This window comes from Festucalex cinctus, chromosome 9 (assembly GCF_051991245.1).
Source record: "Festucalex cinctus isolate MCC-2025b chromosome 9, RoL_Fcin_1.0, whole genome shotgun sequence".
Taxonomy (NCBI): Eukaryota; Metazoa; Chordata; class Actinopteri; order Syngnathiformes; family Syngnathidae; genus Festucalex; species Festucalex cinctus.
This window is the reverse complement of record NC_135419.1, coordinates 27,557,673-28,100,510: the sequence shown is the minus strand read 5'-3', so window position 1 is coordinate 28,100,510 and position 542,838 is coordinate 27,557,673. Positions and strand designations below refer to the sequence as shown.

General features: G+C 40.4%; 2 protein-coding genes and 6 long non-coding RNA genes across 8 annotated transcripts; 1 reads left to right on the top strand and 7 right to left on the bottom strand.

Moving 5' to 3' along the window:
• Window positions 1-33,791: 33,791 nt before the first annotated feature.
• LOC144026019 (uncharacterized) lies at window positions 33,792-35,559 on the bottom strand. The gene is made up of 3 exons (XR_013285023.1): window positions 35,262-35,559; window positions 34,588-34,818; window positions 33,792-34,327 (listed from the first exon to the last, which is right to left on the bottom strand). It is a non-coding gene; the product is annotated as an uncharacterized LOC144026019 (long non-coding RNA).
• Window positions 35,560-126,718: 91,159 nt separating this feature from the next.
• On the bottom strand, window positions 126,719-127,943 carry LOC144026175 (uncharacterized). Its single transcript, XR_013285062.1, has 5 exons — window positions 127,548-127,943; window positions 127,367-127,415; window positions 127,215-127,265; window positions 127,104-127,139; window positions 126,719-127,028 (listed from the first exon to the last, which is right to left on the bottom strand). It is a non-coding gene; the product is annotated as an uncharacterized LOC144026175 (long non-coding RNA).
• Window positions 127,944-202,849: 74,906 nt separating this feature from the next.
• On the bottom strand, window positions 202,850-207,188 carry LOC144026367 (uncharacterized). The gene is made up of 6 exons (XM_077533012.1): window positions 207,174-207,188; window positions 204,990-205,059; window positions 204,040-204,166; window positions 203,726-203,843; window positions 203,300-203,376; window positions 202,850-203,038 (listed from the first exon to the last, which is right to left on the bottom strand). Exons 3-6 carry the CDS (start codon window positions 204,151-204,153, stop codon window positions 202,925-202,927), a joined length of 423 nt encoding a protein of 140 aa, XP_077389138.1. The 5' UTR covers window positions 204,154-204,166; window positions 204,990-205,059; window positions 207,174-207,188; the 3' UTR covers window positions 202,850-202,924.
• A 5,725-nt stretch (window positions 207,189-212,913) lies between these two features.
• Window positions 212,914-215,937, bottom strand: LOC144026199 (uncharacterized). The gene is made up of 4 exons (XR_013285076.1): window positions 215,809-215,937; window positions 215,351-215,458; window positions 214,357-214,515; window positions 212,914-213,047 (listed from the first exon to the last, which is right to left on the bottom strand). It is a non-coding gene; the product is annotated as an uncharacterized LOC144026199 (long non-coding RNA).
• A 5,564-nt stretch (window positions 215,938-221,501) lies between these two features.
• Window positions 221,502-222,719, bottom strand: LOC144026037 (uncharacterized). The gene is made up of 4 exons (XR_013285028.1): window positions 222,347-222,719; window positions 222,041-222,082; window positions 221,927-221,960; window positions 221,502-221,835 (listed from the first exon to the last, which is right to left on the bottom strand). It is a non-coding gene; the product is annotated as an uncharacterized LOC144026037 (long non-coding RNA).
• A 7,760-nt stretch (window positions 222,720-230,479) lies between these two features.
• LOC144025446 (uncharacterized) lies at window positions 230,480-537,232 on the bottom strand. The gene is made up of 5 exons (XM_077531467.1): window positions 536,659-537,232; window positions 536,211-536,548; window positions 415,029-415,197; window positions 412,177-412,296; window positions 230,480-230,820 (listed from the first exon to the last, which is right to left on the bottom strand). The coding sequence occupies exons 1-5, from the start codon at window positions 537,230-537,232 to the stop codon at window positions 230,810-230,812; spliced, it is 1,212 nt and encodes a 403-aa protein (XP_077387593.1). The 3' UTR covers window positions 230,480-230,809.
• LOC144025741 (uncharacterized) lies at window positions 421,385-422,377 on the top strand. Its single transcript, XR_013284945.1, has 2 exons — window positions 421,385-421,617; window positions 422,094-422,377. It is a non-coding gene; the product is annotated as an uncharacterized LOC144025741 (long non-coding RNA).
• On the bottom strand, window positions 423,145-424,316 carry LOC144025742 (uncharacterized). The gene is made up of 2 exons (XR_013284946.1): window positions 424,057-424,316; window positions 423,145-423,322 (listed from the first exon to the last, which is right to left on the bottom strand). It is a non-coding gene; the product is annotated as an uncharacterized LOC144025742 (long non-coding RNA).
• Window positions 537,233-542,838: the final 5,606 nt, after the last annotated feature.

Sequence of the window (542,838 nt, the reverse complement as noted above, 5' to 3'; positions counted from 1 at the left end):
GTGCCAAAATGAATTTTAACCCTCATTTAGTGGGTTGGCGGGTGTTAATTTAGAGCCTTGGTTGTATTTGTAGTCTATTGAGGATAACTCATGCTACCAATATAGCATAGCTAACGTCATCTTGTTTATGCTGGACATTAGGTACAGTACACATAAGTGAGAGGAGAAACTTTGGTCAGAAATGTACAAACTCCCCCTTTAAAGTGCGACAATGGTGGCTCAGCGTACTAAAGTCACCAGTGTACAGTATCTCTGCTGTCTTGTCTGTTCATTTGATAATTCAACCTTCTTTCACAGAGGCACACAGTCAAAAATCTATATTGATTCATGACCTCAATTTCTCTTCTGTAAAAAAAAAAAAAAAAAAAAAGAGAGAAAAAAAAAGAGAAAAAAAAACACTTCAGTCAGCAGAGAATAATTCAAAAGTCTCTGTTATTACAAGGCCTGCTGTTCTTTAAATCCCAAAATGAAATCCATTTTTTGGTCTGATGATTCCTCTAAGCAATGTTGGACATTGTCATAGAGAAAGAGAAAATAGCCATCTGTTTTCTGGCACACGCACATGCGCACGCGCACCCCCACGCGCGCACACACACCCGCACATACAGCTACACAAACATGCACACGCACACATTCTTGTACATACTACATTGTGGGGACCGAGTGAAAATGCCTAAAGCCTGATTTATGCTACTGTGTTCGCTCTTGTGTTAAGAACCAGCGTAGATCACATGATCTACATGAGCCATGAATTTTAAGTGCCACGTAGCTAGTGGCCGGGTGCAGACGGGCCCCCACGTCGACAATTCTTGAACGCCGTAGAGGGCCGGACTTCGCTCGCTCTTGATTGGTCCGTATTATTTTTCTCTCTCCCCGTCCCCTGCCCAGATAGTTTCCGTGAAGGCAACTGTTTGGCAGCACAAATTCACTTCCTGCCCGGAGACAACGGCTGTACAAGTACATGTGGATATGTGCGTGGGACGAGAGAGAGAGAGAGAGAGAGAGAGAGAGAGAGAGAGAGAGAGAGAGAGAGAGAGAGAGAGAGAGAGAGAGAGAGAGAGAGAGAGAGAGAGAGAGAGAGAGAGAGAGAAAACTGTTCCCTAAGCACGTGGCTGTTGTATTTTGGCGAATTTACGGCCGACACCGGTCTAAATTGTCATTAAATAATTGCCGCGGTAATGAGACTACTCTCCCCCCGGCTTTGTTTCGTGTTCCTGATTTGAATTGAACTTCCTGAATTTGTCATATAATGCAGAAGAATCTCTACTCTGTGGCGTCCCAGCCGTAGCGACAGCCCGACTTGGAGTGAAACTACAGCAGACACCGATGTGAATTGTGATGTGTATTGCGCACAAGTTGGAAGGCAAACGCACGAGCGGAGCTCCGCCATAACGTCTCCGCGTGAGCCTGACGCAGAAGTGCACTGAGGCTTTAACAATGCAGGGACCACCATTTCTACATCACATAGGAACTAAAAAATACCATTACTGGACTCAGGGTGGCACCCTTATCCAAAACACTGCCTTAGATTAATTAAAACATTATTATTTAAGAAAATGTTTTTAACCAGATAAGTGAGGTACTGGTTTTGGGTTTTTAATGACTACTTAAAGCCCCAGTGTGTAGCTCGATGTCGCCATCTATCAGTCAAACTAAAGAATGCATTGATTTTAAGCACACGAACTACGGTGCCTCAGAGAGACCATACTTCTCCAGCCTACCACCAATTTAACCAGCACAGGAGCACAAACGACCTCTGGTATTCCCTCAAGTGACGAAGTAAGTTTAATGCATTTGTTAGACATACTCAACTCAACCTTATTTATAGGCATTGCTGTATACAAAGTGCTGTACATGAAACAGAAATCGGTTGTGCGGTAAAGAATAAGGTAACAAAAAAAGAACAAAGCAAACATTTTGAAGTGTGAATACACATTTTTTTTATACAAGTAAATACATTTTACATCAGTAAAATTAATAAGAAGTAGGCGAGTGAATAAAAAGAAATAAATGCATGAATAAGTAGACTAAACATCAAACTCATACACCACAAAACACCAATAACAAGTCTCATGGTGCGCCAAAAGCCAAAGAATACAGTTGTGTTTTAAGATGTTTTACGATGATAAAGAGGGGGATAATATTATTGGCTTAATATTTATTGGAAGGTCGTTCCAAAGGGAGCAACAGCAAAGGCTCGATCCCCTCTAAGCCTCCGCTTAGCCCTCGGTACCTCCAATTGAGTCTTGTCTGCTGACCTGAGGCACCGGTCAGGTGTGTAGGGGTGCAAGAGCTCAGCGAGATAAGGTGGGGCAAGACCATTGAGAGATTTGAAAACAAAAAGAAGAATCTTAAAGTGGATTCTAAATTTCACGGGCAGCCAGTGAAGAGAGGCCAAGATAGGGGTTATGTGTTCCCTCTTACGGGCAACCAATAAGGAGACGAGCGGCATCATTGGACAAGCTGGAGACGCTGGATGGAGGACTGGCTGATTCCAAAATAAAGTGCATTACAGTAATCCAGCCGAGATTTAAAAAAGGCATGGATTACCATTTCTAAGTGCTGTTGAGATTGGAGATTTTTTACCTTAGCCAGCTGCCTAAAATGGAAAAAAGCTGGATTTGACAACAGTGGCAATTTGCCGGTCCAGTTTAAAGTCACTGTCCATCTTGACACCCAGGTTTGAGACTGTTGGCTTTAGATAGTGTGCCAGAGGACCCAAGTCAGCAGAATGAGAAGGACCACTTGGATCAAAGACCATAGCTTCTGTTTTCTTCTCATTGAAGTTCAAGAAATTTAAAGCCATAGAGGCTTTGATTTCCTCCAGACATGACAAAAGGGTCTTTAATGAGAAAGCGTCCTTTTTACTAAGCGGGACATCGATCTGACTGTCATCCGCATAGCAGTGAAAAGAGATCCCATGTTCTCTTCGGATGGAGCCCAAGGGCAGTAAATATAACGAGAACAGTAGGTGCCCCAATACAGAACCTTGTGGAACACCATATGACAGTTAAATTGTTTGGGGTCTATGCCAGAAGACAGGCTACTGTTGATAATATCCAGAACTGATTTACTGATACTCGGGAGAACCTATTTAAAGAAATGGGAAACAGAATCATATGGCGAGCCAGATGGCTTAATCTGGTGGACGACATCTTCTAAAGAGCTCAGGGAAATGGCTTCAAATGAATTCAGCACCACCGAGCCATGGACCTGAATGAAAGGGTGATGGTGAGAGCTCTAGCTTTGTCAATCTTATCAATAAAGAACTGAAGGAAGCTAATGCACACTTCAGGGGAAGGATTTGTGCAGGTAGTCTAAGGAGGTTTAAGTACTAATTCAATTGTTTTAAATAGTACATGTAGATTATGACGGTTTGCCTGAATGAGATTTGAGCTGTTCTTTTTTTTGCCTCTTTCACAGTATTCTGGTAACAGCGCCAACTGTCTTTCAAGATTTGATAGGAGACCGGCAACCTGTCCTTTTCCCACCTTCGTTCAGCTTTGTGGCACTCCGGTTTGGCTGCATGCGTTTTTTCATTGAACCAGGGCTCACGTCTGACTTTGGTCCACACAGTTTTGAATGAAGCCACTGAATCAAGTATACTGAGGCAGCGTGAATGGAACCATGAGCTGAGTTCCTCTGTGGATACAAAGCTCATCAAAGGCATCAGAGAACTGATCAGCAGTGAGGGGGTTAAAAACTGGTTGTGTGTTCCTATTTACTTGAATGAGAGCTCCAGCAGCAGACCTCCATTCACAAATAGCGTCGTGAACCGGTCGTAAAAAATACATTATATACAATATATATAATAATGGTTACAACAACGCTGAACTAGATTTACAATTTAAAAGATACTTGTGGATGGATTTGTAATATTTGTGGTTTAAAAAAAAAACATCGCGAGGCTGGTCGTGTGTTTCTAAATAGCTGTCTTCGCGAGCCGGTCGTGAATCGCAATATTTCATCCATGGTGGTGTATATTAAATCGTAAATATGCTTCAACGTTGGCGCAACTTGCCACTCGGGAAATGTTATCTCAGATCCGCACGCAATGCGGGAGTTCAAGCTTGGGGTGGACGGTTCAAATGTTGACGCCCCCTTCTTGCCGTGCGCCAGTTGTAATGGAAAAACGGCGGTTGCGGTCTGGTGTGGTTGCGTGAGGTGTGGTATCCGGCCGTGCGGGCACGATAGAAAAGCAGCATTAGTTTCAATGGAAACATAATCATCATCATTATCACTGTCATCCTCATGAGGCCATGTGATTTTCTGTAGAAGTACCAGCAATAAAAAAAAACTAAAAAATAACACAAGAAAGACTATAACTTTTTATTCTTACTTTGCATTCTTTCTTCAAACAACTATTTGTTGATACCACACTGAAAAAGGAACAGTAACAGATGATGACCGGTATGAACCATAATATTTGCCACAAAGTTAACATTGAAAGAGCAGAATAATTTAAATTAACCTCAGCATTGAGATCCCGTGCCACATCTTTAGGAAAAGCAATGTCACACTTCCCTTCCACAAATATGGCACTTTACTGTACTTTAATTTATTTAAGTCAATCTCCGGTGTAATAACCTTATTTATTGATTGATTGAAATTTTATCTTTTATTATTATTATTATTATTATTATTATTATTATTATTATTATTATTATTATTATTATTAATAATAATAATAATAATAATTCAATCTCTGGTGTAATAACCTTATTTATTGATTGATTGAATTATTATTATTATTATTATTATTATTATTAATTCAATCTCTGGTGTAATAACCTTATTTATTGATTGATTGAATTATTTTTTATTTTATTATCTGTTCTCATTGCTGCTGAAAATGTAAATTTCCCAAAGGGAGCCATCCCAAAGGGATCAATAAAGTCAAGTCTAAGTCATCAGTGTCCACATTACGGTTTCTTTAGGACCTCATCTGAGCTGCTTAATTTGCCGTGTGATACGTCCTATTACCTGTTAATAGAAATAAGTGAAAATAGAAATAAACATGATCTCGGTAAGGCAAGGTAGGTCCCACACAAAAGCCAAGTCCTGAACACTTTGTTTATCCTTTTCGGACGGACAGTGTGGATCCCCCTTCAAGCTTCAAAACACTATGCTATCTAACATCACTCATTGTGGACAATGGACAAAGAAACAAATATTAAACATACAAGCCTGATTGTTTATCTGACCTCTCTGACCTCTGCCACTCTTACCTCCAGTGTAAGAGTGTCAGTTTCAGGATTCCCACCAAGCAGAACATGTACAACAGCAGGACTGAGTCCCTGCAGACATGGTCCTCCATGAAGAAAGGAGTGGCCCATCATTTTCCCCGCCACCATGAACATGTCACTTTCCACAAGAAAGTGAGAGGCTGAGGGGACTAAATGGCCAGGCTTATGGAGTCACAGGAGTGCCAAAATTAACAGGCAATACAAACACAATCCATAAAAGAGAACACCAATCAATAAAAGAGAACATTTACAAAGCAGTTATATATAGACATTCAATACAAGAGAATATTTACTAATGCAGACATACAACGACATTCAATAAAAGAACATTTACAAATACAGACATACAACGGCATTCAATTAAAGAACATTTACAAAGACAGACATATAAAGGCATTCAATAAAAAAGAGCATTTATTCCTATTAATTTTGGAACTCCTGTGACTATAGAGTCATAGGAGTGCCAAAATTAATAGGAAATACAAAGACAATCAATAAAAGAGAACATTTACAAAAGCAGTTATATAAAGACATTCAATAAAAGAGAATATTTACTAATGCAGACATACAACGGCATTCAATAAAAGAACATTTACAAAGACAGACATACAAAGTCATTCAATAAAAAATAACATTTATTCCTATTAGTTTTGGCACTCTTGTGACTATAGAGTCATAGGAGTGCCAAAATTAATAGGAAATACAAAGACAATCAATAAAAGAGAACATTTACAAAAGCAGTCATATAAAGACAAATCATAAAAGAGAACATTAACAAATGCTTTCCCCATTTGGCTTTTGCTTATTCCGTTTTGTTTTTGCATGGACTTGAATGCTTCACGTCTCGGAAAAACAAATGCCCCGCCCATAGCAATGATCTTGTGCGGACCATTTGTTTTTACGAATGTGTGCTTGTCAAGACTGTCTGAAGTGTTTTTTTTGGGGAAAAAAAAAAGCTCCACCCTAATCTGTCCAGCCTGACGAGTTGATACCCGACCACACGATTCTCTACGGTTGCTCAGTGCGTGACCGGAAGTAGTGTGGCGAGTGTGGTTTAGTAGGGTCCGCTTAACGTCCACATACAGCTGTCTCTTTCATTCTGGAATAACAATAATTGCTATGTTATCTCATTTGACCTACAGTACAGGCCTTTTCATTCAATACATTTGTTTTGCTTTATTTTCATGACTATGTACGTTGTAGATTCCCACTGAAGACATCAAAACTATGACAACTAAACACATTTGGAATTATGTACTTAAGAAAAAACTTAAAATAAAAAAATAAATAAATACATAATAGCCACCCTTTTCTCTGATGACTTTTTTTGCACATTCTTGGCATTCTGTCGATGAGCTTCAAAAGTTAGTCACCCGAAAGGGTTTTCCAAACATCTTTGGGCATTCTTACATCTTACATAGAGTATGCAACAACGTAACCAGAGCAAACGACGCCTGTTTTGAAGAATCTATCGTATAAAACATGCTTTCAGTTATTTCACCTTTTTTTTTTTTTTAAGTATATAACTCGACATCAGTTCATACATAGTTTTGATGCCTTCAGTGAAAATCTAAAAAGTAACCAGTCATGAGAATAAAACAAATGCGTTGAATAAGAAAGTTTGTCCAAACTTTTGCCTATTCTGTATGTTGATGACATATCAATATTACAAGATTGTAGGATGATTATAACTGTCCATATGAAGAAAGTATCAAAACTTATCGAAGGTACCTCGTACATACCAAAATGTATGTTAAACCCAGATCTCCGCTTGTCCATGCATGTTGAGAGAGAGAAAAAAAGAGCAACTGTAGGCAATATCTCCTTTGATACAATGTAACGTTGGCTAGAAAAATGAGTAAACACTGTTAATTTTGTACAATTGGAGCTAAAGTTTGCAATTCAGGGGTCGTCCCCATTCCATATTAGGTCGCTTGTAGAAGGAGATTAGTGCCATGTCTTGCTCAGCAGGGCTTTTTCGGATGTCCATTTCTGAGAAGTAATGCCGATGTCAGACTACACGAAAACAGCCAGATTTCAGCCCGACCGACGTGTCGCAGACAAACGGGGCATGTCGTAAACGATTTTGGGTTGTCTTGATGTAGTGTCGCCCGTGTAATGTGACATGTTCAACGACTGGTCACCTGTTGTCCGGGACGCTTCACGACCATCACGACGAAAGTCTAGCATGTTAGAATTTTTGCTCGTCTTGACGCATAATTTGACATACCTACGTCGTTGTCCGTTTCGTTCCACAGCATTGACCAATAGCGAGAGGGAGCGAAACGTCAATCAGACACTGAACAGCACTTTATACCTCTTTTTATTTATTTATTTATTTATTTATCTATCTATCCCCTGGGTATTTCATGGGATGGGGCCAGACAGGTGCATCTTGAGGGGGAAAAAAAAAACAAAAAAAAAAAAAAGCGCCCCGCTGCAGCGCTGCGGCTGCATGGAGTACGCACGCATCCGTGCAACCCGTCAGGCAACGGCGACGTGAATAGAGGACCAAAATATATTGTGACTGTTGTTCTAATAATTTCAGAGATTTGGGCATATGAGTGGGGATGGGCACATATTTAGTGAGGATCGATCACATTTTCATATTCGCGGGCCAGGCCTGGCGGCTTTTTCACCCGCTCTCACTTGAAAGTTTGTTTCTTTTTTCCCCCTCGGAGTGAGTGGCGTACTATTCAATGCACCGTACTAAAACAAGTCAAATATGAATAAATGAAGCAGTAAAAAATCCTCAAACAATATAATATTTTAGTGTTTGATAAAATAATAAAACAAGATGTCATCCCGCAAATTAATGAACAAAATCGGCTATATTACCCCGTCGCATGTAGGCCTGAATAAATTAAAATACAGTGTTGGCTACTAAATCATATTTTAAACACTATTGCGGAGCAGGGAGCGCAAGCAATGCGCTCACATCACAATTGTGCCATGCGTGCTCCATTCACGCAAACACTCCCTGTCCTTGCCTCTTTTTTTTTTTTTTTGTCCCACCTCCCCGACAAACAGTGACCGACGCGTCTCTCTTGGCAAGACAACACACGGTGATCGGCTGGTGTCTTGTCGCCTTCAGACGTGTAGTGTGACTACACGCCCCGTCCACGACACAGAGCGAATTTGTCGGGTAATGTGACAGCGCAACTGTCGTGTAAGACAAAAAAATCGCGTAGTCTGACATTGGCATAAGGGACTCTTTCATTTCATGAATGAATGCGTATGTAACAGAGGTGTGTTTAGCATTCAATAAAGATGCTGCATCGACTGTTTTCCAGAATTTATTTGCTGTGGAAGACAAAACGAAACACTGTTTGTCTTCTTCCTTATCTGCTTCCCCATTCAAGTAATAGTGCCGCAATGTCAATATGTCTTTCCCAAAATGAACAACACATATTCTTATAAAAAGGAAAAGTTATAGTAAACACAATTATACAAAGATAATCAAGAAAACTGCATTTTTATTTGTTGTTTCAATCTCACAAAGGAAAAGGACCCATGAATAATGCCACCCACTGGCTGAAGTGAGACAGTGCACTTTGTGTGGAACACAACAAACAACGGCAAACATACTAATGACAATCAAATAAAAAACCTTACCTGTGGAAGACAAAACAAAACACTGTTTGTCTTCTTCCTCATCTGCACATCTGCTTCCTAAACAAAAATTATCCATATTTACGGTGCAAAATAACCACTTTCTCAGCGCCAGTCATACAACAAAAAATCTGATTTATACATGAGGAAGCATGTACATTAACGAATACAGTAGGAAACATATTTGTGCAGACAGGACATTCCTGCATACCTGCTTTTAAGAAGTTCCAGATCAGTGTTATTGTGTGAAGGCTGGAGGCACCATGGAGAGACACCATTTCTGTTATTCTTATTATTCCATTTTATTCCTCGGCGCGCTACTACTTCCATATTTTTCATCCGTTTCACTCCGTTCCAATTTCAAACTATTCCAAGTATTCGTGCCAAGGGCGCTTCCATTTTTCTTATTCCTACGATTCACGCCTTACCCACAATTCCCAATTTCGTACCCAATTATTTCCCCCATTATTCTTAATGTGAGATTCAAAATTTCACATTTAATTCAACATTTTTCATCCGATTCACTTCATTCCAGCTTCAATATATTCCAGCAATTCATCCGATGAGTTCTTCCAGCTTTTCAGTTCCAAAATTCACACCCTGCACAATTCCGGATTTCCTCGCCGATTATTCCCACATTCTACATTTTCCATTTACTTCCACATTATTCATCCGATTGACTTCATTCCAACTTCAATATATTCCAGTAATTCACGCCATGAGCTATTCCAGCTTTTCAGTTCCAAAATTCACACCTTACCCACAATTCCCGATTTCGTAGCCGATTATTCCCACGTTCTACATTTTCCATTTACTTCTACATTATTCGTCAAATTAGCTTCATTCAAACTTCAATATATTCCAGTAATTCACGCCATGAGCTATTCCAGCTTTTCAGTTCCAAAACTCACAGCTTACCCACAATTCACGATTTCATCGCCGATTATTCCCACATTCTACATTTTCCATTTACTTCCACATTATTCATCCAATTAACTTCATTCCAACTTCAATATATTTCAGTATCATTCAACATCATTCAATATTATTCCTAATCATTCCAGGGGGTTTTATTTAGCCTTCCAGCCTTCACACGCCATCCATCCATCCATCCATCTTCTTCCGCTTATCCGGGGTTGGGTCGCGGGGGCAGCAGCTTCAGAAGGGAAACCCAGACTTCCCTCTCCCCAGCCACTTCAACCAGCTCCTCCGGTGGGATCCCAAGGCGTTCCCAGGCCAGCCGAGAGACATAGTCTCTCCAGCGTGTCCTGGGTCGTCCCCGGGGCCTCCCGCCAGTGGGACATGCCCGGAACACCTCCCCAGGGAGGCGTCCCGGAGGCATCCGAACCGGATGCCCGAGCCACCTCAGCTGGCTCCTCTCAACGCGGAGGAGCAGCGGCTCGACTGAGTCCCTCCCGGATGACCGAGCTTCTCACCCTATCTCTAAGGGAGAGCCCGGACACCCTGCGGAGGAAACTCATTTTGGCCGCTTGTATCCGGGATCTCGTTCTTTCGGTCACAACCCACAGCTCTTGACCATAGGTGAGGGTCGTAACGTAGATCGACCGGTAAATCGAGAGCTTTGCCTTTTGGCTCAGTTCTTTCTTTACCACGACAGACCGATACAGAGTCCGCATCACTGCAGATGCTGCTCCGATCCGCCTGTCGATCTCCCGCTCCATCCTACCCTCACTCGTGAACAAGACCCCAAGATACTTGAACTCCTCCACTTGGGGAAGGATCTCATCCCCGACCTGAAGACGACACTCCACCCTTTTCCGACTGAGGACCATGGTCTCGGATTTGGAGGTGCTGATCCTCATCCCAACCGCTTCACACTCGGCTGCGAACCGCTCCAGTGAGAGTTGGAGGCCCCGGCTTGATGAAGCCAACAGCACCACATCATCTGCAAAGAGCAGAGATGCAATGCTGAGGCCACCAAACCGGAACCCCTCAACGCCTCGGCTGCGCCTACAAATTCTGCCCATAAAAGTTATGAACAGAATCTGTGACAAAGGGCAACCTTGGCGGAGTCCAACCCTCACCGGGAACGAATCAGACTTACTGCCGGCAATGCGGACCAAACTCTGGCAACGGTCGTACAGGGACCGAACAGCCCGTATCAAGGGGCCCCCGTACTCCCCAAGCACCCCCCACAGAACTCCCCGAGGGACACGGTCGAACGCCTTCTCCAAATCCACAAAACACGTGGTCTGGTTGAGCGTACTCCCACGCACCCTCGAGGATCCTGCTGAGGGTGTAGAGCTGGTCCGCTGTTCCACGGCCAGGACGAAAACCACACTGCTCCTCCTGAATCCGAGATTCGACCTCCCGGCGGACCCTCCTCTCCAGCACCCCTGAATAGACCTTACCAGGGAGGCTGAGGAGTGTGATCCCTCTGTAGTTGGAGCACACCCTCTGGTCCCCCTTCTTAAAAAGGGGGACCACCACCCCGGTCTGCCAATCCAGAGGCACTGTCCCCGATGTCCACGTGATGTTGTAGAGGCGTGTCAACCACGACAGCCCCACAACATCCAGAGTCTTTAGGAACTCCGGGTGGATCTCATGCACCCCCGGGGCCCTGCCACCGAGGAGCTTTCCAACCACCTCAGTGACTTCGACCCCAGAGATAGGAGAGCCCACCTCAGAGTCCCCAGACTCTGCTTCCTCAAAGGAAGACGTGTCGGTGGAATTGAGGAGGTCTTCGAAGTATTCCCATGGCATGATAAACCTTTACACGTGGATTTTTTTTTTGCCAGGTGTGATGTGTGTGTCAAGCTCAATGGGTTTTGGTCAATGTTAAGATCTGCAAAAATCATCGTCCTTTTTTATTTTTAGGGAATGAGTTGACCTGATTGGTATTTTTGTTTTTAAGTATATATACCCATCATCGCTCATACTCATTGCACGATGTTGCTTTTATTGTCCATGGAGGCTATCAAAAATAAATTAAACAAAATAAAAAAGTATATATGTTTGGATTGGTCTGATATCAGTGAACATCTTGAGTAGTAGAAAGTAAAAGAATATTCATAAATGACTTAGTTATCGCACTTAGAATGAGTTTGCAATTTTTGTAAAAATACCGTTAAGTGGGGTATTTTTTTTTTTTTATGCCTCAAGGGCTAGGTGGCGCTGCATATATAACTGAATGTTGTCATAGAGATACCTTCAGGCCTCGACTATAAACATACATGTCAAGTTTGGGATTTTTTGAAGCATGTACCGGGGAGTTATTAAACATATCCTTTTTCATTGTGAACCGTATTTGCAATTTTTATAAAAATACCCTAAGTGTTTTTTTGTTTGTTTTTTATGCCTCAAGGGCTAGGTGGCGCTGCATATATAACTGAATGTTGTCATAAAGATACCTTCAGGCCTTGACTATAAACATACATGTCAAGTTTGGGATTTGTTGGAGGATGTACCGGGAAGTTATTCAGCATATTATGGAAGTAAATCTGTGCCATCAGACTTCGACATTGAATTTATAACACTGAATTTTTACCGCCTTGAATTTGTAACAGTGAATTTTTTCAGCCTTGTATTTGTAACATTGAATTTTTTTTCACCATCAAAATTCAACATGGGGAAAAAAAATCAACATGTCAAAAATTCAAGTGGAAAAAATAATTGTATGTGAAAAAAATTCATTGAGAAAAAATTGTATGTGAAAAAAATTCATTGTGAAAAAAATTAAACGTGAAAAAAATTCGGAGTAAAAATTCAAGGTGACAAAAATTCGGCGTAAAAAAGCTATGCGTTAAAAAGTCACTACAACATCCGGGCATTCAAGGCTGAAGCAAACGATCCCCGTTTCAACTCATCCAACGTCCAACCAATCACATTTTGCGCTACTAGTTGAAGAAGAAGAGGATTATTTTGAAGAAGAAGAAAAGAAGAAGAAGAAGAAGAAGGCTGCGTAGGTTGGACAACGTCATGGCGAGTAACACAGACAGTGCTTCGGTGAGTACTACAACTGGCAATACATTTAACCGTGACATTTTTTGAAAGCATATAATAGCTGCTTGCTAAAATTAATCATCCAGGGTTTACATTTCGGCCACCCCCGTCTGTACGTGGGGTGGGGAGGACGCGCTCGTTCTTTTCCGTCCGGTGCAGATATCCTGGAACTTGCCTGCTTCGCCCGGGGCGTTTTGCGTCAGGTGAAGTTCTGAGTTCGCGTCACATAACGATACAATTTTATAAAAATAATGGGGTATATGCCACGGAAGAGGTAGGACATGATTTTTCACATCAGTTTGGTTCTGGTCCGGGGTGCTGACTTTGCAACCCAGGGGCACAAAGTCAGAAGCAAAGTATTTTGACGCAGCCCACACGTCGTAAACCAAACCGGAACCAAACCGATGTGCAAAAAACAGTCCCGCCTCTTCCGTGGCATATACCCCATTATTTTTATAAAATTCACACAAGGCCAGAGATTTTGTTTTGTATGTTTTTTTTTTCTGACTTTTTAAATTTGTCTTATATAATACATATAGTCTGTAGTTTTCCATAAATATAGACCTGTGTGTTTGATGGTTTCTGAAGCCTACAAATTATTTACTGAAAGTATGACACCTTTTTAATTTTCAAGCTATTCCTTGTACTACTTCTTAAACCGCTGTTGTAGACCACTGTGGCCAGCTGTGGTAACTGGAATTATTATTTTCAGTGCAGAATAGTTGTCTCCCAACCCTGGCGGTCACCATGTCGAAGTGTCCTCGAGCAAGACACTGAACCCTAATTTTTGCCCAGTGGGACCCTGCATGGCTACAGCTGACCAATAACGTATAAATGAGTGCATGGCATGATTGGGTGATTGGAACACAGTGTAAAATGCTTTGAGCACCATATGGTGTATAAGTTCGTCCATTTACCAACATTACCCTTTCTGACCTTTCGAGTGACAGTGTTTTCTCAGTAGTAGTTTTTCAACAGCCTAATATTCATTTTCATCTCCACATCAGGGTGGTCGCGCAAAGGAAAATAACACAAATTTCACACAGCTACCAACAAGTTTACACTCTTGTAGATTAACATTACTACTACTACTACTGCTACTATTATTACTACTACTACTACCAACAATAATAATAATAATAATAATAATAATAATAATAATAATAATAATAGTAATAATAATAGGGTGGTGGTCGAGTGATAATAATAATAATAATAATAATAAAAATAATAATAATAGGGCGGTGGTCGAGTGGTTAGCACGTCCGCCTCCCAGTTCTGAGGACTCCGGTTCGAGTCCAGGCTCTGGCCTTCCTGGGTGGAGTTTGCATGTTCTCCCCGTGCCCACGTGGGTCTTCTCCGGGTACTCCAGTCTCCTCCCACATTCCAAAGACATGCATGGCAGGTTAATTGGGCGCTCTGAATTGTCCCTAGGTGTGCTTGTGTGCGTGGATGGTTGTTCGTCTCTGTGTGCCCTGCGATTGGCTGGCAACCAGTCCAGGGTGTCCCCCGCCTACTGCCCAGAGCCAGCTGAGATAGGCGCCAGCACCCCCCGCGACCCTTGTGAGGACTAAGCGGTCAAGAAAATGGATGGATGAATGGATAATAATAATAATAATATACTGCGTCCAGTAGACTTAATCATGTCCTCAGGATGGGAGCAAAGATGGATCAAATGGTAGCAGCAGGCTCAGTCTTCGTCATATTATGGAATTATTTCTGTAGCATTTTGTAATCGCCATCCCAATCTAAACTTTTCAAATATCTGATGCAATTATTATTACAAAATGCACTTTCCAAACACCAGATCTTGTCATGGATTGATTTTTTAAATGTTGTTTTTGTCTCCTAGGAACAACTGCTTAATCATCTTCTAGACAGACTCCACTCCCGATTGGAGCATATTCTGGGACGCATGCCTCTGGACCTGGATTTCTTAAGAGTTCACTTGCACACAAGAACTTGTGTTTTTAAATGCAGTGTCCAATCAAGTAACTGTTTGTGCAGCTATTTTAGACACACTGACACAGCTACACAGTCTTGTCAATTCTAAAAAAGTGAAACGGGAGGAACACATTGCCTTTGTTCAGTTTGAACAAAGCCGCGGCCAGAAGAAGTGATGAGGATTCTGATTTAAATCCTGACAATGAATCAGTGGAGCAACAGGTGATAACCAAACTTCGGGAATTTGAAATAATGGTGGAAGCGCAGCATATCCAAGAGTGTTACACACTTCCATCTGGAGGGAGAAAACCACCAATGGTCTTCATGAAACTTACTGACAGAAAAAGCAAGATCGCACTCCTCAAGCAAGGCCCAAAACTGAAAGGCAAGAATGTCTTTCTAAATGAAAACCTGACCAAAAAGAATGCTGAAATTGCAAAAAAAGGCACGTCAACTGAAGAAAGACGGGAAAATTATGGCAACTTGGACCGCCAACTGCAAAGTCCTTATCAAGACACAAGGGAGCTCACCAGAGGAGATTAAAACTAGGGTTATCAAGAGATTGCAGGAGTTGGAAGTCTATGACAATTAATCATGTCTCAAAAAGTTGACCCCATATTACCAAACTACACAGACTTAGATGATCAACTTGTGGAATATGCCTTGAACGATTCAAATGGAATATTTGATCCTGCCAAAAACTTCTATAACAACAAAGCGGACAAGTGCCATTATTATACTGATGAACAATTCAACAAATCAATTAATCTCATTGGTAAGCTCTCAATAATTCATTTTAACAGCAGGAGCCTATATACTAACTTTGGACACATTAAAGAATACCTGCAGAAGTTTAACAATAAAATAAATATTATTGCAATCTCAGAAACATGGATGAAAGAAAACAAGGACTTGGATTTTGATTTACCTGGATACAATATGGTATGTACAAATCGAATTGGTAAAGGAGGTGGAGGGGTGGCCTTGTTTGTGGATTGTAACATCAAGTTTGATATTTTGCATAATATGTTGATACAGGTTGACAATCTTATGGAATGTATTACGATTGAAATTAATGTGATAAAAGGTAAAAATATAATTGTAAGCTGTATCTATCGCACACCGGACTCTAAGGTGGAAATGTTTACCGAGTGTATACAAAAACTTTTGTCAACAATCCACAACAAACAAATATTCTTTTGTGGTGACATGAATATTGATCTGTTAAACCCCAACAAAAACATACATATTGAAGACTTCACTGATACAATGTATTCACTAGGTCTGCATCCATTAATTACATGTCCTACAATAATTACGACTCATAGTGCTACTCTAATAGATAATATCTATACAAATATTTTGTTAAATGAAATTAATAGTGGTATACTGATCAACGATATAACTGATCATCTTCCAATATTTGCTAATTATTCATGGTATCAAAATGGTATTAGACAAGTACGAGCTATGTATAAAAGATTTAGGACAGAAGAGAATATTATTGCATTAAGAAATGAATTGTTGACCCAAAACTGGAGTTGTGTTTATGATGCAATAAATGTGAATATGGCTTATGGCTACTTTATAAACAAACTTCAACAATTGTATGATAAACACTGTCCAGTAAAAAAGGTTTATTTGAAACAACATTCACAATCTAAACCATGGATGAGTAAGTCTTTAATAAATGCTTGCAGAAAAAAGAATAATTTATACAAGATATTTATCAACCAAAGAACTAAACAGGCAGAGGACAGATATAAAAGATATAGAAATAAGTTAAATTCTATTTTAAGGGTCTGTAAAAAAACAGTATTATACTAAATTATTAGACGAAAACAAAAACTTTACTTGTAAATTATGGGACATTATGAATGAAGTTATAAGAAAGAATAAAAAGGATAAACTATCTTATCCTGAATATTTTAATGTCAATAATAAAAAAGTAGTGAATACAGAAATTATTGCAAATAATTTTAATGAGTTCTTTGTAACTGTAGGAGCTGATCTCGCCAAGAAAATTCCAGAATCCTCCTCTCACAATGAGAACAGTTATACAGGAAACCTACACTCAATGTTTTTTGAGCCAGTCATGGACACCGAGATAAGACACTTGGTTGCCAAATGCACAGCAAAAAACTCCTGTGACTCAAACGGTTTTGATATGAAGTTAATTAAGAGGATAATAAATGAAATTCTATGTCCACTATATGTAATTTTTCATTTCAGACTGGGATATTCCCAGATGAAATGAAAATAGCAAAAATTATTCCTATATACAAAACTGGTGATGTTCATGATTATGGTAACTATAGACTGTAACAACTATGGCCTCTGGCCCAATCCACCCTCTAATTTTTTTTAAAGTTTGCTTCTTCTAAAGCAAATTCTCTGCAGTCGCATAAATATTCCACTACCCAGACAGGATCTAAGCTTGGGTAGCTCTGCAGGTGGTCACCCAACAACCAACAAAGCTCTTTTGAAGCCGCTGACCAGGTGACAAAGGAATTTATGCGTCTGCCAAAGGAGTGTATTCAAGCCCGTCTTCTCGGAGCCCGAACAAATGGCTCCAATGATTTGGAATACACAAATGACTGATCAAAGGAATGTTCATGACTTCTTATCAATCACAAAGGATATTCTGGCGCCACCTTTCCAAACGGGCACTCCTGGAACGCCTAGACGGAGCAACAGCACCGTCAAGTGGTGAAACTTGGAACTATCCTTAGTATTTTACACATTTATACCATGATAATTCTCGACAGATAACTGAACTACGAATGATTCATGTTACGTCTTTGTGTGTATGAACATCCTATTTCATTTGTACTCCATAAAGAATGAAAGATAATCAATATCTTTCAGTTCAGTCAGATTAGACAAGTAGAAGTTACCTCACAAGTTAGTTTATGATGCATTAATTACGATGTGTGTTAAACGGGTTGTGTGGGAAAACTGATTTGCCAGACTGACCAAATTTAATGCCAAATTATTAATCCCTTTAATAATTTTTTTCTAAAGTCTGCGTGAGCGAACAGAAGGGTGTGCCACCACCTACTGAAGCCCCGCCCATAGACTTTAAAAGGACGAGAAGACCCCTTGCTCCCTCTCTTGCTTCCAAGCCTCTTCCAAAACTCTCTTGCACGACCTGCGAGTGTCCCAGCCTGCTCGAACTCTTTGTTCCAAGAAACTTGCCAACCACGTGGCCTTTTCTTTTCTGGCAACAACCGTTGCCGAGAGCAGACACTCGCTCCATGCCACGCCAAAGCAGGTGCAAACTGCAATGCTGACCCCAAAGACTCTTTACTCCTTTTTTTTTTTTTCTCTCTTCACCATCGGTGATTGCCCGCCAGCGGCGGACTCCGCTGCCCCGGCGTACACTTGCAACGTATCGCCGGACTCAAGGTTGTGCACCTAAGCCGCGCACCTCACCTGCTATTCGGTGGCGCCCCGCCGCAGTGCCAGCTCACCTCCAACGGCTGGCCTTCCCCGTACGCAGGCGCGTAGCGAACCGAGCTTCAACACCTGAAGTCGGATAGCTGTCCGGCAGAACCAACCTTGCCGGAGAATCAACCTCGCAGAGTCGCCGACCAATCAAGGGACTGAGCGGCTTCCCTTGATCACCTGTGGAATACCCCCTTTTGATTTTCTTGCCTTTTTCAACGAACATTGACTATTTTTACCCCTTTCAAAAGACCGCCCGTTTCTGTTCGCTTCGACGCAACACCGATTCTCGTAAGTCCATGTTCCCCAAATTGGTACCACTGCGTGCAACTTACGTTTGAAACATATCACAGATCTGGCAGGTCAAATTTCTCTTTTCCCTGTTTCCTTATCCATTCGCATTCCTTCCTTATTTTCATTAGATTTTTTTTTTTCTTTTCTTCTGACGGTAGACTAGATAGATAGGCAGTGTTTTGATTCTATAGTGTAGCAATCGTGAATAAATGTATGTTTTATTAACTCTATTCCGCCTAAGTCATCTGTGTTTCTGAGTGGATTATTATTCTTTTGTTAGTACAACGAACCACTGAATATCGAGTGTGGCGACTTTAGATTATAAATGACTGATGCAAGAAGGATTTTGGTCGTTGTTTGCTCCTGTTAACCCAAAGCAAAACCAACGTGGTGCCCCTAGAGGTTATCGAGGTAAATATAATTTACCTCTGTAACGTCCAGATTATTAATTCGTCCAAAAGACGACCCAATTATCGCTACATAATGGTGCCCCGTGTGAGGCCATATAAAATAAGAAGATCCACTCGAAAATACAAGACTTTGGACGTGAAAAGTAAAACACATTTCATGTAGTGTACCTAATCATTTGGCTCTGTGTAAAAAGGAAAACATTTCTGCTTACATAGAACTGCACTGACTTTAACCTTCAGCGTTGAATCGAGCGTCTGTTAGCCGCCATCTTGCGTGTGTTACCACCGGAGTGGCTTTCTATAAGTAAACGAGAATAACGGGATTGATTGATGGAAGAAAAGAAAGAGCCGGTCACCGTTTGAGAAAATAGTGGCTTGTATTTGAAAACGTACGTGATAGAACTCGAGTTGTGCAACTTTTAAATTTCAGCTGGCTGAATTTGAAGTTGTTTGTCTTTGTGTTGTTGTGTTTCCGGAAATTGTGGGAAGTCAGGTGACAGCCGATGTGCATCGCTTTGACCAGACTCGAGTTACGTGCTTCGGAGTAGCTAACCGCGAGCAACGTAAACGACGTCCGAGTCACTTTCCCCGTGTCCTCCTACACCTAGCTTGTGGGAGAAGTTTGAGTCGTGACTGAGCTTTCTGTAGCCGCCGACTCAAAGTTTCAGCTTGTGGCGAGCGGATGAACAGAGCGCTAAGACGTTAGCTGCTTACCTGTACCGTGTACGCATTTCCACAAGGTGGCGCCATAGTCCTTGTGAAGAGCTGTGTGGCTCGTGGAGGCGTGGTTGAGTACCTCCCCCTCCCTTCTCGTTGGCGAGAGCCACGCCTGCAGACGCCCCGAAAGGGAGTGAGTCCTGCAGGCTGTCAGCTGTCAGTCAGTGTTTGGAGTGACACAGATCACTCGAGCTTGCTCCACTGTCAATAGACAACTGACACCCCCACTGCTGCTTTAACGCCGGTGGTCCTTGCTCCGCGATAATTCTGATTCAATGTTACTACACATTGCTTTTTGAATTGTTTTCCGTGTCGAGCGTTGTACTAAGTGATTTTAGTCACCGTTAGTACGCAAGGATAATAAAAAAATTATCCACGTCCGATTAAACGTATTTGTAGGCTCAATTGACTGCTTGCGTTTAATGATTATAGTAATAGCCTACCGCATTCTAGCCTTTTACGCTGCCTAGCGTGAGAGCAATTACGGTTGCATCAACAAAACGTACTGCTGGGTCAAATTAATACAAAGGAACTATTTACACTGTTGTGTTTTTCTCCCCCCCCCACCCTATCTCCTTTTATCCAGTTTCATACTAGGCTAACTAACTGTATTCTTGACTTAACATTCCACTTAATTTCTGGTGTTGTGTTTGTTTAGTTGGTTTGGTAAACCTAGTATTATTGTTTTTTCTTCTCTTTTATTTTTTCTTTCATTTTTATCCACATTTTTAATTTTGTTGTTTTTGTTTGTTCTTTTGTTTTTGTTTTTCGGTTGTGTCTAGTTAATAAGAAGGTGTGAGTTCGAACTAACTATTATTAGAGAGGCAGCTCTAATATCTCTGTATAGTTTTGCAGTTTTGTGTCCCAAACCCCGTCCACAAGACATTTGCATAAAACTGTACTGACACTGTAATCAGTCATTTGACTAAGACTATTAACCCCTTTTAAGTTTATTTTCCCCTTTTTTGCTTTGTTGTTTATTTAATTTAGTTTTAATTTCAACCTTTAACTCGACTTCCAAAAAAAAAAAAAAAAAATTTTAGAATTTTGGGATTGACCGCTGTAACATTTCAGAGTTACTCTGTCCCTCATTTAAGCTATTCTTTGCTGAGTGAATCAAGTTGAAGTTAGTATTATTATTTTTAAATTTTTTTTATTTTTCTTTATTTATTATTTTATTTTTGTTGCTGTGTGTTTTTGTTTGTTTTGATAACTGGAATTGATTTTTCACAACTATAGTGTAAGCTGTGGGTTGCATAGCCCACTACAAATCTTTTGCTTTTGTGGCAATTTCCCTTTTGATAATTTGAATCCAGTGTGTATTGTTGACGATAATACTTGATAGCGGTAGTTAGCTAACTGCGTACGCTAATTAACTAACTATTAAACGCTAGTATAAGTTTGATCGTCTAAAAGCTATTGACAATATGGCAGCACCCCGAGAGACTCCCAGCCCCTGTGAGAGCTTAGAGACCTTAGCTCAACTGGTGCAGAAGCTGACCAAGGACTTCTTACCTGGATACGCTGAGTCTATTTGGGATGCGGATGTCAATACGCTAAATGATAACCTCGCGCAACTCATGAGCGACGCTGAGACAAAAGCCCCAAAAGACAAATCACTCATTCGAATGCTCGGATGTCTGACTTTGAACCTTGCCGCGCAGTTGAAGCTTAGCGATGCCGAGGACTGTCAAGTGAAAGACCAACTTGACATGGCACGACAGCAGAGCCGTGACGCCATGGCACAGCTTGAAGCCGCCCACGACCGAGTGAAGGTCATGGAGACCTAGCTGGATGACGTTAAAGCGCAGCTGGATGAGGCTGAAGCCCGCGCAGATGCGGCGCTAGCCGAAAATCTGGGCAGTGATGCAGATGAGTCTGCTTTCACTCCCGACTCCCATCAAAAGATTGGTGAGTTAACCCAAGCTCTCGCGTCCGCCGAAGAGACAAATCGAGAGCAAGAAAAACTGCTGAGATCCGCGGCAAATGAAATTCACAAACTAAAAGCAGAGGTGACTGACTTGACTGAACGACCGTCAAAAGACCAACTTCGGCTAGCAGAAGCTAATTACTTTCGGGTGAGTTCGTCGCTAGCTCAGTCAACCGATGAAATGAAGCGCCTCCAAGTTCAGGTACAGACCTTTAGGGAGGAACGTAATGACGAAGTGGACCGCTCATATGACCTGCGAACCAAATTAGCATTGACTGAAGCCGAGGTTACCCGCCTCCGACAGTGCCAGCAGGAATATGAGACAGAGTTAGCTCATATTAAACATGAGTTGCAACGCGCGCAGCAGTTAAATGAGGTCTCCCGAGGAGCCTCCCGGCCGGGAGCTCCACCCCCACACAGACCTCCTGATCCCAGAGCCACAGCACCACAGCTCAAACTGCCACCTGAGTCCGGAACCGCCTGGAGGACGCCGCCAGTGACCACCGCCGTTTTAGGCCTGGCACCGCCAATGGCCGCCTCCCCACACGCTTTCGGGCCATCAGGTGATGACAGTTTCCAACGTGGACCCATGTCGACTCCCCCGTTGGAGAGACAAATGGGCGTGGCCTGGAAAGATTTGGACAAACTGGCTCGAAACATAGCCAAATTCGAACCGAAACCCGGGGGGTCCCACAACACAACAGAGTACTTGAAAGACATCAACTATCATCTCCAGAGGTTCCCAATGGCAACCGTGGAAGATAAGTTGTACTTGATCAAAATGACGTCCAGCCGAGCAGTCAATAGACAGCTGGAACGGCAGCCCGCTGATGTGTTGTCTGACCCCTTGGCACTGCACCAAGCCATCTCACGCGAGTTTGACGGTTCCCCTGGGTTGTCGGGCATGGAAGTCGCCATGTTCGTCAAACAGGGGAAGCAGGAGTCGCCTCAGGCTTTCTATAGTCGTCTTCGCGATGCCTATTTTGGGACTCGTAACGAGCCCAACATGGAGGAAGATCCTGGTTTTAAAACGTTGTTTGTCCGAAACCTCCAACAAAACCTTAACCACTACTTGGGACTGGCTTTGTGTCCTGAGACACTAAATAGCTCGCAGCTACGTGACTTAGCAGCTAGGGGCTATGCAAAGCTAAAATTATCCGCCCCCAAGGTAGGCGACGCAGGAATTTATAAAGTGGACGTGGGTCCTCCTTCAGAGCTGGAGGGAGCTTGCTCCTATGCTCCGAGGGAAGACCAGACTAAATCAAAAAAGTTAAAACAGTCCCGCGCCCCGCGAAACCGGAAACCGCGCTCCAAAACCGACTACTCGCGTGACGAGAGATCGGACGCAGAAAAGCAAGCTGACGACCGCCGGCGCTCCAAATTTGCTAAAGGTAAGCCCGATTCGCGCTATCATCCAAAGCGTGATAAAGTCGAACGCGCGCCAGCAACCGATTCCTGCCGCGAGTCCCGGAACCGCCAAGTCGACTCCGAGACCGACCACAATGCAGTTGCCGACGGCATATTGAAGGCACTCCTGAAATTGTCAAAAGACTCGTCAAAAGACCCGTCTTTATGACTAACCGAAGGCCGGATGCCCACTGAAGTGACCCACCAGCAGAGGTCACCAGCGGAGCCTCCAGTAGCCGACACTCAGACACCTCCTAAACCGCCTTCTGACTCAACGATATTGGTACTGCAGGTTGATCCAAATACAGCAGACCCGCATGTATCGCGATCAACCGATGACGTGAGACCATTCCAACAGAGCATCTGAGCGTCACCCTGGAGCGAGCTCTAACCTACGAAGCCCTTGTAGATCCCGCCGCAGACATCACGGTGATGTCCAACACGGTGTTTGAACAACTCCGCGCCACGTCACAAGCTAACAGTCGACCCCTCCGCCTACGGCGGTGCCCACTTACCGTTAGCGCCTTCTCACCTACTAACACAAAGCTGGAGTCTGTCGCGATGGTACACTGGTCCATTGGCCCCATGGAATTTATTCATCCAGTCTATGTGGCACCCATTGAGTCCGTCCCCCTTCTTATTGGCCAAGACCTGTTGTTCCGCTTCCAACCCATCATAGACTACCAGAGACTCCAGATTTGGGCCCAGGTGCGACAGGCCCTGCCGACATTTCCTTCGGGCCCTGACCAGGCTCAGCTCTGCACTGTGACTCGGGCGCAGCCACCCCACGGGGAAGCAGACGCCCCCACAGGGAGCTGGGACACCACTCAGTCCAAGGCAGGACCCCTCGCGTCCCCGACAAAGGACCGGCTGAGAAGCCATGACACCTTCCTTTGTGACCTTGACCCACCACCGCCTGATGCAGGGTACGCCCCGCGCATCATCGGAGGTGTCCACGTGCAAGGTGCACCTGTTCTTGACGCTGTCCTCGCCTTGTGGGCTGACAAATCAGCCATTTCTGCAGCACTCGACCCGAACATTCTTTTCGTCTCAAAGTCTTGCCGGTTTCCGTTGAACACGGAACCCCCTCTCACAATAACTGCAGTGGGCGTGTGCGCCTTAAACCTTCAGTGGAAGCAGCGCTCACTGACCCACTACTTCTTGGTTGTCCCGGACGCGCCTCACACCCTTTTTGTGGGTGCAGATTTGCTTGTTCGTCTTGCCGTCCATGTGGACACCATCAACAACGTGCTTTGGTCCCTCACCAACTCGGAACCTCTAGCTTGTGTTCCCAGTCTTCCAAACATGAAGTCCGGGCAGACCATCCCAGATGCTTGCGAAGTCTTAAACGAGGATGAAATGATCGCTCCGGCGACGACGATCAACATTCCGATTCGCTTGGTGGCGCGAGCTAACCAGGTCTTGAATGCTCGCTCCGCTTTCTTTCAACCTTCATCGGAATTCATGAACCTGTCGTTACTCTTGGAGGCCACGGCCATCGTTGACGCCTCCCTCACCACTCTGATCTTGGTTCACAACCCCCTTTCGTACAACGTTCGCATACCAAAAGCGACCCGTCTGGGCCTGCTCATCCGTTCCGACTTCCACGACTTCACTCTAACGGTGCCTGTGGTTGGACACATCCCATCTGACTTGTTCTTGACTGAAGACACCGGTGGCCGAAGACTCACCAGGCCATCTCAGCTTGTTACGGTCAACCCTGCCGGTCCCACCAACGATGAAGACATCGTCCGGGTGGACCTGGGGACAGACCAACAACTGGTGATTTATGCCTTGAGCGCGTTGCCTCCAACGCCCTCTAGCATTCCCTCTGGAAACCCAGAGACACCTCAACCAACCACGACTCCAAATGGGGACCTTCAACCGTACCCAGAGTTCGAGGCGCACCTCCAAGAAGTGGTAACACTTTATAATAACTATCCGTTATAAGTAGTTCATAGATCATTAGTTGATTGTTAATTAATGAGTTGTTAATGACTTATTAAATGTTTGTTAACTGTTTGTTAAGGATTTATACTTATGACTATAAACAGTTAATATGTCATTATTAAACTGTTAGTTATTGAGTTATAAATGACTTGTTAACTGTATATTAATCATTTGTAACTATATATTATAAATTAGTAAGACTAAGTTAACAAACTATTAGTAAATTACTTAATAATGACTTGTTAAGCATCAGTTAATAGTTCTGTATATATATAATAATCTGTTATTAGGACGTTATTCTAAAGTGGTAGCTATTCCTCATTTATTAACTGTTATTAAATGAGGAACAGTTGCAACTTTACAATAATATCCCAATAGTATAAATTAGCTACTTACTAATATTTAACTTATATATTAGCTAATTCTTTACATAGTAGATGTTAACCATCTACTAATAACTATGAAACTTTGTCAAACAACAAACAGGTGGAACAAGTTGAAAGTACAGAATTTGAAGGTGAAATTTAAAATATAAAATTACTATGCCTTACCATGCCTAAATATCAATTTTCCGTACCATTGAACTTTTTCCACTCATGTGCTCCTCTACAAAGTTTCACTGGTATAGTATTAGTAGATGGTTAACAAACTATTAACAACTGCTGTAAAGAAGTGAGTTAATCTACTACTTAAATATTAGTTATTACTCTATTTATGTTATTGGGACGTTATTCTAAAGTTGCAACTACTCCACATTTACTAACACGTAATAAATGAGGAATAGTGGCAACTTTATAATAACGTCCCAATAACCTATACAAACTATGAAGTAATACTTATAAAGTCATTAGTAAGTAATTTTCTAATAGCTTGTTAACGATGTATTACTAATTTATAAAATATAGTTATGAATAATTACTATACAGTTAACAAGTCATTTAGAGCTCAATAACTAACAGTTTAAAAATAATTTTTTTTACTATTTATAGACATCATTTTAAAACCTTAACAAACAGTTAACAAACATTTAATAAGTCATTAATAACTCATTAATTAACAGTTTACTAATGGTCTATTAACTAGTTATAACGGGTAGTTATTATAAAGTGTTACCCAAGAAGTTCTGCACCGCGCCGACGCGCTCCGGTCCGAACAGGACCACGAACGTTTGCGCACCGTGTTAATGAAATACACACCCTCTTTTGCCAAGGACTCCTTGGATTGCGGGTTGACGGCACTACATGTGGTCCGCATCCCGACTCAGCCCGGCGCACCTCCAACTTTCGTGCGCCAGTACAAGATTCCGATAGCTTCTTACGAACCAGTACAGAAGACTATCGACGCCATGCTGGAAAAGGGCATCATTCGCCCCTGTAACAGCACCTATTCGGCTCCATTGTGGCCAGTCTTGAAGCCAAACGGCACATGGAGACCAACCATTGACTATCGCAAACTGAACCAACAGGTTCCTCTTTCGCGTTGGCCCATGACACAACTTGAACAGGAACTTCCCAAGGTTCGAGATGCCAAATTCTTCACCACCATTGATGTGGCTTCGGGGTTCTGGACGATCCCAGTAGACCCCAGGGATCAATACAAGTTGGCATTCACCTTTGGCAACAAACAGTACACTTTCAACCGGTGTCCATTCGGCTACGCCAACTCGCCAGCCGAATTTAACATCTTCCTCAACAAGGCGTGCCCTGACGCCGCCGCCAGGGGCAACCTCATTTATGTCGATGACATTATGATGAGGAGCTCCTCTTTGGATGACCACTTGATGGAAATCGACCACGTTCTTGGACAGCTGTCTTCTGCAGGGGCCAAACTGTCCCTCCTGAAAGGTCAGTGGTGTCGCACGAAGGTCAACTACGTGGGGATCTTGGTTGGGCCGAACGGGATTGAACCACAATCCAGCCATATTCAAGGCCTTCTTGACATCAAAACCCCCACCGATGTGTCAAAATTGCGCAGCTTCCTTGGCGTGTGCAACTATTCGCGCCAGTTCATTGAACACTTTGCTGACATAGCACGCCCTCTTACTAACCTGCTGAAGAAAGACACGCCCTTCGATTGACGAACAAAACAATGCGATGAATATGCTAAAACAAAAGCTGGGCTCCGCCCCCTGTCTCGCGTACCCCGATAGCAACAAGGAATTTTTCTTGGAAGCAGGATTCTCCGACCATTGTTTGAGTGCGGGTCTATACCAAATGTACGACCAGGATAAACGCGTCGTGGCATACGCCAGTAAAACGTTGAACGGCCCCGAGTTGAAATACTCCAACTGCGAAAAAGCCCTGCTTTCCACAGTATGGGCAATCAAACATTTCTCAAACTACATTGGATGCCAAAAAGTAACGATTGATACTAACCATCATCCGGTTACTTTTCTTAACAACCAACGTATTCGAGACGGCGTCGTAACGAACGCGCGCATTGCCGGCTGGCTTATGGCGTTACAAAGTTACGATGTTCGAGTCCGGTACACGAAAAACGCAAAGTTACCGCTGGGTACCGATCTAGCGATTTGCCAGAACTGTGTGTCAACTTCCCCGACCCCGCCGACAGACGCCGCCGTGGCACCGATGCCGGAATTCACGCGTCACCGCTATTTTGAGGAACATGTCTGCAAAGACATGCCTACAGCTTACGTGGATGGCTGCTCTTACCACCACCAAACCCAGCTGCAGGCTGGGGTGGGCATCGCTTGGGTCGACGACACACCGTGCAAACCACTGCAATTCCAATTGGGCCCCCACTCTTCTCAATATGCGGAAATCGCTGGCATCCTGATTACACTCAAATCGGCAGCTGAACACGGTGTCACGGTGCTGGTTATCTGCACTGACTCAAACTATGCCCGCCTCGCCTTCACCTGTCATCTACCGGTGTGGCGTCGAAATGGTCTCCTTACGTCAGCGAAGAAACCCATTAAACACCGCGACCTCATTTTGACATGCGACCATTTGGTTGCCTCCAGTGATATGCATGTCTATTGGAAAAAGGTCCGGGGACACTCAAAAGTCCCAGGACCTGTCAAACATTTTAACGACCTAACGGACACGTTAGCCAAACAAGTGGCCCTCAACGGGACTCCTTGGACATTTGATACAGCTTGGCTGCCCACCGAGCCCACCCTGGAGGTCCACGTTCTCACGCGCCGCCGCGCTGTGGCTGCCGCTGAGTCTCGCGACACCCCCACACGAACCCCTACGGGGCCCGTGGCGTGCGTACCGCCCGTCCGAACCTCCGACTTGGTCGCCCAACAGGCCGGCGACCCCGCGGTTTTCAAAATAATTCAGCACCTTTCTGATCCTGTCGCCAACCCCGTGTCGCCTGACGCGTTGAGTGACGACAGCGACTTCAGAGACTTGCTCTCCGTGCTGCAAAGGCTGCGTCTCGTTAAGGGCCTTCTGGTTTATGACTCCGCGTCTCCGCCTGCCCTGCGGTTGGTGGTTCCACGGAGCCAAAGGGGGGTCTTGCTAACATACGCCCACGACGCGCCTTATGCAGGTCACCGCGGATTCAAGGCCACTGTCACCGCACTACAACAGGTGGCATACTGGCCGCGCATGCATAATGACGTAGCAACCTACATCAAAGGATTCCTGGTTTGCTGCCAGTTTCAGCCAACAAACCCGAGTCACCGAGCACCACTCCAACAGAAAGGAGTCACCTTCCCATGGTCTGATCTCCAAATTGATTGGGTGGGACCACTGGTCAGATCTCTGAGAGGGAAAAAATACTTTCTTACAGTAGTTTGCGCGTTCACCAAGTGGGTAGAATGCCTGCCTGCTCCAAACGACACCACACACACCACTGCATGCCTGCTGATGAACCACGTGTTCTCCCGTTTTGGGTTGCCCTCACGGGTTAACTCAGACAGGGGAACCCACTTCACAGCCGAGGTAATGCAACAACTTTGGCAAATGCTCGGAATCAAGGCCCAGTTGCATATTAGCCATCACCCGCAGTCATCAGGACAGGTGGAGCGGACTAACCGCACCGTGGTAAATTTGCTGAAAAAGTTTGTTGTTTCCAACCATCGGGACTGGGACACCCGACTCCCACTGATCCTCATGGCGATTCGAGCCACCCCTCACGAATCCACAGGGGTGGTCCCCTTTGAAATGATGACCAGACAGCGAATGACGCTCCCCCTGCACCTGATGTACCAGCCAGGAGAAACAAACCTAGCCACGGCATACACGGCCTCCCAGTACGTGGAGGACTTGCAAGCCCACCTCCGGGCCACGTTTGCATTTGCTCAACAACGGCTTAAGCAAAGTGCAGAAGGTCAGAAAACCTACTACGATAGGAAAGCCTCACGAACCGAGTTCGAAATAGGTGATCGAGTATGGTACTACTTGTTCGCGCAACCAAATGCTACTACTCCGCGTGCCCAGAGGGGCATCGCCCGAAAATTTCTTCCCCGGTGGGCAGGACCATATGAAATCGTCGACAAACTGTCACCCGTCGCCTATCAAAATTAGGATGAATAAAGGACGTCAGGGGGACCAACTGAGGTGGGTCCACCGAAACCAGATTAAGAGTCACTGCGGTTTTGAACGTCTGGGAACGCGATCGAGCGAATCTCAGACCCAGCATGCGCGCGAAACTGACAAAGGGGGGGTCACCAGCTGACTCCGAGTCAGCGGCCCAACCGACACCCTCGACAGACGTGCCAAACTCCGTCGACTGACCTAGCTGACTACGATGTTTAAAAGTATTAGACGTGCAAAAGGGGGGTCAACACCCCGCTACACCTACCGAACCCCTAAGTGACACCACACCGAGCGACGCTAATTCGCTTGTCTTTGTTGGTTGCTAGAGGATTGTATGATATGATGACGACCCTGATATTGTGCATGACCGCCGTGGTGAGTTGGCCAGAAACGATTGAACCCGGACTTGCAGCGGAAATTGCCTTGATTGAATAATCAGGATTGCTTACGAATGATTGCGAGAAGTTAGCATACTGTGTTTTGCTACTTACTTACAGACGCTTGATGCAACACTTAAGGATACGGTCCTAGCTGTAACACCGATAGCATTATGCAGAACTAGACTAGACAACTACAAAACGATTTGCAACTCGAATTCAAAAGATTATGTACACTCAAGGTGTTATAATACTTATGAATGGTATGCTGCGTGAAATCAGTTTTTGCTAGCTATAAAAAGCTCCCCCGTACTTAAGGCCTTCAAAAGCAGGTCAGAGTACTCTTTTTAAAGCGTTAGTGAGTCTAGCTAATCTAACTAAGCCCCTTTGCCTTCCTTCCCTTAGTCTAGCGTGACTGCCGAGGATACTCAGATTTTTTTTTCTTCCCTTTCGTATCTTTTCCTCCCCTCCTCCCTTTTTTTTTTCTTTTCCTTCAGTTATTCTTGGATAGCGCACGACTTTTTGGGTGTTTAATTACGCTATAGGAAGATGCGATAGCTAAGTACCTAGCAACGATAGTGTTGCGCTAACCGACCTAAGACTTTTTTTTTTTGTGACGAACACCCCCAGGGGTGGAGATTTGCACCGACACGCAGGTGCCTGAAACAGCATCCCCCCCTTCAAAAGAGAGTTAGGGCCCGTAATATGGCCCCGGGTTTTTTGAGTTTTAGAAGGCGAAAGCCTCTTTTTCGTTCTCTCTCTTTTACTTTAATTTGCTGTTCGTTTTCCCCTAGTTACTCATAATATGATACTAGCCTTATAGCCTTAGGAAAAGTTTTCTTCCTTTTCTTTTGTTTGGAATTTCGCGTCTTGCGTCTTTCCCAGGCCCGCGCCTGTTTTGGGACCCGAGTCCCTCAGTCCCCCCCGGTGGGGCGCTGTGGGGGCCCGCCGGGCCTCGTTCTGCGGCCTTGGGCTCGGGGGTGTGGGCCGGGGCTGGGGCGGGGGTGTTCCGGGCGTCTGGGTCGGCTCGCCGACCAGTGTCCGCTCGGGTGGCTTGGGGGCGGCCTTGGTGCTGCCGCGGCCTGGGGATTCCGGGGGGGGGGTGGGGGGGGCGGGGGGCGGTGCTCGCTTTGCTGGACCGCGGTTGACGGCTTCTTTCTTTGGTAGTGGTCCTTATGCATGCCAGATCCATCGCGCCAGCATCTACTGAAACTCAACCAGAAGTTCCCTCTCCCTCCCACAGCCCCTTGAATCAGTGGGTGCTGGTGTCTGTGGATCTCACTTTGCTTTATCTATCCTTCCCTCCTTCCTCTCTTTAGTTTTTCCTCTGGTCACTTGAGATCTCAATTTATTGGAAGTTTGAGGTTTCTGGGGTTGGCATAAGACTCGGGTTTTGTAACCACGCAGGAGGGGTTTGGTTGGTGCTGGATTTCACTTTGATGGATTGGATGTACTGGCTTCTATGGATCTCACTCTACCTCATCGATCCTTCCCTCCTTCCTCTCTTTAGTTTTTCCTCTGGTCTCTTGAGATCTCGCTAATTTGCTGGAATTTAGAGGCTTCCGGGGTTGGCGTAAGACTTTGATTTTGTAACCATGGGGAAGGCAGGAAGTGTTTGGTCGGTGCTGGATTTCACTTTGATTTATCTTTCTTTTCTCTTTATTTTTTCTGACCTTTTCTCTGGTCTCCTGACCATTTGAACCTCACGACTCTGGCAAGATTCTGAAGTACCTGGTTAAGGCGAAGGGTAATGGGATATTTATAAGGTTTTAGGTGAATTAATGAGTATAAATTTATACGTATTTGCACGCACACGCACGCGCACGCACGCACGCACACATACACACAAAAAAAAAAAAAAAAAAAAAAAGAGCAATGATGATAAGACGTTGAATCGGTAAGACTACCGAATGAACAATTCTGAGCTCTTAAGAAAAAAATAAAAATAAAAAAATAAAGCTGCTGGACTGTGATAATCCACATGGTACTAATCAACAAGTGATCAACAATCTATTTGAACGAATCTTCTGTCATGAACTACATGCGATCAAATCACTGGTGAAGATGAACTGATTGAACTTTCTGTAATCCATTTGCCTGAATCAAAAGTCTCCGAATGTAATCAACTGGATAATCAACTTCATGGACTTGAACTGTGTGAAATTTTATCATCTCTGCTGATCCTTAACTATTACTCTTGATTTTATGCGTCCTAGTTTAGTATGGGGGCGGGAATTTATAAGCTTTATGCTTCTTCCTGCCAGCCCTTTTTCTTTTCGGTTATCATATGTTAAAATTGTATGTTGAAATGTTTGTTTGTCACAATGCTGTCCGAAAGGAAAAATGAACAAATAAATCAAATCAAATCAAATCAAAAACAAGGATCAGCTGGGCGACAAAGGATGACTATATCCCCAGACTACCTGAGCAAACTTCTGGAACTTAATCTGCCTGTTACATGCATAGCTAAAGTCTTGGGCATGTCCAGACGAACAGTGTACAGACGTATGGCAGAGTTTGATTTCTCTGTAAAGGCACTCTACAGCACTATGACAGATGAAGAGTTAGATCAGTGTGTGAGAGAGATTCAGTCAAGGCACCCGAACTCTGGGTATCGAATGATGTCCCACCTGCAAGCCAGAGGACTGAGGGTTCAGTATAACCGTGTCAGAGCTTCCATGCATCGCGTTGACACCACCGGTGTCATTAACCGAATGGTCCATGTAGGATGTATAGGTCGCTTGCACATCGTAATGCATCATGGGAGTTTTTCCTTCGGGCGCCATATTGGGTGTCCGCCGGTTCACAAGGTACACTCGCGAGTTACACGGTAGAGCTTATCAACCTGATGTAATTTTCGCAGTATTTTCACAATTTACCGGAAGATCAAAAACAACGATACAGGCAGAAGGTGTCTCTGTGTGGTGGGATTTATCCTAATTACGTCCTGACCAAGGGTGATTTTTTTTTTGACGGAGAAAGCTTGCTGGCCAAATGTGACATCTCTGGACATTTTTCACTACCTCGTGTTGACAACATGCTCCATAACACGCCAACAAATCCCTGGAGGCTTACAATTATTTTGTAAGCGGGTGGATACAGAGTGTAAACTTTAACATCGCATCAGAAGAAACGGTTGCTGTTGCACGTAAGTAAACCACATGGTGTTGGTAATTCTGCACACAAAAATGTTGATTTGTTCTCAGGCTTCCTGTTATCATTGTGTTTACATGCACAGCTAGGTTTACCTGATGTGGTTTTTCTAACAATTTTATAACAGGCAAATATGGCAGAGCGTATAAGAATAAAAAGTAACTATGCACAGCCTCCCCGTGGCTTAATTAAATTTAATGCTACCCTTTCACTAGTTACATGTTACTTAATCAACTTATTCTAAATGGTTAAGGTTAACCACTCTCAGAGGACGTATTTTTAGTTTCAGTTTCCAGTACAATAAAACGTGTTCATGGTAACTACTGAGCATACTGGCAGCTTTTCTTATGATCTCACGGTTAAGGAGGCTGTCACAACACCCAATTTCTGTCTGGTGCCAGATGGCAACAATTCCCATCACTTGTCACGACAACACCAATATTATTACCAGGTATGTATGGCTTTACTTTTTGTAGTTTCTTATTTAATTCTATGTTTCATATTTTCATTACAATGTTTGTAATATTTTCAGATTCAGGCACAGATGAGTTTAACTGGACGGACTTCTGCGACTTTGTGGTGTGGACAAAGTGTGATTGAGCGAGTCCACCCAGATCGCTTGTTTTGGCCAGTTGGAAAAGCCAGAGTTTTTTTTCCCAAAATCCCCTCCTTACCTGAACTGCTCGGGAGAGCATTTACTAGATCAGCAGTGGACTTCCAGTGTTCCTGCTCAGCCGCTGTCACCTACCACTTGCTCATGTACTTCAAAGATGCGGAATAAAGTAGTTTTTTGTGCTGCAGCAGATTGTAAAATCAAATGATATCACTTGAAGTGTGCCAATCTAGACTGCCAAAAGGACAGTGGTTTTGTGACAAGTGTGAAACAAGGATTATTGGGAAAACTGTAACACAGTACTGGTACTTGTCTTACATTAAACAAATTTAAAAGAGAGCAACTTTTTCCTCTGTACATAGCATAATGAAAGTCATTGCGTACCCTATCAACATTACATCATACCGTCATCTCAGGATGGTAGGCACCTGTGCTAAAATAAACTACATTAATTAACAGTTCAATTTTTAACCCTGAAATTACTACATCTAATCATTATTCACTTCATTTTTTGTGCTTTTAGAAATAATAGAGATTTATGCCATTACTTTAAGAGGGACCATATTGCACATTGAGTCAAATCCTGTCATTTGTATTATGTATAGCTTTGTAAACAAACCCAACAACAGAATTTGTATAAACTCTGCCTTTATTAGCGCCAAACAAACAGTCGCATGTTGTCCTCCTCCAATGCTTTGATGCTCGCCTTCGTTTCCATCATGTCATTGGCAATCAAGTCGGTGTGGCATGAGATCCCTAAAGAAAAAAATCACAAAAAAATACGGTACCAGTAATAGGTTTAATATAGTAAAGTAGTATAGTTTTTTTATCAGTGTAAAAGAAATGTACACATTTTGTTGCATTTTTTAATGTATGAACATTGCTACAGGCAAATACTTATTTCTATAAACACTTCCAAATGTCTCTAAAATATAAGGTGCATGTACACACACAAACAAACACATACATTCACTCATGCATACAATATATCATGTAATGAATTCTGAGTGGCATACCAGAGTCAATGATGTCAGCAGTACTTGAGGGTACAGGTTACTGGAGCCATCTGGCTGCATAACTGCAACAATCTCTGCCACTTCGAGTCGTCTTTTCTTTGCTTGTCTCTCCTGTGCACGTTCATATCTTGGCACCGACTGGGCTGAGACATAGATGTTGTAACTTGGGACCCAACTTTAATGTTGGAGCCCAGTCGGGATGATTGGACAGAAAAACGGGCGCAGGGCGACCTGTTAAAATAAACAAATATATAAACAAATAAAAGATGGAAAGACTGGTTATTTTGCCGCAGTAGGGTGGCCGTGAATAAGTTCTTTAGCATGATGTGTAGGCTACCGGGGGTCTGTTTACTTGCATCACCCCCGGGGGTCTGTCTTCTTGCATCAGCCCCTTCTGTCTCTTTTTTTTTTTCCAAGTTTACATTTTGCCACCAAAAAACATGTTATCGGCATTAAAAGCCCAAGACTAATCAATCCAATTTCAGCAGTAAACACTTTGCACTGGCACTACTTGGGTGAAAATGTTCGATGTTAGCTTTCGGCTAACGTCCGCTAGCCAGCTTGTACTACCGAACTTGCTTGCTCATGAATCCAAAACATAAGCAACTTGCCCATATATGGGCGGTCGAAACGTTATTAATCCTCATGCATTAAATGAAGGTAAACAAGCTTACCGCTCACAAAGTGATCGCTGCACACACGAGCCCAAAGTAACGACTTCCCTCCGGAGTCCGCACTCCTCTGTCTCCAGGCCCTGGTTCCTAATTATTTTCGGAATTCGGAAAAAAGACCGACCATTTTCCCCCTTGGCTTTGTTCGAACAGCCAACGATGCAGCAACAATGTACCATTTTAAACGCAGAAAACAAACGTGATAGATACGTGTTAGACCGAATCGCTACGTAAATGGAGGCCACCCAGCATGGCGACTACGAGAAATCCGAGGCGGAAGTGACGACATGTGCAAGCGACCTATTGCTCGACGGACCTACTCGGTTCCAGGACCCCGGGCTTTGATGCACATAGATACCAACCATAAATTGATTCGGTAAATTTATATTTGGCAATCTTTATGATTAAGTGAAATGAAATAATGAAATAAGTTTTTGTTTTTTAAGTATGGTTATCAGTATATTTTTCTATACTGCTTCCTTTAGTTCACTGTCTATTCACCATAACAGTTGTCCACCTAAAATGTCACTCGTCTTGACTATTATGTGCAACAGTGTGTTGTACAGGCCCCCCCCCCCTTACCTCTACAGCATGTCAAACTTTTTTTCCCCTCTCTCTTTCAGTTATAACTTTGTCATCTTTGGAGGCATTGATGGCTTTTCCCGTAAGGTTGACACAATTTTTTGGATAAAGTGCATACTACATTTGTATACTTGTGTCTCATAGAGGTTTATTTGAATTTGTACTGCAGATAATGTATCTTGGTGCAGCCTCCAACAACCTCGCATCAACCGCTCTGGCATTCTTCCAAGAATCAGTTGAGAAGTTTGGTTTTCCCCTCAGGTATATGAATATAGGCTGAAGGTTAAGGTTATACTCTATAGTTCTACTACAGTGGTGGAAAGTAATATTTACGCAATTACAGTGCTTAAAGATCCCACTTAAAGACATTTTACAATGTACGTTAAAAACCTTACCAATTAAAAATTAACATCTCAAAACGAATTACATGTTCTCTTGTATGATATATAAGGGCTACTTTAATCCTGTTTCTTTCTTGTCCTTGAGTAAGACAAATTATGAATGCAGAACTAGCGTGTTTAACAAATTTATAAAAAATAAAAATTAAAAATTGTATTGCCAGATTCTCTAACCACTCTCATTGCACTGTTGTATATATTAAACATCCATCCATCCATCCATTTTCTTGACCGCTTATTCCTCACAAGGGTCGCGGGGGCTGCTGGCGCCTATCTCAGCTGGCTCTGGGCAGTAGGCGGGGGACACCCTGGACTGGTTGCCAACCAATCGCAGGGCACACAGAGACGAACAACCATCCACACTCACACGCACACCTAGGGACAATTCGGAGCACCCAATTAACCTGCCATGCATGTCTTTGGAATGTGGGAGGAGACCGGAGTACCCGGAGAAGACCCACGCGGGCACGGGGAGAACATGCAAACTCCACCCAGGAAGGTCTGAGCCTGGACTCGAACCGGAGACCTCAGAACTGGGAAGCGGACGTGCTAACCACTCGACTACCATGCCGCCATATATTAAACAATTATTTGTAACTAATTTCCAATACATAGTATATGATATTTCAGTGTTTTGATTTATGTTCCATGTACAGCACTTTGAATACAGCCAATGCAAGTTTTAAAATGCTCTATAAGTAAAGTTCAATTGAATTTTGTCTTCCCTTTAGGGTACGTGCAGATAAAGGAGTGGAAAACGTGGATGTTGCATGTGTTATGTTCACAGTCAGGAACTGGAAGGAGCAGCTTTATTTCAGGGAAGAGTGTTCACAACCAAAGGTTTGTTCAGTAGAATTATGCTGCTAACAGAAAATTGCCATCTCACTGATAACCTGTAGTTGTAGTACAGGTGCCAGGCAGAAAATTAGAATTGCGAGTAAAAGTCCATTTATTTGAATAATTTGAGTGAAACTTTTGTTATTTTGTTTCACCACATACAAAGTGACTACATCAAGCCTTTATCTGTTTCAGTTTTGATGGTTCTGGCAGAAAGACACAAAAATATCATGCAAATGTAACATTTTCCAACAAATTATGTCACTACATTGACGATTACTCGTTATTCAAATTTTCTGACCAGCACCTGTATGTAAGGAATTTACAATTGCTAGCTGGAGTACCATCAAATATCATTTGTCACACTTGCATATGGTGTAATAACATGCAGTATGTGTGAAACATGGTCCAATTTCAAAAGTACTGGGTTATGTCAATCTGCCCCAGGGCAGTTGTGGCTACTTAACAGTAACAGTTTACTACCACCAGAGTGTGAATGTGTAATGTCATGAATAATGTATCCTTTGTAAAGCATCTTTGATTGTCCAGGAAAACACTATATATAAATCAGATGCATTATTATTATGTAAAATAAAGTCATGGTTTTAAATAGGTTTGATATTTTAAATCTTAAATTTTGTCCACTCGAGGATACGAAATATTTAAAATCATTTCACTATTTATGTATTTATTTATTTATGTTAAGGATTGAGCGGCTATGGAGAGACCTGTGGGCATCTGTGTCGTGTGTCTATTATGAACTTCTTCATTACCTTGAAGAAGAGGGCTTCCTGAGCATCACTGATCCAACTCACCTTTTCTGCTGCCACTACGTGTTCCTCCCTCGCCTGCAAGATGACCTAGATAGTTTCCGTAGTGGTTGGGACAACCATCCTTTGAGGACAGAAAGCCAAATGACACCGAACCAGCTCTGGGAGCTCGGCAACACATACTATCCAGCTCCAGGATGTGAAAACACAGAGGTACATGCAAATACTGTACGTGATTTGAATGAATTATGTAGTTCATGATTAGCTATTAATTTAGAAGCTACAGGTACTTCAAATTGTGCCTGTTGTGAACTTCATACAATCTAAAATGATCTGTACTGAATTTCTTTGTAGGGCATTGATATTCCGGACATTGACTGGGAAAGTAGTGGACTTCATTATGATGACCACGTGAGCATTGTTGTCCCACACACAGCATGCCCGCTCACCGATGAACAGCTCACACTTTTCAGAGATGCTGTCAACCCAAGAGCTGATTCTCAATCATTTGGCAGTTACATTTACATTGCTGCTGTTCAGTTTTGTGAGCAATTTCAGTAACTGATTAAACTGATCAGAAAGACTTGTGACTTTGCAGACTTTCATCCCTTTCAGTTATCCATGAAAAGTACAGTCAAATCCACTCAAAACTTTTGTCAACACATTAATGGTGAGTGCAGAAATTTTCAAGAAATTTTGTCACACAAAAACATCATATAAATGACCAAATGTTTGTGTGAAAGCTTCACAGATTTTTTTTAATAATACAAAGAGCTTTAAATCTGTAACAATATGAAAATGTCAGTGCAAGTTCAACTTTTATGTTCAACGTTTTAAGTAATCTAAAGCCAGCAAAAATGGGTTCCTATAAAATGCAATTAGACAATGGGTAATTGAAGTGGGCTTCATAATGTCAGAATATGAACAAGCTTAAAGGGGCTGTCTGCCGGATTCACTCAGGAAAATGCACTTTTTAAATACAGGATGTACACACTTAACTTTCTCTCAGTCTACACATCTGTGTTTTTGTTAATCTTTTGTGGTGAGTTCGTCCTAAACCCCCACCTCCCCAGCCTGTATTTTGCATTTTGTGTTTGTTTTGTAAACATCGGCACTTTTCTGGGGAAAGACAGTGTTTACAACCCTCCAGCCAATCGCAGAGCGGGGGGTGGCGTGTCGCAAACGGGGTCGGGCGAACGTGTCAGCTGCGTGACTCACTCCCGCGGCAATTTGAAAGCACGCACGGATTTTTTATTTTTATTTTTCACTCACTCATTGACTCACAGACGTTTACGTGTGTGAATGAATGAGTGAGTGAAGAAAAAAAAAATCTGTGCGTGTTTTCAAATTGCCGCGGGAGTGACGTCACGCAGCTGACATGTTCGCCCGTTTGCGACACGCCAACCCCCCGCTCTGCGATTGGCTGGAGGGTTGTAAACACTGTCTTTCCACTGAAACGTCGTGCTGTTTACAAAACAAACACAAAATGGCAAAATACAGGCTGGGGAGGTGGGGGTTTAGGACGAAATTACCACAAAAGGTTAACAAAAACAGATGTGTAGACTGAGAGAAAGTTAAAGTGTGTACATCCTGTATTTAAAAAGTGCATTTTCCTGAGTGAATCCGGCAGACAGCCCCTTTAACAAACACATTTCAACTAAAACTATCTGACAATAGTAGCTCACAACAAACCAAATCCTGTATGGCAAGTGTCAATACAGGCGAGGATGTCTTGTTTAAAAGAAGGGTAGTCTTTATAGTGCCCTGGTATGCGCAAAGTCTCAAAGCAGGTGGAAGCTGTGGGGTATCTGCCACCGATAACTTCAATTGAGAGAGACTGTGGTAGGACCTCCCATCCGGTCCAGAATTTCACTAGCTTTTCCAATTCTTCTGGTGTTGCTATAGAGTGGATTTAAATTATTGATTAGTCATCATGACACAGACAGCTTACACAAAATATATTAGCCAATCCCTTAAGAAAAGTAAGTAAACTTGCCATTAGCAATGAACTGCCGCAGATAGCCTGATATGCGGCACTTAGTTTCAACAAAAACATCGTCATCATCATTATCACTGTCATCCTCATGAGGCCATGTGATTTTCTGAAGAAGTACCTGCATTAAAAAAAATAACATGAGAAGATGATAACTTTTTATTCTTTGCATTCTTTCGTCAAACATAACTATTTGTCACTACCACACTGAAAAAGAAACAGTAACAGATGATGACAGGTATGAACCATAATATTTACCACAAAATTAACATTGAAAGAGCAGAATAATTGAAATTAAAATTAACCTCAGCATTGAGACCCCCTGCCACATCTTTAGGGAAAAGCAATGTCACAGTGTCAGGTCTTTGGGTCATCAGTGTCCACATTGTGGTTTCCTCGTCTGAGCTGCTTAATTTGCCATACGATACGTCCTATTACCTGTTAATAGCAATAAGACTGCATCATTTTAATTGTCATATTTTTTTAAAGAAACTTAGCTATGTACTTTTACAACCAAAACATATAACTTGTGTTTGAACAGACATTTATCAAACTTTCAAAACGTTAACTCACAGCATGAATCACCAACTTTTCAAAAAGCCACCTCCTGTTGTTCTCGGTAAGGCAAGGTAGGTCCCACGCAAAAGCCAAGTCCTGAACACTTTGTTTATCCTTATCGGAAAGTGTAGATCCCCCTTCAAGCTTCAAAACAGTATATAACATCACTCATCGTGGACAATGGATACACAATTAAATGGTACCCCATTGTAAAATGTATAAACAAAGAAAAAATAAATAAACATACGAGCCTGATTGTTTCTCTGATGTCCAGGTCTGGACAGTCCTCCAGTGTAAGAGTGGCAGTTTCAGGATTCCCACCAAGCAGAACATAAACAACAGCAGGACTGAGTCCCTGCAGACATGGTCCTCCATGAAGAAAGGAGTGGCCCATCATTCTCCCCGCCACCATGAACATGTCACTTTCCACAAGAAAGTGAGAGGCTGAGGGGACTAAATGGCCAGGCTCACCTTCAAAAAGCCGTGTAATATTTGAATTTGTTGGTAGGACACAAAAACATGAATTAAGAAATGTAATATACGTTCTATTTGATGATTTTACATTGATTTCAAGATTTACAAGTTGTGTAGAAAATTGTAGACGCAGAAGTAGAAAAATTAGATTAATTGTGGAAAATTGTGCGATTAATTAGTTAACAAATTTGAATCGATTGACAGCACTTGAACATGAACGTGTTCACATCACACTCACCACAGCCTCTTACATGTCCTCAATGGTCTCAAAACGACTGTCTCTGAGGTTTTCTTTGAGCTTGGGGAACAAGCAAAAGTCACAGGGAGCAAGGTTTGGACTGTCGGGAGGGTGAGGAACTGTCTTGATGACCATTCAAAAAGTTGGAAACACGGATGGAGTTGAGGACAGATGCATTGTCCTGGTGGAAATGCCACCGACGCCTCCCTCATCTCAGTGTTTCTCAGACTCTCTGTCACCTTTTAAACCTTTTGTGTCAACGAAACACTGATGCTCTGCCCATGCAAGTTACGGTAATCTATAAGTAGTCTGAAGCAGTTCAAGTCTGCATAGTGTTCTTTCTGAGCTTAACACAAAATTTGATTGAATATCGCGCTTCTAAAGTGTCCTCCCGTCCCAACTGCATTCTGCAAAAACTCAGCTGTGACAAGTGTGGTTTAGTAAGGTTCGTTTAATCTCCACGTGCAGTTGTCTCTTTCATTCTGGAATAACAATTGCTATGTTATCTCATTTGACCTACAGTGCAAGCCAAAAGTTTAGACACACCTTCTTATTCAATACATTTGCTTTATTTTCATGACTATGTACGTTGTTGATTCTCACTGAAAGCATCAAATCTATGACAACTAACAAACACATTTGGAATTCTGTACTTAACAAAAAAGGTGGGGAAAAAAATACACAAGTAAATAGCCACCCTCTCTGATGACTTTTTTTTTGCAAATTTTTGGGTTCTCGATGAGCTTCAAAAGTTAGTCACCTGAAAGTGTTTTCCACCCATCTTGAAGGAGTTCACAGATGTAAGAATGCCCAGAGTATGCAAAAGAGTAACCAGAGCAAAGGAAGGCTGTTTTTAAGAATCTATCGTATAAAACATGTTTTCAGTTATTTCAGTTATTTTTTTTTGTTAAGTATATGACTCCACATCAGTTCATACATAGTTTTGATGCCTTAAGTGAAAATCTATGTAACAACTATTGCCTATGGCCCAGTCTACTCTCTAATTTTTTTTTTTTAAGTTTGCTTCTTCTAAAGCAAATTCTCTGCAGTTGCATAAATATTCCACTGCCCAGACAGGATCTAAGCTTGGTTAGCTCTGCAGGTGGTCACCCAACCGCCAACAAAGCTCTTTTGAAGCCGCTGACCAGGTGACAAAGGAATTTATGCGTCTGCCGAAGGAGTGTATTCAAGCCCGTCTTCTCGGAGCCCGAACAAATGGCTCCAATGATTGGAATATACAAACGACTGATCAAAGGAATGTTTATGAAGTTTCTTATCAATCACAAAGGATATTCTGGCGTCTCGCCCTTCCAAGGGGGGCCCTAGATGGAGCAACACCACCGTCAAGTGATGAAACTTGGAACTATCCTTAGTGATAATTCACATAAGTAACCGCATTTTACACATTTATACCATGATAATTCTTGACAGATAACTGAACTACGAATGATTCATGTTATGTCTTTGTGTGTATGAACATCCTATTTCATTTGTACTCCATAAAGAATGAAAGATAATCAATATCTTTCAGTTCAGTCAGATTAGACAAGTCGAGGTTACCTCACAAGTTAGTTTATGATGCATTAATTACGATGTGTGTTAAACGGGTTGTGTGGGAAAACTGATTTGCCAGACTGACCAAATTTAATGCCAAATTATTAATCCCTTTAATAATTTTTTTTTAAAGTCTGCGCGAGCGAACAGAAGGGTGTGCCACCACCTACTGAAGCCCCGCCCATAGACTTTAAAAAGACGAGGGGACCCCTCGCTCGGTCTCTTGCTCTCTTCCAAAAACTCTCTTCCAACATCATCATCCTCAGGCTAACGACCTGCAAGTGTCCCAGCCTGCTCGAACTCTTTGTTCCAAGAAACTTGCCAACCACGTGGCCTTTTTTTTTTCTGGCAGCAACCGTTGCCGAGAGCAGACACTCGCTCCACGCCACGCCAAAGCAGGTGCAAACTGCAACGCTGACCCCAAAGACTCTTTTACTACCTTTTTTTTCTTTTCTTTTTTCTTCACCATCGGTGATTGCCCGCCAGCGGCGAGCTCAGCGGCCCCGGGGTACACTTGCTACGTACCGCCAGACTCAAGGTTGTGCACCTAAGCCGCTCCGCACCACCTGCTATTCGGTGGCGCCCCGCCGCGGTGCTAGCTCACCTCCAAGGGCTGGCCTTCCCCGTACGCAGGCGCGTAGCGGACCGAGCTCCAACACCTGGAGTCGGACAGCTGTCCGGCAGAACCAACCTTGCCGGAGAATCAACCTCGCCGAGTCGCCGACCAATCAAGGGACGAGCCGCGCAACTACGTCAGCCCCCGAGCGGCTTCCCTTGCTCACCTGTGGAATAAACCCTTTTTTGATTTTCTTGCTTTTTTTCAACGAACATTGACTATTTTTCCCCCTTTTTCACAAGACCCTTTTGCTCGTTCGACGCAAACGATTCTCGTAAGTGTGCGTTTGATTTCTACCTCGGCGTATCCACTGTGTGCCACTTACGTTTGAAACATATCACAAATCTGGCAGGTCAAATTTATCTTTTCCCTGTTTCCTTATTCATTCGCATTCCTTCCTTATTTTCATTCGCTTTATTTTATTTCTTTTCTTCTGACGGTAGAATAGTTAGATAGGCAGTGTTTTGATTGTGTAGTGTAGCAATCGTGAATAAATGTATGTTTTATTAACTCTATTCCGCCTGTCATCTGTGTTTCCGAGTGGATTATTATTCTTTTGTTAGTACAACGAACCACTGAATATCGAGTGTGGCGACTTTAGACTATAAATGACTGATGAAGGAAGGATTTTGGTCGTTGTTTGCTCCTGTTAACCCAAAGCAAAACCAACGTGGTGCCCCAAGAGGTTATCGAGGTAAATATAATTTACCTCTGTAACGTCCAGATTATTAATTCGTCCCAAAGACGACCCAATTATCGCTACATCTACAAAGTAACCAGTCATGAGAATTAGGCCGTCAGGTCACACACGTTTTCGTTCAGTTTCGCTCCACTACCAGGGGCACTAAATAATCTTTACTTCATAAAATAGATTTATCAGTAGTAAGTAAGAATCCGTGGAGTTCACCCTGTGAAAACCCGCCAATTTTGTGTTTTCGGTGGTGAAACCCCGGCACTATTTTGCGATGAGGCGCAGTGATCTCTGGTGTGGGCGTAGTGCCATTAGGTCGGTAGCGGTGTGATTTAGGTCACATGAGCCAATCAGGTAGCTGCTGCTTTCTCCTCACCATAGCAACCGCATATCAAAAATGGCGACCACAACGTCGGAGAGCGAAGAAGAGCGAAAGGAGAATAAAGTTAAAAAGAAAGTGGGGAAAAAACTTCGTTCCCGTTCAGGTTTGCCCATCGCTTCAGCTGGCCCCGTCCTTCCAGCCATCTGCATCATTTGTAAAAATAAATCTCAAAGTATACTCGCCTGGGACGGAAGGAACACGGAAGAGGGATCATCTCGCCAAAGCAGAAACATTGTCGGCAGGTATGTGCTACACACACGCGTGCCCATTTCTGTTATTAATGTGACCGATATTTAGTATAGGGTTGAAAATAATTTGTTGCTAGGTTAAGTTTTAAGGCTATAGTTTAGTAAAAACGCGAGCTGCTGAATGATTTATCGAGTGAATCCAACAGTGGTTACCAAACTCGGGTTACCTGTGCCCATCAGTCATAATAGAGAGTCACAGCTACACCCTCCCTTTCCCCCAAACTCTCTCTCACCAACCTCAACAAACACTTTACTTAAATCTGTGATATGCATATACTGTAAAGAGGTGATGTGACAATAACACTTATAATGTAATTCTTTTTTGTGTAAAGGCGGGTTGCTGCAGGCAGATGAGATGATGAAAAAAATAAATAAATAAAATTGATTCTCTAAAAATGAAAAACAGTTGGTTGTTAATTATTACATGCAAATGTGTTTTTTTTTTCTTCTGTATTTATAATTGTTCTTTGACCAAGTAAGTATATAGGTGCATTTTTATTTCTATCCAAATATACGATTATTCACTAGAATTTTCAGTAGGATATCCGAATACCAAAATATTCGATAGCTGCAGCACTAATAATACTAATTTTGAGTTGTGGCACGCCCACACGAGTTATTTTACCACACACCCGTGTCAAAACTAGCTTACTGCACACACTGCACCCCAACTTCTAATTTTTGCTAACATAATAATAATAATAATAATAATAATAATAATAATAATAATAATAATAATAATATATTATGAATTTTGTTGGATCCAAAAGCAACTTACATAATTATATATTCTATGATTGTAATTGTCTTGTTTTCAAATGTTTAAATATTTTCTTGATTTGAACAAAATATAATTGTTTTGAATAATCTTGATTTCATTTATTACCAAAATAATTGTGATGATAATTTTTTTCCATAATAGAGCAGCCCTAGTGTGATGTGAATATGTGTATCTTGTGCTCATCTTTCCCTTTAATTTTCTATTTCAGGCAGGATATACTGAAACGAAGATTCAGGCGTGATTTCCCCCAGCTGGTTTTTCACACCCCTTTCGAGCAACACCTCTGAAATGGTTTTTGTAGAGACATTATCAACAACTGACAAACCTTTACACAGGGTACCTCACTCATCAGATACATCAACTACTGAGTCTACTGACGTAAGCCAAGAAAGTGACACTAACACTTAGCTGGTACAACATCAGGTTGGAAAATCACAGGGCATACGAGGACACTTTACAGTGCAGGGCTGTAAAATCTATGTAAAATCTGCCATTTTGTTTGTTTGTTTGATGTTAACTCTCCATTTTAACACTTTTCAAGCAAAAATAAAAATGTCTGTATTCCATTTTCCACACAAAAAATGCCCAAAACAAAGCTGTTCCATTGAAGTTTCATGGTTTTATTGTGAATGCACATTTGATTTTTATTTGATTATTATTATTTTTTTATTAATATATTTTGTGTGTCGGGCATGGGTGGGGGGTGGGGGGGGGGGGGTATAAATGACATGCTGTGATGACATAATCTGATACTTTAATAAATATTCTATATGTTATAATAATCTGGGCTCTGAATGCATCTATTTCCATCTAGTCCATTTTGCCTTGTTCCAGGTTTGTGGTGCATGGTAGTATTTTTGGCCGATGTATGCTGCTTCTTGTGTACCTTTCATTACGTAATAGGTTGTGAATTGTTTTCATATATGAAACATAAACATAGCTAAATGTAACATCCGTGTGCTGGTTTCACTTCTAGTTGAAGCGTTTTTTTGGCACAAATTTAATATATTTAATTATCTAAATTCACATGATTGCATGTATTTATAACATCTGGGAATGATTTTCTGTTGCCAAATTTAATGTAAGACGTTTTACAACCAAAAACTGCAGCACAAGATTTTCGTTTTTTGTTATTTACCTATATATGCATTTCTGGCTTGTGACAAAATTGGGGCAGGAAAACATTGGGTGAACTTTTAACCCAAAGTTCAGAAGGGTATTATCTATCAAAAAATGCATTGAACAAGTAGTGCCCAGACAGTGGAGCGAAACTCATTTTCGAGGCACTTTTTGGGGGTTCACCCCACGGCCTAAATAAAGCAAATGCATTGAATAAGAAAGTGTGTCCAAACTTTTGTCCTATTCTGTATGTTGATGACATATCAATATTACAAGATTGTAGAATGATTATAACTGTCCATATGAAAAAGAAGTCTCAAAACTTATTGAAAGCACCCCGTACATACCAAAATGTATGTTAAATCCAGATCTCAGCTTTTCCATGCATGTTGAGAAAAAAAAACGAGTTACGCCTGTCACGCCGCCACCGGCGTGGCGGTTAATGCTTTTATTTTTGTAGTCATGTTTCCTGTTTTGTTTTGAAATACTAATTCCCCTCTCACCTCAGGTCTCTTGCCCTTCCTGCTGCCCGCTAATTACCGGTCCCCGCCCATGATTATTGCCACCTGCCACCAATCAACCCCCGCAATAAAAGCCATCAGCCGTCTCCCCTCCGTTGCTGAAGTGTCACGTTTGTGCATGGAAGCGTTCCACAGTCCTCGAGTCCTTGATCCTGTTATCTTGCCTTTTTGCCTTGTTTTTGTGCCTTTTCCTCCCCAGCGGAGCGTCCTTAGTTTTCCCCTGTGCCTTTGAGCCTGTTATCCTCCCCAGCGGAGCGCCTTTAGTTGTCCCCTGTTCCTTGTGCCTGTTTTTCCTCCCCAGTGGAGCGTTTTTTGTTCTCCACTTTTTGATTCCCCTTTTCTCCTATCTGGTTGAGAGGAGACGGCTGCTGTCGTCAAATAAATCTGTTGCCTTGGTGGCCTACCTTCATCCTGCGTCTGAGTCCTACCTTTCCACGTTGTGTCAGTACACTTCGGCCAGCATGGACCCAGCAGAGAAGGTCGATGCTACACTTCAGAGCCAGGAGGTCCGACTTGAGAACCATGAAAGGGTTCAGCAAGCCATGGTGTCGCAGCTGGGGGAGCTGTCGAGCCAGGTCCATGAGCTGGTGAGCTACATGCGGCGCCGGGCTCCATCCACCACAGGACAGCAACCTCAGCCCGAACTCTCCGTCCCGACCACGTCATTCACCGGGGTAGGCTTGAGACTGGCCTCCCCAGAACGATACTCCGGTGAACCTGGACGATGTCAGACTTTCCTCACGGAATGTGACATTCATTTCGAACATTCACTACAGGCATTTTCCACAGCCCGGTCCCGGGTGGCCTTCATGGTGTCACATCTGACTGGGCGGGCCAAAACCTGGGCAACTGTGGAATGGGCCAGGGGCTCCTCGGTCTGCCAGAGTGTCCAGGAGTTCCAAGTGTTCGATCCTGACGGCAACGACCGAGAAAAGGCACGAGCTTTGAGCCGGCTCCAACAAAGCAAGGGGTCCTTCAGTGACTATGCTATCCACTTTCGCACCTTGGCAGCCAACTGTGGTTGGAACGCCACAGCGCTGCAGGATCATTTTTTGAAAGGACTCACACCCGCCATACAGGAACTCCTGATTCCCGTGGAACTGCCAGCTGACTTGGATTCTCTGATCTCCCTCGCGATCCGCACGGATTATCGACACAGAGAGTTGACCAAGATCAGCGGACTCCATAGAAGGGTGGAACCCACCTCCTATCCACAGCCACTGGGAACTGGAATGCCACGCACATCTTGCCACCCCGACCAGCGCCAAGGGAGGTGTGTAACGCCGGGGAGGAACCCATGCAGCTAGGACGGGCTCAGCTAACTCCCGAGGAGTGACAGCGTCACCGCCGAGAGGGCCGCTGCTACTACTGTGGTGAACTTGGTCATCTGGTGGGAACCTGCACCGCAAAGAGAGGCACACCGGTGAGTTCCCCGTCACCCCGACCCGCCAAGGCCCAAAGACTCACGCAAATCCAGATAATCCACCACGCTATCACCACTGATCTGCCAGCCCTCATCGACTCTGGCTCAGACGAAAGCCTCATGGACTGGGGGCTCGTAAGACAGTTAAGAGCCACCACCGAACCCCTTCCCCTGACCATCCAGGCCAGAGCACTTAATGGCAAGGAACTGTTCAGTATCCCCCACATCACCGAACCTCTGGAGGTACGAATCAGAACCACCTCGAGACTCTCCGTTTCCATGTCTTCCAAGCTTCATCACCCACTTTGGTTCTGGGACACCCTTGGCTGCGTCTACACAACCCCAGAATCGACTGGAACTCCGGGCACGTACTGGAATGGGGAAAAAACTGTATGGATCACGTTTTGGGACAACCAACACCCAGAGCTCCCACAGCCAAAGTTAATCAGGTGACCCTCGCCTCGTCCGCCCAAGAGGAGTATCCTAACCTGCACACAGTTCCATCCTGCTACCACCACCTGCGGGAAGTATTCAGCAAAACCAAGGCCATGACTCTTCCTCCGCATCGACCATATGACTGCCCTATCGACCTGATCCCAAGATCGACCATTCCCAAGGGGAGATTGTATTCGGTCTCAGGACCCGAACGCCAGGCCATGAATAACTACATCGACGACTCCTTGAAAGCTGGACTCATCCGGCCGTCTTCTTCGCCAGCAGGGGCAGGATTCTTCTTCGTGAGCAAGAAGGATGGATCTCTACGCCCATGCATAGACTACAGTCCCCTGAATGACATCACAGTTAAAAATCGATACCCACTGCCATTGATGTCCTCGGTGTTCGACCAGTTGCAACAAGCCAAGATCTTCACGAAACTCGATCTCCGAAACGCCTATCACCTCATCCGAATCCGCGATGGGGATGAATGGAAGACTGGTTTCAACACCCCTCCTGGGACATTATGAGTACCTCGTCATGCCTTTCGGACTCACCAACGCACCAGCAGTATTCCAGGCCATGATCAACGAGGTACTAAAGGACTTTATTGACCACTTTTTCTACGTTTACTTGGACGACATCCTGATATACTCTCCTGACATAATGAGCCACCGAGATCACGTAAACCGCAACGCCTACTTGACCATCAACTGTACGTGAAGGCTGAGAAGAGCCTCTTCCACGTGGACATCATTTCCTTTCTGGGATTTGTCGTTTCACCCGGGAGGGTGGAGATGGACTCCGACAAGGTCTGCGCCGTACGAGATTGGCCCACGCCAGACTCTCGGAAAAAGGTTCAATAGTTCCTCGGATTCGCCAACCTCTACCGTCGCTTCATTCGGAACTTCAGCACCATTGCCGCTCCACTACACACCTTGAACTCCCCACAAGTACGCTTCATCTGGACCCCGGAAGCCGAAAAAGCATTCAAGGACTTGAAACATCGATTTACCAACGCCCCAATCCTCAAAGTTCCTGACCACACACGCCAGTTCGTGGTCAAGGTGGACGCCTCGAGCATTGGGATTGGGGCAGTATTGTCCCAGCGCTGCCAGGAGGACGGCAAAACGCATCCCTGCGCCTTCCTCTCACGGGAACTATCTAAGGCAGAACGCAATTATTCTGTTGGAGATCGAGAGCTGCTAGCAGTTAAGGTGGCTCTCGAAGAATGGAGGCATTGGCTGGAAGGAGCCAAACACCCCTTTGTAATTTGGATTGATCATCGCAACCTGTAATACCTACGCCATGCCAAAAGACTCAACCCTCGACAGGCCAGATGGTCTTTGTTTTTTAATCGATTTTCGTTTTCTCTGACCTACAGGCCAGGCAGCCGAAACGTCAAGGCTGTTGCCCTATCCAGGATCCACGAAACCGAGCCGTCTGGGACCGAGCCCGAGACAATTTTGCCCCGAGACTGCGTAATAGGAGCCATGAGATGGCAAATCGAGGATGATGTCAAAGAAGCTCTTCGGAACATCACTCCTCCCACGACATGCCCTCCACGTCGGCTCTTCGTGCCTGAGGATCTGCGACCCCAGGTAATACACTGGGCTCACACGTCACGAATGTCATGCCATCCCGGAGTCCGCAGGACCATGTTTGCCGTTGCCCGGAGATTCTGGTGGCCGGCGAAGGAAAACACCATAAAAGAATATGTCGCTGCCTGCCCTGTTTGTACGCGAAACAAGACCTCGAATCAGTCCCGGATGGGCCTTCTTCAACCGCTACCGATGCCATCCAGACCATGGGCAGAAATCTCACTGGACTTTGTAACCGGACTACCACCATCCCATGGTAAAACCACAATCCTCACCGTTGTTGACCGTTTCTCCAAGATGGTTCGTTTCATTCCACTGTCCAAGCTTCCTTCCGCCAAGACTACCGCAGACATCATGATCAACCACATATTCAGGTTTTATGGATTCCCTCTACACATCATCTCCGACCGTGGACCACAGTTCGTCTCCCGATTCTGGACACAATTCTGAAAAGCCCTGGGGGCCAAGGCCAACTTGACTTCGGGTTACCATCCTGAAGCCAATGGACAGGCCGAACGGCTCAATCAACGCTCGAAACCGGACTCTGGTGCCTCGTCTCCCAAAATCCGACGTTTTGGAGCACCTACCTGGTATGGGTCGAGCTCGCTCACAATTCTTTGCCCACCTCTGCCACAGGTCTCACCCCATTCAAGTGTGTCCATGGCTATGACCCCCCCTTTCTTCGCCGATCTGGAAGAGGAGGCGACGGTACCCTCGGTCCAGGCCATGGTCCGTCGGTGCCACAAGATCTGGTCGGCGGCCCGGACGGCGCTTCAACGCCAGGGAGACCGTGTAAAGAGGGCCGCTGACCGGAGAAGGAGACCGCGCCCGAATACCGCCCAGGCCAACGTGTGTGGCTTTCTGCTAAACACCTACGACTCAAGGTACCATGCCCGAAGCTGGCCCCGCGATTTGTGGGGCCTTTTCCTGTCGCCAAAACCATAGGTCCAGCTGCTGTACGACTCCGCCAGCCAAGATCTCTCAGAGTACACCCTACCTTCCACGTCAGTCAAGTCAAACCGGTCCACGAAAGCCCACTGATACCCTCCGAACCTGATCCGCCTCCCCCCGAGATGATTGATGGCGGCCCCGTCTACAAGGTCAGAAAGCTATTGGACATTCAAAATCGGGGCCGGGGGAGACAGTACTTGGTTGACTGGGAGGGATACGGCCCGGAAAAAAGCCAATGGGTTCCCTCCCGGTTCATCGTTGATCCGTCATTGATTGAAGACTTTTACAATGAACATCCCGACCTGCCTGGGCCGTCAAGAGCCGGCCGTTGAGGTGGGGGTACTGTCACGCCGCCACCGGCGTGGCTGGTCATGCTTTTATTTTTGTAGTCATGTTTCCTGTTTTGTTTTGAAATACTAATTCCCCTCTCACCTCAGGTCACTTGCCCTTCCTGCTGCCCGCTAATTACCGGTCCCCGCCCATGATTATCGCCACCTGCCACCAATCAACCCCCGCAATAAAAGCCATCAGCCTTCTCCCCGAAGTGTCACGTTTGTGCATGGAAGCGTTCCACAGTCCTCGAGTCATTGATCCTGTTACCTTGCCTTTTTGCCTTGTTTTTGTGCCTTTTCCTCTCCAGCGGAGCGTCCTTAGTTTTCCCCTGTGCCTTGAGCCTGTTATCCTCCCCAGCGGAGCGCCTTTAGTTGTCCCCTGTTCCTTGTGCCTGTTTTTCCTCCCCAGTGGAGCGTTTTTTGTTCTCCACTTTTTGATTCCCCTTTTCTCCTCTCTGGTTGAGAGGAGACGGCTGCTGTCGTCAAATAAATCTGTTGCCTTGGTGGCCTACCTTCATCCTGCGTCTGAGTCCTACCTTTCCACGTTGTGTCAACGCCCTCTCCAATGGCAGTATCTCCTGTAATACATAGAAAACCGAGCAAACACTGTTAATTTTGGATAACTGGAACTTGTAATTGGAGCTACCTTCAAGTTTGCAATTCAGGGGTCGTCCCCATTCCACATTAGGTCACTTGTAGAAGGAGATTAGTGCCATGTCTTGCTCAGCAGGGCTTTTCCGGATGTCCATGCTGAGAAGAAAGGGACTCTTCATTTCATGAATGCGTAGACAACTGCCAGCATACTGCGATATTGCCTTTTCGGGATCACTGACGGTTAACCAGCATAATATGAAAAAAATATGGGAAATCTTGGTTTCATTAATAATGCTTGTTGCTATAACATTTTATCCTCCTTAACATCTGCTGCTGTTGAATCCTGAATAGCACATACCATCTGTAACAGATGCAGAAATTCTGGATGGTCCAGGCATTGCTGCTTGCTCTTCATCAATTGAAATGCTTTCGTGCATCACCTCTTCTCCTGTCGTACTTGATAAAATCATTTGAATTACAATTGCAAAGTATGTAAAACCAAGACAGAAAAGACATGTTGGACAAAAAGTAAACATACCTTTCTAATTCCATACATGAGGAAGCGTGTACCTCAATGAAGTCGGTCGGAAAAATATTTGTGCAAAAAGGACATTCCTGCATACCTGCTTTTAACAAGTTCCACATCAGTGTTACTTTCAAAAGCTGTTTGTTATTTACTACTATGTTTAATACTATGTAAAACAATTGCTCAATAAGAATTCTTACATTTTCTTTCATCAAGCTCACTGGTTTCCTCATCATCATTGCCAACATCCACAACATCACAAGACTTGATATGCTCTGTCAAGAGTGGAAGAGGGACTGCAACACCACACTTCTGACATGTGGCTTTTGGCATGTTGCTGAATGCTTCATCAGTTAGTGGTAGGGGATTTGTACCGAGTGCGTCTTGAATTGGAGCTATGTAAAGATTTGTAACACCCCCGCGAGATACAGATTTCAGCTTCATGCCTGTATAGCCAGTATCATCAGGAGCCACAAGACAAAGTGGTCGGCTACCCCATCCACCTGTAGAAACATGGGAACAGAAAATTGTATTGCAAAACTTAAATTGTTTATCACATATAGATAAAATCTATAAGTGACTACTTGTCTAACAATAGATCAGGCTGAAGAGGTCACCTAAAACAAACCTGTTTTTTGTTATCTTCATTTAACTGTAACAAATACAATTATAGTTTACAGTGGCTGTGATGCAGCATGATCTAATAGAATAAAACAAATAGACATTTGAGGAATTCTTTTAATGTTTTTTGTTTGTTTAATGACAAAGAACACTAACACACAAATGTGTGTTGACTCACCTGTTGGTTTGTATAGCAGCCACCCACCAGTAATTGTCCCCAATTGTGGGAATAAAACTTTGAGGGTTTCACATAACTGTAAGGAAAATAAAAAGTAACCATTTGTCAATGAAATTAGAAATAGCATCAAGGACACTGAATGGCGTCACGGCTTACAGTACAACAGGCCTGAATAGTTGCAGTTATCACCTCTTCATGTGTTGTGCTTTCATCTAGATGAGCCGTCCTACGGCCCAGTCCTGCATGTATATGGGCTATTTGCTCCTCCTCTTTTGGTGTCTTTTCATAACGCTTTGGCAACAAATAGAAAGCTACATCAAATGGTTTGGACCTCTTGGCAGGAACAGGACTCGCTGCAGGAAAGCGTCTCTTCCCTCTGCCCCTGGTGAAAATACCTGGAAAAGACCTATAATTTTTTTTAAAGATAAATAAAACATTAACTACAACCCCATCTATTTACATTATATAATTGATTATTATAAAATCCTACTATGATTATTTTTTTTCATTTCACAACTAATTTAACATTAGCCTTAAGTTAAAAGCTCATGCTAAACATGTCAAATTTGTCTTCACCTGGTCATCTCCATTTGGACTGCCTGTGGTGACCGACTCTGTTTTCTGCGAGATTGTATACAAGCATATTTATTAATCATCAATACATCTACAACATATATCGTCACCCTCTTAATAAATAAATACTTGCCCAAGTCATTTTTTCCAAGAATATTTTTTTCCTAAATAATCTCCTCATGATGCAAATGATTCAATTTGTGTCTTTCCGGATAAATATGAAAACGATATGTAAATTAAGCTATATGTACATTACATGAAGTTTAATACTAAACCTTATATGTGGATTTGTGACCCCACCACTGGACTGTTGGCGTGACGACCTAATTAAATCGAATAAACGGCAGGCAGACTGCAAAATATCATCTTGATTGTCCTGCGATCACACAAACATAGAAAAAGTAAGAAAGGTATTACAAACAAGAAGTGCAAAGATAATGTTTTCAATATATAGATGTGACTGGATTTAATGATGGTGACCACATCTAAATGTTACTGGATTTAATGATGGTGACCATATTGCAGGGCTCCAGACTGCCCCTAAATGGGGGCATTTTTCCCCCATAATTTGAGATAGTGCAACTAAAATGGGTCTACTCACACCAACGCAACCAGTACATTTTAAGATTTTTTTTTTATTTACTTATCTTGAATATTTTTTGTTCCTGTCATACTTCTGGCTCCACACTTCAGACCATCAGTAATATTGTGAAAATAAGCGGGATTAATACACTAATAATTAATTAATAACTTTACCAGTTAATTTATAGTGTGCATAGTGGTGCAACTTGCGCCACTAAAATTTCAGGTTAATGTCACGGTGCTCCTAGTAATAAAAAGTTAGTCTGGAGCACTGCCATGCTGTGATTTCTGAAATAATGACACTTTAAGTATTCCCTCCTTTGTGTAGATTATACACTTGTCCTGACCTATTTTATACAAGTCATACAACTAAATATCTCTTTATAGGAAAAGACACAAGTTCAAACTTGTTAAACATGCTTGAATACAACGAGATAATAATACAATCTCTCGAACTCTCATCCCTAAAAACGTAAGATAAAATGCTCTCGAATTGAAAAATAATTGAGTGTAAACACTGGCGTTTTAATATGACGTATTTGTCCCGTTTATTGAGAACAAATTTCAATTGGGCCGCTGCATAGCGGCAGCACGTCATAGCATAGTGCCGAGCTTGTAACACCCACTATTTGCTAACGCAGCCACAGCTAGTATTTGCTAATGCAGTTTTCACGAACGGCACTTCAATAAAAGTTAAGTAAAAGTTGAACAAATCGATTTAATGTGCAACGTGTTAATTCAAAATTATTTGTCAAGTTTACACCACAAACGGCAAATAAATTGAACAAACTCACCGCCGTAGCTCCATCATGTGAATTGGTCGACATTGTTCTGGTTCACCTGTCCATTTGTGTCGGAGACTGGAGTGAGTCACATGACGAGTGGAGCAAAATGTGATTGGTTAGACGTTGGATGAGTTGAAACGGGGATCGTTTGCTTCGGCATTGAATGCCCGGATGTTGTAGTGACTTTTTAACGTGTAGCTTTTTTACGTCGAATTTTTGTCACCTTGAATTTTTACTCCGAATTTTTTTCACGTTTAAATTTTTTCACAATGAATTTTTTTCACGTACAATTTTTTCTCAATGAATTTTTTTCACATACAATTATTTTTTCCACTTGAATTTTGGACATGTTGATTTTTTTCCCTATGTTGAATTTCGATGGTGAAAAAAAATTCAATGTTACAAATACAAGGCTGAAAAAATTCAGTGTTACAAATTCAAGGCGGTAAAAATTCAGTGTTATAAATTCAATGTCGAAGTCTGATGGCACAGATTTACTTCCATAGCATATCCTTTTTCATCTGAAAACACAAAATTTGATGCCCCGCCCTCATCATATAGTATTCCGAAAAGTCGAGATTTTTTCCCCTGTTATTGGCACAGGTCTTGACATGGTCCAGGTCAAATTTGAAGCAAATTAGAGGAAACATGTAGGAGAAGTGGGCAAAAGTATGCCCCCTGTAAATGTGCAAAAATCGTCAAAAATGGGACCTTCAAAAATTCGTAGCTCACTTCCTGTTCATTTTAGCATATGAGTCCAAGAGTCTTTTTTTGTAGGTCTTGGGCTCCCTCATACACCTAAAAGTCTCCATAGATCTTGCTTAAAGTACAACCGGGGCTGCTTCATTAAAAATTTCTAGGGGCGCTATTGAGTCATTTTTGTAAAAATAGCACAATCCACAATAAAATATTGCTAATTTTGCCAGGCCAGATGTGTGTGCCAAGTTTCATGTGTTTCTGTGCCAGTTTAGGCCCTCAAAATTGGCGTTGTTTTCTTGGCGAACAGCGCTTAGCCACGCCAACAGCGATTCGCAAAAACTCACAAACTTTGTGTTGTGACATCATGAAGGCAGAAACCCTCATCTGAGCAAATATGAGGTAGATCCAGTTAACGTGGTTGCAGAAAAACATTGAAGAAAAATCGTAAGAAAAAAAAATTGTCACTAGCTCTCGCTCAAACGGGCCGGGATTGTTTTTTATTTTTCTACGCTAGGTGGCGCTATAGAGTTGCGTTGTTATGACAACTTCATAATATCAAATTTTTCGCCAGGCCCGAAGGGACTGCAAAGTTTGGTGAGTTTTCGTAAATGTTTAGGCCCTTAAAATTGCGATCGTTTACGAAGAAGAAGAAGAAGAAGTAGAAGAAGAAGAAGAAGAAGAAGAAGAATTCTTACAAAAACAAGAGGGACCTCGCAGCGGTCGCTGCTCGGGCCCTAACTAGAGTTGCGAGCAGCTATAAAGGGCCCTCGCAGCCTTGGGGTACTTGCACGTTGGGGTACTGGCATATGAGAAGCAGAATTTCTTTGAAAATGGCATGATAAACCATTACATGTGGAATATTTTTTTGCCAGGTGTGATGAGTGTGTGAATCTCAACGGGTTTTGGTGATTGTTAAAACCTGCAAAAATCAGCGTCCTTTTTCGTTGTACTCATTGCACAATGTTGCTTTTATTGTCCAAAGGGGCAATCAAAAATGAATAAAACTGAAATGAAAAAGTACATATGTTTGGATCGGTCTGATAATGTAGCCGCGAGGGGGCACAAGCCAGTGTCTTCTTGTGCCGGTCCCAAGCCCGGATAAATACAGAGGGTTGTGTCAGGAAGGGCATCCGACGTAAAACTTTGGCCAAAACAAACATGCGAATCAAATATATGACTTCGATACCGGATCGGTCGGGGCCCGGGTTAACAACGACCGCCATCGGTGCTGTTGACCTACAGGGTGCCGGTGGAAATTGGACGACTGTTGGTCGAAGAAGGAGAGGAGGAAGGTGTGTTCGTAGGAAGAAAGAGAAGAGGAACACCACTAGTCTAGGACTTAGAGTAGGGACTTTGAATGTTGGGAGTATGACAGGAAAAGGTAGAGAGCTGGTTGACATGATGCAGAGGAGGAAGGTGGACATACTGTGTGTTCAGGAGACCAGGTGGAAAGGGAGCAAAGCTAGAAGTTTAGGAGCTGGTTTCAAATTGTTTTATCATGGGTTAAATAGGAAGAGAAATGGAGTAGGAATTATCGTGAAGGAGGAGTTTGTTAAGAACGTCCTGGAGGTCAAAAGAGTGTCAGATAGGGTCATGAGCCTGAAGTTAAGAATCGAAGGTGTGATGATCAACGTTGTTAGTGGGTATGCACCACAGGTAGGATGTGAGCTGGAGGAGAAGGAGAACTTTTGGTTGGAACTTGATGAAATGATGCAGAGCATCCCTAGAAGTGAGAGAGTTGTCATTGGTGCAGACTTCAATGGACATGTTGGTGCAGGAAACAGAGGAGATGAGGAGGTGATGGGCAGGTTTGGTATCCAGGAGAGGAACGCAGAAGGACAGCTGGTGGTTGATTTTGCAAAAAGGATGGAAATGGCTGTTGTGAATACTTTCTTCCAGAAGAGGCAGGAACATAGGGTGACCTACAAGAGTGGAGGTAGAACTACACAGGTAGACTACATCTTGTGTAGACGGTGTAATTTGAAGGAGATCAGCGGCTGCAAAGTAGTGGTAGGTGAGAGTGTAGCCAGACAGCATAGGATGGTTGTGTGTAGGATGACTCTGGTGTTGAGGAAGACAAAGAGACCAAGGGCAGAGCCAAGGACGAAATGGTGGAAGCTGAAAAAGGAAGAGTGTTGTATGGCTTTCAGAAAGGAGTTGAGAAAGGCTCTGGGTGGTGAGGATGTGCTCCCAGATGACTGGACAACTACAGCAAATTTGATCAGGCAGACAGGTAGGACAGTCCTTGGTGTATCATCTGGAAGGAAAGGAGATAAGGAGACTTGGTGGTGGAATGAGGAGGTGCAGAAGTGGATACAGAGAAAGAGGTTAGCTAAGAAGAAGTGGGACACTGAGAAGACTGAAGAAAGTAGAAAGGAGTACAGGGAAATACAGCGTAAGGTGAAAGTAGAAGTGGCAAAGGCCAAACAAGAGGCTTACGATGACTTGTATACTAGGTTGGACAGGAAGGAGGGAGAGACTGATGTATACAGGTTGGCAAGGCAAAGAGATAGAGATGGGAAGGATGTGCAGCAGGTTAGGGTAATAAAGGATAGGGATGGAAGAGTGTTGACAGATGCCAGCGGTGTGATGGGAAGATGGAAAGAGTACTTTGAAGAGTTGATGAATGAGGAAAATGAGAGAGAACGAAGAGTAGAAGGGGCGACTGTTGTGGACCAGGAAGTAGCAAAGATTAGTAAGGATGAAGTGAGAAGGGCATTGAAGAGGATGAAGAGTGGAAAGGCACTCGGTCCTGATGATAAACCTGTGGAGGTATGGAAGTGTCTAGGAGAGGTAGCAGTAGAATTTCTGACTGGGTTGTTCAACAGGATCTTAGATAGTGAGAAAATGCCTGAGGAATGGAGGAGAAGTGTGCTGGTGCCCATTTTTAAGAACAAGGGAGACGTGCAGAATTGTGGCAACTACAGAGGAATAAAGCTGATGAGCCACATAATGAAACTATGGGAAAGAGTGGTGGAAGCTAGACTGAGGGCAGATGTGAACATTTGTGAGCAGCAGTATGGTTTCATGCCAAAAAAAAAGAGTACGACAGATGCAGTATTTGCTTTGAGGATGTTGATTGAAAAGTATAGAGAAGGTCAGAAGGAGCTGCATTGTGTCTTTGTTGACCTGGAGAAAGCTTATGACAGGGTGCCCAGAGAGGAACTGTGGTTTTGTATGAGGAAGTCTGGAGTGGCGGAGAAGTATGTTCAAGTGGTGCAGGACATGTATGAGGACTGTAAGACAGTGGTGAGGTGTGCTGTAGGTGTGACGGAGGAGTTCAAGGTGGAGGTGGGACTACATCAGGGATCAGCTCTGAGCCCCTTCTTGTTCGCAATGGTTATGGACAGGATGACAGATGAGGTTAGACAGGAATCCCCATGGACTATGATGTTTGCAGATGACATAGTGATCTGTAGTGAGATCAGGGAGCAGGTGGAGGAGAAGCTAGAAGAGTGGAGGTTTGCCCTGGAAAGGAGGGGAATGAAGGTTAGCCGTAGCAAGACGGAGTATCTGTGCGTGAATGAGAGGGACCCAAGTGGAAGAGTGAGGTTACAGGGAGAAGAAACCAAGAAGGTGGAGGAGTTTAAGTATTTAGGGTCAACAGTCCAGAGCAATGGAGAGTGTGGAATAGAAGTGAAGAAGCGTGTGCAGGCAGGCTGGAACGGGTGGAGAAAAGTGTCAGGTGTGATGTGTGATACAAGAGTTTCAGCTAAAATTAAAGGAAAGGTTTATAAAACTGTGGTGAGACCAGCAATGTTGTTTGGTCTGGAGACAGTGCCACTGAGAAAAAGACAGGAGGCAGAGCTGGAGGTGGCAGAGATGAAGATGCTGAGATTCTCTTTGGGAGTGACCAGGTTGGATAGGATCAGGAATGAGTACATCAGACGGACAGTACATGTTAGAAACTTTGGAGATAAAGTCAGAGAGGCTAGACTTAGATGGTTTGGACATGTCCAGAGGAGAGATAGTGACTATATTGGAAGAAGGATGCTGAGTTTTCAAATGCCAGGCAGAAGATCGAGAGGAAGACCAAAGAGGAGGTTTATGGATGTAGTTAAAGAGGACATGAAGGTAGTTGGTGTGAGAGCAGAGGATGCAGAGGACAGAGTTAGATGGAGGCAACTGATTCGCTGTGGCGACCCCTGAAGGGAAAAGCCGAAAGAAGAAGAAGAAGTTTGGATCGGTCTGATGCCAGTGAACATTTTGAGTGGTGGAAAGAATAAGAATATTCATAAATGACTTAGTTATCACACTTAGAATGTGTTTAAAATTTTTGTAAAAATACCGTAAGTGGGGTATTTTTTTTTTTTATGCCTCAAAGTCTAGGTGGTGCTGCATATATAACTGAATGTTGTCATATAGATACCTTCAGGCCTGGACTATAAACATACATGTCAAGTTTGGGATTTTTTGGAGCATGTACCAGAGAGTTAATCAGCATATCGTTTTTCATTGCGAAACGTGTTTACAATTTTTGTACAAATACCGTAAGTGGGGTATTTTTTTGTTATGCCTTAAGGACTAAGTGACACTGCATAAAATTTGATGCCCCGCCCTCATCCTATAGTATTTGGAAAAGTCAAGATTTGTCCACCTGTCGTTGGCTCAGGTCTTGACATGGCCCAGGTCAAGTCTGAAGTCAGTTGGATGAAACGTGTAAGAGAAGTGGGCAAAAGTATGCCCCCTGTAAATGTGCAAAAAAGATTTATTTTTTATTTACTTATCTTGAATATTTTTTGTTCCTGTCATACTTCTGGCTCCACACTTCAGACCATCAGTAATATTGTGAAAATAAGCGGGATTAATACACTAATAATTAATTAATAACTTTACCAGTTAATTTATAGTGTGCATAGTAGTGCAACTTGCGCCACTAAAATTTCAGGTTAGGGTCACGGTGCTCCTAGTAATAAAAAGTTAGTCTGGAGCACTGCCATGCTGTGATTTCTGAAATAATGACACTTTAAGTATTCCCTCCTTTGTGTAGATTATACACCTGTCCTGACCTATTTTATACAAGTCATACAACTAAATATCTCTTTATAGGAAAAGACACAAGTTCAAACTTGTTAAACATGCTTGAATACAACGAGATAATAATACAATCTCTCGAACTCTCATCCCTAAAAACGTAAGATAAAATGCTCTCGAATTGAAAAATAATTGAGTGTAAACACTGGCGTTTTAATATGACGTATTTGTCCCGTTTATTGAGAACAAATTTCAATTGGGCCGCTGCATAGCGGCAGCACGTCATAGCATAGTGCCGAGCTTGTAACACCCACTATTTGCTAACGCAGCCACAGCTAGTATTTTCTAATGCAGTTTTCACGAACGGCACTTCAATAAAAGTTAAGTAAAAGTTGAACAAATCGATTTAATGTGCAACGTGTTAATTCAAAATTATTTGTCAAGTTTACACCACAAACGGCAAATAAATTGAACAAACTCACCGCCGTAGCTCCATCATGTGAATTGGTCGACATTGTTCTGGTTCACCTGTCCATTTGTGTTGGAGACTGGAGTGAGTCACATGACGAGTGGAGCAAAATGTGATTGGTTAGACGTTGGATGAGTTGAAACGGGGATCGTTTGCTTCGGCCTTGAATGCCCGGATGTTGTAGTGACTTTTTAATTCGTAGCTTTTTTACGTCGAATTTTTGTCACCTTGAATTTTTACTCCGAATTTTTTTCACGTTTAAATTTTTTCACAATGAATTTTTTTCACGTACAATTTTTTCTCAATGAATTTTTTTCACATACAATTATTTTTTCCACTTGAATTTTGGACATGTTGATTTTTTTCCCTATGTTGAATTTCGATGGTGAAAAAAAATTCAATGTTACAAATACAAGGCTGAAAAAATTCAGTGTTACAAATTCAAGGCGGTAAAAATTCAGTGTTATAAATTCAATGTCGAAGTCTGATGGCACAGATTTACTTCCATAGCATATCCTTTTTCATCTGAAAACACAAAATTTGATGCCCCGCCCTCATCATATAGTATTCCGAAAAGTCGAGATTTTGTCCCCTGTTATTGGCACAGGTCTTGACATGGTCCAGGTCAAATTTGAAGCAAATCAGATGAAACATGTAGGAGAAGTGGGCAAAAGTATGCCCCCTGTAAATGTGCAAAAATCGTCAAAAATGGGACCTTCAAAAATTCGTAGCTCACTTCCTGTTCATTTTAGCATATGAGTCCAAGAGTCTTTTTTTGTAGGTCTTGGGCTCCCTCATACACCTAAAAGTCTCCATAGATCTTGCTTAAAGTACAACCGGGGCTGCTTCATTAAAAATTTCTAGGGGCGCTATTGAGTCATTTTTGTAAAAATAGCACAATCCACAATAAAATATTGCTCATTTTGCCAGGCCAGATGTGTGTGCCAAGTTTCATGTGTTTCTGTGCCACTTTAGGCCCTCAAAATTGGCGTTGTTTTCTTGGCGAACAGCGCTTAGCCATGCCAACAGCGATTCGCAAAAACTCACAAACTTTGTGTTGTGACATCATGAAGGCGGAAACCCTCATCTGAGCAAATATGAGGTAGATCCAGTTAACGTGGTTGCAGAAAAACATTGAAGAAAAATCGTAAGAAAAAAAAATTGTCACTAGCTCTCGCTCAAACGGGCCGGGATTGTTTTTTATTTTTCTACGCTAGGTGGCGCTATAGAGTTGCGTTGTTATGACAACTTCATAATATAAAATTTTTCGCCAGGCCCGAAGGGATTGCAAAGTTTGGTGAGTTTTCGTAAATGTTTAGGCCCTTAAAATTGCGATCGTTTACGAAGAAGAAGAAGAAGAAGAAGAAGAAGAAGAAGAAGAAGAAGAAGAAGAAGCATTCTTACAAAAACAAGAGGGACCTCGCAGCGGTCGCTGCTCGGGCCCTAACTAGAGTTGCGAGCAGCTATAAAGGGCCCTCGCAGCCTTGGGGTACTTGCATGTTGGGGTACTGGCATATGAGAAGCAGAATTTCTTTGAAAATGGCATGATAAACCATTACATGTGGAATATTTTTTTGCCAGGTGTGATGAGTGTGTGAAGCTCAACGGGTTTTGGTGATTGTTAAAACCTGCAAAAATCAGCGTCCTTTTTCGTTGTACTCATTGCACAATGTTGCTTTTATTGTCCAAAGGGGCAATCAAAAATGAATAAAACTGAAATGAAAAAGTACATATGTTTGGATCGGTCTGATAATGTAGCCGCGAGGGGGCACAAGCCAGTGTCTTCTTGTGCCGGTCCCAAGCCCGGATAAATACAGAGGGTTGTGTCAGGAAGGGCATCCGACGTAAAACTTTGGCCAAAATAAACATGCGAATCAAATATATGACTTCGATACCGGATCGGTCGGGGCCCGGGTTAACAACGACCGCCATCGGTGCTGTTGACCTACAGGGTGCCGGTGGAAATTGGACTACTGTTGGTCGAAGAAGGAGAGGAGGAAGGTGTGTTCGTAGGAAGAAAGAGAAGAGGAACACCACTAGTCTAGGACTTAGAGTAGGGACTTTGAATGTTGGGAGTATGACAGGAAAAGGTAAAGAGAGCTGGTTGACATGATGCAGAGGAGGAAGGTGGACATACTGTGTGTTCAGGAGACCAGGTGGAAAGGGAGCAAAGCTAGAAGTTTAGCAGCTGGTTTCAAATTGTTTTATCATGGGTTAAATAGGAAGAGAAATGGAGTAGGAATTATCGTGAAGGAGGAGTTTGTTAAGAACGTCCTGGAGGTCAAAAGAGTGTCAGATAGGGTCATGAGCCTGAAGTTAAGAATCGAAGGTGTGATGATCAACGTTGTTAGTGGGTATGCACCACAGGTAGAATGTGAGCTGGAGGAGAAGGAGAACTTTTGGTTGGAACTTGATGAAATGATGCAGAGCATCCCTAGAAGTGAGAGAGTTGTCATTGGTGCAGACTTCAATGGACATGTTGGTGCAGGAAACAGAGGAGATGAGGAGGTGATGGGCAGGTTTGGTATCCAGGAGAGGAACGCAGAAGGACAGCTGGTGGTTGATTTTGCAAAAAGGATGGAAATGGCTGTTGTGAATACTTTCTTCCAGAAGAGGCAGGAACATAGGGTGACCTACAAGAGTGGAGGTAGAACTACACAGGTAGACTACATCTTGTGTAGACGGTGTAATTTGAAGGAGATCAGCGGCTGCAAAGTAGTGGTAGGTGAGAGTGTAGCCAGACAGCATAGGATGGTTGTGTGTAGGATGACTCTGGTGTTGAGGAAGACAAAGAGACCAAGGGCAGAGCCAAGGACGAAATGGTGGAAGCTGAAAAAGGAAGAGTGTTGTATGGCTTTCAGAAAGGAGTTGAGAAAGGCTCTGGGTGGTGAGGATGTGCTCCCAGATGACTGGACAACTACAGCAAATTTGATCAGGCAGACAGGTAGGACAGTCCTTGGTGTATCATCTGGAAGGAAAGGAGATAAGGAGACTTGGTGGTGGAATGAGGAGGTGCAGAAGTGGATACAGAGAAAGAGGTTAGCTAAGAAGAAGTGGGACACTGAGAAGACTGAAGAAAGTAGAAAGGAGTACAGGGAAATACAGCGTAAGGTGAAAGTAGAAGTGGCAAAGGCCAAACAAGAGGCTTACGATGACTTGTATACTAGGTTGGACAGGAAGGAGGGAGAGACTGATCTATACAGGTTGGCAAGGCAAAGAGATAGAGATGGGAAGGATGTGCAGCAGGTTAGGGTAATAAAGGATAGGGATGGAAGAGTGTTGACAGATGCCAGCGGTGTGATTGGAAGATGGAAAGAGTACTTTGAAGAGTTGATGAATGAGGAAAATGAGAGAGAACGAAGAGTAGAAGGGGCGACTGTTGTGGACCAGGAAGTAGCAAAGATTAGTAAGGATGAAGTGAGAAGGGCATTGAAGAGGATGAAGAGTGGAAAGGCACTCGGTCCTGATGATAAACCTGTGGAGGTATGGAAGTGTCTAGGAGAGGTAGCAGTAGAATTTCTGACTGGGTTGTTCAACAGGATCTTAGATAGTGAGAAAATGCCTGAGGAATGGAGGAGAAGTGTGCTGGTGCCCATTTTTAAGAACAAGGGAGACGTGCAGAATTGTGGCAACTACAGAGGAATAAAGCTGATGAGCCACACAATGAAACTATGGGAAAGAGTAGTGGAAGCTAGACTGAGGGCAGATGTGAACATTTGTGAGCAGCAGTATGGTTTCATGCCAAAAAAAGAGTACGACAGATGCAGTATTTGCTTTGAGGATGTTGATTGAAAAGTATAGAGAAGGTCAGAAGGAGCTGCATTGTGTCTTTGATGACCTGAAGAAAGCTTATGACAGGGTGCCCAGAGAGGAACTGTGGTTTTGTATGAGGAAGTCTGGAGTGGCGGAGAAGTATGTTCAAGTGGTGCAGGACATGTATGAGGACTGTAAGACAGTGGTGAGGTGTGCTGTAGGTGTGACGGAGGAGTTCAAGGTGGAGGTGGGACTACATCAGGGATCAGCTCTGAGCCCCTTCTTGTTCGCAATGGTTATGGACAGGATGACAGATGAGGATAGACAGGAATCCCCATGGACTATGATGTTTGCAGATGACATAGTGATCTGTAGTGAGAGCAGGGAGCAGGTGGAGGAGAAGCTAGAAGAGTGGAGATTTGCCCTGGAAAGGAGGGGAATGAAGGTTAGCCGTAGCAAGACGGAGTATCTGTGCGTGAATGAGAGGGACCCAAGTGGAAGAGTGAGGTTACAGGGAGAAGAAACCAAGAAGGTGGAGGAGTTTAAGTATTTAGGGTCAACAGTCCAGAGCAATGGAGAGTGTGGAATAGAAGTGAAGAAGCGCGTGCAGGCAGGCTGGAACGGGTGGAGAAAAGTGTCAGGTGTGATGTGTGATAGAAGAGTTTCAGCTAAAATGAAAGGAAAGGTTTATAAAACTGTGGTGAGACCAGCAATGTTGTTTGGTCTGGAGACAGTGCCACTGAGAAAAAGACAGGAGGCAGAGCTGGAGGTGGCAGAGATGAAGATGCTGAGATTCTCTTTGGGAGTGACCAGGTTGGATAGGATCAGGAATGAGTACATCAGAGGGACAGTACATGTTGGAAACTTTGGAGATAAAGTCAGAGAGGCTAGACTTAGATGGTTTGGACATGTCCAGAGGAGAGATAGTGACTATATTGGAAGAAGGATGCTGAGTTTTCAAATGCCAGGCAGAAGATCGAGAGGAAGACCAAAGAGGAGGTTTATGGATGTAGTTAAAGAGGACATGAAGGTAGTTGGTGTGAGAGCAGAGGATGCAGAGGACAGAGTTAGATGGAGGCAACTGATTCGCTGTGGCGACCCCTGAAGGGAAAAGCCGAAAGAAGAAGAAGAAGTTTGGATCGGTCTGATGCCAGTGAACATTTTGAGTGGTGGAAAGAATAAGAATATTCATAAATGACTTAGTTATCACACTTAGAATGTGTTTAAAATTTTTGTAAAAATACCGTAAGTGGGGTATTTTTTTTTTATGCCTCAAAGTCTAGGTGGTGCTGCATATATAACTGAATGTTGTCATATAGATACCTTCAGGCCTGGACTATAAACATACATGTCAAGTTTGGGATTTTTTGGAGCATGTACCAAAGAGTTAATCAGCATATCGTTTTTCATTGCGAAACGTGTTTACAATTTTTGTACAAATACCGTAAGTGGGGTATTTTTTTGTTATGCCTCAAGGACTAAGTGACACTGCATAAAATTTGATGCCCCGCCCTCATCCTATAGTATTTGGAAAAGTCAAGATTTGTCCACCTGTCGTTGGCTCAGGTCTTGACATGGCCCAGGTCAAGTCTGAAGTCAGTTGGATGAAACGTGTAAGAGAAGTGGGCAAAAGTATGCCCCCTGTAAATGTGCAAAAAATCGTCAAAAATGGGACATTCAAAAATTCGTAGTTCACTTCCTGTTTATTTTAGCATATGAGTGCAAGAGACTTTTTTGTCGGTCTGGGGCTCCCTCATACACCTAAAATTTTTCGAAGATGTTGCTTAAACATACAAGCGGGGCTGCTTTGTTAAAAATTTCTAGGGGGGCGCTATTGAGTCATTTTTATAAAAATAGCACAATACACGATAAAATATTGCTAATTTTACCAGGCCAGAATTTTGTGCCAAGTTTCATTCGTTTCTATACATGTTTAGACGCTCGAAATTGGCGTTGTTTTCTTGGCGAAGAGTGCTTAGCCACACCCACAGCGATTCACGAAAACTCACAAACTTCATGTTGTGACATCATGAAGGGGGAAACCCTCATCTGAGCCTATATGAGGTAGGTCCAGTTAACGTGGTTAGAAATAAACGTTGAAGAAAAATCGTAAGAAAAAATATCGCCAGTAGGTGGCAGTATCAGTAAGATGAAAATATAAGTTCGTAGATGACTTAAGGGCTGGACTCTCATCAATTGTGTGAAATTTTGAGAAGATAGGATCATCTGGGTCAAGTTAAAGCAGCTTTTATTGTCACGAAAAATCTTCAGACTTTGCAGCACCGTAACGGCCACGCCCTTTGGCGAAAAGTTACAATATTCAGTGTGGGCCATGAGCAACATGTTAAGGTGTTTCTGACCAATTTTCAACTGGATCCCTTCAACGAGCTCTGCACAGTAGCGAAAAACGTAAATTATGACATTTATTGTCACCACCAGGTGGCGCCATTTGTATAACTGAATTTTATGAAATAGATGTTTTCAGGCTGTGACTATTAAGTTGCATGAGAAGTTTGAGATTTTTTGGAGCTTTTACATGGGAGTTATTAAGCATTTGCTCTTTCTGGACAAATAAAATTTGAAAGGCAATATTTGATGGCCCGCCCCCGTCATATAGTATTTCGAAAAGTCAAGAGTTTTTGCCCAGTTGTTATCTCAGGTCTTGAGATGATACATGCCAACTTTGAAGTCAATCAGATGAAAACTGTTTGCAAAGGAGGGAAAAGCATGACCACAGTGAATGGTCCAAAATAGGCCAAAATTGGACATTAAAAAATTCATAGCTGACTTCCTGTACATTTTAGCTACATGGTCCCAATAGACTTTTTTTCTGCATCTCGGAGTGCTACACGTGCCTGCCAATTTTCGTTGCTCTAGCTCAAACGTGCCAGGCTCGGTTTTTATTTTTCTACACTAGGGGGGGCTATAGAGTAACGTTGTTATGAGAACATCAGAATATCAAATTTTTCGCCGGGCCTGAAGAGTGTGCAAAGTTTGATGAGTTTTCGTAAATATTTAGGTCCTCAAAAATGCGATTGTTTGCGGAGAAGAATAAAGAATAATAATAACTAGAGCTGCGAGCAGCTATAAAGGGCCCTCGCAGCCCGGGCCACGTTGGGGTACTTGCACGTTTGGGTACTTGCACGTTGGGGTACTCGCACATTGGGGTACTGGCACATTAGTAGCAAAATTTCTTTAAACATGGCATGATAAACCTTTAAATGTGGATTTTTATTTTTTTTTTGCCAGGTGTGATTTGTGTGTCAAGCTCAATGGGTTTTGGTGATTGTTAAGATCTGCAAAAATCAGCGTCCCTTTTTATTTTTAGGGAATGAGTTGACCTGATTGGTATTTTTTGCAAAAGTATATATACCCATCGTCGCTCGTACTCATTGCACGATGTTGCTTTTATTGTCCATAGAGGCTATAAAAAAAAAATAAAAAAAAATAAAAAAGTACATATGTTTGGATCGGTCTGATACCAGTGAACATCTTGAGTAGTGGAAAGTAAAAGAATATTCATAAATGACTGAGTTATAACACTTATGAGTTCACAAATTTTGTACAAAATCCTGTGGGTTTTTTTTTATGCCTCAAGGACAAGGTGGCGCTGTATTCATAACTGAATTTTGTCATAGAGATACCTTCACGCCTTGACTATAAATATACATGTCAAGTTTGGGATTTTTTTAAGCATGTACCGCGGAGTTATTAAGCATATGCTTCATTCACGATACTGCTTTTAACATCCATAGAGGCTATCAAAAATTAATAAAACTAAATAACAAAAATATGTATGTTTGGGTAAGTCTGATGCCAGTGAACTTTTTGAGTGGTGGAAAGTAAAAGAATATTCATAAATGACTTAGTTATCACACTGAGAATGAGTTTACAATTTTTGTAAAAATACCGTAAGTGGGGTAGTTTTTTTTTCTGCCTCAAGAGCTAGGTGGCGCTGCATATTGTTGAATTGAGTGGGATCGTGTGGGTCGGATGGAGCGCCATATCATGTACTTTTAGATGACGAATTATGGACTGAACTCAATTCTAAAATTAGAGATCAATTGGTGTCCATAAGATCAGGGAATTGGTGTCTATAGGGCAGATATGATCATGTTTTGGCCTTTGGGTGTAGTACCTCAAGGTAACCACCAGATGCCGCCAAACCTAAGCAACCGGAGCCGCCTGCTTAGCAAGGATAGGTCATCCCTTAGCAAGGCCCATATTAACCTTAAGTAAGCTCCACGTTTTGAACCTTATCAAGCACACCACGAGAACACCAGTCTTGTTTTGCCCCAGGTAGTGGACTGGTTTTGCCCCACGTTGTGATTTTGTTTTGCCCCACGGTTTGAACCTTATCAAGCCACAAGTTAAAGAGAGTAGGTGGCCCCACGTTGTAGTGATAGAGCCCCACGGTTAAATAAATAAACAAAGGTATCCTGAATTGAGTGATAGCACACACAAAATACAATTTTTACTCGACAATTGTTAACCTGAAATATGGATCAATGCTTACAGCACATTGAAGCCACTGTGAAACCTTGCTGTCTTTTCTTTTCTTTTAATTACACGCGATACTGTTTATTATCGCTGATGAGATTGCTGTAACTGCATTGAGTGTCATGATTGCCTGTATGAAAAGATGTTTTCTCTCAGCATTGTCATACAAGATGTGTAACAAATGAAAAAGAATCAACCTGTTGAGATTCCCTGAGAGGTTTGGGATTTAACATGTCATGTATATACATGTTATTCATGCTTGCATAGTTATGTTTAGAACATTATCATATATTGTTATTGATTTGATGTTTGTAAATATCAAATAAGAGCCAGGACCGTTAGAATTGTAATAGGGACTTTTTGGCTCCATATTGAATTGCAGCCGAGACTTTGGCAGCGTAAGATGGCGCAGTGCCCCACGTAGGATGAGCATATTGCCCCACGTAAGATGGATATATTGCCCCACGTGCATATGGGTGCATATAGCCCCACGTAGGCTGAAATGTGTTTATGTTTAAACAGGAACTGATTAAGCTTTGTGGTGTGCGTAGCTTAGTAACCAGTTTCCTGTGTGCGCTTGTGTAAAGAATGAGCTCCAATGTTATGTGCTTGTCACTCACTCAACTGTATGTGACTGTGGACATGCCCTAACACGTCCCAACATGCCCTAACTTGTCTCAGCGCATCGATATGCAAAGGGACTACAAGTGACTGAAAAGACTTGCGGAAGGACACCTTCACCAAGAGGAAGCTGTGACACGCAACCAAGGTTATAAAAGTTCGTTCCTTGTGAGGATCGAGGCTCTTTTCCGTCGACGATATCCATCGACTTGTTCCTGCGATAGACCTGTAAGGAGTGTGTTGTTAGAGAACTGTTCAGCAGAGTGATAGGGCTTAGGTTTTTCTCGGAGGACCTTTGGCTGTTAGCTGCGAGCGGGGACCTTTCTCACCAAATTGGGTAATGTACAACGCTTTATTAAATAAGATGTTTAAAAGGAAGTTATGAACGGTAAATCGCGTGTAGGGACGGAGCCATTTAATACACTCCCATATCTTCAAATTTATTTTTAGCCAAAAACGTCTTATTTTAAATTTAGGTCTTGAGCTCTTTAGAGAAGTGATCAATCTTAGAAGGCTCTATTCAAAGGTTTATATGATTATGTTTGATTTCCCTTTTCCTATTTTATTTTATATTTTATTAATTTTAATTTTGATTGTATTTGTGATTTTTGAAATTTATAATTGCGCCTTGTGTTTGGCGAATGCGCATTAAAGAATTTAAAAATTGTTTTTATATTCCTGTTATTATCGAAATAAAAAATTGAAAGACAATTTTTGATTTAATTATTTTATTTGTTTCTTTCGGTTTTGTTTTGTTCATTTTGACATTTTATGAGTCATTGGTCATTTTATAAGACCGTTGATCTTGAACTTAAGTTTCTTTATTTGATTTGATTTTTGTTTTATTATTCTTGGGACGTTTTGATAAGTCCAGGTCATTTGATAAGACCTCATTATTTTCCTTCGAGTCGGACAGCAGCAACGGACGTTTGGAAAAGAGGTAAGTGCATTTTAATAATAATTGATGAATGTTTCCATTTATATTAATGATGTCAAATACTCCTGCTTTATGTGAAACAAGTCCGTATGATCCTAACAAGGATTATTAAAAGACTAGGTCAATAACAAATGCAAACAACTAAGAGAAGTGGAGCTGCCAAGTAAGTGAGGTGTTCAGTTTGTTATTCCTGGGTTCTGTGTGGTTGCTCATTCAGGAGTAATAGGTGGATGAAAACGGATTGGCCTCATGATAAGAAGACAGTGAACCAAACCTAGGTGAGTCCACCTCGATATATCGGCTTAACTAATTCTCGTCCTCTCACTTTGACGCCTTAGAGCCGGTGAGGGAAAAGGGGAATTACTGACCCATTGATTGGAGAGTCGATCAGGACATATTTCCCGATTTAAGTCCTGCGGGTAAGCGGAAGTTGACATGTGGCGCCCAACGTGGGGCTCGATTGACTCATTTTTGTCAAAATCGGGGTCGATCGAAGCCCGAACAGGAACCCGAGTGAGCGCGACTTTGAGCTGGGGGCACCGTGCTTGGAGTTGACGGCGAACTCGCTGATAAATTGTCATGTCAGACGACCCTGAGCTAACACAAAATTAGTCTCTTTGATGAAAATGTTTCATGGAAAAGAACTGCTTTAATTGTGAAAAACTAGTGTGATTTTTGAATTGAAGTTGATTGTACTATTTTGTGTTAAAGGAACGGTGACTGGCCCCCCCAGGAGACTTACACTCAAACAGAGGCTGAGTGTGAGAGAGCCATTAAAAGTGAATGGGCTTTTACAGCGACCTGCTGCTTTGGTCGGCTGTGAAGGTACTGATAGTGTACCTGGTAGAGCGCGCTGCACCGCGCATTCCTGAGGGAGGGGCTGAGTCAAGGGGTGGTTCAAGCCCGCCCACAAAGAGGAGGAGGGCTTGAACAGTTAGAGTTGATGGTGGAGAGCTGCTCGGAGAGAAGCAGTCTCCTTTAGTAGTGTGATGATAAACTATGGTCTACGGTATTTAGGCCTTCCATATTGGGTGCGGTTGCCCATTTTAGTGGCTTGTCATTATAGATACCCATTTATAGCAAATCTACCATATTTTTTGCTTGGTTATTGCGGGGTGCCCGAAAATATTTATGGTCCCTTTTCTTTAATAGCGGACCCATTGACCGAGGCTGCCGCCGCTACAGGCATAACCCTGATCCCCCATCCCCTGCCTTTCCTCCTTGTATTTTTGCGGAAATTTTAAGTTTTCGCTTCCCGACAGGAGTGTCCATTGGCACAAGAAGAAAGTCGTCGAGAACTAAGGAGAAAAGGTAGGTGTTTCCACTAGACTAATGTTCTAGTGGAGGCAGCCTTTTTCGGTTCCCGACAGGAGTGTCCATTGGCACAAGAAGAAAGTCGTCGAGAACTAAGGAGAAAAGGTAGGTGTTTCCACTAGACTAATGTTCTAGTGGAGGCAGCCTTTTTCGGTTCCCGACAGGAGTGTCCATTGGCACAAGAAGAAAGTCGTCGAGAACTAAGGAGAAAAGGTAGGTGTTTCCACTAGACTAATGTTCTAGTGGAGGCAGCCTTTTTCGGTTCCCGACAGGAGTGTCCATTGGCACAAGAAGAAAGTCGTCGAGAACCAAGGAAAAAGGTAGGAGTTTCCACTGGACTAATGTTCTAGTGGAAGCAGCCTTTTTCGGTTCTGACAGGAGTGTCCATTGGCACAAGAAGATAGCCAGATCCCGGAAAAGGGAAGCGGAGAGGATTACAACCGATTTGGAAGGACAATACACCCCACCGTTTAAGAGAGGACATCCGCCTACGAGTTAAGGTAGGAAACCCGAACGCGGTAGTCCCGATAGAGGTAGAGGCAACGTGCACGGGTACGGAGCTGAGTAACCAGGAGCTATAGTACGTCCCTAAAACCCAAAGCGCACGGGTAGGCTTCGGAAATAGATAGCTCCACTCCTACAATAAGGAAGCAAAGCGGGCTATAAAACACGCTAGTGAAGTAATGGAAAAATTGATAGGGAAAAATGGGAGGGAAAAGTCCCCCAGCCCTACAGAGAGGGGAGCAGGATTAAAGCCTGACTTCCGTCCTCTAGAACAAGTAGATATACCAGTAGTAGTTATGCTGCTGGGTGAAGGTGTAGATCGATGGCCACCAGGAGCCAGAAGGCACCTGGAGATAAACAACCCTTCGATCCGTCCGACAGACCTCGCAGTCGAGGTGGAAAGGGCGGTGAAGGAAACAGGAATGTTCGTGAGTGAATTTCCCGAAATAATGGGCATAGCAACAGTAGTGGTGAACCACCCCCAGGAGGGATGCACCTCTGGGACGGTGGGCCTTTGGGTCCACTGGTGGTCTATGTTGTTGGATGTGTATAATGTAATGGAAGTGGTTAGTACCGGAGTCCAGTGGGACCCGACGATAAAATCCCTTGCCGGGAAAATGCACTTAAGGGTGGAATTGGCAAATCCCAAGGGGACTGAAGCTTTAAGCCTCAACCTTTGGGAACAACCGGAGTTGAGAGAGCTCCAGATGGCGAGGAAGCGGTTTGCTGAAGCCGCTAGTGAAGAGGGCTTTTATGATACGGGCTCAGGTGTCCCAGTAATGGAGGACGCAGGAGCATCGGGGAATGAAAGCTCAGGGATAACTGTGAGAATGACTCCCCTGATAAGAACGGCGGCCCTGGGCGGGCTGCCGGAGGAAACTAAAAAGGTTTCAATCGGGAATGGAGTGATATTGTGTCACTATGTGGGGAGCCCCTGGCAAATACAAGGGGATGCTATAGTGATAATTACAGATAGATCACTAAAACCACATAGTAAAGCGCTTAGGAACATTTTAAGGCAGGAAGCAGGACAAGAATATGAATCAGAAGTTAAACAGGAATTACAGAGAAATTATCAGCGGCCAATAATAGCGGCAAAAACTAGTGGCGGGAACACTCCCTATGGCATGATAATTCACGTGCCAGGGACAGAGTGGAACCCTAAAAGCGAGCAGTCACAATATGCGGACGAAATGGCAAAAGCATTGGAGAGAGGGGTCGACAAAGCGCTAGGTGAAGGAGCGGAGAGAGTAGTGATAGATGTAAACTGGATAAAAACTGGAAAAATGCAGTGGCAACAGGCTGAGTCCATAGCTGTGGCGGCCTTCACCTTAAGAGCTAAGACTCCCGTGACAACACCATCGGGAGTAGGATTTGTGGTAGCAATATCAAAAAAGCAGAGAGAGGAGCGAGTTAAATCAGTGACAGATGAGATTTTAACCCGTACTAGGCAGATGGATCGTGAACGACGCCAGCTCCAGCAATCGATAACTGGAGAACTCAGGGACTCGCCCCAGTCACCATCCCCAGTTAAAACAACTCCCGTGCCTTCCCCGGTAAGTGGAGGGATGTCAGGAGCTGCCCGGGTGGTAGAGGATGAAGAGCGAGCGGGACCGAGCAGACAAACCCCGAAGGGGAAAAACAAAGCCCCAAGGGGAACGGTGACCTTTAGCCCCGTCACGTCTACCCCTGGAACAGCGCGGGACCCCTTTCCGGGACGACCCCCCATGATGCCGGTGCCCCTGCCAGAAGATGGGAGCGAGGAGGAAGACGGTGGAGAGCAAGCTCCTGTTCCGACCGCGATTGGCGCTAATCCCGCTGATGAAGACCGAGACTCAACCTCGTCAGAAGATGACCCGGCCAACCCCGGCCAGAACCCAAAAATAGTTACAAGACCAGTGAATAGAAGAAAGAAAAATCCTCAACCTACGTTTGATGTGTACCGGTCCTCAGAAAGGATAGCTAGGGATGTTAGCCTGGGATGGATCGAGACAAAGGATGGGCGAAAAGCATACATACCCGAGGCAGGGCAAGTAAATCGCCCTTATCCACCGGCCTGGCTTAGTAAGCTAGATAGTAAAATGCCTCTAACTATGCGAATAACTTATCGCGAGGCTGTTAACATTTTACAGGCTCCGCCATATACCACATTACTTGCTCATCAAGACCTGACTAAGAATTTCAGGGATGGTTACGTGGCGGTGGCACATGATTTTATGTTAAGAAGGCTCAAGAAAGCAATAAATGATAAAGCAAAATGTGAGCTGAGAGCCGACGATGATTTAAATTCAGATTCGGATAATGATGGAGCAGCGGTTACTTTAACAATACCAGCTGCCCCGAGAACCCCCTTGAACCAACAGACCCAATATATGACACAGTTGGGATCAACTACAATAGTACCAAACCCAATAAATCAGCCACACGACATAGAGGGTGATGTGCAGCAGTTTAAGACCTTAAAAGAGTTGGTTCGCCAAAAAGGTAGGCTAGAATCAGCTAAAGAGTATTTAGTTGAGACATGGCCCATGATTAGGGACGCGCCAGGAGGAGATGGCGCGAAGAAGCTATGGCTTCAATACATCATCGCTAGCCCCGTCGGACCAAACGAAACACCACAACAGGTCTATGAAAGATGGGTGGATGGCGAAGATGAAGATGAAGATGCCCATATTAACAGAGCTAGGGAGCAACTCAAAAGGGACGTTTCACTGCTAAACGTGTGGCACAAAATTAAAGAAGTTATATCGCCAAATAGGTATATCAAAGTGCTGCGGATGATTGTTAAGGACAAAGGGAACGAAGCTGTCTTTGTGAAAATGGCTCCAAATAGCACGACGCTGAAAATTGAAGCCTCCGTTAAGAAGTGGGATCGCCTGAATAAGCATAACGCTGAGAAGAGGAGAACCGGACCAATCGCTAGTCGCACCCGAGGGAACGAACAGCAAGTCCAGCAGGGAACTCAGCGACCAGTTCAGACTGTCCCCTATGTGAGACCTCAGCAACAGAGAATGAGTGGAAATCAGAGACCGGCCACTCAGCCAGGACAGCAGACGAGGCCCCAACCAAGACAACAGCCAGCGGTGCGAAGACCAGGTCCAGCATATATGCCCAAAGAAGAATTTGACAAACTAAACCCAGAAGAAAGGAAGGCCTTCCTCGAGGCGCGCAAGGCTGCAGCCTCCGGGGGGCCTGGAAAGTAATGGAGACAGAGGCACGGGTCACCCTAGAAGGAGTTTACAGAATAGGGGATAACCTATATGCTAAGGTGGAGGGAGTGCCCTATTTAGTAGACACAGGGGCCGAGGTGTCCATGACCCGTAGAGCCTTAAAACAAATCGGACACCTACAAGTAATGGTAGCTGATGGCTCGATTGCCAAAATGCCGGTAGGAATTTGGAAGGGAATTGTGTGGGTAGTAGGACCTCACAATTTGTTGACGTTAAAAGATGCAGAAGAAATGAAAAAGTCTAAAAATAAAAGGCAGGTTGCGAAAAAGAGATGGGAAAAACTAAAACCGAAATTAGTGAGAGTAGGCCCTACAAAAATAATACTTGATCAAGAATGGTATAAGTCAGTAGATGTACCAGCCGTAAAAGCCCAACAAATCCAAGACAGTGTGTTAACACTGGAAGGGAAAAAGAAATTAGGTGAAATTTTAGACAAGGCCGCTATCGCACATTTTAAAAATGATTGCGGTGATTTAGGAGCAAAATACATGCATACTATAAGTGGGGGAGTACATCCGCCAGTAAGGCAATATCCCCTCAACCCCGGAGCAGTTGCCGAAATGGAGGTAATTGTAAAAGAATTATTAGCACTTGGTATTATTCGTGAAGAGCTAAACCCGATTACCAATAGCCCAATTCAAGCTGTTAAAAAACCTGAAGCGGTTGGAGGGGGTTGGAGGCCAGTCATTAACTTCAAAGCTTTGAACCGCCGTACGGTGGCTAACCGAGCGAGCCTCATAAACCCCCAGGCGTCTTTAAAAACATTAAGAGTAAAAAAGTATAAATCATGTATTGACCTTGCAAATGGATTCTTTTCCCTGAGAATTGCCAAAGCATCACAAGGGAAAACAGCGTTTACGCATAAAGGAAAAGCATACGTTTGGCAGCGCTTGCCGCAGGGATATAAAAATTCCCCGAACGTATTTCAATCAGCTGTCTTGCATGTTTTGGAAGGTCTCCCAGTCACAGTATACATCGATGATGTGTTCATTGCTAGTGACACGGAGGAGGAACATTTGGAAACTTTGCAGGCCGTAATCGAGCGAGTGACGGCGGCAGGATTGAAGCTAAATCTTAAAAAATGTCAGCTTGCCAGATTTCAGGTAGATTACTTGGGATTCCAAGTGTTTGAAGACTTGGGGCTGTCGCAAGCGTATCGAGAAAAAATAGAACAAATTTTGCCGCCAACGTCCGAGAACGAACTACAGAAAATATTAGGATTGTGTAATTATGTTCGAGATCATGTTCCGTTTTATCAGAAATTTGCGAGACCCCTTTATGCCCGATTGCGTAAAAATCCTAATGAAAAGAAAACAAAAGATTGGCCGTGGTCGGCTAAAGACCAAGAAAATTTAGAAGGGCTCAAAAATGCAGTAAAAAATGCTATACGCCTCGAACCGAGAAGCTTGGAAGTTAGGCTAGTTGCTGAGATTCAATGTGATGAAGATAATGCAATGGTAAGTGTTAGCAATGAAGGTGCCGGCTTGGTGACATTGTGGACTTATACTATAAATAATGTTGAGAAGAAGTTTCCCCAGGAGGAGAGAGAATTAGCGGTTCTTGCTAAATATTGGGGAACATTAAAAGACTTAGCCCAGGGACAAGGCATAAAGGTTGTTACGCAGAGTCAAGTACATCGCTACCTGCGTAAAGACACATTAGAAAGTACTAAAGCGACTAATGTGAGATGGGGAAGGTGGGAAGATATCCTGCTAGACCCCGATTTAGAGATAGGACCAGCAAAATCCATATCTAAAAAACAGGCGAAAACTGTAAATGGTGAGGAGAAGCCATATGAATGGGTTTTATACACAGATGGTTCTAAAAAGGGTGAAGACCAGAATGCCCACTGGGGCTTCATCCTGAAACACAATGGTAAAGAGGTATGCCGCCGAAAGGGTCAGACTCCTGGTAGTGCCCAAGCAGGAGAGGCTACAGCGGTGTTAGAAGGATTGTTAGAGGCCATAAGATTACACGTGAGTCGAGTAAGACTTATAACCGATAGTCACTATTGTGCTCAGGCGCTCAAAGAGGACTTATCCATTTGGGAGGAAAATGGGTTTGAAGGAGCGAGGAGTAGAGAAATTGCTCATGCTGAGTTGTGGAAGAAAATAGCCGAGTTAAGGTTGAATATGACTATCGATGTTGTTCACCAGAAAGCCCACGTCAAGGAGGGGGCTCACTGGAGAGGAAATGATGAAATAGATAAATACGTCCAAGAGAGAAGAGTGGTAATTGTAGGAGCAGAAAAATGGGACAATACTCCCAAAGGAGGAAAATTGGTCCCGAATGAGTTTGTGTGTGAGGTGACTAAGGCCGTACATGAAGCGCTAGGCCACGGAGGTGCCTTGCCCACAAAAAGAGAGCTGGAGAAACTGGAACTTTGGATCCCAGAAAAGAAAATTCGTTCAGTTATACGAAATTGCGAGTTGTGTAATAAGTATAATGCAGGACGCCGAGGACAGCGAGTGGACGGATTGACGATTAAAAGCACTGTTCCATGGGCATCAGTTTGCATGGACGTAGCAGGCCCCATGGGAGTAAGCGGCACTAAAGGTGAGAAATATCTTATTGTGCTTGTTGATTCGATGTCAGGACATTTCGGTTTAAAAGCTGTACGTAATGCGAATGCTAATAGCGTGCTGAAAACACTAGAAGAGGGTTGTATGTGGTTAGGCATACCGAGAGAATTAAGAACTGACAATGGAACTCATTTCAAAAACGCTACAATAGACAGGTGGTGTCAAAAGTGGGGAATAATAAGGACTTATTCGCCGCCTTACACCCCTCAAGCTAACGGCGTGGCTGAAAGGACCATTGGTCTAGTTAAAAGTTGGCTTGGGAAAAATGCTAATGGAAAAGAATGGAGTGAGAAATTGGTGGAGTTGGTCAAGGATCTGAATGGGAGGAGCAGAGCAGATAGATCTTCCCCTTCAGAGGAATTGAACCAGCGCCCCTTTGTCGCTCCTGAGGTAGGACGGATGCAAAGCACACAACACCCTCAAAAGGGAAAGTGTCCATTTCAGGTAGGACAGAGAGTGTGGATAAAATCTCATGGTCCTTTTGATAGTCAGGCAGTGAAAGCGAAATATGACCAATTTGACATCGTTGAAGAAATTTTAGACAGAAATACAGTGCGATTGAAAAAGAAGGGACTCCAAGGGGTAGAGCAGCTAAAACCGATACCAGTTAATTCAGCCTGAAGTTAAGGAGTAAGACAAATAATTAAAAATGGAACCAGTCCCTCCGGACTTTGTCAGGCTCGTTATGATGAAGGGAGCTGTCATAGTGCGGAGGACGGAGAAGGTGATAATGGTCGGTAAGGCATTTAATCTTTGGATGAATGCAGTGAGAGGATATATTAGTAATAGAGTGGAAGATTTTAGTTGGCAACCGGCTGACTCGACCTGTGTAATTTGCAGTGGAAACGAGGAGTCGAGGGAACAGTGGAATATAGCCAATAAGTATTGGGTAGATGGCTTTAAGCCAGACCTGAGTAAAATAGGCCCGGCTAAGGTGCTTGAAATACAGGTGTGTGGATACTGTAGAATAAAAAGCCTACCTAGGATAAAAGCGTATGCTCAGTGGGACCTAGCCCCGCAAGAGAATACAGAGGCACAGCATTGTGAATGTTTGTGGGACGGGGAGAGCATACTGTATTGCCTACATTGTAGGATGAGAATGGGAAAAGGTTCACTAGTGAGAGCAGGAGAGGCCGAGGGATGGCAGTTAACTAGAGCAGAAACCCCGATAAAGTCGCTAAGTTCCGAGTTGCTGACCTATTGGCCGATGGAAGTAAACGAGAGGACTCGCGACCCGAGGTTCCAGGCACTGCTTTACAATAACTGGCCACCGCATGGAGGTAAGTATGGCTTGGCTCCATTAATTGTTGGCTCGGAAGCGATGCCAACTTTAGTTCACGTTGAACCTGTGTTTAGTGGGGGGGAACCAAGAACCCCCTGGCCCACGCTAATCAATGTTGCTTTGGCTCGAGGGGACATTTCAATGGAAACATTGCCGGATGTCCCGCAAGAGAAAGCAGTGAATATTAGCGCTATGGAAGGTAGTCATATAGTAAAGGGGACTACATTGGATAGAATGGAATATAAAGCTAAAACAGTAGTAGTAAAAATGAGTCCAGCGATGCCGCGACGATGGGTTTTGGGGGACCCGATATATTGGTTGAAAGTAAAAGTAATGATGGCTATGAAACCCTACGAGGGAATATACTCGTTAGGGATGGCAGTGTCGATGAGTACAGAGGAGGAAGCCAAACGGTTACACCCCAACTGTACTTTTTATGGAGAATACGTTGGTACTAGGCCGACAAGAAGGCATAGTAGTGAGAGTGGAGATGAAGAAGTAAAGCCTAAGGGTAATGAGAAGTTGTTGGCATTGGCTCAGGTGGCCACAAGAGAGCTGGAAAAATGTAATGTGAGTTCATTAGAAGAGGATGAACACAAGGCACCCAGGTCGAAGGGAGACTTTGACCTCAGGGGTCGCCCGAAGAAGTATAAGGGGAAAGGATGTCCCTATCCGGGTTGTACCGGAGAAGGAAACTTGTTAGGCTACCACAAAAAGCATTGGTCTTTGCGTGGATGCCCTAAATTTTATGAGAAAAATCCATGGCGGTATAATAATTCACCTAAATGGAAAAAATTGGCAGAAATGTGTAGAAAAGCCCCCCATTCCGTTCTTCCTCAACAGGAGCAACCGGAAAAGGGAGTTGTACCGGAAACTCCAGCCGCAGGGTCGGAAGCGGAGTGGAGGGAAAAGCCAGAGATAAGTGAGAGCCCCTCCTCTAATGAGGGGGAGCCGGAAGGAAAAGGGTACGAAGGCGAGGCGAGCGAAGATAGCGAGGCTGATGAGGTGAAGGAGCACAAGGTCCTTAAGGTAGTCCTGTCACGCTTTTGGAACAGGCACCAGGACCCACAGCCCTCCACATTCGCTGATAAGTAGCAACGAAAGGAGATGGAAGACAGGATTGCTGAGCTGGGGATGCGAATAGATAGGTTGGAGGCTACTAGGGCAGTGGTAGAGAATATTTTTAGAGCATTAGTACCGTCTTTGTACCTTCTCTTCCAGGATCTAGGTCGGTTTAGACCATATTGGGTGTCTTTAGTTCAACAATCTCAGGAGGAGGCCTCCGGGCAAAAGGAATTAAGGGAAATAATTAGGGATTTAGATAAAAGAATCGAGGAAATTGAAGGCATATTACAGAAGTCCGACCAGACCCCCGTGATTCTCGAACAACAGGAGTCACCAGGACCCTCAACGGCTTTGTTGTTTGATTATCGAGAATTTCAACGGAATCAAATGCAAGAAAGTTTGGCTAAATTGAGGGCCAAAGACGATGGAAATAAGTAAGTAGAAAGTTTAAGAGGTGCGGGGGAAATTGGGCATAATATAGTGGATTTGGAAACCCCTTTTAATTAAAATTAGAAGGTATTTGGCTCAGTGGTCAATAGAGGCAATTTAAATAAGAATAAGATAACTGTATAACGAAGGCCAACCCCCAAAGTAGAGGGGGAGGAGCCAATGTGGTTTTAGAGCTTAGTAGTCCACAAAAGATAGAACCGTCAGTAGAGAGTATGAAACGTAGCTACGAGGAAGCGATGGAGGAAGATCAAAGTTTTGGCGACAGCGGGGGTAAATTAGTGATACCTGGAAAACTTGGTCCAGCCAAGAACAGGGTAAGATTTGAGAACCAAGGATGGAGTCCTCCAGGTTATGATACCCCGTTGTATGAAATACCTAGACCTGCGACTTTAAACTTGCCTCACCCTTTGACTTTAGGGGTAGGAGGAGAGCCGCATGCTTACGCCAATATAGGAACAATTACACGCCAACCAGAGTGTGGTGGCAGCGGTGGGAACAGGGTTGAGAACCCCTATGAGATTCCTACAGATGAAGACCCATTGGACACCGTTCATGAACAACCTGAAGCTGACAGAGTTTACATGAACGTTCCTGTCATCCGTCGAAGACGACGCTGGGTGTATGGAAGGGTTTGGCTGGCCACCATACTTTGCTTGATAGTAATAACATTGATTTATTGTTTGTTGGGGCTGCGAGCGCAGAGAAGGCGAAGGTTCAGCTTCGACAGCATGGCTCCAATTAATCCCATCGACTTGGTCGACATACGGTATGGCAACACTAAAATAGCCAACCAAACGTGCTGGAAAGTAGAGGTGATGCATGTTAGTGAGGAATGGAAGAGGACGGAAGGACCGAAGAGGGAAGCCTGCGGTGCCGGAACTGACAGTCCCTGTGAGGAAGGTTGGAGGAGAGAGAGAACTGCCCTCGTGAATTCCTACCTCCGCGTCACCTTCAACAAAACATATTATTATAATGAATCCATGAAGATTTTAAGAAGGAGCACGACGTACCCTGTAAAATCAAAGAGTAAGTGTAAAGTTCGAGTAGTTTACCGGATTGATAGCACAGCGAACGACTTTACGGTCAATATTACCTTGTTATGCTTGGAAAAGCTAGAGCAAAGAAACGTTAGGAAAAATTGGGTCCAAATTGGAGAGGGAGATCCTTCTTGGTACATCAACGAATATTGTGCAAGGTTGCCAGATGCGACAGGGGGGTACTGGGTGAAGACAGACCCTGACGACCCGGATTTCAGAATTTACCCCGCGGCCCCACGAAATGACACTTGTACCGAACTTCGGCCGGAATGGGAACCATGTTGGAGCTGTTTAACTTTTCGATGCAGGGGACCAGGGGCCAACGGGACCGGTGGTTACCTGCCAGGTACTCCGACTCCAGCATTGGGTAAGTACCCTGTAGTTTTTCATCAACGAAGGCTAAGAAAATTTAGAAGGCCAAGGGCGATTAAGGTTATTAAACAAGCAGTAACTTATCAATTGGGGGCTTTGGCTTTGTCGTCAGAGGAGCCACCCTCACGAATCCACCATGCTAATAGAATACGTAGAACGATTTTCGCCTCACCGAAATTTCTTGGAATGCAGGGGTTCAAAAAGCCCCCACCAAGGAAAGTTAAAAAGAGACGGCCAAGGTATAGGGTTGGATTGAATAAGACCCGGTCACATAATAGAATACGTAGGATGATATACGCCGCGACTATTTTTGGAAGGAATAGGGTTGGGAGGACCCCACCAATTACACCTCCAATAAAAGTAATAAATAAAATAAATAAAGTTAATACAGTAATGAAGAGACGGCCAGGATGCAGGGTTAGGTTAAGTAAGGCCCAGTCGTATTATAATAATAGCCATTGTGATTGGAATATGATGAGGTATTGTCCCGTGCCCTACCACATGTTTTGCTATGCGGATAGCGGTAGTAGTCTTACCCTCCCCGGAGGAGGGTTAAGAGGTGACGCGAGTACCTTGCTTACTCACCTTTTTGCAATGAGTGTTAAAAACGCACTATGTGAAATGAAGATAAAAGTGAAACACGAAGAGTGGTTGAATAACTCTTTTCCATGGATATGGAAAAGGGGTATGTATGTGTTGGAATCAACCTTTAATAAGACTGTGAAAATAACTGTACTAAATATAAGACGGGTACAAATGTGGGGTCAACGCATTCCTACGCCGGATGATTTACATAATGTTCCGAAGGGTGATTTTGATAAAATTGACCGATGCGTGGCACTAAGAATGTTTAACAGATTGCATGAGAAGGATTGGGTAAGTGGTATTTCACCGCGATGCCCCTTGGTAGAAATAGGAACGCCACCTTTGACTCGTTGGATTTATAACTGTACAGGATTGAAAACAAACTTAACGATTAAAGGGGTGTTGCAAGCTTGGAAAGAAATACATACGAGAGACGAGAGTAAGACGTGGTGGGGGCTCAATAAAGATGAAGTGGTTAAGGATGTAATACCTTGCTTAGGAGAGTCGGACAATTATTGGGTTAAATACCAATATATGGCGACAGTGTATTCTAAAGAGAACGACATTTGGCCTGACAGTGAGAGACCAGCCTTGTACGCTAATCCAAGGCCATGGGAGATGGTGTGTACGGGAGAAAGTTCCGGGAAAGATTTTAAAAACTGTACAATTGTATTAGCACGGGTACCTTGTTTCAAGGTTCAATCCCGGTTTAAGAATTTTTGTACTTCGCGTTACCGCGATGCAGAATACGCCAATATCGAGGGAGCGGTATGGATTAAAGATAATAGTAATAGATGGACTCGGAGCCAGGCGGCAGAAAGAGATTATTGCACGCGATGGGACAATGATAAGGAATTGTCTAAAATGGTAGGACTTAAAATTATCCCAAAGCCTCCTGACTCTATTATGCAGATATTAGAAGGTCACGCATTTAGGAAAAGCCTTTGTTCAGGAGACATAGTTACAGGATTTGATTGGTTGGGATTTAATAAGATTTATGGCCCGGGCACATGCCACGAACCTACTGAGAGATGGCTGCATTGTGGACACAGTGACGAGTATAATCATAAAGGGGAACATGTATGTACATGGTTTGAGAGGATAGGATTGGCAATAAGGGGTGTAGTGAAAACTGTGGCCTCAACAGCCGTTGGAGTTGTGGAAGATGTGGCGGAGACGGCGTTTACTGGGATAAGTACCGGGCTATATAATTTAGTACAAGAAGTGGGACTTTGGTTCCTGCTAGGTTTAGGAATTGTTCTATCAGCGGTGATAGCTTTTTTAATTGTTAAAAGAGGAACTTTGTCGTTATTTCCTCGCCAAATTCTCAAAAAGAAAACCTTACCAAATAAGGTAAAAGCTCAGCTTTTGGCCAAAGAGCTGCAGGAAAATTGGGGAGGGGCGACGAAGAGGAGGTTATTGAGCATTGAGGAGGGGCTGCAAAAGAGGGCGGGATCGACCAGACTATAACTGCAACGCCCCAGCCCTGTCTTCCTCAATCCTCACTGACACTTTTTGGCGGAACAGTAAAACTACACATGACCATGGCGTGCGGTACTGTTAATGGTACTAAAGGGAGACCAGGCGCCCTTCAGAATGTAAGTAGTGAAGCTGAATATTGGATGATTTTTATAATATGGCCTCTTTATTGCTGTACTGGACAATGGGATTTTTGTCAGCTAACTCGACCCATTATTTTGATAATAGCTGTTATCAAGGTATTGGTGTTGCGCTTTGTGTTTTGTACATACACACTGGGACTAGGATGCTTCATTGTGTATATGCATGGCCGAATTAGAATAGATTATAAAACTCAGAGAGGGGTAGCAGAAACTTTCCTCTTGGTTTGCTGGATTTGTTTAGATATAACCTCTATCAAGATTTTTGAGGTTTTATATGGAGCAGTTGTATTAGAAGGTGTATTGGCCATTGCAATGACTCTCTACATCATGAATATGGTGGTTCGCCTTCAAAAGAACCCTGTGGCTATGGGCAGCGGGGTTTGGGTGTGGCGAACAGCTAAACTAATATTATGGGGAATGGTTTGGGGAATAATTTCAATTCTCCTTTGGTTGCGCCTGGTCGACCAATTAGTTTTAGTAGTTTGGTTTTTTACATATGCAGCTTTTTTTACTCTCCCGCCAAAAGGTTCCGCTACTCGGAGAGCGACCACACCCTCGCTCTCTCGGCGTAGTGGCATTCCGCATTCTCTCGACAGAGTGGGTGCGGATGATCATTTAGATCAGGATCGACCTGTACATATAGGGAGACGCGATCTTGCCGGCTCTCCTCAGGTTTAAGAATTGTCGAATTGTATTTGTGTGTTTACCAGGATAACCAGGATGAGCCGCGGTGTGTCTTCTGTGGAAGCGATCTCCTTCTTTTCTCAGCCTGGGTAGTTGGAGACGTTTTCTATGGGCACTGCTGCTATCCTTTGTCCCCAGAGGGTGTGGGTGAGGAAATGTGGCTTATACCCGATGGGCTTTATATGACTTATTTATGTGATCTTTTTGATTCAGCCATGAGTAAAATTTGGAAATGGCCTAGCTTTGCTGACCTCGCGAGCTCATGTAAGTTGGAAGGTTTGGTTCAAAGTCCAATAAATGATATACGTTATCATGTTAACAAAGAATGTGTATTCATCGGGAGCACTGTCCCTTTGATGCGCATGGTATGGCGCCTGCCTGACGGTACTCGACGCTTGACTTTCAATACCCCGTCTGGCTTTTGTGTAGCCGCCACTCCTAGGAAGACGGCCAGACCTGGTGAGCGTGCCGGGTGTGGTAGAGTTCGAGTTGGGGAGGAGCGACCCTGCGCGCCTGAGACGGCCCCCTCGCCCTCCCTGGACCGGGTTGACGAGCCTGGGGAGTCCAGTGCCGCCCGACAGGAGGCTCCAGTTGGTAAGATCATGCCACTGTTGAGACCAGCCTCCCCCGCGGTTTCATCATTTGTTGATGACCCGGTGGTTGTGCATAGCGAGGATGAGGACTCGTTGGCTGCGTTGTCGCCCTCCCTAATGATAGGTAACTTCAGCCTGTGGTCTCCACTCCCTGATCCTTCGTCCGTCTCCATGCCTTCTGACTCCCCGGCGTCCCCGTTGGGCGATGACGGAGGGGTGGATGAGGTGTGGATGATGGGGTTGGATGGTGAGCTGGATATGCGGCTGATTTGCATGAGTGACACCCGTGATCTCTAGGAGGGGGTGTTGAATTGAGTGGGATCGTGTGGGTCGGATGGAGCGCCATATCATGTACTTTTAGATGACGAATTATGGACTGAACTCAATTCTAAAATTAGAGATCAATTGGTGTCCATAAGATCAGGGAATTGGTGTCTATAGGGCAGATATGATCATGTTTTGGCCTTTGGGTGTAGTACCTCAAGGTAACCACCAGATGCCGCCAAACCTAAGCAACCGGAGCCGCCTGCTTAGCAAGGATAGGTCATCCCTTAGCAAGGCCCATATTAACCTTAAGTAAGCTCCACGTTTTGAACCTTATCAAGCACACCACGAGAACACCAGTCTTGTTTTGCCCCAGGTAGTGGACTGGTTTTGCCCCACGTTGTGATTTTGTTTTGCCCCACGGTTTGAACCTTATCAAGCCACAAGTTAAAGAGAGTAGGTGGCCCCACGTTGTAGTGATAGAGCCCCACGGTTAAATAAATAAACAAAGGTATCCTGAATTGAGTGATAGCACACACAAAATACAATTTTTACTCGACAATTGTTAACCTGAAATATGGATCAATGCTTACAGCACATTGAAGCCACTGTGAAACCTTGCTGTCTTTTCTTTTCTTTTAATTACACGCGATACTGTTTATTATCGCTGATGAGATTGCTGTAACTGCATTGAGTGTCATGATTGCCTGTATGAAAAGATGTTTTCTCTCAGCATTGTCATACAAGATGTGTAACAAATGAAAAAGAATCAACCTGTTGAGATTCCCTGAGAGGTTTGGGATTTAACATGTCATGTATATACATGTTATTCATGCTTGCATAGTTATGTTTAGAACATTATCATATATTGTTATTGATTTGATGTTTGTAAATATCAAATAAGAGCCAGGACCGTTAGAATTGTAATAGGGACTTTTTGGCTCCATATTGAATTGCAGCCGAGACTTTGGCAGCGTAAGATGGCGCAGTGCCCCATGTAGGATGAGCATATTGCCCCACGTAAGATGGATATATTGCCCCACGTGCATATGGGTGCATATAGCCCCACGTAGGCTGAAATGTGTTTTTGTTTAAACAGGAACTGATTAAGCTTTGTGGTGTGCGTAGCTTAGTAACCAGTTTCCTGTGTGCGCTTGTGTAAAGAATGAGCTCCAATGTTATGTGCTTGTCACTCACTCAACTGTATGTGACTGTGGACATGCCCTAACACGTCCCAACATGCCCTAACTTGTCTCAGCGCATCGATATGCAAAGGGACTACAAGTGACTGAAAAGACTTGCGGAAGGACACCTTCACCAAGAGGAAGCTGTGACACGCAACCAAGGTTATAAAAGTTCGTTCCTTGTGAGGATCGAGGCTCTTTTCCGTCGACGATATCCATCGACTTGTTCCTGCGATAGACCTGTAAGGAGTGTGTTGTTAGAGAACTGTTCAGCAGAGTGATAGGGCTTAGGTTTTTCTCGGAGGACCTTTGGCTGTTAGCTGCGAGCGGGGACCTTTCTCACCAAATTGGGTAATGTACAACGCTTTATTAAATAAGATGTTTAAAAGGAAGTTATGAACGGTAAATCGCGTGTAGGGACGGAGCCATTTAATACACTCCCATATCTTCAAATTTATTTTTAGCCAAAAACGTCTTATTTTAAATTTAGGTCTTGAGCTCTTTAGAGAAGTGATCAATCTTAGAAGGCTCTATTCAAAGGTTTATATGATTATGTTTGATTTCCCTTTTCCTATTTTATTTTATATTTTATTAATTTTAATTTTGATTGTATTTGTGATTTTTGAAATTTATAATTGCGCCTTGTGTTTGGCGAATGCGCATTAAAGAATTTAAAAATTGTTTTTATATTCCTGTTATTATCGAAATAAAAAATTGAAAGACAATTTTTGATTTAATTATTTTATTTGTTTCTTTCGGTTTTGTTTTGTTCATTTTGACATTTTATGAGTCATTGGTCATTTTATAAGACCGTTGATCTTGAACTTAAGTTTCTTTATTTGATTTGATTTTTGTTTTATTATTCTTGGGACGTTTTGATAAGTCCAGGTCATTTGATAAGACCTCATTATTTTCCTTCGAGTCGGACAGCAGCAACGGACGTTTGGAAAAGAGGTAAGTGCATTTTAATAATAATTGATGAATGTTTCCATTTATATTAATGATGTCAAATACTCCTGCTTTATGTGAAACAAGTCCGTATGATCCTAACAAGGATTATTAAAAGACTAGGTCAATAACAAATGCAAACAACTAAGAGAAGTGGAGCTGCCAAGTAAGTGAGGTGTTCAGTTTGTTATTCCTGGGTTCTGTGTGGTTGCTCATTCAGGAGTAATAGGTGGATGAAAACGGATTGGCCTCATGATAAGAAGACAGTGAACAAACCTAGGTGAGTCCACCTCGATATATCGGCTTAACTAATTCTCGTCCTCTCACTTTGACGCCTTAGAGCCGGTGAGGGAAAAGGGGAATTACTGACCCATTGATTGGAGAGTCGATCAGGACATATTTCCCGATTTAAGTCCTGCGGGTAAGCGGAAGTTGACAATATATAACTGAATGTTGTCATAGAGATACCTTCAGGCCTTGACGATAAACATAGATGTCAAGTTTGGGATTTTTTGGAGCATGTACCGGGGAGTTATCAAGCATATCCTTTTTCATTGCGAAACGTGTTTACAATTTTTGTAAAAATACCGTAAGTGGGGTATTTTTGACTATTAAGTTGCCTGAGAAGTTTGAGATTTTTTGGAGCTTGAACATGGGAGTTATTAAGCATTTGCTCTTTCTGGACAAATGAAATTTTAAAGGCAATATTTGATGCCCCGCCCCCGTCATATAGTATTTCGAAAAGGCAAGATTTTTTGCCTAGTTGTTCTCTCAGGTCTTGAGATGATAAATGCCAAGTTTGAAGTCAATTGGAAGAAAAATGTTTGCAAAGGGGGAAAAAGCATGACCACAGTGAATGTGCCAAAATAGGCCAAAATTGGACATTAAAAAATTCATAGCTCACTTCCTGTACATTTTAGCTACATGGTCCCAATAGACTTTTTTTGTGCGTCTCGGGGTGCTACACGTGCCTACCAATTTTCGTTGCTCTAGCTCAAACATGCCGGGCTTGGTTTTTATTTTTCTACGCTAGGGGGCGCTATAGAGTCGCGTTGTTATGACGACTTCATAATATCAAATTTTTCGCCGGGCCTGAGGAGTGTGCAAAGTTTGGTGAGTTTTCGAAAATGTTTAGGTTCCCAAAATCGCGATCGTTTACGGAGAAGAAGAAGAAGAAGAAGAAGAAGAAGAAGAAGAAGAAGAAGAAGAAGAACTAGAGCTGCAAGCAGCTATAAAGGGCCCTCGCAGCCCGGGCCACGTTGGGGTACTTGCACGTTGGGGTACTCGCACATTGGGGTACTGGCATATTAGGAGCAAAATTTCTTTGAACATGCCATGCTAAACCTTCACATGTGAATTTTTTTTTGCCAGGCCACGTTGGGGTATTTGCATGTCGGGGTACTGGCATATTGGGGTACTGTTTCATAGGAAACCGTCTAAATTGTAAATGTTTTAGACATGCTTTGTGTTTGCAAAGTTTCATGGAAGGCCAAAAATGATGCACAATTTAAAATCAAAATGGATTGGCACATGGCTATAGAATACTTTTTGGAGGTATTAGGCTGATAGGTATGCCTCCCAATATTCACACATCTAGCTGAACCATATAATCGGATATACTTCATAAAGCTATCTAGACAACGCTATTGAGCCATTTATTACAAATTGCACAACAAATTATAAAATATTCATGTTCATGAGAGATCTGATCTGTGTGCAGTTTTGTGAGTTTTTCCCCGTGTTTAGACTCTCAAAAAAAAATTCTTTGCAAACAATGCATCCCTAAAGCAAAGGCATGTGACAAAATAAAAAATTTCAATAACTTTTCATCTTAAATATCTTAAGATGAAACATGCCAAAGAATGAAGACGATGTGATAAGTTTTGCAGAAAATATGACCCCTATAAAAGGCCCCAAAAAGTGGCTACAAATACCAAAGTAAATCAAAATGTCAGACTTCCTGTTTGGTTTAACATATGGTTCCAAGAGACCTTTTTTGTACATCGTGGGCTCTTATGTATGCCTCCAAATTATCAAGAAAAGAAGTTGGGTTTAGCACTTGACACCAAGAGACTTTTTTTAAACATCGTGGGCTGCTACATATGTCTACAAATTTTCGTAGAATACTTTTTGGAGGTATTAGGCTGATAGGTATGCCTCCCAATATTCACACATCTAGCTGAATCATATAAAAAACATTTTTCTTTGCAAACAATGCATCGCTACAGCAAAGGCGTGCAACAAAATAAAAAATTTCAATAACTTTTCATCTTAGATATCTTAAGATGAAACGCGCCAAAGAATATATGACGCCTATAAAAGGCCCCAAAAATGGCAACAAATACCAAAGTTAATCAAAATGGCAGACTTCCTGTTTGGTTTAGCATATGGCTTTAGAAACTTTTTTGTAAGTCTTAGGCTGATCTCCCAATATTCACACATCTAGCTGAATCATATAAAAAACATTTTTCTTTTCAAACAATGCATCGCTACAGCAAAGGCGTGCGACAAAATAAAAAAATTCAATAACTTTTCATCTTAAATATCTTAAGATGAAACGTACCAAAGAATATATGACGCCTATAAAAGGCCCCAAAAATGGCATCAAATACCAAAGTTAATCAAAATGGCAGACTTCCTGTTTGGTTTAGCATATGGCTTTAGAAACTTTTTTGTAAGTCTTAGGCTGATAGGTATCCAAATTTTTTCACATCTAGCTGAATCATACATTTCCAAAAGCTTCATAAAAATGTCGAGATGGCGCTATTGAGCCATTTATTGAAAATTGCAGAAAAACTCTCTAAAATGTTCATTTTTTATGGCAAGTTTGATGTGTGTGCAAAGTTTCATGAGTTTTCGCATGTTTAGAAAAAAAAAAAAAAAAAAAAGCAGCATTTTACTTGGCAAACAATGCACCGCTATGGCAACGGCGTGCGACAAAATAAAACACTTTCGATAACTTTGCATCTTAAACATCTTAAGATGAAGCACACCAAGTTTGAAGACAGTCGGATAAATTTTGTAGGAGGAGTTCGTTAAAGTATGACCCCTAAAAAAGGCCACAAAAAAATGGCTACAAATCCCAACGTAAAACAAAATGGCGGACTTCCTGTTTGGTTTAGCACATGGTTCCAAGAGACTTTTTTGTACATCGTGGGCTCTTATGTATGCCTCTAAATTATCATAGCGCTAGGTGAAACGTACAACCGGGAATGCTTCGTTAAAGAGGAGTTTTTTAGCTCAAAATGTGATGCCCAGCCCCTACGGGACTTCCTGTTGGGTTTAGCACATGGCACCAAGAGACTTTTTTTGTACATCGTGGGCTGTTACATTTGTCTCCAAATTTTCGTAGCTCTAGCTGCTTCGTACAACTGGGAATGCTTCATTAAGAAGGAATTTTTTCCTTTGCAAACTGTGCATGCCACGGCAACAGCGTGCGACGAAATAAAAAGCTTTCAATAACTTTTCATCTTCAACATCTTAAGATGAATCACACCAAGTTTGGAGATGATCGGATAAACTCTGTAGGAGGGGTTCGTTAAAATAAGACCCCTATGAAATGGCCCAAAAAATGGCAACACGTTCCAAAGTAAATCAAAATGGCGGACTTCCTGTTCGGTTTAGCATTTGGTTCAAAAAGAGTTTTTTGTACCTTGAGGGCTGTTACATATGTCTTCAAATTTTGGTAACTCGAGGTGAAATGTACAGCCGGGAATGCTTCATTAAGTTAGAATTTTGAAACACAAAATTTGATGCCTCGCCTCTGGCGGACTTCCAGTTAGGTTTAGCATATGGCACCAACAGGCTTTTTTGTAGATCATAGTCTGTTACATATGTGTACCAATTTTCATAGCTCTAGGTTAAACGTACCACCGGCAATGCTTCGTTAAGTAAGAATTTTGAAACTGTAAATTTGATGCCCCGCCACCGTCATATAGTATGTCAAAAACGTTTGATTTTTTTACCATGATGTTGTCCCAGGTGTTGAGATGGTACAGCCCAAGTTTGAAGTCAATCGGGTTAACCGTGTAGGAGAAGCGGGCAAAAGTATGACCCCTGTAAATGTGCAAAAATTGGCAAAAATTGGACATTTAAATACTCATACCTCACTTTCTGTCTACTTTAGGGTACACACTTCAAAGAGGTTTTTGTTCATTGGGATGTCCTACAGGTGCCACACAATTTTCATAGCCGTCGGACAATCGTAGCGGGACAGGGATCCGTTTAACCTATGTAGGTGGCGCTACAGAGCCATTTTTCTGTTATCATGTATGGCGACTTTAAAATATCAAATTTTTCGCCAGGCCCGATCTGCGTGTAAAGTTTGGTGAGTTTCCGTTCATGTTTAGTGCCTCAAAAATGTGGTTGTTTGTGGAAAAGAATAATAAAGAAAAAGAAGAAGAAGAAGAATAACTAGAGCTGCGAGCAGCTATAAAGGGCCCTCGCAACCCGGGCCACATTGGGGTATTTGCACGTCGGGGTACTGGCATGTTGGGGTACTGTCAAATAGGAAACCATCTAAATTGTAAACGTTTTTGCCATGCTTTGTGTTTTTAAAGTTTCATGGAAAGGCCAAAAACGATGCACAATTAACAAAATAAAATCAAAATGGATTGGCACATGGCTATATAGAATACTTTTTGAATATATTCGGCATGCCTGCCAATATTCACACATCTAGCTGAATCATATAATCGGAAAGACTTCATAAAAATGTCTAGAGGGCGCTATTGAGCCATTTATTACAAATTGCACAACAAATCTCTAAATAAAATATTCATGTTCCAGACAGGTCTGGTGTGTGTGCAAAGTTTTGTGAGTTTTCACCCATATTTAGACTCTCAAAAAAGCATTTTTCTTCACAAACAATGCATGCTACAGCAAAGGCGTGTGACAAAATAAAAAAATTCAATAACTTTTCATCTTAAATATCTTAAGATGAAACACGCCAAAGAATGAAGACGATCTGATAAGTTCTGTTGAAAATATGACCCCTATAAAAGGCCCCAAAAAATGGCTACAAATACCAAAGTAAATCAAAATGGCAGACTTCCTTTTTGATTCAGCATATGGCTTTAGAAACCTTTTTGTAAGTCTTAGGCTGATAGGTATCCCAATTTTTACAAATCTAGCTGAATCATAAAACACAAAACATTTGCAAAAGCTTCATAAAAATGTCTAGAGGTGACGGATAACACGGGCTGAGGGCTGAGCGGATGTCACCAAAAGTTCGAATATGGATAATGTCACTAACATGTATAATGTGAACCTGTGCCATGTATTAACAAGTGAATGCAACGATGCAATGATTGTTTGAGATAATCGCTATGTCACACAAAACTGGTATGTCACACAACACTAGTCTGAAATGTCTTTGGTGTAACTGTCAACTTCATTAGCGTTTAAACATGCCCCATAATTGGTAAATATACTTGTGAACCAGCAGCCAGCATAAAACACAACACATACACATACATCCATTTACGGTAACACAGTTGCATACACACAACACACTCATCTGCCATAGCACACATACTTATATGGAGTACGGGAGTAAAGATTTTGGCCTGTCACTATGAGGTGGCAAGAAATGTGGTTTTGACATGCCACCATGAGATTGCAAGAGACGTGGTTTTAACATACCATGTATTTTGTTTGGAGTTTGGTTTGAATTTTTATATTAATCAGTATTGGTGTGGGGCATTATGAGTAAAAAGCTTTGAAGGGATTTTATTCACAAATGGGAAGTACAGTTTATTTTAAAGTCATGAATGTTTTGTCAGCATAGAAAATTGGACCTTGTCAACAAATGTGTTTTGCAAAGCTGTTAAGGTCGCATTTTTAAGAGGAACTGAGAAGAGGAAGTAAGCACCAGACATTTAGAACTCAGCAGTTCAAACTTTGGTACGGACTGACTGGAACACACTCATCTGTGCTTAGTCATGCTATGTTCAGCATCCCGAGGTTATAAATTGGCGGGGACAAAACGAGGCGGGCGTGCAAAAAAGAGCGAGGCTCTCTCTCTGTCGAGAAGGGCATTTTCGTCTCTGCGCCCCATTTACCCCTATATGCTAAATGAGGAAGTAATTCTAACAATCAAAATAAGAGTAATTTGTGGTAGACACATTGTCTTGATTGGCTGTTAGAAGATAATAGTTCCCCTTGTTTTGATCAGTTTTATTAAATTAAACAGCCGGGGTAGTAAATGGTAAACTTCCTCAATTATTTTCTTTCAACTACTAGTTTAGCTCAAAGATAATTAGGCCCAGGTGGTTCATCACAGAATAGCTACCTGTCGTGACTACCCAGCAAAGGTATAATTCTTTTTCAAAGCTTTTGCCCTTCTTTCTGGTTTTTGATTTTTCTTTTCTTTTTATTTTTTTCTTGTTTCTTCAATTGATGATCTGGAGTAAGGAGCAACAAATTGTGAGTACATGTGATTCTGTTCTGTTTGAATTTATGATGTGAATCATTATTTTTTGTCATTAATCAACATATGTTCATTATTGCACAAATTTTGCTTTGCTATTGGTTTGAACACTGATCAAGTAATAAATCAAGAAAGACAAGAAGTAGTTTAGAGTTTTTATGTGTATGGTCACATTAATCATTGACTTCTTGAACCCTACCTTCACTTTTCTGCTTTAACCTGTTTCTCTCGCTATTTGAGTCACACTTAGAGATACCTTGTTAAATAGATAACAGTTTCATCTACATGTTGGCCGCGTTCCAAAATTCCTGTAAGGTTATTTCGGCTTAAATGAACAAATAGAACAAGCCCTTGCGATTCTAACAAGAATAGCCAAACCCTATTTAGGTCATTCTAAGTGCAATCGATCATATGAAAAGGAGCCGCTGTAAAAAGAGTGTGATTAGATTTATATCCTTAAATCATTAAAGGTTACTCGTTAAGGGTGTAGTCTAAAGGAAGTCGGGGCTGACATTCTAAAACTAGGGCGGTGAGAACCTAAACGAATCCTTTTCGACGCCAGCTTGAAGCGCCCCCGTCACCTCCGTAAATCCCGTGTTACTACGGTTGGAGCCAAAGGGGGGTCTTAACCCTTTGTAACGGAGAGTTGGCCAGGTAAGCGGGATCAGACACTTGGCGCCCGAACAGGGACATGTAATTGATTAAAGTTAATTGATTCATGTCCGTAGGAAGAACCTGGACGGGGAGTAGCTGGGGTTGACTTCCCAGGACCTCGCTACCCCAGAAAGGACATAAATTTAGTGTCAGATAAGCTTAATTAGACATATAAACAGTGGCTGTGAGGAATAGAGTTTCCTGGAACAGCACCTGCAGCATAAATATCCAAGAGGGAAATTGTGCTGTAGGCTACAACTGGAATAGGTCTAAAGGTTAGTGGAGATCAGTCTTAAAGTAACAAATAAAAATTTGTTTGGTTGTTTGAAAACCTTAGGGAATATAGATAACACCAGTTTATTTGGGCTGACTGCTCAGGTCCAAAGTACGGCAAGGCGGGCTCAGAAATACGCCAAAAAGGCTGATCAAGGGGAATGTTGAAATAGGTATGAAACCTAATTGAAATATCCCACCACTAGTAGTTACTAATAAAAGTTAGCTAAAGTAATAGCCCTTTTGTTAGTAGAGAAGAAGTGACTCTGTAACCAGAGGCATTGAGTAACCAGAGGCTATAGTAAGTCCCTGACCCTCTATGCGCAAGAGGGAGGCAACTGAAAAAATAGCTTCGACCTACAACTATTGTAAAATCGTAAGGCAGCAGAATGCAAAGGCCAAGCGAATCCAGTGAAAATTTAGTGACCTCGGGTCAAGAAGGGCCTGAGGCACCGCAACAGTCAGTTCATGGACAACCTCATATTCAAACACGGCTTTTTCTTCATGGGCAAGGTATAGGAAATTGGCATCATGAAAGAAGAGAAGCAATTAACTGTCTAAACCCGTCTATCCCCCCAGATAAACTCGGAGGGTTGATAGAAGATACTATTCAGGATAAAGGCATTTTTTATGCTGAACTCACAGGACAGGGATATTTGCTAACTGCTGTAGTTAAGCATCCAGGTGTTGGACAGACAAAAGAAAAAGGTGAAATATGGCTAAGATGGTGGGTGGAAATATTCAGCGAATATAATGTTGTGCAAATGGTCAGCACCCAACCAGAATTTGATCCGGTGGTAAAAATGCTCGCCGCAACAGCCCAGATAGAAGGGAAGTTGATAAAGCCTAGTGAAACGAGAGCTATGCCTCGCTTAAAAGAGTATCAACCACTATTGGATCAAATAACCGAAATAGCAGTATATCGAAAACAGGGAAATATACTGGAAAGTGGAAGTGAAATTGATTCAAGTGATGAGCGCTCACCCGAAGAACTTACAATGGAAGGTACAGACACAGAATATGACAACAAAGAAAGTGAGTGGCAGGCTAGAGAGGAAGTGAGACATAAAGCACTAACTCAAAAAATGAGTCCTCTTCGGCTGCAGCCTCCGCTAATTCCTTTGCCGGATGAAACCACCAAAAAAGTGAATGTGGGAAATGGTATAATGCTATGTCAATTCCATGGAAATGTGTGGGAGATTGGTGGAAGCGCTCTTATTGTTCTCACTGATGTAAAACTCAGGCCGTACAATAGTAAATTCAGGGCGAGTTTAAAATCATCAGCTGGAATAGAATATGAAAGAGAGAGAAGAGACATACGGAGCCAAGCTCCAATTGAGGAAGTATCTGATGCAAGGGAATACAGAATAACAAGTGGAGGAAGTTCTAACTTTTACATGATAGTTCATTGCCCAAGGCAAAAATGGACTCCGGAATTAGATCAAAGAGTATATATAAAAAATGTGATGAAACTTTTGGAGAGAGCTATAAATGGAGCTATTGATCAGGAAGCTACACGTGTCGTGATTGATGTGAACGGAATAAGATCAGGAAGAATGTTGTGGACAATAGCCGAGTCGGTGGCCCTAGGGGCCTTTAGGCTGCAGATCGCGACCCCTGTCACCCAGCTTCCAGATACAGAGTTTGTGGTGGCCATATCACAAGAACAGCATAACAGGAGGGAGGCCGAGGCCATGGAGAGATGGACTGCACGAGCCTTGCAGGAGGCCAGGCTGCAACTGAAGGAGAAATCACAGAGTCAGAAGCCGCGCCTGATGAAATCTCCTGAAGGAGCCGGGTCACCGGCGACGGAACATGGTATGAGCACGCATAATGTAACCTTTGGCCCCCACCCTTCCTCTGTCACAGGTTCACTAGTGAGTGTGGCCAAGGAGATGGTGTCAGATGATGAACAACCCGGCCCCAGCGGCCTTCCCACCACGCCTTGGAGGCCCTCGCTACCTGGGGATGGTAGGGAAAAACTAACGGAGATAAAAAAATCACCAGGTAGAAATAGCATGCAGGATGCTGTGACAGCCCCGGGCTTAGCGGCCTCCTCGCCGCAGGGAGTGGATGACTCATATAGGGAGTTGCCTCCTCCGACCCCTGTTACCAAAGAGGTCATGGGTAGGAAAGCGTTGAAGAAAACAAACAGAGACGCTGAGGTGATGGCTCCGCCGATTTCATCTTCATCCGGCGAAGAAGAAGAGAGTGAGGATGAAGGGGACACCGGCCCGAGGGCGCCACCTGAGGATGAGAGAGATGACCTCGGGTCCTTGGAGTCATTTGCCCCCCCCGACCAGCCCTAACCATGCTCAGCAGCCAAAAGTAATAAAAGGAGCAATCCGCAAGGGGACCAAAAAACAGCAGCCAGTCCTAAGTGTTCTGAAGGCCTCCGAAAGGATAGCCCTGGACACCCGGGTTGGTTACCTGCAGACTAAGGATGACAGGCGTGTGTATGTGCCGTCAGTAGGTCAAACAGAGTATCCTTATCCTGCTGCTTGGTTAGACAAACTCAGCGAAGAAGCATCTCTAACTGTGAAAACGAGTTATGGAGAGATAATTAATGTGTTGATGACCCCTGCATATCGTACATTAATAAATTGTACAATGTTGACTAAAAATTTCAGAGAAGGTTTTATGACCGTGTTGTATGATGTTTTGTTGAAGCTGGTAAAACAGGCGGCTTACTGCAAAGCCCAGACAGAGTTGAGAGAACAGGATGATGTCATAAATCAAGACGGGGCCGGAGTGGGGCCTGCTGGCGCTCAAGCAGGATCTGCAACTTCCTCATTGCCTGTCTCAGTCACTGTTCCTCAGCAACAGCAAAACACGGCACAGCCTGTGTTAGTAACACAGGCCCCAAATGATTTGGCGACGTTGGATGATCAGGAAAAAAACATGCGAGCATTTAAGGCCTTGAAGGCCATGGTTCGAGTTAAAGACCCAAAAGAAACAGTGAAAGAGTATTTATATGCAACTTGGCCCATGATCAAAGATGCCCCAGGAGGGGAAATAGCCAAAAAAATGTGGTTGCAATTAGTGATTTCCGAGTAATGTCCCACGAAACCGCACAAGGGGTTTATGAACGATGGGTTGATGAAGACGAAGAAGACGAAGAGACATATGTAACCCGGGCCAAGGAACAACTCAAAAGGGGAGTCACCTTGATGAATGTGTGGTACAAATTGAAGCAGATTATAACACCAAACAGGTACGTTAAAGTCCTGAGGATGCTTGTAGCTGATAAACCAAACCAAGCTATGTTTGTGAAGATGGGACCGGAAAGTTCGGTCTTGAGGATTGAAGAATCTATCAGACAATGGGACAGGTTGACAAAGCATTATAATGAGAGAAGGAAAGAGGTTGACAACCGGCGTGAGGGCGATCAGCTGCGTCAATCTACCCCGAAGGCACCCCAGCCTGTCCAGCAAAGAGAAATTTATAGCCAGCAGCCTCGAAGAGCTGCGTATGCTGGCCCGCAGCACACTGGGGCTTCATCCTCAAACAGAACGGGAGAGAGGTTTGTCGCAGTCGCGGCAAAGTTGCCGGAAGCACACAAGCAGGAGAAGTAACAGCAGTGCCAGAAGGGCTTTTGGAAGTAATAAAAAGACACATAAGTCATGTGCAGGTTATAACCGATAGCTTTTATTATGCACAAGCCCTCAAAAAAAGATCTAGCCATCTGGGAAGAAAATGGTTATGAGGGAGTGAAAGGGAAAATGGTAGCTCACAGGGAGTTATGGAAGAAAATAGCTGAAATGAGACTTTTATTAAAAATTGATGTTGTCCATCAAAAGGCACACCTTAGGGAAGGAAGCCACTGGCAAGGAAATGATGAAGTGGACCGATATGTTTAAGAAAGAAGGTTAATAGTTGTAGGAGCAGAAAACTGGAGCAGAACACCACAGGGAAAGGTGGTTCCAGACGAGTCCGTGCGGGAGGTGGCTTCGGCTGTACACCAAGCTATAGGCCATTCTGGCCCCATCCCCACAAGGAAAGAGCTGGGAAAGCTGGAACTTTGGATTCCTGACAGAAACACGGTCCGACTGAGAAAAAAAAAAAGGAATTCAAGGCGTGGAGCAGCTTAAAGCTACATCCAGCTCAAGCCAGGAAATAACCAGGGAATCAGAATGGCAGCGAACATCGCCGACATCCCGCCCTTTATCAAACTAGCTTCAGTCAAGGGTGCGGTAATTATACGCCGCTTGCCAAGAGGTATGATGGCCGGATTGGCAGATTGCATTTTGGAAAATGCAAAGTGTGGATTTTTAACCACAGCAGTGGAGGAATGCTGGGGAAATCCTCTTTTAGAGGTAAGAGAAGCACAGCCACACTGAATCAGCGATAAAATGAGTGTGCCTTAGCTCAGACGAAGATAAAACCCTGTTATTGGATGTTATGAATTCTTGCGAGTTAAATTATCATGTACGTGGTCTGTTGAATTGAGTGGATTGAGTAGAGTCAGATGAAACGCCATATCATGTAAAATGAGATAACAAATTAATGGGCTAGACTCAATTCTTAGTTAGAGACCAAAAGGTGTCTATAAGGGTTGATAATTATTCTTTGGCCTCTGGGTGTAGTTCCTCAAGGTAACCACTAGATGCCGCCAAACCTGTACAACTAAGCCGCCCACTCAGCATTGCCCGGACACACATTCCTTATAAGGCCAGATATAAATTAATGTAAATAAATGATATCCTGAATTAAGTAATAAAATACACAACACAATCTATACTCGACAATTGTTAACCTGATTTTTGGATCAATGTTTGTAGCACATTGAAACCCAACTATGAAGTTTTGTTTTTCTTTTTCTTTTTTTATAATCGATACTGTCTTTTATCGCTGATAATATTGCTGTAACTGCATTGAAAAGATCAACTGTATGTACTGTTCTCTCAACATGGCATACAAGATGTGTAACAGAATTAAGAATCAACCTGTTAGGGCCCTGAGAGAATTTGGGATTTAACATGTCATGTATATATATGTTATTCATGCTTGCTTAATTAATATATATATGATTTTATTGATTCTAACGTTTATTATTGTCGAATAGAGCTGAAGACCTTTGACATATGATTATGACTCAGCTGTAAAGAATCTATGACTCATCTTCATGGCTCGTCTGTGGAAAATTACTGAGAATGAGTCCCAACAAGTGCGCTTTGATATTTTTGGAGGCGGAAGGACATTCACCGGAAAAAGTCAGTGACGAGACCCAAGGTGATAAAAAGTCGTCACCAGCTGGGATCGACGCCTTTTTACCCTGCGATCTGGTCTGGATGGGGAGTATTGCTGAAGATGGATTTATGCCTGTTCGAGGACTTACGATTTTTTTCCCGAAGGACTTGGACTAGCCGTGAATGGAATTATCTTCAATGATTGGTAATGTACAACTTTTTTAGCAATAATGATGTGTAATAGGAAGATATGAATGACTAATCGCGTGTTAGGGTAGGGGCCATTTAATACACTCCCATATCTTCAAATTATTTTTAGCCAAAAACATCTTATTGTCAATCAGGTCTTAAGCTTTTCCGAGAAATGATCAATCTTAGAAAGCTTATTGTAAAAGGTTATATTATTCTTAATCTCCTGTCTTTATTTTATTTTATTTTATTTTATTTTATTTTTATTGATTTAAGGTTTTATCATTAAAGGTGATTGTTATGATTAATATTGGTTGTCTTATTATTGTCAATAAAATTGTTTAAAAGACAATGTTGTGATTTTTTTTACTCATATCGGTTGTCTTATTATTGTCAATAAAATTGTTTAAAAGACAATGTTCGTATTAATCATTTTATTGTCTGGTCTCTATTTTATTCAACTTTATTTTTATTTTTATATTTGGACGTTTTATAAGTCCTTATTCTTTGTTTTGATTTTATTTTTATATTTGGACGTTTTATAAGTCCTTATTCTTTGTTTTGATTTTATTTTTGTTTTGGACGTTTGATAAGTCCTTATTATTTGTTTTGATTTTATTTTTATATTTGGACGTTTTATAAGTCCTTATTCTTTGTTTTGATTTTATTTTTGTTTTGGACGTTTGATAAGTCCTTATTATTTGTTTTGATTTTATTTTTGTTTTGGACGTTTTATAAGTCCTTATTATTTGTTTTTGATTTTATTTTTATATTTGGACGTTTGATAAGTCCTTATTATTTGTTTTGATTTTATTTTTGTTTTGGACGTTTTATGAGTCCTTATTATTTGTTTTTGATTTTCTTTTTGTTTTGGACGTTTTATAAGTCCTTATTATTTGTTTTGATTTTATTTTTGTTTGGACGTTTTATGAGTCCTTATTATTTGTCTTTGATTTTATTGTATTTTTTTTTTGTGGACATTCTATAAGTCCGCATCATTATTATTTTTTCTTCCTCCAAGAAGGACAACAGAATTGGACTTTTGGAAGAAGGTAAATGTATTTGAATAACCTCTAACCAATGCTTCCATCTTTATTAATAAGTCAAATACTCCTGCTTGATAGGTAACAAATCCGTATGATCCTAACAAGGATTATTAAATTACTAGGTCAATAACAAATGCAAACAACTTAGAAAAGTGGAGCTGCCAATTTAAGTGAGGTGTTCAGATTATCCGTCCTGGGCTCTGTGTGTGTGGTTACTCACTCAGGATTGATAGGTGGATGAAAACGGATTGGCCTCATGATAAGAAGACAGTGAACAAACCTAGGTGAATCCACTTTGATATATCGGCTTATCTAATTCCCGTCTCCTCACGCTGACGCCTTAGAGCTGGTGAGGAAAAAGGGGAATTTCTAACCCTTTAATTGGAGAGTCGATCAGGACATATTTCCCGATTTAAGTCCTGCGGGTAAGCGGAAGTTGACATGTGGCGCCCATATCGTGGGGCTTCGATTGACTCATTTTTGTCAAAATCGGGATCGATCGAGGCCCAAAACAGGAACCCGAGTGAGCGAGGCTTGCGGCTCTGAGCGGAGAGCACAGAGCTTAGAGCTGATAGCGAACTCGCTGATAAATTGTCATGTCATACGACCCTGAGTTAACACAAAATAGTCTCTTTGATGAATAGTGTTTCATGGAAAAGAACTTCTTTAATTGTGGAAGTCTAGTGTTATTTTTGAGTTGAAGTTGATTGTATTATTTTGTGTTAAAGGAACGGTGACTGGCTCCCCCAGGAGACTTGCACTCTAAGAGAGGTTGAGTGTGATGAAAGCCATTCAAAGTGAATGGGTTTTAACAGCAACCTGCTGTTTTGGTCAGCTGTGAAGGTACTGATAGTGTGCTTAGTGTATTTGGCAGAGCGCGCTGCGTCGCGCTTTCCTGAGGGGAGGGCTGAGTTAAGGGGTGGTTCAGGCCTGTCCACAAAGAGAAGGAGGGCTTGAACAGAGTTAATGTTGAGAGGCTGCTCGGAGAGAGGCAGTTTCTTCAAACCTTGTGATGTTAAACTATGCTTTACGCTATATAGGCTTACCATCTTGGGCACGGTGGCCCATTTTATTTGTTTGTCATCTCAAGTATCCATTTTTAGCAAAACTACCATATTCTTTGCTTGGTTATTGTGGGGTGTCGGGAGCAATTTATAGTCCCTTTTCTTGGATAGCGGATGCATTGACAGAGGTTGGCGCTATAAATCTATCCCTGATCCCCCACCCTCTGCCTTTTCTCCTTGTGTTTTTGAGAAAACTGTAAGTTTTCGGTATCCCGACAGGAGTGTCCATTGGCACAAGAAGAAAGTCGTCGAGAACCAAGGAGAAAAGGTAGGGGTTTCCACTAGACTAATGTTCTAGTGGAAGCAGCCTTTTTCGGTTCCCCGACAGGAGTGTCCATTGGCACAAGAAGAAAGTCGTCGAGAACCAAGGAGAAAGGGTAGGTGTTTCCACTAGGCTAATGATCTAGTGGAGGCAGCCTTTTTCGGTTCCCGATAGGAGTGTCCATTGGCACTAGAAGGAAGTCGTTGAGAGCCGAGGAGAGAAGGTAGGTGTTTCCACTAGGCTAATGTTCTAGTGGAGGCAGCCTTTTTCGGTTGCAGAACAGGAGTGTCCATGGACACAAGAAGACATCCAGATCCCGGAGGAGAGAAGCGGGAAGGATTACAACCGATCTAAAGGAAATAACACACCCCACCGTTCGAGAGAGGACATCCGCCTGCGAGTAAAGGTAGGAAACCCGAAGGCGGTAGTCCCGGTAGAAGTAGAGGCAACGTACACGGGTACGGAGCTGAGTAGCCAGGAGCTAAAGTACGTCCCTGAACCCAAAGGCCACGGGAAGGCTTCGGAAATTGATAGCTCCACTCCTACAATAAGAAAGAAAACAGGCTATAAATATTGTAGGAGCAGAGAAATGGGACAATACTCCCAAAAGAGGAAAAGTGGTCCCAGATGAGTTTGTGTGGGAGGTTATTAAGGCCTACGTGAAGTGCTAGCCATGTAGGGGCCTTGCCCACAAAGAGGGAGCTGGAGAAACTGGAACTTTGGGTCCCAGAAAAGAAAATCCGTTCAGTTATATGAAATTGCGAGTTGTGTATAAGGCAGGATGCTTGGGACAACGAGTGGACGGGTTGATGATTAAAAGCAATGTTCCATGGGCATTAGTTTGCATGGACGTAGCAGGCCCCATGGGGGGTGAACGACACTAAGGGTGAAAAGTATTTTATTGCGCTTGTAAATGTGATGTCAGGACATTTGGGATTAAAAGCGAAGTATGACCAAATTGACATCAGTGATGAAGTTCTAGATAGAAATATAGTGCAATTAAAAAAGGAGGAAAAAAAAAAAAGGGGACTCCAAGGGGTAAAGCAGCTGAAACCAATGCCAGTTAATCCAGCCTGAAGTTAAGGAGTAAGACAAATAATTAAAAAATGGAAGCAGCCACTCCGGCCTTTGTCAAGCTGTTATGGTGAAAGGAGCTATCATCGTGCGGAGATAAGGGTTGGAGGGGTATTTAATTTTTGAATAAATGTAGTAAGAGGATATATTGTTAATGGAGTAGAAGGTTTTAGTTGGCAAGCAGCTATCTTGACCTGTGTAAATTGTAGTGGGATATGGAACAGATATCCGACGAAGGCTGGTTTGATGAGCTTACGCCGGATTTGAGCGAGGTAGGCACGGCTAAAATATGTGAAACATAGATATGTGGATATGGTAGAATAAAGGGTCTACCTAGGATAAAAGTGCATGCTCAGTGGGATTTAGACCTGTAAGAGACTATGGAGGCACAGTATTGTGAATGTTTGTGGGACGGAGAGAGCATATTGTATTGACAACATTGTAGGATGAGGATAGGGAAAGGTTAATTGAATAATAGCTGGGGTAGCTGAAGGGTGGCAGCTAATCAGAGCAGAAACCTCGATAAAGTCATTAAGTTTTGATTTGTTGATCTATTGGCCGATGGAGATAAATGAGAGGATGTGTAGCTTGAGATAAAGCATAAAATATATTAGTATAAAGTTAATGATGTTAATTTGATAAAATTATTTGTTTTGGGAAAAAAAAAGAGTAAATGTTAGGTTTTTGTTGGTGTTTTAATTAGGAGTCTGTTTTGTAGTGACAGAGATTTTTTTTTTTTAGATAAATGGAAAATTTATTGTTAGTTGGCTTGTGTTATTGTAATTTTTAAAAAAAGGAAAAATTGTGTTGTTAAATTTATTTTTAGAGAATGGTTAATGGTTATAATTTAACATAATATTTAAAATCAGAATTGAATTGTCTGGTTTGTTTGATTAGTTGTCTTTTGTTGGAAAATAATGTTGCATCTCCACCAGTTCTGACCCGAGATTTCAGGCACGGCTCTATAACAACTGACCGCCAGGAGGAGGAGGAATAACTGGAGATGGGAAAAGTATTGGGAACTCCAGCCGTGAGGTCAAAGGCGGAATCGAAGGAAGGGCCAGCCAAGGGAGAGAGCGCCTCCCCTGACAGGGAGGGGCCAGAAGAGAGAAAATTCAAGTTTGACTTGAGCAAAGACAGTGAGGATGATGAGGTAAGAGAACACCTGAACCTCAACATATCTTTATCACACCTTTGGAACAGACGCCAGGGTCCACGGCCTTCCACATCTTCAGAGAAACAACAACAAGAAGGAGATGGAAGACGAGATTGCTGAGCTGAAGAACCGGATAACCAGGTTAGAAACAAGTAAAGAACTAGAAGAGAATATCTTACAAGGATTAGTACCGATTTTATGTAATCTCTTTCGAGATCTTGGTCAATTTAGGCCATATTGGGTGTCTTTAATTCAACACTTCCATGAAGAAGCCTCCTTGAGAGGAGAGGTGGAAGAAAGGATTAGAAAATTGGAAAAAGGAATTGCGGAAGCAGAAGCTAAGATACAGAGGTCCAACCAAACCCCCGTGAATTTTGAACAGGAGAAGCCACCAGGACCCTCGACGGCCCTGTTGTTTGATTATCAAGAGTTTTTACGAAATCAGATGCAAGGAAGATTGGCTGAATTGAGGGCCAAACATGATGAAGATAAGTAGTCAAAAAGAAAAAAAAAATGAAAAGAAGCTAGGAAAATTGATTATCAATAAATTAAAAAACTCGCCTATATTAAAAGAAAATACATTTTTGTAAAAAGATAAGATAATTGTGTAATGAAAGCCAACCCCCAGGAGAGGGAGGAGGAGCTAAGGAGATATTAAAACTCAACAGTTTTTCAGAGGACAAGATCAAAGGAGAAAGCATGAAGCGGAGCTACAGGATGGAGGGAGAACGAGGATGGAATCCGCCTGGATACAGCAACCCGATGTATGACCTACCTCGACCTACGACTCTGAATTTGCCTCACCCTCTGACCTTAGAGGTAGGAGAAGGGCCGCATGTCTACTACAATGGAGGAACAATTACACACCAACCGAAGCGCAGAAGGACAGAGAATTATTATGAGACTCCAGTGAATGAAGATCCATCGGATACAGTTTATGAACAACCTGAAGTTCAACCTGAAGCTGACAGAGTGTACATGAACATTCGTGTCGACCGCCAGAGACCAAATTGGAGGTATGGAACAGTTTTGGTGACTATCCAACTTTGTGTCGTGATAATATTTTTGATATATTATTTGATGAGTCAAAAATCTAGCATCGCTGGCACAGCCCCGATTAATCCCCTCGACCTGGTAGAAATACGACATGGCACCACTAAAGTAATCAACCAGACGTGCTGGAAAGGGGAAATGAAGCATGTTTATGAAGAATGGAGAAGGGAGAAGGAAGCCTGCGGTGCTGTCGAGGAAAAACCCTGTGAGGTGGGATGGAGAAGGGAGAAGATAGCAGTAATAAATTCCTATCTTCGCACCTTCAACATCACAGATTATAATGAAACCCTAGAGGTTTTGAGAAGAAGTACTACATATCCTGCAAAATCAAAAAGCAAGTGTGTACATCTAGTGATTCTACGAGTTGATAACACAACAAGCGACTTTACAGTCAATATTACTTTGTTATGTCTGGAGAAGCAAGAACAAAGAAGGATCAGAAAGAACTGGGTCCAGATCGGGAAGGAGGAACCTGCTTGGTACCTCAGCGAATATTGTGCAGGATTGCCGGATGCAACAGGTGGATATTGGGTGAAGACAGACTATGGTGCCCCTGACTTCATCTACCCCGCGGCCCCACGGAATTACACTTGTTTTTTTTTTTTTTTTTTTTTTTTTTTTTTTTTTTTTTTTTTTTTTTTTTTTTTGAAGAGCTCAGAATTGTTCATTCGGTAGTCTTACCGATTCAACGTCTTGTCATCATTGCTCTTTTCTTTTTTTTTTTTTTTTTTTTTTTTTTTTTTTGTGTGTGTGTGTGTGTGTGTGTGTATGTGTGCGTGCGTTTGCGTGCGTGCGTTTGCGTGCGTGCGTGCGTTTGCGTGTGTGCGTTTGCGTGCGTTTGCGTGCGTGCGTGTGCGTGCGTGCAAATACTTATAAATTTATACTCATTCATTCACCTAAAACCTTATAAATATCCCATTACCCTTCGCCTTAACCAGGTACTTCAGAATCTTGCCAGAGTCGTGAGATTTAAATGGTCAGGAGACCAGAGAAAAGGTCAGAAAAAAAAAGAAATAAAGAGAAAAGAAAGGTAAATCAAAGTGACATCCAGCACCGACCAAACACTTCCTGCCTTCCCCATGATTACAAAATCAAAGTCTTACGCCAACCCCGGAAGCCTCTAAATTCCAGCAAATTTAGCGAGATCTCAAGAGCCCAGAGGAAAAACTAAAGAGAGGAAGGAGGGAAGGATCGATAAGGCAGAGTGAGATCAATAGAAGCCAGTACATCCAATCCATCAAAGTGAAGTCCAGCACCAACAAGACCCCTCCTGCGTGGTTACAAAACCGGAGTCTTATGCCAACCCCAGAAACCTCATACTTCTAATAAATTAAGATCTCAAGTGACCAGAGGAAAAACTAAAGAGAGGAAGGAGGGAAGGATAGATAAAGCAAAGTGAGAACCACAGACACCAGCACCAACTGATTCAAGGGGCTGTGGGAGGGAGAGGGTACTTCTGTTGAGTTTCAGTAGATGCTGGTGCGACGGATCTGGCATGCATAAGGACCACCACCAAAGAAAGAAGCCGTCAACCGCGGTCCAGCAAAGCGAGCACCCCCCCCCCCCCCCCCGGAATCCCCAGGCCGCGGCAGCACCAAGGCCACCCCCAAGCCACCCGAGCGGACACCGGTCGGCGAGCCGACCCAGACACCCGGAACACCCCCGCCCCAGCCCCGGCCCACACCCCCGAGCCCAAGGCCGCAGAACGAGGCCCAGCGGGCCCCCACAGCGCCCCACCGGTCCCCAGCCCCCATCCCCCCATGACCCCCCCGCACCCCACCCAAACCCGCCATCCACCACGACCCAGGCCCCACCACCCCCGACCCCCAAACCCCCGAACACACCCCGACCCCCAGCACCCAACCCCCCACCCACCCATACCTCCACCCCCCCCCCAAACAAGCCGCCCCCCCCCCGACGGCCGCCACCCCCCCCCCCGCGAACCCGGCCCCCCGCGAGAACCCCCCACCCCCCCCCGGAAACCGGCACCGGGCAGCAGCGCAGAGAGGGCAGATGTGCCCACCCCACCTCCAGCCGCGCGAGATTTGCACAGCGGCGGGAGGGGGGAAGCAGAGGAGGAAGCACCAGGGGAGAAGGCGGAACACCAGAACACCGAGCCCGGTGGGGAGAGGCCCCGGTCGTCACGCCAGAGTACAAGTGACACCTAACCCTGTTACTGAGTCCGCCAGCTCGCCGACTGGCGAGCTCTACCCTTACACCGTGAATGTGGCCCCACCCAGTGTATATACAAGTGTGTGCGTGTGGTGCATTAAAATTGGGAGCAGGTGAGTCGGAGCAGAGGGAAAAAATTTCCCCTATTCCGACCCACCCGTATCCCCCCCCAAAAAATGAATGAATATATGTGTGGTGCATTAAAAAAGGGAATGGAGGGACAAAGTGGTGGGGCAGGGACACAAATGGGGGGGACCACAGCGCTGCCAGGCACTGCAGTCCATCCCCTCTGATGGCTCCCCGCCCCAACTCACCCCTCCCCTTGGACGTGAGGTGCATTAAAATTGGAGGGGAGTTGAAGGGTGAAGACGGTGTTTCCACCCTTCCCCACCCCACCAAGAAATGTGTTGTGTGCCCTATGTGTATATTTACAAAGTGTATAGTGCAAGCTAGTGAAGTGAGTAAGAGGAGCGACCAGCGGGGCCTCACCCAACCCGGCGGGTGTAGGTGGCACGCCCGCCCCCCAGCACCCCCACCCCCTGCCGCCCCCCACCTCATCCACCCGGCACCACAATGGGCGGACAGCCAGCGCAGCAGGGCTACCGGACAGCCCACCGGCCACCGGAGCCCGCCCGGGGCGCCAGGAGTTATACCGGAGTGGGGCAGGCCCCAAACCCTCGCCCGGCCCCCGGAGCCCGACGCCCGGGCCGGGGAGGGAGCCCCAGGCCCAGGGAGAGGGAGGGGGAGGGGCCGCAGGGCAGACAGGGAAGGGGGGGGGGGGGGCGGGGGAAGCGGGGAGAAGACGACAAGAAGGCGAAAGGGCGGCTGCAGGGCAGGAGGCGGGGGGGGAGAGGAGGAGGGAGGGCGACAAGGGAAAAGGGACCGGGAGGCAGAGGAGGATGGGCGGGAGGAGGCGAGGAGGGAGAGGCGACGGGGGGGAGGAAGGGGGAGGGGAGAGGGAACCACGGGGCACACCGGAGGCCCACCCACCCCGAACCGCGCCGCCGGGCACGGAGCAGCGGACCGCGCCGGGACGGCACCGCCCCGGGCACCAGGGGAAGCACCCCAACACCGCACCCCACAGGGGGCCCAGGGAGCGGCCAAGACGCAACCGCCACCGAGCAGACAACGGGGGGGGGGGGCAGAACCACCCCCGCCCGACCACAGGGGACGGCGTCAAGAAAATTGACTAACAGGTGGATATTGGGTGAAGACAGACTATGGTGCCCCTGACTTCATCTACCCCGCGGCCCCACGGAATTACACTTGTATCGAATTTCGCCCGGCATGGGAACCATGTTGGAACTGTATAACTTTTCGGTGCGAGGAGCCAGGGACCGACGAGACCACTGATTACCTGCCAGGTACTCCTACTCCATCATCAGGTAGGACACCTGAATTTTTTTTTTTTTATTAAGCTATTTGGGCTGGTAAAACTTGAAAAGCTTGTGTTAATATTATAGAAAAATTAGTAATAATGTGACTATCAGGATGTAAGTTAATGTTAGAGAAGGCCCAGTCGTAGAATAGTATTCATGGTGTTTGGAATATGATGAAATATTGTTTTGAGACCTATCATATGTTTTGTTATGCAGATGAGGGTAAGAGAATTATAATTTTTGAGATAAAGCTAAGGGGTGACGTAAGTTGAATCCTGAGTCCCTGATGAAAGATATTAGATCAAAAGGAAATAGTAGTGAAACATGAAGTATGGCTAAATGATTTTTTTTATGGATATGGGAACAAGGAATAGAGATATTGAAATAATTTTTAATAAATCTATGGGAATAAATGTGTTAAAAGTGGTCTGGGCACAGATATAGGCTCAACATATTTTTATATCGATGAATTATATAATACCCCAAAGGGTGATTTTGATAAAATTGACCAATGGTAGGATTGAGAATGATCCCTGATTTTGTTATGCAGATCTTAGAGGGTCACGCATTTAGGAAGACCCTTTGTAAGGGGGATATAGTTATAGGGTTTGATTGGTTGGGATTTGATAAGAGTTATGACCCTGGCACTAGTGATGTGTTTTTTTTTTGGATGAATCCCTGAAGATGGATTATGAGTGGGTTAAATGGCGTGTCAATAAGTGTATTGTACATGGTGACGTTTGAAGCCCCATGAAGCAGGTGTATCACGTGATTGACCCAGGGAAGGATTAGCTAGGTTTGCTATGGATTCCCCACTAATTTTTTTTGGGTCCCTTATTGTGATATATATTTTTTTGTTTTTGCATTTGATTCGAGTTTTTGTGATGGAACTAGCAAGAAAGAGATTTTTTTGGTTAAGGGCACTTTGAGTAGATCTCACCGTAGAAGGTAATGCACTGTAATTGTGGTATTATTTTAACAGATTTTAATGATAAAATGAGATAAAAGGAGACAACATATAAAATTTATATTTTTGTCTGTAGTTGAAAATCCCCTTTAATCTTGGGATCACAGAAATATATGTGTCCTAATTTTATATAAACTTGTTATCTTATATCGATATATCCCTGTTTTATCAATAACATATAGAAGAGTTTTTAAGCAGATAAAAAAATTTTTTATAAAATGAATAAGCCTCCTGAATCCAAAAATTTTGGAAAATCTATTGTTTTTAAATAGAAAGGAATAAGGATTTTATGTTATCCCATTTTATATTTTTGTTTGTTGTCTAAATATATACATAGACAAAATAATATAGAATAATTTATGGTAAAACATTTTTTAAAATATATTTTTGTTTTTGAAGCATGATATATATCCCACCATTTTATTGCATGCACCAAGGATGTTATATGGGGTTGGTCTGAGAAGCAGGACCCTGGATGGAGACTCGCCAAGCCCGTTTGAAGAAGGGATGAAGAAGGTTCAGTTCAGAAGAGGAGCAGAATTCGTCCGGCTGGCCAACTGAGCTTCACGGGGTCAACCTGCTGGCTGGGAAGAGGCCCTTTTTGGTTGAGGCCTCAGGGTGCCTGGAAAGGCACCATCCGTTTGAGCCTGTGCAGGGACCAAAAGCAGCGTGTTTCGCCGCGCCTGTCGCAACACGTGATGGCTTCTGTTCGTTGCCGTGTGCTGGAGGTTAAACTAGCTGGGCTAGCTCTTTGTCTGGCAGCAGGAACAAAAGGGCCAGGGGCCCAAGAGTGCAGAGCCAAAAGAGCAGCGGAAAGAGCGGGAGCCAAAAGAGGAGCCAAAGAGCCGAGCCAAAGAGAGAGATGCAGCAGGGAGCGTGCTTTTAAATTGGGAGGGTGGCGGCCTCAACACCAGGGGGTCTCGACTGACCAAAGTGGAAAGTTACCAGCTTGGAGAGGATTTTGGTAGACTAATCAGATTGAATCTGGATCCCATGTTTGTTGAGATTCTAAGGTCAGAATTCAATCAATGCAACACGTACAATTGAATACCTCAAATGAAATGTTACCTAGCTTACACTGTTAAAACGTGCATACACATGAAAGTTTAGTGGAGAATCTGCCACTGCAATGGAACATTTTCATGACATTTCATGGAGTCAACATTTCACAAATGGCAAACAACATTTCATAATTCATTGTTCTGTTGCAAAATAAGAAAGTCAAGTTTCTAAGAAGGCTTTTACTGTTCTGACTTGTGTGTGTGTGCGCGTGTGCGCGTGTCAGTCAGAACATGTGTGGCTGTTGTGGGGGATGTTCTTGTCCTCCCCACCCCCCACGGTGGCATGTCTAGGAAACAGGAGTGGAGGTCCTTTGGAACTGAGGTTGCAAAAAGTTACAACCGGCCGATAATCGTTACACGATCGAGCAAATCTCAGGACCAGCATATGCGCGAAACTGACAAAGGGGGGTCACCAGCTGACTCCGAGTCAGCGACCCAACCGACACCCTCGACTGACGCACCAAACTCCGTTGACTGACCCAGCTGACTACGATGTTTAAAAGTATCAGACGTGCAAAAGGGGGGTCAACACCCCTCTGCACCTACCAAATCCCTAAGTGACACCCACCGAGCGACGCTAATTCGGTTGTCTTTGTTGGTTACTAGAGGATGGTGTGATATGATGACGACCCTGATATTGTGCATGACCGCCGTGGTGAGTCGGCCAGAAACGGTTGAACCCGGACTTGCAGCGAAAATTGCCTTGATTGAATAACCTGGATTGCTTGCGAATGATTGCGAGAAGTTAGCATACTGTGTTTTTCTACTTATTTACAGACGCTTGGTGCAACACTTAAGGATACGGTCCTAGCTGTAACACCGATAACATTATGCAGAACTAGACTAGACAACTATGAAATGATTTGCAACTCGAATTCAGAAGATTATGTACACTCAAGGTGTTATAATACTTATGAATGGTATGCTGCGTGAAATCAGTTCTTTCGCTAGCTATAAAAAGCTCCCCCGTACTTAAGGCCTTCAAAAGCAGGTCAGAGTATTCTTTTTAAAGCTTTAGTGAGTCTAGCTAACCTAACAAAGCCCCTTTGCCTTCCTTCCCTTAGTCTAGAGTGACTGCCGAGGATACTCTGATTTTTTTTTCTTTTCTTTCTTTTCTTTTTCTCCCCTCTTCCCCATTTTTCCTTTTACTCCAGTTATTCTTGGATAGTGCACGACTTTTTGGGGTGTTTAATTACTCTATAGGAAGATGCGATAGCTAATAACCTAGCAACGACAGTGCCGCGCTAACCCACCTAAGATTTCTTTTTTTTTTTTGACGAGCACTCCCAGGGGTGGAGACTTGCACCGACACGCAGGTGCCTGAGACAACCTCCCCATCTTTACAAGAGAGTTAGTATAGTCACGGGTTTTTGAGTTTTAGAAGGTGAAAGTCCCCTTCTTCGTTTTCTCTCTTTTCTTCAATTTGCTGTTCGTTTCCCTAGTTACTCATAGTATGATACCAGCCTTATAGCCTTAGGAAAAGTTTTCTTCCTTTCCTTTTGTTTGGAATTTCGCGTCTTTCGTCTTTCCCAGGCCCGCGCCTGTTTTGGGACCCGAGTCCCTCAGTTCGCTAACACAGTACCAAGTCAGACACACACTGTTAACTGAATACACATAGAGACACCTTGAAAACACAGACATACCCTGCATACACATAACCCTGCTGAGGTTAGGGAAAAGTTGCACCAGTGGTATGTCTTGAGTGTTGCAGCAGAGCGTGACTGGGACTCCGGCCGTCTGATCGTGGCCTGGACCCTGGCCATGCATCATCTGGACCCGTCAACCTGGACATCCTGAAGATTCCTCCCTCTTGACGAAGGGGGGATCCTGAAACAACTACGGCCTACGGCCCAGGCCACCCTCTAATTTTTTTTTTTTAGCTTGCTTCTTCTAAAGCAAACTCTCTGCAGTCGCATAAACATTCCACAGCTCAGACAGGATCTAAGCTTGGTTAGCTCCGCAGGTGGTCACACAACCACCAACAAAGTTTTTTTGAAGCCGCTGACCAGGTGACAAAGGAATTTATGCGTCTGCCGAAGGAGGTTTATTCAAGCCGACTTCCCGGAGCCCGAGAAAACGCCCTCAATGAATTAGAATATACAAACGACTGATCAAAGGAATGTTTATGACCTTTCTTATCAACCAGGGGGGACTCTCTGGCGTCGCCCCTCCAGGGGGTACTCCCTGAACGTCTAGATGGAGCAACAGCACCGTCAAGTGGTGAAACTTGGAACTATCCTTAGTGACAATTCATACAAGTAACCGCATTTTACACATTTATACCATGATAATTCTTGACAGACAACTGAACTACGAATGATTCATGTTATGTCTTTGTGTGTATGAACGTCCTATTTCATTTGTACTCCATAAGGAATGAAAGGTAATCAATATCTTTCAGTTCAGTCAGATCAGGCTCAAGAACGACCTCACAAATTAGTTTATGATGCATTAATTACAATGTGTGCTAAACGGGTTGTGTGGGAAAACTGATTTGCCAGACTGACCAAATTTAATGCCAAATTATTAATCCCTTTAATAATTTGCTTTTTTTTTAAAGTCTGCGTGAGCGAACAGAAAGGTTTGCCACTACCTACTGAAGCCCCGTTCATAGACTTTAAAAGGACTAGGGGACCCCCCTATCTCTCTCTTCCCCCGATGCCTCTTCACGATCGCACTCTCTCCCGCTTCTTCTACTGAAACATCCTCAGGCCAACTACCTGCAAGTTTCCCAGCCTGCTCCAACTCTTTGTTCCTGGCAGCAACCATTGCCACGAGAGCAGAGCTCCACGCCAAAGCACGTGCAAACTGCAACGCTGACCCCAAAGAGACTCTTTTACTCCCCCCTTTTTTTTTTTTTCCTTTTTCTTCACCATCGGTGACTGCCTGCCAGCAAGGAACTCCGCGGCCCCGGGGTACACTTGCAACGTACCGCCGGACTCAAGGTTGTGCACCTAAGCCGCACCGCATCTCACCTGCTATTCGGTGGCGCCCCGCCACTGTGCAAGCGCACCTCCAATGGCGGGCCTTCGCCCGTACGCCGGCACGCCGCGAACCGAGCTCCAACACCTGGAGTCGGACAGCTGCCCGACCAATCAAGGGACGAGCCGCGCAACTACGTCAGCCCCCGAGCGGCTCCCTTGCTCACCTGTGGAATAGCCCCTTTTTGATTTTTCTTGCCTTTTTCTTTTAATGAACATTGACTATTTTTCCCCCTTTTCCAAAGACCTCCCGTTTCTGCTCGTTTTACGCAGTATCCAACTCGTAAGTGCACATTTGATTTTCTCCAATTCGGCATACCGCTGTGTGCAACTTACATTTGAAACATATCACAGACCTAAATTATTTATATTGTATATGAATGATATCTGTTGTGTCTCGAAAATACTCAAGAGTGTCTTGTTTGCGGATGATACAACTTTCTACTGTTCTGGAGACAACTTGAAGCAGCTTCTGACTACTGTGGAGTATGAATTAAGTACAATAAAAAATTGGTTTGATATGAATAAATTATCATTAAATTTAAATAAAACCAAGTTCATAGTTTTCGGTACTAGACCAATCACTCATCAAGTTAAAATTATGGTGAATTTAATTGAAATAGAAAGGGTGTATGAAAATAAATTCCTTGGAGTAGTTATTGATGATAAATTATGTTGGAAACCACACATAGAAAATGTTAAAAGGAAAATGTCAAAAATCATAGGGATACTCTATAAAACCAAGGAGGTCCTGAACATGAATTCACTATATACATTATATAATACATTATTATTACCATATTTGACCTATTGTGTGGAAATTTGGGGAAACACATATAAAACAAATACCGACACTGTTTTTAAATTGCAAAAAAGAGCCATAAGGATTATTAATAGATCAAAATATACAGAATCAACACATCCACTATTTATTAAATTAAATACAATGAAATTTTATGACTTGGTTGAGTTTAAAATAGCACAAATAATGTATAAATTATACAATAATCTACTCTGCCACAGTACTCAAAAGTTGTTTGAAATTAGAAACTGTCCTTATGAGATAAGGGGTACAAGTGTATACAAAAAACCCAAAACAAGAACAAATATTAAGCAAAGGTGTGTCTCCGTTAAAGGAGTTAATTTGTGGAATAACTTGGGAACTGAACTGAAAAGATGTAATTCACTTGTTGAATTTAAAAGAATGTTTAAAAGTAAAGTTCAATATTATTATTTAAATCAGATATGAGTTAAGAAGATTGTAGAAATGATTTATTCATTTACTTATTTTTCTTTGATGTATTAATATGAGTGTAATGAAATTTGTATATATGTGTGTTACTATTGTGTATTTTTATTTTTCTATTTATTTTATTTTTTTATACGAGTAGCATTATATTTTCTTTTATTAAAAATGTAATTTATTATAAATAAGTGATAGGATATGAAGAATAAGGGGTAGGACTGGATAAGTTTTCAACTTCTTCCTACTCCCTTGAACATATACATGGATATTTATTGGATGTTTCTTTTATTTTATTTTTTTACTTTTAACTTTATGTGTTTATATAATTGTGCGTGTATGTATGCATATGTTCAATAAACTTCAAACTTCAAACTTCAAACTTCAGACCTGGCAAGTTAAATTTCTCTTTTTCCTGTTTCCTTATTCGTTCGAATTCTTTCCCTATTTTGATTAGCTTTGTTTGATTTCTTTTCTCCTGACGGTAGGATAGTTAGATAGGCAGTGTTTTGATTCTGTAGTGTAGCAATCGTGAATAAATGCATGTTTTATTAACTCTATTCTTCCCAAGTCATCTGTGTTTCCGAGTGGATTATTATTCTTTTGTTAGTACAACGAACCACCGAATATCGAGTGTGGCGACTTTAGATTATAAATGACTGATGAAGAAAGGATTTTGGTCGTTGTTTGCGCCTGTTAACCCAAAGCAAAGCCAACGTGGTGCCCCTAGAGGTTATCGAGGTAAATACAATTTACCTCTGTAACGTCCAGATTATTAATTCGTCTAAAAGACGACCCAATTATCGCTACAATAGTGTTGAGACTATCGGGTAACCATGTAGAGAAAAAGAGGTTCTTTATTATGCGCTCCCACGCTGCTCCTGTTGTGTTGGGGCTTCCCTGGTTAAAGTTACACAATCCCGACATCGATTGGGACAAGCCAGCACTCGAAAACTGGAGCTTGTTTTGTCATGCGCACTGCTTAAACTCGGCCGATGGGGGACTTGAGCCAATGGTTTCCTCTCCTCCCGAAACGATTTGTTTAGACGGGGTTCCAGAGGAATACCATGATTTACGAAATACGAAAAGTGTTTAGCAAGGACCGCGCTCAGTCCTTTCCGCCACATAGACCGTACGACTGCGCTATTGATCTTATTCCTGATGCCCCTCTACCAAGTTCTCTACTGTATCCGGTGTTACCGGCCGAGCAGGAATCTCTACGTGACTATATTACTAGTTCCCTGGCCGCCGCCTATTTCGCCCCTCAAAGTTGCCGGTAGGAGCAGGGTTCTTCCTTACGGATAAGAAGGATAAGTCATTACGTCCATGTATAGATGTATAGATGACATTACTGTAAAAAATAAGTACCCACTCCCGTTACTAGACTCCACATTCGCGCCACTACAGTCCACTACAGTATTTACTAAATTGGATTTGCGCAGTGCATATCACCTGGTTCGGATACGGGAGGGGGACGAATGGAAGACTGCCTTCAAGACCCCCTTGGGGAACTTTGAGTATTGTGTGATGCCTTTTGGTCTCACTAATACACCTGCTGTTTTCCAGTGTTTGATTAACGACATCCTGAGGGATATGCTAAATGTTTTTTGTTTTGTTTATTTGGACGACATTCTGATTTTCTCCCGCAACATCAATGAACATCTCCAACATGTTCGTAAGGTTCTCCAACGCCGCTTAGAGAATCGACTTTATGTTAAAGCAGAAAAATGCAAGTTCCACGCTAAGTCTATTCAGTTCTTGGGATTTATCATTGAAGGGGGTCAGCTCCGCACAGATCCGATTAAGACGCAGGCCGTAGTCGACTGTCCGATCCCAGCAACCCGTAAAAAACTGCAGAGATTTCTGGGTTTCGCCAAGTTTTATCGGCAGTTTGTAGGCAACTATAGTGAACGTGCCGCACCCCTTACCCGTCTGACTTCCAGTAAGATCCCGTTTAAGTGGGACAAGCAGCTGCGGTTGCTTTCACTGAGTTAAAGAATTTGTTTGTTCACCCGCCTGTTTTTTCATCCTAATACAAGTCTTCCTTTTGTGGTCGAGGTCGACGCATCTGATTCAGGAGTGGGGGGCCGTTCTGTCGCAGCACTCCTCGATCGACCAGAGGCTCCACCCCTGCGCTTTCTTCTCAAGAAGCCTGAGTCCTGCCGAAGCCAACTATGATGTGGGAAATAGGGAACTGTTGGCCATTGTCTTGGCTCTCCAGGAATGGAGACACTGGCTGGAGGGAACCAAGGAGCCATTCACATTATTCACCGACCATAAGAACCTGGCCTACCTCCAATCTGCCAAGAGACTGAACTCCTGACATGCACGCTGGGCCCTGTTCTTCACCAGGTTCAACTTTGTTCTCACGTACTGCATGGGTTCCAGGAACCAGAAGCCCGACACCCTTTCCAGGCTGTATGACCCCGCAGCAGACGAGACAAGGACAGAACCCATTCTTCCTGCACGATGCTTCTTGGGAGCCCTACGGTGGGAGGTGGAACAGAGAATCACACGGGCCTTCGAAGGAACTCCGGTTCCTGAGGAGTGTCCGGCTGGTAGGCTTTTTGTTCCCTTGGATTTGCGTCCTGAGGTCTTGCGGTGGGGACACAACTCCAAGATCGCTTGCCATCCTGGGATCCATCGAACTCTCACTCTCATCTCTCAGCGGTTTTGGTGGCCCCAGCTTAAGAGAGATGTCACAGACTTCGCCGGGGCCTGCTCAGCATGTGCGAGCAGTAAGTCCTCCCATCAGCCACCTGCAGGATTGCTGCGGCCCCTACCGGTGCCGTCACGACCTTGGTCACACATTTCTTTGGACTTCGTCACAGGTCTCCCGACATCACGAGGTAAATCTGTTATTCTGACTATAGTGGACCGGTTCTCCAAGCTAGCCCACTTCGTGGCATTACAGAAGTTGCCATCATCCTGGGAAACTGCTCAGCTCCTCATTAGACATGTGTTTCGCCTGCATGGTCTACCAGTGGACATTGTATCGGACACGGGTCCGCAGTTCATTTCACAGGTGTGGCGGAAGTTTTGCCGGGTCTTGGGAGCCACTGCAAGCCTCTCATCGGGATATCATCCCCAGACCAATGGACAGACCGAGAGGGCTAATCAGGACCTGGAGGCGGCCCTCCGTTGCGTCTGCCTGCAGAGTCCCGCATCCTGGTCCTCCCAGTTGCCATGGGTGGAATATGCTCACAACACTCTCGTCTCGTCTGCCACAGGTCGGTCCCCATTCATGTCTGCCTATAGTTACCAGCTTTCATTGTTTCCTTCCTAGGAGGGACAGGTCTCCCTACCCTCTGTCCAGCTTAATCTCCGGAGGGCTCATCGGGTATGGCAAGAGACACGAGCCGCATTGTCTCGCACCGCCGCCCGCAACCGACAAATCGCAGATCGTCGCCGGAGACCTGCACCGGTGTATCAACCCGGGGATCGGGTCTGGCTGTCCTCACGGGATCTGTCTTCGGCTGTCTCCGGCGCTAAAGATCCATCCGGTGTTTCACGTCTCCCTGCTCAAGCCTGAAACTCCCAGTCCTCTGAATCCGCCTCCTGCAGTACCACCACCTCCGAGACTGGTTTATGGTGACCCGGTCTACACAGTGAGAGAGATCCTGGACTCCCGGCGCCGGGGCAGGGGTGTCCAGTACCTGGTCGATTGGGAAGGCTACGTACTGAGGAGCGTCAGTGGGTCCCCCGCTCCTGGATCCTGGATCCGTCCCTCTTGCATGCCTTCCATTCGGCTTACCCGTCTAAACCAGGTGGTCCGCCAAGGGGGGGTACTGTCATGATTCTGCACTCAGTCTGTTTTTTCCCTTTCAGTGGCATGAGGGAGTGGGCGTTCCCTTCTGCGCCACACCTGTGCGGCATCATTAATCAAAGACTTTAAAAGGGATTGCTGTTTTCACTCAGGTGTCGGATTATTTCTTTTGCTCGCTGTCCAGCTCCAAGTTATTCTCTAGACCTTCTTGTTTCACAGCCACGTAGTATCGCTTTGTCCAGTTCTGTATTTGATCGCGTGTAAGTTTTTCCCACGTCGCTTTTGGTTGTACTTTGATGTTTTTTTTCCCTGTGCTTTATAGCCTGCATTCTGGTTTCTATTTCGGTTTTACTTGCATGTTGCAAGCTCTTTATGTTATACGTTTTTTCCTGGTCTTCCGTGACAGTGCTTTGTGTTGTGAATTTGTTAAATCCTTGTGTAATAAATTGGTGTTTTTACTTTTATCTCGGCCTGCATTTTTGGGATCCACCCCTCATCCGTGACACCCTGACCCTCACACCCAATATACAGGCTTTATTCCTGATCACTAAATTATACACTGTTTTTCACCTACGTACATTGCCTATTGTTTTCATTTCGTTGAATTTCTTTTTTTATTTTATTTTACGTGTGTTTGCGTGCGTGTGTGCGCGTGCGTTTGCGTGCGTGCGTGTGCGTGCGTGCGTGCAAATAAATAAATTTATACTCATTAAGTCACCTAAAACCTCATAAAAATCCCATTACCCTTCACCTTAACCAGGTACTTCAGAGTATCGCCAGAGTCGTGAGGTTCAAATGGTCAGGAGATCAGAGAAAAGGTCAGAAAAGATAAAAAGAAAAGAAAGATAAATCAAAGTGAAATCCAGCGCCGACCAAACACTTCCTGCCTTCCCCATGGTTACAAAATCAAAGTCTTACGCCAACCCCAGAAGCCTCTAAATTCCAACGAATTAACGAGATCTCAAGAGACCAGAGGAAAAACTAAAAAGAGGAAAGAGGGAAGGATCGATGAGGCAGAGTGAGATCCATAGAAACCAGTACATCCAGTCCATCAAAGTGAAATCCAGCAACAAAAACACCTCCTGCGTGGTTACAAAACCAGAGTCTTACGCCAACCCCAGAAACCTCAAATTTCCAATAAATTGAGGAGATCTCAAGTGACCAGAGGAAAAACAAAAGAGAGGAAGGAGGGAAGGATAGATAAAGCAAAGTGAGATCCACAGACACCAGCACCCACTGATTCAACGAGCAGTGGGAGGGAGAGGAGAATTCTGTTTAAATTTCAGTAGATGCTGGTGTGATGGATCAGGCATGTATAAGGATCGCCACCAAAGAAAGAAGCCGTCAACCGCGGTGCAGCAAAGCGAGCCCCGCTCCCCCCGGAATCCCCCGCGCCGCGGCAGCACCGAGGCCACCCCCACACCACCCGGGCGGACACCGGTCGGCGAGCCAACCCAGACGCCCGGAACACCCCCGCCCCGGCCCACACCCCCGAGCCCAAGGCAGCAGAATGAGGCCTGGCGGGCCCACACAGCGCCCCACCGGTCCCCAGCCCCCGATTCAAGCAGCTATTTTTTTTTTATCCTCACTCGATGGACAAATCCTCTCTTGTCTGGAAAGGTTTCAACAACTCTTGCCATCGGCTATGAATTTCTAGGCACCGTGGTGTCCACAATGAGCACGAGATCTCCGACATCGATGTTCCTTCTCACTCCTGTCCATCTCTGCCTTGCTTGCAGCTGGGGTAAGTATTCTTTCATCCATCTTTTCCAGAACAGATCGGACATATATTGGACTTGTTTCCATCTTCTGGGTGTAGTTACAGGTTGTAATGGAGCAACACGAGATTTTACTATCACAAATGCACAGTGTACGTCACAGTTCTGGTACTTTGACACCAGATAGGTAACTGTTCCATATCCATGCCCGCTTGCGTCACAAAAGTGGTGCAGCTGGGCTGCACAGGTTTCTCAAAACTGTGGTGGTTTCAGACACCTGCTAACCTCCAACTTGTCCAGCATATGGAATTCCTGTGTTAGCTCCAACGATGCCCTGGCAACTGATTCGGGTATGGTTTTGTCCCAGCCTCTCTCTCCCCTGCACAAGTCTCTCAGGATTTTTTTGGGCAGTCAAAATCACAGGGCTCAGCATTCCAAGAGGATCGTAAATTGAAGCTATGGTGGATCGCATCACCCAATGTTGTCACGCCGCCACCAGCGTGGCGGGTCATGCTTTTATTTTTGCACTCGTTTCCTGTTTATTTTGAAATCACCAACTCCCTTCTCACCTCAGATCACTTACCCTTCCTTCTGCTCAGCTCATCACCGGTCCACGCCCATGATTGTTTCCACCTGCCACCAATTACCCCGCCAATAAAAGCCATCAGCCACCACCTGCAGTTTGCCGAAGTGTCACAACCCGTGCATGGAAGCGTCCTCACAGTCCTTGATTCACAGTCCTTGTATTTGCCTTGCCTTGTCTTGCGTCCTGAGTTTGCCCCTCTTTTTCCTCCCGAGCGGAGCGCCTTTTGTTGTCCCCTTTTTGAGTGCCCTGTTTTCCTCTCCAGTTTGGAGCTCTTTATGTTCAACGTTTTTTCCCTCTTTAAGAGGCGTCTTGAGTTTCCTGTCATTAAACTGCAGCCTTGTTGGCCAACTTATCATCTGCGTCTGAGTCCTACCTCTTCACGTCGTGACAGCACACTTCGGCCAGAATGGACTCAGCAGAGAAGTTGGAGGCTGCACTGCGGAGGCAGGCCACTCGCTTGTCGCACCAGGAGGAGGTCCAGCAAGCCATGGCCACCCGGATAGGGGAACTTGCTGGACAAGTTCACGACCTGGTGAGCCACATGCAAAGCTTCATGCCATCCTCCACGAGACAGGAAACAACAGCTGAACCGCCATCTTCAACCCCAGCATTTACCGGAGTAGGCCTGAGACTGGCTTCCCCGGAACGATACTCGGGAGAACCAGGACACTGCCAGGCCTTCCTGACGGAATGCGACATTCATTTTGAACTTTCGCCACAGGCCTTTCCTACAGACCGTTCCCGCGTGGCCTTCATGATCTCCCATCTGACGGGACGAGCCAGAGACTGGGCCACCGCTGAATGGGCACGGAACTCCCCGATCTGCTCAACCGCAGCCGGGTTTTGCACAGCTCTCCGCCAAGTTTTTGATCCGGTCAGTATGGATCGAGAGAAGGCGCGAGAAATAAGTTATCTTCGACAAGGCAGGGAATCCAGCACAGTGCCAGTGAGCACACGTGCACTGAGTGGCCCCGCAACCTGTGCTGTGGTGGTCTGTGGGTCCGGATCTGCGGAAGGAGCTACTGGAACAGGGTCCTCAGCTGGCTGTAGAGCTGGGTCCACCGGCCGTGACGGCCCATCGCCAGGATCGTCATAAGCTACAGATAAATTTGTGTTACACATTTAGCTGGGGTGTTTTGGATGATTAATTTTTCCTTTTATAATAAATACACTTACGTTGCGGGTGGCACAGCGAGTGGTTAGCACGTCCGCCTCCCAGTTCTGAGGATTCGGGTTCGAATCCAGGCTCCGGCTTTCCTTGGTGGAGTTTGCATGTTCTCCCCGTGCCCGCGTGGGTCTTCTCCGGGTACTCCGGTCTCCTCCCACATTCCAAAGACATGTGTGGCAGGTTAATTGGGTGCTCCGAATTGTCCCTAAGGTGTGCGTGTGAGTATGGATGGTTGTTCATCTCTGTGTGCCCTGTGATTGGCTGGTAACCAGTCCAGGGTGTCCCCTGCCTACTACCCAGAGCCAGCTGAGATGGGCGCCAGCTCCCCCGCGACCCTTGTGAGGAATAAACGGTCAAGAAAATGGACGGACGGACGGACGGACGGACGGATGGACGCACGCACGCACGCACGCACGGACGGACGCACGCACGCACGCACGCACGCACGCACGCACGCACGCACTTAAGTTCCATCATGTCTGTGTCCCCTAACCTTAACCCAACCCCCAAAACGTTTTTACTGCGAGTGAATCTTTAAGCTGCTACAGGTATTTTAACCTGAGCCTTTATCCTCTGTAATCATTTTCATTTTCTTTCTTGTGTTCGGGTCAGCACCGACCCGTTTTAGATTTTAAATGCACATAAGTTCTACATGAATTTGTTTACAGCCTCAAAACTTTTTGACTTTGTCAGTAACTTCTATTTAAACAAAATCATATAAAAAAAATAAATTCTCCCAAATTATAAAATGTTTTAGTGAAAGTCTTTTTTTGTTGTTGGGGTCAGTTTCAACGGTCCGTGTACTTTTCGGCCATTCGTTTTTCCTTCTGAAGCAAGGACACGGAAACGGGAAACAAACCGATTTCCGTTTTTTGTTTTGATGTATATGAACAAATAACGAGTCGTCTCCCGTTTTTGTTGAAATAAAAATGAAAATGAAAAACGGGAAACAAGCCTTATCCGATGTTCTATTATGTGTTTATTTAGCACAAATCGGGAAATGAAATGTGGCCATAAACCGTTTTTCGCAAGCTGGTTTCTCCTTGACCGGAAGCCGTTCATCTTTTGCGGCACCTCACAAGCTGCTGCTGCAGTAGCAGCTTGCTGCCCCCTAGTGTCTATTTCGAGGTCCCTGTTGGCGCCTATTCTTCGGTACTTCCAAACATGGCTTTAGATGGCTATCACAACTTGATAGTGGAAATGAAAAATAAGGGCATGACGTCTAGTGAAATCGCTACACATCTGCGTAGCCAATTTGGCCCTATAAGAGGACTTTCGGAGAGAAATGTCCGAAGGTGGCTCTCAGATCATTGTCTGTCAGAGGCCTCGAAATAGACATAGGGGGCAGCAAGCTTCCACTGCAGCAGCAGCAGCTTGTGACGTGCCGCAAAAGATGAACGGCTTCCGGTCAAGGAGAAACCAGTTACGCTACGGTGACGCAAAGTCTGAAGATTTTTCGTGACAATAACTGTTTGACTGCCAGCCATTTTCGGAAAAGGTAACCCCACAGTGCCAGCTGATTTACAGAATTTTACCGATCTTTCAAGCTCCACAGAAAATGTGTTAGTACTATGGAAACACGGATACTACCAAATGAAAGATTGAAGTCTCATCTTTCATCTTTCAAGTTTGTTCTACCTTATTCAGATCTTCAGTAATCAACAATAGAAAACAGCTTCGTTTCACCCAAATCCTCTATTTTCTTCCAAAATACGGAGAAATCAAGCTTTTTGTGAAACAATGTTATTTCATGCACTCTAGTGAATTTGGCACTTTTTTTTTTTTGCATGAGTGATTCTAGAAACACCTAAACTTCTATAAAACACTACCCCAACAATAAAAAAGTGTTTTTTGATTGCAAAATAACAGTTTATTTACATTCAACAGTAGCAATCCGAACAAACACTTTGGAAAACCCTTTGCAAACTATTTACACGTGCGCAACTGTGCATGTGTGGTGTGTGTGTACGTGTTACAATTTACAATTGTGTGGATGTTTCAACGACACAATTTTTCTTTTTGTGTGCTATATTGTGGAGCAATCCTGTGCGTGCTAGGGGGATGCAGCAGGATTTGCATCACAGTTTTTGTCAGTCTGCTTCTGCATGGACTGATTTGCGTAGAGGTTGGTATCATGAACGATGTGCTGGAGAAGTTCATCCGTGATGAAGAGCTCCAGGATGTCAGCTGGCAGGTGGGAATTCAGCTCTGCTGCAGCATCCCTTGGTCCTGGTTTTGCAGCAAAGGGGAAGATGGTTGGCTGCCAGCCAACTTCATCAACTTCAAGCCAGCCAGAATCTTTGGGATCTGCAAATACACATTTCAATATCATATATTATTTTAGAGCACTGTGATGCAATGTGTGTGTGTGTGCATGTTTACCTTTTTTTTTCTTGGATGTATTGGTTGATGCACATTCTGTAAATTATAGAAGACGTTTACCATCAAATATTTTATTAGTGCTGTGGAGATATTTTTTTTTTTTCTTTTTACCTTTGTTCTGCTCACTGTGAGAAGGGTCACTTTGGGCCCTATGAGTAGGAGCTGAAAGAAACATATACAATTACAATACTATCGAAAGACTTTCCTTTTATTGTTGCGGTATATTGAAAACGTTTTTGTTTGTTTTTTTTGTTTTTTTTTACCTTTTACCTTGTCGTAGTACCAGCGGTCGGACGTTGCTGTGAGCACGAACTATAAAATATACATTCACGTTTGTATAGGTAATAGATGTTCTAGTAGCACATTTACGCACGCTGCTAGCAGATCGCCCGAAAAGTTAGGAAAGTAATCTTACTAGCAATCTCTTAGCATGTTAGCGCTTACCTTCACGTTCTTCGGAGGACGAAAGACTGTCCAAGACTGTCTTGCATCGGACCCATAGTAGTCGTCATCGTCCGATGAAACGTCATCTGTGCAGACGTGCTCGGTTGGCCACCACTTTTCTCCGGTGTTAGCATCGCTAGCCGGTGGGGCCTTAGGACGTTATTAGCATCGCTAGCCGGTGGGGCCTTAGGACGTGGTCGAAACGGCCGCATCACCGCTTCAACTATGACTTAACCCCGTCATCACTGTGCTCTTGAGCACTGGTCGATGCTTTTGAGCTTTGAAAATAAGGATCAAGCGTGAGCTGATTGCCATCTGTAGCCTTTTTGACTCCCTTAGCCAAGTTAGCCATTCTCTCCCCCTCAACACTCTAGCTCAGCCTCTCTTCTTCTACTGTTGTCTCCAACCTGATCTTGTCCAAAAGACTCATCACAGCCATCTAGTGGCCAGGAATACTCATTATAGTAACCCGATCGGCTTGATACTTGGAGCACAGCTGCCCAAGGCTTTCCTCCACCCGTTTCCATAAAAAAACATAGTAAACGTCAATAGACGTCTATGGCGGCCTATCCTAGGATTATACTGAACGTTTTTAAACGTTTTTGGCGGTCAAAGAGATAAAAGCTGCATTAACTTGACCGAGATGATCCTATCTTCTCAAAATTTCCCACATTTGATGAGAGTCCAGCCCTAAAGACATCTACGAACTTATATTTCATCTTACTGATAGCGCCACCTAGTGGCATATTTTTTTCTGACGAATTTTCTTCTATATTTTTCTCCAAACACGTAAACTGGACCTACCTCATATTTGCTCAGATGAGGGTTTCGGCCTTCATGATGTCACAACACGAAGTTTGTGAGTTTTCGCGAATTGCTGTGGCCGTGGCTAAGCGCTGTTCGCCAAGAAAACAACGCCAGTTTTGAGGGTATAAACATGCACAGAAACTCATGAAACTTGGCACACACATCTGGCCTGGTAAAATGAGCAATATTTTAATGTTGATTGTGCTATTTTTGAAAAAAAAAAAAAGACTCAATAGCGCCCCCTAGGAATTTTTAATGAAGCAGCCCCGGTTGTACGTTTAAGCAAGAACGACGAATATTTTTAGGTGTATGAGGGAGCCCAAGACCTACAAAAAAGTCTCTTGGGCCCATATGCTAAAATGAACAGGAACTGAGCTACGAATTTTTTAATGTCCCATTTTTGACGATTTTTGCACATTTACAGGGGGCATACTTTTGCCCACTTCTCCTACACGTTTCATCCGACTGAGTTAAGACTTGACCTGGACCATGTCAAGACCTGAGCCAACGACAGAGGGAAAAATCTTTTCGAAATACTATATGATAAGGGCGGGGCATCAAAACATCCCAAACTTGACATGTATGTTTATCGTCAAGACCTGAAGGTATCTCGATGACAACATTCAGTTATATATGCAGCGCCACCTAGCCCTTGAGGCATGAAGAAAAAAATACCCCACTTACGGTATTTTTACAAAAATTGTAAACACGTTTCGCAATGAAAAAGGATATGCTTGATAACTCCCCGGTACATGCTCCAAAAAATCCCAAACTTGACATGTATGTTTATCGTCAAGGCCTGAAGCTATCTCGATGACAACATTCAGTTATATATGCCACGCCACCTAGCCCTTGAGGCAGAAGAAAAAAATACCCCACTTACGGTATTTTTACAAAAATTGTAAACTCACTTCAGTGTGATAACTAAGTCATTTATGAATATTCTTTTACTTTCCACCACTCAAAATGTTCACTGGATATGGTTAATAACTCCCCTGTACATGTTTCAAAAAAATCCCAAACTTGACATGTATATTTCTAGTCAAGGCCTGAAGGTGACAAAAATAGACAAAATTGACAAAATTCAGTTTTTAATACAGCGCCACCTAGTCCTTGAGGCATAAAAAAAACCAACAGTATTTTGTACAAAATTTGTGAACTCATTTTAAGTATTATAACTAAGTCATTTATGAATATTCTTTTACTTTCCACCACTCAAGATGTTCATTGGTATCAAACCGATCCAAACATATGTACTTTTTTATTTTGTTTTATTTATTTTTGATAGCCTCTATGGACAATAAAAGCAAAATCGTGCAATGAGTATGAGCGATGATGGGTATATATACTTTTGCAAAAAATACCAATCAGGTCAACTCATTCCCAAAAAATAAAAAAAAGACGCTGATTTTTGCAGATCTTAACAATCACCAAAACCCATTAAGCTTGACACACACATCACACCTGGCAAAAAAAAATCCACATGTAAAGGTTTATCACACCATGTTCAAAGAAATTTTGCTCCTAATGTGCGAGTACCCCAACGTGCGAGTACCCCAATGTGCAAGTACCCCAACGTGCAAGTACCCCAACGTGGCCCGGGCTGCGAGGGCCCTTTATAGCTGCTCGCAGCTCTAGTTTTGGCGCGAGCAGCGGCGGCACCGGCGGCGGTGCCGCTGCGAGGCCCGATTGTTTTTGTAGGAATTCTTATTATTATTATTTAGGGCCCGAGCAGCGGCAGCGGCGGCGGTGCCGCTGAGAGGCCCTATTGTTTTTGTTGGAATTCTTATTATTATTAGGGCCCGAGCAGCGGCGGCACCGGCGGCGGTGCCGCTGAGAGGCCCTATTGTTTTTGTAGGAATTCTTATTATTATTAGGGCCCGAGCAGCGGCGGCACCGGCGGCGGTGCCGCTGCGAGGCCCTATTGTTTTTGTAGGAAGTCTTCTTATTATTATTTTTCTTCTCCGCAAACAATCGCATTTTTGAGACACTAAACGTGAACGAAAACTCACCAAACTTTACCCACACATCAGGCCTGGCGAAAAATTTTATATTTTATAGTCGCCATACATGATAACAGAAAAATGGCTCCTTAGCGCCCCCTACATAGGTTAAATGGATCCCTGTCCCGCTACGATTGTCCTACGGCTACGAAAATTGTGTGGCACCTGTAGCACATCCAGATGAACAAAAACCTCTTCGATATGTGTACCCTAAAATAGACAGGAAGTGAGGTATGAGTATTTAAATGTCCAATTTTGGCCCATTTTTGCACATTTACAGGGGTCATACTTTTGCCCGCTTCTCCTACTCAGTTAACCCGATTGACTTCAAACTTGGGATGTACCATCTCAACACCTGGGACAACACCATGGTAAAAAATCTAAAGTTTTTGACAAACTATATGACGGGGGCGAGGCATCAAATTTTGTGTTTCAAAATTCTTATTTAATGAAGCATTCCCGGCTGTACATTTCACCTAGAGTTACCAACATTTGAAGACATATGTAACAGCCCTCAAGGTACAAAAAACTCTTTTTGAACCATATGCTAAACCGAACAGGAAGTCCGCCATTTTGATTTACTTTGGAACGTGTTGCCATTTTTTGGGCCATTTCATAGGGGTCTTATTTTAACGAACTCCTCCTACAGAGTTTATCCGATCATCTCCAAACTTGGTGTGATTCATCTTAAAATGTTGAAGATGAAAAGTTTATTTCGTCGCACACTGTTGCCGTGGCATGCACAGTTTGCAAAGGAAAAAATTCCCTCTTAATGAAGCATTCCCAGTTGTACGAAGCAGCTAGAGCTACGAAAATTTGGAGACAAATTTAACAGCCCACGATGTACAAAAAAGTCTCTTGGTGCCATGTGCTAAACCCAACAGGAAGTCCCGTAGGGGCCGGTCATCACATTTTGAGGTAAAAAACTCCTCTTTAACGAAGCATTCCCGGTTGTACGTTTCACCTAGCGCTATGATAATTTAGAGACATACATAAGAGCCCACGATGTACAAAAAAGTCTCTTGGAACCATCTGCTAAACCAAACAGGAAGTCCGCCATTTTGATTTACGTTGGGATTTGTAGCCATTTTTTGTGGCCTTTTTTAGGGGTCATATTTTAACGAACTCCTCCTACAAAATTTATCCGACTGTCTTCAAACTTGGTGTGCTTCATCTTAAGATGTTTAAGATACAAAGTTATCGAAAGTTATTTATTTTGTCGCACGCCGTTTCATGGCGATGCATTGTTTGCCAAGTAAAATGCTGCTTTTTTTTTTTTGGTCTAAACATGTGCAAAAACTCATGAAACTTTACACACACATCAGGCTTGTCATAAGCATGAATATTTTAGAGATTTCTTATTAAATTTGCAATAAATGCTTCAATAGAGCCCTCTAGACATTTTTATGAAGTCTTTCCGATTATATGATTCAGCTAGATGTGTGAATATTGGCAGGCATGCCTAATATATTCAAAAAGTATTCTATATAGCCATGTGCCAATCCATTTTGATTTTATTTTGTTAATTGTGCATCATTTTTGGCCTTTCCATGAAACTTTACAAACACAAAGCATGGCAAAAACGTTTAAAATTTAGATGGTTTCCTATTTGACAGTACCCCAACATGCCAGTACCCCGACGTGCAAGTACTCCAACGTGGCCCGGGTTGCGAGGGCCCTTTATAGCTGCTCGCAGCTCTAGTTATTAGGGCCCGAGCAGCGACCGCTGCGAGGTCCCTATTGTTCCTGAAGGAATTCTTATTATTCTTCTTCTTCTTTTTCTTTGTTATTATTCTTTTCCGCAAACAACCACATTTTTGAGGCACTAAACATGAACGAAAACTCACCAAACTTTACACGCAGATCGGGCCTGGCGAAAAATTTGATATTTTAAAGTCGCCATACATGATAACAGAAAAATGGCTCTGTAGCGCCACCTACATAGGTTTAACGGATCCCTGTCCCGCTACGATTGTCCTATGGCTATGAAAATTGTGTGGCACCTGTAGCACATCCAGATGAACAAAAACCTCTTTGATATGTGTACCCTAAAATAGACAGGAAGTGAGGTATGAGTATTTGAATGTCCAATTTTGGCCCATTTTTGCACATTTACAGGGGTCATACTTTTGCCCGCTTCTCCTACACGGTTAACCCGATTGACTTCAAACTTGGGCTGTACCATCTCAACACCTGGGACAACATCATGGTAAAAAATTAAAGTTTTTGACATACTATATGACGGTGGCGGGGCATCAAATTTACAGTTTCAAAATTCTTACTTAACAAAGCATTGCCGGTGGTACGTTTAATTGAGAGCCACGAAAATTGGTACACATATGTAACAGACTATGATCTACAAAAAAGCCTGTTGGTGCCATATGCTAAACCTAACAGGAAGTCCGCCAGAGGCGAGGCATCAAATTTTGTGTTTCAAAATTCTTATTTAATGAAGCATTCCCGGCTGTACATTTCACCTAGAGTTACCAACATTTGAAGACATATGTAACAGCCCTCAAGGTACAAAAAACTCTTTTTGAACCATATGCTAAACCGAACAGGAAGTCCGCCATTTTGATTTACTTTGGAACGTGTTGCCATTTTTTGGGCCATTTCATAGGGGTCTTATTTTAACGAACTCCTCCTACAGAGTTTATCCGATCATCTCCAAACTTGGTGTGATTCATCTTAAAATGTTGAAGATGAAAAGTTATTGAAAGCTTTTTATTTCGTCGCACGCTGTTGCCGTGGCATGCACAGTTTGCAAAGGAAAAAATTCCCTCTTAATGAAGCATTCCCAGTTGTACGAAGCAGCGAGAGCTACGAAAATTTAGAGACAAATTTAACAGCCCACGATGTACAAAAAAGTCTCTTGGTGCCATGTGCTAAACCCAACAGGAAGTCCCGTAGGGGCCGGTCATCACATTTTGAGGTAAAAAACTCCTCTTTAACGAAGCATTCCCGGTTGTACGTTTCACCTAGCGCTATGATAATTTAGAGGCATACATAAGAGCCCACGATGTACAAAAAAGTCTCTTGGAACCATCTGCTAAACCAAACAGGAAGTCCGCCATTTTGATTTACGTTGGGATTTGTAGCCATTTTTTGTGGCCTTTTTTAGGGGTCATATTTTAACGAACTCCTCCTACAAAATTTATCCGACTGTCTTCAAACTTGGTGTGCTTCATCTTAAGATGTTTAAGATACAAAGTTATCGAAAGTGTTTTATTTTGTCGCACGCCGTTGCCATAGCGGTGCATTGTTTGCCAAGTAAAATGCTGCTTTTTTTTTTTTATCTAAACATGTGCAAAAACTCATGAAACTTTACACACACATCAGGCTTGTCATAAGCATGAATATTTTAGAGAGTTTTTCTGCAATTTTCAATAAATGGCTCAATAGCGCCATCTCGACATTTTTATGAAGCTTTTGGAAATGTATGATTCAGCTAGATGTGAAAAAATTTGGATACCTATCAGCCTAAGACTTACAAAAAAGTTTCTAAAGCCATATGCTAAACCAAACAGGAAGTCTGCCATTTTGATTAACTTTGGTATTTGATACCATTTTTGGGGCCTTTTATAGGCGTCATATATTCTTTGGTACGTTTCATCTTAAGATATTTAAGATGAAAAGTTATTGAAATTTTTTTATTTAGTCGCACGCCTTTGCTGTAGCGATGCATTGTTTGAAAAGAAAAATGTTTTTTATATGATTCAGCTAGATGTGTGAATATTGGGAGGCATACCTATCAGCCTAATACCTCCAAAAAGTATTCTATAGCCATGTGCCAATCCATTTTGATTTTAAATTGTGCATCATTTTTGGCCTTCCATGAAACTTTGCAAACACAAAGCATGTCTAAAACATTTACAATTTAGACGGTTTCCTATGAAACAGTACCCCAATATGCCAGTACCCCGACGTGCAAATACCCCAACGTGGCCCGGGTTGCGAGGGCCCTTTATAGCTGCTCGCAGCTCTAGTTATTATTATTATTATTATTATTATTATTCTCCGCAAACGATCACATTTTTGAGACACTAAACGTGACCGAAAACTCACCAAACTTTACACGCACATCAGGCCTGGCGAAAAATTTGATATTTTAAAGTCGCCATACATGATAACAGAAAAATGGCTCCTTAGCGCCCCCTACATAGGTTAAACGGATCCCTGTCCCGCTACGATTGTCCGACGGCTATGAAAATTGTGTGGCACCTGTAGCACATCCCAATGAACAAAAACCTCTTTGAAGTGTGTACCCTAAAATAGACAGAAAGTGAGGTATGAGTATTTAAATGTCCAATTTTTGCCAATTTTTGCACATTTACAGGGGTCATACTTTTGCCCGCTTCTCCTACACGGTTAACCCGATTGACTTCAAACTTGGGATGTACCATCTCAACACCTGGGACAACATCATTGTGAAAAATGAAAAGTTTTTGATATACTATATGACGGCGGCGGCGCATCAAATTTAGAGTTTAAAAATTCTTATTTCACGAGGCATTGCCGGTTGTACGTTTAATCTAGAGCTACGAAAATTGGTACACATATGTAACAGACTATGACCTACAAAAAACTCTTTTTGAACCATGTGCTAAACCTAACAGGAAGTCCACCATTTTGATTTATTTTGGAACGAGTTGCCATTTTTTTGGCCATTTCATTGGGGCCTTATTTTAACGAACTCCTCCTACAGTGTTTATCCGATCATCTTCAAACTTGGTGTGATTCATCTTAAGATGTTGAAGATGAAAAGTTATTGAAAGCTTTGTATTTCGTCGCACGCTGTTGTCATGGCATGCACTGTTTGCAAAGGAAAAAAAATATCCTTAAAGAAGCATTGCCAGTTGTACGAAGCAGCTAGAGCTACGAAAATTTGTAGACATATGTAACAGCCCAAGATGTACAAAAAAGTCTCTTGGTGCCCTGTGCTAAACCCAACAGGAAGTCCCCCAGGGGCCGGGCATCACATTTTGAGCTAAAAAAAACTCCTCTTTAACAAAGCATACCCGGCTGTACGTTTCACCTAGAGTTACCAAAATTTGTAGAGGTATATAACAGCCCTCGAGGTACAAAAAACTCTTTTTGAACCATATGCTAAACCTAACAGGACGTCCGCCATTTTGATTTACTTTGGAATGTGTTGCCATTTTTTTTGGCCATTTCATAGGGGTCATATTTTAACAAACTCCTCCTACAGAGTTTATCCGATCATCTTCAAACTTGGTGTGACTCATCTTAAGATGTTGAAAATGAAAAGTTATTGAAAGTTTTTTATTTCGTCACACGCTGTTATCGTGGCATGCACTTTTTGCAAAGGAAAAAAATCCTTCTTAATGAAGCATTCCCAGTTGTACGAAGCAGCTAGAGCGACGAAAAATTGTAGACATATGTAACAGCCCAGGATGTACAAAAATGTCTCTTGGTGCCATGTGCTAAACGCAACAGGAAGTCCCCCAGGGGCCGGGCATCACATTTTGAGCTAAAAAACTCCTCTTTAACGAAGCATTCCCGGTTGTACGTTTCACCTAGCGCTATGATAATTTGCAGGCATACATAAGAGCCCACGGTGTACAAAAAAAGTCTCTTGGAACCATGTGCTAAACCAAACAGGAAGTCCGCCATTTTGATTTATGATGGGATTTGTTGCCATTTTTTGTGGCCTTTTTCAGGGGTCATATTTTAACGAACCCCTCCTACAAAATTTATCCGACTGTCTTCAAACTTGGTATGTTTCATCTTAAGATGTTAAAGATGCAAAGTAATCGAAAGTTTTTTATTTTGTCACACGCTGTTGCCATAGCAATGCATTGGAATTGCACACCATATTTTGCGTTTTGATTAAACAGACAAAGCATTCCCGGTTGTACGTTTCACCTAAAGCTATGATAATTTGCAGGCAAACATAAGAGCTCAGGATGTACAAAAAAGTCTCTTGGAGCCATATGCTAAACCAATCAGGAAGTCCACCATTTTGATTTACGTTGGGATTTGTAGCCATTTTTTGTGGCCTTTTTTAGGGGTCATATTTTAACGAACTCCTCCTACAAAATTTATCCGACTGTCTTTAAACTTGGTGTGCTTCATCTTAAGATGTTTAAGATGCAAAGTTATCGAAAGTTATTTATTTTGTCGCGCGCCGTTGTCATGGCGATGCATTGTTTGCCAAGTAAAATGCTGCTTTTTTTTTTTGGTCTAAACATGTGCAAAAACTCATGAAACTCATGAAACTGTCTGATCCCGCTTACCTGGCCAACTCTCCGTTACAAAGGGTTAAGACCCCCCTTTGGCTCCAACCGTAGTAACACGGGATTTACGGAGGTGACGGGGGCGCTTCAAGCTGGCGTCGAAAAGGATTCGTTTAGGTTCTCACCGCTCTAGTTTTAGAATGTCAGCCCCGACTTCCTTTAGACTACACCCTTAACGAGTAACCTTTAATGATTTAAGGATATAAATCTAATCACACTCTTTTTACAGCGGCTCCTTTTCATATGATCGATTGCACTTAGAATGACCTAAATAGGGTTTGGCTATTCTTGTTAGAATCGCAAGGGCTTGTTCTATTTGTTCATTTAAGCCGAAATAACCTTACAGGAATTTTGGAACGCGGCCAACATGTAGATGAAACTGTTATCTATTTAACAAGGTATCTCTAAGTGTGACTCAAATAGCGAGAGAAACAGGTTAAAGCAGAAAAGTGAAGGTAGGGTTCAAGAAGTCAATGATTAATGTGACCATACACATAAAAACTCTAAACTACTTCTTGTCTTTCTTGATTTATTACTTGATCAGTGTTCAAACCAATAGCAAAGCAAAATTTGTGCAATAATGAACATATGTTGATTAATGACAAAAAATAATGATTCACATCATAAATTCAAACAGAACAGAATCACATGTACTCACAATTTGTTGCTCCTTACTCCAGATCATCAATTGAAGAAACAAGAAAAAAATAAAAAGAAAAGAAAAATCAAAAACCAGAAAGAAGGGCAAAAGCTTTGAAAAAGAATTATTCCTTTGCTGGGTAGTCACGACAGGTAGCTATTCTGTGATGAACCACCTGGGCCTAATTATCTTTGAGCTAAACTAGTAGCTCAAAGAAAATAATTGAGGAAGTTTACCATTTACTACCCCGGCTGTTTAATTTAATAAAACTGATCAAAACAAGGGGAACTATTATCTTCTAACAGCCAATCAAGACAATGTGTCTACCACAAATTACTCTTATTTTGATTGTTAGAATTACTTCCTCATTTAGCATATAGGGGTAAATGGGGCGCAGAGACGAAAATGCCGTTCTCGACAGAGAGAGAGCCTCGCTCTTTTTTGCACGCCCGCCTCGTTTTGTCCCCGCCAATTTATAACCTCGGGATGCTGAACATAGCATGACTAAGCACAGATGAGTGTGTTCCAGTCAGTCCGTACCAAAGTTTGAACTGCTGAGTTCTAAATGTCTGGTGCTTACTTCCTCTTCTCAGTTCCTCTTAAAAATGCGACCTTAACAGCTTTGCAAAACACATTTGTTGACAAGGTCCAATTTTCTATGCTGACAAAACATTCATGACTTTAAAATAAACTGTACTTCCCATTTGTGAATAAAATCCCTTCAAAGCTTTTTACTCATAATGCCCCACACCAATACTGATTAAAAAAATTCAAACCAAACTCCAAACAAAATACATGGTATGTTAAAACCACGTCTCTTGCAATCTCATGGTGGCATGTCAAAACCACATTTCTTGCCACCTCATAGTGACAGGCCAAAATCTTTACTCCCGTACGCCATATAAGTATGTGTGCTATGGCAGATGAGTGTGTTGTGTGTATGCAACTGTGTTACCGTAAATGGATGTATCTGTATGTGTTGTGTTTTATGCTGGCTGCTGGTTCACAAGTATATTTACCAATTATGGGGCATGTTTAAACGCTAATGAAGTTGACAGTTACACCAAAGACATTTCAGACTAGTGTTGTGTGACATACCAGTTTTGTGTGACATAGCGATTATCTCAAACAATCATTGCATCGTTGCATTCACTTGTTAATACATGGCACAGGTTCACATTATACATGTTAGTGACATTATCCATATTTGAACTTTTGGTGACATCCGCTCAGCCCTCAGCCCGTGTTATCCGTCACCCCCCACATGAGATATGAGATAGGGAACACACAACAGCTGAGAGACAGGTCCCGCACAGACATTAGGCATCACATTGAACCCCGGATGAACCGCTCACCGCACGCTCCTCATCAATCACCATGGGGCTGTGGTCAGCCCCTGAGATCCCCTCTCCCAGCTCGGAGAGACCGTACACACGCACCAAGAGCCCGCTGTGACCATCAATGCGGTAGCTGACAGGGCCGCCAGGCGAGGGGGGGGAGGAGGCGCAGAGATCAGAGTCAAAAAGGCGCCTCAACACCTCAGACGCCGAGGTATTCTCATCGAGCGGAAGGGGCGATGGCGCAGGGAGAAGTCCTAAGCCACTTAGTGTCTCAGGAGAAGGGGAGGATACGAGCAATTCTGTTGGAGCAGCACCCGCACCCCCAACTGGGGGATCCCCAGCAGTTGGTTCGGGTGATGCAGGGGTGACCTCACCATCGTGAGGGTCGTCCGGAACGACCTGTTCCACCGCAACCGGCGGATCCCGTTGAACAGCCCTTGGCCGGGCTGCAGGCGCCAAGGGGAGAGGTCCACCTCTCCACGGATTCCAGTCAGCGCGTGAACGCCGAGACGAGATCAGCAGGCATGTGCCATCATCAAGGTGCGTTGTAATACAACGGGTGTCGTCTCTCAGGATGCCGAGGCTCTCCTCGGGCCGACTGCAGTTTGCCGGAGGACTCAGAGACCACCATCTCGTTTTTAACATATAGCCCCTCGCAGAAGAACCAATTGGCGTGGGAAGAGAGGGGGAAACAGCAGTTTCCCATCATCACGTCCCCCACCAGCCAAGCATATTTCATGTGGATTGTTCCACACAGGATACATCGTGGAGTAGGGTTCTAAAACAAAAACCAAAATTACTACTCAAAATAAAATCATAACAGAACAATGAGCAACAGCAGGTTAAATGTAGCCTTTTTTTTTTTTCTTTTCCCCAGGCTATTTATTTAATCAACTTTCATCATCATTGTTTTCTGTACTGTTCAGTTGGTGAACCCCTCTCCTTCCAGATTGGTGGATCGTTACAGACACATCATGAGGGATTCTGGCTGGTTCAAGCGACCTCTCAGTTCTGGATGACAGTGAAGCAACAGAACGAGCCACCAGAATCGGCTCTCTGTTGACATCACTCTCTCCCTGGGGTGGAACGACATCAACAAAAAAAACAAAAAAACGCTCCTATATAAGAAGGAGCAGCTTTTTGGCGCATGTTTTGGTCAGGAGGCAGGCTGTGGCCGCTGCTGTAAGCAAAAACAAACCAAGTAAAATCCACTTCCCTGATTTACTTACAGCACGCCACAATCCTAAACCAATGGTTTCAAGACCTTGTTCCACAAAATAAATCTAATCTAAATCTAAATCTAATGTGGAATCAATTACAACTCTTGTAGTTTGAACAAATACCAATTCAATTTTTTCATACCACGTGCAGTCATGAAGGTCGCTGCCGTGTCCACATTGGAGCCAATGTTCAGCAGGGGAAAAACAAGTTCCTCTGTTATAAATTTTGTTTGGTCCAATTCAATCAAAACCTAAAACTTGATTACCCTGGCAAAGCGACTTTCTAAATGCATGTCCCTCCCCAATTTGCAATAAAGCATCAGGTCGATCAGGCATGAATTTTGGATATTCAATTTGTGTAAGCCCATAATCATTCACCCATTTAAGACAAGTTTGTTTGTCAGCTTGCATTCGTCTTTTCCATATTTTGGTATTAGGTAATTTGACCCAAAGGGCTCCTTCAGGAGTACTAAAATTTGCATAAGGATATTTATTTTTGCAAAACCCACCCCAATTTGGCACTGATCCACAATTTTCGCGGGCCAGCTGAATCAAACAGGAAGTTTTTTCGGAATTGCAATTCATCATCCAAGGCCTGGGGCCAAAATATAAATATGGTGACCACAGCGACGTACCTGGATAAGTATCTTGTTCTTTAGAATACACTGTGGCCAAATATTGACATTTAATCCAATAATTAGATGACATATTAAGGCAAGGCAGAACCCATTTTTTTTTCCATTTCCCAGCTTCGAAAGCCCCACCAGGTCCTGGCGAGATCACGAGTGCGAAATTCTTTCCAAGCCTGCAAAACACCTTTTACAGTATTATTCACAAGTAACCCTGAACAATTATGCACCCATTTTGTTCCTATCTATTTGTCCACTTCATATAATGGGCATCTGGGCGAATTGCCAACAGACCATTTTTTTATATTTAGGTCAAAATACATTCTCTCTACCACACATTTATCAATATTATCAAAATCTTTTTGTGGCACTGAAAACAAATCATCTGGTGTGGGTATCAATTGAGTCCAAAACATTTCCCTCATAGGTTTCAATTGAAACAAATTATCATGATTTGGGATCGGGTGACTATAATGCACTTTCAACAAATTCTCCCACAACCAAGGGAGCGTATCGTTAATCCAGTGTTCATAGTCAACGATCGAAACTCTTTTGACAGTTAACGTTTCATAAAACAAATTATTTGTCATGTATGTGTTCGATGAAGGACCTGTCAACTTCCGCTTACCCGCAGGACTTAAATCGGGAAATATGTCCTGATCGACTCTCCAATTAAAGGGTTAGAAATTCCCCTTTTTCCTCACCAGCTCTAAGGCGTCAGCGTGAGGAGACGGGAATTAGATAAGCCGATATATCAAAGTGGATTCACCTAGGTTTGTTCACTGTCTTCTTATCATGAGGCCAATCCGTTTTCATCCACCTATCAATCCTGAGTGAGTAACCACACACACAGAGCCCAGGACGGATAATCTGAACACCTCACTTAAATTGGCAGCTCCACTTTTCTAAGTTGTTTGCATTTGTTATTGACCTAGTAATTTAATAATCCTTGTTAGGATCATACGGATTTGTTACCTATCAAGCAGGAGTATTTGACTTATTAATACAGATGGAAGCATTGGTTAGAGGTTATTCAAATACATTTACCTTTTTCCAAAAGTCCAATTCTGTTGTCCTTCTTGGAGGAAGAAAAAATAATAATGATACGGACTTATAGAATGTCCAAAAAACAAACAAACAATAAAATCAAAGACAAATAATAAGGACTCATAAAACGTCCAAACAAAAATAAAATCAAAACAAATAATAAGGACTTATAAAACGTCCAAAACAAAAATAAAATCAAAACAAATAAGGACTTATCAAACGTCCAAATATAAAAATAAAATCAAAAACAAATAATAAGGACTTATAAAACGTCCAAAACAAAAATAAAATCAAAACAAATAATAAGGACTTATCAAACGTCCAAAACAAAAATAAAATCAAAACAAAGAATAAGGACTTATAAAACGTCCAAATATAAAAATAAAATCAAAACAAATAATAAGGACTTATCAAACGTCCAAAACAAAAATAAAATCAAAACAAAGAATAAGGACTTATAAAACGTCCAAATATAAAAATAAAAATAAAGTTGAATAAAATAGAGACCAGACAATAAAATGATTAATACGAACATTGTCTTTTAAACAATTTTATTGACAATAATAAGACAACCGATATGAGTAAAAAAAATCACAACATTGTCTTTTAAACAATTTTATTGACAATAATAAGACAACCAATATTAATCATAACAATCACCTTTAATGATAAAACCTTAAATCAATAAAAATAAAATAAAATAAAGACAGGAGATTAAGAATAATATAACCTTTTACAATAAGCTTTCTAAGATTGATCATTTCTCGGAAAAGCTTAAGACCTGATTGACAATAAGATGTTTTTGGCTAAAAATAATTTGAAGATATGGGAGTGTATTAAATGGCCCCTACCCTAACACGCGATTAGTCATTCATATCTTCCTATTACACATCATTATTGCTAAAAAAGTTGTACATTACCAATCATTGAAGATAATTCCATTCACGGCTAGTCCAAGTCCTTCGGGGAAAAAATCGTAAGTCCTCAAACAGGCATAAATCCATCTTCAGCAATACTCCCCATCCAGACCAGATCGCAGGGTAAAAAGGCGTCGATCCCAGCTGGTGACGACTTTTTATCACCTTGGGTCTCGTCACTGACTTTTTCCGGTAAATGTCCTTCCGCCTCCAAAAATATCAAAGTGCACTTGTTGGGACTCATTCTCAGGAATTTTCCACAGACGAGCCATGAAGATGAGTCATAGATTCTTTACAGCTGAGTCATAATCATATGTCAAAGGTCTTCAGCTCTATTCGACAATAATAAACGTTAGAATCAATAAAATCATATATATATTAATTAAGCAAGCATGAATAACATATATATACATGACATGTTAAATCCCAAATTCTCTCAGGGCCCTAACAGGTTGATTCTTAATTCTGTTACACATCTTGTATGCCATGTTGAGAGAACAGTACATACAGTTGATCTTTTCAATGCAGTTACAGCAATATTATCAGCGATAAAAGACAGTATCGATTATAAAAAAAAAAAAGAAAAACAAAACTTCATAGTTGGGTTTCAATGTGCTACAAACATTGATCCAAAAATCAGGTTAACAATTGTTGAGTATAGATTGTGTTGTGTATTTTATTACTTAATTCAGGATATCATTTATTTACATTAATTTATATCTGGCCTTATAAGGAATGTGTGTCCGGGCAATGCTGAGTGGGCGGCTTAGTTGTACAGGTTTGGCGGCATCTAGTGGTTACCTTGAGGAACTACACCCAGAGGCCAAAGAATAATTATCAACCCTTATAGACACCTATTGGTCTCTAACTAAGAATTGAGTCTAGCCCATTAATTTGTTATCTCATTTTACATGATATGGCGTTTCATCTGACTCTACTCAATCCACTCAATTCAACACCCCCCCCTAGAGATCAATGGTGTCCAAACTGATCAACCTCGCGAGCCCGTCGTCACCCAGCTGCAACCAGTCACCCTCATCCACCCCCCCCCATGTCATCCGACAACGGAGACACCGGGGATTCAGAATGCAAGGTGTCTGACGGAGGGTCAGCAAGAGGAGACCATAGGCCCAGTTCCCTTATCATCAGGGAGGGAGATGACCCCGTCCCACCCCCATCCTCGCCCGGCACACCCTCCAGGTCATCGGTGCTCGATGAAACCGTGGAGGAGGGTGTTCTCGACAGTGGCATAACCTTACCAACTGGAGCATCCCGTCGGGCGGCACTGGGTTCCCCAGGCTCGTCAACCCGGTCCAGGATGGGCGAACTGGGCGTTACTGGTTCGTAGGGCCACTCATCCTCAACCCGACTGGATCCGACCTGTCTCAACGGGGTGGCGGCTACACAAAAGCCAGCCAAGGTGTTGAATGTCAAGCGCCGAGTACCGTCAGGCAGGCGCCATATCATGCGCATTAAAGGGAAAGTTCTCCCAATGAGTTCACCCTCATTGTTAACATGATAATGTACCTTTTTCAGGCGACTTTGAACCAAACCTTCCAACTTACTTGAACCCGCGAGGTCAGCAAAGCCGGGCCACACCCAGGAACCACACTGAATATCAATAAAAAAATCACTGACAAAGTTTAAAAATAGCCCGTCTGGGATGAGCCACATTTCTCTTCGCTCATCCACCGTGGGCAACGAGTAACAACAATGACCGTAATACTCATCCCTCACGACCCAAGCGGAGGTGAGGAGCTCATCTCCGCAGAAGACACACTGCGGCTTATCTTGGTTATCCTGTTAAACACACATAAAAAAAAAAAATTCGACAATTCTTAGACCCGAGGGAAACCTAAAATATTGCGGCTCCCAATATATACATTCTAATCTTAGTCTAAGTTTCCATCCGCATCTACTCCATCGATGCAGAACACCTCTACTACGGGAGAGCGAGGGTGTGGTCGCTCCTCCGAGTAGCGGAACCTCTTGGTGGGAGAGTAAAAAAAATAAATAAATAAAAATACATAGATCAAAACCCAAATTACTGAAACCAAGTGGTCGACCAGACATAACCAAAGGAGAATTAAAATTATTCCCCACACTATTAATTTAGTTGTTCGCTATATCCGCCACAACAAATAAAAAAGTCATATTATTATCCGATATTCCACTTTATTACTCACATTTTGCAGATCGCCTGGTCTCCCAATGAGGCCTTTCCCCGTAGCATTCCAAGCCATGGTTAGTTGATGTTTACTGTTCCACCAAGAGGTTTCAATGAAAAGTGAGGAACTCAGGGCTAGGGCGTCTTATTTAGGATCGGGTCGATCCCACCCTTTTCTGATGCCCATCCTTACCCCTCAAGAGTTTCCCATTAGTTGGCCCCCCCCATTTTGCTGCAGCTCGTTGGCCAATAACTAAATTTTGACCTTATTTGGTAAGGCTTTGTCTTCATAATTTTTGGTGGGCAGATAATGCCAAGGTCCTTCTTTTGATAACTGCAACCTTTATAACTGCTGACAGGACAATTCCTGACTCTAGCAGGAACCATACTTTTCCTTCTGATTATATTCATCACTGTGTCCACAGTGCAGCCATCTTTCAACAAATTCGTGGCAGGTGCAAGATAGTGATGGCAAAATAAAAACCCCGTAGAACAATAAAGTCCTACTAAAAATGCTTCACACACACATCGGGGCCTCAAAATGATTAAGTGCAACTTTGCAGGCCTTCGCCCTAGTACAAATCGGTGCAAACTAGGTTGATTGTGGGTCCCATGTTGGTTTGATTTAAGAAATCCATCACCTTGGCTAAGACCGTTTCTCTTTTCTTGTTTTCTTTTCCTTTGATGATTTCATTACTTTAGTTCTCGTCTTATTTCCTATCATAGTAGTTAGTTTTGCTTCTTTTAAGTTCTAAGTAGATTTTCCCACCTAGGTTAGAGAATAAACGTGCACAAAACTCAAAACCTGTTTTTACTGTGTGTGTGTTTCATCAATTTATAGTGACCTCTAAGCTGAACAAAGAACTCACAAAATTGTAGTAAGGGCACAACCTTCATTTTAATGACTGATTCAACGAGGTTCTCATCTGTTATCCTGATAAAATTATCAAAAAGAGATGTGGTGCTCCGCAGGCAAGCTCAACTTAATTTAAACATTAAGTTTGAGTCTCCTTCAATTAATGAGCCAATTGATTATTAATTTAATAATTAACAATTATTGATTTAATAATTAATTGGACCGATTTCCCTTACAATCGCATTGCCAGACGTTCAAAACCGCAGTGACTTTTGATCTGGTTTCGGTGGACCCACCTCAGTTGGTCCCCCTGACGTCATTTATTCATCCTAATTTGATAGGCGACGTGTGACAGTTTGTCGACGATTTCATATGGTCCTGCCCACCGGGGAAGAAATTTTCGGGCGATGCCCCTGTGGGCACGCGGAGTATTAGCATTTGGTTGCTCGAACAAGTAGTACCATACTCGATCACCTATTTCGAACTCGGTTCGTGAGGCTTTCCTATCGTAGTAGGTTTTCTGACCTTCTACACTTTCCTTAAGCCGTTGTTGAGCAAATGCAAACGTGGCCCGGAGGTGGGCTTGCAAGTCCTCCGCGTACTGGGAGGTCGTGTATGCCGTGGCTAGGTTTGTTTCTCCTGGCTGGTACATCAGGTGCAGGAGGAGCGTCATTCGCCGTCCGGTCATCATTTCAAAGGGGGCCATCCCTGTGGATTCGTGAGGGGTGGCTCGAATCGCCATGAGGATCAGTGGGAGTCGGGTGCCCAGTCCCGACTCGTTGGAAACCACAAACTTTTTTAGTAAATTTACCACGGTGCGATTTGTCCGCTCCACCTGTCCTGATGACTGCGGGTGATGGCTAATGTGCAACTGGGCCTTGATTCCGAGCATTTGCCAAAGTTGTTGCATTACCTCGGCTGTGAAGTGGGTTCCCCTGTCTGAGTTAACCCGTGAGGGCAACCCAAAACGAGAGAACACGTGGTTCATCAGCAGGCATGCAGTGGTGTGTGCGGTGTCGTTTGTAGCAGGCAGGCATTCTACCCACTTGGTGAACGCGCAAACTACTGTAAGAAAGTATTTGTTCCCTCTCAGAGATCTGACCAGTGGTGCCACCCAATCAATTTGGAGATCAGACCATGGGAAGGTGACTCCTTTCTGTTGGAGTGGTGCTCGGTGACTCGGGTTTGCTGGCTGAAACTGGCAGTAAACCAGGCATCCTTTGATGTAGGTTGCTACGTCATTATGCATGCGCGGCCAGTATGCCACCTGTTGCAGTGCGGTGACAGTGGCCTTGAGTCCGCGGTGGCCTGCATAAGGCGCGTCGTGGGCGTATGTTAGCAAGACCCCCCTTTGGCTCCGTGGAACCACCAACCGCAGGGCAGGCAGAGACCCGGAGTCATAAACCAGAAGGCCCTTAACGAGACGCAGCCTTTGCAACACGGAGAACAAGCCTTTGAAGTCGCTGTCGTCAATCAACGCGTCAGGCGACACGGGGTTGGCGACAGGATCAGAAAGGTGCTGAACTATTTTGAAAAGCGCGGGGTCGCCGGCTTGTTGGGCGACCAAGTCGGAGGTTCGGACGGGCGGTACGCACGCCACGGGCACCGTAGGGGTTGGTGTGGGGGCGTCGAGAGCCTCAGCGGCGGCCGCAGCACGGTGGCGCGTGAGAACGTCGAGCTCCAGGATGGGCTGGGTGGGCAGCCAAACTGTATCAAATGTCTAAGGAGTCCTGTTGAGGGCCCCTTGTTTGGCCAATGTGTCCGTTAGGTCGTTAAAATGTTTGTCAGGTCCTGGGACTTTTGAGTGTCCCCGGACCTTCTTCCAATAGACATGCATGTCATTGGAGGACACCAAATGGTCGCATGTCACAATGAGGTCGCGGTGTTTAACGGGTTTCTTCGCTGACGTAAGGAAACCATTTCGGCGCCACACCGGTAGATGAGAGGTGAAGGCGAGGCGGGCACAGTTTGAGTCAGTGCAGATAACCAGCACCGTGACACCGTGTTCAACTGCCAATTTGAGTGTAATCAGGATGCCAGCGATTTCCGCATATTGAGAAGAGTGGGGGCCCAATTGGAATTGCAGTGGTTTGCACGGTGTGTCGTCGACCCAAGCGATGCCCACCCCAGCCTGCAGCTGGGTTTGGTGGTGGTAAGAGCAGCCATCCACATAAGCTGTAGGCATGTCTTTACAGACATGTTCCTCAAAATAGCGGTGACGCGTGAATTCCGGCATCGGTGCCACGGCGACGTCTGTCAGCGGGGTCGGGGAAGTTGACACACAGTTCTGGCAAATCGCTAGATCGGTACCCAGTGGTAACTTTGCGTTTTTCGTGTACCGGCTTCAAAAGAGCTTTGTTGGTGGTTGTGTGACCACCTGCGGAGCTAACCAAGCTTAGATCCTGTCTGAGCTGTGGAATGTTTATGCGACTGCAGAGAGTTTGCTTTAGAAGAAGCAAGCTAAAAAAAAAAAATTAGAGGGTGGCCTGGGCCATATGCCATAGTTGTTACATTATCAACCCAGTTCCGTGTCTTATTTTCGCCAGGGAGCGCCCATCAAGGTCCAAGACCTCATCGACCTTGTCTAGAGTTTCCAACGGGCAGCCCAAAGCCTCCACAACACACGGATCCACAAAACAATCATCTGCCCTGGAATCGACTAGTGCCACAACTTTAAGGGTCTTCCCGTAACCCGACACCTCCCCCTCTAGTTCTAATCTACGGCTTTCACGATCAGTATCTCACTTTCCCAGTCCTGGAGCACCCATGCTTGTACTCACACGAATCATTGGAGCTAGGACTGGTAACCCCAGTCCCTGACTGTCGGCTTCACAGCTGGGTGGTCTGGCATGGAGGACGGGATGACCTAGCTGGGCAGGAGGACACTCTGTGACCCGGCTGGCCACAGTAGAGGCAGGCACCTGAGAGAAGGCGTCGTCGTCGCTCCTAGAGAAGTAGCCGTCCACCTCCTAGTTGCATGGGTTCCTCCGTGGTGACAGACGGGCCCGAGATTGGAAGAGTCACTGGCTGAGCAAGGTGAGGTCGCACCTGACTTGAGCTAGGAGTCCATGAGGCTGATCCAGCCTGCTCTTGGGTGCGTTCACGATGGCGGTCTTTAAGACGATTGTCCAAGCGGATTGCTAACGCGATGAGATCTTCCAAAGTAGTAGTGTCATCACGGACAGCAAGTTCATCTTTAACAGCATAGTTCAACCCTCGGCGAAAAATGCAACACAATGCACTTTTATCAAATCCACTCTCAGCCACTAATATGCGGAAAGTAATACAATAATCAGCCACTGACAGATCTTTTTGAGTATAATCCAAAAGCCTACCACCGGCCTCTCTTCCCTTAACCGGATGGTCAAAAACACACCGAAACTCAGACACAAAATGGAGGAGGACCGGAGGTCTGGCCGCGCGTTGCTCACTGCCATAGCCCAAGCCGCCGCTTTGCCAGCCAAGAGACTCATAACAAAAGCTACTTTGGCATTATCGTTAGCATACGTACACGACTGCTGGTTAAAGATAAGGGAACATTGATGTAGGAACTGCCCACAATTGCCGGGCTGTCCGTCGTAGAGTGACGGATGGGGCAGAACGGGTTCTCGGAAAGCGGCGCCCGGCGAAGAAGCAGCAAGAGCTTGAAACATGCAAGTACAACCGAAATAGAAACCAGAATGCAGGCTATAAAGCGCAGGGAAAAAAAACATCAAAGTACAACCAAAAGCGACGTGGGAAAAACTTACACGCGATCAAATACAGAACTGGACAAAGCGATACTACGTGGCTGTGAAACAAGAAGGTCTAGAGAATAACTTGGAGCTGGACAGCCAGCAAGAAATAATCCGACACCTGAGTGAAGACAGCAGTCCCTTTTAAAGTCTTTGTTTAATGATGCCGCCCAGGTGTGGCGCAGAAGGGAACGCCCACTCCCTCATGCCACTGAAAGGGAAAAAAACAGACTGAGTGCAGAATCATGACACAGGGTGTCCCTGATGGACACAGCAACTTGGTATAACCATTCGGTTACCACTCCCAAAGAGCACTATGTTGCTCGAAAATATATTGTCTGTACGTACTCTCTATTATCATCGCCTGGCTTCCTAACATTGTCTGCTACCAACACATCATCCCTGTATCGCCTATGAATACGCAAGTTGCCTTCATCAAGGCAATAGGCTACAGGGAGAAGTGTGGTAACTGAGAAATAAAATGAACAGGATCCTGGCCACAGCATAGCTTCTCCCTATCTGTCGTCATGTCCCTGCAGTTTTTGCAGGTGCGCCACTGAACTCCACGTAAGGTAAGCCAGCTGATGGAGAGGGTCCTCTGCGATGAACACGGAGCATAAGGGCATCAAACCAGGTTATCTCGAAATAAAAGCTCATTTGCTAAATGCCTACATTCTTCTACACCTGCCTCCATAGCCAAGCACTTAGTCCATTGCTGGAAAAAGACAATGTAAATAAATACTGTAGTGTCGGCTAAAAATGTTAGGTGTTAGTACACCTCCTGGTGCTTATCACCATTGACTGTACTATTGTTATTATGTACTATTTTTATTATTATGATTGACCATTACTGTTCATTGAAACTGGCACGCAACTAAAAAAAACTAAACAAAACAAAATACATCCAGTGTGACTGAAAACAACCTCAGTCTGTAATTTTCTCTGCTATTGCAAGGCTGCTCCTGTCATGTTTTGGTTCTGTGGGGTTGGGATTTTGTTTTCTTTTGGTATTTTTGGGTGCGTTTGTCTGTGGTTGGTGTTTTGTCATGTGTTCCTTGATTCTTCCCTTGTCTCATTATGGCAAACCATGTCCATCTGTGTGTGTCTTCCCTTCCCAGTGTGTGACCAATCACTGCCCTCAGCCACTTGTGTTTTCCCCCAGGTGTGTCTCCTTAGCTCATTAGTGTTGGTGTATTTAGCCTGTTGTGTTTGTCCAGTCGGTGTGGGTGCATTTCTGGTGTTACGTGGGTCATTCTGGGTGTACTGGCTGTCAAGCGGCAATTCTGTCAAATGAAGGTCTGTCAAGTCAAGTTCTTTCACGTCACGTCAAGTCTAGTTTTGGTTTTCTTGCAGAGTTAAAAAATCACCCTAAGTTGCCAATTCCCATTGTCTGATCTGTCTCCTCAATTTGGGTCCACAATCTCCTACATACCGTGACAGCTACTCTTTCCTGGTTAACAATCCAAACACGTTTCGCTCTTCCACGACCTCGTCCCCTCACTCTGACTGGACCGAGTTTTGCACGTCCTGTCCTGTGTGGCTGCGATGGTCCGTAGCTGACATCTGAGTCTGTGTCAGACACTCTGGCTCCGCTAAAATCAATCTGGGCATATTACGATCCCATGATAATTTTTTTTTTTTTTCTTGGTTGCTAAATGAAAATCGGTATAACTCCGAATCATAATTACCTTGTTAATTCAGAATACAAGCTGTCTCTTGCAGCAGCTGTACAGTGTTCAATTTTAGGTTGTTAAAATTAGCTCCACCATTAGCATTATTATTAGCCTAGTTTGTTCAAATGCACAACGTGAACAATAAAATCTTTGACCATTTGCAAGATACCTCATCACTCATTCTCGCAGGTACCACCAGTGTTGCCACAGTTACCTTGAAAAAGTAACTTAGTTACTTTACTGATTACTTGGTTTTAAAAGTAACTAAATTGCGTTACTGATTACTTGATTTTAAAAGTAACTAAGTTAGATTAAAAGTTACTTTTTTAGTTACTTTCAGCAGCTGCCGATAACACCATCTCAACATAAAGATAATGCGGGAGAAACGGAGTTCCAAATACTTAATTGAAAGTGCATTTTTAACATGAAAATAAAGGTTTTTTTTTCATGAAAAACAAAATAGGCACTCTCTCTTGACTTCTTGTAACGTATATACTTTTTATAAAACAAAAATAAAAATCTATCCAGGTTGAAAATGAAAATCCCCTTAATTCCTCTATTGTTTGTTCCGCTATTCCAGTGTGTACACTTGAGTCGACTCGTGCATGCTGAAAACTAGGGGTGGGAATCTCTGAAATGAGGCCGATTCTATATGTATCTCGATACACGGGTTGCGATTCGATTGAAAAACGATTATCTTTCAGAACAGAACGGTTCGATACGGTTCGATTAAGTTTGGGAAGGATACAATTTTCGATTTGATACGATTCATTTCAATATTCAAAACTTATAGTGACATTTGTTGCTTGCAAACATTAATCTTAAAACACCACAAATTTTTACAGTATCTACAAATGTGTTAAAAAAGACCAACAACAAATATGTCTTCTATATTTTTATATTTTGAATCAATTATTTAAATATACCGCAACAAAGGGCTGGGCGATATGACTGAAAAATGTATCAGTTTAAATATTTATTAGGCAAGTTTGGCAAGGCAAGTTTATTTGTATAGCACATTTCATACACAAGGCAACTCAATGTGCTTTACACAAGGAAAGACAACACATAAGCATCAAGGAACAGTAGTTAACATTCAGAGGAAGAAAAATAAATGAAAATAGGTGACAAAATTTACTAAAAAGAACATACAATAACAATCTTAAAACATTATTCAACAAACTTTAAAACATTTAACATAAGGAAGTTTAAAATAATAATAATAAAAAACACTTAATTAAAGCTGTTTAAAAGTCCCTAATCAAAGGTATAAGAAAAAAGCAAAGTTTTTAACCTGGATTTAAAAGCATTTACACTCTGGGCTGACTTCACTTCTGTTGGTAGCCTATTCCATCTGTGTGCAGCATAATAGCTAAATGCAGCTTCACCATGTTTGCTTCGAACTCTGGGTTCCACTAGTTGGCCCAAGTCTGTAGATCTCAGACCCCTGCTGGGTTTGTACTCAATCAGAATTTCTTGGATATATTCAGGACCCAAACCATTTAGTGATTTATAGACGAGTAGCAGAACTTTAAAATCGATTCTGACTGGGAGCCAGTGTAAATCCTGAAGTACTGGAGTAATATGTTCTGATCTCTGTTTTGGTCAGAACTCGAGCTGCAGCGTTCTGAATGAGCTGCAATTGTCTCATTAGTAGTTATTGACAGTTAAAATTGGGTTTTTTTGTTTTTTTTTCTCTTCAAAATAAGGATCATGACAGGAAAACAAAAGGTTGATAATTTAATGTTAAATATAAATATTTAACCTTTAGACAGACACCAACACAATTAAACAGAATATGTGCACATTGTGAAGTATTTCAGAAACATAAATTTAAGACATGAAATAAACCTACCGTCCAGCCAAAAGAAATATGAAGCCACCTTATGGAACAATAACTCTAACAAACACATTTTAACCACTTAATATATGCAAAAATATTTCCAAAAGATAATTTCCCTTTTTAATCAACAATTTTTGTTTTTCTTTTGCCATCACATTCATTTTTGGTTAATGTATGACATCTTTTTTTGTTTTTTTAATCTGAGACACGATGATGACCACAGAATCACTACTGTTTATATTTTGTTTTTTGGGCTGTCCATTTTGAGTTTGATGACGTAATCGCGGGCACGTCTCAGTTCTCCTATCTGCTGCTCATGCTAGTTGTAGACATTGACAGGGAGCCACAAACTGAGAAATGAGATACTTGCAGTGTGCTTTTAGCATAGCTGGTGTGTTGGCTGTGGGACATACCTGTGTCGTTTGAATCCATGCATTGGATCGTCACGGGAGTTATTCTTTTTGGCTCGCGCGCAGTACCAACACTGGCCCGGGACATACAAGTGCACCGAGAGGACTCGATAGCCAGGGGAAATACCGAGATGTACGGCACCAGCTTCTGCTAACTGTCTCCAGTTGCATGTTGTCACTCGTTGTGCGCGCGCGCGCCGTGTCGTGAGCACGGCGTTGACGGTAGGCTCCCCCCCCAAAAAGGTGCGTAACGTCTTTGCATTATGTTTACAACATCCGGGGAATGAAGTGTCTCTGAGCGCTACTTTTCAGTGAAAACGTGACTTGTCTGACGTCACTCCCCCTGGCGAGAGGGCGGAGACGACCTCATCCCAAAATGCTTCACGGACCAGTTGAGGATGGAAATAAATAATTTTTTTTAACCACTTTTATGGTCCATAATGTACACTTTTTTTGTTGCGTTGTGTGCCTGTTGGTTAACTCTTTGACTGCCAGCCATTTTCGGAAAAGGTAACCCCTATACTGCCAGCTGATTTACAGAATTTTACCGATCTTTCAAGCTCCACAGAAAATGTTGTGTTAGGACTATGGAAACGCGGATACTACCAAATGAAAGATGGAAGTCTCATCTTTCATCTAAAAAAAAAGTTTGTTTCTACCTTATTCTTCAGTAATCAACAATAGAAAACACCTTCGTTTCACCCAAATCCTCTCTTTTCTTCCGTAATACACTGCGGTCAGGCCAGCCGCCACTCGAAAAGACGAAGTCAAGCCAGCCGCCCCAACGATTGTTAATACTGTGCATTACGGTAACGTGCCGACGTGCCCCTGCGTTGGCCACCTTCAAAATAAAAGCTGAGCAACACCTGGTTTATGGTTTAAAATAAAGAATCATAAAAAAACAACGGTTTGTTATTCCAGAACCAGACCAGTTCTAAGGGACACTACTCCACCCCAGGTATCCAACCAAAGTACTTTGAACAAAATCTGATGTTGGATTTCAAAATAAAACCCATTTGAAAATTGAAATCTCGACTATTGTTGCTGATTTCAAAAAATCATTAAAAATTCATGGTTTGTTATCCCAGGACCAAACCAGTTCTAGGGGACACTACACCACCCCAGGTATCCAACTAAAGTACTTTGAACAAAATCTGATGTTGCATTTCAAAATAAAACTCATTTGAAAATTGAAATCTCGACTATAATCCCTGATTTCAAAAAATCTTTAAAAATTCATGGTTTGTTATCCCAGGACCAGACCAGTTCTAAGGGACACGACACCACCCCAGGTATCCCGCCAAAGTACTTTGAACAAAATCTGATGTTGTATTTCAAAATAAAACTCATTTGAAAATTTAAATCTCGACTATTATTGCTGATTTCAAAAAATCATTAAAAATTCATGGTTTGTTATCCCAGTTCTAAGGGACACGACACCACCCCAGGTATCCCGCCAAAGTACTTTGAACAAAATCTGATGTTGCATTTCAAAATAAAACTCATTTGAAAATTTAAATCTCGACTATAATCCCGGATTTAAAAAAATCATTAAAAATTCATGGTTTGTTATCCCAGGACCAGACCAGTTCTAAGGGACACTACACCACCCCAGGTATCCCGCCAAAGTACTTTGAACAAAATCTGATGTTGCATTTCAAAATAAAACTCATTTGAAAATTGCAATCTCGACTATAATCCCTGATTTCAAAAAATCATTAAAAATTCATGGTTTGTTATCCCAGGACCAGACCAGTTCTAAGGGACACTACACCACCCCAGGTATCCAACCAAAGTACTTTGAACAAAATCTGATGTTGCATTTCAAAATAAAACTCATTTGAAAATTGAAATCTCGACTATAATCCCTGATTTCAAAAAATCTTTAAAAATTCATGGTTTGTTATCCCAGGACCAGACCAGTTCTAAGGGACACGACACCACCCCAGGTATCCCGCCAAAGTACTTTGAACAAAATCTGATGTTGCATTTCAAAATAAAACTCATTTGAAAATTTTAATCTCGACTATTATTGCTGATTTCAAAAAATCATTAAAAAATTCATGGTTTGTTATCCCAGGACCAGACCAGTTCTAAGGGACACTACACCACCCCAGGTATCCAACCAAAGTACTTTGAACAAAATCTGATGTTGCATTTCAAAATAAAACTCATTTGAAAATTGAAATCTCGACTATAATCCCTGATTTCAAAAAATCTTTAAAAATTCATGGTTTGTTATCCCAGGACCAGACCAGTTCTAAGGGACACGACACCACCCCAGGTATCCCGCCAAAGTACTTTGAACAAAATCTGATGTTGCATTTCAAAATAAAACTCATTTGAAAATTTTAATCTCGACTATTATTGCTGATTTCAAAAAATCATTAAAAATTCATGGTTTGTTATCCCAGGACCAGACCAGTTCTAAGGGACACGACACCACCCCAGGTATCCCGCCAAAGTACTTTGAACAAAATCTGATGTTGCATTTCAAAATAAAACTCATTTGAAAATTTAAATCTCGACTATAATCCCGGATTTAAAAAAATCATTAAAAATTCATGGTTTGTTATCCCAGGACCAGACCAGTTCTAAGGGACACTACACCACCCCAGGTATCCCGCCAAAGTACTTTGAACAAAATCTGATGTTGCATTTCAAAATAAAACTCATTTGAAAATTGCAATCTCGACTATAATCCCTGATTTCAAAAAATCATTAAAAATTCATGGTTTGTTATCCCAGGACCAGACCAGTTCTAAGGGACACTACACCACCCCAGGTATCCAACCAAAGTACTTTGAACAAAATCTGATGTTGCATTTCAAAATAAAACTCATTTGAAAATTGAAATCTCGACTATTATTGCTGATTTCAAAAAATCATTAAAAATTCATGGTTTGTTATCCCAGGACCAGACCAGTTCTAAGGGACACGACACCACCCCAGGTATCCCGCCAAAGTACTTTGAACAAAATCTGATGTTGGATTTCAAAATAAAACCCATTTGAAAATTGAAATCTCGACTATTGTTGCTGATTTCAAAAAATCATTAAAAATTCATGGTTTGTTATCCCAGGACCAAACCAGTTCTAGGGGACACTACACCTCCCCAGGTATCCAACTAAAGTACTTTGAACAAAATCTGATGTTGCATTTCAAAATAAAACTCATTTGAAAATTGAAATCTCGACTATAATCCCTGATTTCAAAAAATCTTTAAAAATTCATGGTTTGTTATCCCAGGACCAGACCAGTTCTAAGGGACACGACACCACCCCAGGTATCCCGCCAAAGTACTTTGAACAAAATCTGATGTTGTATTTCAAAATAAAACTCATTTGAAAATTTAAATCTCGACTATTATTGCTGATTTCAAAAAATCATTAAAAATTCATGGTTTGTTATCCCAGGACCAGACCAGTTCTAAGGGACACGACACCACCCCAGGTATCCCGCCAAAGTACTTTGAACAAAATCTGATGTTGCATTTCAAAATAAAACTCATTTGAAAATTTAAATCTCGACTATAATCCCGGATTTAAAAAAATCATTAAAAATTCATGGTTTGTTATCCCAGGACCAGACCAGTTCTAAGGGACACTACACCACCCCAGGTATCCCGCCAAAGTACTTTGAACAAAATCTGATGTTGCATTTCAAAATAAAACTCATTTGAAAATTGCAATCTCGACTATAAACCCTGATTTCAAAAAATCATTAAAAATTCATGGTTTGTTATCCCAGGACCAGACCAGTTCTAAGGGACACTACACCACCCCAGGTATCCAACCAAAGTACTTTGAACAAAATCTGATGTTGCATTTCAAAATAAAACTCATTTGAAAATTGAAATCTCGACTATAATCCCTGATTTCAAAAAATCTTTAAAAATTCATGGTTTGTTATCCCAGGACCAGACCAGTTCTAAGGGACACGACACCACCCCAGGTATCCCGCCAAAGTACTTTGAACAAAATCTGATGTTGCATTTCAAAATAAAACTCATTTGAAAATTTTAATCTCGACTATTATTGCTGATTTCAAAAAATCATTAAAAAATTCATGGTTTGTTATCCCAGGACCAGACCAGTTCTAAGGGACACTACACCACCCCAGGTATCCAACCAAAGTACTTTGAACAAAATCTGATGTTGCATTTCAAAATAAAACTCATTTGAAAATTGAAATCTCGACTATAATCCCTGATTTCAAAAAATCTTTAAAAATTCATGGTTTGTTATCCCAGGACCAGACCAGTTCTAAGGGACACGACACCACCCCAGGTATCCCGCCAAAGTACTTTGAACAAAATCTGATGTTGCATTTCAAAATAAAACTCATTTGAAAATTTTAATCTCGACTATTATTGCTGATTTCAAAAAATCATTAAAAATTCATGGTTTGTTATCCCAGGACCAGACCAGTTCTAAGGGACACGACACCACCCCAGGTATCCCGCCAAAGTACTTTGAACAAAATCTGATGTTGCATTTCAAAATAAAACTCATTTGAAAATTTAAATCTCGACTATAATCCCGGATTTAAAAAAATCATTAAAAATTCATGGTTTGTTATCCCAGGACCAGACCAGTTCTAAGGGACACTACACCACCCCAGGTATCCCGCCAAAGTACTTTGAACAAAATCTGATGTTGCATTTCAAAATAAAACTCATTTGAAAATTGCAATCTCGACTATAATCCCTGATTTCAAAAAATCATTAAAAATTCATGGTTTGTTATCCCAGGACCAGACCAGTTCTAAGGGACACTACACCACCCCAGGTATCCAACCAAAGTACTTTGAACAAAATCTGATGTTGCATTTCAAAATAAAACTCATTTGAAAATTGAAATCTCGACTATAATCCCTGATTTCAAAAAATCTTTAAAAATTCATGGTTTGTTATCCCAGGACCAGACCAGTTCTAAGGGACACGACACCACCCCAGGTATCCCGCCAAAGTACTTTGAACAAAATCTGATGTTGCATTTCAAAATAAAACTCATTTGAAAATTTTAATCTCGACTATTATTGCTGATTTCAAAAAATCATTAAAAAATTCATGGTTTGTTATCCCAGGACCAGACCAGTTCTAAGGGACACTACACCACCCCAGGTATCCAACCAAAGTACTTTGAACAAAATCTGATGTTGCATTTCAAAATAAAACTCATTTGAAAATTGCAATCTCGACTATAATCCCTGATTTCAAAAAATCATTACAAATTCATGGTTTGTTATCCCAGGACCAGACCAGTTCTAGGGGACACTACACTACCCCAGGTATCCAACCAAAGTACTTTGAACAAAATCTGATGTTGCATTTCAAAATAAAACTCATTTGAAAAGGAAATCTCGACTATTATTGTTGATTTAAAAAAATCATTAAAAATTCATGGTTTGTTATCCCAGGACCAGACCAGTTCTAAGGGACACTACACCACCCCAGGTATCCAACCAAAGTACTTTGAACAATATCTGATGTTGCATTTCAAAATAAAACTCATTTGAAAATTGAAATCTCGACTATAATCCCTGATTTCAAAAAATCTTTAAAAATTCATGGTTTGTTATCCCAGGACCAGACCAGTTCTAAGGGACACGACACCACCCCAGGTATCCCGCCAAAGTACTTTGAACAAAATCTGATGTTGTATTTCAAAATAAAACTCATTTGAAAATTTAAATCTCGACTATTATTGCTGATTTCAAAAAATCATTAAAAATTCATGGTTTGTTATCCCAGGACCAGACCAGTTCTAAGGGACACTACACCACCCCAGGTATCCAACCAAAGTACTTTGAACAAAATCTGATGTTGCATTTCAAAATAAAACTCATTTGAAAATTGCAATCTCGACTATAATCCCTGATTTAAAAAAATCATTAAAAATTCATGGTTTGTTATCCCAGGACCAGACCAGTTCTAGGGGACACTACACCACCCCAGGTATCCAACCAAAGTACTTTGAACAAAATCTGATGTTGCATTTCAAAATAAAACTAATTTGAAAAGGAAATCTCGACTATTATTGTTGATTTCAAAAAATCATTAAAAATTCATGGTTTGTTATCCCAGGACCAGACCAGTTCTAAGGGACACGACACCATCCCAGGTATCCAGCCAAAGTACTTTGAACAAAATCTGATGTTGCATTTCAAAATAAAACTCATTTGAAAAGTTACATCTCGACTATAATCCCTGATTTAAAAAAATCATTAAAAATTCATGGTTTGTTATCCCAGGACCAGACCAGTTCTAGCGGACACTACACCACCCCAGGTATCCAACCAAAGTACTTTGAACAAAATCTGATGTTGCATTTCAAAATAAAACTCATTTGAAAATTGCAATCTCGACTATAATCCCTGATTTCAAAAAATCTTTAAAAATTCATGGTTTGTTATCCCAGGACCAGACCAGTTCTAAGGGACACGACACCACCCCAGGTATCCCGCCAAAGTACTTTGAACAAAATCTGATGTTGCATTTCAAAATAAAACTCATTTGAAAATTTAAATCTCGACTATAATCCCGGATTTAAAAACATCATTAAAAATTCATGGTTTGTTATCCCAGGACCAGACCAGTTCTAAGGGACACTACACCACCCCAGGTATCCCGCCAAAGTACTTTGAACAAAATCTGATGTTGCATTTCAAAATAAAACTCATTTGAAAATTTAAATCTCGACTATTATTGCTGATTTCAAAAAATCATTAAAAATTCATGGTTTGTTATCCCAGGACCAGACCAGTTCTAAGGGACACTACACCACCCCAGGTATCCAACCAAAGTACTTTGAACAAAATCTGATGTTGCATTTCAAAATAAAACTCATTTGAAAATTGCAATCTCGACTATAATCCCTGATTTAAAAAAATCATTAAAAATTCATGGTTTGTTATCCCAGGACCAGACCAGTTCTAGGGGACACTACACCACCCCAGGTATCCAACCAAAGTACTTTGAACAAAATCTGATGTTGCATTTCAAAATAAAACTAATTTGAAAAGGAAATCTCGACTATTATTGTTGATTTCAAAAAATCATTAAAAATTCATGGTTTGTTATCCCAGGACCAGACCAGTTCTAAGGGACACGACACCATCCCAGGTATCCAGCCAAAGTACTTTGAACAAAATCTGATGTTGCATTTCAAAATAAAACTCATTTGAAAAGTTACATCTCGACTATAATCCCTGATTTAAAAAAATCATTAAAAATTCATGGTTTGTTATCCCAGGACCAGACCAGTTCTAGCGGACACTACACCACCCCAGGTATCCAACCAAAGTACTTTGAACAAAATCTGATGTTGCATTTCAAAATAAAACTCATTTGAAAATTGCAATCTCGACTATAATCCCTGATTTCAAAAAATCTTTAAAAATTCATGGTTTGTTATCCCAGGACCAGACCAGTTCTAAGGGACACGACACCACCCCAGGTATCCCGCCAAAGTACTTTGAACAAAATCTGATGTTGCATTTCAAAATAAAACTCATTTGAAAATTTAAATCTCGACTATAATCCCGGATTTAAAAACATCATTAAAAATTCATGGTTTGTTATCCCAGGACCAGACCAGTTCTAAGGGACACTACACCACCCCAGGTATCCCGCCAAAGTACTTTGAACAAAATCTGATGTTGCATTTCAAAATAAAACTCATTTGAAAATTTAAATCTCGACTATTATTGCTGATTTCAAAAAATCATTAAAAATTCATGGTTTGTTATCCCAGGACCAGACCAGTTCTAAGGGACACTACACCACCCCAGGTATCCAACCAAAGTACTTTGAACAAAATCTGATGTTGCATTTCAAAATAAAACTCATTTGAAAATTGCAATCTCGACTATAATCCCTGATTTAAAAAAATCATTAAAAATTCATGGTTTGTTATCCCAGGACCAGACCAGTTCTAGGGGACACTACACCACCCCAGGTATCCCACCAAAGTACTTTGAACAAAATCTGATGTTGCATTTCAAAATAAAACTAATTTGAAAAGGAAATCTCGACTATTATTGTTGATTTCAAAAAATCATTAAAAATTCATGGTTTGTTATCCCAGGACCAGACCAGTTCTAAGGGACACGACACCATCCCAGGTATCCAGCCAAAGTACTTTGAACAAAATCTGATGTTGCATTTCAAAATAAAACTCATTTGAAAAGTTACATCTCGACTATAATCCCTGATTTAAAAAAATCATTAAAAATTCATGGTTTGTTATCCCAGGACCAGACCAGTTCTAGCGGACACTACACCACCCCAGGTATCCAACCAAAGTACTTTGAACAAAATCTGATGTTGCATTTCAAAATAAAACTCATTTGAAAATTGCAATCTCGACTATAATCCCTGATTTCAAAAAATCTTTAAAAATTCATGGTTTGTTATCCCAGGACCAGACCAGTTCTAAGGGACACGACACCACCCCAGGTATCCCGCCAAAGTACTTTGAACAAAATCTGATGTTGCATTTCAAAATAAAACTCATTTGAAAATTTAAATATCGACTATAATCCCGGATTTAAAAACATCATTAAAAATTCATGGTTTGTTATCCCAGGACCAGACCAGTTCTAAGGGACACTACACCACCCCAGGTATCCCACCAAAGTACTTTGAACAAAATCTGATGTTGCATTTCAAAATAAAACTCATTTGAAAATTGCAATCTCGACTATAATCCCTGATTTCAAAAAATCATTAAAAATTCATGGTTTGTTATCCCAGGACCAGACCAGTTCTAAGGGACACTACACCACCCCAGGTATCCAACCAAAGTACTTTGAACAAAATCTGATGTTGCATTTCAAAATAAAACTCATTTGAAAATTGAAATCTCGACTATAATCCCTGATTTCAAAAAATCCTTAAAAATTCATGGTTTGTTATCCCAGGACCAGACCAGTTCTAAGGGACACGCTACCACCCCAGGTATCCCGCCAAAGTACTTTGAACAAAATCTGATGTTGCATTTCAAAATAAAACTCATTTGAAAATTTTAATCTCGACTATTATTGCTGATTTAAAAAAATCATTAAAAAATTCATGGTTTGTTATCCCAGGACCAGACCAGTTCTAAGGGACACTACACCACCCCAGGTATCCAACCAAAGTACTTTGAACAAAATCTGATGTTGCATTTCAAAATAAAACTCATTTGAAAATTGAAATCTCGACTATAATCCCTGATTTCAAAAAATCTTTAAAAATTCATGGTTTGTTATCCCAGGACCAGACCATTTCTAAGGGACACGACACCACCCCAGGTATCCCGCCAAAGTACTTTGAACAAAATCTGATGTTGCATTTCAAAATAAAACTCATTTGAAAAGTTACATCTCGACTATAATCCCTGATTTAAAAAAATCATTAAAAATTCATGGTTTGTTATCCCAGGACCAGACCAGTTCTAGCGGACACTACACCACCCCAGGTATCCAACCAAAGTACTTTGAACAAAATCTGATGTTGCATTTCAAAATAAAACTCATTTGAAAATTGCAATCTCGACTATAATCCCTGATTTCAAAAAATCTTTAAAAATTCATGGTTTGTTATCCCAGGACCAGACCAGTTCTAAGGGACACGACACCACCCCAGGTATCCCGCCAAAGTACTTTGAACAAAATCTGATGTTGCATTTCAAAATAAAACTCATTTGAAAATTTAAATATCGACTATAATCCCGGATTTAAAAACATCATTAAAAATTCATGGTTTGTTATCCCAGGACCAGACCAGTTCTAAGGGACACTACACCACCCCAGGTATCCCGCCAAAGTACTTTGAACAAAATCTGATGTTGCATTTCAAAATAAAACTCATTTGAAAATTGCAATCTCGACTATAATCCCTGATTTCAAAAAATCATTAAAAATTCATGGTTTGTTATCCCAGGACCAGACCAGTTCTAAGGGACACTACACCACCCCAGGTATCCAACCAAAGTACTTTGAACAAAATCTGATGTTGCATTTCAAAATAAAACTCATTTGAAAATTGAAATCTCGACTATAATCCCTGATTTCAAAAAATCCTTAAAAATTCATGGTTTGTTATCCCAGGACCAGACCAGTTCTAAGGGACACGCTACCACCCCAGGTATCCCGCCAAAGTACTTTGAACAAAATCTGATGTTGCATTTCAAAATAAAACTCATTTGAAAATTTTAATCTCGACTATTATTGCTGATTTAAAAAAATCATTAAAAAATTCATGGTTTGTTATCCCAGGACCAGACCAGTTCTAAGGGACACTACACCACCCCAGGTATCCAACCAAAGTACTTTGAACAAAATCTGATGTTGCATTTCAAAATAAAACTCATTTGAAAATTGAAATCTCGACTATAATCCCTGATTTCAAAAAATCTTTAAAAATTCATGGTTTGTTATCCCAGGACCAGACCATTTCTAAGGGACACGACACCACCCCAGGTATCCCGCCAAAGTACTTTGAACAAAATCTGATGTTGCATTTCAAAATAAAACTCATTTGAAAATTTTAATCTCGACTATTATTGCTGATTTCAAAAAATCATTAAAAAATTCATGGTTTGTTATCCCAGGACCAGACCAGTTCTAAGGGACACTACACCACCCCAGGTATCCAACCAAAGTACTTTGAACAAAATCTGATGTTGCATTTCAAAATAAAACTCATTTGAAAATTGAAATCTCGACTATAATCCCTGATTTCAAAAAATCTTTAAAAATTCATGGTTTGTTATCCCAGGACCAGACCAGTTCTAAGGGACACGACACCACCCCAGGTATCCCGCCAAAGTACTTTGAACAAAATCTGATGTTGCATTTCAAAATAAAACTCATTTGAAAATTTTAATCTCGACTATTATTGCTGATTTCAAAAAATCATTAAAAAATTCATGGTTTGTTATCCCAGGACCAGACCAGTTCTAAGGGACACTACACCACCCCAGGTATCCAACCAAAGTACTTTGAACAAAATCTGATGTTGCATTTCAAAATAAAACTCATTTGAAAATTGCAATCTCGACTATAATCCCTGATTTCAAAAAATCATTACAAATTCATGGTTTGTTATCCCAGGACCAGACCAGTTCTAGGGGACACTACACCACCCCAGGTATCCAACCAAAGTACTTTGAACAAAATCTGATGTTGCATTTCAAAATAAAACTCATTTGAATAGGAAATCTCGACTATTATTGTTGATTTAAAAAAATCATTAAAAATTCATGGTTTGTTATCCCAGGACCAGACCAGTTCTAAGGGACACTACACCACCCCAGGTATCCAACCAAAGTACTTTGAACAAAATCTGATGTTGCATTTCAAAATAAAACTCATTTGAAAATTGAAATCTCGACTATAATCCCTGATTTCAAAAAATCTTTAAAAATTCATGGTTTGTTATCCCAGGACCAGACCAGTTCTAAGGGACACGACACCACCCCAGGTATCCCGCCAAAGTACTTTGAACAAAATCTGATGTTGCATTTCAAAATAAAACTCATTTGAAAATTTTAATCTCGACTATTATTGCTGATTTCAAAAAATCATTAAAAAATTCATGGTTTGTTATCCCAGGACCAGACCAGTTCTAAGGGACACTACACCACCCCAGGTATCCAACCAAAGTACTTTGAACAAAATCTGATGTTGCATTTCAAAATAAAACTCATTTGAAAATTGCAATCTCGACTATAATCCCTGATTTCAAAAAATCATTACAAATTCATGGTTTGTTATCCCAGGACCAGACCAGTTCTAGGGGACACGACACCACCCCAGGTATCCCACCAAAGTACTTTGAACAAAATCTGATGTTGCATTTCAAAATAAAACTCATTTGAAAATTTTAATCTCGACTATTATTGCTGATTTCAAAAAATCATTAAAAAATTCATGGTTTGTTATCCCAGGACCAGACCAGTTCTAAGGGACACTACACCACCCCAGGTATCCAACCAAAGTACTTTGAACAAAATCTGATGTTGCATTTCAAAATAAAACTCATTTGAAAATTGCAATCTCGACTATAATCCCTGATTTCAAAAAATCATTACAAATTCATGGTTTGTTATCCCAGGACCAGACCAGTTCTAGGGGACACTACACCACCCCAGGTATCCAACCAAAGTACTTTGAACAAAATCTGATGTTGCATTTCAAAATAAAACTCATTTGAAAATTTAAATCTCGACTATTATTGCTGATTTCAAAAAATCATTAAAAATTCATGGTTTGTTATCCCAGGACCAGACCAGTTCTAAGGGACACTACACCACCCCAGGTATCCAACCAAAGTACTTTGAACAAAATCTGATGTTGCATTTCAAAATAAAACTCATTTGAAAATTGCAATCTCGACTATAATCCCTGATTTAAAAAAATCATTAAAAATTCATGGTTTGTTATCCCAGGACCAGACCAGTTCTAGGGGACACTACACCACCCCAGGTATCCAACCAAAGTACTTTGAACAAAATCTGATGTTGCATTTCAAAATAAAACTAATTTGAAAAGGAAATCTCGACTATTATTGTTGATTTCAAAAAATCATTAAAAATTCATGGTTTGTTATCCCAGGACCAGACCAGTTCTAAGGGACACGACACCATCCCAGGTATCCAGCCAAAGTACTTTGAACAAAATCTGATGTTGCATTTCAAAATAAAACTCATTTGAAAAGTTACATCTCGACTATAATCCCTGATTTAAAAAAATCATTAAAAATTCATGGTTTGTTATCCCAGGACCAGACCAGTTCTAGCGGACAGTACACCACCCCAGGTATCCAACCAAAGTACTTTGAACAAAATCTGATGTTGCATTTCAAAATAAAACTCATTTGAAAATTGCAATCTCGACTATAATCCCTGATTTCAAAAAATCTTTAAAAATTCATGGTTTGTTATCCCAGGACCAGACCAGTTCTAAGGGACACGACACCACCCCAGGTATCCCGCCAAAGTACTTTGAACAAAATCTGATGTTGTATTTCAAAATAAAACTCATTTGAAAATTTAAATCTCGACTATAATCCCGGATTTAAAAACATCATTAAAAATTCATGGTTTGTTATCCCAGGACCAGACCAGTTCTAAGGGACACTACACCACCCCAGGTATCCCGCCAAAGTACTTTGAACAAAATCTGATGTTGCATTTCAAAATAAAACTCATTTGAAAATTGCAATCTCGACTATAATCCCTGATTTCAAAAAATCATTAAAAATTCATGGTTTGTTATCCCAGGACCAGACCAGTTCTAAGGGACACTACACCACCCCAGGTATCCAACCAAAGTACTTTGAACAAAATCTGATGTTGCATTTCAAAATAAAACTCATTTGAAAATTGAAATCTCGACTATAATCCCTGATTTCAAAAAATCTTTAAAAATTCATGGTTTGTTATCCCAGGACCAGACCAGTTCTAAGGGACACGACACCACCCCAGGTATCCCGCCAAAGTACTTTGAACAAAATCTGATGTTGCATTTCAAAATAAAACTCATTTGAAAATTTTAATCTCGACTATTATTGCTGATTTCAAAAAATCATTAAAAAATTCATGGTTTGTTATCCCAGGACCAGACCAGTTCTAAGGGACACTACACCACCCCAGGTATCCAACCAAAGTACTTTGAACAAAATCTGATGTTGCATTTCAAAATAAAACTCATTTGAAAATTGAAATCTCGACTATAATCCCTGATTTCAAAAAATCTTTAAAAATTCATGGTTTGTTATCCCAGGACCAGACCAGTTCTAAGGGACACGACACCACCCCAGGTATCCCGCCAAAGTACTTTGAACAAAATCTGATGTTGCATTTCAAAATAAAACTCATTTGAAAATTTTAATCTCGACTATTCTTGCTGATTTCAAAAAATCATTAAAAAATTCATGGTTTGTTATCCCAGGACCAGACCAGTTCTAAGGGACACTACACCACCCCAGGTATCCAACCAAAGTACTTTGAACAAAATCTGATGTTGCATTTCAAAATAAAACTCATTTGAAAATTGAAATCTCGACTATAATCCCTGATTTCAAAAAATCTTTAAAAATTCATGGTTTGTTATCCCAGGACCAGACCAGTTCTAAGGGACACGACACCACCCCAGGTATCCCGCCAAAGTACTTTGAACAAAATCTGATGTTGCATTTCAAAATAAAACTCATTTGAAAATTTTAATCTCGACTATTATTGCTGATTTCAAAAAATCATTAAAAAATTCATGGTTTGTTATCCCAGGACCAGACCAGTTCTAAGGGACACTACACCACCCCAGGTATCCAACCAAAGTACTTTGAACAAAATCTGATGTTGCATTTCAAAATAAAACTCATTTGAAAATTGCAATCTCGACTATAATCCCTGATTTCAAAAAATCATTACAAATTCATGGTTTGTTATCCCAGGACCAGACCAGTTCTAGGGGACACTACACCACCCCAGGTATCCAACCAAAGTACTTTGAACAAAATCTGATGTTGCATTTCAAAATAAAACTCATTTGAAAATTTAAATCTCGACTATTATTGCTGATTTCAAAAAATCATTAAAAATTCATGGTTTATTATCCCAGGACCAGACCAGTTCTAAGGGACACTACACCACCCCAGGTATCCAACCAAAGTACTTTGAACAAAATCTGATGTTGCATTTCAAAATAAAACTCATTTGAAAATTGCAATCTCGACTATAATCCCTGATTTAAAAAAATCATTAAAAATTCATGGTTTGTTATCCCAGGACCAGACCAGTTCTAGGGGACACTACACCACCCCACGTATCCAACCAAAGTACTTTGAACAAAATCTGATGTTGCATTTCAAAATAAAACTAATTTGAAAAGGAAATCTCGACTATTATTGTTGATTTCAAAAAATCATTAAAAATTCATGGTTTGTTATCCCAGGACCAGACCAGTTCTAAGGGACACGACACCATCCCAGGTATCCAGCCAAAGTACTTTGAACAAAATCTGATGTTGCATTTCAAAATAAAACTCATTTGAAAAGTTACATCTCGACTATAATCCCTGATTTCAAAAAATCATTAAAAATTCATGGTTTGTTATCCCAGGACCAGACCAGTTCTAGCGGACACTACACCACCCCAGGTATCCAACCAAAGTACTTTGAACAAAATCTGATGTTGCATTTCAAAATAAAACTCATTTGAAAATTGCAATCTCGACTATAATCCCTGATTTCAAAAAATCTTTAAAAATTCATGGTTTGTTATCCCAGGACCAGACCAGTTCTAAGGGACACGACACCACCCCAGGTATCCCGCCAAAGTACTTTGAACAAAATCTGATGTTGTATTTCAAAATAAAACTCATTTGAAAATTTAAATCTCGACTATAATCCCGGATTTAAAAACATCATTAAAAATTCATGGTTTGTTATCCCAGGACCAGACCAGTTCTAAGGGACACTACACCACCCCAGGTATCCCGCCAAAGTACTTTGAACAAAATCTGATGTTGCATTTCAAAATAAAACTCATGTGAACATTGCAATCTCGACTATAATCCCTGATTTAAAAAAATCATTAAAAATTCATGGTTTGTTATCCCAGGACCAGACCAGTTCTAAGGGACACTACACCACCCCAGGTATCCAACCAAAGTACTTTGAACAAAATCTGATGTTGCATTTCAAAATAAAACTCATTTGAAAATTGAAATCTCGACTATAATCCCTGATTTCAAAAAATCTTTAAAAATTCATGGTTTGTTATCCCAGGACCAGACCAGTTCTAAGGGACACGACACCACCCCAGGTATCCCGCCAAAGTACTTTGAACAAAATCTGATGTTGCATTTCAAAATAAAACTCATTTGAAAATTTTAATCTCGACTATTATTGCTGATTTCAAAAAATCATTAAAAAATTCATGGTTTGTTATCCCAGGACCAGACCAGTTCTAAGGGACACTACACCACCCCAGGTATCCAACCAAAGTACTTTGAACAAAATCTGATGTTGCATTTCAAAATAAAACTCATTTGAAAATTGAAATCTCGACTATAATCCCTGATTTCAAAAAATCTTTAAAAATTCATGGTTTGTTATCCCAGGACCAGACCAGTTCTAAGGGACACGACACCACCCCAGGTATCCCGCCAAAGTACTTTGAACAAAATCTGATGTTGCATTTCAAAATAAAACTCATTTGAAAATTTTAATCTCGACTATTATTGCTGATTTCAAAAAATCATTAAAAAATTCATGGTTTGTTATCCCAGGACCAGACCAGTTCTAAGGGACACTACACCACCCCAGGTATCCAACCAAAGTACTTTGAACAAAATCTGATGTTGCATTTCAAAATAAAACTCATTTGAAAATTGAAATCTCGACTATAATCCCTGATTTCAAAAAATCTTTAAAAATTCATGGTTTGTTATCCCAGGACCAGACCAGTTCTAAGGGACACGACACCACCCCAGGTATCCCGCCAAAGTACTTTGAACAAAATCTGATGTTGCATTTCAAAATAAAACTCATTTGAAAATTTTAATCTCGACTATTATTGCTGATTTCAAAAAATCATTAAAAAATTAATGGTTTGTTATCCCAGGACCAGACCAGTTCTAAGGGACACTACACCACCCCAGGTATCCAACCAAAGTACTTTGAACAAAATCTGATGTTGCATTTCAAAATAAAACTCATTTGAAAATTGCAATCTCGACTATAATCCCTGATTTCAAAAAATCATTACAAATTCATGGTTTGTTATCCCAGGACCAGACCAGTTCTAGGGGACACGACACCACCCCAGGTATCCCGCCAAAGTACTTTGAACAAAATCTGATGTTGCATTTCAAAATAAAACTCATTTGAAAATTTTAATCTCGACTATTATTGCTGATTTCAAAAAATCATTAAAAAATTAATGGTTTGTTATCCCAGGACCAGACCAGTTCTAAGGGACACTACACCACCCCAGGTATCCAACCAAAGTACTTTGAACAAAATCTGATGTTGCATTTCAAAATAAAACTCATTTGAAAATTGCAATCTCGACTATAATCCCTGATTTAAAAAAATCATTAAAAATTCATGGTTTGTTATCCCAGGACCAGACCAGTTCTAGGGGACACTACACCACCCCAGGTATCCAACCAAAGTACTTTGAACAAAATCTGATGTTGCATTTCAAAATAAAACTCATTTGAATAGGAAATCTCGACTATAATCCCTGATTTAAAAAAATCATTAAAAATTCATGGTTTGTTATCCCAGAACCAGACCAGTTCTAGGGGACACTACACCACCCCAGGTATCCAACCAAAGTTCTTTGAACAAAATCTGATGTTGCATTTCAAAATAAAACTAATTTGAAAAGGAAATCTCGACTATTATTGTTGATTTCAAAAAATCATTAAAAATTCATGGTTTGTTATCCCAGGACCAGACCAGTTCTAAGGGACACGACACCATCCCAGGTATCCAGCCAAAGTACTTTGAACAAAATCTGATGTTGCATTTCAAAATAAAACTCATTTGAAAAGTTACATCTCGACTATAATCCCTGATTTAAAAAAATCATTAAAAATTCATGGTTTGTTATCCCAGGACCAGACCAGTTCTAGCGGACACTACACCACCCCAGGTATCCAACCAAAGTACTTTGAACAAAATCTGATGTTGCATTTCAAAATAAAACTCATTTGAAAATTGCAATCTCGACTATAATCGCTGATTTCATAAAATCTTTAAAAATTCATGGTTTGTTATCCCAGGACCAGACCAGTTCTAAGGGACACGACACCACCCCAGGTATCCCGCCAAAGTACTTTGAACAAAATCTGATGTTGCATTTCAAAATAAAACTCATTTGAAAATTTAAATCTCGACTATAATCCCGGATTTAAAAACATCATTAAAAATTCATGGTTTGTTATCCCAGGACCAGACCAGTTCTAAGGGACACTACACCACCCCAGGTATCCCGCCAAAGTACTTTGAACAAAATCTGATGTTGCATTTCAAAATAAAACTCATTTGAAAATTTAAATCTCGACTATTATTGCTGATTTCAAAAAATCATTAAAAATTCATGGTTTGTTATCCCAGGACCAGACCAGTTCTAAGGGACACTACACCACCCCAGGTATCCAACCAAAGTACTTTGAACAAAATCTGATGTTGCATTTCAAAATAAAACTCATTTGAAAATTGCAATCTCGACTATAATCCCTGATTTAAAAAAATCATTAAAAATTCATGGTTTGTTATCCCAGGACCAGACCAGTTCTAGGGGACACTACACCACCCCAGGTATCCAACCAAAGTACTTTGAACAAAATCTGATGTTGCATTTCAAAATAAAACTAATTTGAAAAGGAAATCTCGACTATTATTGTTGATTTCAAAAAATCATTAAAAATTCATGGTTTGTTATCCCAGGACCAGACCAGTTCTAAGGGACACGACACCATCCCAGGTATCCAGCCAAAGTACTTTGAACAAAATCTGATGTTGCATTTCAAAATAAAACTCATTTGAAAAGTTACATCTCGACTATAATCCCTGATTTCAAAAAATCTTTAAAAATTCATGGTTTGTTATCCCAGGACCAGACCAGTTCTAAGGGACACGACACCACCCCAGGTATCCCGCCAAAGTACTTTGAACAAAATCTGATGTTGCATTTCAAAATAAAACTCATTTGAAAATTTTAATCTCGACTATTATTGCTGATTTCAAAAAATCATTAAAAAATTCATGGTTTGTTATCCCAGGACCAGACCAGTTCTAAGGGACACTACACCACCCCAGGTATCCAACCAAAGTACTTTGAACAAAATCTGATGTTGTATTTCAAAATAAAACTCATTTGAAAATTGCAATCTCGACTATAATCCCTGATTTCAAAAAATCTTTAAAAATTCATGGTTTGTTATCCCAGGACCAGACCAGTTCTAAGGGACACGACACCACCCCAGGTATCCCGCCAAAGTACTTTGAACAAAATCTGATGTTGCATTTCAAAATAAAACTCATTTGAAAATTTAAATCTCGACTATAATCCCGGATTTAAAAACATCATTAAAAATTCATGGTTTGTTATCCCAGGACCAGACCAGTTCTAAGGGACACTACACCACCCCAGGTATCCCGCCAAAGTACTTTGAACAAAATCTGATGTTGCATTTCAAAATAAAACTCATTTGAAAATTGCAATCTCGACTATAATCCCTGATTTAAAAAAATCATTAAAAATTCATGGTTTGTTATCCCAGGACCAGACCAGTTCTAAGGGACACTACACCACCCCAGGTATCCAACCAAAGTACTTTGAACAAAATCTGATGTTGCATTTCAAAATAAAACTCATTTGAAAATTGAAATCTCGACTATAATCCCTGATTTCAAAAAATCTTTAAAAATTCATGGTTTGTTATCCCAGGACCAGACCAGTTCTAAGGGACACGACACCACCCCAGGTATCCCGCCAAAGTACTTTGAACAAAATCTGATGTTGCATTTCAAAATAAAACTCATTTGAAAATTTTAATCTCGACTATTATTGCTGATTTCAAAAAATCATTAAAAAATTCATGGTTTGTTATCCCAGGACCAGACCAGTTCTAAGGGACACTACACCACCCCAGGTATCCAACCAAAGTACTTTGAACAAAATCTGATGTTGCATTTCAAAATAAAACTCATTTGAAAATTGAAATCTCGACTATAATCCCTGATTTAAAAAAATCTTTAAAAATTCATGGTTTGTTATCCCAGGACCAGACCAGTTCTAAGGGACACGACACCACCCCAGGTATCCCGCCAAAGTACTTTGAACAAAATCTGATGTTGCATTTCAAAATAAAACTCATTTGAAAATTTTAATCTCGACTATTATTGCTGATTTCAAAAAATCATTAAAAAATTCATGGTTTGTTATCCCAGGACCAGACCAGTTCTAAGGGACACTACACCACCCCAGGTATCCAACCAAAGTACTTTGAACAAAATCTGATGTTGCATTTCAAAATAAAACTCATTTGAAAATTGCAATCTCGACTATAATCCCTGATTTCAAAAAATCATTACAAATTCATGGTTTGTTATCCCAGGACCAGACCAGTTCTAGGGGACACTACACCACCCCAGGTATCCAACCAAAGTACTTTGAACAAAATCTGATGTTGCATTTCAAAATAAAACTCATTTGAATAGGAAATCTCGACTATTATTGTTGATTTAAAAAAATCATTAAAAATTCATGGTTTGTTATCCCAGGACCAGACCAGTTCTAAGGGACACTACACCACCCCAGGTATCCAACCAAAGTACTTTGAACAAAATCTGATGTTGCATTTCAAAATAAAACTCATTTGAAAATTGAAATCTCGACTATAATCCCTGATTTCAAAAAATCTTTAAAAATTCATGGTTTGTTATCCCAGGACCAGACCAGTTCTAAGGGACACTACACCACCCCAGGTATCCAACCAAAGTACTTTGAACAAAATCTGATGTTGCATTTCAAAATAAAACTCATTTGAAAATTGAAATCTCGACTATAATCCCTGATTTCAAAAAATCTTTAAAAATTCATGGTTTGTTATCCCAGGACCAGACCAGTTCTAAGGGACACGACACCACCCCAGGTATCCCGCCAAAGTACTTTGAACAAAATCTGATGTTGCATTTCAAAATAAAACTCATTTGAAAATTTTAATCTCGACTATTATTGCTGATTTCAAAAAATCATTAAAAAATTCATGGTTTGTTATCCCAGGACCAGACCAGTTCTAAGGGACACTACACCACCCCAGGTATCCAACCAAAGTACTTTGAACAAAATCTGATGTTGCATTTCAAAATAAAACTCATTTGAAAATTGAAATCTCGACTATAATCCCTGATTTAAAAAAATCTTTAAAAATTCATGGTTTGTTATCCCAGGACCAGACCAGTTCTAAGGGACACGACACCACCCCAGGTATCCCGCCAAAGTACTTTGAACAAAATCTGATGTTGCATTTCAAAATAAAACTCATTTGAAAATTTTAATCTCGACTATTATTGCTGATTTCAAAAAATCATTAAAAAATTCATGGTTTGTTATCCCAGGACCAGACCAGTTCTAAGGGACACTACACCACCCCAGGTATCCAACCAAAGTACTTTGAACAAAATCTGATGTTGCATTTCAAAATAAAACTCATTTGAAAATTGCAATCTCGACTATAATCCCTGATTTCAAAAAATCATTACAAATTCATGGTTTGTTATCCCAGGACCAGACCAGTTCTAGGGGACACTACACCACCCCAGGTATCCAACCAAAGTACTTTGAACAAAATCTGATGTTGCATTTCAAAATAAAACTCATTTGAATAGGAAATCTCGACTATTATTGTTGATTTAAAAAAATCATTAAAAATTCATGGTTTGTTATCCCAGGACCAGACCAGTTCTAAGGGACACTACACCACCCCAGGTATCCAACCAAAGTACTTTGAACAAAATCTGATGTTGCATTTCAAAATAAAACTCATTTGAAAATTGAAATCTCGACTATAATCCCTGATTTCAAAAAATCTTTAAAAATTCATGGTTTGTTATCCCAGGACCAGACCAGTTCTAAGGGACACGACACCACCCCAGGTATCCCGCCAAAGTACTTTGAACAAAATCTGATGTTGCATTTCAAAATAAAACTCATTTGAAAATTTTAATCTCGACTATTATTGCTGATTTCAAAAAATCATTAAAAAATTCATGGTTTGTTATCCCAGGACCAGACCAGTTCTAAGGGACACTACACCACCCCAGGTATCCAACCAAAGTACTTTGAACAAAATCTGATGTTGCATTTCAAAATAAAACTCATTTGAAAATTGCAATCTCGACTATAATCCCTGATTTCAAAAAATCATTACAAATTCATGGTTTGTTATCCCAGGACCAGACCAGTTCTAGGGGACACTACACCACCCCAGGTATCCAACCAAAGTACTTTGAACAAAATCTGATGTTGCATTTCAAAATAAAACTCATTTGAAAATTTAAATCTCGACTATTATTGCTGATTTCAAAAAATCATTAAAAATTCATGGTTTGTTATCCCAGGACCAGACCAGTTCTAAGGGACACTACACCACCCCAGGTATCCAACCAAAGTACTTTGAACAAAATCTGATGTTGCATTTCAAAATAAAACTCATTTGAAAATTGCAATCTCGACTATAATCCCTGATTTAAAAAAATCATTAAAAATTCATGGTTTGTTATCCCAGGACCAGACCAGTTCTAGGGGACACTACACCACCCCAGGTATCCAACCAAAGTACTTTGAACAAAATCTGATGTTGCATTTCAAAATAAAACTAATTTGAAAAGGAAATCTCGACTATTATTGTTGATTTCAAAAAATCATTAAAAATTCATGGTTTGTTATCCCAGGACCAGACCAGTTCTAAGGGACACGACACCATCCCAGGTATCCAGCCAAAGTACTTTGAACAAAATCTGATGTTGCATTTCAAAATAAAACTCATTTGAAAAGTTACATCTCGACTATAATCCCTGATTTAAAAAAATCATTAAAAATTCATGGTTTGTTATCCCAGGACCAGACCAGTTCTAGCGGACACTACACCACCCCAGGTATCCAACCAAAGTACTTTGAACAAAATCTGATGTTGCATTTCAAAATAAAACTCATTTGAAAATTGCAATCTCGACTATAATCCCTGATTTCAAAAAATCTTTAAAAATTCATGGTTTGTTATCCCAGGACCAGACCAGTTCTAAGGGACACGACACCACCCCAGGTATCCCGCCAAAGTACTTTGAACAAAATCTGATGTTGCATTTCAAAATAAAACTCATTTGAAAATTTAAATCTCGACTATAATCCCGGATTTAAAAACATCATTAAAAATTCATGGTTTGTTATCCCAGGACCAGACCAGTTCTAAGGGACACTACACCACCCCAGGTATCCCGCCAAAGTACTTTGAACAAAATCTGATGTTGCATTTCAAAATAAAACTCATTTGAAAATTGCAATCTCGACTATAATCCCTGATTTAAAAAAATCATTAAAAATTCATGGTTTGTTATCCCAGGACCAGACCAGTTCTAAGGGACACTACACCACCCCAGGTATCCAACCAAAGTACTTTGAACAAAATCTGATGTTGCATTTCAAAATAAAACTCATTTGAAAATTGAAATCTCGACTATAATCCCTGATTTCAAAAAATCTTTAAAAATTCATGGTTTGTTATCCCAGGACCAGACCAGTTCTAAGGGACACGACACCACCCCAGGTATCCCGCCAAAGTACTTTGAACAAAATCTGATGTTGCATTTCAAAATAAAACTCATTTGAAAATTTTAATCTCGACTATTATTGCTGATTTCAAAAAATCATTAAAAAATTCATGGTTTGTTATCCCAGGACCAGACCAGTTCTAAGGGACACTACACCACCCCAGGTATCCAACCAAAGTACTTTGAACAAAATCTGATGTTGCATTTCAAAATAAAACTTATTTGAAAATTGAAATCTCGACTATAATCCCTGATTTAAAAAAATCTTTAAAAATTCATGGTTTGTTATCCCAGGACCAGACCAGTTCTAAGGGACACGACACCACCCCAGGTATCCCGCCAAAGTACTTTGAACAAAATCTGATGTTGCATTTCAAAATAAAACTCATTTGAAAATTTTAATCTCGACTATTATTGCTGATTTCAAAAAATCATTAAAAAATTCATGGTTTGTTATCCCAGGACCAGACCAGTTCTAAGGGACACTACACCACCCCAGGTATCCAACCAAAGTACTTTGAACAAAATCTGATGTTGCATTTCAAAATAAAACTCATTTGAATAGGAAATCTCGACTATTATTGTTGATTTAAGAAAATCATTAAAAATTCATGGTTTGTTATCCCAGGACCAGACCAGTTCTAAGGGACACTACACCACCCCAGGTATCCAACCAAAGTACTTTGAACAAAATCTGATGTTGCATTTCAAAATAAAACTCATTTGAAAATTGAAATCTCGACTATAATCCCTGATTTCAAAAAATCTTTAAAAATTCATGGTTTGTTATCCCAGGACCAGACCAGTTCTAAGGGACACGACACCACCCCAGGTATCCCGCCAAAGTACTTTGAACAAAATCTGATGTTGCATTTCAAAATAAAACTCATTTGAAAATTTTAATCTCGACTATTATTGCTGATTTCAAAAAATCATTAAAAAATTCATGGTTTGTTATCCCAGGACCAGACCAGTTCTAAGGGACACTACACCACCCCAGGTATCCAACCAAAGTACTTTGAACAAAATCTGATGTTGCATTTCAAAATAAAACTCATTTGAAAATTGCAATCTCGACTATAATCCCTGATTTCAAAAAATCATTACAAATTCATGGTTTGTTATCCCAGGACCAGACCAGTTCTAGGGGACACTACACCACCCCAGGTATCCAACCAAAGTACTTTGAACAAAATCTGATGTTGCATTTCAAAATAAAACTCATTTGAAAATTTAAATCTCGACTATTATTGCTGATTTCAAAAAATCATTAAAAATTCATGGTTTGTTATCCCAGGACCAGACCAGTTCTAAGGGACACTACACCACCCCAGGTATCCAACCAAAGTACTTTGAACAAAATCTGATGTTGCATTTCAAAATAAAACTCATTTGAAAATTGCAATCTCGACTATAATCCCTGATTTAAAAAAATCATTAAAAATTCATGGTTTGTTATCCCAGGACCAGACCAGTTCTAGGGGACACTACACCACCCCAGGTATCCAACCAAAGTACTTTGAACAAAATCTGATGTTGCATTTCAAAATAAAACTAATTTGAAAAGGAAATCTCGACTATTATTGTTGATTTCAAAAAATCATTAAAAATTCATGGTTTGTTATCCCAGGACCAGACCAGTTCTAAGGGACACGACACCATCCCAGGTATCCAGCCAAAGTACTTTGAACAAAATCTGATGTTGCATTTCAAAATAAAACTCATTTGAAAAGTTACATCTCGACTATAATCCCTGATTTAAAAAAATCATTAAAAATTCATGGTTTGTTATCCCAGGACCAGACCAGTTCTAGCGGACACTACACCACCCCAGGTATCCAACCAAAGTACTTTGAACAAAATCTGATGTTGCATTTCAAAATAAAACTCATTTGAAAATTGCAATCTCGACTATAATCCCTGATTTCAAAAAATCTTTAAAAATTCATGGTTTGTTATCCCAGGACCAGACCAGTTCTAAGGGACACGACACCACCCCAGGTATCCCGCCAAAGTACTTTGAACAAAATCTGATGTTGTATTTCAAAATAAAACTCATTTGAAAATTTAAATCTCGACTATAATCCCGGATTTAAAAACATCATTAAAAATTCATGGTTTGTTATCCCAGGACCAGACCAGTTCTAAGGGACACTACACCACCCCAGGTATCCCGCCAAAGTACTTTGAACAAAATCTGATGTTGCATTTCAAAATAAAACTCATTTGAAAATTGCAATCTCGACTATAATCCCTGATTTCAAAAAATCATTAAAAATTCATGGTTTGTTATCCCAGGACCAGACCAGTTCTAAGGGACACTACACCACCCCAGGTATCCAACCAAAGTACTTTGAACAAAATCTGATGTTGCATTTCAAAATAAAACTCATTTGAAAATTGAAATCTCGACTATAATCCCTGATTTCAAAAAATCTTTAAAAATTCATGGTTTGTTATCCCAGGACCAGACCAGTTCTAAGGGACACGACACCACCCCAGGTATCCCGCCAAAGTACTTTGAACAAAATCTGATGTTGCATTTCAAAATAAAACTCATTTGAAAATTTTAATCTCGACTATTATTGCTGATTTCAAAAAATCATTAAAAAATTCATGGTTTGTTATCCCAGGACCAGACCAGTTCTAAGGGACACTACACCACCCCAGGTATCCAACCAAAGTACTTTGAACAAAATCTGATGTTGCATTTCAAAATAAAACTCATTTGAAAATTGAAATCTCGACTATAATCCCTGATTTCAAAAAATCTTTAAAAATTCATGGTTTGTTATCCCAGGACCAGACCAGTTCTAAGGGACACGACACCACCCCAGGTATCCCGCCAAAGTACTTTGAACAAAATCTGATGTTGCATTTCAAAATAAAACTCATTTGAAAATTTTAATCTCGACTATTATTGCTGATTTCAAAAAATCATTAAAAAATTCATGGTTTGTTATCCCAGGACCAGACCAGTTCTAAGGGACACTACACCACCCCAGGTATCCAACCAAAGTACTTTGAACAAAATCTGATGTTGCATTTCAAAATAAAACTCATTTGAAAATTGAAATCTCGACTATAATCCCTGATTTCAAAAAATCTTTAAAAATTCATGGTTTGTTATCCCAGGACCAGACCAGTTCTAAGGGACACGACACCACCCCAGGTATCCCGCCAAAGTACTTTGAACAAAATCTGATGTTGCATTTCAAAATAAAACTCATTTGAAAATTTTAATCTCGACTATTATTGCTGATTTCAAAAAATCATTAAAAAATTCATGGTTTGTTATCCCAGGACCAGACCAGTTCTAAGGGACACTACACCACCCCAGGTATCCAACCAAAGTACTTTGAACAAAATCTGATGTTGCATTTCAAAATAAAACTCATTTGAAAATTGCAATCTCGACTATAATCCCTGATTTCAAAAAATCATTACAAATTCATGGTTTGTTATCCCAGGACCAGACCAGTTCTAGGGGACACTACACCACCCCAGGTATCCAACCAAAGTACTTTGAACAAAATCTGATGTTGCATTTCAAAATAAAACTCATTTGAAAATTTAAATCTCGACTATTATTGCTGATTTCAAAAAATCATTAAAAATTCATGGTTTATTATCCCAGGACCAGACCAGTTCTAAGGGACACTACACCACCCCAGGTATCCAACCAAAGTACTTTGAACAAAATCTGATGTTGCATTTCAAAATAAAACTCATTTGAAAATTGCAATCTCGACTATAATCCCTGATTTAAAAAAATCATTAAAAATTCATGGTTTGTTATCCCAGGACCAGACCAGTTCTAGGGGACACTACACCACCCCACGTATCCAACCAAAGTACTTTGAACAAAATCTGATGTTGCATTTCAAAATAAAACTAATTTGAAAAGGAAATCTCGACTATTATTGTTGATTTCAAAAAATCATTAAAAATTCATGGTTTGTTATCCCAGGACCAGACCAGTTCTAAGGGACACGACACCATCCCAGGTATCCAGCCAAAGTACTTTGAACAAAATCTGATGTTGCATTTCAAAATAAAACTCATTTGAAAAGTTACATCTCGACTATAATCCCTGATTTCAAAAAATCATTAAAAATTCATGGTTTGTTATCCCAGGACCAGACCAGTTCTAGCGGACACTACACCACCCCAGGTATCCAACCAAAGTACTTTGAACAAAATCTGATGTTGCATTTCAAAATAAAACTCATTTGAAAATTGCAATCTCGACTATAATCCCTGATTTCAAAAAATCTTTAAAAATTCATGGTTTGTTATCCCAGGACCAGACCAGTTCTAAGGGACACGACACCACCCCAGGTATCCCGCCAAAGTACTTTGAACAAAATCTGATGTTGTATTTCAAAATAAAACTCATTTGAAAATTTAAATCTCGACTATAATCCCGGATTTAAAAACATCATTAAAAATTCATGGTTTGTTATCCCAGGACCAGACCAGTTCTAAGGGACACTACACCACCCCAGGTATCCCGCCAAAGTACTTTGAACAAAATCTGATGTTGCATTTCAAAATAAAACTCATGTGAACATTGCAATCTCGACTATAATCCCTGATTTCAAAAAATCATTAAAAATTCATGGTTTGTTATCCCAGGACCAGACCAGTTCTAAGGGACACGACACCACCCCAGGTATCCCGCCAAAGTACTTTGAACAAAATCTGATGTTGCATTTCAAAATAAAACTCATTTGAAAATTTTAATCTCGACTATTATTGCTGATTTCAAAAAATCATTAAAAAATTCATGGTTTGTTATCCCAGGACCAGACCAGTTCTAAGGGACACTACACCACCCCAGGTATCCAACCAAAGTACTTTGAACAAAATCTGATGTTGCATTTCAAAATAAAACTCATTTGAAAATTGAAATCTCGACTATAATCCCTGATTTCAAAAAATCTTTAAAAATTCATGGTTTGTTATCCCAGGACCAGACCAGTTCTAAGGGACACGACACCACCCCAGGTATCCCGCCAAAGTACTTTGAACAAAATCTGATGTTGCATTTCAAAATAAAACTCATTTGAAAATTTTAATCTCGACTATTATTGCTGATTTCAAAAAATCATTAAAAAATTAATGGTTTGTTATCCCAGGACCAGACCAGTTCTAAGGGACACTACACCACCCCAGGTATCCAACCAAAGTACTTTGAACAAAATCTGATGTTGCATTTCAAAATAAAACTCATTTGAAAATTGCAATCTCGACTATAATCCCTGATTTCAAAAAATCATTACAAATTCATGGTTTGTTATCCCAGGACCAGACCAGTTCTAGGGGACACTACACCACCCCAGGTATCCAACCAAAGTACTTTGAACAAAATCTGATGTTGCATTTCAAAATAAAACTCATTTGAATAGGAAATCTCGACTATAATCCCTGATTTAAAAAAATCATTAAAAATTCATGGTTTGTTATCCCAGAACCAGACCAGTTCTAGGGGACACTACACCACCCCAGGTATCCAACCAAAGTTCTTTGAACAAAATCTGATGTTGCATTTCAAAATAAAACTAATTTGAAAAGGAAATCTCGACTATTATTGTTGATTTCAAAAAATCATTAAAAATTCATGGTTTGTTATCCCAGGACCAGACCAGTTCTAAGGGACACGACACCATCCCAGGTATCCAGCCAAAGTACTTTGAACAAAATCTGATGTTGCATTTCAAAATAAAACTCATTTGAAAAGTTACATCTCGACTATAATCCCTGATTTAAAAAAATCATTAAAAATTCATGGTTTGTTATCCCAGGACCAGACCAGTTCTAGCGGACACTACACCACCCCAGGTATCCAACCAAAGTACTTTGAACAAAATCTGATGTTGCATTTCAAAATAAAACTCATTTGAAAATTGCAATCTCGACTATAATCCCTGATTTCAAAAAATCTTTAAAAATTCATGGTTTGTTATCCCAGGACCAGACCAGTTCTAAGGGACACGACACCACCCCAGGTATCCCGCCAAAGTACTTTGAACAAAATCTGATGTTGCATTTCAAAATAAAACTCATTTGAAAATTTAAATCTCGACTATAATCCCGGATTTAAAAACATCATTAAAAATTCATGGTTTGTTATCCCAGGACCAGACCAGTTCTAAGGGACACTACACCACCCCAGGTATCCCGCCAAAGTACTTTGAACAAAATCTGATGTTGCATTTCAAAATAAAACTCATTTGAAAATTTAAATCTCGACTATTATTGCTGATTTCAAAAAATCATTAAAAATTCATGGTTTGTTATCCCAGGACCAGACCAGTTCTAAGGGACACTACACCACCCCAGGTATCCAACCAAAGTACTTTGAACAAAATCTGATGTTGCATTTCAAAATAAAACTCATTTGAAAATTGCAATCTCGACTATAATCCCTGATTTAAAAAAATCATTAAAAATTCATGGTTTGTTATCCCAGGACCAGACCAGTTCTAGGGGACACTACACCACCCCAGGTATCCAACCAAAGTACTTTGAACAAAATCTGATGTTGCATTTCAAAATAAAACTAATTTGAAAAGGAAATCTCGACTATTATTGTTGATTTCAAAAAATCATTAAAAATTCATGGTTTGTTATCCCAGGACCAGACCAGTTCTAAGGGACACGACACCATCCCAGGTATCCAGCCAAAGTACTTTGAACAAAATCTGATGTTGCATTTCAAAATAAAACTCATTTGAAAAGTTACATCTCGACTATAATCCCTGATTTAAAAAAATCATTAAAAATTCATGGTTTGTTATCCCAGGACCAGACCAGTTCTAGCGGACACTACACCACCCCAGGTATCCAACCAAAGTACTTTGAACAAAATCTGATGTTGCATTTCAAAATAAAACTCATTTGAAAATTGCAATCTCGACTATAATCCCTGATTTCAAAAAATCTTTAAAAATTCATGGTTTGTTATCCCAGGACCAGACCAGTTCTAAGGGACACGACACCACCCCAGGTATCCCGCCAAAGTACTTTGAACAAAATCTGATGTTGCATTTCAAAATAAAACTCATTTGAAAATTTAAATCTCGACTATAATCCCGGATTTAAAAACATCATTAAAAATTCATGGTTTGTTATCCCAGGACCAGACCAGTTCTAAGGGACACTACACCACCCCAGGTATCCCGCCAAAGTACTTTGAACAAAATCTGATGTTGCATTTCAAAATAAAACTCATTTGAAAATTGCAATCTCGACTATAACCCTGATTTCAAAAAATCATTAAAAATTCATGGTTTGTTATCCCAGGACCAGACCAGTTCTAAGGGACACTACACCACCCCAGGTATCCAACCAAAGTACTTTGAACAAAATCTGATGTTGCATTTCAAAATAAAACTCATTTGAAAATTGAAATCTCGACTATAATCCCTGATTTCAAAAAATCTTTAAAAATTCATGGTTTGTTATCCCAGGACCAGACCAGTTCTAAGGGACACGACACCACCCCAGGTATCCCGCCAAAGTACTTTGAACAAAATCTGATGTTGCATTTCAAAATAAAACTCATTTGAAAATTTTAATCTCGACTATTATTGCTGATTTCAAAAAATCATTAAAAAATTCATGGTTTGTTATCCCAGGACCAGACCAGTTCTAAGGGACACTACACCACCCCAGGTATCCAACCAAAGTACTTTGAACAAAATCTGATGTTGCATTTCAAAATAAAACTCATTTGAAAATTGAAATCTCGACTATAATCCCTGATTTAAAAAAATCTTTAAAAATTCATGGTTTGTTATCCCAGGACCAGACCAGTTCTAAGGGACACGACACCACCCCAGGTATCCCGCCAAAGTACTTTGAACAAAATCTGATGTTGCATTTCAAAATAAAACTCATTTGAAAATTTTAATCTCGACTATTATTGCTGATTTCAAAAAATCATTAAAAAATTCATGGTTTGTTATCCCAGGACCAGACCAGTTCTAAGGGACACTACACCACCCCAGGTATCCAACCAAAGTACTTTGAACAAAATCTGATGTTGCATTTCAAAATAAAACTCATTTGAAAATTGCAATCTCGACTATAATCCCTGATTTCAAAAAATCATTACAAATTCATGGTTTGTTATCCCAGGACCAGACCAGTTCTAGGGGACACTACACCACCCCAGGTATCCAACCAAAGTACTTTGAACAAAATCTGATGTTGCATTTCAAAATAAAACTCATTTGAATAGGAAATCTCGACTATTATTGTTGATTTAAAAAAATCATTAAAAATTCATGGTTTGTTATCCCAGGACCAGACCAGTTCTAAGGGACACTACACCACCCCAGGTATCCAACCAAAGTACTTTGAACAAAATCTGATGTTGCATTTCAAAATAAAACTCATTTGAAAATTGAAATCTCGACTATAATCCCTGATTTCAAAAAATCTTTAAAAATTCATGGTTTGTTATCCCAGGACCAGACCAGTTCTAAGGGACACAACACCACCCCAGGTATCCCGCCAAAGTACTTTGAACAAAATCTGATGTTGCATTTCAAAATAAAACTCATTTGAAAATTTTAATCTCGACTATTATTGCTGATTTCAAAAAATCATTAAAAAATTCATGGTTTGTTATCCCAGGACCAGACCAGTTCTAAGGGACACTACACCACCCCAGGTATCCAACCAAAGTACTTTGAACAAAATCTGATGTTGCATTTCAAAATAAAACTCATTTGAAAATTGCAATCTCGACTATAATCCCTGATTTCAAAAAATCATTACAAATTCATGGTTTGTTATCCCAGGACCAGACCAGTTCTAGGGGACACTACACCACCCCAGGTATCCAACCAAAGTACTTTGAACAAAATCTGATGTTGCATTTCAAAATAAAACTCATTTGAAAATTTAAATCTCGACTATTATTGCTGATTTCAAAAAATCATTAAAAATTCATGGTTTGTTATCCCAGGACCAGACCAGTTCTAAGGGACACTACACCACCCCAGGTATCCAACCAAAGTACTTTGAACAAAATCTGATGTTGCATTTCAAAATAAAACTCATTTGAAAATTGCAATCTCGACTATAATCCCTGATTTAAAAAAATCATTAAAAATTCATGGTTTGTTATCCCAGGACCAGACCAGTTCTAGGGGACACTACACCACCCCAGGTATCCAACCAAAGTACTTTGAACAAAATCTGATGTTGCATTTCAAAATAAAACTAATTTGAAAAGGAAATCTCGACTATTATTGTTGATTTCAAAAAATCATTAAAAATTCATGGTTTGTTATCCCAGGACCAGACCAGTTCTAAGGGACACGACACCATCCCAGGTATCCAGCCAAAGTACTTTGAACAAAATCTGATGTTGCATTTCAAAATAAAACTCATTTGAAAAGTTACATCTCGACTATAATCCCTGATTTAAAAAAATCATTAAAAATTCATGGTTTGTTATCCCAGGACCAGACCAGTTCTAGCGGACACTACACCACCCCAGGTATCCAACCAAAGTACTTTGAACAAAATCTGATGTTGCATTTCAAAATAAAACTCATTTGAAAATTGCAATCTCGACTATAATCCCTGATTTCAAAAAATCTTTAAAAATTCATGGTTTGTTATCCCAGGACCAGACCAGTTCTAAGGGACACGACACCACCCCAGGTATCCCGCCAAAGTACTTTGAACAAAATCTGATGTTGCATTTCAAAATAAAACTCATTTGAAAATTTAAATCTCGACTATAATCCCGGATTTAAAAACATCATTAAAAATTCATGGTTTGTTATCCCAGGACCAGACCAGTTCTAAGGGACACTACACCACCCCAGGTATCCCGCCAAAGTACTTTGAACAAAATCTGATGTTGCATTTCAAAATAAAACTCATTTGAAAATTGCAATCTCGACTATAATCCCTGATTTCAAAAAATCATTAATAATTCATGGTTTGTTATCCCAGGACCAGACCAGTTCTAAGGGACACTACACCACCCCAGGTATCCAACCAAAGTACTTTGAACAAAATCTGATGTTGCATTTCAAAATAAAACTCATTTGAAAATTGAAATCTCGACTATAATCCCTGATTTCAAAAAATCTTTAAAAATTCATGGTTTGTTATCCCAGGACCAGACCAGTTCTAAGGGACACGACACCACCCCAGGTATCCCGCCAAAGTACTTTGAACAAAATCTGATGTTGCATTTCAAAATAAAACTCATTTGAAAATTTTAATCTCGACTATTATTGCTGATTTCAAAAAATCATTAAAAAATTCATGGTTTGTTATCCCAGGACCAGACCAGTTCTAAGGGACACTACACCACCCCAGGTATCCAACCAAAGTACTTTGAACAAAATCTGATGTTGCATTTCAAAATAAAACTTATTTGAAAATTGAAATCTCGACTATAATCCCTGATTTAAAAAAATCTTTAAAAATTCATGGTTTGTTATCCCAGGACCAGACCAGTTCTAAGGGACACGACACCACCCCAGGTATCCCGCCAAAGTACTTTGAACAAAATCTGATGTTGCATTTCAAAATAAAACTCATTTGAAAATTTTAATCTCGACTATTATTGCTGATTTCAAAAAATCATTAAAAAATTCATGGTTTGTTATCCCAGGACCAGACCAGTTCTAAGGGACACTACACCACCCCAGGTATCCAACCAAAGTACTTTGAACAAAATCTGATGTTGCATTTCAAAATAAAACTCATTTGAATAGGAAATCTCGACTATTATTGTTGATTTAAAAAAATCATTAAAAATTCATGGTTTGTTATCCCAGGACCAGACCAGTTCTAAGGGACACTACACCACCCCAGGTATCCAACCAAAGTACTTTGAACAAAATCTGATGTTGCATTTCAAAATAAAACTCATTTGAAAATTGAAATCTCGACTATAATCCCTGATTTCAAAAAATCTTTAAAAATTCATGGTTTGTTATCCCAGGACCAGACCAGTTCTAAGGGACACGACACCACCCCAGGTATCCCGCCAAAGTACTTTGAACAAAATCTGATGTTGCATTTCAAAATAAAACTCATTTGAAAATTTTTATCTCGACTATTATTGCTGATTTCAAAAAATCATTAAAAAATTCATGGTTTGTTATCCCAGGACCAGACCAGTTCTAAGGGACACTACACCACCCCAGGTATCCAACCAAAGTACTTTGAACAAAATCTGATGTTGCATTTCAAAATAAAACTCATTTGAAAATTGCAATCTCGACTATAATCCCTGATTTCAAAAAATCATTACAAATTCATGGTTTGTTATCCCAGGACCAGACCAGTTCTAGGGGACACTACACCACCCCAGGTATCCAACCAAAGTATTTTGAACAAAATCTGATGTTGCATTTCAAAATAAAACTCATTTGAAAATTTAAATCTCGACTAATATTGCTGATTTCAAAAAATCATTAAAAATTCATGGTTTGTTATCCCAGGACCAGACCAGTTCTAAGGGACACTACACCACCCCAGGTATCCAACCAAAGTACTTTGAACAAAATCTGATGTTGCATTTCAAAATAAAACTCATTTGAAAATTGCAATCTCGACTATAATCCCTGATTTAAAAAAATCATTAAAAATTCATGGTTTGTTATCCCAGGACCAGACCAGTTCTAGGGGACACTACACCACCCCAGGTATCCAACCAAAGTACTTTGAACAAAATCTGATGTTGCATTTCAAAATAAAACTAATTTGAAAAGGAAATCTCGACTATTATTGTTGATTTCAAAAAATCATTAAAAATTCATGGTTTGTTATCCTAGGACCAGACCAGTTCTAAGGGACACGACACCATCCCAGGTATCCAGCCAAAGTACTTTGAACAAAATCTGATGTTGCATTTCAAAATAAAACTCATTTGAAAAGTTACATCTCGACTATAATCCCTGATTTAAAAAAATCATTAAAAATTCATGGTTTGTTATCCCAGGACCAGACCAGTTCTAGCGGACACTACACCACCCCAGGTATCCAACCAAAGTACTTTGAACAAAATCTGATGTTGCATTTCAAAATAAAACTCATTTGAAAATTGCAATCTCGACTATAATCCCTGATTTCAAAAAATCATTAAAAATTCATGGTTTGTTATCCCAGGACCAGACCAGTTCTAAGGGACACTACACCACCCCAGGTATCCAACCAAAGTACTTTGAACAAAATCTGATGTTGCATTTCAAAATAAAACTCATTTGAAAATTGAAATCTCGACTATAATCCCTGATTTCAAAAAATCTTTAAAAATTCATGGTTTGTTATCCCAGGACCAGACCAGTTCTAAGGGACACGACACCACCCCAGGTATCCCGCCAAAGTACTTTGAACAAAATCTGATGTTGCATTTCAAAATAAAACTCATTTGAAAATTTTAATCTCGACTATTATTGCTGATTTAAAAAAATCATTAAAAAATTCATGGTTTGTTATCCCAGGACCAGACCAGTTCTAAGGGACACTACACCACCACAGGTATCCAACCAAAGTACTTTGAACAAAATCTGATGTTGCATTTCAAAATAAAACTCATTTGAAAATTGCAATCTCGACTATAATCCCTGATTTCAAAAAATCTTTAAAAATTCATGGTTTGTTATCCCAGGACCAGACCAGTTCTAAGGGACACAACACCACCCCAGGTATCCCGCCAAAGTACTTTGAACAAAATCTGATGTTGCATTTCAAAATAAAACTCATTTGAAAATTTTAATCTCGACTATTATTGCTGATTTCAAAAAATCATTAAAAAATTCATGGTTTGTTATCCCAGGACCAGACCAGTTCTAAGGGACACTACACCACCCCAGGTATCCAACCAAAGTACTTTGAACAAAATCTGATGTTGCATTTCAAAATAAAACTCATTTGAAAATTGCAATCTCGACTATAATCCCTGATTTCAAAAAATCATTACAAATTCATGGTTTGTTATCCCAGGACCAGACCAGTTCTAGGGGACACTACACCACCCCAGGTATCCAACCAAAGTACTTTGAACAAAATCTGATGTTGCATTTCAAAATAAAACTCATTTGAAAATTTAAATCTCGACTATTATTGCTGATTTCAAAAAATCATTAAAAATTCATGGTTTGTTATCCCAGGACCAGACCAGTTCTAAGGGACACTACACCACCCCAGGTATCCAACCAAAGTACTTTGAACAAAATCTGATGTTGCATTTCAAAATAAAACTCATTTGAAAATTGCAATCTCGACTATAATCCCTGATTTAAAAAAATCATTAAAAATTCATGGTTTGTTATCCCAGGACCAGACCAGTTCTAGGGGACACTACACCACCCCAGGTATCCAACCAAAGTACTTTGAACAAAATCTGATGTTGCATTTCAAAATAAAACTAATTTGAAAAGGAAATCTCGACTATTATTGTTGATTTCAAAAAATCATTAAAAATTCATGGTTTGTTATCCCAGGACCAGACCAGTTCTAAGGGACACGACACCATCCCAGGTATCCAGCCAAAGTACTTTGAACAAAATCTGATGTTGCATTTCAAAATAAAACTCATTTGAAAAGTTACATCTCGACTATAATCCCTGATTTAAAAAAATCATTAAAAATTCATGGTTTGTTATCCCAGGACCAGACCAGTTCTAGCGGACACTACACCACCCCAGGTATCCAACCAAAGTACTTTGAACAAAATCTGATGTTGCATTTCAAAATAAAACTCATTTGAAAATTGCAATCTCGACTATAATCCCTGATTTCAAAAAATCTTTAAAAATTCATGGTTTGTTATCCCAGGACCAGACCAGTTCTAAGGGACACGACACCACCCCAGGTATCCCGCCAAAGTACTTTGAACAAAATCTGATGTTGCATTTCAAAATAAAACTCATTTGAAAATTTAAATCTCGACTATAATCCCGGATTTAAAAACATCATTAAAAATTCATGGTTTGTTATCCCAGGACCAGACCAGTTCTAAGGGACACTACACCACCCCAGGTATCCCGCCAAAGTACTTTGAACAAAATCTGATGTTGCATTTCAAAATAAAACTCATTTGAAAATTGCAATCTCGACTATAATCCCTGATTTCAAAAAATCATTAATAATTCATGGTTTGTTATCCCAGGACCAGACCAGTTCTAAGGGACACTACACCACCCCAGGTATCCAACCAAAGTACTTTGAACAAAATCTGATGTTGCATTTCAAAATAAAACTCATTTGAAAATTGAAATCTCGACTATAATCCCTGATTTCAAAAAATCTTTAAAAATTCATGGTTTGTTATCCCAGGACCAGACCAGTTCTAAGGGACACGACACCACCCCAGGTATCCCGCCAAAGTACTTTGAACAAAATCTGATGTTGCATTTCAAAATAAAACTCATTTGAAAATTTTAATCTCGACTATTATTGCTGATTTCAAAAAATCATTAAAAAATTCATGGTTTGTTATCCCAGGACCAGACCAGTTCTAAGGGACACTACACCACCCCAGGTATCCAACCAAAGTACTTTGAACAAAATCTGATGTTGCATTTCAAAATAAAACTTATTTGAAAATTGAAATCTCGACTATAATCCCTGATTTAAAAAAATCTTTAAAAATTCATGGTTTGTTATCCCAGGACCAGACCAGTTCTAAGGGACACGACACCACCCCAGGTATCCCGCCAAAGTACTTTGAACAAAATCTGATGTTGCATTTCAAAATAAAACTCATTTGAAAATTTTAATCTCGACTATTATTGCTGATTTCAAAAAATCATTAAAAAATTCATGGTTTGTTATCCCAGGACCAGACCAGTTCTAAGGGACACTACACCACCCCAGGTATCCAACCAAAGTACTTTGAACAAAATCTGATGTTGCATTTCAAAATAAAACTCATTTGAATAGGAAATCTCGACTATTATTGTTGATTTAAAAAAATCATTAAAAATTCATGGTTTGTTATCCCAGGACCAGACCAGTTCTAAGGGACACTACACCACCCCAGGTATCCAACCAAAGTACTTTGAACAAAATCTGATGTTGCATTTCAAAATAAAACTCATTTGAAAATTGAAATCTCGACTATAATCCCTGATTTCAAAAAATCTTTAAAAATTCATGGTTTGTTATCCCAGGACCAGACCAGTTCTAAGGGACACGACACCACCCCAGGTATCCCGCCAAAGTACTTTGAACAAAATCTGATGTTGCATTTCAAAATAAAACTCATTTGAAAATTTTAATCTCGACTATTATTGCTGATTTCAAAAAATCATTAAAAAATTCATGGTTTGTTATCCCAGGACCAGACCAGTTCTAAGGGACACTACACCACCCCAGGTATCCAACCAAAGTACTTTGAACAAAATCTGATGTTGCATTTCAAAATAAAACTCATTTGAAAATTGCAATCTCGACTATAATCCCTGATTTCAAAAAATCATTACAAATTCATGGTTTGTTATCCCAGGACCAGACCAGTTCTAGGGGACACTACACCACCCCAGGTATCCAACCAAAGTATTTTGAACAAAATCTGATGTTGCATTTCAAAATAAAACTCATTTGAAAATTTAAATCTCGACTAATATTGCTGATTTCAAAAAATCATTAAAAATTCATGGTTTGTTATCCCAGGACCAGACCAGTTCTAAGGGACACTACACCACCCCAGGTATCCAACCAAAGTACTTTGAACAAAATCTGATGTTGCATTTCAAAATAAAACTCATTTGAAAATTGCAATCTCGACTATAATCCCTGATTTAAAAAAATCATTAAAAATTCATGGTTTGTTATCCCAGGACCAGACCAGTTCTAGGGGACACTACACCACCCCAGGTATCCAACCAAAGTACTTTGAACAAAATCTGATGTTGCATTTCAAAATAAAACTAATTTGAAAAGGAAATCTCGACTATTATTGTTGATTTCAAAAAATCATTAAAAATTCATGGTTTGTTATCCTAGGACCAGACCAGTTCTAAGGGACACGACACCATCCCAGGTATCCAGCCAAAGTACTTTGAACAAAATCTGATGTTGCATTTCAAAATAAAACTCATTTGAAAAGTTACATCTCGACTATAATCCCTGATTTAAAAAAATCATTAAAAATTCATGGTTTGTTATCCCAGGACCAGACCAGTTCTAGCGGACACTACACCACCCCAGGTATCCAACCAAAGTACTTTGAACAAAATCTGATGTTGCATTTCAAAATAAAACTCATTTGAAAATTGCAATCTCGACTATAATCCCTGATTTCAAAAAATCATTAAAAATTCATGGTTTGTTATCCCAGGACCAGACCAGTTCTAAGGGACACTACACCACCCCAGGTATCCAACCAAAGTACTTTGAACAAAATCTGATGTTGCATTTCAAAATAAAACTCATTTGAAAATTGAAATCTCGACTATAATCCCTGATTTCAAAAAATCTTTAAAAATTCATGGTTTGTTATCCCAGGACCAGACCAGTTCTAAGGGACACGACACCACCCCAGGTATCCTGCCAAAGTACTTTGAACAAAATCTGATGTTGCATTTCAAAATAAAACTCATTTGAAAATTTTAATCTCGACTATTATTGCTGATTTAAAAAAATCATTAAAAAATTCATGGTTTGTTATCCCAGGACCAGACCAGTTCTAAGGGACACTACACCACCACAGGTATCCAACCAAAGTACTTTGAACAAAATCTGATGTTGCATTTCAAAATAAAACTCATTTGAAAATTGCAATCTCGACTATAATCCCTGATTTCAAAAAATCATGACAAATTCATGGTTTGTTATCCCAGGACCAGACCAGTTCTAGGGGACACTACACCACCCCAGGTATCCAACCAAAGTACTTTGAACAAAATCTGATGTTGCATTTCAAAATAAAACTCATTTGAAAATTTAAATCTCGACTATTATTGCTGATTTCAAAAAATCATTAAAAATTCATGGTTTGTTATCCCAGGACCAGACCAGTTCTATGGGACACTACACCACCCCAGGTATCCAACCAAAGTACTTTGAACAAAATCTGATGTTGCATTTCAAAATAAAACTCATTTGAAAATTGCAATCTCGACTATAATCCCTGATTTAAAAAAATCATTAAAAATTCATGGTTTGTTATCCCAGGACCAGACCAGTTCTAGGGGACACTACACCACCCCAGGTATCCAACCAAAGTACTTTGAACAAAATCTGATGTTGCATTTCAAAATAAAACTAATTTGAAAAGGAAATCTCGACTATTATTGTTGATTTCAAAAAATCATTAAAAATTCATGGTTTGTTATCCCAGGACCAGACCAGTTCTAAGGGACACGACACCATCCCAGGTATCCAGCCAAAGTACTTTGAACAAAATCTGATGTTGCATTTCAAAATAAAACTCATTTGAAAAGTTACATCTCGACTATAATCCCTGATTTAAAAAAATCATTAAAAATTCATGGTTTGTTATCCCAGGACCAGACCAGTTCTAGCGGACACTACACCACCCCAGGTATCCAACCAAAGTACTTTGAACAAAATCTGATGTTGCATTTCAAAATAAAACTCATTGGAAAATTGCAATCTCGACTATAATCCCTGATTTCAAAAAATCTTTAAAAATTCATGGTTTGTTATCCCAGGACCAGACCAGTTCTAAGGGACACGACACCACCCCAGGTATCCAACCAAAGTACTTTGAACAAAATCTGATGTTGCATTTCAAAATAAAACTCATTTGAGAATTTAAATCTCGACTATAATCCCGGATTTAAAAACATCATTAAAAATTCATGGTTTGTTATCCCAGGACCAGACCAGTTCTAAGGGACACTACACCACCCCAGGGATCCCGCCAAAGTACTTTGAACAAAATCTGATGTTGCATTTCAAAATAAAACTCATTTGAAAATTGCAATCTCGACTATAATCCCTGATTTCAAAAAATCATTAAAAATTCATGGTTTGTTATCCCAGGACCAGACCAGTTCTAAGGGACACTACACCACCCCAGGTATCCAACCAAAGTACTTTGAACAAAATCTGATGTTGCATTTCAAAATAAAACTCATTTGAAAATTGAAATCTCGACTATAATCCCTGATTTCAAAAAATCTTTAAAAATTCATGGTTTGTTATCCCAGGACCAGACCAGTTCTAAGGGACACGACACCACCCCAGGTATCCCGCCAAAGTACTTTGAACAAAATCTGATGTTGCATTTCAAAATAAAACTCATTTGAAAATTTTAATCTCGACTATTATTGCTGATTTCAAAAAATCATTAAAAAATTCATGGTTTGTTATCCCAGGACCAGACCAGTTCTAAGGGACACTACACCACCCCAGGTATCCAACCAAAGTACTTTGAACAAAATCTGATGTTGCATTTCAAAATAAAACTCATTTGAAAATTGAAATCTCGACTATAATCCCTGATTTCAAAAAATCTTTAAAAATTCATAGTTTGTTATCCCAGGACCAGACCAGTTGTAAGGGACACGACACCACCCCAGGTATCCCGCCAAAGTACTTTGAACAAAATCTGATGTTGCATTTCAAAATAAAACTCATTTGAAAATTTTAATCTCGACTATTATTGCTGATTTCAAAAAATCATTAAAAAATTCATGGTTTGTTATCCCAGGACCAGACCAGTTCTAAGGGACACTACACCACCCCAGGTATCCAACCAAAGTACTTTGAACAAAATCTGATGTTGCATTTCAAAATAAAACCCATTTGAAAATTGAAATCTCGACTATAATCCCTGATTTCAAAAAATCTTTAAAAATTCATGGTTTGTTATCCCAGGACCAGACCAGTTCTAAGGGACACGACACCACCCCAGGTATCCAGCCAAAGTACTTTGAACAAAATCTGATGTTGCATTTCAAAATAAAACTCATTTGAAAAGTTACATCTCGACTATAATCCCTGATTTAAAAAAATCATTAAAAATTCATGGTTTGTTATCCCAGGACCAGACCAGTTCTAGCGGACACTACACCACCCCAGGTATCCAACCAAAGTACTTTGAACAAAATCTGATGTTGCATTTCAAAATAAAACTCATTTGAAAATTGCAATCTCGACTATAATCCCTGATTTCAAAAAATCTTTAAAAATTCATGGTTTGTTATCCCAGGACCAGACCAGTTCTAATGGACACGACACCACCCCAGGTATCCCGCCAAAGTACTTTGAACAAAATCTGATGTTGCATTTCAAAATAAAACTCATTTGAAAATTTAAATCTCGACTATAATCCCTGATTTCAAAAAATCATTAAAAATTCATGGTTTGTTATCCCAGGACCAGACCAGTTCTAAGGGACACTACACCACCCCAGGTATCCAACCAAAGTACTTTGAACAAAATCTGATGTTGCATTTCAAAATAAAACTCATTTGAAAAGGAAATCTCGACTATTATTGTTGATTTCAAAAAAGCATAAAAAATTCATGGTTTGTTATCCCAGGACCAGACCAGTTCTAAGGGACACGACACCATCCCAGGTATCCAGCCAAAGTACTTTGAACAAAATCTGATGTTGCATTTCAAAATAAAGCTCATTTGAAAAGTTACATCTCGACTATAATCCCTGATTTCAAAAAATCATTAAAAATTCATGGTTTGTTATCCCAGGACCAGACCAGTTCTAGCGGACACTACACCACCCCAGGTATCCAACCAAAGTACTTTGAACAAAATCTGATGTTGCATTTCAAAATAAAACTCATTTGAAAATTGCAATCTCGACTATAATCCCTGATTTCAAAAAATCTTTAAAAATTCATGGTTTGTTATCCCAGGACCAGACCAGTTCTAATGGACACGACACCACCCCAGGTATCCCGCCAAAGTACTTTGAACAAAATCTGATGTTGCATTTCAAAATAAAACTCATTTGAAAATTGCAATCTCGACTATAATCCCTGATTTAAAAAAATCATTAAAAATTCATGGTTTGTTATCCCAGGACCAGACCAGTTCTAAGGGACACTACACCACCCCAGGTATCCAACCAAAGTACTTTGAACAAAATCTGATGTTGCATTTCAAAATAAAACTCATTTGAAAATTGAAATCTCGACTATAATCCCTGATTTCAAAAAATCTTTAAAAATTCATGGTTTGTTATCCCAGGACCAGACCAGTTCTAAGGGACACGACACCACCCCAGGTATCCCGCCAAAGTACTTTGAACAAAATCTGATGTTGTATTTCAAAATAAAACTCATTTGAAAATTTAAATCTCGACTATTATTGCTGATTTCAAAAAATCATTAAAAATTCATGGTTTGTTATCCCAGGACCAGACCAGTTCTAAGGGACACTACACCACCCCAGGTATCCAACCAAAGTACTTTGAACAAAATCTGATGTTGCATTTCAAAATAAAACTCATTTGAAAATGGCAATCTCGACTATAATCCCTGATTTCAAAAAATCATTAAAAATTCATGGTTTGTTATCCCAGGACCAGACCAGTTCTAGGGGACACTACACCACCCCAGGTATCCAACCAAAGTACTTTGAACAAAATCTGATGTTGCATTTCAAAATAAAACTCATTTGAAAAGGAAATCTCGACTATTATTGTTGATTTCAAAAAATCATTAAAAATTCATGGTTTGTTATCCCAGGACCAGACCAGTTCTAAGGGACACGACACCATCCCAGGTATCCAGCCAAAGTACTTTGAACAAAATCTGATGTTGCATTTCAAAATAAAACTCATTTGAAAAGTTACATCTCGACTATAATCCCTGATTTCAAAAAATCATTAAAAATTCATGGTTTGTTATCCCAGGACCAGACCAGTTCTAGGGGACACTACACCACCCCAGGTATCCAACCAAAGTACTTTGAACAAAATCTGATGTTGCATTTCAAAATAAAACTCATTTGAAAATTGCAATCTCGACTATAATCCCTGATTTCAAAAAATCATTAAAAATTCATGGTTTGTTATCCCAGGACCAGACCAGTTCTAAGGGACACTACACCACCCCAGGTATCCAACCAAAGTACTTTGAACAAAATCTGATGTTGCATTTCAAAATAAAACTCATTTGAAAAGGAAATCTCGACTATTATTGTTGATTTCAAAAAAGCATAAAAAATTCATGGTTTGTTATCCCAGGACCAGACCAGTTCTAAGGGACACGACACCATCCCAGGTATCCAGCCAAAGTACTTTGAACAAAATCTGATGTTGCATTTCAAAATAAAGCTCATTTGAAAAGTTACATCTCGACTATAATCCCTGATTTCAAAAAATCATTAAAAATTCATGGTTTGTTATCCCAGGACCAGACCAGTTCTAGGGGACACTACACCACCCCAGGTATCCAACCAAAGTACTTTGAACAAAATCTGATGTTGCATTTCAAAATAAAACTCATGTGAACATTGCAATCTCGACTATAATCCCTGATTTCAAAAAATCATTAAAAATTCATGGTTTGTTATCCCAGGACCAGACCAGTTCTAAGGGACACTACACCACCCCAGGTATCCCGCCAAAGTACTTTGAACAAAATCTGATGTTGCATTTCAAAATAAAACTCATTTGAAAATTGAAATCTCGACTATAATCCCTGATTTCAAAAAATCTTTAAAAATTCATGGTTTGTTATCCCAGGACCAGACCAGTTCTAAGGGACACGACACCACCCCAGGTATCCCGCCAAAGTACTTTGAACAAAATCTGATGTTGCATTTCAAAATAAAACTCATTTGAAAATTTTAATCTCGACTATTATTGCTGATTTTAAAAAATCATTAAAACATTCATGGTTTGTTATCCCAGGACCAGACCAGTTCTAAGGGACACTACACCACCCCAGGTATCCAACCAAAGTACTTTGAACAAAATCTGATGTTGCATTTCAAAATAAAACTCATTTGAAAATTGCAATCTCGACTATAATCCCTGATTTCAAAAAATCATTACAAATTCATGGTTTGTTATCCCAGGACCAGACCAGTTCTAGGGGACACTACACCACCCCAGGTATCCAACCAAAGTACTTTGAACAAAATCTGATGTTGCATTTCAAAATAAAACTCATTTGAATAGGAAATCTCGACTATTATTGTTGATTTAAAAAAATCATTAAAAATTCATGGTTTGTTATCCCAGGACCAGACCAGTTCTAAGGGACACTACACCACCCCAGGTATCCAACCAAAGTACTTTGAACAAAATCTGATGTTGCATTTCAAAATAAAACTCATTTGAAAATTGAAATCTCGACTATAATCCCTGATTTCAAAAAATCTTTAAAAATTCATGGTTTGTTATCCCAGGACCAGACCAGTTCTAAGGGACACGACACCACCCCAGGTATCCCGCCAAAGTACTTTGAACAAAATCTGATGTTGTATTTCAAAATAAAACTCATTTGAAAATTTAAATCTCGACTATTATTGCTGATTTCAAAAAATCATTAAAAATTCATGGTTTGTTATCCCAGGACCAGACCAGTTCTAAGGGACACTACACCACCCCAGGTATCCAACCAAAGTACTTTGAACAAAATCTGATGTTGCATTTCAAAATAAAACTCATTTGAAAATTGCAATCTCGACTATTATTGTTGATTTCAAAAAATCATTAAAAATTCATGGTTTGTTATCCCAGGACCAGACCAGTTCTAAGGGACACGACACCATCCCAGGTATCCAGCCAAAGTACTTTGAACAAAATCTGATGTTGCATTTCAAAATAAAACTCATTTGAAAAGTTACATCTCGACTATAATCCCTGATTTCAAAAAATCATTAAAAATTCATGGTTTGTTATCCCAGGACCAGACCAGTTCTAGGGGACACTACACCACCCCAGGTATCCAACCAAAGTACTTTGAACAAAATCTGATGTTGCATTTCAAAATAAAACTCATTTGAAAATTGCAATCTCGACTATAATCCCTGATTTCAAAAAATCATTAAAAATTCATGGTTTGTTATCCCAGGACCAGACCAGTTCTAAGGGACACTACACCACCCCAGGTATCCAACCAAAGTACTTTGAACAAAATCTGATGTTGCATTTCAAAATAAAACTCATTTGAAAAGGAAATCTCGACTATTATTGTTGATTTCAAAAAAGCATCAAAAATTCATGGTTTGTTATCCCAGGACCAGACCAGTTCTAAGGGACACGACACCATCCCAGGTATCCAGCCAAAGTACTTTGAACAAAATCTGATGTTGCATTTCAAAATAAAGCTCATGTGAACATTGCAATCTCGACTATAATCCCTGATTTCAAAAAATCATTAAAAATTCATGGTTTGTTATCCCAGGACCAGACCAGTTCTAAGGGACACTACACCACCCCAGGTATCCCGCCAAAGTACTTTGAACAAAATCTGATGTTGCATTTCAAAATAAAACTCATTTGAAAATTGAAATCTCGACTATAATCCCTGATTTCAAAAAATCTTTAAAAATTCATGGTTTGTTATCCCAGGACCAGACCAGTTCTAAGGGACACGACACCACCCCAGGTATCCCGCCAAAGTACTTTGAACAAAATCTGATGTTGCATTTCAAAATAAAACTCATTTGAAAATTTTAATCTCGACTATTATTGCTGATTTTAAAAAATCATTAAAACATTCATGGTTTGTTATCCCAGGACCAGACCAGTTCTAAGGGACACTACACCACCCCAGGTATCCAACCAAAGTACTTTGAACAAAATCTGATGTTGCATTTCAAAATAAAACTCATTTGAAAATTGCAATCTCGACTATAATCCCTGATTTCAAAAAATCATTACAAATTCATGGTTTGTTATCCCAGGACCAGACCAGTTCTAGGGGACACTACACCACCCCAGGTATCCAACCAAAGTACTTTGAACAAAATCTGATGTTGCATTTCAAAATAAAACTCATTTGAATAGGAAATCTCGACTATTATTGTTGATTTAAAAAAATCATTAAAAATTCATGGTTTGTTATCCCAGGACCAGACCAGTTCTAAGGGACACTACACCACCCCAGGTATCCAACCAAAGTACTTTGAACAAAATCTGATGTTGCATTTCAAAATAAAACTCATTTGAAAATTGAAATCTCGACTATAATCCCTGATTTCAAAAAATCTTTAAAAATTCATGGTTTGTTATCCCAGGACCAGACCAGTTCTAAGGGACACGACACCACCCCAGGTATCCCGCCAAAGTACTTTGAACAAAATCTGATGTTGTATTTCAAAATAAAACTCATTTGAAAATTTAAATCTCGACTATTATTGCTGATTTCAAAAAATCATTAAAAATTCATGGTTTGTTATCCCAGGACCAGACCAGTTCTAAGGGACACTACACCACCCCAGGTATCCAACCAAAGTACTTTGAACAAAATCTGATGTTGCATTTCAAAATAAAACTCATTTGAAAATTGCAATCTCGACTATAATCCCTGATTTCAAAAAATCATTAAAAATTCATGGTTTGTTATCCCAGGACCAGTCCAGTTCTAGGGGACACTACACCACCCCAGGTATCCAACCAAAGTACTTTGAACAAAATCTGATGTTGCATTTCAAAATAAAACTCATTTGAAAAGGAAATCTCGACTATTATTGTTGATTTCAAAAAATCATTAAAAATTCATGGTTTGTTATCCCAGGACCAGACCAGTTCTAAGGGACACGACACCATCCCAGGTATCCAGCCAAAGTACTTTGAACAAAATCTGATGTTGCATTTCAAAATAAAACTCATTTGAAAAGTTACATCTCGACTATAATCCCTGATTTCAAAAAATCATTAAAAATTCATGGTTTGTTATCCCAGGACCAGACCAGTTCTAGGGGACACTACACCACCCCAGGTATCCAACCAAAGTACTTTGAACAAAATCTGATGTTGCATTTCAAAATAAAACTCATTTGAAAAGGAAATCTCGACTATTATTGTTGATTTCAAAAAAGCATTAAAAATTCATGGTTTGTTATCCCAGGACCAGACCAGTTCTAAGGGACACGACACCATCCCAGGTATCCAGCCAAAGTACTTTGAACAAAATCTGATGTTGCATTTCAAAATAAAGCTCATTTGAAAAGTTACATCTCGACTATAATCCCTGATTTCAAAAAATCATTAAAAATTCATGGTTTGTTATCCCAGGACCAGACCAGTTCTAGGGGACACTACACCACCCCAGGTATCCAACCAAAGTACTTTGAACAAAATCTGATGTTGCATTTCAAAATAAAACTCATGTGAACATTGCAATCTCGACTATAATCCCTGAATTCAAAAAATCATTAAAAATTCATGGTTTGTTATCCCAGGACCAGGCCAGTTCTAGGGGACACTACACCACCCCAGGTATCCAACCAAAGTACTTTGAACAAAATCTGATGTTGCATTTCAAAATAAAACTCATTTGAAAAGGAAATCTCGACTATTATTGTTGATTTCAAAAAAGCATTAAAAATTCATGGTTTGTTATCCCAGGACCAGACCAGTTCTAAGGGACACGACACCATCCCAGGTATCCAGCCAAAGTACTTTGAACAAAATCTGATGTTGCATTTCAAAATAAAGCTCATTTGAAAAGTTACATCTCGACTATAATCCCTGATTTCAAAAAATCATTAAAAATTCATGGTTTGTTATCCCAGGACCAGACCAGTTCTAGGGGACACTACACCACCCCAGGTATCCAACCAAAGTACTTTGAACAAAATCTGATGTTGCATTTCAAAATAAAACTCATGTGAACATTGCAATCTCGACTATAATCCCTGATTTCAAAAAATCATTAAAAATTCATGGTTTGTTATCCCAGGACCAGACCAGTTCTAGGGGACACTACACCACCCCAGGTATCCAACCAAAGTACTTTGAACAAAATCTGATGTTGCATTTCAAAATAAAACTCATTTGAAAATGAAATGTCGACATTAATCCCTGATTTCAAAAAATCATTAAAAATTCATGGTTTGTTATCCCAGAACCAGACCAGTTCTAAGGGACACTATTATTTTATTACTATATCATTAGTATTATTATGGGAGTGGAATGGAGAAGAGCGGAAACACGCACACACACTCAAGCAGCGTTTTTGAGTCATCGGAGTGCCACTGTCTGATCAATATTTAAACGGATGACATCAAATGCAGTCAAATACAGTAATTTAACAATATGACATTCAATGTGAAAGCACATACAATATATATATATATATATATATATATATATATATATATATATATTGTATGTGCTTTCACATTGAATGTCATATTGTTAAATTACTGTATTTGACTGCATTTGATGTCATCCGTTTAAATATTGATCAGACAGTGGCATATATATATATATATATATATATATATATATACATATGAAATTCTTTTGTCATTTTTAATGCTGCTTTTGCTGATGTTTTAGATTTTTATTGAGGCACCAACAAAAGATGTTGGTATCATGATAACACTAATTCACATTTGGCATAAAGGGCAAAACCAGTCTCGTTTTCGGACATTTCTCAATTCTTGTGATGTCATTCCTAGGCACTGCACATGGTACCACCTTCCGCAGCCGTTACATTGGATCTAATCAGAGGAAAAATTGAAAAACAAATTATTACAAAACACTTTAATGCAACAATACGTATGGGCAAATTTTAACAAGGACAACTCGATAACATGTTGTTTTTTGTTTTTTTAATTACTCACTACAAATTGTATTTTCCAAAACCTGAACAAATCTAACTTCTATGGACTTCACAAACTAATGTGCCACTAATATACAGCAGGACTAAATGAAAAAATTATATTCAAATACATAATATGATCTTGCAAAGTAAAACTCACCCAGTGTGTTACAGGAGGACCTGTTCCAGGCGGTTTGGTCATTGAACACATGCCACAGTGTATGGAGATATCAAATACTACAACATAATGAAAGCAAATATCAGTTAATGTATATATAATTTATTTTATTTGTTTTAATTCACAGTCCTGTAGGTATGCTGTTTGAAATTGTTACTGAAATTTTAAATTCATCTGTGGAGAAAGAATACAGACATATCTTTCATATAGTCACACATTGTGGTACATTGCATGAACAACTGCATAAGTAATGTCATTCAGGATAATCCGTTGTGTTAAAGACTTAATATTAATTAAGCATGTACCTGTATTCATAAGAATTGTTTGGCCAATCAATGTATTGATGATACAACTGCAGAAAAAAATGTTTTATTATGGGTGATTAGTGATCACTCTTAAATAGCCTACCAGATTCTTTCAGTATCTTTAAAGCCAGTCTTCTTCTCTCAGACGCCATTTCCACACTCGATGTCCTGAACTTCATGCAAGGAATGTCTGGGAAAGCCTTCATCAGTTCCATTGCCATCTGAAACACAAACAGCTTTTCTTGTCTTGTGGGATTGACCTAATTGTTTAGGGTACACAATTCATAAATACAGTTTATACAAGGCAACATATAGTGTAACTGATTGTTTTTGTATGTAACTCATTATATAGCTACATAAGCCAAATACACAACCAGTGACTGTCCAACATTTAATGACAAAGTAGATATTAATTACCAAGGTAACAATAACGCCACAGCTATTGCCATCCTTCTGGGTGGGATGGGACAGACACCCTCCTTTCCATTTGTTGTCCACCCAGTCTGACTTTCCATAGCAGGTTCTCCTCATTATTAGGTATTCACTGTGTTTGATAAAGGTCACAAGAACAACAACTTTCACACTGTAAAAATAATTCAAAATAGTGTGTAAATAGTAGGGAATATTGGCCATTTTGACGAATATCAGTATCAGCCTTTTTTTAAAATCTGACGGCCGATAAAAAAATCAACCTAAAACCATTTTAATCACAAAGAACTATTTACTTAAATTTTCAGTTAACTTTATAAGAGAAGCTGCTGATGTTGCGAACTTTGTGAACCATTTTTTTCTTAAAAAGTTTGAAAATTTAAGTGTGAAGATTTCTTTTTTTTTTATTTGTAGAAAACGATAGAGAGCTATAGTATTTCCTTGTTTAAGTTTCTATTTAACTTTTTAAGACGTACTTATGACTTTGGAAGCTCTCTCTGAACATTTATTAGAAATTTAAAAAGGGATGTTTATTATCTAAGATAAGAAAAAAAGAAAAAAGATACATTTTGACAGGTCTGAAAAATTGTTCAATAAACATGCTATAAGACATGACAACAAAGTCAAGATTGCCATTTATATATTTTTTAAAAAGTGGACACCAATATCTTCTTTCACCCCTTTTTACTGAAAATTAATATCGGCTCCAAATATCGGATATCAGCCACCTTGACCACTAAATAATCGGCATCGGTATTGGCCCTAAAAAAAAGATTGGTCTATCACTAGTAAATAAATTTAATTATTTGAAGATACATTTATGGTACTGAATATGTGATGAAAGGGGTACATTACATTGAGGTACAGACTATGATAGAGAAGGTCAGCACCACAGCAACTGTTTGAAGAGATGGAAGTGCAGTATACATTGTAAATACCTGAATTTTTTGGCAGCAATGTTGGAATCCGTTGCTTCAGTGTTGCTCAATGCTGGATCCACCAGATAAACTGTTTGGTTAACAGCATTTATGTACTGAAAGGTTAGAAATTAAACATATATATGTTTATATTTTTTGGAGGAAGCACAGTTTTATTGCTACTACTAGAAGCTTTTCACAAGCATTGCCAATAATCAGTGTTGCCGGTAACGCGTTACTTAGTAACGCGTTACTCAAAAAAATTGCTTTCTAAAGTAACTAATAGTCTAACGCGTTGCTTTATTCTACAAAGTAGTCTGATTAAAGTTACTGTCCAGAGAATCAATGCGTTACTCCACATTTTCATGAAGAAGGCAAACTATCTCACTGTTGTAACAGTCACAAACAACTACTGCTAACTACGAAGATGAGGCAGAAGTCATTGATCACCACACTGAATTCAGCCATGGTCTGGTCATGAATGGTTTGCACATTCAAAACAAAAGTGATGATACTTTTACTACTAGTTTTATTAACCAACAGGCACACAACACAACAAAAAAAGTGTGCATTATGGACCATAAAAGTGGTAAAAAAAATAATTTATTTCCATCCTCAACTGGTCCGTGAAGCATTATGGGATGAGGTCGTCTCCGCCCTCTCGCCAGGGGGAGTGACGTCAGACAAGTTACGTTTTCAGTAGGGGTGGAACAAAAAAACGATTCGACCGAACCATCGTTCGTCAAGGGGAGCTAAACGACCGTATCGGTTGCGAGTGAGGCTTTATGGTTTTCATAACAATAGCAAGAGTTCTGCGCCGTGCTCTACTTGTTTTGTTTACATTTCAGTAGCATCACCATTCAAGCTACTTCCGTGTTTCCGTGCTTGCGACACGGCGCGCGCGCGCGCAACGAGTGACAACATACAAATGGAGACAGTTAGCAGAAGCCGGTGCCGTACATCTCGGTATTTCCCATGGCTATCGAGTCCTCTCGGTGCACTTGTATGTCCCGGGCCGGCGTTGGTACTGCGCGCGAGCCAAAAAGAATAACTCCCGTGACGATCCAATGCATGGATTCAAACCACACAGGTATGTCCCACAGCCAACACACCAGCTAAGCTAAAAGCACACTGCAAGTATCTTATTTCTCAGTTTGTGGCTCCCTGTCAATGTCTACAACTAGCATGAGCAGCAGATAGGAGAACTGAGACGTGCCCGCGATTACGACAGCCCAAAAAACAAAATATAAACAGTAGTGATTCTGTGGTCATCATCGTGTCTCAGATTAAAAAAACAAAAAAAGATGTCATACATTAACCAAAAATGAAAGTGATGACAAAAGAAAAAAAAATTGTTAAATACAAAAATTGTTGATTAAAAAGGGAAATGAACTTTTGGAAATATTTTTGCATATATTAAGTGGTTAAAATGTGTTTGATAGATTTATTGTTCCATAAGGTGGCTTCATATTTCTTTTGGCTGGACGGTAGGTTTATTTCATGTCTTAAATTTATGTTTCTGAAATACTTCACAATGTGCAAATATTCTGTTTAATTGTGTTGGTGTCTGTCTAAAGGTTAAATATTTATATTTAACATTAAATTATCAACCTTTTGTTTTCCTGATCCTTATTTTGAAGAGAAAAAACAAACAAACCAAAAAACAATTATAACTGTCAATAACTACTAATAAATATTTAAACTGATACATGTGTACACACTGGAATAGCGGAACAAACAAACAATAGAGGAATTTAGGGGATTTTCATTTTCAACCTGGATAGATTTTTATTTTTTGTTTTATAAAAAGTATTTACGTTACAAGAAGTCAAGAGAGACTGCCTATTTTGTTTTTCATAAAAAAAACCTTTATTTTCATGTTAAAAATGCACTTTCAATAAAGTATTTGGAACTCCGTTTCTACTGCATTATTTTTATGTTGAGATGGTGTTATCGGCAGCTGCTGAAAGTAACTAAAAAAGTAACTTTTAATCTAACTTAGTTACTTTTAAAATCAAGTAATCAGTAACGCAATTTAGTTACTTTTAAAACCAAGTAATCAGTAAAGTAACTAAGTTACTTTTTCAAGGTAACTGTGGCAACACTGCCAATAATACAACTAAAACAACTAATTTTGACAGGTATGAAAAAGACTGCTTATATTTTTCTCTGTGGAAATAAATACTGTACATAAACTGCACTTACCAGAAGCTTCCAGTGATTCCTGTTGACATTTACAAATGACATAATGCCCTTGTATTGTCACGCCGCCACCAGAGTGGCGGTTCATGCTTTTGTTTTCAAAGTCAGGTTCCCGTTTTATTTTGAAAGTATTAACTCTCCTCTCACCCCAGGTCACTTACCCTTCCTGCAGCTCACTGATTACCGGTCCACGCCCATGATCACCACCACCTGTTCCCAATCAACCCGGACATAAAAGCCACCTGCATTCTCCCCTCCGTTGCCGAAGTGTCACATCTCAGTGCATGGAAGCGTCCTCACAGCCCTTGTTCCACAGTCCTCGTTCGATGTCTAGCCTTGCTTTGTCTTGCGCCCTTAGTTTGCCCCTTGTTTTCCTCCCTAGCGGAGCGCCTTTAGTTGTCCCTGTTTTTGAGTGCCCTTGTTTTATCTCCAGTTTGGAGCTTTTTCTGTTCTGCCTTTTTTCCCTCCTTGAGAGGTGTTTTTTGTTCAATTGGATTAAAGTTGCAGCCTTGTTGGCCAACTTACACTCTGCGTCTGAGTCCTACCTTCTCGCTCCGTGTCAGTACACTTCGGCCAGCATGGACCCAGCGGAGAAGTTGGAGGCTGCACTTCGACAGACGGAGGAGGTCCAGCAGGCGATGGCCACCCGCATGGGAGAGCTCGTTGGACAGGTGCAGGAGCTAATGAGCCACCTGCGACCCTCCACGCCGGCCATCACGAATCCAGAGACAGCAGAACCACCGATCCCGACTCCAGCCTTGACCGGGGCTGGTTTGAGACTGGCTCCCCCGGAGCGATACTCGGGAGACCAGGGACAATGTCAGGCATTCCTAACCGAATGCGACTTACATTTTGAACTTTCGCCACAGGCTTTCCCCACTGACCGTTCCCGTGTGGCCTTCATGATTTCACATCTGACCGGAAGAGCCAGAGACTGGGCCACCACGGAATGGGCAAGGCACTCCCCGACTTGCTCAACCGCAGCCGGGTTTAGCAGGGCACTTCGTCTCGTGTTCGATCCAACTAACATGGATCGGGAAAAGACTCGAGAGCTTAGTAACCTCAGACAGGGCAGAGAATCGGTGAATGACTACGCAATCCGATTCCGATCTCTAGCGGCCAGGAGTGGCTGGAATGACACAGCTCTTTTTGACCACTTTTTAAAGGGGCTTTCCACAACTATGCAAGAACTCCTATTGCCCGTAGACTTACCTGGCGATCTGGACTCATTGATCTCATTGGCCATTCGCACCGATCATCGACGGCGAGATCTTTTGCAGACCAGCAGACATCAACGAGGACACGGTTCCGGATTCTTCCGGCATCCGGAAGCAAGAGGCCCTCCGCGAGGTGTCCTTCCCCAGTCACCCACCGCGGGAAGGCCCAGCGAGAGTGACGAGGAGCCGATGCAGCTGGACCGCGCCCGATTGTCTCACCACGAACGCCAGCGACGTCGTCAAGAGGGGCGATGCTACTACTGTGGAGAACAAGGCCATCTGGTGGTAGCTTGTCCCACCAAGAGAGGCTCTCCGGTGAGTACCGCGACTCACCAGCAAGGCAAAAACCGAAAACTCACGCAAGTCACGATTTCCTGCAATACCACTCCCACAGACCTACTAGCTCTCATTGACTCTGGAGCGGACGAGAGCCTCATGGATTGGGGGCTGGTGAAGAAATTGCAGGCCGGCACGGAACCACTTACTACCCACATGAGGGCCAGGGCGCTCAATGGCAAAGATCTATTCCTCATCACGCACGTCACAGAACCACTCGAGATCCACATTGGGCAGCACAGAGAACTCCTTCGCTTCCATGTCTTCCGGTCCCCATCACACACACTGGTCCTGGGTCATCCCTGGTTGCAGTTGCACAACCCCCGCATCGACTGGCGATCGGGGCGAGTCCTGGACTGGGGAGATGATTGTGACCACCATGGGGTGGAGCGGCCAGCGGCAGAGAAACCTCCCGCTGCCATCCGACAGGTGTCTCTCGTGAATGACCAGGATTACCCGGACCTGAACACCGTTCCCTCCTGCTATCATCCGCTCAGGGAGGTGTTCAGCAAGACCAAGGCCATGTCACTTCCCCCACATCGATCCTACGACTGTGCGATCGAGTTGATTCCTGGATCTACCATCCCCAAGGGGAGATTGTACTCGGTGTCGGGTCCCGAACGCAAGGCCCTAAACGAGTACATAGACACTTCCTTGAAAGCAGGACTTATCCGGCCATCGTCATCGCCAGCTGGAGCCGGATTTTTCTTTGTGGGCAAGAAGGATGGCTCATTACGCCCTTGCATTGACTACAGTCCTCTGAATGAAATCACAGTCAAGAATCGTTATCCCCTGCCTTTGATGTCTTCAGTATTCGACCAGCTCCAGCAAGCCAAGATATTCACCAAACTGGATCTCCGCAACGCTTATCACCTTGTCCGTATTCGTGCAGGGGATGAGTGGAAGACTGGCTTCAATACTCCCCGAGGCCACTACGAATACTTAGTAATGCCTTTTGGACTCACTAATGCACCAGCGGTTTTCCAGGCCATGATTAATGATGTACTCAAGGACTTCCTCGACCAGTTCGTGTATGTGTATCTGGACGACATATTGATCTACTCACCGGATTTGAAAACCCACCAGCACCATGTCACCCAGGTCCTGAAACGCTTGCTAGAAAACAAGCTCTTTGTAAAGGCTGAAAAGAGCCTTTTTCATGCGGACACCGTCTCGTTTCTGGGATTCATCGTATCTCCGGGCAGAGTCGAGATGGAGCTGGAGAAGGTCAGCGCGGTCCGGGACTGGCCCACACCGGAATCCAGAAAAAAGGTGCAACAATTCCTAGGCTTCGCCAACTTTTACCGTCGCTTCATCCGCAACTTCAGCTCCATCGCTGCTCCACTCCATGCCTTGACCTCGCCACAGCAACGCTTCACCTGGACCCCGGAAGCCAACACTGCCTTCAAGGAACTCAAGAAAAGATTCACAGAGGCCCCGATACTCAGAGTTCCTGATCCTACCCGCCAGTTCGTGGTCGAGGTGGATGCCTCCAATCTGGGTATCGGGGCCGTCCTATCCCAAAGGAGCCAGGAAGATGGGAAGGTGCACCCCTGTGCATTTTTGTCCAGAAAGCTCTCCAAGGCTGAGCGCAATTACAGCGTGGGAGACCGAGAATTGCTGGCTGTCAAGGTCGCCTTGGAAGAATGGAGGCACTGGCTGGAGGGCGCGGAACACCCCTTCATCATCTGGACAGACCACCGCAACCTGGAATACCTACGTCACGCCAAAAGACTGAACCCACGACAGGCCAGATGGTCATTGTTTTTTAACAGGTTTTCGTTTTCTCTAACTTACAGACCCGGAAGCAAGAACGTCAAAGCAGATGCTCTGTCCCGAATCCATGACCCGGAAACCACAACAGCCGAACCTGAACCCATCCTGCCTAGGGATTGCATTGTCGGAACCATGTCCTGGCAGGTTGAAGAGGATGTCAAGGAGGCTCTCCAAGACACGATCGCTCCAAAGGAGTGTCCACCACGACGGCTCTACGTCCCGGAGGGTCTACGAGCGCAGGTGATCAGTTGGGCACACACCTCTCGTCTTTCTTGCCACCCAGGTACTCGCAGGACCCTATACGTCGTCGCCCGGAGATTTTGGTGGCCTTCAATGGAGACCTCGGTACGTGATTATGTCAAGGCCTGCCCAGTCTGCGCCCGGAATAAATCATCAAATCAACCCCGGATGGGTCTCCTCCAACCACTGCCGATCCCCTCAAGGCCCTGGGCGGAGATTTCTATGGACTTTGTGACTGGACTTCCCACTTCGCATGGTAAAACCACAATACTCACTGTCGTCGACCGCTTTTCTAAGATGGCCCGCTTTATCCCATTACCTAAGCTTCCCTCAGCCAAAAGAACCGCCGAAGTCATGATCGACCAGGTGTTCAGGATCCATGGATTCCCGCGGCACATAGTGTCGGACCGCGGTCCCCAGTTTGTTTCTCGTTTTTGGAGGGAGTTCTGCAGAGCCATAGGGGCTAAGGCGAACTTGACCTCAGGCTACCACCCAGAGGCCAATGGACAGGCCGAGAGGCTCAACCAACAGCTGGAGACCGGACTACGATGCTTGGTCTCCCAAAATCCGTCCTCCTGGAGCAAGAACTTGGTCTGGGTTGAACTGGCGCATAACTCCTTACCCACCTCTGCCACAGGAATCACGCCGTTCAAATGTGTTCACGGATACGATCCACAGTACTTCGCGGACCTGGAGGAGGAAGCCTCAGTCCCCTCGGTCCTCGCCATGATCCGCCGATGTCGCCGAATCTGGTCAGCAGCTCGACTGGCACTTCAACGTCAAGGCGACAGGGTGAAAAGAGCTGCTGACCGGAGGAGGAGGGTCGCGCCACAGTACCAGCCAGGGCAGAAGGTATGGCTTTCAACAAAAAATCTTCATCTCAAAGTTCCCTGTCCAAAGTTGGCCCCGAGATTCGTGGGGCCATTCCCAGTTGCAAAGACTATAGGCCCTGCCGCCGTGCGCCTTCGCCTGCCTCGTTCCCTCCGCACCCACCCTACCTTCCACGTGAGCCAGGTCAAGCCAGTCCAGGACAGTTCCCTGGTCACGCCCGAGCCCGCGCCGCCCCCTCCGGAGATGGTGGAGGGGGGCCCGGTCTATAAAGTAAGAAAGTTGTTGGACGTCAGAAAGCGGGGCCGGGGACACCAATACCTGGTGGATTGGGAGGGTTACGGGCCAGAAGAGAGGCAGTGGGTGCCCGCCCGGTTCATCGTGGACCCCTCCCTCATCGACGATTTCTATGAAGAGCACCCTGACATTCCTGGGCCGTCGAGAGCCGGCCGTTGAGGGGGGGGTACTGTCACGCCGCCACCAGAGTGGCGGTTCATGCTTTTGTTTTCAAAGTCAGGTTCCCGTTTTATTTTGAAAGTATTAACTCTCCTCTCACCCCAGGTCACTTACCCTTCCTGCAGCTCACTGATTACCGGTCCACGCCCATGATCACCACCACCTGTTCCCAATCAACCCGGACATAAAAGCCACCTGCATTCTCCCCTCCGTTGCCGAAGTGTCACATCTCAGTGCATGGAAGCGTCCTCACAGCCCTTGTTCCACAGTCCTCGTTCGATGTCTAGCCTTGCTTTGTCTTGCGCCCTTAGTTTGCCCCTTGTTTTCCTCCCTAGCGGAGCGCCTTTAGTTGTCCCTGTTTTTGAGTGCCCTTGTTTTATCTCCAGTTTGGAGCTTTTTCTGTTCTGCCTTTTTTCCCTCCTTGAGAGGTGTTTTTTGTTCAATTGGATTAAAGTTGCAGCCTTGTTGGCCAACTTACACTCTGCGTCTGAGTCCTACCTTCTCGCTCCGTGTCATGTATTTGTGAAAGTTCACCTGTCAATAGAGATACAGTGTAAGCTTAAGTATTACAATTTATATTCCTCAAAATAATAAACATCATGGCTTTGAGTGCTATCCTCTGAACTGGTTTGGTGACCTTCCCCCTAATCACAGCAATACCTTTGGCAGACAGTGACGTGGAAGTTGTTTCCTGTCACCAGCGAGAATGAGGCCAGCTGTGTAGTGGTTCAATATATAAAGTCTTTTCTTCCTCTGAAGTTTGTTTGCAGAAAGATGAAGTAATGCCTCAATTATCTATGAAAAAAAAATATTTGTTTGGGATTATTTGTCAAATGAGAGTTTCATTATTTTATTTAATTAGTATAATAACCTTAAATTATAAATGTACCTCGCCATTAAGCCACTCATGAGGCCGTAATGAACATAGCTCACTGTGCCAGATGATAATGGTGTTGCCTTTTATTTGCGATGGCAGCATTGCAACCACAACTTCTGTTTCCTTCTTACCCCACAAATCATCAAGCTGTAACCACAAACACATACACAAAAACATCAAAATATTACAGATCAGTATTAGATGGTATATATGGCAGTCTAAATCATTTTCAGAAAAGTAAATATGTCACAGTACATAATAATAGTATAATAATAATAGTAATATAGTAATATTGTAATAACAGTATAATCAAGACTAGGGCAGTTTTATTTACACATTTAAAACAATAATAAAGTTATAGTTAAAAAAAAAAGTAAGTGAGGTCAATAATAACAAATACATTTAAAATATCAAGGCCTGTTAGTTGGGCTACGAAAATAGCAAAAAAAAAATACAAAAATTTGTACCTGGGACAAAGGGTTGAGGATTTGAAAAATGGAAGGGAAATGATTAATATTTTTCTCCCAGGTGTTTGAAGGACAAATATTGAAATCATTTAAAAAACTTCAAAATAGAATTATACCTAAGAAGGATTTTTACAAATATTTGCAATTAAGACATTACCTCCAGAGACATAGTGAATGGGGGAAAATATGTAAAGAACCGACTGAGATTGCGGAATGTTTCAAATTTATTCAAAGGGACAGTCAAAGAAGGGAGTCATTTATAAAGCTATGCAAATTTATTTCAGCACTAATTTTATGGAGGTCAAGGGAAAGTGGGAATTGGAAGCTAATGTATTAATAAAGACTAAAGATTGGGAGAAAAAGAGGGGCACAAAATAACCAGCAGTCCAACATGGAGTGAGTTTTAATGGAAAGTAGATGTGTTACTTCAATAAGCGAAGTGTGCATTAAGTTTGCGCATCAATTTGAATGGCGGAGAGTAGAGTGGTGACAATCTTTGCGTAACTTTGCACTTTAAAGCTTGCAAGTCAACTTCCCCGATCTCAGTAAACCACATGCTATGCATGTTCATAAAAAACAGCAACTTTCCAGCGGTTGAAACGTTTCTATCAGAGCCGATTTCATTGGATCCATTTCATTTTCAATCACCGTTTGGTAGTTTTGGCTACCCACAATGCACCACACCGCTACACATCATGCACGTTGAATTCGAGATGCGCACTTCGCTTATACATCTATACATCTATCGCTTAAACATATAAGAATACATCTAACTTGTGTGTTGGTGTAACTGGCAGTGTGTGGGTGATTTAATTCGCATTTTTTTTGTGATTGGCCATAGATCTTAGATTTTTTTAAGAATTAATGGTAACTTTTATTTGGGAGTTACGGCTGGATCCAGTGCTTTATATAGGCCTTTACATAAACCTACAACATGTTTTTTTTTTCCGTTATCAAAGAGAATCCGTTTGTTACGTGGATAATCGTACCTGCTCATCTGGAGTTTCTGAATGTTGATGCTGGTCATGCTGGATACGCGGGTCTTGACTGCTGCCGTTTTGAATAGTTGTGAAAGAGTCCTTGGCTTGACTCAGGACTGCAGAACCAGGTTTTTGAGCAATGTTGACATCTGTGGTGTCATTGTTGACCTTGTGAGCAAAGCACAGCCTGTTTCATATCTGCCACATTAAGCTTATAGAACATTTTGATCACACAAAATTACACACACAGTAATAACAATGCTAAATGTTATTTTGTTTTCTTTACTTTTATAGGCGAAAAGTTTGGACACACACACACACACCTTATTCAAGGTTTTTGCTTTACTCTCACGACTATTTACATAGTAGATTCTCAATGAAGGCATCAAAACTATGAATGAACACGTGGAGTTAAGTACTTAAAAAAAGATTAAGTAACTGAAAATATGTTTTATATTATCGTTTCTTCAAAATACTCACTCTTTGCTCTGATTATATTTTGCACACTCTTTGCATTCTCTCGATGAGCTTCTTGCGTAGTCACCTGAAGTGGTTTTCCAACAGTATTGAAGGAGTTCCCAGAGGTCAGAATGTCAGAGAGAGTGTGCAAAAAAATCATCGGAGCAAAGCATGACTATTTTGAAGAAAATAATATAAAAAATGTTTTCAGTTATTTCACCTATTTTGTTAAGAACATAATGCCTTCAGTGAGAATCTACAATTTTAAAATAGACTTAGACTTGACTTGTGGGTGTCTGTGTGTGTGCGTGTGTGTGCATGGTCGTGAGTGAGTTCAAAAAAGAGGGGGTCGTTCTGGTTTTTCACAGACAAATGGCAACCTCACCTAAAAATGAGGACATTTTGTAGGTCCACTTTTGTAGGTGAGGTCTTTTTGAGTATTTTTTTAAAATCATTATTATTATTATTATTATTATTATTATTATTATTATTATTATTATTATTATTATTATTATTATTATTCAATAAAAATAAAGTACTGTACCTCTGTCCTGGAAACTTCGAAAGGGAATGGCTTTCTGATAGCCTTGACATATTTCCCCCTCTTTTTTTTATTGCGCTGTTTCCACTTTTCCACATCCACTCTGAAAGTCTATAAAGGATACAAAAATTGTTTTTTGCATATTTCCATTGATGTATGTTGCAAAAAATGTGCTTTTCACATTCCAAAAATAATAATAAGAATTCCATTGGTAGAATTTCTTTGCGTTACCATCTCATCCAAGCATTTAATTTTAAAATATTGAAATAATTCAATACTTTTAAATAAATTGAATACTTTTTTTAACATTCATACAAAAATTATTTTTAAATGTATATCTCAGATAAATCTAAACAAAGTACAATGTGTTTCCTTGTGAGGAATAAACATTAAAAAAAAATGGATGGATGGATGGATGGATGGATGGATGGTATTTTACATGGATGCAATGATTTGCTCACCTTTTTTTTCAGACCTACTGGAGTCATCAAACTCCCTCAGCAGTGCTGTGTGGATAAGTTGATATTGGACAACGAAGTCATCTAGCCGGGTGAGCCTTCTAGACAGGAACCGAATATGCTTCAAATCCCACTGGCTTTTCTCCATTATGCCCTGTGTTTTATTGTCATCTGTGATATTCTGGAAATGGATATAAACGTTGTTAATATAACATTAATTCATTCAGCGCTGGCCAATTTCGGGGCTCGAGGGCCACAGTCCTGCAGGTTTTGAATGTTTCCCTTCTCCAACACAGCAGATATATGATCAGCTCATCAGCAAACTCTGCATAAGCTTGATAACAATCTTGTTGATTGGAATCAGCTTGTGTTGGAAGAGGAAAACCTCCAAAACCTCCAGGACTTCGGCCCTCGACGCCCGCCCCTGATTATAGGTAAATGTGTTTTCTTGCTCTACCTGTCTTTTCACAGTTTTCAGAAAATCATATCTTTGTGTAGCCTTGTCATACACTGTGCCAGTCCCATGACGACCAAGGTCACCTGAGGAAAAAACATTTACAGGTCCAGTGTGACAGTCTATACTATATTTGTGTGTGCGTGCATGTGTGTGCGTGTGCATGCTTGTATGTGTTCACCTACCAAGCATCATAGCAGAACACAGTGCAGCATAGGGTAGGACGTATTTGCACAAGTGAGGCACTAATCCTTCACAGTAATAAATGTTGGCCTGCCCATCTTTATCCAGTGGCGCTTTCGCAGTTAGTCGCCTGAAATGCTCTGCAAAAACATTTTTTCCTGGGACTTCCTAAATATCAAGAGAGTTTTTTTTTTTTTAAATCAATTAATTAATTTATTTGTTTTACATGTATGAAAAAACATTTTCATGGAGAATAAAAGGCATATTTATTTAAAAAAAATATCTGAATAAATTTCAATATTGATATTAATTGTTTATTAGTAGCGCATGTGAATATGAACATTCAATGCAAGTGTGTAATAATTGACAGTTAAATTGTATACTTCAGATGTGCTATATGTTACCTCTTCGTCATGTGCTTCACTGTCTAAGTTGAGATTTTTCTCAAAGGGCTTTTTGTCTTGCATCAGTAGCTGCAAGTTTTTGAAATGCTTTTCGACATGCTTTCCACAGTATGGACTTGAGAAAACCACTGTAACACTGAAAACCATGTCGTCAAGGACTTGCAGTGTTGTTGCAGTTGTAAAAACTCCAATTACATGCATAGCCAGGTGGTATTCGTGTTTGGCGCTGTAATAAAAGTAAAGTAAAATTAGAAGTTAGATTTGTTCTCAAAAGTAATAATCATCAAAGTACAGTCTGGATGACAACATTGCTGACATGAATAAAAACAGAGACTGAGAGCTGAAAGTCAAATGTTCCTACAATTTTCTGCAAATTTCTTTGGCATTCTTCATCAGGTGACTTAAGCATCGGTGTAGGATTGGTATGTCAAAGTCAGTGGATTTCCCTCTTCCAGTTACTATTGAATAATAATGTTCAATTGCGTGGTTCAAATTGGTCTTCATAAAGGAAAGACACAGTGCTTGCATTATCACCATCGAGCCATCGCAAAGTAACATAACAGGAGGCTGCATCGCTCTCTGCCCATACATTTTTGCCACATCTGTTAAAAATGCATCCAAAAAGTACTGGACAGAGGCAGTGGTGTGGTCACATGTTAAATAAGTGGCCACAGGAAAAGGTGAGGAGCCTTTTGAGGGATTCCTCACAACAAGTTCATAAATGTAAAATGGTGGCGATCCCTTTTCCTTTTTTAATATGCTGCCAGTGGCGTCCAGATACAGAATGTCCTCCTTTGTCCTCTCATGGTAGATGGCTATGCTCCTCTGAGACCACAAAAGTACTCCTTTGGGAAATAAAAATATTTTTTGCAGAAAGTCTTCTGGGTTGTTTTTTTTTCTTTCAACCATGAATTGCAAACTCATTAATTCATTACTATGGAGACGGCTTTTTTGTCTCACCTCCCATGAAATGTTTTTTAAAACACTAGGAGATGGTGCCTCATCTCTGCAGCCTGACTTGATCATTGCTTCTTGTAATTGTCCCAAGTTATGCAAATACATCGACCTGGGCAATTCTTTTTGCAATGTATGCCCCAGTGCATCCCTGTCCTTTCCTCGAACTGGTCGGGATTTTAATTCAGTCCTATTGTGGATGCACTCTGGGCCCTTGATGTCCACGATGGCTTTTAAATCTGAGTTGACTGTGACTGTCACTTGAACAGGACAGTCCTCAAAACTTAAAAATTATTCTGTCAACACTTGTCTTTGTATAAGTTAGTATTTTCAAAATCATTGATTTATGCTCAAGATAACTGTTTTATATAAATATCCTAAGAGATAAAAATAAAATTCAACCAGATGGATGGATGGATGGACAGACGGACTGAACATTGATTTCAGGCAGTGGTTAATATAAACAATACAACCAAAACATAATTTTCCAATCAATACTCAATTAAAATCGAGGCACTCAGTGGGAAGAAAAAAAAAAGAAGTACAACCCACATTCACATTAATATTAAGATGAGAAAAAATATTTAGATTAATGTCGAGATTGCAATGTTCAAATGAGTATTATTTTGAAATGCAACATCAGATTTTGTTCAAAGTACTTTGGCTGGATACCTGGGATGGTGTCGTGTCCCTTAGAACTGGTCTGGTCCTGGGATAACAAACCATGAATTTTTAATGATTTTTTGAAATCAGGGATTATAGTCGAGATTGCAATTTTCAAATGAGTTTTATTTTGAAATGCAACATCAGATTTTGTTCAAAGTACTTTGGTTGGATACCTGGGGTGGTGTAGTGTCCCCTAGAACTGGTCTGGTCCTGGGATAACAAACCATGATTTTTTAATGATTTTTTGAAATCAGGGATTATAGTCGAGATTGCAATGTTCAAATGAGTTTTATTTTGAAATGCAACATCAGATTTTGTTCAAAGTACTTTGGCGGGATACCTGGGGTGGTGTAGTGTCCCCTAGAACTGGTCTGGTCCTGGGATAACAAACCATGAATTTTTAATGATTTTTTTAAATCAGCAATAATAGTCGAGATTTAAATTTTCAAATGAGTTTTATTTTGAAATGCAACATCAGATTTTGTTCAAAGTACTTTGGCGGGATACCTGGGGTGCTGTAGTGTCCCTCAGAACTGGTCTGGTCCTGGGATAACAAACCATGAATTTTTAATGATTTTTTGAAATCAACAATAATAGTCGAGATTTAAATTTTGATATGGGTTTTATTTTGAAATGCAACATCAGATTTTGTTCAAAGTAGTTTGGATGGATACCTGGGGTGCTGTAGTGTCCATCAGAACTGGTCTGGTCCTGGGATAACAAACCATGAATTTTTAATGATTTTTTAAAATCAGCAATAATAGTCTAGATGTTATTTTTCAAATGAGTTTTATTTTGAAATGCAACATCAGATTTTGTTCAAAGTACTTTGGCTGGATACCTGGGATTGTGTCGTGTCCCTTAGAACTGGTCTGGTCCTGGGATAACAAACCATGAATTTTTAATGATTTTTTAAAATCTGGGATTATAGTTGAGATTTAAATTTTCAAATGAGTTTTATTTTGAAATGCAACATCAGATTTTGTTCAAAGTACTTTGGCGGGATACCTGGGGTGGTGTAGTGTCCCTTAGAACTGGTCTGGTCCTGGGATAACAAACCATGAATTTTTAATGATTTTTTGAAATCAGGGATTATAGTCGAGATTGCAATTTTCAAATGAGTTTTATTTTGAAATGCAACATCAGATTTTGTTCAAAGTACTTTGGTTGGATACCTGGGGTGGTGTAGTGTCCCCTAGAACTGGTCTGGTCCTGGGATAACAAACCATGAATTTTTAATGATTTTTTGAAATCAGGGATTATAGTCGAGATTGCAATGTTCAAATGAGTTTTATTTTGAAATGCAACATCAGATTTTGTTCAAAGTACTTTGGCGGGATACCTGGGGTGGTGTAGTGTCCCCTAGAACTGGTCTGGTCCTGGGATAACAAACCATGAATTTTTAATGATTTTTTGAAATCAGCAATAATAGTCGAGATTTAAATTTTCAACTGAGTTTTATTTTGAAATGCAACATCAGATTTTGTTCAAAGTACTTTGGCGGGATACCTGGGGTGCTGTAGTGTCCCTCAGAACTGGTCTGGTCCTGGGATAACAAACCATGAATTTTTAATGATTTTTTGAAATCAACAATAATAGTCGAGATTTAAATTTTCAAATGGGTTTTAATTTGAAATGCAACATCAGATTTTGTTCAAAGTAGTTTGGCTGGATACCTGGGGTGCTGTAGTGTCCATCAGAACTGGTCTGGTCCTGGGATAACAAACCATGATTTTTTAATGATTTTTTTAAATAAGCAATAATAGTCTAGATTTTATTTTTCAAATGAGTTTTATTTTTAAATGCAACATCAGATTTTGTTCAAAGTACTTTGGCTGGATACCTGGGATGGTGTAGTGTCCCTTAGAACTGGTCTGTTCCTGGGATAACAAACCATGAATTTGTAATGATTTTTTGAAATCAACAATAATAGTCGAGATTTAAATTTTCAAATGGGTTTTATTTTGAAATGCAACATCAGATTTTGTTCAAAGTAGTTTGGCTGGATACCTGGGGTGCTGTAGTGTCCATCAGAACTGGTCTGGTCCTGGGATAACAAACCATGAATTTTTAATGATTTTTTTAAATCAGCAATAATAGTCTAGATTTTATTTTTCAAATGAGTTTTATTTTGAAATGCAACATCAGATTTTGTTCAAAGTACTTTGGCTGGATACCTGGGATGGTGTCGTGTCCCTTAGAACTGGTCTGGTCCTGGGATAACAAACCATGAATTTTTAATGATTTTTTGAAATCAGGGATTATAGTCGAGATGTAACTTTTCAAATGAGTTTTATTTTGAAATGCAACATCAGATTTTGTTCAAAGTACTTTGGTTGGATACCTGGGGTGGTGTAGTGTCCCCTAGAACTGGTCTGGTCCTGGGATAACAAACCATGAATTTTTAATGATTTTTTTAAATCAGGGATTATAGTCGAGATTGCAATGTTCAAATGAGTTTTATTTTGAAATGCAACATCAGATTTTGTTCAAAGTACTTTGGCTGGATACCTGGGATGGTGTCGTGTCCCTTAGAACTGGTCTGGTCCTGGGATAACAAACCATGAATTTTTAATGATTTTTTTAAATCAGGGATTATAGTCGAGATTGCAATGTTCAAATGAGTTTTATTTTGAAATGCAACATCAGATTTTGTTGAAAGTACTTTGGCTGGATACCTGGGGTGGTGTAGTGTCCCTTAGAACTGGTCTGGTTCTGGAATAACAAACCGTTATTTTTTTATGATTCTTTATTTTAAACCCTAAACCGGGTGTTGAGCAGCTTTTATTTTGAAGGTGGCCAGCGCAGGGGCACGTCGGCATGTTACCGTAATGCACAGTATTAACAATCGTTGGGGCGGCTGGCTTGACTTCGTCTTTTCGAGTGGCGGCTGGCTTGACCGCAGTCAAAAAACGGAGAAATCAAGCTTTTTGTGAAACGATGTTATTTCATGCACTCTCGTGAATTTGGCACTTTTTTTTTTTGCATGAGTGATTCTACAAACACCTAAACTTCTTATAAAACACTACCCCAACAATAAAAAATGTTTTTTGATTGCAAAATAACAGTTTATTTACATGCAACAGTAGCAATCCGAACAAACAATTTGGAAAACTCTTTGCAAACTATTTACACGTGCGCAACAGTTTTTGTCAGTCTGCTTCTGCATGGACTGATTTGCGTAGAGGTTGGTATGATGAACGATGTGCTGGAGAAGTTCATCCGTGATGAAGAGCTCCAGGATGTCAGCTGGCAGGTGGGAATTCAGCTCTGCTGCAGCATCCCTTGGTCCTGGTTTTGCAGCAAAGGGGAAGATGGTTGGCTGCCAGCCGAATTCATCAACTTCAAGCCAGCCAGAATCTTTGGGATCTGCAAATATACATTTCAATATCATATATTATTTTAGAGCACTGTGATGCAATGTGTGTGTGTGTGTGTGTGTGTGTGTGTGCATGTTTACCTTTTTTTCTTGGATGTATTGGTTGATGCACATTCTGTAAATTATAGAAGACGTTTACCATCAAATATTTTATTAGTGCTGTGGAGAATCTTTTTTTTTTTTTTTTCTTTTTACCTTTGTTGTGCTCACTGTGAGAAGGGTCACTTTGAGTAGGAGCTGAAAGAAATATATACACAATTACAATACTATCGAAAGACTTTCCTTTTATTGTTGCGGTGTATTGAAAACGTTTTTTTTTTTTAACTTTCTTTGTCGTAGAACCAGCGGTCGGACGTTGCTGTGAGCACGATCTATAAAATATACATTCACGTTTGTATAGGTAATAGATGTTTTAGTGTATATCAGCACATTTACACACGCTGCTAGCAGATCGCCCGAAAAGTAATCTTACTAGCAATCTCTTAGCATGTTAGCGCTTACCTTCACGTTCTTTGGAAGACTGTCCAAGACTGTCTTGCATCGGACCCATAGTAGTCGTCATCGTCCGATGAAACGTCATCTGTGCAGACGTGCTCGGTTGTGCACCACTTTTCTCCGGTGTTAGCATCGCTAGCCGGTGGGGCCTTAGGACGTTATTAGCATCGCTAGCCGGTGGGGCCTTAGGACGTGGTCGAAACGGCCGCGTCACCGCTTCAACTATGACTTAACTCCGTCATCACTGTGCTCTTGAGCACTGGTCGATGCTTTTGAGCTTTGAAAATAAGGATCAAGCGTGAGCTGATTGCCATCTGTAGCCTTTTTGACTCCCTTAGCCAAGTTAGCCATTCTCTCCCCCTCAACACTCTAGCTTCGCCTCTCTTCTTCTACTGTTGTCTCCTACACGATCTTGTCCAAAAGACTCATCACAGCCATCTAGTGGCCAGGAATACTCATTATAGTAACCCGATCGGCTTGATACTTGGAGCACAGCTGCCCAAGGCTTTCCTCCACCCGTTTCCATAAAAAAACATAGTAGACGTCAATTAACGTCTATGGCGGCCAATCCGAGGATTATACTGAACGTCTTAAAACGTTTATGGCGGTCAAAGAGTTTTAATAAAACTAGTAGTAAAAGTATCATCACTTTTGTTTTGAATGTGTAAACCATTCACGACCAGACCATGGCTGAATTCAGTGTGGTGATCAATGACTTCCGCCTCATCTTCGGCAGTTGTTTGTGACTGTTACAACAGTGAGATATTTTGCCTTCTTCATGAAAATGTGGAGTAACGCATTGAATCTCTGGACAGTAACTTTAATCAGACTACTTTGTAGAATAAAGTAACGCGACTACTAGTTACTTTGGAAAGCAAATCTTTTTGAGTAACGCGTTACCGGCAACACTGGGTACCACAGTTATAGGCTACCATCTGCTGGTGTACAGCATCTACTGGTGCTTGGCTGAGTGAGGTCAGAGGCAGGGGGCATGACCGTTGAGCTCGTATGGGTTGAACCATGGTCCGTTTGGAATTGTTTGTTTAGAAACAGAAACATGTTTTTGTTGTTGTTTTTTTAACAAACAGAAATGGTCAAAACTCCGGACTTCACCTTTAAAGTCCAAGTTGCTTGAAATGTTCATTTTACAAAAAAATCACTTTTTCCATGTTTTTTTTCCCTCAGGAATTGGAATTTTGACAAAACTTAGCTATATTTTAACACTGATAACTCAATAATGGAAAAATACAAATACAATTATTTTTTTTGATGAAAGAAGAGTAATATTTCTTTTGGTATGTGCCATGTTTATATACCAATAGAACTCAATATTCTGCGGGCCTTGCAAGATCAGTCAAAATTCAGTAAAATGGCTGGTATTGAAGGGAGTTGCTCCAGTGAAAATGTCTGGGATTCATGACTCAAAGGGACAGTAACCTGAAAAATCAACTCTTTGGAGCTTTTAGCCATGGCCATTCAAGTCGTCATCTTTATTTATATAGCAGAGGAGTGCTGGAATGCAGCTCTCCAGCAGCAGCCGGCTCGGATGAGAGGGGATGCGCCAAACACACGTCAAGTCTTCCGCCAGCAAGCGCAAGCCGGGACCTAGGCAAAAGTCCGGGCAGAGGCAAGGGTCGGGACAGAGAGCGTGGTCATGACCGTCTACGAGCTGACCTATCAGATGAGGACATCATCAGGGTATGAGAACTACAAAACCAGAGGATTGCAAGTAAACAGGTATCCACCATTAGATTATTTAGCAATTTCATCTATTATTGCGTCGCGAAAAAAAAAGAAAAAAGAAATTGACCCTCAACAATCCAGTCTGATTCATTTGTCCAGAAAAACGGAGGGATGAGAAGAGGGGGAAGGGGCATTATTGGGATTCAGCTTTTCAGTACCGTGATTGCCATTGTTATTGTAATGTATGTCTGGTAATCGGTGCCAGACAGGAAAGACAATTACATGTACCTCCCAGTGTAGTACTTACAATTTAGGAGACTTGACCTCTCCTGTAGTTATTCAAATTTGCCAATATCTGTGTGAGACTGCATGCAATGTTGAATACACTCGAATGAAAAGATTTCAGAGTGAATCTATGGCTTTTTACCACATAATTTCAATTCATTGTTACACATGAATTCGAATGACCTGTACATCTAAATCTGACAATATAGCTTTGAATGTTGTAACAGTCAAAGTGTGAATTACAGCTATGTTCACTCGATTTTATTTCTACAGGCACTGATACAGAGACTAACCCTGGATGCGTGTCAATAGCTCCTACAACGATGCCTCACCCATGAACTAAGCCTAATTTTTGACCGCCTTGAGTCTCACGCTGATCCCCTGACACCTGAACCTCCTCATCCATAGGCACCCTGTTGGTGTGTCTGTGGAAACTGCAGAATTATGCCCACACTACTTTGTAACGTTCTGACTGCCTTCGGCAAAAAGTGGATCCCAAAAAACAGAGGCCCAGACAGGAAAATACAATTAAGTAGGTTCATTTACAAACCAACAGTAACGCAAAACGCTGGCCAAACTGCCAGGTGGAAAAAAAATAAAGCGCGAGCACTACACCCGGAATAATTAAATAAACAAAAAAACACTTGCAAAGAGCAAGGAAAAATAGAAGTTAACAAAAAGAACTTGCAACGCAAGCAGGCTATTATACAATAAAAAACACTCTACAATCTTACTATGTACAAAAACAGCAAGCGCCGTGGCAGATGCACGTGAAAACAATTACCTTTATCAAAGCAAAAGACAAGACTAACGCGTAACTAGGATTTGGAAACAAGGTCCTGAGAACAATTTGAGCAATGACTGCGTGCAAAAAATAATCCGACAGCCTTCTGTTGCTCCGTGAGTCCTTTTAAAGTCATCTTGATTGGAAATGCGCCTCAGGTGCGGCACCGGTGGAAACGCCCCCCACTTCACTCGCCCACTGGAAAAAAAAAAACACCAGACACAGAGACTGAGAAGAATCATGACAGTACCAAAAACGCCCCCTGGCAGACCACCTGGTTTCGAAGGGTTAGCAGCGTGGAAGGTACGCAGGAGGGACGGATCCAGGAGCGGGGGACCCACTGACGCTCCTCTGGCCCATAGCTAGGGATGGGTACAGAAGACGGTACTTTTGTGGTAAGTATCGATTGGGATCGGTACTTCCGAGCACCGATTCATGTAAAATAAAACTGTGCCATTTTTCGATACTGAAGCACGTCGTTTTAAGTTGTGATTGTGAGGGAGTATGTGAGTTGACTATTTTCCATGGTGCACTTGAACGCAACATCATATGCAAATTGCGCACCCGGCATGCTGACGTCCCCCACTCGTGGGAGCCTAGCCGGTCTGGAGCCGCGTGTTCGGTCGGCGGAAGCAACTGGCGGCGAGCGGGTGCCGCGGTCCCGGTGGCAGCTCAGCTGAGAGACCGACCGCCCAACCCACGGGTACCACCGCTTCTTCCTCGGTCCACAACGCAGCATTCGCTCAACCGGGTCCAGGCCGGGCCGCAGCCGGTGGATGGACGCCAACATTTCGGGGTTTGGGAACGAGCGAGACTTTTGTGCCTCCCGCCAAACAAATACATACAGTTTATAAAGGAGGAGTAAAGCCTCCGCACCCGGCGGAAGCTGGAAATGTCCGCTTCCCCGGAATCAGCGCATGGCTGAGAGGGAGGTGTCGGCGACCCCACCGAATAGAAGCATGACAGAAGGTAAACGGCTTCACCGTTAAGGTATATAAACATTGTAATTTGGATGTACAGTTGGCTACTACTCTTGACTATATTTACAATCGTGAAAGCTTGTGGCCAAACTGTAAGAAAACAAAAACAAGACCACAAATGTACCGGTATCGATTCCAAGGTACCGAGTATCAGAACAGTATTGATTCAAATGTGAAAGGTACCCATCCCAACCCATAGCCCTGATACTGGACACCCCTGCCCCGGGGCCGAGAGTCCAAGATTTCCTTCACGGTGTAGACTGGGTCCCCATCCACCAGTCGTGGAGCCGTGGGAGTGTTCAAAGGGCTTGAGGCCGCAGGCTTGAGTAGGGAGACATGGAACACAGAATGGAATCTTAGTGTGGAGGGCAGACGGAGTCTCACCGATACCGGGTTGACAACGGAGTCCACTTCATAAGGTCCAATGTACCCAACTTCCTGGAGCTCCCCGCCAGATGCAGATCCCGGGTGCTCAGCCAGACTCTTTCCCCCGGCATCGGGTGATGTCGACGGTCCGCAATCTGGCGGTTTCGGGCAGTGGTGCGGGATAGCGCGGCTCGTGTCTCCCGCCAAACTCGCTGGGCCCGCTTGAGGTGGAGTTGAACCATGGGGAGGTTCACCGACCCTTCTTGGGATGGGAAGAACGGCGGTTGATAGCCGTAGGCTGCTTCAAAAGGTGACCGGCTCGTAGTTGAGAAAACCAGAGTGTTATGAGCATACTCTACCCATGGCAGATAGGTAGTCCAGGAGGCAGGGCAATGAAGGCCCACACAACGGAGGGCCGCTTCCAAGTCCTGATTGAATCTTTCAGTCTAAGCCATTGATTTGGGGGTGGTGTCCGGATGACAAAGCGGTGGTGGCTCCTAACAGCTTGCTGAACGTCTGCCAGGCATGGGAGACAAACTGGGGCCCTCGGTCTGACACCATGTCAACTGGGAGACCATGGAGTCGGAAGACATGCTTGATGAGCAGCTGGGCCATCTCCCATGCAGACGGTAACTTGGCCAGTGCCACAAAGTGGGCCACTTTGGAAAATCTGTCCACAATCGTCAGAATGACGGAGTTCCCTTGGGACGATGGCAGGCCGGTGACAAAGTCAAGAGAGATATGAGACCATGGGCGTGATGGAACTGGCAGGGGGTGAAGCAATCCTGCAGGTGGACGGTGAGTGGACTTTGCCCTGGCACACGCCACACAGGCTCCCACAAATCCGTGACCTCCTGTCGCATCTCAGGCCACCAAAATCGCTGAGCAAGGAGGGATTGAGTACGGCTGATGCCAGCTGGCATGCAATCTTTGACACGTGCTCCCACCGGAGAACATCAGGACGCAGGGGCACCGGAACGAACAGCCCTCCGGGGGGGCACTTGACCGGGACTTGAACGCCTTCCAGTGCCTCCATGACACTTCTTTCAATGTCCCACTGCAAGGCCCCCATGAAGCAACGGCCCGGCAGAATTGTCTCAGCCCGGTTTTCATCAGTAACCGGGTCATGGATCCGAGACAGGGCGTCGGGCTTCCTGTTCTGTGACCCCTTGCGATAGGCGAGGGTGAAATTAAACCTGGTGAACAGCAACGTCCAGCGGGGTTGACGCGAGTTCAGTCTTTTGGCGCCAGGTTTTTTTGGTCTGTAAAGACCGTGAAAGGTTCCTTAGCTCCCTCCAACCAATGTCGCCATTCCTGCAAGGCCAGTAGTTCCCTGTTCCCACATCATCGTTGGACTCTGCAGGGCTTAGGCGCTTGGAGAAGAAGGTGCAGGGGTGGAACCTCTGGTCGACCAGAGAGCGCTGGGACAGGATGGCCCCCACTCCTGAATCCGATGCCTCCATCTTGACCACAAATGGAAAATCAGGATTAGGATGGGCAAGCACTGGAGGGGTTAACAAACATATGTTTCAATGCCTACGATTGGCTGGCAACCAGTCCAGGGTGTCCCCTGCCTACTGCCCAGAGCCAGCTGAGATAGGCGCCAGCACCCCCGCAACCGTTGTGAGGAATATGCGGTCAAGAAAATGGATGGATGGATGTTTCAATGCTAAAAACGCCACTTCTGCTTAAGTCGCCCATTTAAACAGGACTTTACTAGAAGTTAAACCGGTAAGAGGTGCTTTGACTATAGTTACGTATAAATCGCCAGTAGAAATGAGCAAAACCCAAAAAATGCTGCAATTGCTTCCGGGTGGTTGGAGTTCGCCACTCCACAACAGCTTGTGTCTTTACTGGGTCGGCCCGAAGCTGACCCCCATCAATAATAAACCCCAAAAACTGTGCAGATAAAGCATGCAATTCACACTTTTCCGGTTTCACATATAGTCGATTCTCAAACAGCCGCTCTAGAACCAGCCGGAAGTGCTAGCGATGCTCTTTCATGTCCCGGGAAAAAAAATCAATATGTCATCAAGGTAAACAAAACAAAATACGTTAATCATGTCTCGCAAAACATCATTAATAAGACACTAAAAAACTGTGGGGGCATTCGTCAATCCAAAGGGCATCACCAAACACTCAAAGTGCCCCAGGGGGGTCTTGAATGTCGTTTTCCATTCGTCCCCCTCTCGTATGTGAACCAAATGATATGCAGTGCGGATATCTAACTTAGTAAACAAAGTAGCTGACTGCAATGGGGCAAACGCTGCATCCAGCAGCGGAAGAGGATACTTATTCTTCATCGTAATGTCATTTAACCCGCGATAGTCCACACACGGCCTTAATGTCTTATCTTTCTTTTCGATAAAGAAAAACCCCGCACCCACGGGTGACTTGGAGAGCCGAATAATACCCGCGGCCAACAAACTCTAAATATATTCCCGAAGGGATTCCTGTTCCGGTTGTGAGACGTGATACAGACGCGAGCTAGGTAATGTGGCGTTCGGGACTAAATCAATAGCACAGTCATACGGTCAATGAGGTGGTAGGGACTGAGCGCGGTCCTTACTAAACACCCAGTCATAATGTCCACTCGGTACATTGTCTAAACAAATACACTCGGAATCAGTATTGATAACTGGTATCGGCCCACCATCTGTGCACTGAAGACAGTGCACGTGACAAAACGGACTCCAATTTTCCAAGGCTGGCTTTGCCCAGTCAATATCAGGGTTATGCAACTTCAACCAGGGAAGCCCCAAAACAACCGGATCAGAGCGAGAAGGCATAACGAAAAATCCCCTTTGTTCCCCATGATTTCCCAGAAAGACGTAAATCAAGCGGCCCGGTGATTTCCTTCACCTCTGCCAGGAGGCGCCCGTTAAGATCCAACACTCTCTTCGTCTTACTTAACGTTTCCACGGAACAGTTTAACGGATCGACAATACATGGATCAACAAAATGATCAGCGCCGATTCAACAAGGGCTACTATTTGGACTCTTTTCCCGTAACCTGACACTTCTCCTGGCAGCTCCATACGCTTAATGTCCATTTCCGCGTTCAGATCGGGAGGCGATTTAGGTTTAATCTGGCCGTACTCACACTGTCCATCGGTCGGGGTGTCGGTCTGGCGACTACCCAGCTGGGTGGTCGAACGCCGACGAAACGTTGGCTTCCTCAGGCAGTTGGATACCCGGTGCCCTGACTGACCGTAGTACAGGCACTCCCCCGCGAGGAACCGCCGTCGTCTCTCATCCGGGATTAGCCACCCTCCTCCTAGCTGCATGGGCTCATCCAGGCTGGTGGACAGCACCGGGGCGGCCCCGGAGTCCAAGTCCTCCATTGCGGTGGGTGCCGTCGGCCCTCCGAGTGGCTCGAGGCCGCTCTCCGGTGCGTTCACAGCGCTGTTCCCGTAGCCGATTGTCCAGGCAAATCGCCAGTGAGATGAGTTCCTCCAGACTGTTGGAGTCATCACGCACCGCAAGTTCGTCTTTTACGGAAGAGTTCAGTCCCCAGCGAAACTTACAACATAGTGCGCGATCGTCGAACCCGCTCTCAGCAGGCAGGATACGAAATGAGATAGAGCCCCCTTAGATGAGTCACTAGCATATGTAGAAGGTTGCTGTTCAAAAATAAGTGAACAATGGTGTAGAAATGGGGCACAGTCCCCGAGATGGCCATCATAACGAGACGGGTGGGGCAAAACTGGCTCACGGAAAGGGGCCCATGGCGGGGACGCCGCAGCTGCAGTCGAACCCGGGTCCCGGTGCTCGACCCGAACGTACAATGCCTGCATCTGACAAGCGAGCAGGTCCATTGCTTCTTTCAAGTTTTGCCAAAGAGGCCTCGGTTTTCCCGACCTGACTCCCTTGGCTGGCCAAAGCCTGTCTCACTATGTCTGGGTCTACAGGGTCCAAATGGTCTGATTATTATGTAACGTTCCAACTGTCGTCGGCAAAAAGTGGATCCCAAAAAACATAGGCCCAGACAGGAAAATACAATTGATGAGGTTTATTTACAAACCAACAGTAAGGAAAAAAATAACCAAAAACAGGAAAAACAGAAGTTAAAAAAAAGAACTTGCAACGCAAGCAGGCTACTGTACAATATAAAACACACTACAATCTTGCTATGTACAAAAACAGAAAGTGCCGTGGCAGATACATGTGAAAACAATTACCTTTATCAAAGCAAAAGACAAGACTAACTATAACGCTTGACTAGGATTCGGAACCAAGGTCTAGAGAACAACTTGAGCAATGACTGCGTGCAAGAAATAATCCGACAACCTTCTGTTCTCCGGGAGTCCTTTTAAAGTCATCTTGATTGGAAATGCGCCTCAGGTGCGGCACCGGTGGAAACGCCCCCCTTCACTCGCCCACTGGGGAAAAAAAACAAAACAAAAAACACCAGTTACACAGACTGAGAAGAATCATGACATACTTGAACAGGAATACTGTCAACAACAAGCACAACACTTCATCTCCCTGTTCCCACAGTTTGAGCTGTACGTCCTGCAAGAAGGTGTCCTAAGACTGGCAAGACGGATCTGGAACGACATTAGGGCAGAGGAGGACTCCAAGGAAATAGGAGAACAGGCAGCTCCGCTACACAGCTTACAGAAACTTTGTAGTTTGGCAATATGGCATGCTTGGACCGGGACGAAGAGTTGTGATCCCCAGTTGTTGTGTCTGGAAGATGAGGGATCGTTTTCCAGATGCAAATGGAAATGATGTTGGTTTTGTTCCAGCCAGGGCGTAAAATTATAGCATACTTTTTCATCCTCTGATAGAACTTTGTCCGAAAATATACCTCACGAGCTTCACTGTATCAAATTAAGCTGGATATATCTATCTATCTATCTATATAGATAGATAGATAGATAGATAGATAGATAGATAGATAACTTTTTTATTTCAGACTACCTTTTCACTGACAAAGTTGAAATTTTTTATTTCTAAATAAATATTTCTTACAAATCATATCTGATGTGATTTTCTTCAACTTTCAATCAAATTTTTAACAGTATTGTGAATGTTCATAGTTGGGCCTTATAGTTCAACGTGATATGTTCTTACAAGTAAAAATATTTTCAGGAATTTATTAGGTAAACTACATTGTACTATAATTACCGGTACTTTTTGTAATATTTTAGCAAAGTTATTGCAAAATGTTTTACCACTAAGGATTAGGGCCCGAGCAGCGACCTGTGCGAGGTCCCTATTGTTTCTGTAAAAATTATTATTATAATTATTAGGGCCCGAGCAGCTAGCGCTGCGAGGTCCCTATTGTTTTTGTAAAAATTCTTCTTATTATTATTATTATTAGGGCCCGAGCAGCGACCGCTGCGAGGTCCCTATTGTTTTTGTAAAAATTATTATTATTATTATTATTACTATTATTATTATTATTATTATTATTATTATTAGGGCCCGAGCAGCGACCGCTGCGAGGTCCCTCTTGTTTTTGTAAGAATTCTTCTTCTTCTTCTTCTTCTTCTCCGTAAACGATCGCATTTTTGAGGGCCTAAACATTTACGAAAACTCACCAAACTTTGCAGTCACTTCGGGGCCGGCGAAAAATTTGATATTATGTAGTTGTCATAACAATGCGACTCTATAGCGCCCCCTAGCGTAGAAAAATAAAACCCAATGCCGGCCCGTTTGACCTAGAGCTCCGAAAATTGCCAGGCTCGTGTAGCACCCCGAGACGCACAAAAAAGTCATTGGAAGCCATTTCTTAAAATGTACCCTGTAAAATGGACCATGTAGCTAAAATGTACAGGAAATGAGCTATGAATTTTTGAATGTCCAATTTTGGCCCATTTTGGCACATTCACTGTGGTCATGCTTTTTCCCCCTTTGCAAACATTTTTCATCCAATTGACTTCAAACTTGGCATTTATCATCTCAAGACCTGAGAGAACAACTGGGCAAAAAATCTTGCCTTTTCGAAATACTATATGACGGGGGCGGGGCATCAAATATTGCCTTTATAATTTCATTTGTCCAGAAAGACAAAATGCTGAATAACTCCCATGTACAAGCTCCAAAAAATCTCAAACTTATCATGCAACTTAATAGTCACGGCCTGAAAACATCTATATGATAAAATTCTGTCATATATATAGCGCCACCTAGTGGTGACAATAAATGTCATACTTTACGTTTTTAGCTACTGTGCCAAGCTCTTTGAAGGGATCCAGTTGAAAATTGGTCAGAAAAGCCTTAAGATGTTGATCATGCCCCACACCGAATATTGTAACTTTTCGCCAAAGGGTGCCGCAAAATCTGGTAATTTTTCGTGACAATAAAAGCTGGTTTAACTTGACCCAGATGATCCTATCTTCTCAAAATTTCACACATTTGATGAGAGTCCAGCCCTTAAGATATCTACGAACTTATATTTCATCTTTCTGATAGCGCCACCTACTGGCAATTTTTTTTCTTACGATTTTTGTTCAACGTTTTTCTCCAACCACATTAACTGCACCTACCTCATATTTGCTCAGATGAGGGTTTCGGTCTTCATGATATCACAACACGAAGTTTGTGAGTTTTCGCGAATCGCTATGGACGTGGCTAAGCGCTGTTCGCCAAGAAAACAACACCAATTTTGAGGGCCTAAACCGGCACAGAAACGCATGAAACTTGGCACACACATCTGGCCTGGTAAAATGAGCAATATTTTATTGTTGATTGTGCTATTTTTACAAAAATGACTCAATAGCGCCCCCTAGAAAATTTTAATGAAGCAGCCCCGGTTGTACGTTTAAGCAAGAACGACGAATATTTTTAGGTGTATGAGGGAGCCCAAGACCTACAAAAAAGTCTCTTGGACCCATATGCTAAAATGAACAGGAAGTGAGCTACGAATTTTTGAATGTCCCATTTTTGACAATTTTTGCACATTCACAGGGCACAGACTTTTGCCCACTTCTCCTACACGTTTCATCTGACTGAGTTAAGACTTGACCTGGACCATGTCAAGACCTGAGCCAACGACAGGGGGAAAAATCTTGACCTTTCGAAATACTATATGATGAAGGCGGGGCATCAAAATTTGTGTTTCGCACTGAAAAAGGATATGCTTAATAACTCCCCGGTACATGCTCCAAAAAATCCCAAACTTGACATGTATGTTTATCGTCAAGGCCTGAAGCTATCTCTATGTCAACATTCAGTTATATATGCAGCGCCACCTAGCCCTTGAGGCATAAAAAAAAAATACCCCACATACGGTATTTTGTACAAAAAATGTAAACTCATTCTAAGTGTGATAACTAAGTCATTTATGAATATTCTTTTAGTTTCCACCACTCAAAATGTTCACTGGCATCAGACTTATCCAAACATATATATATTTTTATTTATTTTTGATAGCCTCTGTGGACATTAAAAGCAATATCGTGAATGAAGGATATGCTTAATAACTCCACGGTACATGCTCCAAAAAAAATCCCACACTTGACATGTATGCTTATAATCAAGGCCTGAAGGTATCTCGATGACAACATTCAGTTATAAATACAGCGCCACCTAGCCCTTGAGGCTTATATAAAAAAAAAAAAACCACATACGGTATTTTGTACAAAAAAATGTAAACTCATTCTAAGTGTGATGACTAAGTCATTTCTGAATATTCTTTTAGTTTCCACCACTCAAATTGTTCACTGGCTTCACACCGATCCAAACGTATGTACGTTTCCATTTTGTTTTATTCATTTTTGATTGCCCCTTTGGACAATAAAAGTAACATTGTGCAATGAGTACAACGAGCGATGATGTATATATACACTTTTACAAAAAATACCAATCAGGGCAACTCATTGCCTAAAAATAAAAAAGGACGCAGATTTTTGCAGGTCTTAACAATCACCAAAACCCGTTGAGCTTGACACACACTGGCAAAAAAAATATTCTACATGTAAACGTTTATTATGCCATTTTCAAAGAAATTTTGCTTCCAATATGCCAGTACCCCAACGTGCCAGTACCCTAACGTGCAAGTACCCCAACGTGCAAGGACTCCAACGTGGCCCGGGCTGCGAGGGCCCTTTATAGCTGCTCGCAGTTCTAGTTATTCTTCTTCTTCTTCTTCTTCTTCTTCTTCTTCTTTATTCTCCGCAAACGATCGCGATTTTGGGTACCTAAACATTCACGAAAACTCACCGAACTTTGCACACTCCTCAGGCCCGGCGAAAAATTTGATATTATTAAGTCGTCATAACAATGCGACTCGATAGCGCCCCCTAGCGTAGAAAAATAAAAACCAAGCCCGGCACGTTTGAGCTAGAGCAACAAAAATTGGCAGGCACGTGTAGCACCCCGAGACGCACAAAAAAGTCTATTGGGACCATGTAGCTAAAATGTACAGGAAGTGAGCTATGAATTTTTTTATGTCCAATTTTGGCCTATTTTGGCACATTCACTGTGGTCATGCTTTTTCCCCCTTTGCAAACATTTTTCATCCAATTGACTTCAAACTTGGCATTTATCATCTCAAGACCTGAGAGAAAAACTGGGCAAAACATCTTGCCTTTTTAAAATACTATATGACGGGGGCGGGGCATCAAATATTGCCTTTAAAATTTCATTTGTCCAGAAAGAGCAAATGCTTAATAACTCCCATGTTCAAGCTCCAAAAAATCTCAAACTTCTCAGGCAACGTAATAGTCACGGCCTGAAAACATCTATATGATAAAATTCAGTTATACATATAGCGCCACCTAGTGGTTACAATAAATGTCATACTTTACGTTTTTAGCTACTGTGCTGAGCTTGTTGAAGGGATCCATTTGAAAATTGGTCAGAAAAGGCTTAAGATGTTGATCCTGCCCCACACCGAATATTGTAACTTTTCGCCAAAGGGCGTGGCCGCTACGGTGACACAAAGTCTGAAGATTTTTCGTGAAAATAAAAGCTGCATTAACTTGACCGAGATGATCCTATCTTCTCAAAATTTCACACATTTGATGAGAGTCCAGCCCTAAAGACATCTACTGACTTATATTTCATCTAACTGATAGCGCCACCTAGTGGCAATTTTTTTTATTACGAATTTTCTTCTACGTTTTTCTCCCAACACGTTAACTGGACCTACCTCATATTTGCTCAGATGAGGGTTTCGGCCTTCATGATGTCACAACACGAAGTTTGTGAGTTTTCGCGAATTGCTGTGGGTGTGGCTAAGCGCTGTTCGCCAAGAAAACAACGCCAGTTTTGAGGGTCTAAACATGCACAGAAACTCATGAAACTTGGCACACACATCTGGCCTGGTAAAATGAGCAATATTTTATTGTTGATTGTGCTATTTTTACAAAAATGACTCAATAGCGCCCCCTAGAAGTTTTTAACGAAGCAGCCCCGGTTGTACGTTTAAGCAAGAACGACGAATATTTTTAGGTGTATGAGGGAGCCCAAGACCTACAAAAAAGTCTCTTGGACCCATATGCTAAAATGAACAGGAAGTGAGCTACGAATTTTTGAATGTCCCATTTTTGACAATTTTTGCACATTCACAGGGGGCAGACTTTTGCCCACTTCTCCTACACGTTTCATCTGACTGAGTTAAGACTTGACCTGGACCATGTCAAGACCTGAGCCAACGACAGGGGGAAAAATCTTGACCTTTCGAAATACTATATGATGAAGGCGGGGCATCAAAATTTGTGTTTTGCACTGAAAAAGGATATGCTTAATAACTCCCCGGTACATGCTCCAAAAAATCCCAAACTTGACATGTATGTTTATCGTCAAGGCCTGAAGCTATTTCTATGACAACATTCAGTTATATATGCAGCGCCACCTAGCCCTTGAGGCATAAAAAAAAAATACCCCACATACGGTATTTTGTACAAAAAATGTAAACTCATTCTAAGTGTGATAACTAAGTCATTTATGAATATTCTTTTAGTTTCCACCACTCAAAATGTTCACTGGCATCAGACTTATCCAAACATATATATATTTTTATTTATTTTTGATAGCCTCTGTGGACATTAAAAGCAATATCGTGAATGAAGGATATGCTTAATAACTCCACGGTACATGCTCCAAAAAAAATCCCACACTTGACATGTATGCTTATAATCAAGGCCTGAAGGTATCTCGATGACAACATTCAGTTATAAATACAGCGCCACCTAGCCCTTGAGGCTTATATAAAAAAAAAAACACATACGGTATTTTGTACAAAAAAATGTAAACTCATTCTAAGTGTGATGACTAAGTCATTTCTGAATATTCTTTTAGTTTCCACCACTCAAATTGTTCACTGGCTTCACACCGATCCAAACGTATGTACGTTTCCATTTTGTTTTATTCATTTTTGATTGCCCCTTTGGACAATAAAAGTAACATTGTGCAATGAGTACAACGAGCGATGATGTATATATACACTTTTACAAAAAATACCAATCAGGGCAACTCATTGCCTAAAAATAAAAAAGGACGCTGATTTTTGCAGGTCTTAACAATCACCAAAACCCGTTGGGCTTGACACACACTGGCAAAAAAAATATTCTACATGTAAACGTTTATTATGCCATTTTCAAATAAATTTTGCTTCCAATATGCCAGTACCCCAACGTGCCAGTACCCTAACGTGCAAGTACCCCAACGTGCAAGGACTCCAACGTGGCCCGGGCTGCGAGGGCCCTTTATAGCTGCTCGCAGCTCTAGTTATTCTTCTTCTTCTTTATTCTCCGCAAACAATCGCGATTTTGGGTACCTAAATATTCACGAAAACTCACCGAACTTTGCACACTCCTCAGGTCCGGCGAAAAATTTGATATTATGAAGTCGTTATAACAACGCGACTCTATAGCGCCCCCTAGCGTAGAAAAATAAAAACCAAGCCTGGCACGTTTGAGCTAGAGCAGCAAAAATTGGCAGGCACGTGTAGCACCCCGAGATGCACAAAAAAGTCTATTGGGACCATGTAGCTAAAATGTACAGGAAATGAGCTATGAATTTTTTTATGTCCAATTTTGGCCTATTTTGGCACATTCACTGTGGTCATGCTTTTTCCCCCTCTGCAAACATTTTTCATCCAATTGACATCAAACTTGGCATTTATCATCTTAAGACCTGAGAGAACAACTGGGCAAAAAGTCTTGCCTTTTCGAAATACTATATGATGGGGGCGGGGCATCAAATATTGTCTTTAAAATTTCATTTGTCCAGAAAGAGCAAATGCTTAATAACTCCCATGTTCAAGCTCCAAAAAATCTCAAACTTCTCAGGCAACGTAATAGTCACGGCCTGAAAACATCTATATGATAAAATTCAGTTATACATATAGCGCCACCTAGTGGTAACAATAAATGTCATACTTTACGTTTTTAGCTACTGCGCTGAGCTCGTTGAAGGGATCCAGTTGAAAGTTTAGTTTAGTTTAGTTTATTCATTTTTTCCTTTCGGACACATTACAGTTTACATCAATCACATCACATCATTTGCAACATTGAAGTCCGAAAGAAGGGCTGACGGGTAGAAGCCGAAGCTTATTCGAGACCCGTCCCCATCGACCCATTACTATAACGCATCAATCATATACATTATTTAGAATAGACATTAATTTTTATCGTTATCCATCCCATACTATCCCAGACACTGCTCGCTCAGTTCATCTTGAATGTCCGTGTGTAGATTGTGGCTAGTCCCAGTCATTTGGCACTGGTGAGTCGGTTCCCAGACGCCACCAGCAAGCCCACCCCGCCAGGCGAGCAGCCAAGGCAAGCGCAATTCTTCTCTTTCACCAGTAGGGTCTTCGCTGACCTCGGATCAGCTTTCACACATGTTGTGCTTTCCAGAAGAGTAGATCGGCTTGCATTCGGCCCATTGCTTTCAAGCAATTTCAGCACTCGATTCTGGTCAGGTAGCACCACTGGATGCTAGCATGTTGTGGATCTGATGACTCCTGTGCGCTGCCCAGCCTCGCTCACCCAGCAGAGCGGCCCACGCCAGCTGCATTCCAGGAACCAGACCACCAACCCCCATTTTGCGTATTGACAGCAGATTCATTGGAGCCACAATACAGCCTTATCATGTAGCCTTGACTGTTACAACAAATGTCCAAACGGAATTCGAGCCAGACAATATTTAGATTCAAACGGGAACAGCAATACATGTTATCAATGTGTATAAACAAGAGTTAGCCTTGGCAAAGTCAGCAAATCATCATATACAACTCCAGCTTTGGGTAATTAGTGATGTTGTTGTTGTTGTTGTTGTTGTGATATTGTTAATTACTGTTGTCTCTCAAGCGCAGCCAATTCCTCAGCTCCTTTCACGATTCGTGTTTTTAGTTGACCAGAGTTATCTTTAGTTTGAATAAAAATTCGGCAGTCTTTTGTCCACGTGCTTTCGATAAGTCCATTCTTTCTCATTTGTCGAGCCTTTTTGGCGATGTCAGCATTTCGTTTGGTGAGATTTTCGTTTATGTAGACATGTTTCCCACGAAGCTTGTGACGGTCTCTCAGAAGAGCAATCTTTTTCTTTCTGTCAACAAACCTGATCAGAACTGCCGGTGGTCGTGTCCCTCCAGTTGGAAGCGAAAAGCACATCTGAATGTGCGCAGGATCAACAGTTAATCCCAAATCTCTGAGTTGAAGTGTCACTTGCTGTTCCACAGTCTCGTTCCCTGAATATTGGTCAGAATCTTCCGTTCTCGTGCTAGCCGCAGCTCTCAAAGGGCCACGGCGCGGCTTGATCTTGATACCGGTGACTATCACATCGTTGATACGAAGATTTTGTTCCAAATCATCCACTTTTTGTCCCAAGGCAACAATGCGTCGATCTTTTTCCTGTGTCTCTGTCTTCAATTGCTGTATTTCCTGAAGAAGTGGCTCAATGCTCTTCTTCATTTCAAGTAATTCGGCAACCATTCCACTGAGTTTTTTAAGAGAAGATTTTATCTCCTCAATCTCGTCGGCTCTTTTTCCGCCAGGCATTCTGCAACAATGTAGTTACAAATCCCAATGCAAAAATCAACAAGTAGTTAGATTCACGAGCGAGTGCAGGAGCAAGTACAGATGCGTCCTTCCTCAACAGTTGGTCAGAAAAGCCTTAAGATGTTGATAATGCCCCACACCGAATATTGTAACTTTTCGCCAAAGGGCGTGGCCGCTACGGTGACGAAAAATCTGAAGATTTTGACAATAAAAGCTGCATTAACTTGACCGAGATGATCCTATCTTCTCAAAATTTCACACATTTGATGTGAGTCCAGCCCTAAAGACATCTACGAACTTATATTTCATCTAACTGATAGCGCCACCTCGTGGCAATTTTTTTTCTTACGAATTTTCTTCTACGTTTTTCTCCAAACACGTTAACTGGACCTACCTCATATTTGCTCAGATGAGGGTTTCGGCCTTCATGATGTCACAACATGAAGTTTGTGAGTTTTCGCGAATTGCTGTGGGTGTGGCTAAGCGCTGTTCGCCAAGAAAACAACGCCAGTTTTGAGGGTCTAAACATGCACAGAAACTCATGAAACTTGGCACACACATCTGGCCTGGTAAAATGAGCAATATTTTATTGTTGATTGTGCTATTTTTACAAAAATGACTCAATAGCGCCCCCTAGAATTTTTTAACGAAGCAGCCCCGGTTGTACGTTTAAGCAAGAACGACGAATATTTTTAGGTGTATGAGGGAGCCCAAGACCTACAAAAAAGTCTCTTGGACCCATATGCTAAAATGAACAGGAAGTGAGCTACGAATTTTTGAATGTCCCATTTTTTACGATTTTTGTACATTCACAGGGGGCAGACTTTTGCACACTTCTCCTACACGTTTCATCTGACTGAGTTAAGACTTGACCTGGACCATGTCAAGACCTGAGCCAACGACAGGGGGAAAAATCTTGACCTTTCGAAATACTATATGATGAAGGCGGGGCATCAAAATTTGTGTTTCGCACTGAAAAAGGATATGCTTAATAACTCCCCGGTACATGCTCCAAAAAATCCCAAACTTGACATGTATGTTTATCGTCAAGGCCTGAAGTTATCTCTATGACAACATTCAGTTATATATGCAGCGCCACCTAGCCCTTGAGGCATAAAAAAAAAAATACCCCACATACGGTATTTTGTACAAAAAATGTAAACTCATTCTAAGTGTGATAACTAAGTCATTTATGAATATTCTTTTAGTTTCCACCACTCAAAATGTTCACTGGCATCAGACTTATCCAAACATATATATATATTTTTTTAGTTTTGATAGCCTCTGTGGACATTAAAAGCAATATCGTGAATGAAGGATATGCTTAATAACTCCACGGTACATGCTCCAAAAAAAATCCCACACTTGACATGTATGCTTATAATCAAGGCCTGAAGGTATCTCGATGACAACATTCAGTTATAAATACAGCGCCACCTAGCCCTTGAGGCTTATATAAAAAAAAAATACCACATACGGTATTTTGTACAAAAAAATGTAAACTCATTCTAAGTGTGATGACTAAGTAATTTCTGAATATTCTTTTAGTTTCCACCACTCAAATTGTTCACTGGCTTCACACCGATCCAAACGTATGTACGTTTCCATTTTGTTTTATTCATTTTTGATTGCCCCTTTGGACAATAAAAGTAACATTGTGCAATGAGTACAACGAGCGATGATGTATATATTCACTTTTACAAAAAATACCAATCAGGGCAACTCATTGCCTAAAAATAAAAAAGGACGCTGATTTTTGCAGGTCTTAACAATCACCAAAACCCGTTGAGCTTGACACACACTGGCAAAAAAAATATTCTACATGTAAACGTTTATTATGCCATTTTCAAAGAAATTTTGCTTCCAATATGCCAGTACCCCAACGTGCCAGTACCCTAACGTGCAAGTACCCCAACGTGCAAGGACTCCAACGTGGCCCGGGCTGCGAGGGCCCTTTATAGCTGCTCGCAGCTCTAGTTAGGGCCCGAGCAGCGACCGCTGCGAGGTCCCTATTGTTTTTGTAAAAATTATTATTATTATTATTAGGGCCCGAGCAGCGACCGCTGCGAGGTCCCTATTGTTTTTGTAAAAATTATTATTATTATTATTATTATTATTATTATTAGGGCCCGAGCAGCGACCGCTGCGAGGTCCCTCTTGTTTTTGTAAGAATTATTAGGGCCCGAGCAGCGACCGCTGCGAGGTCCCTATTGTTTTTGTAAAAATTATTATTATTATTATTATTATTATTATTATTATTATTATTATTATTATTCTTCTTCTTCTTTATTCTCCGCAAACGATCGCGATTTTGGGTACCTAAACATTCACGAAAACTCACCGAACTTTGCACACTCCTCAGGCCCGGCGAAAAATTTGATATTATTAAGTCGTCATAACAATGCGACTCGATAGCGCCCCCTAGCGTAGAAAAATAAAAACCAAGCCCGGCACGTTTGAGCTAGAGCAACAAAAATTGGCAGGCACGTGTAGCACCCCGAGACGCACAAAAAAGTCTATTGGGACCATGTAGCTAAAATGTACAGGAAGTGAGCTATGAATTTTTTAATGTCCAATTTTGGCCTATTTTGGCACATTCACTGTGGTCATGCTTTTTCCCCCTTTGCAAACATTTTTCATCCAATTGACTTCAAACTTGGCATTTATCATCTCAAGACCTGAGAGAAAAACTGGGCAAAACATCTTGCCTTTTTGAAATACTATATGACGGGGGCGGGGCATCAAATATTGCCTTTAAAATTTCATTTGTCCAGAAAGAGCAAATGCTTAATAACTCCCATGTTCAAGCTCCAAAAAATCTCAAACTTCTCAGGCAACGTAATAGTCACGGCCTGAAAACATCTATATGATAAAATTCAGTTATACATATAGCGCCACCTAGTGGTTACAATAAATGTCATACTTTACGTTTTTAGCTACTGTTCTGAGCTTGTTGAAGGGATCCATTTGAAAATTGGTCAGAAAAGCCTTAAGATGTTGATCATGCCCCACACCGAATATTGTAACTTTTCGCCAAAGGGCGTGGCCGCTACTGTGACGCAAAGTCTGAAGATTTTTCGTGAAAATAAAAGCTGCATTAACTTGACCGATATGATCCTATCTTCTCAAAATTTCACACATTTGATGAGAGTCCAGCCCTAAAGACATCTACTGACTTATATTTCATCTAACTGATAGCGCCACCTAGTGGCAATTTTTTTTCTTACGAATTTTCTTCTACGTTTTTCTCCAAACACGTTAACTGGACCTACCTCATATTTGCTCAGATGAGGGTTTCGGCCTTCATGATGTCACAACACGAAGTTTGTGAGTTTTCGCGAATTGCTGTGGGCGTGGCTAAGCGCTGTTCGCCAAGAAAACAACGCCAGTTTTGAGGGTCTAAACATGCACAGAAACTCCTGAAACTTGGCACACACATCTGGCCTGGTAAAATGAGCAATATTTAATTGTTGATTGTGCTATTTTTACAAAAATGACTCAATAGCGCCCCCTTGAAATTTTTTAACGAAGCAGCCCCGGTTGTACGTTTAAGCAAGTACGACGAATATTTTTAGGTGTATGAGGGAGCCCAAGACCTACAAAAAAGTCTCTTGTACCCATATGCTAAAATGAACAGGAAGTGAGCTACGAATTTTTGAATGTCACATTTTTTACGATTTTTTCACATTCACAGGGGGCAGACTTTTGCCCACTTCTCCTACACGTTTCATCCGACTGAGTTAAGACTTGGCCTGGACCATGTCAAGACCGGAGCCAACGACAGGGGGAAAAATTTTGACTTTTCGAAATACTATATGATGAGGGCGGGGCATCGAAATTTGTGTTTCGCAATGAAAAAGGATATGCTTGATAACTCCCCGGTACATGCTCCAAAAAATCCCAAACTTGACATGTATGTTTATCGTCAAGGCCTGAAGTTATCTCTATGACAACATTCAGTTATATATGCAGCGCCACCTAGCCCTTGAGGCATGAAAATAAATACCCCACATACGGTATTTTGTACAAAAAATGTAAACTCATTCTAAGTGTGATAACTAAGTCATTTATGAATATTCTTTTAGTTTCCACCACTCAAAATGTTCACTGGCATCAGACTTATCCAAACATATATATATTTTTATTTATTTTTGATAGCCTCTATGGACATTAAAAGCAATATCGTGAATGAAGGATATGCTTAATAACTCCACGGTACATGCTCCAAAAAAAATCCCACGCTTGACATGTATGCTTATAATCAAGGCCTGAAGGTATCTCTATGACAACATTCAGTTATAAATACAGCGCCACCGAGCCCTTGAGACTCATATAAAAAAATAAAATAAATACCCCACATACGGTATTTTGTACAAAAAATGTACACTCATTCTAAGTGTGATAACTAAGTCATTTATGAATATTCTTTTAGTTTCCACCACTCAAATTGTTCACTGGCTTCACACCGATCCAAACGTATGTACGTTTCCATTTTGTTTTATTCATTTTTGATTGCCCCTTTGGAGAATAAAAGTAACATAGTGCAATGAGTACAACGAGCGATGATGTGTATATACACTTTTACAAAAAATACCAATCAGGGCAACTCATTGCCTAAAAATAAAAAAGGACGCTGATTTTTGCAGGTCTTAACAATCACCAAAACCCGTTGAGCTTGACACACACACTGGCAAAAAAATATTCTACATGTAAACGTTTATTATGCCATTTTCAAAGAAATTTTGCTTCCAAGATGCCAGTACCCCAACGTGCAAGGACCCCAACGTGGCCCGGGCTGCGAGGGCCCTTTATAGCTGCTCGCAGCTCTAGTTATTATTCTTCTTCTTCTTCTTCTTCTTCTTCTTCTTCTTTATTCTCCGCAAACGATCGCATTTTTGAGGGCCTAAACATTTACGAAAACTCACCAAACTTTGCAGTCTCTTCGGGCCCGGCGAAAAATTTGATATTATGTAGTTGTCATAACAACGCGACTCTATAGCGCCACCTAGCGTAGAAAAATAAAAACCAATCCCGGCCCGTTTGAGCTAGAGTTACGAAAATTGGCAGGCACGTGTAGCACTCCGAGACGCACAAAAAAGTCAGTGGAAGCCATTTCCTAAAATGTACAGGAAGTGAGCTATGAATTTTTTAATGTCCAATTTTGGCCTATTTTGGCACATTCACTGTGGTCATGCTTTTCCCCCCTATGCAAACATTTTTCATCCCATTGACTTCAAACTTGGCATTTATCATCTCAAGACCGAAGAGAACAGCTGGGCAAAAAATCTTGCCTTTTCGAAATACTATATGACGGGGGCGGGGCATCAAATATTGCCTTTAAAATTTCATTTGTCCAGAAAGAGCAAATGCTGAATAACTCCCATGTACAAGCTCCAAAAAATCTCAAACTTCTCAGGCAACGTAATAGTCACGGCCTGAAAACACCTATATGAAAAAATTCAGTTATACATATAGCGCCACCTAGTGGTTACAATAAATGTCATACTTTACGTTTTTAGCTACTGTGCTGAGCTCGTTGAAGGGATCCAGTTGAAAATTGGTCAGAAAAGCCTTAAGATGTTGATGATGCCCCACACCGAATATTGTAACTTTTCGCCAAAGGGCGTGGCCGCTACGGTGACGCAAAGTCTGAAGATTTTTCGTGACAATAAAAGCTGCATGAACTTGACCGAGATGATCCTATCTTCTCAAAATTTCACACATTTGATGAGAGTCCAGCCCTAAAGACATCTACGAACTTATATTTCATCTAACTGATAGCGCCACCTAGTGGCAATTTTTTTTCTTACGAATTTTCTTGTACATTTTTCTCCAAACACGTTAACTGGACCAACCTCATATTTGCTCAGATGGGGGTTTCGGCCTTCATGATGTCACAACACGAAGTTTGTGAGTTTTCGCGAATCGCTGTGGGCGTGGCTAAGCACTGTTCGCCAAGAAAACAACGCTAGTTTTGATGGTCTAAACATGCGCAGAAACTCATGAAACTTGGCACACACATCTGGCCTGGCAAAATGAGCAATATTTTATCATGTATTGTCCTATTTTTACAAAAATGACTCAATAGCGCCCCCTAGAAATTTTTAACGAAGCAGCCCCGATTGTACGTTTAAGCAAGATCTACGAAAATTTTTAGGTGTATGAGGGAGTCCAAGACCTACAAAAAAGTCTCTTGGATCCATGTGCTAAAATGAACAGGAAGTGAGCTATGAATTTTTGAATGTCCCATTTTTGACGATTTTTGCACATTTTCAGGGGGCATACTTTTGCCCACTTCTCCTACACATTTCATCCGACTGACTTTAGACTTGACCTGGACCATGTCAAGACCTGAGCCAACTACAGGCAGAAAAATCTTGACTTTTGGAAATACTATATGATGAGAGCGGGGCATCAAATTTTGTGTTTCGCACTGAAAAAGGATATGCTTAATAACTCCCCGGTACATGCTCCAAAAAATCCCAAACTTGACATGTATGTTTATAGTCAAAGCCTGAAGGTATCTCTATGACAAAATTCAGTTATATATGCAGCGCCACCTAGCCCTTCAGGCGTGAAAAAAAAATTCCCCACATACGGTATTTTGTACAAAAAATGTCAACTCATTCTAAGTGTGATAACTCCCATGTTCAAGCTCCAAAAAATCTCAAACTTCTCAGGCAACGTAATAGTCACGGCCTGAAAGCATCTATATGATAAAATTCAGTTATACATATAGCGCCACCTAGTGGTAACAATAAATGTCATACTTTACGTTTTTAGCTACTGTGCCGAGCTCGTTGAAGGGATCCCGTTGAAAATTGGTCAGAAAAGCCTTAAGATGTTGATCATGCCCCACACCGAATATTGTAACTTTTCGCCAAAGGGCGTGGCCGCTACGGTGACGCAAAATTCCGAAAATTTTTCGTGACAATAAAAGCTGCATGAACTTGACCGAGATGATCCTATCTTCTCAAAATTTCACACATTTGATGAGAGTCCAGCCCTTAAGACATCTACGAACTTATATTTCATCTTACTGATAGCGCCACCTAGTGGCAATTTCTTTTCTTACGAATTTTCTTGTACATTTTTCTCCAAACACGTTAACTGGACCAACCTCATATTTGCTCAGATGAGGGTTTCGGCCTTCATGATGTCACAACACGAAGTTTGTGAGTTTTCGCGAATCGCTGTGGGCGTGGCTAAGCACTGTTCGCCAAGAAAACAACGCCAGTTTTGAGGGTCTAAACATGCGCAGAAACTCATGAAACTTGGCACACACATCTGGCCTGGTAAAATGAACAATATTTTATTGTTGATTGTACTATTTTTACAAAAATGACTCAATAGCGCCCCCTAGAAATTTTTAACGAAGCAGCCCCGATTCTACGTTTAAGCAAGATCTACGAAAATGTTTACGTGTATGAGGGAGCCAAAGACCTACAAAAAAGTCTCTTGGACCCATATGCTAAAATGAACAGGAAGTGAGGTACGAATTTTTGAATGTCCCATTTTTGACGATTTTTGCACATTTTCAGGGGGCATACTTTTGCCCACTTCTCCTACATGTTTTATCCGACTGACTTATGACTTGACCTGGACCATGCCAAGACCTGAGCCAACAACAGACGGAAAAATCTTGACTTTTGGAAATACTATATGATGAGCGCGGGGCATCAAAATTTGTGTTTCGCACTGAAAAAGGATATGCTTAATAACTCCCCGATACATGCTCCAAAAAATCCCAAACTTGACATGTATGTTTATCGTCAAGGCCTGAAGGTATCTCTATGACAACATTCAGTTATATATGCAGCGCCACCTCGCCCTTGAGGCAAAACAAAAAAATACCCCACATACGGTATTTTGTACAAAAAATGTAAACTCATTCTAAGTGTGATAACTAAGTCATTTATGAATATTCTTTTACTTTTCACCACTCAAAATGTTCACTGGCATTAGACTTATCCAAACATGTACTTTTTTATTTATTTTTGATAGCCTCTAATGGACATTAAAAGCAATATCGTGAATGAAGGATATGCTTAATAACTCCACGGTACATGCTCCAAAAAAATCCCACACTTGACATGTATGTTTAGAGTCAAGGCTTGAAGGTATCCCTATGACAACATTCCATTATATATACAGCGCCACCTAGCCCTAGAGGCATAAAAAAAAAAATACACCAACTTAACGGTATTTTTACAAAAAAAAAAAAAATCCACATGTCAAGGTTTATCATGCCATTTTCAAAGAAATTCTGCTTCCAATGTGCCGTACCTAAACTTGCCAGTACCCCAACGTGCCAGTACCCCAACGTGCAAGTACCCCAACGTGCAAGTACCCCAACGTGGCCCGGGCTGCGAGGACCCTTTATAGCTGCTCGCAGCTCTAGTTATTCTTCTTCTTCTTCTTCTTCTTCTTTATTCTCCGCAAACGATCGCGATTTTGGGTACCTAAACATTCACGAAAACTCACCGAACTTTGCACACTCCTCAGGCCCGGCGAAAAATTTGATATTATTAAGTCGTCATAACAATGCGACTCGATAGCGCCCCCTAGCGTAGAAAAATAAAAACCAAGCCCGACACGTTTGAGCTAGAGCAACAAAAATTGGCAGGCACGTGTAGCACCCCGAGACGCACAAAAAAGTCTATTGGGACCATGTAGCTAAAATGTACAGGAAGTGAGCTATGAATTTTTTAATGTCCAATTTTGGCCTATTTTGGCACATTCACTGTGGTCATGCTTTTTCCCCCTTTGCAAACATTTTTCATCCAATTGACTTCAAACTTGGCATTTATCATCTCAAGACCTAAGAGAACAGCTGGGCAAAACATCTTGCCTTTTCGAAATACTATACGACGGGGGCGGAGCATCAAATATTGCCTTTAAAATTTCATTTGTCCAGAAAGAGCAAATGCTTAATAACTCCCATGTTGAAGCTCCAAAAAATCTCAAACTTCTCAGGCAACGTAATAGTCACAGCCTGAAAACATCTATATGACAAAATTCAGTTATACATATAGCGCCACCTAGTGGTTACAATAAATGTCATACTTTACGTTTTTAGCTACTGTGCTGAGCTTGTTGAAGGGATCCATTTGAAAATTGGTCAGAAAAGCCTTAAGATGTTGATCATGCCCCACACCGAATATTGTAACTTTTCATCAAAGGGCGTGGCCGCTACGGTGACGCAAAATCTGAAGATTTTTCGTGAAAATAAAAGCTGCATTAACTTGACCGAGATGATCCTATCTTCTCAAAATTTCACACATTTGATGAGAGTCCAGCTCTAAAGACATCTACTAACTTACATTTCATCTAACTGATAGCGCCACCTAGTGGCAATTTTTTTTCTTACGAATTTTCTTCTACGTTTTTCTCCAAACACGTTAACTGGACCTACCTCATATTTGCTCAGAGGAGGGTTTCGGCCTTCATGATGTCACAACACGAAGTTTGTGAGTTTTCGCGAATTGCTGTAGGCGTGGCTAAGCGCTGTTCGCCAAGAAAACAACGCCCGTTTTGAGGGTCTAAACATGCACAGAAACTCCTGAAACTTGGCACACACATCTGGCCTGGTAAAATTAGCAATATTTTATTGTTGATTGTGCTATTTTTACAAAAATGACTCAATAGCGCCCCCTCGAAATTTTTAACGAAGCAGCCCCGGTTGTACGTTTAAGCAAAAACGCCGAATATTTTTAGGTGTATGAGGGAGCCCAAGACCTACAAAAACGTCTCTTGTACCCATATGCTAAAATGAACAGGAAGTGAGCTACGAATTTTTGAATGTCCCATTTTTGACGATTTTTGCGCATTCACAGGGGGCAGACTTTTGCCCACTTCTCCTACACGTTTCATCCGACTGAGTTAAGACTTGGCCTGGACCATGTCAAGACCTGAGCCAACGACAGGGGGAAAAATTTTGACTTTTCGAAATACTATATGATGAGGGCGGGGCATCAAAATTTGTGTTTCACAATGAAAAAGGATATGCTTGATAACTCCCCGGTACATGCTCCAAAAAATCCCAAACTTGACATGTATGTTTATCGTCAAGGCCTGAAGTTATCTCTATGACAACATTCAGTTATATATGCAGCGCCACCTAGCCCTTGAGGCATGAAAAAAAAATACCCCACATACGGTATTTTGTACAAAAAATGTACACTCATTCTAAGTGTGATAACTAAGTCATTTATGAATATTCTTTTAGTTTCCACCACTCAAAATGTTCACTGGCATCAGACTTATCCAAACATATATATATTTTTATTTATTTTTGATAGCCTCTATGGACATTAAAAGCAATATCGTGAATGAAGGATATGCTTAATAACTCCACGGTACATGCTCCAAAAAAAAATCCCACACTTGACATGTATGCTTATAATCAAGGCCTGAAGGTATCTCTATGACAACATTCAGTTATAAATACAGCGCCACCTAGCCCTTGAGGCTTATATAAAAAAAAATAAAATACCCCACATACGGTATTTTGTACAAAAAATGTACACTCATTCTAAGTGTGATAACTAAGTCATTTATGAATATTCTTTTAGTTTCCACCACTCAAATTGTTCACTGGCTTCACACCGATCCAAACGTATGTACGTTTCCATTTTGTTTTATTCATTTTTGATTGCCCCTTTGGACAATAAAAGTAACATTGTGCAATGAGTACAACGAGCGATGATGTGTATATACACTTTTACAAAAAAATACCAATCAGGGCAACTCATTGCCTAAAAATAAAAAAGGACGCTGATTTTTGCAGGTCTTAACAATCACCAAAACCCGTTGAGCTTGACACACACACTGGCAAAAAAATATTCTACATGTAAACGTTTATTATGCCATTTTCAAAGAAATTTTGCTTCCAATATGCCAGTACCCCAACGTGCCAGTACCCCAACGTGCAAGTACCCCAACGTGCAAGGACCCCAACGTGGCCCGGGCTGCGAGGGCCCTTTATAGCTGCTCGCAGCTCTAGTTATTAGGGCCCGAGCAGCGACCGCTGCGAGGTCCCTATTGTTTTTCGTTCGAATTATTATTATTATTATTATTATTATTATTATTATTATTATTAGGGCCCGAGCAGCGACTGCTGCGAGGTCCCTATTGTTTTTGTAAAAATTATTATTATTATTATTATTATTATTATTATTATTATTATTATTCCTCTTCTTCTTCTTTATTCTCCGCAAACGATCGCGATTTTGGGTACCTAAACATTCACGAAAACTCACCGAACTTTGCGCACTCTTCGGGCCCGGCGAAAAATGTGATATTATGAAGGCGTCATAACAACGCGACTCTATAGCGCCCCCTAGCGTAGAAAAATAATAACCAAGCCCGGCACGTTTGAGCTAGAGCAACGAAAATTGGCAGGCACGTGTAGCACCCCGAGACGCACAAAAAAGTCTATTGGGACCATGTAGCTAAAATGTACAGGAAATGAGCTATGAATTTTTTAATGTCCAATTTTGGCCTATTTTGGCACATTCACTGTGGTCATGCTTTTTCCCCCTTTGCAAACATTTTTCATCCAGTTGACTTCAAAATTGGCATTTATCATCTCAAGACCTAAGACAACAACTGGGCAAAAAACCTTGACTTTTTGAAATACTATATGACGGGGGCGGGGCATCAAATATTGCCTTGAAAATTTCATTTGTCCAGAAAGAGCAAATGCTTAATAACTCCCATGTTCAAGCTCCGAAAAATCTCAAACTTCTCAGAAAACGTAATAGTCACGGCCTGAAAACATCTATATGATAAAATTCAGTTATACATATAGCGCCACCTAGTGGTAACAATAAATGTCATACTTTACGTTTTTAGCTACAGTGCTGAGCTCGTTGAAGGGATCCAGTTGAAAATTGGTCAGAAAAGCCTTAAGATGTTGATCATGCCCCACACCGAATATTGTAACTTTTCGCCAAAGGGCGTGGCCGCTACGGTGACGCAAAGTCTGAAGATTTTTCGTGACAATAAAAGCTGCATTAACTTGACCGAGATGATCCTATCTTCTCAAAATTTCACACATTTGATGAGAGTCCAGCCCTAAAGACATCTACGAACTTATATTTAATCTTACTGATAGCGCCACCTAGTGGCATTTTTTTTTTCTTACGAATTTTCTTCTACGTTTTTGTCCAAACACGTTAACTGGACCTACCTCAGATTTGCTCAGATGAGGGTTTCGGCCTTCATGATGTCACAACACGAAGTTTGTGAGTTTTCGTGAATTGCTGTGGGCGTGGCTAAGCGCTGTTCGCCAAGAAAACAACGCCGGTTTTGAGGGTCTAAACATGCACAGAAACTCATGAAACTTGGCACACACATCTGGCCTGGTAAAATGAGCAATATTTTAATGTTGATTGTGCTATTTTTACAAAAATGACTCAATAGCGACCCCTAGAAAATTTTAACGAAGCAGCCCCGGTTGTACGTTTAAGCAAGATCTACGAAAAATTTTAGGTGTATGAGGGAGCCCAAGACCTACATAAAAGTCTCTTGGACCCATATGCTAAAATGAACAGGAAGTGAGCTACGCATTTTTGAATGTCCCATTTTTGATGATTTTTGCACATTTACAGGGGGCATACTTTTGCCCACTTCTTCTCCACGTTTCATCCGACTGAGTTAAGACTTGACCTGGACAATGTCAAGACCTGAGCCAACGACAGGGGGGAAAATCTTGACTTTTCGAAATACTATATGATGAGGGCGTGGCATCAAAATTTGTGTTTCGCAATGAAAAAGGATATGCTTGATAACTCCCCGGTACATGCTCCAAAAAATCCCAAACTTGACATGTATGTTTATCGTCAAGGCCTGAAGTTATCTCTATGACAACATTCAGTTATATATGCAGCGCCACCTAGCCCTTGAGGCATGAAAATAAAATACCCCACATACGGTATTTTGTACAAAAAATGTAAACTCATTCTAAGTGTGATAACTCAGTCATTTATGAATATTCTTTTAGTTTCCACCACTCAAAATGTTCACTGGCATCAGACTTATCCAAACATATATATATTTTTATTTATTTTTGATAGCCTCTATGGACATTAAAAGCAATATCGTGAATGAAGGATATGCTTAATAACTCCACGGTACATGCTCCAAAAAAAATCCCACACTTGACATGTATGCTTATAATCAAGGCCTGAAGGTATCTCTATGACAACATTCAGTTATAAATACAGCGCCACCTAGCCGTTGAGGCTTATATAAAAAAAAATTAAAAAAATACCCCACATACGGTATTTTGTACAAAAAATGTACACTCATTCTAAGTGTGATAACTAAGTCATTTATGAATATTCTTTTAGTTTCCACCACTCAAATTGTTCACTGGCTTCACACCGATCCAAACGTATGTACGTTTCCATTTTGTTTTATTCATTTTTGATTGCCCCTTTGGACAATAAAAGTAAACATTGTGCAATGAGTACAACGAGCGATGATGTGTATATACACTTTTACAAAAAAAATACCAATCAGGGCAACTCATTGCCTAAAAATAAATAAGGACGCTGATTTTTGCAGGTCTTAACAATCACCAAAATCCGTTGAGCTTGACAGACACTGGCAAAAAAAATATTCTCCATGTAAACGTTTATTATGCCATTTTCAAAGAAATTTTGCTTCCAATATGCCAGTACCCCAACGTGCCAGTACCCCAACGTGCAAGTACCCCAACGTGCAAGGACCCCAACGTGGCCCGGGCTGCGAGGGCCCTTTATAGCTGCTCGCAGCTCTAGTTATTATTATTATTATTATTAGGGCCCGAGCAGCGACCGCTGCGAGGTCCCTCTTGTTTTTGTAAGAATTATTATTATTCTTCTTCTTCTTCTTCTCCGTAAACGATCGCATTTTTGAGGGCCTAAACATTTACGAAAACTCACCAAACTTTGCAGTCTCTTCGGGCCCGGCGAAAAATTTGATATTATGTAGTTGTCATAACAACGCGACTCTATAGCGCCACCTAGCGTAGAAAAATAAAAACCAATCCCGGCCCGTTTGAGCTAGAGCTACGAAAATTGGCAGGCACGTGTAGCACTACGAGACGCACAAAAAAGTCAGTGGAAGCCATTTCCTAAAATGTACAGGAAGTGAGCTATGAATTTTTTAATGTCCAATTTTGGCCTATTTTGGCACATTCACTGTGGTCATGCTTTTTCCCCCTATGCAAACATTTTTCATCCCATTGACTTTAAACTTGGCATTTATCATCTCAAGACTTAAGAGAAAAACTAGGCAAAAAATCTTGCGTTTTCGAAATACTATATGACGGGGGCGGGGCATCAAATATTGCCTTTAAAATTTCATTTGTCCAGAAAGAGCAAATGCTGAATAACTCCCATGTACAAGCTCCAAAAAATCTCAAACTTCTCAGGCAACGTAATAGTCACGGCCTGAAAACACCTATATGAAAAAATTCAGTTATACATATAGCGCCACCTAGTGGTTACAATAAATGTCATACTTTACGTTTTTAGCTACTGTGCTGAGCTCGTTGAAGGGATCCAGTTGAAAATTGGTCAGAAAAGCCTTAAGATGTTGATGATGCCCCACACCGAATATTGTAACTTTTCGCCAAAGGGCGTGGCCGCTACGGTGACGCAAAGTCTGAAGATTTTTCGTGACAATAAAAGCTGCATGAACTTGACCGAGATGATCCTATCTTCTCAAAATTTCACACATTTGATGAGAGTCCAGCCCTAAATACATCTACGAACTTATATTTCATCTAACTGATAGCGCCACCTAGTGGCAATTTTTTTTCTTACGAATTTTCTTGTACATTTTTCTCCAAACACGTTAACTGGACCAACCTCATATTTGCTCAGATGGGGGTTTCGGCCTTCATGATGTCACAACACGAAGTTTGTGAGTTTTCGCGAATCGCTGTGGGCGTGGCTAAGCACTGTTCGCCAAGAAAACAACGCTAGTTTTGATAGTCTAAACATGCGCAGAAACTCATGAAACTTGGCACACACATCTGGCCTGGCAAAATGAGCAATATTTTATCATGTATTGTCCTATTTTTACAAAAATGACTCAATAGCGCCCCCTAGAAATCTTTAACGAAGCAGCCCCGATTGTACGTTTAAGCAAGATCTACGAAAATTTTTAGGTGTATGAGGGAGTCCAAGACCTACAAAAAAGTCTCTTGGACCCATGTGCTAAAATGAACAGGAAGTGAGCTATGAATTTTTGAATGTCCCATTTTTGACGATTTTTGCACATTTTCAGGGGGCATACTTTTGCCCACTTCTCCTACACATTTCATCCGACTGACTTTAGACTTGACCTGGACCATGTCAAGACCTGAGCCAACTACAGGCAGAAAAATCTTGACTTTTGGAAATACTATATGATGAGGGCGGGGCATCAAATTTTGTGTTTCGCACTGAAAAAGGATATGCTTAATAACTCCCCGGTACATGCTCCAAAAAATCCCAAACTTGACATGTATGTTTATAGTCAAAGCCTGAAGGTATCTCTATGACAAAATTCAGTTATATATGCAGCGCCACCTAGCCCTTCAGGCGTGAAAAAAAAATACCCCACATACGGTATTTTGTACAAAAAATGTCAACTCATTCTAAGTGTGATAACTCCCATGTTCAAGCTCCAAAAAATCTCAAACTTCTCAGGCAACGTAATAGTCACGGCCTGAAAGCATCTATATGATAAAATTCAGTTATACATATAGCGCCACCTAGTGGTAACAATAAATGTCATACTTTACGTTTTTAGCTACTGTGCCGAGCTCGTTGAAGGGATCCAGTTGAAAATTGGTCAGAAAAGCCTTAAGATGTTGATGATGCCCCACACCGAATATTGTAACTTTTCGCCAAAGGGCGTGGCCGCTACGGTGACGCAAAGTCTGAAGATTTTTCGTGACAATAAAAGCTGCATGAACTTGACCGAGATGATCCTATCTTCTCAAAATTTCACACATTTGATGAGAGTCCAGCCCTAAATACATCTACGAACTTATATTTCATCTAACTGATAGCGCCACCTAGTGGCAATTTTTTTTCTTACGAATTTTCTTGTACATTTTTCTCCAAACACGTTAACTGGACCAACCTCATATTTGCTCAGATGGGGGTTTCGGCCTTCATGATGTCACAACACGAAGTTTGTGAGTTTTCGCGAATCGCTGTGGGCGTGGCTAAGCACTGTTCGCCAAGAAAACAACGCTAGTTTTGATGGTCTAAACATGCGCAGAAACTCATGAAACTTGGCACACACATCTGGCCTGGCAAAATGAGCAATATTTTATCATGTATTGTCCTATTTTTACAAAAATGACTCAATAGCGCCCCCTAGAAATCTTTAACGAAGCAGCCCCGATTGTACGTTTAAGCAAGATCTACGAAAATTTTTAGGTGTATGAGGGAGTCCAAGACCTACAAAAAAGTCTCTTGGACCCATGTGCTAAAATGAACAGGAAGTGAGCTATGAATTTTTGAATGTCCCATTTTTGACGATTTTTGCACATTTTCAGGGGGCATACTTTTGCCCACTTCTCCTACACATTTCATCCGACTGACTTTAGACTTGACCTGGACCATGTCAAGACCTGAGCCAACTACAGGCAGAAAAATCTTGACTTTTGGAAATACTATATGATGAGGGCGGGGCATCAAATTTTGTGTTTCGCACTGAAAAAGGATATGCTTAATAACTCCCCGGTACATGCTCCAAAAAATCCCAAACTTGACATGTATGTTTATAGTCAAAGCCTGAAGGTATCTCTATGACAAAATTCAGTTATATATGCAGCGCCACCTAGCCCTTCAGGCGTGAAAAAAAAATACCCCACATACGGTATTTTGTACAAAAAATGTCAACTCATTCTAAGTGTGATAACTCCCATGTTCAAGCTCCAAAAAATCTCAAACTTCTCAGGCAACGTAATAGTCACGGCCTGAAAGCATCTATATGATAAAATTCAGTTATACATATAGCGCCACCTAGTGGTAACAATAAATGTCATACTTTACGTTTTTAGCTACTGTGCCGAGCTCGTTGAAGGGATCCAGTTGAAAATTGGTCAGAAAAGCCTTAAGATGTTGATCATGCCCCACACCGAATATTGTAACTTTTCGCCAAAGGGCGTGGCCGCTACGGTGACGCAAAGTCCGAAAATTTTTCGTGACAATAAAAGCTGCATGAACTTGACCGAGATGATCCTATCTTCTCAAAATTTCACACATTTGATGAGAGTCCAGCCCTTAAGACATCTACGAACTTATATTTCATCTTACTGATAGCGCCACCTAGTGGCAATTTTTTTTCTTACGAATTTTCTTGTACATTTTTCTCCAAACACGTTAACTGGACCAACCTCATATTTGCTCAGATGAGGGTTTCGGCCTTCATGATGTCACAACACGAAGTTTGTGAGTTTTCGCGAATCGCTGTGGGCGTGGCTAAGCACTGTTCGCCAAGAAAACAACGCCAGTTTTGAGGGTCTAAACATGCGCAGAAACTCATGAAACTTGGCACACACATCTGGCCTGGTAAAATGAACAATATTTTATTGTTGATTGTACTATTTTTACAAAAATGACTCAATAGCGCCCCCTAGAAATTTTTAACGAAGCAGCCCCGATTCTACGTTTAAGCAAGATCTACGAAAATTTTTACGTGTATGAGGGAGCCAAAGACCTACAAAAAAGTCTCTTGGACCCATATGCTAAAATGAACAGGAAGTGAGGTACGAATTTTTGAATGTCCCATTTTTGACGATTTTTGCACATTTTCAGGGGGCATACTTTTGCCCACTTCTCCTACATGTTTTATCCGACTGACTTATGACTTGACCTGGACCATGTCAAGACCTGAGCCAACAACAGACGGAAAAATCTTGACTTTTGGAAATACTATATGATGAGCGCGGGGCATCAAAATTTGTGTTTCGCACTGAAAAAGGATATGCTTAATAACTCCCCGATACATGCTCCAAAAAATCCCAAACTTGACATGTATGTTTATCGTCAAGGCCTGAAGGTATCTCTATGACAACATTCAGTTATATATGCAGCGCCACCTCGCCCTTGAGGCAAAACAAAAAAATACCCCACATACGGTATTTTGTACAAAAAATGTAAACTCATTCTAAGTGTGATAACTAAGTCATTTATGAATATTCTTTTACTTTCCACCACTCAAAATGTTCACTGGCATTAGACTTATCCAAACATGTACTTTTTTATTTATTTTTGATAGCCTCTAATGGACATTAAAAGCAATATCGTGAATGAAGGATATGCTTAATAACTCCACGGTACATGCTCCAAAAAAATCCCACACTTGACATGTATGTTTAGAGTCAAGGCTTGAAGGTATCCCTATGACAACATTCCATTATATATACAGCGCCACCTAGCCCTAGAGGCATAAAAAAAAATACACCAACTTAACGGTATTTTTACAAAAAAAAAAAAATCCACATGTCAAGGTTTATCATGCCATTTTCAAAGAAATTCTGCTTCCAATGTGCCGTACCTAAACTTGCCAGTACCCCAACGTGCCAGTACCCCAACGTGCAAGTACCCCAACGTGCAAGTACCCCAACGTGGCCCGGGCTGCGAGGGCCCTTTATAGCTGCTCGCAGCTCTAGTTATTATTATTATTATTATTATTTATTCTCCGCAAACGATCGCGATTTTGGGTACCTAAACATTCACGAAAACTCACCGAACTTTGCACACTCCTCAGGCCCGGCGAAAAATTTGATATTATTAAGTCGTCATAACAATGCGACTCGATAGCGCCCCCTAGCATAGAAAAATAAAAACCAAGCCCGGCACGTTTGAGCTAGAGCAACGAAAATTGGCAGGCACGTGTAGCACCCCGAGACGCACAAAAAAGTCTATTGGGACCATGTAGCTAAAATGTACAGGAAATGAGCTATGAATTTTTTAATGTCCAATTTTGGCCTATTTTGGCACATTCACTGTGGTCATGCTTTTTCCCCCTTTGCAAACATTTTTCATCCAGTTGACTTCAAAATTGGCATTTATCATCTCAAGACCTAAGACAACAACTGGGCAAAAAACCTTGACTTTTTGAAATACTATATGACGGGGGCGGGGCATCAAATATTGCCTTGAAAATTTCATTTGTCCAGAAAGAGCAAATGCTTAATAACTCCCATGTTCAAGCTCCGAAAAATCTCAAACTTCTCAGAAAACGTAATAGTCACGGCCTGAAAACATCTATATGATAAAATTCAGTTATACATATAGCGCCACCTAGTGGTAACAATAAATGTCATACTTTACGTTTTTAGCTACAGTGCTGAGCTCGTTGAAGGGATCCAGTTGAAAATTGGTCAGAAAAGCCTTAAGATGTTGATCATGCCCCACACCGAATATTGTAACTTTTCGCCAAAGGGCGTGGCCGCTACGGTGACGCAAAGTCTGAAGATTTTTCGTGACAATAAAAGCTGCATTAACTTGACCGAGATGATCCTATCTTCTCAAAATTTCACACATTTGATGAGAGTCCAGCCCTAAAGACATCTACGAACTTATATTTAATCTTACTGATAGCGCCACCTAGTGGCATTTTTTTTTTCTTACGAATTTTCTTCTACGTTTTTGTCCAAACACGTTAACTGGACCTACCTCAGATTTGCTCAGATGAGGGTTTCGGCCTTCATGATGTCACAACACGAAGTTTGTGAGTTTTCGTGAATTGCTGTGGGCGTGGCTAAGCGCTGTTCGCCAAGAAAACAACGCCGGTTTTGAGGGTCTAAACATGCACAGAAACTCATGAAACTTGGCACACACATCTGGCCTGGTAAAATGAGCAATATTTTAATGTTGATTGTGCTATTTTTACAAAAATGACTCAATAGCGACCCCTAGAAAATTTTAACGAAGCAGCCCCGGTTGTACGTTTAAGCAAGATCTACGAAAAATTTTAGGTGTATGAGGGAGCCCAAGACCTACATAAAAGTCTCTTGGACCCATATGCTAAAATGAACAGGAAGTGAGCTACGCATTTTTGAATGTCCCATTTTTGATGATTTTTGCACATTTACAGGGGGCATACTTTTGCCCACTTCTTCTCCACGTTTCATCCGACTGAGTTAAGACTTGACCTGGACAATGTCAAGACCTGAGCCAACGACAGGGGGGAAAATCTTGACTTTTCGAAATACTATATGATGAGGGCGTGGCATCAAAATTTGTGTTTCGCAATGAAAAAGGATATGCTTGATAACTCCCCGGTACATGCTCCAAAAAATCCCAAACTTGACATGTATGTTTATCGTCAAGGCCTGAAGTTATCTCTATGACAACATTCAGTTATATATGCAGCGCCACCTAGCCCTTGAGGCATGAAAATAAAATACCCCACATACGGTATTTTGTACAAAAAATGTAAACTCATTCTAAGTGTGATAACTCAGTCATTTATGAATATTCTTTTAGTTTCCACCACTCAAAATGTTCACTGGCATCAGACTTATCCAAACATATATATATTTTTATTTATTTTTGATAGCCTCTATGGACATTAAAAGCAATATCGTGAATGAAGGATATGCTTAATAACTCCACGGTACATGCTCCAAAAAAAATCCCACACTTGACATGTATGCTTATAATCAAGGCCTGAAGGTATCTCTATGACAACATTCAGTTATAAATACAGCGCCACCTAGCCGTTGAGGCTTATATAAAAAAAAATTAAAAAAATACCCCACATACGGTATTTTGTACAAAAAATGTACACTCATTCTAAGTGTGATAACTAAGTCATTTATGAATATTCTTTTAGTTTCCACCACTCAAATTGTTCACTGGCTTCACACCGATCCAAACGTATGTACGTTTCCATTTTGTTTTATTCATTTTTGATTGCCCCTTTGGACAATAAAAGTAAACATTGTGCAATGAGTACAACGAGCGATGATGTGTATATACACTTTTACAAAAAAAATACCAATCAGGGCAACTCATTGCCTAAAAATAAATAAGGACGCTGATTTTTGCAGGTCTTAACAATCACCAAAATCCGTTGAGCTTGACAGACACTGGCAAAAAAAATATTCTCCATGTAAACGTTTATTATGCCATTTTCAAAGAAATTTTGCTTCCAATATGCCAGTACCCCAACGTGCCAGTACCCCAACGTGCAAGTACCCCAACGTGCAAGGACCCCAACGTGGCCCGGGCTGCGAGGGCCCTTTATAGCTGCTCGCAGCTCTAGTTATTATTATTATTATTATTATTATTATTATTATTATTATTTATTCTCCGCAAACGATCGCGATTTTGGGTACCTAAACATTCACGAAAACTCACCGAACTTTGCACACTCCTCAGGCCCGGCGAAAAATTTGATATTATTAAGTCGTCATAACAATGCGACTCGATAGCGCCCCCTAGCATAGAAAAATAAAAACCAAGCCCGGCACGTTTGAGCTAGAGCAACAAAAATTGGCAGGCACGTGTAGCACCCCGAGACGCACAAAAAAGTCTATTGGGACCATGTAGCTAAAATGTACAGGAAGTGAGCTATGAATTTTTTTATGTCCAATTTTGGCCTATTTTGGCACATTCACTGTGGTCATGCTTTTTCCCCCTTTGCAAACATTTTTCATCCAATTGACTTCAAACTTGGCATTTATCATCTCAAGACCTAAGAGAACAACTGGGCAAAACATCTTGCCTTTTTGAAATACTATATGACGGGGGCGGGGCATCAAATATTGCCTTTAAAATTTCATTTGTCCAGAAAGAGCAAATGCTTAATAACTCCCATGTTCAAGCTCCAAAAAATCTCAAACTTCTCAGGCAACGTAATAGTCACGGCCTGAAAACATCTATATGATAAAATTCAGTTATACATATAGCGCCACCTAGTGGTTACAATAAATGTCATACTTTACGTTTTTAGCTACTGTGCTGAGCTTGTTGAAGGGATCCATTTGAAAATTGGTCAGAAAAGGCTTAAGATGTTGATCCTGCCCCACACCGAATATTGTAACTTTTCGCCAAAGGGCGTGGCCGCTACGGTGCCGCAAAATCTAAAGATTTTTCGTGAAAATAAAAGCTGCATTAACTTGACCGAGATGATCCTATCTTCTCAAAATTTCACACATTTGATGAGAGTCCAGCCCTAAAGACATCTACTGACTTATATTTCATCTAACTGATAGCGCCACCTAGTGGCAATTTTTTTTCTTACGAATTTTCTTCTACGTTTTTCTCCAAACACGTTAACTGGACCTACCTCATATTTGCTCAGATGAGGGTTTCGGCCTTCATGATGTCACAACACGAAGTTTGTGAGTTTTCGCGAATTGCTGTAGGCGTGGCTAAGCGCTGTTCGCCAAGAAAACAACGCCAGTTTTGAGGGTCTAAACATGCACAGAAACTCATGAAACCTGGCACACACATCTGGCCTGGTAAAATGAGCCATATTTTATTGTTGATTGTGCTATTTTTTACAAAATTGACTCAATAGCGCCCCCTAGAAGTTTTTAACAAAGCAGCCCCGGTTGTACGTTTAAGCAAGAACGACGAATATTTTTAGGTGTATGAGGGAGCCCAAGTCCTACAAAAAAGTCTCTTGGACCCATATGCTAAAATGAACAGGAAGTGACCTATGAATTTTTGAATGTCCCATTTTTTACGATTTTTGCACATTCACAGGGGGCAGACTTTTGCCCACTTCTCCTACACGTTTCATCCGACTGAGTTAAGACTTGGCCTGGACCATGTCAAGACCTGAGCCAACGACAGGGGGAAAAATTTTGACTTTTCGAAATACTATATGATGAGGGCGGGGCATCAAATTTTGTGTTTCGCAATGAAAAAGGATATGCTTGATAACTCCCCGGTACATGCTCCAAAAAATCCCAAACTTGACATGTATGTTTATCGTCAAGGCCTGAAGTTATCTCTGTGACAACATTCAGTTATATATGCAGCGCCACCTAGCCCTTGAGGAATAAAAAAAAAATACCCCACATACGGTATTTTGTACAAAAAATGTACACTCATTCTAAGTGTGATAACGAAGTCATTTCTGAATATTCTTTTAGTTTCCACCACTCAAAATGTTCACTGGCATCAGACTTATCCAAACATATATATATTTTTATTTATTTTTGATAGCCTCTATGGACATTAAAAGCAATATCGTGAATGAAGGATATGCTTAATAACTACACGGTACATGCTCCAAAAAAAATCCCACACTTGACATGTATGCTTATAATCAAGGCCTGAAGGTATCTCTATGACAACATTCAGTTATAAATACAGCGCCACCTAGCCCTTGAGGCTTATATAAAAAAAAATAAAAATACCCCACATACGGTATTTTGTACAAAAAATGTACACTCATTCTAAGTGTGATAACTAAGTCATTTATGAATATTCTTTTAGTTTCCACCACTCAAATTGTTCACTGGCTTGACACCGATCCAAACGTATGTACGTTTCCATTTTGTTTTATTCATTTTTGATTGCCCCTTTGGACAATAAAAGTAACATTGTGCAATGAGTACAACGAGCGATGATGTGTATATACACTTTTACAAAAAAATACCAATCAGGGCAACTCATTGCCTAAAAATAAAAAAGGACGCTGATTTTTGCAGGTCTTAACAATCACCAAAACCCGTTGAGCTTGACACACACACTGGCAAAAAAATATTCTACATGTAAACGTTTATTATGCCATTTTCAAAGAAATTTTGCTTCCAATATGCCAGTACCCCAATGTGCCAGTACCCCAACATGCAAGTACCACAACGTGCAAGGACCCCAACGTGGCCCGGGCTGCGAGGGCCCTTTATAGCTGCTCGCAGCTCTAGTTAGGGCCCGAGCAGCGACCGCTGCGAGGTCCCTATTGTTTTTGTAAAAATTATTATTATTAGGGCCCGAGCAGCTACCGCTGCGAGGTCCCTATTGTTTTTCGATCGGATTATTATTATTATTATTATTATTATTCTTCTTCTTCTTCTTCTTCTTCTCCGTAAACGATCACGATTTTGGGTACCTAAACATTCACGAAAACTCACCGAACTTTGCACACTCCTCAGGTCCGGCGAAAAATTTGATATTATGAAGTCGTCATAACAACGCGACTCTATAGCGCCCCCTAGCATAGAAAAATAAAAACCAAGCCCGGCACGTTTGAGCTAGAGCAACGAAAATTGGTAGGCACGTGTAGCACCCCGAGACGCACAAAAAAGTCTATTGGGACCATGTAGCTAAAATGTACAGGAAGTGAGCTATGAATTTTTTAATGTCCAATTTTGGCCTATTTTGGCACATTCACTGTGGTCATGCTTTTTCCCCCTATGCAAACATTTTTCATCCCATTGACTTCAAACTTGGCATTTATCATCTCAAGACCTAAGAGAACAGCTGGGCAAAAAGTCTTGCCTTTTTGAAATACTATATGACGGGGGCGGGGCATCAAATATTGCCTTTAAAATTTCATTTGTCCAGAAAGAGCAAATGCTTAATAACTCCCATGTACAAGCTCCAAAAAATCTCAAACTTCTCAGGCAACGTAATAGTCACGGCCTGAAAACATCTATATGACAAAATTCAGTTCTACATATAGCGCCACCTAGTGGTTACAATAAATGTCATACTTTACGTTTTTAGCTACTGTGCTGAGCTCGTTGAAGGGATCCAGTTGAAAATTGGTCAGAAAAGCCTTAAGATGTTGATGATGCCCCACACCGAATATTGTAACTTTTCGCCAAAGGGCGTGGCCGCTACGGTGACGCAAAGTCTGAAGATTTTTCGTGACAATAAAAGCTGCATTAACTTGACCGAGATGATCCTATCTTCTCAAAATTTCACACATTTGATGAGAGTCCAGCCCTAAAGACATCTACTAACTTACATTTCATCTTACTGATAGCGCCACCTAGTGGCAATTTTTTTTCTTACGAATTTTCTTCTACGTTTTTCTCCAAACACGTTAACTGGACCTACCTCATATTTGCTCAGATGAGGGTTTCGGCCTTCATGATGTCACAACACGAAGTTTGTGAGTTTTCGCGAATTACTGTGGGCGTGGCTAAGCGCTGTTCGCCAAGAAAACAACGCCAGTTTTGAGGGTCTAAACATGCACAGAAACTCCTGAAACTTGGCACACACATCTGGCCTGGTAAAATGAGCAATTTTTTATCGGCGATTGTGCTATTTTTAAAAAAATTACTCAATAGCGCCCCCTCGAAATTTTTAACGAAGCAGCCCCGGTTGTACGTTTAAGCAAGAACGACGAATATTTTTAGGTGTATGAGGGAGCCCAAGACCTACAAAAAAGTCTCTTGTACCCATATGCTAAAATGAACAGGAAGTGAGCTACGAATATATGAATGTCCCATTTTTGACGATTTTTGCACATTCACAGGGGGCAGACTTTTGCCCACTTCTCCTATACGTTTCATCCGACTGAGTTAAGACTTGGCCTGGACCATGTCAAGACCTGAGCCAACGACAGGGGGGAAAATTTTGACTTTTCGAAATACTATATGATGAGGGCGGGGCATCAAAATTTGTGTTTCGCAATGAAAAATGATATGCTTGATAACTCCCCGGTACATGCTCCAAAAAATCCCAAACTTGACATGTATGTTTATCGTCAAGGCCTGAAGTTATCTCTATGACAACATTCAGTTATATATGCAGCGCCACCTAGCCCTTGAGGCATGAAAAAAAAATACCACACATACGGTATTTTGTACAAAAAATGGAAACTCATTCTAAGTGTGATAACTAAGTCATTTATGAATATTCTTTTAGTTTCCACCACTCAAAATGTTCACTGGCATCAGACTTATCCAAACATATATATAGTTTTATTTATTTTTGATAGCCTCTATGGACATTAAAAGCAATATCGTGAATGAAGGATATGCTTAATAACTCCACGGTACATGCTCCAAAAAAAATCCCACACTTGACATGTATGCTTATAATCAAGGCCTGAAGGTATCTCTATGACGACATTCAGTTATAAATACAGCGCCACCTAGCCCTTGAGGCTTATATAAAAAAAAATAAAAAATACCCCACATACGGTATTTTGTACAAAAAATGTACAATCATTCTAAGTGTGATAACTAAGTCATTTATGAATATTCTTTTAGTTTCCACCACTCAAATTGTTCACTGGCTTCACACCGATCCAAACGTATGTACGTTTCCATTTTGTTTTATTCATTTTTGATTGCCCCTTTGGACAATAAAAGTAACATTGTGCAATGAGTACAACGAGCGATGATGTGTATATACACTTTTACAAAAATATCCAATCAGGGCAACTCATTGCCTAAAAATAAAAAAGGACGCTGATTTTTGCAGGTCTTAACAATCACCAAAACCCGTTGAGCTTGACACACACACTGGCAAAAAAATATTCTACATGTAAACGTTTATTATGCCATTTTCAAAGAAATTTTGCTTCCAATATGCCAGTACCCCAACGTGCCAGTACCCCAACGTGCAAGTACCCCAACGTGCAAGGACCCCAATGTGGCCCGGGCTGCGAGGGCCCTTTATAGCTGCTCGCAGCTCTAGTTATTATTATTCTTCTTCTTCTTCTTCTTCTTCTTCTTCTTCTTCTTTATTCTCCGCAAACGATCGCGATTTTGGGTACCTAAACATTCACGAAAACTCACCGAACTTTGCACACTCCTCAGGCCCGGCGAAAAATTTGATATTATTAAGTCGTCATAACAATGTGACTCGATAGCGCCCCCTAGCGTAGAAAAATAAAAACCAAGCCCGGCACGTTTGAGCTAGAGCAACAAAAATTGGCAGGCACGTGTAGCACCCCGAGACGCACAAAAAAGTCTATTGGGACCATGCAGCTAAAATGTACAGGAAGTGAGCTATGAATTTTTTTATGTCCAATTTTGGCCTATTTTGGCACATTCACTGTGGTCATGCTTTTTCCCCCTTTGCAAACATTTTTCATCCAATTGACTTCAAACTTGGCATTTATCATCTCAAGACCTGAGAGAACAACTGGGCAAAACATCTTGCCTTTTTGAAATACTATATGACGGGGGCGGGGCATCAAATATTGCCTTTAAAATTTCATTTGTCCAGAAAGAGCAAATGCTTAATAACTCCCATGTTCAAGCTCCAAAAAATCTCAAACTTCTCAGGCAACGTAATAGTCACGGACTGAAAACATCTATATGATAAAATTCAGTTATACATTTAGCGCCACCTAGTGGTGACAATAAATGTCATACTTTACGTTTTTATCTACTGCGCTGAGCTCGTTGAAGGGATCCAGTTGAAAGTTGGTCAGAAAAGCCTTAAGATGTTGATCATGCCCCACACCGAATATTGTAACTTTTCGCCAAAGGGCGTGGCCGCTACGGTGACGCAAAGTCTGAAGATTTTTCGTGACAATAAAAGCTGCATGAACTTGACCGAGATGATCCTATCTTCTCAAAATTTCACACATTTGATGAGAGTCCAGCCCTAAAGACATCTACGAACTTATATTTCATCTTACTGATAGCGCCACCTAGTGGCATATTTTTTTTCTTACGAATTTTCTTGTACATTTTTCTCCAAACACGTTAACTGGACCTACCTCATATTTGCTCAGATGAGGGTTTCGGCCTTCATGATGTCACAACACGAAGTTTGTGAGTTTTCGCGAATTGCTGTGGGCGTGGCTAAGCACTGTTCGCCAAGAAAACAACGCCAGTTTTGAGGGTCTAAACATGCTCAGAAACTCCTGAAACTTGGCACACACATCTGGCCTGGTAAAATGAGTAATATTTTATTGTTGATTGTGCTATTTTTACAAAAATGACTCAATAGCGCCCCCTCGAAATTTTTAACGAAGCAGCCCCGGTTGTACGTTTAAGCAAGAACGACGAATATTTTTAGGTGTATGAGGGATCCCAAGACCTACAAAAAAGTCTCTTGTAACCATATGCTAAAATGAACAGGAAGTGAGCTACGAATTTTTGAATGTCCCATTTTTGACGATTTTTGCACATTCACAGGGGGCAGACTTTTGCCCACTTCTCCTACACGTTTCATCCGACTGAGTTAAGACTTGACCTGGACCATGTCAAGACCTGAGCCAACGACAGGGGGAAAAATTTTTACTTTTCGAAATACTATATGATGAGGGCGGGGCATCAAAATGTGTGTTTCGCAATGAAAAAGGATATGCTTGATAACTCCCCGGTACATGCTCCAAAATATCCCAAACTTGACATGTATGTTTATCGTCAAGGCCTGAAGTTATCTCTATGACAACATTCAGTTATATATGCAGCGCCACCTAGCCCTTGAGGCATGAAAAAAAAATACCCCACTTACGGTATTTTGTACAAAAAATGTAAACTCATTGTAAGTGTGATAACTAAGTCATTTATGAATATTCTTTTAGTTTCCACCACTCAAAATGTTCACTGGCATCAGACTTATCCAAACATACATATTTTTGTTATTTAGTTTTATGTATTTTTGATAGCCTCTATGGACATTAAAAGCAATATCGTGAATGAAGGCTATGCTTAATAAATCCACGGTACATGCTCAAAAAAAAAATCCCACACTTGACATGTATGCTTATAATCAAGGCCTGAAGGTATCTCTATGACAACATTCAGTTATAAATACAGCGCCACCTAGCCCTTGAGGCTTATATAAAAAAATAAATAAAATACCCCACATACGGTATTTTGTACAAAAAATGTACACTCATTCTAAGTGTGATAACTAAGTCATTTATGAATATTCTTTTAGTTTCCACCACTCAAATTGTTCACTGGCTTCACACCGATCCAAACGTATGTACGTTTCCATTTCGTTTTATTCATTTTTGATTGCCCCTTTGGACAATAAAAGTAACATTGTGCAATGAGTACAACGAGCGATGATGTGTATATACACTTTTACAAAAAAATACCAATCAGGGCAACTCATTGCCTAATAATAAAAAAGGACGCTGATTTTTGCAGGTCTTAACAATCACCAAAACCCGTTGAGCTTGATACACACACTGGCAAAAAAATATTCTACATGTAAACGTTTATTATGACATTTTCAAAGAAATTTTGCTTCCAATATGCCAGTACCCGAATGTGCCAGTACCCCAACGTGCAAGTACCCCAACGTGCAAGGACCCCAACGTGGCCCGGGCTGCGAGGGCCCTTTATAGCTGCTCGCAGCTCTAGTTAGGGCCCGAGCAGCGACCGCTGCGAGGTCCCTCTTGTTTTTGTAAGAATTATTATTATTCTTCTTCTTCTTCTCCGTAAACGATCGCATTTTTGAGGGCCTAAACATTTACGAAAACTCACCAAACTTTGCAGTCTCTTCGGGCCCGGCGAAAAATTTGATATTATGTAGTTGTCATAACAACGCGACTCTATAGCGCCACCTAGCGTAGAAAAATAAAAACCAATCCCGGCCCGTTTGAGCTAGAGCTACGAAAATTGGCAGGCACGTGTAGCACTATGAGACGCACAAAAAAGTCAGTGGAAGCCATTTCCTAAAATGTACAGGAAGTGAGCTATGAATTTTTTAATGTCCAATTTTGGCCTATTTTGGCACATTCACTGTGGTCATACTTTTTCCCCCTATGCAAACATTTTTCATCCCATTGACTTTAAACTTGGCATTTATCATCTCAAGACTTAAGAGAAAAACTAGGCAAAAAATCTTGCGTTTTCGAAATACTATATGACGGGGGCGGGGCATCAAATATTGCCTTTAAAATTTCATTTGTCCAGAAAGAGCAAATGCTGAATAACTCCCATGTACAAGCTCCAAAAAATCTCAAACTTCTCAGGCAACGTAATAGTCACGGCCTGAAAACACCTATATGAAAAAATTCAGTTATACATATAGCGCCACCTAGTGGTTACAATAAATGTCATACTTTACGTTTTTAGCTACTGTGCTGAGCTCGTTGAAGGGATCCAGTTGAAAATTGGTCAGAAAAGCCTTAAGATGTTGATGATGCCCCACACCGAATATTGTAACTTTTCGCCAAAGGGCGTGGCCGCTACGGTGACGCAAAGTCTGAAGATTTTTCGTGACAATAAAAGCTGCATGAACTTGACCGAGATGATCCTATCTTCTCAAAATTTCACACATTTGATGAGAGTCCAGCCCTAAAGACATCTACGAACTTATATTTCATCTAACTGATAGCGCCACCTAGTGGCAATTTTTTTTCTTACGAAATTTCTTGTACATTTTTCTCCAAACACGTTAACTGGACCAACCTCATATTTGCTCAGATGGGGGTTTCGGCCTTCATGATGTCACAACACGAAGTTTGTGAGTTTTCGCGAATCGCTGTGGGCGTGGCTAAGCATTGTTCGCCAAGAAAACAACGCTAGTTTTGATGGTCTAAACATGCGCAGAAACTCATGAAACTTGGCACACACATCTGGCCTGGCAAAATGAGCAATATTTTATCATGTATTGTCCTATTTTTACAAAAATGACTCAATAGCGCCCCCTAGAAATTTTTAACGAAGCAGCCCCGATTCTACGTTTAAGCAAGATCTACGAAAATTTTTACGTGTATGAGGGAGCCAAAGACCTACAAAAAAGTCTCTTGGACCCATATGCTAAAATGAACAGGAAGTGAGGTACGAATTTTTGAATGTCCCATTTTTGACGATTTTTGCACATTTTCAGGGGGCATACTTTTGCCCACTTCTCCTACATGTTTTATCCGACTGACTTATGACTTGACCTGGACCATGCCAAGACCTGAGCCAACAACAGACGGAAAAATCTTGACTTTTGGAAATACTATATGATGAGCGCGGGGCATCAAAATTTGTGTTTCGCACTGAAAAAGGATATGCTTAATAACTCCCCGATACATGCTCCAAAAAATCCCAAACTTGACATGTATGTTTATCGTCAAGGCCTGAAGGTATCTCTATGACAACATTCAGTTATATATGCAGCGCCACCTCGCCCTTGAGGCAAAACAAAAAAATACCCCACATACGGTATTTTGTACAAAAAATGTAAACTCATTCTAAGTGTGATAACTAAGTCATTTATGAATATTCTTTTACTTTCCACCACTCAAAATGTTCACTGGCATTAGACTTATCCAAACATGTACTTTTTTATTTATTTTTGATAGCCTCTAATGGACATTAAAAGCAATATCGTGAATGAAGGATATGCTTAATAACTCCACGGTACATGCTCCAAAAAAATCCCACACTTGACATGTATGTTTAGAGTCAAGGCTTGAAGGTATCCCTATGACAACATTCCATTATATATACAGCGCCACTTAGCCCTAGAGGCATAAAAAAAAATACACCAACTTAACGGTATTTTTACAAAAAAAAAAAAAATCCACATGTCAAGGTTTATCATGCCATTTTCAAAGAAATTCTGCTTCCAATGTGCCGTACCTAAACTTGCCAGTACCCCAACGTGCCAGTACCCCAACGTGCAAGTACCCCAACGTGCAAGTACCCCAACGTGGCCCGGGCTGCGAGGGCCCTTTATAGCTGCTCGCAGCTCTAGTTATTATTATTCTTCTTCTTCTTCTTCTTCTTTATTCTCCGCAAACAATCGCGATTTTGGGTACCTAAATATTCACGAAAACTCACCGAACTTTGCACACTCCTCAGGTCTGGCGAAAAATTTGATATTATGAAGTCGTTATAACAACGCGACTCTATAGCGCCCCCTAGCATAGAAAAATAAAAACCAAGCCCGGCACGTTTGAGCTAGAGCAACGAAAATTGGTAGGCACGTGTAGCACCCCGAGACGCACAAAAAAGTCTATTGGGACCATGTAGCTAAAATGTACAGGAAGTGAGCTATGAATTTTTTAATGTCCAATTTTGGCCTATTTTGGCACATTCACTGTGGTCATGCTTTTTCCCCCTATGCAAACATTTTTCATCCCATTGACTTCAAACTTGGCATTTATCATCTCAAGACCTAAGAGAACAGCTGGGCAAAAAGTCTTGCCTTTTTGAAATACTATATGACGGGGGCGGGGCATCAAATATTGCCTTTAAAATTTCATTTGTCCAGAAAGAGCAAATGCTGAATAACTCCCATGTACAAGCTCCAAAAAATCTCAAACTTCTCAGGCAACGTAATAGTCACGGCCTGAAAACATCTATATGACAAAATTCAGTTCTACATATAGCGCCACCTAGTGGTTACAATAAATGTCATACTTTACGTTTTTAGCTACTGTGCTGAGCTCGTTGAAGGGATCCAGTTGAAAATTGGTCAGAAAAGCCTTAAGATGTTGATGATGCCCCACACCGAATATTGTAACTTTTCGCCAAAGGGCGTGGCCGCTACGGTGACGCAAAGTCTGAAGATTTTTCGTGACAATAAAAGCTGCATTAACTTGACCGAGATGATCCTATCTTCTCAAAATTTCACACATTTGATGAGAGTCCAGCTCTAAAGACATCTACTAACTTACATTTCATCTAACTGATAGCGCCACCTAGTGGCAATTTTTTTTCTTACGAATTTTCTTCTACGTTTTTCTCCAAACACGTTAACTGGACCTACCTCAAATTTGCTCAGATGAGGGTTTCGGCCTTCATGATGTCACAACACGAAGTTTGTGAGTTTTCGCGAATTGCTGTGGGCGTGGCTAAGCGCTGTTCGCCAAGAAAACAACGCCAGTTTTGAGGGTCTAAACATGCACAGAAACTCCTGAAACTTGGCACACACATCTGGCCTGGTAAAATGAGCAATATTTTATTGTTGATTGTGCTATTTTTAAAAAAATGACTCAATAGCGCCCCCTCGAAATTTTTAACGAAGCAGCCCCGGTTGTACGTTTAAGCAAGAACGACGAATATTTTTAGGTGTATGAGGGAGCCCAAGACCTACAAAAAAGTCTCTTGTACCCATATGCTAAAATGAACAGGAAGTGAGCTACGAATTTTTGAATGTCCCATTTTTGACGATTTTTGCACATTCACAGGGGGCAGACTTTTGCCCACTTCTCCTACACGTTTCATCCGACTGAGTTAAGACTTGGCCTGGACCATGTCAAGACCTGAGCCAACGACAGGGGGAAAAATTTTGACTTTTCGAAATACTATATGATGAGGGCGGGGCATCAAAATTTGTGTTTCACAATGAAAAAGGATATGCTTGATAACTCCCCGGTACATGCTCCAAAAAATCCCAAACTTGACATGTATGTTTATCGTCAAGGCCTGAAGTTATCTCTATGACAACATTCAGTTATATATGCAGCGCCACCTAGCCCTTGAGGCATGAAAAAAAAATACCCCACATACGGTATTTTGTACAAAAAATGTACACTCATTCTAAGTGTGATAACTAAGTCATTTATGAATATTCTTTTAGTTTCCACCACTCAAAATGTTCACTGGCATCAGACTTATCCAAACATATATATATTTTTATTTATTTTTGATAGCCTCTATGGACATTAAAAGCAATATCGTGAATGAAGGATATGCTTAATAACTCCACGGTACATGCTCCAAAAAAAAATCCCACACTTGACATGTATGCTTATAATCAAGGCCTGAAGGTATCTCTATGACAACATTCAGTTATAAATACAGCGCCACCTAGCCCTTGAGGCTTATATAAAAAAAAAAAAAAATACCCCACATACGGTATTTTGTACAAAAAATGTACACTCATTCTAAGTGTGATAACTAAGTCATTTATGAATATTCTTTTAGTTTCCACCACTCAAATTGTTCACTGGCTTCACACCGATCCAAACGTATGTACGTTTCCATTTTGTTTTATTCATTTTTGATTGCCCCTTTGGACAATAAAAGTAACATTGTGCAATGAGTACAACGAGCGATGATGTGTATATACACTTTTACAAAAAAATACCAATCAGGGCAACTCATTGCCTAAAAATAAAAAAGGACGCTGATTTTTGCAGGTCTTAACAATCACCAAAACCCGTTGAGCTTGACACACACACTGGCAAAAAAATATTCTACATGTAAACGTTTATTATGCCATTTTCAAAGAAATTTTGCTTCCAATATGCCAGTACCCCAACGTGCCAGTACCCCAACGTGCAAGTACCCCAACGTGCAAGGACCCCAACGTGGCCCGGGCTGCGAGGGCCCTTTATAGCTGCTCGCAGCTCTAGTTATTATTAGGGCCCGAGCAGCTACCGCTGCGAGGTCCCTATTGTTTTTCGATCGGATTATTATTATTATTAGGGCCCGAGCAGCGACCGCTGCGAGGTCCCTATTGTTTTTGTAAAAATTATTATTCTTCTTCTTCTTCTTCTTCTTCTTCTTCTTCTTCTTCTTCTTCTTTATTCTCCGCAAACGATCGCGATTTTGGGTACCTAAACATTCACGAAAACTCACCGAACTTTGCACACTCCTCAGGCCCGGCGAAAAATTTGATATTATTAAGTCGTCATAACAATGCGACTCGATAGCGCCCCCTAGCGTAGAAAAATAAAAACCAAGCCCGGCACGTTTGAGCTAGAGCAACAAAAATTGGCAGGCACGTGTAGCACCCCGAGACGCACAAAAAAGTCTATTGGGACCATGTAGCTAAAATGTACAGGAAGTGAGCTATGAATTTTTTAATGTCCAATTTTGGCCTATTTTGGCACATTCACTGTGGTCATGCTTTTTCCCCCTTTGCAAACATTTTTCATCCAATTGACTTCAAACTTGGCATTTATCATCTCAAGACCTGAGAGAACAACTGGGCAAAACATCTTGCCTTTTTGAAATACTATATGACGGGGGCGGGGCATCAAATATTGCCTTTAAAATTTCATTTGTCCAGAAAGAGCAAATGCTTAATAACTCCCATGTTCAAGCTCCAAAAAATCTCAAACTTCTCAGGCAACGTAATAGTCACGGCCTGAAAACATCTATATGATAAAATTCAGTTATACATATAGCGCCACCTAGTGGTTACAATAAATGTCATACTTTACGTTTTTAGCTACTGTGCTGAGCTTGTTGAAGGGATCCATTTGAAAATTGGTCAGAAAAGCCTTAAGATGTTGATCATGCCCCACACCGAATATTGTAACTTTTCGCCAAAGGGCGTGGCCGCTACGGTGACGCAAAGTCTGAAGATTTTTCGTGAAAATAAAAGCTGCATTAACTTGACCGAGATGATCCTATCTTCTCAAAATTTCACACATTTGATGAGAGTCCAGCCCTAAAGACATCTACTGACTTATATTTCATCTAACTGATAGCGCCACCTAGTGGCAATTTTTTTTCTTACGAATTTTCTTCTACGTTTTTCTCCAAACACGTTAACTGGACCTACCTCATATTTTCTCAGATGAGGGTTTCGGCCTTCATGATGTCACAACACGAAGTTTGTGAGTTTTCGCGAATTGCTGTGGGTGTGGCTTAGCGCTGTTCGCCAAGAAAACAACGCCAGTTTTGAGGGTCTAAACATGCACAGAAACTCATGAAACTTGGCACACACATCTGGCCTGGTAAAATGAGCAATATTTTATTGTTGATTGTGCTATTTTTACAAAAATGACTCAATAGCGCCCCCTCGAAATTTTTAACGAAGCAGCCCCGGTTGTACGTTTAAGCAAGAACGACGAATATTTTTAGGTGTATGAGGGAGCCCAAGACCTACAAAAGAAGTCTCTTGGACCCATATGCTAAAATGAACAGGAAGTTAGCTACGAATTTTTGAATGTCCCATTTTTGACTATTTTTGCACATTCACAGGGGGCAGACTTTTGCCCACTTCTCCTACACGTTTCATCTGACTGAGTTAAGACTTGACCTGGACCATGTCAAGACCTGAGCCAACGACAGGGGGAAAAATCTTGACCTTTCGAAATACTATATGATGAAGGCGGGGCATCAAAATTTGTGTTTCGCACTGAAAAAGGATATGCTTAATAACTCCCCGGTACATGCTCCAAAAAATCCCAAACTTGACATGTATGTTTATCGTCAAGGCCTGAAGTTATCTCTATGACAACATTCAGTTATATATGCAGCGCCACCTAGCCCTTGAGGCATAAAAAAAAATACCCCACATACGGTATTTTGTACATAAAATGTAAACTCATTCTAAGTGTGATAACTCAGTCATTTATGAATATTCTTTTAGTTTCCACCACTCAAAATGTTCACTGGCAACAGACTTATCCAAACATATATATATTTTTATTTATTTTTGATAGCCTCTGTGGACATTAAAAGCAATATCGTGAATGAAGGATATGCTTAATAACTCCACGGTACATGCTCCAAAAAAAAATCCCACACTTGACATGTATGCTTATAATCAAGGCCTGAAGGTATCTCTATGACAACATTCAGTTATAAATACAGCGCCACCTAGCCCTTGAGGCTTATATAAAAAAAAATAAATACCCCACATATGGTATTTTGTACAAAAAATGTACACTCATTCTAAGTGTGATAACTAAGTCATTTATGAATATTCTTTTAGTTTCCACCACTCAAATTGTTCACTGGCTTCACACCGATCCAAACGTATGTACGTTTCCATTTTGTTTTATTCATTTTTGATTGCCCCTTTGGACAATAAAAGTAACATTGTGCAATGAGTACAACGAGCGATGATGTGTATATACACTTTTACAAAAAAATACCAATCAGGGCAACTAATTGCCTAAAAATAAAAAAGGACGCTGATTTTTGCAGGTCTTAACAATCACCAAAACCCGTTGAGCTTGACACACACACTGGCAAAAAAATATTCTACATGTAAACGTTTATTATGCCATTTTCAAAGAAATTTTGCTTCCAATATGCCAGTACCCCAACGTGCCAGTACCCTAACGTGCAAGTACCCCAACGTGCAAGGACTCCAACGTGGCCCGGGCTGCGAGGGCCCTTTATAGCTGCTCGCAGCTCTAGTTAGGGCCCGAGCAGCGACCGCTGCGAGGTCCCTATTGTTTTTGTAAAAATTATTATTATTATTATTATTATTATTATTCTTCTTCTTCTTTATTCTCCGCAAACAATCGCGATTTTGGGTACCTAAATATTCACGAAAACTCACCGAACTTTGCACACTCCTCAGGTCCGGCGAAAAATTTGATATTATGAAGTCGTTATAACAACGCGACTCTATAGCGCCCCCTAGCGTAGAAAAATAAAAACCAAGCCCGGCACGTTTGAGCTAGAGCAACGAAAATTGGCAGGCACGTGTAGCACCCCGAGACGCACAAAAAAGTCTATTGGGACCATGTAGCTAAAATGTACAGGAAGTGAGCTATGAATTTTTTAATGTCCAATTTTGGCCTATTTTGGCACATTCACTGTAGTCATGCTTTTTCCCCCTTTGCAAACATTTTTCATCCAATTGACTTCAAACTTGGCATTTATCATCTCAAGACCTGAGAGAACAGCTGGGCAAAACATCTTGCCTTTTCGAAATACTATATGACGGGGGCGGGGCATCAAATATTGACTTTAAAATTTCATTTGTCCAGAAAGAGCAAATGCTGAATAACTCCCATGTACAAGCTCCAAAAAATCTCAAACTTCTCAGGCAACGTAATAGTCACGGCCTGAAAACATCTATATGACAAAATTCAGTTATACATATAGCGCCACCTAGTGGTTACAATAAATGTCATACTTTACGTTTTTAGCTACTGTGCTGAGCTCGTTGAAGGGATCCATTTGAAAATTGGTCAGAAAAGCCTTAAGATGTTGATCATGCCCCACACCGAATATTGTAACTTTTCGCCAAAGGGCGTGGCCGCTACGGTGACGCTAAGTCTGAAGATTTTTCGTGAAAATAAAAGCTGCATTAACTTGACCGAGATGATCCTATCTTCTCAAAATTTCACACATTTGATGAGAGTCCAGCCCTAAAGACATCTACTGACTTATATTTCATCTAACTGATAGCGCCACCTAGTGGCAATTTTTTTTCTTACGAATTTTCTTCTACGTTTTTCTCCAAACACGTTAACTGGACCTACCTCATATTTGCTCAGATGAGGGTTTCGGCCTTCATGATGTCACAACACGAAGTTTGTGAGTTTTCGCGAATTGCTGTGGGCGTGGCTAAGCGCTGTTCGCCAAGAAAACAACGCCAGTTTTGAGGGTCTAAACATGCACAGAAACTCATGAAACTTGGCACACACATCTGGCCTGGTAAAATGAGCAATATTTTATTGTTGATTGTGCTATTTTTACAAAAATTACTCAATAGCGCCCCCTAGAAGTTTTTAACGAAGCAGCCCCGGTTGTACGTTTAAGCAAGAACGACGAATATTTTTAGGTGTATGAGGGAGCCCAAGACCTACAAAAAAGTCTCTTGGACCCATATGCTAAAATGAACAGGAAGTGAGCTACGAATTTTTGAATGTCCCATTTTTGACGATTTTTGCACATTCACAGGGGGCAGACTTTAGCCCACTTCTCCTACACGTTTCATCCGACTGAGTTAAGACTTGGCCTGGACCATGTCAAGACCTGAGCCAACGACAGGGGGGGAAAATTTTGTCTTTTCGAAATACTATATTATGAGGGCGGGGCATCAAATTTTGTGTTTCGCAATGAAAAAGGATATGCTTGATAACTCCCCGGTACATGCTCCAAAAAATCCCAAACTTGACATGTATGTTTATCGTCAAGGCCTGAAGTTATCTCTGTGACAACATTCAGTTATATATGCAGCGCCACCTAGCCCTTGAGGAATAAAAAAAAAATACCCCACATACGGTATTTTGTACAAAAAATGTACACTCATTCTAAGTGTGATAACTCAGTCATTTATGAATATTCTTTTAGTTTCCACCACTCAAATTGTTCACTGGCTTCACACCGATCCAAACGTATGTACATTTCCATTTTGTTTTATTCATTTTTGATTGCCCCTTTGGACAATAAAAGTAACATTGTGCAATGAGTACAACGAGCGATGATGTGTATATACACTTTTACAAAAAATACCAATCAGGGCAACTCATTGCCTAAAAATAAAAAATAAGACGCTGATTTTTGCAGATCTTAACAATCACCAAAACCCATTGAGCTTGACACACTCATCACACCTGGCAAAAAAAAAAAAAAAAAAATCCACGTTTATCATGCCATTTTCAAAGAAATTCTGCTTCCAATGTGCCAGTACCCCAATGTGCAAGTTCCCCAACGTGCAAGTACCCCAACGTGGCCCGGGCTGCGAGGGCCCTTTATAGCTGCTCGCAGCTCTAGTTAGGGCCCGAGCAGCGACCGCTGCGAGGTCCCTATTGTTTTTGTAAAAATTATTATTATTATTATTATTATTATTATTATTCTTCTTCTTCTTTATTCTCCGCAAACAATCGCGATTTTGGGTACCTAAATATTCACGAAAACTCACCAAACTTTGCACACTCCTCAGGTCCGGCGAAAAATTTGATATTATGAAGTCGTTATAACAACGCGACTCTATAGCGCCCCCTAGCGTAGAAAAATAAAAACCAAGCCCGACACGTTTGAGCTAGAGCAACGAAAATTGGCAGGCACGTGTAGCACCCCGAGACGCACAAAAAAGTCTGTTGGGACCATGTAGCTAAAATGTACAGGAAGTGAGCTATGAATTTTTTAATGTCCAATTTTGGCCTATTTTGGCACATTCACTGTGGTCATGCTTTTTCCCCCTATGCAAACATTTTTCATCCCATTGACTTCAAACTTGGCATTTATCATCTCAAGACCTAAGAGAACAGCTGGGCAAAAAGTCTTGCCTTTTCGAAATACTATATGACGGGGGCGGGGCATCAAATATTGCCTTTAAAATTTCATTTGTCCAGAAAGAGCAAATGCTTAATAACTCCCATGTTCAAGCTCCAAAAAATCTCAAACTTCTCAGGCAACGTAATAGTCACAGCCTGAAAACATCTATATGACAAAATTCAGTTATACATATAGCGCCACCTAGTGGTTACAATAAATGTCATACTTTACGTTTTTAGCTACTGTGCTGAGCTTGTTGAAGGGATCCATTTGAAAATTGGTCAGAAAAGCCTTAAGATGTTGATCATGCCCCACACCGAATATTGTAACTTTTCGTCAAAGGGCGTGGCCGCTACGGTGACGCAAAATCTGAAGATTTTTCGTGAAAATAAAAGCTGCATTAACTTGACCGAGATGATCCTATCTTCTCAAAATTTCACACATTTGATGAGAGTCCAGCTCTAAAGACATCTACTAACTTACATTTCATCTAACTGATAGCGCCACCTAGTGGCAATTTTTTTTCTTACGAATTTTCTTCTACGTTTTTCTCCAAACACGTTAACTGGACCTACCTCATATTTGCTCAGAGGAGGGTTTCGGCCTTCATGATGTCACAACATGAAGTTTGTGAGTTTTCGCGAATTGCTGTAGGCGTGGCTAAGCGCTGTTCGCCAAGAAAACAACGCCAGTTTTGAGGGTCTAAACATGCACAGAAACTCCTGAAACTTGGCACACACATCTGGCCTGGTAAAATGAGCAATATTTTATTGTTGATTGTGCTATTTTTACAAAAATGACTCAATAGCGCCCCCTCGAAATTTTTAACGAAGCAGCCCCGGTTGTACGTTTAAGCAAGAACGCCGAATATTTTTAGGTGTATGAGGGAGCCCAAGACCTACAAAAAAGTCTCTTGTACCCATATGCTAAAATGAACAGGAAGTGAGCTACGAATTTTTGAATGTCCCATTTTTGACGATTTTTGCACATTCACAGGGGGCAGACTTTTGCCCACTTCTCCTACACGTTTCATCCGACTGAGTTAAGACTTGGCCTGGACCATGTCAAGACCTGAGCCAACGACAGGGGGAAAAATTTTGACTTTTCGAAATACTATATGATGAGGGCGGGGCATCAAAATTTGTGTTTCACAATGAAAAAGGATATGCTTGATAACTCCCCGGTACATGCTCCAAAAAATCCCAAACTTGACATGTATGTTTATCGTCAAGGCCTGAAGTTATCTCTATGACAACATTCAGTTATATATGCAGCGCCACCTAGCCCTTGAGGCATGAAAAAAAAATACCCCACATACGGTATTTTGTACAAAAAATGTACACTCATTCTAAGTGTGATAACTAAGTCATTTATGAATATTTTTTTAGTTTCCACCACTCAAAATGTTCACTGGCATCAGACTTATCCAAACATATATATATTTTTATTTATTTTTGATAGCCTCTATGGACATTAAAAGCAATATCGTGAATGAAGGATATGCTTAATAACTCCACGGTACATGCTCCAAAAAAAAATCCCACACTTGACATGTATGCTTATAATCAAGGCCTGAAGGTATCTCTATGACAACATTCAGTTATAAATACAGCGCCACCTAGCCCTTGAGGCTTATATAAAATAAAATAAAAATACCCCACATACGGTATTTTGTACAAAAAATGTACACTCATTCTAAGTGTGATAACTAAGTCATTTATGAATATTCTTTTAGTTTCCACCACTCAAATTGTTCACTGGCTTCACACCGATCCAAACGTATGTACGTTTCCATTTTGTTTTATTCATTTTTGATTGCCCCTTTGGACAATAAAAGTAACATTGTGCAATGAGTACAACGAGCGATGATGTGTATATACACTTTTACAAAAAAATACCAATCAGGGCAACTCATTGCCTAAAAATAAAAAAGGACGCTGATTTTTGCAGGTCTTAACAATCACCAAAACCCGTTGAGCTTGACACACACACTGGCAAAAAAATATTCTACATGTAAACGTTTATTATGCCATTTTCAAAGAAATTTTGCTTCCAATATGCCAGTACCCCAACGTGCCAGTACCCCAAAGTGCAAGTACCCCAACGTGCAAGGACCCCAACGTGGCCCGGGCTGCGAGGGCCCTTTATAGCTGCTCGCAGCTCTAGTTATTATTATTATTCTTCTTCTTCTTCTTCTTCTCCGTAAACGATCACGATTTTGGGTACCTAAACATTTACGAAAACTCACCAAACTTTGCACACTCCTCAGGCCCGGCGAAAAATTTGATATTATGAAGTCGTCATAACAACGCGACTCTATAGCGCCCCCTAGCATAGAAAAATAAAAACCAAGCCCGGCATGTTTGAGCTAGAGCAACGAAAATTGGCAGGCACGTGTAGCACGCCGAGACGCACAAAAAAGTCTATTGGGACCATGTAGCTAAAATGTACAGGAAGTGAGCTATGAATTTTTTAATGTCCAATTTTGGCCTATTTTGGCACATTCACTGTGGTCATGCTTTTTCCCCCTTTGCAAACATTTTTCATCCAATTGACTTCAAACTTGGCATTTATCATCTCAAGACCTGAGAGAACAACTGGGGAAAAAATCTTGCCTTTTCGAAATACTATATGACGGGGGCGGGGCATCAAATATTGCCTTTAAAATTTCATTTGTCCAGAAAGAGCAAATGCTTAATAACTCCCATGTTCAAGCTCCAAAAAATCTCAAACTTCTCAGGCAACTTAATAGTCACGGCCTAAAAACATCTATATGATAAAATTCAGTTATCCATGTAGCGCCACCTAGTGGTAACAATAATTGTCATACTTTACGTTTTTAGCTACTGTGCTGAGCTCGTTGAAGGGATCCAGTTGAAAATTGGTCAGAAAAGCCTTAAGATGTTGATCATGCCCCACACCGAATATTGTAACTTTTCGCCAAAGGGCGTGGCCGCTACGGTGCCGCAAAGTCTGAAGATTTCTCGTGACAACAAAAGCTGCATTAACTTGACCGAGATGATGCTATCTTCTCAAAATTGTACACAATTGATGAGAGTCCAGCCCTAAAGACATCTACAAACTTATATTTCATCTTACTGATAGCGCCACCTACTGGCAATTTTTTTTCTTACGATTTTTCTTCAATGTTTTTCTCCAACCATGTTAACTGGACCTACCTCATATTTGCTCAGATGAGGGTGTCGGCCTTCATGCTGTCACAACACGAAGTTTGTGAGTTTTCGCGAGTCGCTGTGGGCGTGGCTAAGCGCTGTTCGCCAAGAAAACAACGCCAATTTTGAGGGCCTAAACTGGCACAGAAACACACGAAACTTGGCACACACAGCTGGCCTGGCAAAATGAGCAATTTTTTATCGGCGATTGTGCTATTTTTACAAAAATGACTCAATAGCGCCCCCTAGAAATCTTTAACGAAACAGCCCCAGTTGTACGTTTAAGCAAGAACGACGAATATTTTTAGGTGTATGAGGGAGCCCAAGTCCTACAAAAAAAGTCTCTTGGACCCATATGCTAAAATGAACAGGAAGTGAGCTACGAATTTTTGAATGTCCCATTTTTGACAATTTTTGCACATTCACAGGGGGCAGACTTTTGCCCACTTCTCCTACACGTTTCATCTGACTGAGTTAAGACTTGACCTGGACCATGTCAAGACCTGAGCCAACGACAGGGGGAAAAATCTTGACCTTTCGAAATACTATATGATGAAGGCGGGGCATCAAAATTTGTGTTTCGCACTGAAAAAGGATATGCTTAATAACTCCCCGGTAAATGCTCCAAAAAATCCCAAACTTGACATGTATGTTTATCGTCAAGGCCTGAAGCTATCTCTATGACAACATTCAGTTATATATGCAGCGCCACCTAGCCCTTGAGGCATAAAAAAAAAATACCCCACATACGGTATTTTGTCCAAAAAATGTAAACTCATTCTAAGTGTGATAACTAAGTCATTTATGAATATTCTTTTAGTTTCCACCACTCAAAATGTTCACTGGCATCAGACTTATCCAAACATATATATATTTTTATTTATTTTTGATAGCCTCTGTGGACATTAAAAGCAATATCGTGAATGAAGGATATGCTTAATAACTCCACGGTACATGCTCCAAAAAAAATCCCACACTTGACATGTATGCTTATAATCAAGGCTTGAAGGTATCTCGATGACAACATTCAGTTATAAATACAGCGCCACCTAGCCCTTGAGGCTTATATAAAAAAAAAAAACCCACATACGGTATTTTGTACAAAAAAATGTAAACTCATTCTAAGTGTGATGACTAAGTCATTTATGAATATTCTTTTAGTTTCCACCACTCAAATTTTTCACTGGCTTCACACCGATCCAAACGTATGTACGTTTCCATTTTGTTTTATTCATTTTTGATTGCCCCTTTGGACAATAAAAGTAACATTGTGCAATGAGTACAACGAGCGATGATGTATATATACACTTTTACAAAAAATACCAATCAGGGCAACTCATTGCCTAAAAATAAAAAAGGACGCTGATTTTTGCAGGTCTTAACAATCACCAAAACCCGTTGAGCTTGACACACACTGGCAAAAAAAATATTCTACATGTAAAGGTTTATTATGCCATTTTCAAAGAAATTTTGCTTCCAATATGCCAGTACCCCACAACCCGATTGTCCCATTTTTGATGATTTTTGCACATTTACAGGGGGCATACTTTTGCCCACTTCTTCTCCACGTTTCATCCAACTGAGTTAAGACTTGACCTGGACCATGTCAAGACCTGAGCCAACGACAGGGGGGAAAATCTTGACTTTTCGAAATACTATATGATGAGGGCGGGGCATCAAAATTTGTGTTTCACAATGAAAAAGGATATGCTTGATAACTCCCCGGTACATGCTCCAAAAAATCCCAAACTTGACATGTATGTTTATCGTCAAGGCCTGAAGGTATCTCTATGACAATATTCAGTTATATATACAGCGCCACCTAGCCCTTGAGGCATAAAATAAAATACCCCACATACGGTATTTTGTCCAAAAAATGTAAACTCATTCTAAGTGTGATAACTAAGTCATTTATGAATATTCTTTTAGTTTCCACCACTCAAAATGTTCACTGGCATCAGACTTATCCAAACATATATATATTTTTATTTATTTTTTATCGCCTCTATGGACATTAAAAGCAATATCGTGAATGAAGGATATGCTTAATAACTCCACGGTACATGCTCCAAAAAAAATCCCACACTGGACATGTATGCTTATAATCAAGGCCTGAAGGTATCTCTATGAAAACATTCAGTTATAAATAAAGCGCCATCTAGCCCTTGAGGCATAAAAAAAAAAAACACATACGGTATTTTGTACAAAAAATGTAAACTCATTCTAAGTGTGATAACTAAGTCATTTATTAATATTCTTTTAGTTTCCACTACTCAAATTGTTCACTGGCTTCACACCGATCCAAACGTATGTATGTTTCCATTTTGTTTTATTCATTTTTGATTGCCCCTTTGGACAATAAAAGTAACATTGTGCAATGAGTATAACGAGCGATGATGTCTATATACACTTTTACAAAAAATACCAATCAGGGCAACTCATTGCCTAAAAATAAAAAAGGACGCTGATTTTTGCAGGTCTTAACAATCACCAAAACCCGTTGAGCTTGACACACACTGGCAAAAAAAATATTCTACATGTAAACGTTTATTATGCCATTTTCAAAGAAATTTTGCTTCCAATATGCCAGTACCCCAACGTGCCAGTACCCTAACGTACAAGTACCCCAACGTGCAAGGACCCCAACGTGGCCCGGGCTGCGAGGGCCCTTTATAGCTGCTCGCAGCTCTAGTTAGTATTATTCTTCTTCTTCTTCTTTATTCTCCGCAAACAATCGCGATTTTGGGTACCTAAATATTCACGAAAACTCACCGAACTTTGCACACTCCTCAGGTCTGGCGAAAAATTTGATATTATGAAGTCGTTATAACAACGCGACTCTATAGCGCCCCCTAGCATAGAAAAATAAAAACCAAGCCCGGCACGTTTGAGCTAGAGCAACGAAAATTGGTAGGCACGTGTAGCACCCCGAGACGCACAAAAAAGTCTATTGGGACCATGTAGCTAAAATGTACAGGAAGTGAGCTATGAATTTTTTAATGTCCAATTTTGGCCTATTTTGGCACATTCACTGTGGTCATGCTTTTTCCCCCTATGCAAACATTTTTCATCCCATTGACTTCAAACTTGGCATTTATCATCTCAAGACCTAAGAGAACAGCTGGGCAAAAAGTCTTGCCTTTTTGAAATACTATATGACGGGGGCGGGGCATCAAATATTGCCTTTAAAATTTCATTTGTCCAGAAAGAGCAAATGCTGAATAACTCCCATGTACAAGCTCCAAAAAATCTCAAACTTCTCAGGCAACGTAATAGTCACGGCCTGAAAACATCTATATGACAAAATTCAGTTCTACATATAGCGCCACCTAGTGGTTACAATAAATGTCATACTTTACGTTTTTAGCTACTGTGCTGAGCTCGTTGAAGGGATCCAGTTGAAAATTGGTCAGAAAAGCCTTAAGATGTTGATGATGCCCCACACCGAATATTGTAACTTTTCGCCAAAGGGCGTGGCCGCTACGGTGACGCAAAGTCTGAAGATTTTTCGTGACAATAAAAGCTGCATTAACTTGACCGAGATGATCCTATCTTCTCAAAATTTCACACATTTGATGAGAGTCCAGCTCTAAAGACATCTACTAACTTACATTTCATCTAACTGATAGCGCCACCTAGTGGCAATTTTTTTTCTTACGAATTTTCTTCTACGTTTTTCTCCAAACACGTTAACTGGACCTACCTCAAATTTGCTCAGATGAGGGTTTCGGCCTTCATGATGTCACAACACGAAGTTTGTGAGTTTTCGCGAATTGCTGTGGGCGTGGCTAAGCGCTGTTCGCCAAGAAAACAACGCCAGTTTTGAGGGTCTAAACATGCACAGAAACTCCTGAAACTTGGCACACACATCTGGCCTGGTAAAATGAGCAATATTTTATTGTTGATTGTGCTATTTTTAAAAAAATGACTCAATAGCGCCCCCTCGAAATTTTTAACGAAGCAGCCCCGGTTGTACGTTTAAGCAAGTACGACGAATATTTTTAGGTGTATGAGGGAGCCCAAGATCTACAAAAAAGTCTCTTGTACCCATATGCTAAAATGAACAGGAAGTGAGCTACGAATTTTTGAATGTCCCATTTTTGACGATTTTTGCACATTCACAGGGGGCAGACTTTTGCCCACTTCTCCTATACGTTTCATCCGACTGAGTTAAGACTTGGCCTGGACCATGTCAAGACCTGAGCCAACGACAGGGGGAAAAATCTTGACTTTTCGAAATACTATATGATGAAGGCGGGGCATCAAAATGTGTGTTTCGCAATGAAAAATGATATGCTTGATAACTCCCCGGTACATGCTCCAAAAAATCCCAAACTTGACATGTATGTTTATCGTCAAGGCCTGAAGTTATCTCTATGACAACATTCAGTTATATATGCAGCGCCACCTAGCCCTTGAGGCATGAAAAAAAAATACCACACATACGGTATTTTGTACAAAAAATTTAAACTCATTCTAAGTGTGATAACTAAGTCATTTATGAATATTCTTTTAGTTTCCACCACTCAAAATGTTCACTGGCATCAGACTTATCCAAACATATATATATTTTTATTTATTTTTGATAGCCTCTATGGACATTAAAAGCAATATCGTGAATGAAGGATATGCTTAATAACTCCACGGTACATGCTCCAAAAAAAATCCCACACTTGACATGTATGCTTATAATCAAGGCCTGAAGGTATCTCTATGACAACATTCAGTTATAAATACAGCGCCACCTAGCCCTTGAGGCTTATATAAAAAAAAATAAAAAATACCCCACATACGGTATTTTGTACAAAAAATGTACAATCATTCTAAGTGTGATAACTAAGTCATTTATGAATATTCTTTTAGTTTCCACCACTCAAATTGTTCACTGGCTTCACACCGATCCAAACGTATGTACGTTTCCATTTTGTTTTATTCATTTTTGATTGCCCCTTTGGACAATAAAAGTAACATTGTGCAATGAGTACAACGAGCGATGATGTGTATATACACTTTTACAAAAAAATACAAATCAGGGCAACTCATTGCCTAAAAATAAAAAAGGACGCTGATTTTTGCAGGTCTTAACAATCACCAAAACCCGTTGAGCTTGACACACACACTGGCAAAAAAATATTCTACATGTAAACGTTTATTATGCCATTTTCAAAGAAATTTTGCTTCCAAGATGCCAGTACCCCAACATGCAAGGACCCCAACGTGGCCCGGGCTGCGAGGGCCCTTTATAGCTGCTCGCAGCTCTAGTTAGGGCCCGAGCAGCGACCGCTGCGAGGTCCCTATTGTTTTTGTAAAAATTATTATTATTAGGGCCCGAGCAGCTACCGCTGCGAGGTCCCTATTGTTTTTCGATCGGATTATTATTATTATTATTATTATTATTATTCTTTTTCTCCGTAAACGATCACGATTTTGGGTACCTAAACATTTACGAAAACTCACCAAACTTTGCAGACTCCTCAGGCCCGGCGAAAAATTTGATATTATGAAGTCGTCATAACAACGCGACTCTATAGCGCCCCCTAGCATAGAAAAATAAAAACCAAGCCCGGCATGTTTGAGCTAGAGCAACGAAAATTGGCAGGCACGTGTAGCACCCCGAGACGCACAAAAAAGTTTATTGGGACCATGTAGCTAAAATGTACAGGAAGTGAGCTATGAATTTTTTAATGTCCAATTTTGGCCTATTTTGGCACATTCACTGTGGTAATGCTTTTTCCCCCTTTGCAAACATTTTTCATCCAATTGACTTCAAACTTGGCATTTATCATCTCAAGACCTGAGAGAACAACTGGGGAAAAAATCTTGCCTTTTCGAAATACTATATGACGGGGGCGGGGCATCAAATATTGCCTTTAAAATTTCATTTGTCCAGAAAGAGCAAATGCTTAATAACTCCCATGTTCAAGCTCCAAAAAATCTCAAACTTATCAGGCAACTTAATAGTCACGGCCTGAAAACATCTATATGATAAAATTCAGTTATCCATGTAGCGCCACCTAGTGGTGACAATAAATGTCATACTTTACGTTTTTAGCTACTGCGCTGAGCTCGTTGAAGGGATCCAGTTGAAAGTTGGTCAGAAAAGCCTTAAGATGTTGATCATGCCCCACACCGAATATTGTAACTTTTCGCCAAAGGGCGTGGCCGCTACGGTGCCGCAAAGTCTGAAGATTTCTCGTGACAACAAAAGCTGCATTAACTTGACCGAGATGATGCTATCTTCTCAAAATTGTACACAATTGATGAGAGTCCAGCTCTAAAGACATCTACTAACTTACATTTCATCTAACTGATAGCGCCACCTAGTGGCAATTTTTTTTCTTACGAATTTTCTTCTACGTTTTTCTCCAAACACGTTAACTGGACCTACCTCATATTTGCTCAGATGAGGGTTTCGGCCTTCATGATGTCACAACACGAAGTTTGTGAGTTTTCGCGAGTCGCTGTGGGCGTGGCTAAGCGCTGTTCGCCAAGAAAACAACGCCAATTTTGAGGGCCTAAACTGGCACAGAAACACACGAAACTTGGCACACACAGCTGGCCTGGCAAAATGAGCAATTTTTTATCGCCGATTGTGCTATTTTTACAAAAATGACTCAATAGCGACCCCTAGAAATCTTTAACGAAACAGCCCCAGTTGTACGTTTAAGCAAGAACGACGAATATTTTTAGGTGTATGAGGGAGCCCAAGACCTACAAAAAAGTCTCTTGTACCCATATGCTAAAATGAACAGGAAGTGAGCTACGAATTTTTGAATGTCCCATTTTTGACGATTTTTGCACATTCACAGGGCGCAGACTTTTGCCCACTTCTCCTACACGTTTCATCCGACTGAGTTAAGACTTGGCCTGGACCATGTCAAGACCTGAGCCAACGACAGGGGGAAAAATTTTGACTTTTCAAAATACTATATGATGAGGGCGGGGCATCAAAATATGCGTTTCGCAATGAAAAAGGATATGCTTGATAACTCCCCGGTACATGCTCCAAAAAATCCCAAACTTGACATGTATGTTTATCGTCAAGGCCTGAAGTTATCTCTATGACAACATTCAGTTATATATGCAGCGCCACCTAGCCCTTGAGGCATAAAAAAAAAATACCCCACATACGGTATTTTGTACAAAAAATGTAAACTCATTCTAAGTGTGATAACTAAGTCATTTATGAATATTCTTTTAGTTTCCACCACTCAAAATGTTCACTGGCATCAGACTTATCCAAACATATATATATTTTTATTTATTTGTGATAGCCTTTATGGACATTAAAAGCAACATCGTGAATGAAGGATATGCTTAATAACTCCACGGTACATGCTCCAAAAAAAATCCCACACTTGACATGTATGCTTATAATCAAGGCCTGAAGGTATCTCTATGACAACATTCAGTTATAAATACAGCGCCACCTAGCCCTTGAGGCATTTATATATATATATATATATATATATATATATATATATATATATATATATATATATATATATATATATATATATAAAAACCCACATACGGTGTTTTGTACAAAAAATGTACACTCATTCTAAGTGTGATAACTAAGTCATTTATGAATATTCTTTTAGTTTCCACCACTCAAATTGTTCACTGGCTTCACACCGATCCAAACGTATGTACGTTTCCATTTTGTTTTATTCATTTTTGATTGCCCCTTTGGACAATAAAAGTAACATTGTGCAATGAGTACAACGAGCGATGATGTGTATATACACTTTTACAAAAAATACCAATCAGGGCAACTCATTGCCTAAAAATAAAAAAGGACGCTGATTTTTGCAGGTCTTAACAACCACCAAAACCCGTTGAGCTTGACACACACTGGCAAAAAAAAATATTCTACATGTAAACGTTTATTATGCCATTTTCAAAGAAATTTTTCTTCCAATATGCCAGTAGCCCAACGTGCAAGGACCCCAACGTGGCCCGGGCTGCGAGGGCCCTTTATAGCTGCTCGCAGCTCTAGTTATTATTATTAGGGCCCGAGCAGCGACCGCTGCGAGGTCCCTATTGTTCCTGAAGGAATTCTTATTCTTCTTCTTCTTCTTCTTCTTTTTCTTTGTTATTATTCTTTTCCGCAAACAACCACATTTTTGAGGCACTAAACATGAACGAAAACTCACCAAACTTTACACGCAGATCGGGCCTGGCGAAAAATTTTATATTTTAAAGTCGCCATACATGATAACAGAAAAATGGCTCTGTAGCGCCACCTACATAGGTTTAACGGATCCCTGTCCCGCTACGATTGTCCTATGGCTACGAAAATTGTGTGGCACCTGTAGCACATCCAGATGAACAAAAACCTCTTTGATATGTGTACCCTAAAATAGACAGGAAGTGAGGTATGAGTATTTGAATGTCCAATTTTGGCCCATTTTTGCACATTTACAGGGGTCATACTTTTGCCCGCTTCTCCTACACGGTTAACCCGATTGACTTCAAACTTGGGCTGTACCATCTCAACACCTGGGACAACATCATGGTAAAAAATCTAAAGTTTTTGACATACTATATGACGGTGGCGGGGCATCAAATTTACAGTTTCAAAATTCTTACTTAACAAAGCATTGCCGGTGGTACGTTTAATTGAGAGCCACGAAAATTGGTACACATATGTAACAGACTATGATCTACAAAAAAGCCTGTTGGTGCCATATGCTAAACCTAACAGGAAGTCCGCCAGAGGCGAGGCATCAAATTTTGTGTTTCAAAATTCTTATTTAATGAAGCATTCCCGGCTGTACATTTCACCTAGAGTTACCAACATTTGAAGACATATGTAACAGCCCTCAAGGTACAAAAAACTCTTTTTGAACCATATGCTAAACCGAACAGGAAGTCCGCCATTTTGATTTACTTTGGAACGTGTTGCCATTTTTTGGGCCATTTCATAGGGGTCTTATTTTAACGAACTCCTCCTACAGAGTTTATCCGATCATCTCCAAACTTGGTGTGATTCATCTTAAGATGTTGAAGATGAAAAGTTATTGAAAGCTTTTTATTTCGTCGCACGCTGTTGCCGTGGCATGCACAGTTTGCAAAGGAAAAAATTCCCTCTTAATGAAGCATTCCCAGTTGTACGAAGCAGCGAGAGCTACGAAAATTTAGAGACAAATTTAACAGCCCACGATGTACAAAAAAGTCTCTTGGTGCCATGTGCTAAACCCAACAGGAAGTCCCGTAGGGGCCGGTCATCACATTTTGAGGTAAAAAACTCCTCTTTAACGAAGCATTCCCGGTTGTACGTTTCACCTAGCGCTATGATAATTTAGAGGCATACATAAGAGCCCACGATGTACAAAAAAGTCTCTTGGAACCATCTGCTAAACCAAACAGGAAGTCCGCCATTTTGATTTACGTTGGGATTTGTAGCCATTTTTTGTGGCCTTTTTTAGGGGTCATATTTTAACGAACTCCTCCTACAAAATTTATCCGACTGTCTTCAAACTTGGTGTGCTTCATCTTAAGATGTTTAAGATACAAAGTTATCGAAAGTGTTTTATTTTGTCGCACGCCGTTGCCATAGCGGTGCATTGTTTGCCAAGTAAAATGCTGTTTTTTTTTTTTTATCTAAACATGTGCAAAAACTCATGAAACTTTACACACACATCAGGCTTGTCATAAGCATAAATATTTTAGAGTTTTTCTGCAATTTTCAATAAATGGCTCAATAGCGCCATCTCGACATTTTTATGAAGCTTTTGGAAATGTATGATTCAGCTAGATGTGAAAAAATTTGGATACCTATCAGCCTAAGACTTACAAAAAAAGTTTCTAAAGCCATATGCTAAACCAAACAGGAAGTCTGCCATTTTGATTAACTTTGGTATTTGTTGCCATTTTTGGGGCCTTTTATAGGCGTCATATATTCTTTGGCGCGTTTCATCTTAAGATATTTAAGATGAAAAGTTATTGAAATTTTTTATTTTGTTGCACGCCTTTGCTGTAGCGATGCATCGTTTGCAAAGAAAAATGTTTTTTATATGATTCAGCTAGATGTGTGAATATTGGGAGGCATACCTATCAGCCTAATACCTCCAAAAAGTATTCTATAGCCATGTGCCAATCCATTTTGATTTTAAATTGTGCATCATTTTTGGCCTTCCATTAAACTTTGCATGTCTAAAACATTTACAATTTAGACGGTTTCCTATGAAACAGTACCCCAATATGCCAGTCCCCCGACATGCAAATACCCCAACGTGGCCCGGGTTGCGAGGGCCCTTTATAGCTGCTCGCAGCTCTAGTTAGGGCCCGAGCAGCGACCGCTGCGAGGTCCCTATTGTTTTTCAAGGAATTCTTATTATTCTTCTTCTTTTTATTTGTTATTATTCTTTTCCGCAAACAATCACATTTTTGAGACACTAAACGTGAACGAAAACTCACCAAACTTTACACACACGTCAGGCCTGGCGAAAAATTTGATATTTTAAAGTCGCCATAGGTGATAACAGAAAAATGGCTCCATAGCGCCACCTACATAGGTTAAACAGATCCCTGGCCCGCTACGATTGTCCGACGGCTATGAAAATTGTGTGGCACCTGTAGCACATCCAGATGAACAAAAACCTCTTTGATGTGTGTACCCTAAAATAGACAGGAAGTGAGATATGAGTATTTAAATGTCCAATTTTGGCCAATTTTTGCACATTTACAGGGGTCATACTTTTGCCTGCTTCTCCTACACGGGTAATCCAATTGACTTCAAACTTGGGATGTACCATCTCAAGACCTGGGACAACACCATGGTAAAAAATCTAAAGTTTTCGACATACTATATGACGGCGGTGGGGCATCAAATTTAGAGTTTCAAAACTCTTACTAAACGTAGTATTGCCGGTTGTATGTTTAACCTAGAGCTACGAAAATTGGTACACATATGTAACAGACTATGACCTACAAAAAAGTCTGTTGGTGCCATATGCTAAACCCAACAGGAAGTCCGCCAGAGGCGGGGCATCAAATTTTGAGTTTCAAAATTCTTACTTAATGAAGCATTCCCGGCTGTACGTTTCACCTAGAGTTACCAAAATTTAAAGACATATGTAACAGCCCTCAAGGTACAAAAAACTCTTTTTGAACCATATGCTAAACCTAACAGAAAGTCCACCATTTTGATTTACTTTGGAACGTGTTCCCATTTTTTCGGCCATTTCATAGGGGTCCTATTTTAACGAACTCCTCTTACAGAGTTTATCCGATCATCTTCAAACTTGGTGTGATTCATCTTAAGATGTTGAAGATGAAAAGTTATTGAAAGCTTTTTATTTCGCTGCACGCTGTTGTCGTGGCATGCACTTGTTTGCAAAGGAAAAAAATTCTTCTTAATGAAGAATTCTCAGTTGTACGAAGCAGCTAGAGCTACGAAAATTTGGAGACATATGTAACAGCCCACGATGTACAAAAAAGTCTCTTGCTGCTTTGTGCTAAACCCAACAGGAAGTCCCGCAAGGGCCGGGCATCACTTTTTGAGCTAAAAAACTCCTCTTTAACGAAGCATTCCCGGTTGTACCTTTCACCTAGCGCAATGATAATTTGGAGGCATACATAAGAGCCCACGATGTACAAAAAAGTCTTTTAGAACAATATGCTAAGCCAAACAGGAAGTCCGGCATTTTGATTTACTTTGCTATTTGTAGCCATTTTTTGGGGGCCTTTTATAGGCCTCATATTTTCTACAAAACTTATCAGATTGTCTTCATTCTTTGGCATGTTTCATCTGAAGTATTGCCGGTTATACGTTTAATCTAGAGCTACGAAAATTGGTACACATATGTAACAGACTATGATCTACAAAAAAGCCTGTTGGTGCCATATGCTAAACCTAACAGGAAGTCCGCCAGAGGCAGGGCATCAAATTTTGCATTTCAAAATTTTTACTTAATGAAGCATTTCCGGCTGTACGTTTCACCTAGAGTGACCAAAATTTGAAGACATATGTAACAGCCCTCGAGGTACAAAAAACTCTTTTTGAACCATATGCTAAACCTAACAGGAAGTCTGCCATTTTGATTTACTTTGGAACATGTTGCCATTTTTTTGGCCATTTCATAGGGGTCTTATTTTAACGAACTCCTCCTACAGAGTTTATCCGATCATCTTCAAACTTGGTGTGATTCATCTTAAGATGTTGACGATGAAAAGTTATTGAAAGCTTTTTATTTCGTCGCACGCTGTTGTCGTGGCATGCACTTTTTGCAAAGGAAAAAAATCCTTCTTAATGAAGCATTCCCAGTTGTACGAAGCAGCTAGAGCGACGAAAAATTGTAGACATATGTAACAGCCCAGGATGTACAAAAAAGTCTCTTGGTGCCATGTGCTAAACCCAACAGGAAGTCCCCCAGGGGCCGGGCATCACATTTTGAGCTAAAAAACTCCTCTTTAACGAAGCATTCCCGGTTGTACGTTTCACCTAGCGCTATGATAATTTGCAGGCATACATAAGAGCCCATGATGTACAAAAAAGTCTCTTGGAACCATGTGCTAAACCAAACAGGAAGTCTGCCATTTTGATTTATGATGGGATTTGTTGCCATTTTTTGTGGCCTTTTTCAGGGGTCATATTTTAACGAACCCCTCCTACAAAATTTATCCGACTGTCTTCAAACTTGGTGTGTTTCATCTTAAGATGTTTAAGATGCAAATTAATCGAAAGTTTTTTATTTTGTAACACGCTGTTGCCATAGCAATGCATTGTTTGTCAAGTGCTGCTTTTTTTTTTATACACATGAAAACTCATGAAACTTTGCAAACACATCAGACTTGTCATGAACATGAATTTTCAGAGATTTATTGTGCAATTTGCAATAAATAGCGCCCTCTAGACATTTTTATGAAGCATTTCCGATTGTATGATTATGCTAGACCTACAAAAAAGTATTATGTAGCCATTTGCCAAACCAAAGAGGAAGTCGCTATTTTGATTTTATTTTGGGAATTATACATCATTTTTGGCCTTTTTCATTAAACTTTGCACAGACAAGGCATGGAAAAAACTAACATTTTAAATGGTCCTTGTTCCATGTAACAGTACCCCAACGTACCAGTACCCTGATGTGCAAGTAACCCAACGTTGTGCTCAATAGCGCCCTCTATGCATTTTTATTGAGCATTTCCAATTGTATGATTCAAGCGATACACAACTAAAGATGACTTGACCTAGATTTGTGAAAACTGGGAGGCATACCTATTAGCTTAAGACCTACAAAAAGTATTCTGTAGCCGTATGCTAAACCTAAAAGGAAGTCCGCCATTTTGAATTTATTTTGGGAATTGCGCACCATATTTTGCGTTTTGATTAAACTTTGCACACACAAGGCTTGTCAAAAACATTTTAGATGGTCCTTGTCCTATTTGACAGTACCCCAACGTGCCAGTACCCCGACGTGCAAGTACCCCAACGTGGCCCGGGTTGCGAGGGCCCTTTATAGCTGCTCGCAGCTCTAGTTCTTCTTCTTCTTTATTCTCCGCAAACGATCGCGATTTTGGGTACCTAAACATTCACGAAAACTCACCGAACTTTGCACACTCCTCAGGCCCGGCGAAAAATTTGATATTATTAAGTCGTCATAACAATGCGACTCGATAGCGCCCCCTAGTTTAGAAAAATAAAAACCAAGCCCGGCACGTTTGAGCTAGAGCAACAAAAATTGGCAGGCACGTGTAGCACCCCGAGACGCACAAAAAAGTCTATTGGGACCATGTAGCTAAAATGTACAGGAAGTGAGCTATGAATTTTTTTATGTCCAATTTTGGCCTATTTTGGCACATTCACTGTGGTCATGCTTTTTCCCCCTTTGCAAACATTTTTCATCCAATTGACTTCAAACTTGGCATTTATCATCTCAAGACCTGAGAGAAAAACTGGGCAAAACATCTTGCCTTTTTGAAATACTATATGACGGGGGCGGGGCATCAAATATTGCCTTTAAAATTTCATTTGTCCAGAAAGAGCAAATGCTTAATAACTCCCATGTTCAAGCTCCAAAAAATCTCAAACTTCTCAGGCAACGTAATAGTCACGGCCTGAAAACATCTATATGATAAAATTCAGTTATACATATAGCGCCACCTAGTGGTTACAATAAATGTCATACTTTACGTTTTTAGCTACTGTGCTGAGCTTGTTGAAGGGATCCATTTGAAAATTGGACAGAAAAGGCTTAAGATGTTGATCATGCCCCACACCGAATATTGTAACTTTTCGCCAAAGGGCGTGGCCGCTATGGTGACGCAAAGTCTGAAGATTTTTCGTGAAAATAAAAGCTGCATTAACTTGACCGAGATGATCCTATCTTCTCAAAATTTCACACATTTGATGAGAGTCCAGCCCTAAAGACATCTACTGACTTATATTTCATCTAACTGATAGCGCCACCTAGTGGCAATTTTTTTTATTACGAATTTTCTTCTACGTTTTTCTCCAAACACGTTAACTGGACCTACCTCATATTTGCTCAGATGAGGGTTTCGGCCTTCATGATGTCACAACACGAAGTTTGTGAGTTTTCGCGAATTGCTGTGGGTGTGGCTAAGCGCTGTTCGCCAAGAAAACAACGCCAGTTTTGAGGGTCTAAACATGCACAGAAACTCATGAAACCTGGCACACACATCTGGCCTGGTAAAATGAGCAATATTTTATTGTTGATTGTGCTATTTTTACAAAAATGACTCAATAGCGCCCCCTAGAAATTTTTAACGAAGCAGCCCCGGTTGTACGTTTAAGCAAGAACGACGAATATTGTTAGGTGTATGAGGGAGCCCAAGACCTACAAAAAAGTCTCTTGGACCCATATGCTAAAATGAACAGGAAGTGAGTTACGAATTTTTGAATGTCCCATTTTTGACAATTTTTGCACATTCACAGGGCGCAGACTTTTGCCCACTTCTCCTACACGTTTCATCTGACTGAGTTAAGACTTGACCTGGACCATGTCAAGACCTGAGCCAACGACAGGGGGAAAAATCTTGACCTTTAGAAATACTATATGATGAAGGCGGGGCATCAAAATTTGTGTTTCGCACTGAAAAAGGATATGCTTAATAACTCCCCGGTACATGCTCCAAAAAATCCCAAACTTGACATGTATGTTTATCGTCAAGGCCTGAAGCTATCTCTATGACAACATTCAGTTATATATGCAGCGCCACCTAGCCATTGAGGCATAAAAAAAAAAATACCCCACATACGGTATTTTGTACAAAAAATGTAAACTCATTCTAAGTGTGATAACTAAGTCATTTATGAATATTCTTTTAGTTTCCACCACTCAAAATGTTCACTGGCATCAGACTTATCCAAACATATATATATTTTTATTTATTTTTGATAGCCTCTGTGGACATTAAAAGCAATATCGTGAATGAAGGATATGCTTAATAACTCCACGGTACATGCTCCAAAAAAAATCCCACACTTTACATGTATGCTTATAATCAAGGCCTGAAGGTATCTCGATGACAACATTCAGTTATAAATACAGCGCCACCTAGCCCTTGAGGCTTATATAAAAAAAAAAACACATACGGTATTTTGTACAAAAAAATGTAAACTCATTCTAAGTGTGATGACTAAGTCATTTCTGAATATTCTTTTAGTTTCCACCACTCAAATTGTTCACTGGCTTCACACCGATCCAAACGTATGTACGTTTCCATTTTGTTTTATTCATTTTTGATTGCCCCTTTAGATAATAAAAGTAACATTGTTCAATGAGTACAACGAGCGATGATGTGTATATACACTTTTACAAAAAAATACCAATCAGGGCAACTCATTGCCTAAAAATAAAAAAGGACGCTGATTTTTGCATGTCTTAACAATCACCAAAACCCGTTGAGCTTGACACACACTGGCAAAAAAAATATTCTACATGTAAACGTTTATTATGCCATTTTCAAAGAAATTTTGCTTCCAATATGCCAGTACCCCAACGTGCCAGTACCCTAACGTGCAAGTACCCCAACGTGCAAGGACTCCAACGTGGCCCGGGCTGCGAGGGCCCTTTATAGCTGCTCGCAGCTCTAGTTAGGGCCCGAGCAGCGACCGCTGCGAGGTCTCTATTGTTTTTGTAAAAATTATTATTATTATTATTAGGGCCCGAGCAGCGACCGCTGCGAGGTCCCTATTGTTTTTGTAAAAATTATTATTATTATTATTAGGGCCCGAGCAGCGACCGCTGCGAGGTCCCTATTGTTTTTGTAAAAATTATTATTATTATTATTATTATTATTCTTCTTCTTCTTCTTCTTCTTCTTCTTTATTCTCCGCAAACAATCGCGATTTTGGGTACCTAAACATTCACGAAAACTCACCAAACTTTGCACACTCCTCAGGCCCGGCGAAAAATTTGATATTATTAAGTCGTCATAACAACGCGACTCTATAGCGCCCCCTAGCATAGAAAAATAAAAACCAAGCCCGGCACGTTTGAGCTAGAGCAACAAAAATTGGCAGGCACGTGTAGCACCCCGAGACGCACAAAAAAGTCTATTGGGACCATGTAGCTAAAATGTACAGGAAGTGAGCTATGAATTTTTTTATGTCCAATTTTGGCCAATTTTGGCACATTCACTGTGGTCATGCTTTTTCCCCCTTTGCAAACATTTTTCATCCAATTGACTTCAAACTTGGCATTTATCATCTCAAGACCTGAGAGAACAACTGGGCAAAACATCTTGCCTTTTTGAAATACTATATGACGGGGGCGGGGCATCAAATATTGCCTTTAAAATTTCATTTGTCCAGAAAGAGCAAATGCTTAATAACTCCCATGTTCAAGCTCCAAAAAATCTCAAACTTCTCAGGCAACGTAATAGTCACGGCCTGAAAACATCTATATGATAAAATTCAGTTATACATATAGCGCCACCTAGTGGTTACAATAAATGTCATACTTTACGTTTTTAGCTACTGTGCTGAGCTTGTTGAAGGGATCCATTTGAAAATTGGTCAGAAAAGCCTTAAGATGTTGATCATGCCCCACACCGAATATTGTAACTTTTCGCAAAAGGGCGTGGCCGCTACGGTGACGCAAAGTCTGAAGATTTTTCGTGAAAATAAAAGCTGCATTAACTTGACCGAGATGATCCTATCTTCTCAAAATTTCACACATTTGATGAGAGTCCAGCCCTAAAGACATCTACTGACTTATATTTCATCTAACTGATAGCGCCACCTAGTGGCAATTTTTTTTCTTACGAATTTTCTTCTACGTTTTTCTCCAAACACGTTAACTGGACCTACCTCATATTTGCTCAGATGAGGGTTTCGGCCTTCATGATGTCACAACACGAAGTTTGTGAGTTTTCGCGAATTGCTGTGGGTGTGGCTAAGCGCTGTTCGCCAAGAAAATAACGCCAGTTTTGAGGGTCTAAATATGCACAGAAACTCATGAAACTTGGCACACACATCTGGCCTGGTAAAATGAGCAATATTTTATTGTTGATTGTGCTATTTTTACAAAAATGACTCAATAGCGCCCCCTAGAAGTTTTTAACGAAGCAGCCCCGGTTGTACGTTTAAGCAAGAACGACGAATATTTTTAGGTGTATGAGGGAGCCCAAGACCTACAAAAAAGTCTCTTGTACCCATATGCTAAAATGAACAGGAAGTGAGCTACGAATTTTTGAATGTCCCATTTTTGACGATTTTTGCACATTCACAGGGGGCAGACTTTTGCCCACTTCTCCTACACATTTCATCCGACTGAGTTAAGACTTGGCCTGGACCATGTCAAATCCTGAGCCAACGACAGGGGGAAAATTTTTGACTTTTCGAAATACTATATGATGAGGGCGGGGCATCAAAATTTGTGTTAAGCAATGTAAAAGGATATGCTTGATAACTCCCCGGGACATGCTCCAAAAAATCCCAAACTTGACATGTATGTTTATCGTCAAGGCCTGAAGCTATCTCTATGACAACATTCAGTTATATATGCAGCGCTACCTAGCCCTTGAGGCATGAAAAAAAATACCCCACATACGGTATTTTGTACAAAAAATGTAAACTCATTCTAAGTGTGATAACGAAGTCATTTATGAATATTCTTTTAGTTTCCACCACTCAAAATGTTCACTGGCATCAGACTTATCCAAACATATATATATTTTTATTTATTTTTGATAGCCTCTATGGACATTAAAAGCAATATCGTGAATGAAGGATATGCTTAATAACTCCACGGTACATGCTCCAAAAAAAATCCCACACTTGACATGTATGCTTATAATCAAGGCCTGAAGGTATCTCTATGACAACATTCAGTTATAAATACAGCGCCACCTAGCCCTTGAGGCTTATATATAAAAAAATAAAAATACCCCACATACGGTATTTTGTACAAAAAATGTACACTCATTCTAAGTGTGATAACTAAGTCATTTATGAATATTCTTTTAGTTTCCACCACTCAAATTGTTCACTGGCTTCACACCGATCCAAACGTATGTACGTTTCCATTTTGTTTTATTCATTTTTGATTGCCCCTTTGGACAATAAAAGTAACATTGTGCAATGAGTACAACGAGCGATGATGTGTATATACACTTTTACAAAAAATACCAATCAGGGCAACTCATTGCCTAAAAATAAAAAAGGACGCTGATTTTTGCAGGTCTTAACAATGACTAAAACCCGTTGAGCTTGACACACACACTGGCAAAAAAATATTCTACATGTAAACGTTTATTATGCCATTTTCAAAGAAATTTTGCTTCCAATATGCCAGTACCCCAACGTGCCAGTACCCCAACGTGCAAGTACCCCAACGTGGCCCGGGCTGCGAGGGCCCTTTATAGCTGCTCGCAGCTCTAGTTATTATTATTCTTCTTTATTCTCCGCAAACGATCGCGATTTTGGGTACCTAAACATTCACGAAAACTCACCGAACTTTGCGCACTCTTCGGGCCCGGCGAAAAATTTGATATTATGAAGTCGTCATAACAACGCGACTCTATAGCGCCCCCTAGCGTAGAAAATTAAAAACCAAGCCCGGCACGTTTGAGCTAGAGCAACAAAAATTGGCAGGCACGTGTAGCACCCCGAGACGCACAAAAAAGTCTATTGGGACCATGTAGCTAAAATGTACAGGAAATGAGCTATGAATTTTTTAATGTCCAATTTTGGCCTATTTTGGCACATTCACTGTGGTCATGCTTTTTCCCCCTTTGCAAACATTTTTCATCCAGTTGACTTCAAAATTGGCATTTATCATCTCAAGACCTGAGACAACAACTGGGCAAAAAACCTTGACTTTTTGAAATACTATATGACGGGGGCGGGGCATCAAATATTGCCTTGAAAATTTCATTTGTCCAGAAAGAGCAAATGCTTAATAACTCCCATGTTCAAGCTCCGAAAAATCTCAAACTTCTCAGACAACGTAATAGTCACGGCCTGAAAACATCTATATGATAAAATTCAGTTATACATATAGCGCCACCTAGTGGTAACAATAAATGTCATACTTTACGTTTTTAGCTACTGTGCTGAGCTCGTTGAAGGGATCCAGTTGAAAATTGGTCAGAAAAGCCTTAAGATGTTGATCATGCCCCACACCGAATATTGTAACTTTTCGCCAAAGGGCGTGGCCGCTACGGTGACGCAAAGTCTGAAGATTTTTCGTGACAATAAAAGCTGCATTAACTTGACCGAGATGATCCTATCTTCTCAAAATTTCACACATTTGATGAGAGTCCAGCCCTAAAGACATCTACGAACTTATATTTCATCTTACTGATAGCGCCACCTAGTGGCATTTTTTTTTTTCTTACGAATTTTCTTCTACGTTTTTGTCCAAACACGTTAACTGGACCTACCTCAGATTTGCTCAGATGAGGGTTTTGGCCTTCATGATGTCACAACACGAAGTTTGTGAGTTTTCGTGAATTGCTGTGGGCGTGGCTAAGCGCTGTTCGCCAAGAAAACAACGCCGGTTTTGAGGGTCTAACATGCACAGAAACTCATGAAACTTGGCACACACATCTGGCCTGGTAAAATGAGCAATATTTTAATGTTGATTGTGCTATTTTTACAAAAATGACTCAATAGCGCCCCCTAGAAAATTTTAATGAAGCAGCCCCGGTTGTACGTTTAAGCAAGATCTCCGAAAAATTTTAGGTGTATGAGGGAGCCCAAGACCTACATAAAAGTCTCTTGGACCCATATGCTAAAATGAACAGGAAGTGAGCTACGAATTTTTGAATGTCCCATTTTTGATGATTTTTGCACATTTACAGGGGGCATACTTTTGCCCACTTCTTCTCCACGTTTCATCCGACTGAGTTAAGACTTGACCTGGACAATGTCAAGACCTGAGCCAACGACAGGGGGGAAAATCTTGACTTTTCGAAATACTATATGATGAGGGCGTGGCATCAAAATTTGTGTTTCGCAATGAAAAAGGATATGCTTGATAACTCCCCGGTACATGCTCCAAAAAATCCCAAACTTGACATGTATGTTTATCGTCAAGGCCTGAAGTTATCTCTATGACAACATTCAGTTATATATGCAGCGCCACCTAGCCCTTGAGGCATAAAAAAAAAAATACCCCACATACGGTATTTTGTACAAAAAATGTAAACTCATTCTAAGTGTGATAACGAAGTCATTTATGAATATTCTTTTAGTTTCAACCACTCAAAATGTTCACTGGCATCAGACTTATCCAAACATATATATATTTTTATTTATTTTTGATAGCCTCTGTGGACATTAAAAGCAATATCGTGAATGAAGGATATGCTTAATAACTCCACGGTACATGCTCCAAAAAAAATCCCACACTTGACATGTATGCTTATAATCAAGGCCTGAAGGTATCTCTATGACAATATTCAGTTATAAATACAGCGCCACCTAGCCCTTGAGGCTTATATAAAAAAAAATAAAAAATACCCCACATACGGTATTTTGTACAGAAAATGTACACTCATTCTAAGTGTGATAACTAAGTCATTTATGAATATTCTTTTAGTTTCCACCACTCAAATTGTTCACTGGCTTCACACCGATCCAAACGTATGTACGTTTCCATTTTGTTTTATTCATTTTTGATTGCCCCTTTGGACAATAAAAGTAAACATTGTGCAATGAGTACAACGAGCGATGATGTGTATATACACTTTTACAAAAAAATACCAATCAGGGCAACTCATTGCCTAAAAATAAATAAGGACGCTGATTTTTGCAGGTCTTAACAATCACCAAAATCCGTTGAGCTTGACAGACACTGGCAAAAAAAAATATTCTACATGTAAACGTTTATTATGCCATTTTCAAAGAAATTTTGCTTCCAATATGCCAGTACCCCAACGTGCCAGTACCCCAACGTGCAAGTACCCCAACGTGCAAGGACCCCAACGTGGCCCGGGCTGCGAGGGCCCTTTATAGCTGCTTGCAGCTCTAGTTAGGGCCCGAGCAGCGACCGCTGCGAGGTCCCTATTGTTCCTGAAGGAATTCTTATTATTATTATTCTTCTTCTTTTTCTTTGTTATTATTCTTTTCCGCAAACAACCACATTTTTGAGGCACTAAACATGAACGAAAACTCACCAAACTTTACACGCAGATCGGGCCTGGCGAAAAATTTGATATTTTAAAGTCGCCATACATGATAACAGAAAAATGGCTCTGTAGCGCCACCTACATAGGTTTAACGGATCCCTGTCCCGCTACGATTGTCCTATGGCTACGAAAATTGTGTGGCACCTGTAGCACATCCAGATGAACAAAAACCTCTTTGATATGTGTACCCTAAAATAGACAGGAAGTGAGGTATGAGTATTTGAATGTCCAATTTTGGCCCATTTTTGCACATTTACAGGGGTCATACTTTTGCCCGCTTCTCCTACACGGTTAACCCGATTGACTTCAAACTTGGGCTGTACCATCTCAACACCTGGGACAACATCATGGTAAAAAATCTAAAGTTTTTGACATACTATATGACGGTGGCGGGGCATCAAATTTACAGTTTCAAAATTCTTACTTAACAAAGCATTGCCGGTGGTACGTTTAATTGAGAGCCACGAAAATTGGTACACATATGTAACAGACTATGATCTACAAAAAAGCCTGTTGGTGCCATATGCTAAACCTAACAGGAAGTCCGCCAGAGGCGAGGCATCAAATTTTGTGTTTCAAAATTCTTATTTAATGAAGCATTCCCGGCTGTACATTTCACCTAGAGTTACCAACATTTGAAGACATACGTAACAGCCCTCAAGGTACAAAAAACTCTTTTTGTACCATATGCTAAACCGAACAGGAAGTCTGCCATTTTGATTTACTTTGGAACGTGTTGCCATTTTTTGGGCCATTTCATAGGGGTCTTATTTTAACGAACTCCTCCTACAGAGTTTATCCGATCATCTCCAAACTTGGTGTGATTCATCTTAAAATGTTGAAGATGAAAAGTTATTGAAAGCTTTTTATTTCGTCGCACGCTGTTGCCGTGGCATGCACAGTTTGCAAAGGAAAAAAATTCCCTCTTAATGAAGCATTCCCAGTTGTACGAAGCAGCTAGAGCTACGAAAATTTGGAGACAAATTTAACAGCCCACGATGTACAAAAAAGTCTCTTGGTGCCATGTGCTAAACCCAACAGGAAGTCCCGTAGGGGCCGGTCATCACATTTTGAGGTAAAAAACTCCTCTTTAACGAAGCATTCCCGGTTGTACGTTTCACCTAGCGCTATGATAATTTGGAGGCATACATAAGAGCCCACGATGTACAAAAAAGTCTCATGGAACCATCTGCTAAACCAAACAGGAAGTCCGCCATTTTGATTTACGTCGGCATTTGTAGCCATTTTTTGTGGCCCTTCCTAGGGGTCATATTTTCACGAACTCCTCGTACAAAATTCATCCGACCGTCTTCAAACTTGGTGTGTTTCATCTTAAGATGTTTAAGATGCAAAGTTATCGAAAGTTTTTTATTTTGTCACATGCTGTTGCCATAGCGATGCATTGTTTGCCAAGTAAAGTGCTGCTTATTTTTTTGGTCTATACATGTGTGAAAACTCATGAAACTTTGCACACACATCAGACTTGTCATGAACATGAATTTTTAGAGGTTTCTTGTGTAATTTGCAATAAATCGCGCCCTCTATACATTTTTATGGAGCATTTCCGATTGGATGATTCAAGCGCGAAATAACTAAAGATGACTTGACTTGACCGAGATTTGTGAAAACTCAGAGGCATACCTATTAGTCTAAGACCTACAAAAAGTATTCTGTAGCCGTATGCTAAACCTAAAAGGAAGTCCGCCATTTTGAATTTATTTTGGGAATTGCACACCATATTTTGCGTTTTGATTAAACTTTGCACACACAAGGCTTGTCAAAAACATTTTAGATGGTCCTTGTCCTATTTGACAGTACCCCAACATGCCAGTACCCCGACGTGCAAATACCCCAACGTGGCCCGGGTTGCGAGGGCCCTTTATAGCTGCTCGCAGCTCTAGTTATTCTTCTTCTTCTTCTTCTTCTTTATTCTCCGCAAACGATCGCGATTTTGGGTACCTAAACATTCACGAAAACTCACCGAACTTTGCACACTCCTCAGGCCCGGCGAAAAATTTTATATTATTAAGTCGTCATAACAATGCGACTCGATAGCGCCCCCTAGCGTAGAAAAATAAAAACCAAGCCCGGCACGTTTGAGCTAGAGCAACAAAAATTGGCAGGCACGTGTAGCACCCCGAGACGCACAAAAAAGTCTATTGGGACCATGTAGCTAAAATGTACAGGAAGTGAGCTATGAATTTTTTTATGTCCAATTTTGGCCTATTTTGGCACATTCACTGTGGTCATGCTTTTTCCCCCTTTGCAAACATTTTTCATCCAATTGACTTCAAACTTGGCATTTATCATCTCAAGACCTGAGAGAACAACTGGGCAAAACATCTTGCCTTTTTGAAATACTATATGACGGGGGCGGGGCATCAAATATTGCCTTTAAAATTTCATTTGTCCAGAAAGAGCAAATGCTTAATAACTCCCATGTTCAAGCTCCAAAAAATCTCAAACTTCTCAGGCAACGTAATAGTCACGGCCTGAAAACATCTATATGATAAAATTCAGTTATACATATAGCGCCACCTAGTGGTTACAATAAATGTCATACTTTACGTTTTTAGCTACTGTGCTGAGCTTGTTGAAGGGATCCATTTGAAAATTGGTCAAAAAAGCCTTAAGATGTTGATCATGCCCCACACCGAATATTGTAACTTTTCGCCAAAGGGCGTGGCCGCTACTGTGACGCAAAGTCTGAAGATTTTTCGTGAAAATAAAAGCTGCATTAACTTGACTGAGATGATCCTATGTTCTCAAAATTTCACACATTTGATGAGAGTCCAGCCCTAAAGACATCTACTGACTTATATTTCATCTAACTGATAGCGCCACCTAGTGGCAATTTTTTTTCTTACGAATTTTCTTCTACGTTTTTCTCCAAACACGTTAACTGGACCTACCTCATATTTGCTCAGATGAGGGTTTCGGCCTTCATGATGTCACAACACGAAGTTTGTGAGTTTTCGCGAATTGCTGTGGGTGTGGCTAAGCGCTGTTCGCCAAGAAAACAACGCCAGTTTTGAGGGTCTAAACATGCACAGAAACTCATGAAACTTCGCACACACATCTGGCCTGGTAAAATGAGCAATATTTTATTGTTGATTGTGCTATTTTTACAAAAATGACTCAATAGCGCCCCCTAGAAGTTTTTAACGAAGCAGCCCCTGTTGTACGTTTAAGCAAGAACGACGAATATTTTTAGGTGTATGAGGGAGCCAAAGACCTACAAAAAAGTCTCTTGGACCCATATGCTAAAATGAACAGGAAGTGAGCTAAGAATTTTTGAATGTCCCATTTTTGACGATTTTTGCACATTCACAGGGGGCAGACTTTTGCCCACTACTCCTACACGTTTCATCTGACTGAGTTAAGACTTGACCTGGACCATGTCAAGACCTGAGCCAACGACAGGGGGAAAAATCTTGACCTTTCGAAATACTATATGATGAAGGCGGGGCATCAAAATTTGTGTTTCGCACTGAAAAAGGATATGCTTAATAACTCCCCGGTACATGCTCCAAAAAATCCCAAACTTGACATGTATGTTTATCGTCAAGGCCTGAAGCTATCTCTATGACAACATTCAGTTATATATGCAGCGCCACCTAGCCCTTGAGGCATAAAAAAAAAATACCCCACATACGGTATTTTGTACAAAAAATGTAAACTCATTCTAAGTGTGATAACTCAGTCATTTATGAATATTCTTTTAGTTTCCACCACTCAAAATGTTCACTGGCATCAGACTTATCCAAACATATATATATTTTTATTTATTTTTGATAGCCTCTGTGGACATTAAAAGCAATATCGTGAATGAAGGATATGCTTAATAACTCCACGGTACATGCTCCAAAAAAAATCCCACACTTGACATGTATGCTTATAATCAAGGCCTGAAGGTATCTCGATGACAACATTCAGTTATAAATACAGCGCCACCTAGCCCTTGAGGCTTATATAAAAAAAAAAAACCACATACGGTATTTTGTACAAAAAAATGTAAACTCATTCTAAGTGTGATGACTGTCATTTATGAATATTCTTTTAGTTTCCACCACTCAAATTGTTCACTGGCTTCACACCGATCCAAACGTATGTACGTTTCCATTTTGTTTTATTCATTTTTGATTGCCCATTTGGACAATAAAAGTAACATTGTGCAATGAGTACAACGAGCGATGATGTGTATATACACTTTTACAAAAAAATACCAATCAGGGCAACTCATTGCCTAAAAATAAAAAAGGACGCTGATTTTTGCAGGTCTTAACAATCACCAAAACCCGTTGAGCTTGATACACACACTGGCAAAAAAATATTCTACATGTAAACGTTTATTATGCCATTTTCAAAGAAATTTTGCTTCCAATATGCCAGTACCCCAATGTGCCAGTACCCCAACGTGCAAGTACCCCAACGTGCAAGGACCCCAACGTGGCCCGGGCTGCGAGGGCCCTTTATAGCTGCTCGCAGCTCTAGTTATTATTATTATTATTATTATTATTATTATTATTAGGGCCCGAGCAGCGACCGCTGCGAGGTCCCTATTGTTTTTGTAAAAATTATTATTATTATTCTTCTTCTTCTTCTTTATTCTCCGCAAACAATCGCGATTTTGGGTACCTAAATATTCACGAAAACTCACCGAACTTTGCACACTCCTCAGGTCCGGCGAAAAATTTGATATTATGAAGTCGTTATAACAACGCGACTCTATAGCGCCCCCTAGCATAGAAAAATAAAAACCAAGCCCGGCACGTTTGAGCTAGAGCAACGAAAATTGGCAGGCACGTGTAGCACTCCGAGACGCACAAAAAAGTCTATTGGGACCATGTAGCTAAAATGTACAGGAAGTGAGCTATGAATTTTTTAATGTCCAACTTTGGCCTATTTTGGCACATTCTCTGTGGTCATGCTTTTTCCCCCTATGCAAACATTTTTCATCCCAGTGACTTCAAACTTGGCATTTATCATCTCAAGACCTAAGAGAACAGTTGGACAAAAAGTCTTGCCTTTTCGAAATACTATATGACGGGGGCGGGGCATCAAATATTGCCTTTAAAATTTCATTTTTCCAGAAAGAGCAAATGCTGAATAACTCCCATGTACAAGCTCCAAAAAATCTCAAACTTCTCAGGCAACGTAATAGTCACGGCCTGAAAACATCTATATGACAAAATTCAGTCATACATATAGCGCCACCTAGTGGTTACAATAAATGTCATACTTTACGTTTTTAGCTACTGTGCTGAGCTCGTTGAAGGGATCCAGTTGAAAATTGGTCAGAAAAGCCTTAAGATGTTGATGATGCCCCACACCGAATATTGTAACCTTTCGCCAAAGGGCGTGGCCGCTACGGTGACGCAAAATCTGAAGATTTTTCGTGACAATAAAAGCTGCATTAACTTGACCGAGATGATCCTATCTTCTCAAAATTTCACACATTTGATGAGAGTCCAGCTCTAAAGACATCTACTAACTTACATTTCATCTAACTGATAGCGCCACCTAGTGGCAATTTTTTTTCTTACGAATTTTCTTCTAGGTTTTTCTCCAAACACGTTAACTGGACCTACCTCATATTTGCTCAGAGGAGGGTTTCGGCCTTCATGATGTCACAACACGAAGTTTGTGAGTTTTCGCGAATTGCTGTAGGCGTGGCTAAGCGCTGTTCGCCAAGAAAACAACGCCAGTTTTGAGGGTCTAAACATGCACAGAAACTCCTGAAACTTGGCACACACATCTGGCCTGGTAAAATGAGCAATATTTTATTGTTGATTGTGCTATTTCTACAAAAATGACTCAATAGCGCCCCCTCGAAATTTTTAACTAAGCAGCCCCGGTTGTACGTTTAAGCAAGAACGCCGAATATTTTTAGGTGTATGAGGGAGCCCAAGACCTACAAAAAAGTCTCTTGTACCCATATGCTAAAATGAACAGGAAGTGAGCTACGAATTTTTGAATGTCCCATTTTTGACGATTTTTGCACATTCACAGGGGGCAGACTTTTGCCCACTTCTCCTACACGTTTCATCCGACTGAGTTAAGACTTGGCCTGGACCATGTCAACACCTGAGCCAACGACAGGGGGAAAAATTTTGACTTTTCGAAATACTATATGATGAGGGCGGGGCATCAAAATTTGTGTTTCGCAATGAAAAAGGATATGCTTGATAACTCCCCGGTACATGCTCCAAAAAATCCCAAACTTGACATGTATGTTTATCGTCAAGGCCTGAAGTTATCTCTATGACAACATTCAGTTATATATGCAGCGCCACCTAGCCCTTGAGGCATGAAAAAAAAATACCCCACATACGGTATTTTGTACAAAAAATGTAAACTCATTCTAAGTGTGATAACGAAGTCATTTCTGAATATTCTTTTAGTTTCCACCACTCAAAATGTTCACTGGCATCAGACTTATCCAAACATATATATATTTTTATTTATTTTTGATAGCCTCTATGGACATTAAAAGCAATATCGTGAATGAAGGATATGCTTAATAACTCCACGGTACATGCTCCCAAAAAAATCCCACACTTGACATGTATGCTTATAATCAAGGCCTGAAGGTATCTCTATGACAACATTCAGTTATAAATACAGCGTCACCTAGCCCTTGAGGCTTATATAAAAAAATTAAAAAAAAAACACATACGGTATTTTGTACAAAAAATGTACACTCATTCTAAGTGTGATAACTAAGTCATTTATGAATATTCTTTTAGTTTCCACCACTCAAATTGTTCACTGGCTTCACACCGATCCAAACGTATGTACGTTTCCATTTTGTTTTATTCATTTTTGATTCCCCCTTTGGACAATAAAAGTAACATTGTGCAATGAGTACAACGAGCGATGATGTGTATATACACTTTTACAAAAAAATACCAATCAGGGCAACTCATTGTCTAAAAATAAAAAAGGACGCTGATTTTTGCAGGTCTTAACAATCACCAAAACCCGTTGAGCTTGACACACACACTGGCAAAAAAATATTCTACATGTAAACGTTTATTATGCCATTTTCAAAGAAATTTTGCTTCCAATATGCCAGTACCCCAATGTGCCAGTACCCCAACGTGCAAGTACCCCAACGTGCAAGGACCCCAACGTGGCCCGGGCTGCGAGGGCCCTTTATAGCTGCTCGCAGCTCTAGTTAGGCCCCGAGCAGCGACCGCTGCGAGGTCCCTATTGTTTTTGTAAAAATTATTATTATTATTATTATTATTATTATTATTATTATTATTATTATTATTATTATTAGGGCCCGAGCAGCGACCGCTGCGAGGTCCCTATTGTTTTTGCAAAAATTATTATTATTATTATTATTATTATTATTATTATTATTATTATTATTATTCTTTATTCTCCGCAAACAATCGCGATTTTGGGTACCTAAACATTCACGAAAACTCACCGAACTTTGCACACTCCTCAGGCCCGGCGAAAAATTTGATATTATTAAGTCGTCATAACAATGCGACTCGATAGCGCCCCCTAGCGTAGAAAAATAAAAACCAAGCCCGGCACGTTTGAGCTAGAGTAACAAAAATTGGCAGGCACGTGTAGCACCCCGAGACGCACAAAAAAGTCTATTGGGACCATGTAGCTAAAATGTACAGGAAGTGAGCTATGAATTTTTTAATGTCCAATTTTGGCCTATTTTGGCACATTCACTGTGGTCATGCTTTTTCCCCCTTTGCAAACGTTTTTCATCCAATTGACTTCAAACTTGGCATTTACCATCTCAAGACCTGAGAGAACAACTGGGCAAAACATCTTGCCTTTTCGAAATACTATATGACAGGGGCGGGGCATCAAATATTGCCTTTAAAATTTCATTTGTCCAAAAAGAGCAAATACTTAATAACTCCCATGTTCAAGCTCCAAAAAATCTCAAACTTCTCATACAACTTAATAGTCACGGCCTGAAAACATCTATATGATAAAATTCAGTTATACATATAGCGCCACCTAGTGGTTACAATAAATGTAATACTTTACGTTTTCAGCTACTGCGCTGAGCTTGTTGAAGGGATCCATTTGAAAATTGGTCAGAAAAGCCTTAAGATGTTGATCATGCCCCACACCGAATATTGTAACTTTTCGCCAAAGGGCGTGGCCGCTACGGTGACGCAAAGTCTGAAGATTTTTCGTGAAAATAAAAGCTGCATTAACTTGACCGAGATGATCCTATCTTCTCAACATTTCACACATTTCATGAGAGTCCAGCCCTAAAGACATCTACTGACTTATATTTCATCTAACTGATAGCGCCACCTAGTGGCAATTTTTTTTCTTACGAATTTTCTTCTACGTTTTTCTCCAAACACGTTAACTGGACCTACCTCATATTTGCTCAGATGAGGGTTTCGGCCTTCATGATGTCACAACACGAAGTTTGTGAGTTTTCGCGAATTGCTGTGGGTGTGGCTAAGCGCTGTTCGCCAAGAAAATAACGCCAGTTTTGAGGGTCTAAACATGCACAGAAACTCATGAAACTTGGCACACACATCTGGCCTGGTAAAATTAGCAATATTTTATTGTTGATTGTGCTATTTTTACAAAAATGACTCAATAGCGCCCCCTAGGAATTTTTAATGAAGCAGCCCCGGTTGTACGTTTAAGCAAGAACGACGAATATTTTTAGGTGTATGAGGGAGCCCAAGACCTACAAAAAAGTCTCTTGGACCCATATGCTAAAATGAACAGGAAGTGAGCTACGAATTTTTGAATGTCCCATTTTTGACGATTTTTGCACATTCACAGGGGGCAGACTTTTGCCCACTTCTCCTACACGTTTCATCTGACTGAGTTAAGACTTGACCTGGACCATGTCAAGACCTGAGCCAACGACAGGGGGAAAAATCTTGACTTTTCGAAATACTATATGATGAAGGCGGGGCATCAAAATTTGTGTTTCGCAATGAAAAAGGATATGCTTAATAACTCCCCGGTACATGCTCCAAAAAATCCCAAACTTGACATGTATGTTTATCGTCAAGGCCTGAAGCTATCTCTATGACAACATTCAGTTATATACGCAGCGTCACCTAGCCCTTGAGGCATAAAAAAAAAATACCCCACATACGGTATTTTGTACAAAAAATGTAAACTCATTCTGAGTGTGATAACTAAGTCATTTATGAATATTCTTTTAGTTTCCACCACTCAAAATGTTCACTGGCATCAGACTTATCCAAACATATATATTTTTTTATTTATTTTTGATAGCCTCTGTGGACATTAAAAGCAATATCGTGAATGAAGGATATGCTTAATAACTCCACGGTACATGCTCCAAAAAAAATCCCACACTTGACATGTATGTTTATAATCAAGGCCTGAAGGTATCTCGATGACAACATTCAGTTATAAATACAGCGCCACCTAGCCCTTGAGGCTTATATAAAAAAAAAAAAACCACATACGGTATTTTGTACAAAAAAATTTAAACTCATTCTAAGTGTGATGACTAAGTCATTTCTGAATATTCTTTTAGTTTCCACCACTCAAATTGTTCACTGGCTTCACACCGATCCAAACGTATGTACGTTTCCATTTTGTTTTATTCATTTTTGATTGCCCCTTTGGACAATAAAAGTAACATTGTGCAATGAGTACAACGAGCGATGATGTATATATACACTTTTACAAAAAATATCAATCAGGGCAACTCATTGCCTAAAAATAAAAAAGGACGCTGATTTTTGCAGGTCTTAACAATCACCAAAACCCGTTGAGCTTGACACACACTGGCAAAAAAAAATATTCTACATGTAAACGTTTATTATGCCATTTTCAAAGAAATTTTGCTTCCAATATGCCAGTACCCCAACGTGCCAGTACCCCAACGTGCCAGTACCCTAACGTGCAAGTACCCCAACGTGCAAGGACTCCAACGTGGCCCGGGCTGCGAGGGCCCTTTATAGCTGCTCGCAGCTCTAGTTATTATTATTCTTCTTCTTCTTCTTCTTCTTTATTCTCCGCAAACGATCGCGATTTTGGGTACCTAAACATTCACGAAAACTCACCAAACTTTGCACACTCCTCAGGCCCGGCGAAAAATTTGATATTATGAAGTCGTTTTAACAACGCGACTCTATAGCGCCCCCTAGCATAGAAAAATAAAAACCAATCCCGGCACGTTTGAGCTAGAGCAACGAAAATTGGCAGGCACGTGTAGCACCCCGAGACGCACAAAAAAGTCTATTGGGACCATGTAGCTAAAATGTACAGGAAGTGAGCTATGAATTTTTTTATGTCCAATTTTGGCCTATTTTGGCACATTCACTGTGGTCATGCTTTTTCCCCCTTTGCAAACATTTTTCATCCAATTGACTTCAAACTTGGCATTTATCATCTCAAGACCTGAGAGAACAACTGGGCAAAACATCTTGCCCTTTCGAAATACTATATGACGGGGGAGGGGCATCAAATATTGCCTTTAAAATTTCATTTGTCCAGAAAGAGCAAATGCTTAATAACTCCCATGTTCAAGCTCCAAAAAATCTCAAACTTCTCAGGCAACGTAATAGTCACGGCCTGAAAACATTTATATGATAAAATTCAGTTATACAAATAGCGCCACCTAGTGGTAACAATAAATGTCATACTTTACGTTTTTAGCTACTGTGCCGAGCTTGTTGCAGGGATCCAGTTGAAAATTGGTCAGAAAAGCCTTAAGATGTTGATCATGCCCCACACCAAATAGTGTAACTTTTCGCCAAAGGGCGTGGCCGCTACGGTAACACAAAGTCTGAAGAATTTTCGTGACAACAAAAGCTGCATGAACTTGGCCCAGATGATCCAATCTTCTCAAAATTTCACACATTTGATGAGAGTCCAGCCCTAAAGACATCTACAAACTTATATTTCATCTTACTGATAGCGCCACCTAGTGGCAATTTTTTTTTTAACGAATTTTCTTCTACGTTTTTCTCCAAACACGTTAACTGGACCTACCTCATATTTGCTCAGATGAGGGTTTCGGCCTTCATGGTGTCACAACACGAAGTTTGTGAGTTTTCGCGAATCGCTGTGGGCGTGGCTAAGCACTGTTCGCCAAGAAAACAACGCCAGTTTTGAGGGTCTAAACATGCGCAGAAACTCATGAAACTTGGAACACACATCTGGCCTGGTAAAATGAACAATATTTTATTGTTGATTGTGCTATTTTTACAAAAATGACTCAATAGCGCCCCCTAGAAATTTTTAACGAAGCAGCCCCGATTGTACGTTTAAGCAAGATCTACGAAAATTTTTACGTGTATGAGGGAGCCAAAGACCTACAAAAAAGTCTCTCGGACCCATATGCTAAAATGAACAGGAGGTGAGCTACGAATTTTTGAATGTCCCATTTTTTACGATTTTAGCACATTTACAGGGGGCATACTTTTGCCCACTTCTCCTACACGTTTCATCCGACTGACTTCAGACTTGACCTGGGCTATGTCAAGACCTGAGCCAACAACAGACGGAAAAATCTTGACTTTTGCAAATACTATATGATGAGGGCGGGGCATAAAAATGTGTGTTTCGCACTGAAAAAGGATATGCTTAATAACTCCCCGATACATGCTCCAAAAAATCCCAAACTTGACATGTATGTTTATCGTCAAGGCCTGAAGGTATCTCTATGACAACATTCAGTTATATATGCAGCGCCACCTAGCCCTTGAGGCATGAAAAAAAAATACCCCACTTACGGTATTTTGTACAAAAAATGTAAACTCATTCTCAGTGTGATAACTAAGTCATTTAGGAATATTCTTTTACTTTCCACCACTCAAAATATTCACTGGCATCAGACCTAACCAAACATACATATTTTTGTTATTTAGTTTTATGTATTTTTGATAGCCTCTATGGACATTAAAAGCAGTATCGTGAATGAAGGCTATGCTTAATAACTCCCAGGTACATGCTCCAAAAAATCCCATACTTGAAATGTATATTTATAGTCAAGGCCTGAAGGTATCTCTATGACAAAATTCAGTTATAAATACAGCGCCACCTAGTCCTTGAGGCATAAAAAAAAAAAAATGCCTCACTTACGGTATTTTTGCAAAAATTGTAAACTCATTGTAAGTGTGATAACTAAGTCATTTATGAATATTCTTTTACTTTCCACCACTCAATATGTTCACTGGCATCAGACCGATCCAAACATACGTATTTTTTATTTAGTTTTATTTATTTTTTTGATCGCCTCTATGGACAATAAAAGCAACATTGTGCAATGAGTACGAGCGATGATGCGTGTATATATACTTTTACGAAAAATACCAATCAGGGCAACTCATTGCCTAAAAATAAAAAAAAGACGCTGATTTTTGCAGATCTTAAATATCACCAAAACCCATTGAGCTTGACACACTCATCACACCTGGCAAAAATAAAAATAAAAATCCACATGTTTATCATGCCATTTTCAAAGAAATTCTGCTTCCAATGTGCCAGTACCCCAACGTGCAAGTACCCCAACGTGGCCTGGGCTGCAAGGGCCCTTTATAGCTGCTCGCAGCTCTAGTTATTATTATTATTATTATTATTATTATTAGGGCCCGAGCAGCGACCGCTGCGAGGTCCCTATTGTTTTTGTAAAAATTATTATTATTATTAGGGCCCGAGCAGCGACCGCTGCGAGGTCCCTATTGTTTTTGTAAAAATTATTATTATTATTATTATTCTTCTTCTTCTTCTTCTTCTTCTTCTTTATTCTCCGCAAACGATCGCGATTTTGGGTACCTAAACATTCACGAAAACTCACCGAACTTTGCGCACTCTTCGGGCCCGGCGAAAAATTTGATATTATGAAGGCGTCATAACAACGCGACTCTATAGCGCCCCCTAGCGTAGAAAAATAATAACCAAGCCCGGCACGTTTGAGCTAGAGCAACGAAAATTGGCAGGCACGTGTAGCACCCCGAGACGCACAAAAAAGTCTATTGGGACCATGTAGCTAAAATGTACAGGAAATGAGCTATGAATTTTTTAATGTCCAATTTTGGCCTATTTTGGCACGTTCACTGTGGTCATGCTTTTTCCCCCTTTGCAAACATTTTTCATCCAGTTGACTTCAAAATTGGCATTTATCATCTCAAGACCTGAGACAACAACTGGGCAAAAAACCTTGACTTTTTGAAATACTATATGACGGGGGCGGGGCATCAAATATTGCCTTGAAAATTTCATTTGTCCAGAAAGAGCAAATGCTTAATAACTCCCATGTTCAAGCTCCGAAAAATCTCAAACTTCTCAGACAACGTAATAGTCACGGCCTGAAAACATCTATATGATAAAATTCTGTTATACATATAGCGCTACCTAGTGGTAACAATAAATGTCATACTTTACGTTTTTAGCTACTGTGCTGAGCTCGTTGAAGGGATCCAGTTGAAAATTGGTCAGAAAAGCCTTAAGATGTTGATCATGCCCCACACCGAATATTGTAACTTTTCGCCAAAGGGTGTGGCCGCTACGGTGACGCAAAGTCTGAAGATTTTTCGTGACAATAAAAGCTGCATTAACTTAACCGAGATGATCCTATCTTCTCAAAATTTCACACATTTGATGAGAGTCCAGCCCTAAAGACATCTACGAACTTATATTTCATCTTACTGGTAGCGCCACCTAGTGGCATTTTTTTTTTTCTTACGAATTTTCTTCTACGTTTTTGTCCAAACACGTTAACTGGACCTACCTCAGATTTGCTCAGATGAGGGTTTCGGCCTTCATGATGTCACAACACGAAGTTTGTGAGTTTTCGTGAATTGCTGTGGGCGTGGCTAAGCGCTGTTCGCCAAGAAAACAACGCCGGTTTTGAGGGTCTAAACATGCACAGAAACTCATGAAACTTGGCACACACATCTGGCCTGGTAAAATTAGCAATATTTTAATGTTGATTGTGCTATTTTTACAAAAATGACTCAATAGCGCCCCCTAGAAAATTTTAACGAAGCAGCCCCGGTTGTACGTTTAAGCAAGAACGACAAATATTTTTAGGTGTATGAGGGAGCCCAAGACCTACAAAAAAGTCTCTTGGAACCATATGCTAAAATGAACAGGAAGTGAGCTACGAAATTTTGAATGTCCCATTTTTGATGATTTTTGCACATTTACAGGGGGCATACTTTTGCCCACTTCTTCTCCACGTTTCATCCGACTGAGTTAAGACTTGACCTGGACAATGTCAAGACCTGAGCCAACGACAGCGGGGAAAATCTTGACTTTTCGAAATACTATATGATGAGGGCGTGGCATCAAAATTTGTGTTTCGCAATGAAAAAGGATATGCTTGATAACTCCCCGGTACATGCTCCAAAAAATCCCAAACTTGACATGTATGTTTATCGTCAAGGCCTGAAGTTATCTCTATGACAACATTCAGTTATATATGCAGCGCCACCTAGCCCTTGAGGCATAAAAAAAAAAAATACCCCACATACGGTATTTTGTACAAAAAATGTCAACTCATTCTAAGTGTGATAACTCAGTCATTTATTAATATTCTTTTAGTTTCCACCACTCAAAATGTTCACTGGCATCAGACTTATCCAAACATATATATATTTTTATTTATTTTTGATAGCCTCTGTGGACATTAAAAGCAATATCGTGAATGAAGGATATGCTTAATAACTCCACGATACATGCTCCAAAAAAAATCCCACAATTGACATGTATGCTTATAATCAAGGCCTGAAGGTATCTCTATGACAACATTCAGTTATAAATACAGCGCCATCTAGCCCTTGAGGCATATTATATAAATAAAAAAAAAAAACACATACGGTATTTTGTACAAAAAATGTAAACTCATTCTAAGTGTGATAACTAAGTCATTTATGAATATTCTTTTAGTTTCCACCACTCAAATTGTTCACTGGCTTCACACCGATCCAAACGTATGTACGTTTCCATTTTGTTTTATTCATTTTTGATTGCCCCTTTGGACAATAAAAGTAACATTGTGCAATGAGTACAACGAGCGATGATGTCTATATACACTTTTACAAAAAATACCAATCAGGGCAACTCATTGCCTAAAAATAAAAAAGGACGCTTATTTTTGCAGGTCTTAACAATCACCAAAACCCGTTGAGCTTGACACAGACTGGCAACAAAAAAATTCTACATGTAAACGTTTATTATGCCATTTTCAAATAAATTTTGCTTCCAATATGCCAGTACCCCAACGTGCCAGTACCCTAACGTGCAAGTACCCCAACGTGCAAGGACCCCAACGTGGCCCGGGCTGCGAGGGCCCTTTATAGCTGCTCGCAGCTCTAGTTAGGGCCCGAGCAGCGACCGCTGCGAGGTCCCTATTGTTTTTGTAAAAATTATTATTAGGGCCCGAGCAGCGACCGCTGCGAGGTCCCTCTTGTTTTTGTAAGAATTATTCTTCTTCTCCGTAAACGATCGCATTTTTGAGGGCCTAAACATTTACGAAAACTCACCAAACTTTGCAGTCTCTTCGGGCCCGGCGAAATATTTGATATTATGTCGTTGCCATGACAATGCGACTCTATAGCGCCCCCTAGCGTAGAAAAATAAAAACCAATCCCGGCCCGTTTGACCTAGAGCTACGAAAATTGCCAGGCACGTGTAGCACCCCGAGACGCACAAAAAAGTCACTAGAAGCCATTTCCTAAAATGTACAGGAAGTGAGCTATGAATTTTTGAATGTCCAATTTTGGCCCATTTTGGCACATTCACTGTGGTCATACTTTTTCCCCCTTTGCAAATATTTTTCAGCCAGTTGACTTCAAACTTGCCATGTATCATCTCAAGACCCAAGACAACAACTGGGCAAAATATCTTGACTTTTTGGAATACTATATGACGGGGGCGGGGCATCAAATATTGATTTTAAAATTTAATTTGTCCAGAAAGACAAAATGCTGAATAACTCCCATGAACAAGCTAAAAAAAATCTCAAACTTCTCACGCAACTTAATAGTCACGGCCTGAAAACATCTATATGATACAATTCTGTTATATATATAGCGCCACCTAGTGGTGACAATAAATGTCATACTTTACGTTTTTAGCTACTATGCCAAGCTCTTTGAAGGGATCCAGCTGAAAATTGGTCAGACAAGCCTTAAGATGTTGATCATGCCCCACACCGAATATTGTAACTTTTCGCCAAAGGGCGTGGCCGCTACGGTGCCGCAAAGTCTGGTAATTTTTCGTGGCAATAAAAGCTGCTTTTACTTGACCCAGGTCATCCTATCTTCTCAAAATTTCACACATTTGATGAGAGTCCAGCCCCTAAGACATCTACGAACTTATATTTCATCTTACTGATAGCGCCACCTTCTGGCAATTTTTTTTCTTGCGATTTTTCTTCAATGTTTTTCTCCAACCATATTAACTGCACCTACCTCATATTTACTCAGATGAGGGTTTCGGTCTTCATGATGTCACAACACGAAGTTTGTGAGTTTTCGCGAATCGCTGTGGGCGTGGCTAAGCGCTGTTCGCCAAGAAAACAACACCAATCTTGAGGGCCTAAACCGGCATAGAAACGCATGAAATTTGGCACACACATCTGGCCTGGCAAAATGAGCGATATTTTATCCTGGATTGTGCTATTTTTACAAAAATGACTCAATAGCGCCCCCTAGAAAATTTAATGAAGCAGCCCCGGTTGTACGTTTAAGCAAGATCTACGAAAATTTTTAGGTGTATGAGGGAGCCCAAGACCTACAAAAAAGTCTCTTGGACCCATATGCTAAAATGAACAGGAAGTGAGCTACGAATTTTTGAATGTCCCATTTTTGACAATTTTTGCACATTCACAGGGGGCAGACGTTTGCCCACTTCTCCTACACGTTTCATCCGACTGACTTCAGACTTGACCTGGGCTATGTCAAGACCTGAGCCAACGACAGGGAGAAAAATCTTGACTTTTCTAAATACTATATGATGAGGGCGGGGCATCAAAATTTGTGTTTCGCAATGAAAAATGATATGCTTAATAACTCTCCGGTAAATGCTCCAAAAAATCCCAAACTTGACATGTATCTTTATAGTCAAGGCCTGAAGCTATCTCTATGACAACATTCAGTTATATATGCAGCGCCACCTAGCCCTTGAGGCATGAAAAAAAAATACCCCACTTACGGTATTTTTACAAAAATTGTAAACTCATTCTCAGTGTGATCATGAAGTAATTTATTAATATTCTTGTACTTTCCACCACTCAAAATGTTCACTGGCATCAGACCTAACCAAACATACATATTTTTGTCATTTAGTTTTATGTATTTTTGATAGCCTCTATGGACATTAAAAGCAATATTGTGAATGAAGGCTATGCTTAATAACTCCCAGGTACATGCTCCAAAAAATCCCATACTTGAAATGTATATTTATAGTCAAGGCCTGAAGGTATCTCTATGACAAAATTCAGTTATGAATACAGCGCCACCTAGTCCTTGAGGCATAAAAAAAAAAATGCCTCACTTACGGTATTTTTGCAAAAATTGTAAACTCATTGTAAATATGATAACTAAGTCATTTATGAATATTCTTTTACTTTCCACCACTCAATGTGTTCACTGGCATCAGACCGATCCAAACATATGTACTTTTTTTATTTAGTTTCATTTTCTTTAATCGCCTCTATGGACAATAAAAGCAACATTGTGCAATGAGTACGAGCGATGATGTGTGTATACATACTTTTACGAAAAATACCAATCAGGGCAACTCATTGCCTAAAAATAAAAAAAGACGCTGATTTTTGCAGATCTTAACAATCACCAAAACCCATTGAGCTTGACACACTCATCACACCTGGCAAAAAATAAATAAATCCACGTTTATCATGCCATTTTCAAAGAAATTCTGCTTCCAATGTGCCAGTACCCCAATGTGCAAGTACCCCAACGTGCAAGTACCCCAACGTGGCCCGGGCTGCGAGGGCCCTTTATAGCTGCTCGCAGCTCTAGTTAGGGCCCGAGCAGCGACCGCTGCGAGGTCCCTATTGTTTTTGTAAAAATTATTATTATTATTATTATTATTATTATTCTTCTTCTTCTTTATTCTCCGCAAACGATCGCGATTTTGGGTACCTAAACATTCACGAAAACTCACCAAACTTTGCACACTCCTCAGGCCCGGCGAAAAATTTGATATTATGAAGTCGTCATAACAATGCGACTCGATAGCGCCCCCTAGCGTAGAAAAATAAAAACCAAGCCCGGCACGTTTGAGCTAGAGCAACAAAAATTGGCAGGCACGTGTAGCACCGCGAGACGCACAAAAAAGTCTATTGGGACCATGTAGCCAAAATGTACAGGAAGTGAGCTATGAATTTTTTTATGTCCAATTTTGGCCTATTTTGGCACATTCACTGTGGTCATGCTTTTTCCCCCTTTGCAAAATTTTTTCATCCAATTGACTTCAAACTTGGCATTTATCATCTCAAGACCTGAGAGAAAAACTGGGCAAAACATCTTGCCTTTTTGAAATACTATATGACGGGGGCGGGGCATCAAATATTGCCTTTAAAATTTCATTTGTCCAGAAAGAGCAAATGCTGAATAACTCCCATGTACAAGCTCCAAAAAATCTCAAACTTCTCAGGCAACGTAATAGTCACGGCCTGAAAACATCTATATGATAAAATTCAGTTATACATATAGCGCCACCTAGTGGTTACAATAAATGTCATACTTTACGTTTTTAGCTACTGTGCTGAGCTCGTTGAAGGGATCCATTTGAAAATTGGTCAGAAAAGCCTTAAGATGTTGATCATGCCCCACACCGAATATTGTAACTTTTCGCCAAAGGGCGTGGCCGCTACGGTGACGCAAAGTCTGAAGATTTTTCGTGAAAATAAAAGCTGCATTAACTTGACCGAGATGATCCTATCTTCTCAAAATTTCACACATTTGATGAGAGTCCAGCCCTAAAGACATCTACTGACTTATATTTCATCTAACTGATAGCGCCACCTAGTGGCAATTTTTTTTATTACGAATTTTCTTCTACGTTTTTCTCCAAACACGTTAACTGGACCTACCTCTTATTTGCTCAGATGAGGGTTTCGGCCTTCATGATGTCACAACACGAAGTTTGTGAGTTTTCGCGAATTGCTGTGGGCGTGGCTAAGCGCTGTTCGCCAAGAAAACAACGCCAGTTTTGAGGGTCTAAACATGCACAGAAACTCATGAAACTTGGCACACACATCTGGCCTGGTAAAATGAGCAATATTTTATTGTTGATTGTGCTATTTTTACAAAAATTACTCAATAGCGCCCCCTAGAAGTTTTTAACGAAGCAGCCCCGGTTGTACGTTTAAGCAAGAACGACGAATATTTTTAGGTGTATGAGGGAGCCCAAGACCTACAAAAAAGTCTCTTGGACCCATATGCTAAAATGAACAGGAAGTGAGCTACGAATTTTTGAATGTCCCATTTTTGACGATTTTTGCACATTCACAGGGGGCAGACTTTAGCCCACTTCTCCTACACGTTTCATCCGACTGAGTTAAGACTTGGCCTGGACCATGTCAAGACCTGAGCCAACGACAGGGGGGAAAAATTTTGTCTTTTCGAAATACTATATTATGAGGGCGGGGCATCAAATTTTGTGTTTCGCAATGAAAAAGGATATGCTTGATAACTCCCCGGTACATGCTCCAAAAAATCCCAAACTTGACATGTATGTTTATCGTCAAGGCCTGAAGTTATCTCTGTGACAACATTCAGTTATATATGCAGCGCCACCTAGCCCTTGAGGAATAAAAAAAAAATACCCCACATACGGTATTTTGTACAAAAAATGTACACTCATTCTAAGTGTGATAACTCAGTCATTTATGAATATTCTTTTAGTTTCCACCACTCAAATTGTTCACTGGCTTCACACCGATCCAAACGTATGTACATTTCCATTTTGTTTTATTCATTTTTGATTGCCCCTTTGGACAATAAAAGTAACATTGTGCAATGAGTACAACGAGCGATGATGTGTATATACACTTTTACAAAAAATACCAATCAGGGCAACTCATTGCCTAAAAATAAAAAATAAGACGCTGATTTTTGCAGATCTTAACAATCACCAAAACCCATTGAGCTTGACACACTCATCACACCTGGCAAAAAAAAAAAAAAAAAAATCCACGTTTATCATGCCATTTTCAAAGAAATTCTGCTTCCAATGTGCCAGTACCCCAATGTGCAAGTTCCCCAACGTGCAAGTACCCCAACGTGGCCCGGGCTGCGAGGGCCCTTTATAGCTGCTCGCAGCTCTAGTTATTATTATTCTTCTTCTTCTTCTTTATTCTCCGCAAACAATCGCGATTTTGGGTACCTAAATATTCACGAAAACTCACCGAACTTTGCACACTCCTCAGGTCCGGCGAAAAATTTGATATTATGAAGTCGTTATAACAACGCGACTCTATAGCGCCCCCTAGCATAGAAAAATAAAAACCAAGCCCGGCACGTTTGAGCTAGAGCAACGAAAATTGGCAGGCACGTGTAGCACCCCGAGACGCACAAAAAAGTCTATTGGGACCATGTAGCTAAAATGTACAGGAAGTGAGCTATGAATTTTTTAATGTCCAATTTTGTTCTATTTTGGCACATTCACTGTGGTCATGCTTTTTCCCCCTATGCAAACATTTTTCATCCCATTGACTTCAAACTTGGTATTTATCATCTCAAGACATAAGAGAACAGCTGGGCAAAAAGTCTTGCCTTTTCGAAATACTATATGACGGGGGCGGGGCATCAAATATTGCCTTTAAAATTTCATTTGTCCAGAAAGAGCAAATGCTGAATAACTCCCATGTACAAGCTCCAAAAAATCTCAAACTTCTCAGGCAACGTAATAGTCACGGCCTGAAAACATCTATATGACAAAATTCAGTTATACATATAGCGCCACCTAGTGGTTACAATAAATGTCATACTTTACGTTTTTAGCTACTGTGCTGAGCTCGTTGAAGGGATCCAGTTGAAAATTGGTCAGAAAAGCCTTAAGATGTTGATGATGCCCCACACCGAATATTGTAACTTTTCGCCAAAGGGCGTGGCCGCTACGGTGACGCAAAGTCTGAAGATTTTTCGTGACAATAAAAGCTGCATTAACTTGACCGAGATGATCCTATCTTCTCAAAATTTCACACATTTGATGAGAGTCCAGCTCTAAAGACATCTACTAACTTACATTTCATCTAACTGATAGCGCCACCTCGTGGCAATTTTTTTTCTTACGAATTTTCTTCTACGTTTTTCTCCAAACACGTTAACTGGACCTACCTCATATTTGCTCAGATGAGGGTTTCGGCCTTCATGATGTCACAACACGAAGTTTGTGAGTTTTCGCGAATTGCTGTGGGCGTGGCTAAGTGCTGTTCGCCAAGAAAACAACGCCAGTTTTGAGGGTCTAAACATGCACAGAAACTCCTGAAACTTGGCACACACATCTGGCCTGGTAAAATGAGCAATATTTTATTGTTGATTGTGCTATTTTTACAAAAATGACTCAATAGCGCCCCCTCGAAATTTTTAACGAAGCAGCCCCGGTTGTTCGTTTAAGCAAGAACGACGAATATTTTCAGGTGTATGAGGGAGCCCAAGACCTACAAAAAAGTCTCTTGTACCCATATGCTAAAATGAACAGAAAGTGAGCTACGAATTTTTGAATGTCCCATTTTTGACGATTTTTGCACATTCACAGGGGGCAGACTTTTGCCCACCTCTCCTACACGTTTCATCCGACTGAGTTAAGACTTGGCCTGGACCATGTCAAGACCTGAGCCAACGACAGGGGGAAAAATTTTGACTTTTCGAAATACTATATGATGAGGGCGGGGCATCAAAATTTGTGTTTCGCAATGAAAAAGGATATGCTTGATAACTCCCCGGTACATGCTCCAAAAAATCCCAAACTTGACATGTATGTTTATCGTCAAGGCCTGAAGTTATCTCTATGACAACATTCAGTTATATATGCAGCGCCACCTAGCCCTTGAGGCATGAAAAAAAAATACCCCAGATACGGTATTTTGTACAAAAAATGTACACTCATTCTAAGTGTGATAACGAAGTCATTTATGAATATTCTTTTAGTTTCCACCACTCAAAATGTTCACTGTCATCAGACTTATCCAAACATATATATATTTTTATTTATTTTTGATAGCCTCTATGGACATTAAAAGCAATATCGTGAATGAAGGATATGCTTAATAACTCCACGGTACATGCTCCAAAAAAAATCCCACACTTGACATGTATGCTTATAATCAAGGCCTGAAGGTATCTCTATGACAACATTCAGTTATAAATACAGCGCCACCTAGCCGTTGAGGCTTATATAAAAAAAATTAAAAAAATACCCCACATACGGTATTTTGTACAAAAAATGTACACTCATTCTAAGTGTGATAACTAAGTCATTTATGAATATTCTTTTAGTTTCCACCACTCAAATTGTTCACTGGCTTCACACCGATCCAAACGTATGTACGTTTCCATTTTGTTTTATTCATTTTTGATTGCCCCTTTGGACAATAAAAGTAAACATTGTGCAATGAGTACAACGAGCGATGATGTGTATATACACTTTTACAAAAAAAATACCAATCAGGGCAACTCATTGCCTAAAAATAAATAAGGACGCTGATTTTTGCAGGTCTTAACAATCACCAAAATCCGTTGAGCTTGACAGACACTGGCAAAAAAAATATTCTACATGTAAACGTTTATTATGCCATTTTCAAAGAAATTTTGCTTCCAATATGCCAGTACCCCAACGTGCCAGTACCCCAACGTGCAAGTACCCCAACGTGCAAGGACCCCAACGTGGCCCGGGCTGCGAGGGCCCTTTATAGCTGCTCGCAGCTCTAGTTATTATTCTTCTTCTTCTTCTTCTTCTTTATTCTCCGCAAACAATCGCGATTTTGGGTACCTAAATATTCACGAAAACTCACCGAACTTTGCACACTCCTCAGGTCCGGCGAAAAATTTGATATTATGAAGTCGTTATAACAACGCGACTCTATAGCGCCCCCTAGCATAGAAAAATAAAAACCAAGCCCGGCACGTTTGAGCTAGAGCAACGAAAATTGGTAGGCACGTGTAGCACCCCGAGACGCACAAAAAAGTCTATTGGGACCATGTAGCTAAAATGTACAGGAAGTGAGCTATGAATTTTTTAATGTCCAATTTTGGCCTATTTTGGCACATTCACTGTGGTCATGCTTTTTCCCCCTATGCAAACATTTTTCATCCCATTGACTTCAAACTTGGCATTTATCATCTCAAGACCTAAGAGAACAGCTGGGCAAAAAGTCTTGCCTTTTCGAAATACTATATGACGGGGGCGGGGCATCAAATATTGCCTTTAAAATTTCATTTGTCCAGAAAGAGCAAATGCTGAATAACTCCCATGTACAAGCTCCAAAAAATCTCAAACTTCTCAGGCAACGTAATAGTCACGGCCTGAAAACATCTATATGACAAAATTCAGTTCTACATATAGCGCCACCTAGTGGTTACAATAAATGTCATACTTTACGTTTTTAGCTACTGTGCTGAGCTCGTTGAAGGGATCCAGTTGAAAATTGGTCAGAAAAGCCTTAAGATGTTGATGATGCCCCACACCGAATATTGTAACTTCGCCAAAGGGCGTGGCCGCTACGGTGACGCAAAGTCTGAAGATTTTTCGTGACAATAAAAGCTGCATTAACTTGACCGAGATGATCCTATCTTCTCAAAATTTCACACATTTGATGAGAGTCCAGCTCTAAAGACATCTACTAACTTACATTTCATCTAACTGATAGCGCCACCTAGTGGCAATTTTTTTTCTTACGAATTTTCTTCTACGTTTTTCTCCAAACACGTTAACTGGACCTACCTCATATTTGCTCAGATGAGGGTTTCGGCCTTCATGATGTCACAACACGAAGTTTGTGAGTTTTCGCGAATTGCTGTGGGCGTGGCTAAGCGCTGTTCGCCAAGAAAACAACGCCAGTTTTGAGGGTCTAAACATGCACAGAAACTCCTGAAACTTGGCACACACATCTGGCCTGGTAAAATGAGCAATATTTTATTGTTGATTGTGCTATTTTTAAAAAAATGACTCAATAGCGCCCCCTCGAAATTTTTAACGAAGCAGCCCCGGTTGTACGTTTAAGCAAGAACGACAAATATTTTTAGGTGTATGAGGGAGCCCAAGACCTACAAAAAAGTCTCTTGTACCCATATGCTAAAATGAACAGGAAGTGAGCTACGAATTTTTGAATGTCCCATTTTTGACGATTTTTGCACATTCACAGGGGGCAGACTTTTGCCCACTTCTCCTATACGTTTCATCCGACTGAGTTAAGACTTGGCCTGGACCATGTCAAGACCTCAGCCAACGACAGGGGGAAAAATCTTGACTTTTCGAAATACTATATGATGAAGGCGGGGCATCAAATTTTGTGTTTCGCACTGAAAAAGGATATGCTTAATAACTCCCCAGTACATGCTCCAAAAAATCCCAAACTTGACATGTATGTTTATCGTCAAGGCCTGAAGCTATCTCTATGACAACATTCAGTTATATATGCAGCGTCACCTAGCCCTTGAGGCATTAAAAAAAAATACCCCACATACGGTATTTTGTACAAAAAATGTAAACTCATTCTAAGTGTGATAACTAAGTCATTTATGAATATTCTTTTAGTTTCCACCACTCAAAATGTTCACTGGCATCAGACTTATCCAAACATATATATATTTTTATTTATTTTTGATAGCCTCTATGGACATTAAAAGCAATATCGTGAATGAAGGATATGCTTAATAACTCCACGGTACATGCTCCAAAAAAAATCCCACACTTGACATGTATGCTTATAATCAAGGCCTGAAGGTATCTCTATGACAATATTCAGTTATAAATACAGCGCCACCTAGTCCTTGAGGCTTATATAAAAAAAAAAAAAAATACCCCACATACGGTATTTTGTACAAAAAATGTACACTCATTCTAAGTGTGATAACTAAGTCATTTATGAATATTCTTTTAGTTTCCACCACTCAAATTGTTCACTGGCTTCACACCGATCCAAACGTATGTACGTTTCCATTTTGTTTTATTCATTTTTGATTGCCCCTTTGGACAATAAAAGTAACATTGTGCAATGAGTACAACGAGCGATGATGTGTATATACACTTTTACAAAAAATACCAATCAGGGCAACTCATTGCCTAAAAATAAAAAAGGACGCTGATTTTTGCAGGTCTTAACAATCACCAAAACCCGTTGAGCTTGACACACACACTGCCAAAAAAAAAAATTCTACATGTAAACGTTTATTATGCCATTTTCAAAGAAATTTTGCTTCCAATATGCCAGTACCCCAACGTGCCAGTACCCCAACGTGCAAGTACCCCAACGTGCAAGGACCCCAACGTGGCCCGGGCTGCGAGGGCCCTTTATAGCTGCTCGCAGCTCTAGTTAGGGCCCGAGCAGCGACCGCTGCGAGGTCCCTATTGTTTTTGTAAAAATTATTATTATTATTATTATTATTATTATTAGGGCCCGAGCAGCGACCGCTGCGAGGTCCCTATTGTTTTTGTAAAAATTATTATTATTATTATTATTATTATTCTTTATTCTCCGCAAACAATCGCAATTTTGGGTACCTAAATATTCACGAAAACTCACCGAACTTTGCACACTCCTCAGGTCCGGCGAAAAATTTGATATTATGAAGTCGTTATAACAACGCGACTCTATAGCGCCCCCTAGCATAGAAAAATAAAAACCAAGCCCGGCACGTTTGAGCTAGAGCAACGAAAATTGGCAGGCACGTGTAGCACCCCGAGACGCACAAAAAAGTCTATTTGGACCATGTAGCTAAAATGTACAGGAAGTGAGCTATGAATTTTTTAATGTCCAACTTTGGCCTATTTTGGCACATTCACTGTGGTCATGCTTTTTCCCCCTATGCAAACATTTTTCATCCAATTGACTTCAAACTTGGTATTTATCATCTCAAGACCTAAGAGAACAGCTGGGCAAAAAGTCTTGCCTTTTCGAAATACTATATGACGGGGGCGGGGCATCAAATATTGCCTTTAAAATTTCATTTGTCCAGAAAGAGCAAATGCTGAATAACTCCCATGTACAAGCTCCAAAAAATCTCAAACTTCTCAGGCAACGTAATAGTCACGGCCTAAAAACATCTATATGACAAAATTCTGTTATACATATAGCGCCACCTAGTGGTTACAATAAATGTCATACTTTACGTTTTTAGCTACTGTGCTGAGCTCATTGAAGGGATCCAGTTGAAAATTGGTCAGAAAAGCCTTAAGATGTTGATGATGCCCCACACCGAATATTGTAACTTTTCGCCAAAGGGCGTGGCCGCTACGGTGACGCAAATTCTGAAGATTTTTCGTGACAATAAAAGCTGCATTAACTTGACCGAGATGATCCTATCTTCTCAAAATTTCACACATTTGATGAGAGTCCAGCTCTAAAGACATCTACTAACTTACATTTCATCTAACTGATAGCGCCACCTAGTGGCAATTTTTTTTCTTACGAATTTTCTTCTACGTTTTTCTCCAAACACGTTAACTGGACCTACCTCATATTTGCTCAGATGAGGGTTTCGGCCTTCATGATGTCACAACACGAAGTTTGTGAGTTTTCGCGAATTGCTGTGGGCGTGGCTAAGCGCTGTTCGCCAAGAAAACAACGCCAGTTTTGAGGGTCTAAACATGCACAGAAACTCCTGAAACTTGGCACACACATCTGGCCTGGTAAAATGAGCAATATTTTATTGTTGATTGTGCTATTTTTACAAAAATGACTCAATAGCGCCCCCTCGAAATTTTTAACGAAGCAGCCCCGGTTGTACGTTTAAGCAAGAACGACGAATATTTTCAGGTGTATGAGGGAGCCCAAGACCTACAAAAAAGTCTCTAGTACCCATATGCTAAAATGAACAGGAAGTGAGCTACGAATTTTTTAATGTCCCATTTTTGACGATTTTTGCACATTCACAGGGGGCAGACTTTTGCCCACCTCTCCTACACGTTTCATCCGACTGAGTTAAGACTTGGCCTGGACCATGTCAAGACCCGAGCCAACGACAGGGGGAAAATTTTTGACTTTTCGAAATACTATATGATGAGGGCGGGGCATCAAAATTTGTGTTTCGCAATGAAAAAGGATATGCTTGATAACTCCCCGGTACATGCTCCAAAAAATCCCAAACTTGACATGTATGTTTATCGTCAAGGCCTGAAGTTATCGCTATGACAACATTCAGTTATATATGCAGCGCCACCTAGCCCTTGAGGCATGAAAAAAAAATACCCCACATACGGTATTTTGTACAAAAAATGTAAACTCATTCTAAGTGTGATAACAAAGTCATTTATGAATATTCTTTTAGTTTCCACCACTCAAAATGTTCACTGGCATCAGACTTATCCAATCATATATATATTTTTATTTATTTTTGATAGCCTCTATGGACATTAAAAGCAATATCGTGAATGAAGGATATGCTTAATAACTCCACGGTACATGCTACAAAAAAAATCCTACACTTGACATGTATGCTTATAATCAAGGCCTGAAGGTATCTCTATGACAACATTCAGTTATAAATACAGCGCCACCTAGCCGTTGAGGCTTATATAAAAAAAATAAAAAAAATACCCCACATACGGTATTTTGTACAAAAAATGTACACTCATTCTAAGTGTGATAACTAAGTCATTTATGAATATTCTTTTAGTTTCCACCACTCAAATTGTTCACTGGCTTCACACCGATCCAAACGTATGTACGTTTCCATTTTGTTTTATTCATTTTTGATTGCCCCTTTGGACAATAAAAGTAAACATTGTGCAATGAGTACAACGAGCGATGATGTGTATATACACTTTTACAAAAAAATACCAATCAGGGCAACTCATTGCCTAAAAATAAATAAGGACGCTGATTTTTGCAGGTCTTAACAATCACCAAAATCCGTTGAGCTTGACAGACACTGGCAAAAAAAATATTCTACATGTAAACGTTTATTATGCCATTTTCAAAGAAATTTTGCTTCCAATATGCCAGTACCCCAACGTGCCAGTACCCCAATGTGCAAGTACCCCAACGTGCAAGGACCCCAACGTGGCCCGGGCTGCGAGGGCCCTTTATAGCTGCTCGCAGCTCTAGTTATTATTATTAGGGCCCGAGCAGCGACCGCTGCGAGGTCCCTATTGTTTTTCGTTCGAATTATTAGGGCCCGAGCAGCGACCGCTGCGAGGTCCCTATTGTTCCTGAAGGAATTCTTATTATTATTCTTCTTCTTCTTTTTCTTTGTTATTATTCTTTTCCGCAAACAACCACATTTTTGAGGCACTAAACATGAACGAAAACTCACCAAACTTTACACGGAGATCGGGCCTGGCGAAAAATTTGATATTTTAAAGTCGCCATACATGATACATGAAAAATGGCTCTGTAGCGCCACCTACATAGGTTTAACGGATCCCTGTCCCGCTACGATTGTCCTATGGCTACGAAAATTGTGTGGCACCTGTAGCACATCCAGATGAACAAAAACCTCTTTGATATGTGTACCCTAAAATAGACAGGAAGTGAGGTATGAGTATTTGAATGTCCAATTTTGGCCCATTTTTGCACATTTACAGGGGTCATACTTTTGCCCGCTTCTCCTACACGGTTAACCCGATTGACTTCAAACTTGGGCTGTACCATCTCAACACCTGGGACAACATCATGGTAAAAAATCTAAAGTTTTTGACATACTATATGACGGTGGCGGGGCATCAAATTTACAGTTTCAAAATTCTTACTTAACAAAGCATTGCCGTGGTACGTTTAATTGAGAGCCACGAAAATTGGTACACATATGTAACAGACTATGATCTACAAAAAACTCTTTTTGAACCATATGCTAAACCTAACAGGAAGTCCGCCAGAGGCGAGGCATCAAATTTTGTGTTTCAAAATTCTTATTTAATGAAGCATTCCCGGCTGTACATTTCACCTAGAGTTACCAACATTTGAAGACATATGTAACAGCCCTCAAGGTACAAAAAACTCTTTTTGAACCATATGCTAAACCGAACAGGAAGTCCGCCATTTTGATTTACTTTGGAACGTGTTGCCATTTTTTGGGCCATTTCATAGGGGTCTTATTTTAACGAACTCCTCCTACAGAGTTTATCCGATCATCTCCAAACTTGGTGTGATTCATCTTAAAATGTTGAAGATGAAAAGTTATTGAAAGCTTTTTATTTCGTCGCACGCTATTGCCGTGGCATGCACAGTTTGCAAAGGAAAAAATTCCCTCTTAATGAAGCATTCACAGTTATACGAAGCAGCTCGAGCTACGAAAATTTGGAGACAAATTTAACAGCCCACAATGTACAAAAAAGTCTATTGGTGCCATGTGCTAAACCCAACAGGAAGTCCCGTAAGGGCCGGTCATCACATTTTGAGGTAAAAAACTCCTCTTTAACGAAGCATTCCCGGTTGTACGTTTCACCTAGCGCTATGATAATTTAGAGGCATACATAAGAGCCCACGATGTACAAAATAGTCTCTTGGAACCATCTTCCAAAACAAACAGGAAGTCCGCCATTTTGATTTACGTTGGGATTTGTAGCCATTTTTTGTGGCCTTTTTTAGGGGTCATATTTTAACGAATTCCTCCTACAAAATTTATCCGACTGTCTTCAAACTTGGTGTGCTTCATCTTAAGATGTTTAAGATACAAAGTTATCGAAAGTTATTTATTTTGTCCCACACCGTTTCATGGCGATGCATTGTTTGCCAAGTAAAATGCTGCTTTTTTTTTTGGTCTAAACATGTGCAAAAACTCATGAAACTTTACACACACATCAGGCTTGTCATAAGCATGAATATTTTAGAGATTTCTTATTAAATTTGCAATAAATGCTTCAATAGCGCCCTCTAGACATTTTTATGAAGTCTTTCCGATTATATGATTCAGCTAGATGTGTGAATATTGGCAGGCATGCCTAATATATTCAAAAAGTATTCTATATAGCCATGTGCCAATCCATTTTGATTTTATTTTGTTAATTGTGCATCATTTTTGGCCTTTCCATGAAACTTTACAAACACAAAGCATGGCAAAAACGTTTAAAATTTAGATGGTTTCCTATTTGACAGTACCCCAGCATGCCAGTACCCCGACGTGCAAATACCCCAACGTGGCCCGGGTTGCGAGGGCCCTTTATAGCTGCTCGCAGCTCTAGTTCTTCTTCTTCTTCTTCTTCTTCTTCTTCTCCGTAAACGATCGCATTTTTGAGTACCTAAACATTCACGAAAACTCACCAAACTTTGCACACTCCTCAGGCCCGGCGAAAAATTTGATATTATGAAGTCGTCATAACAACGCGACTCTATAGCGCCCCCTAGCGTAGAAAAATAAAAACCAAGCCTGGCACGTTTGAGCTAGAGCAACGAAAATTGGCAGGCACGTGTAGCACCCCGAGACGCACAAAAAAGTCTATTGGGACCATGTAGCTAAAATGTACAGGAAATGAGCTATGAATTTTTTTATGTCCAATTTTGGCCTATTTTGGCACATTCACTGTGGTCATGCTTTTTCCCCCTTTGCAAACATTTTTCATCCAATTGACTTCAAACTTGGCATTTATCATCTCAAGACCTGAGAGAACAACTGGGCAAAAAGTCTTGCCTTTTCGAAATACTATATGATGGGGGCGGGGCATCAAATATTGTCTTTAAAATTTCATTTGTCCAGAAAGAGCAAATGCTTAATAACTCCCATGTTCAAGCTCCAAAAAATCTCAAACTTCTCAGGCAACGTAATAGTCACGGCCTGAAAACATCTATATGATAAAATTCAGTTATACATATAGCGCCACCTAGTGGTGACAATAAATGTCATACTTTACGTTTTTAGCTACTGCGCTGAGCTCGTTGAAGGGATCCAATTGAAAGTTGGTCAGAAAAGCCTTAAGATGTTGATCATGCCCAACACCGAATATTGTAACTTTTCGCCAAAGGGCGTGGCCGCTACGGTGCCGCAAAGTCTGAAGATTTTTCGTGACAATAAAAGCTGCATGAACTTGACCGAGATGATCCTATCTTCTCAAAATTTCACACATTTGATGAGAGTCCAGCCCTAAAGACATCTACGAACTTATATTTCATCTTACTGATAGCGCCACCTAGTGGCAATTTTTTTTCTTACGAATTTTCTTGTACATTTTTTCTCCAAACACGTTAACTGGACCAACCTCATATTTGCTCAGATGAGGGTTTCGGCCTTCATGATGTCACAACACGAAGTTTGTGAGTTTTCGCGAATCGCTGTGGGCGTGGCTAAGCACTGTTCGCCAAGAAAACAACGCCAGTTTTGAGGGTCTAAACATGCACAGAAACTCCTGAAACTTGGCACACACATCTGGCCTGGTAAAATGAGCAATATTTTATTGTTGATTGTGCTATTTTTACAAAAATGACTCAATAGCGCCCCCTCGAAATTTTTAACGAAGCAGCCCCGGTTGTACGTTTAAGCAAGAACGACGAATATTTTTAGGTGTATGAGGGAGCCCAAGACCTACAAAAAAGTCTCTTGTACCCATATGCTAAAATGAACAGGAAGTGAGCTACGAATTTTTGAATGTCCCATTTTTGACGATTTTTGCACATTCACAGGGGGCAGACTTTTGCCCACCTCTCCTACACGTTTCATCCGACTGAGTTAAGACTTGGCCTGGACCATGTCAAGACCTAAGCCAACGACAGGGGGAAAAATTTTGACTTTTCGAAATACTATATGATGAGGGCGGGGCATCAAAATTTGTGTTTCGCACTGAAAAAGGATATGCTTAATAACTCCCCGATACATGCTCCAAAAAATCCCAAACTTGACATGTATGTTTATCGTCAAGGCCTGAAGTTATCTCTATGACAACATTCAGTTATATATGCAGCGCCACCTAGCCCTTGAGGCATAAAAAAAAATACCCCACATACGGTATTTTGTACAAAAAATGTACACTCATTCTAAGTGTGATAACTAAGTCATTTATGAATATTCTTTTAGTTTCCACCACTCAAATTGTTCACTGGCTTCACACCGATCCAAACGTATGTACGTTTCCATTTTGTTTTATTAATTTTTTTTGCCCCTTTAGACAATAAAAGTAACATTGTGCAATGAGTACAACGAGCGATGATGTGTATATACACTTTTACAAAAAAATACCAATCAGGGCAACTCATTGCCTAAAAATAAAAAAGGACGCTGATTTTTGCAGGTCTAAACAATCACCAAAACCCGTTGAGCTTGACACACACACTGGAAAAAAAATATTCTACATGTAAACGTTTATTATGCCATTTTCACAGAAATTTTGCTTCCAATATGCCAGTACCCCAACGTGCAAGGACCCCAACGTGGCCCGGGCTGCGAGGGCCCTTTATAGCTGCTTGCAGCTCTAGTTAGGGCCCGAGCAGCGACCGCTGCGAGGTCCCTATTGTTTTTGTAAAAATTATTATTATTATTATTAGGGCCCGAGCAGCGACCGCTGCGAGGTCCCTATTGTTTTTCGTTCGAATTATTATTATTATTATTATTATTATTATTATTATTATTATTATTATTATTCTTGTTCTCCGTAAACGATCGCATTTTTGAGGACCTAAACATTCACGAAAACTCACCAAACTTTGCACACTCCTCAGGCCCGGCGAAAAATTTTATATTATGAAGTCGTCATAACAACGCGACTCTATAGCGCCCTCTAGCGTAGAAATATAAAAACCAAGCCTGGCACGTTTGAGCTAGAGCAACGACAATTGGCAGGCACGTGTAGCACCCCGAGACGCACAAAAAAGTCTATTGGGACCATGTAGCTAAAATGTACAGGAAATGAGCTATGAATTTTTTTATGTCCAATTTTGGCCTATTTTGGCACATTCACTGTGGTCATGCTTTTTCCCCCTCTGCAAACATTTTTCATCCAATTCACATCAAACTTGGCATTTATCATCTCAAGACCTGAGAGAACAACTGGGCAAAAAGTCTTGCCTTTTAGAAATACTATATAATGGGGGCGGGGCATCAAATATTGTCTTTAAAATTTCATTTGTCCAGAAAGAGCAAATGCTTAATAACTCCCATGTTCAAGCTCCAAAAAATCTCAAACTTCTCAGGCAACGTAAGAGTCACGGCCTGAAAACATCTATATGATAAAATTCAGTTATACATATACACCACCTAGTGGTAACAATAAATGTCATACTTTACGTTTTTAGCTACTGCGCTGAGCTCGTTGAAGGGATCCAGTTGAAAGTTGGTCAGAAAATCCTTAAGATGTTGATCATGCCCCACACCGAATATTGTAACTTTTCGCCAAAGGGCGTGGCCGCTACGGTGCCGCAAAGTCTGAAGATTTTTCGTGACAATAAAAGCTGCATGAACTTGACCGAGATGATCCTATCTTCTCAAAATTTCACACATTTGATGAGAGTCCAGCCCTAAAGACATCTACGTACTTATATTTCATCTTACTGATAGCGCCACCTAGTGGCAATTTTTTTTCTTACGAATTTTCTTGTACATTTTTCTCCAAACACGTTAACTGGACCAACCTCATATTTGCTCAGATGAGGGTTTCGGCCTTCATGATGTCACAACACGAAGTTTGTGAGTTTTCGCGAATCACTGTGGGCGTGGCTAAGCACTGTTCGCCAAGAAAACAACGCCAGTTTTGATGGTCTAAACATGCGCAGAAACTCATGAAACTTGGCACACACATCTGGCCTGGCAAAATGAGCAATATTTTATCATGTATTGTCCTATTTTTACAAAAATGACTCAATAGCGCCCCCTAGAAATTTTTAACGAAGCAGCCCCGATTGTACGTTTAAGCAAGATCTACGAAAATTTTTAGGTGTATGAGGGAGCCAAAGACCTACAAAAAAGTCTCTTGGACCCATATGCTAAAATGAACAGGAAGTGAGCTACGAATTTTTGAATGTCCCATTTTTGACGATTTTTGCACATTTTCAGGGGGCATACTTTTGCCCACTTCTCCTACACGTTTTATCCGACTGACTTATGACTTGACCTGGACCATGCCAAGACCTGAGCCAACAACAGACGGAAAAATCTTGACTTTCGGAAATACTATATGATGAGGGCGGGGCATCAAAATTTGTGTTTCGCACTGAAAAAGGATATGCTTAATAACTCCCCGATACATGCTCCAAAAAATCCCAAACTTGACATGTATGTTTATTGTCAAGGCCTGAAGGTATCTCTATGACAACATTCAGTTATATATGCAGCGCCACCTAGCCCTTGAGGCATGAAAAAAAAATACCCCACTTACGGTATTTTGTACAAAAAATGTAAACTCATTCTATGTGTGATAACTAAGTCATTTAGGAATATTCTTTTACTTTCCACCACTCAAAATATTCACTGGCATCAGATCTAACCAAACACACATATTTTTGTTATTTAGTTTTATGTATTTTTGATAGCCTCTATGGACATTAAAAGCAATATCGTGAATGAAGGCTATGCTGAATAACTCCCAGGTACATACTCCAAAAAATCCCATACTTGAAATGTATATTTATAGTCAAGGCCTGAAGGTATCTCTATGACAAAATTCAGTTATAAATACAGCGCCACCTAGTCCTTGAGGCATAAAAAAAAAAAATGCCTCACTTATGGTATTTTTGCAAAAATTGTAAACTCATTGTAAGTGTGATAACTAAGTCATTTATGAATATTCTTTTACTTTCCACCACTCAATATGTTCACTGGTATCAGACCGATCCAAACATACATATTTTTTATTTAGTTTTTTTTTTTTTTTTTTTGATCGCCTCTATGGACAATAAAAGCAACATTGTGCAATGAGTACGAGCGATGATGTGTGTATATATACTTTTACGAAAAATACCAATCAGGGCAACTCATTGCCTAAAAATAAAAAAAAAGACGCTGATTTTTGCAGATCTTAACAATCACCAAAACCCATTGAGCTTGACACACTCATCACACCTGGCAAAAAAAAATAAAATCTACATGTTTATCATGCCATTTTCAAAGAAATTCTGCTTCCAATGTGCCAGTACCCCAATGTGCAAGTTCCCCAACGTGCAAGTACCCCAACGTGGCCCGGGCTGCGAGGGCCCTTTATAGCTGCTCGCAGCTCTAGTTAGGGCCCGAGCAGCGACCGCTGCGAGGTCCCTATTGTTTTTGTAAAAATTATTATTATTATTAGGGCCCGAGCAGCGACCGCTGCGAGGTCCCTCTTGTTTTTGTAAGAATTATTATTATTAGGGCCCGAGCAGCTACCGCTGCGAGGTCCCTATTGTTTTTCGATCGGATTATTATTATTAGGGCCCGAGCAGCGACCGCTGCGAGGTCCCTATTGTTTTTCGTTCGAATTATTATTATTAGGGCCCGAGCAGCGACCGCTGCGAGGTCCCTCTTGTTTTTGTAAGAATTATTATTAGGGCCCGAGAAGCGACCGCTGCGAGGTCCCTCTTGTTTTTGTAAGAATTATTAGGGCCCGAGCAGCGACCGCTGCGAGGTCCCTATTGTTTTTGTAAAAATTATTATTATTATTATTATTATTATTATTAGGGCCCGAGCAGCGGCGGCGGCGGTGCCGCTGCGAGGCCCTATTGTTTTTGTAGGAATTCTTCTTATTATTATTCTTTTTCTTCTCCGCAAACAATCGCATTTTTGAGACACTAAACGTGAACGAAAACTCACCAAACTTTACACGCACATCAGGCCTGGCGAAAAATTTGATATTTTAAAGTCGCCATACATGATAACAGAAAAATGGCTCCTTAGCGCCCCCTACATAGGTTAAACGGATCCCTGTCCCGCTACGATTGTCCGACGGCTATGAAAATTGTGTGGCACCTGTAGCACATCCCAATGAACAAAAACCTCTTTGAAGTGTGTACCCTAAAATAGACAGAAAGTGAGGTATGAGTATTTAAATGTCCAATTTTTGCCAATTTTTGCACATTTACAGGGGTCATACTTTTGCCCGCTTCTCCTACACGGTTAACCCGATTGACTTCAAACTTGGGATGTACCATCTCAACACCTGGGACAACATCATTGTGAAAAATGAAAAGTTTTTGATATACTATATGACGGTGGCGGCGCATCAAATTTAGAGTTTAAAAATTCTTACTTCACGAAGCATTGCCGGTTGTACGTTTAATCTAGAGCTACGAAAATTGGTACACATATGTCACAGGCTATGACCTACAAAAAACTCTTTTTGAACCATATGCTAAACCTAACATGAAGTCCACCATTTTGATTTATTTTGGAACGTGTTGCCATTTTTTTGGCCATTTCATTGGGGTCTTATTTTAACGAACTCCTCCTACAGTGTTTATCCGATCATCTTCAAACTTGGTGTGATTCATCTTAAGATGTTGAAGATGAAAAGTTATTGAAAGCTTTGTATTTCGTCGCACACTGTTGTCATGGCATGCACTGTTTTTAAAGGAAAAAAAATATCCTTAAAGAAGCATTCCCATTTGTACGAAGCAGCTAGAGCTACGAAAATTTGTAGACATATGTAACAGCCCAAGATGTACAAAAAAGTCTCTTGGTGCCCTGTGCTAAACCCAACAGGAAGTCCCCCAGGGGCCGGGCATCACATTTTGAGCTAAAAAACTCCTCTTTAACAAAGCATACCCGGCTGTACGTTTCACATAGAGTTACCAAAATTTGTAGAGGTATATAACAGCCCTCGAGGTACAAAAAACTCTTTTTGAACCATATGCTAAACCTAACAGGACGTCCGCCATTTTGATTTACTTTGGAATGTGTTGCCATTTTTTTGGGCCATTTCATAGGGGTCATATTTTAACAAACTCCTCCTACAGAGTTTATCCAATCATCTTCAAACTTGGTGTGATTCATCTTAAGATGTTGAAAATGAAAAGTTATTGAAAGTTTTTTATTTCGTCACACGCTGTTATCGTGGCATGCACTTTTTGCAAAGGAAAAAAAATCTTATTAATGAAGCATTCCCAGTTGTACGAAGCAGCTAGAGCGACGAAAAATTGTAGACATATGTAACAGTCCAGGATGTACAAAAAAAGTCTCTTGGTGCCATGTGCTTAACCTAACAGGAAGTCCCCCAGGGGCCGGGCATCACATTTTGAGCTAAAAAACTCCTCTTTAACGAAGCATTCCCGGTTGTACGTTTCACCTAGCGCTATGATAATTTGCAGGCATACATAAGAGCCCACGATGTACAAAAAAGTCTCTTGGAACCATGTGCTAAACCAAACAGGAAGTCTGCCATTTTGATTTATGATGGGATTTGTTGCCATTTTTTGTGGCCTTTTTCAGGGGTCATATTTTAACGAACCCCTCCTACAAAATTTATCCGACTGTCTTCAAACTTGGTGTGTTTCATCTTAAGATGTTTAAGATGCAAAGTAATCGAAAGTTTTTTATTTTGTAACACGCTGTTGCCATAGCAATGCATTGTTTGTCAAGTGCTGCTTTTTTTTTTTTATACACATGAAAACTCATGAAACTTTGCAAACACATCAGACTCGTCATGAACATGAATTTTCAGAGATTTATTGTGCAATTTGCAATAAATAGCGCCCTCTAGACATTTTTATGAAGCCTTTCCGATTGTATGATTATGCTAGACCTACAAAAAAGTATTATGTAGCCATTTGCCAAACCAAAGAGGAAGTCCGCTATTTTGATTTTATTTTGGGAATTATACATCATTTTTGGCCTTTCTCATTAAACTTTGCACAGACAAGCCATGGAAAAAACTAACATTTTAAATGGTCCTTGTTCCATGTAACAGTACCCCAACGTGCCAGTACCCTGACGTGCAAGTAACCCAACGTTGTGCTCAATAGCGCCCTCTATGCAATTTTATGGAGCATTTCCAATTGTATGATTCAAGCGATACACAACTAAAGATGACTTGACCTAGATTTATGAAAACTGGGAGGCATACCTATTAGCTTAAGACCTACAAAAGGTATTCTGTAGCCGTATGCTAAACCTAAAAGGAAGTCCACCATTTTGAATTTATTTTGGGAATTGCACACCATATTTTGCGTTTTGATTAAACTTTGCACACACAAGGCTTGTCAAAAACATTTTAGATGGTCTTGTCCTATTTGACAGTACCCCAACGTGCCAGTACCCCGACGTGCAAGTACCCCAACGTGGCCCGGGTTGCGAGGGCCCTTTATAGCTGCTCGCAGCTCTAGTTATTATTATTATTAGTATTATTATTATTATTATTCTCCGTAAACGATCGCATTTTTGAGTACCTAAACATTCACGAAAACTCACCAAACTTTGCACACTCCTCAGGCCCGGCGAAAAATTTTATATTATGAAGTCGTCATAACAACGCGACTCTATAGCGCCCCCTAGCGTAGAAAAATAAAAACCAAGCCTGGCACGTTTGAGCTAGAGCAACGAAAATTGGCAGGCACGTGTAGCACCCCGAGACGCACAAAAAAGTCTATTGGGACCATGTAGCTAAAATGTACAGGAAATGAGCTATGAATTTTTTTATGTCCAATTTTGGCCTATTTTGGCACATTCACTGTGGTCATGCTTTTTCCCCCTCTGCAAACATTTTTCATCCAATTCACATCAAACTTGGCATTTATCATCTCAAGACCTGAGAGAACAACTGGGCAAAAAGTCTTGCCTTTTCGAAATACTATATGATGGGGGCGGGGCATCAAATATTGTCTTTAAAATTTCATTTGTCCAGAAAGAGCAAATGCTTAATAACTCCCATGTTCAAGCTCCAAAAAATCTCAAACTTCTCAGGCAACGTAATAGTCACGGACTGAAAACATCTATATGATAAAATTCAGTTATACATTTAGCGCCACCTAGTGGTGACAATAAATGTCATACTTTACGTTTTTATCTACTGCGCTGAGCTCGTTGAAGGGATCCAGTTGAAAATTGGTCAGAAAAGCCTTAAGATGTTGATCATGCCCCACACCGAATATTGTAACTTTTCACCAAAGGGCGTGGCCGCTACGGTGACGCAAAGTCGGAAGATTTTTCGTGACAATAAAAGCTGCATGAACTTGACCGAGATGATCCTATCTTCTCAAAATTTCACACATTTGATGAGAGTCCAGCCCTAAAGACATCTACGAACTTATATTTCATCTTACTGATAGCGCCACCTAGTGGCATATTTTTTTTCTTACGAATTTTCTTGTACATTTTTCTCCAAACACGTTAACTGGACCTACCTCATATTTGCTCAGGTGAGGGTTTCGGCCTTCATGATGTCACAACACGAAGTTTGTGAGTTTTCGCGAATTGCTGTGGGCGTGGCTAAGCACTGTTCGCCAAGAAAACAACGCCAGTTTTGAGGGTCTAAACATGCTCAGAAACTCCTGAAACTTGGCACACACATCTGGCCTGGTAAAATGAGTAATATTTTATTGTTGATTGTGCTATTTTTACAAAAATGACTCAATAGCGCCCCCTCGAAATTTTTAACGAAGCAGCCCCAGTTGTACGTTTAAGCAAGAACGACGAATATTTTTAGGTGTATGAGGGAGCCCAAGACCTACAAAAAAGTCTCTTGTACCCATATGCTAAAATGAACAGGAAGTGAGCTACGAATTTTTGAATGTCCCATTTTTGACGATTTTTGCACATTCACAGGGGGCAGACTTTTGCCCACTTCTCCTACACGTTTCATCCGACTGAGTTAAGACTTGGCCTGGACCATGTCAAGACCTGAGCCAACGACAGGGGGAAAATTTTTGACTTTTCAAAATACTATATGATGAGGGCGGGGCATCAAAATTTGTGTTTCGCAATGAAAAAGGATATGCTTGATAACTCCCCGGTACATGCTCCAAAAAATCCCAAACTTGACATGTATGTTTATCGTCAAGGCCTGAAGTTATCTCTATGACAACATTCAGTTATATATGCAGCGCCACCTAGCCCTTGAGGCATAAAAAAAAAATACCCCACATACGGTATTTTGTACAAAAAATGTAAACTCATTCTAAGTGTGATAACTAAGTCATTTATGAATATTCTTTTAGTTTCCACCACTCAAAATGTTCACTGGCATCAGACTTATCCAAACATATATATATTTTTATTTATTTTTGATAGCCTTTATGGACATTAAAAGCAATATCGTGAATGAAGGATATGCTTAATAACTCCACGGTACATGCTCCAAAAAAAATCCCACACTTGACATGTATGCTTATAATCAAGGCCTGAAGGTATCTCTATGACAACATTCAGTTATAAATACAGCGCCACCTAGCCCTTGAGGCATTTATATATATATATATATATATATATATAAAAAAACTCACATACGGTGTTTTGTACAAAAAATGTACACTCATTCTAAGTGTGATAACTAAGTCATTTATGAATATTCTTTTAGTTTCCACCACTCAAATTGTTCACTGGCTTCACACCGATCCAAACGTATGTACGTTTCCATTTTGTTTTATTCATTTTTGATTGCCCCTTTGGACAATAAAAGTAACATTGTGCAATGAGTACAACGAGCGATGATGTGTATATACACTTTTACAAAAAATACCAATCAGGGCAACTCATTGCCTAAAAATAAAAAAGGACGCTGATTTTTGCAGGTCTACATTCAGTTATATATGCAGCGCCACCTAGCCCTTGAGGCATAAAAAAAAAAATACCCCACATACGGTATTTTGTACAACAAATGTAAACTCATTCTAAGTGTGATAACTAAGTCATTTATGAATATTCTTTTAGTTTCCACCACTCAAAATGTTCACTGGCATCAGACTTATCCAAACATATATATATTTTTATTTATTTTTGATAGCCTTTATGGACATTAAAAGCAATATCGTGAATGAAGGATATGCTTAATAACTCCACGGTACATGCTCCAAAAAAAATCCCACACTTGACATGTATGCTTATAATCAAGGCCTGAAGGTATCTCTATGACAACATTCAGTTATAAATACAGCGCCACCTAGCCCTTGAGGCATTTATATATATATATATATATATATATATATATATATATATATATATATATATATATATAAAAAAACTCACATACGGTGTTTTGTACAAAAAATGTACACTCATTCTAAGTGTGATAACTAAGTCATTTATGAATATTCTTTTAGTTTCCACCACTCAAATTGTTCACTGGCTTCACACCGATCCAAACGTATGTACGTTTCCATTTTGTTTTATTCATTTTTGATTGCCCCTTTGGACAATAAAAGTAACATTGTGCAATGAGTACAACGAGCGATGATGTGTATATACACTTTTACAAAAAATACCAATCAGGGCAACTCATTGCCTAAAAATAAAAAAGGACGCTGATTTTTGCAGGTCTTAACAACCACCAAAACCCGTTGAGCTTGACACACACTGGCAAAAAAAAATATTCTACATGTAAACGTTTATTATGCCATTTTCAAAGAAATTTTGCTTCCAATATGCCAGTACCCCAACGTGCAAGGACCCCAACGTGGCCCGGGCTGCGAGGGCCCTTTATAGCTGCTCGCAGCTCTAGTTCTTCTTCTTCTTCTTCTTCTTCTTCTTCTTCTTTATTCTCCGAAAACGATCGCATTTTTGAGGGCCTAAACATTTATGAAAACTCACCAAACTTTGCAGTCTCTTCGGGCCCGGCGAAAAATTTGATATTATGTAGTTGTCATAACAACGCGACTCTATAGCGCCACCTAGCGTAGAAAAATAAAAACCAATCCCGGCCCGTTTGAGCTAGAGCTACGAAAATTGGCAGGCACGTGTAGCACTCCGAGACGCACAAAAAAGTCAGTGGAAGCCATTTCCTAAAATGTACAGGAAGTGAGCTATGAATTTTTTAATGTCCAATTTTGGCCTATTTTGGCACATTCACTGTGGTCATGCTTTTCCCCCCTATGCAAACATTTTTCATCCCATTGACTTCAAACTTGGCATTTATCATCTCAAGACCTAAGAGAACAGCTGGGCAAAAAATCTTGCCTTTTCGAAATACTATATGACGGGGGCGGGGCATCAAATATTGCCTTTAAAATTTCATTTGTCCAGAAAGAGCAAATGCTGAATAACTCCCATGTACAAGCTCCAAAAAATCTCAAACTTCTCAGGCAACGTAATAGTCACGGCCTGAAAACACCTATATGAAAAAATTCAGTTATACATATAGCGCCACCTAGTGGTTACAATAAATGTCATACTTTACGTTTTTAGCTACTGTGCCGAGCTCGTTGAAGGGATCCAGTTGGCCTCCCCGATACATGCTCCAAAAAATCCCAAACTTGACATGTATGTTTATCGTCAAGGCCTGAAGGTATCTCTATGACAACATTCAGTTATATATGCAGCGCCACCTCGCCCTTGAGGCAAAACAAAAAAATACCCCACATACGGTATTTTGTACAAAAAATGTAAACTCATTCTAAGTGTGATAACTAAGTCATTTATGAATATTCTTTTACTTTTCACCACTCAAAATGTTCACTGGCATTAGACTTATCCAAACATGTACTTTTTTATTTATTTTTGATAGCCTCTAATGGACATTAAAAGCAATATCGTGAATGAAGGATATGCTTAATAACTCCACGGTACATGCTCCAAAAAAATCCCACACTTGACATGTATGTTTAGAGTCAAGGCTTGAAGGTATCCCTATGACAACATTCCATTATATATACAGCGCCACCTAGCCCTAGAGGCATAAAAAAAAAATACACCAACTTAACGGTATTTTTACAAAAAAAAAAAAAATCCACATGTCAAGGTTTATCATGCCATTTTCAAAGAAATTCTGCTTCCAATGTGCCGTACCTAAACTTGCCAGTACCCCAACGTGCCAGTACCCCAACGTGCAAGTACCCCAACGTGCAAGTACCCCAACGTGGCCCGGGCTGCGAGGGCCCTTTATAGCTGCTCGCAGCTCTAGTTATTATTATTATTATTCTTCTTCTTCTTCTTCTTCTTCTTCTTCTTCTTCTTTATTCTCCGCAAACGATCGCGATTTTGGGTACCTAAACATTCACGAAAACTCACCGAACTTTGCACACTCCTCAGGCCCGGCGAAAAATTTGATATTATTAAGTCGTCATAACAATGCGACTCGATAGCGCCCCCTAGCGTAGAAAAATAAAAACCAAGCCCGGCACGTTTGAGCTAGTGCAACAAAAATTGGCAGGCACGTGTAGCACCCCGAGACGCACAAAAAAGTCTATTGGGACCATGTAGCTAAAATGTACAGGAAGTGAGCTATGAATTTTTTAATGTCCAATTTTGGCCGATTTTGGCACATTCACTGTGGTCATGCTTTTTCCCCCTTTGCAAACATTTTTCATCCAATTGACTTCAAACTTGGCATTTATCATCTCAAGACCTGAGAGAACAACTGGGCAAAACATCTTGCCTTTTTGAAATACTATATGACGGGGGCGGGGCATCAAATATTGCCTTTAAAATTTCATTTGTCCAGAAAGAGCAAATGCTTAATAACTCCCATGTTCAAGCTCCAAAAAATCTCAAACTTCTCAGGCAACGTAATAGTCACGGCCTGAAAACATCTCGATGACAACATTCAGTTATAAATACAGCGCCACCTAGCCCTTGATGCTTATATAATAAAAAAAAATACCCCACATACGGTATTTTGTACAAAAAATGTACACTCATTCTAAGTGTGATAACTAAGTCATTTATGAATATTCTTTTAGTTTCCACCACTCAAATTGTTCACTGGCTTCACACCGATCCAAACGTATGTACGTTTCCATTTTGTTTTATTCATTTTTGATTGCCCCTTTGGACAATAAAAGTAACATTGTGCAATGAGTACAACGAGCGATGATGTGTATATACACTTTTACAAAAAATACCAATCAGGGCAACTCATTGCCTAAAAATAAAAAAGGACGCTGATTTTTGCAGGTCTTAACAATCACCAAAACCCGTTGAGCTTGACACACACACTGGCAAAAAAATATTCTACATGTAAAGGTTTATTATGCCATTTTCAAAGAAATTTTGCTTCCAATATGCCAGTACCCCAACGTGCCAGTACCCCAACGTGCAAGGACCCCAACGTGGCCCGGGCTGCGAGGGCCCTTTATAGCTGCTCGCAGCTCTAGTTATTCTTCTTCTTCTTCTTCTTCTTCTTCTTCTTTATTCTCCGCAAACAATCGCGATTTTGGGTACCTAAATATTCACGAAAACTCACCGAACTTTGCACGCTCCTCAGGCCTGGCGAAAAATTTGATATTATGAAGTCGTCATAACAATGCGACTCTATAGCGCCCCCTAGCATAGAAAAATAAAAACCAAGCCCGGCACGTTTGAGCTAGAGCAACGAAAATTGGCAGGCACGTGTAGCACCCCGAGACGCACAAAAAAAGTCTATTGGGACCATGTAGCTAAAATGTACAGGAAGTGAGCTATGAATTTTTTAATGTCCAACTTTGGCCTATTTTGGCACATTCACTGTGGTCATGCTTTTTCCCCCTATGCAAACATTTTTCATCCCATTGACTTCAAACTTGGCATTTATCATCTCAAGACCTAAGAGAACAGTTGGGCAAAAAGTCTTGCCTTTTCGAAATACTATATGACGGGGGCGGGGCATCAAATATTGCCTTTAAAATTTCGTTTTTCAAGAAAGAGCAAATGCTGAATAACTCCCATGTACAAGCTCCAAAAAATCTCAAACTTCTCAGGCAGCGTAATAGTCACGGCCTGAAAACATCTATATGACAAAATTCAGTTATACATATAGCGCCACCTAGTGGTTACAATAAATGTCATACTTTACGTTTTTAGCTACTGTGCTGAGCTCGTTGAAGGGATCCAGTTGAAAATTGGTCAGAAAAGCCTTAAGATGTTGATGATGCCCCACACCGAATATTGTAACTTTTCGCCAAAGGGCGTGGCCGCTACGGTGACGCAAAGTCTGAAGATTTTTCGTGACAATAAAAGCTGCATTAACTTGACCGAGATGATCCTATCTTCTCAAAATTTCACACATTTGATGAGAGTCCAGCTCTAAAGACATCTACTAACTTACATTTCATCTAACTGATAGCACCACCTAGTGGCAATTTTTTTTCTTACGAATTTTCTTCTACGTTTTTCTCCAAACACGTTAACTGGACCTACCTCATATTTGCTCAGAGGAGGGTTTCGGCCTTCATGATGTCACAACACGAAGTTTGTGAGTTTTCGCGAATTGCTGTAGGCGTGGCTAAGCGCTGTTCGCCAAGAAAACAACGCCAGTTTTGAGGGTCTAAACATGCACAGAAACTCCTGAAACTTGGCACACACATCTGGCCTGGTAAAATGAGCAATATTTTATTGTTGATTGTGCTATTTTTACAAAAATGACTCAATAGCGCCCCCTCGAAATTTTTAACGAAGCAGCCCCGGTTGTACGTTTAAGCAAGAACGCCGAATATTTTTAGGTGTATGAGGGAGCCCAAGACCTACAAAAAAGTCTCTTGTACCCATGTGCTAAAATGAACAGGAAGTGAGCTTCGAATTTTTGAATGTCCCATTTTTGACGATTTTTGCACATTCACAGGGGGCAGACTTTTGCCCACTTCTCCTACACGTTTCATCCGACTGAGTTAAGACTTGGCCTGGACCATGTCAAGACCTGAGCCAACGACAGGGGGAAAATTTTGGACTTTTCGAAATACTATATGATGAGGGCGGGGCATCAAAATTTGTGTTTCACAATGAAAAAGGATATGCTTGATAACTCCCCGGTACATGCTCCAAAAAATCCCAAACTTGACATGTATGTTTATCGTCAAGGCCTGAAGTTATCTCTATGACAACATTCAGTTATATATGCAGCGCCACCTAGCCCTTGAGGCATGAAAAAAAAAATACCCCACATACGGTATTTTGTACAAAAAATGTAAACTCATTCTAAGTGTGATAACGAAGTCATTTATGAATATTCTTTTAGTTTCCACCACTCAAAATGTTCACTGGCATCAGACTTATCCAAACATATATATATTTTTATTTATTTTTGATAGCCTCTATGGACATTAAAAGCAATATCGTGAATGAAGGATATGCTTAATAACTCCACGGTACATGCTCCAAAAAAAATCCCACACTTGACATGTATGCTTATAATCAAGGCCTGAAGGTATCTCTATGACAACATTCAGTTATAAATACAGCGCCACCTAGCCCTTGAGGCTTATATAAAAAAATTAAAAAAAATACCCCACATACGGTATTTTGTACGAAAAATGTACACTCATTCTAAGTGTGATAACTAAGTCATTTATGAATATTCTTTTAGTTTCCACCACTCAAATTGTTCACTGGCTTCACACCGATCCAAACGTATGTACGTTTCCATTTTGTTTTATTCATTTTTGATCCCCCTTTGGACAATAAAAGTAACATTGTGCAATGAGTACAACGAGCGATGATGTGTATATACACTTTTACAAAAAAATACCAATCAGGGCAACTCATTGCCTAAAAATAAAAAAGGACGCTGATTTTTGCAGGTCTTAACAATCACCAAAACCCGTTGAGCTTGATACACACACTGGCAAAAAAATATTCTACATGTAAACGTTTATTATGCCATTTTCAAAGAAATTTTGCTTCCAATATGCCAGTAACCCAATGTGCCAGTACCCCAACGTGCAAGTACCCCAACGTGCAAGGACCCCAACGTGGCCCGGGCTGCGAGGGCCCTTTATAGCTGCTCGCAGCTCTAGGTATTATTAGGGCCCGAGCAGCGGCGGCGGCGGTGCCGCTGCGAGGCCCTATTGTTTTTGTAGGAATTCTTCTTATTATTCTTCTTTTTCTTCTCCGCAAACAATCGCATTTTTGAGACACTAAACGTGAACGAAAACTCACCAAACTTTACACGCACATCAGGCCTGGCGAAAAATTTGATATTTTAAAGTCGCCATACATGATAACAGAAAAATGGCTCCTTAGCGCCCCCTACATAGGTTAAACGGATCCCTGTCCCGCTACGATTGTCCGACGGCTATGAAAATTGTGTGGCACCTGTAGCACATCCCAATGAACAAAAACCTCTTTGAAGTGTGTACCCTAAAATAGACAGAAAGTGAGGTATGAGTATTTAAATGTCCAATTTTTGCCAATTTTTGCACATTTACAGGGGTCATACTTTTGCCCGCTTCTCCTACACGGTTAACCCGATTGACTTCAAACTTGGGATGTACCATCTCAACACCTGGGACAACATCATTGTGAAAAATGAAAAGTTTTTGATATACTATATGACGGTGGCGGCGCATCAAATTTAGAGTTTAAAAATTCTTACTTCACGAAGCATTGCCGGTTGTACGTTTAATCTAGAGCTACGAAAATTGGTACACATATGTCACAGGCTATGACCTACAAAAAACTCTTTTTGAACCATATGCTAAACCTAACATGAAGTCCACCATTTTGATTTATTTTGGAACGTGTTGCCATTTTTTTGGCCATTTCATTGGGGTCTTATTTTAACGAACTCCTCCTACAGTGTTTATCCGATCATCTTCAAACTTGGTGTGATTCATCTTAAGATGTTGAAGATGAAAAGTTATTGAAAGCTTTGTATTTCGTCGCACACTGTTGTCATGGCATGCACTGTTTTTAAAGGAAAAAAAATATCCTTAAAGAAGCATTCCCATTTGTACGAAGCAGCTAGAGCTACGAAAATTTGTAGACATATGTAACAGCCCAAGATGTACAAAAAAGTCTCTTGGTGCCCTGTGCTAAACCCAACAGGAAGTCCCCCAGGGGCCGGGCATCACATTTTGAGCTAAAAAACTCCTCTTTAACAAAGCATACCCGGCTGTACGTTTCACATAGAGTTACCAAAATTTGTAGAGGTATATAACAGCCCTCGAGGTACAAAAAACTCTTTTTGAACCATATGCTAAACCTAACAGGACGTCCGCCATTTTGATTTACTTTGGAATGTGTTGCCATTTTTTTGGGCCATTTCATAGGGGTCATATTTTAACAAACTCCTCCTACAGAGTTTATCCAATCATCTTCAAACTTGGTGTGATTCATCTTAAGATGTTGAAAATGAAAAGTTATTGAAAGTTTTTTATTTCGTCACACGCTGTTATCGTGGCATGCACTTTTTGCAAAGGAAAAAAAATCTTATTAATGAAGCATTCCCAGTTGTACGAAGCAGCTAGAGCGACGAAAAATTGTAGACATATGTAACAGTCCAGGATGTACAAAAAAAGTCTCTTGGTGCCATGTGCTTAACCTAACAGGAAGTCCCCCAGGGGCCGGGCATCACATTTTGAGCTAAAAAACTCCTCTTTAACGAAGCATTCCCGGTTGTACGTTTCACCTAGCGCTATGATAATTTGCAGGCATACATAAGAGCCCACGATGTACAAAAAGTCTCTTGGAACCATGTGCTAAACCAAACAGGAAGTCTGCCATTTTGATTTATGATGGGATTTGTTGCCATTTTTTGTGGCCTTTTTCAGGGGTCATATTTTAACGAACCCCTCCTACAAAATTTATCCGACTGTCTTCAAACTTGGTGTGTTTCATCTTAAGATGTTTAAGATGCAAAGTAATCGAAAGTTTTTTATTTTGTAACACGCTGTTGCCATAGCAATGCATTGTTTGTCAAGTGCTGCTTTTTTTTTTTTATACACATGAAAACTCATGAAACTTTGCAAACACATCAGACTCGTCATGAACATGAATTTTCAGAGATTTATTGTGCAATTTGCAATAAATAGCGCCCTCTAGACATTTTTATGAAGCCTTTCCGATTGTATGATTATGCTAGACCTACAAAAAAGTATTATGTAGCCATTTGCCAAACCAAAGAGGAAGTCCGCTATTTTGATTTTATTTTGGGAATTATACATCATTTTTGGCCTTTCTCATTAAACTTTGCACAGACAAGCCATGGAAAAAACTAACATTTTAAATGGTCCTTGTTCCATGTAACAGTACCCCAACGTGCCAGTACCCTGACGTGCAAGTAACCCAACGTTGTGCTCAATAGCGCCCTCTATGCAATTTTATGGAGCATTTCCAATTGTATGATTCAAGCGATACACAACTAAAGATGACTTGACCTAGATTTATGAAAACTGGGAGGCATACCTATTAGCTTAAGACCTACAAAAGGTATTCTGTAGCCGTATGCTAAACCTAAAAGGAAGTCCACCATTTTGAATTTATTTTGGGAATTGCACACCATATTTTGCGTTTTGATTAAACTTTGCACACACAAGGCTTGTCAAAAACATTTTAGATGGTCTTGTCCTATTTGACAGTACCCCAACGTGCCAGTACCCCGACGTGCAAGTACCCCAACGTGGCCCGGGTTGCGAGGGCCCTTTATAGCTGCTCGCAGCTCTAGTTATTCTTCTTCTTCTTCTTCTTTATTCTCCGCAAACGATCCCGATTTTGGGTACCTAAACATTCACGAAAACTCACCGAACTTTGCACACTCCTCAGGCCCGGCGAAAAATTTGATATTATGAAGTCGTCATAACAACGCGACTCTATAGCGCCCCCTAGCGTAGAAAAATAAAAACCAAGCCCGGCACGTTTGAGCTAGAGCAACGAAAATTGGCAGGCACGTGTAGCACCCCGAGACGCACAAAAAAGTCTATTGGGACCATGTAGCTAAAATGTACAGGAAGTGAGCTATGAATTTTTTAATGTCCAATTTTGGCCTATTTTGGCACATTCATTGTGGTCATACTTTTTCCCCCTTTGCAAATATTTTTCAGCCAATTAACTTCAAACTTGGCATTTATCATCTCAAGACGTGAGAGAACAACTGGGCAAAACATTTTGCCTTTTTGAAATACTATATGACGGGGGCGGGGCATCAAATATTGCCTTTAAAATTTCATTTGTCCAGAAAGAGCAAATGCTTAATAACTCCCATGTTCAAGCTCCAAAAAATCTGAAACTTCTCAGGCAATGTAATAGTCACGGCCTGAAAACATCTATATGATAAAATTCAGTTATACATATAGCGCCACCTAGTGGTAACAATAAATGTCATACTTTACGTTTTTAGCTACTGCGCTGAGGTTGTTGAAGGGATCCAGTTGAAAATTGGTCAGAAAAGCCTTAAGATGTTGATCATGTCCCACACCGAATATTGTAACTTTTCGCCAAAGGGCGTGGCCGCTACGGTGCCGCAAAGTCTAAAGATTTTTCGTGACAATAAAAGCTGCATTAACTTAACCGAGATGATCCTATCTTCTCAAAATTTCACACATTTGATGAGAGTCCAGCCCTAAAGACATCTATGAACTTATATTTCATCTTACTGATAGCGCCACCTAGTGGCAATTTTTTTTCTTACGAATTTTCTTCTACGTTTTTCTCCAAACACGTTAACTGGACCTACCTCATATTTGCTCAGATGAGGGATTCGGCCTTCATGATGTCACAACACGAAGTTTGTGAGTTTTCGCGAATCGCTGTGGGCGTGGCTAAGCGCTGTTCGCCAAGAAAACAACGCCAGTTTTGAGGGTCTAAACATGCACAGAAACTCATGAAACTTGGCACACACATCTGGCCTGGTAAAATGAGCAATATTTTATTGTTGATTGTGCTATTTTTACAAAAATGACTCAATAGCGCCCCCTAGAAGTTTTTAACGAAGCAGCCCCGGTTGTACGTTGAAGCAAGATCTACGAAAATTTTTAGGTGTATGAGGGAGCCCAAGACCTACAAAAAAAGTCTCTTGGACCCATGTGCTAAAATGAACAGGAAGTGAGCTACGAATTTTTGAATGTCCCATTTTTGACGATTTTTGCACATTCACAGGGGGCAGACTTTTGCCCACTTCTCCTACAGGTTTCATCTGACTGAGTTAAGACTTGACCTGGACCATGTCAAGACCTGAACCAATGACAGGGGGAAAAATCTTGACTTTTCGAAATACTATATGATGAAGGCGGGGCATCAAAATTTGTGTTTCGCACTGAAAAAGGATATGCTTAATAACTGTTTATCGTCAAGGCCTGAAGCTATCTCTATGACAACATTCAGTTACATATGCAGCGTCACCTAGCCCTTGAGGCATAAAAAAAAAATACCCCACATACGGTATTTTGTACAAAAAATGTAAACTCATTCTAAGTGTGATAACTAAGTCATTTATGAATATTCTTTTAGTTTCCACCACTCAAAATGTTCACTGGCATCAGACTTATCCAAACATATATATATTTTTATTTATTTTTGATAGCCTCTGTGGACATTAAAAGCAATATCGTGAATGAAGGATATGCATAATAACTCCACGGTACATGCTCCAAAAAAAATCCCACACTTGACATGTATGCTTATAATCAAGGCCTAAAGGTATCTCTATGACAACATTCAGTTATAAATACAGCGCCACCTAGCCCTTGAGGCATAATATATATAAAAAAAAAACACACATACGGTATTTTGTACAAAAAATTTAAACTCATTCTAAGTGTGATAACTAAGTCATTTATGAATATTCTTTTAGTTTCCACCACTCAAATTGTTAACTGGCTTCACACCGATCCAAACGTATGTACGTTTCCATTTTGTTTTATTCATTTTTGATTGCCCCTTTGGACAATAAAAGTAACATTGTGCAATGAGTACAACGAGCGATGATGTATATATACACTTTTACAAAAAATACCAATCAGGGCAACTCGTTGCCTAAAAATAAATAAAGACGCTGATTTTTGCAGGTCTTAACAATCACCAAAACCCATTGAGCTTGACACACACTGGCAAAAAAAAATTCTACATGTAAACGTTTATTATGCCATTTTCAAAGAAATTTTGCTTCCAATATGCCAGTACCCCAACGTGCCAGTACCCGAACGTGCAAGTACCCCAACGTGCAAGGACCCCAACGTGGCCCGGGCTGCGAGGGCCCTTTATAGCTGCTCGCAGCTCTAGTTATTCTTCTTCTTCTTCTTCTTTATTCTCCGCAAACGATCCCGATTTTGGGTACCTAAACATTCACGAAAACTCACCGAACTTTGCACACTCCTCAGGCCCGGCGAAAAATTTGATATTATGAAGTCGTCATAACAACGCGACTCTATAGCGCCCCCTAGCGTAGAAAAATAAAAACCAAGCCCGGCACGTTTGAGCTAGAGCAACGAAAATTGGCAGGCACGTGTAGCACCCCGAGACGCACAAAAAAGTCTATTGGGACCATGTAGCTAAAATGTACAGGAAGTGAGCTATGAATTTTTTAATGTCCAATTTTGGCCTATTTTGGCACATTCATTGTGGTCATACTTTTTCCCCCTTTGCAAATATTTTTCAGCCAATTAACTTCAAACTTGGCATTTATCATCTCAAGACGTGAGAGAACAACTGGGCAAAACATTTTGCCTTTTTGAAATACTATATGACGGGGGCGGGGCATCAAATATTGCCTTTAAAATTTCATTTGTCCAGAAAGAGCAAATGCTTAATAACTCCCATGTTCAAGCTCCAAAAAATCTGAAACTTCTCAGGCAATGTAATAGTCACGGCCTGAAAACATCTATATGATAAAATTCAGTTATACATATAGCGCCACCTAGTGGTAACAATAAATGTCATACTTTACGTTTTTAGCTACTGCGCTGAGGTTGTTGAAGGGATCCAGTTGAAAATTGGTCAGAAAAGCCTTAAGATGTTGATCATGTCCCACACCGAATATTGTAACTTTTCGCCAAAGGGCGTGGCCGCTACGGTGCCGCAAAGTCTAAAGATTTTTCGTGACAATAAAAGCTGCATTAACTTAACCGAGATGATCCTATCTTCTCAAAATTTCACACATTTGATGAGAGTCCAGCCCTAAAGACATCTATGAACTTATATTTCATCTTACTGATAGCGCCACCTAGTGGCAATTTTTTTTCTTACGAATTTTCTTCTACGTTTTTCTCCAAACACGTTAACTGGACCTACCTCATATTTGCTCAGATGAGGGATTCGGCCTTCATGATGTCACAACACGAAGTTTGTGAGTTTTCGCGAATCGCTGTGGGCGTGGCTAAGCGCTGTTCGCCAAGAAAACAACGCCAGTTTTGAGGGTCTAAACATGCACAGAAACTCATGAAACTTGGCACACACATCTGGCCTGGTAAAATGAGCAATATTTTATTGTTGATTGTGCTATTTTTACAAAAATGACTCAATAGCGCCCCCTAGAAGTTTTTAACGAAGCAGCCCCGGTTGTACGTTGAAGCAAGATCTACGAAAATTTTTAGGTGTATGAGGGAGCCCAAGACCTACAAAAAAAGTCTCTTGGACCCATGTGCTAAAATGAACAGGAAGTGAGCTACGAATTTTTGAATGTCCCATTTTTGACGATTTTTGCACATTCACAGGGGGCAGACTTTTGCCCACTTCTCCTACAGGTTTCATCTGACTGAGTTAAGACTTGACCTGGACCATGTCAAGACCTGAACCAATGACAGGGGGAAAAATCTTGACTTTTCGAAATACTATATGATGAAGGCGGGGCATCAAAATTTGTGTTTCGCACTGAAAAAGGATATGCTTAATAACTGTTTATCGTCAAGGCCTGAAGCTATCTCTATGACAACATTCAGTTACATATGCAGCGTCACCTAGCCCTTGAGGCATAAAAAAAAAATACCCCACATACGGTATTTTGTACAAAAAATGTAAACTCATTCTAAGTGTGATAACTAAGTCATTTATGAATATTCTTTTAGTTTCCACCACTCAAAATGTTCACTGGCATCAGACTTATCCAAACATATATATATTTTTATTTATTTTTGATAGCCTCTGTGGACATTAAAAGCAATATTGTGAATGAAGGATATGCATAATAACTCCACGGTACATGCTCCAAAAAAAATCCCACACTTGACATGTATGCTTATAATCAAGGCCTAAAGGTATCTCTATGACAACATTCAGTTATAAATACAGCGCCACCTAGCCCTTGAGGCATAATATATATAAAAAAAAAACACACATACGGTATTTTGTACAAAAAATTTAAACTCATTCTAAGTGTGATAACTAAGTCATTTATGAATATTCTTTTAGTTTCCACCACTCAAATTGTTAACTGGCTTCACACCGATCCAAACGTATGTACGTTTCCATTTTGTTTTATTCATTTTTGATTGCCCCTTTGGACAATAAAAGTAACATTGTGCAATGAGTACAACGAGCGATGATGTATATATACACTTTTACAAAAAATACCAATCAGGGCAACTCGTTGCCTAAAAATAAATAAAGACGCTGATTTTTGCAGGTCTTAACAATCACCAAAACCCATTGAGCTTGACACACACTGGCAAAAAAAAATTCTACATGTAAACGTTTATTATGCCATTTTCAAAGAAATTTTGCTTCCAATATGCCAGTACCCCAACGTGCCAGTACCCGAACGTGCAAGTACCCCAACGTGCAAGGACCCCAACGTGGCCCGGGCTGCGAGGGCCCTTTATAGCTGCTCGCAGCTCTAGTTCTTCTTCTTCTTCTTCTTCTTCTTTATTCTCCGCAAACAATCGCGATTTTGGGTACCTAAATATTCACGAAAACTCACCGAACTTTGCACACTCCTCAGGTCCGGCGAAAAATTTGATATTATGAAGTCGTTATAACAACGCGACTCTATAGCGCCCCCTAGCATAGAAAAATAAAAAACAAGACCGGCACGTTTGAGCTAGAGCAACGAAAATTGGCAGGCACGTGTACCACCCCGAGACGCACAAAAAAGTCTATTGGGACCATGTAGCTAAAATGTACAGGAAGTGAGCTATGAATTTTTTAATGTCCAATTTTGGCCTATTTTGGCACATTCACTGTGGTCATGCTTTTTCCCCCTATGCAAACATTTTTCATCCCATTGACTTCAAACTTGGTATTTATCATCTCAAGACCAAAGAGAACAGCTGGGCAAAAAGTCTTGCCTTTTCGAAATACTTTATGACGGGGGCGGGGCATCAAATATTGCCTTTAAAATTTCATTTGTCCAGAAAGAGCAAATGCTTAATAACTCCCATGTACAAGCTCCAAAAAATCTCAAACTTCTCAGGCAACGTAATAGTCACGGCCTGAAAACATCTATATGATAAAATTCAGTTATACATATAGCGCCACCTAGTGGTTACAATAAATGTCATACTTTACGTTTTTAGCTACTGTGCTGAGCTTGTTGAAGGGATCCATTTGAAAATTGGTCAGAAAAGCCTTAAGATGTTGATCATGCCCCACACCGAATATTGTAACTTTTCGCCAAAGGGCGTGGCCGCTACGTTGACGCAAAATCTGAAGATTTTTCGTGACAATAAAAGCTGCATTAACTTGAACGAGATGATCCTATCTTCTCAAAATTTCACACATTTGATGAGAGTCCAGCCCTAAAGACATCTACTGACTTATATTTCATCTAACTGATAGCGCCACCTAGTGGCAATTTTTTTTATTACGAATTTTCTTCTACATTTTTCTCCAAACACGTTAACTGGACCTACCTCATATTTGCTCAGATGAGGGTTTCGGCCTTCATGATGTCACAACACGAAGTTTGTGAGTTTTCGCGAATTGCTGTGGGTGTGGCTAAGCGCTGTTCGCCAAGAAAACAACGCCAGTTTTGAGGGTCTAAACATGCACAGAAACTCATGAAACTTGGCACACACATCTGGCCTGGTAAAATGAGCAATATTTTATTGTTGATTGTGCTATTTTTACAAAAATGACTCAATAGCGCCCCCTAGAAGTTTTTAACGAAGCAGCCCCGGTTGTACGTTTAAGCAAGAACGACGAATATTTTTAGGTGTATGAGGGAGCCCAAGACCTACAAAAAAGTCTCTTGGACCCATGTGCTAAAATGAACAGGAAGTGAGCTACGAATTTTTGAATGTCCCATTTTTGACGATTTTTGCACATTCACAGGGGGCAGACTTTTGCCCACTTCTCCTACACGTTTCATCTGACTGAGTTAAGACTTGACCTGGACCATGTCAAGACCTGAGCCAACGACAGGGGGAAAAATCTTGACTTTTCGAAATACTATATGATGAAGGCGGGGCATCAAAATTTGTGTTTCGCACTGAAAAAGGATATGCTTAATAACTCCCCGGTACATGCTCCAAAAAATCCCAAACTTGACATGTATGTTTATCGTCAAGGCCTGAAGCTATCTCTATGACAACATTCAGTTACATATGCAGCGTCACCTAGCCCTTGAGGCATAAAAAAAAAATACCCCACATACGGTATTTTGTACAAAAAATGTAAACTCATTCTAAGTGTGATAACTAAGTCATTTATGAATATTCTTTTAGTTTCCACCACTCAAAATGTTCACTGGCATCAGACTTAACCAAACATATAAATATTTTTATTTATTTTTGATAGCCTCTGTGGACATTAAAAGCAATATCGTGAATGAAGGATATGCATAATAACTCCACGGTACATGCTCCAAAAAAAATCCCACACTTGACATGTATGCTTATAATCAAGGCCTAAAGGTATCTCTATGACAACATTCAGTTATAAATACAGTGCCACCTAGCCCTTGAGGCATAATATATATTAAAAAAAAACACACATACGGTATTTTGTACAAAAAATTTAAACTCATTCTAAGTGTGATAACTAAGTCATTTATGAATATTCTTTTAGTTTCCACCACTCAAATTGTTAACTGGCTTCACACCGATCCAAACGTATGTACGTTTCCATTTTGTTTTATTCATTTTTGATTGCCCCTTTGGACAATATAAGTAACATTGTGCAATGAGTACAACGAGCGATGATGTATATATACACTTTTACAAAAAATACCAATCAGGGCAACTCGTTGCCTAAAAATAAATAAAGACGCTGATTTTTGCAGGTCTTAACAATCACCAAAACCCGTTGAGCTTGACACACACTGGCAAAAAAAATATTCTACATGTAAACGTTTATTATGCCATTTTCAAAGAAAATTTGCTTCCAATATGCCAGTACCCCAACGTGCCAGTACCCTAACGTGCAAGTACCCCAACGTGCAAGGACCCCAACGTGGCCCGGGCTGCGAGGGCCCTTTATAGCTGCTCGCAGCTCTAGTTAGGGCCCGAGCAGCGACCGCTGCGAGGTCCCTATTGTTTTTCGTTCGAATTATTATTAGGGCCCGAGCAGCGACCGCTGCGAGGTCCCTATTGTTTTTGTAAAAATTATTATTAGGGCCCGAGCAGCGACCGCTGCGAGGTCCCTATTGTTTTTGTAAAAATTCTTCTTCTTCTTCTTCTTCTTCTTCTTCTTCTTCTTCTTCTTCTTCTTCTTCTTTATTCTCCGCAAACGATCGCGATTTTGGGTACCTAAACATTCACGAAAACTCACCGAACTTTGTACACTCCTCCGGCCCGGCGAAAAATTTGATATTATTAAGTCGTCATAACAATGCGACTCGATAGCGCCCCCTAGCGTAGAAAAATAAAAACCAAGCCCGGCACGTTTGAGCTAGAGCCACAAAAATTGTCAGGCACGTGTAGCACCCCGAGACGCACAAAAAAGTCTATTGGGACCATGTAGCTAAAATGTACAGGAAGTGAGCTATGAATTTTTTAATGTCCAATTTTGGCCTATTTTGGCACATTCACTGTGGTCATGCTTTTTCCCCCTTTGCAAACATTTTTCATCCAATTGACTTCAAACTTGGCATTTATCATCTCAAGACCTGAGAGAACAACTGGGCAAAACATCTTGCCTTTTTGAAATACTATATGACGGGGGCGGGGCATCAAATATTGCCTTTAAAATTTCATTTGTCCAGAAAGAGCAAATGCTTAATAACTCCCATGTTCAAGCTCCAAAAAATCTCAAACTTCTCAGGCAACGTAATAGTCACGGCCTGAAAACATCTATATGATAAAATTCAGTTATACATATAGCGCCACCTAGTGGTTACAATAAATGTCATACTTTACGTTTTTAGCTACTGTGCTGAGCTTGTTGAAGGGATCCATTTGAAAGTTGGTCAGAAAAGCCTAAAGATGTTGATCATGCCCCACACCGAATATTGTAACTTTTCGCCAAAGGGCGTGGCCGCTACGGTGACGCAAAATCTGAAGATTTTTCGTGAAAATAAAAGCTGCATTAACTTGACCGAGATGATCCTATCTTCTCAAAATTTCACACATTTGATGAGAGTCCAGCCCAAAAGACATCTACGAACTTATATTTCATCTTACTGATAGCGCCACCTAGTGGCAATTTTTTTTCTTACGAATTTTCTTGTACATTTTTTCTCCAAACACGTTAACTGGACCAACCTCATATTTGCTCAGATGAGGGTTTCGGCCTTCATGATGTCACAACACGAAGTTTGTGAGTTTTCGCGAATCGCTGTGGGCGTGGCTAAGCACTGTTCGCCAAGAAAACAACGCCAGTTTTGAGGGTCTAAACATGCGCAGAAACTCATGAAACTTGGCACACACATCTGGCCTGGTAAAATGAACAATATTTTATTGTTGATTGTGCTATTTTTACAAAAATGACTCAATAGCGCCCCCTAGAAATTTTTAACGAAGCAGCCCCGATTGTACGTTTAAGCAAGATCTACGAAAATTTTTACGTGTATGAGGGAGCCAAAGACCTACAAAAAAGTCTCTTGGACCCATATGCTAAAATGAACAGGAAGTGAGCTACGAATTTTTGAATGTCCCATTTTTTACGATTTTTGCACATTTTCAGAGGGCATACTTTTGCCCACTTCTCCTACACGTTTTATCCGACTGACTTATGACTTGACCTGGACCATGCCAAGACCTGAGCCAACAACAGACGGAAAAATCTTGACTTTTGGAAATACTATATGATGAGGGCGGGGCATCAAAATTTGTGTTTCGCACTGAAAAAGGATATGCTTAATAACTCCCCGATACATGCTCCAAAAAATCCCACACTTGACATGTATGCTTATAATCAAGGCCTGAAGGTATCTCTATGACAACATTCAGTTATAAATACAGCGCCACCTAGCCGTTGAGGCTTATATAAAAAAAATTAAAAAAATACCCCACATACGGTATTTTGTACAAAAAATGTACACTCATTCTAAGTGTGATAACTAAGTCATTTATGAATATTCTTTTAGTTTCCACCACTCAAATTGTTCACTGGCTTCACACCGATCCAAACGTATGTACGTTTCCATTTTGTTTTATTCATTTTTGATTGCCCCTTTGGACAATAAAAGTAAACATTGTGCAATGAGTACAACGAGCGATGATGTGTATATACACTTTTACAAAAAAATACCAATCAGGGCAACTCATTGCCTAAAAATAAATAAGGACGCTGATTTTTGCAGGTCTTAACAATCACCAAAATCCGTTGAGCTTGACAGACACTGGAAAAAAAAATATTCTACATGTAAACGTTTATTATGCCATTTTCAAAGAAATTTTGCTTCCAATATGCCAGTACCCCAACGTGCCAGTACCCCAACGTGCAAGTACCCCAACGTGCAAGGACCCCAACGTGGCCCGGGCTGCGAGGGCCCTTTATAGCTGCTCGCAGCTCTAGTTATTAGGGCCCGAGCAGCGACCGCTAGAAGTTTTTAACGAAGCAGCCCCGGTTGTACGTTTAAGCAAGAACGACGAATATTTTTAGGTGTATGAGGGAGCCCAAGACCTACAAAAAAAGTCTCTTGGACCCATATGCTAAAATGAACAGGAAGTGAGCTACGAATTTTTGAATGTCCCATTTTTGACAATTTTTGCACATTCACAGGGCGCAGACTTTTGCCCACTTCTCCTACACGTTTCATCTGACTGAGTTAAGACTTGACCTGGACCATGTCAAGACCTGAGCCAACGACAGGGGGAAAAATCTTGACCTTTCGAAATACTATATGATGAAGGCGGGGCATCAAAATTTGTGTTTCGCACTGAAAAAGGATATGCTTAATAACTCCCCGGTACATGCTCCAAAAAATCCCAAACTTGACATGTATGTTTATCGTCAAGGCCTGAAGCTATCTCTATGACAACATTCAGTTATATATGCAGCGCCACCTAGCCCTTGAGGCATAAAAAAAAAATACCCCACATACGGTATTTTGTACAAAAAATGTAAACTCATTCTAAGTGTGATAACTAAGTCATTTATGAATATTCTTTTCGTTTCCACCACTCAAAATGTTCACTGGCATCAGACTTATCCAAACATATATATATTTTTATTTATTTTTGATAGCCTCTGTGGACATTAAAAGCAATATCGTGAATGAAGGATATGCTTAATAACTCCACGGTACATGCTCCAAAAAAAATCCCACACTTGACATGTATGCTTATAATCAAGGCCTGAAGGTATCTCGATGACAACATTCAGTTATAAATACAGCGCCACCTAGCCCTTGAGGCTTATATAACAAAAAAAAACCCACATACGGTATTTTGTACAAAAAAATGTAAACTCATTCTAAGTGTGATGACTAAGTCATTTCTGAATATTCTTTTAGTTTCCACCACTCAAATTGTTCACTGGCTTCACACCGATCCAAACGTATGTACGTTTCCATTTTGTTTTATTCATTTTTGATTGCCCCTTTGGACAATAAAAGTAACATTGTGCAATGAGTACAACGAGCGATGATGTATATATACACTTTTACAAAAAATACCAATCAGGGCAACTCATTGCCTAAAAATAAAAAAGGACGCTGATTTTTGCAGGTCTTAACAATCACCAAAACCCGTTGAGCTTGACACACACTGGCAAAAAAAATATTCTACATGTAAACGTTTATTATGCCATTTTCAAAGAAATTTTGCTTCCAATATGCCAGTACCCCAACGTGCCAGTACCCTAACGTGCAAGTATCCCAACGTGCAAGGACTCCAACGTGGCCCGGGCTGCGAGGGCCCTTTATAGCTGCTCGCAGCTCTAGTTATTAGGGCCCGAGCAGCGACCGCTGCGAGGTCCCTATTGTTTTTCGTTCGAATTATTATTATTATTATTAGGGCCCGAGCAGCGACCGCTGCGAGGTCCCTATTGTTTTTGTAAAAATTATTATTAGGGCCCGAGCAGCGACCGCTGCGAGGTCCCTATTGTTTTTCGTTCGAATTATTATTATTATTATTATTATTATTATTCTCCGTAAACGATCGCATTTTTGAGTACCTAAACATTCACGAAAACTCACCAAACTTTGCACACTCCTCAGGCCCGGCGAAAAATTTTATATTATGAAGTCGTCATAACAACGCGACTCTATAGCGCCCCCTAGCGTAGAAAAATAAAAACCAAGCCTGGCACGTTTGAGCTAGAGCAACGAAAATTGGCAGGCACGTGTAGCACCCCGAGACGCACAAAAAAGTCTATTGGGACCATGTAGCTAAAATGTACAGGAAATGAGCTATGAATTTTTTTATGTCCAATTTTGGCCTATTTTGGCACATTCACTGTGGTCATGCTTTTTCCCCCTCTGCAAACATTTTTCATCCAATTCACATCAAACTTGGCATTTATCATCTCAAGACCTGAGAGAACAACTGGGCAAAAAGTCTTGCCTTTTCGAAATACTATATGATGGGGGCGGGGCATCAAATATTGTCTTTAAAATTTCATTTGTCCAGAAAGAGCAAATGCTTAATAACTCCCATGTTCAAGCTCCAAAAAATCTCAAACTTCTCAGGCAACGTAATAGTCACGGCCTGAAAACATCTATATGATAAAATTCAGTTATACTTATAGCGCCACCTAGTGGTGATAATAAATGTCATACTTTACGTTTTTAGCTACTGCGCTGAGCTCGTTGAAGGGATCCAGTTGAAAGTTGGTCAGAAAAGCCTTAAGATGTTGATCATGCCCCACACCGAATATTGTAACTTTTCGCCAAAGGGCGTGGCCGCTACGGTGCCGCAAAGTCTGAAGATTTTTCGTGACAATAAAAGCTGCATGAACTTGACCGAGATGATCCTATCTTCTCAAAATTTCACACATTTGATGAGAGTCCAGCCCTAAAGACATCTACGAACTTATATTTCATCTTACTGATAGCGCCACCTAGTGGCAATTTTTTTTCTTACGAATTTTCTTGTACATTTTTTCTCCAAACACGTTAACTGGACCAACCTCATATTTGCTCAGATGAGGGTTTCGGCCTTCATGATGTCACAACACGAAGTTTGTGAGTTTTCGCGAATCGCTGTGGGCGTGGCTAAGCACTGTTCGCCAAGAAAACAACGCCAGTTTTGAGGGTCTAAACATGCGCAGAAACTCATGAAACTTGGCACACACATCTGGCCTGGTAAAATGAACACTATTTTATTGTTGATTGTGCTATTTTTACAAAAATGACTCAATAGCGCCCGCTAGAAATTTTTAACGAAGCAGCCCCGATTGTACGTTAAAGCAAGATCTACGAAAATTTTTACGTGTATGAGGGAGCCAAAGACCTACAAAAAAGTCTCTTGGACCCATATGCTAAAATGAACAGGAAGTGAGCTACAAATTTTTGAATGTCCCATTTTTGACGATTTTTGCACATTTTCAGGGGGCATACTTTTGCCCACTTCTCCTACACGTTTTATCCGACTGACTTATGACTTGACCTGGACCATGCCAAGACCTGAGCCAACAACAGACGTAAAAATCTTGACTTTTGTTAATACTATATGATGAGGGCGGGGCATCAAAATTTGTGTTTCGCACTGAAAAAGTATATGCTTAATAACTCCCCGATACATGCTCCAAAAAATCCCAAACTTGACATGTATGTTTATCGTCAAGGCCTGAAGGTATCTCTATGACAACATTCAGTTATATATGCAGCGCCACTTAGTCCTTGAGGCATGAAAAAAAAATACCCCACTTACGGTATTTTGTACAAAAAATGTAAACTCATTCTCAGTGTGATAACTAAGTCATTTAGGAATATTCTTTTACTTTCCACCACTCAAAATATTCACTGGCATCAGACCTAACCAAACATACATATTTTTGTTATTTAGTTTTATGTATTTTTGATAGCCTCTATGGACATTAAAAGCAATATCGTGAATGAAGGCTATGCTTAATAACTCCCAGGTACATGCTCCAAAAAATCCCATACTTGAAATGTATATTTATAGTCAAGGCCTAAAGGTATCTCTATGACAAAATTCAGTTATAAATACAGCGCCACCTAGTCCTTGAGGCATAAAAAAAAAAAATGCCTCACTTACGGTATTTTTGCAAAAATTGTAAACTCATTGTAAGTGTGATAACTAAGTCATTGATGAATATTCTTTTACTTTCCACCACTCAATATGTTCACTGGCATCAGACCGATCCAAACATACGTATTTTTTATTTAGTTTTATTTTTTTTTTGATCGCCTCTATGGACAATAAAAGCAACATTGTGCAATGAGTACGAGCGATGATGCGTGTATATATACTTTTACGAAAAATACCAATCAGGGCAACTCATTGCCTAAAAATAGAAAAAAGACGCTGATTTTTGCAGATCTTAACAATCACCAAAACCCATTGAGCTTGACACACTCATCACACCTGGCAAAAAAAAAATAAAAAATCCACATGTTTATCATGCCATTTTCAAAGAAATTCTGCTTCCAATGTACCAGTACCCCAACGTGCAAGTACCCCAACGTGGCCCGGGCTGCAAGGGCCCTTTATAGCTGCTCGCAGCTCTAGTTATTAGGGCCCGAGCAGCTACCGCTGCGAGGTCCCTATTGTTTTTCGATCGGATTATTATTATTATTATTATTATTATTATTATTATTATTATTCTTCTCCGTAAACGATCACGATTTTGGGTACCTAAACATTTACGAAAACTCACCAAAACTTTGCACACTCCTCAGGCCCGGCGAAAAATTTGATATTATGAAGTCGTCATAACAACGCGACTCTATAGCGCCACCTAGCATAGAAAAATAAAAACCAAGCCCGGCATGTTTGAGCTAGAGCAACGAAAATTGGCAGGCACGTGTAGCACCCCGAGACGCACAAAAAAGTCTATTGGGACCATGTAGCTAAAATGTACAGGAAGTGAGCTATGAATTTTTTAATGTCCAATTTTGGCCTATTTTGGCACATTCACTGTGGTCATGCTTTTTCCCCCTTTGCAAACATTTTTCATCCAATTGACTTCAAACTTGGCATTTATCATCTCAAGACCTGAGAGAACAACTGGGGAAAAAATCTTGCCTTTTCGAAATACTATATGACGGGGGCGGGGCATCAAATATTGCCTTTAAAATTTCATTTGTCCAGAAAGAGCAAATGCTTAATAACTCCCATGTTCAAGCTCCAAAAAATCTCAAACTTATCAGGCAACCTAATAGTCACGGCCTGAAAACATCTATATGATAAAATTCAGTTATCCATGTAGCGCCACCTAGTGGTAACAATAATTGTCATACTTTACGTTTTTAGCTACTGTGCTGAGCTCGTTGAAGGGATCCAGTTGAAAATTGGTCAGAAAAGCCTTGAGATGTTGATCATGCCCCACACCGAATATTGTAACTTTTCGCCAAAGGGCGTGGCCGCTACGGTGCCGCAAAGTCTGAAGATTTCTCGTGACAACAAAAGCTGCATTAACTTGACCGAGATGATGCTATCTTCTCAAAATTTTACACAATTGATGAGAGTCCAGCCCTAAAGACATCTACAAACTTATATTTCATCTTACTGATAGCGCCACCTACTGGCAATTTTTTTTCTTACGATTTTTCTTCAATGTTTTTCTCCAACCATGTTAACTGGACCTACCTCATATTTGCTCAGATGAGGGTTTCGGCCTTCATGATGTCACAACACGAAGTTTGTGAGTTTTCGCGAGTCGCTGTGGGCGTGGCTAAGCGCTGTTCGCCAAGAAAACAACGCCAATTTTGAGGGCCTAAACTGGCACAGAAACACACGAAACTTGGCACACACAGCTGGCCTGGCAAAATGAGCAATTTTTTATCGCCGATTGTGCTATTTTTACAAAAATGACTCAATAGCGCCCCCTAGAAATCTTTAACGAAACAGCCCCAGTTGTACGTTTAAGCAAGAACGACGAATATTTTTAGGTGTATGAGGGAGGCCAAGACCTACAAAAAAGTCTCTTGTACCCATATGCTAAAATGAACAGGAAGTGAGCTACGAATTTTTGAATGTCCCATTTTTGACGATTTTTGCACATTCACAGGGGGCAGACTTTTGCCCACTTCTCCTACACGTTTCATCCGACTGAGTTAAGACTTGGCCTGGACCATGTCAAGACCTGAGCCAACGACAGGGGGAAAAATTTTGACTTTTCAAAATACTATATGATGAGGGCGGGGCATCAAAATTTGTGTTTCGCAATGAAAAAGGATATGCTTGATAACTCCCCGGTACATGCTCCAAAAAATCCCAAACTTGACATGTATGTTTATAGTCAAGGCCTGAAGTTATCTCTATGACAACATTCAGTTATATATGCAGCGCCACCTAGCCCTTGAGGCATAAAAAAAAAATACCCCACATACGGTATTTTGTACAAAAAATGTAAACTCATTCTAAGTGTGATAACTAAGTCATTTATGAATATTCTTTTAGTTTCCACCACTCAAAATGTTCACTGGCATCAGACTTATCCAAACATATATATATTTTTATTTATTTTTGATAGCCTCTGTGGACATTAAAAGCAATATCGTGAATGAAGGATATGCTTAATAACTCCACGGTACATGCTCCAAAAAAAATCCCACACTTGACATGTATGCTTATAATCAAGGCCTGAAGGTATCTCGATGACAACATTCAGTTATAAATACAGCGCCACCTAGCCCTTGAGGCTTATATAACAAAAAAAAACCCACATACGGTATTTTGTACAAAAAAATGTAAACTCATTCTAAGTGTGATGACTAAGTCATTTCTGAATATTCTTTTAGTTTCCACCACTCAAATTGTTCACTGGCTTCACACCGATCCAAACGTATGTACGTTTCCATTTTGTTTTATTCATTTTTGATTGCCCCTTTGGACAATAAAAGTAACATTGTGCAATGAGTACAACGAGCGATGATGTGTATATACACTTTTACAAAAAATACCAATCAGGGCAACTCATTGCCTAAAAATAAAAAAGGACGCTGATTTTTGCAGGTCTTAACAACCACCAAAACCCGTTGAGCTTGACACACACTGGCAAAAAAAAATATTCTACATGTAAACGTTTATTATGCCATTTTCAAAGAAATTTTGCTTCCAATATGCCAGTAGCCCAACGTGCAAGGACCCCAACGTGGCCCGGGCTGCGAGGGCCCTTTATAGCTGCTCGCAGCTCTAGTTATTATTAGGGCCCGAGCAGCGACCGCTGCGAGGTCCCTATTGTTTTTGTAAAAATTATTATTATTAGGGCCTGAGCAGCGACCGCTGCGAGGTCCCTATTGTTTTTGTAAAAATTATTATTATTATTATTATTAGGGCCCGAGCAGCGACCGCTGCGAGGTCCCTATTGTTTTTGTAAAAATTATTATTATTAGGGCCCGAGCAGCGACCGCTGCGAGGTCCCTATTGTTTTTGTAAAAATTATTATTATTAGGGCCCGAGCAGCGACCGCTGCGAGGTCCCTATTGTTTTTGTAAAAATTATTATTATTATTATTATTATTATTATTATTATTATTATTATTATTATTATTATTATTATTCTTTATTCTCCGCAAACGATCGCGATTTTGGGTACCTAAACATTCACGAAAACTCACCGAACTTTGCACACTCCTCAGGCCCGGCGAAAAATTTGATATTATTAAGTCGTCATAACAATGCGACTCGATAGCGCCCCCTAGCGTAGAAAAATAAAAACCAAGCCCGGCACGTTTGAGCTAGTGCAACAAAAATTGGCAGGCACGTGTAGCACCCCGAGACGCACAAAAAAGTCTATTGGGACCATGTAGCTAAAATGTACAGGAAGTGAGCTATGAATTTTTTAATGTCCAATTTTGGCCGATTTTGGCACATTCACTGTGGTCATGCTTTTTCCCCCTTTGCAAACATTTTTCATCCAATTGACTTCAAACTTGGCATTTATCATCTCAAGACCTGAGAGAACAACTGGGCAAAACATGTTGCCTTTTTGAAATACTATATGACGGGGGCGGGGCATCAAATATTGCCTTTAAAATTTCATTTGTCCAGAAAGAGCAAATGCTTAATAACTCCCATGTTCAAGCTCCAAAAAATCTCAAACTTCTCAGGCAACGTAATAGTCACGGCCTGAAAACATCTATATGATAAAATTCAGTTATACATATAGCGCCACCTAGTGGTTACAATAAATGTCATACTTTACGTTTTTAGCTACTGTGCTGAGCTTGTTGAAGGGATCCATTTGAAAATTGGTCAGAAAAGCCTTAAGATGTTGATCATGCCCCACACCGAATATTGTAACTTTTCGCCAAAGGGCGTGGCCGCTACGGTGACGCAAAGTCTGAAGATTTTTCGTGAAAATAAAAGCTGCATTAACTTGACCGAGATGATCCTATCTTCTCAAAATTTCACACATTTGATGAGAGTCCAGCCCTAAAGACATCTACTGACTTATATTTCATCTAACTGATAGCGCCACCTAGTGGCAATTTTTTTTCTTACGAATTTTCTTCTACGTTTTTCTCCAAACACGTTAACTGGACCTACCTCATATTTGCTCAGATGAGGGTTTCGGCCTTCATGATGTCACAACACGAAGTTTGTGAGTTTTCGCGAATTGCTGTGGGTGTGGCTAAGCGCTGTTCGCCAAGAAAACAACGCCAGTTTTGAGGGTCTAAACATGCACAGAAACTCATGAAATTTGGCACACACATCTGGCCTGGTAAAATGAGCAATATTTTATTGTTGATTGTGCTATTTTTACAAAAATGACTCAATAGCGCCCCCGAGAAGTTTTTAACGAAGCAGCCCCGGTTGTACGTTTAAGCAAGAACGACGAATATTTTTAGGTGTATGAGGGAGCCCAAGACCTACAAAAAAGTCTCTTGGACCCATATGCTAAAATGAACAGAAAGTTAGCTACGAATTTTTGAATGTCCCATTTTTGACAATTTTTGCACATTCACAGGGGGCAGACTTTTGCCCACTTCTCCTACACGTTTCATCTGACTGAGTTAAGACTTGACCTGGACCATGTCAAGACCTGAGCCAACGACAGGGGGAAAAATTTTGACCTTTCAAAATACTATATGATGAAGGCGGGGCATCAAAATTTGTGTTTCGCACTGAAAAAGGATATGCTTAATAACTCCCCGGTACATGCTCCAAAAAATCCCAAACTTGACATGTATGTTAATCGTCAAGGCCTGAAGCTATCTCTATGACAACATTCAGTTATATATGCAGCGCCACCTAGCCCTTGAGGCATAAAAAAAAAAATACCCCACATACGGTATTTTGTACAAAAAATGTAAACTCATTCTAAGTGTGATAACTAAGTCATTTATTAATATTCTTTTAGTTTCCACCACTCAAAATGTTCACTGGCATCAGACTTATCCAAACATATATATATTTTTATTTATTTTTGATAGCCTCTGTGGACATTAAAAGCAATATCGTGAATGAAGGATATGCTTAATAACTCCACGGTACATGCTCCAAAAAAAATCCCATACTTGACATGTATGCTTATAATCAAGGCCTGAAGGTATCTCGATGACAACATTCAGTTATAAATACAGCGCCACCTAGCCCTTGAGGCTTATATATTAAAAAAAAAAATACCCCACATACGGTATTTTGTACAAAAAATGTACACTCATTCTAAGTGTGATAACTAAGTCATTTATGAATATTCTTTTAGTTTCCACCACTCAAATTGTTCACTGGCTTCACACCGATTCAAACGTATGTACGTTTCCATTTTGTTTTATTCATTTTTGATTGCCCCTTTGGACAATAAAAGTAACATTGTGCAATGAGTACAACGAGCGATGATGTGTATATACACTTTTACAAAAAATACCAATCAGGGCAACTCATTGCCTAAAAATAAAAAAGGACGCTGATTTTTGCAGGTCTTAACAATCACCAAAACCCGTTGAGCTTGACACACACACTGGCAAAAAAATATTCTACATATAAAGGTTTATTATGCCATTTTCAAAGAAATTTTGCTTCCAATATGCCAGTACCCCAACGTGCCAGTACCCCAACGTGCAAGGACCCCAACGTGGCCCGGGCTGCGAGGGCCCTTTATAGCTGCTCGCAGCTCTAGTTATTATTCTTCTTCTTCTTCTTCTTCTTCTTCTTCTTTATTCTCCGCAAACGATCGCGATTTTGGGTACCTAAACATTCACGAAAACTCACCGAACTTTGCACACTACTCAGGCCCGGCGAAAAATTTGATATTATTAAGTCGTCATAACAATGCGACTCGATAGCGCCCCCTAGCGTAGAAAAATAAAAACCAAGCCCGGCACGTTTGAGCTAGAGCAACAAAAATTGGCAGGCACGTGTAGCACCCCGAGACGCACAAAAAGTCTATTGGGACCATGTAGCTAAAATGTACAGGAAGTGAGCTATGAATTTTTTAATGTCCAATTTTGGCCTATTTTGGCACATTCACTGTGGTCATGCTTTTTCCCCCTATGCAAACATTTTTCATCCCATTGACTTCAAACTTGGCATTTATCATCTCAAGACCTAAGAGAACAGCTGGGCAAAAAGTCTTGCCTTTTCGAAATACTATATGACGGGGGCGGGGCATCAAATATTGCCTTTAAAATTTCATTTGTCCAGAAAGAGCAAATGCTGAATAACTCCCATGTACAAGCTCCAAAAAATCTCAAACTTCTCAGGCAACGTAATAGTCACGGCCTGAAAACATCTATATGACAAAATTCAGTTCTACATATAGCGCCACCTAGTGGTTACAATAAATGTCATACTTTACGTTTTTAGCTACTGTGCTGAGCTCGTTGAAGGGATCCAGTTGAAAATTGGTCAGAAAAGCCTTAACATGTTGATGATGCCCCACACCGAATATTGTAACTTTTTGCCTAAGGGCGTGGCCGCTACGGTGACGCAAAATCTGAAGATTTTTCGTGACAATAAAAGCTGCATTAACCTGACCGAGATGATCCTATCTTCTCAAAATTTCACACATTTGATGAGAGTCCAGCTCTAAAGACATCTACTAACTTACATTTCATCTAACTGATAGCGCCACCTAGTGGCAATTTTTTTTCTTACGAATTTTCTTCTACGTTTTTCTCCAAACACGTTAACTGGACCTACCTCATATTTGCTCAGATGAGGGTTTCGGCCTTCATGATTTCACAACACGAAGTTTGTGAGTTTTCGCGAATTGCTGTGGCTAAGCGCTGTTCGCCAAGAAAACAACGCCAGTTTTGAGGGTCTAAACATGCACAGAAACTCCTGAAACTTGGCACACACATCTGGCCTGGTAAAATGAGCAATATTTTATTGTTGATTGTGCTATTTTTAAAAAAATGACTCAATAGCGCCCCCTCGAAATTTTTAACGAAGCAGCCCCGGTTGTACGTTTAAGCAAGAACGACGAATATTTTTAGGTGTATGAGGGAGCTCAAGACCTACAAAAAAGTCTCTTGTACCCATATGCTAAAATGAACAGGAAGTGAGCTACGAATTTTTTAATGTCCCATTTTTGACGATTTTTGCACATTCACAGGGGGCAGACTTTTGCCCACTTCTCCTACACGTTTCATCCGACTGAGTTAAGACTTGGCCTGGACCATGTCAAGACCTGAGCCAACGACAGGGGGAAAAATTTTGACTTTTCGAAATACTATATGATGAGGGCGGGGCATCAAAATGTGTGTTTCGCACTGAAAAAGGATATGCTTGATAACTCCCCGGTACATGCTCCAAAAAATCCCAAACTTGACATGTATGTTTATCGTCAAGGCCTGAAGTTATCTCTATGACAACATTCAGTTATATATGCAGCGCCACCTAGCCCTTGAGGCATAAAAAAAAAATACCCCACATACGGTATTTTGTACAAAAAATGTAAACTCATTCTAAGTGTGATAACTAAGTCATTTATGAATATTCTTTTAGTTCCCACCACTCAAAATGTTCACTGGCATCAGACTTATTCAAACATATATAAATTTTTATTTATTTTTGATAGCCTCTGTGGACATTAAAAGCAATATCGTGAATGAAGGATATGCTTAATAACTCCACGGTACATGCTCCAAAAAAAATCCCACACTTGACATGTATGCTTATAATCAAGGCCTGAAGGTATCTCTATGACAACATTCAGTTATAAATACAGCGGCACCTAGCCCTTGAGGCTTATATAAAAAAAAAAAAACACACATACGGTATTTTGTACAAAAAAATGTAAACTCATTCTAAGTGTGATGACTAAGTCATTTCTGAATATTCTTTTAGTTTCCACCACTCAAATTGTTCACTGGCTTCACACCGATCCAAACGTATGTACGTTTCCATTTTGTTTTATTCATTTTTGATTGCCCCTTTGGACAATAAAAGTAACATTGTGCAATGAGTACAACGAGCGATGATGTCTATATACTCTTTTACAAAAAATACCAATCAGGGCAACTCATTGCCTAAAAATAAATAAGGACGCTGATTTTTGCAGGTCTTAACAATCACCAAAACCCGTTGAGCTTGACACACACTGGCAAAAAAAAATTCTACATGTAAACGTTTATTATGCCATTTTCAAAGAAATTTTGCTTCCAATATGCCAGTACCCCAACGTGCCAGTACCCTAACGTGCAAGTACCCCAACGTGCAAGGACCCTAACGTGGCCCGGGCTGCGAGGGCCCTTTATAGCTGCTCGCAGCTCTAGTTATTAGGGCCCGAGCAGCTACCGCTGCGAGGTCCCTATTGTTTTTCGATCGGATTATTATTATTATTATTATTATTATTATTATTATTATTATTATTATTATTCTCCGTAAACGATCGCATTTTTGAGGACCTAAACATTCACGAAAACTCACCAAACTTTGCACACTCCTCAGGTCCGGCGAAAAATTTGATATTATGAAGTCGTTATAACAACGCGACTCTATAGCGCCCCCTAGCGTAGAAAAATAAAAACCAAGCCCGGCACGTTTGAGCGAGAGCAACGAAAATTGGCAGGCACGTGTAGCACCCCGAGACGCACAAAAAAGTCTATCGGGACCATATAGCTAAAATGTACAGGAAATGACCTATGAATTTTTTTATGTCCAATTTTGGCCTATTTTGGCACATTCACTGTGGTCATACTTTTTCCCCCTATGCAAACATTTTTCATCCCATTGACTTTAAACTTGGCATTTATCATCTCAAGACCTAAGAGAACAACTAGGCAAAAAATCTTGCCTTTTCGAAATACTATATGACGGGGGCGGGGCATCAAATATTGCCTTTAAAATCTCATTTGTCCAGAAAGAGCAAATGCTGAATAACTCCCATGTACAAGCTCCAAAAAATCTCAAACTTCTCAGGCAACGTAATAGTCACGGCCTGAAAACATCTATATGACAAAATTCAGTTATACATATAGCGCCACCTAGTGGCAATTTTTTTTTTTAACGAATTTTCTTCTACGTTTTTCTCCAAACACGTTAACTGGACCTACCTCATATTTGCTCAGATGAGGGTTTCGGCCTTCATGGTGTCACAACACGAAGGTTGTGAGTTTTCGCGAATTGCTGTGGGTGTGGCTAAGCGCTGTTCGCCAAGAAAACAACGCCAGTTTTGAGGGTCTAAACATGCACAGAAACTCATGAAACTTGGCACACATATCTGGCCTGGTAAAATGAGCAATATTTTATTGTTGATTGTGCTATTTTTACAAAAATGACTCAATAGCGCCCCCTAGAATTTTTTAACGAAGCAGCCCCGGTTGTACGTTTAAGCAAAAACGACGAATATTTTTAGGTGTATGAGGGAGCCCAAGACCTACAAAAAAGTCTCTTGTACCCATATGCTAAAATGAACAGGAAGTGAGCTACGAATTTTTGAATGTCCCATTTTTGACGATTTTTGCAGATTCACAGGGGGCAGAGTTTTGCCCACTTCTCCTACATGTTTCATCCGACTGAGTTAAGACTTGGCCTGGACCATGTCAAGACCTGAGCCAACGACAGGGGAAAAAATTTTGACTTTTCGAAATACTATATGATGAGGGCGGGGCATCAAAATTTGTGTTTCGCAATGAAAAAGGATATGCTTGATAACTCCCCGGTACATGCTCCAAAAAATCCCAAACTTGACATGTATGTTTATCGTCAAGGCCTGAAGTTATCTCTATGACAACATTCAGTTATAAATACAGCGCCACCTAGCCCTTGAGGCATAAAAAAAAAAATACCCCACATACGGTATTTTGTACAAAAAATGTAAACTCATTCTAAGTGTGATAACTAAGTCATTTATGAATATTCTTTTAGTTTCCACCACTCAAAATGTTCACTGGCATCAGACTTATCCAAACATATATATATTTTTATTTATTTTTGATAGCCTCTGTGGACATTAAAAGCAATATCGTGAATGAAGGATATGCTTAATAACTCCACGGTACATGCTCCAAAAAAAATCCCACACTTGACATGTATGCTTATAATCAAGGCCTGAAGGTATCTCTATGACAACATTCAGTTATAAATACAGCGCCACCTAGCCCTTGAGGCTTATATAAAAAAAAATAAAATACCCCACATACGGTATTTTGTACAAAAAATGTACACTCATTCTAAGTGTGATAACTAAGTCATTTATGAATATTCTTTTAGTTTCCACCACTCAAATTGTTCACTGGCTTCACACCGATCCAAACGTATGTACGTTTCCATTTTGTTTTATTCATTTTTGATTGCCCCTTTGGACAATAAAAGTAACATTGTGCAATGAGTACAACGAGCGATGATGTGTATATACACTTTTACAAAAAAATACCAATCAGGGCAACTCATTGCCTAAAAATAAAAAAGGACGCTGATTTTTGCAGGTCTTAACGATCACCAAAACCCATTGAGCTTGACACACACACTGGCAAAAAAATATTCTACATGTAAACGTTTATTATGCCATTTTCAAAGAAATTTTGCTTCCAATATGCCAGTACCCCAATGTGCCAGTACCCCAACGTGCAAGTACCCCAACGTGCAAGGATCCCAACGTGGCCCGGGCTGCGAGGGCCCTTTATAGCTGCTCGCAGCTCTAGTTATTCTTCTTCTTCTTCTTCTTCTTCTTCTTTATTCTCCGCAAACAATCGCGATTTGGGGTACCTAAATATTCACGAAAACTCACCGAACTTTGCACACTCCTCAGGTCCGGCGAAAAATGTGATATTATGAAGTCGTTATAACAACGCGACTCTATAGCGCCCCCTAGCATAGAAAAATAAAAACCAAGCCCGGCACGTTTGAGCTAGAGCAACGTAAATTGGCAGGCACGTGTAGCACCCCGAGATGCACAAAAAAGTCTATTGGGACCATGTAGCTAAAATGTACAGGAAGTGAGCTATGAATTTTTTAATGTCCAATTTTGGCCTATTTTGGCACATTCACTGTGGTCATGCTTTTTCCCCCTATGCAAACATTTTTCATCCCATTGACTTCAAACTTGGTATTTATCATCTCAAGACCTAAGAGAACAGCTGGGCAAAAAGTCTTGCCTTTTCGAAATACTATATGACGGGGGCGGGGCATCAAATATTGCCTTTAAAATTTCATTTGTCCAGAAAGAGCAAATGCTGAATAACTCCCATGTACAAGCTCCAAAAAAATCTCAAACTTCTCAGGCAACGTAATAGTCACGGCCTGAAAACATCTATATGACAAAATTCAGTTATACATATAGCGCCACCTAGTGGTTACAATAAATGTCATACTTTACGTTTTTAGCTACTGTGCTGAGCTCGTTGAAGGGATCCAGTTGAAAATTGGTCAGAAAAGCCTTAAGATGTTGATGATGCCCCACACCGAATATTGTAACTTTTCGCCAAAGGGCGTGGCCGCTACGGTGACGCAAAGTCTGAAGATTTTTCGTGACAATAAAAGCTGCATTAACTTGACCGAGATGATCCTATCTTCTCAAAATTTCACACATTTGATGAGAGTCCAGCTCTAAAGACATCTACTAACTTACATTTCATCTAACTGATAGCGCCACCTAGTGGCAATTTTTTTTCTTACGAATTTTCTTCTACGTTTTTCTCCAAACACGTTAACTGGACCTCCCTCATATTTGCTCAGATGAGGGTTTCGGCCTTCATGATGTCACAACACGAAGTTTGTGAGTTTTCGCGAATTGCTGTGGGCGTGGCTAAGCGCTGTTCGCCAAGAAAACAACGCCAGTTTTGAGGGTCTAAACATGCACAGAAACTCCTGAAACTTGGCACACACATCTGGCCTGGTAAAATGAGCAATATTTTATTGTTGATTGTGCTATTTTTACAAAAATGACTCAATAGCGCCCCCTCGAAATTTTTAACGAAGCAGCCCCGGTTGTACGTTTAAGCAAGAACGACGAATATTTTCAGGTGTATGAGGGAGCCAAAGACCTACAAAAAAAGTCTCTTGTACCCATATGCTAAAATGAACAGGAAGTGAGCTACGAATTTTTGAATGTCCCATTTTTGACGATTTTTGCACATTCACAGGGGGCAGACTTTTGCCCACTTCTCCTACACGTTTCATCTGACTGAGTTAAGACTTGACCTGGACCATGTCAAGACCTGAGCCAACGACAGGGGGAAAAATCTTGACCTTTCGAAATACTATATGATGAAGGCGGGGCATCAAAATTTGTGTTTCGCACTGAAAAAGGATATGCTTAATAACTCCCCGGTACATGCTCCAAAAAATCCCAAACTTGACATGTATGTTTATCGTCAAGGCCTGAAGTTATCTCTATGACAACATTCAGTTATATATGCAGCGCCACCTAGCCCTTGAGGCATGAAAAAAAAATACCCCACATACGGTATTTTGTACAAAAAATGTAAACTCATTCTAAGTGTGATAACGAAGTCATTTATGAATATTCTTTTAGTTTCCACCACTCAAAATGTTCACTGGCATCAGACTTATCCAAACATATATATATTTTTATTTATTTTTGATAGCCTCTATGGACATTAAAAGCAATATCGTGAATGAAGGATATGCTTAATAACTCCACGGTACATGCTCCAAAAAAAATCCCACACTTGACATGTATGCTTATAATCAAGGCCTGAAGGTATCTCTATGACAACATTCAGTTATAAATACAGCGCCACCTAGCCGTTGAGGCTTATATAAAAAAAATAAAAATAATACCCCACATACGGTATTTTGTACAAAAAATGTACACTCATTCTAAGTGTGATAACTAAGTCATTTATGAATATTCTTTTAGTTTCCACCACTCAAATTGTTCACTAGCTTCACACCGATCCAAACGTATGTACGTTTCCATTTTGTTTTATTCATTTTTGATTGCCCCTTTGGACAATAAAAGTAACATTGTGCAATGAGTACAACGAGCGATGATGTGTGTATATACACTTTTACAAAAAAATACCAATCAGGGCAACTCATTGCCTAAAAATAAATAAGGACGCTGATTTTTGCAGGTCTTAACAATCACCAAAATCCGTTGAGCTTGACAGACACTGGCAAAAAAAATATTCTTCATGTAAACGTTTATTATGCCATTTTCAAAGAAATTTTGCTTCCAATATGCCAGTACCCCAATGTGCCAGTACCCCAACGTGCAAGTACCCCAACGTGCAAGGACCCCAACGTGGCCCGGGCTGCGAGGGCCCTTTATAGCTGCTCGCAGCTCTAGTTATTCTTCTTCTTCTTCTTCTTCTTCTTCTTCTTCTTCTTCTTCTTTATTCTCCGCAAACGATCGCGATTTGGGGTACCTAAACATTCACGAAAACTCACCGAACTTTGCACACTCCTCAGGCCCGGCGAAAAATTTGATATTATTAAGTCGTCATAACAATGCGACTCGATAGCGCCCCCTAGCGTAGAAAAATAAAAACCAAGCCCGGCACGTTTGAGCTAGAGCAACAAAAATTGGCAGGCACGTGTAGCACCCCGAGACGCACAAAAAAGTCTATTGGGACCATGTAGCTAAAATGTACAGGAAGTGAGCTATGAATTTTTTTATGTCCAATTTTGGCCTATTTTGGCACATTCACTGTGATCATGCTTTTTCCCCCTTTGCAAACATTTTTCATCCAATTGACTTCAAACTTGGCATTTATCATCTCAAGACCTGAGAGAAAAACTGGGCAAAACATCTTGCCTTTTTGAAATACTATATGACGGGGGCGGGGCATCAAATATTGCCTTTAAAATTTCATTTGTCCAGAAAGAGCAAATGCTTAATAACTCCCATGTTCAAGCTCCAAAAAATCTCAAACTTCTCAGGCAACGTAATAGTCACGGCCTGAAAACATCTATATGATAAAATTCAGTTATACATATAGCGCCACCTAGTGGTTACAATAAATGTCATACTTTACGTTTTTAGCTACTGTGCTGAGCTTTTTGAAGGGATCCATTTGAAAATTGGTCAGAAAAGCCTTAAGATGTTGATCATGCCCCACACCGAATATTGTAACTTTTCGCCAAAGGGCGTGGCCGCTACGGTGACGCAAAGTCTGAAGATTTTTCGTGAAAATAAAAGCTGCATTAACTTGACCGAGATGATCCTATCTTCTCAAAATTTCACACATTTGATGAGAGTCCAGCCCTAAAGACATCTACTGACTTATATTTCATCTAACTGATAGCACCACCTAGTGGCAATTTTTTTTCTTACGAATTTTCTTCTACATTTTTCTCCAAACACGTTAACTGGACCTACCTCATATTTGCTCAGATGAGGGTTTCGGCCTTCATGATGTCACAACACGAAGTTTGTGAGTTTTCGCGAATTGCTGTGGGTGTGGCTAAGCGCTGTTCGCCAAGAAAACAACGCCAGTTTTGAGGGTCTAAACATGCACAGAAACTCATGAAACTTGGCACACACATCTGGCCTGGTAAAATGAGCAATATTCTATTGTTGATTGTGCTATTTTTACAAAAATGACTCAATAGCGCCCCCTATAAGTTTTTAACGAAGCAGCCCCGGTTGTACGTTTAAGCAAGAACGACGAATATTTTTAGGTGTATGAGGGAGCCCAAGACCTACAAAAAAGTCTCTTGGACCCATATGCTAAAATGAACAGGAAGTGAGCTACGAATTTTTGAATGTCCCATTTTTGACAATTTTTGCACATTCACAGGGCGCAGACTTTTGCCCACTTCTCCTACACGTTTCATCTGACTGAGTTAAGACTTGACCTGGACCATGTCAAGACCTGAGCCAACGACAGGGGGAAAAATCTTGACCTTTCGAAATACTATATGATGAAGGCGGGGCATCAAAATTTGTGTTTCGCACTGAAAAAGGATATGCTTAATAACTCCCCGGTACATGCTCCAAAAAATCCCAAACTTGAAATGTATGTTTATCGTCAAGGCCTGAAGCTATCTCTATGACAACATTCAGTTATATATGCAGCGCCACCTAGCCCTTGAGGCATAAAAAAAAAATACCCCACATACGGTATTTTGTACAAAAAATGTAAACTCATTCTAAGTGTGATAACTAAGTCATTTATGAATATTCTTTTAGTTTCCACCACTCAAAATGTTCACTGGCATCAGACTTATCCAAACATATATATATTTTTATTTATTTTTGATAGCCTCTGTGGACATTAAAAGCAATATCGTGAATGAAGGATATGCTTAATAACTCCACGGTACATGCTCCAAAAAAAATCCCACACTTGACATGTATGCTTATAATCAAGGCCTGAAGGTATCTCGATGACAACATTCAGTTATAAATACAGCGCCACCTAGCCCTTGAGGCTTATATAAAAAAAAAAAAAACCCACATACGGTATTTTGTACAAAAAAATGTAAACTCATTCTAAGTGTGATGACTAAGTCATTTCTGAATATTCTTTTAGTTTCCACCACTCAAATTGTTCACTGGCTTCACATCGATCCAAACGTATGTACGTTTCCATTTGGTTTTATTCATTTTTGATTGCCCCTTTGTTTTGTTTTTTTTGTTTTTTTTTGTTTTTTTCATTGCTCTTTTTTTTTTTTTTTTGTGTGTGTATGTGTGCGTGCGTTTGCGTGCGTTTGCGTGCGTGCGTGCGTGCGTGCGTTTGCGTGCGTTTGTGTGCGTGCGCGTGCGTGCGTGTGCGTGCGTGCAAATACGTATAAATTTATACTCATTCATTCACCTAAAACCTTATAAATATCCCATTACCCTTCGCCTTAACCAGGTACTTCAGAATCTTGCCAGAGTCGTGAGGTTTAAATGGTCAGGAGACCAGAGAAAAGGTCAGAAAAAAAAGAAATAAAGAGAAAAGAAAGGTAAATCAAAGTGAAATCCAGCACCGACCAAACACTTCCTGCCTTCCCCATGATTACAAAATCAAAGTCTTAAAAGTAACATTGTGCAATGAGTACAACGAGCGATGATGTATATATACACTTTTACAAAAAATACCAATCAGGGCAACTCATTGCCTAAAAATAAAAAAGGACGCTGATTTTTGCAGGTCTTAACAATCACCAAAACCCGTTGAGCTTGACACACACTGGCAAAAAAAATATTCTACATGTAAACGTTTATTATGCCATTTTCAAAGAAATTTTGCTTCCAATATGCCAGTACCCCAAAGTGCCAGTACCCTAACGTGCAAGTACCCCAACGTGCAAGGACTCCAACGTGGCCCGGGCTGCGAGGGCCCTTTATAGCTGCTCGCAGCTCTAGTTAGGGCCCGAGCAGCGACCGCTGCGAGGTCCCTATTGTTTTTGTAAAAATTATTATTATTATTATTATTATTATTATTATTATTATTATTATTATTATTATTATTATTATTATTATTATTCTTTATTCTCCGCAAACGATCGCGATTTTGGGTACCTAAACATTCACGAAAACTCACCGAACTTTGCACACTCCTCAGGCCCGGCGAAAAATTTGATATTATTAAGTTGTCATAACAATGCGACTCGATAGCGCCCCCTAGCGTAGAAAAATAAAAACCAAGCCCGGCACGTTTGAGCTAGAGCAACAAAAATTGGCAGGCACGTGTAGCACCCCGAGACGCACAAAAAAGTCTATTGGGACCATGTAGCTAAAATGTACAGGAAGTGAGCTATGAATTTTTTTATGTCCAATTTTGGCCTATTTTGGCACATTCACTGTGGTCATGCTTTTTCCCCCTTTGCAAACATTTTTCATCCAATTGACTTCAAACTTGGCATTTATCATCTCAAGACCTGAGAGAAAAACTGGGCAAAACATCTTGCCTTTTTGAAACACTATATGACGGGGGCGGGGCATCAAATATTGCCTTTAAAATTTCATTTGTCCAGAAAGAGCAAATGCTTAATAACTCCCATGTTCAAGCTCCAAAAAATCTCAAACTTCTCAGGCAACGTAATAGTCATGGCCTGAAAACATCTATATGATAAAATTCAGTTATGCATATAGCGCCACCTAGTGGTTACAATAAATGTCATACTTTACGTTTTTAGCTACTGTGCTGAGCTTGTTGAAGGGATCCATTTGAAAATTGGTCAGAAAAGCCTTAAGATGTTGATCATGCCCCACACCGAATATTGTAACTTTTCGCCAAAGGGCGTGGCCGCTACGGTGACGCAAAGTCTGAAGATTTTTCGTGAAAATAAAAGCTGCATTAACTTGACCGAGATGATCCTATCTTCTCAAAATTTCACACATTTGATGAGAGTCCAGCCCTAAAGACATCTACTGACTTATATTTCATCTAACTGATAGCGCCACCTAGTGGCAATTTTTTTTATTACGAATTTTCTTCTACGTTTTTCTCCAAACACGTTAACTGGACCTACCTCATATTTGCTCAGATGAGGGTTTCGGCCTTCATGATGTCACAACACGAAGTTTGTGAGTTTTCGCGAATTGCTGTGGGTGTGGCTAAGCGCTGTTCGCCAAGAAAACAACGCCAGTTTTGAGGGTCTAAACATGCACAGAAACTCATGAAACTTGGCACACACATCTGGCCTGGTAAAATGAGCAATATTTTATTGTTGATTGTGCTATTTTTACAAAAATGACTCAATAGCGCCCCCTAGAAGTTTTTAACGAAGCAGCCCCGGTTGTACGTTTAAGCAAGAACGACGAATATTTTTAGGTGTATGAGGGAGCCCAAGACCTACAAAAAAGTCTCTTGGACCCATATGCTAAAATGAACAGGAAGTGAGCTACGAATTTTTGAATGTCCCATTTTTGACAATTTTTGCACATTCACAGGGGGCAGACTTTTGCCCACTTCTCCTACATGTTTCATCTGACTGAGTTAAGACTTGACCTGGACCATGTCAAGACCTGAGCCAACGACAGGGGGAAAAATCTTGACCTTTCGAAATACTATATGATGAAGGCGGGGCATCAAAATTTGTGTTTCGCACTGAAAAAGGATATGCTTAATAACTCCCCGGTACATGCTCCAAAAAATCCCAAACTTGACATGTATGTTTATCGTCAAGGCCTGAAGCTATCTCTATGACAACATTCAGTTATATATGCAGCGCCACCTAGCCCTTGAGGCATAAAAAAAAAATACCCCACATACGGTATTTTGTACAAAAAATGTAAACTCATTCTAAGTGTGATAACTAAGTCATTTATGAATATTCTTTTAGTTTCCACCACTCAAAATGTTCACTGGCATCAGACTTATCCAAACATATATATATTTTTATTTATTTTTGATAGCCTCTGTGGACATTAAAAGCAATATCGTGAATGAAGGATATGCTTAATAACTCCACGGTACATGCTCCAAAAAAAATCCCACACTTGACATGTATGCTTATAATCAAGGCCTGAAGGTATCTCGATGACAACATTCAGTTATAAATACAGCGCCACCTAGCCCTTGAGGCTTATATTAAAAAAAAAAACCCACATACGGTATTTTGTACAAAAAAATGTAAACTCATTCTAAGTGTGATGACTAAATCATTTCTGAATATTCTTTTAGTTTCCACCACTCAAATTGTTCACTGGCTTCACACCGATCCAAACGTATGTGCGTTTCCATTTTGTTTTATTCATTTTTGATTGCCCCTTTGGACAATAAAAGTAACATTGTGCAATGAGTACAACGAGCGATGATGTATATATACACTTTAACAAAAAATACCAATCAGGGCAACTCATTGCCTAAAAATAAAAAAGGACGCAGATTTTTGCAGGTCTTAACAATCCCCAAAACCCGTTGAGCTTGACACACACTGGCAAAAAAAAAATATTCTACATGTAAACGTTTATTATGCCATTTTCAAAGAAATTTTGCTTCCAATATGCCAGTACCCCAACGTGCCAGTACCCTAACGTGCAAGTACCCCAACGTGCAAGGACTCCAACGTGGCCCGGGCTGCGAGGGCCCTTTATAGCTGCTCGCAGCTCTAGTTATTCTTCTTCTTCTTCTTCTTCTTCTTCTTCTTCTTCTTCTTCTTCTTTATTCTCCGCAAACGATCGCGATTTTGGGTACCTAAACATTCACGAAAACTCACCGAACTTTGCACACTCCTCAGGCCCGGCGAAAAATTTGATATTATTAAGTCGTCATAACAATGCGACTCGATAGCGCCCCCTAGCGTAGAAAAATAAAAACCAAGCCCGGCACGTTTGAGCTAGAGCAACAAAAATTGGCAGGCACGTGTAGCACCCCGAGACGCAAAAAAAAGTCTATTGGGACCATGTAGCTAAAATGTACAGGAAGTGAGCTATGAATTTTTTTATGTCCAATTTTGGCCTATTTTGGCACATTCACTGTGGTCATGCTTTTTCCCCCTTTGCAAACATTTTTCATCCAATTGACTTCAAACTTGGCATTTATCATCTCAAGACCTGAGAGAACAACTGGGCAAAACATCTTGCCTTTTTGAAATACTATATGACAGGGGCGGGGCATCAAATATTGCCTTTAAAATTTCATTTGTCCAGAAAGAGCAAATGCTTAATAACTCCCATGTTCAAGCTCCAAAAAATCTCAAACTTCTCAGGCAACGTAATAGTCACGGCCTGAAAACATCTATATGATAAAATTCAGTTATACATATAGCGCCACCTAGTGGTTACAATAAATGTCATACTTTACGTTTTTAGCTACTGTGCTGAGCTTGTTGAAGGGATCCATTTGAAAATTGGTCAGAAAAGCCTTAAGATGTTGATTATGCCCCACACCGAATATTGTAACTTTTCGCCAAAGGGCGTGGCCGCTACGGTGACGCAAAGTCTGAAGATTTTTCGTGAAAATAAAAGCTGCATTAACTTGACCGAGATGATCCTATCTTCTCAAAATTTCACACATTTGATGAGAGTCCAGCCCTAAAGACATCTATGAACTTATATTTCATCTAACTGATCGCGCCACCTAGTGGCAATTTTTTTTCTTACGAATTTTCTTCTACGTTTTTCTCCAAACACGTTAACTGGACCTATCTCATATTTGCTCAGATGAGGGTTTCGGCCTTCATGATGTCACAACACGAAGTTTGTGAGTTTTCGCGAATTGCTGTGGGTGTGGCTAAGCACTGTTCGCCAAGAAAACAAAGCCAGTTTTGAGGGTCTAAACATGCACAGAAACTCATGAAACTTGGCACACACATCTGGCCTGGTAAAATGAGCAATATTTTATTGTTGATTGTGCTATTTTTACAAAAATGACTCAATAGCGCCCCCTAGAAGTTTTTAACGAAGCAGCCCCGGTTGTACGTTTAAGCAAGAACGACGAATATTTTTAGGTGTATGAGGGAGCCCAAGACCTACAAAAAAGTCTAATGGACCCATATGCTAAAATGAACAGGAAGTGAGCTACGAATTTTTGAATGTCCCATTTTTGACAATTTTTTCACATTCACAGGGGGCAGACTTTTGCCCACTTCTCCTACACGTTTCATCTGACTGAGTTAAGACTTGACCTGGACCATGTCAAGACCTGAGCCAACGACAGGGGGAAAAATCTTGACCTTTCGAAATACTATATGATGAAGGCGGGGCATCAAAATTTGTGTTTCGCACTGAAAAAGGATATGCTTAATAACTCCCCGGTACATGCTCCAAAAAATCCCAAACTTGACATGTATGTTTAGCGTCAAGGCCTGAAGCTATCTCTATGACAACATTCAGTTATATATGCAGCGCCACCTAGCCCTTGAGGCATAAAAAAAAAATACCCCACATACGGTATTTTGTACAAAAAATGTAAACTCATTCTAAGTGTGATAACTAAGTCATTTATGAATATTCTTTTAGTTTCCACCACTCAAAATGTTCACTGGCAACAGACTTATCCAAACATATATTTTTTTTTATTTTTTTTTGATGGCCTCTGTGGACATTAAAAGCAATATTGTGAATGAAGGATATGCTTAATAACTCCACGGTACATGCTCCAAAAAAAATCCCACACTTGACATGTATGCTTATAATCAAGGCCTGAAGGTATCTCGATGACAACATTCAGTTATAAATACAGCGCCACCTAGCCCTTGAGGCTTATATAAAAAAAAACCCCACATACGGTATTTTGTACAAAAAAATTTAAACTCATTCTAAGTGTGATGACTAAGTCATTTCTGAATATTCTTTTAGTTTCCACCACTCAAATTGTTCACTGGCTTCACACCGATCCAAACGTATGTACGTTTCCATTTTGTTTTATTCATTTTTGATTGCCCCTTTGGACAATAAAAGTAACATTGTGCAATGAGTACAACGAGCGATGATGTATATATACACTTTTACAAAAAATACCAATCAGGGCAACTCATTGCCTAAAAATAATTAAGGACGCTGATTTTTGCAGGTCTTAACAATCACCAAAACCCGTTGAGCTTGACACACACTGGCAAAAAAAAATTCTACATGTAAACGTTTATTATGCCATTTTCAAAGAAATTTTGCTTCCAATATGCCAGTACCCCAACGTGCCAGTACCCTAACGTGCAAGTACCCCAACGTGCAAGGACCATAACGTGGCCCGGGCTGCGAGGGCCCTTTATAGCTGCTCGCAGCTCTAGTTATTATTAGGGCCCGAGCAGCGACCGCTGCGAGGTCCCTATTGTTTTTGTAAAAATTATTATTATTATTATTATTATTATTATTATTATTAGGGCCCGAGCAGCGACCGCTGCGAGGTCCCTATTGTTTTTGTAAAAATTATTATTATTATTATTATTATTATTATTATTATTATTATTAGGGCCCGAGCAGCGACCGCTGCGAGGTCCCTATTGTTTTTGTAAAAATTATTATTATTATTATTATTATTATTCTTTATTCTCCGCAAACAATCGCAATTTTGGGTACCTAAATATTCACGAAAACTCACCGAACTTTGCACACTCCTCAGGTCCGGCGAAAAATTTGATATTATGAAGTCGTTATAACAACGCGACTCTATAGCGCCCCCTAGCATAGAAAAATAAAAACCAAGCCCGGCACGTTTGAGCTAGAGCAACGAAAATTGGCAGGCACGTGTAGCACCCCGAGACGCACAAAAAAGTCTATTGGGACCATGTAGCTAAAATGTACAGGAAGTGAGCTATGAATTTTTTAATGTCCAACTTTGGCCTATTTTGGCACATTCACTGTGGTCATGCTTTTTCCCCCTATGCAAACATTTTTCATCCCATTGACTTCAAACTTGGTATTTATCATCTCAAGACCTAAGAGAACAGCTGGGCAAAAAGTCTTGCCTTTTCGAAATACTATATAACGGGGGCGGGGCATCAAATATTGCCTTTAAAATTTCATTTGTCCAGAAAGAGCAAATGCTGAATAACTCCCATGTACAAGCTCCAAAAAATCTCAAACTTCTCAGGCAACGTAATAGTCACGGCCTAAAAACATCTATATGAGAAAATTCAGTTATACATATAGCGCCACCTAGTGGTTACAATAAATGTCATACTTTACGTTTTTAGCTACTGTGCTGAGCTCATTGAAGGGATCCAGTTGAAAATTGGTCAGAAAAGCCTTAAGATGTTGATCATGCCCCACACCAAATATTGTAACTTTTCGCCAAAGGGCGTGGCCGCTACGGTGACGCAAAGTCTGAAGATTTTTCGTGAAAATAAAAGCTGCATTAACTTGACCGAGATGATCCTATCTTCTCAAAATTTCACACATTTGATGAGAGTCCAGCCCTAAAGACATCTACTGACTTATATTTCATCTAACTGATAGCGCCACCTAGTGGCAATTTTTTTTCTTACGAATTTTCTTCTACGTTTTTTTCCAAACACGTTAACTGGACCTACCTCATATTTGCTCAGATGAGGGTTTCGGCCTTCATGATGTCACAACACAAAGTTTGTGAGTTTTCACGAATCGCTGTGGGCGTGGCTAAGCGCTGTTTGCCAAGAAAACAACGCCAGTTTTGAGGGTCTAAACATGCACAGAAACTCCTGAAACTTGGCACACACATCTGGCCTGGTAAAATGAGCAATATTTTATTGTTGATTGTGCTATTTTTACAAAAATGACTCAATAGCGCCCCCTCGAAATTTTTAACGAAGCAGCCCCGGTTGTACGTTTAAGCAAGAACGACGAATATTTTTAGGTGTATGAGGGAGCCCAAGACCTACAAAAAAGTCTCTTGGACCCATATGCTAAAATGAACAGGAAGTGAGCTACGAATTTTTGAATGTCCCATTTTTGACAATTTTTGCACATTCACAGGGGGCAGAATTTTGCCCACTTCTCCTACACGTTTCATCTGACTGAGTTAAGACTTGACCTGGACCATGTCAAGTCCTGAGCCAACGACAGGGGGAAAAATCTTGACCTTTCGAAATACTATATGATGAAGGCGGGGCATCAAAATTTGTGTTTCGCACTGAAAAAGGATATGCTTAATAACTCCCCGGTACATGCTCCAAAAAATCCCAAACTTGACATGTATGTTTATCGTCAAGGCCTGAAGCTATCTCTATGACAACATTCAGTTATATATGCAGCGCCACCTAGCCCTTGAGGCATAAAAAAAAAATACCCCACATACGGTATTTTGTGTCCAATATGCCAGTACCCCAACGTGCCAGTACCCCAACGTGCAAGGACCCCAACGTGGCCCGGGCTGCGAGGGCCCTTTATAGCTGCTCGCAGCTCTAGTTATTATTATTATTATTCTTCTTTATTCTCCGCAAACGATCGCGATTTTGGGTACCTAAAAATTCACGAAAACTCACCGAACTTTGCACACTCCTCAGGCCCGGCGACAAATTTGATATTATTAAGTCTTCATAACAATGCGACTCGATAGCGCCCCCTAGCGTAGAAAAATAAAAACCAAGCCCGGCACGTTTGAGCTAGAGCAACAAAAATTGGCAGGCACGTGTAGCACCCCGAGACGCACAAAAACGTCTATTGGGACCATGTAGCTAAAATGTACAGGAAGTGAGCTATGAATTTTTTTATGTCCAATTTTGGCCTATTTTGGCACATTCACTGTGGTCATGCTTTTTCCCCCTTTGCAAACATTTTTCATCCAATTGACTTCAAACTTGGCATTTATCATCTCAAGACCTGAGAGAACAAATGGGCAAAACATCTTGCCTTTTTGAAATACTATATGACGGGGGCGGGGCATCAAATATTGCCTTTAAAATTTCATTTGTCCAGAAAGAGCAAATGCTTAATAACTCCCATGTTCAAGCTCCAAAAAATCTCAAACTTCTCAGGCAACGTAATAGTCACGGCCTGAAAACATCTATATGATAAAATTCAGTTATACATATAGCGCCACCTAGTGGTTACAATAAATGTCATACTTTACGTTTTTAGCTACTGTGCTGAGCTTGTTGAAGGGATCCATTTGAAAATTGGTCAGAAAAGGCTTAAGATGTTGATCATGCCCCACACCGAATATTGTAACTTTTCGCCAAAGGGCGTGGCCGCTACGGTGACGCAAAGTCTGAAGATTTTTCGTGAAAATAAAAGCTGCATTAACTTGACCGAGATGATCCTATCTTCTCAAAATTTCACACATTTGATGAGAGTCCAGCCCTAAAGACATCTACTGACTTATATTTCATCTAACTGATAGCGCCACCTAGTGGCAATTTTTTTTATTACGAATTTTCTTCTACGTTTTTCTCCAAACACGTTAACTGGACCTACCACATATTTGCTCAGATGAGGGTTTCGGCCTTCATGATGTCACAACACGAAGTTTGTGAGTTTTCGCGAATTGCTGTGGGTGTGGCTAAGCGCTGTTCGCCAAGAAAACAACGCCAGTTTTGAGGGTCTAAACATGCACAGAAACTCATGAAACTTGGCACACACATCTGGCCTGGTAAAATGAGCAATATTTTATTGTTGATTGTGCTATTTTTACAAAAATGACTCAATAGCGCCCCCTAGAAGTTTTTAACGAAGCAGCCCCGGTTGTACGTTTAAGCAAGAACGACGAATATTTTTAGGTGTATGAGGGAGCCCAAGACCTACAAAAAGGTCTCTTGGACCCATATGCTAAAATGAACAGGAAGTGAGCTACGAATTTTTGAATGTCCCATTTTTGACGATTTTTGCACATTCACAGGGGGCAGACTTTTGCCCACTTCTCCTACACGTTTCATCTGACTGAGTTAAGACTTGACCTGGACCATGTCAAGACCTGAGCCAACGACAGGGGGAAAAATCTTGACTTTTCGAAATACTATATGATGAAGGCGGGACATCAAAATTTGTGTTTCGCACTGAAAAAGGATATGCTTAATAACTCCCCGGTACATGCTCCAAAAAATCCCAAACTTGACATGTATGTTTATCGTCAAGGCCTGAAGCTATCTCTATGACAACATTCAGTTATATATGCAGCGCCACCTAGCCATTGAGGCATGAAAAAAAAATACCCCACATACGGTATTTTGTACAAAAAATGTAAACTCATTCTAAGTGTGATAACGAAGTCATTTATGAATATTCTTTTAGTTTCCACCACTCAAAATGTTCACTGGCATCAGACTTATCCAAACATATATATATTTTTATTTATTTTTGATAGCCTCTATGGACATTAAAAGCAATATCGTGAATGAAGGATATGCTTAATAACTCCACGGTACATGCTCCAAAAAAAATCCCACACTTGACATGTATGCTTATAATCAAGGCCTGAAGGTATCTCTATGACAACATTCAGTTATAAATACAGCGCCACCTAGCCCTTGAGGCTTATATAAAAAAATAAATAAATACCCCACATACGGTATTTTGTACAAAAAATGTACACTCATTCTAAGTGTGATAACTAAGTCATTTATGAATATTCTTTTAGTTTCCACCACTCAAATTGTTCACTGGCTTCACACCGATCCAAACGTATGTACGTTTCCATTTTGTTTTATTCATTTTTGATTGCCCCTTTGGACAATAAAAGTAACATTGTGCAATGAGTACAACGAGCGATGATGTGTATATACACTTTTACAAAAAAATACCAATCAGTGCAACTCATTGCCTAAAAATAAAAAAGGACGCTGATTTTTGCAGGTCTTAACAATCACCAAAACCCGTTGAGCTTGACACACACACTGGCAAAAAAATATTCTACATGTAAACGTTTATTATGCCATTTTCAAAGAAATTTTGCTTCCAATATGCCAGTACCCCAATGTGCCAGTACCCCAACGTGCAAGGACCCCAACGTGACCCGGGCTGCGAGGGCCCTTTATAGCTGCTCGCAGCTCTAGTTCTTCTTCTTCTTCTTCTTCTTCTTCTTCTTTATTCTCCGCTAACGATCGCGATTTTGGGTACCTAAACATTCACGAAAACTCACCGAACTTTGCACACTCCTCAGGCCCGGCGAAAAATTTGATATTATTAAGTCGTCATAACAATGCAACTCGATAGCGCCCCCTAGCGTAGAAAAATAAAAACCAAGCCCGGCACGTTTGAGCTAGAGCAACAAAAATTGGCAGGCACGTGTAGCACCCCGAGACGCACAAAAACGTCTATTGGGACCATGTAGCTAAAATGTACAGGAAGTGAGCTATGAATTTTTTAATGTCCAATTTTGGCCTATTTTGGCACATTCACTGTGGTCATGCTTTTTCCCCCTTTGCAAACATTTTTCATCCAATTGACTTCAAACTTGGCATTTATCATCTCAAGACCTGAGAGAACAACTGGGCAAAACATCTTGCCTTTTTGAAATACTATATGACGGGGGCGGGGCAACAAATATTGCCTTTAAAATTTCATTTGTCCAGAAAGAGCAAATGCTTAATAACTCCCATGTTCAAGCTCCAAAAAATCTCAAACTTCTCAGGCAACGTAATAGTCACGGCCTGAAAACATCTATATGATAAAATTCAGTTATACATATAGCGCCACCTAGTGGTTACAATAAATGTCATACTTTACGTTTTTAGCCAATGTGCTGAGCTTTTTGAAGGGATCCATTTGAAAATTGGTCAGAAAAGCCTTAAGATGTTGATCATGCCCCACACCGAATATTGTAACTTTTCGCCAAAGGGCGTGGCCGCTACGGTGACGCAAAGTCTGAAGATTTTTCGTGAAAATAAAAGCTGCATTAACTTGACCGAGATGATCCTATCTTCTCAAAATTTCACACATTTGATGAGAGTCCAGCCCTAAAGACATCTACTGACTTATATTTCATCTAACTGATAGCGCCACCTAGTGGCAATTTTTTTTCTTACGAATTTTCTTCTACGTTTTTCTCCAAACACGTTAACTGGACCTACCTCATATTTGCTCAGATGAGGGTTTCGGCCTTCATGATGTCACAACACGAAGTTTGTGAGTTTTCGCGAATTGCTGTGGGTGTGGCAAAGCGCTGTTCGCCAAGAAAACAACGCCAGTTTTGAGGGTCTAAACATGCACAGAAACTCATTAAACTTGGCACACACATCTGGCCTGGTAAAATGAGCAATATTTTATTGTTGATTGTGCTATTTTTACAAAAATTACTCAATAGCGCCCCCTAGAAGTTTTTAACGAAGCAGCCCCGGTTGTACGTTTAAGCAAGAACGACGAATATTTTTAGGTGTATGAGGGAGCCCAAGACCTACAAAAAAGTCTCTTGGACCCATATGCTAAAATGAACAGGAAGTGAGCTACGAATTTTTGAATGTCCCATTTTTGACGATTTTTGCAGATTCACAGGGGGCAGAGTTTTGCCCACTTCTCCTACATGTTTCATCCGACTGAGTTAAGACTTGACCTGGACCATGTCAAGACCTGAGCCAACGACAGGGGGAAAAATCTTGACTTTTCGAAATACTATATGATGAAGGCGGGGCATCAAATTTTGTGTTTCGCACTGAAAAAGGATATGCTTCATAACTCCCCGGTACATGCTCCAAAAAATCCCAAACTTGACATGTATGTTTATCGTCAAGGCCTGAAGCTATCTCAATGACAACATTCAGTTATATGTGCAGCGTCACCTAGCCCTTGAGGCATAAAAAAAAAAATACCCCACATACGGTATTTTGTACAAAAAATGTAAACTCATTCTAAGTGTGATAACTAAGTCATTTATGAATATTCTTTTAGTTTCCACCACTCAAAATGTTCACTGGCATCAGACTTATCCAAACATATATATATTTTTATTTATTTTTGATAGCTTCTGTGGACATTAAAAGCAATATCGTGAATGAAGGATATGCTTAATAACTCCACGGTACATGCTCCAAAAAAAATCCCACACTTTACATGTATGCTTATAATCAAGGCTTGAAGGTATCTCTATGACAACATTCAGTTATAAATACAGCGCCACCTAGCCCTTGAGGCTTATATTAAAAAAAAGACAAATACCCCACATACGGTATTTTGTACAAAAAATGTACACTCATTCTAAGTGTGATAACTAAGTCATTTATGAATATTCTTTTAGTTTCCACCACTCAAATTGTTCACTGGCTTCACACCGATCCAAACGTATGTACGTTTACATTTTGTTTTATTCATTTTTGATTGCCCCTTTGGACAATAAAAGTAACATTGTGCAATGAGTACAATGAGCGATGATGTGTATATACACTTTTACAAAAAATACCAATCAGGGCAACTCATTGCCTAAAAATAAAAAAGGACGCTGATTTTTGCAGGTCTTAAGAATCACCAAAACCCTTTGAGCTTGACACACACACTGGCAAAAAAATATTCTACATGTAAACGTTTATTATGCCATTTTCAAAGAAATTTTGCTTCCAATATGCCAGTACCCCAACGTGCCAGTACCCCAACGTGCAAGTACCCCAACGTGCAAGGACCCCAACGTGGCCCGGGCTGCGAGGGCCCTTTATAGCTGCTCGCAGCTCTAGTTAGGGCCCGAGCAGCGACCGCTGCGAGGTCCCTATTGTTTTTGTAAAAATTATTATTATTATTATTATTATTATTATTAGGGCCCGAGCAGCGACCGCTGCGAGGTCCCTATTGTTTTTGTAAAAATTATTATTATTATTATTATTATTATTATTATTATTATTATTATTATTATTCTTCTTCTTCTTCTTCTTCTTTATTCTCCGCAAACGATCGCGATTTTGGGTACCTAAGCATTCACGAAAACTCACCGAACTTTGCACACTCCTCAGGCCCGGCGAAAAATTTGATATTATTAAGTCGTCATAACAATGCGACTCGATAGCGCCCCCTAGCGTAGAAAAATAAAAACCAAGCCCGGCACGTTTGAGCTAGAGCAACAAAAATTGGCAGGCACGTGTAGCACCCCGAGACGCACAAAAAAGTCTATTGGGACCATGTAGCTAAAATGTACAGGAAATGAGCTATGAATTTTTTAATGTCCAATTTTGGCCTATTTTGGCACATTCACTGTGGTCATGCTTTTTCCCCCTTTGCAAACATTTTTCATCCAATTGACTTCAAACTTGGCATTTATCATCTCAACACCTGAGAGAACAACTGGGCAAAACATCTTGCCTTTTTGAAATACTATATGACGGGGGCGGGGCATCAAATATTGCCTTTAAAATTTCATTTGTCGAGAAAGAGCAAATGCTTAATAACTCCCATGTTCAAGCTCCAAAAAATCTCAAACTTCTCAGGCAACGTAATAGTCACGGCCTGAAAACATCTATATGATAAAATTCAGTTATACATATAGCGCCACCTAGTGGTTACAATAAATGTCATACTTTACGTTTTTAGCTACTGTGCTGAGCTTGTTGAAAGGATCCATTTGAAAATTGGTCAGAAAAGCCTTAAGATGTTGATCATGCCCCACACCGAATATTGTAACTTTTCGCCAAAGGGCGTGGCCGCTACGGTGACGCAAAGTCTGAAGATTTTTCGTGAAAATAAAAGCTGCATTAACTTGACCGAGATGATCCTATCTTCTCAAAATTTCACACATTTGATGAGAGTCCAGCCCTAAAGACATCTACTGACCTATATTTCATCTAACTGATAGCGCCACCTAGTGGCAATTTTTTTTCTTACGAATTTTCTTCTACGTTTTTCTCCAAACACGTTAACTGGACCTACCTCATATTTGCTCAGATGAGGGTTTCGGCCTTCATGATGTCACAACACGAAGTTTGTGAGTTTTCGCGAATTGCTGTGGGTGTGGCTAAGCGCTGTTCGCCAAGAAAACAACGCCAGTTTTGAGGGTCTAAACATGCACAGAAACTCATGAAACTTGGCACACACATCTGGCCTGGTAAAATGAGCCATATTTTATTGTTGATTGTGCTACTTTTTACAAAAATGACTCAATAGCGCCCCCTAGAAGTTTTTAACAAAGCAGCCCCGGTTGTACGTTTAAGCAAGAACGACAAATATTTTTAGGTGTATGAGGGAGCCCAAGTCCTACAAAAAAGTCTCTTGGACCCATATGCTAAAATGAACAGGAAGTGAGCTATGAATTTTTGAATGTCCCATTTTTTACGATTTTTGCACATTCACAGGGGGCAGACATTTGCCCACTTCTCCTACACGTTTCATCCGACTGAGTTAAGACTTGGCCTGGACCATGTCAAGACCTGAGCCAACGACAGGGGGAAAAATTTTGACTTTTCGAAATACTATATGATGAGGGCGGGGCATCAAATTTTGTGTTTCGCAATGAAAAAGGATATGCTTGATAACTCCCCGGTACATGCTCCAAAAAATCCCAAACTTGACATGTATGTTTATCGTCAAGGCCTGAAGTTATCTCTGTGACAACATTCAGTTATATATGCAGCGCCACCTAGCCCTTGAGGAATAAAAAAAAAATACCCCACATACGGTATTTTGTACAAAAAATGTACACTCATTCTAAGTGTGATAACAAAGTCATTTCTGAATATTCTTTTAGTTTCCACCACTCAAAATGTTCACTGGCATCAGACTTATCCAAACATATATATATATTTATTTATTTTTGATAGCCTCTATGTACATTAAAAGCAATATCGTGAATGAAGGATATGCTTAATAACTCCACGGTACATGCTCCAAAAAAAATCCCACACTTGACATGTATGCTTATAATCAAGGCCTGAAGGTATCTCTATGACAACATTCAGTTATAAATACAGCGCCACCTAGCCCTAGAGGCTTATATAAAAAAAAAATAAAAATACCCCACATACGGTATTTTGTACAAAAAATGTACACTCATTCTAAGTGTGATAACTAAGTCATTTATGAATATTCTTTTAGTTTCCACCACTCAAATTGTTCACTGGCTTGACACCGATCCAAACGTATGTACGTTTCCATTTTGTTTTATTCATTTTTGATTGCCCCTTTGGACAATAAAAGTAACATTGTGCAATGAGTACAACGAGCGATGATGTGTATATACACTTTTACAAAAAAAATACCAATCAGGGCAACTCATTGCCTAAAAATAAAAAAGGACGCAGATTTTTGCAGGTCTTAACAATCACCAAAACCCGTTGAGCTTGACACACACACTGGCAAAAAAATATTCTACATGTAAACGTTTATTATGCCATTTTCAAAGAAATTTTGCTTCCAATATGCCAGTACCCCAATGTGCCAGTACCCCAACATGCAAGTACCACAACGTGCAAGGACCCCAACGTGGCCCGGGCTGCGAGGGCCCTTTATAGCTGCTCGCAGCTCTAGTTATTATTATTATTCTTCTTCTTTATTCTCCGCAAACAATCGCGATTTTGGGTACCTAAATATTCACGAAAACTCACCAAACTTTGCACACTCCTCAGGTCCGGCGAAAAATGTGATATTATGAAGTCGTTATAACAACGCGGCTCTATAGCGCCCCCTAGCGTAGAAAAATAAAAACCAAGCCCGACACGTTTGAGCTAGAGCAACGAAAATTGGCAGGCACGTGTAGCATCCCGAGACGCACAAAAACGTCTATTGGGACCATGTAGCTAAAATGTACAGGAAGTGAGCTATGAATTTTTTAATGTCCAATTTTGGCCTATTTTGGCACATTCACTGTGGTCATGCTTTTTCCCCCTTTGCAAACATTTTTCATCCAATTGACTTCAAACTTGGCATTTATCATCTCAAGACCTAAGAGAACAGCTGGGCAAAACATCTTGCCTTTTCGAAATACTATACGACGGGGGCGGAGCATCAAATATTGCCTTTAAAATTTCATTTGTCCAGAAAGAGCAAATGCTTAATAACTCCCATGTTCAAGCTCCAAAAAATCTCAAACTTCTCAGGCAACGTAATAGTCACAGCCTGAAAACATCTATATGACAAAATTCAGTTATACATATAGCGCCACCTAGTGGTTACAATAAATGTCATACTTTACGTTTTTAGCTACTGTGCTGAGCTTGTTGAAGGGATCCATTTGAAAATTGGTCAGAAAAGCCTTAAGATGTTGATCATGCCCCACACCGAATATTGTAACTTTTCATCAAAGGGCGTGGCCGCTACGGTGACGCAAAATCTGAAGATTTTTCGTGAAAATAAAAGCTGCATTAACTTGACCGAGATGATCCTATCTTCTCAAAATTTCACACATTTGATGAGAGTCCAGCTCTAAAGACATCTACTAACTTACATTTCATCTAACTGATAGCGCCACCTAGTGGCAATTTTTTTTCTTACGAATTTTCTTCTACGTTTTTCTCCAAACACGTTAACTGGACCTACCTCATATTTGCTCAGAGGAGGGTTTCGGCCTTCATGATGTCACAACACGAAGTTTGTGAGTTTTCGCGAATTGCTGTAGGCGTGGCTAAGCGCTGTTCGCCAAGAAAACAACGCCAGTTTTGAGGGTCTAAACATGCACAGAAACTCCTGAAACTTGGCACACATATCTGGCCTGGTAAAATGAGCAATATTTTATTGTTGATTGTGCTATTTTTACAAAAATGACTCAATAGCGCCCCCTCGAAATTTTTAACGAAGCAGCCCCGGTTGTACGTTTAAGCAAAAACGCCGAATATTTTTAGGTGTATGAGGGAGCCCAAGACCTACAAAAACGTCTCTTGTACCCATATGCTAAAATGAACAGGAAGTGAGCTACGAATTTTTGAATGTCCCATTTTTGACGATTTTTGCACATTCACAGGGGGCAGACTTTTGCCCACTTCTCCTACACGTTTCATCCGACTGAGTTAAGACTTGGCCTGGACCATGTCAAGACCTGAGCCAACGACAGGGGGAAAAATTTTGACTTTTCGAAATACTATATGATGAGGGCGGGGCATCAAAATTTGTGTTTCACAATGAAAAAGGATATGCTTGATAACTCCCCGGTACATGCTCCAAAAAATCCCAAACTTGACATGTATGTTTATCGTCAAGGCCTGAAGTTATCTCTATGACAACATTCAGTTATATATGCAGCGCCACCTAGCCCTTGAGGCATGAAAAAAAAATACCCCACATACGGTATTTTGTACAAAAAATGTACACTCATTCTAAGTGTGATAACTAAGTCATTTATGAATATTTTTTTAGTTTCCACCACTCAAAATGTTCACTGGCATCAGACTTATCCAAACATATATATATTTTTATTTATTTTTGATAGCCTCTATGGACATTAAAAGCAATATCGTGAATGAAGGATATGCTTAATAACTCCACGGTACATGCTCCACAAAAAAAATCCCACACTTGACATGTATGCTTATAATCAAGGCCTGAAGGTATCTCTATGACAACATTCAGTTATAAATACAGCGCCACCTAGCCCTTGAGGCTTATATAAAAAATTAAAAAAATACCCCACATACGGTATTTTGTACAAAAAATGTACACTCATTCTAAGTGTGATAACTAAGTCATTTATGAATATTCTTTTAGTTTCCACCACTCAAATTGTTCACTGGCTTCACACCGATCCAAACGTATGTACGTTTCCATTTTGTTTTATTCATTTTTGATTGCCCCTTTGGACAATAAAAGTAACATTGTGCAATGAGTACAACGAGCGATGATGTGTATATACACTTTTAAAAAAAAATACCAATCAGGGCAACTCATTGCCTAAAAATAAAAAAGGACGCTGATTTTTGCAGGTCTTAACAATCACCAAAACCCGTTGAGCTTGACACACACACTGGCAAAAAAATATTCTACATGTAAACGTTTATTATGCCATTTTCAAAGAAATTTTGCTTCCAATATGCCAGTACCCCAACGTGCCAGTACCCCAACGTGCAAGTACCCCAACGTGCAAGGACCCCAACGTGGCCCGGGCTGCGAGGGCCCTTTATAGCTGCTCGCAGCTCTAGTTATTATTATTCTTTATTCTCCGCAAACGATCGCGATTTTGGGTACCTAAACATTCACGAAAACTCACCGAACTTTGCACACTCCTCAGGCCCGGCGAAAAATTTGATATTATTAAGTCGTCATAACAATGCGACTCGATAGCGCCCCCTAGCGTAGAAAAATAAAAACCAAGCCCGGCACGTTTGAGCTAGAGCAACAAAAATTGGCAGGCACGTGTAGCACCCCGAGACGCACAAAAAAGTCTATTGGGACCATGTAGCTAAAATGTACAGGAAGTGAGCTATGAATTTTTTAATGTCCAATTTTGGCCTATTTTGGCACATTCACTGTGGTCATGCTTTTTCCCCCTTTGCAAACATTTTTCATCCAATTGACTTCAAACTTGGCATTTATCATCTCAAGACCTGAGAGAACAACTGGGCAAAACATCTTGCCTTTTTGAAATACTATATGACGGGGGCGGGGCATCAAATATTGCCTTTAAAATTTCATTTGTCCAGAAAGAGCAAATGCTTAATAACTCCCATGTTCAAGCTCCAAAAAATCTCAAACTTCTCAGGCAACGTAATAGTCACGGCCTGAAAACATCTATATGATAAAATTCAGTTATACATATAGCGCCACCTAGTGGTTACAATAAATGTCATACTTTACGTTTTTAGCTACTGTGCTGAGCTTGTTGAAGGGATCCATTTGAAAATTGGTCAGAAAAGCCTTAAGTTGTTGATCATGCCCCACACCGAATATTGTAACTTTTCGCCAAAGGGCGTGGCCGCTACGGTGACGCAAAGTCTGAAGATTTTTTGTGAAAATAAAAGCTGCATTAACTTGACCGAGATGATCCTATCTTCTCAAAATTTCACACATTTGATGAGAGTCCAGCCCTAAAGACATCTACTGACTTATATTTCATCTAACTGATAGCGCCACCTAGTGGCAATTTTTTTTCTTACGAATTTTCTTCTACGTTTTTCTCCAAACACGTTAACTGGACCTACCTCATATTTGCTCAGATGAGGGTTTCGGCCTTCATGATGTCACAACACGAAGTTTGTGAGTTTTCGCGAATTGCTGTGGGTGTGGCTAAGCGCTGTTCGCCAAGAAAACAACGCCAGTTTTGAGGGTCTAAACATGCACAGAAACTCATGAAACTTGGCACACACATCTGGCCTGGTAAAATGAGCAATATTTTATTGTTGATTGTGCTATTTTTACAAAAATGACTCAATAGCGCCCCCGAGAAGTTTTTAACAAAGCAGCCCCGGTTGTACGTTTAAGCAAGAACGACGAATATTTTTAGGTGTATGAGGGAGCCCAAGACCTACAAAAAAAGTCTCTTGGACCCATATGCTAAAATGAACAGGAAGTTAGCTACGAATTTTTGAATGTCCCATTTTTGACTATTTTTGCACATTCACAGGGGGCAGACTTTTGCCCACTTCTCCTACACGTTTCATCTGACTGAGTTAAGACTTGACCTGGACCATGTCAAGACCTGAGCCAACGACAGGGGGAAAAATCTTGACCTTTCGAAATACTATATGATGAAGGCGGGGCATCAAAATTTGTGTTTCGCACTGAAAAAGGATATGCTTAATAACTCCCCGGTACATGCTCCAAAAAATCCCAAACTTGACATGTATGTTTATCGTCAAGGCCTGAAGCTATCTCTATGACACCATTCAGTTATATATGCAGCGCCACCTAGCCCTTGAGGCATAAAAAAAAAAATACCCCACATACGGTATTTTGTACAAAAAATGTAAACTCATTCTAAGTGTGATAACTAAGTCATTTATGAATATTCTTTTAGTTTCCACCACTCAAAATGTTCACTGGCTTCACACCGATCCAAACGTATGTACGTTTCCATTTTGTTTTATTCATTTTTGATTGCCCCTTTGGACAATAAAAGTAACATTGTGCAATGAGTACAACGAGCGATGATGTGTATATACACTTTTACAAAAAATACCAATCAGGGCAACTCATGCCTAAAAATAAAAAAGGACGCTGATTTTTGCAGGTCTTAACAATCACCAAAACCCGTTGAGCTTGACACACACACTGGCAAAAAAATATTCTACATGTAAACGTTTATTATGCCATTTTCAAAGAAATTTTGCTTCCAATATGCCAGTACCCCAATGTGCGAGTACCCCAACGTGCAAGTACCCCAACGTGCAAATACCCCAATGTGGCCCGGGCTGCGAGGGCACTTTATAGCTGCTCGCAGCTCTAGTTCTTATTATTATTATTCTCCGCAAACAATCGCATTTTTGAGACGCTAAACGTGAACGAAAACTCACCAAACTTTACACGCACATCAGGCCTGGCAAAAAAATTTGATATTTTAAAGTCGCCATACATGATAACAGAAAAATGGCTCCATAGCGCCACCTACATAGGTTAAACGGATCCCTGTCCCGCTACGATTGTCCTATGGCGACGAAAATTGTGTGGCACCCGTAGCACATCCAGATGAACAAAAACCTCTTTGAAATGTGTACCCTAAAATAGACAGGAAGTGAGGTATGAGTATTTAAATGTCCAATTTTTGCCATTTTTTGCACATTTACAGGGGTCATACTTTTGCCCGCTTCTCCTACACGGTTAACCCGTTTGACTTCAAACTTGGGATGTACCATCTCAACACCTGGGACAACATCATGGTAAAAAATCAAAAGTTTTTGATATACTATATGACGGCGGCGGCGCATCAAATTTAGAGTTTAATAATTCTTACTGAACGAAGCATTGCCGGTTGTACGTTTAATCTAGAGCTACGAAAATTGGTACACATATGTAACAGACTATGACCTACAAAAAACTCTTTTTGAACCATGTGCTAAACCTAACAGGAAGTTCACCATTTTGATTTACTTTGGAATGTGTTGCCATTTTTTTTGGCCATTTCATAGGGGTCTTATTTTAACGAACTCCTCCTACAGTGTTTATCCGATCATCTTCAAACTTGATGTGATTCATCTAAAGATGTTGAAGATGAAAAGTTATTGAAAGCTTTTTATTTCGTCGCACGCTGTTGTCGTGGCATGCACTGTTTGCAAAGGGAAAATAAATCTTCTTAAAGAAGCATTCCCAGTTGTACGAAGCAGCTAGAGCTACGAAAATTTGTAGACATATGTAACAGCCCAAGATGTACAAAAATGTCTCTTGGTGACCTGTGCTAAACCCAACAGGAAGTCCCCCAGGGGCCGGGCATCACATTTTGAGCTAAAAAAAAAACCCTCTTTAACAAAGCATGCAGCTGTACGTTTCACCTAGACTTACCAAAATTTGAAGAGGTATGTAACAGCCCTGGAGGTACAAAAAACTCTTTTTGAACCATATGCTAAACCTAACAGGACGTCCGCCATTTTGATTTACTTTGGAATGTGTTGCCATTTTTTTTAGGCCATTTCATAGGGGTCTTATTTTAATGAATTCCTCCTACAGAGTTTCTCTGATCATCTTCAAACTTGGTGTGATTCATCTTAAGATATTGAAGATGAAAAGTTATTGAAAGTTTTTTATTTCGTCGCACGCTGTTGTCGTGGCATGCACTTTTTGCAAAGGAAAAAAATCCTTCTTAATGAAGCATTCCCAGTTGTACGAAGCAGCAAGAGCGATGAAAAATTGTAGACATATGTAACAGCCCAGGATGCACAAAAACGTCTCTTGGTGACATGTGCTAAACCCAACAGGAAGTCCCGCAGGGGCCGGGCATCACATTTTGAGCAAAAAAAACTCCTGTTTAACGAAGCATTCCCGGTTGTACGTTTCACCTAGCGCAATGATAATTTGGAGGCATACATAAGAGCCCACGATGTACAAAAAAGTCCCATGGAACCATCTGCTAAACCAAACAGGAAGTCCGCCATTTTGATTTACGCCGGCATTTGTAGCCATTTTTTGTGGCCTTTTTAGGGGTCATATTTTCACGAACTCCTCGTACAAAATTCATCCGACCGTCTTCAAACTTGGTGTGTTTCATCTTAAGATGTTTAAGATGCAAAGTTATCGAAAGTTTTTTATTTTGTCACATGCTGTTGCCATAGCGATGCATTGTTTGCCAAGTAAAGTGCTGCTTATTTTTTTGGTCTATAAATGTGTGAAAACTCATGAAACTTTGCACACACATCAGACTTGTCATGAACATGAATTTTTAGAGATTTCTTGTGCAATTTGCAATAAATCGCGCCCTCTATACATTTTTATGGAGCATTTCCGATTGGATGATTCAAGCACAAAATAACTAAAGATGACTTGACTTGACCGAGATTTGTGAAAACTCAGAGGCATACCTATTAGTCTAAGACCTACAAAAAGTATTCTGTAGCCTTATGCTAAACCTAAAAGGAAGTCCGCCATTTTGAATTTATTTTGGGAATTGCACACCATATTTTGCGTTTTGATTAAACTTTGCACACACAAGGCTTGTCAAAAACATTTTAGATGGTCCTTGTCCTATTTGACAGTACCCCAACGTGCCAGTACCCCGACGTGCAAGTACCCCAACGTGGCCCGGGTTGCGAGGGCCCTTTATAGCTGCTCGCAGCTCTTGTTGTTATTATTATTCTTTATACTCCGCAAACGATCACGATTTTGGGTACCTAAACATTCACGAAAACTCACCGAACTTTGCACACTCTTCGGGCCCGGCGAAAAATTTGATAATATAAAGTCGTCAAAATAATGTAACTCTATAGCGCCCCCTAGCATAGAAAAATAAAAACCAAGCCCGGCATGTTTGAGCTAGAGCAACAAAAATTGGCAGGCACTTGTAGCACCCTGGGACGAACAAAAAGTCAATTGGGACCATGTAGCTAAAATGTACAGGAAGTGAGCTATGATTTTTTTAATGTCCAATTTTGGCCTATGCCCATATGCTAAAAATGAACAGGAAGTGAGCTCCGAATTTTTGAATGTCCCATTTTTGATGATTTTTGCACATTTACAGGGGGCATACTTTTGCCCATTTCTCCTACACGTTTCATCCGACTGAGTTAAGACTTGACCTGGACCATGTCAAGACCTGAGCCAACGACAGGGGGAAAAATCTTGACTTTTCGAAATACTATATGATGAGGGCGGGGCATCAAAATTCGTGTTTCGCACTGAAAAAGGATATGCTTAATAACTCCCCGGTACATGCTCCAAAAAATCCCAAACTTGACATATATGTTTATAGTCAAGGCCTGAAGCTATCTCTATGACAAAATTCAGTTATATAAGTAGCGCCACCTAGCCCTTGAGGCATGAAAAAAAAAATACCTCACTTAATGGTATTTTTACAAAAAATGTAAACTCATTCTAAGTGTTATAACTAAGTCATTTATGAATATTCTTTTACTTTCCACCACTCAAAATGTTCACTGGCATCAGACCTAACCAAACATGCATATTTTTGTTATTTAGTTTTATTGATTTTTGATAGCCTCTATGGACAATAAAAGCAATATCGTGAATGAAGGATATGCTTAATAACTCCCAGGTACATGCTCCAAAAAATCCCATACTTGAAATGTATATTTATAGTCAAGGCCTGAAGGTATCTCTATGACAAAATTCAGTAATAAATACAGCACCACCTAGTCCTTGAGGCAAAAGAAAATGCATCACTTACGGTATTTTTACAAAAATTGTAAACTTATTGTAAGTGTGATAACTAAGTCATTTATGAATATTCTTTTACTTTCCACCACTCAATATGTTCACTGGCATCAGACCGATCCAAACATATGTACTTTTTTAATTTAGTTTCATTTTATTTTTTTTTGATCGCCTCTATGGACAATAAAAGCAACGTTGTGCAATGAGTACGAGAGATGATGTGTATATGTACTTTTGCAAAAAATACCAATCAGGGCAACTCATTGCCTAAAAATAAAAAAAGACGCCGATTTTTGCACATCTTAACAATCACCAAAACCCATTGAGCTTGACACACTCATCACACCTGGAAAAAAAAAAAAATCCACGTAATGGTTTATCATGCCATTTTCAAAGAAATTCTGCTTCCAATGTGCCAGTACCCCAACGTGCAAGTACCCCAACGTGGCCCAGGCTGCGAGGGCCCTTCTCGCTGCTCGCAGCTCTAGTTATTTTTCTTCTTCTTCTTCTTTATTCTCCGCAAACAATCGCATTTTTGAGGACCTAAATATTTACGAAAACTCACCAAACTTTGCACACTCTTCAGGCCCGGCGAAAAATGTGATATTCTGATGTTGTCATAACATTGTTATTCTATAGCGCCCCCTAGAGTAGAAAAATATAAACCAATGACCAAGAGCTACGAAAATTGGCAGGCACGTGTAGCACCCCGGGACGCACAAAAAGTCAATCGGGACTATATAGCTAAAATGTACAGTAAGTGAGCTATGAATTTTTTAATGTCCAATTTTGGCCCATTTTGGCACATTCACTGTGGTCATATTTTTCCCCCTTTGCAAACAGTTTTCATCCAATTGACTTCAAACTTGGCATGACCTGAGACAACAACTGGGCAAAAAATCCTGACTTTTTGAGATACTATATGACAGGGGCGGGGCATCAAAAATTGCCTTTAAAATTTCATTTGTCCAGAAAGAGCAAATGCTTAATTACACCCATGTTCAAGCTCCCAAAAATCTCAAACTTCTCATGCAACTTAATAGTCAGGGCCTGAAAACATCTATACGATAAAATTCGGTTATACATATAGCGCCACCTAGTGTTAACAATAAATATAATACTTTACATTTTGACCTACTGTGCCAAGTTCGTTGAAGGGATCCAGTTGAAAATTAGTCAGAAAAGCCTTAAGACGTTGGTCATGCCCCACAACGAATATTGTAACTTTTCACCACAGCGCGTGGCCGTTACGGTGCCGCAAAGTCTGAGGATTTTTCGTGACAATAAAGGCTGTTTCAACTTGATACAGATCATATTATCTTCTCAAAATTGCACACATTTGATGAGAGTCCAGCCCTTAAGACATCTACGAACTTCTATTTCATCTTACTGATAGCGCCACCTAGTGACATTTTTTTTTTTATTACGAATTTTCTTCGTTTTTCTCCAACCATGTTAACTGGACCTACCTCATATTTGCTCAGATGAGGGTTTTGGCCTTCATGATGTCACAACACGAAGTTTGTGAGTTTTCGTGAATCGCTGTGGGTTGTTTTCCAAGAAAACAACACCAATTTTGAGGGCCTAAACTGGGACAGAAACACATGAAACTTGGCACACACATCTGGCCTGGTAAAATGAGCAATATTTTATCATGGAATGTGCTATTTTTACAAAAATGACTCAATAGCGCCCCCCTAGAAATGTTTAACGAAGCAGCCCCGGTTGTACGTTTAAGCAAGATCAACGAATATTTTTTAGGTGTATGGGGGAGCCCAAGACCCACAAAAAAGTCTCTTGGAGCCATAAGCTAAAATAAACAGGAACTGAGCTACGAATTTTTGAATGTCCCATTTTTGACGATTTTTGCACATTTACAGGGGGCATACTTTTGCCCACTTCTCCTACACGTTTCATCCAACTGACTTCAGATTTGACCTGGACCATGCCAAGACCTGAACCAACAACAGGGGGGTAAATCTTGACTTTTTGAAATACTATATGATGAGGGCGGCGCATCAAATTTCCTCACTCACTCACAGAAGCTTACGTGTGTGAATGAGTGAGTGAAGAAAAAAAAAAAATCTGTGCGTGCTTTCAAATTGCCGCGGGAGTGATGTCACGCAGCTGACACGTTCGCCCGGCCCCGTTTGCGACACGCCAGCCCCCGCTCTGCGATTGGCTGGAGGGTTGTAAATACTGTCTTCCCACAGAAACGTCCCGCTGTTTACAAAACAAACACAAAATGGCAAAATACAGGCTGGGGAGGTGGGGGTTTAGGACGAAATTACCACAAAAGATGAACAAAAACATTGATGTGTAGACTGAGAGAAAGTTAAAGTGTGTACATCCTGTATTTAAAAAGTGCATTTTCCTGAGTGAATCCGGCAGAAAGCCCCTTTAATGCACCACACGCACGCACTTGTATTTACATTGGGTGGGTCCACATTCACGGTGTAAGGGCAGAGCTCTCCAGTCCGTGAGCTGGCGGACTTAGTAACAGGGCTAGGTGTCACTAGTACGCTGGCACGACGACCGGGGCCTCTTCCCACCGGGCTCGGTGTTCTGGTGTACCGCCCCTCCCCCGGTGCTTCCTGCTCTGCTTCCCCCTCCCGCCGCTGTGCCGTCCTTCCACATGGGTGGAGGTGGGGAGGGAACGGTTTCTGATGGGGGAGTGTCGGGGCCATCCGACTGCCCCACCGTGCACCTGCTTGTGTTTTTTGCGCCAGGAAACAGGAAGCATTTTTCACAGCCCTTCTGCTCTGAGGAACTGTCGGCACCACTGAACAGTCTATGCCGGTTAGCTATGGATGGATGGTGGTGGAGCTGAGGACGTGAACGTCGCCGCTGGGCGCGGTGGCGTACGCGGGTCGTGGAGTGGATGGAGATTCGGCGCTTGGAGGAGAGGCAGTTTGGATGGGACTGGAAAATTGGACCATTCTTTTTAGTGTGTATGGTGCTCATCGCGAACGCAGCAGCTGCTTGTTTATGAGCTAGCTTATAAGCAAACTTAGCTTGTAGCAAACGTGTGACGTCATGCATGCTGAGATCACGTCTCTGATCAACTGCTGAAATGAGGCTGATTCTGTGCTCTTTCATCTAAAGACTGCTTTAAACATCAAAGCGTATGTAGGGATGGAAGAATGTTCATTTGTTGTGATTGTGTTGTATTGGTGTTGTTTTATGTTTTTTTTTTTTTTTGTCTTTCTGTAAAGCGACCGGTGGGGCGCTGTGGGGGCCCGCCGGCCTCGTTCTGCGGCGTTGGGCTCGAGGGTGTTCCGGGCGTCTGGGTTGGCTCGCCGACCGGTATCCGTCCGGGTGGCGTGGGGATGGCCTTGGTGGTGCCGCGGCTCGGGGGATTCCGGGGGGGTGGTGCTCACTTTGCCGGGCCGCGGTTGACAGCTCCTTTCTTTGGTGGCGGTCCTTATGCATGCCAGATCCATCGCACCAGCATCTACTGAAATTCAAACAGAATTCACCACTCCCTCCCACTGCTCGTTGAATCAGTGGGTGCTGGTGTCTGTGGATCTCACTTTGCTTTATCTATCCTTCCCTCCTTCCTCTCTTTAGTTTTTCCTCTGGTCACTTGAGATCTCCTTAATTTGTTGGAATTTAGAGGTTTCTGGGGTTTGCGTAAGACTGGTTTTGTAACCACGCAGGAGGTGTTTGATTGGTGCTGGATTTCACTTTGATGGATTGGATGTACTGGTTTCTGTGGATCTCACTCTGCCTCATCTATCCTTCCCTCCTTCCTCTCTTTAGTTTTTACTCTGGTCTCTTGAGATCTCTTTAATTTGTTGGAATTCAGAGGCTTCTGGGGTTGGCGTAAGACTTTGATTTTGCAGCCATGGGGAAGGCAAGAAGTGTTTGGTTGGTGCTGGATTTCACTTTAATTTATCTTTCCTTTCATTTTATCTTTTCTGACCTTTTCTCTGGTCTCCTGACCGTTTGAACCTCACGACTCTGGCGAGACTCTGAAGTATCTGGTTAAGGTGAAGGGTAATGGGATTTTTATTAGGTTTTAGGTGAATTAAGGAGTATAAATTTACACGTATTTGCACGCACGTGCACGGACACACATTCGCGCACGCACGCATACACGTAAAAAACAAAAAAACAGCATGGTAGTGACATCATCTTTTGGTGCTTTTCTATTGGCTGCTGCTAAATGACATCACTTCTGCGTGACATACTTTCAAACGTCATTATTCCGGTTTATATAAAAATAAATCTACTAAAAATCACATGTAAAATCATTCCCAAAGGCTCATGCATTAAATTAATTACCAAAGACTAAAACAAAGGACGTTTGATATAATTATAGTTAGTTTTAATTAGTTTTGTAAACATAAAATGTAGTTGCAGTTAGTTTTCGTTTTTAAAAAAGATTTTCGTTTTTATTTTATTTCGGTAACAATATTGTTTTTTGAATTTTAGTTTTTCATTAGTTTTAATTAACTAAAATAACCTTTAATGGCACCTGTTTTTCAATACCCTCCCTTCTTACTTTGACCATCTCCAAACATTTTTGTTTTGTTTATTTTATTAGAACTGAGTCAAATAACATTTTTCATGTCGGGGGCCACTAAAAAATGAACGGCGGGCCGCAAATGAACCCCCCCCCCCCGCTGTAGTTGCTGGTTTAGAACACTAGTAGCGCATGCAATGCTTAGTAGAAAAATACATAAACTAAATAACTGGACTCGTAGATAACTCACCTCGCCCTCGGCGGACTTTCTGCTCCTTCAGCTCCTGTAATGTTGGGCCCGGATCACCCGACAAGAGGCCAAGCCCCCGTGGATCGTCATGTGCTGGAGGCTGGCTTCCCTTCCATCCCTCTTGGAGCCAAAAGCCTTGATTGCAGTATATTGCTCTGTAGATCTAGGATGTACTTGTAATCTTTCTAGTTCTTGATGGTGTACAGTCGCCACAACTTGGATCTTTTGTTATAAAATCTTCCTTCCATATCTTGGAGGGGAAAATGATTAGAATATTGCCTGTTGGAGCCAATATTTGTTGAATATAACTTTGCCTTTTTTGAAATGGGAATTATGCCACGTAGTAGACAGGTGTGTTTAAACCAGCACCCTTTTCGTGTTGAACGAGCCCAGTTGATTGAACCAGGTGCGCTGATTCAAGTGTGTGGAAACTGTCAACCACGCCTACAGGCTGTTTTGTTTGATTTAGTGGCTGCAGTTCCATCCATCCATCCATCCATCCATTTTCTTGACCGCTTATTCCTCACAAGGGTCGCGGGGGCTGCTGGCGCCTATCTCAGCTGGCTCTGGGCAGTAGGCGGGGGACACCCTGGACTGGTTGCCAACCAATCGCAGGGCACACAGAGACGAACAACCATCCACACTCACACGCACACCTAGGGACAATTTGGAGCGCCCAATTAACCTGCCATGCATGTCTTTGGAATGTGGGAGGAGACCGGAGTACCCGGAGAAGACCCACGCGGGCACGGGGAGAACATGCAAACTCCACCCAGGAAGGTCCGAGCCTGGACTCGAACCGGAGACCTCAGAACTGGGAAGCGGAAGTGCTAACCACTCGACTACCGTGCCGCCCTGGCTGCAGTTCATTATGTTATTTTGGATTTGATGAACTTGTGCATGCTTAACACACAATTACATATCACATATACATGCACATCTGAACGCAGCAAAAGGACACCTCGGGAAATACAGTGGCCGGATATGGAGGACCAAAAGTGCCAACATTAAATAAATAAATACACCATTAATTAATTAAATAAAAGTGTCATTAATTAATTAAATGTGTCATTAATTAATTAATTTCCCTGTGATTATTTATTTATTTATTTATTTATTTATTCATTTATTTATTTCTCTATTTAATTATTTCATGGTCGCTGTTTTGCGGTGTTTCGTGAATTTATTTTATCTGTCAAGCTCGCCCATCAAAGTTAGTGGGCGGGTCCTAACACCTGATTGGTCAATCTGCTCATCAAGTCAAGGCAAAGCCATTTCAGAATAGTCAATTGATGCAGTGTTCGTGGCTAGTAAACACAATTGATAGGCTGGGTGGCGCTTTTCACCTAAATAGATGCGTTTCCATTCGACATTAGATTTACGCTTTCATTAGGTGCTTTTTGAGACGTGCTGAAATGGTAGTTCTTCGCAAAATTTTAACGGAAACACTTTTTTTCCGCATTTCCTACTAGTCATGTGACTCCGCCCGGTCACGGAGAAAAGGAAGTACAGGATCAGTGGCTCAGCGAGAAGCCACAACGGTGCAAAATGCTCGATTGAACAACTGCTGCAAGTCCAACAACAAACATCACCAAAGCGATCAAAACATTGAAAAAAAAACAAACAAACACACACACAAAACAACATTTGCATTTATGTATGTAAAACATTACTAACAACAGTAGCAAATTTAAATTCAGCTCAACTTTATTTTGAGAGCACTTTAAAAAAATTGCTGCAATGAAAACTGCTGTCGCCAACATGGAATACAAATCAAACATATGAAAACAATTAAAACATTAAAATTAACAACATACAAACAGTAAACTATCACATTCCAAACGTGTGGACCTAAAAGCCAGCAGATGTCGCTGTTTGACTTGCTGCCCGCGCCACTGTTGTTTCCAGGCATCATAAACAAGACTTCTTAAATCTCCCTGCATCTATCTATAATATTTTTTTCTAATAGAATTTGAGATATATTTAAAATCCCTTAAATGTATCAAGTCTGAAACACGCAAACAATTTATTCTCGTGACGTTCCATGATGCGACCGCCTACATGAACTGCGAGATCTCGCGAGAGTTGAGGCGGGACATTACGAGAACTACGCCTCAGAAGCAAATTACTCTTCAATGGAAAAGCAAAGCAAAATTGTACTTTATCGAAATAAAAGAAATATCGCTTTTATTTTTATGTTGGTTTTGCACAACAACAAGCCTCGATCACTCTATATCAGAAAAAAATCCATCACCGTAGCCGCCATGTTGACAACCACTTCCGGCCGAAGCAGTCGCTTAGACAAAATTTGAGTGAATCAGGCCTCAGCCCCGCCCACTAACTTTGATGGGCAAGCTTGACAGATAAAATAAATTCATGAAACACCGCAAAACAGCGACTATGAAATAATTAAATAGAGAAATAAATAAATGAATAAATCAATATATATATATATATATATATATATATATATATATATATATATATATATATATATATATATATATACAAAAATAAATAATTAAATAATCACGGAAATTCATTAATTAATGACACATTTAATTAATTAATGACACTTTTATTTAATTATTTAATGGTGTATTTATTTATTTAATGTTGGCACTTTTGGTCCTCCATAGCCGGAGACCTTTGTCCTGAAATAAATAAGTCAAACAAATCTTTTGTCTGGTGGGAGTGCATAAATGTCCTCTTAAAACATAATGTGGATCTTTTTGGCCATAATTAATTGTTGGAAAGGAAATTGAAGCTACAACATTGTTGCTGGATATGCTAATGCAACTATAAAAAGCATGTATAAATGGTCAGCAGGTATACACTGAAAAGAAACTTACTGAAATGAGCCATCAGCGTTTTTGCGTGGTCCACAGTTAAGGTGGTAGTTGTAATCCAGGCCTGCCAACTGGGTCCGAGCAAAGTACACCTTTGGGTGGGGAGAAGCAGAACCGCTTTGATGCATACATAAGTATGTGGTTGTGGAAGGACTCCAGGTCTGCTGTTGATCTATGAACAAAAAGACAAGCCAAAAAAGTACACGTGTGAAATAGGAATACAGTATACTAAAGTTAGATGAAATTTGTTTTGGTTCTTACGAATCCTGCTATGTGTACCTGAAAGAGAGTATGAGAGTACTTGGGTATGGTTTTCAACTAGCGTGCGTCATAAACAATTTCTTGAAGACGTTTGTGTGATGCAAAACCCTTTGGAATCCATTCTTTAACCCTTGCCGCTTGCTCCTCACAAGGGTCGCGGAGGGGTGCTGGAGCCTATCTCAGCTGGGTATGGGCAGTAGGCGGGGTACACCCTGAACTGGTTGCCAGCCAATCACAGAAGAATAAAAATTAGAAAGCAATTAAAAAATGAAAAGCTATGTCGCGTATGACAACTCTTATTCATGCATACTTTGTAGTTCATCATTATTTCTTAATTCCTGTATTCAGCAGTATTACATATTTTCAAATGTTTTTTCCTGAGTTAATAAAACCCTGTTGTGTAAACATTTCCTTTATTATTTTGATCAAAAACACTGAATATCAATTCTCAGACTGTTCAGTAAATATTTATTCATACACATACATTTTCTGACTTTATAAAAAACTTGTTCGAAAAATAGTTCTTACTTTTGTAATCAAAAGCACTGATTTGAATCTCAATTAGGCTGTTTTGGCAATAGTTTTCAAATAAAAATTACAGCAACTTTTGATCAATCCATATCTATTTCACCATTTATTTTAAGTGTAAAATTGAGGAAAAAAAACACTACCGAATCGATGTAAGCCCCACTTATTTCAGATCAAACCACGCCCACTTTCGGTTTATGCCACGCCCGGATACAGATACAGATAATTTAGATGGTTGAACAGATACAGATAGTGGTGTACTTGCTCATCCCGAATACCTACAAAGCTTAAGACCTACATAAAGTCTTTTGTAGCCATATGCTCAAACTAACAGGAAGTCCGCCATTTTGATTTCATTTTGGGAATTGCGTACCGTTTTTGGCCTTTTGATGAAACTTTGCACACACAAGGCTTGGCAAAAACATTTACATTTTAGACGGTTAAAGGATTCAAGGAATTTCCTCATAATTCAAGGTTACAAATATCCAAATATACTAACACACATTTCACCATCGTATGGCACAAAATACAATCATGTGACCGATGTATTTTTATTTTTTATATGGTCTAATAAATCTGAGTGCCCCCCATAACATATATGCATCGTCTGAGATTTTCGCGACCATTTCCACTTGTGACAATGACGTCACCACGCACGTTGCACAACAACAACAACAACACTTTTCAAAAACTAATCTTTTTTTTTTTTTCTGGGGCCCACATGCCACTGATGAGTCCCTTTTTTTTTCTTTTTTTTTTTAAACCAAAAAAAGTATCGAGAAGGGAATCGAATAAGAAATGAACTGTTAAGCAGAATCGAAAATGGAATTGGAATAATTACAATCCTATCAATTCCCAACCCCAATTAAGATTTTTCTTCTGCCAAACATCTGAATCAGCATTTGCCAGTTGTGAATGTTAAAACTAAAAGGAGAGGTAAGAGGACAGTTGTTTTCCTGTAAACTACTATGTGTAGTGATTTCAGATAATCTAATCAAATGCTATCTTTTGATCTGTGAATTGTTCACACACAATCGTATAGTGGCTTCATTGGGCACACCCTCTCGACACGCGCAAAATCACAACACATATACAGTGTCAGCTTTCACAGTAATTACAAAGTTGCGGAGAGTTCCCACACGCACAGCAGCATTTAACAAATCAATTCAGTAATGCTTAGCTTGTAAAGTTCTATCTATTTATGTGTGCACGTGCACACCGATGTTTCTCTGAGCTTATCCAATAGGGCATTTATAAAGTGACGCGCTTGGCCTCACTGTTGGAAATGTGTAATTGGAAGGATAGCTACAGGCTGACCCACAAATACACTTTATTGATCCACAGAATCTCCAATAAGTGCCTCCAGCTAAGCACACACACATCAGCAAGGGGTTATATTGACTCTATTCACATTTGTTATCAGAGCTTGTTTATCGAGTGATCAATAATCTCTGAATTTCTCATTTCTTTAAATGGCCAAATATTAAGAACATTTTTAATTTATGATATGTAAAATTAGTAGGCAGTGGAACATTGGGTGATATTTTTTTTCTTGAAAACCTTAGGAAGATTGAGGCAATAGTTGATGGAAAGTTATACAAGAGGTAAAAAGTGTGTGAAGGGGTAGTCGGTGAAAATGAGAGTTAAGCTGTTGATGGTGCACAATTACCAGGAAGCCATTAGCCTACCAGGATTATTTGCATGTTAAGTGGTGTCGATCTGCATCGATTCCCAGCTAAATAAAACTCAGTTCTTCAATAGAGCCTGTGCTTTGCAAAGCCCTCCTAGCTGCTACAACCTTTTTATTGGATTCAGATTAACATGTGCAGTATAACTTTCTGAACCACTTATCTTTAATTAAAATCACTTCCTCTACCGGATTCTCTGAATGAGATTTTACCCATCTGATCCTCAACCGCCTAGGCCAAATGGATTGGATTTCTCTGAGCCAATATCAAAATAACTTGGTGAGCGCACATTAATGTGTGCAGGAATAGGACATTATTGTAAATACAACTGTAAATTGGACTCTTATTGATTGAAGTTGTTGAACCCAGTTCATTGAAATGGACCAGAATAAACAGGACATACAATACATGCTAAGAGTATAAGGACAGTACATACAGTATTTAGGGCATTGATTAATAGGACATTGCACCTCCTTTTGCAATGTTAACTTTCTTTGGTGACTTTTTTTTTTTTTAGTGACTTTTCAGTCTTTCACATCTACTTTGGGAGATTTTTGCCTCTCTTCCTTGCAAAACTGCAGCCAATTGAGAGGTTGGATGGCCGTTGAGCATAAACTGCCCGCTTCAGGTCCCGCCACAGCATTTTCAAAGAATTTAAGTCAGAATTTTGACTGGCCACATCCAGAACATGAATCTTGTTGTTCTTCAGCCATTCCTTGGTTGTATTGCTGGAATGCTTTAGATTATTATCATGTTGGATGATCCATCTTCTGCCAAGCTTTAACTTCACAAAAGACGGCTTCAGGTTATGTTCCAGGATTTCACAATATTCCTCTGAATTCATGATTCCCTGGACTATGTGGATTTGTCCAGGTTCTGAGGATGAAAAGCCAGCCCAGAACTTAACATTCTCATGCTAAGAAAAAAAAAAAGTTAATCTGTGGCCTTTTTATAGTGCATTGCTTATGCTTCCTGATTGAGGTGTTAACAATTAACCATTGAGGTGTTTGGCCAGACGGCACATTTGTTAGCCAATGGGAATTAGGTCATGTATTGTGATTTTGAATGGCAGTGTGTTGCAATGGCAAACATGTGACCTTAAGTTAGATCGTTGTGTCTTATGCAGGTGAATCGTGTTCAGTGCATTTAAAAAGTGCCATTTTGAATTGGAGAATATGTGTAAAGTAGAAAATGTGTTTAGAGTTTTGGAGATATGAGAATCGGTCCTGCTCTCTGTGTGCCAGTTTAAATAATATGCGAGTCATTTTTGTGTGTTAGCAATTGAAAAAAACTGTTATGATCTTATTCTTTACTGCATGACTGGTTTCTGTTCCATGTACAGCACTTTGTATACAGCAATGCTTGTTTTTAAAGTGCTTTATAAATAAAGTGTAACGTACCGGGGTTACCGGTGGAATAAAGGATCCCAAAAACGCAGGCCAAGAAAGGAAAATACAATTTGTATTTATTACAAAAAGTTCCAAACTTACAAACGAACACTTGCAGACCAGCAGAGAATACAAAATAACAAAAAGCACTTGCCATGGCAAGGAGAACACGGAGATACAAAAAACGCTTGCAAAAGGCAAGGAAAACGTGAAAGAGCAAAATACACTTGCAAAAGGCAAGGACGCGAAAGAACAAAAAACACTTGCAAAAGGCAACGACGTGAAAGAACAAAAAACATTTGCAAAAGGCAAGGACCATAAATATGCGAGGAACAACACTTAGCGAAAAACTACAAAAATAGAAACATTACAGCAATACTTAAACGCCAATGGAAAACACGAGACTAGGAGGTTTGCAAAAAGGAGTACAGAGAACACATTGAACACTGGCAGTGAGCAAGGAATAATCCGACGTAGAGCAGCAGGTGTCCATGCCTTTTAAAGGCCTCTGATTAGAATGAGCCACAGGTGTGGCACGATAGGAAACGCCCCCTACTCACTAGCCACTGGAAAAAAAACAGAAAGACAACAGAACTGAGAGACAAACCATGACATAAAGTTGAGTTGAGAGTTGTGTTCATATAATCAAAATCAGTCAAGATAGACAATCACAACCCCAGAAAATAGGCAAATAAAAATACTGTACTCCCAGTACAGGTTAAAGTTACTGTAAAAAAAATAAATAAATCGCTGAGTGAAGTGGTAGGCATTCCTGGTGCCAGAGAGCCGCAGTTCTGTGTGTTTTAGAAGTCTCCCTCCTCCAACATAGGTGAGAATCGATATCAGGCTTCTCCAGAGCTTGCTGATGAGTTGATCATTTAAATCAAATTTGAATAGGCCCAGGGTTGCCTATCCCTGGCCTTGTTGGATCTGATCAGCAAATTTCATCAACATCGTAGGCAATATTGTCGTTTGTTTGTTTGTTTGTTTGTTTGTTTGTTTGTTTGTTTGTTTGTTTGTTTAAAACCCATTGTCTTGTTGGAAGGCCTCCATCAGCATCAATCCATGGTTGATGACATGATCAAATAGTATTGCACAAATTCTATTTGACAATATGGTCCGCTTCTTCTTTGAGGACGTTCTCTTATTTCAGGTTTTTCTCAACATCTACCTCCTGCTCGTCCTCCATGAATTCCCCCTATCACACTCTCTTTTCTTCCTCTGACTTCTTCCATTTTGGTTGAAAGCAGGTGAACTTACCTGCTGCATTTTTGTGGTGTTCAAACTTGAACGGTTTGTCTACAATAAAACAGTCGTGTTGAAACAGCTAATGTGCGTGTATTTAATCATCTGGTTCATGCGTGTGGTGATTTGTCAATCAGTGCTTTGGAATTGCATACTTCTGTGTCTAATGTATAAAAATGTGCTCAGTGTTTCGCAAATCACCGTATGTATAGACCCCTTCAAAGTTTGTAAACAAAGTGACGAAATTTAAAGAGCGGGGCTTAGCTGGAGGCAAAAACACCTCAGCGGCGTGTGGTTCTAACACCGGGCAGCATATTTTCACAGAAAGTTCACGTCGGAAAGGACGCGGAAAACGGCCATTTGAGTTAATATGTGAGGAAACTGACTCCCTACAACCGTGAATGTTACTTTAAAAAGTTAACTCTGACTGATGGGACGATATTTACTGCGCACTCACGCACTGGATAGATGATTTAACGGGACTACCCATGGTGCAATGGCCGGACATTTAAATCTACCTTATAGAAAAACTGAGCGTTTATACTAAAGATAAACTCAAGGCCTATAAATCATTACATGTCTACAACTAACTACGTCTTGAATGGACATGTTCAAAATTTAGAATAAAACAATTTGAGCGAGGACTTTTGTGTCATGCGGTTGCAAGTGCTGCCAAAGTCAACGACTATGGCGTTAGATTTGTGCCACAATTCCGTGCGTAACAAAATGTGTTTCGTACGTACAAAATGTGTTTCGTACGTACCAAAAATGTGTTTCGTACGTACAAAATGTGTTTCGTACGTACCAAAAATGTGTTTCGTACGTACCAAAAATGTGTTTCGTGCGTAACAAAATGTGTTTCGTACGTACAAAATGTGTTTCGTACGTACCAAAAATGTGTTTCGTACGTACAAAATGTGTTTCGTACGTACCAAAAATGTGTTTCGTACGTACAAAATGTGTTTCGTGCGTACAAAACAGTCCTCGCGCACGCTTGCTTCGTCTCTCCTCAACACGTACGAAACTTTGATTTACGCTTGCGATGCAAGGGTCGAGGCGTGATATTTGTGCCACAATTCTTAACCAATCAGGAGTCGGACAGGAAAGCAAATCCTGATTGGCTGTTTAATATCCAATCAGGCAGAACTTTGACAACGTGTCGTCACGCCGCGTTGCATCATGGGCGCTTCTTCGATTTATTTATTTATTTATTTATTTATTTATTTATTTATTTATTTATTTATTTTAAACAAGCACTCGGTCCTTTCCTGTTTGAATTTTTGTCTGTATTTCTGCTGATTTTTATTTACTTAATAGAAGTTTTGTTATGTTACGGGATGAATCAGCTCCTAACTGCTTTCCTGCTTAGCGGAAGAAGGAGGGAAAACAAGTTTTAGCGCTCATGGTGATGTTGGATGACGGCATAAAATAGAAGAAGAAAAAAAGAGAAGAGGCTAACCTGCTACTTACGTTTTCATTATGGTAAGTTACAAAATACTGTACTGTATTTAAGTCAGTAAATCCTATAGTTTTGTCCTCTTTTGATCGTGTTACTATCATTACAATCTTAAACAATGCATGCCATCATGAGTGGCGTTGTATAAGAAGTAGAAAAGAAAATGTTAGACCATCCATTTTTCTTTAGTAATTAGTGCCTGGTACCACCAAAGGTATATCGTGAATAACAGAAAACATTGAATACATAAGAGCACTGTGTTTGGCAGTCCAATGCCATAGTTATTGACGTAAGAATTGAATTCATTTTGGTTACAAGACCAACAAGATACACCACCATGACTACCACACACCATGACTAGCAGCTGTTGAAATAAACATGTTTGCCCAAAATAATTGTTTTACTAATGTGAGAAACATGGTTGATCTTGTCATTTTTCCATAACAACAGATAGACAATTAAAAATCTGAGCGCTAACCTTGGGTTTTGTTTTTATTACCAGACAACAAAGATGACAAAGGACCCAGAATGCACCTGATGACACCACAACAGAAGTGTCAAAAACACCACGAGAAGCAGAAGATGAAGAAGTGGAGTGGAAAAAATATTGATATCGCGCTATTGGCCCATGCAATATGCATATAACAGACATGCAATAAGTTTCATATGGAATTTTTTGCTTTTATCTGAATTTGACCAGTCAGCCACTTGCTAAAATGTGCACCACCATCCACTAGTTGAACATTATTGAAGTCATTACAATTAAATAACTCTGAATACATTTTACTGCATGAGAAATATAATTTGTTCATTAGATAATAAAATCATCATCAGTCATTTCCTTAGATCCATATTAAATATTGCAATATCTATTGCTATATTCAGCAAAATCGCGTATTGCATGATTTTCCAATTTTGTGCAGCCCTAATTCCTGACGTTTTGAGCCAGCTGATGAGACCAATTTGACTTAGTCATTAAAATGTCTGTAGGAAGAGTCAGAACGTGAAGCTTGAGCTTGACAGCAGAGAAATCAAGAGCTCCTGAAGAATGACAACATTAACATTGGACTATCATAATTTGAAGTTCGAATAGTTGTAATGGCCTGTTTTGCAGCATACCAAATCAAACATTTTTAAAATATTTTTTCTCCTGTAAGTTGTCGACACTTTTACTGAACTTATTTAAATGTGTCTTGCAAACAGTATCATTGACAATTAGAAAAATAAAAAGTGTCACACACACTGTATTCGGAACAACCTGTAAACAATAACCAAAATACTATTGCAGGTACAGTGCCAATGCAGTACATGACACATTTATGGTTTCAAGATTAAAGTGTGGAAGTGCACACACTGCACATTTGCCCATCATTGACCAAGAAGACCTCAGAGTACTGTACTCACGATGATGTATTGAGAATGCAAGACCCAAGAGGTTCCACAGATGAAAATATATTACATATTGTATTTGTAATTGACACTTAATGATGCATTATCGATCAACAAACAGCAAACTGTACATTTTGTTTTTAAATCAAATGAATCGTCCTCAGTTACAGTGCATCTTTGCAGTTTTTATTTCAAGTTTTACACACAGTAGGCATGGTAGACTGCTATTGTGGAGCCATCCATCGCCGTCCCATCCATCTCAGCTGTACTCTCTATCCTTAGACATCGTATTGATGACTGTGACCCGGATATAGAAACGATGCCCAATCTGGATTGGTTTACCTGGTAAATTGGAAACAAACAAAAGCTCAAGGTTATTAATTGTAAAACGTGAAACAATCATATCCATCCATCTTCATGTAGTTATGGGAAAACAATGTGACCATCCATGTTTCTACAGTTTCTTGTTCATGTTAAATGTCTAGTACAACTAAGGGTAACCACTTCATAACCTCTGCAGCTATAATGTGATGCTCTTTTGAGGGAGAACAGTCAGAAGACCTTTGCAATAATCAAGTCTATTGGAAATAAAAGCATGAGTCAGGTTCTTCTGGTATGGAGCATGCAACCCTTCTGTCGAAGTCTTTTAGGTGGTAAAAGGCTGCTTTAGTGATTTGTTTGAGATGGCATTTATGTGCACAAGTATACAGGTAATGACAACAAAATTAACTCGTGAATTGAATTCAAGAGCTGATATCTCGTGATTTTCCACGATTTTCTAATCAATATCACTAACGTACTTAAAAATCAGTAACTATGGCATTGTGTTAACAGTGCTTTTGGACATTCCATGTTTTTTTCTGTCTGTTAGTTACACGATATACATTTGGTGGCACTAGGCACTAAAAATGCATAAGAAAATAAAGAAAGGGGGTGGCGATTTTTTTTTCTTCATCATAACTATGCACATCCATTGCCAATGTCGTGTATGTAACTATTACATACAATTTTGATTGTCTTGGAAGCCTGTGTGTGATAGTGGCCAAGTTAAAAGATGCTACTTTTATGCTACTTACCGTTATGAAAATGTTGAAAGTAGTCTTCGATTCGGAAGTTAGCGTCCCCCCCAACGGTCATCCAACGGTCCCATGAGGGCTAAAACTTGTCTTCCGCTAAGCAGGAAAGCAGTTGGGAGCTGCTTCACCCCGTAATATAACAAAACTTTTGTTAAGTAAATAAAAGTCAGCAGAAATGCAGATAAAATACAAACAGGAAAGCACCGAGTGCTAGTAAACAAAACAAAACAAAAAAATCGAAGAAGCGCCCATGATGCAACGCGGCGTGACGACACGTGTCAAAGTTCTGCCTGATTGGATATTAAACAGCCAATCAGGATTTGCTCTCCTGTCCGACTCCTGATTGTTTAAGAATTGTGGCACAAATATTACGCCTCGACCCTTGCATCGCAAGCGTAAATCAAAGTTTCGTACGTGTTGAGGAGAGACGTAGCAAGCGTGCGCGAGGACTGTTTTGTACGCACGAAACACATTTTGTACATACGAAACACATTTTTGGTACGTACGAAACACATTTTGTACGTACGAAACACATTTTTGGTACGTACGAAACACATTTTGTACGTACGAAACACATTTTGTTACGCACGGAATTGTGGCACAAATCTCACGCCATAAACGACAGGGGCAGAAGACGAGGATATACGAGGCATGTACCTCTCCTACAAAAATTTGACAAGATTTTATCGGAACCATTGTGGGGGCTTTCGCCTCGACAAATTGAAACATACAGCTAACGTTTGGTTAGCTAGCGGTTATGGAATCAGAATCCTGCCGATACTCGAAACCTCATAACCTCGGTTTGAAACCTCGTAACTTCGGTTTGAATCTCCGAAAACATTTTTGTATGACTGAAGAAAATTTTTGAATCTCCAAAAAATTGTTTTGAATCTCCAAAAATATTTTTTGAATGACTAAAAAATCACAGAAAAAGCTTTAAAGTTACGAAAAAAATGCTAAGAAAAGACAGACATTTTTTTTTAAAAGTATGACTTTACAGTGTTTCACCCACAAATTTTCAGAGGTTCAAAACGGTCACCAGCCACGTTTCAAAAATGGCATTTTGGCATTGTTCTCCCTAGGCATTTATTTGTTTCCCGTTTTTGAAACCTGTAAACTCTGAACGTTCTCAAAACGTTGAAAAAATATTTCCAAACCTGAAAAGTGGGTTTGAATCTCCAAAAAGCATATAAAATCATCCAAAAAGACAACCTTTTTTTCCCCTAATTTAATTTGACAGTGTTTCACCCACAAACTTTCAGAGGTTCAAAATGGTCACCAGCCAAGTTTCAAAAATGGCATTTTCGCATTGTTCTCCCTGGGCATTGGTTGAAAGACTGAAAATGTTTTCAATGTTGTTTTTAATCTGTAATTCAGTCAATTGCACAACAGCGACACTCACAGGACCATGGAAGAACACTGCCAATACTCTTGGAGGGGAGGGGGGTTTAGAACACTGCCAAAACTTAAGTGAACTTAAGTCCATCCAATTGGCCACAAAGTGTTAGACCCACCTTGCTCAGTAAACAGAAAAGACGATTGGACTGAAGTACACTTCCGCTTCCTACTCCCAACCACATGACCACCGCCTGGCTTCAAGTTTCAAGTACGAAGTTACGAGGATTCGCGGAGTTTTGGCAGTGTTCTAACGCCCCCCACCCCCCACAATCCACCAGGCAGTTCTTCCATGGTCCTGCGAGCGTCGCTGTTTTGTAATTCAATGGGACTTTGAATTGCAGTTTCAAAACAACATTAAAAACATTTTCAGTCTTTCAACCAATGCCCAGGGAAAACAATGCCAAAATGCCTTTTTTAAAACTTGGCTTGTGGCCGTTTTGAACCTCTGAAACTTTGTGGGTGAAACACTGTAAAATTAAATTAGGGAAAAAAAAGGTTGTCTTTTTGAATGATTTAATATGCTTTTTGGAGATTCAAACCCACTTTTCAGGTTTGGAAATATTTTTTCAACATTTTGAGAACGTTCAGAGTTTACAGGTTTCAAAAACGGGAAACAAATAAATGCCTAGGGAGAACAATGCCAAAAAGTCATTTTTGAAACTTGGCTGGTGACTGTTTTGAACCTCTGAAAATTTGTGGGTGAAACACTGTAAAGTCATACTTTAAAAAATGTCTGTCTTTTCTTAGCATTTTTTTTTATTTTTTATTTTAAAGCTTTTTCGGTGATTTTTTAGTCATTCAAAAAATATTTTTGGAGATTCAAAACAATTTTTTGGAGATTCAAAACATTTTTTCAGTCATACAAAAATGTTTTTGGAGATTCAAACCGAAGTTACGAGGTTTCAAACCGAAGTTACGAGGTTTCGAGTATTGGCAGGATTCTGATTCCATAAGCGGTTAGCATTCGCGCATGTAGCATGTAAACACGGACTTTTTGTAAATACGTGCATGTAAAAATAATCCCATGAATAATGACTAATTTAAGTAATTTCAATCACAACTAAGTCAACCCCTATCATTGTCTAGGCTGAATCTGATTAATCTCGCCTGATATGAAGTGTGCGCTGCAAACACGAGCATTGTTGATGATAGCCTCAGTCCAGTCCTTTCGCCTAATCACGTTTAAACACAGCCGTCTGCGATTACTTGACTGGCAGAGGCTGGGATGCGATAGCATTTCAAGTTTTTGATGGTGATTTTACGGTTCTGGCAACCAAAAACACAACAAGATGACATTTTCGACAGACAACTAGCGTTGTTTACTTCTAGCTGCACTTCCGTTGCCTGCAGCGGCAAGTTGTTTTTGCCTCCGGTAAACACTGTGACGTCATCGTGACGTAGGCCACCAAGGGATCCATTGTTCTGCAAAAAGCACTTTGTGCTTGCAGTGGTGAAAATCTGGTCCATCGTTTTGCTCCTTCAGTGTAATGGGTTGATAATTATGTAATTCATTTGTTTTTAGTGTTTATGCAATCATAAAAAACTGTAAGACACATTATTTTACTCTTGCATTGGCTGAATGTTGTGGGCCTGGTGACTGCCAGGGCTTTCTTTCCCTCCTTTCTCCGCGGCTTGGAGAAGGAGTTTGGTGTCAATGACCTTTTTGGATGCTGTTTTACTGGTTCTGCGCTGGTTGGTCGGGACGAGAGCCGGGGCGGACTATTACTTTGAAGTTGCTGCCATGGAGATAGCTGCCTCGATCAACCGGACTGGTTTTGGATGATGACCCACTTCTCTACTGCGATTGGCTGGCAACCGGGCCAGGGTGTACCCAGCCTACTGCCCAGAATCAGCTGAGATAGGCTCCAGCACTCCCCACGACCCTTGTGAGGAATAAGCGGTCAAGAAAATGGATGGATGGATGGACCCACTTCCCTAACGACGTCTTTCTTGCAGTGCTTCAACTTCCTCAATGCACTAGTTTAGTTACTAATGTTTAGTATCAGAAACTATGTAAATTGTTTCCCAATCGGCATCCATTGCAGCCTGGTCATCCAGGAAGGGGGTTTACCACATCTGCGGCCCCTTCTCAAGGTTTCTTTTCTTTTCTTTTTTTCTTGTTTGTTTTTTGTTTTTTGTTTTTTTAAGTTTTTTCTTGCCCTTTTGTGGTTTTATCAGGGGATGTTGTTGCTTGTCAACTGTGGGCAAGTGAAGCCCTTTGAGACTTTTGTGTGATTAAGGGCTATATAAATAAACTTGACTTGACTTGTTTGTTTGTTTGTTTTTAGTATTCCACTCTCTTCCATGTATAAAAGTTTACTCTGTTTAGAGCGGGGATGTCCAAACTACGGCCCGGGGCCCATTTGCGGCCCGCCGTCCATTTTTCAGTGGCCCCCGACATATGCTAAAAATGGCATTTGACTCAGTTCAAATAAAATAAACAAAATGTTTGTAGATGGTCAAAGTAAAAAGGGAGGGTATCAAAAAACAGGTTCCCTTAAAAGTTATTTTAGTTCACTAAAACTAATGAAAAAACTAAAACTAAAATTAAAAAATCAATATTGTTACCGAAATAAAATAAACTACATTTTATGTTTACAAAACTAACTAATGTCTAAGTCTATGAAATAAATGCCTTGAACCAAAGCTTATCAGAATTAAGTTGGGATCATGTTACAATGGAAAAAGATGTAAATGAAGCATATAATAGTTTTGTTGACACGACGCATTTATACGATCAACACTGCCCTGTAATAACGCATACATACATACAGACAAATAAATCTAGTCAATGGATGACAAAAGGATTATTGAATGCATGCCGAAAGAAAAACACTTTATATAAAATGTTTCTGAGGAAAAAGACATTAGATTCTGAAATAAAATACAAAAACTATAAAAAATAAATTGACAAGTATAATTAAAACCTGTAAGAAAGAATATTACAGGGAACTAATCGAGAAGAATAAAAACAATATGAAAAGCCTGTGGAGTGTAATAAATATGGCAATGAACAAGGTTTCTAAAAATATTTATCTTCCTGATTATATGATCAAAGATGAAGAAAAAATAACAAATGTAGAAGCTTTGGCAAATGCATTCAACGAATTCTTTGTCAACTTTGGCCCACAGTTGGCATCTAAGATTGATGCTCCACATATAAATGAAGCCATGGTAACTTCAAATAATATAGTGCAATCATTGTTTCTTGATGCAACTAACGAAAATGAAATTCTACAAATAGTACACGGGTTTAAACAAAAAAAATCCACAGATTGGAATGACCTGGACATGACTATAATTAAACAAGTAATCCAAAACATAGCAATGCCATTAACTTATATTTGTAACATAACTTTTTTAACTGGAGAATTTCCTAATCACATGAAAATTGCTAAGATCATTCCAATTTATAAAACTGGAGATAGTCACCAGTTTGCAAATTATCGGCCTATATCAATACACCCTCAACTATCAAAAATATTGGAAAAATTCTTTGTTACATGCCTAAATGGCTTTATACACAAATATAATCTACTTAATGAAAGTCAGTATGGCTTCAGGAAAAATCGTTCTACAACTTTGGCATTGATTGATCTTATAGAAGAAATTACAGATAAAATAGAAAACAAAATGTATTCTGCTGGTATATTTATTGACTTGAGAAAAGCCTTTGACACAATTGATCACAACATACTACTTCAAAAATTGCACACAAAAAAAACGGGATTAGAGGAATTTCATATAATTGGTTGAAGTCTTATTTAACTGAAAGACAACAGTACGTGCAAATAGGGGAGTGCTGTTCAAGAAAGAGGAGCATAATTTGTGGAGTCCCCCAGGGGTCGGTGCTAGGACCTATATTATTTTTGTTATATATAAATGATCTTTGCGATGCATCATCAAGATTAAAATATATACTATTTGCTGACGATACTACAATACTAGCGTCAAGCAAAAACCTTCAACAGCTTGCAACAGAGATAACGACAGAACTTAATAAACTCAAAGAATGGTTTGATAAAAATAAACTTTCATTAAATATACTTAAAACAAAAGTCATGTTCTTTGGTAAATTTAAATAGGACACCCATATTCAAATTAAATTTGAGAATGTTGAAATTGAGAGTGTAAGGAATACAAGTTTCTCGGTGTGATATTAAGTTACAATATTAGCTGGAAACCTCAAATAAATAGCATCTGTTCCAAATTAGCAAAAAATATTGCCATAATGAGTAAATGCAGGTATTTACTTGATAAAAAAATCACTCCACATACTTTATTGTTCACTTGTTCTTCCATACTTAAGCTACTGCATCGAGGTCTGGGGAAACGCTTAAAAAAAAAATTTGGAATTTTTATTCAGACTGCAGAAGAAAGCTGTTAGGATTGTGCACAATGTCGGATTCAGGGCTCATACAAACGCACTGTTCCTGGAATCTAAATTATTACAGCTTGAAGATCTAGTAAAACTTAGATCTTTATTAATATTATATAAAGCAAATAGCAGTCAACTTCCTAAAAAAAATACAACAATTGTTTTCTTATAGAGAGGGTAATTATACTTTTAGGAGAGCACATCATTTCAAGGTACAGTGTGTTCGTACGACCCTGAAGAGCCATTGTATAAGTCGAAGAGGGGTTAATTTATGGAATGGTCTAGGAAATAACCTAAGGAGTGCTACTAATATCTACCAATTTAAAAAATTATACATGATAGTTATTTTTAATAAATATGCTAAAGAATTATATTAGATACAAGTTGTCTCAAGATGGAGAGAAGATGTTTGGAATAAAATGTTGGGTGGCACTGCATCTGGAATATGGTGTGGTGTGACTGTAATATAGGTACTAATAATTGTAATTAGGGCCCGAGCAGCTACCGCTGCGAGGTCCCTATTGTTTTTCGATCGGATTATTATTATTATTATTATTATTATTATTATTATTATTATTATTATTATTATTATTATTAGGGCCCGAGCAGCGACCGCTGCGAGGTCCCTATTGTTTTTGTAAAAATTATTAGGGCCCGAGCAGCGACCGCTGCGAGGTCCCTATTGTTTTTGTAAAATTTATTATTATTATTATTATTATTATTATTATTATTATTATTAGGGCCCGAGCAGCTACCGCTGCGAGGTCCCTATTGTTTTTCGATCGGATTATTATTATTATTATTATTATTATTATTATTATTATTATTATTATTATTATTATTATTCTTTATTCTCCGCAAACAATCTCATTTTTGAGGACCTAAATATTTACGAAAACTCACCAAACTTTGCACACTCTTCAGGCCCGGCGAAAAATTTGATATTCTGCCGTTGTAATAACTATGCAACTCTGTAGCGCCCCCTAGCGTAAAAAAATAAAAACCAAGCCTGGCACGTTTGACCTAGAGCTACGAAAATTGGCAGGCACGTGAAGCACCCCGAGACGCACAAAAAAGTCTATTGGGACCATGTAGCTAAAATGTACAGAAAGTGAGCTATGAATTTTTTTATGTCCAATTTTGGCCGATTTTGGCACATTCACTGTGGTCATGCTTTTTCCCCCTTTGCAAACATTCTTTATCCAATTGACTTCAAACTTGGCATTTATCATCTCAAGACCTGAGACCTGAGAACAACTGGGCAAAAAGTCTTGCCTTTTTGAAATACTATATGACGGGGGCGGGGCATCAAATATTGCCTTTAAAATTTCATTTGTCCAAAAAGAGCAAATGCTTAATAACTCCCATGTTCAAGCTCCAAAAAATCTCAAACTTCTCATACAACTTAATAGTCACGGCCTGAAAACATCTATATGATAAAATTCGGTTTTACATATAGCGCCACCTAGTGGTAACAATAAATGTCATACTTTACGTTTTTAGCTACTGTGCTGAGCTCGTTGAAGGGATCCAGTTGAAAATTGGTCAGAAAAGCCTTAAGATGTTGATCATGCCCCACACCGAATATTGTAACATTTCGCCAAAGGGCGTGGCCGCTACGGTGACGCAAAGTCTGAAGATTTTTCGTGAAAATAAAAGCTGCATTAACTTGACCGAGATGATCCTATCTTCTCAAAATTTCACACATTTGATGAGAGTCCAGCCCTAAAGACATCTACTGACTTATATTTCATCTAACTGATAGCGCCACCTAGTGGCAATTTTTTTTCTTACGAATTTTCTTCTACGTTTTTCTCCAAACACGTTAACTGGACCTACCTCATACCGCATAATTTTGCCCACTTCTCCTACACGTTTCATCCGACTGACTTCAGACTTGACCTGGGCCATGTCAAGACCTGAGCCAGCGACAGTGGGGAAAATCTTGACTTTTCGAAATACTATATGATGAGGGCGTGGTATCAAAATTTGTGTTTCGCAATGAAAAAGGATATGCTTGATAACTCCCCGGTACATGCTCCAAAAAATCCCAAACTTGACATGTATGTTTATCGTCAAGGCCTGAAGTTATCTCTATGACAACATTCAGTTATATATGCAGCGCCACCTAGCCCTTGAGGCATAAAAAAAAAAATACCCCACATACGGTATTTTGTACAAAAAATGTAAACTCATTCTAAGTGTGATAACTCAGTCATTTATGAATATTCTTTTAGTTTCCACCACTCAAAATGTCCACTGGCATCAGACTTATCCAAACGTATATATATTTTTATTTATTTTTGATAGCCTCTGTGGACATTAAAAGCAATATCGTGAATGAAGGATATGCTTAATAACTCCACGGTACATGCTCCAAAAAAAATGCCACACTTGACATGTATGCTTATAATCAAGGCCTGAACGTTATATCTATGACAACATTCAGTTATAAATACAGCGCCATCTAGCCCTTGAGGCATATTATATAAAAAAAAAAAAAAAACACATACGGTATTTTGTACAAAAAATGTAAACTCATTCTAAGTGTGATAACTAAGTCATTTATGAATATTCTTTTAGTTTCCACCACTCAAATTGTTCACTGGCTTCACACCGATCCAAACGTATGTACGTTTCCATTTTGTTTTATTCATTTTTGATTGCCCCTTTGGACAATAAAAGTAACATTGTGCAATGAGTACAACGAGCGATGATGTCTATATACACTTTTACAAAAAATACCAATCAGGGCAACTCATTGCCTAAAAATAAAAAAGGACGCTGATTTTTGCAGGTCTTAACAATCACCAAAACCCGTTGAGCTTGACACAGACTGGCAAAAAAAAAATTCTACATGTAAAGTTTATTATGCCATTTTCAAAGAAATTTTGCTTCCAATATGCCAGTACCCCAACGTGCCAGTACCCTAACGTGCAAGTACCCCAACGTGCAAGGACCCCAACGCGGCCCGGGCTGCGAGGGGCCTTTATAGCTGCTCGCAGCTCTAGTTATTCTTCTTATTAGCTCTAATTATTAGGGCCCGAGCAGCGACCGCTGCGAGGTCCCTATTGTTTTTGTAAAAATTATTATTATTATTATTATTAGGGCCCGAGCAGCGACCGCTGCGAGGTCCCTATTGTTTTTGTAAAAATTATTATTATTAGGGCCCGAGCAGCGACCGCTGCGAGGTCCCTATTGTTTTTGTAAAAATTATTATTATTATTATTATTATTATTATTATTAGGGCCCGAGCAGCGACCGCTGCGAGGTCCCTATTGTTTTTGTAAAAATTATTATTATTATTATTATTATTATTATTATTATTATTATTATTATTATTATTAGGGCCCGAGCAGCGACCGCTGCGAGGTCCCTATTGTTTTTGTAAAAATTATTATTATTATTATTATTATTATTCTTCTTCTTCTTCTTTATTCTCCGCAAACGATCGCGATTTTGGGTACCTAAACATTCACGAAAACTCACCGAACTTTGCACACTCCTCAGGCCCGGCGAAAAATTTGATATTATTAAGTCGTCATAACAATGCGACTCGATAGCGCCCCCTAGCGTAGAAAAATAAAAACCAAGCCCGGCACGTTTGAGCTAGAGCAACAAAAATTGGCAGGCACGTGTAGCACCCCGAGACGCACAAAAAAGTCTATTGGGACCATGTAGCTAAAATGTACAGGAAGTGAGCTATGAATTTTTTTATGTCCAATTTTGGCCTATTTTGGCACATTCACTGTGGTCATGCTTTTTCCCCCTTTGCAAACATTTTTCATCCAATTGACTTCAAACTTGGCATTTATCATCTCAAGACCTGATAGAACAACTGGGCAAAACATCTTGCCTTTTTGAAATACTATATGACGGGGGCGGGGCATCAAATATTGCCTTTAAAATTTCATTTGTCCAGAAAGAGCAAATGCTTAATAACTCCCATGTTCAAGCTCCAAAAAATCTCAAACTTCTCAGGCAACGTAATAGTCACGGCCTGAAAACATCTATATGATAAAATTCAGTTATACATATAGCGCCACCTAGTGGTTACAATAAATGTCATACTTTACGTTTTTAGCTACTGTGCTGAGCTTGTTGAAGGGATCCATTTGAAAATTGGTCAGAAAAGGCTTAAGATGTTGATCATGCCCCACACCGAATATTGTAACTTTTCACCAAAGGGCGTGGCCGCTACGGTGACGCAAAGTCTGAAGATTTTTCGCGAAAATAAAAGCTGCATTAACTTGACCGAGATGATCCTATCTTCTCAAAATTTCACACATTTGATGAGAGTCCAGCCCTAAAGACATCTACGGACTTATATTTCATCTAACTGATAGCGCCACCTAGTGGCAATTTTTTTTATTACGAATTTTCTTCTACGTTTTTCTCCAAACACGTTAACTGGACCTACCTCATATTTGCTCAGATGAGGGTTTCGGCCTTCATGATGTCACAACACGAAGTTTGTGAGTTTTCGCGAATTGCTGTGGGTGTGGCTAAGCGCTGTTCGCCAAGAAAACAACGCCAGTTTTGAGGGTCTAAACATGCACAGAAACTCATGAAACTTGGCACACACATCTGGCCTGGTAAAATGAGCAATATTTTATTGTTGATTGTGCTATTTTTACAAAAATGACTCAATAGCGCCCCCTAGAAGTTTTTAACGAAGCAGCCCCGGTTGTACGTTTAAGCAAGAACGACGAATATTTTTAGGTGTATGAGGGAGCCCAAGACCTACAAAAAAGTCTCTTGGACCCATATGCTAAAATGAACAGGAAGTGAGCTACGAATTTTTGAATGTCCCATTTTTGACAATTTTTGCACATTCACAGGGCGCAGACTTTTGCCCACTTCTCCTACACGTTTCATCTGACTGAGTTAAGACTTGACCTGGACCATGTCAAGACCTGAGCCAACGACAGGGGGAAAAATCTTGACCTTTCGAAATACTATATGATGAAGGCGGGGCATCAAAATTTGTGTTTCGCACTGAAAAAGGATATGCTTAATAACTCCCCGGTACATGCTCCAAAAAATCCCAAACTTGACATGTATGTTAATCGTCAAGGCCTGAAGCTATCTCTATGAGAAACATTCAGTTATATATGCAGCGCCACCTAGCCCTTGAGGCATAAAAAAAAATACCCCACATACGGTATTTTGTACAAAAAATGTAAACTCATTCTAAGTGTGATAACTAAGTCATTTATGAATATTCTTTTAGTTTCCACCACTCAAAATGTTCACTGGCATCAGACTTATCCAAACATATATATATTTTTATTTATTTTTGATAGCCTCTGTGGACATTAAATGCAATATCGTGAATGAAGGATATGCTTAATAACTCCACGGTACATGCTCCAAAAAAAATCCCACACTTGACATGTATGCTTATAATCAAGGCCTGAAGGTATCTCGATGACAACATTCAGTTATAAATACAGCGCCACCTAGCCCTTGAGGCTTATATAAAAAAAAAAAAACACATACGGTATTTTGTACAAAAAAATGTAAACTCATTCTAAGTGTGATGACTAAGTCATTTCTGAATATTCTTTTAGTTTCCACCACTCAAATTGTTCACTGGCTTCACACCGATCCAAACGTATGTACGTTTCCATTTTGTTTTATTCATTTTTGATTGCCCCTTTGGACAATAAAAGTTAACATTGTGCAATGAGTACAACGAGCGATGATGTATATATACACTTTTACAAAAAATACCAATCAGGGCAACTCATTGCCTAAAAATAAAAAAGGACGCTGATTTTTGCAGGTCTTAACAATCACCAAAACCCGTTGAGCTTGACACACACTGGCAAAAAAAATATTCTACATGTAAACGTTTATTATGCCATTTTCAAAGAAATTTTGCTTCCAATATGCCAGTACCCCAACGTGCCAGTACCCTAACGTGCAAGTACCCCAACGTGCAAGGACTCCAACGTGGCCCGGGCTGCGAGGGCCCTTTATAGCTGCTCGCAGCTCTAGTTATTATTATTATTATTATTCTTTATTCTCCGCAAACGATCGCGATTTTGGGTACCTAAACATTCACGAAAACTCACCGAACTTTGCACACTCCTCAGGCCCGGCGAAAAATTTGATATTATTAAGTCGTCATAACAATGCGACTCGATAGCGCCCCCTAGCGTAGAAAAATAAAAACCAAGCCCGGCACGTTTGAGCTAGAGCAACAATAATTGGCAGGCACGTGTAGCACCCCGAGACGCACAAAAAAGTCTATTGGGACCATGTAGCTAAAATGTACAGGAAGTGAGCTATGAATTTTTTAATGTCCAATTTTGGCCTATTTTGGCACATTCACTGTGGTCATGCTTTTTCCCCCTTTGCAAACATTTTTCATCCAATTGACTTCAAACTTGGCATTTATCATCTCAAGACCTGAGAGAACAACTGGGCAAAACATCTTGCCTTTTTGAAATACTATATGACGGGGGCGGGGCATCAAATATTGCCTTTAAAATTTCATTTGTCCAGAAAGAGCAAATGCTTAATAACTCCCATGTTTAAGCTCCAAAAAATCTCAAACTTCTCAGGCAACGTAATAGTCACGGCCTGAGAACATCTATATGATAAAATTCAGTTATACATATAGCGCCACCTAGTGGTTACAATAAATGTCATACTTTACGTTTTTAGCTACTGTGCTGAGCTTGTTGAAGGGATCCATTTGAAAATTGGTCAGAAAAGCCTTAAGATGTTGATCATGCCCCACACCGAATATTGTAACTTTTCGCCAAAGGGCGTGGCCGCTACGGTGACGCAAAGTCTGAAGATTTTTCGTGAAAATAAAAGCTGCATTAACTTGACCGAGATGATCCTATCTTCTCAAAATTTCACACATTTGATGAGAGTCCAGCCCTAAAGACATCTACTGACTTATATTTCATCTAACTGATAGCGCCACCTAGTGGCAATTTTTTTTATTACGAATTTTCTTCTACGTTTTTCTCCAAACACGTTAACTGGACCTACCTCATATTTGCTCAGATGAGGGTTTCGGCCTTCATGATGTCACAACACGAAGTTTGTGAGTTTTCGCGAATTGCTGTGGGCGTGGCTAAGCGCTGTTCGCCAAGAAAACAACGCCAGTTTTGAGGGTCTAAACATGCACAGAAACTCATGAAACTTGGCACACACATCTGGCCTGGTAAAATGAGCAATATTTTATTGTTGATTGTGCTATTTTTACAAAAATGACTCAATAGCGCCCCCTAGAAGTTTTTAACGAAGCAGCCCCGGTTGTACGTTTAAGCAAGAACGACGAATATTTTTAGGTGTATGAGGGAGCCCAAGACCTACAAAAAAGTCTCTTGTACCCATATGCTAAAATGAACAGGAAGTGAGCTACGAATTTTTGAATGTCCCATTTTTGACAATTTTTGCACATTCACAGGGGGCAGACTTTTGCCCACTTCTCCTACACGTTTCATCTGACTGAGTTAAGACTTGACCTGGACCATGTCAAGACCTGAGCCAACGACAGGGGGAAAAATCTTGACCTTTCGAAATACTATATGATGAAGGCGGGGCATCAAAATTTGTGTTTCGCACTGAAAAAGGATATGCTTAATAACTCCCCGGTACATGCTCCAAAAAATCCCAAACTTGACATGTATGTTTATCGTCAAGGCCTGAAGCTATCTCTATGACAACATTCAGTTATATATGCAGCGCCACCTAGCCCTTGAGGCATAAAAAAAAAATACCCCACATACGGTATTTTGTACAAAAAATGTAAACTCATTCTAAGTGTGATAACTAAGTAATTTATGAATATTCTTTTAGTTTCCACCACTCAAAATGTTCACTGGCATCAGACTTATCCAAACATATATATATTTTTATTTATTTTTGATAGCCTCTGTGGACATTAAAAGCAATATCGTGAATGAAGGATATGCTTAATAACTCCACGGTACATGCTCCCAAAAAAATCCCACACTTGACATGTATGCTTATAATCAAGGCCTGAAGGTATCTCGATGACAACATTCAGTTATAAATACAGCGCCACCTAGCCCTTGAGGCTTATATAAAAAAAAAAACCCACATACGGTATTTTGTACAAAAAAATGCAAACTCATTCTAAGTGTGATGACTAAGTCATTTCTGAATATTCTTTTAGTTTCCACCACTCAAATTGTTCACTGGCTTCACACCGATCCAAACGTATGTACGTTTCCATTTTGTTTTATTCATTTTTGATTGCCCCTTTGGACAATAAAAGTAACATTGTGCAATGAGTACAACGAGCGATGATGTATATATACACTTTTACAAAAAATACAAATCAGGGCAACTCATTGCCTAAAAATAAAAAAGGACGCTGATTTTTGCAGGTCATAACAATCACCAAAACCCGTTGAGCTTGACACACACTGGCAAAAAAAATATTCTACATGTAAATGTTTATTATGCCATTTTCAAAGAAATTTTGCTTCCAATATGCCAGTACCCCAACGTGCCAGTACCCTAACGTGCAAGTACCCCAACGTGCAAGGACTCCAACGTGGCCCGGGCTGCGAGGGCCCTTTATAGCTGCTCGCAGCTCTAGTTATTATTCTTCTTCTTCTTCTTTATTCTCCGCAAACAATCGCGATTTTGGGTACCTAAATATTCACGAAAACTCACCGAACTTTGCACACTCCTCAGGTCCGGCGAAAAATTTGATATTATGAAGTCGTTATAACAACGCGACTCTATAGCGCCCCCTAGCATAGCAAAATAAAAACCAAGCCCGGCACGTTTGAGCTAGAGCAACGAAAATTGGCAGGCACGTGTAGCACCCCGAGACGCACAAAAAAGTCTATTGGGACCATGTAGCTAAAATGTACAGGAAGTGAGCTATGAATTTTTTAATGTCCAATTTTGGCCTATTTTGGCACTTTCACTGTGGTCATGCTTTTTCCCCCTATGCAAACATTTTTCATCCCATTGACTTCAAACTTGGTATTTATCATCTCAAGACCTAAGAGAACAGCTGGGCAAAAAGTCTTGCCTTTTCGAAATACTATATGACGGGGGCGGGGCATCAAATATTGCCTTTAAAATTTCATTTGTCCAGAAAGAGCAAATGCTTAATAACTCCCATGTTCAAGCTCCAAAAAATCTCAAACTTCTCAGGCAACGTAATAGTCACGGCCTGAAAACATCTATATGACAAAATTCAGTTATACATATAGCGCCACCTAGTGGTTACAATAAATGTCATACTTTACGTTTTTAGCTACTGTGCTGAGCTCGTTGAAGGGATCCAGTTGAAAATTGGTCAGAAAAGCCTTAAGATGTTGATGATGCCCCACACCGAATATTGTAACTTTTCGCCAAAGGGCGTGGCCGCTACGGTGACGCAAAGTCTGAAGATTTTTCGTGACAATAAAAGCTGCATTAACTTGACCGAGATGATCCTATCTTCTCAAAATTTCACACATTTGATGAGAGTCCAGCTCTAAAGACATCTACTAACTTACATTTCATCTAACTGATAGCGCCACCTAGTGGCAATTTTTTTTCTTACGAATTTTCTTCTACGTTTTTCTCCAAACACGTTAACTGGACCTACCTCATATTTGCTCAGATGAGGGTTTCGGCCTTCATGATGTCACAACACGAAGTTTGTGAGTTTTCGCGAATTGCTGTGGGCGTGGCTAAGCGCTGTTCGCCAAGAAAACAACGCCAGTTTTGAGGGTCTAAACATGCACAGAAACTCCTGAAACTTGGCACAAACATCTGGCCTGGTAAAATGAGCAATATTTTATTGTTGATTGTACTATTTTTACAAAAATGACTCAATAGCGCCCCCTCGAAATTTTTAACGAAGCAGCCCCGGTTGTACGTTTAAGCAAGAACGACGAATATTTTCAGGTGTATGAGGGAGCCCAAGACCTACAAAAAAGTCTCTTGTACCCATATGCTAAAATGAACAGGAAGTGAGCTACGAATTTTTGAATGTCCCATTTTTGACGATTTTTGCACATTCACAGGGGGCAGACTTTTGCCCACCTCTCCTCCACGTTTCATCCGACTGAGTTAAGACTTGGCCTGGACCATGTCAAGACCTGAGCCAACGACAGGGGGAAAAATTTTGACTTTTCGAAATACTATATGATGAGGGCGGGGCATCAAAATTTGTGTTTCGCAATGAAAAAGGATATGCTTAATAACTCCCCGGTACATGCTCCAAAAAAAATCCCACACTTGACATGTATGCTTATAATCAAGGCCTGAAGGTATCTCTATGACAACATTCAGTTATAAATACAGCGCCACCTAGCCGTTGAGGCTTATATAAAAAAAAATAAAAAAAATACCCCACATACGGTATTTTGTACAAAAAATGTACACTCATTCTAAGTGTGATAACTAAGTCATTTATGAATATTCTTTTAGTTTCCACCACTCAAATTGTTCACTGGCTTCACACCGATCCAAACGTATGTACGTTTCCATTTTGTTTTATTCATTTTTGATTGCCCCTTTGGACAATAAAAGTAAACATTGTGCAATGAGTACAACGAGAGATGATGTGTATATACACTTTTACAAAAAAATACCAATCAGGGCAACTCATTAGGGCCCGAGCAGCGACCGCTGCGAGGTCCCTATTGTTTTTCGTTCGAATTATTATTATTATTATTAGGGCCCGAGCAGCTACCGCTGCGAGGTCCCTATTGTTTTTCGATCGGATTATTATTATTATTATTATTATTATTATTATTATTATTATTATTCTTCTCCGTAAACGATCACGATTTTGGGTACCTAAACATTTACGAAAACTCACCAAAACTTTGCACACTCCTCAGGCCCGGCGAAAAATTTGATATTATGAAGTCGTCATAACAACGCGACTCTATAGCGCCCCCTAGCATAGAAAAATAAAAACCAAGCCCGGCATGTTTGAGCTAGAGCAACGAAAATTGGCAGGCACGTGTAGCACCCCGAGACGCACAAAAAAGTCTATTGGGACCATGTAGCTAAAATGTACAGGAAGTGAGCTATGAATTTTTTAATGTCCAATTTTGGCCTATTTTGGCACATTCACTGTGGTCATGCTTTTTCCCCCTTTGCAAACATTTTTCATCCAATTGACTTCAAACTTGGCATTTATCATCTCAAGACCTGAGAGAACAACTGGGGAAAAAATCTTGCCTTTTCGAAATACTATATGACGGGGGCGGGGCATCAAATATTGCCTTTAAAATTTCATTTGTCCAGAAAGAGCAAATGCTTAATAACTCCCATGTTCAAGCTCCAAAAAATCTCAAACTTATCAGGCAACCTAATAGTCACGGCCTGAAAACATCTATATGATAAAATTCAGTTATCCATGTAGCGCCACCTAGTGGTAACAATAATTGTCATACTTTACGTTTTTAGCTACTGTGCTGAGCTCGTTGAAGGGATCCAGTTGAAAATTGGTCAGAAAAGCCTTGAGATGTTGATCATGCCCCACACCGAATATTGTAACTTTTCGCCAAAGGGCGTGGCCGCTACGGTGCCGCAAAGTCTGAAGATTTCTCGTGACAACAAAAGCTGCATTAACTTGACCGAGATGATGCTATCTTCTCAAAATTTTACACAATTGATGAGAGTCCAGCCCTAAAGACATCTACAAACTTATATTTCATCTTACTGATAGCGCCACCTACTGGCAATTTTTTTTCTTACGATTTTTCTTCAATGTTTTTCTCCAACCATGTTAACTGGACCTACCTCATATTTGCTCAGATGAGGGTTTCGGCCTTCATGATGTCACAACACGAAGTTTGTGAGTTTTCGCGAGTCGCTGTGGGCGTGGCTAAGCGCTGTTCGCCAAGAAAACAACGCCAATTTTGAGGGCCTAAACTGGCACAGAAACACACGAAACTTGGCACACACAGCTGGCCTGGCAAAATGAGCAATTTTTTATCGCCGATTGTGCTATTTTTACAAAAATGACTCAATAGCGCCCCCTAGAAATCTTTAACGAAACAGCCCCAGTTGTACGTTTAAGCAAGAACGACGAATATTTTTAGGTGTATGAGGGAGCCCAAGACCTACAAAAAAGTCTCTTGTACCCATATGCTAAAATGAACAGGAAGTGAGCTACGAATTTTTGAATGTCCCATTTTTGACGATTTTTGCACATTCACAGGGGGCAGACTTTTGCCCACTTCTCCTACACGTTTCATCCGACTGAGTTAAGACTTGGCCTGGACCATGTCAAGACCTGAGCCAACGACAGGGGGAAAAATTTTGACTTTTCAAAATACTATATGATGAGGGCGGGGCATCAAAATTTGTGTTTCGCAATGAAAAAGGATATGCTTGATAACTCCCCGGTACATGCTCCAAAAAATCCCAAACTTGACATGTATGTTTATAGTCAAGGCCTGAAGTTATCTCTATGACAACATTCAGTTATATATGCAGCGCCACCTAGCCCTTGAGGCATAAAAAAAAAATACCCCACATACGGTATTTTGTACAAAAAATGTAAACTCATTCTAAGTGTGATAACTAAGTCATTTATGAATATTCTTTTAGTTTCCACCACTCAAAATGTTCACTGGCATCAGACTTATCCAAACATATATATATTTTTATTTATTTTTGATAGCCTCTGTGGACATTAAAAGCAATATCGTGAATGAAGGATATGCTTAATAACTCCACGGTACATGCTCCAAAAAAAATCCCACACTTGACATGTATGCTTATAATCAAGGCCTGAAGGTATCTCGATGACAACATTCAGTTATAAATACAGCGCCACCTAGCCCTTGAGGCTTATATAACAAAAAAAAACCCACATACGGTATTTTGTACAAAAAAATGTAAACTCATTCTAAGTGTGATGACTAAGTCATTTCTGAATATTCTTTTAGTTTCCACCACTCAAATTGTTCACTGGCTTCACACCGATCCAAACGTATGTACGTTTTCATTTTGTTTTATTCATTTTTGATTGCCCCTTTGGACAATAAAAGTAACATTGTGCAATGAGTACAACGAGCGATGATGTGTATATACACTTTTACAAAAAATACCAATCAGGGCAACTCATTGCCTAAAAATAAAAAAGGACGCTGATTTTTGCAGGTCTTAACAACCACCAAAACCCGTTGAGCTTGACACACACTGGCAAAAAAAAATATTCTACATGTAAACGTTTATTATGCCATTTTCAAAGAAATTTTGCTTCCAATATGCCAGTAGCCCAACGTGCAAGGACCCCAACGTGGCCCGGGCTGCGAGGGCCCTTTATAGCTGCTCGCAGCTCTAGTTATTATTAGGGCCCGAGCAGCGACCGCTGCGAGGTCCCTATTGTTTTTGTAAAAATTATTATTATTAGGGCCTGAGCAGCGACCGCTGCGAGGTCCCTATTGTTTTTGTAAAAATTATTATTATTATTATTATTAGGGCCCGAGCAGCGACCGCTGCGAGGTCCCTATTGTTTTTGTAAAAATTATTATTATCAGGGCCCGAGCAGCGACCGCTGCGAGGTCCCTATTGTTTTTGTAAAAATTATTATTATTAGGGCCCGAGCAGCGACCGCTGCGAGGTCCCTATTGTTTTTGTAAAAATTATTATTATTATTATTATTATTATTATTATTATTATTATTATTATTATTATTATTATTATTTATTCTCCGCAAACGATCGCGATTTTGGGTACCTAAACATTCACGAAAACTCACCGAACTTTGCACACTCCTCAGGCCCGGCGAAAAATTTGATATTATTAAGTCGTCATAACAATGCGACTCGATAGCGCCCCCTAGCGTAGAAAAATAAAAACCAAGCCCGGCACGTTTGAGCTAGTGCAACAAAAATTGGCAGGCACGTGTAGCACCCCGAGACGCACAAAAAAGTCTATTGGGACCATGTAGCTAAAATGTACAGGAAGTGAGCTATGAATTTTTTAATGTCCAATTTTGGCCGATTTTGGCACATTCACTGTGGTCATGCTTTTTCCCCCTTTGCAAACATTTTTCATCCAATTGACTTCAAACTTGGCATTTATCATCTCAAGACCTGAGAGAACAACTGGGCAAAACATGTTGCCTTTTTGAAATACTATATGACGGGGGCGGGGCATCAAATATTGCCTTTAAAATTTCATTTGTCCAGAAAGAGCAAATGCTTAATAACTCCCATGTTCAAGCTCCAAAAAATCTCAAACTTCTCAGGCAACGTAATAGTCACGGCCTGAAAACATCTATATGATAAAATTCAGTTATACATATAGCGCCACCTAGTGGTTACAATAAATGTCATACTTTACGTTTTTAGCTACTGTGCTGAGCTTGTTGAAGGGATCCATTTGAAAATTGGTCAGAAAAGCCTTAAGATGTTGATCATGCCCCACACCGAATATTGTAACTTTTCGCCAAAGGGCGTGGCCGCTACGGTGACGCAAAGTCTGAAGATTTTTCGTGAAAATAAAAGCTGCATTAACTTGACCGAGATGATCCTATCTTCTCAAAATTTCACACATTTGATGAGAGTCCAGCCCTAAAGACATCTACTGACTTATATTTCATCTAACTGATAGCGCCACCTAGTGGCAATTTTTTTTCTTACGAATTTTCTTCTACGTTTTTCTCCAAACACGTTAACTGGACCTACCTCATATTTGCTCAGATGAGGGTTTCGGCCTTCATGATGTCACAACACGAAGTTTGTGAGTTTTCGCGAATTGCTGTGGGTGTGGCTAAGCGCTGTTCGCCAAGAAAACAACGCCAGTTTTGAGGGTCTAAACATGCACAGAAACTCATGAAATTTGGCACACACATCTGGCCTGGTAAAATGAGCAATATTTTATTGTTGATTGTGCTATTTTTACAAAAATGACTCAATAGCGCCCCCGAGAAGTTTTTAACGAAGCAGCCCCGGTTGTACGTTTAAGCAAGAACGACGAATATTTTTAGGTGTATGAGGGAGCCCAAGACCTACAAAAAAGTCTCTTGGACCCATATGCTAAAATGAACAGGAAGTTAGCTACGAATTTTTGAATGTCCCATTTTTGACAATTTTTGCACATTCACAGGGGGCAGACTTTTGCCCACTTCTCCTACACGTTTCATCTGACTGAGTTAAGACTTGACCTGGACCATGTCAAGACCTGAGCCAACGACAGGGGGAAAAATTTTGACCTTTCAAAATACTATATGATGAAGGCGGGGCATCAAAATTTGTGTTTCGCACTGAAAAAGGATATGCTTAATAACTCCCCGGTACATGCTCCAAAAAATCCCAAACTTGACATGTATGTTAATCGTCAAGGCCTGAAGCTATCTCTATGACAACATTCAGTTATATATGCAGCGCCACCTAGCCCTTGAGGCATAAAAAAAAAAATACCCCACATACGGTATTTTGTACAAAAAATGTAAACTCATTCTAAGTGTGATAACTAAGTCATTTATTAATATTCTTTTAGTTTCCACCACTCAAAATGTTCACTGGCATCAGACTTATCCAAACATATATATATTTTTATTTATTTTTGATAGCCTCTGTGGACATTAAAAGCAATATCGTGAATGAAGGATATGCTTAATAACTCCACGGTACATGCTCCAAAAAAAATCCCATACTTGACATGTATGCTTATAATCAAGGCCTGAAGGTATCTCGATGACAACATTCAGTTATAAATACAGCGCCACCTAGCCCTTGAGGCTTATATATTAAAAAAAAAAATACCCCACATACGGTATTTTGTACAAAAAATGTACACTCATTCTAAGTGTGATAACTAAGTCATTTATGAATATTCTTTTAGTTTCCACCACTCAAATTGTTCACTGGCTTCACACCGATTCAAACGTATGTACGTTTCCATTTTGTTTTATTCATTTTTGATTGCCCCTTTGGACAATAAAAGTAACATTGTGCAATGAGTACAACGAGCGATGATGTGTATATACACTTTTACAAAAAATACCAATCAGGGCAACTCATTGCCTAAAAATAAAAAAGGACGCTGATTTTTGCAGGTCTTAACAATCACCAAAACCCGTTGAGCTTGACACACACACTGGCAAAAAAATATTCTACATATAAAGGTTTATTATGCCATTTTCAAAGAAATTTTGCTTCCAATATGCCAGTACCCCAACGTGCCAGTACCCCAACGTGCAAGGACCCCAACGTGGCCCGGGCTGCGAGTGCCCTTTATAGCTGCTCGCAGCTCTAGTTATTCTTCTTCTTCTTCTTCTTCTTCTTCTTCTTCTTCTCCGTAAACGATCGCATTTTTGAGGACCTAAACATTCACGAAAACTCACCAAACTTTGCACACTCCTCAGGCCCGGCGAAAAATTTTATATTATGAAGTCGTCATAACAACGCGACTCTATAGCGCCCCCTAGCGTAGAAAAATAAAAACCAAGCCTGGCACGTTTGAGCTAGAGCAACGAAAATTGGCAGGCACGTGTAGCACCCCGAGACGCACAAAAAAGTCTATTGGGACCATGTAGCTAAAATGTACAGGAAATGAGCTATGAATTTTTTTATGTCCAATTTTGGCCTATTTTGGCACATTCACTGTGGTCATGCTTTTTCCCCCTCTGCAAACATTTTTCATCCAATTCATATCAAACTTGGGATTTATCATCTCAAGACCTGAGAGAACAACTGGGCAAAAAGTCTTGCCTTTTAGAAATACTATATTATGGGGGCGGGGCATCAAATATTGTCTTGAAAATTTCATTTGTCCAGAAAGAGCAAATGCTTAATAACTCCCATGTTCAAGCTCCAAAAAATCTCAAACTTCTCAGGCAACGTAATAGTCACGGCCTGAAAACATCTATATGATAAAATTCAGTTATACATATAGCACCACCTAGTGGTAACAATAAATGTCATACTTTACGTTTTTAGCTACTGCGCTGAGCTCGTTGAAGGGATCCAGTTGAAAGTTGGTCAGAAAATCCTTAAGATGTTGATCATGCCCCACATCGAATATTGTAACTTTTCGCCAAAGGGCGTGGCCGCTACGGTGCCGCAAAGTCTGAAGATTTTTCGTGACAATAAAAGCTGCATGAACTTGACCGAGATGATCCCATCTTCTCAAAATTTCACACATTTGATGAGAGTCCAGCCCTAAAGACATCTACGAACTTATATTTCATCTTACTGATAGCGCCACCTAGTGGCAATTTTTTTTCTTACGAATTTTCTTGTACATTTTTCTCCAAACACGTTAACTGGACCAACCTCATATTTGCTCAGATGAGGGTTTCGGCCTTCATGATGTCACAACACGAAGTTTGTGAGTTTTCGCGAATCACTGTGGGCGTGGCTAAGCACTGTTCGCCAAGAAAACAACGCCAGTTTTGATGGTCTAAACATGCGCAGAAACTCATGAAACTTGGCACACACATCTGGCCTGGCAAAATGAGCAATATTTTATCATGTATTGTCCTATTTTTACAAAAATGACTCAATAGCGCCCCCTAGAAATTTTTAACGAAGCAGCCCCGATTGTACGTTTAAGCAAGATCTACGAAAATTTTTAGGTGTATGAGGGAGCCAAAGACCTACAAAAAAGTCTCTTGGACCCATATGCTAAAATGAACAGGAAGTGAGCTACGAATTTTTGAATGTCCCATTTTTGACGATTTTTGCACATTTTCAGGGGGCATACTTTTGCCCACTTCTCCTACACGTTTTATCCGACTGACTTATGACTTGACCTGGACCATGCCAAGACCTGAGCCAACAACAGACGGAAAATTCTTGACTTTTGGAAATACTATATGATGAGGGCGGGGCATCAAAATTTGTGTTTCGCACTGAAAAAGGATATGGTTAATAACTCCCCGATACATGCTCCAAAAAATCCCAAAGTTGACATGTATGTTTATTGTCAAGGCCTGAAGGTATCTCTATGACAACATTCAGTTATATATGCAGCGCCACCTAGCCCTTGAGGCATGAAAAAAAAAATACCCCACTTACGGGATTTTGTACAAAAAATGTAAACTCATTCTAAGTGTGATAACTAAGTCATTTAGGAATATTCTTTTACTTTCCACCACTCAAAATATTCACTGGCATCAGACCTAACCAAACATACATATTTTTGTTATTTAGTTTTATGTATTTTTGATAGCCTCTATGGACATTAAAAGCAATATCGTGAATGAAGGCTATGCTTAATAACTCCCAGGTACATGCTCCAAAAAATCCCATACTTGAAATGTATATTTATAGTCAAGGCCTGAAGGTATCTCTATGACAAAATTCAGTTATAAATACAGCGCCACCTAGTCCTTGAGGCATAAAAAAAAAAAATGCCTCACTTACGGTATTTTTGCAAAAATTGTAAACTCATTGTAAGTGTGATAATTAAGTCATTTATGAATATTCTTTTACTTTCCACCACTCAATATGTTCACTGGTATCAGACCGATCCAAACATACGTATTTTTTATTTAGTTTTATTTATTTTTTGATCGCCTCTATGGACAATAAAAGCAACATTGTGCAATGAGTACGAGCGATGATGTGTGTATATATACTTTTACGAAAAATACCAATCAGGGCAACTCATTGCCTAAAAATAAAAAATAAGACGCTGATTTTTGCAGATCTTAACAATCACCAAAACCCATTGAGCTTGACACACTCATCACACCTGGCAAAAAAAATAAAAAATCCACATGTTTATCATGCCATTTTCAAAGAAATTCGGCTTCCAATGTGCCAGTACCCCAATGTGCAATTTCCCCAACGTGCAAGTACCCCAACGTGGCCCGGGCTGCGAGGGCCCTTTATAGCTGCTCGCAGCTCTAGTTAGGGCCCGAGCAGCGACCGCTGCGAGGTCCCTATTGTTTTTGTAAAAATTATTATTAGGGCCCGAGCAGCGACCGCTGCGAGGTCCCTATTGTTTTTCGTTCGAATTATTATTATTATTATTATTATTATTATTATTCTTTTTCTCCGTAAACGATCGCATTTTTGAGTACCTAAACATTCACGAAAACTCACCAAACTTTGCACACTCCTCAGGCCCGGCGAAAAATTTGATATTATGAAGTCGTCATAACAACGCGACTCTATAGCGCCCCCTAGCGTAGAAAAATAAAAACCAAGCCTGGCACGTTTGAGCTAGAGCAACGAAAATTGGCAGGCACGTGTAGCACCCCGAGACGCACAAAAAAGTCTATTGGGACCATGTAGCTAAAATGTACAGGAAATGAGCTATGAATTTTTTTATGTCCAATTTTGGCCTATTTTGGCACATTCACTGTGGTCATGCTTTTTCCCCCTCTGCAAACATTTTTCATCCAATTCACATCAAACTTGGCATTTATCATCTCAAGACCTGAGAGAACAACTGGGCAAAAAGTCTTGCCTTTTCCAAATACTATATGATGGGGGCGGGGCATCAAATATTGTCTTTAAAATTTCATTTGTCCAGAAAGAGCAAATGCTTAATAACTCCCATGTTCAAGCTCCAAAAAATCTCAAACTTCTCAGGCAACGTAATAGTCACGGCCTGAAAACATCTATATGATAAAATTCAGTTATACATATAGCGCCACCTAGTGGTGACAATAAATGTCATACTTTACGTTATTAGCTACTGCGCTGAGCTCGTTGAAGGGATCCAGTTGAAAGTTGGTCAGAAAAGCCTTAAGATGTTGATCATGCCCAACACCGAATATTGTAACTTTTCGCCAAAGGGCGTGGCCGCTACGGTGCCGCAAAGTCTGAAGATTTTTCGTGACAATAAAACCTGCATGAACTTGACCGAGATGATCCTATCTTCTCAAAATGTCACACATTTGATGAGAGTCCAGCCCTAAAGACATCTACGAACTTATATTTCATCTTACTGATAGCGCCACCTAGTGGCAATTTTTTTTCTTACGAATTTTCTTGTACATATTTTCTCCAAACACGTTAACTGGACCAACCTCATATTTGCTCAGATGAGGGTTTCGGCCTTCATGATGTCACAACACGAAGTTTGTGAGTTTTCGCGAATCGCTGTGGGCGTGGCTAAGCACTGTTCGCCAAGAAAACAACGCCAGTTTTGAGGGTCTAAACATGCGCAGAAACTCATGAAACTTGGCACACACATCTGGCCTGGTAAAATGAACAATATTTTATTGTTGATTGTGCTATTTTTACAAAAATGACTCAATAGCGCCGCCTAGAAATTTTTAACGAAGCAGCCCCGATTGTACGTTTAAGCAAGATCTACGAAAATTTTTACGTGTATGAGGGAGCCAAAGACCTACAAAAAAGTCTCTTGGACCCATATGCTAAAATGAACAGGAAGTGAGCTACGAATTTTTGAATGTCCCATTTTTTACGATTTTTGCACATTTTCAGAGGGCATACTTTTGCCCACTTCTACTACACGTTTTATCCGACTGACTTATGACTTGACCTGGACCATGCCAAGACCTGAGCCAACAACAGACGGACAAATCTTGACTTTTGGAAATACTATATGATGAGGGCGGGGCATCAAAATTTGTGTTTCGCACTGAAAAAGGATATGCTTAATAACTCCCCGATACATGCTCCAAAAAATCCCAAACTTGACATGTATGTTTATCGTCAAGGCCTGAAGGTATCTCTATGACAACATTCAGTTATATATGCAGCGCCACCTAGCCCTTGAGGCATGAAAAAAAAATACCCCACTTACGGTATTTTGTACAAAAAATGTAAACTCATTCTAAGTGTGATAACTAAGTCATTTAGGAATATTCTTTTACCTTCCACCACTCAAAATATTCACTGGCATCAGACCTAACCAAACATACATATTTTTGTTATTTAGTTTTATGTATTTTTGATAGCCTCTATAGACATTAAAAGCAATATCGTGAATGAAGGCTATGCTTAATAACTCCCAGGTACATGCTCCAAAAAATCCCATATTTGAAATGTATATTTAGAGTCAAGGCCTGAAGGTATCTCTATGACAAAATTCAGTTATAAATACAGCGCCACCTAGTCCTTGAGGCATAAAAAAAATGCCTCACTTACGGTATTTTTGCAAAAATTGTAAACTCATTGTAAGTGTGATAACTAAGTCATTTATGAATATTCTTTTCCTTTCCACCACTCAATATGTTCACTGGTATCAGACCGATCCAAACATACGTATTTTTTATTTAGTTTTATTTTTTTTTTTTATCGCCTCTATGACATTGTGCAATGAGTACGAGCGATGATGTGTGTATATATACTTTTACGAAAAATACCAATCAGAGCAACTCATTGCCTAAAAATAAAAAAAAGACGCTGATTTTTGCAGATCTTAACAATCACCAAAACCCATTGAGCTTGACACACTCATCACACCTGGCAAAAAAAAAAAAAAAAGTCCACATGTTTATCATGCCATTTTCAAAGAAATTCTGCTTCCAATGTGCCAGTACCCCAATGTGCAAGTTCCCCAACGTGCAAGTACCCCAACGTGGCCCGGGCTGCGAGGGCCCTTTATAGCTGCTCGCAGCTCTAGTTATTATTATTATTATTATTATTATTATTATTAGGGCCCGAGCAGCGACCGCTGCGAGGTCCCTCTTGTTTTTGTAAGAATTATTATTATTATTCTTCTTCTTCTTCTCCGTAAACGATCGCATTTTTGAGGGCCTAAACATTTACGAAAACTCACCAAACTTTGCAGTCTCTTCGGGCCCGGCGAAAAATTTGATATTATGTAGTTGTCATAACAACGCGACTCTATAGCGCCACCTAGCGTAGAAAAATAAAAACCAATCCCGGTCCGTTTGAGCTAGAGCTACGAAAAATGGCAGGCACGTGTAGCACTACGAGACGCACAAAAAAGTCAGTGGAAGCCATTTCCTAAAATGTACAGGAAGTGAGCTATGAATTTTTTAATGTCCAATTTTGGCCTATTTTGGCACATTCACTGTGGTCATGCTTTTTCCCCCTATGCAAACATTTTTCATCCCATTGACTTTAAACTTGGCATTTATCATCTCAAGACTTAAGAGAAAAACTAGGCAAAAAATCTTGCGTTTTCGAAATACTATATGACGGGGGCGGGGCATCAAATATTGCCTTTAAAATTTCATTTGTCCAGAAAGAGCAAATGCTGAATAACTCCCATGTACAAGCTCCAAAAAATCTCAAACTTCTCAGGCAACGTAATAGTCACGGCCTGAAAACACCTATATGAAAAAATTCAGTTATACATATAGCGCCACCTAGTGGTTACAATAAATGTCATACTTTACGTTTTTAGCTACTGTGCTGAGCTCGTTGAAGGGATCCAGTTGAAAATTGGTCAGAAAAGCCTTAAGATGTTGATGATGCCCCACACCGAATATTGTAACTTTTCGCCAAAGGGCGTGGCCGCTACGGTGACGCAAAGTCTGAAGATTTTTCGTGACAATAAAAGCTGCATGAACTTGACCGAGATGATCCTATCTTCTCAAAATTTCACACATTTGATGAGAGTCCAGCCCTAAAGACATCTACGAACTTATATTTCATCTAACTGATAGCGCCACCTAGTGGCAATTTTTTTTCTTACGAATTTTCTTGTACATTTTTCTCCAAACACGTTAACTGGACCAACCTCATATTTGCTCAGATGGGGGTTTCGGCCTTCATGATGTCACAACACGAAGTTTGTGAGTTTTCGCGAATCGCTGTGGGCGTGGCTAAGCACTGTTCACCAAGAAAACAACGCTAGTTTTGATGGTCTAAACATGCGCAGAAACTCATGAAACTTGGCACACACATCTGGCCTGGCAAAATGAGCAATATTTTATCATGTATTGTCCTATTTTTACAAAAATGACTCAATAGCGCCCCCTAGAAATTTTTAACGAAGCAGCCCCGATTGTACGTTTAAGCAAGATCTACGAAAATTTTTAGGTGTATGAGGGAGTCCATGACCTACAAAAAAGTCTCTTGGACCCATGTGCTAAAATGAACAGGAAGTGAGCTATGAATTTTTGAATGTCCCATTTTTGACGATTTTTGCACATTTTCAGGGGGCATACTTTTGCCCACTTCTCCTACACATTTCATCCGACTGACTTTAGACTTGACCTGGACCATGTCAAGACCTGAGCCAACTACAGGCAGAAAAATCTTGACTTTTGGAAATACTATATGATGAGGGCGGGGCATCAAATTTTGTGTTTCGCACTGAAAAAGGATATGCTTAATAACTCCCCGGTACATGCTCCAAAAAATCCCAAACTTGACATGTATGTTTATAGTCAAAGCCTGAAGGTATCTCTATGACAAAATTCAGTTATATATGCAGCGCCACCTAGCCCTTCAGGCGTGAAAAAAAAATACCCCACATACGGTATTTTGTACAAAAAATGTCAACTCATTCTAAGTGTGATAACTCCCATGTTCAAGCTCCAAAAAATCTCAAACTTCTCAGGCAACGTAATAGTCACGGCCTGAAAGCATCTATATGATAAAATTCAGTTATACATATAGCGCCACCTAGTGGTAACAATAAATGTCATACTTTACGTTTTTAGCTACTGTGCCGAGCTCGTTGAAGGGATCCAGTTGAAAATTGGTCAGAAAAGCCTTAAGATGTTGATCATGCCCCACACCGAATATTGTAACTTTTCGCCAAAGGGCGTGGCCGCTACGGTGACGCAAAGTCCGAAAATTTTTCGTGACAATAAAAGCTGCATGAACTTGACCGAGATGATCCTATCTTCTCAAAATTTCACACATTTGATGAGAGTCCAGCCCTAAAGACATCTACGAACTTATATTTCATCTTACTGATAGCGCCACCTAGTGGCAATTTTTTTTCTTACGAATTTTCTTGTACATTTTTCTCCAAACACGTTAACTGGACCAACCTCATATTTGCTCAGATGAGGGTTTCGGCCTTCATGATGTCACAACACGAAGTTTGTGAGTTTTCGCGAATCGCTGTGGGCGTGGCTAAGCACTGTTCGCCAAGAAAACAACGCTAGTTTTGAGGGTCTAAACATGCGCAGAAACTCATGAAACTTGGCACACACATCTGGCCTGGTAAAATGAACAATATTTTATTGTTGATTGTACTATTTTTACAAAAATGACTCAATAGCGCCCCCTAGAAATTTTTAACGAAGCAGCCCCGATTCTACGTTTAAGCAAGATCTACGAAAATTTTTACGTGTATGACGGAGCCAAAGACCTACAAAAAAGTCTCTTGGACCCATATGCTAAAATGAACAGGAAGTGAGGTACGAATTTTTGAATGTCCCATTTTTGACGATTTTTGCACATTTTCAGGGGGCATACTTTTGCCCACTTCTCCTACATGTTTTATCCGACTGACTTATGACTTGACCTGGACCATGCCAAGACCTGAGCCAACAACAGACGGAAAAATCTTGACTTTTGGAAATACTATATGATGAGCGCGGGGCATCAAAATTTGTGTTTCGCACTGAAAAAGGATATGCTTAATAACTCCCCGATACATGCTCCAAAAAATCCCAAACTTGACATGTATGTTTATCGTCAAGGCCTGAAGGTATCTCTATGACAACATTCAGTTATATATGCAGCGCCACCTCGCCCTTGAGGCAAAACAAAAAAATACCCCACATACGGTATTTTGTACAAAAAATGTAAACTCATTCTAAGTGTGATAACTAAGTCATTTATGAATATTCTTTTACTTTCCACCACTCAAAATGTTCACTGGCATTAGACTTATCCAAACATGTACTTTTTTATTTATTTTTGATAGCCTCTAATGGACATTAAAAGCAATATCGTGAATGAAGGATATGCTTAATAACTCCACGGTACATGCTCCAAAAAAATCCCACACTTGACATGTATGTTTAGAGTCAAGGCTTGAAGGTATCCCTATGACAACATTCCATTATATATACAGCGCCACCTAGCCCTAGAGGCATAAAAAAAAATACACCAACTTAACGGTATTTTTACAAAAAAAAAAAAAATCCACATGTCAAGGTTTATCATGCCATTTTCAAAGAAATTCTGCTTCCAATGTGCCTTACCTAAACTTGCCAGTACCCCAACGTGCCAGTACCCCAACGTGCAAGTACCCCAACGTGCAAGTACCCCAACGTGGCCCGGGCTGCGAGGGCCCTTTATAGCTGCTCGCAGCTCTAGTTATTATTATTATTCTTTATTCTCCGCAAACAATCGCGATTTTGGGTACCTAAATATTCACGAAAACTCACCAAACTTTGCACACTCCTCAGGTCCGGCGAAAAATTTGATATTATGAAGTCGTTATAACAACGCGACTCTATAGCGCCCCCTAGCGTAGAAAAATGAAAACCAAGCCCGACACGTTTGAGCTAGAGTAACGAAAATTGGCAGGCACGTGTAGCACCCCGAGACGCACAAAAAAGTCTATTGGGACCATGTAGCTAAAATGTACAGGAAGTGAGCTATGAATTTTTTAATGTCCAATTTTGGCCTATTTTGGCACATTCACTGTGGTCATGCTTTTTCCCCCTTTGCAAACATTTTTCATCCAATTGACTTCAAACTTGGCATTTATCATCTCAAGACCTAAGAGAACAGCTGGGCAAAACATCTTGCCTTTTCGAAATACTATACGACGGGTGGCGGAGCATCAAATATTGCCTTTAAAATTTCATTTGTCCAGAAAGAGCAAATGCTTAATAACTCCCATGTTCAAGCTCCAAAAAATCTCAAACTTCTCAGGCAACGTAATAGTCACAGCCTGAAAACATCTGTATGACAAAATTCAGTTATACATATAGCGCCACCTAGTGGTTACAATAAATGTCATACTTTACATTTTTAGCTACTGTGCTGAGCTTGTTGAAGGGATCCATTTGAAAATTGGTCAGAAAAGCCTTAAGATGTTGATCATGCCCCACACCGAATATTGTAACTTTTCGTCAAAGGGCGTGGCCGCTACGGTGACGCAAAATCTGAAGATTTTTCGTGAAAATAAAAGCTGCATTAACTTGACCGAGATGATCCTATCTTCTCAAAATTTCACACATTTGATGAGAGTCCAGCTCTAAAGACATCTACTAACTTACATTTCATCTAACTGATAGCGCCACCTAGTGGCAATTTTTTTTCTTACGAATTTTCTTCTACGTTTTTCTCCAAACACGTTAACTGGACCTACCTCATATTTGCTCAGAGGAGGGTTTCGGCCTTCATGATGTCACAACACGAAGTTTGTGAGTTTTCGCGAATTGCTGTAGGCGTGGCTAAGCGCTGTTCGCCAAGAAAACAACGCCAGTTTTGAGGGTCTAAACATGCACAGAAACTCCTGAAACTTGGCACACACATCTGGCCTGGTAAAATGAGCAATATTTTATTGTTGATTGTGCTATTTTTACACAAATGACTCAATAGCGCCCCCTTGAGATTTTTAACGAAGCAGCCCCGGTTGTACGTTTAAGCAAGAACGCCGAATATTTTTAAGTGTATGAGGGAGCCCAAGACCTACAAAAAAGTCTCTTGTACCCATATGCTAAAATGAACAGGAAGTGAGCTACGAATTTTTGAATGTCCCATTTTTGACAATTTTTGCACATTCACAGGGGGCAGACTTTTGCCCACTTCTCCTACACGTTTCATCCGACTGAGTTAAGACTTGGCCTGGACCATGTCAAGACCTGAGCCAACGACAGGGGGAAAAATTTTGACTTTTCGAAATACTATATGATGAGGGCGGGGCATCAAAATTTGTGTTTCACAATGAAAAAGGATATGCTTGATAACTCCCCGGTACATGCTCCAAAAAATCCCAAACTTGACATGTATGTTTATCGTCAAGGCCTGAAGTTATCTCTATGACAACATTCAGTTATATATGCAGCGCCACCTAGCCCTTGAGGCATGAAAAAAAAATACCCCACATACGGTATTTTGTACAAAAAATGTACAATCATTCTAAGTGTGATAACTAAGTCATTTATGAATATTTTTTTTAGTTTCCACCACTCAAAATGTTCACTGGCATCAGACTTATCCAAACATATATATATTTTTATTTATTTTTGATAGCCTCTATGGACATTAAAAGCAATATCGTGAATGAAGGATATGCTTAATAACTCCACGGTACATGCTCCAAAAAAAAATCCCACACTTGACATGTATGCTTATAATCAAGGCCTGAAGGTATCTCTATGACAACATTCAGTTATAAATACAGCGCCACCTAGCCCTTGAGGCTTATATAAAAAATAAAATAAAATACCCCACATACGGTATTTTGTACAAAAAATGTACACTCATTCTAAGTGTGATAACTAAGTCATTTATGAATATTCTTTTAGTTTCCACCACTCAAATTGTTCACTGGCTTCACACCGATCCAAACGTATGTACGTTTCCATTTTGTTTTATTCATTTTTGATTGCCCCTTTGGACAATAAAAGTAACATTGTGCAATGAGTACAACGAGCGATGATGTGTATATACACTTTTACAAAAAAATACCAATCAGGGCAACTCATTGCCTAAAAATAAAAAAGGACGCTGATTTTTGCAGGTCTTAACAATCACCAAAACCCGTTGAGCTTGACACACACACTGGCAAAAAAATATTCTACATGTAAACGTTTATTATGCCATTTTCAAAGAAATTTTGCTTCCAATATGCCAGTACCCCAACGTGCCAGTACCCCAACGTGCAAGTACTCCAACGTGCAAGGACCCCAACGTGGCCCGGGCTGCGAGGGCCCTTTATAGCTGCTCGCAGCTCTAGTTATTAGGGCCCGAGCAGCGACCGCTGCGAGGTCCCTATTGTTTTTGTAAAAATTATTATTATTATTATTATTATTATTATTATTCTTTATTCTCCGCAAACAATCGCGATTTTGGGTACCTAAATATTCACGAAAACTCACCAAACTTTGCACACTCCTCAGGTCCGGCGAAAAATTTGATATTATGAAGTCGTTATAACAACGCGACTCTATAGCGCCCCCTAGCGTAGAAAAATAATAACCAAGCCCGGCACGTTTGAGCTAGAGCAACGAAAATTGGCAGGCACGTTTAACACCCCGAGACGCACAAAAAAGTCTATTGCGACCATGTAGCTAAAATGTACAGGAAGTGAGCTATGAATTTTTTTATGTCCAATTTTGGCCTATTTTGGCACATTCACTGTGGTCATGCTTTTTCCCCCTTTGCAAACATTTTTCATCCAATTGACTTCAAACTTGGCATTTATCATCTCAAGACCTAAGAGAACAGCTGGGCAAAACATCTTGCCTTTTCGAAATACTATACGACGGGGGCGGAGCATCAAATATTGCCTTTAAAATTTCATTTGTCCAGAAAGAGCAAATGCTTAATAACTCCCATGTTCAAGCTCCAAAAAATCTCAAACTTCTCAGGCAACGTAATAATCACAGCCTGAAAACATCTATATGACAAAATTCAGTTATACATATAGCGCCACCTCGTGGTTACAATAAATGTCATACTTTACGTTTTTAGCTACTGTGCTGAGCTTGTTGAAGGGATCCATTTGAAAATTGGTCAGAAAAGCCTTAAGATGTTGATCATGCCCCACACCGAATATTGTAACTTTTCATCAAAGGGCGTGGCCGCTACGGTGACGCAAAATCTGAAGATTTTTCGTGAAAATAAAAGCTGCATTAACTTGACCGAGATGATCCTATCTTCTCAAAATTTCACACATTTGATGAGAGTCCAGCTCTAAAGACATCTACTAACTTACATTTCATCTAACTGATAGCGACACCTAGTGGCAATTTTTTTTCTTACGAATTTTCTTCTACGTTTTTCTCCAAACACGTTAACTGGACCTACCTCATATTTGCTCAGAGGAGGGTTTCGGCCTTCATGATGTCACAACACGAAGTTTGTGAGTTTTCGCGAATTGCTGTAGGCGTGGCTAAGCGCTGTTCGCCAAGAAAACAACGCCAGTTTTGAGGGTCTAAACATGCACAGAAACTCCTGAAACTTGGCACACACATCTGGCCTGGTAAAATGAGCAATATTTTATTGTTGATTGTGCTATTTTTACAAAAATGACTCAATAGCGCCCCCTCGAAATTTTTAACGAAGCAGCCCCGGTTGTACGTTTAAGCAAAAACGCCGAATATTTTTAGGTGTATGAGGGAGCCCAAGACCTACAAAAACGTCTCTTGTACCCATATGCTAAAATGAACAGGAAGTGAGCTACGAATTTTTGAATGTCCCATTTTTGACGATTTTTGCAGATTCACAGGGGGCAGACTTTTGCCCACTTCTCCTACACGTTTCATCCGACTGAGTTAAGACTTGGCCTGGACCATGTCAAGACCTGAGCCAACGACAGGGGGAAAAATTTTGACTTTTCGAAATACTATATGATGAGGGCGGGGCATCAAAATTTGTGTTTCACAATGAAAAAGGATATGCTTGATAACTCCCCGGTACATGCTCCAAAAAATCCCAAACTTGACATGTATGTTTATCGTCAAGGCCTGAAGTTATCTCTATGACAACATTCAGTTATATATGCAGCGCCACCTAGCCCTTGAGGCATGAAAAAAAAATACCCCACATACGGTATTTTGTACAAAAAATGTACACTCATTCTAAGTGTGATAACTAAGTCATTTATGAATATTTTTTTAGTTTCCACCACTCAAAATGTTCACTGGCATCAGACTTATCCAAACATATATATATTTTTATTTATTTTTGATAGCCTCTATGGACATTAAAAGCAATATCGTGAATGAAGGATATGCTTAATAACTCCACGGTACATGCTCCAAAAAAAAATCCCACACTTGACATGTATGCTTATAATCAAGGCCTGAAGGCATCTCTATGACAACATTCAGTTATAAATACAGCGCCACCTAGCCCTTGAGGCTTATATAAAAAATAAAAAAAATACCCCACATACGGTATTTTGTACAAAAAATGTACACTCATTCTAAGTGTGATAACTAAGTCATTTATGAATATTCTTTTAGTTTCCACCACTCAAATTGTTCACTGGCTTCACACCGATCCAAACGTATGTACGTTTCCATTTTGTTTTATTCATTTTTGATTGCCCCTTTGGACAATAAAAGTAACATTGTGCAATGAGTACAACGAGCGATGATGTGTATATACCCTTTTACAAAAAAATACCAATCAGGGCAACTCATTGCCTAAAAATAAAAAAGGACGCTGATTTTTGCAGGTCTTAACAATCACCAAAACCCGTTGAGCTTGACACACACACTGGCAAAAAAATATTCTACATGTAAACGTTTATTATGCCATTTTCAAAGAAATTTTGCTTCCAATATGCCAGTACCCCAACGTGCCCAGTACCCCAACGTGCAAGTACCCCAACGTGCAAGGACCCCAACGTGGCCCGGGCTGCGAGGGCCCTTTATAGCTGCTCGCAGCTCTAGTTATTAGGGCCCGAGCAGCGACCGCTGCGAGGTCCCTATTGTTTTTGTAAAAATTATTATTATTATTATTATTATTATTATTATTATTATTATTATTATTATTATTATTATTATTATTCTTCTTTATTCTCCGCAAACGATCGCGATTTTGGGTACCTAAACATTCACGAAAACTCACCGAACTTTGCACACTCCTCAGGCCCGGCGAAAAATTTGATATTATTAAGTCGTCATAACAATGCGACTCGATAGCGCCCCCTAGCGTAGAAAAATATAAACCAAGCCCGGCACGTTTGAGCTAGAGCAACAAAAATTGGCAGGCACGTGTAGCACCCCGAGACGCAAAAAAAAGTCTATTGGGACCATGTAGCTAAAATGTACAGGAAGTGAGCTATGAATTTTTTTATGTCCAATTTTGGCCTATTTTGGCACATTCACTGTGGTCATGCTTTTTCCCCCTTTGCAAACATTTTTCATCCAATTGACTTCAAACTTGGCATTTATCATCTCAAGACCTGAGAGAACAACTGGGCAAAACATCTTGTCTTTTTGAAATACTATATGACGGGGGCGGGGCATCAAATATTGCCTTTAAAATTTCATTTGTCCAGAAAGAGCAAATGCTTAATAACTCCCATGTTCAAGCTCCAAAAAATCTCAAACTTCTCAGGCAACGTAATAGTCACGGCCTGAAAACATCTATATGATCAAATTCAGTTATACATATAGCGCCACCTAGTGGTTACAATAAATGTCATACTTTACGTTTTTAGCTACTGTGCTGAGCTTGTTGAAGGGATCCATTTGAAAATTGGTCAGAAAAGCCTTAAGATGTTGATTATGCCCCACACCGAATATTGTAACTTTTCGCCAAAGGGCGTGGCCGCTACGGTGACGCAAAGTCTGAAGATTTTTCGTGAAAATAAAAGCTGCATTAACTTGACCGAGATGATCCTATCTTCTCAAAATTTCACACATTTGATGAGAGTCCAGCCCTAAAGACATCTATGAACTTATATTTCATCTAACTGATCGCGCCACCTAGTGGCAATTTTTTTTCTTACGAATTTTCTTCTACGTTTTTCTCCAAACACGTTAACTGGACCTACCTCATATTTGCTCAGATGAGGGTTTCGGCCTTCATGATGTCACAACACGAAGTTTGTGAGTTTTCGCGAATTGCTGTGGGTGTGGCTAAGCGCTGTTCGCCAAGAAAACAACGCCAGTTTTGAGGGTCTAAACATGCACAGAAACTCATGAAACTTGGCACACACATCTGGCCTGGTAAAATGAGCAATATTTTATTGTTGATTGTGCTATTTTTACAAAAATGACTCAATAGCGCCCCCTAGAAGTTTTTAACGAAGCAGCCCCGGTTGTACGTTTAAGCAAGAACGACGAATATTTTTAGGTGCATGAGGGAGCCCAAGACCTACAAAAAAGTCTCTTGGACCCATATGCTAAAATGAACAGGAAGTGAGCTACGAATTTTTGAATGTCCCATTTTTGACAATTTTTGCACATTTTCAGGGGGCATACTTTTGCCCACTTCTCCTACATGTTTTATCCGACTGACTTATGACTTGACCTGGACCATGCCAAGACCTGAGCCAACAACAGACGGAAAAATCTTGACTTTTGGAAATACTATATGATGAGCGCGGGGCATCAAAATTTGTGTTTTGCACTGAAAAAGGATATGCTTAATAACTCCCCGATACATGCTCCAAAAAATCCCAAACTTGACATGTATGTTTATCGTCAAGGCCTGAAGGTATCTCTATGACAACATTCAGTTATATATGCAGCGCCACCTCGCCCTTGAGGCAAAACAAAAAAATACCCCACATACGGTATTTTGTACAAAAAATGTAAACTCATTCTAAGTGTGATAACTAAGTCATTTATGAATATTCTTTTACTTTCCACCACTCAAAATGTTCACTGGCATTAGACTTATCCAAACATGTACTTTTTTATTTATTTTTGATAGCCTCTAATGGACATTAAAAGCAATATCGTGAATGAAGGATATGCTTAATAACTCCACGGTACATGCTCCAAAAAAATCCCACACTTGACATGTATGTTTAGAGTCAAGGCTTGAAGGTATCCCTATGACAACATTCCATTATATATACAGCGCCACCTAGCCCTAGAGGCATAAAAAAAAATACACCAACTTAACGGTATTTTTACAAAAAAAAAAAAAATCCACATGTCAAGGTTTATCATGCCATTTTCAAAGAAATTCTGCTTCCAATGTGCCGTACCTAAACTTGCCAGTACCCCAACGTGCCAGTACCCCAACGTGCAAGTACCCCAACGTGCAAGTACCCCAACGTGGTCTGGGCTGCGAGGGCCCTTTATAGCTGCTCGCAGCTCTAGTTATTATTCTTCTTCTTCTTCTTCTTTATTCTCCGCAAACGATCGCGATTTTGGGTACCTAAACATTCACGAAAACTCACCGAACTTTGCACACTCCTCAGGCCCGGCGAAAAATTTGATATTATTAAGTCGTCATAACAATGCGACTCGATAGCGCCCCCTAGCGTAGAAAAATAAAAACCAAGCCCGGCACGTTTGAGCAAGAGCAACAAAAATTGGCAGGCACGTGTAGCACCCCGAGACGCACAAAAAAGTCTATTGGGACCATGGAGCTAAAATGTACAGGAAGTGAGCTATGAATTTTTTTATGTCCAATTTTGGCCTATTTTGGCACATTCACTGTGGTCATGCTTTTTCCCCCTTTGCAAACATTTTTCATCCAATTGACTTCAAACTTGGCATTTATCATCTCAAGACCTGAGAGAACAACTGGGCAAAACATCTTGCCTTTTTTAAATACTATATGACGGGGGCGGGGCATCAAATATTGCCTTTAAAATTTCATTTGTCCAGAAAGAGCAAATGCTTAATAACTCCCATGTTCAAGCTCCAAAAAATCTCAAACTTCTCAGGCAACGTAATAGTCACGGCCTGAAAACATCTATATGATAAAATTCAGTTATACATATAGCGCCACCTAGTGGTTACAATAAATGTCATACTTTACGTTTTTAGCTACTGTGCTGAGCTTGTTGAAGGGATCCATTTGAAAATTGGTCAGAAAAGCCTTAAGATGTTGATCATGCCCCACACCGAATATTGTAACTTTTTGCCAAAGGGCGTGGCCGCTACGGTGACGCAAAGTCTGAAGATTTTTCGTGAAAATAAAAGCTGCATTAACTTGACCGAGATGATCCTATCTTCTCAAAATTTCACACATTTGATGAGAGTCCAGCCCTAAAGACATCTACTGACTTATATTTCATCTAACTGATAGCGCCACCTAGTGGCAATTTTTTTTCTTACGAATTTTCTTCTACGTTTTTCTCCAAACACGTTAACTGGACCTACCTCATATTTACTCAGATGAGGGTTTCGGCCTTCATGATGTCACAACACGAAGTTTGTGAGTTTTCGCGAATTGCTGTGGGTGTGGCTAAGCGCTGTTCGCCACGAAAACAACGCCAGTTTTGAGGGTCTAAACATGCACAGAAACTCATGCAACTTGGCACACACATCTGGCCTGGTAAAATGAGCAATATTTTATCGTTGATTGTGCTATTTTTACAAAAATGACTCAATAGCGCCCCCTAGAAGTTTTTAACGAAGCAGCCCCGGTTGTACGTTTAAGCAAGAACGACGAATATTTTTAGGTGTATGAGGGAGCCCAAGACCTACAAAAAAGTCTCTTGGACCCATGTGCTAAAATGAACAGGAAGTGAGCTACGAATTTTTGAATGTCCCATTTTTGACGATTTTTGCACATTCACAGGGGGCAGACTTTTGCCCACTTCTCCTACACGTTTCATCCGACTGAGTTAAGACTTGGCCTGGACCATGTCAAGACCTGAGCCAACGACAGGGGGAAAAATTTTGACTTTTCGAAATACTATATGATGAGGGCGGGGCATCAAAATTTGTGTTTCACAATGAAAAAGGATATGCTTGATAACTCCCCGGTACATGCTCCAAAAAATCCCAAACTTGACATGTATGTTTATCGTCAAGGCCTGAAGTTATCTCTATGACAACATTCAGTTATAAATACAGCGCCACCTAGCCCTTGAGGCTTATATATAAAAAAAAAAAAAAAATACCCCACATACGGTATTTTGTACAAAAAATGTACACTTATTCTAAGTGTGATAACTAAGTCATTTATGAATATTCTTTTAGTTTCCACCACTCAAATTGTTCACTAGCTTCACACCGGTCCAAACGTATGTACGTTTCCATTTTGTTTTATTCATTTTTGATTGCCCCTTTGGACAATAAAAGTAACATTGTGCAATGAGTACAACGAGCGATGATGTGTATATACACTTTTACAAAAAAATACCAATCAGGGCAACTCATTGCCTAAAAATAAAAAAGGACGCTGATTTTTGCAGGTCTTAACAATCACCAAAACCCGTTGAGCTTGATACACACACTGGCAAAAAAATATTCTACATGTAAACGTTTATTATGCCATTTTCAAAGAAATTTTGCTTCCAATATGCCAGTACCCCAATGTGCCAGTACCCCAACGTGCAAGTACCCCAACGTGCAAGGACCCCAACGTGGCCCGGGCTGCGAGGGCCCTTTATAGCTGCTCGCAGCTCTAGTTTTGTTTTGTTTTTTAAACGACCATGCATAGTAAGGCGCTTTTTTTTTTTTTTTTTTTTTTTTTTTTTTTATAAACGGCCATGTATAGTAAGGCTTTTTTTTTTTTTTTTTAAACGAAGGCTTTTTTTTTTTTTTTTTTTTTTAAACGACCATGTATAGTAAGGCTTTTTTTTTTGTTTTGTTTTTTTAAACGACCATGTATAGTAAGGCTTTTTTTTTTTTTTTTTTTAAACGACCATGCATAGTAAGGCGCTTTTTTTTTTTTTTTTTTTTTTTTTTTTATAAAAACGACCATGTATAGTAAGGCTTTTTTTTTTTTTTTTAAGACGTTTTTTTTTTTAACGACCATATATAGTAAAGCTTTTTTTTAAAATTTGTATTATTTTTCTTAAATGGCCATGTATAGTAAGGCTTTTTTTTTTTTTTTTTAAATGACCATGTATAGTAAGGCTTTTTTTTTTTTTTTTTTTTTTTTTTTTTTTTAAACGACCATGTATAGTAAGGCTTTTTTTTTTTTTTTTTTTTTAAACGACCATGTATAGTAAGGCTTTTTTTTTTTTTACATTTTTTTATTTATTTATTTTTTTTTAAAGGACCATGTATAGTAAGGCTTTTTTTTTTTTTTTTTTAAACGGCCATGTATAGTAAGATTTATTTTTTTTTTTTTTTAAACGGCCATGTATAGCAAGGCTTATTTTTTTTTTTTTTAAATGACCAAGTATATAGTAAGGTGTTTCTTTGAACACCATGTATATGGTATGGTATGGTAAGGCGTGTTTTTTTTTTTTAAAGAAAAACAAAACAAAACTAGAGCTGCGAGCAGCTATAAAGGGCCCTCGCAGCCCGGGCCACGTTGGGGTCCTTGCACGTTGGGGTACTTGCACGTTGGGGTACTGGCACGTTGGGGTACTGGCATATTGGAAGCAAAATTTCTTTGAAAATGGCATAATAAACGTTTACATGTAGAATATTTTTTTGCCAGTGTGTGTGTCAAGCTCAACGGGTTTTGGTGATTGTTAAGACCTGCAAAAATCAGCGTCCTTTTTTATTTTTAGGCAATGAGTTGCCCTGATTGGTATTTTTTTGTAAAAGTGTATATACACATCATCGCTCGTTGTACTCATTGCACAATGTTACTTTTATTGTCCAAAGGGGCAATCAAAAATGAATAAAACAAAATGGAAACGTACATACGTTTGGATCGGTGTGAAGCCAGTGAACAATTTGAGTGGTGGAAACTAAAAGAATATTCATAAATGACTTAGTTATCACACTTAGAATGAGTGTACATTTTTTGTACAAAATACCGTATGTGGGGTATTTTTTTTTCATGCCTCAAGGGCTAGGTGGCGCTGCATATATAACTGAATGTTGTCATAGAGATAACTTCAGGCCTTGATTATAAGCATACATGTCAAGTGTGGGATTTTTTTTGGAGCATGTACCGTGGAGTTATTAAGCATATCCTTCATTCACGATATTGCTTTTAATGTCCATAGAGGCTATCAAAAATAAATAAAAATATATATATGTTTGGATAAGTCTGATGCCAGTGAACATTTTGAGTGGTGGAAACTAAAAAAATATTCATAAATGACTTAGTTATCACACTTAGAATGAGTGTACATTTTTTGTACAAAATACCGTATGTGGGGTATTTTTTTTTCATGCCTCAAGGGCTAGGTGGCGCTGCATATATAACTGAATGTTGTCATAGAGATAACTTCAGGCCTTGACGATAAACATACATGTCAAGTTTGGGATTTTTTGGAGCATGTACCGGGGAGTTATCAAGCATATCCTTTTTCATTGTGAAACACAAATTTTGATGCCCCGCCCTCATCATATAGTATTTCGAAAAGTCAAAATTTTTCCCCCTGTCGTTGGCTCAGGTCTTGACATGGTCCAGGCCAAGTCTTAACTCAGTCGGATGAAACGTGTAGGAGAAGTGGGCAAAAGTCTGCCCCCTGTGAATGTGCAAAAATCGTCAAAAATGGGACATTCAAAAATTCGTAGCTCACTTCCTGTTCATTTTAGCATATGGGTACAAGAGACTTTTTTGTAGGTCTTGGGCTCCCTCATACACCTAAAAATATTCGGCGTTCTTGCTTAAACGTACAACCGGGGCTGCTTCGTTAAAAATTTCGAGGGGGCGCTATTGAGTCATTTTTGTAAAAATAGCACAATCAACAATAAAATATTGCTCATTTTACCAGGCCAGATGTGTGTGCCAAGTTTCAGGAGTTTCTGTGCATGTTTAGACCCTCAAAACGGCGTTGTTTTCTTGGCGAACAGCGCTTAGCCACGCCTACAGCAATTCGCGAAAACTCACAAACTTCGTGTAGTGACATCATGAAGGCCGAAACCCTCATCTGAGCAAATATGAGGTAGGTCCAGTTAACGTGTTTGGAGAAAAACATTGAAGAAAATTCGTAAGAAAAAAAATTGCCACTAGGTGGCGCTATCAGTTAGATGAAATGTAAGTTAGTAGATGTCTTTAGAGCTGGACTCTCATCAAATGTGTGAAATTTTGAGAAGATAGGATCATCTCGGTCAAGTTAATGCAGCTTTTATTGTCACGAAAAATCTTCAGACTTTGCGTCACCGTAGCGGCCACGCCCTTTGGCGAAAAGTTACAATATTCGGTGTGGGGCATGATCAACATCTTAAGGCTTTTCTGACCAATTTTCAAATGGATCCCTTCAACAAGCTCAGCACAGTAGCTAAAAACGTAAAGTATGACATTTATTGTAACCACTAGGTGGCGCTATATGTATAACTGAATTTTATCATATAGATGTTTTCAGGCCGTGACTATTACGTTGCCTGAGAAGTTTGAGATTTTTTGGAGCTTGAACATGGGAGTTATTAAGCATTTGCTCTTTCTGGACAAATGAAATTTTAAAGGCAATATTTGATGCTCCGCCCCCGTCGTATAGTATTTCGAAAAGGCAAGATGTTTTGCCCAGCTGTTCTCTTAGGTCTTGAGATGATAAATGCCAAGTTTGAAGTCAATTGGATGAAAAATGTTTGCAAAGGGGGAAAAAGCATGACCACAGTGAATGTGCCAAAATAGGCCAAAATTGGACATTAAAAAATTCATAGCTCACTTCCTGTACATTTTAGCTACATGGTCCCAATAGACTTTTTTGTGCGACTCGGGGTGCTACACGTGCCTGCCAATTTTCGTTGCTCTAGCTCAAACGTGTCGGGCTTGGTTTTTATTTTTCTACGCTAGGGGGCGCTATAGAGTCGCGTTGTTATAACGACTTCATAATATCAAATTTTTCGCCGGACCTGAGGAGTGTGCAAAGTTTGGTGAGTTTTCGTGAATATTTAGGTACCCAAAATCGCGATTGTTTGCGGAGAATAAAGAAGAAGAAGAATAACTAGAGCTGCGAGCAGCTATAAAGGGCCCTCGCAGCCCGGGCCACGTTGGGGTACTTGCACGTTGGGGAACTTGCACATTGGGGTACTGGCACATTGGAAGCAGAATTTCTTTGAAAATGGCATGATAAACGTGGATTTTTTTTTTTTTTTTTTTTGCCAGGTGTGATGAGTGTGTCAAGCTCAATGGGTTTTGGTGATTGTTAAGATCTGCAAAAATCAGCGTCTTATTTTTTATTTTTAGGCAATGAGTTGCCCTGATTGGTATTTTTTGTAAAAGTGTATATACACATCATCGCTCGTTGTACTCATTGCACAATGTTACTTTTATTGTCCAAAGGGGCAATCAAAAATGAATAAAACAAAATGGAAATGTACATACGTTTGGATCGGTGTGAAGCCAGTGAACAATTTGAGTGGTGGAAACTAAAAGAATATTCATAAATGACTGAGTTATCACACTTAGAATGAGTGTACATTTTTTGTACAAAATACCGTATGTGGGGTATTTTTTTTTTATTCCTCAAGGGCTAGGTGGCGCTGCATATATAACTGAATGTTGTCACAGAGATAACTTCAGGCCTTGACGATAAACATACATGTCAAGTTTGGGATTTTTTGGAGCATGTACCGGGGAGTTATCAAGCATATCCTTTTTCATTGCGAAACACAAAATTTGATGCCCCGCCCTCATAATATAGTATTTCGAAAAGACAAAATTTTTCCCCCTGTCGTTGGCTCAGGTCTTGACATGGTCCAGGCCAAGTCTTAACTCAGTCGGATGAAACGTGTAGGAGAAGTGGGCTAAAGTCTGCCCCCTGTGAATGTGCAAAAATCGTCAAAAATGGGACATTCAAAAATTCGTAGCTCACTTCCTGTTCATTTTAGCATATGGGTCCAAGAGACTTTTTTGTAGGTCTTGGGCTCCCTCATACACCTAAAAATATTCGTCGTTCTTGCTTAAACGTACAACCGGGGCTGCTTCGTTAAAAACTTCTAGGGGGCGCTATTGAGTAATTTTTGTAAAAATAGCACAATCAACAATAAAATATTGCTCATTTTACCAGGCCAGATGTGTGTGCCAAGTTTCATGAGTTTCTGTGCATGTTTAGACCCTCAAAACTGGCGTTGTTTTCTTGGCGAACAGCGCTTAGCCACGCCCACAGCAATTCGCGAAAACTCACAAACTTCGTGTTGTGACATCATGAAGGCCGAAACCCTCATCTGAGCAAATATGAGGTAGGTCCAGTTAACGTGTTTGGAGAAAAACGTAGAAGAAAATTCGTAAGAAAAAAAATTGCCACTAGGTGGCGCTATCAGTTAGATGAAATATAAGTCAGTAGATGTCTTTAGGGATGGACTCTCATCAAATGTGTGAAATTTTGAGAAGATAGGATCATCTCGGTCAAGTTAATGCAGCTTTTATTTTCACGAAAAATCTTCAGACTTAGCGTCACCGTAGCGGCCACGCCCTTTGGCGAAAAGTTACAATATTCGGTGTGGGGCATGATCAACATCTTAAGGCTTTTCTGACCAATTTTCAAATGGATCCCTTCAACGAGCTCAGCACAGTAGCTAAAAACGTAAAGTATGACATTTATTGTAACCACTAGGTGGCGCTATATGTATAACTGAATTTTGTCATATAGATGTTTTCAGGCCGTGACTATTACGTTGCCTGAGAAGTTTGAGATTTTTTGGAGCTTGTACATGGGAGTTATTCAGCATTTGCTCTTTCTGGACAAATGAAATTTTAAAGTCAATATTTGATGCCCCGCCCCCGTCATATAGTATTTCGAAAAGGCAAGATGTTTTGCCCAGCTGTTCTCTCAGGTCTTGAGATGATAAATGCCAAGTTTGAAGTCAATTGGATGAAAAATGTTTGCAAAGGGGGAAAAAGCATGACTACAGTGAATGTGCCAAAATAGGCCAAAATTGGACATTAAAAAATTCATAGCTCACTTCCTGTACATTTTAGCTACATGGTCCCAATAGACTTTTTTGTGCGTCTCGGGGTGCTACACGTGCCTGCCAATTTTCGTTGCTCTAGCTCAAACGTGCCGGGCTTGGTTTTTATTTTTCTACGCTAGGGGGCGCTATAGAGTCGCGTTGTTATAACGACTTCATAATATCAAATTTTTCGCCGGACCTGAGGAGTGTGCAAAGTTCGGTGAGTTTTCGTGAATATTTAGGTACCCAAAATCGCGATTGTTTGCGGAGAATAAAGAAGAAGAAGAAGAATAATAATAATAATAATAATAATAATAATAATAATAATAATAATAATAATAATAATTTTTACAAAAACAATAGGGACCTCGCAGCGGTCGCTGCTCGGGCCCTAATAATAACTAGAGCTGCGAGCAGCTATAAAGGGCCCTCGCAACCCGGGCCACGTTGGGGTACTTGCACGTCGGGGTACTGGCACGTTGGGGTACTGTCAAATAGGACAAGGACCATCTAAAATGTTTTTGACAAGCCTTGTATGTGCAAAGTTTAATCAAAACGCAAAATATGGTGTGCAATTCCCAAAATAAATTCAAAATGGCGGACTTCCTTTTAGGTTTAGCATACGGCTACAGAATACTTTTTGTAGGTCTTAAGCTAATAGGTATGCCTCCCAGTTTTCACAAATCTAGGTCAAGTCATCTTTAGTTGTGTATCGCTTGAATCATACAATTGGAAATGCTCCATAAAAATGCATAGAGGGCGCTATTGAGCACAACGTTGGGTTACTTGCACGTCAGGGTACTGGCACGTTGGGGTACTGTTACATGGAACAAGGACCATTTAAAATGTTAGTTTTTTCCATGCCTTGTCTGTGCAAAGTTTAATGAAAGAGGCCAAAAATGATGTATAATTCCCAAAATAAAATCAAAATAGCGGACTTCCTCTTTGGTTTGGCAAATGGCTACATAATACTTTTTTGTAGGTATTAGGCTGATAGGGGTCTGTCCTAATTTTCACAAATCTAGCAGAATCATACAATCGGAAATACTTCATAAAAATGTCTAGAGGGCGCTATTTATTGCAAATTGCACAATAAATCTCTAAAAATTCATGTTCATGACAAGTCTGATGTGTTTGCAAAGTTTCATAAGTTTTCACACATGTATAGATAAAAAAACAAAGCAGCACTTCACTTGGCAAACTGCATCGCTATAGCAGCAGCGTGCGACAAAATAAAAAACTTTTGATAACTTTGCATCTTAAACATCTTAAGATGAAACACACCAAGTTTGAAGACGGTCGGATGAACTTTGTACGAGGAGTTCGTTAAAATATGACAACTGAAAAAGGCCACAAAAAATGGCAACAAATCCCATCGTAAATCAAAATGGCAGACTTCCTGTTTGGTTTATCACATGGTTCCAAGAGACTTTTTTGTACATCGTGGGCTCTTATGTATGCCTGCAAATTATCATCGCGCTAGGTGAAACGTACAACCGGGAATGCTTCGTTAAAGAGGAGTTTTCTAGCTCAAAATGTGATGCCCGGCCCCTGGGGGACTTCCTGTTGGGTTTAGCACATGGCACCAAGAGACTTTTTTGTACACTGTGGGCTGTTACATATGTCTACAATTTTTTGTAGCTCTAGCTACTTCGTACAACTGGGAATGCTTCATTAAGAGGGATTTTTTTCCTTTGCAAAAAGTGCATGCCACGACAACAGCGTGCGACGAAATAAAGAGCTTTCAATAACTTTTCATCCTCAACATCTTAAGATGAGTCACACCAAGTTTGAAGATGATCGGATAAACTCTGTAGGAGGAGTTCGTTAAAATATGACCCCTATGAAATGGCCCAAAAAATGGCAACACATTCCAAAGTAAATAAAAATGGCGGACATCCTGTTAGGTTTAGCATATGGTTCAAAAAGAGTTTTTTGTACCTCGAGGGCTGTTATATACCTCTACAAATTTTGGTAACTCTAGGTGAAACGTACAGCCGGGTATGCTTTGTTAAAGAGGAGTTTTTTATCTTAAAATGTGATGCCCGGCCCCTGGGGGACTTCCTGTTGGGTTTAGCACAGGGCACCAAGAGACTTTTTTGTACATCTTGGGCTGTTACATATGTCTACAAATTTTCGTAGCTCTAGCTGCTTCGTACAACTGGCAATGCTTCTTTAAGGATATTTTTTTTCCTTTGCAAACAGTGCATGCCATGACAACAGCGTGCGACGAAATACAAAGCTTTCAATAACTTTTCATCTTCAACATCTTAAGATGAATCACACCAAGTTTGAAGATGATCGGATAAACACTGTAGGAGGAGTTCGTTAAAATAAGACCCCAATGAAATGGCCAAAAAAATGGCAACACGTTCCAAAATAAATCAAAATGGCGGACTTCCTGTGAGGTTTAGCATATGGTTCAAAAAGAGTTTTTTGTAGGTCATAGCCTGTTACATATGTGTACAAATTTTCGTAGCTCTAGATTAAACGTACAACCGGCAATGCTTCATGAAGTAAGAATTTTTAAACTCTAAATTTGATGCGTCGCCGACGTCATATAGTATATCAAAAACTTTAGATTTTTTACAATGATGTTGTCCCAGGTGTTGAGATGGTCCATCCCAAGTTTGAAGTTAATCGGGTTAACCGTGTAGGAGAAGCGGGCAAAAGTATGACCCCTGTAAATGTGCAAAACTGGGCCAAAATTGGACAGTCAGATGATCATACCTCACTTTCTGTCTATTTTAGGGTACACACATCAAAGAGGTTTTTGTTCATCTGGATGTGCTACGGGTGCCACACAATTTTCGTCGCCATAGGACAATCGTAGCGGGACAGGGATCCGTTTAACCTATGTAGGTGGCGCTATGGAGCCATTTTTCTGTTATCATGTATGGCGACTTTAAAATATCAAATTTTTCGCCAGGCCTGATGTGCGTGTAAAGTTTGGTGAGTTTTCGTTCACGTTTAGCGTCTCAAAAATGCGATTGTTTGCGGAGAAGAATAATAATAAGAATAATAATAATAAGAATAATAATAAGAAGAATTCCTACAAAAACAATAGGGCCTCGCAGCGGCACCGCCGCCGCCGCTGCTCGGGCCCTAACTAGAGCTGCGAGCAGCTATAAAGGGCCCTCGCAGCCCGGGCCACGTTGGGGTCCTTGCACGTTGGGGTACTTGCACGTTGGGGTACTGGCACGTTGGGGTACTGGCATATTGTAAGCAAAATTTCTTTGAAAATGGCATAATAAACGTTTACATGTAGAATATTTTTTTTGCCAGTGTCTGTCAAGCTCAACGGATTTTGGTGATTGTTAAGACCTGCAAAAATCAGCGTCCTTATTTATTTTTAGGCAATGAGTTGCCCTGATTGGTATTTTTTTTGTAAAAGTGTATATACACATCATCGCTCGTTGTACTCATTGCACAATGTTACTTTTATTGTCCAAAGGGGCAATCAAAAATGAATAAAACAAAATGGAAACGTACATACGTTTGGATCGGTGTGAAGCCAGTGAACAATTTGAGTGGTGGAAACTAAAAGAATATTCATAAATGACTTAGTTATCACACTTAGAATGAGTGTACATTTTTTGTACAAAATACCGTATGTGGGGTATTTTTAAAAACATTTTTTATATAAGCCTCAACGGCTAGGTGGCGCTGTATTTATAACTGAATGTTGTCATAGAGATACCTTCAGGCCTTGATTATAAGCATACATGTCAAGTGTGGGATTTTTTTTGGAGCATGTACCGTGGAGTTATTAAGCATATCCTTCATTCACGATATTGCTTTTAACTCATTCACTGCCAGTCATTATAGAAAATTTTTACATTTCCAATACTCACGTGATATTACATTCAATAATTATATATAAACCGAATCTACCAAATAACAGAATAGACTCCCTACTTTTTGTCCCGTCCCGTTCTTTTATAATTGACAGCAGAAAAATGTAGGTTTGCCAAAATACAGCCATTTCTCCCATGGACTCTGAAACTGTGTTTATTTCCTATAAAATGGGGCTATGATGTCATCTACCGGTGGTTGGGCATCAGTAAAGTTGTTTCCAAGTTTGATATTTACAGTGGAGCATGCTCAGATTCGCCCCCATTTAGCACCGCTCTAAAAAATACAATTGACAAGTATACTTGTCAAAGGCAGTGAATGAGTTGTCCATAGAGGCTATCAAAAATAAATAAAAATATATATATGTTTGGATAAGTCTGATGCCAGTGAACATTTTGAGTGGTGGAAACTAAAAAAATATTCATAAATGACTTAGTTATCACACTTAGAATGAGTGTACATTTTTTTGTACAAAATACCGTATGTGGGGTATTTTTTTTTCATGCCTCAAGGGCTAGGTGGCGCTGCATATATAACTGAATGTTGTCATAGAGATAACTTCAGGCCTTGACGATAAACATATATGTCAAGTTTGGGATTTTTTGGAGCATGTACCGGGGAGTTATCAAGCATATCCTTTTTCATTGTGAAACACAAATTTTGATGCCCCGCCCTCATCATATAGTATTTCGAAAAGTCAAAATTTTTCCCCCTGTCGTTGGCTCAGGTCTTGACATGGTCCAGGCCAAGTCTTAACTCAGTGGGATGAAACGTGTAGGAGAAGTGGGCAAAAGTCTGCCCCCTGTGAATGTGCAAAAATAGTCAAAAATGGGACATTCAAAAATTCGTAGCTCACTTCCTGTTCATTTTAGCATATGGGTACAAGAGACGTTTTTGTAGGTCTTGGGCTCCCTCATACACCTAAAAATATTCGGCGTTTTTGCTTAAACGTACAACCGGGGCTGCTTCGTTAAAAATTTCGAGGGGGCGCTATTGAGTCATTTTTGTAAAAATAGCACAATCAACAATAAAATATTGCTCATTTTACCAGGCCAGATGTGTGTGCCAAGTTTCAGGAGTTTCTGTGCATGTTTAGACCCTCAAAACTGGCGTTGTTTTCTTGGCGAACAGCGCTTAGCCACACCCACAGCAATTCGCGAAAACTCACAAACTTCGTGTTGTGACATCATGAAGGCCGAAACCCTCCTCTGAGCAAATATGAGGTAGGTCCAGTTAACGTGTTTGGAGAAAAACGTAGAAGAAAATTCGTAAGAAAAAAAATTGCCACGAGGTGGCGCTATCAGTTAGATGAAATATAAGTTCGTAGATGTCTTTAGGGCTGGACTCACATCAAATGTGTGAAATTTTGAGAAGATAGGATCATCTCGGTCAAGTTAATGCAGCTTTTATTTTCACGAAAAATCTTCAGATTTTGCGTCACCGTAGCGGCCACGCCCTTTGATGAAAAGTTACAATATTCGGTGTGGGGCATGATCAACATCTTAAGGCTTTTCTGACCAATTTTCAAATGGATCCCTTCAACAAGCTCAGCACAGTAGCTAAAAACGTAAAGTATGACATTTATTGTAACCACTAGGTGGCGCTATATGTATAACTGAATTTTGTCATATAGATGTTTTCAGGCTGTGACTATTACGTTGCCTGAGAAGTTTGAGATTTTTTGGAGCTTCAACATGGGAGTTATTAAGCATTTGCTCTTTCTGGACAAATGAAATTTTAAAGGCAATATTTGATGCTCCGCCCCCGTCGTATAGTATTTCGAAAAGGCAAGATGTTTTGCCCAGCTGTTCTCTTAGGTCTTGAGATGATAAATGCCAAGTTTGAAGTCAATTGGATGAAAAATGTTTGCAAAGGGGGAAAAAGCATGACCACAGTGAATGTGCCAAAATAGGCCAAAATTGGACATTAAAAAATTCATAGCTCACTTCCTGTACATTTTAGCTACATGGTCCCAATAGACTTTTTTGTGCGTCTCGGGGTGCTACACGTGCCTGCCAATTTTCGTTGCTCTAGCTCAAACGTGTCGGGCTTGGTTTTTATTTTTCTACGCTAGGGGGCGCTATAGAGCCGCGTTGTTATAACGACTTCATAATATCAAATTTTTCGCCGGACCTGAGGAGTGTGCAAAGTTTGGTGAGTTTTCGTGAATATTTAGGTACCCAAAATCGCGATTGTTTGCGGAGAATAAAGAATAATAATAATAATAATAATAATAATAATAATAATAATAACTAGAGCTGCGAGCAGCTATAAAGGGCCCTCGCAGCCCGGGCCACGTTGGGGTCCTTGCACGTTGTGGTACTTGCATGTTGGGGTACTGGCACATTGGGGTACTGGCATATTGGAAGCAAAATTTCTTTGAAAATGGCATAATAAACGTTTACATGTAGAATATTTTTTTGCCAGTGTGTGTGTCAAGCTCAACGGGTTTTGGTGATTGTTAAGACCTGCAAAAATCAGCGTCCTTTTTTATTTTTAGGCAATGAGTTGCCCTGATTGGTATTTTTTTGTAAAAGTGTATATACACATCATCGCTCGTTGTACTCATTGCACAATGTTACTTTTATTGTCCAAAGGGGCAATCAAAAATGAATAAAACAAAATGGAAACGTACATACGTTTGGATCGGTGTCAAGCCAGTGAACAATTTGAGTGGTGGAAACTAAAAGAATATTCATAAATGACTTAGTTATCACACTTAGAATGAGTGTACATTTTTTGTACAAAATACCGTATGTGGGGTATTTTTATTTTTTTTTATATAAGCCTCAAGGGCTAGGTGGCGCTGTATTTATAACTGAATGTTGTCATAGAGATACCTTCAGGCCTTGATTATAAGCATACATGTCAATTGTGGGATTTTTTTTGGAGCATGTACCGTGGAGTTATTAAGCATATCCTTCATTCACGATATTGCTTTTAATGTCCATAGAGGCTATCAAAAATAAATAAAAATATATATATGTTTGGATAAGTCTGATGCCAGTGAACATTTTGAGTGGTGGAAACTAAAAGAATATTCAGAAATGACTTCGTTATCACACTTAGAATGAGTGTACATTTTTTGTACAAAATACCGTATGTGGGGTATTTTTTTTTTATTCCTCAAGGGCTAGGTGGCGCTGCATATATAACTGAATGTTGTCACAGAGATAACTTCAGGCCTTGACGATAAACATACATGTCAAGTTTGGGATTTTTTGGAGCATGTACCGGGGAGTTATCAAGCATATCCTTTTTCATTGCGAAACACAAAATTTGATGCCCCGCCCTCATCATATAGTATTTCGAAAAGTCAAAATTTTTCCCCCTGTCGTTGGCTCAGGTCTTGACATGGTCCAGGCCAAGTCTTAACTCAGTCGGATGAAATGTGTAGGAGAAGTGGGCAAAAGTCTGCCCCCTGTGAATGTGCAAAAATCGTAAAAAATGGGACATTCAAAAATTCATAGCTCACTTCCTGTTCATTTTAGCATATGGGTCCAAGAGACTTTTTTGTAGGACTTGGGCTCCCTCATACACCTAAAAATATTCGTCGTTCTTGCTTAAACGTACAACCGGGGCTGCTTTGTTAAAAACTTCTAGGGGGCGCTATTGAGTCATTTTTGTAAAAAATAGCACAATCAACAATAAAATATGGCTCATTTTACCAGGCCAGATGTGTGTGCCAAGTTTCATGAGTTTCTGTGCATGTTTAGACCCTCAAAACTGGCGTTGTTTTCTTGGCGAACAGCGCTTAGCCACACCCACAGCAATTCGCGAAAACTCACAAACTTCGTGTTGTGACATCATGAAGGCCGAAACCCTCATCTGAGCAAATATGAGGTAGGTCCAGTTAACGTGTTTGGAGAAAAACGTAGAAGAAAATTCGTAAGAAAAAAAATTGCCACTAGGTGGCGCTATCAGTTAGATGAAATATAAGTCAGTAGATGTCTTTAGGGCTGGACTCTCATCAAATGTGTGAAATTTTGAGAAGATAGGATCATCTCGGTCAAGTTAATGCAGCTTTTATTTTCACGAAAAATCTTCAGACTTTGCGTCACCGTAGCGGCCACGCCCTTTGGCGAAAAGTTACAATATTCGGTGTGGGGCATGATCAACATCTTAAGGCTTTTCTGACCAATTTTCAAATGGATCCCTTCAACAAGCTCAGCACAGTAGCTAAAAACGTAAAGTATGACATTTATTGTAACCACTAGGTGGCGCTATATGTATAACTGAATTTTATCATATAGATGTTTTCAGGCCGTGACTATTACGTTGCCTGAGAAGTTTGAGATTTTTTGGAGCTTGAACATGGGAGTCATTAAGCATTTGCTCTTTCTCGACAAATGAAATTTTAAAGGCAATATTTGATGCCCCGCCCCCGTCATATAGTATTTCAAAAAGGCAAGATGTTTTGCCCAGTTGTTCTCTCAGGTCTTGAGATGATAAATGCCAAGTTTGAAGTCAATTGGATGAAAAATGTTTGCAAAGGGGGAAAAAGCATGACCACAGTGAATGTGCCAAAATAGGCCAAAATTGGACATAAAAAAATTCATAGCTCACTTCCTGTACATTTTAGCTACATGGTCCCAAGAGACTTTTTTGTGTGTCTCGGGGTACTACACGTGCCTGCTAATTTTTGTTGCTCTAGCTCAAACGTGCCGGGCTTGATTTTTATTTTTCTACGCTAGGGGGCGCTATCGAGTCGCATTGTTATAACGACTTCATAATATCAAATTTTTCGCCGGACCTGAGGAGTGTGCAAAGTTCGGTGAGTTTTCGTGAATATTTAGGTACCCAAAATCGCGATTGTTTGCGGAGAATAAAGAAGAAGAAGAATAATAACTAGAGCTGCGAGCAGCTATAAAGGGCCCTCGCAGCCCAGGCCACGTTGGGGTCCTTGCACGTTGGGGTACTTGCACGTTAGGGTACTGGCACGTTGGGGTACTGGCATATTGGAAGCAAAATTTCTTTGAAAATGGCAGAATAAACGTTTACATGTAGAATATTTTTTTTGCCAGTGTGTGTCAAGCTCAACGGGTTTTGGTGATTGTTAAGACCTGCAAAAATCAGCGTCCTTTTTTATTTTTAGGCAATGAGTTGCCCTGATTGGTATTTTTTGTAAAAGTGTATATATACATCATCGCTCGTTGTACTCATTGCACAATGTTACTTTTATTGTCCAAAGGGGCAATCAAAAATGAATAAAACAAAATGGAAACGTACATACGTTTGGATCGGTGTGAAGCCAGTGAACAATTTGAGTGGTGGAAACTAAAAGAATATTCATAAATGACTTAGTCATCACACTTAGAATGAGTTTACATTTTTTTGTACAAAATACCGTATGTGGGGTTTTTTTTTTATATAAGCCTCAAGGGCGAGGTGGCGCTGTATTTATAACTGAATGTTGTCATCGAGATACCTTCAGGCCTTGATTATAAGCATACATGTCAAGTGTGGGATTTTTTTTGGAGCATGTACCGTGGAGTTATTAAGCATATCCTTCATTCACGATATTGCTTTTAATGTCCACAGAGGCTATCAAAAATAAATAAAAATATATATATGTTTGGATAAGTCTGATGCCAGTGAACATTTTGAGTGGTGGAAACTAAAAGAATATTCATAAATGACTTCGTTATCACACTTAGAATGAGTTTACATTTTTTGTACAAAATACCGTATGTGGGGTATTTTTTTTTTATGCCTCAAGGGCTAGGTGGCGCTGCATATATAACTGAATGTTGTCATAGAGATAGCTTCAGGCCTTGACGATAAACATACATGTCAAGTTTGGGATTTTTTGGAGCATGTACCAGGGAGTTATTAAGCATATCCTTTTTCAGTGCGAAACACAAATTTTGATGCCCCGCCTTCATCATATAGTATTTCGAAAGGTCAAGATTTTTCCCCCTGTCGTTGGCTCAGGTCTTGACATGGTCCAGGTCAAGTCTTAACTCAGTCAGATGAAACGTGTAGGAGAAGTGGGCAAAAGTCTGCCCCCTGTGAATGTGCAAAAATTGTCAAAAATGGGACATTCAAAAATTCGTAGCTCACTTCCTGTTCATTTTAGCATATGGGTCCAAGAGACTTTTTTGTAGGACTTGGGCTCCCTCATACATCTAAAAATATTCGTCGTTCTTGCTTAAACGTACAACCGGGGCTGCTTCGTTAAAAACTTCTAGGGGGCGCTATTGAGTCATTTTTGTAAAAATAGCACAATCAACAATAAAATATGGCTCATTTTACCAGGCCAGATGTGTGTGCCAAGTTTCATGAGTTTCTGTGCATGTTTAGACCCTCAAAACTGGCGTTGTTTTCTTGGCGAACAGCGCTTAGCCACACCCACAGCAATTCGCGAAAACTCACAAACTTCGTGTTGTGACATCATGAAGGCCGAAACCCTCATCTGAGCAAATATGAGGTAGGTCCAGTTAACGTGTTTGGAGAAAAACGTAGAAGAAAATTCGTAAGAAAAAAAATTGCCACTAGGTGGCGCGATCAGTTAGATGAAATATAAGTCAGTAGATGTCTTTAGGGCTGGACTCTCATCAAATGTGTGAAATTTTGAGAAGATAGGATCATCTCGGTCAAGTTAATGCAGCTTTTATTTTCACGAAAAATCTTCAGACTTTGCGTCACAGTAGCGGCCACGCCCTTTGGCGAAAAGTTACAATATTCGGTGTGGGGCATGATCAACATCTTAAGGCTTTTCTGACCAATTTTCAAATGGATCCCTTCAACAAGCTCAGCACAGTAGCTAAAAACGTAAAGTATGACATTTATTGTAACCACTAGGTGGCGCTATATGTATAACTGAATTTTATCATATAGATGTTTTCAGGCCGTGACTATTACGTTGCCTGAGAAGTTTGAGATTTTTTGGAGCTTGAACATGGGAGTTATTAAGCATTTGCTCTTTCTGGACAAATGAAATTTTAAAGGCAATATTTGATGCCCCGCCCCCGTCATATAGTATTTCAAAAAGGCAAGATGTTTTGCCCAGTTGTTCTCTCAGGTCTTGAGATGATAAATGCCAAGTTTGAAGTCAATTGGATGAAAAATGTTTGCAAAGGGGGAAAAAGCATGACCACAGTGAATGTGCCAAAATAGGCCAAAATTGGACATTAAAAAATTCATAGCTCACTTCCTGTACATTTTAGCTACATGGTCCCAATAGACTTTTTTGTGCGTCTCGGGGTGCTACACGTGCCTGCCAATTTTTGTTGCTCTCGCTCAAACGTGCCGGGCTTGGTTTTTATTTTTCTACGCTAGGGGGCGCTATCGAGTCGCATTTTTATGACAACTTAATAATATCAAATTTTTCGCCGGGCCTGAGGAGTGTGCAAAGTTCGGTGAGTTTTCGTGAATGTTTAGGTACCCAAAATCGCGATTGTTTGCGGAGAATAAAGAAGAAGAAGAATAATAATAATAATAATAATAATAATAATTTTTACAAAAACAATAGGGACCTCGCAGCGGTCGCTGCTCGGGCCCTAATAACTAGAGCTGCGAGCAGCTATAAAGGGCCCTCGCAGCCCGGGCCACGTTGGGATCCTTGCACGTTGGGGTACTTGCACGTTGGGGTACTGGCACATTGGGGTACTGGCATATTGGAAGCAAAATTTCTTTGAAAATGGCATAATAAACGTTTACATGTAGAATATTTTTTTGCCAGTGTGTGTGTCAAGCTCAATGGGTTTTGGTGATCGTTAAGACCTGCAAAAATCAGCGTCCTTTTTTATTTTTAGGCAATGAGTTGCCCTGATTGGTATTTTTTTGTAAAAGTGTATATACACATCATCGCTCGTTGTACTCATTGCACAATGTTACTTTTATTGTCCAAAGGGGCAATCAAAAATGAATAAAACAAAATGGAAACGTACATACGTTTGGATCGGTGTGAAGCCAGTGAACAATTTGAGTGGTGGAAACTAAAAGAATATTCATAAATGACTTAGTTATCACACTTAGAATGAGTGTACATTTTTTGTACAAAATACCGTATGTGGGGTATTTTATTTTTTTTTATATAAGCCTCAAGGGCTAGGTGGCGCTGTATTTATAACTGAATGTTGTCATAGAGATACCTTCAGGCCTTGATTATAAGCATACATGTCAAGTGTGGGATTTTTTTTGGAGCATGTACCGTGGAGTTATTAAGCATATCCTTCATTCACGATATTGCTTTTAATGTCCACAGAGGCTATCAAAAATAAATAAAAATATATATATGTTTGGATAAGTCTGATGCCAGTGAACATTTTGAGTGGTGGAAACTAAAAGAATATTCATAAATGACTTAGTTATCACACTTAGAATGAGTTTACATTTTTTGTACAAAATACCGTATGTGGGGTATTTTTTTTTTTATGCCTCAAGGGCTAGGTGGCGCTGTATTTATAACTGAATGTTGTCATAGAGATAACTTCAGGCCTTGACGATAAACATACATGTCAAGTTTGGGATTTTTTGGAGCATGTACCGGGGAGTTATCAAGCATATCCTTTTTCATTGCGAAACACAAATTTTGATGCCCCGCCCTCATCATATAGTATTTCGAAAAGTCAAAATTTTTTCCCCTGTCGTTGGCTCAGGTCTTGACATGGTCCAGGCCAAGTCTTAACTCAGTCGGATGAAACATGTAGGAGAAGTGGGCAAAACTCTGCCCCCTGTGAATCTGCAAAAATCGTCAAAAATGGGACATTCAAAAATTCGTAGCTCACTTCCTGTTCATTTTAGCATATGGGTACAAGAGACTTTTTTGTAGGTCTTGGGCTCCCTCATACACCTAAAAATATTCGTCGTTTTTGCTTAAACGTACAACCGGGGCTGCTTCGTTAAAAAATTCTAGGGGGCGCTATTGAGTCATTTTTGTAAAAATAGCACAATCAACAATAAAATATTGCTCATTTTACCAGGCCAGATATGTGTGCCAAGTTTCATGAGTTTCTGTGCATGTTTAGACCCTCAAAACTGGCGTTGTTTTCTTGGCGAACAGCGCTTAGCCACACCCACAGCAATTCGCGAAAACTCACAACCTTCGTGTTGTGACACCATGAAGGCCGAAACCCTCATCTGAGCAAATATGAGGTAGGTCCAGTTAACGTGTTTGGAGAAAAACGTAGAAGAAAATTCGTTAAAAAAAAAAATTGCCACTAGGTGGCGCTATATGTATAACTGAATTTTGTCATATAGATGTTTTCAGGCCGTGACTATTACGTTGCCTGAGAAGTTTGAGATTTTTTGGAGCTTGTACATGGGAGTTATTCAGCATTTGCTCTTTCTGGACAAATGAGATTTTAAAGGCAATATTTGATGCCCCGCCCCCGTCATATAGTATTTCGAAAAGGCAAGATTTTTTGCCTAGTTGTTCTCTTAGGTCTTGAGATGATAAATGCCAAGTTTAAAGTCAATGGGATGAAAAATGTTTGCATAGGGGGAAAAAGTATGACCACAGTGAATGTGCCAAAATAGGCCAAAATTGGACATAAAAAAATTCATAGGTCATTTCCTGTACATTTTAGCTATATGGTCCCGATAGACTTTTTTGTGCGTCTCGGGGTGCTACACGTGCCTGCCAATTTTCGTTGCTCTCGCTCAAACGTGCCGGGCTTGGTTTTTATTTTTCTACGCTAGGGGGCGCTATAGAGTCGCGTTGTTATAACGACTTCATAATATCAAATTTTTCGCCGGACCTGAGGAGTGTGCAAAGTTTGGTGAGTTTTCGTGAATGTTTAGGTCCTCAAAAATGCGATCGTTTACGGAGAATAATAATAATAATAATAATAATAATAATAATAATAATAATAATAATAATCCGATCGAAAAACAATAGGGACCTCGCAGCGGTAGCTGCTCGGGCCCTAATAACTAGAGCTGCGAGCAGCTATAAAGGGCCCTCGCAGCCCGGGCCACGTTGGAGTCCTTGCACGTTGGGGTACTTGCACGTTAGGGTACTGGCACGTTGGGGTACTGGCATATTGGAAGCAAAATTTCTTTGAAAATGGCATAATAAACGTTTACATGTAGAATATTTTTTTTGCCAGTGTGTGTCAAGCTCAACGGGTTTTGGTGATTGTTAAGACCTGCAAAAATCAGCGTCCTTTTTTATTTTTAGGCAATGAGTTGCCCTGATTGGTATTTTTTGTAAAAGTGTATATATACATCATCGCTCGTTGTACTCATTGCACAATGTTACTTTTATTGTCCAAAGGGGCAATCAAAAATGAATAAAACAAAATGAAACGTACATACGTTTGGATCGGTGTGAAGCCAGTGAACAATTTGAGTGGTGGAAACTAAAAGAATATTCATAAATGACTTAGTCATCACACTTAGAATGAGTTTACATTTTTTTGTACAAAATACCGTATGTGGGTTTTTTTTTTTATATAAGCCTCAAGGGCTAGGTGGCGCTGTATTTATAACTGAATGTTGTCATCGAGATACCTTCAGGCCTTGATTATAAGCATACATGTCAAGTGTGGGATTTTTTTTGGAGCATGTACCGTGGAGTTATTAAGCATATCCTTCATTCACGATATTGCGTTTAATGTCCATAGAGGCTATCAAAAATAAATAAAAATATATATATGTTTGGATAAGTCTGATGCCAGTGAACATTTTGAGTGGTGGAAACTAAAAAAATATTCATAAATGACTTAGTTATCACACTTAGAATGAGTGTACATTTTTTGTACAAAATACCGTATGTGGGGTATTTTATTTTCATGCCTCAAGGGCTAGGTGGCGCTGCATATATAACTGAATGTTGTCATAGAGATAACTTCAGGCCTTGACGATAAACATACATGTCAAGTTTGGGATTTTTTGGAGCATGTACCGGGGAGTTATCAAGCATATCCTTTTTCATTGTGAAACACAAATTTTGATGCCCAGCCCTCATCATATAGTATTTCGAAAAGTCAAAAATTTTCCCCCTGTCTTTGGCTCAGGTCTTGACATGGTCCAGGCCAAGTCTTAACTCAGTCGGATGAAACGTGTAGGAGAAGTGGGCAAAAGTCTGCCCCCTGTGAATGTGCAAAAATCGTCAAAAATGGGACATTCAAAAATTCGTAGCTCACTTCCTGTTCATTTTAGCATATGGGTCCAAGAGACTTTTTTGTAGGTCTTGGGCTCCCTCATACACCTAAAAATATTCGTCATTCTTGCTTAAACGTACAACCGGGGCTGCTTCGTTAAAAACCTCTAGGGGGCGCTATTGAGTCATTTTTGTAAAAATAGCACAATCAACAATAAAATATTGCTCATTTTACCAGGCCAGATGTGTGTGCCAAGTTTCATGAGTTTCTGTGAATGTTTAGACCCTCAAAACTGGCGTTATTTTCTTGGCGAACAGCGCTTAGCCACACCCACAGCAATTCGCGAAAACTCACAAACTTCGTGTTGTGACATCATGAAGGCCGAAACCCTCATCTGAGCAAATATGAGGTAGGTCCAGTTAACGTGTTTGGAGAAAAACGTAGAAGAAAATTCGTAAGAAAAAAAATTGCCACTAGGTGGCGCTATCAGTTAGATGAAATATAAGTCAGTAGATGTCTTTAGGGCTGGACTCTCATCAAATGTGTGAAATTTTGAGAAGATAGGATCATCTCGGTCAAGTTAATGCAGCTTTTATTTTCACGAAAAATCTTCAGACTTTGCGTCCCCGTAGCGGCCACGCCCTTTGGCGAAAAGTTACAATATTCGGTGTGGGGCATGATCAACATCTTAAGGCTTTTCTGACCAATTTTCAAATGGATCCCTTCAACAAGCTCAGCACAGTAGCTAAAAACGTAAAGTATGACATTTATTGTAACCGCTAGGTGGCGCTATATGTATAACTGAATTTTATCATATAGATGTTTTCAGGCCGTGACTATTACGTTGCCTGAGAAGTTTGAGATTTTTTGGAGCTTGAACATGGGAGTTATTAAGCATTTGCTCTTTCTGGACAAATGAAATTTTAAAGGCAATATTTGATGCCCCGCCCCCGTCATATAGTATTTCAAAAAGGCAAGATGTTTTGCCCAGTTGTTCTCTCAGGTCTTGAGATGATAAATGCCAAGTTTGAAGTCAATTGGATGAAAAATGTTTGCAAAGGGGGAAAAAGCATGACCACAGTGAATGTGCCAAAATAGGCCAAAATTGGACATTAAAAAATTCATAGCTCACTTCCTGTACATTTTAGCTACATGGTCCCAATAGACTTTTTTGTGCGTCTCGGGGTGCTACACGTGCCTGCCAATTTTTGTTGCTCTAGCTCAAACGTGCCGGGCTTGGTTTTTATTTTTCTACGCTAGGGGGCGCTATCGAGTCGCATTGTTATGACGACTTAATAATATCAAGTTTTTCGCCGGGCCTGAGGAGTGTGCAAAGTTCGGTGAGTTTTCGTGAATGTTTAGGTACCCAAAATCGCGATCGTTTGCGGAGAATAAAGAAGAAGAAGAAGAAGAAGAAGAAGAAGAAGAAGAATAACTAGAGCTGCGAGCAGCTCCATGGTCCCAATAGACTTTTTTGTGCGTCTCGGGGTGCTACACGTGCCTGCCAATTTTTGTTGCTCTAGCTCAAACGTGCCGGGCTTGGTTTTTATTTTTCTACGCTAGGGGGCGCTATCGAGTCGCATTGTTATGACGACTTAATAATATCAAATTTTTCGCCGGGCCTGAGGAGTGTGCAAAGTTCGGTGAGTTTTCGTGAATGTTTAGGTACCCAAAATCGCGATCGTTTGCGGAGAATAAAGAAGAAGAATAATAATAATAATAATAATAATAATAATAATAATAATAATAATAATTTTTACAAAAACAATAGGGACCTCGCAGTGGTCGCTGCTCGGGCCCTAATAATAATAATAATAATAATAATAATAATTTTTACAAAAACAATAGGGACCTCGCAGCGGTCGCTGCTCGGGCCCTAATAATAATAATTTTTACAAAAACAATAGGGACCTCGCAGCGGTCGCTGCTCGGGCCCTAATAATAATTTTTACAAAAACAATAGGGACCTCGCAGCGGTCGCTGCTCGGGCCCTAAAAACAACCATATAGTAAGGTGTTTTTTTGTTTTTTTTTAACAACCATGTATAGTAAGGTGGGTTTTTTTTTTAAGACAATGTATAGTACAGCATTAAAAAAAAATTATGATCATGTTTTGTAAGGCTTTTTTTTTTTTTAAACGACCATGTATAGTAAGGCATTTTTTTTTTTTAAACGGCCATGTATAGTAAGGCTTTTTTTTTTTTTTTATTTATTTATTTTAAAAGGACCATGTATAGTAAGGCTTTTTTTTTTTTTAACGGCCATGTATAGTAAGATTTTATTTTATTTTTTTAAACGGCCATGTATAGTAAGGCTTTTTTTTTTTTTTTTTTTTTAATTTATTTTAAAAGGACCATGTATAGTAAGGCTTTTTTTTTTTTTAACACTTTTTTTATTATTATTATTTTTTTTAAATGACCATGTATAGTAAGGCTTTTTTTTTTTTTTTTTAAATGACCATGTATAGTAAGGCTTTTTTTTTTGTTTTGTTTTTTTAAACGACCATGTATAGTAAGGCTTTTTAGGGCCCGAGCAGCGACCGCTGCGAGGTCCCTATTGTTTTTGTAAAAATTATTAGGGCCCGAGCAGCGACCGCTGCGAGGTCCCTATTGTTTTTGTAAAAATTATTATTATTATTATTATTATTATTATTATTATTATTAGGGCCCGAGCAGCGACCGCTGCGAGGTCCCTATTGTTTTTCGTTCGAATTATTATTATTATTAGGGCCCGAGCAGCGACCGCTGCGAGGTCCCTATTGTTTTTGTAAAAATTATTATTATTATTATTATTATTATTATTATTATTATTATTATTAGGGCCCGAGCAGCTACCGCTGCGAGGTCCCTATTGTTTTTCGATCGGATTATTAGGGCCCGAGCAGCGACCGCTGCGAGGTCCCTATTGTTCCTGAAGGAATTCTTATTATTAGGGCCCGAGCAGCGGCGGCGGCGGTGCCGCTGCGAGGCCCTATTGTTTTTGTAGGAATTCTTCTTATTATTATTCTTATTATTATTCTTCTCCGCAAACAATCGCATTTTTGAGACACTAAACGTGACCGAAAACTCACCAAACTTTACACGCACATCAGGCCTGGCGAAAAATTTGATATTTTAAAGTCGCCATACATGATAACAGAAAAATGGCTCCTTAGCGCCCCCTACATAGGTTAAACGGATCCCTGTCCTGCTACGATTGTCCGACGGCTATGAAAATTGTGTGGCACCTGTAGCACATCCCAATGAACAAAAACCTCTTTGAAGTGTGTACCCTAAAATAGACAGAAAGTGAGGTATGAGTATTTAAATGTCCAATTTTGGCCCAGTTTTGCATATTTACAGGGGTCATACTTTTGCCCGCTTCTCCTACACGGTTAACCCGATTGACTTCAAACTTGGGATGTACCATCTCAACACCTGGGACAACATCATTGTGAAAAATGAAAAGTTTTTGATATACTATATGACAGCGGCGGCGCATCAAATTTAGAGTTTAAAAATTCTTACTTCACGAGGCATTGCCGGTTGTACGTTTAATCTAGAGCTACGAAAATTGGTACACATATGTAACAGACTATGACCTACAAAAAACTATTTTTGAACCATATGCTAAACCTAACAGGAAGTCCACCATTTTGATTTATTTTGGAACGTGTTGCCATTTTTTTGGCCATTTCATTGGGGTCTTATTTTAACGAACTCCTCCTACAGTGTTTATCCGATCATCTTCAAACTTGGTGTGATTCATCTTAAGATGTTGAAGATGAAAAGTTATTGAAAGCTTTGTATTTCGTCGCACGCTGTTGTCATGGCATGCACTGTTTGCAAAGGAAAAAAAGTATCCTTAAAGAAGCATTGCCAGTTGTACGAAGCAGCTAGAGCTACGAAAATTTGTAGACATATGTAACAGCCCAAGATGTACAAAAAAGTCTCTTGGTGCCCTGTGCTAAACCCAACAGGAAGTCCCCCAGGGGCCGGGCATCACATTTTGAGCTAAAAAAAACTCCTCTTTAACAAAGCATACCCGGCTGTACGTTTCACCTAGAGTTACCAAAATTTGTAGAGGTATATAACAGCCCTCGAGGTACAAAAAACTCTTTTTGAACCTTATGCTAAACCTAACAGGACGTCCGCCATTTTGATTTACTTTGGAATGTGTTGCCATTTTTTTTTGGCCATTTCATAGGAGTCATATTTTAACAAACTGCTCCTACAGAGTTTATCCGATCATCTTCAAACTTGGTGTGATTCATCTTAAGATGTTGAAAATGAAAAGTTATTGAAAGTTTTTTATTTCGTCACACGCTGTTATCGTGGCATGCACTTTTTGCAAAGGAAAAAAATCCTTCTTAATGAAGCATTCCCAGTTGTACGAAGCAGCTAGAGCGACGAAAAATTGTAGACATATGTAACAGCCCAGGATGTACAAAAATGTCTCTTGGTGCCATGTGCTAAACGCAACAGGAAGTCCCCCAGGGGCCGGGCATCACATTTTGAGCTAAAAAATTCCTCTTTAACAAAGCATTCCCGGTTGTACGTTTCACCTAGCGCTATGATAATTTGCAGGCATACATAAGAGCCCACGATGTACAAAAAAGTCTCTTGGAACCATGTGCTAAACCAAACAGGAAGTCTGCCATTTTGATTTATGATGGGATTTGTTGCCATTTTTTGTGGCCTTTTTCAGGGGTCATATTTTAACGAACCCCTCCTACAAAATTTATCCGACTGTCTTCAAACTTGGTGTGTTTCATCTTAAGATGTTTAAGATGCAAAGTAATCGAAAGTTTTTTATTTTGTAACACGCTGTTGCCATAGCAATGCATTGTTTGTCAAGTGCTGCTTTTTTTTTTTATACACATGAAAACTCATGAAACTTTGCAAACACATCAGACTCGTCATGAACATGAATTTTCAGAGATTTATTGTGCAATTTGCAATAAATAGCGCCCTCTAGACATTTTTATGAAGCCTTTCCGATTGTATGATTATGCTAGACCTACAAAAAAGTATTATGTAGCCATTTGCCAAACCAAAGAGGAAGTCCGCTATTTTGATTTTATTTTGGGAATTATACATCATTTTTGGCCTTTTTCATTAAACTTTGCACAGACAAGGCATGGAAAAAACTAACATTTTAAATGGTCCTTGTTCCATGTAACAGTTGTCAAGTGCTGCTTTTTTTTTTTTTTTTTATACACATGAAAACTCATGAAACTTTGCAAACACATCAGACTTGTCATGAACATGAATTTTTAGAGATTTATTGTGCAATTTGCAATAAATAGCGCCCTCTAGACATTTTTATGAAGCATTTCCGATTGTATGATTATGCTAGACCTACAAAAAAGTATTATGTAGCCATTTGCCAAACCAAAGAGGAAGTCCGCTATTTTGATTTTATTTTGGGAATTATACATCATTTTTGGCCTTTCTCATTAAACTTTGCACAGACAAGCCATGGAAAAAAATAACATTTTAAATGGTCCTTGTTCCATGTAACAGTACCCCAACGTGCCAGTACCCTGACGTGCAAGTAACCCAACGTTGTGCTCAATAGCGCCCTCTATGCATTTTTATGGAGCATTTCCAATTGTATGATTCAAGCGATACACAACTAAAGATGACTTGACCAAGATTTATGAAAACTGGGAGGCATACCTATTAGCTTAAGACCTACAAAAGGTATTCTGTAGCCGTATGCTAAACCTAAAAGGAAGTCCACCATTTTGAATTTATTTTGGGAATTGCACACCATATTTTGCGTTTTGATTATACTTTGCACACACAAGGCTTGTCAAAAACATTTTAGATGGTCTTGTCCTATTTGACAGTACCCCAACGTGCCAGTACCCAGACGTGCAAGTACCCCAACGTGGCCCGGGTTGCGAGGGCCCTTTATAGCTGCTCGCAGCTCTAGTTATTCTTCTTCTTCTTCTTTGTTATTATTCTTTTCCGCAAACAACCACATTTTTGAGGCACTAAACATGAACGAAAACTCACCAAACTTTACACGCAGATCGGGTCTGGCGAAAAATTTGATATTTTAAAGTCGCCATACATGATAACAGAAAAATGGCTCTGTAGCGCCACCTACATAGGTTTAACGGATCCCTGTCCCGCTACGATTTCCTATGGCTACGAAAATTGTGTGGCACCTGTAGCACATCCAGATGAACAAAAACCTATTTGATATGTGTACCCTAAAATAGACAGGAAGTGAGGTATGAGTATTTGAATGTCCAATTTTGGCCCATTTTTGCACATTTACAGGGGTCATACTTTTGCCCGCTTCTCCTACACGGTTAACCCGATTGACTTCAAACTTGGGCTGTACCATCTCAACACCTGGGACAACATCATGGTAAAAAATCTAAAGTTTTTGACATACTATATGACGGTGGCGGGGCATCAAATTTACAGTTTCAAAATTCTTACTTAACGAAGCATTGCCGGTGGTACGTTTAATCTAGAGCTACGAAAATTGGTACACATATGTAACAGACTATGATCTACAAAAAAGCCTGTTGGTGCCATATGCTAAACCTAACAGGAAGTCCGCCAGAGGCGAGGCATCAAATTTTGTGTTTCAAAATTCTAACTTAATGAAGCATTCCCGGCTGTACATTTCACCTAGAGTTACCAATATTTGAAGACATATGTAACAGCCCTCAAGGTACAAAAAACTCTTTTTGAACCATATGCTAAACCGAACAGGAAGTCCGCCATTTTGATTTACTTTGGAACGTGTTGCCATTTTTTGGGCCATTTCATAGGGGTCTTATTTTAACGAACTCCTCCTACAGAGTTTATCCGATCATCTCCAAACTTGGTGTGATTCATCTTAAGATGTTGAAGATGAAAAGTTATTGAAAGCTTTTTATTTTGTCGCACGCTGTTGCCGTGGCATGCACAGTTTGCAAAGGAAAAAATTACTTCTTAATGAAGCATTCCCAGTTGTACGAAGCAGCTAGAGCTACGAAAATTTGGAGACAAATGTAACAGCCCACGATGTACAAAAAAGTCTCTTGGTGCCATGTGCTAAACCCAACAGGAAGTCCCGTAGGGGCCGGGCATCACATTTTGAGCTAAAAAACTCCTCTTTAACGAAGCATTCCCGGTTGTACGTTTCACCTAGCGCTATGATAATTTAGAGGCATACATAAGAGCCCACGATGTACAAAAAAGTCTCTTGGAACCATGTGCTAAACCAAACAGGAAGTCCGCCATTTTGATTTATGATGGGATTTGTAGACTTTTTTTGTGGCCTTTTTTAGGGGTCATATTTTAACTCCTCCTACAAAATTCATCCGACCGTGTTCAAACTTGGTGTGTTTCATCTTAAGATGTTTAAGATGCAAATTTATCGAAAGTTTTTTATTTTGTCGCACGCTGCTGCTATAGCGATGCATTGGTTGCCAAGTAAAGTGCTGCTTTGTTTTTTTTTATCTATACATGTGTGAAAACTCGTGAAACTTTGCACACACATCAGACTTGTCATTAACATGAATTTTTAGAGATTTCTTGTGCAATTTGCAATAAATCGCACCCTCTATACATTTTTTATGGAGCATTTCCGATTGGATGATTCAAGCGCAAAATAACTAAAGATGACTTGACTTGACCTAGATTTGTGAAAACTCAGAGGCATACCTATTATATTATTATTATTTTTTGTACCTTACAAGATTATCTCTTGTGCCACATTAAACCACTTTGCAGGCCTGAGCCAAACCACGGTCCATACATTTGATACCACTGCTTTATTTCAATGGTCAAGTACTTCATAACCACACCTACTTATGCTTGTCCTTGCATATATAGTAGACAACAAAGAGCTCTTTCAACAAAAGACATTTCCATCTACAAAGTCATACAAGGTAAGCACTCTATAAATTCTGCAATCACTACACTTCTATTCCTAAATTATCACTTCAAATACCAACAATGGTTAATACAGCTACAAATTTCTTGTATGTTTATGAAGTATGATACTGTATTTATTTCTACTCCTTTGCTTTTCTACAGAACATGAACAAATCAACAAGCAAATTCTCTTTTGATAAAGACCCTCTAATCATCTCCATACGCAAAGATTGCCAACTTTTTTCCGTAAGTATACAATACATAAACTAAACAGGACAACTTTCTCAATCATATACAGTATGCCATACATATATGTATTAAGTTCTCATTTATTAACAGGTTTGTTAAAGGCACCTTTAGTGTGTTTTTCTGTTTGTAATGTTTCTCCACGAGCACGTCTAGCCATTGATATCATGTAGAACACATATGCTAACCTTTTAGAGACAATTGAAGCTTACTTGCACAGTAGCCACTATCTTAACCACTTAATTCACATGTCTACTTGACAACTTATTACATGTAGTGAAATGGTACTTTGTGCATCTTATGCTTTTTTCTGAACACTGCTTTTCAACTCTTTCCTTAAAACCAATACATGCGGCACTGTTATACTGTATAAATATATATGTCCGTGTGTATATATAACCATTTATGTACCTGTCGTATCCTTACTTTTATTCATCATTTCATCACACAATCCTAAAACATTGCTTTTTGACCCAGAGGATTCAACTATACCATTTTTGCGTGTCTTATTACTTACTAGCTATATTATTTCTTAACGGGCAAAAACTATCAATATAAGATCACCGTCAAATATTACGTCTGTAATATCCATATACAGTGCATTACATAATATGCATTTGTATTAAGACACTACCATGCTAAAAATATGCACACGACTGTTCTGTAAACTATACCTAAGACAACCAAACTTCACAGATCTAACATGATTCTTCATTCTTTTTTGTTCTACAGATGTATCAAATGCTGCCACACAGACAGAAGAAGCCACTGAGGACATGCACGAAGACGATGATCACAATATAACAGGACAGGTTAACCCCCCTGAAGTTTTAGCCCGCAGATCAAAGCGTCCTAGGACTAATTCATCCATGGAGGTTACATTATCCTAAGACAGACTATGTGCTAACCCAAACTCTTTGACCCCAAGGGATTCATCTGTCCCAGAAAACTTTTACACTAAAGAGTTTATCTGTCCTAGGGCGCTGTTAACCCCAGGTTAAAGTGTTATTTAATCTGTCCTGTTACAACAGCTATACATAAACAGCTGCATTCCTCTCCTGTTCCATCTCTCGCACTTCTTTCATCTCTTTTTCTCCTCTACTTATACCTATGCTTGCTCATGTGCTTTTTTCCCCTTTAGATGATGTCATTGGTTATTAGGGCCCGAGCAGCGACCGCTGCGAGGTCCCTATTGTTTTTGTAAAAATTATTATTATTATTATTATTAGGGCCCGAGCAGCGACCGCTGCGAGGTCCCTATTGTTTTTGTAAAAATTATTATTATTATTATTATTATTATTATTATTATTAGGGCCCGAGCAGCGACCGCTGCGAGGTCCCTATTGTTTTTGTAAAATTTTTTATTATTATTATTATTATTATTATTATTATTATTATTCTTTATTCTCCGCAAACAATCGCGATTTTGGGTACCTAAATATTCACGAAAACTCACCGAACTTTGCACACTCCTCAGGTCCGGCGAAAAATTTGATATTATGAAGTCGTTATAACAACGCGACTCTATAGCGCCCCCTAGCAGAGAAAAATAAAAACCAAGCCCGGCACGTTTGAGCTAGAGCAACGTAAATTGGCAGGCACGTGTAGCACCCCGAGACGCACAAAAAAGTCTATTGGGACCATGTAGCTAAAATGTACAGGAAGTGAGCTATGAATTTTTTAATGTCCAATTTTGGCCTATTTTGGCACATTCACTGTGGTCATGCTTTTTCCCCCTATGCAAACATTTTTCATCCCATTGACTTCAAACTTGGTATTTATCATCTCAAGACCTAAGAGAACAGCTGGGCAAAAAGTCTTGCCTTTTCGAAATACTATATGACGGGGGCGGGGCATCAAATATTGCCTTTAAAATTTCATTTGTCCAGAAAGAGCAAATGCTGAATAACTCCCATGTACAAGCTCCAAAAAATCTCAAACTTCTCAGGCAACGTAATAGTCACGGCCTGAAAACATCTATATGACAAAATTCAGTTATACATATAGCGCCACCTAGTGGTTACAATAAATGTCATACTTTACGTTTTTAGCTACTGTGCTGAGCTCGTTGAAGGGATCCAGTTGAAAATTGGTCAGAAAAGCCTTAAGATGTTGATGATGCCCCACACCGAATATTGTAACTTTTCGCCAAAGGGCGTGGCCGCTACGGTGACGCAAAGTCTGAAGATTTTTCGTGACAATAAAAGCTGCATTAACTTGACCGAGATGATCCTATCTTCTCAAAATTTCACACATTTGATGAGAGTCCAGCTCTAAAGACATCTACTAACTTACATTTCATCTAACTGATAGCGCCACCTAGTGGCAATTTTTTTTCTTACGAATTTTCTTCTACGTTTTTCTCCAAACACGTTAACTGGACCTACCTCATATTTGCTCAGATGAGGGTTTCGGCCTTCATGATGTCACAACACGAAGTTTGTGAGTTTTTGCGAATTGCTGTGGGCGTGGCTAAGCGCTGTTCGCCAAGAAAACAACGCCAGTTTTGAGGGTCTAAACATGCACAGAAACTCCTGAAACTTGGCACACACATCTGGCCTGGTAAAATGAGCAATATTTTATTGTTGATTGTGCTATTTTTACAAAAATGACTCAATAGCGCCCCCTCGAAATTTTTAACGAAGCAGCCCCGGTTGTACGTTTAAGCAAGAACGACGAATATTTTCAGGTGTATGAGGGAGCCCAAGACCTACAAAAAAGTCTCTTGTACCCATATGCTAAAATGAACAGGAAGTGAGCTACGAATTTTTGAATGTCCCATTTTTGACGATTTTTGCACATTCACAGGGGGCAGACTTTTGCCCACCTCTCCTACACGTTTCATCCGACTGAGTTAAGACTTGGCCTGGACCATGTCAAGACCTGAGCCAACGACAGGGGGAAAAATTTTGACTTTTCGAAATACTATATGATGAGGGCGGGGCATCAAAATTTGTGTTTCGCAATGAAAAAGGATATGCTTGATAACTCCCCGGTACATGCTCCAAAAAATCCCAAACTTGACATGTATGTTTATCGTCAAGGCCTGAAGTTATCTCTATGACAACATTCAGTTATATATGCAGCGCCACCTAGCCTTTGAGGCATGAAAAAAAAATACCTCACATACGGTATTTTGTACAAAAAATGTAAACTCATTATAAGTGTGATAACGAAGTCATTTATGAATATTCTTTTAGTTTCCACCACTCAAAATGTTCACTGGCATCAGACTTATCCAAACATATATATATTTTTATTTATTTTTGATAGCCTCTATGGACATTAAAAGCAATATCGTGAATGAAGGATATGCTTAATAACTCCACGGTACATGCTCCAAAAAAAATCCTACACTTGACATGTATGCTTATAATCAAGGCCTGAAGGTATCTCTATGACAACATTCAGTTATAAATACAGCGCCACCTAGCCGTTGAGGCTTATATAAAAAAAAATAAAAAAATACCCCACATACGGTATTTTGTACAAAAAATGTACACTCATTCTAAGTGTGATAACTAAGTAATTTATGAATATTCTTTTAGTTTCCACCACTCAAATTGTTCACTGGCTTCACACCGATCCAAACGTATGTACGTTTCCATTTTGTTTTATTCATTTTTGATTGCCCCTTTGGACAATAAAAGTAAACATTGTGCAATGAGTACAACGAGCGATGATGTGTATATACACTTTTACAAAAAAATACCAATCAGGGCAACTCATTGCCTAAAAATAAATAAGGACGCTGATTTTTGCAGGTCTTAACAATCACCAAAATCCGTTGAGCTTGACAGACACTGGCAAAAAAAATATTCTACATGTAAACGTTTATTATGCCATTTTCAAATAAATTTTGCTTCCAATATGCCAGTACCCCAACGTGCCAGTACCCCAACGTGCAAGTACCCCAACGTGCAAGGACCCCAACGTGGCCCGGGCTGCGAGGGCCCTTTATAGCTGCTCGCAGCTCTAGTTAGGGCCCGAGCAGCGACCGCTGCGAGGTCCCTCTTGTTTTTGTAAGAATTATTATTATTATTCTTCTTCTTCTTCTCCGTAAACGATCGCATTTTTGAGGGCCTAAACATTTACGAAAACTCACCAAACTTTGCAGTCTCTTCGGGCCCGGCGAAAAATTTGATATTATGTAGTTGTCATAACAACGCGACTCTATAGCGCCACCTAGCGTAGAAAAATAAAAACCAATCCCGGTCCGTTTGAGCTAGAGCTACGAAAAATGGCAGGCACGTGTAGCACTACGAGACGCACAAAAAAGTCAGTGGAAGCCATTTCCTAAAATGTACAGGAAGTGAGCTATGAATTTTTTAATGTCCAATTTTGGCCTATTTTGGCACATTCACTGTGGTCATGCTTTTTCCCCCTATGCAAACATTTTTCATCCCATTGACTTTAAACTTGGCATTTATCATCTCAAGACTTAAGAGAAAAACTAGGCAAAAAATCTTGCGTTTTCGAAATACTATATGACGGGGGCGGGGCATCAAATATTGCCTTTAAAATTTCATTTGTCCAGAAAGAGCAAATGCTGAATAACTCCCATGTACAAGCTCCAAAAAATCTCAAACTTCTCAGGCAACGTAATAGTCACGGCCTGAAAACACCTATATGAAAAAATTCAGTTATACATATAGCGCCACCTAGTGGTTACAATAAATGTCATACTTTACGTTTTTAGCTACTGTGCTGAGCTCGTTGAAGGGATCCAGTTGAAAATTGGTCAGAAAAGCCTTAAGATGTTGATGATGCCCCACACCGAATATTGTAACTTTTCGCCAAAGGGCGTGGCCGCTACGGTGACGCAAAGTCTGAAGATTTTTCGTGACAATAAAAGCTGCATGAACTTGACCGAGATGATCCTATCTTCTCAAAATTTCACACATTTGATGAGAGTCCAGCCCTAAAGACATCTACGAACTTATATTTCATCTAACTGATAGCGCCACCTAGTGGCAATTTTTTTTCTTACGAATTTTCTTGTACATTTTTCTCCAAACACGTTAACTGGACCAACCTCATATTTGCTCAGATGGGGGTTTCGGCCTTCATGATGTCACAACACGAAGTTTGTGAGTTTTCGCGAATCGCTGTGGGCGTGGCTAAGCACTGTTCACCAAGAAAACAACGCTAGTTTTGATGGTCTAAACATGCGCAGAAACTCATGAAACTTGGCACACACATCTGGCCTGGCAAAATGAGCAATATTTTATCATGTATTGTCCTATTTTTACAAAAATGACTCAATAGCGCCCCCTAGAAATTTTTAACGAAGCAGCCCCGATTGTACGTTTAAGCAAGATCTACGAAAATTTTTAGGTGTATGAGGGAGTCCATGACCTACAAAAAAGTCTCTTGGACCCATGTGCTAAAATGAACAGGAAGTGAGCTATGAATTTTTGAATGTCCCATTTTTGACGATTTTTGCACATTTTCAGGGGGCATACTTTTGCCCACTTCTCCTACACATTTCATCCGACTGACTTTAGACTTGACCTGGACCATGTCAAGACCTGAGCCAACTACAGGCAGAAAAATCTTGACTTTTGGAAATACTATATGATGAGGGCGGGGCATCAAATTTTGTGTTTCGCACTGAAAAAGGATATGCTTAATAACTCCCCGGTACATGCTCCAAAAAATCCCAAACTTGACATGTATGTTTATAGTCAAAGCCTGAAGGTATCTCTATGACAAAATTCAGTTATATATGCAGCGCCACCTAGCCCTTCAGGCGTGAAAAAAAAATACCCCACATACGGTATTTTGTACAAAAAATGTCAACTCATTCTAAGTGTGATAACTCCCATGTTCAAGCTCCAAAAAATCTCAAACTTCTCAGGCAACGTAATAGTCACGGCCTGAAAGCATCTATATGATAAAATTCAGTTATACATATAGCGCCACCTAGTGGTAACAATAAATGTCATACTTTACGTTTTTAGCTACTGTGCCGAGCTCGTTGAAGGGATCCAGTTGAAAATTGGTCAGAAAAGCCTTAAGATGTTGATCATGCCCCACACCGAATATTGTAACTTTTCGCCAAAGGGCGTGGCCGCTACGGTGACGCAAAGTCCGAAAATTTTTCGTGACAATAAAAGCTGCATGAACTTGACCGAGATGATCCTATCTTCTCAAAATTTCACACATTTGATGAGAGTCCAGCCCTAAAGACATCTACGAACTTATATTTCATCTTACTGATAGCGCCACCTAGTGGCAATTTTTTTTCTTACGAATTTTCTTGTACATTTTTCTCCAAACACGTTAACTGGACCAACCTCATATTTGCTCAGATGAGGGTTTCGGCCTTCATGATGTCACAACACGAAGTTTGTGAGTTTTCGCGAATCGCTGTGGGCGTGGCTAAGCACTGTTCGCCAAGAAAACAACGCTAGTTTTGAGGGTCTAAACATGCGCAGAAACTCATGAAACTTGGCACACACATCTGGCCTGGTAAAATGAACAATATTTTATTGTTGATTGTACTATTTTTACAAAAATGACTCAATAGCGCCCCCTAGAAATTTTTAACGAAGCAGCCCCGATTCTACGTTTAAGCAAGATCTACGAAAATTTTTACGTGTATGACGGAGCCAAAGACCTACAAAAAAGTCTCTTGGACCCATATGCTAAAATGAACAGGAAGTGAGGTACGAATTTTTGAATGTCCCATTTTTGACGATTTTTGCACATTTTCAGGGGGCATACTTTTGCCCACTTCTCCTACATGTTTTATCCGACTGACTTATGACTTGACCTGGACCATGCCAAGACCTGAGCCAACAACAGACGGAAAAATCTTGACTTTTGGAAATACTATATGATGAGCGCGGGGCATCAAAATTTGTGTTTCGCACTGAAAAAGGATATGCTTAATAACTCCCCGATACATGCTCCAAAAAATCCCAAACTTGACATGTATGTTTATCGTCAAGGCCTGAAGGTATCTCTATGACAACATTCAGTTATATATGCAGCGCCACCTCGCCCTTGAGGCAAAACAAAAAAATACCCCACATACGGTATTTTGTACAAAAAATGTAAACTCATTCTAAGTGTGATAACTAAGTCATTTATGAATATTCTTTTACTTTCCACCACTCAAAATGTTCACTGGCATTAGACTTATCCAAACATGTACTTTTTTATTTATTTTTGATAGCCTCTAATGGACATTAAAAGCAATATCGTGAATGAAGGATATGCTTAATAACTCCACGGTACATGCTCCAAAAAAATCCCACACTTGACATGTATGTTTAGAGTCAAGGCTTGAAGGTATCCCTATGACAACATTCCATTATATATACAGCGCCACCTAGCCCTAGAGGCATAAAAAAAAATACACCAACTTAACGGTATTTTTACAAAAAAAAAAAAAATCCACATGTCAAGGTTTATCATGCCATTTTCAAAGAAATTCTGCTTCCAATGTGCCTTACCTAAACTTGCCAGTACCCCAACGTGCCAGTACCCCAACGTGCAAGTACCCCAACGTGCAAGTACCCCAACGTGGCCCGGGCTGCGAGGGCCCTTTATAGCTGCTCGCAGCTCTAGTTATTATTATTCTTCTTCTTCTTCTTCTTCTTCTTCTCCGTAAACGATCTCGATTTTGGGTACCTAAACATTTACGAAAACTCACCAAACTTTGCACACTCCTCAGGCCCGGCGAAAAATTTGATATTATGAAGTCGTCATAACAACGCGACCCTGTAGCGCCCCCTAGCATAGAAAAATAAAAACCAAGCCCGGCATGTTTGAGCTAGAGCAACGAAAATTGGCAGGCACGTGTAGCACCCCGAGACGCACAAAAAAGTCTATTGGGACCATGTAGCTAAAATGTACAGGAAGTGAGCTATGAATTTTTTAATGTCCAATTTTGGCCTATTTTGGCACATTCACTGTGGTCATGCTTTTTCCCCCTTTGCAAACATTTTTCATCCAATTGACTTCAAACTTGGCATTTATCATCTCAAGACCTGAGAGAAAAACTGGGCAAAACATCTTGCCTTTTTGAAATACTATATGACGGGGGCGGGGCATCAAATATTGCCTTTAAAATTTCATTTGTCCAGAAAGAGCAAATGCTTAATAACTCCCATGTTCAAGCTCCAAAAAATCTCAAACTTCTCAGGCAACGTAATAGTCACGGCCTGAAAACATCTATATGATAAAATTCAGTTATACATATAGCGCCACCTAGTGGTTACAATAAATGTCATACTTTACGTTTTTAGCTACTGTGCTGAGCTTGTTGAAGGGATCCATTTGAAAATTGGTCAGAAAAGGCTTAAGATGTTGATCATGCCCCACACCGAATATTGTAACTTTTCGCCAAAGGGCGTGGCCGCTACGGTGACGCAAAGTCTGAAGATTTTTCGTGAAAATAAAAGCTGCATTAACTTGACCGAGATGATCCTATCTTCTCAAAATTTCACACATTTGATGAGAGTCCAGCCCTAAAGACATCTACTGACTTATATTTCATCTAACTGATAGCGCCACCTAGTGGCAATTTTTTTTCTTACGAATTTTCTTCTACGTTTTTCTCCAAACACGTTAACTGGACCTACCTCATATTTGCTCAGATGAGGGTTTCGGCCTTCATGATGTCACAACACGAAGTTTGTGAGTTTTCGCGAATTGCTGTGGGTGTGGCTAAGCGCTGTTCGCCAAGAAAACAACGCCAGTTTTGAGGGTCTAAACATGCACAGAAACTCATGAAACTTGGCACACACATCTGGCCTGGTAAAATGAGCAATATTTTATTGTTGATTGTGCTATTATTACAAAAATGACTCAATAGCGCCCCCTAGAAGTTTTTAACGAAGCAGCCCCGGTTGTACGTTTAAGCAAGAACGACGAATATTTTTAGGTGTATGAGGGAGCCCAAGACCTACAAAAAAGTCTCTTGGACCCATATGCTAAAATGAACAGGAAGTGAGCTACGAATTTTTGAATGTCCCATTTTTGACAATTTTTGCACATTCACAGGGCGCAGACTTTTGCCCACTTCTCCTACACGTTTCATCTGACTGAGTTAAGACTTGACCTGGACCATGTCAAGACCTGAGCCAACGACAGGGGGAAAAATCTTGACCTTTCGAAATACTATATGATGAAGGCGGGGCATCAAAATTTGTGTTTCGCACTGAAAAAGGATATGCTTAATAACTCCCCGGTACATGCTCCAAAAAATCCCAAACTTGACATGTATGTTTATCGTCAAGGCCTGAAGCTATCTCTATGACAACATTCAGTTATATATGCAGCGCCACCTAGCCCTTGAGGCATAAAAAAAAAATACCCCACATACGGTATTTTGTACAAAAAATGTAAACTCATTCTAAGTGTGATAACTAAGTCATTTATGAATATTCTTTTAGTTTCCACCACTCAAAATGTTCACTGGCATCAGACTTATCCAAACATATATATATTTTTTTTAATTTTTGATAGCCTCTGTGGACATTAAAAGCAATATCGTGAATGAAGGATATGCTTAATAACTCCACGGTACATGCTCCAAAAAAAATCCCACACTTGACATGTATGCTTATAATCAAGGCCTGAAGGTATCTCGATGACAACATTCAGTTATAAATACAGCGCCACCTAGCCCTTGAGGCATGAAAAAAAAATACCCCACTTACGGTATTTTGTACAAAAAATGTAAACTCATTCTCAGTGTGATAACTAAGTCATTTAGGAATATTCTTTTACTTTCCACCACTCAAAATATTCACTGGCATCAGACCTAACCAAACATACATATTTTTGTTATTTAGTTTTATGTATTTTTGATAGCCTCTATGGACATTAAAAGCAATATCGTGAATGAAGGCTATGCTTAATAACTCCCAGGTACATGCTCCAAAAAATCCCATACTTGAAATGTATATTTATAGTCAAGGCCTGAAGGTATCTCTGACAAAATTCAGTTATAAATACAGCGCCACCTAGTCCTTGAGGCATAAAAAAAAAATGCCTCACTTACGGTATTTTTGCAAAAATTGTAAACTCATTGTAAGTGTGATAACTAAGTCATTTATGAATATTCTTTTACTTTCCACCACTCAATATGTTCACTGGCATCAGACCGATCCAAACATACGTATTTTTTATTTATTTTTATTTATTTTTTGATCGCCTCTATGGACAATAAAAGCAACATTGTGCAATGAGTACGAGCGATGATGTGTGTATATCTACTTTTACGAAAAATACCAATCAGGGCAACTCATTGCCTAAAAATAAAAAAAAGACGCTGATTTTTGCAGATCTTAACAATCACCAAAACCCATTGAGCTTGACATAATCATCACACCTGGGAAAAAAAAAAAAATCCACATGTTTATCATGCCATTTTCAAAGAAATTCTGCTTCCAATGTGCCAGTACCCCAATGTGCAAGTTCCCCAACGTGCAAGTACCCCAACGTGGCCCGGGCTGCGAGGGCCCTTTATAGCTGCTCGCAGCTCTAGTTATTATTATTCTTCTTCTTCTTCTTCTTCTCCGTAAACGATCTCATTTTTGAGGGCCTAAACATTTACGAAAACTCACCAAACTTTGCAGTCTCTTCGTGCCCGGTGAAAAATTTGATATTATGTAGTTGTCATAACAACGCAACTCTATAGCGCCACCTAGCGTAGAAAAATAAAAACCAATCCCGGCCCGTTTGAGCTAGAGCTACGAAAATTGGCAGGCACGTGTAGCACCCCGAGACGCACAAAAAAGTCAGTGGAAGCCATTTCCTAAAATGTACAGGAAGTGAGCTATGAATTTTTGAATGTCCAATTTTGGCCCATTTTGGCACATTCACTGTGGTCATACTTTTTCCCCCTTTGCAAATATTTTTCAGCCAGTTGACTTCAAACTTGCCATGTATCATCTCAAGACCTGAGACAACAACTGGGCAAAATATCTTGACTTTTTGAAATACTATATGATGGGGGCGGGGCATCAAATATTGCCTTTAAAATTTCATTTGTCCAGAAAGACAAAATGCTGAATAACTCCCATGTACAAGCTCCAAAAAATCTCAAACTTCTCATGCAACTTAATAGTCACGGCCTGAAGACATCTATATGATAAAATTCTGTTATATATATAGCACCACCTAGTGGTGACAATAAATGTCATACTTTACGTTTTTAGCTACTGTGCCAAGCTCTTTGAAGGGATCCAGTTGAAAATTGGTCAGACAAGCCTTAAGATGTTGATCATGCCCTACACTGAATATTGTAACTTTTCGCCAAAGGGCGTGGCCGCTACGGTGCCGCAAAGTCTGGTAATTTTTCGTGGCAATAAAAGCTGCTTTAACTTGACCCAGATGATCCTATCTTCTCAAAATTTCACACATTTGATGAGAGTCCAGCCCTTAAGACATCTACGTACTTATATTTCATCTTACTGATAGCGCCACCTACTGGCAATTTTTTTTCTTACGATTTTTCTTCAATGTTTTTCTCCAACCCCATTAACTGCGCCTCCCTCATATTTGCTCAGATGAGGGTTTCGGTCTTCATGATGTCACAATACGAAGTTTGTGAGTTTTCGCGAATCGCTGTGGGCGTGGCTAAGCGCTGTTCGCCAAGAAAACAACACCAATTTTGAGGGCCTAAACTGGCACAAAAACTCCTGAAACTTGGCACACACATCTGGCCTGGTAAAATGAGCAATATTTTATTGTTGATTGTGCTATTTTTACAAAAATGACTCAATAGCGCCCCCTCGAAATTTTTAACGAAGCAGCCCCGGTTGTACGTTTAAGCAAGAACGACTAATATTTTTAGGTGTATGAGGGAGCCCAAGACCTATAAAAAAGTCTCTTGTACCCATATGCTAAAATGAACAGGAAGTGAGCTACGAATTTTTGAATGTCCCATTTTTGACGATTTTTGCACATTCACAGGGGGCAGACTTTTGCCCACTTCTCCTACACGTTTCATCCGACTGAGTTAAGACTTGGCCTGGACCATGTCAAGACCTGAGCCAACGACAGGGGGAAAAATTTTGACTTTTCAAAATACTATATGATGAGGGCGGGGCATCAAAATTTGTGTTTCGCAATGTAAAAGGATATGCTTGATAACTCCCCGGGACATGCTCCAAAAAATCCCAAACTTGACATGTATGTTTATCGTCAAGGCCTGAAGGTATCTCTATGACAACATTCAGTTATATATGCAGCGCCACCTAGCCCTTGAGGCATGAAAAAAAAATACCCCACTTACGGTATTTTGTACAAAAAATGTAAACTCATTCTAAGTGTGATAACTAAGTCATTTAGGAATATTCTTTTACCTTCCACCACTCAAAATATTCACTGGCATCAGACCTAACCAAACATACATATTTTTGTTATTTAGTTTTAGGTATTTTTGATAGCCTCTATGGACATTAAAAGCAATATCGTGAATGAAGGCTATGCTTAATAACTCCCAGGTACATGCTCCAAAAAATCCCATATTTGAAATGTATATTTAGAGTCAAGGCCTGAAGGTATCTCTATGACAAAATTCAGTTATAAATACAGCGCCACCTAGTCCTTGAGGCATAAAAAAAAATGCCTCACTTACGGTATTTTTCTAAAAATTGTAAACTCATTTTAAGTGTGATAACTAAGTCATTTATTAATATTCTTTTACTTTCCACCACTCAATATGTTCACTGGTATCAGACCGATCCAAACATACGTATTTTTTATTTAGTTTTATTTTTATTTTTTATCGCCTCTATGGACAATAAAAGCAACATTGTGCAATGAGTATGAGCGATGATGTGTGTATATAAACTTTTACGAAAAATACCAATCAGAGCAACTCATTGCCTAAAAATAAAAAAAAGACGCTGATTTTTGCAGATCTTAACAATCACCAAAACCCATTGAGCTTGACATAATCATCACACCTGGGAAAAAAAAAAAAATCCACATGTTTATCATGCCATTTTCAAAGAAATTCTGCTTCCAATGTGCCAGTACCCCAATGTGCAAGTTCCCCAACGTGCAAGTACCCCAACGTGGCCCGGGCTGCGAGGGCCCTTTATAGCTGCTCGCAGCTCTAGTTATTATTATTCTTCTTCTTCTTCTTCTTCTCCGTAAACGATCTCATTTTTGAGGGCCTAAACATTTACGAAAACTCACCAAACTTTGCAGTCTCTTCGTGCCCGGTGAAAAATTTGATATTATGTAGTTGTCATAACAACGCAACTCTATAGCGCCACCTAGCGTAGAAAAATAAAAACCAATCCCGGCCCGTTTGAGCTAGAGCTACGAAAATTGGCAGGCACGTGTAGCACCCCGAGACGCACAAAAAAGTCAGTGGAAGCCATTTCCTAAAATGTACAGGAAGTGAGCTATGAATTTTTGAATGTCCAATTTTGGCCCATTTTGGCACATTCACTGTGGTCATACTTTTTCCCCCTTTGCAAATATTTTTCAGCCAGTTGACTTCAAACTTGCCATGTATCATCTCAAGACCTGAGACAACAACTGGGCAAAATATCTTGACTTTTTGAAATACTATATGATGGGGGCGGGGCATCAAATATTGCCTTTAAAATTTCATTTGTCCAGAAAGACAAAATGCTGAATAACTCCCATGTACAAGCTCCAAAAAATCTCAAACTTCTCATGCAACTTAATAGTCACGGCCTGAAGACATCTATATGATAAAATTCTGTTATATATATAGCACCACCTAGTGGTGACAATAAATGTCATACTTTACGTTTTTAGCTACTGTGCCAAGCTCTTTGAAGGGATCCAGTTGAAAATTGGTCAGACAAGCCTTAAGATGTTGATCATGCCCTACACCGAATATTGTAACTTTTCGCCAAAGGGCGTGGCCGCTACGGTGCCGCAAAGTCTGGTAATTTTTCGTGGCAATAAAAGCTGCTTTAACTTGACCCAGATGATCCTATCTTCTCAAAATTTCACACATTTGATGAGAGTCCAGCCCTTAAGACATCTACGTACTTATATTTCATCTTACTGATAGCGCCACCTACTGGCAATTTTTTTTCTTACGATTTTTCTTCAATGTTTTTCTCCAACCCCATTAACTGCGCCTCCCTCATATTTGCTCAGATGAGGGTTTCGGTCTTCATGATGTCACAATACGAAGTTTGTGAGTTTTCGCGAATCGCTGTGGGCGTGGCTAAGCGCTGTTCGCCAAGAAAACAACACCAATTTTGAGGGCCTAAACTGGCACAAAAACTCCTGAAACTTGGCACACACATCTGGCCTGGTAAAATGAGCAATATTTTATTGTTGATTGTGCTATTTTTACAAAAATGACTCAATAGCGCCCCCTCGAAATTTTTAACGAAGCAGCCCCGGTTGTACGTTTAAGCAAGAACGACTAATATTTTTAGGTGTATGAGGGAGCCCAAGACCTATAAAAAAGTCTCTTGTACCCATATGCTAAAATGAACAGGAAGTGAGCTACGAATTTTTGAATGTCCCATTTTTGACGATTTTTGCACATTCACAGGGGGCAGACTTTTGCCCACTTCTCCTACACGTTTCATCCGACTGAGTTAAGACTTGGCCTGGACCATGTCAAGACCTGAGCCAACGACAGGGGGAAAAATTTTGACTTTTCAAAATACTATATGATGAGGGCGGGGCATCAAAATTTGTGTTTCGCAATGTAAAAGGATATGCTTGATAACTCCCCGGGACATGCTCCAAAAAATCCCAAACTTGACATGTATGTTTATCGTCAAGGCCTGAAGGTATCTCTATGACAACATTCAGTTATATATGCAGCGCCACCTAGCCCTTGAGGCATGAAAAAAAAATACCCCACTTACGGTATTTTGTACAAAAAATGTAAACTCATTCTAAGTGTGATAACTAAGTCATTTAGGAATATTCTTTTACCTTCCACCACTCAAAATATTCACTGGCATCAGACCTAACCAAACATACATATTTTTGTTATTTAGTTTTAGGTATTTTTGATAGCCTCTATGGACATTAAAAGCAATATCGTGAATGAAGGCTATGCTTAATAACTCCCAGGTACATGCTCCAAAAAATCCCATATTTGAAATGTATATTTAGAGTCAAGGCCTGAAGGTATCTCTATGACAAAATTCAGTTATAAATACAGCGCCACCTAGTCCTTGAGGCATAAAAAAAAATGCCTCACTTACGGTATTTTTCTAAAAATTGTAAACTCATTTTAAGTGTGATAACTAAGTCATTTATTAATATTCTTTTACTTTCCACCACTCAATATGTTCACTGGTATCAGACCGATCCAAACATACGTATTTTTTATTTAGTTTTATTTTTATTTTTTATCGCCTCTATGGACAATAAAAGCAACATTGTGCAATGAGTATGAGCGATGATGTGTGTATATAAACTTTTACGAAAAATACCAATCAGAGCAACTCATTGCCTAAAAATAAAAAAAAGACGCTGATTTTTGCAGATCTTAACAATCACCAAAACCCATTGAGCTTGACACACTCATCACACCTGGCAAAAAAAAAAAAAAAAGTCCACATGTTTATCATGCCATTTTCAAAGAAATTCTGCTTCCAATGTGCCAGTACCCCAATGTGCAAGTTCCCCAACGTGCAAGTACCCCAACGTGGCCCGGGCTGCGAGGGCCCTTTATAGCTGCTCGCAGCTCTAGTTATTCTTCTTCTTCTTCTTCTTCTTCTTCTTTATTCTCCGCAAACGATCACGATTTTGGGTACCTAAACATTCACGAAAACTCACCAAACTTTGCACACTCCTCAGGCCCGGCGAAAAATTTGATATTATGAAGTCGTCATAACAACGCGACTCTATAGCGCCCCCTAGCATAGAAAAAATAAAAACCAAGCCCGGCACGTTTGAGCTAGAGCAACAAAAATTGGCAGGCACGTGTAGCACCCCGAGACGCACAAAAAAGTCTATTGGGACCATGTAGCTAGAATGTACAGGAAATGAGCTATGAATTTTTTTATGTCCAATTTTGGCCTATTTTGGCACATTCACTGTGGTCATGCTTTTTCCCCCTTTGCAAACATTTTTCATCCAATTGACTTCAAACTTGGCATTTATCATCTCAAGACCTGAGAGAACAACTGGGCAAAAAGTCTTGCCTTTTCGAAATACTATATGATGGGGGCGGGGCATCAAATATTGCCTTTAAAATTTCATTTGTCCAGAAAGAGCAAATGCTTAATAACTCCCATGTTCAAGCTCCAAAAAATCTCAAACTTCTCAGGCAATGTAATAGTCACGGCCTGAAAACATCTATATGATAAAATTCAGTTATACATATAGCGCCACCTAGTGGTTACAATAAATGTCATACTTTACGTTTTTAGCTACTGTGCTGAGCTTGTTGAAGGGATCCATTTGAAAATTGGTCAGAAAAGCCTTAACATGTTGATCATGCCCCACACCGAATATTGTAACTTTTCGCCAAAGGGTGTGACCGCTACGGTGACGCAAAGTCTGAAGATTTTTCGTGACAATAAAAGCTGCATTAACTTGACCGAGATGATCCTATCTTCTCAAAATTTCACACATTTGATGAGAGTCCAGCTCTAAAGACATCTACTAACTTACATTTCATCTAACTGATAGCGCCACCTAGTGGCAATTTTTTTTCTTACGAATTTTCTTCTACGTTTTTCTCCAAACACGTTAACTGGACCTACCTCATATTTGCTCAGATGAGGGTTTCGGCCTTCATGATGTCACAACACGAAGTTTGTGAGTTTTCGCGAATTGCTGTGGGCGTGGCTAAGCGCTGTTCGCCAAGAAAACAACGCCAGTTTTGAGGGTCTAAACATGCACAGAAACTCCTGAAACTTGGCACACACATCTGGCCTGGTAAAATGAGCAATATTTTATTGTTGATTGTGCTATTTTTACAAAAATGACTCAATAGCGCCCCCTCGAAATTTTTAACGAAGCAGCCCCGGTTGTACGTTTAAGCAAGAACGACGAATATTTTTAGGTGTATGAGGGAGCCCAAGACCTACAAAAAAAGTCTCTTGTACCCATATGCTAAAATGAACAGGAAGTGAGCTACGAATTTTTGAATGTCCCATTTTTGACGATTTTTGCACATTCACAGGGGGCAGACTTTTGCCCACTTCTCCTACACGTTTCATCCGACTGAGCACGCACACATACACACACAAAAAAAAAAAAAAAAAAAGAGCAATGATGACAAGACGTTGAATCGGTAAGACTACCGAATGAACAATTCTGAGCTCTTTAAAAAAAAATAAAAATAAAAATAAAAATAAAAAAATAAATAAATAAAAAAAAAAGAAATACAGCGCCACCTAGCCCTTGAGGCTTATATAATAAAAAAAACCCACATACGGTATTTTGTACAAAAAAATGTAAACTCATTCTAAGTGTGATGACTAAGTCATTTATGAATATTCTTTTAGTTTCCACCACTCAAATTGTTCACTGGCTTCACACCGATCCAAACGTATGTACGTTTCCATTTTGTTTTATTCATTTTTGATTGCCCCTTTGGACAATAAAAGTAACATCGTGCAATGAGTACGAGCAATGATGGGTATATATACTTTTGCAAAAAATACCAATCAGGTCAACTCATTCCCTAAAAATAAAAAAGGACGCTGATTTTTGCAGATCTTAACAATCACCAAAACCCATTGAGCTTGACTCACACATCACACCTAGCAAAAAAAATCCACATGTAAAGGTTTATCATGCCACTTTAAAAGAAATTTTGCTCCTAATGTGCCAGTACCCCAATGTGCGAGTACCCCAAAGTGCAAGTACCCCAACGTGCAAATACCCCAATGTGGCCCGGGCTGCGAGGGCCCTTTATAGCTGCTCGCAGCTCTAGTTTCCATTTGTATTTGCTTTACACAGTATTCTGTACTGCATTCTTTCTCATTTTCATTTGATATAATTGATGTTTTCTTTTCTGTTGAGTATTAATGATGAGTGGGAAAAGTTTGGGCTCTTGTATTATTATATCATGATGGGGTAGGCGACTATAAGCTTTTGCTTCAGCCTACTCCTTTTGGGCATTAACAGTATACTGTCTGTTTGATCTGTCTTGGTGTTTTTTTGTGCTCAAATAAACTAAACTAAACTAAAACTAACTATAATTATAGCAAACATGTCCTTCGTTTTAGTCTTTGGTAATTATTTTAATGCACGAGCCTTTGAGGATGATTTTTTTTGTCATGAACTTTTTATTGAATTCTTTAACACAGAAAATAAACAGAAATCAAAACGTTTGAATCACACTCCATATGTGCAAAACATCTGTCTTCGTAATGCAGATCTGAATCACATACCAAACGAAGCACATATACATACTTATACTCAATAAGTTGTCGCCATAAAACTATTAAAAGAAAAAACAAACAAACAAAAAAACAAAAAAAACAAAAAAATAGGTTAGAGCCTTTTTACTAGCAACCAACAAAATGCTAACCAATTGTTTGTCTTTTTTCAACCAGTCCTGAGGGATATGTCCAAACCACAAAAATTTAATCTCAGAGAATATTACACGTTTAAATATATTCTGTAATGCCTTGTGAATTTCCTCCCAATAGACTTTAATAAAAGAGCAGTTCCAGAACACGTGGTAGTGGTTTGCATTGCGACTGCCACAATTTCTCCAACAAGTCGGGGGATTATTATCATAGTGGGATTTTTGCTCAGGTGTGATAAAATATCTTATCAACCCTTTCCAACCAAACTCTTTCCAGTTTAACGAGCTGGTGCATTTCCATTGATACCTCCATATCATTGTCCATTCCTCCTCTGTAATGTTAAGCTCCCCCTCTGTTTCCCACTTATTTTTAATATAAGATGTAGAATATGGTTTAAGATTAGAAAGAGCCTTATATATGCCTGAAATAATTTTACCTTCAATTTTTGAATCATAAGCTTTTCTAAACATGCCTATCAAATCCACTTGTACACCTCTCGCCTCCTTCAGTTTTGTTTCAACATAATGTCTCATCTGTAGGTACCGGTAGAAATCTTGTTTTTCAAGACCATAGTTTTGCCGGAGTGCCTCAAAACCAAGCAGCTGACCACCATTCATTATCTTACATAGAGCCGTTATCCCTCTTGTTGTCCAATTTTTAAATCCAATGTCAGATTTGTTGGGCATAAAATCTGAATCATATGCACACCATTTCAGAGTCACAATTTCTTTACCTAGATCATATCGTTTTAAGGTCCTCTTCCAAACTTTGAGGGTTAATTTAACCCATGGATTGTCTATAGCATCTATATAATTTTGAATTTGTCTGTCAGCAAGGATGGCTTGTATGGGGATCGGAACCACACCCTCTTCCATTCTCTTCCACTGTGCATCATATGTAGGGTCACACCAGTACACCATTGCTTTCATTTGAGATGCACAATAATATTCCCTGAGTGATGGTAGTCCCCATCCCCCCTTCTCCTTAGACAGCTGCAAGGTTTTGAGACGAACTCGAGGTCTCTTATTCTGCCATATATACTTCAGTAACATTTTGTCCCATTCATTGAACTGATTTTGACTCAATTCTGTTGGCAGGGTCTGGAACAAGTATAGGAATCTCGGAAGTATGTTCATCTTGATTGATTCAATTCTTGAACTGAAAGTAAAGAAGGGGATTAAGTTCCTACATCTTCCTTGAGCCTATTTTGAAGAGGTAGATAATTGACCACGGACAGTTGTCGAATTGAGTGGAGTCGAGTGGGTCAGATGGAGCACCATATCATGTACTTTTAGATGACAAATTATGGACTGAACTCAATTCTAAAATTAGAGATCAAGTGGTGTCCATAAGATCAAGGAATTGGTGTCTATAGGGCAGATATGATCATGTTTTGGCCTCTGGGTGTAGTACCCCAAGGTAACCACCAGATGCCGCCAAACCTAAGCAACCGGAGCCGCCTGCTTAGCAAGTATAGGTCATCCCTAGCGAGGCCCAGGTTGGCCTTAAGCCCCACGTTAGCTTTAAGTAAGCCCCACGTTTTGATAAGATCCTCATCCTAGCCCCACATTTTGAACCTTATCAAGCCACAAGTTGAAGAGAGTAAGTGGCCCCACGTTGTAGTGATAAAGCCCCACGGTTAAATAAATAAACAAAGGTATCCTGAATTGAGTAATAGCACACACAATATACAATTTTTACTCGACAATTGTTAACCTGAAATATGGATCAATGCTTACAGCACATTGAAGCCACTGTGAAACTGTGCTGTCTTTTCTTTCCTTTTAATTACATGCGATACTGTTTATTATCGCTGATAAGATTGCTGTAACTGCATTGAGTGTCATGATTGCCTGTATGAAAAGATGTTTTCTCTCAGCATTGCCATACAAGAGGTGTAACAAATGAAAAAGAATCAACCTGTTGAGATTCCCTGAGAGGTTTGGGATTTAACATGCTATGTATTTACATATTATTCATGCTTGCATAGTTTGGTTAAGAATATTATCACATAGTGTCATTGATTTGATGATTGTAAATATTAAATAAGAGCCAGGACCGTTAGAATTGTAATAGGGACTTTTTTGGCTCCATATTGAATTGCAGCCGAGACTTTGGCAGCGTAAGATGGCATATGGCCACGCAAGATGGCGTCTTGCCCCACGTATAGCATGTTGCCCCCAGTAAGATGGCATATGGCAACGTAAGATGGCGTAGTGCCCCGCGTAGGATGAGTATATTGCCCCATGTGTAAATGAGTGCATATAGCCCCACGTAGGCTGAAATGTATTTTTGTTTAAACAGGAACTGACTAAGCTCTGTGGTGTGCGTAGCTTAGTAACCAGTTTCCTGTGTGCGCTTGTGTAAAGAATGAGCTCCAATGTTATGTGCTTGTCTCTCACTCAACTGTATGTGACTGTGGATATGCCCTAACACGTCCCAACATGCCCTAACTCGTCTCAGCGCATTGATATGCAAAGGGACTACAAGTGACTGGAACAACTGGCGGAAGACCACCGTTACCAAGGAGATGCTGTGACGCAACCAAGGTTATAAAAGATTGCCCCTGGCAACGATCGGGGCTCCGAGCTTTCAGCTCTTTGTCGTGAAGCGATCAACCCGTGAGGAGTGTGTTGTTAGAGAAAGCGTACAGCAGAGTGATAGGACTTAGGTTTTTTACGGAGGACCTTTGGCTGTTAGCTGCGAACGGGACTTTTCTCTCCAAATTGGGTAATGTACAATGCTTTATTGAATAAGATGTTTAAGAGGAAGTTATGAACGGTTAATCGCGTGTAGGGACGGAGCCATTTTAACACACTTCCATATCTTCAAATTATTTTTAGCCAAAAACGTCTTATTTTAAAATTAGGTCTTGAGCTCTTTGAAGAAGTGATCAATCTTAGAAGGCTTTATTTAAAGGTTTAAATAATTATGTTTGATTTCCCTTTTTCTATTTCATTTTATATTTTATTAATTTTAATTTTTATTGTATTCTTGATTTTTGAAATTTATAATTGCGCCTTGTGTTTGGCGAACGCGCATTAAAGAATTTAGAAATTGTTTTTATATTCCTGTTATTATTGTAATAAAATATTGAAAGACAATTTTTGCTTTAAGTATTTTATTTGTTTCTTTCGGTTTTGTTTTATTATTTTTGGGACTTTTTACTAAGTCCAGGTCATTTTATAAGACCTCGTTATTTTCCTTCGAGACGGACAACAGCAACGGACGTTTGGAAAAGAGGTAATTGTATTTTAATAACATTTGATGAATGTTTTCCATTTGTATTAATAGAGTCAAATACTCCTGCTTTATGTGAAACAAGTCCGTATGATCCTAACAAGGATTATTAAATGACTAGGTCAATAACAAATGCAAACAACTAAGAGAAGTGGAGCTGCCAAGTAAGTGAGGTGTTCAGTTTATTATTCCTGGGTTCGTGTGGTTGCTCATTCAGGAGTAGTAGGTGGATGAAAACGGATTGGCCTCATGATAAGAAGACAGTGAACAAACCTAGGTGAGTCCACCTCGATATATCGGCTTAACTAATTCTCGTCCCCTCACATTGACGCCTTAGAGCCGGTGAGGGAAAAGGGGAATTACTGACCCATTGATTGGAGAGTCGATCAGGACATATTTCCCGATTTAAGTCCTGCGGGTAAGCGGAAGTTGACATGTGGCGCCCAACGTGGGGCGACGATTGACTCATTTTTGTCAAAATCGGGGTCGATCGAAGCCCAAACAGGAACCCGAGTGAGCGCAACTCTGAGCCGGGGGCACCGTGCTTGGAGTTGACGGCGAACTCGCTGATAAATTGTCATGTCAGACGACCCTGAGCTAACACAAAATTAGTCTCTTTGATGAAAATGTTTCATGGAAAAGAACTGCTTTAATTGTGAAAAACTAGTGTGATTTTTGAATTGAAGTTGATTGTACTATTTTGTGTTAAAGGAGCGGTGACTGGCCCCCCCAGGAGACTTACACTCAAACAGAGGCTGAGTGTGAGAGAGCCATTAAAAGTGAATGGGCTCTTACAGCGACCTGCTGCTTGGTCGGCTGTGAAGGTACTGATAGTGTACCTGGTAGAGCGCGCTGCACCGCGCATTCCTGAGGGAGGGGCTGAGTCAAGGGGTGGTTCAAGCCTGCCCACAAAGAGGAGGAGGGCTTGAACAGTTAGAGTTGAGGGTGGAGAGCTGCTCGGAGAGAAGCAGTCTCCTTTAGTAGTTTGATGATAAACTACGGTCTACGGTATTTAGGCCTTCCATATTGGGTGCGGTTGCCCATTTTAGTGGCTTGTTATTGTAGATATCCATTTATAGCAAATCTACCATATTCTTTGCTTGGTTATTGCGGGGTGCCCGAAAATATTAATGGTCCCTTTTCTTTGATAGCGGACCCATTGACCGAGGCTGCCGCCGCTAGAGGCATAACCCTGATCCCCCATCCCCTGCCTTTCCTCCTTGTATTTTTGCGGAAATTTTAAGTTTTTCGGTTCCCGACAGAAGTGTCCATTGGCACAAGAAGAAAGTCGTCGAGAACCAAGGAGAAAGGTAGGTGTTTCCACTAGACTAATGTTCTAGTGGAAGCAGCCTTTTTCGGTTTTGACAGAAGTGTCCATTGGCACAAGAAGAAAGTCGTCGAGAACCAAGGAGAAAGGTAGGAGTTTCCACTAGGCTAATGTTCTAGTGGAAGCAGCCTTTTTCGGTTTTGACAGGAGTGTCCATTGGCACAAGAAGAAAGTCGTCGAGAACCAAGGAGAAAGGTAGGTGTTTCCACTAGACTAATGTTCTAGTGGAAGCAGCCTTTTTCGGTTTTGGCAGGAGTGTCCATTGGCACAAGAAGACAGTCACAGCCCGGAAAAAGGAAGCGGAGTGGATTACAACCGTTTTGGAAGGACAATACACCCCACCGTTTGAGAGAGGACATCCGCCGACGAGTAAAGGTAGGAAACCCGAACGCGGTAGTCCCGATAGAAGTAGAGGCAACGTACACGGGTACGGAGCTGAGTAACCGGGAGCTATAGTACGTCCCTGTAACCCAAAGCGCACGGGTAGGCTTCGGAAATAGATAGCTCAACTCCTACAATAAGAAGCAAAGCGGGCTATAAAACACGCTAGTGAAGTAATGGAAAAATTAATAGGGAAAAATGGGAGGGAAAAGTCCCCCGGCCCTACGGAGAGGGGAGCAGGATTAAAGCCTGAATTCCGGCCTCTAGAACAAGTAGATATACCAGTAGTAGTTATGCTGCTGGGTGAAGGTGTAGATCGATGGCCACCAGGAGCCAGAAGGCACCTGGAGATAAACAACCCTTCGATCCGTCCGACAGACCTCGCAGTCGAGGTGGAAAGGGCGGTGAAGGAAACGGGAATGTTTGTGAGTGAATTTCCCGAAATAATGGGCATAGCAACAGTAGTGGTGAACCACCCCCAGGAGGGATGCACCTCTGGGACGGTGGGCCTTTGGGTCCACTGGTGGTCTATGTTGTTGGATGTGTATAATGTGATGGAAGTGGTTAGTACCGGAGTCCAGTGGGACCCGACGATAAAATCCCTTGCCGAGAAAATGCACTTAAAGGTGGAATTGGCAAATCCCAAGGAGACTGAAGCTTTAAGCCTCAACCTTTGGGAACAACCGGAGTTGAAAGAGCTCCAAATGGCAGGGAAGCGGTTTGCTGAAGCCGCTAGTGAAGAGGGCTTTTATGATACGGGCTCATGTGTCCCAGTAGAGGAGGACGCAGGAGCATCGGAGAATGAAAGCTCAGGAATAACTGTGAGAATGACTCCCCTGATAAGAACGGCGGCCCTTGGTGGGCTGCCGGAGGAAACTAAAAAGGTTTCAATCGGGAATGGAGTGGTATTGTGTCACTATGTGGGGAGCCCCTGGCAAATACAAGGGGATGCTATAGTGATAATTACAGATAGATCATTAAAACCACATAGTAAAGCGCTTAGGAACATTTTAAGGCAGGAAGCAGGACAGGAATATGAATTAGAAGTTAAACAGGAATTACAGAAAAATTATCAGCGGCCAATAATAGCGGCAAAAACTAGTGGCGGGAACACTCCCTATGGCATGATAATTCACGTGCCAGGGACAGAGTGGAACCCTAAAAGCGAGCAGTCACAATATGCGGACGAAATGGCAAAAGCATTGGAGAGAGGGGTTGACAAAGCGCTAGGTGAAGGAGCGGAGAGAGTAGTAATAGATGTAAACTGGATTAAAACTGGGAAAATGCAGTGGCAACAGGCCGAGTCCATAGCTGTGGCGGCCTTCACCTTAAGAGCTAAAACACCCGTGACAACACCATCGGGAGTAGAATTTGTGGTAGCAATATCAAAAAAGCAGAGAGAGGAGCGAGTTAAATCAGTGACAGATGAAATTTTAACCCGTACTAGGCAGATAGATCGTGAACGGCGCCAGCTCCAGCAATCGATAACCGGAGAACTCAGGGACTCGCCCCAGTCACCATCCCCAGTTAAAACAACTCCCGTGCCTTCCCCGGTAAGTGGAGGGATGTCAGGAGCTGCCCGGGTGGTAGAGGATGAAGAGCGAGCGGGACCGAGCAGACAGGCCCCGAAGGGGAAAAGCAAAGCCCCAAGGGGAACAGTAACCTTTAGCCCCGTCACGTCTACCCCTGGAACAGCACGGGACCCCTTTCCGGGACGACCCCCCATGATGCCGGTGCCCCTGCCAGAAGATGGGAGCGAAGAGGAAGACGGTGGAAAGCAAGCTCCTGTTCCGACCGCGATTGGCGCTAATCCCGCTGATGAAGACCGGGACTCAACCTCGTCAGAAGACGATGACCCGGCCAACCCCGGCCAGAACCCAAAAATAGTTACAAGACCAGTGAATAGAAGAAAGAAAAATCCTCAACCTACGTTAGATGTGTACCGGTCCTCAGAAAGGATAGCTAGGGATGTTAGCCTGGGATGGATCGAGACAAAGGATGGGCGAAAAGCGTACATACCCGAGGCAGGGCAAGTAAATCGCCCTTATCCACCTGCCTGGCTCAATAAGCTAGATAGTAAAACGCCTTTAACTGTGCGAATAACTTATCGCGAGGCTGTTAACATTTTACAGGCCCCGCCATACACCACATTACTTGCTCACCAAGACCTGACTAAGAATTTCAGGGAAGGTTACGTGGCGGTGGCACATGATTTTATGTTAAGACGGCTCAAAAAAGCAATAAATGATAAAGCAAAATGTGAGCTGAGAGCCGACGATGATTTAAATTCAGATTCGGATAATGATGGAGCAGCGGTTACTTTAACAGTACCGGCTGCCCCGAGAGCCTCCTTTAACCAACAGACCCAATATATGACACAGTTGGGATCAACTACAATAGTACCAAACCCAATAAATCAGCCACACGACATAGAGGGTGATGTGCAACAATTTAAGACCTTAAAGGAGTTGGTTCGCCAAAAAAGTAGGCTAGAAACAGCTAAAGAGTATTTAGTTGAGACATGGCCTATGATTAGGGACGCCCCAGGAGGAGATGGCGCGAAGAAGCTATGGCTTCAGTACATCATCGCTAGCCCCGTCGGACCAAACGAAACACCACAACAGGTCTACGAAAGGTGGGTGGATGGCGAAGATGAAGATGAAGATGCCCATATTAATAGGGCTATAGAGCAACTCAAAAGGGACGTTTCACTGCTAAACGTGTGGCACAAAATTAAAGAAGTTATATCGCCAAATAGGTATATCAAAGTGCTGCGGATGATTGTTAAGGACAAAGGGAACGAAGCTGTCTTTGTGAAAATGGCTCCGAATAGTACAACGTTGAAAATTGAAGCCTCCGTTAAGAAGTGGGATCGCTTGAACAAACATAATGCTGAGAAGAGGAAAACCGGACCAATCGCTAGTCGCACCCGAGGGAACGAACAGCAAGTCCAGCAGGGAACTCAGCGACCAGTTCAGACTGTCCCTTATGTGAGACCTCAGCAACAGAGAATGAGTGGAAATCAGAGACCGGCCACTCAGCCAGGACAGCAGACGAGGCCCCAACCAAGACAACAGCCAGCGGTGCGAAGACCAGGTCCGGCATACATGCCCAAAGAAGAATTCGACAAACTAAACCCAGAAGAAAGGAAGGCCTTCCTCGAGGCGCGCAAGGCTGCAGCCTCCGGGGGGCCTGGCAAATAATGGAGACAGAGGCACGGGTCACCCTAGAAGGAGTTTACAGAATAGGGGATAACCTTTATGCTAAGGTGGAGGGAGTACCCTATTTAGTAGACACAGGGGCTGAGGTGTCCATGACCCGTAGAGCCTTAAAACAAATCGGACACCTACAAGTAATGGTAGCTGATGGCTCGATTGCCAAAATGCCGGTAGGAATTTGGAAGGGAATTGTGTGGGTAGTAGGACCTCACAATTTGTTGACGTTAAAAGATGCAGAAGAAATGAAAAAGTCTAAAAATAAAAGGCAGGTTGCGGAAAAGAGATGGGAAAAACTAAAACCGAAATTAGTGAGAGTAGGCCCTACAAAAGTAATACTTGATCAAGAATGGTATAAGTCAGTAGATGTACCAGCCGTAAAAGCCCAACAAATCCAAGACAGTGTGTTAACACTGGAAGGGAAAAAGAAATTAGGTGAAATTTTAGACAAAGCCGCTGTCGCACATTTTAAAAATGATTGCGGTGATTTAGGAGCAAAATATATGCATACTATATGTGGGGGGGTACATCCGCCCGTAAGGCAATATCCCCTTAACCCCGGAGCAGTTGCCGAAATGGAGGTAATTGTAAAAGAATTATTAGCACTTGGCATTATTCGTGAAGAACTAAACCCGATTACCAATAGCCCAATTCAAGCTGTTAAGAAGCCTGAAGCGGTAGGAGGGGGTTGGAGGCCAGTCATTAACTTTAAGGCTTTGAACCGCCGTACGGTGGCCAACCGAGCGAGCCTCATAAACCCCCAGGCGTCATTAAAAACACTAAGAGTAAAAAAGTATAAATCATGTATTGACCTTGCAAATGGATTTTTTTCCCTGAGAATTGCCAAAGCATCACAAGGGAAAACAGCGTTTACGCATAAAGGAAAAGCATACGTTTGGCAGCGTTTGCCGCAGGGATATAAAAATTCCCCGAACGTATTTCAATCAGCTGTCTTGCATATTTTGGAAGGTCTCCCAGTCACAGTATACATTGATGATGTGTTCATTGCTAGTGACACGGAGGAGGAACATTTGGAAACTTTGCAGGCCGTAATCGAGCGAGTGACGGCGGCAGGATTGAAGCTAAATCTTAAAAAATGTCAGCTTGCCAGGTTTCAGGTGGATTACTTGGGATTCCAAGTGTCTGAAGACTTGGGGCTGTCGCAAGCGTATCGAGAGAAAATAGAACAAATTTTGCCGCCAACGTCCGAGAACGAACTGCAGAAAATATTAGGATTGTGTAATTATGTTCGAGATCATGTTCCGTTTTATCAGAAATTTGCGAGACCCCTTTATGCCCGATTGCGCAAAAATCCTAATGAAAAGAAAACAAAAGATTGGCCTTGGTCGGCTAAAGACCAAGAAAATTTAGAAGGGCTCAAAAACGCAGTAGAAAATGCTATACGCCTTGAGCCGAGAAGTTTGGAAGTTAGGTTAGTAGCCGAAATTCAATGTGATGAGGATAATGCAATGGTAAGCGTTAGTAATGAAGGTGCTGGCTTGGTGACACTGTGGACTTATACAATAAATAATGTTGAGAAAAAGTTTCCCCAAGAGGAGAGAGAATTAGCGGTTCTCGCTAAATATTGGGGAACATTAAAAGACTTAGCCCAGGGACAGGGCATAAAAGTTGTTACGCAGAGTCAAGTACATCGCTACCTGCGTAAAGACACATTAGAAAGTACTAAAGCGACTAATGTGAGATGGGGAAGGTGGGAAGATATCCTGCTAGACCCCGATTTAGAGATAGGACCAGCAAAATCCATATCTAAAAAACAGGCGAAAACTGTAAATAGTGAGGAGAAGCCATATGAATGGGTTTTATACACAGACGGTTCTAAAAAGGGTGAAGACCAGAATGCCCACTGGGGCTTCATCCTGAAACACAATGGTAAAGAGGTATGCCGCCGAAAAGGTCAGACTCCTGGTAGTGCCCAAGCAGGAGAGGCTACAGCGGTGTTAGAAGGATTGTTAGAGGCCATAAGATTACACGTGAGTCGAGTAAGACTTATAACCGATAGTCACTATTGTGCTCAGGCGCTCCAAGAGGACTTATCCATTTGGGAAGAAAATGGGTTTGAAGGAGCGAAGGGCAAAGAAATTGCTCATGCTGAGTTGTGGAAGAAAATAGCCGAGTTAAGGTTGAATATGACTATCGATGTTGTTCACCAGAGAGCCCACGTCAAGGAGGGGGCTCACTGGAGAGGTAATGATGAAATAGATAAATACGTCCAAGAGAGAAGAGTGGTAATTGTAGGAGCAGAAAAATGGGGCAATACTCCCAAAGGAGGAAAATTGGTCCCGAATGAGTTTGTGTGTGAGGTGACTAAGGCCGTACATGAAGCGCTAGGCCACGGAGGTGCCTTGCCCACAAAAAGAGAGTTGGAGAAACTGGAACTTTGGATCCCAGAAAAGAAAATTCGTTCAGTTATACGAAATTGCGAGTTGTGTAATAAGTATAATGCAGGACGCCGAGGACAGCGAGTGGACGGATTGACGATTAAAAGCACTGTTCCATGGGCATCAGTTTGCATGGACGTAGCAGGCCCCATGGGAGTAAGCGGCACTAAAGGTGAGAAATATCTTATTGTGCTTGTTGATTCGATGTCAGGACATTTTGGTTTAAAAGCTGTACGTAATGCGAATGCTAATAGCGTGCTAAAAACACTAGAAGAGGGTTGTATGTGGTTAGGCATACCGAGAGAATTAAGAACTGACAATGGAACTCATTTCAAAAACGCTACAATAGACAGGTGGTGTCAAAAGTGGGGAATAATAAGAACTTATTCGCCGCCTTACACCCCTCAAGCTAACGGCGTGGCTGAAAGGACCATTGGTCTAGTTAAAAGTTGGCTTGGGAAAAATGCTAATGGAAAAGAATGGAGTGAGAAATTGGTGGAGTTGGTCAAGGATTTGAATGGGAGGAGCAGAGCAGATAGACCTTCCCCTTCGCAGGAATTGAACCAGCGCCCCTTTGTCGCACTTGAGGTAGGACGGATGCAAGGCACACAACACCCTCAAAAGGGAAAGTGCCCATTTCAGGTAGGACAGAGAGTGTGGATAAAATCTCATAGTCCTTTTGATAGTCAGGCAGTGAAAGCGAAATATGACCAATTTGACATCGTTGAAGAAGTTTTAGACAGAAATACAGTGCGATTGAAGAAGAAGGGAGTCCAAGGGGTAGAGCAGCTAAAACCGATACCGGTTAATTCAGCCTGAAGTTAAGGAGTAAGACAAATAATTAAAAATGGAACCAGTCCCGCCGGACTTTGTCAGGCTCGTTATGATGAAGGGAGCTGTCATCGTGCGGAGGACGGAGAAGGTGATAATGGTCGGTAAGGCATTTAATCTTTGGACGAATGCAGTGAGAGGATATATTAGTAATAGAGTGGAAGATTTTAGTTGGCAACCGGCTGTCTCGACCTGTGTAATTTGCAGTGGAAACGAGGAGTCGAGGAGACAGTGGAATATAGCCAGTAAGTATTGGGTAGATGGCTTTAAGCCAGACCTGAGTAAAATAGGCCCGGCTAAAGTGCTTGAAATACAGGTGTGTGGATACTGTAGAGTAAAAAGCCTACCTAGGATAAAGGCGTATGCTCAGTGGGACTTAGCCCCGCAAGAGAATACCGAGGCACAGCATTGTGAATGTTTGTGGGACGGGGAGAGCATACTGTATTGCCTACATTGTAGGATGAGAATGGGAAAAGGTTCACTAGTGAGAGCAGGAGAGGCCGAGGGATGGCAGTTAACTGGAGCAGAAACTTCGATAAAGTCGCTAAGTTCCGATTTGCTGACCTATTGGCCGATGGAAGTGAACGAGAGGACTCGCGACCCGGGGTTCCAGGCACTGCTTTACAACAACTGGCCACCGCATGGAGGTAAGTATGGCTTGGCTCCATTAATTGTTGGCTCGGAAGCGGTGCCAACTTTAGTTCACGTTGAACCTGTGTTAAGTGGGGGGGAACCAAGATCCCCCTGGCCCACGCTAATCAATGTTGCTTTGGCTCGAGGGGACATTTCAATGGAGACATTGCCGGATGTCCCGCAGGAAAAAGCAGTGAATATTAGCGCTGTGGATGGTAGTCATGTAGTAAAGGAGACTACATTGAATAGAATGGAATATAAAGCTAAAACAGTAATAGTAAAAGTGAGTCCAGCGATGCCGCGACGATGGGTTTTGGGGGACCCGATATATTGGTTGAAAATAAAAGTAATGATGGCTATGAAACCCTACGAGGGAATATACTCGTTAGGGATGGCAGTGTCAATGAGTACGGAGGAGGAAGCCAAACGGTTACACCCCGACTGTACTTTTAATGGAGAATACTTTGGTACTAGGCCGACAAGAAGGCATAGTAGTGAGAGTGGAGATGAAGAAGTAAAGCCTAAGGGTAATGAGAAGTTGTTGGCATTGGCTCAGGTGGCCACAAGAGAGCTGGAATATTGTTATGTGAGTTCATTAGAAGAGGATGAACACAAGGCACCCAGGTCGAAGGGAGACTTTGACCTCAGGGGTCGCCCGAAGAAGTATAAGGGGAAAGGGTGTCCCTATCCGGGTTGTACCGGAGAAGGAAACGTGTTAGACGACCACAAAAAGCATTGGTCTTTGCGTGGATGCCCTAAATTTTGTGAGAAAAATCCATGGCGGTATAATAATGCGCCTAAATGGAAAAAATTGGCAGAAATGTGTATAAAAGCCCCCCAGTCCGTTTTTCCTCAACAGGAGCAACCGGAAAAGGGAGTTGTACCGGAAACTCCAGCCGCAGGGTCGGGAACGGAGTGGAGGGAAAAGCCAGAGGTAAGTGAGAGCCCCTCCTCTAACGAGGAGGAGCCAGAAGGTAAAGGGTACGAAGGCGAAGCGAGCGAAGATAGCGAGGTTGATGAGGTGAAGGAGCACAAGGTCCTTAAGGGGGTCCTGTCACGCTTTTGGAACAGGCACCAGGACCCACAGCCCTCTTCATCCGCTGAGAAGTAGCAACAAGAAGGAGATGGAAGGTGAGATTGCTGAGCTAAAGACTAGAGTGACCAGATTAGAGACACATAGACAATTATTAGAACATTTTTTAGGAGCATTTGTACCGGCTTTGAACAATTTTTTAGTAGATATTGGGCAATTTAGGCCACATTGGTTGTCTTTAATTGAGCGTTCTCAGGAAAGAATCGCTGAGCAAAATGAAATGAGGGAGATAATTAAGAAATTGGAAAAAAGAATCGAGGAAGCTGAGGCCAAAATACAGAGGTCCAACCAGACCCCCGCGAACCTTGAGCAGGAGGAGTCACCAGGACCCTCAACGGCCCTATTGTTTGATTACCAAGTATTTCGACAAAATCATATGCAGGAAAGAATGGCTGAATTGAGGGCCAAGTATGATGAAGATAAGTAGTTAGAAAAATTAAGAGGTGCGGGGTAAATTGGGCATAATATAGTGAATTTAGAAACCCCTTTTGTTTAAAATTAAAATGTATTTGGCTCAGTGGAATGTAGAAACAACTTAAAAAAAGAATAAGATAACTGTATAACAAAGGCCAACCCCCAAGGTAGAGGGGGAGGAGCTAATGTGGTTTTAGAGCTTAGTAGTCCATAAAAGATAGAACCGTCAGTAGAGAGTATGAAACGTAGCTACGAGGAAGCGATGGAGGAAGATCAAAGTTTTGGCGACAGCGGGGGTAAATTAGTGATACCTGGACGACTTTGTTCAGCCAGGAACAGGGTAAGGTTTGTGGACCTAGGACTGGGTCCTCCTAGTTATGATACCCCGTTGTATGAAATACCTAGACCTGCGACTTTAAACTTGCCTCACCCTTTGACTCTAGAGGTAAGAGGAGAGCCGCATGTTTACGCCAATATAGGAACAATTACACGCCAGCCAGAGCGTGGTGGCAACGGTAGGGACAGGGTTGAGAACCCCTATGAGATTCCTACATATGGGGGTAGCCCCACGGTGTTTGAAGACCCATTGGACACCGTTCATGAACAACCTGAAGATGACAGAGTTTACATGAACGTTCCTGTCATCCGTCGAAGACGACGCTGGGCGTACGGTAGGGTTTGGCTGGCCACCATACTTTGCTTGATAGTAATAACATTGATTTATTGTTTGTTGGGGCTGCGAGCGCAAAGAAGGCGAAGGTTCAGCTTCGACAGCATGGCTCCGATTAATCCCATCGACTTGGTCGACGTACGGTATGGCAGCACTAAAATAGCCAACCAAACGTGCTGGAAAGTGGAGGTAATGCATGTCAGTGAAGAATGGAAGAGAAGTAAAGGACCGCAGAGGGAAGCCTGCGGTGCCGGAGCGGATTCTCCTTGTGAGAGGCAATGGAGGGAGGAGAGAACCACCCTAGTGAATTCCTACCTTCGCAGCAAAACCAGTCAAACATATAATGAATCGGTGAAGATTTTGAAAAGGAGCACCACGTACCCTGTAAATTCAAAGAGTAAGTGTAAAGTTCGAGTAGTTTACCGGATTAATAGCACAGCGAACGACTCTATAGTCAATATTACTTTGTTATGCTTGAAGAAGCTAGAGCAAAGATTTGTTAGAAATAACTGGGTCCAGATTGGAGAAGGAGATCCTTCTTGGTACGTTAATGAATATTGTGCAAGGTTGCCAGATGCGACAGGAGGATACTGGTTAGAGACAGACCCTGACGACCCGGATTTCGGAATTCCAGCGGCCCCACGAAATGACACTTGTACCGAGCTTCGGCCGGAATGGGAACCATGTTGGAGCTGTTTAACTTTTAGATGCAGTGGACCAGAAACCAACGGGACCATTGAAGGACCAGGGGCCAACGGGACCGGTGATTACCTGCCAGGTACTCCGACTCCAGCATCGGGTAAGTACCCTTTAGTTTTTCATCAACGAAGGCTTAAAAAATTTAGAAAGCCGAGGGCGATTGAAGTTTTTGCCCCACGTTTTAAACGTATGATTTTCGCCTCACCGAAATTTCTTGGAATGCAGGGGTTCAAAAAGCCCCCACCGAGGAAAGTTAAAAAGAAACGGCCGAGGCACAGAGTTAGGTTAAATAAGACCCGGTCACGTAATAGATTACGTAGGATGGTATACGCCGCGACTATTTTTGGAAGAAATACGTCTAGGAGGACCCCACCAGTTACACCTCCAATAAAAGGAATAAATAAAATAAATAAAGTTAGTAAAGTAATAAAGAAACGGCCAGGATGCAGGGTTAGGTTAAGTAAAGCCCAGTTGTATTATAATGATAGCCATTGTGATTGGAATATGATGAGGTATTGTCCCGTGCCCTACCACATGTTTTGCTTTGCGGATAGCGGTAGTAGTCTTACCCTCCCCGGAGGAGGGTTAAGAGGTGACGCGAGTACCTTGCTTACTCACCTTTTTGCGATGAGTGTTAAAAACGCACTATGTGAAAAGAAGATAAAAGTGAAACACGAAGAGTGGTTGAATAACTCTTTTCCATGGATATGGAAAAGGGATACGTATGTGTTGGAATCAACCTTTAATAAGACTGTGAAAATAACTGTACTGAATATAAGGCGGGTACAAATGTGGGCTCAACGCATTCCTACGCCGGATGATTTACATAATGTTCCGAAGGGTGATTTTGATAAAATTGATCAATGTGTAGCACTAAGAATGTTTAACAGATTGGAAGGGAAGGAATGGATAAGTGGTATTTCGCCGCGATGCCCCTTGGTGGAAATGGGAACGCCACCTTTTACACATTGGATTTATAACTGTACAGGGTTAAAAATGAACTTAACGATTAAAGGGGTGCTGCAAGCTTGGAAAGAAATACATACGAGAGACGAGAGTAAGACGTGGTGGGGACTCAATAAAGATGAAATGGAAAAAGATGTATTACCTTGCTTAGGAGAGTCAGAAAATTATTGGGTTAAATATCAATATATGGCGACAGTATATTCTAAAGAGAATGACATTTGGCCTGACAGTGAAAGACCAGCCTTATACGCTAGTCCACGGCCGTGGGAGATGGTGTGTAAGGGTGGAGATTCCGGGAAGGATTTTAAAAATTGTACGATTGTGTTAGCACGTAAACCTTGTTATAAAGTTTCCCGGTTTAAGAATTTTTGTACCCCACGTTACCACGATGAAGATTATGCCAATATCGAGGGAACGGTATGGATTAAGGATAGTAGTAATAGATGGATTCGTAGCCAAGCGGTAGGAAAAGATTACTGCGCGCGATGGGACAATGATAAAGAATTGTCTAAAATGGTAGGACTTAAAATTATCCCCAAGCCTCCTGACTCCATTATGCAAATTTTAGAGGGACATGCATTTAGGAAAAGCCTTTGTTCAGGAGACATAGTTACAGGATTTGATTGGCTGGGATTCAATAAAATTTTTGGCCCAGGCACATGCCACGAACCTGCTGAAAAATGGCTGCATTGTGGACACAGTGACGAATACAATCATAAAGGGGAACATGTATGTACTTGGTATGAGAGAATTGGATTGGCAATAAAGGGTGTAGTTAAAACTGTGGCCACAACAGCCGTTGAAGTTGTGGAAGATGTGGCAGAGACGGCTTTTCAGGGTATAAAAACCGGGCTGTCAAATTTAGCACAAGATGTGGGACTTTGGTTCCTGCTAGGTTTAGGAATTGTTTTAGCGGCAGTGATAGCTTTTGTATTTGTTAAAAGAGGATCTTTGTCGCTATGTCCTCGTCGAGAACACAAAGAGAAAGCCTCACCTAATATGGTAAAAGCTCGGCTATTGGCCAATGAGCTACAGGAAAATTGGGGAGGGGCGTCGAAGAGGAGGTTATTGAGTATTGAGGAAGGGCTGCAAAAGAGGGCGGGATCGACCAGACTATAACTGCAACGCCCCAGCCCTGTCTTCCTCAATCCTCACTGACACTTTTTGGCGGAACAGTAAAACTACACATGACCATGGCATGCGGTGCGGTTAATGGTACTAAAGGGAGACCAGGCGCCCTTCAAAATGTAAGTAATGAAGCTGAATATTGGATGATTTTTGTAATGTGGCTTCTTTATTGCTGTACTGGACAATGGGACATTTGGCAGTTAACTCGACCCTTTATTTTGGTGATAGCTGTTACCAAGGTACTGGTGTTACGCTTTGTGTTTTGTACATACACACTGGGATTGGGATGCTTCATTGTGTACATGCATGGCCGAATGAGAATAAATTATAAAACTCCAAGAGGGGTAGCTGAAACTTTCCTCTTGGTGTGTTGGGTTTGTTTAGATGTAACCTCTATCATGATTTTTGAGGTTTTATATGGAGCAGTTATATTAGAAGGCATATTTGCCATGGCATTGGCATTGTATATTATGAATATGGTGATTCGCCTTCAACGAAATCCTGTGGCTACGGGCAGCAGGGTTTGGATGTGGCGAACAGCTAAACTAACTTTATGGGGTATAGTTTGGGGAATAATTTCAATTCTCCTTTGGCTGCGCCTGGTCGACCAATTGGTTTTAGTAGTTTGGTTCTTTACATATGCAGCTTTTTTTACTCTCCCGCCAAAAGGTTCCGCTACTCGGAGAGCGACCACACCCTCGCTCTCTCGGCGTAGTGGCATTCCGCATTCTCTCGACAGAGTGGGTGCGGATGATCATTTAGATCAGGATCGACCTGTACATATAGGGAGCCGCAATCTTGCCGGCTCGCCTCAGGTTTAAGAATTGTCGAATTGTATTTGTGTGTTTACCAGGATAACCAGGATGAGCCGCGGTGTGTCTTTTGTGGAAACGATCTCCTTCTCTTCTCAGCCTGGGTAGTTGGAGACGTGTTCTATGGGCACTGCTGCTGTCCTTTGTCCCCAGAGGGTGTGGGTGAGGAAATGTGGCTTATACCCGATGGGCTTTATATGACTTATTTATGTGATCTTTTCGATTCAGCCATGAGTAAAATTTGGAAATGGCCTGGCTTTGCTGACCTCGCGGGCTCATGTAAGTTGGAAGGTTTGGTTCAAAGTCCAATAAAAGATATACGTTACCATGTTAACAAGGAGAGTGTATTCATCGGGAGCACTGTCCCTTTGATGCGCATGGTATGGCGCCTGCCTGACGGTGCTCGACGCTTGACTTTCAATACCCCGTCTGGCTTTTGTGTAGCCGCCACTCCTAGGAAGACGGCCAGACCTGGTGAGAGTGCCAGGTATGGTGGTGTTCGAGTTGGAGAGGAGCGACCCTGCGCGCCTGAGACGGCCCCCTCGCCCCCCCTGGACCGGGTTGACGAGCCTGGGGAATCCAGTGCCGCCCGACAGGAGGCTCCAGTTGGTAAGATCATGCCACTGTTGAGACCAGTCTCCCCCGCGGTTTCGTCATTTGTTGATGACCCGGAGGTTGAGCATAGCGAGGATGAGGGCTCGTTGGCTGCGTTGTCGCCCTCCCTACTGATAAATGGCTTCAGCCTGTGGTCTCCACTCCCTGATCCTTCGCCCGTCTCCATGCCTTTTGACTCCCCGGCGTCTCCGTTGGGTGATGACGGTGGGGTGGATGAGGTGTGGATGATGGGGTTGGATGGTGAGTTGGATATGCGGCTGATTTGCTTGAGGGACACCTGTGATCTCTAGGAGGGGGTGTCGAATTGAGTGGAGTCGAGTGGGTCAGATGGAGCACCATATCATGTACTTTTAGATGACAAATTATGGACTGAACTCAATTCTAAAATTAGAGATCAAGTGGTGTCCATAAGATCAAGGAATTGGTGTCTATAGGGCAGATATGATCATGTTTTGGCCTCTGGGTGTAGTACCCCAAGGTAACCACCAGATGCCGCCAAACCTAAGCAACCGGAGCCGCCTGCTTAGCAAGTATAGGTCATCCCTAGCGAGGCCCAGGTTGGCCTTAAGCCCCACGTTAGCTTTAAGTAAGCCCCACGTTTTGATAAGATCCTCATCCTAGCCCCACATTTTGAACCTTATCAAGCCACAAGTTGAAGAGAGTAAGTGGCCCCACGTTGTAGTGATAAAGCCCCACGGTTAAATAAATAAACAAAGGTATCCTGAATTGAGTAATAGCACACACAATATACAATTTTTACTCGACAATTGTTAACCTGAAATATGGATCAATGCTTACAGCACATTGAAGCCACTGTGAAACTGTGCTGTCTTTTCTTTCCTTTTAATTACATGCGATACTGTTTATTATCGCTGATAAGATTGCTGTAACTGCATTGAGTGTCATGATTGCCTGTATGAAAAGATGTTTTCTCTCAGCATTGCCATACAAGAGGTGTAACAAATGAAAAAGAATCAACCTGTTGAGATTCCCTGAGAGGTTTGGGATTTAACATGCTATGTATTTACATATTATTCATGCTTGCATAGTTTGGTTAAGAATATTATCACATAGTGTCATTGATTTGATGATTGTAAATATTAAATAAGAGCCAGGACCGTTAGAATTGTAATAGGGACTTTTTTGGCTCCATATTGAATTGCAGCCGAGACTTTGGCAGCGTAAGATGGCATATGGCCACGCAAGATGGCGTCTTGCCCCACGTATAGCATGTTGCCCCCAGTAAGATGGCATATGGCAACGTAAGATGGCGTAGTGCCCCGCGTAGGATGAGTATATTGCCCCATGTGTAAATGAGTGCATATAGCCCCACGTAGGCTGAAATGTATTTTTGTTTAAACAGGAACTGACTAAGCTCTGTGGTGTGCGTAGCTTAGTAACCAGTTTCCTGTGTGCGCTTGTGTAAAGAATGAGCTCCAATGTTATGTGCTTGTCTCTCACTCAACTGTATGTGACTGTGGATATGCCCTAACACGTCCCAACATGCCCTAACTCGTCTCAGCGCATTGATATGCAAAGGGACTACAAGTGACTGGAACAACTGGCGGAAGACCACCGTTACCAAGGAGATGCTGTGACGCAACCAAGGTTATAAAAGATTGCCCCTGGCAACGATCGGGGCTCCGAGCTTTCAGCTCTTTGTCGTGAAGCGATCAACCCGTGAGGAGTGTGTTGTTAGAGAAAGCGTACAGCAGAGTGATAGGACTTAGGTTTTTTACGGAGGACCTTTGGCTGTTAGCTGCGAACGGGACTTTTCTCTCCAAATTGGGTAATGTACAATGCTTTATTGAATAAGATGTTTAAGAGGAAGTTATGAACGGTTAATCGCGTGTAGGGACGGAGCCATTTTAACACACTTCCATATCTTCAAATTATTTTTAGCCAAAAACGTCTTATTTTAAAATTAGGTCTTGAGCTCTTTGAAGAAGTGATCAATCTTAGAAGGCTTTATTTAAAGGTTTAAATAATTATGTTTGATTTCCCTTTTTCTATTTCATTTTATATTTTATTAATTTTAATTTTTATTGTATTCTTGATTTTTGAAATTTATAATTGCGCCTTGTGTTTGGCGAACGCGCATTAAAGAATTTAGAAATTGTTTTTATATTCCTGTTATTATTGTAATAAAATATTGAAAGACAATTTTTGCTTTAAGTATTTTATTTGTTTCTTTCGGTTTTGTTTTATTATTTTTGGGACTTTTTACTAAGTCCAGGTCATTTTATAAGACCTCGTTATTTTCCTTCGAGACGGACAACAGCAACGGACGTTTGGAAAAGAGGTAATTGTATTTTAATAACATTTGATGAATGTTTTCCATTTGTATTAATAGAGTCAAATACTCCTGCTTTATGTGAAACAAGTCCGTATGATCCTAACAAGGATTATTAAATGACTAGGTCAATAACAAATGCAAACAACTAAGAGAAGTGGAGCTGCCAAGTAAGTGAGGTGTTCAGTTTATTATTCCTGGGTTCGTGTGGTTGCTCATTCAGGAGTAGTAGGTGGATGAAAACGGATTGGCCTCATGATAAGAAGACAGTGAACAAACCTAGGTGAGTCCACCTCGATATATCGGCTTAACTAATTCTCGTCCCCTCACATTGACGCCTTAGAGCCGGTGAGGGAAAAGGGGAATTACTGACCCATTGATTGGAGAGTCGATCAGGACATATTTCCCGATTTAAGTCCTGCGGGTAAGCGGAAGTTGACACAGTCTATTCAGTTCTTTTGGCAAAATAATTCCCAAGTATTTCAGAGATTTTGTTTGCCATGCAAGAGGATAGTTATCCTTAATATTTGTGTGTGTGTGTGTGTGTGTGTGTGGGGGGGGGGGGGGGGGGTGTCATAATTATATGTAAGCAGTTGAGTTTTCTGCACATTAATTTTATATCCAGACAGTAAGCCAAATTGCTCAAATGATTGCATAATCTTGGGTAGTGATTGAGTTGGATATCCCAAATAAACCAAAATATCATCAGCATAACACGCCAATTTATGTTCTATCCCATTGATGACAATCCCTTGAATGTCTCTGTTCTGTCTAATGTGTTGGGCTAATGGCTCTAGGTAAAGTGCAAAAAGTAATGGTGACCATGCACACCCCTGCCTTGAGCCCCTCTCTAAAATAAAACTGTGAGAAAGATAACCATTGACTTTGACCCTCGCTATTGGGTTGGTATACAGCGCCTGTATAATTTTCATCGTATCATTATGAAAACCAAATTTATGAAGAACCTTGTAAAGAAAGCCCCAATTCACTGAATCAAATGCCTTTTCAGCATCCACACTAATTACCATTGCTTCAGTATTATTTTTTTGTATATAATCCACAACATGTAGCATCCTACGTATATTGTCCAGTGTTTGTCGACGATGTATAAAAACCTGTCTGGTCGTTATGTATTAGCATAGGTAGAAACTTCTCTAATCGTCTCGCCATTATTGAAGTAAATAATCTGTAATCAATATTAAGAACCGATATTGGTCTATATCAGGGGTGTCAAACTCATATTAGCTCAGGGGCCACATGGAGAAAAATATATTCGCAAGTGGGCCGGATCGGTAAAATTGTACATAATTTTTAAAACATTGCCGTCAATTACATGCAGAGTTTTGCTATTTGTGGGCCAGCCCTAAATTGTGGGGCGCATCTGTACAAATATTGTCCCAAATTTTTTTTGCATAAACCTGTATATTGTTCACTGATTGTGTGCCGGGTGCCGTTAATGAAGTTATAAGGACGTTAATCCTTATCTAATGTGTAGTTGAATGTGTGTCTTATTCAGCATGTTAGTGTTTGATTCATGTTTTTATTTTTTAAACAAACTAACTTTAAATTGTGCTTAAAATAACGACATTCAGAGCAATTCCATGTTTAAGTTGCATTGCTCAACTGAGACTTACTTGTGTAATTATGAATTTATAAGCTTTGATTGTGGCCGGCTGATTAATTGTGCCGACATTACTTATTTTTTTATTTATTTTTTAACTTTACAAAACCATCTCGCGGGCCGGATTAAACCCCATTGCGGGCCTGATCCGGCCCCCGGGCCTTATGTTTGACACCCCTGGTCTATATGATGCACATTCCCTCTTATCTCTTCCCTCTTTTGGTATAGCCGAGATTACTGCCTCTCTCCAACTAGGTGGTGTTTGTGCTTTTTTCAAAGTCCAGTTCATTGTACGAAGCAAAATAGGAGTTAGCACATCACTAAATTCTCTATACCAGTCTGCTCCGTAGCCATCCAAACCTGGGGACTTGCCCAATTTCAGTATATTGATTGCCATTTTCAGCTCGCCTTCTGTTATGTCATCCGTCATCACTTTGTTCTGTTCTTCAGTCAAGGTAGGCAACCTTAGAGAGTCCAGAAATGTATCAATTTGTATTTCACTACCACCTGGAACTCTAGCGTACAAAGTTTTGTAGAATGCTTCAAAGGCATCTTGTATTTCGCTCAATTTATATTTAATCTGTTTCTTCCTTGGGTCCCTTATTTGATGAATAGTATTTTCTGCTGTTTTTTTCCTTAACTTCCATGCTAATATTTTCATAGATTTAGACCCACCGTCGTAATATCGTTGTTTTAAGAACATCATTTTTTTCTGTATGTCCTGTGTAGCCAAATTGTCAAGTTCGTTTCTGATCACTTTAATTTCCTGTAGAACATTCTGTATAGGGTTTACCTTGTGTTGTGTTTCTAATTCCTTCAATTTATTTTGCAATTCTTGGAGTGTTTTATTCCTCTCTTTTTTTTTTTGTAAGAAGATATTGCTATGATTTCCCCCCTCAAAACAGCCTTCAAAGCATCCCACAAAATAGGGGGGTTAACCTCTCCATTATCATTAAGATCCATATAATGGTTTATTTCTTCCCTAATTTTCCTCTTAAATAAAGGATCATTAAGTAGACTAGCATTAAATTTCCATGAGTTGCTCTTGGGCTGAAGGTTCAAATCAACAGATAAATATACAGGTGCATGATCACTTAAGTCCATTGTACCAATATCACTCGTAATTATCTTGTCTTTGTCTTTTCCAAATGTGAGGAAGTAATCAATTCTCGTATATAAGCAATGAGGGGCGGAGAAATGCGTGTAGTCCCTCCTATTAGGAAAAAAACTCCCTCCAAATATCAATGAGACCCGCCTCCAGAAAAAGCTTATTCACCTTCTTGTACAATACCTTTGTGTCATAACTTTTACTGGAGGAGGAATCTAACCTTGGTTGTAAGTGTATATTCAGATCCCCCCCACAGATCAGCAGACCTTCCGTTTTCGTCACCATAATATTTGTAATTTTCAGAAAAAAATCAAAATTACTACCAGGTGGTGCATAGACATTTAGGAGAGTAATCGGACTGCCATTTATCATACCTCTTACCAACACAAATCTTCCTTCCTTATCTGCCATTTCGTATACTTTATCAAAGTTCAGCTTATTTGATATGAGGATTGCTACTCCTCTTCTGTGGCCTGATTTATAAGAGGAGAAAAACAGCTGATTAAATCCCATTCTTTTTAGCTTCAAATGTTCATCATCTTTTAAGTGGGTTTCCTGCAAATATACCACTTGGGCCTGTTCTCTTTTCATTTTAGTCAAAACTTTACTTCTTTTTACTGGGTTCAATAGCCCATTGACGTTGAATGAAACAAATTTCACTTCCCCACTGGTCATTTTTTGTGCATTAAAAGTATGACAATAAATTTGGCAATGAAAAATAATATTTCAACTCCCTGAACAAACCAGAACTGTATAACATGATTAAACACAAAAACAAAATATGGTGATCCCAAGGTAGGGGTCTTTAACAAATGACCCTGCACACAACTAGACTGAATTTCGAGCTGTGGGAGAAGGCACATCCTATCTACTAATTGAGGGCCTTCTCGGCAGCCTGTAGGAGAATTAGAGAAAAAAAAAATACGTATTGTAAGTCTCCCATAAATATATTCAGACTTATCGGGGGATAAAAGGACAGCTCAAGTCAGGCACAGTTTTTTTTTTTTTTTTTTTTTTTCTCCCCCCTACGTTCTCTGCTTACCGACATTTCCAACATGTTCGCCAATAATTGAGTCATAGTTCTTCCTGACGGCTCTGTGGTTGTCTCCTGAAGCCTTGCAATCTCTCCTTGATGCTCCGCTGTCGCTCTTCCACCGCTCCTCGTTGAGTCGCTCCTCTCGTAACTTCCCAGGCTGTACGGGACAGCAGCTCCGTCAAGCTCTCCTTTGGTTTGACCACGTTGACGGGCAGCCCTCTCTCCTTCATGTCCCTCGTCGCCTCCTCCGCAGACTGATACAGCCGGGTCCCATCCTCGTAGAATACACGCAGCCTCGCCGGGAACGGTGTCTGGAAGCGGATCTTCTTCTGCTTCAATACTCGCTTCGCGTCAATGTAATCCTTGCGCTTTTCCAGGAACGCCGATGGATAATCATGATCAAAATAGATTGGCCTTCCGTTCCAACACATCCTTCCCTTTCCCCAAGCTTTACGTATTACGTCCTCTTTGGTCTTGTACCGAAGGAATTTGATGACTATGGATCGTGGCTTGTCACCGGACGTATCCGAGGGTCGCGGAACCAGTGCGCGGTGCGCCCTTTCAATATCCAGCGATGTTGTTAGGGGGATCTCCAAAGTATCACGAAGTATTCTCTCCACAAAATCTGTCATTGACGACCCCTCGGCACCCTCGGGGACATTATAGATGCGGAGGTTTTCTCTTCTGGACCTCCCCTCTTGGTCGAGTAGCTTGTTCTCATGCTGGCTAATCACTTTTAGCAACTTGCCAAGCGTAGATTCCACCACCTGAACGCGATCGTCCATGACTTCAACGCAACTTTCCACTTCCGTAATTCTTTGGCTGACATTAGCCAGATCGCTTTTAATGTCATTTAATTGTTGTTTCACATCTTTACGAAAGTCGCGTATCTCGTCCAAGATTTTAGCGAGGCCCATGTCATCCGTCGCTCTAGTGCTAACATTAGCTTTAGCTTCCAGTGCCGGAGTGCATGCTTCGGTTTCAGGCTCTTCTGCAGTGCCTTTCTTGCTTGCTTCCTTTCTCCCCATACTCGCCCCACTTTCTTAAGTAAGTTTAATCGAGTTTCTTTCTTCCTTGACTGGTTATGGGGCGAAATCAGTTGTTTCTCAGGGGAGCTATCGCTCTAGGCAGCCATACTTGCCGATGACGTCACCGGAATCCTGAGGATGATTTTAAATGTGTTTTTTGTAGTAGATTTATTTTGATATAAATCGGAATAATGACGTTTGAAAGTATGTCACACCGAAGTGATGTCATCTAGTAGCAGCCAATAGAAAAGCACCTTCAGATGATGTTGCTCCCATGCTGTTTTTTTTTTTAAATATTGCGCACAAGTAATACACATTTCTTTTGAAAAAACTAATACTAATACGGAAACTAACAAACTAAAATAAAACTAAGCATTTTTTAAAGCACTAAACTAATAAACAAAATAACAGAACCACCCTCAAAACTAATAAAAACTAATTAAAATGAAAAATTCCAAAACTATAGTAACCCTACTGCCATATTACAAATAAATTGGTTTATATACTCTAGCATTTTTCTAAATATGTAAAAGCACAAATAAATTATTTGTACAATTTTTAGGACTCAACACAATTTCTCTTCATAACATTATGTGGCCCTTGTGTCCTTCTGATTTTCTGTATGTGGCCCTCAAATAAAAAAGTTTGGACACCCCTGGTTTAGAGTAATGGCAAAACATTGTCTTTTTAGAGTAAAATTTGCTCTACAAAATTTAATGTGCACTAAATGCGCTTGCCCTTACTGCTTCACTTTTGGAATTAAGTCACATGAAAGGCCTTTTTTTTGTCTGTTTGAGACGCTCTTTACAATATCTTCCAAAATGGAATATCTCTGACAGAATTCAAATGTGACTGTCTGGGTGCGTTGTGCGCCACACTCTGGTGAAGAGCCACATGCAGCTTCTGAGCCGTAAGCCGGTTACCCCTATAGTCCCTATTTGACTGACAAATAGAATGTTTAAGGTAATGCTTATTGTTGAAATATACCAGGACACATCAGCTTTATTCATTTTGTCATAAAGTGCAAAAAAAAAAAAAGAAGATGTGAAATTGAATACTAACTGAATGAAACAGTGTCTAATTTGCAACTGCAGTTTCTCTTTGTGTCACATCTTATGATTTCATACATCATTCTTATTTTTCTTCTGCTGGTAGAGCTGGTTGTGTTTTTCATTTTCAAGTTCCTTTCCAGTCCTCTGTCCCTTGTCTTTTCCCCGATTGACTATTATTTTCATCGTCTCTTTTTTTCCTACTCTGTTGTTGCTTTCGATTTTCATCCCACCCTCTTTCTTTCATTCTTTCCCCTCATCTCTCCATTTATCAGTATTTTAGCTTGAAACAGATAACATCATTGCTTTACTGCTGCACAAAGCTGACAGTCTGCCTGTCCTCGCCGTGGGCTTTAAACACACTAAATCAGTGCCTGAAAGAAATGGATATTTTGCCGCTGAGATAAGCCCATTTCCCAGCAAGCATTCATTGAAATGATATAATAACTGACATGGTTGGAAGGGTGGTGGTGGTAGAAGAAGTGTGTGAGGGAACAGTGATAAATTTGGATTTTGCAAGTTTCCTTTTGTAACGTGAAGATGCCTCTTTTTCTCTGAGAAGAAATGGTTGAGGGATCTAAACGTTGACACGAGAGGTGGTAAATTGAATGCCATGAGCCGTCTGAGCCTCTCTGTCTCTAAAAAGAAATCCAATTAAGGTGTATTGGAGGATTGTGAATGAGGCAGTGACTGGGCTCCCAGTGGCTGATAAGACTGGTGCTATAACTGAAGCCAGATCACTCGCTGCTAAACGTGTAATCCCCTCCAGCTGAACAATATGGGCGCAAGTCTGATTCAATGCAGCAGCAGCCAATTCCCCACATTAAATCAACACAGGGAGGCCAGAGTTGTTAACACACTGCCTAAGGCTTAAGTCACACTAAGAAATCAGAAAGCGTGGCTGCTGACAATGGTTACTATCTCCTTTCAACACACTGCGCACACACCCATACGCACGCACCCCCACACACGCACACACACTCTGTATAAAAGGTCCCTGGGGAGGTGATTTCTGTCCTTTCAATGTTAAGTACCAGTGCTCTCTAAGTAATTTCATGACTAATGCCACAGTTCAACACAGGAAGTATTCCTCTGTGTACATGTCGCTGTTTTTGCGTTTTTATTTATTTTTTGTTCTGTATGTGAATGTTTTGTGAAGGGGTGGTGGCATTATTCTTTAGATAACCAAAAAAAAGGTTAGCTTAGTAGTATGTTCCATCCATCCATTTTCTTTACCGCTTACTCCTCGCAAGGGTGCTGGAGCCTATCCCAGCTGGCTATGGGCGGTAGGCGGGGTACACCCTGAACTGGTTGCCAGGAAATCGCAGTGAACTAAATAGAAAAGTAATTTAAAACTAGAGCTGCGAGAAGCTATAAAGGGCCCTCGCAGCCGGGGCCACTTTGGGGTACTTGCACATGGGGTATTGGCACGTTGGGGTACCTTCACATTAGAGGCAGAATTTCTTTGAAAATGGCATAATAAACCTTTATTAAACCTTTTTTTTTTGCCAGGTGTAATGAAGGTGTAAAGCTCAATTGGTTTTGGTGAATGCTAAGATCTGCAAAAATCAGCGACCTTTTTTATTTTTGGGCAATGAGTTGCCCTGATTGGTATTTTTTGTAAAACTATATATACACATCATCATTCGTTGTACTCATTGCACAATATTGCTTTTATTATCCATGGAGGCTGTCAAAAATAAATAAAACAAAATAAAAAGTACATATGTTTGGATAGGTCCGATGCTAGTTAACAGTTTGAGTGGTGGAAAGTTAAAGAATATTCATAAATGACTTAGTTATCACACTTACAATGAGTTTAAAAATTTTGTACAAAATACCGTATGTGGGATATATATATATATATATATATATATATATATATATATATATATATATATATATATATATATATATATATATATATATATATATATATATATATATATTTTTTTTTATCTTGCCTCAAAGGCTAGTATTTCAAACAGAATGTTGTCATTGAGATACCTTCAGGCCCTGACTATAAATATACATGTCAAGTTTGGGATTTTTTTTAGGAGCATGTACCGGGGAGTTATTAACCATATCCTTTTTCATTCCAAAGGAAATATGAAACACAAAATTTGATGATCCGCACTCATCATAGATTATTTCGAAAAGACAAGATTTTTTTCCCTCTGTCGTTGGGTCAGGTCTTGACGTGGCCCGGGTCAGGTTTGAAGCAAATTAGATGAAACGTGTAGGAGAAGTGGGCAAAAGTATGCCCCCTGTAAATGTGCAAAAATTAACAAAAATGGGACATTAAAAATTCGGAGCTCACTTCCTGTTAATTTTAGCATATGGGTCCAAGAGACTTTTTTTTGAAATTTTGTCTTGGGCTCTCTCATACAGCAAAATATTTTCATCTTGCTTAAACGTACAACCGGGGCTGCTTCATTAAAAATTTCTAGGGGACGCTATTGAGTCATTTTTGGAAAAATAGCACAATCCACGATAAAATATTAGTCATTTTGCCAGGCCAGATGTGTGTGCCAATTTTGATGTTTCTGTGCCAGTTTAGGCCCTCAAAATTGGCGTTGTTTTCTTGGCGAACAACACTTAGCCACACCCACAGCGATTCGCGAAAACTCACAAACTTCGTATTGTGACATCACGAAGGCCGAAACCATCATGTGAGCAAATATGAGGTAGATCCAGTTAACGTGGTTGGAGAAAAACATTAAATAAAAATCGTAAGAAAAGAAAATGCCAGTAGGTGGCGCTATCAGTAAGATGAAATATAAGTTCGTAGTCTTTAGGGCTGGACTCTCATCAAATACGTGACATTTTGAGAAGATAGGATCATCAGGGTCAAGTTAAAGCAGCTATTGTCACGAAAAATCTTCCTCAGACTTTGCGGCACTGTAGAGGCCACGCCCTTTGGCCAAAAGTTACAATATTCGGTGTGGGGCATGATCAACATCTTAAGGCTTTTCTGACCAATTTTCAATTGGATCCCTTCAACGCGATTGGCACAGTAGCTAAAAATGTAAAGTATGGCATTCATTGTCACCACGAGATGGCACTATATGTATAACCCTGCCATTCTGCCGTTTTTTTTGTCCTTGTTCTTGCCCTGTTTCCCGTGCCTCAGAGTCCTGCCTTTGGTGTTTGTAATTAGTAAGTTTATTCCATTATTTGGTTTGTACTTTGTATCTTGTGTTGCACTTCGTTTGTTTTACATTTACATTAAAGTCAGTATTAAGAGCACCGCTGCCACGCCTCGTTTGCCTCCCTGCACTTCAATCCACCATCTCCCACACCACAACCTGACAGTAGAAGAAAAATCGTAAGAAAAAAAATTTCCAGTAGGTGGAGCTATCAGTAAGATGAAATATAAGTTCGTAGATGTCATAAGGGCTGGACTCTCATCAAATGTGTGAACTTTTGAGAAGATAAGATCATCTGGGTAAAGTTAAAGCAGCTTTTATTGTTGTGAAAAATTATCAGAATTTGCGGCACCATAGCGGCCATGCCCTTCATATATATACATATATATATATATATATGTATATATATATATATATATATATATATATATATATATATATATATATATATACATATATATATATGTATATATATATATGTATATATATATATATATATATATATATATATATATATATATATATATATATATATATATATAGTAACAACTATTGCCTATGGCCCAGTCTACCCTCTAATTTTTTTTTTTAAGTTTGCTTCTTCTAAAGCAAATTCTCTGCAGTTGCATAAATATTCCACTGCCCAGACAGGATCTAAGCTTGGTTAGCTCTGCAGGTGGTCGCCCAACCACCAAAAAAGCTCTTTTGAAGCCGCTGACCAGGTGACAAAGGAATTTATGCGTCTGCCGAAGGAGTGTATTCAAGCCCGTCTTCTCGGAGCCCGAACAAATGGCTCCAATGATTTGGAATACACAAACGACTGATCAAAGGAATGTTCATGACTTCTTATCAATCACAAAGGATATTCTGGCGTCTCGCCCTTCCAAACGGGCACTCCTGGAACGTCTAGACGGAGCAACAGCACCGTCAAGTGGTGAAACTTGGAACTATCCTTAGTGACAATTCATATAAGTAACCGCATTTCACACATTTATACCATGATAATTCTTGACAGACAACTGAACTACGAATGATTCATGTTATGTCTTTGTGTGTATGAACATCCTATTTCATTTGTACTCCATGAAGAATGAAAGATAATCAATATCTTTCAGTTCAGTCAGATTAGACAAGTAGAGGTTACCTCACAAGTTAGTTTATGATGCATTAATTACGATGTGTGTTAAACGGGTTGTGTGGGAAAACTGATTTGCCAGACTGACCAAATTTAATGCCAAATTATTAATCCCTTTAATAATTTTTTTTAAAGTCTGCGCGAGCGAACAGAAGGGTGTGACACCACCTACTGAAGCCCCGCCCATAGACTTTAAAAAGACGAGGGGACCCCCTCGCTGTCTCTCTTCCAAAAATTCTCTTCCAACATCATCATCCTCAGGCTAACGACCTG

Excerpts from the sequence above, each read along its gene's own strand:
- LOC144026367 (XM_077533012.1), bottom strand. The coding sequence starts at position 204,153 with ATGAGGAGAACCTGCTATGGAAAGTCAGACTGGGTGGACAACAAATGG. Across the intron at positions 203,377-203,725 it reads AAAGATACTGAAAGAATCTG|TATTTGATATCTCCATACAC; the intron begins GTAGGCTATTTA and ends ATTATGTTGTAG. Across the intron at positions 203,039-203,299 it reads GTCCTCCTGTAACACACTGG|ATCCAATGTAACGGCTGCGG; the intron begins GTGAGTTTTACT and ends TCCTCTGATTAG.
- LOC144025446 (XM_077531467.1), bottom strand. The coding sequence starts at position 537,232 with ATGGGGAGAAAGGAAGCAAGCAAGAAAGGCACTGCAGAAGAGCCTGAA. Across the intron at positions 536,549-536,658 it reads GACCAAAGAGGACGTAATAC|CGAGTATTGAAGCAGAAGAA; the intron begins GTAAAGCTTGGG and ends ATTGACGCGAAG. Across the intron at positions 412,297-415,028 it reads AACGCTGATGGCTCATTTCA|AGGGATGGAAGGGAAGCCAG; the intron begins GTAAGTTTCTTT and ends TTTGGCTCCAAG.